At 41.4% G+C, this 576716-nt stretch overlaps 23 protein-coding genes, 2 long non-coding RNA genes and 2 pseudogenes across 30 annotated transcripts in view; 16 read left to right on the top strand and 11 right to left on the bottom strand.

The window, feature by feature from the left end:
- The window catches only part of vaspb (vasodilator stimulated phosphoprotein b), a 33392-nt gene extending 24777 nt beyond the window's left edge, over positions 1–8615 (top strand). Inside the window, exons 4-14 of one of the 2 annotated variants that reach the window (XM_085370440.1) lie at positions 1–43; positions 1330–1442; positions 2315–2583; positions 2792–2937; positions 3106–3157; positions 5301–5328; positions 5435–5474; positions 5679–5735; positions 6342–6411; positions 7314–7371; positions 7460–8615. The exon at positions 1–43 is cut by the window's left edge and continues 24 nt beyond it. In XM_085370440.1, the coding sequence (XP_085226566.1) occupies positions 1–43; positions 1330–1442; positions 2315–2583; positions 2792–2937; positions 3106–3157; positions 5301–5328; positions 5435–5474; positions 5679–5735; positions 6342–6411; positions 7314–7371; positions 7460–7494 (911 nt within the window). In that variant the 3' untranslated portion in view covers positions 7495–8615. The remainder of the gene's footprint in view (positions 44–1329; positions 1443–2314; positions 2584–2791; positions 2938–3105; positions 3158–5300; positions 5329–5434; positions 5475–5678; positions 5736–6341; positions 6412–7313; positions 7372–7459) is intronic. The other variant, XM_085370441.1, reaches the window with a different exon arrangement.
- A 1164-nt stretch (positions 8616–9779) lies between these two features.
- LOC146618672 (clathrin heavy chain 1-like) lies at positions 9780–36126 on the top strand. Its single transcript, XM_085371228.1, has 32 exons — positions 9780–10089; positions 12348–12555; positions 17819–18087; positions 18294–18455; positions 18615–18728; positions 18851–19024; positions 21477–21674; positions 21895–22095; positions 22377–22529; positions 22667–22789; positions 22981–23118; positions 24935–25099; positions 25189–25369; positions 25456–25619; positions 25698–25823; positions 25949–26091; positions 26240–26474; positions 26581–26703; positions 26855–27000; positions 27183–27366; positions 27509–27701; positions 27847–28004; positions 28127–28291; positions 28423–28530; positions 28837–29004; positions 29300–29449; positions 29572–29703; positions 29799–29909; positions 30084–30254; positions 30396–30617; positions 35618–35693; positions 35809–36126. Exons 1-32 carry the CDS (start codon positions 10048–10050, stop codon positions 35937–35939), a joined length of 5034 nt encoding a protein of 1677 aa, XP_085227354.1. The 5' UTR covers positions 9780–10047; the 3' UTR covers positions 35940–36126.
- Positions 36127–37873: 1747 nt separating this feature from the next.
- Positions 37874–42664, bottom strand: LOC146618671 (cilia- and flagella-associated protein 45-like). Its single transcript, XM_085370101.1, has 12 exons — positions 42617–42664; positions 40776–40886; positions 40493–40599; positions 40166–40310; positions 39913–40083; positions 39638–39816; positions 39335–39464; positions 39102–39248; positions 38886–38999; positions 38590–38783; positions 38292–38516; positions 37874–37940 (listed from the first exon to the last, which is right to left on the bottom strand). The coding sequence occupies exons 1-12, from the start codon at positions 42662–42664 to the stop codon at positions 37874–37876; spliced, it is 1638 nt and encodes a 545-aa protein (XP_085226227.1).
- Positions 42073–45965, top strand: slc37a4a (solute carrier family 37 member 4a). Its single transcript, XM_085370640.1, has 9 exons — positions 42073–42181; positions 42374–42999; positions 43111–43343; positions 43822–44065; positions 44429–44587; positions 44668–44753; positions 45055–45168; positions 45273–45411; positions 45508–45965. The coding sequence occupies exons 2-9, from the start codon at positions 42852–42854 to the stop codon at positions 45672–45674; spliced, it is 1290 nt and encodes a 429-aa protein (XP_085226766.1). The 5' UTR covers positions 42073–42181; positions 42374–42851; the 3' UTR covers positions 45675–45965.
- Positions 45966–46274: 309 nt separating this feature from the next.
- trappc4 (trafficking protein particle complex subunit 4) lies at positions 46275–48167 on the bottom strand. The gene is made up of 5 exons (XM_085370999.1): positions 47993–48167; positions 47568–47742; positions 46935–47038; positions 46579–46705; positions 46275–46488 (listed from the first exon to the last, which is right to left on the bottom strand). Exons 1-5 carry the CDS (start codon positions 48165–48167, stop codon positions 46410–46412), a joined length of 660 nt encoding a protein of 219 aa, XP_085227125.1. The 3' UTR covers positions 46275–46409.
- A 256-nt stretch (positions 48168–48423) lies between these two features.
- On the top strand, positions 48424–50890 carry rps25 (ribosomal protein S25). Its single transcript, XM_085370906.1, has 5 exons — positions 48424–48465; positions 49025–49114; positions 49232–49415; positions 50620–50718; positions 50803–50890. Exons 1-4 carry the CDS (start codon positions 48463–48465, stop codon positions 50712–50714), a joined length of 372 nt encoding a protein of 123 aa, XP_085227032.1. The 5' UTR covers positions 48424–48462; the 3' UTR covers positions 50715–50718; positions 50803–50890.
- Positions 50891–55153: 4263 nt separating this feature from the next.
- Positions 55154–72896, top strand: sgcg (sarcoglycan, gamma). The gene is made up of 8 exons (XM_085370666.1): positions 55154–55256; positions 62309–62510; positions 62966–63070; positions 66668–66755; positions 67559–67678; positions 69959–70031; positions 70203–70326; positions 71231–72896. The coding sequence occupies exons 2-8, from the start codon at positions 62316–62318 to the stop codon at positions 71396–71398; spliced, it is 873 nt and encodes a 290-aa protein (XP_085226792.1). The 5' UTR covers positions 55154–55256; positions 62309–62315; the 3' UTR covers positions 71399–72896.
- A 1417-nt stretch (positions 72897–74313) lies between these two features.
- sacs (sacsin molecular chaperone) lies at positions 74314–97374 on the bottom strand. The gene is made up of 11 exons (XM_085371584.1): positions 97234–97374; positions 96903–97011; positions 95734–95884; positions 93332–93422; positions 93170–93255; positions 92582–92693; positions 92171–92317; positions 89874–91359; positions 89221–89312; positions 87920–87946; positions 74314–87127 (listed from the first exon to the last, which is right to left on the bottom strand). The coding sequence occupies exons 2-11, from the start codon at positions 96923–96925 to the stop codon at positions 75576–75578; spliced, it is 13767 nt and encodes a 4588-aa protein (XP_085227710.1). The 5' UTR covers positions 96926–97011; positions 97234–97374; the 3' UTR covers positions 74314–75575.
- Positions 97375–104071: 6697 nt separating this feature from the next.
- On the top strand, positions 104072–121738 carry LOC146618665 (tumor necrosis factor receptor superfamily member 19-like). Of its 2 annotated transcripts, none has more exons than XM_085370878.1 (10): positions 104072–104242; positions 105035–105126; positions 105635–105748; positions 110225–110403; positions 110500–110585; positions 117041–117205; positions 119372–119497; positions 119611–119713; positions 120358–120557; positions 120978–121738. In XM_085370878.1, exons 2-10 carry the CDS (start codon positions 105061–105063, stop codon positions 120980–120982), a joined length of 1044 nt encoding a protein of 347 aa, XP_085227004.1. In that variant the 5' UTR covers positions 104072–104242; positions 105035–105060; the 3' UTR covers positions 120983–121738. The 2 variants fall into 2 exon arrangements, with proteins under 2 accessions (XP_085227004.1, XP_085227003.1); XM_085370877.1 differs by having other exon boundaries at positions 119369–119497.
- A 1836-nt stretch (positions 121739–123574) lies between these two features.
- LOC146618664 (mitochondrial intermediate peptidase-like) lies at positions 123575–147303 on the bottom strand. Its single transcript, XM_085370565.1, has 20 exons — positions 147239–147303; positions 146900–147138; positions 146601–146774; positions 145420–145508; positions 145196–145282; positions 145021–145084; positions 144742–144924; positions 144075–144231; positions 143892–143940; positions 143263–143323; positions 143019–143071; positions 140659–140812; positions 140427–140504; positions 139512–139719; positions 138737–138846; positions 138484–138558; positions 137810–137926; positions 133997–134118; positions 133159–133232; positions 123575–123867 (listed from the first exon to the last, which is right to left on the bottom strand). Exons 2-20 carry the CDS (start codon positions 147044–147046, stop codon positions 123767–123769), a joined length of 2103 nt encoding a protein of 700 aa, XP_085226691.1. The 5' UTR covers positions 147047–147138; positions 147239–147303; the 3' UTR covers positions 123575–123766.
- A 2222-nt stretch (positions 147304–149525) lies between these two features.
- brwd1 (bromodomain and WD repeat domain containing 1) lies at positions 149526–175635 on the bottom strand. Its single transcript, XM_085371664.1, has 44 exons — positions 175416–175635; positions 175240–175298; positions 175087–175116; positions 174820–174879; positions 174071–174221; positions 173784–173882; positions 171299–171459; positions 170858–171079; positions 169552–169652; positions 167129–167199; positions 166718–166818; positions 166532–166572; positions 166299–166400; positions 164067–164220; positions 163822–163956; positions 163132–163260; positions 162873–163021; positions 162624–162700; positions 162238–162450; positions 161940–162123; positions 161072–161162; positions 160681–160803; positions 160511–160581; positions 160102–160327; positions 159844–159960; positions 158381–158488; positions 158076–158200; positions 157679–157761; positions 157258–157369; positions 156933–156994; positions 156667–156822; positions 156393–156513; positions 156137–156262; positions 155958–156024; positions 154502–154552; positions 154184–154309; positions 153941–154093; positions 153692–153852; positions 153421–153593; positions 152498–152602; positions 152161–152334; positions 151752–152063; positions 151528–151668; positions 149526–151432 (listed from the first exon to the last, which is right to left on the bottom strand). Exons 1-44 carry the CDS (start codon positions 175450–175452, stop codon positions 149994–149996), a joined length of 6699 nt encoding a protein of 2232 aa, XP_085227790.1. The 5' UTR covers positions 175453–175635; the 3' UTR covers positions 149526–149993.
- A 4507-nt stretch (positions 175636–180142) lies between these two features.
- Positions 180143–183127, bottom strand: LOC146618662 (uncharacterized). Of its 2 annotated transcripts, none has more exons than XR_014906800.1 (6): positions 182950–183127; positions 181894–181923; positions 180829–180858; positions 180694–180732; positions 180484–180600; positions 180143–180390 (listed from the first exon to the last, which is right to left on the bottom strand). It is a non-coding gene; the product is annotated as an uncharacterized LOC146618662 (long non-coding RNA). The 2 variants fall into 2 exon arrangements; XR_014906801.1 differs by having other exon boundaries at positions 180143–180387.
- Positions 183128–183663: 536 nt separating this feature from the next.
- get1 (guided entry of tail-anchored proteins factor 1) lies at positions 183664–187101 on the top strand. Its single transcript, XM_085370925.1, has 5 exons — positions 183664–183781; positions 184249–184414; positions 185696–185763; positions 185941–186055; positions 186773–187101. Exons 1-5 carry the CDS (start codon positions 183692–183694, stop codon positions 186844–186846), a joined length of 513 nt encoding a protein of 170 aa, XP_085227051.1. The 5' UTR covers positions 183664–183691; the 3' UTR covers positions 186847–187101.
- Positions 187102–187378: 277 nt separating this feature from the next.
- Positions 187379–190016, bottom strand: LOC146618660 (uncharacterized). The gene is made up of 8 exons (XM_085370344.1): positions 189818–190016; positions 189465–189721; positions 189037–189279; positions 188793–188930; positions 188461–188530; positions 188249–188376; positions 188027–188138; positions 187379–187851 (listed from the first exon to the last, which is right to left on the bottom strand). Exons 1-8 carry the CDS (start codon positions 190014–190016, stop codon positions 187379–187381), a joined length of 1620 nt encoding a protein of 539 aa, XP_085226470.1.
- Positions 190017–191754: 1738 nt separating this feature from the next.
- Positions 191755–209178, top strand: LOC146618659 (uncharacterized). Its single transcript, XM_085370345.1, has 12 exons — positions 191755–191911; positions 193913–194098; positions 194279–194359; positions 196473–196547; positions 198149–198352; positions 200848–200877; positions 204196–204219; positions 204639–204665; positions 205207–205237; positions 206969–207010; positions 207510–207571; positions 208416–209178. Exons 1-11 carry the CDS (start codon positions 191867–191869, stop codon positions 207545–207547), a joined length of 783 nt encoding a protein of 260 aa, XP_085226471.1. The 5' UTR covers positions 191755–191866; the 3' UTR covers positions 207548–207571; positions 208416–209178.
- An 841-nt stretch (positions 209179–210019) lies between these two features.
- Positions 210020–231656, top strand: LOC146618658 (immunoglobulin superfamily member 5-like). 2 transcript variants are annotated; one of them, XM_085370636.1, is made up of 10 exons: positions 210020–210134; positions 211106–211201; positions 214490–214798; positions 219134–219261; positions 221204–221369; positions 223967–224098; positions 227049–227073; positions 227620–227708; positions 230175–230239; positions 230783–231656. In XM_085370636.1, the coding sequence occupies exons 2-10, from the start codon at positions 211153–211155 to the stop codon at positions 230891–230893; spliced, it is 1074 nt and encodes a 357-aa protein (XP_085226762.1). In that variant the 5' UTR covers positions 210020–210134; positions 211106–211152; the 3' UTR covers positions 230894–231656. The 2 variants fall into 2 exon arrangements, with proteins under 2 accessions (XP_085226762.1, XP_085226763.1); XM_085370637.1 differs by lacking the exon at positions 210020–210134 and adding an exon at positions 210157–210248.
- A 70639-nt stretch (positions 231657–302295) lies between these two features.
- pcp4b (Purkinje cell protein 4b) lies at positions 302296–316524 on the top strand. Its single transcript, XM_085370100.1, has 2 exons — positions 302296–302401; positions 316391–316524. Exons 1-2 carry the CDS (start codon positions 302296–302298, stop codon positions 316522–316524), a joined length of 240 nt encoding a protein of 79 aa, XP_085226226.1.
- A 20127-nt stretch (positions 316525–336651) lies between these two features.
- On the bottom strand, positions 336652–456291 carry LOC146618656 (cell adhesion molecule DSCAM-like). The gene is made up of 33 exons (XM_085370099.1): positions 456261–456291; positions 448211–448528; positions 446712–446858; positions 387227–387373; positions 384841–385119; positions 380107–380382; positions 377561–377857; positions 376283–376555; positions 373210–373488; positions 372999–373118; positions 370709–370888; positions 356286–356482; positions 355721–355817; positions 355464–355592; positions 355153–355320; positions 354523–354593; positions 353838–354081; positions 352979–353125; positions 351897–352052; positions 351669–351802; positions 351388–351541; positions 351102–351219; positions 350853–351019; positions 350284–350382; positions 349110–349298; positions 348050–348340; positions 345495–345671; positions 345114–345144; positions 344759–344874; positions 344515–344679; positions 342744–342944; positions 342026–342328; positions 336652–337154 (listed from the first exon to the last, which is right to left on the bottom strand). Exons 1-33 carry the CDS (start codon positions 456289–456291, stop codon positions 336652–336654), a joined length of 6204 nt encoding a protein of 2067 aa, XP_085226225.1.
- Positions 456292–490254: 33963 nt separating this feature from the next.
- Positions 490255–501306, top strand: LOC146618655 (beta-secretase 2-like). Its single transcript, XM_085370050.1, has 9 exons — positions 490255–490783; positions 494885–494973; positions 495105–495321; positions 497024–497155; positions 497675–497809; positions 498122–498223; positions 498758–498907; positions 499006–499174; positions 500464–501306. Exons 1-9 carry the CDS (start codon positions 490490–490492, stop codon positions 500703–500705), a joined length of 1530 nt encoding a protein of 509 aa, XP_085226176.1. The 5' UTR covers positions 490255–490489; the 3' UTR covers positions 500706–501306.
- Positions 501307–508932: 7626 nt separating this feature from the next.
- LOC146618654 (transmembrane protease serine 2-like) lies at positions 508933–515170 on the bottom strand (annotated as a pseudogene).
- Positions 515171–516057: 887 nt separating this feature from the next.
- Positions 516058–518609, bottom strand: LOC146618653 (serine-protein kinase ATM-like). Its single transcript, XM_085370098.1, has 9 exons — positions 518580–518609; positions 518356–518472; positions 518106–518255; positions 517840–518005; positions 517402–517488; positions 517176–517290; positions 516632–516695; positions 516396–516538; positions 516058–516307 (listed from the first exon to the last, which is right to left on the bottom strand). The coding sequence occupies exons 1-9, from the start codon at positions 518607–518609 to the stop codon at positions 516127–516129; spliced, it is 1053 nt and encodes a 350-aa protein (XP_085226224.1). The 3' UTR covers positions 516058–516126.
- An 18366-nt stretch (positions 518610–536975) lies between these two features.
- On the top strand, positions 536976–539096 carry LOC146618652 (uncharacterized). The gene is made up of 5 exons (XM_085371195.1): positions 536976–537731; positions 537864–537976; positions 538184–538341; positions 538432–538564; positions 538638–539096. The coding sequence occupies exons 1-5, from the start codon at positions 537593–537595 to the stop codon at positions 539094–539096; spliced, it is 1002 nt and encodes a 333-aa protein (XP_085227321.1). The 5' UTR covers positions 536976–537592.
- A 519-nt stretch (positions 539097–539615) lies between these two features.
- On the bottom strand, positions 539616–541657 carry LOC146618651 (uncharacterized). The gene is made up of 2 exons (XM_085371204.1): positions 541489–541657; positions 539616–540855 (listed from the first exon to the last, which is right to left on the bottom strand). The coding sequence occupies exons 1-2, from the start codon at positions 541608–541610 to the stop codon at positions 539616–539618; spliced, it is 1362 nt and encodes a 453-aa protein (XP_085227330.1). The 5' UTR covers positions 541611–541657.
- Positions 541658–542392: 735 nt separating this feature from the next.
- Positions 542393–546487, top strand: LOC146618650 (TOG array regulator of axonemal microtubules protein 1-like; annotated as a pseudogene).
- An 11508-nt stretch (positions 546488–557995) lies between these two features.
- LOC146618649 (histone-lysine N-methyltransferase set-1-like) lies at positions 557996–561133 on the top strand. Its single transcript, XM_085370884.1, has 4 exons — positions 557996–559126; positions 559210–559372; positions 559491–559683; positions 561005–561133. The coding sequence occupies exons 1-4, from the start codon at positions 559024–559026 to the stop codon at positions 561131–561133; spliced, it is 588 nt and encodes a 195-aa protein (XP_085227010.1). The 5' UTR covers positions 557996–559023.
- An 8746-nt stretch (positions 561134–569879) lies between these two features.
- LOC146618648 (uncharacterized) lies at positions 569880–572385 on the top strand. The gene is made up of 3 exons (XR_014906798.1): positions 569880–569974; positions 571666–571736; positions 571837–572385. It is a non-coding gene; the product is annotated as an uncharacterized LOC146618648 (long non-coding RNA).
- A 44-nt stretch (positions 572386–572429) lies between these two features.
- LOC146618647 (uncharacterized) lies at positions 572430–575115 on the top strand. 2 transcript variants are annotated; one of them, XM_085371009.1, is made up of 4 exons: positions 572430–573802; positions 574101–574259; positions 574341–574394; positions 574824–575115. In XM_085371009.1, exons 1-4 carry the CDS (start codon positions 572593–572595, stop codon positions 575069–575071), a joined length of 1671 nt encoding a protein of 556 aa, XP_085227135.1. In that variant the 5' UTR covers positions 572430–572592; the 3' UTR covers positions 575072–575115. The 2 variants fall into 2 exon arrangements, with proteins under 2 accessions (XP_085227135.1, XP_085227134.1); XM_085371008.1 differs by having other exon boundaries at positions 574338–574394.
- The last annotated feature ends 1601 nt before the right edge of the window (positions 575116–576716 follow it).

The raw sequence follows: 576716 nt of genomic DNA, 5'->3' as shown, positions 1-576716 counted from the left end.
TGTCAAATGGGCCTTCTCCTGAAGAGCTTGAACAACAGCGGAGGTACCTTGAAGACTTTCTGCTAAATGCAGTCCGCCTTCTTCACTTTGCTAGTTGTAATCCACCGCTGGTCGCATTTTACTGCTTCTCCGCTTGCATATCTTCTGGGCTTGGTTCAGCTGATAACTCTGATTACATTTCCAGGTTTCAGCTTGGTCGTAAATGACTGTTTGTTTAATAATCAGATATTTTTTCTGATTCTTTTTTGTTTACCTCTTATGTGAGCTTACGGTACTGTGCGGCCATGTGAAGTGCATGTTTTCTAACTGATGCAAACAATCTCCTGGGTTCAGTTGCATAACAATCAATAGCAAGTCGAGCTGTTTTGGCTCTGCAGTAGTCCACTTGGCAGGGTTAGGGCACACACGCATATGCAGAGGATTTGATGGCATTAGCTTGACGCTGACGCTGTTAAAGCCTTAGTCAGCCCGTGTAGTTTAAAGGTTAAAAAGACAGTAAAGTGGATGCTGCTTACATTTTCCCGCCATGTCTCCATCAGCCTGTCCCATCAGCGAGACACTTGGACTCGCATGGACTAAGCATTAACCTTTTAATCTTATTTACACTAAAAGGTGATAAAGATCAGAGTCTAGGTGGATTTTATAATCGGCATTGCTTCTTGCCTGGCTGTCTCATTATCCAGTGGCGCGCTGAGGCTCAGGGAGCTTCTAAAACCTTAAAAGTCCAACAGAGATGCAGGTGTTTGTGGGTAATATTTGCAGCTGTAAACATCGATGATGTTCAGCAGTTGTGAAAAGAGGCAGAATAACAGACATGAATGCGATCGCCCCTCACCCTTTCCTTGGCTCGCTGCTTGACATCATGTGTGATTACGGGCATGTGTGTGGCTCTGCACTTTAGTGTGTGTACACACACTAAAGTGCAGAGCCACACACATGAACAAACACACACACACACACACACACCTCTCCCCAAAGATGTGTTGGGGAGAGGAGAGAGATGTAGCCAACCGAGGTAACTCGCATTGGATCATTTTGACCAGCTGTGGACTTTTTAGTGATAGACTAATTAAAAGTGAAATTCACCTCATGTCCTTTTACCAAATTCTCTAGATTTTATAAAACTGTTTGTTTGAAATGTTAGAAGTTGCCCTGAAACAGCGGCTGGTGCATAAATAATTCAGATATCTACAGGACACTTGCACATGATTCAAGGCTTTCTGAGTCTCAGACTTTAATTTAATTGTGGGCCAGTTTATGGTAATTGCTCTTGGTTTATTTTAAATGTGTTCACATACAGATGTGACAGATTTGTTTGTTTGTGCACAGGTTGGAGCAGCAGAGGTTGGAACAGCAGGACCGGGAGCGTCAGGAGAGAGAAAGACAGGAGCGGGAGCGGCAGGAAAGAGAGAGGCTGGAAAGAGAAAGACAAGCTGCTGCAGGTCAGGAAACACCTGCGCTGGTCAACATAACACCACTTGACATTAATACACTTCAGTTTTGTTCTGTTTCAGCGTTATACTCAGATAAATGTGCAGCACATGATCGCCCTGAAGGGAAAGCTGGAATTCATTCTGCGTACCAAAAACAACAGGGGATTTTAAGACTGATACAGGGTCGTGTCAGACAGAGGTTGTGACTTTTTCTTTCACTGGCTGAATTTTTGTTTTTTTGTTTTTAAACGTTGATGGAAAATCTGAAGGCTGTCCCTAATTCTGAACCGTAATAGTAAATGATTCATGCACAACACCGTCGAGAACTGTGCTCTCAACATCTGTGCCGCGTCTTTCTTGACATCAGACATCATATATTAGAATTGTCGATCAAGGTCTTGGAGTGTCTGTATCCACAAGCAGTCACAGAGGGGGTGCAGCTGCACCGGGTACAAAACCATGCTGCTGGATGCTCTCCAGATAAACCAAGTGCTTATAGGATTGGGAAGCAGATAAGATGCTGCTGGTAATTCCAGTGTCCAGCAGAGTGAAAATTCAGCATTCAAATCACAATTAAATCAGACATTAAAAGTGGTTTGTCCAACGCAGAAAAATATAAAACCACTAGACATGGAGCATCAATCAAGCTGTTTAAGTTAAATTGGAATTTTTAGATGCAGGAGCTGTTTTAGTGCTTTAGGTGCTGCCTCTATGCTCTGTTTATGCTTTTGACAGTTTTAGATAGTGAGGATCAGTCATGCCCTCTGTATCATACAGAAGCCATCTAAGCATTGTTTTGAATTTTGTTTACCTGCGTCATGCTGTCATTGGTGTGAATCTTCTCTGAATACTTTGCAAACTGATGGTCCTTCTCTGTCCAGTTCCTCCAGCCCCTCCAGCTCCTCCACTGGCCACTGGAGGCCCCGCTCCTCCACCGGCTCCTCCTCCACCCCCTGGCCCTCCTCCAGCTCCTGCCCCTCCTCCAGCAGCTGGCATCCCCCCGCCTCCGGGACCACCTCCCACAGGACCTCCCCCGGCCCCACCCCTGCCCACTTCGGGTGGCGGAAATGGCATTGGCGGTGGGGGAGGAGGGGCAGGAGGGGGCTTGGCGGCTGCCCTTGCAGGAGCTAAACTCCGCAAAGTATCCAAGGTGTGTATGTGCCAGATTTGACTGTTACTTTGCCGCTGCTGTTAAAGGCCTCGTTAGCATACAATTGACAAATCACTCAATCTGTCATGTGCTTCTCTCATTATTCTAATTGGATATTCCGCTGTTGTAATGACACAATACTAAGAGTTATTTAGAGATGTAGATCTGTGACACCACCATCCATCCTTTTGCTATTTGCTGCCCTCAGCAGGATGATGGCCCGTCTGCTCCTCCAACTCCAACTCCAGTTTCCAGAACTGAGTCCACCCGCAGCAGCAACGCATCCATTGGAGGAGGAGGAGGAGGAGGAGGAGGGGGTTTGATGGGTGAAATGAGTGCCATCTTGGCACGCAGGTGGGTGACGCCACAGGTTTGAAGCCACATAAGGTTTTATATTAACTAGTTACAATCTTCACTTGTCTTTTGATCAATAATCATTTATTACATGCGTTATATTCAGTCAGCTCTTGCAAGTTTTTCTGCTTGATTATTAAACTTAGTATTTTTATTTTCCTTTATCAGGAGAAAAGCTGCAGACACTGGAGAGAAGCCACCTGTGAAACCACAAGATAATGTGAGGGTCGGCTTTTTGTCAAATTGTTTTTGTAATGATAATTTTATTCTTGGACTTTATTAAAGTAGCTTTGCATCCTTTATAGTTCAAATAGCCCTTATTTATGTCTTGATGCATTCTCAATCATCCAATAGAGTAAATCTCCAAAAAGTTGATTCTGTTCATCTGGACTTAGCGTTTTGTGGGAGAAACGTTTCGTCACTCATCCAAGTGACTTCTTCAGTCTCAGCTGACTGCAGGTTTCCCCAAATATTATAAACAGTGCATTTGCATAATGACTGAAACCAGCCCACTGAAGGAACAATGGGCTGGGAGGTCAGTTCCTTAATTTTAATTGTGCAAATTCTCATACGTGTCAGGAGTATCGGAGCAGTTGAGACGCATTTTTTCTAAACACCGGGTCTCTGTGGCTTTTAAACCCCAAAACACGCTGCGCCAAAAACTGGTCCACCCCAAGGATCGGGTCCCCCGACACAGAGTAACATAGTGTACGCTGTTAAGTGCCAGGAGGATTGCCAGGATTTATACATTGGGGAAACCAAACAACCTCTGGCGAAGCGGATGGCACAACACAGAAGAGCTAACTCGTCAGGCCAGGACTCTGCAGTCTGTTTACACCTACAGGCCAGTGGACACTCTTTCAATGAGGATGTACACATCCTGGACAGGGAAGAACGCTGGTTTGAGCGCGAAGTCAAGGAGGCCATTTACGTGAAAAGGGAAAGACCATCTCTGAATCGAGGAGGGGGCCTAGGGGTACATCTTACGCCATCTTACAATGCTGTGTTTGCAGCCATTCCCCAACTCTCTGTGAATGGTACTCATGGCTATTGATCAGTGGGTTTTGGTCAGTGGTTGTTGATCAATGGTCATGAGAATTTGCAAAATTAAAATTAAGGAACTGACCTCCCAGCCCATTGTTCCTTCAGTGGGCTGGTTTCAGTCATTATGCAAATGTGCTGTTTATAGGTTTGGGGAAACCTGCAGTCAGCTGAGACTGAAGAAATCATTTGGATGAGTGACGAAACGTTTCTCCCACAAAAAGCTACATCCAGATGAACAGAATCAACTTTTTGGAGAACCCTTATTTATCTTACAGTGAGCCTCGACCCAGCCCCATAGTTCATTCAATATATAAAACAAGCCGTTACTACTAGCTACTGATATACTCTCCCCTGTAAGCCAGCTTTGTCCTGATTGGTTGCCCCTCGTAAATAAAACATTTAAACAGCAGGTGGGTGGGGTTTCTATGGAAGCCCGTTTCCGCCACTAAAAAAAAAAAAAAAAGCTAGTATCCATAACTCGAAATTTCGAGTTATTTTCTCGAAATTTCGAGATAATAACTCGAAATTTCGAGTTACTTTTCTCAAAATTTCGAGTTAGCTCTGCCAATCAAAAATATACGTGAATGAGGTCGCTTTCTTGTTACCCGGAAGCATATGGCGCAGGACCGCGCACTCAAAAACGGATCCCAACAAATTAAAGTATGTTTGCTGATAGTAACACCATGTGATTCAGCTAATAACACAGGGATTTCATCATTTGTGAAGCCAGGCTGAAAACACTCAGCAATCTGTGCATTCACGACTGGATGTAATACCGGTAGCTTAGCTGTAGCATTTGTAGCTGAGGGCTTCAGCTTCCGGGTAACATGGAAATGACGTCATTCACGTAGATTACTGATTGGCAGCGCTAACTCGAAATTTCGAGTTGCTTTTCTCAAAATTTTGAGTTAATATGTCGAAATTTCGAGATAATAACTCGAAATTTCGAGAAAATAACTCGAAATTTTGAGTTATGGAATCCTTTTTTTTTTTTTTTTTTTTTTTTAGTGGCGGAAACGGGCTTCCATAGGTTTCTGTGCTCACGTTGGCAGGTTATTAAACATTGCCAAGAGTAGAATAAACGGTTGAAGCCTGAGTTTTCAACTCACACTTACAGATAAGATGTCATCATTTGACACCAGTATCATTGTAACATAACAATATAGACATGCCAGAAAGTAATGAGAAGCATAATCGGTTCCCTTTATGTAACACCAGACAAATGTAGAGTGTTTTTACATGTAACCAACCACTCAAGGCTGAGGATGACTCACTGTTAAGAGAAGTCTCCATGTTTTTTTCTTCCCTCCTCTCCACAGGATGAGTCAGAGTCTCCAAGTCAAAGTGGTGAGAACTGAACAGTTTTGTCTGTAGCATGCCACCTACGTTCATTCTGATATACTGATATGAGTGAAGATTAACAACTCGTGTTTTCATACATTTTCTTTTTCAGACGCCGTCAGAAGACCTTGGGAGAAACCTTCTATGATCAGGTGAGCCAAGACGCAGTTATTTCCCTGCAGTAAATCTGTCACCTCCAGGTGTCCCATGTGTCGGTTCACCCTGTTCACCAGTGTGCGCACGTTTTTGTGTCCACCCCTGCGTCTTTGCACAAACCTGAGTTTTTTGTGCGTGTGTGCGAATGTCGTCCATTTTCATTTTAAGAGCGAGAGTGTGTGTGTGTGTCTCACTAACAGGAATAACTCCATCCCCAAGAGCATGGACTCCACTTCCTCATTGTCCCAAGTTCCCAGGTATACATGTGCCCCATTAATTCATGACCTTTAGCACCCCTTCCTTTATTCTTCCCTCTCAAATCTTCATGCTGGGGTAGCATATTTTACAGTTGATAGCACCATCTAATGGATGGGAGAATGGCGTGCACCCAAGCTACCCGTAGATGTAGCAGCTGAGTGTGCCGTCTCTGAAAACTGACTAATAAGATGGGAGCCTGGGTCTATGATTCATGCTTATTTTCAAGTCACTTCTCTCAGCTGGGGTTGGCTCTGTCCTCTCTGACATCTTTGATGGCTTTGTTTGTCTCTATGTTGTAGTTCAAGAACATACACGTAGTTTTTGTGGTAAAAGGTCCTAACAGAGCCATACACTACTCTTAAACCTGTGCTAGCTAGATCAGTTAATATCAGGCATTAATTTATAGCTCGTCAGCATCCTTCAGCTTCAGAAAGGTAGGTTAATGAGTTTACATAGGTTAACCTTCATTTCATTTCTGCATTCTTCCATTCACTGGTTCTTCATTTGCTCTATACTGTGGCAATGCATTTGATGAATATGTTGCACCTGTTTTGTGGAAAGATAAACATAAAATATTTGCATGTCTGTTTCATGTTTTGTTACAGGGCAAAGGCTGCAAGCAATAATAATGAAGCAAGTGGAGCCGATGACTCAGATTTAGAGAAAATGAAACAGGTAAATATGCTCATCGACCCAGCGATCGTCAGTTCTTGGCCAAAACAGCCACACTTGAATGTTTGGATCTGAATTTTTGTTATGTAAATGAGAAAGCTGATTTCTCTAAAGCTTCTGATACTCGTTTTGTTTTGCATGAATCTGGCTCCATCTGAATATGCTAGCTTGAGGTCACTTTTTGACAACAGTTTGACAATGGCAGTCTCAGACTGTTGAAATGAAGGTAGTTTGTAGCTTCCAGCTGTTTCCAGGAGTGTGTTGTTGAGTGTGTCACAAACAGGTTGGTGTGCGTTTATGCAGCTGGCACAACAGCAATAATATTAACTACTGACAATAATTACATTCCCAGCTTGGGACAGGAGCAGTCCGGATCTTATCACAGATGTGGTGTATATAATCATACTTCACAAGCTCCTGTTATTTCTAATCTGATGTGTGGGATGTTTGTTCCCATAGCTACACATAGGAAGTGGCCTCTTTAGTTATCAAAGCATCTATCAAAATAAAGCTGCCATGCAAAAAGACAGTCTGACCTCATGCATTATGTCACTGTTGTACTGTTAAATCTTGCAAGCAAACTGCAGGTAATGTGGATCGTCATTGTGTTTGCAGATTTCCATAAAAATAACCCATGCCTAAATGACAGAATTCAGTCCAGTTGATAAAGCCAACAATGTTATAGGTTTCATGCATGAAAAGGTCTTAATCCTGACAGAGGTTTAGAGAAACCTAAATTTTTCTGGTCAACACCAATGCATTGTGTTCTGCCACAAGTCAGAAAAATATATGTTGTATGTATATGGAGATTTCACATGTCACCTAGTTACTGCAAATAAACATTTTTTTTTTCCTAAATCACAAATGTATTGCCATGGCTAACGGTTTGTCCTATTTTTCTGCAGGAGATCTTGGAGGAAGTGCGGAAAGAACTACAAAAAGTCAAAGAGGAAATTATTGGAGGTTAGATTACACTTTAAAAAAAACTTTAATTTTGCTCCAGTATCAGCTACTTTGTGTACTTACTGTGTGTTTCTCTTTGCTTTCACAGCCTTTATTCAGGAGCTTCAGAAGAGAAGCACATAGTTCTGCTGAGCGTCAGGTGTAACAGAGGGATGCGATGGGTGGAGCTGATCGAGGTCCGCTGAGGCCTTTCCTCCACGTCACCCTCTCATGTAGCCCAGGGATTTCTCTTTATCGTCTACACATTTTCTCTTCTCTCTCTCTTACACAAACACATGAGCATATGTGCTTACTGTACAACATCCATATTCACTTCATCTTAATGGTAACCCAGGGAACCTCCTCAAGTCGCCATTTGGCACTTTTTAACCATCACTTGCTTTTATTGCAGCGGTGATGTCCCCATCTGTACCATCTCTTCCCGCTCAGCCGTCCCGTCGTGCCCTTTTTGTGTCCCGTTCATCTGAATCATTTCAGAGCACTTGACTACCGCCAGAGTTGCTCTTGCAAGTTTGCCATCTCTAACCCCTCTTTGTTGCAGAACCCCTGCTGCTTGTGTCCTCTCCTTCTGCTATCAGATGCACCATTTTTCCTGGTAGAGAAGTCTTCAGTATTCAGGCACACTGTATTAGTCATATTTTTTACTGTAATAGAAAGAGGCTGGCATGCTGGGATCATTTTCTCCTTTTCTCAGTTGCCATGAAAATATTGAGACTTCTGCTAGTCTGTGTGGCAGCTGGATGTGGAGAGGGGAAAAAAATCTAACGAAACAGTGAAGCCATCTTCTTTAATACTGCAGCATATCTCAGTCAAGTGGACTTTAAGCTCCCGCCAAAGACTAAGAACTAAAGCGGCACAACGAAAGCCTTCACACTCCTGCTGCACAGAGATACTAGAGGAAGAGGAGACAAGCAAAGGGAAGTGTTCAACCAGAGTGCTGTGAAAGAGGAGTATGTTGTAGTTTTATGATGTGAGAAACTTATTCTCTTTGCATTGCACTTGTTCCAGAGGATGTGTGTGTGTGTGCGTGTGCCACACCGCCTTGATAGACTATTCCCTCTCACTTAAAATGAGACCTTATTCATTGGCCAGTGTGGCGCTCCTGCTGTCCACTGTGCTTCCGCTTGTTGTTATATTTTTTTTCTTTGTTTTGTTGTGTTTTTTCCCTTCTAGATCCGTTTTCTAATTTTGAAACATGAAAAATGGCCATGATGAGGTCAATTAATTTGGCCATGACCAACTGCCTTGAGAATAAATATATAAATATATATATATATATGGAAAATATATATTTGTTTTGAGGGAAATGTTAGCAAAAAAGGTGTTTCTATTTTAATTGAAATGACTGGTGAATGGGAATTTCATTATCTTTTTTTTTTTCAATGATTTGTTTTCTAATGAAATGTTTTGTTGTTTTTTGTTTACTTTCTTTTTTCTAGAGTCTAGGCTTTTTACACTGAAATATAAAGAAAACAGCTTAGAGACACTGGATTAGAAATGCCTTTATAGTCGAATACAGTTGCTTCTTGAAACGCATCACTTTGTCTGGACTCATCTTTTCTATTGTATTTGAATTTTATGGAGTGTGGGCTCTGCTGCACACATTTTGCTATATTTAAAATCCTAAACTATTTATGCATAAAAATGTTTACTTAGAACTTGGGAAATTGTCAGTCTTCTTTTGGCTGCTCCCTTTTAGGGTTCCTCATGACAGATCATCATCCTCCATCTCGCCCTATATCTAGCATCCTCTTATGTTACCCCATCAGTCTGTATGTCCTCCATCACTACATCCACAAACCTTCTCTGTGGTCTTCCTCTTTTCCTCCTGCCTGGAAGCTCGATATTCAATATCCTTTCTCCAGTATATCCACTATCCCACTTCTCCACATGTCCAAACCATGTCAGCCTTGCATCTCTGATTTCTGTCTCCAAAGCGCTCAACCTGAGCTGTGTCTCTGATATACTGATTTGTAATTCTGCTTACTCCCAATCAAAATCTGAACATAGATCTTGGACAGTAGTAAAACAAAAATCAGCATCTGAAATATTTTCCACATAAGGGTTGTGTACTTTTTAAAATTGTGTATTTTATTTATTTTTTATTCTAATAACGTCTGAAGGGTTAAATTTTTACGTATATGCTGTCAGATTTGATAAAATAGCATTATTATTTACGGAACTGACGTACATGTCCAAAAAACTAGTTTATTTTTATACAAAATTACAATGTATGCAACTTTATCGAGTAGAAACATTTTTCATATTATTTCTTAGTTAAATTGGGGTGAACTTCTTGTCCATACGTTCAGGGCCAGAGCCAGTGCCCTTCCAGAGATCCCTAGATGCTTCCGGACTGGGAAGGCTGTGAGCCGTTTCCGCCGCCATTGCGGATTTTGGACAGAAGATCAGCCATAGCCACTGCTATCCATCGATGCAGTGCAGAAAGCATACACAGAAGGGGGGGGCATATTTAACATTTTTCCACTGATATCTCACTTCGGAAACACGATTACCCACAGCATCTTGCCTATTTTAAAACAGTGCTATCGTTTTCACCGACTGGCTCCGACCTACACATTCAGTGAGGAGGTCGTAGCTAGCGCGGTGCTGCTGCTGCCTAGCTAGCTGTACGACCAGAATTTCAGGACTCCGGAGAAGCTCAAGGAAACAACCATGGCTCAAATCCTGCCTATCCGCTTCCAGGAGCACCTGCAGGTAAAGTGGTCGAATCTAGTAGCTATATCGTTTCCTTACATTCTCTTTGATCCCTTCATTTTCCGGCTTAACGGTCGTTTTGACAGCTTTCTAGTTCAGCTAGCGTTAAACGTCAATAACCGCAGCAAATGAATGACCTCCCATCCCCCGTTTAGCCAGCAGCTAATAACTAGCCTCTCATGCTAGCTCCTCATTCATTGTACTGATGCTGTCACTCGCGGCCAGGAGGCGAAACTAGTTAACGACAATCACCTTTTCTGACCTTGAGTGACTATTTATTGGGTTGTAGCGTATGACTGATGCACGGCCACGTTTTGGTCTGTTCAGCGTTATTTCAATATCGAATTAACGTTTGGACCTTGTGAGGCGAAACATTCCAATCGCTGACCTGCATAACATGAACGCATAGTATAGCTGTTTAAAGCATGCTTTATGTTATTGTCATGTGCCCATTTAAGTTATGAGCCGTGAAACCGTGGTCAGTTGCAGTCTGACTAGACTCAGAGATGCTTCACGTCATAGAGAAACGTTATGTCACGACAGGCCATTTTTTACTGCTGAAGGGAGAGTCGGGTTATTCTTTAGGGTTTTTCTGACTGAAATGTAACCCATTCATCGCGTTATCTGAAGTGAACCAGGTGGTCCATTCAGTCTGCCAAAAGAATACGATTTTGTTCTGCTGTCCACATTCATATCAGTCAGTCATCTGGTACATCCCAGCTTCTGGCTGTATTGGATATACCCAAGGTTCCCAACCATAAATCAAAGCTTGAACCCCTGTGGAGATTTTGTTTATACTGTGACCCTTGGATGACCTTTTGCCAAGCTTCAGGTATTTTTTGTTAACTAAAGGCACAATTGAAATAAGCATACTTGACATCATTGGCTTTTTACAGTGAAGAATGTACTGGAGATGCACCAGCTATGCATTTCTGGGCCAAAAAATATATATAAACAAACAATTTGCCCTGTGTAGTATGTTGCATTACTACAATATTATTATCTCCCCCTGCTGGTAATGCAATTTCTGCATGCGTGTCCATTTCACGTTTTGGACGGGCAATGCGTGAAATGAACATGGTAGACCAACATGTCTGTTACACGTTTTGCTGTGATACTGGGTTGCATAATTTGTTTTTTTGTTTTGTTTTGTTTTTTTTTAATTAAAAAAAATAAATTTTTCTTCAGTCTTTGTTTATCTCAGATACGTATTTCATATAAACAAAGCATATCAAAAAACACAAAGAGATTAAAAACTAAATTCAACTTCCCATAACTATACCAGTGTCTGAACAATAAAGACAGATAACGTACGGTTCCATGTTATCAGTGTGTTAAGCCCACATTCTCAGAAGCATTGAGCCTGCAGATAAATTAATTCACAATATTTTTAATAAAGCTTTCAATCTACTGAAACGAGTAATTATAAACACCTTGCTTGAGTTGTCTGTCTCTTCAATAATAACATCATAGCATCTTTTTAAAGCTACATTAGGTTTTCGTGAACTCACTTTCCTTTCCTTTGTACATACATTTGCATAAGAGGAAATTAACTTGTGAATACATCAGTCAACATTTCCTACAGATATTATCATTACCTGTCATTTGATCTGTAATAAGATGAGCAAGATATTCGACCTTACTACCGACAGTAAGATTGTTATCAAGTTTCAACTCTGGAAATCTTTGTCCTCCTCAGTTCTGCAAATCATTACAGGTCACTTACGGGGATTGCATGTAATGTTATTTTCTACAGCATTGGCAGAACATATGTGTATGAGCTGCTGGAGATCAGCACTACTAGCACTATGACCACAAGATCATCTGCATACATAATATCAAACTCTAGAATATTACCAACCGCTTTGTCATAAATGTTGAGTATTTTATCAAAGTGTCTTTGAAATGTATCCAGCATAAACATAGATGACCGCTGTTAGTAGATATGATCATATTTGCTGATATAAGTAAACAAACTGGGCCTTAGAGTGGGCCTTTGTGTTAGGAAGCCCTGTTAGCTACTATATAATCATAGTAATATGTGTTAGCTTCTTTAACAGAGGTCTGTACAATTTTGTTATTTCTGGACATTGGAAAAATACATTTTATGATTGAGTAGCACATATTGGTGATATTGCTTTGATGAAAGTTCAGAACCTTTTTGGTTAAGGAAAAATCCTGCCAAAGGAAATTTTGTCTTCGATATTGTACTGTGTGCCAATGGCTGCCATTAAAACAGGTCTTCTCTTCATCGCCAGCTCCAGAACTTGGGGATCAACCCAGCCAACATTGGATTTAGCACGCTTACAATGGAGTCTGACAAGTTCATCTGTGTACGAGAGAAGGTTGGTGAACAGGCTCAGGTTGTCATCATTGATTTGGCTGATCCCAACAACCCCATCCGTCGCCCCATCTCTGCCGACAGCGCCATCATGAACCCTGCTAGCAAAGTTATTGCCCTTAAAGGTAAGCCCCCATCTTAAATCCACTGTTGCGCTTTTATCACGTAGTAAGTGTGCTAGGATTTCAAAGCACATGGACTTAAAAATTAAGCAGCTAAAATTGGTTTGTACCTTGCTATCTTGATATTTGTTTTGTTTTTGTAAAAAGTACACTGGTCCATTTGTGTAAAAAAAAAAAACAAAAAAAAAAAAACTGTGTTGTCAGTTATGTAGCCATCACAGTCTGCTTTTCATTTTGATGTTCATATGTAGATCACCCCATTTCTGTTTGTTGAAAACGACTAGTAGCTAAATAGTGTGTGTGTACGTAGAAATGTAATTGTGCTACATTTAGAATTTGCTGTTTTAGTTCACGAAGCAGTAGCACTAGCAAATTGTCATGCTGTCATGAATCCTTTGTCTATTTTGCTTGTTTTTGCTCTTTTTCATTTCTTACTGCTTTCTTATGTTTGCAGACGGTGAGTTGAATTTTATGTATCATGAGTTGTCAGAGTGATCCTGTATGCACTGTCTTGAAATGTTTGCACAGTAATGAAAGTAATTTAAACGAATGTCTGGATTTACAGTAATAACAGTAGGCGAGCACAACAAAATTAAGACAGTAGCTTAAAGGACCATATCTTCTTTTTTTTTTTTTTCCCTTTTGTTTTCTGTGTTCACGTGTTTTTTCCATTAGCTACACCGGAAATATATTTTATATCACAGTTGACCATTTCTAAACACTGTACCTTATTTTCGTACTGTACTGGAGTTGATGACAAATTTAAAAAATATAAAAACCTATGGGTTATACATTTGCATTGGAAAAGTAATAAATTAGACATTATCCTCCCCATATTTTGTTATTATTTGATAACCAGAGTGTGTGCCTGTGTTGGTCATATAGTCGAATTAATGCACTGACATTGTGGTGAAAACACATGTAAATCTGTCTACGTCTTCATTACACAGCAACAATAAAAGCCTTCAGTAATACAGTTCCTGAGTTATTTTTAAACTGTCATTCACAACCTGAAGGCATCCACATAGCTGCTGAACATCTGAGTCAGAAAGTTGTCTAAACTAAATGAAGATTTTCTGTGACTGACAGTCACCGTAATATACGGAAAGTCAGGTGATTATCTGGAAAAATTGAGATGCCTTGGAAAATAGTTCGTAATAAAGTGGAACGTGTGTGTAGTAAAAGGGGAAAAAACATGCAGAAAACAAAATGATATGGTCGTATTAAAAATGTGAAACTGTCAAAAAGGATACCGTGGCAATCACAAAAGGATAACAGAATGGTTAATGAGATTTTCCCATTTTAAGGTCAGGCTTCAGGCTTAAGGGTTTTCTTTTGTTTTTTTGGTGAGTGTAGGAAAAACAGAGAATGCTTAAAACAACTGGGCTGTGATGCCAGCCTCATATCACAAAAATGTGCTGCTCAGTGTGCAGGTGCAATTTTGACTGGCTTGCCTCTGGGATAACGCAGATATTAACATCAAATGCTCATTACCTCATTGTCACCTTGCAGATACTGACATTCATGACAGGTTTTCAATAACTGTTCACGTTTTCACACTTTCAGTGTGTGGTGTTACTCTGTTTTAAATAGCGACTAATTGTAATTTTTATTATACCAGAGGATTAGTCATATACATGTGTTAATTATTTAGGGTTTGGGCACACATTTATATTTTATATATTCTAGACTAATAATTTTGCACTTTATATCTTGCATTGTAGTTATGCAGGCAGTTTATTTTATTGTGCACTATACCCACAGTATTACCAAAAACTGTTCAGAAATGCCACTATACTGTCAGTCATGCACTTTGTTACCAGTGAAACATGTGGTTTATTTGGTTTGGGCCAGATTGAGACTAGAGCTTATACCTATAAGAATTGAAGTGTCTTTCCTCCAGTGCGACTGAACTGGAGGAAATGAACAGAATGGCTGTGAGTGCATCTGTCCAGCATCCTTCTCATCATCTCATCTGTTTTTGTGCTTTGTGGTCTTACTAATCTGCATTCAGACCCAAACCACATCCCTTATTTTGGGATTAAATTTCAGCTTGAATCCCCTAAGACCTATGACAACATGACAGGAGTTTGATTTCTTTAGTAGGTTGTGTGGGTGGAAAGCTCAACACAGGTCATTTCGAGCATGCACTGTGGACCATGTCATACTAGTAGGTAGGCAGTAGTTCCTAACTGATCTGGTTTGGATTGAAATATTGATGAAGAATTGAAATACTGAACCAAAACTGCATGAAAGGTCACTGTTGAGCCATCTGAGAAGCAAAGACACCATAGTATTTGTGCTAGTGCTGGGCGATATGGAAAAAATATTTATCACGATATGAATTATTTTATATCACGATAACGATAAATATCACGATATACCACCTGACCTGTGGTCATCTATAGAGTACGCAGTCTGTAAACAGCGAGCGCAAAGGGTCCAGTCTTTGTTAATGAAATGGATGGTTACACTCATGTTGGGGTGCGTATCTTTGCTCGTCCATATGTCAGTTGTCAAGGCATAATGCACGACACTGCAAACATCCTTCTCTACTTTGGCCCGGCATGCATCATATAAGCAAGGCAACTCGACTTTACTGAAGTGCTTACGACCGGGCATAACGTAACTCAGATCAAGAACTTTGACGAGGTCACGAAAGCTGTCCTTCTCAACTACATAAACAGAGGCGATGCCTTTATAAATGTAACGTGAGATGGCTCCTGTGATTTGTTTATGGCGCTGGGAAGTTTTTTCATACGGCGTGCCTTGTGCGAAAGACTGCTGTATCTTCAGGTAGTATAGCTGAAGATACAGCAATTTTCCCAAATTGCTCCCGTCGTTCCACAACTTGGTTTAGCTCGGATTTTCTGCATTCTTGAGTATTATTTTTCGTGGACCTTCTGTAGGTGATAGAAGAGATTTGTTGTGTTGCCACTGAGTGCAGGAATAGTTTTATAGCATAGCTTGCAAATGGGCATCTTCTGCTCCATGTTGGTGCTGTTGAACCCAAAATGTAACCAAATCACAGACGCACCCGCTCTTTTCGGTAAAAGTGCTTCTTCTTGGGCTGCCTGTGTAGCTGTCTCTGCCTGTTGCATGTCCAGGCATGAAACTGCAACCTGTCGCACGTCCATCGTTTTGAGTTACCGTAAAGCATGTTGCAAATCCGGGTGCACGCAAAGCAGCACCATGTCGCAAAACCACAAGAGTTTCTTTGTGAAAAATATCAATTTTTATACTTTATTTTTTCTTGCATAAAGTTAAGAGCATGTATAGTGAGAAGACGACACAAATTTATTTGCCACAGGCTATTTAACCCTTTAAGACCTACCATAGAACCAAGTCCGCCAGAGCTTATTTTTATATTTTTAAATGCTGTAGTGCCATTTGTGGGAGAATTTCAAGTTGCTATACATCAATACAACCGTTATAACCCAAATTGTAATAATATGTATGCATTAAGTCCATAGTAACTACATAAATTGCAAAAAAGCGCAATAAACTACAAAAAAAATTTAAAATCGTTTGTGGTTTTTTTTACATATATTTCTAGTTAGAGAAATTTAAGAGGCTTATTCCTTTAAAACTGTAAATACAAAAAAGTTGCACAAAATAGTTTCCAACCACGAGAAATTTATTTTTAGTGTCTTCATAGTTTTATTTTTGAGATACACAAATTTTTATATACTTCAGGAAAAATGAAAAATATTATAATGCAAATTTGCAAAAAAAAACCAGCATGTGCATCAAAATAAACTATTTACAACGGTGTAATTTGAGATCTAAGCATCCCAGAAACAATACAGAAAAGCATAAAGTCAAACATGACTTTTAAAAACACCAGCAAAGGCTTATAAGGCCCTGAAGGTAAAGAACTACATTTCCGCGAAATGATGTCACGTCCGGTTTCGGGCAGGTGCTGACACGCGATAGTTCGCGCTGACGTATTCCAATGTAGGAAGTGTTATGAACAACTGATCGGATCGGCAAAGCCTGTTTCTGGAATATTATGTTTTTGTTGCTGCAAATGCTTTTTATGCAATTTTTGCAAAGCTATATGTGGAAGGAAACCGTGACCTAGGACAAGCTAATGGCATAAGATGTAAGTACAACTCCGGTTTCATATGCAAGAACAATTATTGCGCTAGCTTACGTGTTTCCAGTTCTACAGGGATTTAAAAATAGTTAGGCAAAAGGAGTGTGCCTGCTCCGGTTTTAAAGGGTTAATGATATATTTTATGTAATAATTTATAAAATTAGGTTAGAAAGGATAGAAGACAAAATGGCATGATAGACACTTTTCTATCGTCCACACGATATATATCGTCATATCGCCCAGCACTAATTGGTGCTATTTCCAATCAAGCTCCAGTACTGCATTAAAAAATGCAACCACCTGCAACTGCATCAGAATGCTAATAAGAGTAACTGATAATGAAATTTGGGGGTCAGTACCAGTTTCAAGGGAATAGAATGAAAAATTTGGGTATCAGTTTTCTTGCCAACAGATATTAAGCAACATACAGGCCTATACACTGGTTCTAGTCTAATTGGAAGAAGACCAATCTGACTGATAGATCTGTGAGTTTAAAGCTTTTTATGATAAGGGATTGGGTTATTCCAATCCTCCATTGCCACTGCAAATGAATCTGTTTGTTTCTATGGATATTTAGCCAACAGTGTGGCACACCTCATTTAGTTTCTTTGCAATCTTGGCTACCTCTTGCTGTGCCGACCTCACTGAAATGAATGTGGGAGCTGTATTTCTTTGATGCAGTGCTAAGCACAGTCTGAGTTTCTCTAATAAAAAGAAGAGTAATTAATTGGTGAATGATTTTATATTATCACAAGAGGGTTGCATAGTTAGACGCAGCTGAACACGTAACAGTTTATTGCATCAGATGTTACTGAATGCAGATCCAACATTTTAAGTGGTTGCCCTTTTGTTGGTCTTGCCCCTTTTTTGTTGACACTGGTACTGGCTTTTTGTATGGTCTGTCGGTGTTACACACACAAAAACCAAAAAAAACCAAAACCCTCCCCGATTACCTGCATTTCCCCCGCAATTGGAAGAGGTATGCCCAATTGATTTCCTCCCAAACTCTGCTGTGGGTTGTGTGCCGTAGCTTTAGTCAGTAGACCGATTCAAGTTTTCTTTCTTTCTTCCTCGTTTTAAATGTTACAATCTAAAAATTTTGGAGGGGGTGGGCTAGCAGCGTCCCAGCACGGCTAACGTGTTAACCTCAGCTCTAAATATTTTCAGCTGCAAAGACCCTGCAGATCTTTAACATTGAGATGAAGAGCAAGATGAAGGCTCACACGATGACGGATGACGTGACCTTCTGGAAGTGGATCTCCCTCAACACTGTCGCCCTGGTCACAGACAACGCGGTCTACCATTGGAGCATGGAGGGTGACTCTCAGCCAATCAAAGTATTTGACCGTCACTCCAGCCTGGCAGGCTGCCAGATCATCAACTACCGCACTGATGCCAAACAGAAGTGGTTGCTGCTCATTGGCATTTCTGCACAGGTGAATTAACACAGTTTGCTTTAGCTTCGTAATATTACAATCAAAATAATATTTCAGACAAAATATTAAAATGATGTCAGTGTGTGTGAAATGCATCACATTTGTATTAGTCATTGCAGGGTAAGTTTATGATATAGCAGAATTTATAGCAGAAAAAACCCCATCACAGACTTTAGTCTGATTTGTGGGCGTTCTCTCCTCCTCAGCAAAACCGTGTCGTTGGAGCCATGCAGTTGTACTCGGTGGACAGAAAGGTTTCTCAGCCTATTGAAGGACATGCTGCTGGATTTGCACAGTTCAAGATGGAAGGCAACACCGAGGAATCGACTCTGTTCTGCTTTGCCGTGCGGGGACAGGCGGGAGGAAAAGTAAGATTTATACTTATTAAGAGAAGCTCAAAGCCTCGTAGCTGCAAAATAAAAAGATCGGGATGAAGTAATTTTAGTGGAAATTAATACTGATTAGAAAAAGGCATTTGGGGTCTTGCTTTGTCTTCTTTTTGTTTTCATTACTTTTTTCTCCCCTAGCTCCATATTATTGAAGTGGGGACTCCACCAACTGGGAACCAGCCGTTTCCAAAGAAAGCTGTGGATGTTTTCTTTCCTCCAGAAGCCCAGAATGACTTCCCTGTGGCCATGCAGGTACAAAACCTCCCTCTTCTTTAATCTGAGGCTTTGTTTATTTAGTATTTAGTTTGGTATCCTGCTAAAGAGTCCTCCTATCTATACATGTTATATCTCCCTTCCCCTTTCTGTACATCTAGATCAGTTCCAAGCAAGATGTAGTCTTTCTCATCACCAAATATGGCTACATCCACCTATATGACTTGGAAACTGGAACCTGTATCTACATGAACAGGATCAGCGGAGAGACCATTTTTGTCACTGCCCCCCATGAACCTACTGCTGGAATCATTGGAGTCAACAGGAAAGGACAGGTACTCAAATGTACACTTGTGGAGTATATTTTGCAGTAGCAAGTCTAGAATGCAATGATGAATGAGCCGCTTATTAATTTCCAGTGGAGCACAGAGCCAAGCTTAGTATAGATATTTCATCTGGGCCTTTGTGCAAGTGAACAGGTTAAACTGTGTTTAATTTTGGATGCAAAATGAGTTGAATAATGTTTTTGGTAGATGTTTTAAATATGTGACAGATAAAATTAATATATTTCTTATCAGATTCCAATTTTATTTTAATATTTGTGACTACATATTGTTTTTGAAAATTGCTTAAAGATATTTTCCAAACCTGATGTATATTTTTAAACCAGTCTGCACACATGTGTAGTGGACTACTTTCCCTGTGGTGTGTTGGCCCTGGTATGTCAGCGTGGAGCCTTGGGTGTGACCTTGACTGAGGAAATCTCTGAAAATATCAGGCAGTGGCAGCATCTTCAGTGTCAGGCAGCATGTGACACTAACAGCAGGTGGCCTCAGCTTGGCCAGGCAGACTACGCAGTCTAATCCTGTTATTGCTCTTGGCTCTCACCTGCGGGTCTGCTGTACACAGGCCAGTGTGCTACACGCACGCACACACATTTCATGTGCAACTGTGTGTGTAACACTGTACACGACAGCTTGTGGTAATCCCTGCATGTAATTCAGAAACGTGACAAGTGCAGGTCTCATAATGCAGTTCTTTTAACTCAGATTTTTACAGTGAACTTAATTTCAAACCCAGGTTTGCCAGCAGTTATTCTCAATTTTGTGTCGAATATGTGCCTGTCTCTTTTTGTGTCTTTATATCACTGTACACCAAACTGCATTTACATTTTGGTGGACTTTTGTTGGAAGGTGTTGTAGCTGGATACAGTTTGACATGAACCAAGAACTTTTTAAAAAAAATATTCTGCCAGTTTTGCAGCATCATAGTATTTATTATTTAGATTCTTTTGAATGTATGATGTGAATCTTTTATATAGGTTCATTAGTCTTTCAGGAGTGTACAGAATATAAAGACAGTTTAATGTGATCCTAATGAAAGGAAAACGAAACATAAATAACACTGCCTGTTATGCTTTTAGCTTAAATATAATGGCACTTTTGGTTCCCGGTGTTTTAAAAACAAAGTCAACATGTGGCATGTTACAGTTAATCTGTCACCAGGAATAACACCTGTTAGGCCAGAGTAATACGTCATCTCAGCCTCACCTAGCTCCCTGAGCCCTGCTGCACTGAAAGTTGAAGAAGATGAATTTCAACTTAGTTTTATTTATATAACGCAAATCACAACAACAATCACCTAAAGATGATTGTTGTTATAATTCAGCGGTCCCCAATCTTTTTTGCGCCACGGACCGGTTTAATGTCAGACAATATTTTCACGGACCGGCCTTTAAGGTGTCGCGGATAAACAACAAAATAAAATGATACGACCAAGACAACAACTGTGGTATCTTGTAAATATAATAATAAATGCGAATTTACTGTGTAATTGTGTAACTTTATTAGCAGCGTACTCCTGAAATGCACCAACAACATTGAGAGTAACGTCCTCCTCTCTGCCTTTTAATGCTCTCTGGTCGCTATGGTAACGAGTAAATATTTCTTTCAAAATAAGACACAACTACAACACGGGAAAAGCCCCAGGGAAACCAAGTCAATGATAACCATAAATTTCACACCCGAGCCTCAACCTAACAACTCATGGACCGGTACCGGTCCATGGCCAGGGGGTTGGGGAACACTATTGTAAGGTAATGATGCTTACAATAATAACTAGAGGGGACCCTTAAAATCAGATGACCCCCTTGTGATAAAGGAGTGTGAAGGGATATTAAGCAGAAGGAGTCTCATTTTGTAAAACCGAAAAGCATCCAAACACCAAACACAGCTCCTTTCTTGGTCTGAAGGGTTTTTTTGGAGCATCGCTGTTCGCGTCACCTCCATGTGTCTTTACTTTTCTCAGCCTCCAGCTGTAGGATTTCCCATCATGTTATGTGCCAGCTTAATTTTGTAAGTGTGTCATTATTAGTTTTAGAGATAGTTAAGACTTTACAAACTATTGAGTGCTGTGGTGTTTTCCCTAAATGAGAGAGAACTGATTGTGAATGAATAATTGTTGTCTTTGTATACATTTTTGCATCATGTGATTAAAATAGCAAGAACAGTGCAGTGGATACAGGTCCCCTGTCATTGGTGACAGTCAGTGACATTTAAACGCCTTTAAAAGTCACAGTGAATGTGTTTTGTCGCGGTTCAGTTCTAATTCTGTCAGGCGGGCAATTACCACCAGTACAGCTAGCATACGCCACAGCACAAATATCAGTGTTAAATAGCTAGCAAAGACAACAGCTGTTTAAAAAGTATGAACAGCTTCTAACTAACTGTAAAGGCAGTTAGGTGTTACCAATTACACATGCGTTTATGTGCACATTTGATTTTCCAGGTGTTGTCTGTATGCGTGGAGGAGGAAAACATCATTCCATACATCACCAATGTGCTCCAGAATCCAGACCTTGCACTCCGAATGGCTGTCCGCAACAACCTCGCTGGTGCTGAGGAGCTGTTTGCTCGCAAGTTCAACACCCTTTTTGCAGCAGGAAATTACTCAGAGGCTGCAAAGGTGGCAGCGAATGCACCCAAGGTACTGCCATTGTGCTTCTGTGCACTGAGACTGTGAGTCTAAGATTTCAGTAGCTTATATAACTAGGAAAACCAAAGAAAATTTGTAAAAACAAGTTTAGATAATGCTTCCAAAATTGTTTAAAGGGAGTACAGCCCGCGCGCTGCTTTTATTCCTTTTTCCCGTATTTTACCTTTTTGTATTTTCAATGGGCTAAGAAGTTTCCATCCTACCTCTCCAGGGTATTCTGCGAACACCAGACACCATCCGTAGGTTCCAAAGTGTTCCCGCCCAACCAGGCCAGACGTCTCCCTTGCTTCAGTACTTTGGCATCTTGCTGGATCAAGGCCAACTTAATAAGTTTGAGTCTCTGGAGCTCTGCAGGCCTGTCCTTCAGCAGGGCCGAAAGCAGCTACTGGAGAAATGGCTAAAAGAGGATAAGGTATGTGTTTAGTGGTTGGTTTTAAAGTGGACAGTCTTTATCTTAAGTTTAAATATTTATATCTCAAGTTCATCTATCATATCATAGAGTAAAAAAAAAAACTGAGACCATGTAAAATCAGAGTGCTACTCTGACTCACTGAATCACATAAATCATTTAGTATAAAGCAGAAGATCACGTAGGCCAGTGAAACCCAGATTCCCTTTTTTTGTTTTTGTTTTTTCCACTGTACCATGGCAGATCACTGTTATAGTTTCTAACCCTTCTGTTTGTGTTTACAGCTGGAATGTTCTGAGGAGCTCGGAGACTTGGTGAAGTCTGTAGATCCAACTCTCGCCCTCAGCGTCTACCTCAGAGCCAATGTTCCCAATAAGGTCATTCAGTGCTTTGCAGAGACTGGCCAATTCCAGAAGATTGTTCTCTATGCCAAGAAGGTTTGTGATGACTGACTTGGTAAATAAAATATCTTGGGCTGTAATATGGTTCACAGTGTTTTGTTTTGTTTTTTAATACACCTACATCACAGATGGGGAGCATCTCATACATCCTTACATGTCTGTCATCCTTGTAGGTTGGCTACACTCCAGACTGGATCTTTTTGCTAAGGAACGTAATGCGGATCAGTCCAGAGCAAGGTCTTCAGTTCTCTCAGATGCTGGTTCAGGATGAAGAGCCACTGGCTGACATTACACAGGTAAAAATAAAGATTTTTGGGGGGTAACGTGGCTAAAAGATACTATGACTATGATCTGAATCGTAGTTATTCTCACAGTTGTAGCTGAGCACATGATTGCAAAAATATCCCACACCTCTGCGATGTGTAGCAACACAACCAAGATTTTGAGAGTTTAACTTTTGCGGTTTCTCTGTTATTTAATTTTCCAGATTGTTGACGTATTCATGGAGTACAACCTGATCCAGCAGTGCACGTCCTTCCTACTAGATGCCCTGAAGAACAACAGACCCATGGAGGGACCACTGCAGACGCGCCTGCTGGAAATGAATTTGGTCCATGCACCACAGGTACATGAACATGTAGATACAGTGGGGCAAAAAAGTATTTAGTCAGCCACCGATTGTGCAAGTTCCCCCACCTAAAATGATGACAGAGGTCAGTAATTTGCACCAGAGGTACACTTCAACTGTGAGAGACAGAATGTGAAAAAAAAAATCCATGAATCCACATGGTAGGATTTGTAAAGAATTTATTCGTAAATCAGGGTGGAAAATAAGTATTTGGTCAATAACAAAAATACAACTCAATACTTTGTAACATAACCTTTGTTGGCAATAACAGAGGTCAAACGTTTACTATAGGTCTTTACCAGGTTTGCACACACAGTAGCTGGTATTTTGGCCCATTCCTCCATGCAGATCTTCTCGAGAGCAGTGATGTTTTGGGGCTGTCGCCGAGCAACACGGACTTTCAACTCCCGCCACAGATTTTCTATGGGGTTGAGGTCTGGAGACTGGCTAGGCCACTCCAGGACTTTCAAATGCTTCTTACGGAGCCACTCCTATGTTGCCCGGGCGGTGTGTTTTGGATCATTGTCATGTTGGAAGACCCAGCCTCGTTTCATCTTCAAAGTTCTCACTGATGGAAGGAGGTTTTGGCTCAAAATCTCACGATACATGGCCCCATTCATTCTGTCCTTAACACGGATCAGTCGTCCTGTCCCCTTGGCAGAAAAACAGCCCCATAGCATGATGTTTCCACCCCCATGCTTCACAGTAGGTATGGTGTTCTTGGGATGCAACTCAGTATTCTTCTTCCTCCAAACACGACGAGTTGAGTTTATACCAAAAAGTTCTACTTTGGTTTCATCTGACCACATGACATTCTCCCAATCCTCTGCTGTGTCATCCATGTGCTCTCTGGCAAACTTCAGACGGGCCTGGACATGCACTGGCTTCAGCAGCGGAACACGTCTGGCACTGCTGGATTTGATTCCCTGCCGTTGTAGTGTGTTACTGATGGTGACCTTTGTTACTTTGGTCCCAGCTCTCTGCAGGTCATTCACCAGGTCCCCCCGTGTGGTTCTGGGATCTTTGCTCACCGTTCTCATGATCATTTTGACCCCACGGGATGAGATCTTGCGTGGAGCCCCAGATCGAGGGAGATTATCAGTGGTCTTGTATGTCTTCCATTTTCTGATGATTGCTCCCACAGTTGATTTTTTCACACCAAGCTGCTTGCCTATTGTAGATTCACTCTTCCCAGTCTGGTGCAGGTCTACAATACTTTTCCTGGTGTCCTTCGAAAGCTCTTTGGTCTTGGTCATGGCGGAGTTTGGAGTCTGACTGTTTGAGGCTGTGGACAGGTGTCTTTTATACAGATGATGAGTTCAAACAGGTGCCATTCATACAGGTAACGATTGGGGGACAGAAAACCTTCTTACAGAAGACGTTACAGGTCTGTGAGAGCCAGAGATTTTCCATGTTTGAGGTGACCAAATACTTATTTTCCACCCTGATTTACGAATAAATTCTTTACAAATCCTACCATGTGGATTCATGGATTTTTTTTTTCACATTCTGTCTCTCACAGTTGAAGTGTACCTCTGGTGCAAATTACTGACCTCTGTCATCATTTTAAGTGGGGGAACTTGCACAATCGGTGGCTGACTAAATACTTTTTTGCCCCACTGTACATCAGGTCCAGACAGGCCAGATTATTTCATTTACCAGTGACCAGTAGGTCTCACCTAAACTAAAACGGCGCTCTAGCTTTCTTTCCCCAACTTCTTTCACAACAGATCAAATCTTTTGCTGTTTACAGACATGTTTGGATTTGAGTGTCTGTGTGTGACAGGGCCTGTCTGTGTGCCATTTGTTGCAGGTTGCAGATGCCATTCTGGGTAACCAGATGTTCACCCACTATGATCGCGCTCACGTGGCCCAACTGTGTGAGAAAGCAGGCCTCCTGCAGAGAGCGCTAGAGCATTACACTGACTTGTATGATATTAAACGAGCAGTGGTGCATACACACCTTCTCAACCCAGAGGTACGACACAGATCGAGAATATAAAATTGCTGTTGTGGTTTGCAGTGATTGTCTTTGTGTCGCTGATGATTTTCTATTTATCTCTTCAGTGGTTGGTGAATTTCTTTGGCTCCCTGTCTGTGGAGGATTCCTTGGAGTGTCTGAGGGCCATGTTATCTGCCAACATCCGGCAGAACCTGCAGATCTGCGTGCAGGTCGCCTCCAAGTACCACGAGCAGCTCACTACTCAATCCCTCACTGAACTGTTTGAGTCATTCAAGAGCTTTGAGGGTTAGTGGGGAAGGTGCAAAAAAACAAAACCCAACGTATCTTTTGTTTTACTACTTTTGCTAATTCTGAGTTTTTTTGCTTTGAAGGTTTGTTCTATTTCTTGGGCTCAATTGTGAACTTCAGCCAGGATCCTGAAGTTCACTTCAAATACATTCAGGCTGCGTGCAAAACAGGCCAAATCAAAGAGGTGGAGAGAATCTGCAGAGAAAGCAATTGCTACGACCCCGAACGTGTGAAGAACTTCCTCAAGGTCCGTGCAGAAAACGGTTATCTGCAAAATAAACCTGTGATTTTTCTGTCTGTCAACATTTTATTGTGTTTTTTCCAGGAAGCCAAGCTTACCGACCAGCTGCCATTGATCATCGTGTGTGACCGCTTTGATTTCGTCCACGATCTGGTCCTGTACCTGTACCGCAACAGCCTACAGAAATACATAGAGATCTATGTACAGAAGGTACATTAATAAAACTCCATCCTTTTACTCATTTATTCTCTCTCGGTATTGGTCTACCTCTGTGGTTGTGCATTTGTTTTTACCTTGATGGAAACGTGTCATAATTCTGTTGTCATTTATTCCAGGTGAACCCGAGCCGTCTGCCAGTAGTCATTGGTGGATTATTGGATGTGGACTGTGCCGAAGATGTAATTAAGAACCTGATCATGGTGGTGAGAGGACAGTTCTCCACAGATGAACTGGTCGCTGAAGTGGAGAAAAGAAATCGGTGAGAACCAAAAGAACTGTTAAAAGTGCACCGCAAAAGAGGAATCGCTCGCTCGGCGGTCTAACTCGACCTGTGTGTTAAACTGGTCCTTTCCCTTCATGATATTCTGTCAAAGCTTGTGACACATTTACTGTGCCTCCTTCTCCAGCTTGAAGTTGTTGCTGCCTTGGTTGGAGGCTCGTATTCATGAAGGCTGTGAGGAGCCTGCAACCCACAACGCCTTGGCCAAGATCTACATCGACAGCAACAACAACCCCGAGCGTTTCTTGAGGGAGAACCCCTACTATGATAGCCGCGTGGTGGGCAAGTACTGTGAAAAGAGAGACCCCCACCTGGCTTGCGTGGCTTATGAAAGAGGACAGTGTGACCAAGAACTCATTCACGTGAGTTTAAAAACAAATCATTTTAACTGGAAGGCGAAATTCCGGGTCATTAGTAATACGAGGTTTTTATTGGCCTTTTATTTCAAATATTTTCGTTCTGCTTCAGGTGTGCAATGAGAACTCACTGTTCAAGAGTCTGTCCCGCTACCTTGTACGCCGCAAGAACCCAGAGCTGTGGGCAAGTGTGCTGTTGGAGACCAACCATTACAGAAGACCACTCATTGACCAGGTGTGACTTTTTACTATCTCTGATACTAAATCATGCCACTTAAACTAGTGTATTGTTAAAAGTTCCCAGGCTGTAACGCTTCGTTAGCTTGCATACTGTAAACCAATCATCAGCTGTTATGCGTCATGTTTGTCGTCGGTCTCTGCTGCAGGTCGTCCAGACAGCCTTATCAGAGACCCAGGATCCAGAGGAGGTGTCTGTCACAGTCAAGGCCTTCATGACCGCCGACCTTCCTAACGAGCTCATCGAGCTTCTGGAAAAGATTGTGCTGGATAATTCTGTCTTTAGTGAACACAGGTAAGAGTCTTACCTGTATTTAATGTTGTTCTTCTTTTATTTAACCCTTCATATCCAAGATTTAGACATCACTGAGTCCCCTGCTCATAGTTGTTGTTCCAGTTGACGAACATTGAGCTTGCAAAGCATTCGATATATTCAATAATGCATTTAGTGAAAAGCTTGTATCTTGTTGATTTCAGAAACCTTCAGAATCTCCTCATTCTGACTGCCATTAAAGCTGATCGGACACGCGTCATGGAGTACATTAACCGTCTGGACAACTACGACGCCCCAGACATTGCAAACATTGCCATCAGCAATGAGCTGTTTGAGGAGGCCTTTGCTATATTTAGAAAATTTGATGTCAACACTTCTGCTGTGCAGGTGCGCGCTTTCGTTATTAACTACAACTTGTTTAAAGTTTTTAAACACCTTGTTTTTGTCTTAATTCAGAGCGTGCTAACAGCCCTCAGAGTTTTGCCGGTCATTTTGATATTCAGCGATCTGAATGTTTGCTGCTGTCCAGGTCCTGATCGAACACATCGGCAACCTGGACAGAGCTTATGAATTCGCTGAGCGCTGCAATGAGCCCCCAGTTTGGAGTCAGCTGGCAAAGGCGCAGCTTCAGAAGGGCTTGGTGAAAGAAGCCATCGACTCTTACATTAAGGCTGATGATCCCTCGGCCTACATGGAGGTGGGACAAGCTGCAGCCCAAAGCGGTAAGATGATCTCTTTCAGTTTTTAAAACTAAGATCTAAGATCTTTATCACTTACCTTATTGTTTTATTTAATCAAGATACTTAAATGGCGTAATGTTAAATATGCAGTAGATAGGTGCTTATGGTAGTTAATTTTTGTGTGCAGGAAACTGGGAGGACCTGGTGAAGTTCCTGCAGATGGCTCGAAAGAAAGCCCGCGAGTCATATGTTGAGACAGAGTTGATCTTCGCCCTGGCCAAGACCAACCGCTTGGCCGAGCTGGAAGAGTTCATCAACGGACCCAATAATGCTCACATTCAGCAAGTAGGTCCTGACACACACACACACGCAGTTGTACATACAGCAGTTCCCAGTTAATTCTTTACACCGTGTTTACAATTACAGCTGCTTCGCTGGTCTAACTTAATTTGTTCATCTTCCATTAGGTGGGTGATCGATGCTATGACGACAAGATGTACGAGGCAGCCAAACTGCTTTACAATAATGTGTCAAACTTTGGCCGTCTGGCCTCAACTCTGGTTCACCTGGGAGAATACCAGGCAGCTGTGGACGGAGCCCGCAAGGCTAACAGCACCCGTACCTGGAAGGAGGTGAAGGAGATCAGTTTCATTTTTGAAAGTATAAAGAGTGAGATCAAGTTCAAGCCTTATGTTCAAAACACAAACTCACTCGACTGACTAATTTTAACAGCTGTTTTTTGTTTTTTCCTCTGCTCTGTCAGGTGTGTTTTGCTTGTGTAGATGGGAAGGAGTTCCGTCTTGCCCAGATGTGTGGCCTGCATATTGTTGTCCACGCTGATGAACTGGAGGAGCTCATCAACTACTACCAGGTATGTGGGGTACCTGTTGGCCAAACACCATGGTCTTTCAATGAATGATAAGTAGGTGAGCATGTATACTATCACTAATCTGGCATAAATAACAGTCAACAGTCATATAAGCCTGCGGATAGCAGGGTTTCCAGTTTTCTCCAGCTTACAGATGGTATATTGTTTTCCTGCGCCTCAGCGCACTGTATCTACAGACTTGAGTTTTGTTTATGATGGTTCAAGGGCCTCAAAATAACTTCCCAGATTGTGTAGGGGAGCGAGATTAAGGGTTATAGTTGTGTCACTAAGTCTGTCTGTATCCTCCAGGACCGTGGTTACTTCGAGGAGCTGATCACCATGCTAGAGGCTGCCCTTGGGTTGGAGCGTGCTCACATGGGCATGTTCACTGAGCTGGCTATCCTCTACTCCAAATTCAAACCCCAGAAGATGAGGGAACACCTGGAGCTCTTCTGGTCCCGTGTTAACATTCCAAAGGTGGGTGTGAGAAACGGATTTAGTATGAGCTTTACAGCCAAGCAGATTTTGGCAGGAATCTGACGAAATGCATCACAATACACCGACTGCGACTGCAGTTCAGTATAATGTGATTGTTTTAAACATTTTAACAAAACTATATCTAAAGAATTAGGATTTAAAAAGAAGTAAAGTAAATAAACTCCTCAGAGGAACAGCAACTACAACTTTGACATCTTCAGTAACGTCTATAAACCCGCATTCGTTTTCAATTGTTAAATTGTTAAATTTGACTTGATGTCTGTTTGTGTGTCAGGTTCTCAGGGCAGCTGAGCAGGCCCACCTCTGGGGAGAACTTGTGTTCCTCTATGACAAGTATGAGGAATATGACAATGCCATCATCACTATGATGAATCACCCAGCTGATGCCTGGAAGGAAAGCCAGTTCAAAGACATTGTCACTAAGGTGCAAAACATAATTTAAAAGCATATGGTAGTGCTAACAATTACTTCTCTTGACAGGAATACAGCACAGAGCTGCCCTTTTTTTTCCAAAAAACTTGTTTAACTTCATTATGTTTGTCATAGGTGGCTAATGTTGAGCTGTACTACAAGGCCGTCCAGTTTTATCTCGAGTTTAAACCACTGCTGCTGAATGACCTCCTTATTGTCCTCTCTCCAAGACTGGATCACACACGTGCTGTCAACTTCTTCAGCAAGGTCAGTATGATTTTCTTTGACTGTTTCTTTGGTTCAAATCAAAAGATCAAGACTTTTGCCAGACTGAAAACTGATAAACATTTCTGTCTGTTTAGGTGAAACAGCTGCCTCTGGTTAAGCCTTACCTAAGGTCTGTCCAGAATCACAACAACAAGTCGGTGAATGAAGCACTTAACAACCTCTTCATCAATGAAGAAGACTATGCGGTATGGTTTCATTTTGTCAGTTGGGTCTTATAACATGTGCTGTGCTCTGATGTTTGATTACAAGAGAAACTCTTTGTTATTGTTAATTCCAGCAAGCACACATTTAAAACGTTGCAGTTGTTCCGCATCTTGCTTTCTCAGCCTAATCTCACAATTGTTTCTCGTGTTACTCAGGCGCTGCGCACTTCCATCGACGCTTACGACAACTTCGACAACATCTCGCTCGCCCAGAGCCTGGAGAAGCACGAGCTGATTGAATTCAGGAGGATCGCAGCCTATCTTTTTAAAGGCAACAACCGCTGGAAACAGAGTGTCGAGCTCTGCAAGAAGGACAAGCTCTACAAGGTGCGTGGGTACAAAATTAACAAATGAGTTGCAGAAGAAAAGTACATTCCTAAAAGCAATGTAAATATAAAATTTACATTTGAGCGTGGAAACAAACGATTAGGTGTGTCAGTTTGTTGACCTGGCTTTTTTTTCCTGCAGGATGCCATGCAGTACGCATCAGAGTCCAAAGACACTGAGCTGGCAGAAGAGCTCCTGGCTTGGTTCTTGAAGGAAGACAAGAAAGAGTGTTTTGCTGCCTGCCTATTCACCTGCTACGACCTGCTGCGGCCCGACGTAGTACTGGAGACTGCCTGGCGACACAACATCATGGACTTCTCCATGCCGTACTTCATCCAGGTCATGAGGGAATATCTCACTAAGGTGGGTTGGCCAGAGGTAATGAGGATTAGGACAAAGTAAATGACTTTATGATATGGCCTCTAAAGAGAGAAAAGCATCTCATGTTACAAACCCAATTTATAATTGTAAGGTCAAAAGTTTAGATACACTCATCATGGGTATGAATGTCATTGCAGCTAAGTGATTTCTTTGAGGCGTTCGCTTTCCAGGGTTAAATGATTGTACAGCATACATCTTTAATATTTTTAAAAACAAGAATTGGCTGCATACGTTTGAATTTATTTTATATTTTCTCTAATCCACACAGACACAAAGGTAAATACAGGGTACCATATATACATAGATCCCCACTTATATTTAGTTAAATGTCCCTTAGCAAGCATCGACCAGATGCTTTTGGTAGCCATCAATAAGCTTTCATTATAATTCTGGCTGGATATTTGACCACTCTTCTTAACAGAATTGGAAGAATTCATTTAAATTAGTTGGCTTTTATGTGTATTCCACAAATTATAAATAGGATTGAGGTCGGGGCTTTGGAAAGGCTATTCTAGAAACGTATTTTAAGTCTGCTTTATTCATTCCAAAAACAGTTCTGATGTGTTTTTAGGATCATTTTCCTGTTAGAACGTGTAATTCTGTCCAAGTTTCAAATGTGTAGCTGATTTAAGATGAAGTTGAAGAACTTGGAGATAATCCTCCTCCTACATTATTCCATACACGTTGTGCAATGTACCAGTACTACTGGCATCAAAACAGCCCCAGCGCATGATGCCGCCACCACCATGGTTGACAGCTGGTACTTATGTTTAAAACCCTCACCTTTACTTCTCCAACGAAAGCATTTGTCTTGTTCATGTGGTAGGCTGTAAATTACTCCACTTGAAGGTGTTTATTTTGGAGCAGGGACTTCTTTTTTGGTCAGCACTCTCTGTCCATGGTGATGTTAAACTTGCTTCACAGTAACAAGTGTTACTGGTGTTCCAGCAGTTTCCAGCTCATGACAGGCTTAAGCCTCATGGTGGTTCCTGGGTTGTTCCTGAACATCCTAACCCATTTCCTCTCATCTGAGGGTGACAGCTTGGGTCTTCCAGTGAGTGCTGTCAAACAAATCCTTTTCATGCTGGTAAAGAGAAACAACCAGTTGTAGTCAATTCTGATCACTAATGAGAAGTTAATAAGTCTTGTCAAGTTAAAAGATACTGTGGATCAGATTTATGTGCATTTTTGATTCTGTCTAAATAGCAGAAGATCATAAATAAATTCAAACTTGTGCACCAGACCCTTGTCTTTTAAAATCATTAAAGATGTATGCTGTACAATCATTCCACCCTAGAAAAAGAACATTATAAGCCCAAAGTAACCATGACATTCATGGCCATGGTGAGTGTTTGTGTGTGTCCAAACCTCTGACCACAACTGTATAAGGACATGCAGAGATGTTTCTTCTGCTGTTAGATTTAAAGACTTAAATTAGTCCCATCGTCCCTTCAGCCATCTTTGGAAGACTAAGAAAAATCTTAAATCTTTTTTCTGATCAGTGCCCAGGATTTCCATCCATCTGTTACAAGAAACAGTAGCAGCAGCTAAAATGTGTTTGCAAATACTGTTGGACTCTCAACAGTATTGCACAGTTAAAGCCCCCACCTCCCAGTACTGCCAGTTCTTTCCTTCATTCATGTTCATCGTCCTTTGCATCTGTCAGTCACCATGTGTCATCACTGGTGTTTTCCTTTTTTCATTTGGGTTTCCATCTATTCAAGCTGCTTTTCCATACAAATGTGTTACGGAGGAGATTCATAACTGCTGTGTGACTCATTATGCCATTTATCTCTGTTACATGGCAAGCAAAGCCCACACGAAAGAGAAACACCTGATTCTTTCATAACAGCGCGCAAACCCGAGTGAAGCATTTACACATTTATGTTCCAGTTTTTGATGATAAATTCAAAATACTTCAGTCTGTTATTTAAGCTGTTCAAGAAACAAAGTGATTGTGTCACGTTAAATGAAGGGATTGTGTATATCTGGGTCTTTTTTAGCGACATAGAGGAGCCATGTTGTTTATACTAGTCTAAAAAGTGAGGCGCAAGTTCACGGTAGCAGGTTTGATCTCAAGTGTGCATTTGTATCAAAAGTGGCATTAATTACCCGCATCACTCGTAGGATTTTTATATTTCTTCTTTAAGTGACAAGTCCTCTGTTTGCTCTCTCTCTCTCTTTCTCTCTGTCACTTTCTATTTTGGGAGACTCCCATTTGTTTTTTCCTCCCTAAGTTGCCTCTCTGAATTTCCTTTCCAGGTTGATGCGATAAAGGAAAAGGTGAAAGTCCAATCCATTTTCTAATCATTCTTTTTGACCCTGTCCCCTGTCCTGTAGCCTGTAGTTTGGAGCAGTAAAACTAGTACAAACTGCATGTTCCCTCCCCTCCCGTCCCCTCTCCCATGTCACTCTCTGCTGCTTCTGACTGTAAATTCCACATCTCCACTAGACCACCTACCAACCCACGAGACTCCAGAGCGGGGCTCTTCACGCCCATCAAGAGCCCTGATCGGCTTGCTGGTGTGTCCGTGACAGCTTGAGTTTTGCCTCAGGCCAGGAATCACAGAACTGATTGGTGAATTGGACACGTAGCTGACAGCTAAACTCAGATTAATTGCTGATTCAGCTCCTGAGACTTTATGACACTTCCACAGTCATTTTTTTGAAGATCTGTTATAGCAGTGCAACGGTAACGGCCACCTGCCGCAGCTGAAAGCAGCTTCAGAGTCTCTCAGTTGGTCTTTGTAAGTCTGCCTCTTAGAGAAAGCCCTTTCACATATTTGTGTCAGACGTGCAACCGAGCCCTCGACTGAAGCCAGCATGCTTATCAGCTCTCCTCGGCCGTGGGTGAACAGTGCCACTCTGCTTAGCCTCCCCTCACCTGCTGTGGGTCAGGTCCTTTTTCTGAGATTTGTAGATTAATTCATGTTTTACTGTCTCGTACCTCTGCTCAGCTGCGCTCTACTGCTAACAAGTTTATTTCAGGAAGCAGATGTGTTTATACTGTCGATGTTCTAGGTTTGCCTTTTTTTGGTTTTAATCAAATAGTGGGAGGATATTGTTCTGTTTAAACAGTGGTGCATTAGCATAGACTGCAGCTGAGTGTAATATTAGCATTAGAGGAGCCACAGAGGCTCCATTTTAACAAAGTATTTCTTTTCTGTTGTTTTCTGTCTGCCTGTACTTATTTCAGTGCTATAGTTACAATACTGGCATTAGAAACCATAAATGTTAGCCTGTTACATGCATTTTTAGAGGGTGTATTTTTCTCTGTTTCTTTGAGTATTCTTGCAAAGTGAGCTCTCTTCAAGCGACAAATTGCTTTTGTGGGTCAGGGAATAAAATCTGTAGTCCGGGTGTATCCACTGGGGAGAAAAAAATCAGAACTTGTAGAAAACGACCAGCATGCATTTCCCTCCTCCTCCCTTGGTAGCATCAGCTGCACTCAGGCCAGGCTAAGAGACATGTTGTTGGCTGTGCCTGCTTCTTGGAAACGTTGAACTGGCTGTACAGTACCATCCCCTCCACCCTGTCGTTCACGCTCCCTCCACTTTGGCTCTCTGCTTCTCTGTCTTTCTCTCATGCACTCCTCAAGAAATAAATGACTAAACTGCTGCTTCAGCATGTCTCTAATAAATCGGCACACTTTTCTTAAAACGGCCTCTTAACTAGATCGACTGATGTTTTTCTTTTTCACTAGTAAACCAGACAGTATGTAGAGAACTGAACCCAAAACCACCGTGAGAGAATCCAACCCCCCTTTTTGTTTAAGTTATCTTATCTCAACTGCAATGCACGCTGGCGTAGCCGAGAGCACTGAGGGTAATATCTGAAGCTTCCCGCTGGCTGCTTAATTCTCTGAATTGTTTCAACTGTATCTTTTGTCCTTTCGACTGTCATTGTCTGCTTCTGAGCTGAGGCTAAAACACCAAAGAAGAAATAATGGGAAGTTTGAGAAAGTTTATCTCAAGGCTTTTACATGTTTTACAGAGCTGTTTACACCCATGCAGGGAGTTAGAGATACGATATGTAGCATGTTAGCTACAATATTAAAGTGACAAAAGTGAACGTCTGATTTTCAGGCTTTAGAAAATGTAGTTTAAAGCCTGAAAAGTCTGGGGGGCTTCATCCAATCACACCTCTTTTCTGGTAAAGGTCAGGTGAGTAGTAAAAAAAACAAAAAAGGAATTAAAACACTTCATTGCATGATTGGAAGGAGGAAGCAAGGGGTTATCAATCTATATATATTTACCTTTTCATTTTATTTGACCTTATTTTACATTTATTTAATTTTGCCTGTATATAATGGCCACTTTCGCCTGTAAAAGTATTAAATCTTGGAAACACCAAGTTCTTACTGGTGTGGATTGGCATTTGTGTTTTCAGAACACCCTGGATGCTAAGCTAGGAAACAAAGATGACGACAGATCCAAGCAGGTTGGTTAGTATACGACAGTGATTTTTTTTAAAAAGAATGAGGTTAAGTTAAAGGTAAAATGTGACAGTAAGATGGTTGAAATTGCGTAGTTGTAGTGTTCTGGAAGAAAAGCCTGATGTGAGGGTGTTTGCACTGGTGCAGGGTGGGTTCTCTACATACTCACACTTGTTCAACATGTTAGAGTAGATGTTTTTGGGTGGCTGGATGGTGGGACCATTATTACCCAGTAGCTGTTTGTCTTTGTCTCCCCTCCTTACTCCCTAATTCGTTTCACAGTAAGTGGATGTCCATAAGGTAGAGTAGCCAGTAGCTCTGTAGTTGTAGTTATTCCTCTTAGGCTCCTTAGCGAGGCCTGCTTCCCGCAGCCTGTTTTTATTTAAATCTGGACTGTAATCGTCTTCGCCTGTCAGGAATGGTCCCATCCGTCAGCCAGTGAAATAACCCAGAGGTCAGTTTTTACAAACCCTTGCTCTTCAAGAGCCCCGTCGTCTTCACTTTAACTGAAGTGTGACACATCCGCTGTCGTCGTGTGCCCCCACAGGTGGACAAACTCGAAGCCTCCGAGTCTCTGAGGAAACAGGAAGAGCAGGCTACAGAGTCTCAACCCATTGTTTACGGTAAAAAAGGCCTCATGTTCAAAACTGGATCACCGTAGTGCCTTTTGAGAATAGATTTAATAGTTTGATCGCAGCTGTGGTGTTTTTAAGTACTCATCTTGGCGTTGTCTTGCAGGCACACCCCAGCTTATGCTCACAGCAGGGCCCAACGTGCCCGTGCCTCCTCAGCAGCCCTACGGCTACGGCTACACAGCAGCACCCAACTACGGCCAGCCGCCACAGACCACCTTCGGTTACGGCATGTGAACACCCAACTACCCACATCCTCCCCCACCCACAACTCAACCCAACACCTTCCTTCCATCTGTTCTCCCTCCTTTGTGTTCCTCACCAGCTTCCCATGGTCTTCTACTCACAACAGGGGCCACAAGCAAGCAACAGCCCACTCTCGTTTCTGGCACTATTTTTTTATTCTGTCGTCCTGTTCCAAGAGAAAACACTTAACTGCATCGAAGGACTTTTATTTGTATTGTTTGAAAGAAATTGGACCACACGTTTGTTTTTTTCCACATTCCATATTTATGACTACTTATTAAGATATTTTTGTGTGGTTTTTTTTGGGTTTTTTTTGTTAATGTCAAAAATTTTTATTGGTTTATGGAGAAGTGGACTTGCTCAAGCTCAGCAATGAGCCTTTGAAGTAGGTGGAGGAGCATTGGATTTTGCACTCATGAAGAAATTAATGTAGAAGAGCTCTTACTTTTGATGTACTGAACATGTGGACAGCTTACATTGTCTCGTTTGTCTGTATAATGCATTTCATCATTGTATATTCTGAGGAAAAAAGGTTACATATAATATTGAACATATATTGCCATTTCAGTGGCTATAGCTAGCAACACTAAGTAATGATAGTATATTCTGCACAGGCGTGTAGCTTTATGGAGTTTTAAATGCATACAGACGTATGTCACTGTGTGACTGGGAGTGTGTGTGTGTGTGTGTGACCTAAAGGTCTGAATAAGAATTTTAACCCCCCTCTCTCTCTCAGCCTGTACTGAGCTTCTTCACTCCACCCATCTAGATATTAGCGCTCCCTCATTAGCTCCATGTATTAAGGTGACCTCTTGTGCTGTGTACAGTGCTTGTGTGAGACTGTATCTGTGTAAGGACGGGACCACGGCCACTAAACCCCAGGGCCCTTAACCGTACCGCGTGTATGTATTTACTCTGAACCCTTTTCGTGCTGAGGTCCGTGTATGCCAGGTGTTGTGGTGTTCCCCTCGGTCACCGTTACTTTTTTTTTTTTCCCCTCTTTTTCTTTTTCCTCCTCGCGTGTACAGATGTGAAGAATTGAAAACTTTTAGATGGAGACCCCCACCTCTCTGTCGTCCATCCCCTCCCCTGTCTTGTTACCTCCTTTGTTAATGCTTAGTGGCAAGAACAAAGAAAGAGGCAGAGGAAGACAGGCTGGTGGAACGTTTAGTGTTTTAACGACAGCTCGATTAGCTCCATAAACACTCCTGTAGGTTGTGTGTTTAGATGGTTACGATGAAGAAATTTACTAAGTCTCCATACATCCAGTTCTCTGTCAAGAATGGTTTGAAATAAGAGCCTGTTACTTACCTTGATGTACTTAACTTCCTTACATGCTTTAAGCTGTGTGTGTAAAGTGTCATCCTAACCCTGACATAAGTTGAATTCCTTTCTGTTGTCATGCATATTAATAAAGGGGATCTGTCATCGATAAGTGGAAGAATATGACTTAATTGAAAGGGAACTACTAGCCTAAATAAAAACTAAAAATTGTACCCTGTCTCTGTGTGTGATGGCAAAAAAGTTGATTATTTTTTCAATATACATAAAACAGACTACATCAGTTTAAATAGGCAGTAACTACAGAGAAAACCCTTGAGGCTCTTTTCTGAAGTGAGAGGGTTCTGTCATATTTGGGGCCTGCTTATAGTGACGAATAACTGGGTGTGCCTCAGAAGTTAGGAGATTTGAAGACTTGGAAAAACCCAGAAGCTATTCTAATGGTTGCTGAATCTATTTATAGAGTTAACAGCTCAAATACATGAATGCCAGTGTTTTCCATACTAGTAAACTATTAGTCTTTATTGTTACATTCCTTTACATTTTAACCCACATTGAAACACGTTAAATTAGACTGTAAATACAATGGCGGGACCAGATGAGAACTTCTCACGTGTTGTCGTTTGAATCCAGTGGTCAGGTGATCAGCCCGTCAAGGTCTGAACCTTTCTTTCCACCTGATTGCAGTACTTTTCACAGAGTCCTGTAGCCCTGTAGTGGATTAACAAGCACAATTCAATGTATTTGTATGGCAGTAATTCATAACAACAGCCTCAAGGTGCTCTACATTATTAGGTAAAGACCCTACAATCACACAGCTCCCTATGATCAAGCACTTGGGAGGAAAAACTCTTATTTTAACAGGAAGAAACCTCCAGCAGAACCAGACTCAGGGAGGGGCAACTGTGCTGCAACCCGCTGGGGGTGAGGGGAAAGAGAAGACACACTATTTGAGAAAGAGCCACTATAGGAGAAATGCAGAGTGGTTTACAAACACACAGCGAGGTGAATGAAGAGGAAACACTTTGCATTATGTGAACCCCCCCACACACACACACTTACTTAAGCTCCTGGAGCTTCTTCTGTTTGAGCTCATCGAGGCGCAGACGTCTCTGCCGAGTTTCCTCCATCAACCGTTCGGCCTCCTTGAAGGTCTCTTTGCGCTTAGCTGTGGCTAAGATCTCGCGTTCCTTCATCTGCTGGCGGATGTCCTGAGCGTGCTGCTGCACTTTGTGATGCTGCCTGTCGTTTTGCACCTGCTCTTTGACCATCTCTTCCTGCTGCACTCTGCGTGGAGAGAGCACTTTTAACGGAGTGTATTAAGATTATTTGAAAATCGGTTTCGAACGGACTTTCTTACTTTAGCAGCCTCTCAAACTCTGCCTTCTCCCGACTCGCCTCCACTGACAGATTGCGCTCTTTGTAGTGAACCTGCTCCATGTGAGCCGATCTCAGCGTCGCCTCCAGCTGCGCTTTCTTTGCAGCCCGCTCCCTCTCTTTTCTCCTCCACTCTCTCTCTGCAGCGTCCTGGTTCCTGCGAGCACGGAGCTCATCCTTCCAGACAAACACATACACAAGCACAAGTAGCTAAGAACATCTGTAAATCTTCTGCCAGGTTTCAAATCTTCATATATTGCACATCTGTTAGATCCTGACCTGCTCAGCCTTGTAGTCTTTTTCTTTTTCTTGCTGAGCCCTCAAACGAGCAATCTCCAATTCTTTCTCCTTCTTGATTCGTCTTTGCTCTGCTTCGCATTCTGCCTGCTGCTCCTGCAGGTTTAATGAATTGCTAACGTTAAAAACAACGTCAGAATCAAATGTGTGTGTCACATGATGTAGCTTGCTCGTCCACAAGGAACAGTGGGCTGTGACCTGCTTTTTTAGGAGATACTCCTTCACTCTCATGTCAGCCAGCTTCTCCTCCTCTATCCTCCACTCCTTTGCCCGCATGGTCTCTGCGTTGATGCACTTGATCTCCTCCTGCAGAAGCTGTTGCTCCATCCTCTTCTTCTCCAGCACCTGGAGGAAGACATGGGTCAGAGCAGAAACTGAGCGCGGTGTACGTTAACTGCATGTGTGGATGTGTCCTCCGCCTCCGCGTGCACCTCGAGATCCTCCAGGTTCATTCTCTCCTGGTCCTCTCGTGTCTGCTGACTCTCTTTCTCTTTCTTGCCTTCCTCCAATTCTCGGTTCTCCAGGCGTTTCTGGATCTGATCGTAAATTTCCTGCCTTCCCCTGAAATATAAAGCACACACACACGTGTTGACAGTGCTCCTAGTTGACCTCCGCTGCTCATTATTAGGATTTCTGCGATCTCCCAAACAGAAGAAGACGAAGAATGACGTTAATTGCAAAAAAATCAATCCGCAAATAGAGGGTGATTGTGTTTCTGATAGGGCTCCATTTACTTGACTCTCTGCTGCCTGCGTAGCTCTTCAATCTTGTCCAGAGTCTCCAGAGCCTTGCGGCGCTCCACCTCCATCATGTTGTCCAGACGCCTTTCCTCCTCTGTCAACTCCATCCGGATCTGCTTCTTCTCCTGGATCTGGTAGTCACGGTTTGCTTGGCACTGAGCACCTAAAATCAGCTGAGACGACCACACAAACACAGGTTTATTATTGTGTACTGGTATGTTTATATTTTTTAAAGGTTGGTCATCCACACATCTGCACTTTCTTCCTACCTGGTTGAGCTGTTTGATCTCATCTTCCTGTTCCATCCTTAAAGCATTACTCCGCTCCACCAGGCGCTGTGCACGTTCCCGGGCTTCAATCTCCAGCTCAGTCAGTGGCTGGTTCTGCTTACGGGACAGGTCTGCCTCATGGATCCTATGCTTCCTTTCCTCTGCAGCTTTCTGAATAAAAAGTACATAAAAATACTAATTAAATCAGTGGACTTCTTTGTTGTTGTTATAAAATTGCAGTCAGCTTTCCTACAAGTTCCTCTTCTTTCTTCCTCTGGTAAGCCTGCCTCAGGGCCTCTCTGTCCTCCTTGAGGAGCAGCCAGGATGTTGAGTTGAGCCTCTTAAACTCAGCTGGTGGAAGTAAGACGGACTCTCTTGAAGGATCTCTCTGGGGGATCCTGGCATGATGACATGTGGTATAATGTTTCAAAAACTTGGTATACTGTATTAACATCAGCAATAGCAATCTGATTAGCCTGAATCACATGAAATAAGGCAGAGGTTTATCACAGAGCAGCACACACACTTTACAGACTCTCTTCATGTTTTATTCAAATGAGCTCGTTTCATGCTGGCCTACCGCAGATTTCGGATGAGGTCTTTGGTGATGATTTGAAGAGTCTCTCCTTCCTGGTTCTTCCATGAACAATCCTTTGCTACACCTGCTGATTTTACCCGTTTGTCAAACTGCAATGACATCCACACAGAGATTTAGCTGTAATCAGCTCCCAAACTCATCCACGACCTCTGTTCTCACTGCAGCTACATGCAGTTTCTGATGATATCTGGGGATATCATTGTGAATAATAAGAGTTGAGTGTTTCCCTCCATTTCCCGCTGAGTGTGCAAGGACTCACACTCACCGATTTCTGGTTCTCAAACAGATCTTCATCCACCCGAGAGCCGGAAGCCAGTGTGCGGTACCGGCCGAGGTACATTTTGCCCCTGGATGACGTGGAGCTCGAGGCAAGTCTCTGCGGGGCAGTAATTACAACGCTCAGGAGTTATCAGCAGATAACGGTCATGCATTTGAACACTGGGATTTAGCATAGAATAGCTTTTTTATTTTTAACCTAACACTTACCATAATTCTCGGTTACTGTGGGTCAGTGAAACAGACTATATTTGTTAAAAAAAAAATACTAAACTCTAAATATTATACTTTGCTCTTGGATAACTTCCAGCTAGCTCAAATAATTAATGTGGTTTTAAAAAGAAATTAGCGTACTACTTATATTGGCTCCAGCTCACGGGACACCGACTTTGAAATGTTTGGTTACCCGTTGCCATGGGAACAGGAGGAAGGGCAGACCTCACGTGACCGCAAAGTAGTGCTGTGCAAAATTTGGTTTCGATCCGATACCATGTAAATACGGGGCCAGTACTGCTGATACCGATACTGACTAACCTATAAAGGCAGCGTATCAGGGGAGAGCAGATCGCCATGATATCTGAGATGAATCGTCATCAATCTGAAACTTCTGACAACATTTTAATGAACGCTAAATCACTTCGATTTCTACTTTCCACAACACTTTCACACAACAAAAATCGATTTGCCCAGCTCTAGTACAAAGAGGGAGCTAGGATATTAAAAAAAAAAAACACTTCCCGGGAAAAGACGCTTTTTAAAACCTTATTTTCAGGCAAAGCCGCCAAGCAGCAAATAGGTTTTTAAGATTTAACTGGCGCTTCTAAATATGTATGCTGTAATGTGCTGTAAATTTTGCAAATGTTTCAAAATATCTGCCCGAGATAAGTGCCCAACGGCGTTACCAACATGGCTGCAAAGTAACAAAACTTACTCAAACAATGTTATTGGCTTATTAAACAGTAGTTTAGTCACACAGCCAGCTGGTAAAATGCTACACTGTAGAAATATTTGTGTTTACTTGAATACAGGGGGGGGGGGGAATGCTAACACTAAAAACAGCGCTAACAAGCTAGCTCATTCCGCGGAAATACTCGTAGTTACTTAGATTTAAATTACAATTTATGTCGTTATGTGTTATTTAATTTCATACAGTCATTGCCACAGTTATATGGAGCATTGTCCGGACACAGTGTTGTTCCGTACCACTACCGGCGGCTTTCGTGGCTGGGCGGTGCTAGTTGGCCCACATGATGCGGAAATTTTGCACAAAAAATCCTTCAGCCCCGGAACGAGCAGAACTTCAGAGAGAACTCACTCCAAACTCAGGGAAAGTTAATCTGCGAGATTTTACGCATACACGGAAAAGCGGAAGTGGACACACCGAGGTTTCTGCAGGTATATTTACACTAAAGACTTTGGTTTTGTAGATTACACTTACACATCAGACCAAAATCTTAGTATAAGATTTTGGTCTGACGTGTTGTGCACAATGGAACTGTATTACCCACAACTCTCGTGTGCAACAAAAGATTTATGCACTGCCACAAATACCGTGGTCTCCCTCCTGAATTTATGAATGTGTCTCAGGTCTTTTTGCTGATGAGGATCACACTCACACACCCCTCCATTTGGATAGGAGCCTCCCCCTGGTGTACAGCAGCTATTGGACTCCTCAGTAAATCATTAAACGCGTCAGTCCGAGGACTCCTGTCATGGCATTATCAGATAGATAAACAGCAACAAGAAAATAACACTTGATAAAACAGAAGGACTTCTGCCTGAAGGACAGAAGATCACTCTCAGGGGATAGTGTCACAAACTGATGGTCACCTCCTCCGGCCCTCGTGAAGCCAGCCTGCAGCGCAGGGTAGCCGCCATGATTCAATCAGCTTCAGGGTGTAGAAGTTGACCATTAACCTCCGGTGCTGATTGCAAACACTTCTTTGCTTGTAAGCAGCTGCCTGTGTACAGTGGATCCTGAAGCAAAGTTCACTGCTACAGGTTGCAAAAGGCAGGAGCTCCTCTGGAAGCTGCTTTGCAAGTGTTTTAGGACTGAGCTGCAACCATGGCTGCCTCCGGTTATGGATACTACAGAAGTACAATATTTCTGGCCATGTTTGTGGGCTACACATTGTACTACTTCAACAGAAAGACATTCTCCTTCGTGATGCCTTCTGTAATGCAAGAGATCAAGCTGGATAAGGACGATCTGGGTATGTCAGTACTGTAAACTTGAACCCTGTGTACCTTCTATAAATGTGATAACACCGATGTGCCTATACAACAATTTTGCAGCAAGTGCATGAGCGCTCCTCTTTTCTCAGGTATGATCACCAGCAGTCAATCTTTGGCCTACGCTATTAGTAAGTTCATCAGCGGTGTCCTGTCAGACCAAATCAGCGCCCGCTGGCTCTTCTCCATTGGCCTGTTCATGGTGGGAGGCATCAACGTGATCTTCTCTTGGTCCTCCACTGTTGCTGTCTTCTCTGCCCTCTGGTTTCTCAACGGTCTGGGCCAAGGCCTGGGCTGGCCTCCCTGTGGCAGGGTGCTGCGCAAGGTATATGACCCGGTACCCTCTAATTCAAATTGAGTTTAAAATTTAAGTTTCTTCTGAGTGTTACAAAGAACAAACCGACACTGCAGTAGGAAAATACAGAATGAGCTAATAAAGTAAAGCAAGTAAACAGGATGAAATAATGAAATGGACCTAAAACTGTTTGTATTCTCTATAAGATCTTGAATGAACTGGAAACTGATGTTAGATCCCAAATATTTTATTAGCAGGCTCAGGCAGAGTTGGAGCGTAAACAGCTAATCCAAGACAATAAAATAATTTTATTTTTAAACTGCATTTTCATAGTGTCTTAAACAGGACTCAGAAATCTGTAACTGTTTGTGTGTCTGAAAGAAAAAAGAATATCTGACTTTTAAACTACCAAGTGTGGGGATCGGTCTTAAAAATCCTATGTGGATATCAAGGAACTTCCTGCCAGGGCTGTCTGGACTTAATGTTTTTCCCTCTTTTCCTCCATCAGTGGTTCGAGCCCTCTCAGTTCGGGACGTGGTGGGCGGTTCTGTCCTGCAGCATGAATCTGGCCGGCAGCTTGGGCCCCATCGTTGCCACTGTGCTGTCGCAGAGTTACAGCTGGAGGGCGATACTGTCCGCCTCTGGAATGATTTGCATCGTTGCCTCATTTGTTTGCCTGCTGGTAATCAAGAACGAGCCCAAGGATGTGGGGCTGCCCAACATAGAGGTGTCGACCAAAAAGAGCAAAGGTGGTGAGTCTGACTCTTAGTCAGGCACAATCAGAAACTGGTGCGGTTCAACTGGTTTGAACCGCTGCTTTTCTCAGAATGTTGTTAACACTTAGACAATGCTCTGATAACACAAATTTGAACACACACACATGCACGTGTGTCTGTTGTCTAACGGCATGGGCCTTGAGCGCTGTGACTAAAGATCAGTAACTCGGTGGACTCTGCACTCAGTGTGTCCCTCACGTGAAAGCAGCTCATGCAAAGTGTGAACACAGGATGTGATGCATGTTTCTTTTTAAAACCGAGGAGTGCTCCCATCACCACATCACTCACATCTGTGCTCGTGGTATCCAAAAAAGGGTCTTCTGTCTGCTTCCTCTTCAGGATCCTCAAGCCATGAAAGCACCCTGTCTGAGTTTCTCCTGTCCCCCTACCTGTGGCTGCTGTCCATCTCCTACCTGGTGGTGTTTGGGGTGAAGACCGCCTGCACAGACTGGGGCCAGCTGTTTCTCATTCAGGACAAGGGCCAGTCTACACTCATGGGTACGGATGAGGAGAAGAGCAGTCGCCTCGGGAGTCTACTTTGAAATAAAGAGTTAAACTCACTGTGTTCCTTTTCTTAGGTAGCTCATACATGAGCGCCCTGGAGGCTGGCGGGCTGGTGGGCAGTCTGGCTGCAGGTTACTTCTCTGACAAAGCTGTGGCCAGAGTGAGTTTGTTTTTTAAATATGAGTCATTATTTGATCCAAGATTGTGGTCAATAACAGCCTGTTTAATATAGAGAGAACTGGACTAGAAAGGGTTTTAACCTTTGAATATTTCAATGTTATTTTATGGAAATCGTCTTCTGTTTAAGATTGCTTTCTCCCTGTCTGCACTTTCTTCATCATTTCATAAGTTAAAGGGATAAATAGCAATAGAAACACACCCCTAAGTGGGCAATCAGTGTTTTTTTTATTCAGCTTATAGCCAGGAAATGGAACATCTCATAGTATTTTCTTTGTGTGCAGCAAGGGATGAGGCTCTATGGTAATCCCCGCCACTTCATCCTGATTTGCATGATGGCAGGAATGTTTGTGTCCATGTACCTGTTCAGACTCACCGTTACTCCTGACAGCTCAAAGGTAACACAGACACATTAATTCCTGTGACCTGTTCACACTGCACAGCAAATGCCAGACTTCAGTAGCCCATTTTTTTTTTTTTTATCTCTTCTCTGTACATCAAGGTGTGGATACTCGGCTTGGGCGCCGCCTTCGGTTTCTCCTCATATGGACCAATAGCTTTGTTTGGAGTTATAGCCAATGAGAGCGCTCCATCCAACTACTGCGGGACATCACATGCTATCGTTGCCCTGATGGCAAACAGTAGGTTTTCATTAATTGAAAGTTAAATTCTAAAGTTGGGTTTTGTGTGTGTTGCGCTCCTTCCATTGAAATAATCCGTGTGAATTCCCATTGTAGTTGGTGGCTTCCTTTCTGGACTCCCATTCAGCACCATTGCCAAGCACCATGGCTGGGAAAAGGCCTTCTGGGTAGCAGAGGTCACCTGCCTTGTCACTACTATCGGATTCTTCCTCCTGCGCAACATTCGAACAAAGATGGGACACGTGCCCAAGAAGGCGGACTGAGCTCATTCTGTGCGAGCCAGTCATTTTTACGTCTTTGTTTTTAATTAGTCATATGTGAAATAAAGTTCATAGAAATGTGCAAAGGCGCTTCTCAACATGTTGTATAAATAGTGCGTGAACTTGAAGAAATTACTGCAAATTGCTAGAGAATGTTTTTTCTGATAATGCCTCTGCAGGACTGCAATAGTAAGAGTGCAAAATAGGAGGCTACAACACACTGAAATGAGCAATCTTAGGTCAATGATACTTTTTCTTAGTTAACCCTATAACACTAATATCAGGTGACTTTTGCAAATTCCAGTCCTGTGAATGTTTTTTATTTTTTTTAAAAAGCAACATGATCAGAGTACCCCATTATACCTTATTTTATCAGACATTGTACAGGATAATAAGAGTCCTTCAATTTTCCATGTACTGCACTTTAGTGTACTTTGATGGGAAGTATATTGAGTAAAATATACCCACCGTTAGCGATACTGTTACAGAAACTGCACATTAGTGTTCTAGGGTTATTTTTCCAATTTTACACTTCATGCTCCAAAGTCTTCACTCACTGATTCAGTAAAATGGATTCAGAACATTTAAATACAGTATGGATTTTAATCTCTGAATTATTTACAAAACAATGTATTTACAAAGTGTTAATGAGCAAATGTGGGGAGGAAAAACAAACAAACGGTCCAAGACAAGAAAAAGGAGTCCACTTATTTCTTTTCAGTCTGTGAATGCTCTGATTTAAGATCCAGCTCCAAAGTTGCCGGCTTTCTCTGCTACCTCCAATGCACTCTTCAGATTCTGATCAAAGAGCTCACACCTGAAAAGCAAGAGTAAATGTGTGGGTGTTAAACAGTGGGTACAGTAATAAATTATTTCAAGATAATGCAATCCTAATTCTCTTTAATACCTGATTGGCATTTCCAGAGAATAGAACGGGTTCTTGAGGGCGAAATCTGAATACACCTCATAAATCTTCCTCAACAACGCATCGATTCCAGACTGTCGCGGGTCCGCCAACACGATAAACTTTATCCCTGAGAGAACAAAATGAGAAAGATTTCATTTTATAATAGTGACTATCAACAAGCTGGGAAGGAATGTATACACCAGGAAGATTTATTACTGGAGTTGCATGCTGTTCACAGCTAAAATTAAATGAAATCGTTACATATGGAAGTGCTTTGGTTTTTAAATCTACAGCCAACTAAGACATTACTTCTTTGGTATTTTTAACCTAAAATGACACTTAATTGCACCACTGACCTGTGAGAGTCTGGAAGCAGTGAAGTTTGAAGACGTCAGTTTCTAACATTTCGATCCCTGAACTGCCAGCTTCAGGGGATAGCTGTGAACCTATTGCAAACAACCTGAGGGAGGGATCACAAAAATAGGTGTGTTTATTTAGCTTCATTCATAAAGTGAGGGTACATACAGTTTTGGTCTGAAGTTTAGCTACTGGGCGTGAATGTTGTGGTAATTTCTGGATTTTAATGAGTTCGTTGAACTGAAGAATTAAGTGTACAAGTTTGATTTTATTTAGGATTTTGTCTGATCCACGCAGGGTTAAAAAAGGCTCAAAGGCCTAAACAAATATTTAGTTAAATGAATGTTTGCAAGTTGCACTTTGCCCACTTTGTCCTTATGAAAATATTAATAATAAAATAAAATATTAATAAGTGTATGTATACTTTCGATCCTGTGTAGAGTAGAAAAAAATCAAACAACAGTACATACTACAAAATGTATTGATCACTCAGGTAAGTTTTCACTTCCTTTGGCTCCCATTCAGAAAAAACAAAACAAAAAAACAACAACACATAAATAACACTAGTAAACACCTGGCCCCGCTGTCCACTGTGCAGCTCGGGTTTAATCCACACACACGAAATTACTTACGAGTGGAACATGGACGCCAGCATCAGCTTCTCATTGGAGCTCAGGCGCGCTCGTCCAAAGCGAATAGACACGGGATAGTTTGAAGGATCTTTCAGGTATTCAAGGATGTCCTTCCCATCTGATGTGTTCTTCCCGATCACATCAACTCCATTGATGGACAGCACTGCATGGCCCACTGACGAATGACAAGAGGTTTCAGTCCAGTCATACAGTCAAGCTAGTGACACCGCAGTATTTTTAAATGAAGAACAGTGAACATTTCAGTTAACTTGGACTGTAAAAAACGATACAAATGCGCATACTATAGATAATAAACCGACAAAGACTGCATGCCAGTATTTTAGCTTGGGCATAAGACAGGTTTCGTTAGAGATTGCCCATATAGCTAGCTAATAAATAAGCTAACGATGTGCCCGTGAGATTACCTCTGATTCCGTCCCGCTGTCCAAACGATACGACCACCTTCTCGTCGTGGTGCTTCAGCACCAAGTCCAAAGGGTAGCTGAATGTTTTCTCCACCTCTGCTCGCGGGACATAGTTATCATATTGATAAATTAACCCTCCAGCCTTGTTCACCACATACACACTGTATATCACCATCTTTGCAACGTCCTGCCCAGCTGACAGCGACTGTCACATGACCTCGACGGGTGGCTAAAAATCAAATGAATAAATTAGATTTTACTTGTATGAGTTTTTGGTCTCAAACCTGCCGCTGTAATGACTGTCAGAATGTTTGCCAATCTCATAAGTCAAATAAAGTCAATAAAAGCGACGAAACATGAGAAAACTCAAGTTCCCATAATGCCCCAATCTCACTTCCGCAAAAACAGGTTGTCTAAGTGGCTCTTGCACGGGCGAACTTCCTTTCGCTCCGACATCTTGACGAGGAAACATGGTGAGGACAGTTATTACACGTTTGTTGAAAGAAATTAGACTTTTTTCGGCTTATCGTTAGTCATTCAGGAGTCGTAGTACCTCGGGACATTTTTTGATAGCACTGCGCCTCCCCGCACCGGGACGAGAGTGTGTGCATGAAGCAGCCATACTTAAGATTTCACGCATTTAGCTTATGGCTAGCATAGTAGCAGTTTGCTAAACGCACCATGCTTCCAACTACACTGTGCTCACAGAAAGGACTTTAATAAAGTTGTCCCTCATGTGACCGCTAAATATACTAGCATGTGTACAGATGACACAAACACCAAATACTAAAGTATTGTAGGGGTGCAAATGTTAAAAATTAATGAAGACTGCGAGATTAGAAACGTTTTGAGGACAGGGCCTCCTCATGCCGACCATCCGATTCCGGCATTAGCCCCTAGCTCATTTCCCTTTTTTTTTTTCCTTTAAAAAATTAATGGAGTACCGATGCGAACTTGCTCTTGTGTACATTACAGCACATGTTAAACATGTAGCTTCAGAGTGAAAGTTTAACGGGTGTCGTCTTTTTCCAGCCTCCTAAACAGGATAAGAAGAAGGATGCTGGGAAGTCCAAGAAGGACAAGGACCCAGTCAACAAGTCTGGAGGCAAAGCCAAGAAGAAGGTATGTTTTTGTTCATATTTGCCCATATTGGATGTATTTTATATTATGTGGCTGCTGAATAAATGTTAAGGCTAGAGGTTTCCCGGTCTTTAAAACAACATGTCTGTTTCTGAGCAGAAGTGGTCCAAGGGAAAAGTGAGGGATAAGCTCAACAACCTGGTCCTCTTCGACAAGGCGACCTACGACAAGCTGTACAAAGAAGTTCCCAACTACAAGCTCATCACCCCCGCTGTTGTGTCTGAGAGGCTGAAGATCCGTGGCTCTCTGGCAAGGAACGCCCTCCAGGAGCTGCTCGCCAAAGGTGAACTTCACTTTCTCTGCTCAGAGCTCTTGAAGGTCCGTGTTGGATCTTTGACGCTAGGAAGGGCATCAAAGTTAATCACACGTCTGTCATGGTAGCGAGCTTTGCTCAGTTGGTCAGCACCATTCCCAAGCATTAGATTTTAGTCCCTGCCAAAAAAGCAGTGTTTGCTTATGTTACCAGCAAAGGATTTTATTTACTGCCCTGAATAAGTCGATTGAGAGTTTGGCAGGGTGATTTCCAACTTCAGAGAAAACTCAGTTACACGATGGTACATCTTTTGCATTAAGGGCTGATCAGGAGATGGTTCTTGCTCCAGCTTTAAAAAATGGAAACTGTAACATCTCTTGTCATCTGCTATTTTGTGATGCAGCATTAAACTCAGCCGATGAATATGCCCGTAGTCATCAGCACTGCTCGCTGGCTGTGTCTAATGTTTATAAATGCTTACACAGTATGAACCCAGGCCAGAGTGGTTTGTCAGCGAGTTCATCATTTGTTTTTAAATGACAGTGATGTGCATGCAGCGTGACTACTTATCTCCTCTTTTGACATCCTTCAACTTCTGTTCGAAATGCTACATGGAAACAAATGATATATTGCAGCCTGTCTGCTGTTTCATGTGATGTGAAATGCTGAACATATTTCAAACGGGTGCATTATGCTTGATTCATTTGATTTATTTATTTTTCCTCCCTACAGTAGTTTAACTGAAGTGTGTGTGGTGTTACTCATTGTGTTTCAGAGATATTGTCATCTAGACTCAGTATAGCATTCTTTTTATGAATTAAAGCCTTCCTTCAGCAGGCTGTGCACTGTGCTTCTGATTAAAGAACGCAGATTTGTTCTTGTCCCATACAGTGAAGCTTCATATGCAGCAGGAGGGACACATGAAGAAATTCTGTATTAGTTCCTTATGCCTAATTTAATTTGAAAATTAGCTGTCAAACTGATTTGAGATATAATGGCTACATTGGCATCGTAGCTAGATTGCCTTCCCTGCCTTGTAATACATTTACTTGTCAGTGTTTGGACACCTGGGAGAAGTGATCTGTTGCACATATCTGCTTTACCTGCTGTATATCACGTTCGTCCCTGTGCAGGCCGACTAGGGCAAATGTATCACAACAATTGACATAACGGTGCAAATTAAAAACACAAAAAAAATGCTGACGGAGAACTTGGGTCCGTTTTTGTCTTGCAGGCATGATCAAACTGGTGTCCAAACACAGAGCACAGCTGATTTACACACGTAACACCAAGGGTGGAGATGAGGAGGCAGCAGCAGAGAAGGCATAATCAGGTACTACAGCAGCATCTCTACACGTCTCTATTTTATTACTGTTTGTTTTCAATTTTACTAACCTGCAGTCTTTGTTTCTTGCAGGTTCCCCTGTTTGTTTCCTGTGATGGGCTGTTTGTAATGAAAGGTGGAATAAATATGTAAAGACAAAACCTTTGCACTTGTTTTGCTTTAACTGTTCGTCTGTCTTTAACCAGCTAAGAAGTGGATAAAAATTCCTAGTGTGTTCATGTTATGGTCGAGTGGTCACTGGATATCAGATAAGCATTATGTTGGATTTAAAAATGTAATTTAAGCAAAAATGTTAAGATTGGTTAAATCAAAGAGTAAAAAGATGAGGATAGTGACTGGTAACTATTCATCTATGTGATACTTATAATAACGTTAAGACCTTTTGTGTCTGTGCAGTTGTTTCCTGGTGCCTGATAATAAGGTGCAAATACTCGTCCCTCTGCATCAAAGTGTGGTTTTGTTTTTTTACATCTGCCGCCTCCTCCCTGAAGTTGAGTTAAGTGGATTAAAATCAGTTAGGGGCAATAAATTAGTTTCATTCTGTTCTGTTAACAAACATGAGGTGCATCATAAATGAATAAACACTGCAGCAGGTTATTATGGCAACATTATTCTCAGTCTTCTTCTTAAACTCTGATAAGGTTATTTTTTCTAATTGGTTTCACATAACGCAGCGGCATGAAGCTGTTCTAATCTAGGAGTGTAGAGAGATTAAGAGCTTTCCAGATATCTGTTCAAAACTGCACACAAGGGGAGAATTTTACAGATTCAAGAGCTGCTGCTGCTGAGGTGCTTTCACACCCCATTTACTGTGGTGCATTCAGTTTGTCACCCAGTAAATTTAAAGAGGCATTCTGACTCAGTTGTCCCATGTTTTCAGTGTTAGATGGATCATTTCTAATTTGGCCGGGTAGATTTGCACTTTGTCTTCAGCTTGTCTGTTACCAGCCACCGGCAGCGAAAGGTTATGAGATATTGATAGGAGTGAAATGAAGAAGCTATCTTCACTGTCACCGTTTGCTCGGGGCATAAGATAGCGCAGGAGTCCTGTGATGGATGCTGTCAGGTGCTCCTTTGTCACTGCGCAGCACCACCTCCAGCACCAGCCACAAAAACATGCTGCAGGTTTAACGCCACTGACAGATGCAGTCCTCCAACATGAGCTCAGAACACAAACAGCCACCTCTCAGTACACATGATGAAACAGTGTCTGTTTAACACCTGGAGTTGGAGCTGGAGTTTTCCACCAACGAACTGAAATCTCATCATTTCTATTTATGAGGTTTGCAGCTTGATTAACTAGAATAAAGCATTTACTTGTTTTGCAAGGCTGAAACATTTTCATAATCAAGTGTGCTGCTCAACACTTTGATAGTGTTCTCGGTTATGTAGTGAAACAGCCTTTGATTCCAGTATAATTTCAGGACATGCAATCAGTGTTGACTTTTTCTAAATTTATCAAAGTGACAGTAATCAGTGATTTAATCGTCCCCCCCACTGTGCTGCGTACAATTACTGTGCAAGCTCAGTGAATTCCTATTTTTGTTTGCTTAAAAATATGCCTGCACTGGGCTTGATTGAATGTTCTGGACAGGTTAAAGGGGCTGTAAATGGCGTTTACATAAGGGCCCCCATTCTTTCACATTCAAAGTAACATTAAATTAAATTCAAGTGCCCCGAAGTTTAAAATATATGTGATGTTACATTTTTTAAGGAAGGTGTTAAGTCAAGGAATAATTATTAATTGTTTCTATTGGATAACCGTGTCATATGTCCCGCCCCCGCTTCTTAGCTTGCGCATGCCCAGACAAGATGTATATGGCCCTTCGCCTCAGCTAAGTCGAGCCTGTACGTTGGTTGGGCTTTGATGGTAATAAACTGTCACTGTTTAATTGTGACAACAACAACAGTAATAATAATAATAATTTTATGTATAATTTCTCTTCGTTATTCAAGCTTGTTTCCCCCACTAAAAAAAAGACCAAAAAAGGTCAAATTATTTTTATTATCTAAAAAAAAAAAAAAATCGAAGTAAAAAATCGAAATGTCATTTTTTTTAAAAGTTGTTTTCCCAACATTTCGAGTTAGTAAGGCTAAGACTTAACCTAACCGTAACACTTACCATAAGATTGAGTTCGAGTAAATCGAAACGTCGAGATAATAACCCGAGATTTTTGGGAAAATTTTTATTTAAATGGCGGCGGAAACAAGCTTCTTCATGCTATACTAAACAGGTTGTGCCTCCTGCATTACCTAGGTTTAAATAACTGGTCAGAAATTGTTTAAAAGTGGCTCGTTTGATAGTAAAAGTTGCTAATCCCTGACCTAGCCAGAAATAATGTGCTTTTAAGCTTTGGTAGGCATGATAAACTCATGCAGGGGCTTCCTTAAATATGCCTGAATTTCAAACATATTATATTTACCTTACCCATCCTACATCCTGTACACCTGTTTGCAGCCTCAGCCTGTGGAAACATTTTGTCAGGTGAATTCTGGTCTGACTGAAGCTTCAGGAAAGATGTTCACAGATCACATCAATGCATCTGGAAGCTTTTTTAGCACGTGCTAATGTGGAACAACTCACACCTTCATCCATGGTAAGTAGGAAGCTTACTGGCAGGTAGGTCAGTTTATGGAACAAAGTTTGAGACGTCATATGAGAAGAACACAGGTGTAACCTTTTAAAAAGCACCTTCCTTTTCCTTGGTTTTGTGGCATGGACACTTATCTGTAAAGAAGAGAAACTCTGTTGAGTGGTCTAACATGCTTATTGGTGAACAGTATTGCTGTGTGATACTGCAAATTCTCATATCGATATGATACAGAGTATATACAGGGCCACTATTGCACTATTGCAGATACTTTTAACCTTTAACAGCAGCTTATATTGGGGAGGGCAGTGTTTCATTATTTATACGATGAATCATCATCGGTTTTTAAATTATTTCAGCATTTCATGTATTTGGAAAGTGTATTTTCTGGAGGGATGTAAATGTACCTGTCAGAGACGTCAGCTTGTATTGTTTAAATGTGTTATAGGTTATAAATAAAATAGACATCCCTGTACGACAGACAGTTACAGAGGTTGGCTGGTTCAGTTTTTCTTGATGACTTGCAGCCTTTAGTGAGTTTCAGTTTCTTTCGTCAGGATGAAAATGTATGATTCCAAAGTGCAGAACAGCAAGGTTTAAAAACCCCTTTGTTCTGGCACCCATCACTCAGTAACAAATTGTAGCTTTTTTACGTAGGTGAGCTAAATGATTCCCCAAATCAAGTATTAGTTGTTTTTTTTCAGTAGTTTGTACTATGTGTGTGTTGTGTCTGTATTGAAGTGTGCATGTGAGCTTGGATGACTTGCCTGCAGAACAAACCTACCTACAGGTAAAAATAAATGAACCTGAACCTGAATGTATAAATTGCTATTCTATAGAGCCACACTAATGCTGTTAGTTTCATATGTTTCTACATCTGTTAGAAGCCTTTAAATCTATTTTTCTTGTTTTTGTTCGGGCACAGACATCTCTCCCGCCCTCTTTAGACTACAATATCAGCATTTAGCTCCAAGGCTGGTTCTTTAAACCTATCACTGTAGATAAGTTTCAGTTTAACAGCAACATCAAGTGGCAGTCCCTGTTTAATTGAGGTTGTCTTAACAGTGTTCTCACTCAGCGTGCCACTTCCTATCATCAAATGTTGGCACTTACACAAACAGACTATATGTAAATATTTCATAATGAAATGTGTTATCCTCAATTTAAAAACATTTTGCACTTTTGATACTCGCTATATCGCTGTCATATTAATGGATGACCTTGAGTTATTGAATTGTATTTACATACATAGCTAAAGTTAAAAAAAACAACAAAAAACCTCACTGATATATTCAAGGACCATAAAACAATTTCCACATCAGGAACCACAGCTTTGCTGCGTTTGCTGAACGTCCGCCTCTCTCACTTACTGACTGCCCTCTTCAAGGTCCACCCTTCCTGCTGTCACCCAGCAGAGCTACAGTATCTGAAAGACCAGCTTCAGTTTATACTGAGAGGCATGACTGAAGTCTCAAATTAGACACCGCTGCTTCAAGCCCTGGGTTGGGCAGTGAAAGTGACTCAGTGGATTGAATGACAAACAAATGCTCTGTTCATTATGTGATGGTTCTGTGTGTGTGAGAGAGAAAGAGAAAGAGAGAGAGAGAGAGAGAGCCTTTCCACTCATCGTTAATACTCCTCTCTCACACTCTCTCTCTCTCACGCATACTCTGATGATATTCAAATATCTGTACGGCTAAAAAGGCAGAGGGAGTCAGAGCTCAGAGTCGGAGTGGGAATGCAGGCGAGTGGGAGCGCCGTCTCGCGGTGATTATTCAGGGCACTTCCAGAGCTGGATTTATGGCACGCAGCTGTTGAGTGGCTGACAGACGCGTGAGGAGCTCAAGCGCTGCTGCTTCTCAAGCTGCTTGTACCAGCCCGAGCTCTGCTTACTGTTGCATAGGAAAGAGGACTGCTGTGCCTCCACACAGATCGGTGAGTACTCTGCCCCCGATTCGACATTTACCCATTTGGTTATTATTATAAATTTTTTGTGTCTTTTACAGCCTTCTCTTTGTATAAAGTTAAAGTGTTTTATGAAGGTAACCTTTCACCTACTGGACATGTTTTTCAGTTTTTGTCCTTCTGTACTTCTCACATTTTGCTCAGTTTACTTTTCAGTCCTCACAGAGGCAGTTTTGGATTTGAAAACAGTGTTTTTAGTCAGCTTTCAGTCAGCCAGTTCCCCTGTGTTTTAACCATACATGGCTAACAATGCTGAAATGCTAAACTAACTGTGCAAAAGAGCGACTCAGTAATATTTTCTGTGTTCTGAGAAATCCTCCGGTCTCTTTGTAATATTCATTAGATGTACCTGGGTGGTTTGTGTCTCTGTGCATTTCCTCTGGTGCTTTTTTTATATTTAGTTCACAATGCTGTGTCCTATTTATAGAAGTTAAGGCATCACAGCGAAGTGGAGACATGACGCCAGCCAGGCAGAAACCCTCAGCACTGTTGTCAGTTTCTAATCGCCCTTCGCTCCACACAAACGGTGTTACTCCGCAGTCCTTCCTCCACCTTAAAGCTTTTTGAGCTTTTCTAAGTTAGTGCAACTTGTGACGTTTTGTCAGGTCAAGCCTCGGCTCAGAGAAGAGCCTGGATTTTCAATTACAGCCGGACCCCGCAGACTGAAAGGTAGAAGTTAGCCTGTCCGACCCGGCCCTCTGACTCTGATTCAGAGGTCAGAGACAGAGCCAGGGAGTGAGCATCATATGCTTAAGGTTAATTGAGAGGATGCCCTAGGATAAATGGACCTCCCTGGAGCAGAAGATTGTATTAGAGCTCTGTGCTACTTTATAATTTTTTGTAGTCGTTTCCACTGTAGAGTATTTGTGACCATTTATATTTAGAAGCACTTAAAAGGACACTTAGGAAATAAAGACCTGACAAAAGCATTTTCTCTCAAGTCAGATTGAATTTCCGACCATAAATTGAGCATTCCTGGCCCTTCCAGCGAAGCTCTTCGGGGACTGTTTATTTGGGTTGCTATGGAAGTCTGTGGTGGTGGTAAGCACAGAAACTGGAAGCTGGAAGACGCCCTTTAAAGATCTGGCCTCAAAGCTGCTTTCTCCTCGTGCTGCTGACAGTCTCTTAATGCTTTCATTTAAAGTAATTAGACCGAACTAGATCAAATTCATTAATGTGATAATGAACAGAGCCAGAGCTCTTTCACTCTCACTGCTCATTTGCCCAAAAAGTATAAAAGAGTTGAGCCGATCTACATGTTAACACACAATAGATCCGAGGATCTGAGGCTGTTAATAGATACAGTGTGGGGATATTGGAATCAGTCAATTAAACAGTGTCTGGCTGTTCTGGCTCCCTTTTTTATTTTTTCAAGCCTTGCTGGAGATCTCCCTTCAAAGAGAGGGACTCCCAACTACCGCTAAAAGTTGCTGTGCCTCTGCTGCATTGCTGACATTCAATTTATTATGATGATTTATTCTCACAGTTGTGATTAATACATAAAAATGAAGTGATATAGGAGAAAAAAAACGAGTTTTTGACACAAGTTTTCCTTATAAAGTCTTATTTTCCTTCTTTTTGCTGGCAGTGTTTTTTTTGTTTCATTGTGAAATAAAGGCTATTCATCACAGCTAGGCTTGCAGGCCATGTGACAGGACCTGTGGTCATAGAAATACCATCAGCCTTGTGTGCTTTCTCCCTGTGTTTACTGCACACAGCAAGGAACAACCCATTTTGCTTTATTATCAGTGTCTGTGATCCACGTCCTCCTGGACCTCAGAGAGCTCAGACCGCTTGCAGAGAGCGTGTTTGCTTCCATTCATCACTCCTTGGTGTGAGGGTGGAACAATGTTTACCTTCATTATTTACAGCAGCACAACTCCTCTGCTTGTACAGTTTGTCACTGTATGCTCAGCTCATCTTCCCCTGCCTGCATCATCATCATCATCTTCGGGCCTGGGGGAGTTACAGGAGGATAATGTGCTCGGCTGAACATCTGGTAACGTCAGGAAGAATTGCTTTCGGGCTTGAAAAGTGGCTCTTTTAACATGATGGAAAATGTTTTTGCTGTGACAGTAAGATGTAACATCTGTCTTGTATGTAAATCAGCCGGGCTTCTTTCATCTGGGCCCTGTCGAGTTCAGAAAGCACAGCTGAGACAACCCAGATACATCTGTGTTCAGATAACTTTTTTTCCCATTAAGCTGAAATGTGGTGGCTCTGAAGATCTGATGAAGATTAAGAGCAGTTTGTAGCACAGAGAAATCTTCATTCTTTGTGTTACTGCTTCTTTCGCATGTTTCATTGACTCATAATAATCCTTAACTGACAGCATTTTCTTCAGGCTCACTCCTCAATGAAAGCAGCGTTCTCCACAGCCTGCCCCTGGTTATTAATGCAGATTAATCAATAGAAAGTAACACCACTCCTCTCTCTGCAGCCTTCTCAGGCTATGCGCTCTTTGGCTCCGCTGTACTCGAATCGCTGTGAAATCTCCCCCTGAGGTTCTCTCTTGTCACTGTGTCAGATGGTCCAAATGTGCTGACTGGGGGGCTCGCTCGCAGGTTCTGCAGTCCTGCAGTTCGGAAGGCTATCACGTGAACTGAATACAGAAAACGACCGTTGTGTCATAACTTATAGTACCGGCTGTGGTTTGAAATATGCTGACTTTCATCGACTTGGTTTTTGTCACTGTTAGTCTGCTGCTGTGTAGCCAGAAAACACAGCCTCAGCTCTGTAATAAATACCATTTTTCCTTTGCCTTTTTAAAAAACTGCTGGAAATTCTGTCAAGTTTTCCACCGGTGCAAAGAGCCAGCCATCCTGTAGCTCTGTGTGTGTGTGAGCTTTGGGCTCATGAATCATACTGTAGACTGTTAGACAAGGCGTTACATAGTGCTGTATGTACATTGTATGCATGTAGTGAAGCATAAAAACTGGAAAAGTATTGAAATAGACCTTGAGAACTTGGATGCTGCAGAATTTGTCACACAGAAGCAAAGCTAAAGTTTCAATTCAGTATTCAGAAAGAGACCAATTGCCATATAAAACATGTTTTTAAAATGCTTTGGTATATAACAATAGCATAATGATTTGAGGGTTTCTCTTGGGTGTCTGAATTCATTTTCTAACTCTTTTGTGTGGTAGCATTCATAGGAATAATATGCAGCCTTGTTAAAAAGAGTTTTCACAGGAGTCTATGAAGCCCTGTGAAAAACTGAGCACTCCTATTGATTCATTAGCTTGTAGAATCACCTTTAGCACCAATAACTTGAAGTAATTGTTTTCTGTATGACTTTATTAGTCCCTCACATCATTGTGTCCAGATTTCTTCTTATCAGAGTTAGCAGCAAAGACACCTGGACGAGTCACCTCATCCACAAGTTGAACTCTTCATACCTACTGGGTAAGATCAGGGATTAGGACTTCAGGTTTCCTGTATAGGAGTTGTGGGCCCTGCAGATTGACAGTCCTTTGCAACATTGCTTCAGTTCATTGAGGTTTCTTTATGCACAGCTCTCTTAAAGCCCCACCACAGCATTTCAGTCAGGTTGAAATTTGGCCTTTGATTGGATCATTGCAGCACCTTGATTCTTTTTTCTGTCATTCTGTGAATTTTTTGCTGTGCTTGGGATCATTGTCCTGTTGCATGACCCAATTTGGGCAAAGCTTTAGATGTGAGTCTGTCAGACAGACTCACATTTGAAAATACTTTGGTTTGGGCAGTTGAGATGGACTAGAGACCTTCCCAGGGTGTACCCTGCCGCTCACCTTAATGACAGCTATGATAGGCTCCAGCCCCTCCGCATATTGGAAAAGTGGAAGAAGATGGATGGAGGGATGTATGCATGCTCTGGTAAATGGGTGCCTCAATGACTGCAAGGTGCTCAGGTCCCGTGGATGCAAAACAAGCCCACATCACCAGCCTTCCAGCACCATGATTGAAAGCTGTGATGAGGTTTTTGTGCAGATTGCTGTGTTCGGTTTTCTCCAAGTCTGGTGCTGTGCATTATGGCCAAAAATCTTCACTTCGATCTCCTCTGTCCAAAGGATTATTGCAGAAGTCTTGTGGTTTTGTCAGATGAAACTTTGTAATCTTAAGCCATCCTGTTATATTCCTTTTGGAGAAAAGAGGATTTCCTTGGCAGCCCTCCCAAAACAACCCATACTTGATCAGTATCTTTTTAATTGTATCTTTATGAACTTGAACATTTATCATGCTGAGGTGTGTAGAGTCTGAACTATAGTTTTTAGATTTCTTGAAGTTTCTCTGAGAAATTGCAGTTTTTGATCTTGAGTTGAATTTGCTGGAACATCCATTCCTGGGAAGATTGGCAGCTGCCTTGAATGTTTTCCAGTTGTGAAGATTTTCTCTCACTGTAGAATGATGGACTATATATTGTTCAGACATGGCCTTTATAACCCTTTCCAGATTGATGTGCAGCAGCAGTTCCTCTTTTAAACTAAGAATAAGAGATCCCAATTCAAAGAGAAAACCAAATAAAGCTCTATTTTCTGTTGCCCACATTGTAGAGGGTGTAATTTCTATTGAGTGCTCCTGTTGATTTTTCTTAATGTATAGGCTGTGATCAGCTGACCTGCTGCTCTTTGTGTATGTTCACAAATGAATTCAACAAGATGTCAGCAGGTGGTCATGAGTTGTCCTTTGTGTCAATCCTCTACACTGATAGTCTACTGTTTATGCTGTCTTTTTTCCAAACAGGATAAAGTTGATACGAAGGTTTAATTCTGTGAATGAATCTAAGCACCATCACCTTAGCTTTTAATTATATATAACTGAACTCTGACCATGAGCACCACAGCCACTGTGCACCAGCCACACACACTTTAAATCCTTCCCAGTACAGCAAACTAACCAGTTTATCCTGCAGTAACCTGCAGAGTATTTTCATGCAGCCTTTAAATAACACAGTTAGTCAACCTCAGTTTGTTTTGCAGTTCATTTCACAATATGGAAAACAACAGCAACAGAAAACCGGACTGAAAACCTGATTTAAAAACATGAAGACTTGCATGTAAGCTTTACATTTACAGTTTATCACATACCAGTGAGCAGTCCTTACCTTTAAATCTAACCTCTCTTCTTCCTTTCCTGTTCTGTCTTTCTTATCTTTCTCCATCTCTGAGTGGAGTTAGCTCCTTCTTTTCTCTACCTGTGAAATACTGCAGTTGGACCTTTAGCTAGCAACACACTCTGCTACAAAATGCACGCAAGCAATTTGTGTGTTTGCTGATTTTTGTTGAGCTGATAGAAAAATTGCATTTGTAATTACTTAGTTAGTTACCAATACAACTCCAAGTCCTCTGCACACTGCAGTACCAGAAAATGTTGTCAAGGTGTGCTTTGTGGTAGGTGGAGTGCAGCTTTATTAGCTAGCACCAGCAAGCTTAACAAAAAACATAAGGTGAGGACACAACATGGGCTTTAATACACACACGAGGTAATTAGGAAGATGTAACACAGCTGGGGAAAACAAGGCACAGGTGAAAGAATTAAAACCACTATGATAAAAAAAGAGGACTTCAACCATAAATCATAACAAATAAACAAAAACTAGAATTCAAAACTAATATTACTCTTAAGAACTTAACACACAAGAACTCTAACTTTCTTTTTCGTATTAGTGTAGATCAGGGGTCCCCAACTCCAGGCCTCGAGGGCCGGCGTCCTGCAGTTTTTAGATGTGTCCTTCATCCAACACAGCTGATTTAAATGGCTAAATTACCGCCTCAACATGTCTTGAAGTTCTCCAGAGGCCTGGTAATGAACTAATCATTTGATTCAGGTGTGTAGTCCCAGGGTGAGATCTAAAACCTGCAGGACACCGGCCCTCGAGGCCTGGAGTTGGGGACCCCTGATCTAGATGGTGAGAAAAAGGTCCTTCTCTAATAGGAAAGCAAAAAAGGAAAAATACATATTAAAGACAAACATCTTATATTTTAAGAGTGCAAAAGAAAATAAATGTTTGGTCATTTCCTTGAAATAATAGAAAGTGTGTGCAGCAAATACATATAGATGTGTTATACATCAGCCTAACGACGAGTAGAGTCTGAACCCCGCCTCTCACTCTGTGTGAGCTGGGATAGGCTTCGGCTCCCGACCTGTCCCCCTGGACCTCCAGTTGGATTACTGGTTGACAAAATGGATGGATGGATGTTATTAATTACTATAGCTGCAGACTTGAAACTGCTTTAAATTAACAGCAAAAACCAATTACCGGTAGTTGCACACCGAGACGCTTCTTAGTCACTTGATTTGCTTAGAGACTTTTGTAAAGTGATTCTGATGAAGGCTCCTGACAGCACCATTTCACTTGTAAATGCATGAAGTGATGAAGAAAGCAAAAGGCTCTGAGTGTACGAAACTTAATATAGTGTTTTTATTTTTTCTTCTTCTTTTTGGGGGGAGGGGAGCTGTTTTGTGCTGCTTTTCTTGGTGCGCCTGTTGTCAGAATGCTTTGAGCAATGTTCGCTCACTTCTGCAATCAATATTTTTATATTAACTTTATTTTAATTAAGAGCAAAACAGAGACACAGAGAATTTTAATGAATTTTCACACTTCCCCTTAGTCAAAGATTTAAAGCAAGTTTTGGGATTTGAGCAAACTTTACTACTTTAAGCAAATATTACCTATATCATACCTATAGCATCGTTTGTGATCCACAAAGGAGGATTTTTATTCCAAGAAAGCCCTCAAACTTACTCTTTACCAACTACCCAGCTCCAAAGGCAAGATAGACACAGAGTGATAACAACATATTTAGCAGGTAATGACTGTGATAAGTGCTTTGGGTGCTGGTGAAGACCAAATACAGAACTTTACAGGACACTGTTTGCTTTCTTAAGAGGTTCACTAGATATTATCAACATTATGTTCACAGGTTGTTTTAATAATTCTCTCTGCTCTGCCAAATTTATTTCAAATTGATCTTCGATATCTTTACTAATATCTTTGATTTTACTCCATTGCCTGTGTCCCTGTCTTCATCTGTGGCGGCCAGGCGACAGATGGTGCGGGAACAGTATGTCACCACCACCGAGGGCAGCAGCACGCCCAGGTCGGTGCCCGACGAACTCTACAAGATTGGCATCTATGGCTGGAGGAAGCGCTGTCTCTACCTCTTTGTGCTGCTGCTCATTGTCATCCTGGTGGTCAACTTTGCCCTCACCATCTGGATCCTCAGGGTGATGTGGTTCAACACGGTATGCACAGCTCACATTTGGACACCATGTTTTCAGTTGGGATTGTTTTTCCTTTCTCCTTTCAAATGGTATGTTTAAATATTTAGTATGTAGCTTTTGTTGATCAGCCCATCATTTGACTATTACCTGCTTATTATTGCAATGTCAGGCAGCAATAGCGTTATCCATCATTAAGTCCTACTTGGCTGTCTAAACAGGAGAGTAAATGTGTTTGTTATTTCATGGAGACTTGTCAGCTTTCTGTCTCAACTCCAGATGGCAACTGTGGATTTATGAACAAAGCTGCAAGCCAACACACACTCTTGCATGCACATGTACACACTATGGTGGATACCTTAGACAAATACCTAAGTGATAGAGGGAACGCTGTTAGCTGGAAAGCCAAAGCACATTCCTCACCTTCTTGGCATGCCTTTGTCTAAATATGTAACCTCTTGATTTTATTTTGATCACAGGAAGGGATGGGACTACTACAAGTACATGGAGATGGGGTTAAGCTGGAGGATGGCGAGTCTGAGTTCCTCTTTCCTCTCTATGCTCGGGAGATCCACAGCAGAGAAGTAAGCCAATCAGAAATGCAAACTTTTTTTCCTGCTCTTCTTTGCCACATTCTTCTGAGATAAGCCTCCTCTCTCCCCCTCTACCCTCTCCTTCTCTCCCTTTCTCGTCTTCTACCCCATTCATTTTCAAACCTCTGTTTGCTCAGTTAAGTAGCCTGACAGCCTGGCCATTATTTCTCACTGTTTACTAAACTTAAATTTGAGTGTGTGTTGGATCTTTGGAGACTGCACGTCATCTTATCATCTAAATCTAATTCCTCGCAGACACTCAGGCAGTTTTTATCCAGCTGTAGTGAGAGAGCTGCATATTTCTGACAGTACTTTTTTTAGGAGATGTGTCAGAACAAACTGGATTTGGCAGTAGCACACAGTGCACGTGGTGGTGTGCTGAGCTCTCCATTAACCTCAGGGATATTTGTGGTGGAAAGTAGTTTATGGCCCGCCTGCTAGCAGCAGATGGGAACACTTTGCTGCAGTTGTTTACATGTTATGGCTTTTCTTGCTCATAGCAGCAATATTTGTTTTTCTTGCTTCATGGGCCTCATTAAAAAGGCAATGTATTCCTCATTTATGGATGGACACATTTTCTAATGTGTTCTATGGGTTTCTAAAATGATTCAGTGCTTAGAGAGACATCCTGCTGCCCTCTACATGAAAACTTGCTTTCCTAGACCATTTTTAGAAGCATGTCTTCCCCTCAGCTACAAAGGAGCAGAAGAGATTTATTGCTAAGCTTCTTCATTTAAACATTTTATGACAGTATGTGTGTGTGTTTGCCAGTTCTCTTATACAGACCTAATTACTTGCTGTCACATCCTGTACAAATATTTAGGTAAAATAATAAATAGCCTGATAATAATGCATTCTTTGTCAGCCTTAATAAACAGTAGTCCATGGCACTTTTTTCTGGTCAGTAATGCTTCAGCCTGGCTGGTGAATATCCTCCCCCATCAGGATGCTCAGTGCCTCCTAATGGCTGCCTGATCATAATAATAATTGTCAATAATATATCAGTAAAGTGTTTGTAGTTTGTAGAATAATCCAAGTCGACAGCCGTAAATGCTAATGTGTTAGCAGATAAATGATTGCAAGGAAACATCTCGATCAACTAAAAAACAAAATAAATGGCAGTATTAATATTTGTTATGATCTCAATACGTAGCTAAGATACAATAAAAAGCTGTTAATCAGAAAATGACACCAAGTTTCTTGAGTTTACCGCCATGCTAGCTACTTTATGGTGCTTTGGGCTAAATGCTGTTGTTAGCATGCTAGCTTGCTCACAGGAATAGAATCATGTGCAGAAGCTTATGGGAATGTGTTATGAAAAGCTCCAACGCTGGTGGGGCAGCCATGTAACACAGTTTCTGTTGGTGACCACCTCCTCTGACCACATGTGGAGTCCCACAGGGTTCTATACTAGGACCTATCCTTTTTCAGTATGTCCTGCCTTTTGGCCACATTGTACAGAAACATGTTATCATACTGCTCTTTCAGCAACATTCAGTGTTATCTCCCAGTTAAGACCATCCATCCATCCATCTTCATCCGCTTTATCCGGGGCCGGGTCGCGGGGGCAGCAGCCTAAGCAGAGAGGCCCAGACCTCCCTCTCCCCAGCCACCTCCTCCAGCTTATCCGGGGGAACACCAAGGCGTTCCCAGGCCAGCCGAGAGATATAATCTCTCCAGCGTGTCCTGGGTCTGCCCCGGGGTCTCCTCCCGTTGGGACATGCCCGGAACACCAACCCCAGGAGGCATCCTTGTCAGATGCCCGAACCACCTCAGCTGGCTCCTTTCAATGTGGAGGAGCAGCGGCTCTACTCTGAGCCCCTCCCGGATGGCCGCACTTCTCACCCTTTCTCTAAGGCAGTTAAGACCATCTAACCAAAATGAATATCTGAAAATCTTCTAAAATGAACAATTTAAATCATATAAAAGTCTAATACATTTAAACATTTAAAAAATCCTGTTATCCAGTTCTTTGTCCTTCCAAAATTAAATAGGCTGTCAGAAATCTGTGTTTGCTATTGATGCAAACCTAATTTTTGAGAAATATATCAGCAAGCTAATCCAGCCCTCCTGTCTGCATTTGAGGAGTGCTAGAATACAACTGATATTGAGTTTTAGCCACATACTCTCTATTATTCTTACTGTTATTAACTTTTCCACGGAGGTTATGTTTTTGACAGTGTTTCTGTGCCTGCATGTCATTCTTTCTGTCTGTAAACACTATAGCTCAAAGTTTTGAATGAATTCTGATAAAAACTGTGTAGGGGTGTAGCGTGGGGTCATGCCAACAATCCATTCAAATTTTGCTTACATCCCCTGAGGTCATGAAGGTGAACTTTATGATTTATTGGTAGAAAATTGACAAAAAGCCTAGCCATATCTTAGAAACTGATTCTCACAAGTGTTGTGTGTATTGCCAACACATAGAAAATAATCTAATATAATATGATTGCAATATACAGATTTCAAATGTCAGATTTGACCTCCGACCTCTCCTTGATTGTTAATAGATTGATCTGAAGGTCAAAGCAATAATAATGCTGTTTAGGGCTATTTAAAACTGAGTTTGTCATCCTTTGTATTGAGAACATATAGGCATATAAGGAATGATATATGAGGATTCTAAATATCACGTTACTTTGGACCTCTGACAGATAAACCTCATAGCATGCCCTCATGATCCTCATACTGTTTATTTTACAGCATAGTGAAATAAAGTCACCACCACAAAGTAAAAATGCTTTATTGACTGAAGTGAAATACAAAGTGCAGAAAAGCCAAAACGTAATGTCCCCACGTTAGGACAGAGGGTGTCAGGAGTGAGTGCCCTTCATGACCTGGCTCCAGAAGAGATGCTGGAATAGACCAGTGAGCAGCCTGATATCCTGAGGCAGGAACCTGCCAACTGTTCCCACCTCATGCTTAAAAACTGAAGGCGACTGAGCATTTGCTGTTTGGGCTCCTCTGCTGTGGAAAAACCTGCCTGAGCAAGTCTGACTTTTATTTCGCAAGTGTTAAGCTTTACTCATTTTATTTATTTTTTAAAATAAAATGTTCTTATAATGTTTACTTTTTTAATTTGTATTGTATTTCACTCTCGACAATGCACTAGCTTATCTCTAGAGTGTAATACTTTGGTTTTAAATCATCTGATAACTTTGACTTTTTTGTATTTTTTTGTGTGTATTATGTTTTTGTAAAGCAGTTTTGTAATGCTGATTTTAATGGGCACTATTCAAATAAACGTCCTGTTTTTTTTATGGATGCCAGTTTTGCAGAGCTGTCTTGATAGCCTAATAAACCTCACATTATCAACCTCATGGTAGCGTTAGAGTCAGGCAATGAAAGTCAGTAGGAGTTATCCTCAGGGAATCATGAATGCTTTTACAATCCATTAGTTAGTGTGGACTAAAGGGTCTGACCAGTGAACGAGTGCTACCTGTAGAGCCAGCGTGCCTAAAAACCTCACATAAAACCTCTTTGTCCAAGTTCATACATGCAAATATTCTAATTTTTATCATTTTACTGTTGCAGATTGATGTTATTTCCACAGGCTGTTAATAAGACAATATTTCTTCATCTCCACAGGACTCTTCACTTCTATTACACTCATCGGAAAATGTTTCCCTCAACGCCCGCAATGAAAATGGTGACGTTATAGAGAGGATATCTGTGGGTGAGAGGACACACAGAAACATGCGGCACATACACATCACATCCTGCTGATGAGTGACACTGAGAGTGACAGTAAAGACACTGGTACACTGCAGGGATTTCTCATCCAGCATTAGCAGAGACAAGAGGCCATATTTCAATTCATAATCTCTTAGATTTCCATTTAAAATCCATTAAATTCAGCATTCCTTTTCTCCATCCATTGCTTCTGGATCATTCTGTATTACACGCGAGGGCCTGAGGCCGGTGGAGGATCATATTTGTGCGTCTCTTTATGGCTCACCGACTGCCACGTTGGGGGATTTTGTCATAATTAAAAGGCCAGCAAATTGTTGTGTTCCACAGTGCCGTTATGTGTCCTTGATCATTAAGCCATAAAATGCATAGCCTGCATACTCTTGGGCCTCTGTGAATAAAACTAAAATGCTTGTTAGGGAATACTGCGTGTCTGTTCACAGTTGTGAGCCCTGACAGAGGTTAAATATCTCACTGAGTGATCTACATGTTTTAGAGCAGCTTCTCTCAGGGCTGATGGAGTGAAGGGCAAAAGGAAGTAACCTCAGATGAGTTTCGTGTCAGACCAAAGCAGTAATATGGTTACGCATTTTTAATCACTGCGTTTCTCATCAGCAGGTGGCCGCTGACTTTCCCCTTTCCACCTCTACGCTGATCTAAATTGGGAATGTGTCTCTGAGCACATCGAACTGAATCACAGGAAGAGAATGATGATAGATTTTCATGGTTGCACGTTACTCATGTCTTATTGCCAAACCCCTTCAGGTGTTGTTGTTGTTGTTGTTCCAGGTCCAAAAGAGGCTCAGGGACACACTCGAAATCTGCTCATTAACTCGCACAATGACAACATGCTGTTCACTGCAGATGGCGACAAGGCTGAGATTGGGCCAGACAAACTACGAGTCACAGGTACACCAATGGCCGCGACGTGCTGTGTTTCCTTGGACGTAGCGCACACCTGTTGGTGGAAGGGTTTTGGGGAAAAAAATGAAAAAATAATAACACTGACAACAGATGTAGACTCAACAGGACCAATTTGGTTTGATGGCAAATATCAGCTCAACAATCCAGCACCCAAGGGCAGAGACAGCCCAGTCATTTTCACAGTCATTCGTGTCATAGAGTGCGTGGTTATCTTTGAAGTGCACAGAGAGGACAGAAAAATGAGATGCCAGAGCACAATACTGTACAGTTTATCATATTACTGAACAAAGGGTTGATGGGATATTTCTGCGCTTTTATTCTGAATCTTAGTCTCCGGTGGGTTGCGTTAATGGTTACGTGTGCCGCTGGCCACACGCTGTGCTGACTGATTAATGTTGAACAGAGTGTCAGCCGATAACTTCGTATCGCCCGGGGTCAGTTTGATCCGCAGAGAGCAGCAGGCAGCGGGAGCTGTTTTTCCAGGAATCCTCTAAACAAAGCTTCTGTACTCTCTGTGTTTGTGGAGTGTTTACATCCTTCACAGTTGGCTCCAAGTGTTGCAGCATTTGGATCCAGTTTTACTTCTCTGCTCCAGCATTGCCTGAATTTTTCTGAAGTCGAAGTAGGCAGACAGCCCGCCTCTATTTAAAAAAAACAAACAATGTTTACACAACGACGCAATCCACAATATATACTGCACTGCAGTGCTTTGAGATAAATATTAGAGGATTACAGTCAGCAGCCCCTCATCCTCTGAGCACAGGTGGCGTCTACAAAACTTTAGTTACACTCACCTGGCACTTTATTAGGTACACCTTCAGAGCTAGCTTAATTCTTCAAAGGACACCTCAGAGATTTTGGTCGACAGTGACATGACGGCATCACACTGTTGCTGCAGATTTGTCAGCTGCACATCCGTCATCGGAATCTCCCGTTCAACCGCAGACCCAAAGGTCCTCTATTGGACTGAGATCTGATGACCGTGGAGGTCATGTGAGTTCTTTGAACTCACTGTCATTTTCAAGAAACCAGTTTGAGTTTTGTGACATGGTGCGCTTTCCTACTGGAAGCAGCCAAGGATGGGTACACTGCGGTTATAAAGGGATGGACGTGATCAGCTGCAATATTCAGGTAGGCTGTGGTGTTTAAATAATGCTCAGTTGCTCTAAGGAGTCCAAAGTGTGCCAAGAAAATATTGCTCACCACCAGCAGGCTGAACCAAGGCAGGCTGGAACTATGCTTTCACAGCATGTCTTTTGTCCCATCTTCCTTCTCTCACCTCCAACTAGTCGCAAGAGATGGCTGCCCCTCCCTGAGCCTGGCTCTGCTGGAGGTTCCTTCCTGTTAAAAGGGAGTTTTTTCTTCCCACTGTTACCAAAGCACTCACTCATGAGGGGTCATATGATTTTGGGTTTTTTTGTCTGTTTTCTCTGTATTATTGTAAGGTCTTTACCTAAAAATAGAAAGCACCTTGAGGCAACTGTTCTGGTGATTCGGGACTATAAAAATAAAATTGAATTGAAGTAAATTCAATTTAATTGAAATTCTCACCCCATAATCTGAATATTGGAGCAGAATTTGAGACTCATCAGACCTTCTGTTGTCCCATTTTGGTGTGAATTTAGACCCCATTTTCCTGTTCTTAGCTGACAGGAGTCAGGAAAGGTAGTTTCCTACATACCTTGGTTGTAATGAGTAATGAGTTACTGTTGCCTTCCTATCACCTCGGAGCAGTCAGACCATTCTCCTCTGACCTCTGGCATCAAAAAGGCATTTTCAGCTAGAAATCTGCTGCTCACCGGATATTTATCAGACCTTTGTCTGTAAACACTAGTGATGCTTGTGTGGGAAAATCCCAGTAGATCAGCAGTTTGTGAAATTCCCAGAGCAACCCGTCTGACAGCTACAGTCAGTCTACATTCAAAATAATTCAAATCACCTTTCTTCCCCATTCTGGTGCTCAGTTTGAACTTCAGCAGGTCATCTCGAGCATTCCTACATGTCTAAATATGCTGAGTTGCTGCCATGTGATTGGCTGATTAGATGTTTGCATTAACAAGCAGTTGAACAGGGTGAGTGCAGTGTTAAAATACTTCAGTCTGGGACAAAGGGGTGAACTGGCCAACATACCATGAATGCCACTGTCAGCAAAGCTACTCATGTTGTTTTATTAAAAATGTTTGGTGTGTGTTGTGACCATATCAGGCTCCTGGACTCTGTTAAATGCTGTAACAGATCTTGATGTTTGTGTATCTTTGTTTGCAGGTCCTGAAGGAGCGCTGTTCCAGCATTCAGTGGAGGTGCCTCAGCTGAGATCAGAAATGTTGAAAGAGCTGAGGTGAGCGTTTCAGACTTTGTGTATTATTGGATTTTTCAAAACAATCTGCTAAAGAAATACAAAACTATAAGAAATCAAAGTTTAGGTTCAGTCTCACAGGTGTTGCTCAGGTGAAATAAACAAGCAAACGGATAAAATGGTGGTGTTTTTAAAGTCGAGATGTTTCTTTAGGTTGGAGTCCCCGACTCGCTCGCTCAGTATGGATGCACCGAAAGGAGTTTTTATGAAAGCTCTGGCTGGCAACATTGAAGCTGCTTCCAACATGGATGTCATTCTGCAGTCAAAAGAAGGGCTGGTACGAAATCCACTTTTCACTTCCTGCTGATTGCTACAAAGCCGTCTTCAGGCATGCTTTTTCCTTTAGCTCACAGAGGGAATATAGAGAGCATGTTTTTCCAGCAAACATGCTGCGCTACGCTTTTACGCTCTCTCGGGTCACACCTGGGAGCTCGAGTTCAGTTTAAAAGGCGCTCTGCTGTTCCCATTTACTGAACATTTTTGTGTAGAAACACCTTACAGACAGCCGGCACTTAAAAAGCCTCTTTATCTTTCTTATCAAAAGGATATAGTGTAACATATTAAAGAAAATCTTTTTCTAAAGCAGTGAGAATCTCGTCTAACCCTAACCCTTTCTTTTGAACTTTGAAAACATCTGTTTGTGCTCTGTAGGTTTGTTGTGGGTAGTGGTTTGCTGTTTCCATGTTAGTGTTTAGAGTGAGTTTTGGTAATTGGTGGCTGAATTGGATCTGACTAATAGCTGTGGTTCAGCGAGCTGACTGAAGCACGTTAGAGCCATTTGTATCACGAGCACTTATTTGACCTTTTTTTAATTAATTCTCAGTAGATCAGCACATTTATATGACAGAGTAGTTGTGTGCTGCATCACTTCTTCATCTTTCTTTTCTTGCTGTGAGGATGATAACTGCATGTTAATCTGCACTTAACTTTAACGCTCACGTTCTCTCATTTTAAGCTGATTTACTGCCAGACCTTTTTTCTTTTTTTTTAAAAATTATCATCATGTCGTCATGCACTGGTTAGGTATTAAATAGATCATTCTTTAGCTCGCTGCACACTGTGTCTTATTGTGCGTGCATGACGTAAAAGGACTGAAACAGAGTGATATTTCCTTGCTCTTTCGCTGGATCTTTGTTGTTCTCCTTTAATCGTCCTTGCTCTCCGTGCTGTCTGCTGTACAGCTGGTGCTGGATGCTGAGACGGTGCGCATGCCGCGCCTGCCCAAGAGCGAGGATGGGGTTTCTGGAAATGCTCAGATTCTCTACGAGGTCTGCGTCTGTCCCAGCGGAAAGCTCTTCCTGTCCAAGGCTGGAAGAACTTCCACTTGCAGCGATAATCAGGACTGCTAGATAGAGTCTGACAAGGTCATCGATTTTTCATCTCTCAGAAGAGGCACCTTCTGGGAGGCAACAAGCACAACAGTTTTTTTTTATCTTTATACCACAGTGGGTCTACCAGGATCCCAGTGGCACATCGAGGCCTGTGAAAATACAAATGCCTGCTGGCATAAATGAAATGAGTTCTTTAAGTTGCATTTATGAACTTCTGACCATTCAACCGAAACAAATTGGCTCTCACAACTAAATTTGTCTGCATCAGACCTTTATGGATCATTTTTTTTACACACACAGTGTCATGGCTGGGCAACGAGGAGCTGGTAACAGCTTACATCCTATGCAATATTATCTTGTGGTGCAATAAATGAAAGTGAAGCATATCAAGGGCTTGAAAATTTGAAAAATAAATCCCTGAAACAACGCCAGAGTGTTATTGAAAATATTTGTTTTGCTTTATACAATCTCCTCTTGGTCCAAGCCCTTGGTATGCTGTGTTTTGGTGTTGGTGCATGTATTTATTTAAATGGAGACAAACATAAATGCTGTATATTTTGTTTTATTTTTTGTCTTTTTTCTTTTTTTTAAACTCAAATTCAGATAATGAGGTTTTGATATTAATGAGGTTTCACATGTGTATCTACAAAGGGCACTTGGAGAGCATACTCTCTGATAAGACCAACGCCAGTGCACTATTTTGCAATTTTAAAGTAAGTGGCTTGGATCCGCACAAAAAGGTCATGGGCTCTTCCTTTGCCAGTGCTCCAGCTCTCCACCAAAATTGATGAAATCTGTTTTATGTGTAGTCCTGATGTCAGACACACAGAGAGCAGCGATCACATGCCACATGTTTGGCATGCTGTAAGCATGTAATTACGCAGCAATTTCCTGCTGGTAAGCTGAGCTGGTCTGTTTGTTCAGTAATCTCACTTACGGCCAAAGGACTAATATATCATCACTGCTGACCTCAGAAAAAAGAACGCAAAAACAAAATATGTGGAAAATAAGAACTTGGATCTCATACTTTCAGTATAACCATTGCCTTTATGAAAAATGAAAATGAAAATGAAAAAGACAATAAATGTCCTTAAGACCCTCCAAGGGTTAAATTTGCCTTTGGTTAAATGGGTCGAAAATATCCGTATGTTGTAGTGATAGTCGCACCGAGTTTGGCACCAGTTCGTCTGTACATCACTGTTTTAGAACATTTCACACCATTGTGTTTTTGTCATCAGTCTTTTTTAAGTAGTTCATTATTAGTCCTGAGATATTTTAATGGTGTGCAATGTGTATGTTTTATTTTTGAATAAACTTTGTGCTATTCTTCTACCTGCCTGTCAGCAGCTGTAATCTTCACATGCTTGCTTTTCTAAAAAATGTTCTCATGTTTTATAATTCAGTCTATCTAAGAAAGAAAGGAAAAAAACAGAAAATGAAAGCATTGACAGACTGATGTGCACGTAAGCTGCATGCTGGTGGACTCAGTTTAATGTAACTGGCCTAATTAATGGCTCTGTGATGCACTCTAGTGGTAAAACTCTGCAGTAACACCACAGTGACTGACACCAGCAGCCCAAGAGAAGCAACTTTGTGCTTATTCAGTGGATCACAGTGTGTGCTGCAGCGGGGTCATGAAGCTGTATGCTCTTTATTTTTAGGATGGTTCAAACTGCAGTAATGTGATGTCAGCGTAGAAAATCAATTTGTTTTGGCAAGTGTAAATTTAACCCTTCAAATAACTCCAGAAATCAGCTTCATTAAAAAAAAATAGTTCTACTAGTACCAGCTATGGCTAGCTAATAAACATACTACATTGTAATAAATCTTATAACTTTGAGGTTTTAATGCAAATGCAGATGCAAGACTGTAGGACACTAGGAGCATTTGTGCTTAAAACATGACTGTCACTATATCACATTTTACACATGATTATCTTATAGACATATCATAATTTTGGTATCTCAACTTTAAATACATATATAAATATACAATCCTGTGAAAAAGTAATTATCCCTTTTAGCTTCCATAGGAATGGAAAAGTTAAGTAGTGGCCAAGTGTTGCTATGAATGCACTTCATTAATTGATCACGAACAAGTGTAAGCATCTTTGTAATAGCAGACATTTTGGCTGTTTGCTAGTCTGGAGCATTCGGGTGTGTGTTAACATGATTGTGAGGAAAGATTTTAGAAAAGCAAATTTTGCTGCCCATCAGTGTGCCAATGGGTATACGGTCATTTCCAAACATTATGAAGTCCGTCATTCTACAGTGAGAGATTCTTTAAAAGTGGAAAACATTCAAGACAGTTAACAGGTGATGTCTCAAGAAGTCCACCCAGAGGTCAGCCCATGCAATGCTCAGAGAAACTGCAAAAAACCAAGCGCTACATCTCAGACTACAGACCTCAAGCTGGACAAGTATGGCTTTTTTTAGAAGGGTTGCCGGAAGAAAGAATCGTATCTCCAAGACGTACCATGCTTTGGTTTGTTAAATTGCATCTGAACAAATCGCAAGACATCTGGAAAAATGACCAAAGAGAAGCTATTTAGCTCTAGTTATAATACACTGCACTACATCTTTCCAAAACCAACATTTGCCCAACGATGTGAGAGACTGATAACCCCACGGTGTATATGATATATGCAGTGGGGTTTGCATAGTTTATCTCAGGATAGCACAGAGTTCTTTTTCACAGGATTGCAGTGATTCAGTCAGTCCAATTCATCTATAACTTTGCATCTTGTCTTTTTAAGAAAGTAATTAAAACTCACACCTCACTGTAAAACAGTATACATTACTGATACAATATCAATATTTCATTTTAAAATATCAGTTTCTGTCAATGCAAAATTAAAGTCACACTCCTCTATTCAAAATACACCTTATTTTAAAATAATGTCCAAGCAATAACTGGCACAGAGTATTTGGGGGGTGAATTTATTAGGGCTTTCTATGGCTAGTGTACATCATCATGATCTACAGAAAGAACTCCAAAGTTTATTCAGGGGACAGTCTTGACTGAGTGACCTCAAGCTTGAGGTATAAGTTATTGTTTCTGTTTACAATGTGTGATCAGTGTGTGTATCGTCCTTCAAATCAGAGGTAAAACCAAGCTGCTAAATCAGCAAAAAAACACAAGAGCACCACAGTCTGGTGCTTATCTATGTTCCTTAAACCAAAAGATTCAACTGACAAAATTAAAAGTATGAACATGGGTTAATGCTGGCAAAGGTTAACATGTTGGGTTGTGCCCAGATTACAGAATATGGCTCTTTATCACAAATCCTGCTGAGTATTAACAAACAGGTAAAAAACAAAACCAAAAAAACCCTACAAGGATACTTGACTAATCGCCTTTTCTAAAACTTCACAGATAAAAGCAAGACACTTGCACTCCAGCTTTGAGTACAGGTACTTCATATTGACTGACACAAAACATACAAGTGAGTTAAAATTAACAGAACATGTTTCTGTTCACAGCTGGATTGTCCCAAGTTTCTGGGTTGACTAATGCTACACAAGTGCAAGTACATGAGTTTCAAAAAGTGCTCTGTCCATAAACAAGTGCCTGGCTATGTTACAGAGAATGTACAACTTATAACAAAATGATACGAAATCAAGCATAAAAGTACAAACAAAATGTACAAACATGATTGTACTTCCTTGACTTGCTGAGCTTTTGCAAATAGGAGATGTTGCATGACAGTAACTGCATTACTTGACAGATTTGACCTTTTTCATAATATGCACAGCCTTTAAGTACACCCAACGGGTTTTCCGTAGCAAGAAAATATATTCATTTATTTTTTACAAAAGATAAAGTAAAAAAAAAGCAGCATTTTTTCTAACTTAGAGCAAAGATAGTCAATGTGGGGACTTTGGTAAACAAAATGTATTGCTGAGGCATCTGTATGTACAGCATATGCACAAATGGCTTTTTTACATATTACATTATGGTTTATGTTTTTTTTACATATTACATCAAATTTCTATGAATGCAGCCTAACAGGTTATGGAAGCCATACATGTATTTACTGTGCATGAGCCACAGCACCGCCATCACAGGTGTGAACTGCATATGTACCATAAGCTGCCAGGGGGGATTCTTGATACATGGTCTGTATTGCACACAATCACACATTTCCTCGATTCCACAGAGGATCTATGCATACTCGTCTTCATCAACAGCAGTATCATATTTTTTGCTGCACAAAGGTTTCAAGCTTTATGATTATCCGTGCAGTACATTCCATCACTCTCATTGCAACCTCAGATGTGTATCTGTCATTGGGAATCTGCGGGAATGGCAGGAGATCAGGGTAGCGAGTTCTGAGGCTGTCCACACCGTATCCTTCCAGGATCTGAACGTCACTGGCGAGGCCTTTGAGCTGGGAGTTGTACTCCTCTACTTTTTGAGCCAGCGCAGTCGGCTTTACATCTTTGTCTGACTTTCCTCTGACAGCATAATCAGCAGCTATCAATGCAAGCTTTGTGGCCAAGTAGCACTTGAAACAAACCCACTCGTTAGCATTCTTATGAAGGTCATTGCGAGCAGCAGAGTAGTTTGCTCTGGCTTGTCTCAGCCACCTGCGGGCCTCCACAGGGTTTCCAACTGTCTTAAAGGTTGGGGGAACAAAGAAACGATGCGAGTGTGATGAACTTGCATAACTTGTATAATGTTCCCTGAACTGTTGCCTTTCTGATTTGTGACTCGTTGCTTCCTGGTTCCACGATGAATAAAACCTTTGAAATGAGAATTTCTCTGACTGGAAGCGGGTTGATGATGCAGAGTAGGCTCTCCTGGAAGCCCTGTCTGTATTTTGCTGATCAGCCAAAGACTGCTTCTCCATCCTGTTTATCTCATTCTGTAGGTGCTTGAAGACTTCTGTGGCAATGTCCAGATTTTCTGCATTTTTGTCTGGATGCCATTTGAGATACAGTCTTCGGATAATCTTTTTTCTCTCCATCTCAGGAAGCTTCCAGGCTTGTTCAACTACTAAGGTCACTTCTTTAAGAATCTCAGGCAATGCCTTAAGTTTGATCTTTTTTGGAGACTGTTTATGTGGAGGGGGTCGCAAGTTTTCTTTGCCAGGAAATGGAGGGGGGACCATTCGTAGACCAGAGGAACGACTGTCTGGGCTCGTAGGTGTTAATGGTGTTGATGTGTCTCGAACTTGAGTGCTTTCATCTTGTCTGGAGAACTTGTATAAGTCGAGGGAACTAACTATTTTGTACTCACTATAACCAATGTCGATCTGGAAGCATTTCCCAAGGAAACTTGTGTTTTCTTCCTCTTCTCTTTCGACTTCTTGTACAATGATGGCGTATGTATAGGTGGGCTGATATGAGCCATATATGTCTCCCCCCTCAGAGTCTACAAGATAACCCACATATTCCCCTGGATAGAATACATTCATTGGATCCATGAGCAGTGTGTGATGTATCTCTGCTGGAATTGGGGTTCCAGGGAGGGGTAGCTCAAGCTGTGAAGGCTCTGTTGAATCATATTTAACACCAAGGTTGTCCAGCTTCTCTGTGATTCTATAGATGTCATTACAGCCCAACATAGCAATCAGGTACGACGTGTCTGAAATCAAATTGTCTGTAGCAGACTTCAGTGTCATAGCAAGAGCCAAAAGAAAGTTAATGTCTTTGCTGTCTGAATGTTGGATGTAGAGGTGAATCACAGCTGTCCCATATCTCTTGAGGAATGCTAGCGTTTCGCTGCGACTGTGCGGGATAGGGCTACATCCTTTCACTCTTAAAGTTGTCTGGAGTTTCTCAAAACAGGACACTTTGAGCCCTTCACAAAGCGCTTTGCAGAGACGTATGGCTTTGTCTTCATTCACAAGGTATGCATTATCGTTCTCATGTTTCATTATTCTGATCAGTCCTGTGATGAACTGTTCTGATGAGAGCAACAGCTGAAGGCGACCTTGTAGCGAGCAAAGGGCACCGAACTGGCACATTTTTGGAGAGTCCTCATCAAGTTGCTCTTCAAGAATGCTACTCAGCAGTCTAGGCCTTAGCTTCTGTGGAAGTAGCATGATTAGTTTTGTGTGGTAGGCATGATCTTTGCCTAGATAACACTGGCTCAGATCCACAAGCATCTGAACTCCAACATTACCCTGAATTCTGCTCTTGTAGTGTGGTGCATCATCAAACACCAACACATTCGATTTGGCTAATCTACCATCATGGCTTGGCAGGTAAAATATCAAATCTCTTAGATCTTCAAGGTCTTTGCGAATGTCCTTTGGCTCATTATGAAGAGACTTGAACAATCCCGAAACAACCCTTTTCACAGTTCTCATTTCATTTGGGTCAAGCTGCTTTCCCTCTGAATTTCTGTAAATTCGCCACAGCACTTCAACATATTGTCTGGTTGACACAACATCCTCTGTACCAAGTTCTTTGAACAGTTGATGAAAGGTACCGAGTTCTAGAGGTAGTTTGTACAAGTAGGGTTTGAAGTCAGATTCATTGTCCAAATTAATGACCACCTCTTCAGGTTTTAGCAATTTCCAGCCATCTTCTACCATGACAAAGGCTACTCCACGGAGCTGGTAACGGAAATCTCTTTTATCTGCATTGAGGAACTCATATGTGGATCTTAGAACTTTGTTCCTGGTTTTCACCATTTCATCATCAGGATTGGATATACTGCAGATATTCTTACAGTTGCTTATGACTTTCTCCAGAGGTGGGTCCAAGTTGACACCTAGCATGTTTAACACTTGGTCAAGTTGTTCCTGCCCAGTGAAAGTGCTACCCTCTTGGTCCCTTATGCTTAAAGGTGTAGCTTTCTCTGGTAGTATTGGACATGATGTCCAAAGCAAATGAATAATATCTGTTTGCTTGAACTTTGGATTCACTTGGGACCCACTGAAACGTATGAGAGGAAGTGTGCCACTCATCTCTTGGTACTGAGAATGAAGTTTGATGAGTTCTTTGGGTGCTCTCTCAGGGCACAGAAAAGGTATCATTGAGAGCTCTTTGAGAAAAGTGCCCTGAAAAAGGTCCATCCTCTCACTGAAAATATGGTTCAAAAGAACATCGACAATGGTTTGCACTTTTTCCTTGGTCCAGCACTCCGTTTGCGCTTTGATGCTGATCTCTTTTGCAAACTGAAGAATTTGCTGCTGTGATACTTCATGCTTGAGACCAATATTTCTCAGAAAATTTATCCATGAGGTGAGCAACAATGTCCCATTCTTGGGTTTTGACACTTGCTCTACTTTTTTAAAAAACTCAGTAGGTATGAATGACTTTGTAGGTAGCATAACTTCAAACACTTTAACTGTTTTATCATAGAAGAACTTAGTTGGCCTGATTCTGTTTGAGTAGTCATAGATGAACGACAGTTCCTTCAGTTTCTCATAGAGCTGATCTTTCATCTCACATGGTTCTTCCATTGCCAAAAGCCTCTCCTTCAGATAGACAATGTGTTCAACTTTGGCATCATAGGAAAGACTCTCAAACTTTGGCAGAAGATGATGGAGGTAGATTTCTAAGTCATCTATTGGCATGCAGCCAAGGAACGTATACAACTCTTTGAGCTGCGGACAATCTGCAAGAAATGCAAAGGAGTTCGTGTTCGCCCATTTGTCTATGTCCGCAGAAGGGAGACTTTTGGCAAGAACATAGTTTGCCCCGTAGTTAGCAATGCTGATATATTTTCCGCTAACTGATTTAAAGCATGGGAGGAGTTTTAGGCTCTGTGCATCTTCTTGTGTGAGGCTAGCCAAGTTGCAGTTGAAATATAACAAAAAAGCCTCAAAGTCCTTGTCATTCAGGTTTCCCGATTTGAATGCAGATGTCTGAATCATGTACTCTACAGCTTTCAGAACACTTGATGGATTTTCAATGTTTGCAGTGTACTGTGTCAGAAAAGGCACGAGCTGACTCTCTTTGACACAGATTTTGTTAACTGCAAGTTGAATACACCCTGCTTTCATTAGGGTATGAAAGACTTTGTCATTTTGGCCCTGTGGAAATATGGCAATGCTCATCAAGCTCAGAGGTAGAAGCACATCATACTCTGGAACAACAAGCTTTTCTCTGGCCATGAATTTGATTCCAGGCAGCAAAGCCCAATCTTTCAGAATTTCAAGCACTGTGTCGAAGCTAGGTTTCACTTCCACCTGATTATCCTTAACAGCGATATTCTCACTGATGAAGTTCCACACATTCTTTAGCCAGGATTCACTTGCAAAGGTATCTCTCCATTTCACAGGAATCTTTGATCGATACTCTCTTGGAAGAACAGACCCAAGTAGGTCCCCAAAGCTGCTGATGTCAAAGCTTTTTGCAACTCCTGCATTCAACAGGATGTTGCTGTACCTAATGTACAATGTGTTCATGAACATGTCTTTCCTAGATGATATCAGTTCATGGTGTGCTGTCAGGAACTTTGGTCTCTTTGAATCAAACACCTGAAGCATGTTGTCCATTGTTACCAACAGAGGCAAGCCCTCGACTTTGACTTCATTTTCCTCTATATCTTTAAAACAGTAGTCCACTAGAAGCTTCAAGTTATGAACTAGCTTATAGTTTGACTGCTGGAGACGACAGGGGAGTTTTCCAACATGGCATGATGTATCCGGTGATGAGAAAGTGTAAAGAAAGTTACGGACATCACTTGGTGTAACATAACGTACTGGAATCCCTGCATCTTCCAAACAGAAGTAGAGATTTGCAGTCTCATCGCAGCTGTGAATCAGGTTGAAACCAATATCAAGAAGCAAGGTTTTCAGCCTGTAGACATTTTCAGCCACAGACTTCCTTGAAGTTAGGTTGTACTCTGTGTTTTTCAAATGCTGAAGTTCATCTTGTAGTAGGTTATCAAAAAAGGCTCTTCCCTTGTTTGTTGTAGATGTATTCACCCATGAAATATAAATGACAGAGTGTATCTCAGAGTTGTCCATCTGTGCTGCTCTGACAACAGGAAGGAGACGTTTCAGGTCAGCATGGATACAGCTGTATACTGCTTTAACCAGGCAGTACCAGTCTGGCTGTATATCAAGTCTGTTGGCTGGGAAGAAGAACAGATATTTCCGCAGTGTATCTTTAACAACATGAAGTGGTGTTCCTTGGACTATAGTCATGGTGGGATCTGGACCTGGGAAGTATCGACGCTTGAGCTGAATCAGCAGTTCAACACAGGCGGGTGCTATCAGTGATGTCATCAGATTGTTATTCCAGTCACTCCTCACCCCAACTCCATTGTCATCTCTCCACAGGTTTCTTCTGGCAGAATCTAGGGCAAAATGTCCATTGACATGAAAGGGTAACCCTGTCTCGAGTGAAAGAGGAAGAAAGCAGAAAGCTCTGTGGGGTTTTTTGTAGTTGTGACTTACACATGCAGCTACCCCTCCACGTGGAAACAGGGTGATGTCTTCATTTTTGTGAGCTGAGATCACACTTTTAGAGACATTTTCAATGTTAGGGAAGCCAGATCTGTTGCAGATCATCCATGTAGTCAGATTTCCCTCAGTATCCTCTATGTCCATTGTGTAGGTTATCTGCTGGACTGGGATAGCAGTAAGCGGCTTCTTTTTGGTCACACTGTCGATGACAGAGGCATGAAATTGTTTGCGTTTCAATCGGTCACCATCTGTTATTTTGGCTGTCACAGAGTAGAGCACTTTTAGTTCACCAGATGAATGATCAATAGTACAGATTGATATTTTCTCCATGTGGTTAAGAAACATCAAAAGTTCTGCACCATCAGTTTTAAGCTTATCCAGAAGGTTCTGTACCATCCTGTCAGACGCAGCGACAGAACTGATCTCTGATGTCTTTGCCATGTCTGTAGAGCGGATGGGAAATCTGAACATTGTGCTGCGTTCCAACTTAAAATGAGCTCCTAAGTAAAGATTAAGAACATCTGAAAACTGAGACCTGAAGTCAGAGTCCAAGTCTCGAAACATTCTTCCAGGACTCACAGATGTGGCCCCAGGTGCATACCGTGCATGTGGATCAAAGATACAAAGAATGTCATTGTTAGAGATGAAGGATGGACAGTCAGTTATGTGGTAGACTGAATTGAATCCTATGCCATATTGACCAGTTTTTCCTGGATTGGCCTCTTTTGTTCCTCTCCCAAGATTCTGTATACCTCTGATATCATCTTCTGTGAATGGTTGATTGTTAAATACACAGAGCGCTGGGCCTTGCATCGGGATCCATTTATCGTCAAATATTCTATCTGTGGGGTGCGTTCTTGGATCAAAAACAAAGTAAATCTCTGTTGCTTTGGCATCATCTGCATTTTGAAGCAGCTCTTTCAACATTTCTTTTTCCGATGGGTAAGCATTGAGAATGCTTTTAATTCTGCTTGTGAGCTTTTCTTTTTGTCCAAACTCGCTCCCAAGTGTGGTAAAGCAGACATTTGAGGCATATCTCTCCAATGCTTTATGACGTTTTGGGACTGCTCCTAATTTTACAGCAACCTCTCTTGGAATATCCCCGTGACAGTATTTCACCGTTGAGTCTCTGACTTTGATCCAGGGGCAGTCATTGTAGCACAGGGATTTTGATGGCTGCAGCATTAGATTGGAGTCGGGTAACAGAATCTCACCATAATTCACTTGACAGTATTCTTGGTTCTTGTCTCGTATTAGGCTCCATATTCCTTCACTAATAATTCTGCGACATAACTGGAAGTTTTCCTCACTGAGTACTTTTCGTCCACATTCTTGCTTCATAGTTTCCAGAACAGCTGAGAAATCTTCCACTGTGAAGCTAGGTTGTACCCCAACACTTTCAAAAAGCTCACGGCAGCTGTTTCTGTACTTGTTGGGGAGCTGGTAAAGATGTGGAGCTGCATCAAAATTTAGGTGGAAAGCAACTTTGGAAGGACTGACATATGTGTTCTCTACCAGGATGGAGCTGAAGGATTTCAGTTCCTCAGTTATCTGATCTTTTGCACTTTCGTCCTGTAGCATCTCCTCATGAAGATATTTGTAACAGGCATTTGTTATGTTTTCCTGATACAGAGTTACACCATCAAAAGCCTGAGAGAGCTTCTTTAGCTGACTGATGACCAGTCCAACTGAGGGTTTCCTTATTAGACCAAGACAGTCTTTCACAGCTAGCGAGATTGCACCACAACCTTTAAAGGATGGGGAATTCTCGTTCAGGATTGGCTTCATCAGACACACTGTGTCCTGATGTTCAGTTGTGAAGAGCTCTCTGGCAGAGAACATTGTTGTTGGGGAAAAGTTGTTCCCATGCCATGGGAGAGAGAATCCTGCAGGCCTTGTGAGGAATGGAAGAAACCTGATGTCCTGCAGTTTCTCCAAATGCTCAGCTGTTCCTTCATCTCTCATCTTCAGCTTTTCGTCAATGAGATTGAGTAGTATACTACTACGGAAGCATGCAGCTGTATGATCACTTTCATTAAGACCCATGACAGAATGAGCACGCTCAATCAGGTCCTCCCATGACAGATCGTCTTTTACCATACCTAACTGCACTAGCTTTACTAAACATACAGGGTTTACATAGTCTTTAGAAGTTCCTTCAGGAAATCTTCCATCATCAGCGTTGTAGAGTTTAGCAACTCTTCCCTCTGGGTGAATAAGTTTAGAAGGTAAAACCAGTTCCGTGTTGGGGCCAGAGCATGGGATACAAGGTGTAACCCTGAGGATTGATGCAAAATCCTCTAGTTTCTCATTCAAAACATAATGCATTAGAGGGTCCCTAAGCTCTTTGTCAATTTCCTGGATGTGTGGGAAAAAGACATCTGAAAAGAACTGCTTCTCTGTCAGGGTGTTTTCCATCAGCTTTCCTTTGCACCCAGCATCATCAAATCCTTCCTTCACCCAGTCAGGCAGCTCAACAGCACAGAGGTTTTGTGAGCCACTCTTTTTGAGGTATTTCAAGAAGATTTTGAAAGCAGCGGGTCCTATGTCTGACCTGCAGAGTAAGGCATCATCAAGGAATCTGACACATTTGATTGACACCCATGTTTTGCCATCTGAGAAAACTCTTGCATGCTCACTGTCACCTCCTTTGGCTATTTCTTGGTAGACACCCTGGCTGATCAGTCTGAAGTCATCATGTACCTGACCTGGATCTGGCCAAGCTGCATAGTAGTTATACTTCAGTAGTTCTCCACTTTCGGCCATTAACCGTAGCATGGTGAGAGCTGCTAAATAGGCCTGGACAATGACATGTCTCATGAATATAGAATTCCACTGTCCTTTGGTGTCTGTCTTCCAAATCTCTTTACGGTTTGATGTCACAGCAAAGCAGCCATTAATTTGGACTGGTAGGCCTGTTTTGATTTTTAAAGGTAAGTAACAAAACACCTCTCCGATTGGTGTTGCATTTGTCTTCACTGTCCATTTTCTATTCTCTTCCTCTGAGAGAAGAACGGCCACCCCTCCACAAGGCACTAGTCCTAATCTTTTTCCACTATCACTAAGGGAAAATTTGAGTGCCTCATTTGCATCCATGCATGAGCAAATGAGCCAGTTCGTGACCTCAACTGCCTTCTGGGGCATTTCATCTGTGAGTCTTCTTGTCTGAACACCTTTAGCAGCCATCTCAAAGTACTGGTTAGGATCTTCCTCTGAACCTCGGAACAGTGGGGAGTGGAGATCAACAATGCGCTTGAACACGTTGTGAAACTCCTCCACCATAACACGTATGATGCATCCAGACTTGGGAACATCAGAAGGTACCTTGCTGGTGCTTGCTACTTTCTTCATAACCTTTGCTGCAGATTTTAGGATACTTAGAGGTCCATATGAGGCTTTGGATGACCACACACTTTTGTTTATTACCACGACATCTTGCGCTCCTGCTGGATTTGGTTCCTCATATTTCAGGTATTTCAAGACCATGCTTCCAACATGTTGAGTGAACAGAATGAATCTGTGGCCACATATGCTGAACTCATCAACGAGAGAGTAGATATCTGTGGTATTGTAGTACAGACTGCTGATTTCACTTACTGACGCTTCCTGCTCTGTTCTGAATGGAAGTCTGAACAGTGTACCATTGTATTTGTATGGCGAGTCCTGAGCTAAAGGAAGCTGGCAGTTGAAGACATTAATGAAAGGTTTGAACTGATTGGGAAACTTTCTCAGCCTCCTCTGTTGTTTGTTCCAGTTGATTTTGATCCCTGGATTAGACCTGTCTCTGATGTGCTTGCTGATGTGATTAATGTTTGGATCAAACATAATCATGAACTCTCTGCTCATTATGATGGGGATATCTGTAACGTGATAAACAGAGTTAAAACCCAAGCCAAACTTGCCAACTTTGTCTGCTTCACACCTTTTCACTGATCCACCTAATCTTGTGATGTTCAGAAAGTCTGTGTCTGAAAATACGGCATTATTGAAAGACCACAAGGCAGGCCCGTGGCAAACAATCATGCCAGGGTCAAGGAGATTCTCCCGAATGTCAGTGTTTTTTCTCATGTCAATGAGAAAACTGCACTCTGTTGCACTTGCATCATCAGCATTTTGAAGAAGCTCTTTGAAAATGTCTGCTACAGATGGATATTCCTCCAAGATATTTTTTATTCTCACTGTTAGAGGTTCTTGTTGGCCAGACTGTTCAAAGCCAAGATTCTCTGGGTTTATCAAGCGTGTGCTCAAACATGGGACCTTCAGCCACTCTGCTGTTTTCATAGGAATGTCATCATGGACCAATATAATCGGTTCTGAAGCGTCTTCGAGTAAGTCGTTCAAATCATCAACTTTGATATCACAGTAGGTACATTCATGGATGGGCTTCATCGCTAACCTGCTTGGGTCCTTGTAACAAAGAATGGGCACATGCATGTTAGTGTCTACAGGTATCTGATTGTTGTACAGCCATCTCAGGATGTTGATTAAAAGTAGAATATCACGTTTGCTTTCTTCCTTGGTCATCTCTCCTTCACATCTCTGTCGAATGAGAGCAATGACTTTGAACACATGGTCTGGGACAACCTCTTCAACTGAACCACAGAACTTAAAAAGCTTGTGAAACTTCCTAATTGTCTTGGGCAGAGAGTAGAGGTAAGGCTGCAAGTCTAGATCAGGGAGGGCTTTTAAAACTGTCTGGCCAGGTGATGAGAACGTCTTCCCTGTCCACACCCAATCAAAAGGCAGTGATTTCATTGCTTCTCTTGCATCCTCAAGATGAGCCTGCATGAAGCCATAAATCTCAAACAAGATCTGCTGGAACTGATACCAATCCTCTGTGGTGAATGCCTGAGATTTATGCCAGTCATTCACTGCTTTCAAGTGTTGTAATACTTGATCCACTTGTGGCTCCATAGTCAGTTTCAGTGCCTTCTTCATACCTGCAGATGTGTGTTCAACCAGTGGTACTGAAGATCCCACAAGCACTGCATGGGATATTTCACACATTTCAGACAAAGAGCAGATATGGATAGTATCTCCAACCCAAGCAAGAGATTTAGGGTAAGTTAAGGGTCTGTCTTTACAGACCGGTGCCCATTTTAGTTTAAGCAAAGCTGTCTGAGCATCAGCTGATTTTACAAGCTTGGTCTGTTTGTTAAGTATTTGCAGCAGTGTTTTTGCTTTTTTAATTATCAAGTCCCATTTAGGTTCCTCACTGCTTTGCAACTCCTCTATCTTCTTTGCCACTCGAAGTACATCTTTTTCACTGAGCTGTACTTCATTTCTTAGTCCCAGTTGTCTGAGTGAATGAAGAATATCTGGAGATGATGTGAATGTACTTGTGGGAAACCTGTTTTTTTCCTCCATGAAGAATAGATGTTGCAGGATCTCTAGCTCAGGATCAAAAAGATCTGTCGCTTTGACTGACTTTCCACAAGGCAGCTGAATGAATTTAAGAGCAGAAAGCCATCCAATCACGGCTGAGTTTTCATTCTTTAGAAAAGCCAAATGTTTAAGAGCCCAGAGCATGATTTCAGTTGTCTCATCTGTTGTGTAGTAACCTCTCTCAATATCCTGAATAATCATTTTGAAACATTCTGTTGTTTTCACTTGTTCAACATTTAGCATTTTGATGAGGCGAATTGATTCCTCATCAGAGCAAGAAACAAGATTTTCAGATAATTTCACATCTGGCGGGTGCTTGGCTCTGTGGTGTAAAGCTCTGGCCCCTCTCAGTGATGTGAATGCTGAGGTACCTTTAGAGCATGTACCCAGTTTTTTAAAGATGGAAAGGTCAAGTAGGATATACTTCTCCTTCTCTGTAATGTCAGACAGCCCTGCAAGAAAATTTCTGAGTGCAATTTTCTCTTCCACTGAGAAAGAAGAGACTTGGCTTGATAATCGTTGGGCTGATGTTCTACTCAGAATTTGCAGAAGCATACCAGGAGAGCATGGGTGAATGTAATTTTTTAGCAGAGGATGCTGCAAACAGGGATCCAGCTTTTTTATCACTACTCCTCCAAGCTTTTCTATGATGTCAAGCACGTTTTCAGAAAGTGGCGCCTCTTCCTCATCCACAAGTACTATGGGTGATGGAGTTTTGAAACGAAGAAGCTCAACTGTGTGTGTGCTTTCCTCGAGTGGCACAAGTGGGATCAAAGGCATGTCTTCAAATGTATTTAGGTCATCAGCAAAATATATATAGAGATGCTTCCAAATCAACTTTAGCCAGGAAAATGTAGGATGCTTCAACTCCCTGTTTCCAGGATCCCAATGAACTTTAAAGTCTCTGGTTGGCCAGGCTGTTGACAGGATCTCCTTGATGAGTCGAGCTGAACGTTCAGGGTTCAGCACTTGTAGCTGAGTGCAGGGTCTACCTGTTATAACAGTGAAATTTAGAAATTAGCACAAGTTATTATTACAGACACAGATGCAAAATAAAATCTGATCAATGGGTTAGGTTTGTTCTTGTTATTGATACAGCTGCTACACCTTTAAATGCACCTTTTCATTCATAGCTCAGCCACACAATGTCATTTAATTTTTGAAGTGTTTTGTTTTCTTCTTAGTCTCTTGTCAAATTTTACTCATTAAATGATGAGTACATTTCTGTCCTCAGACACATCACCTCAAATACTCAGAATCTAAATATATTTAAGACATGTAAGTCATGCAAACACGCTTGCACAAACTTTACTGTGTATCCACACACACACACACGCACACACACTGTTCCTTGTTAATTTAACAAGGAAAAATGCTTTTTCCAGGCCTGTGGCACTTGTTCACTTCGCTCATGTATTAAAACACAGACATGCATGGTAATTTATCATGTTATTCATTTTTACCTTGTATCACTTTATATAGTCAGATGGCAAAAACAGTTGTTTATAAACACTAAGCCAAAAAATATTAAATAAATATATTTCTTCTAATTCTTCTTTGCAAGCTATATAAACATTGTGTTTGATGTCACTGTTTGATGAAGACTCATTTATAGATAATGATGATAAGGCTTCAAAAGTGCCAAGGAGTTGGGGAACACACATACATACATATGATACGATCAGTAAGATACTAAAGTCATGCCAATCTGAATCCAGTCTTATCAATCCAACATATAAGTTTAGGTTAATAATAAAAAGGTCACACACTTTGAAATGCCTTACCTGAACACCCCCATAGAAACTGTTGCACTGTAAAATTTAAGAGATGTGGGATGATTTTTACTGTTTCTTAAAAAAAAATGTGGTAAAATAAAGAACTTAAAAAGTAAACAAATGATACTTTTTCAGTTCAGGACTTCTGTATATCTGAGTAACATTAAGGCCTTACCCACCCTAAGGCCAAGGTTTGGAAGTACAGTTAAGATGTCTGTTTAAAATTTAATTCTTTATGTAGTTCCCTCCCCAGACACCTTAACGCCCACTCACATCCTGGGCCATCTGACCTCAGGAATTCGCATGATAAGGTGGGGCCAGGTTTCACATTGAGCTCACCCGAAACCCTGGCTGATTGGGACCCACACCCAGTTTCACACCTTGGGTCAGGCGATTAGAGGATCATCAGGGGGTCCTTTTGTCCCTCTGTGGGGGGATACTCCCACTAGGTTTAAATCTGGGACTCCCCACCATTTGACCTTAGAACTGAAGAAGCTTCTCGGATGAGAGGTGAAACGTCTTCAAGCAACTTAAAGAAGTCCAGATGCTTTTCTTTGCAAGCTCCTTTGACTACGATGACCTGGATGACTGAGAACCTTCACAGACAATTCTTTATGTAATAAAAATGAATAATAGCAAAATGTTAGCTAGCAGAAAAATAATAAGCGGTTAGTTCCAAATTGTTGCAGCTATGTATAAATGGAGTATTCTCTGTGTCTTCTACTTTGGGCTTTGGGGAGAAAATTGTTTTTTCAGCACTTTTCCTCTGCCTGGGTCGTGACCCACAGTCATGACTATGGCATGAGTATGGCAGAGCGTGCACTCAGGATCTGCTCTTGCAGACCGAGTGGAATGTGTGGCACAAAAACAACTCATCGATGAATCAGCGTGCTCACTCTCTCTTCCATTTTCTCTCTCTCCCTTAAATTCTCTATCAGCCTATCAGCTGGGTACCAGATTTACTGCCCGCTGGCATGCTGAGAGTACAACAGTCCAGTGTTACAACATGGCTGAACCCACATAACCTACTTGTTCATCACAGGACTGCAAAGATTTTCTTTTGGAGATACAGGCCAACTAAAAAGTTAACACAATACTTTAAATCAAAATCAAATATAATAAAATAAATAATTATTTTTTTTAGGCTTCCCTAAAAAGACACTTAATCTAACAGATTAGATTCAATTCCTATTGTCAAGATTACAAATAAAAATCTGTTAAAAATGTTTATCATTGTCAAACTCTCTGCTGGTCACTGCTGGAATAAAGCTGATTATATATACATTTATTAAAAAAATAGGTGACATTACCTCTGCATTTGGCAGCTTTCTTCAAACTGTCCATCACTGAAGGCTTGATACTCTCTAATATGAATCGATGCTCCAGTCCTGGATACAAAGACCTTAGGATGAAGTTAAAAAAAAAAGGTTTGTATACAGTTTGTATAACGGTAGGCACAGTTTTCAAACAAGAAGCTATCAAAGGTCATGTTCACAGAGGGACAGCAGATTTCGCACTGTGTATGTAATTCACTTTTTTTAAGTTGTATTATTGTCTCATTTTTCAAAGGCATCAGCAATACTCACTAGATAATCATGCAATTAGTCTGTCAATACTTCTGAATAAATCAGCATCAGCCTTCCTAATATGGAAATTTCTTACCTTGCCACTAAACCTTGCAAAGAGCAGTAATCTTACTTAAAGCCATGAAGAATGAACCATACTGTTTATATAAATGTATTTGGAACTAATACTTGAAAAAAGGAAAATGAGAAATGGATTCCTTATCCATGAAAAAACAACGTGTGAATAGTTTATGGTAAAATATATAAAATAAATATTGTCTTCTCCTGTTAAAATGCATTCAGGAATAATAAAATAAATCAAATTAAGAAGAGAATTACAAAAACATGACGAAACTGGCAGAAGCTTATATGCAAAAATAAACCATCTCACTCTGTACCTGGGGTACTCCTCAGAAGCAATGTAAATGGCATCTTTTTCGGTCACAGAGGATGAAAACGTTATAAAGGTCTCATCTTGGAGTGGCAGGAGCTCAAGTCCTATAAGGTCACTGTAATTAGCATCTCCAAGTGCAAACTCCAGCAGCAGCAGCTTCTCCTGTGAGGGACCTGTGTGTCTGCTCTTCCTGATCACTTGCCGCACCAACGATGGCGTCACCTTCCTCACTTCACCGGACTGAGTCATGTAGGCAGCCAAGACAAAGTCCACAGCAGAAGGCACCTTTGCCACCTGCATTCCTGAGCTTTGGAGGTAGTTGATCACAGTCTCTGAAATGCCATCGTCTGTGTCCAGCTCTGAGAACACAGTCTGGTCCACCCTGACCCAGCTCTCGCTGAGGGAATAGATTACTTGGTGCTGCAACAATTCATCAAATAGTGGCTGGAGAATGGGTTTCCAGCGGGACTTGACCCGCTTAGGGTCTGGCCAGGCCCTATAGCTTCCTGTAGGAGACAATGGAAAGTCTTGGTCCTTTTTTATCTGTACCCTTTTGATAGCCTCAATTATGAGAGTGAAGTAAGCCCTCGGGATGACACTAATTATAAGAAGCTCATTCCACAAGGCAGCTGGATCCCTCCACTGGTCCACTTCCCGCCACTTGATACTCCTGCGGTTGTCCGTGAGGCCAAAGAAGCCGCTGACATGAACAGGAAGGCCCGTTTCGCTCTCTTCTCCAGGAGGAAGAGGAAGGAAACAAAAAGCTCGTCCTGAGAAACCGGATGTTGCACCTTGGTCCTCTCTGTTAAACAGAGTAAGAGGCAGAGCAATGCCTATGCTAGGCATAAACTTCAAATCATCTGCCAAAGAGTCCAACTCAGCACACATCCCTCTTCCCCCAACTCCATTACACACCAGCCATGTCATCCTCTGGGTCTCTTTAGCCGTTTCATCCTGAGTCTCGATGTTGAGCTGGTAAGTGACGCACGTGATGGCAGAGCTGGGAACCCCGTTGCTATAGCTGTCTATAGCCTGTCCCAGTATCTTCAGTGCATTCGGTCTTTCTAGCTTATCATCAGTATTCTCCATTGCTGTAACCTGAAACAACATGCGCTCTGTGCCATCAGACTCGCGCACATGCAAGGATATTTTTTGCACACTTTTAAGGAAGAGGAGCACCGTGTCTGCATCAGCTTTGAAAGATTCAAAGAGCTCCAAAACCTTTTCCTTGTTGTAAATGTTGCCGCTGAGCTGAGATGGTTTCATGCGAAGCGGGAAGCGAAACAGAGTTCCAGGAAAGTGGCCGTCCTGAATGGTTTGATTGGAACTCCCAAACATCCCAAAGTATGGAGCAAACTGGTCAGCTAGTTCCGTGATCTCCTTAATGTCCGACTTCAAGTTCCAGCATTGGCCCGACTCATTCACGCCAAACAGGGTCTGATGGGGGTCCAGCATGGCGATTTGGTCTCCACTAAATATACTGGGAACATCTGAAACATACATACAAAGAACAACAATAATAGCTAACAATGATAAGTGGTTACATTCAGATCAGCATATTAGGCAAGTGGCACAGTCGCCTCACGGCAAATGTTTCTGAGTTTGAACCTGATGGTCGGGTGGGATGTTTCTATGTGAAGGATTTTTGCAGGTGTTCTGGGTTTCTCCCACAGTCCAAAGACATGTTGTAGTTGTTGATGTCACCATGAATGGTAGTAAGCTTATTACAGTTAACTAAAACTAAATTAAAAACTAAAACTAGATGTGAAAAACCATTGTAGTTAACTGAAATAAAAATAAAAACCAGACTAGACCAGGACATACCCTCCACATGTGGGAGGACTAAAACTAAAGTAAAACAAGGAAACACACTCTGGAAACTAAATGAAACTTAAATGATTAAAAAAAAGACAAAATGAAATAAAAATACAAAATAATCAGAAAATACAAAACAATAACAACTCTGCTCTACGACCAGGCAGGGTGCACCACGTTTCATGCCCAGTGTTGACTGGAAGACGTAGATATTTATTTGGGCTTCTGCTTTGCTTGGACATTTCAGTAAATGCATTAGTGAAATTGTTTTTGTAGCCTTTAAAATCAGTGGAAGGATCTCTGGAGGTAATTATCTGCGATTTGTTACCACTGTGATTTATGTTCCAAACTTACTGCCTCTCCGTCTAAATTTGGTTGCGGTCAGACTCTGGAAAATACAGGTAAATATTCCTTGGTTCAACACACTGACTCCACATGAGAAAACAAAACATCATTCAACATTTCGCTAGATAAATAACACTGTACCTGTAATATGGTACACGGAATTGAAGCCGATGCCAAATCGTCCAACTTTTAAAGGATCTTCTCTCTTCCTGCTCCTTGCGATCTCCTGAATCCCATTCCAGTCTTCCACAGTGAACACCGCATCATTGTACACGTACAGTGCTGTTCCTGGAAATCAGAATCAACGTGACCATGCTGGGAAAAACTCCGAAAAACAAATGTGATTATTCTAAAATGAGTGAGTAAAGATAATGTATTTTCTTTGACTAAATTGTTGCCTCTCTTCCCAAAGAAGTCAGAGTAACAGAATAGCTGCTAACAGATATTTAACCAGGACAGATTCTTGCCAGCATGAGAGCTTGAAGGTTTGCCCTCTGATTTAAGAGCTGATCACTGGGCTATGCTGGACTTAACTTGTTACTGACTGCTAACCTTGATGCTGAGCCATGTCAGGTGACCACAGTGACTCCGCTCCATACTCTGTCTCATCGTACATGAACTTGACCTCTGTGGCTCCAGCATCCTCAGCATTTTGGATCAGCTCCTTCAAAATAAAACAGAGGAAAGATCATCAAATATGAAGACAGGGCCTTGTAACAAAGCCACACTGAAATATCAGCTTTATAGGTGGATAATTTTATCTAAAAGGCCTTGCCAGAAAAATTAAGACCTTCAGCTTTGGAAAAAGTACAACCATATATGGTAAAGGACCTGAGATCGGCAAGTTAAAGCCAAAATAAAACTATGACGTTTGATTCTGTGCAAACTTGGCATATTTTCTCATTTAAAATCTTTTTTTTTGCCTACAAACAGCCTTCTCTTGGATGAATCCCTACCATAGCAGACTGATGATATAAACTCATAAAATACCGCCAATCCGACGCACGTGTACTAAAAATAATAACTAAATAGCCAACTTTAAACAGATCAGAAATGTATAAATTCTGTACAACCTCTGTATGCTAATTATGTTTAATATGTAGTCTATACAGACACATTTTTTTTAAAAAGCATCCTTACCTTTAGAATCTGTCCACCTTCAGGATATCTCCTCAGGATATCTTTCAAAAATTCAACTAACGGAGGTGTTGTCTGTCCAAACCTTCCTGTAAAGACACACTGTGTAAGATTCTCTTTAATACTGACTCATTGATTGCATACATGTGCAGGTTTTCATGTTACCTCCTCCTTTTAGGCCTCGTCCCTCCAGAATGACAGATACTTCTGGGCTTCCCACGGGCACCAAAGTACCAATTTGCACACTGTTATCCAGCTATGCAGGATTGATGTGAGGAGAGAGAGCTGGTTTTAATGTACAGCAATAATGCACCACACTGAAATAAAACTGTGTGTGATCAGGTGACATGAAGAAAATATGTATTTTTAAAAAGTCCTTACAAAATTAACATGTAACTGCATGAATAGAATGAGACATGTCATTTAATGAGACTTAACAACAGACTTATAGTCTTCAATCTTTCACCACAGCTACTGTTAAATCATTCGGAGTTGGGGTTATTGCACATTAGTTGACAGTCTGCCTTTTCCTGGTGAGCATTTCTGAATCAATGCAGCAACGCCTGACTCAGCTGCGTGGGGCTCTTCAAGGTGACACTGTGCCCTCCTGCACTCAGCAGTCTTTGCACATCAACATGCTCTCTGGCAAACTGAGCCATCCCACTCATCATCTTCATCATTGTCACGCCACTGTACAATTATTATTTCACAGTATAAAGACATTTTGTGATGTATATTGTAAGCAATATGTTTCTTAGAACAAATATACAGTGACAGAGCTCGACACACAGAGGAAGGTGAGGCCTCGTGGTTATATGTAGTAATATTATTAGGGAAAAAGTGAGTATATAAATCTGTATAAAACCTTCAATAAATGTAAATAACACCTTTTATGTAGTTGCACGCAGGCAGTCTTCATTACTAATGCCTTAAAAGAGTTTTTTATAATAGCTTTAGGGTCCTCTATCAAATATTTGGCTGCTAGGATTGAAGGTTTAATTTTATCTGAGAGCACCCACTGCCAGGCATTTACAATGAAGAATGTTTAGAGACTCAATGAGAACAAGCTAAGCTTGCCTTAAAGTGCACAGCACCTCTTCCATCACACTGCTGCAGATTTAATTGCATCAGTGTAACATCAAATATAGACTTACATCCGAAGGACACAAAGGAAATTACTTTCTGTTATTGTTTCCTAGGAAACACATCATGTAACACAGCTTCAGGCGCAGCAGAATTCATGACTGTATTACTTTTACTTAAAACTGGCCCTGCAGTGTATGTGGTGTTAGCTTGTAGGACTGGCTTGTAGCTAATTTCTGCATATGAGATGGGATGGGGTGGAGGGGGGCTGCCAAGCACTGCGCACCATCTGGTGCTTTCCATCAGCTGAGCCACAAGACACGGGGCCAACTGCAGTCCTGCTAGTCGTGTAAGTCACCGAGTGAACGATTACAAACTAGCACACCACAGTCACGCTATAGATTTACCTGTCACAAATCTGCAGTGTTATTAATGAGTTTAGATTTATGTATGTGTTACGAATTAGATTAACGGATCAAATTTTTAACAGTAACACATCGGTTTGTTTCAAATAAATAATTACCATACAATCACAGACTGTTCATTCATATAACTGTACAATTATATATGCACACAACTTAATAACCATGATCTTAAAACTGCAATATTTTGGGATACACAATGTGATATTTCTAAATCTGGAAAAATTAATCAAGCTTTCGTTTAACGCAGCGTTTTTATTTCAATCCTCTGAATGCAGTAACTTTAGTATTATTCAATACACTGTGATGAAGAGGTGCCGAGTCATGCTGTCTGCAGTATGAGTGAGATCACTGGGCAGCAGCCAGTGGAGCAGATCCTGTGTTTACAATTACTGCATAACTTTCACTGTAAGAATCATAGATAGATAGATAGATAGATAGATAGATAGATAGATAGATAGATAGATAGATAGATAGATAGATAGATAGATAGATAGATAGATAGATAGATAGATAGATAGATAGATAGTCATGAGATCGATAACACTCCAAGGCCTCAAATAATTACTAACACAAATAACTAATTACACCACGAGGGAAACTCACAGCACTTCTAACAATGAGGGCCCTGTTAACAGTTTAAATGAGTGTCACACCATTTGTTCTGCAGTTATGGAACAGGGTCATTAAAATAGAGCAGCTTTCTGCTGTTTGTAATTATCTAATTTAAGAGAGAGAAGCCAAATTTCTTCCTCGTGTCTTTCTGCAATGACATTACTAGAATGTCAAAAAACAAAAACCATTAATTTACTTTGTACTCAAGTACTTACATAAACCCAAAATACAAGAAGTGGCTCACTAATAAACAAAGTAACAGACTTGTGAGTCTTGCTCTAATGTAACATACAAGTGACCAGAAAAGATTTGCCGTTGCACATCATGTGCATTTTGTTTTGCTGTGATCATACTGTGGCACGTTCAAGGAAGTTTAAAATGACAATTTTATTGTTGTCCTTATCAGTTTTATTTGTACTCTTCTATTACAGAAAAATAAATGCTCACCATTCTCCCATTGTGAGTCAGTCGTTGCTCTTTGACTGGGAGGTTTGTCTCCTCGTACAGCAACTGCTTGACATCTTGAACAGATGTAAATGGAGAGACCCGGTAGGACCTCAGGCCAATGCACTCATGACGAACTGTCACCCATGGCAACCTTGAAAATACAAACACACATTTCAAGTTTTAACAACAAACAATGGCAACAATTTTTTCTTATGTATAATAATCTTCCAACAGAGACAACACTACAATTCAGCAGCAAAGAAGGAAAGGTGTTAAATTTCATCACAAGAAATAAGAGTCTTGCTTACGGTCACTATTGATCAAGGTGTAAGTTTGGAAGAAACATGAGAACGTGGACTCTTCACCAGATCCATATACCAACCGTCCATTAATGCCATTTTATGTCTGTGTAAAGTTCTACAATATCATATTGAGAACATTGCTCTCTTCTCTTTCTCTTCACCCCCAAACGGTTAAGGCAGATGGCTGAGCCTGCTTCTGATAGAGGCTTCTTCCTGTAAAATAGGGACTTTTTCCTACCTACTACCACCAAGTGCTTGCTCATAGGGGGTTGTGTGATTGTTGGGCTTTTCTTTAAGACTCTAGGGTCTTTACCTTACAATTTAAAGCGTATTGAGGCAACTGTTGTTGTGAAATGGGACTATATAAATATAATTTAATTGAACTAACTGACCATCCTATCACATCCTTAAAACTGAAACCTTACTGCAGTCCCACCCAAGATCATTGATCTCTCAATGGTTGTTGCGGTTGAATAAGACAACCTTAGGCTAACCTGTTAACAGAAATAAAACAATATATTTCTGCTCATTCAGCAGGAGGCCATTGGAGCTTTGTGGTTAAGTCCCTCTGGACCACTGTAGCTGGGTGGGTGTGGCAACCAGATCCAGCAGAGGATGGTTAAAAAGCATTACAGTGATTATTTACTTTTACACGGGCAATAGAACCATTTTGCCGAAACGTTTATGCCTGGTCCATAAAATGAAGCTGTAAAAAATGTTGTTATTCCTGCCTTGACTGTTAGTTGAGATATTCACTTTGAAGTCTGAACACCTCAACTACCGAGGAATTATAGGAGGGCTATCAGCTGCAAATATTCAGTATGTTACATGTTGCCAGGAGTATATGACAGCAAACAGGAAACTTACCAGGGGTCTGGACAGTTTGCCATGTCGCTGCTGCTTTGTGTCCCAGCACATACACGTTCATTGGACTATCTTCCCCACTGCGCGCAGGAATACACCATCCGAGAAAAGGCTGTCGTGAAACAAGAAAACCGTTATTTTCCATCACCTGCCCCTTGACAGTCCGGTAAATTTATACCAGTCCTCTCGGTGATGTATTACACACCTATATATAGCATTTATGTGTTGATGTGATTTGTCTGAGAGTTTTCGTTGTGGCCGTACACCGCCGGTGCCGGTTGTTATTTTTCCACTGAGCCTCTTTAGGAGCGTTATCCCAACAAACCCCACTCACTTGTGTGTGTCCAGCGCGCGCCGATAATGGTCCTCTCGAAAAGCAGAGACATTTCACGGCACTCGGTATTCCTGGAAACAATCGCAACAACAATAGCAAATGACACTGTTAGATCCCCCAACTACACACCGACTCCTTCAAAGGCGATGTTCTAATAATAATGAATTACACTGAGCGTGAGAGCAAAACGGGGGAATACGAAGCGAGAGGATTCCCGGGCGGTTACTTCCGCTTCGTCTTAAAGCCCGTCAGGAAGACTAAGCAGTCTCAACTAACCTTTAATTAACTGTTGTCTTTCTTCTGGGTGTGAATTCACTGAGATATTTCAAATATATTTGAATATTTTCTTCTGCAAGCGTGAATTCATTATTATAAGTTTCTCCTGTAAGGTGATGCAGTGGTGTGATGACCAATTTTGTAGGCGCATGCGTAGAAGCACATTAACGAAAAAATCTCCCTTTAGGATTTTTCTCAGTAATAATTTTTCTATTCTTTAACTGACTGTACTAATAACTATCTTTCAACATTATTAATCTGCACAACAATATGCACTAGGTTCCAGTTAATCTTTAAATCAATTAAGGTCACGCGGTCAGCAAAGACTATAAAAAATCAAAAGCTCGCTCTGTATTCTTTTCCGTGATCCGGAAGTAACCTGTTGAGCGACTTGCCGCTGCAGCACTACCAAGGTTTTAGTGTGTATAAAATCCATCATTTAATACTAAAAAAAAATCACGTTCACTTAATATTTAATAGAAAGATACATCTATACATGGAAAGGATTCCCGTGGAATATAAACTGTGCCAAAATTTAGCATCAAACAGCCGCCTTCTTACAATAAATGAAAAAAATATAGAGCTTTCCATGCTCTTACAAGTGAATGTAAGTATATTATTGACTGTTGTTGGTCTTTAAATAATCTGCATCTATAAATATTTCCGGCTGGCCAATCAGAACCTGTGTTGTTGCCTTGTCAGTTGGCTAATTAATTATTTAGGGGGTACCATTTCATACATTTGAAGTCAAAGCAGTTGGGCACAAAATGGAAAATGTAATTTAATGCAAAATGAAATGTGACATGAGGGATAACAAACCGATCACCTACATATGAAAACTACATGTATGAAAATTAATATTTAAAAGCCTCTTTAAAGTTAGTTGTGCAATTATTTTAAAGAAAGGGAACACTTAATCCTCCTTTAGGTCACTAGAAATGTAACTTCCTGCTTCTAATTATTTTTGATGGACTTATTTATTTTACAATGTCATTGTTTTATTGGTTAGGAGACATTTATTGATTTTCTCTATAATTAAACCAAGTGGCACCATCTCTATATATAATGACATCAGCAGCAAAAACAACAAAAATGCTGCTAACCCAACATACTGTTTTCTAATATGGTGGGGGAAAGTGAAGTGTGCTAGAATTGGCATGTGTGCTTCCAAATGTGAACTCCTTCCAATATACTTTGCGTTACTTTTCACCAGTCTAAGCGACTTAACCTGCTGACTTCTGGGAGTTGGAGTCTCAACCAAAGAGCTCAGACGCCAGCACACTGCAGTCAAAGATGCGCAAATCAACTTTGTAGAGGAGAAACACTGGCAGAGACATGAGGCCTGTCGCCATCACATTAAAATCCTACAGAATTAATTTCTCAGTATATTTCTCAGTGAAATATACCACCTTTATCTCTCCTGCTCTCTGGGTATGCTCTCAATATATAGAGGCTGTTGTCATACTGGTGTCTTTGGCAGGAATCATAAAGCCTATCCACTCTATATTTGAGAGTGTGGTGCAATACCATAGGGCAGATTTACGTAGAAAAGTGACATCATCACTTGAAAGTCAAGGACTCCCAGCACCTTCAGACATAAACCTACTCTAAGCTAGATCGTGCTGGGTTGTCTGAGGACACGCAGTCTGTCTACTAAATACGTTTAAGAAAACAAACAAGAAAAAACACTTCAAACTTAGCCTGGTGCTGCGATTTCGGGTATTCAATGCTATAATAAAGATAACAATTCCACGCAGGCCCACTTCTATGTTGTAACAATAGACGTGCAATTTCTACATCATTTGAAAATATCCTCTGAGCCGAAATACACGTCCTATAGTGCTCTATCGCCCGAGCAGACCACATCTTATTATTGCCGCATTGGAGAGAGGAGGATACTCACATGAGGAAACGCAGCAGCATCAGCGCAGCATCTCTGCACTGCCTGCTGCTCCGCAGAGGAGGACGCAGGTTCCTTTAAATGACCGCACCAACACTCCAGGGATGTTAGTTTAAACGGAATCAGCCCTCAGATGTGATCTCTAACAGGCGTGAACACCTCTGTACTTGTTTCATACTGCAGGTTTTAACGCGCAGGTCTCTTAAAGAGACAGCATCTGTGGAAACGTCCGATGGGACCACATTAGCATATTATGGGATGGGCGAATAGACACTGTGCATTATACAGAGTGCAAACTGTTGTAGACTAGAACAAATAATCCAGTTAATAATATTTTTAAAAGTAATAATGTAGGGGCTCAGTGGCAGAAGAGTGAGAAAAAGGACACGAGTGTGGTAAATGTAATTGAGAAGAAGAGAATGTGTCCACTTTAGATGGGCCATCACTTACTCACATCACATTTTTGATGCTTCAGTGAGAATATAAAATAACAATGTAGGACTGCTTTCTTGCATTTGCTAGTTCATGCATTTATTACTTCTAGGCTGTGATATATTATCATCAGGTCACTCTAAAAACCGAAATCCAAAATGCTGCAGAAACAGTACTTACAGGGACTAGAAAGAGAGAGCATATTTCTCCCATATTGGCTTCTCTTCATTGGCTCCCTGTTAAATCCAGAATTGGATCTAAAATCATGCTCCTGACATACAAAATCTTAAATAATGTTAAATATATGAGTCCCTGTCATAGCTTAAAGTCCTCTTGTGCCTTGTTATTCTAATAGAGCACTTTGCTCTGAGACTGCAGGCTTACTTGTGGTTTCTTGGGTATTTAAAAGTAGAATGGGACCCAGAGCCTTCAGCTTTCGGTCCCCACTTCTGTGAAACCAGCTCCCAGTTTGGTTTCGGAAGACAGCCACCCTCTCTACTATTGAGGCTTAAAACGTTCCTGTTTCGATAAAGCTTATAGTTAGGAATGAATTCGATGACCCTGAATCCTCCCTTAGTTACACTGCACTGGGCTTAGGCTGCTGGAGGCTTCCCATAATACACTGAATGTTTCTTCTTCACTCACCTTTTTTTCCACTTTTTTATATGTTAATACATCATTACTGCATTTAATCACTGGTAATTATTAAAGTCTGGCTCTTCATAGTGTGTCTTTGTCCTGTTCCCCACCAACCAACTGGTTGCTGCAGATGGCTGCCCCTCCCTGAACCTGGTTCTGCTGGAGGTTTCTTCCTGTTGAAAATGAGTTCTTTCTTCCCACTGTCGCCAAGTATCTTATTGTTCATAGGAGACGTCTGATTGTTGGGGTTTTATTTCTTTTATTATAAGGTCTTTACCTTACAATATAAAGCACCCTGTGGCAAATTTTGTTGTGAGTTGGCACTCTATAAATAAATATTGAATTGAACTAAATCAATACTGCATCAAATTGAATATTCTGTAGAAAATAACAGGATAAAAAGGAAAATTATGAGTTTTTACATGGGTCTTCTGAAGGACTTTGGTATAAATGTGTAATGCAATAATGCTATAGTATAAGAACACAGCAGCGTACACAGTGGTCACCAGAGCTGACTGGTGGAAAAAATTGCTAATATTTGGTGCACACATTGAAGGATCCCAGCTTAAACAAGAAGAGGATGAGAGCCTGGATACTTGTGGTCCTCCAACAACATCAACATCCTGTCCCAGGATAGAGAGATGTGTAGCTCTCCTTTTCACCTTGAAGTTAATCACCATTTCTGCGGTCTTATTTATTACTTATACATCCAGCCTCTGCAGAACCATCAGAGTCCTTCTGTAGACTGTGTTAAAAGTCTGAGGTGTACAAGGTAAACAGGAATGGAGGCAACACAGCCCCGGTGGAGTTACCGTGCTGCAGATTGTCATATCAGACAGAGCACTGCCCAGTCTCATATGCTGCAACCTGTCTGTTATGTGAACAGTAATCCACAAAATCAGGTACATGTTTAAAGACATTTCCTTTAGAGTCTCCCTCGATAGCAGCAGCTGGATAGTGCTAAATGCACTTTTAAAGGTGTTCCTCTGCAGCATGATAACATCTTCCACTCCCAGATTTTGTCTGTGTGCAGACTGCAGAGGGGCAAAACTAGTCTCTCCAGCACCTCCATCAAATGATGTGAGGTTAACAGTCATTACACCCATATGCTCTCCTGTCATAAATGTGACTGACAATAGTTCTCATCTAGTTTCTTCAGCTGTCTCTAGAATAGAATAGCCCTTTATTGTCATTGTACATGCACCACAAAGTTATGGGTGTAAAATATAAATGGTAAGACAGCAGGAATAAATAACAAGCAGAATGTTTGTGTTTGTTAACAGTCTGAATGGCCCAGGGGAAGAAGCTGCTTGTGAGTCTGGATGTGTGGGATCTCATTGACCTGAGGTGCCAACCAGAGGCCAGGGAGTCAAATAGGTGGTGGGCAGGTTGCAAGGGGTCACCTATGATGGCCCTGGTTTTCCTGAGACAGGAGGATGTGGTGATGGCCTCCAGGGGTGTCAGAGAGATGCTAATGATTTTTACCCTCTGCGTAGGCTTCCTCTTCTCAGTTGTGGCTTCTGCATACCAAACAGCGAGGCAGTAGGAGAGCACGCTCCCCAATCTAGGAGTGGTAGATTAAGGCCAGTTGGTTAGGAAGTCTTTCTTTGATCCAGGAGCAGGTGGCAGGGGGATCTGAAGGTGGGCCAGTTTAGTGGTGAGGACGTCTGGTATTATGGTGTTGAATGCTGAGATGTAGTCCGCAAAGAACATCCTCAAGTAGATCTCCCTGTTCTCCAGATGGCTCAGCTCTCTGTGAAGGCTGATGGTGATGGCATCCTCTGTAGATCAATTTGCTATTCACTCAAAACACTTCATAAGTACTGATGTGAGGGCTATCTGTAGTCATTGAGGCTCTCTATATGAGTCTTTTGGGGATGGAAGTTATGGTGGAGGCCTTCAGACACAGGGAACGGTATTAGAGGATAACAGAGTTGGCTAATTGTTTTCTGGGATAATACTATAAGTGTTATTGTTGAATACTGATTATATTCACTGTACACAGTGTGCACAAAGTCCATGCATTTTTAAATCACCTGCACCAGTAGATGGCGACAGCAGCAAAGCTCCAGGAAGAAAGGTTTGGCTTGCAGTGACGTCTTCCCACAGCTAGAGGACTCAGGCTACAGACACGCAGTGATTTATAGATTTGATGGAAACGAATGAATACAGGCCATAAAAACATGAATCACAGAAATGAGAATATTTTCATGGGACTGCTAACATTAAACTACTACTTAAACTGCTACGTGTGACATCATGAGAAATACTTAACCCAATAACACCAAGTCCATCATATTTAATACATGAGTTTTTGTGAGTTTTTCAGACCTCTGCATCATCAGTTTGATTTCTTGACAACCCTTAAAAAATTACACAATACATTTTTAAGCAATACATTGCACAAAAATGCTTTTTTTAAAAACAAAACGAAACAAAACCTCCCTGATACAAATTAAAACCCACCTATGCAAACTGATATTTGAAAAGAAAAACTGTTAGACTGTTCAATAAACACTCCAGATTAAAAAAGAAGAAGAAGAAGAATTTTCTGGCAATTATTTCGTAGTTCAGCCTTTGCAAGGTCAAAGACTTTTACTTTTGGAAAGTACTGCAAGAGAAAGTATTTACTTGCCACATAGACTGCGTGAAGTAATTGGATTACATCTAACATTCAAAGTAACATTTGCAAAGCACACAGTGAGTTTCCTGGAATCGATACACAGCGTGTCCAGACATGTACAGTAATTGGCCACTTTTACTGCAGTGCTGAACTTTTGTCCTCTGTGTCTTTGCCTTGGTTCAGACACACACACCAGTGTGCACACCGCTCACTTTTTTCTACCTCAGGTGGATATACGAACTTTTTGTTTCAGAGTGGGCTTTGGAAAATCAGTTTTCTTCTGGTTGCCACTCTTTTTACAAGTTAACCAACAGTATTAAAAAGAGAGAGAGAAAAAAAACAAGGACAATGAAGAAAATAACAGGCTACGTCAAAAGCTCTGAACTCACCGTTAACACCTTCATCTTACATCAGAGAGAGGATTCAAGAGTCGATATTTACACTGAATTACTGCAGTAGTCGCTGTATATCCCCTGAACTCTGCTCTTCCTATTAGATGGATTAAGCACAGGCTCAGCCAATGGTGAAGCAGCACGCTGACATCATAAAATCTGCAGCAGAGATGAGGGCTTAGCAAATAAATAAATGTGGCCAAGTTAGAAGGAGAAAAGCAGGCAGGCTAAACAACTCTGCTGTGTTAACTTTTCCTTTAAACTAGTTTAACGTGTGAGGTCAGAGGGGGCCGTGGGACCACACGGGCCAGCACATAAGGGCAAAGCAAAGGCATCAAATAAAGCACGCACAGACAGAGGGTTTGTAAAACATCTCGATAGAAACCAGCTGAATGGAAACGGTACTACTGATCAGCCTGTGGAGCAGTGTAGGTGTGTGCGTGTGTGTGCGTGAGAGAGAGAGACCGGGTCTTTGATGTAGACAGGCTGATCACAGATCAGATACACGCGCTTCGTATCCAGAAAGCCAACCCCTCTCCCTCCCTCCCTTCCTCTCTCTGCCTTTGATCTCGGTCTGCCCTCGATCCGCAGCGGCTCGGAGTCGAGCCGTGCCGGGCTGGAGGAGCAGCAGCAGCAGCACTGGCATGGTGAGCGGACCGGTGCGGGAAACAGCCCACCACACCTCTCACCGGTCAGCTTTGGACTTCTAAGCGACACTCTGTAATCAGCAGGCCCCGTTTGTAGCAGGTAAGAAGAGCTTTGATGTCGCTTTTAGACGCTCGTAGATAAACGACAGACCGAGCGTTGATTGTATCCACAGGACGGGACAAACCTCGCTTTAAAGGCACGAGACGACTGAAACTCTCAGTCTGTGCACGCGTATTTGGAGAACTTATTCTCCAGTATCCAGTCCATGGTTGCAAAATGTAGTTTTCATTATTTATTTATTTATTTATTTACACACTTTGAAAAGGAAGAAGAAGAATGACACGTCCCTTTTGCAAAGCTGTGGATGCTGTCTTAACAGTTTTCCACATAAAGGAATTTTAATCTTTACTCACACACTGTCTGTATAGTTTTATAGGCTACTTATTTACAATGAGCTTGAGCTATATTGGTGTTTATAGTCTGAATATTCAAACGCACAACTTCCATCTTTTTATGTGATATTAAACGGGTTTCCTCCCTCCCTCCCTTCGTGCTGGCATATCTGGTTTCTTTGTGAACTAATTTTCACTTAAATACCCAATAAAAGTGTTTTGTGTTTTTGGTGGGTAAGGTTTGTCCGCCCAGCAAATTTGCATTTAACAAACCTTCAGCAAATCAGTGCTGTTTAAAAGTTTAACCCTGAGCTTGCTTGTATTGGGTGGAGAAGAATCAAATCACATCATTGTGTTTAGTCTCAGATGATTTTACCCAACCAGCCTTTCTTCCTGATAGACTCTGCACTTTTTTCTTTTCTTTTTGTTAGGGTCTATAACTCTATAATAACATACTTGTGCACACTCACTTGTCTGATTGCTGTTTTTGTTCTTTCAGCTTCAAGCTCTGAGTGGCCCATCAAAATGGTTAGGATGCTTCAGAACACCTTCTCACTTGTGCTAACGTTGCATGTCCTGTATTCATCTCTGGTAAGTTTTTTTTTAAAATGTTTGCACAAACTTAAAATGGATAATTTTGCTTTGCATGTCTTGTCTGTTGCAATGTGTGCAAGGGAAGCTGGATGACACGTGAGCCAAATGCTTTCAGCTATTTAAATAGTTTGTATATATTCTGCAAAAGTGAAAAACGGCAGATACACTGCATATGCGTTAAATAGGCGACTGCTCAACCTGTGGGATCAGTAAAATCTTTGCTGAAGAGATTGTCAACCGCTGTCTCTGGGCTTAGCATTCACTGCATTGTTGCTTTTGACTTAGATTCTGCTGCTGAAGCTTTACAGTTTTCCCACAGGGCTCATTCAGGTTCAATCTTATCTCTTCCCTGTAGGATCGAGACTTATTTTCAAACAGGAGTCCCAGGGTTTGAAGGGAAGGGAGGGCGGCCTCCATAAATGATTATGGAATCAGACTGCTTTATCTGTTCTGGATGAAATGCAGGAATCTTCTAACTTTCTCCAAATGATTGTCTCTCATTCAGATTCACGCGAGAGCCGAAGAGCAGACCAGAGAGTGCCGAGAGCAGGAGTACAAGGACCGCTTTGGAAACTGCAAACCCTGCAAGCAGTGTGATGCAGGACAGGAGCTTTCAAAGGTTGGATTTCTTCTAAACTTTTTTGATTTGTCCACAAGAGCGTTTTCCCAAAAAGCAGTGTGTGCCTCGGTTTATTTAAGAAATGGAGAGTGTTGTAATCCATAACAGGTCAGCCGAGTCAGTTTCCCAGAGCTGAACAAAGTTGGCGGGATTTGTGGGGGAAAACTGTTGGTTTATGAAAAGAATGGACATCACTGTTTAGAAAAGTGTATCTTTCCCAGGGAACAGACATTATTTATTACTTCCTGTCTTTCATGCACAAAAACAGCCAAGCTGTTATTAGCTTTTGTAGAACACCGACCCTTCATTAATCAGTCACACCCATACTTTTGACCTTCTGCAGCTGAATGGCTTCCATTGTTTTTCCCCCCATTGCGTCTCGTCCAAACTTATTGTCTTTACTGTTTGAAGGCAGCCATGCCTAAGCTTGCTGCTCTTTCGACTGGGAATACAGTTTTTTCCACCACCTTAGCCACAGGGTTTTTTTTGTGTGTGTGTTTGTGTGTGTGCGCTCGCTTTGTACAAACAGGCCTATTTAGTGTCAGTTAAGGCTGGTAAGCAGAGGCTTTCCTCTCTGGCAGCAGCTATGTGCCTACCTACTTCTGCAAGTGTAGGCAGTGATGTAAAAGTGAGTAACTGAATTAATGAGTTTGATTTAATAATGATAGTGGAACACATTAAACCTTGCATATCCCCTTCCCTGCACGCTGGTACGACACAGTAAAAAAACTGAGATAATTAAACCAAAGTTTCTCATTTCTTTGAACACCAAGTCCCCACCTACCTGCTGTTAAAACCCACTGTTTGCATGCAGCGGCCAATCAGAAGGAAGGTGAGGGAAAGGCAAGCTAAAACGGCTTATTTCATACAACGGGAATACTGAAGGGCCACATGACTGATTGTTTTGAGTTATTTTGAATTATGAATCATTCAAAGCTACTCTAGTAGACTCCAAAAAAATTGGTCCTGTTTGAAGGGTAATTTCTCTAACACTTTTGTCTTTGTGCTGTTTGATTGATTGATTGATTAATTGACTGATTGATTGATTGATTGATTGATTGATTAAAAAGCAGCACAATTATTATAAAAGCATGTATATTTGACAGCGAACTGTCAAAAGCAAAAATTAAAACTTCCAGACTGCAGGATTTGCTGCAGTAAAAAAAACATTAAAAGCTCTTAAAGTGAAGAATATACTGCACCTAAAACAACTGCTAAACTGACTTTACACTTCAAAACATCTTTTAGCACGGACAAAAAACTCTGTATCACCCCCCCCCCCCCCCCCGACATCTGTTGCACACATGCATTTAAGTCTGGATCGCCTTTAATCTCAGTGCACACAGACATGCACTCTGTGGTTGCTGATACGCTTCAGTAGTCCTCGTGTTCCCCTGCAGCGTCGACGGGCATGAATGCCGCTAGCCACCCTGGGGTCCTGGTTAATAATTGGCTGCCTCATTCTTTCTCTGAAGGTAGCGGGATGCTGGCTCAAAATGGAAACCTGGGCCTTGCTCTAGGAGAAAGTTTCCCAGAAAAACAACTTTGTGATCTGAGCTCAGACAATCTGTCTGTATTCTCAAAGGCTAGCCTGACTGTCGAGAGGGAAGCAAAAAACTTTTGGAGTCCCTCTGTGCAGCTGCCATAGAGATCTCAGAGGAATGTGGCCCAGTTTGCTCTGGAAGTTTGCCTCTGGAAGCCGCTCTGAGGCTGGCTGACAAACATCAATTAGCTCCTCCACGCTAACTGTTGCTAAAAGAACCACCCATACAGAGGGAGCATCAATTAAAACCAGTTCTCCCTGACGTACTTCACTTCAGGTTTCATTATAGGAGGTTACTTAGTTAAGCTGTGTTGCATCAAGCATGAAGGTGAAGGCGTAAATCGCCTTCCAATGCATGCTGGAAGATTGCCGGGGGCATTAAAAAAGCGAGGCAGGAACACAACTTTGGCATGTCAGCATCTTGTAGAATGTAAGGGAGAGTGTAGCATTTCCTCTGGCCACACTTCTGGGACAAAGGACTTCTGGGTGGCACTGGCTAAAGAGAGGGAGCAACAGTCACAGTGATCGTTGTGTTTAAACAAGCCAGGCTGTAGTAGAGTTTAAACAGAAATAAAGAGAGCGCGTTATGTCCCACACAAAACACCTCTTTCAAGTAGCACGCCGTTGTTTTTCGTTGTGTTTCATCCCCCGGATCAGATGACTGGCAGAGCCTCCCCGCCCCCCTTGTGATTCCCTCTTAATCTCAGAAATATCTGTGCGTCTGAACTTGCTTCAGGTCCCAGCCAGCACACCCCCAGCACCACCGCCTTCTCTCCCCACACTACAGTGCTGTGTTGTGCTTGGCAGTCTCGCCCAAAGTAGATCAGGAGATAGGGCAGGGAAGCTGGATGTTAAGCATCAGTTTTTCTACGTGTTTTCAGGTGAAAAGCGCACGAGAGAACTTCATGCAAAACTATGGGAGCAGCCACGCTTTGAGGTTTATTTGCTTTAGTTGGGGTTTTTTCCCGTCTTTTTGCACACTACAGTTCAAATAGTTTTCTCCACAGATGATCGCCTTGATGCCCTCAAAAATGTTTTAACAGACTGTTTGTTACATTGCCCTTTTTGGGTATATAATGACTCCCGTCATCACAGATTTCCGCAGCAGAGTGCAGGCTTTCCTTTAGCTGCTGAACACGTCTCAGTTGGGTCTTTGTTGAGCTTTGTTAGCGAGGATAAAAGAAGAAAGGGACGGCTCCTTGATCAGAGGGGCAGGAACTGGCTCCATTTTCCTTTTGTTTCAGTGCTCTGACCTGCTTGTGTCTTTCGTAGCATCAGCCTTTCCTGCCATGCGGTGCCCCATGGACAGAGCTCGTGCCAGTGCCGGGCTGAGCGAGGACGAATCATCCCGGGGCCCCCTCCTTCATGAAGAAGTGGGTCACAGAACCACTGCGCGAGCGGGCTTGGCCGTGCGTTCTTAAAGATCAGATTCAAGAGTCTCTCTCTCTCGTGGTGTGCAATTGTGGGCAGCCAAATCTTTATCCTGACTTTCCCCCCTCTTTATCACTCATCGGTCACCCACATCCACTCCCCTCCCTGGGTTCTTCTGGTCTGCACGACTAGAGGGGTAAGGCCTTATATGGCGAGTTCACAGCAACAGCTGCAGAAGTCCAGCCTTATGGGTCCACCTCGGGCCAGGCCTTGCCCAGGGGTTCAGTGTCAGGCTCACATGTGTTTGGCTGGAAGCACTAAATTCCTCATCATCTTCTGTCCTGACTCTGTGGTGCCGTCACAAGATCACATCTTAGACTCCAGCCTCCATTTTTATTTCTTGCCAGCACGCTTCGCCAATCCTCCCTCCCGCCAATCATATCTAAACCTTCATCCCACATTCCAACAGGAACGCACGCCCGGCCGGTGAAACGGGACACGGGTGAAGAGAGAAGAGAAGGGAGAAGCCCTGTTTGAAGCTGACCTTCACTTTAATGATATACGAGCACCCCACCCCACCGCTCCCTGTGTGTCTTCCTGGATTTAGATTTCAGTGTGGTAATGCTGGATAACAGGAGGGCAGCTGCTGTGGAGCTGATAATGAATGATCGATGTATGATGTCATTCCCTCGGGGTAACATCAGCTGTCATGGAAATGTCAGTTTGTCACTGAGGTCTCGCAGAGTCATTTTTAGAGATGTGACACAAAGAGAGGGAGAAAGACGGACAGAGGAAAGAACTGAAACAGTTTTGGCTTCTCCTTAGGAAAACTTTATAATGTTGCTTTAAAATGTTGAAGACTTTTGTGTTTCTACTTTGCCAGCTGATATAAAGACTGGGAAAGTCTTAAAAAACTCACACAAGCAAAAAAAAAAATACACATTCAATTCCACACAACCAATAAAATAATAAAATCATATCTTTTAATTTACATTATCCTTATTTTTGCTTCGTTCAGGTGATAATGAAGGGCTTTTTTAGGCATTAGATCATTCACACAGTTGAAGGAAGCTGTGCTTTTTATGTGCACTTTGAATTGCTGAACACAAAAAGAGTATTCATCTTGTTTTCTCCATATACCTCTCCATAATCCTTGCCCCCTTCCTGAAGCGTTTCCTTTGCTTTGCTGGCCTCTCAATCAACGGGACACTCAGTGAGTCTGCTTGGAGTGGGAGTCCCACACAAACGCAGCAATAAACCTGCAATAATACAACAGTGGGTGTCCCCTCCAGCCTTTATTATTCAAATGCATGGCCTTTCTGGGTCTTGCAGCGGAAGGCTACTCATTCATACTGACAGAGTCAGGGAGCTTATTGCCAGTGTAAGATGGACTCTCAAAAGAGGCAGGCCACTGTTCTCGTCTGATCCCGCGAGCCAAGATCGTTCTTTAATTCCAGACCCCCGGTAGTCCGCATTCAAGCCCTCTTTTCACCAGCTGCACATCACCCCAAACCAACAACCCCACCTCTTAGCCGGTGTATTTCTCCCATTAATCCTTCCAGGAATGTGGCTTTGGTTATGGAGAGGATGCCCGGTGTGTGCCCTGTCGGAGCAGTCGCTTCAAAGAGGACCGGAGCCTGCAGAAGTGCAAACCCTGCCTGGACTGTGGACTCATCAACCGCTTCCAGAAGGGCAACTGCTCCACCACGAGCAACGCCGTGTGTGGCGACTGCCTGCCAGGGTGAGAGGACGCATCTTGCTGGTCAGTTTTACGAAAACCTACACGTTAATGGCATCTGTTTCGGTTAACAAACATTTGATTTTGTGTCTTGCACAGATATTACAGGAAGACAAAACTAAGCGGTTTCCAGGACATGGAGTGCATACCTTGTGGAGACCCTCCACCTCCTTATGAGCCCAACTGTAAGCACCTTTGCTTTCTCTGACCTCCTCTAACAGTTGGACTAACACGAGTGGGAGATTTTGTCCACTGTTCTCATGAACACACCCCATTCATTCCTAACTCACAATAGACGATGTTTTAACATGAAACAACAGGGATACAATAGTCCAAAAGCAAACATCATCCTCCATGACAAACTTTTGAACTCCTTGCCAAACTGCTGCTGGAACCAAAAAAAAAGGTGCCGGGCACGCACATGCCAGCACACGGTAGTGGAGTAACCAGCACCGCAGCCATATTTCATTCACCAGCCCTCGCTGAGCCGGCCAGCTACGCTATATGTGCAAATAAATGCTTGGATTTACAAGCTGAGCAGTTGAAAAGCTGAGTAGCATAATAGTGGATTTGCCAACAGTGGATTATATTAGTTCAGAGCATGTCACTCATTTAAAAAAAATCTGTTTGGATTAAATGCGCAAAATTCCTTAAACAAAAACCCAACGGCGTTCCTAATAACGACCCTAATTTTCTTTCTCTTTGTCCCAGCACCAAAGTAAACATGTCTGCAGGAGTGTGCCGCTTCGAGCATCATCAATTAATTCCCATTATGCAAAAAAACCCCAAAAAACAAGGAGGTGTGCTCCGATGCATTCACAAAGCATTGTGGGCTTGCATTCATGTAGGCTGCAGATCCAATTAACTTCTTTCTTCTGGCCTTTGTAAGTAGTTAAGTGCAACCTTATGATTTCACGTTTCCACATAAACCCAACAGGCGAGTGAACTTATACCTTTTGGTAATTGAGTGTGACTTCCTGATGGCGGAGGATACGGCAGCTGTTTCCAACAAGGCTTTTTTTTTTTGGCAACAAGAACATCGGGGCTGTTCAAGCCAGAGTTAACACCCCTGTGTCAAATAAACGAGGACAGCTCTGGGAAAACTCTTAAAAAGGGAAAAAAAAACAGAAAAACTTTTTTAAACTTTGCGCACGAGCCCCAGGTGTAAAGAAGAGTCGCTTCATCGGATCGTCTGCTCCCGGTTGGGTTTTTCATCTTTGTATCTCTGTCGGTGTAGCGCGTGTAATGAGCGCTGGCCTTGGGGCAGCCCCCCTCCCCGTCTGCACGTTCGTCCATCTGCGCAGCTCCCCGTTTTGATAATAGTGCAGCCCCCGTGAAACAAAATGGCCATTGTGTCTGAGAACATAGCTGGTAGTTAGCTCCTACAGAGACTCTCAGTGGAACATTTCCAAATGTTTGAAAATCTCGCCCCCCTTCCCTCCCTCCACCTCTGCCTCCAGTGTTATCTTGAGCAGGGTGGTGAAAACTTAAAGGGCAGATCATTCTAATAGGCCACACTGGGCCCGGGGGCTGGTGGTGGTGGTGGGGGTAAAGGTGCAGCTGTGCAGGGGAGGTATGCTGCCGTCTGTGGTGGACTGTAAATCTCAAACCACTCCTTTCTTCTCCTCCCTTTTTCTTTTATGCCCCCCCACCCCCACCTCCCCCAGTGGCTTCTTGGAGCTGAGTTAAAAATGAGGTTGTGTTTTATGGATTCCCTTCAGCCTCTTTAATGCGTTTCATCTGCTGAAGTTCTTCACTGTCACGGTAGATCTCAGAGACTAACACACGGGCGTGCAGACAGATACGTGTGCACGCGCGCACACATACACACACTTGTTGAAGGAATGCTACCTGCTCTTTGTGCCTTGTCCCGGTATCACATTTATTACAGTGTCAGAAAGGATTTAGAGCGAGTCAGACGGGAATTTGATCCTTATTTTTGTTCAGAGAACAGAGAAACAGTACCGTCAGCTATAAACCACAGTTATATTATTAGGTATATTTGAGGCAGGTTGGAAAAACTGTGCTAATATTACTACTTCCTGATAGTGCTACTACACACACTCACTTGCCACTTCAATAGGTACAGCTTGCTAATAACAGGCTGGTCCCTCTTTTGCCTTCAGAACAGCCGTAAGCCTTTGTGGCACAGATTCAACAAGGTGCAGGAAACAGATTTTGGTCCAATCTCCCACTGGAAACATCACAAAGGTGCTGTATTAGATTGAGATCTGGTGACTGTGGAGGACATCTGAGTACAGTGACGTGAACATGGTCAGCAAGAATACTTTAGTAGGCTGTGGTGTTTAAGCAATGCTCAGCTAGTGCTTAAGTATGTCAAGGAAATATCCCTGAACAATTACACCACCAGCAGCCTGATCTGTCGATTCAAGGGAGAGTGGATGGATGCTTTCATGTTGTTTACTCCAGATTCTGACCCTACCATCTGAATGTTGCAGCAGAAATTGGGAAAATGCCACCCTGTCTGATGAGTCTCATTGCATGTAGCCTCAGTTTTCTGTTCTAAGCTGACAGGAGTGACATCCATTGTGATGGCAGTCCTATTTAGAAATTCATAATGCTAGAGAAAAAAAACAGAGCTTATAGATATATGTCATTAGCATATTTCTCTACCTTAAATTTTATACCACATAACATGTTTAGACTCTGATAGAGCTCCATTGTAAAAGCATTCAGGCGTTTTGACAGCTCCCAATTAAATACTCCAAAACTTTTGTTCAGCTCTACTAAAGAAGCTCTTAAAATAGTGTTCATAGACGGTCAAAGAGCCTTCAGAGGTGTAAAGAAGTGCTTCTTTTATTTGGACTTTGTGGCATTCCATAAAGTCAGCAGGCTATGAAAGGCTGTGGTTTATTGGTCTGGTTTGTATGCAGATAATATCAGCAGGTGAGCTCTCTTCAATGGACCAGTGTTGGTCTGTGTTTGCTGCAGCTGCTGCGTCTCCGATAACAGGCTGGCTTGTGATGCTCGCTTCGGATGAGCTGAATTTGACCATGACAATGAAGGCAGAGTTTAAACATAACGGTCAGACGTCAGATACAGTACAGAGAGATTATTGGCATAACTCTCACAAAACACAAACATGCTGATATTTCAGCTTGTCAGTGTCAGTGTGGGGTGAGGAATATATATTTTACCAATGGCATACAGTACTGTGCAAAAGTCTTGAGCTACCCCTCATTTCTTTATATTTTCATAGGAAATTTGGGGAAGAAGGTGTTTGCAGTGTGTTTAGGATCATTGCCATATTGAAAAAGTGAAGCTGTTGTCAATCAGTTTTTTTCTAATTGGTACTGCATGGTAGATTAAAATCTGAGGGCTGAAATGTAGTCCCAAACCATTTCTTGACGGCCAATGCGGCCATTTCTGATAAAGCTTCAGTGAACAGTAGATGATCAACTGAAGTGACAGATGTATCACTCAGGTCCTGCGTGAGGCCTTTTTTTTTTTTTGTATTTCTTAAGGTTACGGCTTTTTGATCTGCTGTAGATTTCCGTTTGTCCCTCAATCTGTGCTGTCATTCGCATTTTTCACAGATTCAGCTAAAGATACTGGAACAAATTGTGTTTTTGCCACAGGTCAGCAGTAACAAGTAATGTTCTTTGCCAAGTTGTTTGTTATGTATGGGCACAAGGCTGGTTCATGCCTTGAATTAGGTGCTTGAATGATTGACAGGTCAGCATTAGGTGGCTTAACAAACAGAAACAAAACAATCCTCTGAAAATGGTCAGGTAGAAGGAGTGGACTGAACATGAGTAAACGTAACTGAAAAAGCAGCCAATGTCCAAAGAAAAACTTCAGAAAGCCTGAAGGACTATTGTTTGACATCACATCAAAGTCTGGCTCCTTATTTGCATATTAAAACCACTATTTTAGAAAACTGGCCAGATATAAACAAATGGTCTTACTGTAAGTAATCAGCTGGGTGCTTTAATGGCAATAATGATTAGATTATGAAAAAAAAATACTAATAGGCACTTTGAAGCTGTACATCTATTTACACTTTTTTTCCAGGTAAAAAACTATTTCCTACCAAATACCCTTTCAATGAAAACCTTTGAATCCATCAGGTAACATGAACTTTGAATCCAGCTGTAACCACTGTTCAAATGTCTATTTTGTAAAAGTCTGCAAATGAGAAATTACATTAATAGTGCCTCAGTTGCATATTTAAACAAACAAAAATCACTAAACATAGAATATAATGTAAATAGTCAAGTGTGTAAATTTTTATTGGGATGTGTTATCCCATTTGTCTCCGCTGTCATTTAGTGTTTATTGATGCCGGAGCAGGATTGAATGCTTCACTTCACACAAAGTCTTTAGGCACAAAATCCCCTAAATAAAGTGCATTTTAGATTTTTTAATAACAAGCAATAAGTCATGTTTCTGACATTATGCTCTTTTCTGTGCTTATCTCAAACGTATCCTTTACTCTGCCCCCTCGGTCAAACTGAGTATTGTAACTCCGCTTGGCGTTACAATACTTATTATTTTAGTTGGTCTCTTTTTCTCCCCCCCTTTTTTTTAAAGGAATGTTAAAATACCCCTATCCCCTATCTGTCTGCATTAAAGAAAAAAAAAAACCTCCACAAAGTTAAATGTTTACATTGCATAACAAAGAGCTCTTGGAAGTGAAAAGGCTCAAACCAGCTGTCTGTATGATTAATATACTGAAAGCAAACAGCAAAGTTTTCTCAAACAAATGTCATTCATTATATTTGCCATACTTTTCAGTATGCTTTGTGGACAGTAATGCTAAGCTAGTTGCACGTGTTCTCAGAGATAAGTTTATTCCAATCACACTGCTTTTGTTTTTTTGTTCACCTCTTCTTAAAGCTGCAGACTAATGTGGAGACGTGCAGCTTACATGCTACACATGTTACCCAGTCTCCTGATATCTCATCACCCAGGATGTCTGTGCCACACTGTTTCTGTGTATTGCTGTGATTAAAATCTGGAGAGGATTGAGAACGTGCTGCTGCAGACGTGCTTAGTTTTATAACCCTGCTAAATTTACATGGGTTAAGAAAAAATGTTGCCTAACCTTAAAAAAACAAAACAAAACAGCGTTTAGAAAGAAAAGGTGCAGCAAACTTGTTTTTATTATGTGTTGCAAATCAGGTTTAAAAACTACTGCCTTTAAAAATCTGCCAAATCAAATATCCTCGGCAACCTTGTGTGATTAACATTTGGGATAAATAACACACATAAGAGTTCAACATTTAAAACCAAATTTTAAGTTTGTTTTGCAATTTTTGGTTGTTTGTTTGTTTCTCTATCAAAGTATAAATCCTAAAGCCAACATATTTTTATCTGCTAATAAGGCTAAAGATTCAAATAATTTCAGAAAGTTGCAAAAAAAGCTTCAGACTCATCTTCACGCTTGGTTTTTGACAGTTTTTTCTACTCTTTGCTCTGTATGATGTCAGAGTGTTGATATGCCTAATTTGGTCATTTCTGGCACAGCAGCCCCACCCACCTCCCTGTTCAAATTATTGTTTATTTGCGGCAGCCAATCAGGAGGAACGTGGCTCACAGAGAGAAAAAATGGAGCTCAAATGGCTTGTTTCACATGTAAGATCTAATATCCCTGTGTTGGTGTTGTTCCTACATCATCAGAATAATGTTGGTCAAGGATCAACATTGTCTGGTCATTCACTTAGCATTAGCCAGAAAGTTAGCAATGACTTTACTTTCCTGCTTTGGTGGTCGACTGTGTGTAGCAACTAGTTGAGAAAATACAGGGACACTCAGCAGGTAAGCAGACAGACATTTTTGCTTGGGAGTCGGCAAAAGGGCAAAATAAAAAGCTTCAAAACTGACAGTTACTGTTAAGTGTATGCTAATGCTACAGCTCTGTCTATTGTTTGCTTCCATGTTTGCACAAAGTGGCCAAAAATACCACATAAAGCAGCTTTAAACAGCGTTAGAAAACACATAGAAGTTTTCAGTCTAGCTGCTCTTACCGTAGTTTACATTTGGAGCCTATATTTTATCTATATCTGTGGGGTGTTGAGAAGGATAATTATACATAGCAGGAGCCATTTTTTTTTTCCAAACAGCATTAATCCACATTATACGCTGATGTTCTGCATGTGTGGGAACTTGAGCTGCATTCTTTGTAAGCCTGCCCTATCCGTATGAGTTTTTGTCTTTGTGTTAAAGGTCACGAAGGTGGGTACACACACTGACATCACATTTCCCCTCAGGAAGGAGGACTGTAATGCCACGCTCACACACTCAGTGACACAACATTAAGCTTTCCCTCTGCCACATACACACTCCTATGTGCCCAGTATATCCACCTCTTGATTTAAAAGCTGTTAGGGCAGCCTGAGGGTAGAGGGGGGGAAACGACTGTAAATCATCTTCTGCAGAGTATGAAGCAGAGGCAGATGAAAGAATTTAACATGGAGTCTTTTCTCTTTGAACTCTACTTTTTTCATTAGCATGGAGATTACTGACTTGAGGCAAATAAAAGTTGATAGGCTGAGAACTCTTTTAAGAAAAAGGTATTATCCTCATATTTGTCGTCGTTGTTTTAACCCTTTTTTGTGTCTGATACCTTGCTGGTAAACTGTACTTCACATTTGTCTCCTTTCTATTTCCTCGGCAGGCAGCGGGCGTGTGAATCTGGTGCCGCTGCCCTCGGTAGTGACCAGTCCACGGGACATGGCTCTGGCTGCGGTCATCTGCAGCGCTCTTGCTACAGTGCTGCTGGCCCTGCTCGTTCTGTGTGTCATCTACTGCAAGAGGCAGCTGCTGGAGAAGAAGCCCAGCGGTGAGTCCCGATGCTCTGAAGCCGCATGTGTCACATTTTCTTGTGTCCAAAATAACCATCGGAATAAGAGCTGGAACTTAATGAGCGTGGTTGTGGCAGATGTGTAAAGTAAGATTAAAGTTTTAGTGCAAGAACATTTTCATGCACCTTGACAACACAGCAAGCATTGGACTTTGAACGCCCGCATCAGGTGCTGAACTTTCAGGGCACAGTAAAATTTCTAGTTCGATATGTACTCTAGTCAGGCGTTCCAAAAACAAAGGAAAGCTCATCAGTGTTCCAAAACGTATTTAGTTATACAACATCAAACAGTGTAGATAAGATGGCGATAAGTTATCTCAAACGTGTGCTTTAAGACGTGCCGAGAGGGCAGCTATGTGGAAGCTGGAGTCTGTAGTCCTTACACAACGTAATCAGAGGTTTACACACCCCTTTTGGGCATGAATGTCGTGGTTATTTTTGGCTATTTATGGTTATTTTGCACTGTTCTTTTCCCAGTTGCACAGCATGCAGCCATGTGATTTAAAAAAACAAGACTTGGATGCACAAGTTTGAAATTATTTTGGATTTTTGGTAGTTTCTTTTTGCCAGCATAAAAAGGATTTGCTTGATAGCACTCAGTGGATTGACCAATATTCAGAACAATGGGAAAGTCCAAGGAACTCGGTGAAGATCTAAGATTTAGACAAGTAGGGAAGGTCTCTTTGAGGTATTTCTAAACAACTGCAGGTTTTAAGATCATCAGTTCAAATAACTGTACGAGTAGATCCTCGTGCTCTTCTGAAGTTTGCAGCTGCCCACATGGACAAGTCTTCTAGGGAAAGATTTTATTGTCAGATGAGACAAAGATTGAGCTGTTTGGCCACAATGACGAGAGATATGTTTAGAAGAGTAAAGGTGAGGGTTTCAAACTTAAGAACACTGTATAAACTGTCAAGCATAATAGTGGTAGCTTCAGCTTTACCTCAAATAAACAGCTAAACATTTAAAACTTGGGCACAGTTGGGTGTTTGAACAGGACAATGATTCCAAACGCACATCAGAACTGGTTTTGGGATAAAGCAGGCGAACATTAAGCTGTGAACTATGGTAAAAGCCAGGTCCGTACCAGCAACTCATTTGAATGGATTTAAATTCAAACTTGTGCACCCAATTCCTGGTCTTGAAAGTCGTTAAAGATGTATGCAATCCAACCTGATTGATTGATTGATTGATTGATTGAATCTTTATTTTGAACATGTTGAAAAAGTATAAAAAAAATAAAATTAAATTAAAAGAGACAAATGAACAAAGCAAACAAAAGGAAAACGAGCAACCACAACTCCAAATAACGTCCATGTTCAAAAAGGAGCAGGAAGAAGCATAAGCTTATTTAATCCCACCCCTTTTCCACTATCTAGTATCAATAGACTACAGAAATACCTCCTTGTAATTACAAATACCTCCTTGTAATTACAACCTGGAATTGTAACCTGGAAAAAGAACAAAGAAATATTCTGCATATGAAGGGACTCCATAGCTGTAAATAAGGCAGCTGTATGAACATGCCATTGCTCCTTTTAGCTCTAAGAACAGGGTGCAGTGTTGAGCTTTATCAAACCCTGATGTTGCATATTTGCGGAATTCTTGAGTCCAAAAATGCCTCAATATGTGAAACGTCCCCAGGCAAAGAATTAATGACATCACGTTTCCCTTGCTGTGCTTGCTCCAAACAAAGAGTGCGGTAGAAGTTACCAAGGAGGTACCAGTTGTGTATTGTTTTTTTGGTTTTTCATACTTGTGTGATGTAAAGTGAGTTAATTATTTCATCAGTAGTTTCAGCCAGTAGAAACACGAACCCCGCCCTTCACTCCAGCGAAATGCTAACAGTTGTTTTTTAAAATTATACAAAGGAATTTTAATTGGTCTTATGGACCCGAGGGTTGTAAGGCATTTCCCAACGCATAAGAGAGCATGTAAATTTAGTAGATAAACACTTCGGTTGGAGCTGGAAGGATTTCACCTGACAGAAGTCATAATACGAGCAAAGTTGTACCACACTGGTTTCTATAATTAGTCTTAAAAGTCCCACCTTTTATTTGGTAGTTCTCAATCGAGGTAATAATGCTGTTATAAAAGTTTCACAGTCATTACTTAATCTGTCATCTCTGTGTGTTTCCTCAGCAGCTTCTCTGAGGTCTCAGGACTGTCCCTACCGCGGAGCAGAGCTCTCCTGCCTGGACGCCCGCTGGCTCCATGACTTTCCACAGAGACCTTGCTGCCAGTGTCACCTGAGCCCCGGACACACCTGTGGTAGGCTGCGGTTCACATCAAAGGGATTTTGCACTGAAATCGACAGACAATGACTACAAACGCTGGGTGAATTTCTGTTTGTGTAAAGTTGTGTCCCTGTGTGTGCTGTTCAGGTCCCGTCCATCTAATCCCGTCTCTGTGCTGCGATGAGAGCTGCAGTCTGGGCCGCAGCCAGGGTAACAGTCCTTTCCAGTCCCAGATGAGTCTCAGTGAAGGGTGAGGATAAAAAAATACAACTGATATTTTAAGAGAGTTTTTTGGGGTTGTTTTTTTTTTTTTTTACAGCACAAAGAGTAACTAGCTGAGGTTAAGATGCTGCTGCTGAGTAACTCCATATTACTTGCATTACATTAAAGCTTATGATAACATGCTTGGTTTGGTTAACACCTTTATCCAAACATTTGTCAGCACAGACAGAAATGACTAAGAAACCAGCAGTGTTTGCACTACTTGGCTCTGCTGAGTGGCTAGTAGCTAAATTCAACATTAAAGCTCATGTCCAGCTCTGCATTTTTATTCTTTATTCTCTACCAGACTAAATGTGCATGATTCACAGTTCAAAACAAGATTTTTAGCTACTCTCTCTTTAACCTTTCTACTGATTGGTTGCCCCTTGCAAACAGAATGTCTGATAATCAGGTGGGTGGAGCTTCAGAGTAGGCTAGTCAGCTGCAACATTGGTACCCTTCTGCTTTACCGCCTCAGGCCCAACGTTCTATTTTCAGGTGTTTCAACGAGGCGTTGCAGATACAATTTAAATGACACCTTTGAAGTGCTGACAGCACGCAGAAGCCACAGGGTGTGGCTGCAGACAGATTTGGGATGATATTAACTACAATTTTCTTAATTATGCTTCCCAGAAATGCAAACATGGACGAGGAGCTGGAAGGACATCCCGAGGCCGTCTGTAGGGCTGAGTATTTTGATGAACCTGCAGAAGGACCTGGGGCGGTGGGAGAAGAGGAGGATGAGGGGGAAAGGTGCGGGTTGAGGGACAAATCCCCTGAGAGGAGCTCACGGAGCTGCAGTGAAGCTGTGACAGATGTATCGACTCAGGAAGGTGAGGCAATATTAGCTCAATTCCTCTTTCAGAGAAGAAAACCAGAAACACTGATAGATTTTTTTTTAATTGGTTAAAAAAAATTAAATTCTTCATGTTTTATTGGTGTATTAACTCACTTGCTTGTGCAAAGAAAAAAAATCACATGGCCTCTCCCATGATTTAAAACACAGGCTCGGTATGAAATAAATCCCATAATCCCTGCTGAGAGTTAGAAGCTGTTCATCAACTGCTCTCAAACTCACGGCTTGCCTTTTTATAGCCTTGGACGCGACTCTGTGTCCATGAGGAGCAGCTGGTAAATAAAGTTCTTTGATGTAGACAAGACTGTCCTGTTTTAAGTCAGGTTCTTGGCTGGGCGAGGGTAGATACGTTACTAATCACTGCGTGTCTGCATTCCTCTTCCTGCTCTCTTTCCAGGATGACATAGATTTCTTTGGCTTGTGTTCCACCCTTGAACCACCCTGGACTCGACAACAGCCGTGGCCGGATCCTGTCTCGGATTTCTCACTAGTTCACCCCCATCAAACACAAAAAAAACAAAAAACACCGCAACCACCACTACATACACCCAGACAACCAGTGTGGCCACTCTGCCCACTTCAGAGCCCTCCATCTACCAGAACATGTGCTTACATGCAAACAAAAGCATAGAGACTGTGAATTCGTTGACCCAGAAGGTAAAAATCATATGAAGTTCAAATGTCGACCTATTACTGCGGAGCGCAGTGAATCAAAATGAGCCTCTGCTCTGCATCGAGAATGTCTTGCATCTTCATGTGTAAGAGAACAAGCAAACAAACAAACAAAAAAACTGTACCGCTCATTTAGCAGCTGGTGTTATGAAGCTTTTGTGTGTAAAGTTTGAAGTGTGACGAAAAGTGTCAAAAGTGATTATGTTGCACATTGAAGACAATCTTGATAATATGGAACAAGTTAAGATGAGGAATGTCTAAGTGATAAATGTGTTGTAGATACTGTAAGATAGTAAATAGGTCAATATTTTTGTAACATAGGCATCATGTATGTCCCCCTCCCATGCACCCAGTTATGACGATGGTTGCGTTTGGTCACTTCCATGTGCCATTTTTGTAAATAAACCACTTGAACATGTTTACATACATTCTGTCATCATCTTTATTTTTTGTTAAATGTAAAAATTCTTTAATGAAATTAAAAAGTCAGTCATATGGATGAAGTTCTGAGGTCTTCTTTTTTTTAAATCAATAACTACGAACTCATAGTATGTACTGCGCTGCTTTGAATCAGTCACTCACTCGTGTGATAATAGACTTCTCTGCATTGAATCATTACTTGTTAATCTCTGGTTCCCTTTCATAGCACATCTTTTGTTCTGTCTTCCTCCGCTCACCCCAACCAGTTGCACCAGGTGGCCGCCCCTCCCTGAGCCTGCTTCTGCTAAAGGCTTCTTCCTGTTAAAAGGGAGTTTTTCCTTTCCACTTGCACCAGCGTTTGCTCATAGGGAGTCATATGATTGTTGGGTTTTTCTCTGTTGTATTATTGTAGGGCCTCAAGGTGACTGTTGTTGTAATTTGGGGCAGTATGAATAAAATTGAACTGAACTGAATGTTGCTAAAGAATCAGTACTAATAAGACCAGGCAACATTTTCCAGTTTATTATATAATTTTGGTGATCCCAATGCGAACTGTAGCCTCAGTGTCCTGTTCTTAGCTGATGAGTGTCACCTGCTGTGGTCTCCTGTAGTCCATATGCTTCAAAGTTCCCGTGTTGTTACAACCAAAGTATGCAGATGAGCAGTTACTTGTTGCCTTCCTATCAACTCGGTCTCCTATGACATCATCAAGGCATTTTCATCCAGAGAGCTGCCACTCACTGGATATCTTTCTTGTCAGACGAGTCTCTGTAAACCAGTTCAAAGTCACATAACTCACCTTTATTCCCCATCCTGATGCTCAGTTTGAACTTCAGCAGGATCCAGTCTGAATGGAGTGCTGCCATGAAACTGGCTGATCAGATTTTTTGTGTTAACCAGCAGATTAACAGGTAAGTGTATATTGCCATCTATCTTCTAATTTAAAAAAAACATTTTATAAATATGACGGCTGATCACCACAGAAAAAAAAATCACTAAAGAATGATTTAATCTAAACATCTTATGTTTCTTCCAAAGCCATCTGTGCAGGCGGCGTAGCACTCAGTGTGACAAGTCAACTTGTTTTGATGCCTAAAATTACACTAACATCAATACTGGGGCTGCACTTCAGTTACATTTAATCTCTGCTGATATAATTTGCTTCAGGTTTAATTGGAAATAGATCTGAAAGCAAAGCAATGTTGGAGAGACATCACACCCACATAACTGTCAAATCACAGTTTTGCAGCCTCTGTGAGGTTCGAGCCACCCAGCTCGCTCAGGCTCCGCCTGTCTGATGGCATGTTTACACTTTCAACAGCGACGTGAATCTGCATCTCGGAGCTGGCACAAGGCAAGCAAAGGCAGCTGCAGTCAGAGCCCAGCTGACGACTACAGTGTGAAACTGTTGGAACAGATGCAAACAGCCCCTGTGGAGCATTTTTGTAAATATGCACAACTTCTTAAACTTCCAGAGACTGTGTGGCTTTGTGATTTATACTGTTGCAACAGCTTTTATGAATAATATGATAAGAACTGACCAAATCTTTCCTATTGTGCTGTAAAAAACTCACAAGCTGAAGCTCTTCTTTTTCACCCCTCCCCAAACTCCTGACAGACAAAACAGATGGAGCGGTATTAATTTAAAGCCTAAACAATGTCCTCATGACAGGAAGAACGGATTAAGTATTCTTCCTCATGCTGATTTGATCAGGAAAAAACCAAACCAAAACAATGTTCTGCTGTTACACAAGCTCAGAACAATCTTTTGGGGTATAAGCTGTGAAAATGATTGCATTTTGTTATTCATTCTTTCAAAAGTTTAAAGTGTTAAAACTTTTTAAACTTTAAATGGTTAAAAAAAAAAAAAAAAAAAAAAAAGTTTTACAACAGTTTCAGGGTTCTTTAACTTTTTAACTGTGTGCAGCAAGAGAACATGTCAAATATATTAAATATACATTATGTTCATTTGCAGAAAGCATGAAGATCTTTAGAAACCGTGACTATGAAATATGACGGCATGTCTTTGATTTCTCCAGCGTTCTCTCAATCTTTGCCTCATAAAGTTCGTTTCCTTGCAGCCAAAACTGGCCTTCAACCCTCAGAGTCCATGATGAAGGTCTCAAAGTTTGGGTTGAGCTCAGACACGAGCGCGTCCACAAAGTCCCCGATGGTGGGCCGTCTCTGCAGCATTCCTGTCACACACACACACACACACACACACACACACACACACACACACACACACACACACACACACAGAGGCATTAGGGGGTGTTTGCAGGCTGCAAGGAGTGGCACCAGAATTAGTTTGCTGTTTTCAATCACTCCATCTCACTTCATTCATGCTTTCCTTAGTGCTGAAATATTTTTAATCTGATGTCAGAGGAGTGATCATAAAAAAGGAAAAGAAAAACCTTTTGTTTTTTGAGATCCTTTGAAGCAAGTGCTACATTTTTTCTTCCCAAATTAAGCTAAAATCATTTTAGGTTAATGGATTTCAGCTGCAGCACTTTTTTTAATTCCAGCTTCTCTTCCTCAACACTACAATGGATTTTTCCCAGTGCAATGTTGCTCACCATCATCTGCATTTTGAAGTGAAGATTTAAGGACATCACCACATTTTACCACAAAAGCGCCTCAACACATCCTAAACTACTGCAGATGTAGTGCAGCACTTTTTACTCCTCACACAGTACTTACACTGAGAAAATGGGCTCAAACACTCACACCTTAACAGGCCTCAGCTGGTAATAACGTCCATCACAGTATATGCACTAAAGTAACCAAAATGTGCAGATTTCCTGTATATTTACAATGTTTTATATTCTCTGTCTCACTCACATAGATTACACAAGAATGTGTCCAGTGTCGTGGAGCTGAGAGTGAGCTCTGGGAATGTCTGTGTGTTTTCAGAGCTTGTCTGCCAGCTCATGCATTGAGGACTCCCTAGCTCGCTTTACAATTCAGCAGCACGCCCGCTTTGAAGTCAGTTCATTTCCCCTTGTGCAGCTGCCAATGTAAATAGGCACTCTCCCCCTCCCCGTCTTTCCTGCATAGGTCACCTCCATTGAGTGCACGAACACACACACATGAACGTCTGCAGACACGCATGAATGGCGTCGCAAAGAGTTTCACACAGCGATCCTGAATGTAGACAGATATCAAGATGTGGACACACACACACACACACACACACACACACACACACACACACACACACACACACACACACACACACACACACACACACACACACACACACACACACACACACACACACGGGAGTCTGTGCTGTTTCCACCATGATTCTGACTCAGCAGGATTGCCATCTCTCCTTACCCACCAGTCGCACCCTGCCCCTTGGCTACAATGCGAGATACCATCACACAGGGGTCCCTAACACACTGTAACCGCAGGGCCCCGGGATCCCTGTGAACACGGCAGCCACATCACAGAGACGACTCCAACCATAAACTGATAGTCATGTTTATAGAGCCGAAGGGTGTTTTCTCCTTTGACCGCTGCTGACGTCTGTGGCGTGTTTGAGGCAGAGACCAAAATGCATTATTAGATGCTCACAAAGAGTATGCTGAATTTATACCTCAGATCAAAGTGAGCGTTGTAATTTAAGCCCCAACTTTCTTTCATGGAGACTTTAGTTTTCCAATTAATGATGAGAAATATGAGTCGAAGCCCACAGTCCTGTTAGCAGCTCTCTGTGGTCCGTCACGCAGGCTTCTCATAGCTGCGTAAATGCTTTTGAAAATCTCAAGTTTGACCCAGAAGAGTTTTCCTGCCTTAACCTAATCAAATCCCCCCTTTACTTCTCAAATATGCAGCACAAAAATCAACAGAGAAACAGACACAGAGGTACGCACATGTCCTGACATGGCACTTGTTTACTTTGGTTGATTTTTTACAGCATGTGTGCAAACAGAGCTAAGGGCTACTGAGCTGAACTCTCCATACATACATACATACATACATACATACTGCAGCATCACCGTCACTTTATCATAGATTTCATTTCCTTGCTGTGTTTAAAGGGGCCTGACCAGCTACAAGTTTCTGTGGTGTTAAACAAGCAAAGTTTACTCTACAAGACTGATGAGAGATGCACAGGTGCTGGTGGTGTGTGTGTGTGTGTCTGTTGGGGGGGCTAAAGGTGGAAAAGGAAGTGCAATCTGTGAAGGAACTTAGTCAGGTAAACAACAGTTCCCATGCTAGCTGCTCAGCAGCAGCAGCTCGTGGTGTTGGCACACAGTTCTTACGGTACATGACAACAAGCAAAACAATACACAGTGAGGACTGAGATTTTCTCAGCCACGACCCCTGGGAGAGTTGGAGAGGAATGCACAGATAACCTCAGAGTCATAACAACACTGTGGAGGAGTATCTGATCTCAGAAGCTGCCCTTATACATACACACAGGGAGGAGGGGCCGAGCCACACAAGACCCCCCCCCCCAGGGAGGAATCACCACACTGTAAAAGAGATGAAGCTCACAGACAAGTATCAAAATGTCAACTGAATACGTTTTTTTTACTCAGCTCATGGTTTTCACTGAATGGAAGCACTGGGTAATTAAAAAGGTACAGTCGGTAATTTTGGAGGTTATGTAATAGAAAAACTGAATATTGTACTCTGTGTGCAATTATGTCTTCCAACAAACAGATGGGTTCTCATAAACATAAAACTAATCCATTAAAAATACATTACAGCAGGTGCTGGTTGATGGAAGACAGCAGCAGCTGGCTGAAAGCTAACGCTATAGAAGATAATGATGGGCTCAAATGTCCTAAAAAAAAAAATCACACTTTCAATCTGATTAATAGTTTGATTACATTCTCAAATCGTATGGGAGTTTATTCACCAAGTGTCCAAGTCCAACAATGTTTTAATGTAAGAGACGGTTTCACTAACGCTAGTGTTGCCCCCCCCCAAAAAAAACATTGGCCGTATTTAAACTGCTGTAAATAACTTGTTGGCTTAGAATCTGTGAAAAAACGTATCAAACCCATCTCTCACGAATGAGATCAAGTAATTTTGAACCACAGAAACCATTCCTGCCACAAGGCAGAAGCTGCTGTTTTTTGGCCAAGTTTTATATATCCCTTATTCATCCAGCTAAAAAGTCTCATCAACACTAAAAAGGATGAGACTCTTGACCATACCACATTTTTCAGAGTGATCTGGTTGAGAGAGCAGCAGAAATTGCAACAAATATAAAACAATAGGTTTGTAAAAAGTAAACGAACATAAATTGACACCCGGCATATTGAGACTGCAGTCATATTTACAGCTGAGGTAAACAGCAGACTGACAGCCTGCACTCACTGCAGATGAACGAGGATTGCACTTGAATTAATAGGGATAAGAAAACTGAGTATGACTGAACATTTACAGTTTCTCAGAGCCTCTGGTGATGGCGGCAGCATGCTCTTTTGTTCAACAGACAGCTCAAAAGCCAGTAATATTCATTTTAGTGCGATATATAAAAAAGAAAAGCTGAAACCACCAAGGTTTGCCTGAACTATTACTGACATTATTACTATTAATGTCGTGTTTCTTAATATTATTTTTGACATTAAAAAAAAAATACTCAATCGCTGCAACTCTAGTTGATTTTTTGTGATTTGTTCGAAACCACTTTAACAAATCTAGACAGCTGAGATCTACAGATCCATTCAAACAGGGCATCCAGGTACCCATGGCTCACGACGACAGCAGCGCAGAGGAACAGAGCGAGTGGCTCTGCGTCACAAACGGTGGGGAGAACTGTACACTTACTCTTGGCTTAGCACAGAGGAAAAACCAGAGCCAAACTAAACATAGGCTGTGCTTTGTGCCCATTGTTGGTACAGCCCGAGGACAGAGCCTTTGCAGTGTGAGTCATCTCGTATTTAAGAGTTTCCATTTCCATTCATAATGGCACTGACACAGCTATTGAAGAGCGGGGCTTCTAATCATTACAGTCATCTCAGGGCTTGCATCGTTAGCCAACTTGGCCAACGGAGTTTTGGGATGTTAAAAGACAAACTGGAGCCTCAATCGACCAACTGGCCACTGACTACCTGCTCAAGGGTACATCAAAAGTCCCCCTCCTCGACCCCACCCAATTTATCCAACTGATGTACAAACATTCGAAGACCCTCTTCTTTAGCGCAACTTCCACTGCCTCCTGTTTTCTTTAAACAGGACAGTGGTTCTCAGGGAGATGGAAAACACTGCGAATTGCTGGCGTACAATAGCCCCTGGTTTTTCCGCTTATGTCACCAGCTATCAGCACAAAATGCCAAAAAAAACAAAACAAAAAAAACAAACCCAAAAAACCTTTCAAGGGCAAAATCTTTTCAGCTCCCTGAAACGACATCCTCAGATATAAAGACGTCCTGACGTGGGTCCAGCCTCATGGTAAAATCTTTAAATTACACTGGGATTTTACATTTCACATCAGTAAATAGATAGCCTGCAAAGAAAAGCTTGTTTATTTACTCAAAGGGTGGTGGGCGATGGGTATCAGTCCAACGAAGGCCACTGTGGCTGGCTAGCAGCTCTGAGTCTGGGTAATGACAGCTCAGGGGACATGAATTTAGTACAAGTGCTCTAAAATTGCAGTCCAGCCTGCAGCTACTGCTGGATGAATTTATCAAAGATCTGAGATGCTGACTAAAAACAAATAAATAAATGAATAACAGAAGTTTGGATGGCATGGATAAAGTCTGTCTGATGACCTCCATGATTTGAGAAAGCAAAATAAATAAAGAAATTTTTAAAAAAAGGGTGTCTCATCTTATTTATTTATTCTTGCAAAATAACACATTTAATTTGTCCCCTTCAAACAGGCCATGAATGGCATTCGTGTTTCCCTCACAGAACACACAACAGACACTTTAACATTACTGAAAAAACTGAAACTTTTTCATAAAAACATATTGACCTTAACTCCTTGTTATAGCTTGTATTTTTGGTACTTCACAATTTAATAGGCTTCTTTTGAAGGCCAGTTACACCCAGTTGCAACTCCGAGGCAGCACTGTGCTACGTAGGAAATGTGCACAAACTGGAGCGTGCGATAACTAGCCCCGTCTCCTCTGCCGCCTCGTATTCCCCCGGAAGTGTTTGACACCGTTTTCACAAATCTTAAGGTACTTGCTGCTTCATTAGCCGATTCTCATAACTATTCCAAACTTGTCACGGTGTGAAAAGTAGCTACGTCTGTCAGACCTGCAGGCAGGCCCGGGGGCTCACCGCCTCTGTAATTACAGCTTTGAAGTTCAGGAAGCTTTTTCTACAAACCGCACTTAAGACAGGCCCAGAAAGCAAGACAAGGGTGATGACAAACACTGCACTGGGAGGCTCTTTGTTGAGTAAGCACACACACACACACACACACACACACACACGAATTAAAAAGGAACATCAACACAACACAACCTCTTCATAATTTTTCCAAAGCAACACTTACGTAAAAAATTGCATCAAACAGATTTATTCGGCTTAATGCATCGAGTCATTCTAAAAAAAAATTTAAGTGTGTTTATGCAGACAGACGGGTCTGCTCACCACTTTAGTCCAAACTGAAATACCTCAGCCGCCATTGTTTGGATGGCCATGACACGCTGCCATTTCTGGTCCTCTGAGCATGAATCCTGTGACCTGCTGCAGGTCACTTCTACTGTGTAGTATTTAAATAAATGTTTGATGGATAATACAGATGCTCATGGCTCCCATGCAATTTACTTTGCAGCTTTTGGATGGATTACTATAAAATTTATTGAACATATTTATGTCCCCGCTCAGGGTGAATCGTAATAACTTCGGTAACTCGTATATCTGCGGGTCAGGGCCCCCCAAGGAGGGTCGGGCAGAGAAAATAAAAAGCCAAAAAGCAGACAGATGTGATGAAAAGCAAAGTAAGTTACTCTCAGCACAGGCTCTTCCTGCACTTTATGGTTTGTCATGAAATGTGCTCCAAACAAAATCTATTGTCCACCCTTGCTGCTCAAAAACAGAATTTAATTTTCTTGAACTCGCACTTCAGTTAGCCATCACATCCCATCTGACACAGACTTAAAGTAAGAATTCAGGACAATTTTGGAAAGCCCCCACGAGTTAAACATTTACCTGATCAAACATTGAGTCTGACTCAAGTACGGGCTGTAAATTATGCCTTTTGCAGCTTAACATCTGGACTATGAGGTTTATCCAATCCTCTCCTCGACTTCAGACAGAACTATGCATCACTGTCTCACAAGTGCTGTGGGATTGTACAAAGCACCCCGCCTCGGGGTTTATTACTGATTGTACAAGCAGTCATAAGAACTATTCAGTCACGCTTCCCCAGACAAAGAACGAACGAGGTCCCGAGTCCCTGCTACAGAGCCCGAGTAGATCCATTTTCTGTGCTCAGTGTTTGAGACTATGGGAACAGCCTGGGCCATGAAAGCCCTCTCTGTAGGAGGACCCAAGGTTCAGTTTAGCCAGTCGATCGGCTTTCACTCTCTCTCTCTCACTGCAGTGATGCTGCCGCAATGAATTTAATACCTGGGTTTACATTTCAACACCATCTTTTCCTGGGAAACATCCAGGAGCAGGCAGGGAGGCATCCAGATAAAGACTGGCCTCTGATTGGCCTTTCCAGGTCTGCTCCGGTTCCCCGTGTGCCCTTATGCCCCTTCTACCACCTCACCTAAGGGGGATAAGCAGGGAAATGATACACACCTCCATTTACAAGGCTCTTTGTTTGAAAGGATTATGTGTAATGGGTTGGATCTGGATTCTGTCTCCTTCCTCTAGTGTTCTGGTTTCTGCTGGCCTAATCCCCGCTAAGGACATAAAAAGAGCCATTCTAATTCACTTCAAATCAATTTTCCATTCCTCAATAAGATTTCAGGATGTCTGCTATGAACCCATCAACCCTTCAGCAAAGACTGTGGAAACTTAAATATTTCAGCACATGTGCCGATGTTTTGTAGTTTTTCATCAAAATGGTGAGGTGGCTCAATGAGGGTTCTTTAAACTGCAGAGAGTTTCTGCTTTAGCTGAAGCATTTCTCCAGACAAGGAAAAAAATGTATTATTATAAAATTATTATAAATGCAGGTGCACACAATGGACAGGCTGCCAAAAAATGTGAGAGTGGATCTACCATCTAGCCCTCCCAAGGCTCTTTCATTTGATCTGCATCTTCTGTCAGACAATGCAATCGCTGGGTTAATCATTATTCCCAGAGCAGACGTTTTTTAGAGCCTTCCTTCCCCTGTGACTTGCAGCCAGAGCGATAAAAACCACCATTAAAACTCTGCCTCACGCAGGGCTTTGGACTATAACTAGAGTAGCATTCGCTACAAAGAAAACCATAAAAGCAAATATCGTAAGTTAAGCAACAGTTAATTGGACAACAGATCTTACAGCGAGGATCTGATCCAATGGTGGTTTTCATTTCAGAGTGTGGGTGCAGCCCTGTTTGGAGCTGTCACAGGAACAATCCAGTGGAGGAGGGAGGGGGTGACCCTGAGGGAGAGATTTACAGTACGCTCCTAAACGTTACCCGATATCACTATCTTTCTGTGTCTCTCTCTTCTCACCTTCTCCACTTTTGTCCTGTCCAGACAGGCCACAGCAACTGCTGGAGGAGGGGTGTAGAAGGAAAGAAAGAAGCATGCGTTTGATTTGCAGTTCAAGTCCACCCTCTTCCAACACCCTGTTTGTGCTTTAATGTGAAAGGCTTCTTCCTTGATGAAGCATTGATGAAGCTCAACTACCCAAACTCCTTGAAAGCACATTACACAGATTTTTTTTCTGATATGGGGGAAATTTCATACACTCAAAAATGTGACTTCTGTGTGATTACTTCAAGTAATAAAAGGAAACTGCTCCTGGACATCATCACATAGGCCCAGTTCCACTCCTAAGCAAGGATCGTTTCTACTACAAATGCAGTTTGATGAGTTTGCAGCCCAGCTTGTCACTAATTTTTATACCTCAAATATCTCAAATATCAGCATATTTAAAATAAAAACGAGCGCTAACATGCTAATCATTAGCCATCTCGAATTGGGATTAACATGCTAACAACGGCTAATCAGCACTAAAAAGACAGTAAATTGTAGGATGGTGAAACTGTAAACCCTTTCATGCATTTTTATTCCTTACTAATTGTTAATTAATAAATTAATAAAGCATATACTTAGCTTGCCTTGTGTCCGGCTATACTCTTAAAGACACTTATGTTCCAAGGAGTAACCTCCTGAGATTAAAAATGAAGTCAATGCAACAATGGCGAAAACTGCAGTTCCTCTAGGTGCCTCGTGGCACCTAGAGACAGATAGCTGGAGACCCAACGGTTGAGTAGCCATTCCTGTTAATGCTGCGTTGGTCACATAATACGCTGCTGCAATTTCATCACACAACCACATCCATACGGATACATCAGCACTAAAAAACGTAAGCAAAGACACTGCCAGTTTAGTTGGTGCACTCGCAACGTAACAGGAGTCCCATGTACCACTGTGAGAGGCCGCTGACATTTGACCTTATATGGGGATTGGATAAAAGTAACCAGATCATCAAAATGATTACGTTTACTGTGACACATTCGTCATAAATTGATCCATTTGGTGCCAATAATCAAACAAAAGGAATGTGAATGTTATGGTGTTACAACAAGAAAATTGAGTCACAGAAATCCTGAAGATTTACTGAGAACGACGAATCTATTGAATAGTTACTGGAATATTTGAGTTTGTTTGATCTGAAACACAAAAGTGGTCCGGTCTGTGTTTTCAGCCCTGCAGAGTCAGCAGCGTTAAGCACTCAAACCTATAATCAAGCATTTCGGTCTTTCCCTCCTTCATGATCGCCTGTGTACACAAAAAGCACTAGGAGCCATATCGTTATCTTTTTAATTATCTTCTTTAGTTAACCTTTAAAAGCAGATCAAATAAGGGCTGGACTAGCAAGGGGCACTGTGTAACTGCCGCAGAGTGAGCTCGCCGAGAGCAGGACAGGCTTTGGGCTGACAAAGCTCCTGTAAACAAAGATAAGAGACCTTGGGAGGTGTGTTAAACTAGTAAACATGTACCACGGTGGAATCTAAAGCGCAGAGTGGGACAAACCATAACAGTGGTAGCTGTGACCACCTGAAACAACAGCAGCTGGATCAGCAGCTTCCATCTTTCTTTTAAGTGAGGACGCCTTTTCTGCTTCATATGAGAAAAGAAAAACAACAAATCCAAGCAGGAGTCACACTCTCGGCTGTCCAGCAAGTCAAAACAAATTTTGTGGCACAACCTGCAGTAATTAGACACACCCTTTTTAAAAAAAAAATTAAAAAAAATTCATGGGGCAAGACGCCAATGGACTGACAACTCCATAATCTGGGAGGAAACCTCAAACTGTTGGCGCAGAATGGCGCTTTACAGATGTTTGTGGGCAAACATGATATTCTATTAGTATTTGTGACAAAAAGATTGAACCTACCCTCCACCATCAGCATGGGCTCCTTAGCTCCTCCGTGGGCCAACATCTCCCGTCGGTACCGCTCACCCATTTCCCTAAGAAAGAAACCAAGATGGAAGACAGGCAGGGAAGAGAAAGAGATACGGTTACAGACGCCTGTATTCACCTGTCAACCCCTCCATCACTGCTGCTGCCACTGGGAGCCCAGGGCCAAGTCTGCTAAGTTGTCTGTAAACAACAGACAGGTGATAAAAACAACAGAGCTCTGACAACTGCAGGTGTTACCGAGACGAGGTAAAGGAGGCCAGGGGGACAGACAGACAGACAGAAAGGGAAACAAAAAGAAGTGAAACTGCTGCAGGGCTCAATGCGATGCTGATACGATTAACAGAACCTTATTGCTTTGCTTGTCCGGGGCAAATGCTTTAGATAGAGGAGGATCTGGTAATGTGGATGCTGCTGTGTGTCTGTGAATCACAGCAGATGCCACATTCACATTAAAGCCAGGGCTTTGATACAGATGATATGAACTATGTTTCTGCAACTCTTCACCACCTGTACTTCAGTTTCAGGGTAATGTAGTCATTGTTAGGAGGACTCCTCATTCCAGCCAATTTAGTATTTATTGCCCTTATAAATAATGAACCATGTGTCCAGTTAAATATCTGCCTCCCTACAAAAATAATTCCTCTATTCGGTTCTCTCAAATAAAAACATCTTTAACTCAGCGAAAGCTCTGATGGTTTTATAAGACATATATACATATACACACACACACATGTATGTATGTATGTATGTATGTATGTATGTATGTATGTATGTATATAAAATTTAACAGTATGTTAAGCTTAGGTCTCACCTGTTTAAAGGATCCTCTATGAAGCATTGTTTCCACACCATCGAGGCCACCGCACGTGACATGAGGTAGGAGTAGTACTTGGCCCCGTACCCAATCAGGTGGCTGAATCTCAGCTGCCATGCCTTAAGAAGAAAATGAACATTGAACAAAAAAAAATAAACAACTGTATCACTTTAAAGACAGCGAAGCCAATCCTGCCAATCCTGACAAAGCTAACGCTAGGCTAAACCCACACGGCTGCAACTTTCCTAACAGCATCTGTCGCGTGTCACCGTATCCAAGGTGACACGCGACTGTTGCGCCGGACAGATTACTTTAAAAATGCAACTTTAAAATCTGCTAATGAGTAAAAACAGCAGATTTTTTTGTAGCTATTCACACTCCATCAATTTTAAAAATGAAAAAAATCATTCGTAATCAAAAACTAAATCATGAAGACTGGGCACCTTACACCAAAACAAATAAAAATGGGTAAAATAAAAAGGATAGAGTGAGGTTACCCTACGGCCTGGCAGCGTGCACATCTCACAAGTGCTCTTTAAATGACCATAACTCCTCCGTCGCCATTAGTGCCAAAATAAGAGACAAAATGTCAACTGTTTTGGTAAGAAGAGAAGACGAGCTTTACGCAGATATTCGGTATGTCATGGTAGAACAAAGCATCTACAAAGTACTGCTGTCTATCGCCGACAGAAAAATCATCTGTTTGTCTCGTTTAGGGAGACATTTTAAAGGGTTCCTGTATAAACACTGAGGTGATAAAAGGCCAAACACCAAACAGTTTGATGTCTTTAAAACAGTCATATTTGAAATAACCAAGGTGTAATCGAGCAATCTTGGACAACCTAGCTATAATCTAACTTTACATCTTTTCGTGTCTGCACTCAGTTCAACTCATATTTCTAATCTCATTACTTCACCCTTTAATATCCAGCCCTTCATGTTGACACAACCTGCTCTGAAACATCCAGACAGTCAGACACATAAACACCTGCCAAAGTACTTCAGAGGCGTTTGTGGTAACGCCTGCTTCAGTCAGTGACTCAGGACCAGATTTTGCAATGACTACACCCTGACTACAGACCGACGAGGTGAAAACAACACGTCAGTAGATATTAACAGAAAGCAGACTCATAAATACGCCAAACATTCTCAATCTTTTGAGCTGCCTACGTCGTCTTCACTGATGATATTAAACTGGTGAAATGAATACAAGTTTCCTTGAACAAACATCTTTGACAAACATTAAATCACATCCTGTCAGGTCCTTTTATAAAACGGACAAAACATGGAAATTCCTAACAGCTAGAAAGCCCCGTTCGCTCCTTTTCTCCCATGTTGTTGCCTGAAGGGGAGCTTCTCCATATCTATAAAGACGAGCTCCTTTATGATCTCTGAAAACGGCGACACTGGGAAATTCAGCTGGCAAACATTCAAACATTCAGCCTGCTAGAAAAGGCAGCAGCTGCTGTTGTTAACAAAACATAACAGACTGCAGACGCCTCCTTGCACATCCACATGGGGGGGAAGCAGACTTCATACACGTTAAAGATTTGAACTCAAATTAAAGTGAAATAATCATGAAACTGAGGGATGTGCTTGCAGACTGGTGCCCAAGAAGCTTCCAAAGGATCGTCTGACATCAAGGTACATGTTCTCCAGCAAAAAGCCAAATAACGCATTAGTGTGGATAAAAAAAAATCTTAAATTCTTTATGCTGGGAAACATCTATTAAACTCACGTTTGTGAGAAGATATTTAAAAACCTACTGATGCTATACATCACCCTTAACATAAAAAGGTTCATCTTTTTTTCAGAAATTTGAATAATAAAGGGATATGAATGTAAAAAAATAAGACAAAGAGCACTGTAGGTTGTAAGCTCTAAAACAACTGCTTTTTGAGAGGAGCTGTGTCTGCTAAACTAAGCGCGGTCGCTCAACAGCATGAAAAACACTCCTGTGTTGACTTGACAAGACTCCTCAGGGCTGTAGTGACTTTAATAAGAGTCGATAGCACTCCTGAAAGGAGTCACGGCTCAGGAAAGTGTGGGTTAGAGAAGCAGGAACACAAATACAGGAGCTCGGATCAGCTCTTTCAAGTGCTATGAAATAGAAAATGTAGGCCGCGCTAACAAATGCGATAACACATCCAGAAAATTACAAAAAGCCTGCTTTAATTTGTTTTAATTCGGAGGCTCTTTGATTCCTCTGTGCTTCCTGACTGCTGATGTTCTGCTACTGAAAAACTGTTTGGTAATATGTCGCAGTCTCTGACAGGATGCTTTAAGTACTCATCACAAAGTGCCTTGATTATCAGGCTTCCAAGCTTCTCTTTGTTTTCAATCCCTTCGTCTCACATCAAATGATTATCGTCAGCTTTTCTGAGAGAGTGCGAGCGGGTCACATGTCAGCAAGATATCCTTTTCATCCTCACATACAAAAGGAAACTGAGTAAGCCCTTGCTTTTTACTCTGCTCCTCTTCAGTGTCAGTTAAAAGACATTTTTAGGTCTTTCCAAACTCGACTTGTGAGAAGAACGTGAGCCGTCGCATACACATCGACTCATCCTCTGGGGAAATAAAAGGGACAGCATTGCAAGTGTTAAAGGCACGGATTAGCAGTTAGAGAAATGTCAACAAAAGCGAGCAGGACACCTCGCTTTCTGCCTCTTATTCCCAAATATTATCTTCAGCTCAAGAGTGAGCATGTGGTCTGTGTTACTCGCAGCTGATCCTCTCACTCTGTACACAGCGGGAACTGATAGCCCTCCTCTATAAACTATACACATGTCAGCATCACCCTAATGTTTATAATCTGTGGCTCTCCGTAACCCATTAGCCACTCCAAACTTCTGTTTACTGCGGAAACTTTTTCCTGAGCTGCGTTTCCATGAAGGCAGTCAGACAGGGATGGATTCAGAGGGTAAACCACACAAAAAAGAACATTTTAAGGATCTAAACAAATCTGTTTTCACTTGCTCCGATCCAATCGTGATCTAATACTCGACGTTTAAGTACTGCAATCACCCTCAGTTCAAATGAGGAAAGCGATCTCGCTTGTGGTTGTGGCTGTGCACACGGAGGCAAAGTGCCTGTTAGAGCTTCCCGTATGGCTTGAAAGCTTGAAGAGAAATGACTGCGACAGTGGGAAACTATATAACATAAACCGCAATCTCCGGAGAGGGAGCTACAAAGCGAGCCACGTACAGAGGAGTGGGAGGACTCCTGTGAGGAGAAACGCTGGCTGGGACACGGTCGTCCGGGCAGAATATACAGCAGTCCTGTAATCTTTATTCCTGATGGCAACCCCACATAATTACAGCCCTGAGTAAATGCTGTATGAAGGCCATTTCTGGCTAAATTATGACTGTTTTTGATTCCCTTCTGTCTCCTGGCCTCATCCTCCTCAGCCCACAGCTGCTAAAGTGGGGGAATAAAGCACTTTTTTCATTAAAGAGGAGGGAGGAAGAGGCTCAAATATTTCCCCCTGGGAGGGTTCATTTAAAGTATCCCCCTGCTTTGTTATTTTAGCAGCCCTTCAAAAAACAGCTTTAATCCTTTAAACACTGCTGTGCCTGGGTGAGAGATAAAAAACCAGTGAGAGAAAGAGGAAGGACAGCGAATAAGAAAGGAGAAGTGAGTAGAAAGTTAAAGACTAAAAGGTTTGTGATCTCATTAAATGGGTATCAAAAGAAGAGCACAGAACCCTAAATTATCAACAACTTCCAAGCTTGTATTTTATCCTGTAGTCATGACGTCAGAGACCATAAGTCACGGGGGGAGAAAGGGAAAAAAAAGGTGGTCAGGCTGTACCGTGTTGGGCGCATAAGGCAAGCCGTAGAATTTCTGCTGCATGTCCTTCAGGATTTCTGTGGTAGAGCGGTTCTGTGGTTCGCTGTGGTAGATCTGATCCAAGACTGCATAGAAAATCTACACAGCAAGAAAAAAAAAAGCAAAAACAATCACCAACGTGAAAACTCTTAAACTGCAGAAATAGAGTTAAATGGTGACTAATGTCACACCATTGGACATGAATGCCCATTAAACTTTTAACATGTTTTGTGGTTGTCTTGTTTGAATCAGTTTTAGCTTTGTAAAGAAAAACAGATAAGCAAGGAGCACAAAAACAAGAGCTTTCCTAATAAAAAAATAAATAAAAATAAAGGGATAAAGGCTAAAACAGAATGGGAACCAATCAAAAAGATAAAAACAAAACCAAACCTTTCATAGCCACCAGATGCTGTTTATGAGCAGAGAAGGACTGTTCTTTATCACATCAGCTCCTCAGGGTTTTTTTTTATGTTTTTTTATGACTTTTGCACCACGGGTGTTAGTATGAGATTTTCAGTTGTTGTTTTTTTTCTTAGGGGTGGGCGTAACACTAAAGTAGTGCCACACAAGCATCATAAATTAGCTGACACGTGTTATGGATGGTTCCTGCTGTTGCGTGCTCTGTGACAACGTACATGCAAAGACATTAATCTTACCTGCAACTGGGTGTCTGCAGCTCCACACACCTTTTTGGACTCACACAAGCGAGCCACCATACTCTCGGGTAGCGGCTAAAGAGACGATAAAACTGATTAAAGCTACAAATGAACAGAATTTTCATCTGAAGCCTTCATCCTGCAAATTTTAATGGCAATGCCATGACCGTAATATTTCATCAGAACATATTTCTGTACTTTATCGATTCAAATCTGTCCTCAGTTTAAATCGTTTTGAGTGTTTAAGGTTTACCTTTCCAGTTTCATAGTGCCGTGCAAACTGGCTGATGACTCGGTAGTCGGTGGCAAAGTATTCCATGAGGATGGAGGGGACTTCAGCAAAATCAGTTGCACATCTGGTTCCTAGAGAAGGGATGAGAGACTTTAAAACAAAGCAGGATATAGGTGACTTTATTCTTGGCTGCTTAAGTGCTTTGGCTTTTATGCTTAGAGTGTTAAAAACAAAAAAGTGAGCCAGAATGAGAAACCAAAGTCTTTACAGCCCCAACCAAAAGTCAGAATCAATACAAGTCCTTGTGATCTTGTGACACTCAGCAATATCAATAAGTAAGCAAAAGCACATAGGGCAGGAATAGATGTGTAGAACAGAGGTGAAAAAGAGCAACTGTCATGAGATTTACACAACACAAACTTAACCAACATGTCTAAACATTGTGCCCAGTAAAGAAACAACCTCCAGTGCAGTTAATAGATACTGTTGTCAGGCTCAAATAAAGGCTTTGGGATCTTAAATTACTACTGAAGGTATCTGCAAACCAAACCATATCAAATGACAGCGTTAGCAGCCAGCTATCATCTGCCCTCTCCTCGGGGCTTACTTTCCTTGTTCAATTCACCACAGTGTAATGTATAACCCCTTCCTACAGCTCTGTATCAATCTATGTAATTCTACCTTGTGACATTTGGAAATGCAAAGCCATAATGTTCCAATATTATTACTTCTCTAAATCCTCAAGCAAACCAGGGTCCACTGAAGAGCCCTACTCATTGTAAGGGTCACTCCGCACCTGTCACGTGCTGGTAGCGAGTGCGTCCCAGCATTGAGTGCATAGCGTGGCCCATCTCGTGGAAAAGGTTCTCCATCATGCCGGGAGTGAGCAAGGTGGGGGCGCCCTTGGTAGGGTGAGGCAGACTCAGCATCAGCACCACGACTGGCAACTGGTACTGACCAGTTTCCTGGCACTGGCGCCCACCGCGGATGGTGAAGTGACAGTCCTGGGAGGAAAATGAGGAGTGAGGCTAAAGTGCTACTATAGAAAATAATACTGATATATACTAATGACGTTACCAAAACATAATTAAATACAAACTCAGAAAATGTTGGGACACTTTTAAAAATGTGAAAAAACAAACAGAATGTAGAGATTTGCAAATCTCATGAACAAATTTTACTCACAATAGAAATAAAATTTTTACACAGAGAAAATGTTTAATTTTAAGAGCATCCAGTATTGAATTTCAGCCTTCTGCACAAAGAATTCTCTGAATGTTTTGATATTATGTCGATTAAGAGACATTGATGTTGAACATTATTCTGAAGTTCTCCCATAATTTGTAGACAGTTTTTTGCAGATTGGTGAACCTCTGCTCATCTTTACTTCTGTGAAACTCTGACCTGTTGTCAATTAACCTAACTGGTTGCAAAATGTTCCCCCAGCTGTTTCCCTTTAGTAGCATTTAGTTTTCCTTCCTTTCGCTGCCCCAGTCCCAACTTTACTTGAAATGTTGCTTTTTTTCATGAATTAGTCTAAGTTTAAACATCTATGTTAAAATATGGTTTCGATGTTCGAGTGTGAATAAAATGTGGCTTTTCTGTTTTTAATCCACATTTTACAAAACTCGTTTGGGAATGGTTAACCACATTTCAAAGAAGGAAGAGATACTTTAAAATCTCGAGTACGTCGATGAGTGTGTGCTCATACCTGATGAGGTTTATCTTGCCGGTGGAAAAAGTCACAGTAGATGTATCCCAGTAATCCCTCCGTCTCATGGACCACAGCCTGGAGAAATGCACGCACAGTGATGTAATCACCCAATAACTGCACACAGACACAGCATCTGAAACTTTGATCTTTAAAAATGGTCCGTGGATTAGCGCTTGGCACAGACTATTCCACACAAGCGAACCTTTTTTCCTCACTAATAATGAGTTACCAGTTTGCGGACATCCTCGCTCCAGACCTCTCCAGCTCTGGGTTGTTCAGACATGAGGGAGACGCCGTACAGCTGAGAGAAGAGATTGTTCAAACCCTCCATACAGGAACCAAGAGACAAGTAGGGACTGTACAGACTGGGCTCTATGTTGTACCTGCCGTGACAAATCAGAACATATCAATGAAAGAAGGAGATGTGACCTTCAGCACCGTGATCCAACAAAGTACATAAAAACAACAAATAGGAATCATGTGCATCTTCTAAAACAGGAAGATCAGCAGATCTAGAGTGGTCAAATAGCCCAAAAGGCCCTTTTTTTTATTACTGAACCAGAAGTTGAAGCCCAGATGAAAAAAGAACGGTAACGCTTGCCCGCTTTGAACCAGGACATATTTCTGTATACGTTTAGCTGCAGGTTGCTCACTTGACTAGCTAAGAAAAAAAGAAAACGGATCCTGACTATCACTCATATGTGAGCTCAGCTGGCAGGGCAAAGCCACCACAGTGCCAGGGCTCAGGTTTGGCCACCCATGCTTAAAATGGCTCCTTTCATTCATGCTGCTTATAAGGCATCAAAGATAAAGACCACCGAGCCAAAACGGTTGTTTAGCTAGAACACCACATCCATATATTATCAGTGATGAATAACAGGCCACTGCTGAACACAGCTACTAGCTGTGTTTACCACACACAAGCTCTAGTCCCTGTTTCAGCAGGGTCTGAACACACACCGGTTCGAGCTGGTACTGCTGGAAAAGCACCGATAAAAAGAAAATGAGTGACTGAGAGAAACAAAAAAGCCTGTGATTGTGACGAAAGAGCCTCAGTGGGAGGAATTAACATAATGTGAGCATGTAAGAGTGTACTTGTATGACCGTCTTTGTGAGGACCAACTTAAATTTGGGATCTTGGCTGTTCCTTTCCTCGCCGTCATACACCGAAAAGGGCTTTTCTTTTTTTAAATGCCACATCAATTTTTAGGCAGCATGGTGGCTCCCTGTCATTGCGTGGTTTCTCTCCGGGTACTCCAGCTTCCTCCCTCAGTCCAAAGACATGCGCTTAGTGCCGTTAGGTTAACCTGTCATTCTAAGTTGTCCATAGGTGTGAACGTGAGTGCGAATGGTTGTCTGTCTCTCTGTGTTAGCCTTGGGTCAGGCGGGCAACCTATCCATGGTGTGCCCTGCCTCTCGCCCTATGGTAACTGGGATAGCCTCTAACCCCACCCCATGACCCTGACAAGGATAAACGGAAGAGGATTGATGGACCAGTCCCAGAGGACTGGCAGCATGAGGAAGGAGAGCACAGACCCCACTCCTCCTCAGAAAATCTGTAAAGACACATCAAGTCCAAGTTTCAAGAAAACTTAGTAGCTGCTTAAGTTCAAAGAACACCTGACAGATCACTAATGTCTGCAATAAAGAGTTACCTAATGCCTCCCCAGACTCAACATATAATTAGCCTTTGCTCTGTAAAGTGCAGCTCATTAACCCTTTAAAGCCTGAAATGTGAAATTATTTTTATTTCACATTTATGATTTCATTGAACCATCTTAAAAATGTGTTTCCATAGACGACTTTTAATTTGTATATCTGGCTTCTTTTTTTTTTTTTAAATTGTATAAAAATGTATTTATTTAGTGTTTAAAACACTAAATGTTAAGGAAAGTGAAAAGAAAAACTAATAATAGTGAAACTTATGGCTCCTTGAATTTGCTGAATGCCAAAGACGACCACAGTTTATTTAAGTTCCACGTCATGGGTGACATCCAGGACGGTTTGCCAGCACATGCTTTCTATCACGCATCGACACCTGTTTTTTTAATACAATTTTTAATACAATTCCAAGTCTTTATTTTTAGTCCAACTTCATTTGTTTTCATTTAGTTACATCTGCCTTGCTGATACTGGGTACTGCATTGAGATCTGATGACTGTGGGGGTCCCTTGAGTACAGTAAAGTTATCGCCATGTTCAACTTTAGCGTTTTTGAGAGCAGACCATCTGACACCAACAATGTTGTTAAATCCTCCTTCTTTCCCACTCTGATGCTCATCATGACCGTGTCTACATGCCTGATTGCAGTGAGTAGCTGCCATGTGATTGGCTGATTAGATCATCAAGTCATAAGAAGCCATTGGGTTACAAAAAAAAGAAAAAAAAAGGAGGTCGATTAGACTGAAAATCAGACCTGAAGTTTACTCCCATGCGTCTCTCCTAACACCTTTTGTAAAAAGCGACACTTGATGAAGAAGTGGGACGTGATAAGAGCTGCCGCTGTGAAGCAATATGGAATTACAAACATGTGAATGACTATCAAGTGACAGCAAGCTGAAAAATATGTTTCATAAAAGCTAAATCTCACCTTTCAGCACGCAAGACACCGCTGAGGTATGGATGATCCCAGGGCATGAGCTCCTGTCAGAAAACACAGAACTCATCGTAACTCTAAATCAGAATCAACTTACAGGAGTTAAAATATAATATTGTGTAATCAGTATTAATTGCTTTAAGGCATAACAGCATAGAGAGAAATGTGTAACAGTGAGTGTAATGTTGTGTAGTTGGCAAAAATATTCTTGCACATTAAAAAAATAAAAATCACGCACAGAATGTCGAGGGCTGAGTTTCTTCTTCATGTCTCTCATCATCTTAAAGTCTTTTGCTGTTCTGAAAGAGAAGCACCAAACAAGTTATTAGCGTGATGACTCGAGGCGTTCATTCCTGCTTTTTACCCACCTCTCTCTACTCAGGGTCAACGGGGGCCAGAGCCAATCCCAGCATGCATTTGGCTGAAGGCAGGGAAACACCCTGGACAGGCTGCCAGGCTAACAGGCTCACATTCATACCTGTGGGTAATTTAGAGTCTCCCAGTCCACCTGAATTGCATATTTTTGGACTGTTTGAAGAAATCTAAGCACACAGAGAATCCATCCCACACAAAAAGAGGAACACAAAGGTTTTCTAAAAATGCATCATTGTGCAAATGATCAAACTCATATTCGCATGTATGACAAAACTAATTAAAGGGTCACTCGTTTCAGTAATTGTGGATCTTTGGGAAACATCTTAAATAGCCTAATAACTCATGGTTAACCTCGAGGGGAAGCACCGATTTAATGAAGCCTTTACACCAAAGGCAACAAAAACATAAATCAGCTCGTGCTGATGATTCAACCTGCCAAACTGAAATAGCTGATCAGTGGATTTTTATTATGAAAAACATGGAAAGCTGTACCTGTCTGACAGCTTGTCTGTTAACAGCTGAAGAAAGCTCATCACCGTCTCTGCAAAGAGGGATAAGAACAAAAATGCAGCGTGTAAACCTCCCGAGAATAGTTCTCAAAGGCACAAAATATTGACAGTGCTGAATAATGAAAATGTCCCGACTGTGAGAAAAACCCCAGAGAGGTGTAGTAACCTGGGGTTTTGGCCATTGTCCCCTTTAGGGCTCTGTGTCCGAAGGACTCGTAGCCCACCAGTGTGGCCAGTTTGTATCTGCATTTCAGCAGCTCTTCCAAACACCCCATCAGCTCTGCGTTGGGATAGAGATAAATCCTGTAGGCGATTTCTCGCACCTACACAAGTGGAAGAGGAAGAAGGAAAATTCATGACAAAATCTAGAATTGTTAAAATAGCATAACAACTAGGCTGCTGATCTTTGCAGGGTCAGAGGTAGATGGCTAGATAAAACACTAACTTTCAAGCAGAAGATGTTAAAATTTATTCTTTTTTTTCTTTTCTTTTTCTCTTTCATCTCAAGCTTAAAGAAAATAGTTTAGCATGCTTAAATTCTACAATGGTACAACACAACTGTCAGAAAGTCATTTTAAGATTACTCAAAGTTTGCAGATCTAATTTTTTAAAACTATTTCATACTGCTATCCACTATAAAATTAGATTAAATATGATAAAAACAAACAAACAAAAAAACAACAACAGCTGCTTGACTAAAGCTTTGAGCTCTCACAGGTTTAGTGTTTCTCATAACCAGCACCCAAATCCTATGTTGTGCGCTGAGACGTGGCAGAGGCGCCACCTTCTGGGCAGAAGAGAGAAACGTTTGCTGAGCCACAGTAAATGCCTACCAAGTCATTGGGGGAATCTGCATGCAGTCCCCCGATTTGAATGAAGCTTCCTTCTGTTGCAAAGTTCAGATGTAGGTGCTCGGGAAGCGCAGACCTGGCGATCCTGTTCGGCATGTGGGAGCCGACCAGGAACTCGTTGTTTAGATCCAGCAACTTCACATGAAGAGCAACCGCCTCTTTCCTCTGCAGGGTGAAAAAGCACCAAGCACAATCACCGTTATGTTGCCTTCAGGTATTGTTTCCTACATCGCGTGTTTAACTCCATTAATAAAAACGCACCAGTGTGTCATCTAGATGAATTCCACTGATTTCAAAGTCGAACATGAACAGGTCTGCCACTCGCCTGCAGAGGCAAACATGTACAAAAGCCACAACAGGCCAAAATAAACAATCAGATAATCTCATAATGAGATGAAGGATAAATCAGGTCAGATACAAAACCAGGTAAGATTACCTTGTATCAGGATCCAGCTGAGCCTCGATGTCCGGGTTGTCCAGCAAATTCTTCAGGCTCTTGCATAACTCAACATTAGTGTTCAGTCTGAAACATAAAAACCATCAACATCTGTCACAGGCACAAACTGAAGCATAAATGACCCGTATCGCACCGTTGGAGACAGCGTATAAAAACATGTTCTTGGTGTTGTGCAGCTATGAACGACATAGGTCGCTTCTTACTTCTCCACGACTGTGCCGATCTCGATACAGGTCTTCTCAGCAGCCTCGCGGAAAGCTGGATCGGGGTGAGCTACTTTTATAAAGTCTGCCTGTTCACAGGGAGAATGATTATTGTTGACAAGATTGTCAAGAAAACAAGCAATCTCTGCTCATACTGAATTTTAGGAGGTTGAGATTAAAACAATGGTCTTTTGTTGGACTTTGCATTTTCAGTGGGAGAAATGTTTTGTCACTCATTCAAGTGACTTCTTTAGTCTTCACATAAAAGGTCCACAGCCAGAAGCATAGATACACTGGGTTCCCCACTTTCACCCACCGTGGCTAATCTGTATATAGAGGAAATGGAAAACAGGGCTCTCTTATCCTACCCTGGAATGCCACAGAGTCAGGTACAGGTATGTGGATGACACCTCGGTGAAAATCAAATCTCAGGACATAACACAATTCACTGATCACATTAACGCGGTGGACCAACACATCAAATTCAACAAGAAGGATATGAAAAAGATTTCCATCAGCAATGAGGAACATTTAAAAGTTGATGTGTTGATCGTAAACCAACACATATGGATCAATATTTAAGGTTTGACTGGAGCACAAACAGAGCGAACACCATCCCCACAGACACAGCAGCCAGGGACACAACTGCTGCTTAAGCAAAAACCACTTCTGATCCCTTGTGTCAAGAGTACTGGAGCAGCTGAGACGCGCCGTCTCAAAATATCACGACTCTTTGGCTTTCAAAACACACAAAAAGCTATGCCTAAGATTGGTCCACCCCAAGGATCAGGTCCCCTGGCACAAACAGAGCAACACAGTGTACGCTTGCCGTGACTTTGGGGAAACCAAACAACCTCTGGCTAAGCGTCAGGCTAGGACTCCGCAGTCTATTTACACATACAGGCCAGTGGCCACTCTTTCAATGATGAGGATGTACACATTTACGTGAAAAGAAAAAGACCACGGGTACATCTTTTCACCATCCTACAATGCTGTGATTGCAGCCATTCCGCAAACTCTCTATGAATGGTACTCATCATGCTCATGTAATCACAAACATGAAAGCGACCTCACAGCCCATTGTTAGTCAGTAGGGCTGGTCTTGGCTATGTGGGGAATAATATGACCTTATTTACACTTTTGCTACAAAGGTTTAGCACACTTTTGTGTGTTGAACTCACCAGATCGGCCACTTTACACAGTTCATCTGAGAGCTGGTCAAAGCACTGGACTGTCTGAACTCCAGGAGAAGAAGAACAGGCTTTCTCCACCAGACGCTCCGTGTTCTTCAGAGCTGTCTCTGTGGCCACCTGAAAGCCTGCAGGACAGCTCAGCTCTGGCACTCCAAACAAACCCTGCAACCACACACAAACGCACAGTTATCACCACCAACTAAAGCAAGACTTACCTACATAGTGTAAATGTTATTCTGCCAGTTTTGTAAGTTTTTTTTTATTATGATCATTTTTAAAGTACACACCACATTTTTCTGTAACAGGTCCAGTTTCCTGTGAGGTCTGGCATTGAAAGCAGCTCCAACGGGAGACCATGTAGTGAGATTTCTCCGTACATACGTCAACAGGCTCCTGTGCTTTACCAAGTAAAACATCCTCCTGCACGCTGACATGTTGTACAAACCTGTCTGTTGATTCTGAGGCTAAGAGTGCTGACAGTGATTGGCAGAGGACATGCTCGATTTTAGTTTGTACGTCAGCCTAGCTGCAAAAGCCGGAAATGTAAACAAAGCTAGGTCAGTTTATTTTAGACCTTTCTTTTTCAGGATAATTAAAACGGACTTTCTTTGACGTATAAAGCTTACCTGTTCCATTGAAGTGCTCACATGTTAGCTCACTGGAAAATGAAAGCGAATCTCCATAACTGTTGCTACTTGTATTTTCGCTAAAAAACAAAACAAAAAAAACCAAAACATCGGGCTTCCGGTACCATTATTAAAAAAATAAAAACGACACACTCTTTGTTTTTATAAGTTCAAATTAACTGCATTTAAACAAAATGTCGTTATCTAAAATTTCGTTATCTGAAATTTCATTTCATTTTTGGCGAAAGTGCGATGAGCTACCGAAAATTAGTTCGCGATGTCGTCATACTCACGCGACTGCGCAGTACGATTGAGAATTGAGGGGTGTCACAGGGGGTTTTGAGTCTCTTCAAAATAAAATAAAAACAAAAGATTTGTTTTTTTTTTATTTATTATTCCATCTTTTTTCACCCACTCACCCATATTCTTATAAACAATACAAATAAGGCAGCACGGTTGCGTGGCGGTTAGGAGGGTATGTCTTGGCTCACAGGTCTAGAGTTTAAATCTTACTCATTTTTTAAAAGTTTTTCTGTGAATTAACAAAATCTTTTTTTATATATTTACAGGACAGTCCATTCATTGGGCTGCTAGAATTTTTTCTGTTATTTTTACACATTTATTTCTTACTATTTAAGTCCAAAGAGTCGTGCTGAGAGATTTCTTTCATTTACTGAAGCAGCATTTATGTACTGTTGTACTGTCATACTGTTGAAACTGGACTTTCTTTTATTACGATATCTCAGGGATTAAATGTGTGGTTAAACTTCTCCACGCTGACAGAAAGTGAAGTTTCATTGGTCCGGTCTATGTGAGGTCACAGTGGCCATCAGTGTAAAATGAGTTTGACATCCCTGATATACGCACTTTTCACTAGCAGCATGACACAAAAACATAATTGTCTTATGAAAAATGTCAAAGATAACACAGTTTGACAGCCATAAAAATAGTATTTCTACACCAATATTGTGATTCCCCAAGAGCAGTTAGCTGAGAACTTGGCGTATCTCAGCATGGTGTGTATTGTGTAAAGACTGAAGTAGAGGATAAGCAGAGAGAAAAGGCTGAGGGAAGCCAAATTACCAAGAACTGGACTGAAAATTAGTGGCAGCAGGATTTTGTGGAGTAATAAATCTAAAATTTAAATTTGGGGAGGAAGTCTGTCAAGGTTTGGGGTTGCATTTCAGCCAGTGGTGCTGGAAATCTTCGGGCTTATGAACGTTGACATGCATGATCATGCTCCCGAACACGCAGCCAACGATGTGAAAGCAAACCTACCATTGGCCTCCCAGAGTCCAGATACCAAATTTACTGAAGCAGTGTGGGATCATCAAAACGAAAGGCAGCCAACATCCAAAGAGCAGCTTTAAATGTTCTTTAAACAGCCTGAACTACTCCTAGAAGTTCATCTGTTTGCACAGGAAGTGCAAAGAGATGGAGCGTCTTAATGAAATCAACGGGTAAGACCCAGTCCAAGACAGATTACACCTTGAAATGATGCCTTTATTAAGAGGAAGAATAAGTCATTCATTGTACTCCATGAACAAATTGCATTAATAGTCTTCCTGTGAAATCTGTTTATTAAAGGTGTAGTACGAAAAAACATTAAGCAAAATGTCATAAAGCGACTGTATTCAGAAACCTCCCCATAAACAAAAACAAAATCATGACTGGCAAAAAAAATGTTTTAAGTCAACTCCGAAAAAAAAAAGACTTTAATACTGAAAGAAGGTAACACAGAACAACAATAAAAAGTCTTCCCAATATGAGAAATCACATTAATTTGCATTAAGTACTTTTGGTTACTTGTACTTGGCAAAAAAAAAGAAAAAGAAAAAGAAAAAAGTACCAAATTGTGACATATGGCAAGACAATGCAGTTAATGTGTATAAAAAGAAAAAAGAAAAAAAGGAAATAGCTCAAATTTAAATAAACTCTTTGCCACTGAACGATCACCAAGAAGTTCAGGCAATTTCTTAATCACATATTTACACCTATTCACTAGAATACAACACAAACCTAATAGAAACAAAAAAAGAAGAAATGTAAGGGGAAAAGAAGTTCATTTGGCTCATATCAACTCACAATACAGTCAAGCATTAAGTATATGGATTTACAAAGGAGTGCTGTAGTCAAAAAGTCTAAACTTGGATTAGTTTTTGTCCCAGTAAATGTGCTTGGACATCTGCCAACCTGGAATTGCTTCTTGTCCTTACCTTAGCTCAAAAGAAACAAAATAAACCAAAAAAACAAAAACAAAAAACTGCATGTCTGAGACTACAGTAAACTTAGTTGACCCCTGAGTTTCTAATGCAAAACTAGTGTATGAAATACCTCATTACAGTGTATCTTAGTGCAAGCCAGCAGTATGCTTGATTAAACAGAGGTATATTAGATTAGCACCCAAGCTGACAAGATTCCCCAGAATAGCCTCTGCCAAACCTTTTGCTGGCAAAAATCACCACACGCAGTATGGGAAGTGATGTTTTGCTCTTCATCCTTGTGAAAACCAGCAGTTCAAATGCTTGAGTTTGTATTACATCTATAAACATGTTTTTTGTTGTTTTTTTAAATGTTCCTTTAATCTTTTTTCATAGAAAATATAAATATCCCTGAATGAAAGATTCACAGCATTTTTCTCTCGAGGACTCCAGTGCTACTACCGTAAGGTGGCCAATCAAGTGTCTTAAGCTCTCCAGTTAACGTCCGGCTTCGTCTTCCCTCTAAAGCCTGTAACCTCCAGCAGCTATGTCCTTCATTCGCTGTCGTTGTACTTAACCGTCCGTTTCCCACGGTTTCGGGTGTTCACCCGCGTCTTCCTCCGCGGTTTGCTGTACGACTCGTCGCTGTCCTTCTCTTCCGAGGCGGACCTTTGGCGGCGCTGCCTAAGCTGGCGACTGGCAGTCCTTTCGCCGATCCCCGACCGTGTGCGGCATCTCTTTGGACTGCTGTGGGACCCTGAGCTGGTAAAAGAGTTTTCAGAGGCTGAAGACAACTGCTCGCTTTCTGAGTCCGAGCTGTGTTTGCTGCTGCTGTAGCTTTCTTTTCGTTTGCGTTTGGGCTGCCTCGCGCTTTCCTTTCCCCTTGTCGAACGGCCAAGATGTTCCTCGTCCTCCTCTTCCTTCTCCTCTTCCTCCTCACTAGAATCAGAGTGGGAAGAGGTGTCCTGCTCATTGCCGTTACCACGCTTGGCGTCCTTTTTGGCGCACTTTGAGGGGCCTGACTTGCTGTTTTTGTTGCTCTTGGATACTGGCTCTTTCTCTCTGTCCTCATCCGAGTCATCAGAGTCTGAGGTGTAAATACATTTTCTCTTGGAAGACACACAATTCCTGGTTTCACTCGGGGAAGTCCTGTTAGACACTCTTGTGTTATAACCGTCTTCTCTAGATTCTCTCGCTGTTCTGTTGCCAGTTCTCTGCCTGCCCGGCTTCGCAGAAGCAGAGTCTTCCTCAGAGAATGAGTTGTCACTGATGTATTTCTTTTTCGGCAGGGCTCGGAGGCTCAGCCGCCTTTTCGGCGCATTTTCCGAATTATCCGACTCCTGGTCCGAGGAGCCAGTAGAGCGTTTCCTCCTTGACTTCCTCTTGGGTTTGTACTCTTGCTCCGAGCTCTGCGAAGCCGAGGAGTCGCCGCGAGGCCGTTTGCATATGCTCCTGTTCCTCGTCAGCCTTTTCGTCCTCGTTTCAAAGTCGGACTCATCGCTGGAGCGTTTGCTTTCCGCATCCTGCTCGTCACCTTTTTTCAGCCTTTTCTTGCGTGGGCTGGATCTCTTTGGAGAATCACAGAGTTCATCTGATTCCGCACCATCCAGTTTATGAGCTGAGGCAGATTTTTGTTTGTCTTGGCTTTTTGACGGAGAAACTTTGCTTTTTTTCTTCGGGTCTTTGTGAACTGCTTCCTCCACATTTCTTCCATTTTGGTGTGGCCGTTTGTCCTCTTCGTCTGAGCTTACGGGAGGTTTGTGTCGTGTGCTGAGGGGGCGGATGTCTTTCGTCTCCTCTTCCTCCTCGCTTGTACTCCTACTTTTTCTCACTGGGGCAGCTGCCGTGCTCCTTGACGGTTTCTGAGACCGAGGTGGCTGCTGTTCCTCCTCCTCCGCTTCTCCAGAGCTCTCTCCGGAAGTTTCCTCCTGCTCAGAGTTGCTCTTAGGCGTGTGATGTTTTGCACTGTGTCCATTCACACGGGACAAAGTACCTGTCAGGAAGGAATAAAACATCGAGCTGTTTAGGGCAACTTCCACGGCAGCATTAGCACAGTCTAAAAATGCGACTGATGAGGACATTTCTCACCATTTTTCTTAATCTTGGCAGCTTGTTTGGAGTTCTTTGTGTTTCCATTCTGCTTACTCTGGGAGAACGATGAGGTATCGCTGTCATTGCCATCCTCCTCATCCTTAAACTCACTTCCTGATTCCTTTGTATTTTGGGAAGCTAAAAGATGAAGGAAGAGAACATAACTGAGTAAAAATCTTTGTCTGAATAATATTCACAGACTTTTAAAGAGTAATTAATACCTGCTGCTGACTCTTCGTCTGATTCTGAGCTGCTCTTGAGCACCGCCGTGCGTTTGCTGACCCGGACAGTGTGGCGAAGGCGGCTACTGCTCCTCCTCGGCTTCTCCTCCTCCTCCTGGTAGTCTTCATCAGACGCTTCAAGGAGCTTCATCTTATTCACAGCTGCCCGAGCAGTCTTTCTTTTTAGCGACCCGCGAACTGTCACTTCCTCCCTGTCGGAGCCTTGAGACGTGGCCCTGTCAGAGTCGCAGCGGGGACGCGTCTCCCTGCGAGACGACCTGCTGCTGTGACCGTTCATCTCCGCTCTGCACTCTGAAAACAAGCCGTTCACAAAGGTCTGTGAGCACACTTGGCGCTGGGTTTTTGTATCTCACGGGGTCGGAGACTGAAGGCAGTGAACTTGTGTTACCTGCACGTTTTCTGTCCCCAGCAGCGCTGTTTCTGGTCCGCCGTGTACTCCTGCTGGGATAGCGACGATCTGAAGTGGACGACGCCTCTCCATCCTCTCCCTCTTCACCCTCACTGTCAAATTCCTCCTCCTCTTCATCATCTTCTTCCTCTTCTTCACTGTCGCTCTCAGCAACTAGCAACAATATATCCAAGGATATTTTATTCAATTACATTTTGTTTATGTAGCATCTAATCACAACAACAGTCGCCCCAAGGGGCACAATTGTAATGTAATTTTCAATAAACAAATAAAATATAAGAGTGAAACATTTATGGATAAATACTTCAGTCCTAACCTTTTTTCCTCTGCTTCGCACGGTTCCTTCTTGTTACTCTTGCTTTATGTCTACGTTGATGATTCTCCTCCTCCGAGTCACTCACCTCGCTCTCACTGTCAGACTCTGAGATTTAAACAAATAAATAAGAATTTAATTAGTTTATTATAGTAGTAGTAGTAGTAACAGTGCATTTAAAATTAAAGAAACGGGCACTAGACTAGGCCCAGTTTTATATTGCATCATTGCACAATACTGGTCTCAAGGTGCATCGATGACCAACACTTAGGGGTGGAAGTGAGTCATGCTAGCATGGCGTGTTGAGGACCATCACAAAGTATAGTTTTATCCTGCAGTGGATGGTGTACAGATCACAAAAACTAAACACTATCAAAGCCCGACCCATCCTGCAGCAACAGCAGCAAAGGCAACGATGCCATCTCTTATGCTACAACAGCCCTCATATCAAAATGTGTGGAAAACAATAGTTTTTCATTAACGTAAATCAAATGTTTCTATGGGGTCTAATTAACGTCCCCGGCAGTTTCAGTAAAAAGGACTAGATGTTACAGTCCCGTATCAGCGACTGTAACATCTAGTGGTCATAAAATTCCCCGCCCCCCCCCCTTTTATCCCACAAACATCAAAATTCTTTTTAAAAAAAAATTATTTTATATTTAATTTACTCCTTTAATTAAGCAAACACCAAGAATATGATGAATAAACACATTTTATCAAAGCCCTAAAATAAGAGATGGGGTTTTATTTTATTTTTAAAATGCCAAGGGATCAAAATGATCCTCTTTGAGGTCTTAAAACCAGAAGAAACTCTTTGGGGAAAAATAGAAAAAAATCCAAAAATGTGAAATCCAAATATCATCATCATGGCTCAAAATCCATTGTGATGGTAACAAATGACCTCTGGGGTGCTCTGATGTCTGTACCTGATGTTGATGAAGCACCTTTAGAGCCAGAGTCGTCCTCTGAGGAGCTGTGACCTGAGCTGCTGCTTCGACTCCTCCTGGCTCTCTCAGGAACAGACACTTTGGCTGAGGTAGTTTTGGTCACTGACACGGACTCCACTTTTTCCTGAGTTTTGACTGCAGCCTTCTTTTGACTGGGGGGGAAAAAAAAGGGGGAAAGAAACTCTTCAACTCAGACCGATAACGTGCAAATGAAAAGTGAAACGTCTCAGGCGAGCTGCAGCACTCAGACCTGGTGTCGGGGTGGTCCTGCTGTTGCTGCAGTATCTTCTTGCGAAACCTCTGACTGCGGCGGAGCCTATTGCTGCTTTTGACAGCGGTTTTGTACTCTGATATGATTGTTCTGATTCGCTCCTCAAAGAAGGCAGAGAGCCGTAAGGTCATGCTGTAAATCTGAAAACAGAGCAAAAGAAGATTGAGCGGGCGAGCCAAAATGTAAAATCGCTAATAAGCTCAGAGAATGTGAACATCCCCTCCCTACCTTGGAGCGTTTGTTGGGTGTGTAAGCTTTAGCATTGGCAAATATTAAGCGTGTGTCTTTGCACAGCTCTGTGGGGTTTTCATAGCGATCTTCCTCCAGGGTCCTTTTCACCGTGCCAAAGTCCATGGGTGTGTCAATGATGTCGTGGTAGTCCTGGGCAAGCACAAAACAAAGGGACTTCAACGCACAACTGAAAACAGCAACTGCTCATAGCGTGGCCTGTAGTGTGCCGTGATAACATACTGGATAGTTCTGAGGATCCACAGGTTGCCTGAACGGCTCCGAGTCCTCACACTCCAATATGTAGTTGAGCAGACTCTTGCACTGTTCCTTCCAGGCATCTCTGTCTGGCAGCACTTCTACAGAGCGCTGCAAATATCAGGGAGAAACAACTCAATGACATGAGGCACAACCTAACAAATCCCCCTTTTTGTTAGTTTTTATTAAAATGAATGTAAAGAGTGTTTCATCATCCCCTTGTCAGTTTTTTTTTGTTTTTTGTAATCTTGAAATGTCAAACAGTTTTTACAGGTATGCCGATCACCCATCCAATGCATCTACCTGACGCAGTCTGTGTCCAGCAGATGTTCCTGGCGCTTCGGTGTCTTCTTCCTGTAGTCAGCAATCACATTTGAATTATTTGACTGTGACCTTTAATCAGACAACTGCAATGACAATTTCATTTTCACACAACGGGATCACAGATTCACAGCGACGTTCACCACGATCACAGGAATGGAAGCGACTACAGCTCAAATAACCACTAGTGATAAACTTTCAGTTGCGCGACTGAAGAGACTACCAATGAGAGTGAAGGATACTGCTGATTGACATATGACCTGTTAGGTAAATGCATTACAGGATCCCCTAGGCAACCAGATCCTGAAATTTCCACAAGCGAACAGCTGGCAGATGTGCTACAAGCGAGTTGCTTCCAGCATGTTTGTTGTTTTAGATTCCTTTTCATTGGGGAAGCCTTCGAAATTCCCTTTAATGACAACCTCAAACTTCCAGCCAGAGTCACAAGGAACACTGTTTAGGATCAGACACGTTACACAGGGATCACATACTCTGATAGCTGCCAGACACCTTGTGCCTCAAGGCGTTTTTCACATCTACAGTTTGTTTACGCTGGTCTGAATCAGCTGATGAGTTCATGAATCACACTTCCTCCTGTGATTTAATTTCTTTTCATACAGTTAAAACTCCAAGTGAATCAAACTGCATCACTACAAACCACAAGAGATGACTGAGTCTGCTTATTGGCCAGATACATCTAGGGTGGGAGTAATAAATGGAAATACAGAGAGAAGGTGCTGCACTCCTATGTGTCAGGCAAAACTGTCCCCTGCACATCTGCTACTCTGCTTTATCTTAGGATGCAAAGCTTATGGGAAGCCATTTATTTCCAGTATACACCAGCTAGTAGGGTCAAACTGAGACTCCATCACAACCTCACAATAAATGACCTGATCTGGAGGTCTGGAACTGCATCAAGATCACCTCCTACAGAGGGTCTCGGTATGTTTTGGTGTGCACAACAGTGTTTATTCATACAGTGTATCTGTATGAATAAACCGCACTAAAACAGAGTGGGCTGGCTGTGGCTCAGGAGGTAGAGCGGGTTCCCTAAATACTCTGGTCTGCATGTCAAAATATCTTTAGCAAAAATACCAAATCCTAGTTTTTTGGAGTGTGCAAATGTTAAAATAGGTTCATAGGTACAGAAAAAAAAGCATTATTGGATAAATGAGACTTGTAGCAAGAAGTGCTTCGAGTGCTCATATTATAAAAACACTAAGTACAGTTTTACTTGAAATTAAACTCAGGGTGCGAGTTCTGGCGTTTTAATTGCAAAAGACAGTCATACCAACTTTTGGTTGAATTTTTAAAAGATTCTTTTGAATTTCTTTTAAAAATTATTTACTTTTAACAAACTTTTTTGCAGCAGTACATGAAAAAAAGAAAAACAAACCCACCAACTACAAAGACTAGTTGTTAAATGGTTCAGACTTACCTCATCGTCATCATCCATTTCTTCCACTTCATTGTAGATCTCCATGATATCTGTGCAGCTTGGATTACTGAGAAAGTGAGAAAATGTGTCAGCAAGAAATACAATTAGAAATTCTGCGCTTACAGTTCGTGCATCATCACAAGGTCTACGAACAAACAAACAAGTCCAGAAACACATACTTGACAAATTTCTGGAGGACGTTGGTGATGATTTTTGCAGAGTGGGCAATCTTGCTCCTTGGCTCATTGAAAGTGCGGGCATTATGTGCAATATACCTGGCATCCCAAATTAATGCTGAGAGGCGTCTGTGGATTACCAAAGCGGAGCAAATGAAACGCAACATTACACACCACTTCTCACTTCTTTGCATTTCATGAACACGTTTTAAGGACAAATCTGGGCCAAAAGTTGAGGAGAAGATTGGTAGAAACTGACCTGTAGAATCTGTTAATGAGCCGCAGTCTGATGGTGCCCAGATCTGTGGGATAGGCGATCACGGTGCAGTAGCTGGGATACTGGACCAAGTCCACGGGACCAGAGAACGGAGCTGCAATCTCTGTGGCACAAACACGGAAAGAACGAGTGTAAGGATCAGGCAGATGTGAGCAAATGACAACGACGACAACATGTCAGTAAACATGAAGGAGAGAATACGTGGGTGAAATCAAACAAACTGGAAGACAAAGAACATCCATTTATGCATACACACCGACAGTGATGAGCTGATCGATGCTAGCGATGAGTCGTTCACACTCCTCATCCCTACTCCTCTCACCCCACTCGCCTGGCAGAGGCTTGTACATCAGCTCCCTCATCTCCTCTGCGGTCACAGGTATACCACCTCCCTCTGTGTCCGGCTGTGGGGCTGCACAACAAAGACAAACCCTTTCAATACACCCTGACACCTATTAACCAAACTCTGCGAAATGTACTCCATTACTAAACCACAGTAAGCTAGTAAACAGCCTTTAGTACCATCATCCTGAATAGGTTCCACATCCCAAGGACTGAGTTTCTCAGTTTCACCATTATCCCACCTGGTAGAAACACAAGAAGGCTGTTAGCAACCAACCAAACAATGCTGGACAAAGCCCGGCTGAACCACTGAATACTATAGGAAGATTTATATAGATTTATTTATGCCTCATCACCTCTAATGCTGTCTCAATCAACCCCAGTATAGTCCCTTAGAAATTTCACATCACTCACTGCTGTCTGGCAGCATCTACAATATCCAGCTTTTGATAGTTAAAATATCTGAAGAATTTTACTTTGTCCCCACAAAGTGTGTGTTTCTTACTTGACTTTGAAGCACTGGAAGAGACTGTCTGGGTACTGCGGCTGGTAGGGCTCCTGGCAGATGATGGTCCCAAACCACCAGGCATCATCTATCACCGAGCGAAACCTGTCGTCTGTGACAAGGAGAATACGATCAAACTCAGGTGTTTGAGCGAGAGAAAAAAAGAAAGAAGTCTGGCACCCATCTGTGAGGGTGACCGCACGGATGAATCATTGGAAACAGCATGTATGTGAACAACAACACCTTTCCCCCTCTCACATCACCAAAATAGCAATGCAGGGAAAGAAAGAAAAACATCAACCAGCAATATCAAACTGGAATAAATCTTCTCAAACTTCTTAGTCTGTCTATATATCCCTGCAGAACGCATTAAACAGATCAGCAGAGGACATTTCTAACAGGCAGTTTTGGCTTTGCTTACTTGGTTGCCAGTTTCTTCGAAGCGCCTCATCATAACACTGCCTCAGCACCAAGAAATCAATCACATCTGGCATGTCGTGATATCTGCAGGGACACAAGAAAGAGGAAAAACTGTCACTTTGACAAGAAGGTACAAAAATCCCTTCAAGACTTGGTGGTGAAGCTGATGCTGGAAACACTAACAAATACTACAGTAAGAAAAGCCTTTCCAAAAAAGACCAGGATCATCAAAATTATGTGGACAGTATTTTTACATTTCACACATTTTCTTTTCCTTCATGATGTGTCAAATTCAAATACTGACCCAACGAGCGGGTGGTAATGTGATTAAGAAGAGCACGGACACTTGATGTGCTTTATCGTAGAGAGGAATGTCACCAATGGACAGAGCTGCTTACTTGATAGAAAATGACTTGTCTGTGATTTTGCCGGTGCCGTGGTCAATGAGCGTCAGCTTCAGGCAGCAAAGTGTTGGCGGGCAAACTTCATATTTGATTCCAGTGATCTTCACAAACTCTTGGTCCTACAAAAACACACAGCAGGATTCCTACTTAATCTGCAGTTACATATTACCACTGAAAATAGTAACTGACACATGCAGACTGGAGAACTTAAGCAGGAATTAGCATTTTATGTATTCCTCCGAACTCATCATCAACTGGGAAATTTTTATGATCTTTATTTTGTTTGTTCCTCGTCTTACCCGGAGCTCCATTCTCTTCCAGGGCTGCTTTTCTAAATTGATGTCGTACAGCTCACTCCGACTTACAGCTTCAACGTAGGCCTCGTGTCCCTGCCGAAAGTAGATCACCTGAAAGACAAATCGTGCAGATGGTTAGAGGGAATGTTTGTACATAGGTGTATAAACCCTGTACAGCCTGAATATGAAATAACTGCTAAATAAAGAAATTAGAAAGAAAACTTAAATTAAATCGATTTGGATAGATGACTTCATTTGTAGCATTTTTGCTACATCCAGCATTTTGTGCAAGTGTTACATGTGTCTCATGCAATCATGTTTTCAGGGGGTGCAACTTTGCCACTTGTTAAGGTGAACCTTACCAACATTAAAGTTAAAGCAGTGCATGACACTGTCTCTGGAAAGTGCCTGTATGCGTTTGGTGATGCAGAAAATGTATACTTGCTTTATACTTAATTCCAAGTATGGAATAAAGCTGGAAAGTCTCTTTTACACTGCTTTTTACATTAGAAATAAGCAGCAGTACTGAGAGCACAATCTGCAATGAAATAATTAACTAAATCAAAATGCTTATTTAACCGTTCTCGGGCCATAAATGACCAAAATAACAATTTTCTGTAGCATTAATCTTGTCTTATTTGCAACAGTGTTGCATTTTATTGTTATATTTTAGACTAGATTCTAGATTTTAAGCACCATTGTATTATCATCATCTGATGACGTTCCCGATCGGAGCAGAGAGTCATGTGACATGTGCAACATCCTTTATATGAGAGTGTACACAAAAAAAAAGAAAAAAAAAGAAGAGAATGATGACGGCCGTATCAGGGTAGGGTTTAAGGTTTTGTGGAGCCAGCTTACACAAAGCCTGGCTGGGTTGAACCTCCCTCAGTCTACCCCTCTGGGTTGACATGAGCATCATTTCTTGATTTTACAACTATGACTACAAGTATAAGGCTGCCAACTAAAACCACAAGAAGTAAATGTACTTGTCCTTTTAATTTAAGGAAAAAAAACCCCCCAAAAGACAAAAAACCTTGAAGGATTTAGCTCTGCCAGACCAAATCGCGATCTTGTACTTTTAGGCTAGAAGACCTATTTATGGTGTTCAGCCAAAACCCAAGACTACATTTAATTTAGCCACTATACATTTCATGCCCCAAACAGTCTTCATTTCCTTCCACACCATGTGCTTACTATTAAATATTGCTGCAATAAAATGAAGTATACTTACTAAGTACAAGTATTGGTTTGTTGATAAAAAAAAAAGTTTAAAAATAAACTTGACTGGTTGTTTTGTGGTGATGAAGGCATTTGACCTTATCCAGGGTTAAAGCTTAAACAAATTTATTGCAGAATTGTTCAAATAAACAGCACTAAGCAGAAATGTCGGCTACTGCAATCTCATAAATGAGAGAGTATGATTTTTCTTTTCCAATTAGGCATTAGGCTGATGACCCTCTTACCTCATCACCCATTTGGGGAACAAAAGGAGACTTCCTGGGAATGACATCAGTGATCCACGGCGATGGTCTGAACTCATTGGACACTTCCCTGTTAATGGATGGTCTGGGCTTTGGACGCTGATTGAAGCACCAACATGTAAAACATTAAACAAGTTAATATGAGATATTTTCAAATATTTCACACTCGTCATTCTGTCTAAGCAGTTATTAATCAGATTCACAAAGAGAAAAAGATAAATGAGGATTAAGGAACCTTACCCGAGGAAACTTGTTCTTTGCCTTCTTTGCCTTCTCTTTGCCTTTCTTTTTAGGTCTTTCCTCCTCATCACTTTGCTGCTTTTCCTCCTCTTCCTCGTTCTCTTCCTCCTCCTCTTCAGAGCTGCTGAGTCTGCGCCTTACTCGTTTCCGTGATGACAGTGGAGTTGAGGGCTGCAGATTTATACCAGCGTCTGCCGTCCAGTCAGAGTATTCGCTGGATGTATGGCTGTCCAATCAAAAGCAGGTGTGATTACCACAAAAAGCTACACACTTAATTACACAAATATTGCTACTGTAGATATTTTTTTGATACAGGAAATGTTTGGTTACCAGGGAAAGCCTGTTTCTCTGAAAAGTGACTGATGGGGAAAATAATGCCCGTTGACCCTGATCTATAAAGTATATTCACCTTGAGCTGTCAGTTTTCCACTCTTCCTCATCATTGGAGGAATCCAGGTCACTACCATCCAGCTCATTGTCCTGGAGAGATGAAAAAAAACAAAAAACAATTACACACAATTAAGGGGGGGGGGGGGACGACTTGTAAAGAGCGCTTTCATCAAGAGGAGAGTGCATCACCTCTGAGTGCATCTCCGAACTTGCCGTCTCCTCTCCCTCTTCACACGATTCGTCGATGTATTCCAATGCATCTCCACGGCTGTGCGCTCGCTTCGCGGTGGAAGGCTCATCGTCTGAATCATCCTGGGGGGACAGATGGGAATGATTCAGCATCGGTGAAAATAAAGCTGTACTAAAATAGATATGAAAAAACCAAACAACAACTTTCATCACTTAGTTAACCGTTTCAAAAGGACACTCAATATATAGCGTGCCTTTTGTTCTTCGATCCTTTAGCACTTTTTTTTTTTTTTTTTTTAACTGCAGCATTCCCTTGCAAATTGGTAAAATTTTACTAAATGCTGTGAAAATTTAAAACCATCTTCACTGGGTGGAAAAACAGGAAACCTACTCGACAGCTGCTGTACATAATGCGCCTCTTCTTTACATTGTACTGAACCACCTCCTCGTCTCCTCTGGCTACTCGAACGTCCTCCTGGTCCCTGAAAAATATAATTCATGTCAAAATAAGCACCCAGAAAAATGCTAGAAAACCTCACTGATGACCAAGTTTAGACATGACTTTCTGTTCATGTCATTCCCAGTGCTTCCCACGAGGAACTGGCCCTTCGTTAGCAGACAAACAATCTATATATTTCAGACCAAAGGACTGAGTAAACCTGTTAGGTTTTCTGAATCGACAGACCTGATTAACACAAAAATGTATTTTTTTCATTATTGACCCAAATTAATTACACATTGGAATCTACTGAATAAATCTGCATAGCCAGAACATTATGAACATCTTTATCCAGCATGAAGCAAAACAGATACGATCCACTCAGGATCTCTGAAGGTGCCCTGTGGTGTCTTGTAAGGAGGCCGTGGCACCAAATCTTTTTAAGCCCAGTAAGCTGCAAGCCCCATCATGCTGTCCCCGTTTATACAGTTGATTAGCAAAAAATACTGCTGGGATTGAAAAACCTAAAGGAATTGCCATTTCTGAGATGCTCGTTATCTGCCCTTACCTTTCCCTGGTTTACCTGTTGTCAAACTATACTAATCTTTAACCTGCCCATCTGACTTACAGCCAACATACCTATTACAAGAAGTGACTCTTCACTCTACATCAAAACATCCCACACGTCGTTGTTATTGGACGATCAACAACATTCACTACATCTGCAATAGATTCCAATCTTTTAAAATTGGTTTCCATTTATTTATAAACTATAAAAATCTTTCCCATAAACAATGACACATCTTGGCACATATTGTACCTGTAGCTGCTGTGTGGAAGTTCGGGTACCACCACCCTGCGTCTCCAGGCCTGCAGGTCTCTCTCAGTGGCCATCTGGCTGCGAGGAGCGTTCTGGTGCATCTGTCGTACGCCCTCCACTTGTCCACTGCGGCGAAGACCCACATTAGGGGGTGACTGCACATCTGCTCGGTCGTTCACGGACACTGAAGTGAAAAATACTCGCTGTCAGCAAATACTTTAAGTCTTTTCTGGATATTCTGAGAAATTCTAAGGTCTACTAAAACCAATCCAGTGCAGCAGTGATGGTGTACTGATACCCCTTCGCGGTGTGCTTGGTGCTGGAGCCAACACAGAGCCTTGGGTCTCGGCTGGCCCTTCGGGTACTGCTCCCGTCTCAGGCTGGTTCTGTCTGTCTTGTTGCTCTTGAAGCTGTCGGATGGCCTCGTCCAGAAGGCTGCTGCGTCTGACTGCAACCTCCTCGGGTTCTGCAGTCTGCTGGCTGATGACCTGCTCTACCACCTCACCATCACCTGAAGATGTGATACATGTCAAACACCATCAAGTTTGATATGTTAAGCTGTAAATACAGTTCAGATGGTCTTAAATCGAGACAATAAAACAGTGAAAATGGGTCTGTGACATTTAAAAGTATATAATCTTCCATTAAGGTAATGGACTAATTGCAGCAGAATTATGGTCTTACTGGTGGCTACATATCCCAGCTGAGGTACCAGGTGCTCTGCAGCAATGTTCTCCCGCCCTGGGACAAGTCGCTGGTACCTAAAAATCAAGGAAAAATGTCGAATTCAAAGACAGGCCAGGGAAAACCATTTTAACTTTGTCATGCTGCTCTCAGGCAATCAGAACCTCTGATTTAACATTCAAACATCTGAACTTTTGGGCAATAAACGAAGACTGTAATGCTGCATAATGAAAACAAGGTGACGTCTACCGTGGGGGGTGAGGGTTTCCATCCACATCCACTAAAAACGGTGGTGGCATAAGATGGGGAGCCTGCTGTGTCTGTTCGTCCAGCACAAAGCCGTTGGCATCCCGGATCAGCGGTCTGTAGTCTGTGTGGAAGAACACCTGATCTGGAAGCTGCGTGGAGACCAGGAGAAGCAGGAAATAAGTAAATGTCTTCACTTTGCTCACAAAACGTAAAATTTCAACCATTTTCTCGATCTCCAAAATGCAACAGTTCTTCTTGCCTTTTCATAGGGCTTGGAACTGCCGAAGCCAAAGATGAGCAGATGGCCATGGGAGTCCGTGCAGGCGAAACGCTGACCATCGGGAGTGAATTTGCAGTCAAAAACAGCTCCGTGACCCTGGCCTTCAATCTGGATGAAAAACCACAAAATAGAAGAAACTTGTCAGAAAATGAGAATTTTTAACAACAGCACAAATCCTTCCCTCACAGTAACTGGGAAAGACTAATGATGTTGTATTTCCTTCTCTCACTTTGCACAAAAAAATACCACAAAAAAAAAAATGTATCCAAATAGAAGAAATCCTGCTTTCAGGGTTAACTTTATGCACACTGCTTTTAATCATAATCATGCTACTGCCCTAATTTAGTGTCCATCAGAATAAAAACATTATAACCACATCTGCCCAGCAGTCATAGATCATTCGTTGTCACATGTGTGAGTCAGTGCTCTCCCGCTGTTATAGGATGTAAAGGAGGAAAGAATCTAGCTCACTTGCCTCTTACTGTGTGCAGAGATGCACCTTGGCCAAAACAACTACACTGTTCCTTCAGTCCCTCACAATTAAGTGTTATAGCGAATGAATCACACTCTGAGCGCATCATGTTATCGCTCCATCCCGCCGGGGTTAACAACTTTCCGCTGTGCACCATCCTATAAAAGCCAACTTCAGGCAGTGCTGTGTCAGCGTACCATGTTGAAGTAATGCTGTGTGTTTGTGCCTCGCAGCAGGTCCCATATGAACACGTTCCCATCGTGGCCAGCAGACAGGATGATCCTGGGGTCAAAAGGGTGAGGTTCGAGGACAAACACCTCTGCCTCGTGGCCCTGAAAAACAAGCACACTCGAGTTGATCTCTGGTTTAAAATGAGAATCTGTGGCAGTTACATCATAGTCAGTATTAATATGAGCTCTGCAGCAGAACGCAGCACAATTACTTTAAGGATATGTAGCAGCTGTCCTGTGTAGGAGTTCCACACTTTGAGGAGATGGTTGTTAACAGCCGTGATGACTGTATTGTCATGGCGATCCCACGCTACCATGGTGACTTTGGGTTTGAAGTAGCTTTCCTCTTCACTCATTGGCTCAACACTGAGAGAGAAAAATAACAAACGAACATCAAATAACAAATTATTCATAATACTAAAAAAGTAATATGGAAACGAATCTATAAAGTCCCTTTGACACATCTCGTGATGACACTGTAATCACAGAAATCCAGATTTTAATTCTAACACAAAGTACCAGATTATTATCACTAAATTCTTGTGAAAGGCAGGCTTTGGCACATGAGAGGTTTGTAGTCATTTCCAAGACAAAAAGGCTGGATGATAAACAGAATGTTTTTTAAAAGATATTTGAAAAACACATGCAGAGATATTTTTTTTTAAAAAAGAAAAAAAAAAGATGAATATAAATATGCTACTTTCAGCTGCTCCCTTATTCACACGGGGTTGCCACAGCGGGTAGCTCCGCATGTTTGATTTGGCAGACTTTACTCCGGATGCCCTTCCCGGCACAACACCAAAGGGATTTGTGTCTCCTCCCGGAATTAAAGCTGGGGAGCGTTCACTTGTTAAGCAAATGTGTTTGAGATGAATGCAATTACCTGGAAATCATTTGACCGCCCCCCAACCCCCAAATATAACTGAAAATAGCACAAACATCACATTGAGTTTTTAAACTGAAAACAACCGTTATTGACAGAGGCAACAAAAGCCTGGGAAAAAAAAGTGTGATGAGTTAATTTTGCAGAATTAAGTAGTGTTATGCCTCACCATTATGTGGGCAAACGGTTTGATTTAAAATTAACACACTGCAGTTTTATGATGAGAAACACTAGAGGATTTATTCAGCTATCGTTAGAAGATTCAGAGAATCCGGAGATCCTGTGTACAGAAGGAACGAGGGAACACTTCTGAGAAATGTCATCAGTGCACACAGGTTTGTTGCTGCATTTGCAAGTGCAAGATAAAAACCAAACACGCAAAGCAGAGCTCTGACCCCAGTGCTCATGACACTAAAGGAGAGTACACGGAACAGGGAACTTGCCTGAATTCTGTCTTTATTTACATTTTACACGGCATCGGAACACCTTGGTAAACAGGAGCTGTACATTTTAAATATATGCTCATGTTTTCATATACATATAAATTCTGCATGAGCTACAGAATAGAGACTGAATTTTGGAAGCAGACCTAGTTTAGCACGGAACAATCTGTCCAGAGGAATGCTCTGCTGGCAAACCGAGAACACCATGTATACCTAGAGGTATGAGTCTCATTCAGGTAAGTCCTTGCTTATTTTAATAAAACAATGCCAACCCACATTCTGCATTTACTGGTAATTCAATGCATGCGGCTTTCTTTCTTCTAGTGACTGCTGAAATTAAAAGTTCATTTTAACGCTTTAAAATAAATCCATAAATAGGCGCCTGAAAGTGTTGAAAAGTGGCTTCTTTTAGGCAGACTTTGATTTTACGCAGCTAATTTTTTGCCAGTGCAAGAACTGTGCTTTAAATTATATACATACCGGTATGTACAGCGAAACACAGCCTGAATGTTTGAAAGCCTCCCCAGTTTGACACTGAACATGCGTTAACTGGCAGATAAAAACCAAACATAAGATCTGTCCTCCATTTCCACTGGTTACTCTCCAGGAATAACTAGCCTATAGTAAGGAAGTGAAGCTATACACAACCTAAGACAACACAAAGCCTAATCCTGGGGACACAATACAACTGAACCAGACAAACTTATTCATAAAACAACCCTGTAATTACAAAAAAATACATCAATCAGTATTACCCCTCAGCAAACAAGTTCTTTCAGTGGTATGTATAATTATATACATAAAGAAAACCTTTGTTGGCGACTTGCTTTCCAAACAGATGACCGAGCCAATACAAGCCGACAACTGAACAAATAAGTATTTGAGCAAACGGTTTCCTCAGCTGCCGTCAGCACCTGGTTTACTTGGACATGCTCCGACAGCTCCTCCGAGCAGCTTAGGCAGCAAACGCTTCCTTTTCGTTCAGCAAATCGGGCACTTTTTATTCCAAATGAGAATCTAGCTCATTCTGTGCTATTACAGAACCAAAATCAAGAAGGCATTTTCACCAAGATAAGACCCACTTTCGTCCACGCTGGTTCACAAGAGCAAAGACTCACCCTGGAATAGTGGCAGACATGTTCAGCAGGATGCACCTCCACTGCTGCCGCTGGTGGAGCTTCCAGATCCGTGCTGTTCCATCTCGACTTCCACTCACAAACCTGGCACGGGACAGCGACAAACACCAGGCACCATCACTTTACACACCATCCCACTCAGTTAAACGTGTACTCTGAATACTGCAATACTTGATATAATTTTTAAATAATAATAGAATGAGCTTTTATCATACCTTTCACCTGAGTGGCAAAATTGGATGCTATCAACTTTGTCCTAGAAACCAGAGACATGTAAAAGGATCATCAGGATCAAAAGGAGAAGAACAACAAATTCTTACATCAAATTTGCATTTGCAGCTCAAAGTTCTGCCAATAAAACCTTTGTAAGGATAAAGTTTTGCTCTTCAGATGATGCTTACCGTGTGCTCATGGAGCTCTGATATCTTTTCTGGGCTCCCACTTCCCAAGTAATATATTCGGATGACATCATCAGTACTTCCTGTTGCTAAAAACATCCCACCTGGAAAAAAGTTGGTAACGTGAAATGGCGTGTTGCACTTAATTTATTTTATTTAACCTTTATTTATACAGGTAGTCCCATGGAGACTCGATGTCTCATTCACAAGAGACCTGTTCCAGACAACCATTAAAATTACAACAATAAAATAACTAAATAATTCTTTAGTTAGACACATGAAGTAGCACAGAGGTCATTAAAAACTAGCAGCTCTTTATTGATTGCTTTGGCTCTAGACTTTGTTTACAGGATGGTGGAGGAGACAGTGGAGAAATGGCAGGAAAAGGGACTCAACATATAAATGTCTGGTTACCTGGACTGAATGAGGAGCACACGGTCTGAACACCTGGCCTTGGCCGCTCTGTAAATTTGTGCGGTCGATCGCTGGAAGTAGAGAAGAAAACATCACTGATTTCATCCAAAATAGAACACGTGACTGAATTCGGAGCAGACGCTAAAGAAATGATGTTTTCGTTTTTATATTTCATGTCTACCTTTTGCCCTGTCCTTCAACATAAACTGACAGTCAAACTTACATCTAAACCAACCAGCATCTCAACATTTTGGATGACAGACGAGATTACAGCCGGGTCGGATGTCACGCTGCCATTGTTTTGGTCAGATAAGAGACAACAACATACTTGCATATCAGTTAAACAGGCGTTCAAGGTTTAGAATACAACTAAACTTAGCACAAAAACAGAAGGAGATCTGTGTGTGGTGGGTAATATCTTTGTTGTAACAATGCCTCCTCTCATAAATCTTACACCACTGGAAAGCCTGCTTATTCCCCCTTTAATGTTGCATTTGTGGGTTGAGCATCAAGGCCAAACAGCTTATTCTGCTGTTGACTATTGTTTGGTGTTGTTTACTGTATTACATGATTGAAGTCTGAAGAAACAAGATATATTGGAAATTTAACTATTTATTTATTTAACAAACAGGGACCCCTGTAGCATGTGGAAGGTGACAGGTACAACAACCTGGCACCACTTTCTCGTACTAATCACCAACTTGGTCACACACTGCTGTGGGATCTCATTCTTCAACCAGCAATTGTTGCACATCAACCAGTGTGGTTGTGTTGGTCACTCTGGTATGAACAGCACACCCAAAATGATACCAAAAATCTTCAGTGGGATTGAGGTCAGGACTAAGGGCAGGCATTTCCATCCTCTCTACTCAAAAATTCTGTTAGTCTGCAATAAATCCCAATGTGTGGGGCGAGCACCACCTTGGAGGATAGTTTGGTCCTAAAAAGCGCAGATGTGGGATTGCCGCTGCATGCAGAAACTTATCTTATCTGCACCGAGATTGCCTCCAATGATGACAAGCCCCGGTGAGGGAGATGCCGCCCCACATCATCACACTGCCTTCACCAAAAGCTGTTAACCTATCGTTGCTGCAATCAGCAATTGCATTCTCCACATCCTCTCCACACTTTGACCCCACAAACGATCCACCTGCCGCAGGCAGAATCTCAATTCATCGCTGAACACACCATTCCTCCACATGTTCTCTGACATCACCCATTATATGTAAATTGCCCTTCAACTTGGAGATGGTACTAGGTACTCCAAATAATGCTGCATCTTGGTTTGTGGAACACCAGCTTGAAGTTTCCAGATTAGTGAAATGTAGCATGTCTGGAGCAGACACCAACCGACTGCTGTAGCAGGGTCCCTGCTCACAGGTGCTGCCAATCAGACACCTGATTGGCAGCACCTGTGTTACCAGAAGTTCAAAACAAGAATAAGCTGTTTAGCATTGGCAGAAAACATCTGACAAGTTATTCATGAGCGCAACCCACCTACTCAACTCTGCTGTTCAACCCAAAAATGTGGCACCACTTAAAAGGAAATAATCAACGTTCCCAGTGGTATAAGATTTATTGCCAAGAAGCATTGTTAAAAAGAAATAATCAAAGAAACAAATTTTCTTATTTATATGCTTTCTATCTGAGCTTCTTTAAGACAAGGCAGACGCCAGTATAAAGGATGATGTAATGGCAATACACCAGCAGCCAACACTGGGAGTTAAAAACCTTTTAAGCCCAATGTGACTTGTTTTCCAGTTACGCCTTAGGCCCTACTGCTAATTTCCATTAGAATAATAATTTCTAATGGATGACTATTCCCACTCCTATGTACAAGGCGTTGCACAGCTTAGCATTGTTTGTGCCTCGGTGGAAGCGACACACACACAGAAACTAAACTGTTTTGTACTTTAATACATTTATAATAGTTTTATTTTTTTCTTCTTTAGCAGTCTTAGTTTACTGCTCCAGCTGAACTGTGTTCAACAGCATTTCATCAATGGATTACGCATCTGATTTGGGATGAATGCTTTGACAGAATATTTGCCACCAACATTTTGAGGTTAATTGGTGATTCTAAATTACCCATTCGCACTCAGATTAACACCCGTCTCTTAGTCCTAAGACAGGCTGGCGACCATCCAGGGTGTGCCCTGCCTCTCGTCTTGTGGCAGTTGTGATATGCTCTATCAAGTGTTCAATAAGCATGTGGTTTGACAACCATTAATATAGTTTCCGTGTTTTTGCAAAGAGCAGCCGCAGAGGCAGAGACCACCCTCACTACTGTCTGACGCACACCCAGTCATTTTGTTCTAGAAACAGGCCTGAAATATTACAGAAACCTCTCGGTTCAGAGCGGAGCTATGAGGGTTACTCCTGGGAGGCTTTCAAGGGGTACCGAGTTAACATACAGCACTCACCTAAAGTTTATGCTGTTGGCATCCCACTGCCAGAAGCAGACAGTAGCATCAGTTCCAGTGGACAGCATGTAACGTTTGGAGCCCTTGGCAAACGGTGAAAACTGAAACCACAAGAAAAACCACCCATCAGACCCCACTCCAGCCAGTGAGTCAGTCTATGTAGACCGAAACCTGCATTTCACAGAGAAAGGTGAATATTAACCTTTTCTCCCCCTGTACTGGCCAAGACAAAATCTTGATCTTGAGCCAACCGTTAAGAAGGACGAGGTTAAATTTTATTTTCTGGTGTGCACCAACAATGATTTTCAGACTGACTGGACCAGAAATGCTCTTACTGGCTTCAGGACATCTTTAAGTGAAAGGAAAAACAGGCGACAGAGCACGGAAAATGACTCTAAACAGTAAATACGTTCCCAGTATCACGCAGTACTGTTTCTACACATAGCTATGAGGTGAAGAGGAGCTGAAGTAAAGAGAAGACCAAATGAACCATTATCTTTCACATAAAACCAGAACTTGTACAGTTTCATTTCAGTCAATCAGGGAGTTTCTGTGCCATTAAAAACAGTTGCATGGCAGGTAAACTTAACTCACTGAAATAAAAAATGCTTTTATAGAGAAAGAAGGTGGCAAGAGAACTGTAGAAAAGTAAAGATCATGACCGGTGTTTTACTCAGAACATTTTCTTCATGAATCGGCCAGCACTAATATGTACAACTGTGTGATTTTAGAGTGCCACTACACAACATTCACACATGAGAAAAATCTAAAGAAATTAATGAAATCAGTTTATCATTTACTTTGGAAAAGCATGCACATGCTCATATTTAACTTCAATGAACATTTAAAGCCAGCAGTGCATTTTGCAACACTGAAGATACAGCCATCTTGTTTGAATAAACTTTACTGAACGAAACTAAAATGGATTTTGTGCTTATGTTAAATTCTGGCCATGGAGAAAGGACTGTTTAAATTATTAAGTACTGTGAGAGAAAAACAAAGGATAAAAGAATGGGCTAAACCTACTAGCAACGAATGTTGATGCACAAAATCTGGTGCACTGCCAGAGCGATCCAGGTGCAACTTACGCTCTGCAGTTTCTGTTCCAGGACGTGACTACACAGCCATAAATCGGTCTATTTCTGACAACAATCGTTTAGGTCACAGAGTGTAACAAGAGAATCTCACACCAAACCAAAAGATACAGTCACACCGTGATTCCCTGAGGATTTTGTCTTCAAATAAAGCACTGGATGAACCCACGTTTAAAACAAACAGCATAATATAAAAACTGAAGCTCCTTTACCTGAAGGGAGGTAATGGATCCACTGTGTCCCTGCAGCACAGCTACGGGGGCACAGGTACGAAGGCACCACACACGGATGGTTTTGTCACAGCTTCCTGCAGCAATTAGCGTATTCTCATAGTTAACTGCCAAGTCTGTGATCTCTGCAGAGTGTCCTCGCAGCGTTGAATGAAGCCTTCCATCAAACGAAGACCAAATCTTCACCAAGCAGTCATCTGAGCCCTTAAAAACAAAAACAAGAGCATATGCTTTAGTATACCTGTATGAGAAGAAGAATCTGGGGTACACAGTTAAGGTGGGCACAAGCAACTTAACACTCTAATATTAACAATGCATGTACAGTGGGTGCAATCTGAGTGCTCTTTCATGCAGAAAAACGCTGATTATTATTCTTACAAAGTAGGTGTTTAATTCTGAGAAGAGTGACAAGCTCCAACTTACTGTAAAGATCCTGAGACCAGTGCGATCAAATGCAATACAGTACACTGCAGACAGATGCCCCAGGATCCGCCTATGTAGACGCATGTGCTCATAGTTGCTGACAGGACAGATGGAGCTGAAGCGTTGCGCTCCGGTCAGCTCTCTCCCTCGATGCACCTTCACTGTTGGCAGCATGCAATCAGAAAAATAGTAGTAAACAGAGTTGTAAATAAACTACAAATACAGTAAGGCAGAAGCAGAGGGTGATGAACACAAAGGAAAATATAAGCCTTTAGATACATCACCAAATAAAAGTCAGGTTTCAGTTTGTCTCACCAGCTTTCACCTTTCCTTTTTTACATTTTTTATTTCAGTTTCATAGGCTTTATTTACACAAACACAGCTTGAAATTAAACTCCATTTCCCAATTCAAAACTGATTCGTAAACAAGAACAAAATCACTTCCTTTCTTAAATCTGCTCCATCTGGTTTTTATATGTTGCTAGGGGAAACAAACTATGAGAAACAAGAAGTTCTCCATAAGGGTTTTTTTTTTTTCCTTCTATTTCGCTTTAAGGTCTTAGAGCTTTAAAAATTTAAGGACAGATTTTAGATGACAATTTATACAAATGTAACTTGGTAAAGAGTTACTTCACTAGTATTTTTGATGTGTGTGTTGTTTGTCCTGAGGAAGGAATGGGATTTACAAGGTTGTTTATGACAGCATAAAAGAAATAGATGGCCCAGCTCCAGGATCAAACAGGAATAATCAGAAATGCACCGAATTGCATGAGTAAAATGATAATTCCACTTAAACGTTTAAAAATGGCGACTTGTGATTAACAGCTCGTTACATCATGGCAAACAATGTGGTGGGGTGTAAGCCTGTCAAGCAAAAGAAAATTAAATGCTGTATTTAGGGCTGCAGCAATCAATTATTTTTAGTAATTAAGTAATCATCAATTAATCGAGTAATCAGATAAGAAATACTTTAGTCTTATTAATGGGCAATAATAAGGTCTTTCAAAATAAACTGCTCATTGTAATTTCTAAAAATGAAACCAATTATTTAAAGTTTAACTACACACAACATCCGTCATAAAACAAAAATCTACACCCTGTGATTGTTTTTACGTCCCATATTAAAATGTAATTTTTTAAAGAAAACATTCTTTAATTGAAAAATATAAATACTCTCAAGTACTCTCTTTCAGAGTTTTATCTCCTGGATGAGGTAGATTTGTTGTGTTTTCATGTTTATGAGTTTTTGTGCATGTGTGTGTTTCTGCGTGTGAAGTCAAGCGAAGAGTGGGTTTGTGCCTGTAAGCCTTTAAAGAAGAATGTGGTGGCTGCAACGAAGACAAGCGAGCATGTCAGCATTCTGAAGTTTGCACTGTGCTTTGATGGAAAGTTTCTGAGCTGCTCAAAACAGATGTTATGATGGTGTAGATGCATATGGTGTTACTCTATAATTATTATTATTATTATTATTATTATTATTATTATAATAATAATAATAATAATAATAATAATAATAAAAAAAAATATTATTATTCAGTGTCCAGAGTTTTAGTGGCCCACGTACATTTTTATTGGCTTGTGAAAAAGCTTGCATTTTTTTAATTTTTAAATTGTAAAGCAATTTATGAACACAATATTTTATATTATTTCACCTTCAATCTGAAAAATGTTACAAAAGCCTTGAAATTAATGTGATCTAGTAAACCTCATGCCCCACTTTAGACTCACCCCTGTTTGCTGCAGGTATCGCTTCAATATAAAATAGGGCAGCTAGCGTCAGCCTTCAACAAGCTGTATAATTTAAATCTAAACACACTATCAGACTAAGTTATCAGCTCATCTGCATGTTTTAATACAATTTCTGGAGGATTATTACAGATTTTTCGCTGTGTAAAACAGTGGCGAATGGAGCAGCTACAGTTTGCTTTTCTTCGAGTCGGGGTTTGTTGTTTAGATGCTTTTAGGAAAGTGTCCTGCTCACTTTTTCCAAGTAACGGAATTAATGTTGATCACAGGAACAGCGCTGCTGTTTTGGATGCTAGAAACACGTTTTCTTTCACTCTACCTGAGCTCAGCGTCTCGGTAACGACTCCACATTAAACTATGTCAGCATCATCATTACTGCTGCTGTTTTCTTACCAGTTTTTTGTTTAAAACTGGGGACTGTGTGAGCTTAATGTTTTCAGACTCTGTATTCATTCACTGCTCCTAAACATATTTCTATTTCATGTCTATTTGTCATCACAAATGCCGGTGGAACTCTTGCATTTCCATGGTGACAATGGTGCACTACAGAGCCAATGTATTAAACAAAGCATTGAAACAAACAATTTGTGTCAAGAACTTTTTATTATCAAATTACTCGAAGAATTGTTGCAGCCCGAGCTGTATTAAACTTACACTGAGCCAGTTATTAATGTGTGCATATCATTGATCCATTTCACTTCACACCAATGAGAAGTATACAGAGGAAGGTCAGGCCTACCTAGCTGTGGAGGTTTCTTGCAGTTCAAAGGCCTCTCTGGTGGTCTGCCCCGGTGAAGGGCTGCATATGATGAAGCTTTAAACCTCTCGCTGTCACAGTCTGAAAATCAACACCAAAAGTTCACAGAACGATTCTGCTGATTGCGAGTAGTAGTACTATTTGACACAGACACTGTCAGTTATGGTGTACATACAGACCAGTATACCATCCAAACCTTTATAATAATGGGATCTAAATATGTTTCTGAGTAACGTCCACCACACACAAAGTTCTTGAAGACTGCTCACCTTTTGCAGTCCTAAGCATGGACTGCTTTCCAGATCCCAGGAGAGAATGAACACCTGGGACACATGATGGCACCTCTTTATCAAGAAGTGGTCCAATCTGCTTACATATCTGTAGCAAGTGGTTTGGTGCAATATGTCTGTTGGCTGCAACCTATCAGTGCAAGCAAACAAACAAATAACATAAAATAAATCATTGTATGGACATGACAGTGAAAACAGACCACTTATAAAACCATTTAAAAATGAATAGCCAGTAATTCTGATAACCAGTAAATAAAGTAAATGTATGTTAAACAGATGGACAAACAGGGAGAAAGATAGGTTTCTGAACTCCTATTCTCACAGGCGTGGCTTATTTTTATCGACCAATCACAGCGCATCTCGAAAGCGAACTAACGCAGAGACAGCGCATCTCGGTTTCTGATTGGCCAGTGAAGCCGTCTCGACCAAGAGAGAAGCCAAACTACCCACCCTATCTGCGGTACAACAGTCGGGCTAAATAATATCAAACTCAGTGTTTAAATGCCGTTTTTTCTGCACCACACAACACTTCACAGTAAGAAATGTAGCCACTGAGAGCGAGTTTTGACCTTGTGCAAAGCCACAAGTCGACGATTTCCAACAGTAACCCAGCAGGAAAAAAGAACAAAGACCGTAAACAAGAACGGAGCGTGGCCGCACGGTCCCCCGTCACAAGACAATAACAACCGCCGATAGTGCATAACAACATACACGAAGTTAAAGCTTACCACATCTTCATATGTTCTCGGGTGCTCATTTCCAAGCCAGTCCAATCTCCCGGGTAAGAGCTGTCGAAAAGAGAGTTTGGTAAAGCGAAGTCAGAACAGAAAACGCCAGCAGCTCCACATCAAGCTAGTAAAAAAACCGGGTGATGTCAAAGGAGTAACGGGGTATTAAAAGTCGACTGAGTGAAACAAGTTTATGCCCGGACTCAGTCAACACCAACGGGTAGCAGCTAGTTAGCTGTTAAAGGCAAAGACAGCTGGGATACATACCTGATATTCCTCCAGCTCGTTCGCAAGGACCTGCAGAGGATTAAAAAACACACGATTCAGATGAGAATGTCTCCATCAACTCAACTCATTATCAAGTGGCTAGCCAACTATTTTGAAATACAACAGTGTGAGAGTCAAAGCACGCCAGCTCACCTCAGCCGCTCTCCGACATGGACCCGTTGTGAGAAAACGCGATATCAAGTAATAGAGCTCTGAAATGAACGGGGAGAACATTTAACAGCCGGAAAAGCAAATGGGATATCAATTATAACACGAGCGACACCGTTGTAATATTAAGCTTTTCAACTGGCTTTACTTCAACGGCTTACCCGACTCAAGGAGCGAAATGTTCCGATTTTTGGCCATTGAAACGGCCGTGATTTGGAGAGTTGAAACAAATTTTCCGCTAACTTTATGGCTACAGAGAATATGATATATTTATTTAATTTCAGTTACACAGCTCTGGCCCCCTCCACGGTTGCTCCCGCTTTCTATTCAGCCTGTTTGCAGTCGCCATTGGAAGGATGAGGCCTCAGCGATACGGCTTACTTCCGCCAAAGCGGAGTAACACAGGAAAAAGGGGGTGGGGAGGAGCACTCGCTCAACAAAAGACAAAAGTATACGTTCGCGTGTTGGTTAGGTACACGGCAGGTTCGGAGTGCAACGTCAGGTATTGATACGACTCCCCGACCACGTGTCGATAACAAGTCATTTAAGAAAAAAATACACACGATCAATCCATCGCGCGCCCCCTTTTTTTAGCGACCAAGGTCGTGAGTTCTGCACATGACGTCATAGATAATGGTCGCAAAATTGCCTTATCGACCTCCTGATAAATGCGTTTTACCGGTTTTCCGAAATTATCAGTGATGAGCCCTAATAATATTGCCATCCTCGGCTCTAGTACGCTGTATAAATATATATAGAAATCTGTATTTCATGCTTTTTATCTAAAGTGCAGGCTATTTTTTATTGGTGGGTTATTATGAAATATACTTGCACTTATATTCTTTGTGAATTGTATAAAATTGACAGCTTTTACCAAAGAATTTGCCATTTGATTGCACATTTACGACACTAAAATTAACTGTTAAATTGCATTGTTATGTAATCTTTGAAGCAATAATAATATTCTATTGATTGTTCCTTATGCAAAATACATGTTTTGTTTTGTTTTTCCCCTCTTGGGCCTATAGACAGGATATATTGGGCATGCGGTCAGGATTAAATAAACACGAAAAATGATGTATTACAAATCTGAGAATCAAAACTCATTCTTGACTTGAGCAACAGATACCGGAAGGTCATTTCAATTGCTGAAAAAGCAAATAAAAATATCCAAAGATACATAAAGAAAATTTTTTTTTTTTTAAAGTTAAAAGAAAAGAAAAAAATATGCATGGCATTTTTCGCATTTTTATTTTATTTTCAGTACTGGTTAATTGTGTCTTATACCTTTTAAAATTTCTCTACATGAGTCATTCTGAGAGCTGAAAATTACACTTACTCATCCGTGCTTTCTGTTCCACTCTGGATGGGCATGACCTGCAGTGGGTGATGACAAGGTTGAAAGCCTAGACTGTAAACAAAAGATCTGTCATATACACTATATTGTTGGAACGATTTGGTAAGGCTATTATAGACAACATTATTGTCAGATGTGTTATAGTTTCACATAAAAGATCTGCCTTTGGTGTTAAAGTTGAACGTGTTCTTTGGGGTTTTATGTAAAAAACAAACAAACAAACAAACAAACAAAAAACCAGTCAGTTTTTCTTCATTCACTTCCTTTAGGGGCCGCCATAGCAGCACATTTATCTTCATCTCACCCTATCACTAGCATCTTCTTTTGTTACACCAACCCTCCTTCACTGCATCCACTTAAGTGCTTCAGGTGAGGTTCCTTTAAAAAGAATGTTTATTACATTTAAAACTCTACCTGCCCAGTCTTTTTCATATATAGCAGAACTACTGCATTTGCCCTCTCTGATCATGTGGGTAATCTTTTCCTAAACTTGCGCCCATTATTTTTGGCTCTTGTTTTTCTAAAGTATGTATGGAAGTATGTATGCAGGAATAAAAATAGGACCGTTTATTTGACTGTGTGTTTGTATATTTTGACATGTACACTTAGTACAAGTTATGAGCCAACGTATCTTCTCTGTGGTCTCTTTTCTTTGATCGTCATATATATATAGTTTGAGGACTGACTTATGTGGCTGAGGGAGAGGTCACAGGAAGAAAATCATTGCTGACCGAGAGATGCAGGCCACAGATGTTGTTCACCATGATTTTCTTCTTAAAAATAAAATTATAACTTTTACTAGTAGTGGTACATAACAACTGGTTCTTTAACCTATCCAAAAGGTTAGAGTAATAAAGCACTTTAAAAGGACTGGTCTATTTCCCAGCATGCCAAGTATATCATGTACTGAACACTAAGAAAACCAAAAAGCTCATTGTTGACTTCAGGAGACACAGCACCGACTTGGCCCCCCTTTACATCAACGGGGAGTGTGTGCAGAGGGTCCACACCTTCCGGTTCCTTGGTGTCCTCATCTCTGCTGACATCTCCTGGACAGACATAATCTCAGCGGTCGTCAAGAAGGCCCAACAGCGACTGCACTTCCTGAGAGTCCTCAGGAAGTACAAGCTGAACTCCAACCTGCTGCTGACCTTCTACTGCTCGTCCATTGAGAGCCTGCTAACCTACTGCATCACGGTATGGTACGCAGCTGCACCAAGGCGGATAGAGTGAGGCTTCAGAGTGTAGTCAAGACAGCACAAAAGATCATCGGCTGCCCTCTCCCCTCCCTGATGGACATTTATTCCTCCCGCTGCCTCAGCAGAGCAGCAAACATTATCAAGGACAGCTCCCACCCTGGTTTCAATATGTTCAGCCTGCTTCCCTCAGGGAAGCGCTACAGGTGCATCAACACAAAAACCCACAGACTCAAAAACAGTTTCTTCCCCAAAGCCATAACCACCCTGAACTCACACATGCACCGATTACACATCCCCCCCCAATTTTTTTTCTTTCCACTTCCTCTATGGACCACCGCTGTGCAATGCCAATTCTATGTGCAATAACTCAACTGTATATACACAACACTATTTATTACATATTACTTTTTTTTATAAAAACCGGCTTGTTTATTTGTACATTTTATATATATATCTTTTTCCCTATGTTAATACTGTCCATATGTATATAGCGTAGGAGATGCTCTGTATCTCATTGTACAACTGTATAGTGACAATAAGGGCATTCTATTCTATGTGGAGAATTGCAAAAGGTTTTTTTTAAAGTGGTTCTGTGCCACTGTCAAGGTTCAAGATCTTAATTATTTTTAGCTGATGAGCAAATGCAACTTTGAACGTACATAATCAATAATTACATAGAAAATCTTGGGCCAAACTGTGTGTACAGTAGGGGCTCAGGAGCTCAGTACCAAACACCCCAAGCACAATGGTCAGATATTTACACTGATCAGTCGTAACACGATGTGCCTAATGTTGTGTTGGTCCCCCTTTCGATGCCAAAATAACTCTGACCCATTGAGGCATGGACTCAACTAGACCCCTGAAGGTGTGCTATGGTATTTGGCACCAAAATGTTAGCAATAGGTCATTTTTGTTCTGCAAGATGCTAGGTGGGGCCTTCATAGACCAGACAGTTGTCCAGCACATCAAACAGATGCTTGATTGAATTGAGATTTGGGGAATTTGGAGGTCAAGTCAACACCTCAAACTCATGCTCCTCAAATCATTCTGCTGTGTGGCATGGCTCATTATCCTGTTGAAAGAGCCCATAGCTATCTGGGAATACTGTTTCCAAGCCACCTCCATTCCATTGCTCTGTGCTCCAGTTCTGATGGTCAAGCGCCCATTGTTGGTACTTTTGGGGGTCAGCATGGGCAGCCTTTAAAGTCTGAGGTTATTAAACACCATATGCAACAAACAGCAACCGACTGTGTATTCTGAAACCTTTCCATCAAAATTAGCATTAACATTTTTTGGCAATGTGAGCAACAGCAACTCATCTATTGGATCTGACCACACAGGGCAGCCTTCATTTACCACGCAGATCAATTAACCATGACCACCCATGACCCTGTTGCTGGTTCACCATGGACCACTGCAGACCAGTAATGCCCCACAAGAGCTGAAGTTTTGGAGATCGACTGACCCAGTCATCTAGCCATCACAATATGGCCCTTTGACAGACTCGCTCAAATCCTTACGCTCGTCCATTTTTCCTGCCCCCAACACATCGAGTTTGAGGACAAGATGTTAATTTGCTCCCTAATATAACCCACCCACCATCAGGTGCTATGATGGAGATTTAATCACTGTTATTTACTTCACCTGTGGTCATAATGTTATTCCTGATCAGTGTAAATGTCACCATCTTTATAAAGTGATCTTCAGTGATTCTCTTATCAAATTAACTGAGAAATCTAAAAAAAATGAAAAAGCAACAATTAGTAACTTAGGCATTTTAGTTTGAGGAATTTCTAATATCTATAATTTAAGTGGTTTACAATAGAAACATCTGAAATAGGTCATTTAAAATAAATCCCTCTGGCCAAATACAGTACACAATGGCTGAGAAATGCATGGTTAAATCAGTCCTCACTTTAATTGGTATTTTATACCATTTATAACAAAAGGAAACTTGTTTTGTTTAAAGGAGGAAACTACATTAGTAGAGAAATCCCCAAACCAAACAGATTTTACAATAGGAAAAAAGTCAGAAGTACAACTCTAATGCATTTAGTTTAAAGCAAAGCAGAAAACATGGATCAATCGTATTGGTCTCAAATACACAATAACATAAAAATTAACCCAACGACTTCCTGTGATGATAATGAACATGAGCAAGGCATTACTTAACATAGAACACAACTTTCAAACGATTACCCATCCAGCACAGAATTTTGATGCATTTTCCAAAACCGGTTACAAAGTTCCAAAATGGTACCTCTGAAATGTCTCGGGTAAACAGGCTTTAAAAAAGACAAAGAAATTAAACACAAGACAAAAAGATCACAAGGACACAATAAACTTTCCCTTCACAGAAGCCGTGATACTGAATGGAAACCATACTATTCTTAAAAAAAGCAATCATATCCCTAAAAACACTGCTGTCTTAAGAAAATAGTAGATAAAAATATTCTCTGCATTTTACAACAAAGGAGGTACAGGGAGCATTGACGAGTTAGTTCAGTGGCAACACGACTACTCTGCTGCTTTCTCCTCCTCTTCAGCCTTGGCGTCCTTTTCGTCTGCGGCTGCGGCCTGCTGGAGAACGGAGAAAACACACTTTTATTTTGTTCTGTTTTGCGACAGTGTAAATGTCACGTGGCGCTCACAAAAGAGGGAAACTTAGAATACCTCATCAGCTTTGGCCTCTCCATTTTCTGCTGGCACCTCTTCCTTTTCTGCCTGAGGTTCTTCTTTTTTCTCCTCTGTCTTGGTTGCCTCTTTCACCTTTTTGGTCTTGGGGGGTGCCTGTGGTGTCATTAACAAACCAAGCATCATGAACCTGCTGTGCATTTTATGTGGTTATAGCGGACGTGTGCAATGGTAAGATTTGGCTTTTACCTTTGTCTTTTCTGGCTGGGGTTTTGGTTGCGTCTCTTTCTGTAACACACAATGATGTTCCAAAATTACAAACACAGCAATGAGAAAATCCACAGATTAATCTGTCAAGGCCGTTGCTGAGCTTTGTAGACTTACCTCTGATAACCTCTGAGACTTTCTCCTTGGCTGAAGAAAAAACAAAGAAAAACAAAACAAAACACAGAAGGCCACATTAATTCAGTTAAGCACTCCGGAAGAGAAGCCCCCCCCACGCATTTATGATGGAAAAAAAAAAACCATGTTACTCAATGAGAGGTGCTACAATGACACAATGAGCCCACAAAGGGAAGTAGGAACTTCCAGCATGTGTTTCAGACATGCCATTTTATTTACATACCACCAAATCACAACAGGACACCTAAGGATTCTTTATACTGTAATGTAAAGATGTTGCAATAATAGAGAAAACCCCAACAATCAGACAATCCCCAATTTCCAAGCACTTGATGACAGTGGGAATGAAAAACTCCCTTTTAACAGGAAGAAACCTCGACAGAAAGGCTAAAGGAGGGGTGGGGCCATCTGCCGTGACTGGTTCGAGGTTACAGGACAGGGGACAAAGACACACTGTGGATATAATTGCACTCTGTATGCTCTTCATTATTTGTCCTTTAAGGGAGCAAAGATGAAACTTTGCATTATGGGAGTTTGTTTTGATTCATGCTGCAAATTTAGCATTAGCAATATCTATATTGCTATTATTTAGGTTTATAATCAGTAAGGAAGCTGGATAAATATTAATTGCCAACTTAAGGAGAAGGGGTGGAATTAAACAAGTGTGCACTTCTTCCTGCTCCTATTCAATATGTATACTGAATCAGCATAGGTGGAGCATTATCAGAGTGTAATTTGCTTTATTCTGTATAGTATTTTTTTGTCCTTCCTTTTTTCCCTAAATGAAATAAATTGAACGAATAGTTTACTGTTTTAGGGTATTAGAAACACTAAACTCTTTACCTGTGCACTCATTTAAGACAAACCAGGTAAACAAGAACAATTTGGGCTGCACAAACTCAATGTAACTTGCACTTTAAAACCCATCCAATTTACGATCGGTCTCAAAACTCCGATTAAGACTGGGATGCACTGAGCTGGCTATGAAGCATCAATCTTATTCTGGGTATCAGCATTAGTTTTGAATTTATTAGTGGAAATACTAACCTCTGCACTTGCATCTGCATCAGTGGTAGCCTGAAAAAGACAAGAGAGTGAGGGGGGAAGAAACATAATGAGCCAAAACCAACAACCATTCATGAGTGAGCTAAAGTGGGTGTGTAACGCAAAGAGGTGGGGATGGTGGGGGGGATGGGCACTTCTCCTTCCCTTCAAGTCACAAAGAAATTATGCAATCTGTACGTGGGGAGGATCACGTTTTTGAGCTGACTCAAAGGATCTGGCGGGTGCCAGTTTATTTCCCACAGAGCAACAGCAGCTCCGTGGACACAACAAATAAGGAGTGGACTCGCTCCGCCTGCTGTCACTGTTTATATCACCAGTGTGACTAAACTGAAAAAATAAGACCATCCTCCATTACTAACAGAGCTCCGCTTGACATCAAAACGGCCAGATGTGTCGCTGTGCTGTCGAGGATCCATCAACTGCCATTAACGAGCCTAACCAGAGAGAGGGGGAGAAGGGACTGCACACCTCAGGAGTGACGCGCACCAGCCTTCCAGTGCGCGCACACTCGCCTGAGGTCAAAATCTCCGCCAAATTTGGCCACAAATGCGGCTAAAAAACGCGACACGTGACCGAAGGTGCAGCTGGTACCTGAAACGGCACGCGTGCAACCCAGAGCACAAGTAAATAAATAAATTAATAAGGAGGCAATTACGAAAGAAATTTCCTCGAAATGCCAACCTGTGCGCCTCGACGGTGGTTACACCCCTTTGTTTCAGCGCACAGTTGGTGATTATTAAAACTCAGCCGGGCACACATTTTACAAAACAGAAGCTTTAAACTGGACTGGGGGAAGAGAGCGAAAAAAGCAGTGCTAAGTAAAAAGGCGCCACTTCCCTGTATCAGCCGAGTGAGACAAGACAGACCTGAGCGCAGGAAAAGGTGGACTCCACGGCACGCACATGGACACGCCGTAGCGTGTTGCATTGCTCCTGCATACGTGTATTAACACCACAAAACAACTGCTACAGTTTCTTAAAACGCTATTTCTGCATCATGCCGACCCAAACGTAAAGCACACATTTTCTTTCCACTTACTTTCTTCCTTCCCATTGTTGCTTAGGTTGCACGGCAGGAATTTATAAAAAAAAAAAAAGGGAACACTGCCTTTCTTTTAACAGTTACACAAACAAAAGGAGGACTTGTTGTTGTTTTGTCAGCCCAGCTACCTCTGCCTACACCTCCACCAGCTGCAGTCTGTAACTTAACATAAACGTCCGAGCAGTACCAGAACTAGCTCAAACCGGATTGGATCCCCCTCTCGGTATATTTTATCCCTTATCCTACCAACCTACCAGGAAGACAGAGCCCCCGCCCACTGCTTCCTGTGATTGGCTTTGAGGATGAGGCAGCATATTTTTGAAACACAACATCTTCACCTGTGTGGGCAGGACAGTGTGCCAATCAGTCAATCCAGGCCTTATCTAACTTTATAACCGCTTATAACCTGCTCGCAGGGTGTATTAGTTGTGTGTGTACGTGTAGGGTTTGAATAATGCATGGCAAATGGTGAGTTTGAGATATAGTTTACATAAACAAAGAAGAATATAAAAATAAATAAATAGATCCTGCATTTCCCCCATTTTCCTATCCAGTCATTTATTATAGAGGACGCCATATATATGCACGTTACATTATTTTAGTGTTTAAAGAGAGTCGTAATTACTAACAGCATGTTCCGTCTTTAGTGGGATAATTATTAAAGTCAGTGCACCGAGCAGTCCAGTCGCTCAACAGCTGCAACAAGGAGGAGGCTGAGTGGAGGAGAAAGGAAACAAACATGGCGGCCGGTTATGCATGGCTCCTGGTGCTTGGCTCGGTTTTTCTCTGCAATCTTATGAAAATCCTTCTGCCGACCATATCTTCCTTCGTGAGTAGGAGTTATTGTTTGCATATATGGTTGTTGTTAAAGTTGTTTGAATGCCGGTATATTATTATCTGTGTCCTCGTCGGACACACGGTGGATTGTTGTTGACTAGCTTAGCCGTCTGTCAAGCTAACTTATAGCTGCTGTACCTCCTCAGTTATAGCAGAGCTACAACCAGAGGGTGGGGTTTCACCGAGAATCCAGTAGTTGCTGCATTTAACTGGGATTCCTTTTCCTCCTTTATCGCCAAATGTCCTGCTTTAATGTTAAGAAACTGTTTACAGCTTAGCTTTACGGCTAAAGATTGTTTGTAGCTCGAAAGGTTGCCTCATGGAAATCCTCATGGAAAGTGTTAAACTGACATTCGTAGGTGCTGATTAGACTGCCTAATAGGGACTACTACTGTAATTATAAAAAATTTCAATCAGGCCCAGGCTGCTCAGTGATAGTATTTTTCCCCCTTCTTCAAGCTCTCAAAGATGGTGCAGAAAGATGCTGAGCAGGAGAGTGAGATGAGGGCTGAAATCCAAGAGATGAAGAAGGAGCAGTCCTCCATTAGCATGATGGATGAGTTTGCTAGATATGCCAGACTGGAGCGCAAAATCAACAAGACAACAGACAAGCTGAAAACACATGGTGAGATTTAAAAGTGCCTACTGACATTCAGAGGATAGATGGTGTGACAGGAGCCTCAAAATGAAGTTTACTGCAACAGAGTGATGAGCTCTAAAAAGTTAAAACTAATTGCTTTTTCTTTATGGACCACAGCAGAAAATATGTAGTAGGTACTCTGAAAGGGCATATATTATGTCTTCCACAGATGTGAATGTCTATTAATGTAGATTTACATGTTATAAATTATCAGTCAGAAGACATATTTGGGGGATTTTAGAGGTAAGTAACTGTTTTTGGCCCCATAGCCTCAGGATTAGCATCCACTTCTGTCACACCAACCCTCTGCATGTGTTCCTTCACTGAATCCATCAGTCTTCTCTGTGGTCTTCCACTTTTCATCCTGCCTGGCAACTCCATATTAAACATCATTTCATCCAGCATATCCACTCAGCTTCCTCTGCACATGTCTAAAACCTTGTCTAAACCATGTTAGCTTGCCTCTAACCATATCTCCAGACTGCAGACCTGTCAATCTTGGTCACTCCCATCTTCAGTTCTGCCACCACCAGCTTGAGCTCCCGTCTTTTTGTCAGCACCACCGTCTCCAAACAATACATCGTAGCAGATCTTACTCCCATCTTATGAACCTTCCCTTTCACTCTTGTTGCTATCCTTCTGTCACATATCACCCCTGACACTTGTCTCCATCCACTCCAACCTGCCTGCCCTCTTCTCTTCACCTCTCTTGTTCATTCTCTCTTGTTTTGGTTGGTTGACCCCAGACAATCTGGTAAAGAAACACTGTCTATTCTGTGTGATAACTTACTTAGCAATACAAAGGCTGCTAAAGACTGTTTCTTTGCTGACCTATTCCAAAACCTGCACATTGTCAATTTTAAATTATTGTACAATCAGCATTACACCCAGGCTCTTCTCTATTTTGATTTTATTCTGACCGCACTGTCTTGTGATTCTCAAAGTGTTGACTCTAGTCTTCACCTGATTCTTGAATAAAAAGTAATAGTGCTGTCTGTTTACATTTAAGCAAAGATTTACTTTGTGTAATGTTGGTATTAACAAAGACCATATAAAGAATGGACTAATACTTTCCCTGTTACCCTGTGACTGGTTTAAAAAAAGGAATTTATCCTGGTTTCAGTTCCCTGGACATGGGATGGTCAAATAATAAAGTGAAACAAAATGACAGTTCCGTCTGATTTAAAGGAACTGGCAGTATCACTACAAAATAAAGAAAAATTAATATGTTGAGACTAACAGTTGCATATTTCTTGTCTATTGTAGTCAAATCAAGAACCGCTCAACAAGCCAAAATGAAGTGGGTTGTGAGCATTGTTTTTTACATACTGCAGGTAGGTGGAGGTTTCGAGTAGAAGCATGAATGTATTTTAATTTAGTTGTGAGTCTATAGCACTGGCCAAAACCTCCAGATAATCGTTTTTTGGTAGCTGAATCAGCTTATTTGCCGTTATTGACAGTATATGTCTGTTTTTGTGTTTTTGTTGTTTTGTTTTGTTTTTTCTTGTCAGGCTGCGCTGATGATTTCATTGATATGGAAGTATTACTCTGATCCAGTGACTGTGGTACCAAGTAGATGGATTGCTCCCGTGGAGCGCCTCGTGGCTTTCCCAACAGGAGTGGCAGGTTTGTGTTAGATAGCATAGCCTGTAGTATACACTGAATGCACACAAGCTGCACGTCCTTGATGTGACTCTCCTGTTCTACCACATTCCAAAGCTGCACTATTGAGCTGAGATTTGGTGACCGTGGAGGCCATTTGAGTACAGCGAACTCACTGTCATGTTTAAAAAAAGTTTGAGATGATTTGTGACATGGCATTTTATTCTGTTGGAAACAGCCATTAAAAGATGGGTATAGTGTGCTTGATCCCTGAAATACTCAGACCAACACATCTGACACTAACCATGCCGCATTCAGAGACACTTAAATCAGCTTTCATTCCAATTCTGGTTCCCAGTTTGAACTTTAGCATGTCATGTTTCACGTAGCTTCATGCCTAAATTCATGGAGTTGTTGCCATGTGATTAGCTGAATAGATACTTGTGTTGAGGAGCAGTTGAATAGGTATACCTAATCAAGTGGATGGTAAATCCATAACAGCTTCATTATTAATAAAACAAACAAACAAAATTACACATAGCTTATAGTTTAATAGAAATCATGATGATTTTATTATCCACTGATAATAAAACCTAATTCATTTCACTTCAGTGCAGGTATTCTGCAATATGTAGATTTTATACAATATGATGCATGTAGTGTATCAATATGTGCTGTTCTTTTCCGCCTGGAGTCAAGCTCCATCAATGAGCTGTTTGTTTTGTTGTTTTTCTTTTTCAGGTGGAGTAGGAATCACATGCTGGTTGGTGGTTTGCAACAAAGTAGTTACTCTGGCTCTGAATGCTGTCAGCTAGAGTGTTTCCTAATCCTGTGTTCAACAGTTTCCTTTGATGACGAACGCTGCAGTTTTTGTTTTGTCGTTTTCAGTCAGCTGTTCCTAGCAAAGAACGTTAAAATAATGCAGTGCATTTTGGTGATCTCGAATTGCAGCAGAAGTTTACTATAAAAAGTGTTATCATTGTTATCATTGTTTTATAATTATGTGGTTATTTGATTGTGTGTATATTGCTTTGAAACAGTGGTATGGAAATGTGGAAATTAATTTTTATTAAAAAGAAGAAAAAAAAAAAGATGTGTTTTGTTATTTTACCTTTACCTGGGAATGAGCCAACCAAAGCAAATTGGGCAGTAAAACATTACTGTAATGAAATAACGACTGAAATAAAGAGTCTGGAGTAGAAAAACATTAGTTTACAGGCTGTTAATACGTTTCAGAAAGTCATACTGTGTGTGTTATGATGCAGAAAGGAGTTTCTCTATGGTAGCTGCATAATAATCATATGATGAGCTAGCCTGCACTTTCCTTTCAATTGCACTTTATTCAGTCTAAGAGCTGTGTGCTCCACCTCCATCAGTTTTCTCATCTGGTAGATGAAGCTCAGGAATTCTACTGAGGATCTCCACCTCAGAGCTTTCCTGTGGGCTCAAGTCCTCAGTGCTGTATGCTGGTCTTCCACAGTGCAGGTTCTCTGTGGTCTGTTTGAAGGTGTAGCTGCTTCTGATTCTGGGGAATCTGCTTTCTTTTCTCTTCGGTGCTGCTCGATTCAGACACCTCTCTAAAGTAAAGGCCATTGTGCTTTCGTGCTGTGTTTGTCGCGTCTCTTCCTGCACCTGAGGGGCTTCTCCGTTATTTTCATTTTCTGGGCTCTCATCTGAACAGATGTCTGAAAACTGATGTTTTACTATGGATTCAGGTCCATTGAGCGCCCGTGTGGGTTCTGGTTCCTCCTTTTCTTTGATACAATCTTCTTCATTTAGAGGCTCTGGACTGTTGTCTGAACTCCTGATGTCACTGCAATCTGAAAGCAAATATTTCAATTTGAAAAATACTGAATAACCTGACAAAATGCCAAAACAACTTATGCCTCTGTTACTACGATTTCAACCGTTCTTTTTTCCCCCCTTTTACAGTGTTTGGTTTCTTGATTGTATATTGTTAGAGAATTGTCACTTTGTTAGGATTGAGTAACTTACTTGCAGATATCTTTGCATCGTCTTGGTGATTCTCTTTTAAAGACAAATGAGCAGGACCCTTTCTCTCTAGACGTTTTATAACTGAAAACTTCTGCGCTGGACCGTAACGACCCTGAAACAAGAGAAAGATTTTAAATTGGTTTGCTGATAAAATAATTTAAAAATGATAAAAGACAGGTATGTGAGAAGGTTGTTCTGTTTTTGAGTAACTGAACCATATACCCAGTTCACAGAGCTCTCCTGCTGCTCCAGTCTCTGAACATGCTCTGAATATTCATTCTCCAAAAGACTTGCAGGGCCAATGGGGAGCAGGCCTAATCCATCTGTTTGAACCATCTTGTTTTCCCTGCCTAAAAATCAAAACCACTCAGACAGCCAATCAAGCATGAGCAAGCTGCGATAAGGCAGATTGTTTTTTTGTTTTGTTTTTTTACCTCTATTGCTCGACCCGTTCTGGAATCGGTGGGAGTAAATGTTACGTTTTCCCATTTCCCGCTCTCTGTACTGTATGAGTAAAAAACATACCGCACACCGATCATCAGTCAGCGCCTTTAAATTGTTTACATATTTTTTTATATATATATTTATTTATTGAAAAATGACAAGTGAGTTTAACTAGTAACACCCAAGCATAAGACCTTGTGTTTCTACAGTTGATCATTGGCTATTTTTCTAATCAAGACTTTTTCACTTTTTCTTCTCCCAGACTTATATGGCGACAGGGGGAGGTGCCTCAGAATGACCACACACATCTCTTTCAGCTTACCGCTAGCTCTCTGGTGAGCTGATATACTTGCTGTTGCAGGTGGATGGATATTTTTCTCGCCTCTTTCATCTTTCTTTGCTCTGTGACTATTTGCCGCTTGAATGAAGCTTGGCACAACTCAAAATTCATCTCCATGTCCTAGAATAGAGTGAAGAGACAATAAAGAAGCAAATGTTTAATGTAAAACATATTTTTTTAGGATGCTATATCGTCCACCATCATTCTACTCTCTGCTCCTTCGTACCAGTATCTTCTTGTCCTTCTCCTCCAGCTCAGCAGAGGCTTTGGCCAGCCTCAGGGTGAGCTCCTCCCGCTCCAGCAGGTTGTGATCCTGGCTGAGCAGCTGCAGGTGCTGGAGAGCTTCCCTTGTGTGCAACATTTTGTCTTCTGTGCTCCTCAGCTGCCTTGCTAGGTTGTCACGGCAGGTGCGGGTCTCACGGAGCAAATGCTGAAGAGCTCTGGCCTCGTTTTTGTGCTTGGTTTCAATCTGTGAACAGATATGGTCAATATTATGACAATAACAGAAACACTGATGTTATTTGTGAGAGGGACGTATACAGGCACTATAAAGAGAAAGATGAGGAAAAATAGCAGTATTTTGTACACATACAGTTAATTGATAACATGAATCTGAAAAGCAAGAGAGACTAGTGGCAGAAACCACAAACCCACCTGTGCAATACTGTTCTCTGAGTCTTGGAAGTGCTGCAGTGCCACCATGTGGCGATGTTGCACGTTCTTCAGGAGTTTGTTCTCCGCCCTGGACTCACACAGCTGCTGCTGCAGACTCCACACCTTGTTCTCAAGCTCCCTGATGCGCTTCAGGCTTGGCTTTGGAGTCTCCAGGGACCTGATTGGAGGCAAGCTAACCATATAGCAGTTTGTAGTAGGGGTTGTCTTTTGCATGCTGCCCCCATGAGCTTTATTACCTGAAGAGGAAGGACACCCCCAAACACTTTACTCATGGTAGAGGGAATTGTATATAAAATATTTAGATATTGAGATGTTTGAGATATGAAAACTACCAAATACAAGTCTTCTAGACCGCTTTGATCCTTGCCACTGAAATGATGGGATGGCATCTGCTTTGTCTTCACACACAGAGGTGTATTGTGGATCATCAGAGCTACTGTATGATCCGGAGGGACTGGACCATATAGAGGTGTCAGAGCTGCTGGTCATACCTTCATCCTGCTTCTCGTGGGCAACAGCCTTCTGCATCATCAGGCCCTGCTACCTCCCACTCACGAATCCTCTTTACCTGAGAGAAAAAGCACAGTTCAAAGCCAGACTGGCATGAATAAGAATTTACACGAGGTAAAATAAATAATGCACCAGCCATAACGGTAATAAACCAACCTAAGTTGCTTCTATGCGTGGCTATCTTCTCAAACTCTCTCTGTTTCAGGCTGTAATGTTTAGCAGGGTAAACTATAGTTTGTTTATATACGAACTCGTTCACTATTCGTTGCTGGGGCTTTTTATTTATTTATTATTTTTTGTAGATGTACGTCCACGGTTGCCATGGTACCCAGCCGGTTAAGAAACAAAATAAAAAGAAAACAATAAAGTGACGGTAACTAGAAAAAAAACTGAGCAAAAAACAAAATAAACAAAAAAGACCATTGTAGTCCTGCATGTAGAGGAGATTCTTTTAAAATAAATGTTCAATGTCCTTAATTTCTTATGAAAGGGAATGTAGACCACTCACGAAGAAGAAAAAAAACTGTTCAAGGACTCTAACAGGGTTATTGAGTATGAGACTTTGTTATTTGCCTACTCGAGCTGGCTCCATTCTTACAATGAAACTAAAGTTTAGAAAATGAAAACTTCATGTGGAAAAACTGAACAGAATGTAATTTAGAAAGGATTTCACACTGAAAGGTACAGGTTGGCGGATCGAGCCAAATATCGATGACATCAATACCGACGCTGGTAGTGGTTCACTAGCATGATAGGATCGATACTTTCTTTCTATCCTCTGAGTTCAGTATTGCACTGAACTGTCTTAAATTACTGCAGTTTTTTATGAAAAACTATACCTCAAACATTATAAAAAAATGTCTGACTGACTGTCAAGTCTATTTTATTTATAGCCTATAGCCCATCTGCAAAAACCCCACACATCTCCAAAAACCCCATGAAACACGGAATTGTTGGTTTATTGTGTTTACTAATATTTGTGTAAAATAACAATGATAGTGATCACAGTGTCATTAAAATGTGTTTAAGAATTTGCAATCTGATGATGATTATTCTCATAAATCAGCATATACTGATCTTGGTATCGACAATACTAGCCCTTTATTTACTTGGTATTGGATCGATACCAAAATTTGCAGTACCGCCTGTAATCTTTCAAACATCTCAAACATCTCTTACGAATCAGTTTTTGGTTATATTGGTTATATAGCCTTTAATGCAGGCAAAATTCTCACTGACATTAAAAATGTCTTTGTCAAGAGAGATCTGATAGAGGGAAGCAAAAATCGCAACAGATATAACATCACAGCTCCAATAAGATATTTTAATAATTTTTAGGATTAACATGTAGGTAAAGTAACACAGAGTCATAAAGATTACTTGCAAAAACACAATTTCTTTATTTTATGTATGATCCCTTTGTAAAAACCTTTTCACCACAATATCTTTACCAATATAAGCAAAGGTGTCACGCAAAGAAAACATACAGAAACATCGGAATACAGTTTTTGGCAGCCGATCACTTTTTGGCACAACACCGGGTTTGAAAACCTGTCAGCCTACAGTGCTGGTCAGTGCTATTTCTGTCCATATATGCACTCAGCAGGACGCTGGGAACCAGCTCCACTGCGCCCCCTCCCTCACCGACAGACAGCTGAAGTTGCCAATCAGTGTTTGTGAGTAGTGCTGCGCCCCTACGGGCCGACCCTCACTAATGGAGCCTGGAGACAAAAATAACCGTGTGTGTGTGTGAGTGAGTGAGTGATCGCTGTGCTATGTCTCCGTCCAGGGTGTGCTCTAATAATAGAGAAGGCTGCCTGCTCCTTTAAGAGACCGCTTGTTGCATAGTCGACAAAATAAATTGTAGCAAAATGGTCATTAAAGTTTTCCTCGCGTCTTCGTCGGGATCCACAGCGGTAAGCTTTTTACTCCAAAGGATTTATTTCTCTTAAAGTGAACTTTTGTGGTTGTAACCGGCCAGGACTGTCACTCATACAGTGACACGAGAGCGTTAAACCTCGAAATGAATGTGACTTGACTTTTATTAGGCATATCTAAACACTGCAGGCAAGTGCACGGTTTGATTTGTGCCTGAGTTTACGCCTGAGAGGCTCTGGTTCTTTGTTTAATTGTCTCGCAGGTCGATGTGATTTATATGCAGAGCTTTCTAGAACAGGGGCTCCCAAAGTTTTTTTTTTTTTTTTTTGCATGTTAAGGACCTCCACATGCAGACGCTTGACGTCGGTGTCTCCCCCAAAAAGAGATTTAACATGAAACTTTAAGTCAGACTCGCATTGAGGTAACGGTGTATATGTTAGGTGGGATGATAACAGCAGAGGGGAGGGTGAATTTATTTCTTACATCCACTTTTGGCCATGCTAAAGTGGTTGGGGCCCACTTAGCAGTGTTGTATCACAACACACACTACTTGGGGTTTATCCTTTGAGTGGACTTGTTTCATGCGGGTATGGTCATCTACCCGTATTAGCAGATGACACTCAATGACTGACCACAACAGTCCTCATTAACTCTTAGAAAATGCATCGTTGTTTATCCTCTTATTTGTCCCTTTTTCGACCCTGCTGTTTGTATTTTTTTTATTGATTTATTTTTTCATTTTTACACTTTTTATCAGTTTTTTTATCAGTTTAAATATGATCTGTCAGCAGATGTAGATACAAGTAAAAAGATCAAACATGAAGACATTCAACCTTCACCAGAGCCCAGAAACATGGATTATGGATTATTAACAGACCAAAACAGAAAACTATTAGTCATTCAACACCATATAACACAAGGATAATAGCATATGTTGGCATCTGAGAAGCTGGAAAAAGCAATCATGTTGTGTTTCTGCTTATTTAAGGGCTTAAAATAAAATAAGATCAGATAATATACACTCAAGAGTCGCTTTATGAGGCACACCTTGTTAGGTCATAAAGGGATGGACAGGGTCAGCAGCAATCAATACTCCAGTAGGCTGTGGTGTTTAAATGGTGCTCAGTTGGTACTAAGGGGGCTAATTGTACTGAGATCCACATCCGTTACACAACCACCAGCAACCTGAACTGTTGATAAAAGGCAGGATGGAAGCATTTTGTGTACACTAAATTCTGACCCTATTCGAACATTGCAGAAAAACTCAAGACTCACAGGACGAGGCGATGTTTTTAGTCTTCTGTTGTCCAGTTGATGAGCCTGTGTGAATCGTAGTCTCAATTTCTTGTCCTTAAATGACAGGAGTGGCACCTGGTGTGGTCTTCTGCTGCTGTAGTCCATTTGCTTCAAGGTTTGATGTACTGTGCATTCAAAGATGCTCTTCTGCATACAAGAGTTTTTTTTTCTTTTTTCTTTTAGTTAGCATTGCCTTGCTATCAGCTTGAAGCCTCTGGTAGACCTCTGGTATCAACGATGGATTTCTGCCCAGACAACTGCTGCTCACCTGCTTTCTCATTTTGAGACCATTGACTGCAAAGCCTGAGATAGTTGCGTGGGAAATGAAATTAAGCCACAGCGTAAAACACAACCTGTAACAACTTATATACTATGATAGATGAAGTAGAAAAGCTCAATAAATATTAATAAAAAAAATACAAAATGAAAACAAGATAAGTAAAAAATACACAGAAGATAGGACACCTGTTACATAGACAATAATAATAAACCAAGTACGGTAAAAAAATAAAGTAAAACTCGTACTACTTTTAAATTGTTGTCAATGGTTTCTGTGTTTACTTAGTAGGAGAGGATGGGAAGGGAGCACTATGTAGAGCATCAGATGTGAATCCATGCTGTCATTTAAATAATGTTAGTTGATATTCCAAACCCCAGAATGCTGCAGCTGCCATCCTGAGGTTAAATATTCCAGGCTTCTCCTCATATACAGTGCAATCAGGGAGGATTTCTCTGCCTCGCAGATCAAGAAGAAGCAGCAAGATGTGGTTGGCTTCTTGGAGGCTCTTAAAGTTGACTACACTCCACTGGACATCGCGTGCAATGAGGACAACCGCATGTGGATGAGGCAGAACGTCCCTGAGGACAAGAAGCCAGCCAACGGCATCCCCCTCCCCCCACAAATCTTCAACGAAGAGAGTTATTGTGGGGTGAGTATACATCGCATTCAGATACGCCAATGTTTTTAACTTGTGTCTACCTTCAGAATATTGAGAGAAAAGCATAGGAAATGCACTTTAATGTCTGTAATGGAACAACTGTAGCAACAAAGTTAAAATTGGAGGGAAAGTAAATTATTGTATTGATTTAGATCTCTAAATCTTGTGCAGGACTACGACACATTCTTTGATGCCAAAGAGGACAATTTAGTGTACACCTTCCTGGGGTTGCCCCCTCCTCCTGGGTCAAAGGTCAGTATTATTTTCTACTGTATGTTGTGGAAAACGTATGCAAAAGCCACATTTCTTCTCTAATATCTCTAATCTTTTACTTCAGTACTGATACAACAGAGTTAGTCCAACAATTCAGCTTGGACTAATTCTGCTTTGACTTTCTTCAATACACAATATTCTTTTATCGATTGTATATGAATTGCAACATTATGATACATTATGTTTTAGTTTTCCAGGTAAGACTTGAGAGTTTAAGGTGATTAATTTGAATCAAAAGAATGTCAGAAGAATAAATGCTCTTCTTTATTGTTATTGAAAGGTTTGTAATCAGATGAAATCAATGTATCCAGCTATCATTTTGGACACAAACAGGTTTAACTCCCTTCTTATAATGAGGGGGTTCCTATCATTTATGGCTCATAAAACAATAAAAAGTCTGAAAATACCATGATGAATTTTCAAAACTTCATGTGTACAACAAAATTCCCAATTAAATAAGAACATCTGTGCTGTCATAACGTACAAGTAAAAACAAAGATGCAACAAATAGTCTCTCTTCCTTTATTCATATATTAAATAATTTAGACCACGTTTATGCTCATCACAGGAAAATTCTTTCAGAACTTAGGTTGTGTGTACCTAGTTTAGGCTGCACTTTAGTCCATAAGTATTTGAACTATTACACGTTTTGTAGTTTTAACTCTTTGCACCAATGCAGTGGGATTTAGATCAGCCAAAATGTGATTGAAGTGCAGACTATTGGCTTTAATTCAGGAAGTTTAACATCAGTTAAGTGTTAACTGTTTATGAAAAACAGCCCTTTTTGTACAAAGTAATCACTTTTCTGATCTTCAAAAGTAATCGGACAACTAGTATAGTTTTAAATATAAGGATTGTTTATTGTTTGTTTTTTTTGTTTTTTTTAATGACCTCCTGATTGTAGAACCTATGGTTATCACCAAATGTGGTGTTTCCTTGTTTAAGATGCTCTGCCAGCTTTTTACTGCAGCCACCTTCACTTGTTGCTTCTTCTGCATTTGATTTTGTATTTAATAACTACGAAGCTGCTCTGTTGGGTTGAGCTCAGATGCCTGACTTGGCCATTGTGAGTATCATGTTTCTTTGCCTTGAGGAACTCATGGGTTTCTTTTGCAGCACGCTTTGGGTTGATATACATTTGCATTGTGAAGCTGTTTGATCAGTTTTGCAGCATTTTGCTAAATCTGAGCAGAGGGTGCAGATCTGTACACTTCACAGTTCATCCTGCTGCTTTTGTCAGTCACATAATCATAAACACTAGTGACCCAGATGTACTGGCAGCCATACATGCCCATGTTATAACATCTACAGTATTTCTCTCCTTCTACTTACTTTTTTCTTCCAATTATTCTTTTGCATCTTAGTTTCTGTTTCTGTCCAAAGAATTTTTTCAGAGCTGTTCAGGCTCCTTTAGATGTTTTCTGTCTCTAACCTGACTTTCTTGCTCTTGAGTGTAACCGGAGGTTTGCAACTTGTTGTAAACTTTCTGTATTTACATTTAATAAGGGTCTTGACTGTAGGTCTTGACAATGAGATGCCTACCTTGTGACGAGTGTTCTCGATGTTGTAAAGTTGTATTCATCCATTTTAACTGTCTGTGATGTCCCTGGCATTTTGGTGTTAAGCAAGCAGGTGATTTGTGAAAATGAATCAGTTAATTACCTTTGAGACTCTGAAAATGGGGAAGTGTGTATAAAAATGGCTGTAATTGCTAAATTGCTTTAGTTAAACCACTGAAACGGAAGTTTAGCACTTCAATCCTATCTTAATTGTTTGGTTTAAAATCCGCTGTGGAGGTAATTATGGCCCTAACTGTATTTATCCAAAGTTCCAGTCTTCATATATCTGCTTTTGACTGATGTGAGATTCGAACACATTTTTCAAAATTCAATTAATTTAAAATTTAAAACTGAAATTTGTTTTTTCTTTAACAATTAAATGTGTTGAAATTAGATGCAGTGGAACTTGTTTTGTAGGTAACCAGATCTGAGTGACTAAAAGAAACAAAAACATGCCGTGGACATTTTGGCAAGTTATCCGGACACTAAATGTCAACGCGATTGTGTTAAACCTGGTAATTTCCTTGGTACAGGAAGCAGAGCAAGCTGACAAGGATAACATTGTGGAGAATGGCACCCATGCTGAGGAAAACCTTGACGACACAATAGTAATGCCTTCATTTAGTCTGTGTTTAGTTTCTTTTCACCGTGTCTCATCTTAAATTTTCAGCGTCACTTAACAACTTTCCTTCTGTCCATAACTGGTGACTTAAAGAGATTCCTAATTTCTTCATGGCTGCCCCGTCTCATCTACCACATCGACTTATTCTGGTGTTGCATGAGTGAGAAATGTGAGCTCATAATAACACACTATTCTGATTTGTCATCATAACACTGTGACACTGCATTGCTGTGTTCAGACTGCCAAAGGGCTGTGAAGCAACCAAACTGTGGTATTATTGTGTGTAAATCGTAAAATTTGATGTTTTATTTTTATCAAAAGCATTTTTTTCTAATAGATATATTTAATAACATCTTTATTTCTGACAAGATTATTACCACGAGAAAATTCCTGCTAGTTCTCAGTTCACTAGAGCTTACCTACCGTAGCCCAGATTTCCCTTTCTAATTTCCCAAATTTTAGCCCCAAGAGTAACGATTTTCTGCAGCACTGATCTCTTGTCCTATTTGCAACAATATTGCATTTTACTGTTACATTTCATGTTCTTTATCATTTTTATCACAATTTTATAATTTTAGTCTCTGAAGTAGGCAATGCTTCAGAAGAGTCATATGGCAGAGAAAACGTGACTTAGTAGTCAACAATTTGCTAATAATATATTTAGGATTTCCAGTTACAGTATATATTCTCAATATGAGATCAATAAATTTTCATCAGTCTCTTCACATAAGAGACAAAGCCAAAAACCTGTATTGTAAATGATGACTGCGTTTAACTGTGACAGTCCAGGAACACTTTTCACATCGGCCTGCTTCAGAAAGACAGCGCCAAACTACTTTAGACCAAACCTGTATTTCTGGTTAATTGAACTAACAATGTGAATAAGATTTTTTTAGATTTAGCCTTGTAGAAGAATAGTTTGACATTTGGATAAAGATACTTATTGGCTATTTGAAAGAGATATAACACAATATGTTAAAAAAAACCCATATTGTACCTCTCTTATAACTGAAAATTTAATGTGAAATTATGCTAGTATTAGCTTAGCAGACATGGTAAAAACAGGTAATCTAGCAAATGAGTGCTTCACAATTAACACGTTACATTTGGTGTGTTTAATCTGGCGCAGTAAACTTTTTAAACTAATGAATGTTGGACAAATACTGTTACCTGTTTTTCTTTGTTTGTTTCTTCCTTTTACAGGTTTCGTGTTAGGCTAAGTTAAGCTAATTTGCCGTTAGCTGTAACTTAATATTTTTTTTACAGAAAAGAGAAAAATATCTATATTCTCATTTTAAAATGTCAGTATTAATTTTTAGCATATCCAACTTTGGATTTGTTTTCTAACAACCTACACCTTGACTTTTTAGCTTTCCCTTCCTATTTTTATTTATTTATTTATTTTTTTAACTGGATGACAACCTACCAGGATAACATCATTGTTTTGAGTTCATAAACCTTTCCATCTGATGAGCCAACCATCGTAATGCTGCTAAAGCAGTGCCTGAAGTAGTATATCAGATTTTTTTTAATTTCTTTGTGTATTTCTTCTTTCACACACTATTGTTTACACCTTACAATAACAAGGTTCCAGTGGAGGATCGTAATGGGGATTCAAATAAAGAGGTGAAGCAGGCCACTGATGAGAATGAAGAAGGTGAGGGTGATGAGAAGGAACAGGAGGGGGCAGCAAAGGAAGAGACTGCAGAATCGGTAGGAGACGAAGCCCCCACAGTGAAGGAGGCGGAGGAAGCAGCAGTGGAAGAAACAGACGAGGTCACAGAAGACACTGTAATTGCGCCTTAACTAGACCCTAATCTCCCTTCGTTTTTCCTCTGCCTCCATCCTTGGAATGCCAATTTCTTCCACTCAGAATCCTTGTTTTCCCTTTAATCTCCTCCTTTACTCCACATTTACAAACTACAAGCCTAAAACCCCCCACTCCACTGATGACTTGCTCTTAGCCAACACCCTCAACGACTTCTACTGCCGTTTTGACGAGCCATCAGGCAGCCTTCACACCTCCAACGACCCCAACAATAGAGGCACTTTGGACACTCATTCCCCCACCTCTCCCCCCTCCATAGAGCCATCACCACCTTCAAACTGTTCACCTGCAACACCCGCCCCCTCACCCCACACAAAAGAGGATTTCACACCACCTCCTCCCACCACAACTCTTCATATTCATGAAGCAGATGTGAGGAAGCAGTTTAAGAGTCTGAATGCTCGAAAAGCTCCCGGCCCAGACGGTGTGTCTCCTGCCACCCTCAGACACTGTGCAAACGAGCTGGCCCCAGTGTTTTCTGGCATCTTCAACTCCTCACTGCAGGCATGTCATGTGCCTGCCTGCTTCAAGTCCTCTACCATAATCCCTGTCCCCAAGAAACCTAGGATCACTGGACTAAATGACTACAGACCCGTGGCTCTGACATCTGTGGTCATGAAGTCATTTGAGCGCCTAGTTCTCTCCCATCTCAAGACCCTCACGGCCCCCCTCCTGGACCCCCTGCAGTTTGCATATAGAGCCAACAGGTCTGTAGACGACGCCATCAACATGGCCCTACACTTCATCCTGCAGCATCTGGACTCCCCAGGAACCTACGCCAGGATCCTGTTTGTGGACTTCAGCTCTGCCTTCAACACCATCCTTCCAGACCATCTCCGAGGCAAGCTTTCCCAGATGAATGTGCCTGATCCCATCTGCCGGTGGATCACTGACTTCCTGACGGACAGGAAGCAGCACGTGAGGCTGGGGAAGAATGTCTCGGACTCCCGGACCATCAGCACCGGCTCCCCTCAGGGCTGTGTTCTTTCTCCTCTGCTCTTCTCCCTGTACACCAACTGCTGCACCTCCACCCACCAGTCTGTCAAGCTAATCAAGTTCGCAGATGACACCACCGTCATTGGGCTCATCTCTGACGGGGATGAGTCTGCCTACAGGAGGGAGGTTGAACGTCTGGTGTCTTGGTGCAGCCACAACAACCTGGTGCTGAATGCCCAGAAGACAGTGGAGATTATTGTGGACTTCAGGAAGCACACAGCCCCACTCCCCCCCATCATCCTGACTGACACCCCCATCACCTCTGTGGACTCATTCCGCTTCCTGGGTACCACCATCACCCAGGACCTGAAGTGGGAGCCCACCATCACCTCCGTCATCAAGAAAGCCCAGCAGAGGATGTACTTCCTGAGGCAGCTGAAGAAATTCAACCTGCCAACACGGACGATGATGCAATTCTACACTGCAATCATCGAGTCCATCCTCACCTCCTCCATCACCGTGTGGTACGCTGGAGCCACTATCAGGGACAAACAGAGACTGCAGCGTGTTGTGCGCTCTGCTGAGAAGGTGATTGGCTGCAGACTCCCATCTCTGCAGGACCTGTACACCTCCAGGACACTGCGGCGTGCAGCCCGGATCTCAGCTGACCCTTCTCACCCTGGACACAGTCTGTTTGACCTGCTCCCCTCAGGCAGGAGGCTCCGGTCCATTCGCACCAGAACCTCTCGCCACAAGAACAGTTTCTTCCCCTCTGCTGTTGGACACATGAACAATAACCACATGACTGTCCCCGCCACTAACACATGACCCTACGCTGTGTCACTGCATCATTTCATGTCTGGCACTGATCACCACCTGCACTCATGTATATATCTTTCTACGTAGCACTCATAATTCTTATTCTCATGTATATATGTTTGGCACTGATCACCACCTGCACTCATGTATATATCTTTCTACGTAGCACTCATAATTCTTATTCTCATGTATATATCTCATGTATATCTCATGCACATATCTTTCTTTCTACATAGCACTTTAATTCTTATTGTCTGCACTGAAGCACCGCAGCAATTTCCTAATGTTGTAAACCTCAACATCTGGCAATAAACCCATTCTGATTCTGATTCTGATTCTGACATTTAAGGTTTCCCTCATTTTCAAGTTCCTGTCAACCTTGTATCTGCATCTTCTCCTCAAGTCTCCTTCCCTGGACTCAGTAATTTACTAATTCACCTCGCCGAGATCCCTAATCATCATTCTTACACGTCTCATCATTGCCAGTGGATGTTTAATTTATTTATTATTGCCTTTCTGTCAATTCCATTAGGTGTCTTATGTTTGGTTTTTGAGTTGATGACACAATTCACTTACTGTTAACTATCCTGGTCAAGGTGTGTTAGTATAGGGTCCCCAGAAACTCCTCACTCTGTCGTGTGTGTGTGTGTGTGTGTGTGTGTGGTCTCTGATGTCTCTAATGCTATCTTATCTCCACTGTCAGGAGGGCCAAGCAGAAGAGGAAGAAGAGCAGGTGAGATTATCTAAAAAAATTCACGTAACACTTATTTCACTATTTAATAGGGAACAGTGCTTTATTGATGTTTTATAGACACAATACACAGAAACAGCAGCAGTTACTATCCCAGCATTTTTAATAACTATGTGCATTCAATAAATGACATGTGTTCTTCATCTTTTTTATTTGAGAGGGAAAATAATTTATTAACATACTGTGCAACGCATGCAGAATAATTTAAGCGGGTGCTTATTAATTCTTTCTTTTCTTAGCAGTCATTGCTGGTTTAGACCAGTCTTCACCTTTACCCAAACACGTGTACTTGCCAGTCATTCAGACTTTCGGACACTGACATGAGCTAAACTTATAAAAGATTTCTAAAAAGTTTTGGGTCACTTAAATTTTTTTAATTTTTAATTTTTAATTTTTTTTTTACATTATTTTGGATGTAAAATTTTGTGAAAGGAGTCTGCTAGAAGGCAGTGAATCTCACTTCTGTCCAATGGCAGCCATAGCCAGGTGAGTTGTTGAGGATAGATTGAACTTTTCTATCGGTAAGCACTGCTGTTTCTGCTACTGTTAGCTGCTGTTAGCCCCTGTTAGCCAGTGTTAGTGAAACTTTCTTTGAAATTGACCTAACATTATTGGGCTTGGACACTAAGTTTATGAGAATACATAAAATTGTTGGAAAATTGAATTACACACTTATTAATGCATAGTTACAACATTCTAGGTTTTTTGAGCATCAAATAACTTCCAAAAATGAATTATTATACCTCCAAAGGAACAATTTAAATTTGGCTAGTCGAGTGTGTGAAGCATTAGTCTGCATGAGTCAGTTGCAGTCTCATAACGGCCCCAAAAGAGCCCTTTTCTAAAACTTAAGTCTTCTTGTTCTAAAAAACCAGGACTATTCCATCCAAGGAAATGGACCCCCCCCCCCCCCCCCCCCCAAATTTAAGATCCTTAAGACTTCATAGCAGAGAGTTTACTCTGTTCTGGGAAGATTTCGGTATATCTCTTTGGAGAAGATGCAGTAAGCTGCTATTCTGTGATAACAGAGTGACCAGTCCCTGAGTTGCTGTGGGAAGTGACTTAGTTTACTGTAGGAAGCGTGGGGGGAAGGTTTCCATATTACTTTAACAAACTGCTCTGCAAAGGTGTGTTTAATGACACCAGAGTTGGAAGGATGAACTTCTCATTGTGGCTAACCTTGATTTCTTCACTGTATTTTCTATTCATTTAAAGTTTAAGGCGAGTCTTTGAAAAATGTGAATTTTTCTGTGTGACCCCACACTTTTGAATAGCAGTGAAAACATGCTGTACCACCTCCCTCACTCTGTGCTTGTCAAGGCCAGTGAGAATTTTTCTCTCTTTGTCTCCCATCACTTTCACTGTTTACAAAAATCTGAGTGCTTAAGAAACCTCTGCTATTTAAAATATGTCTTTTAATCTTGTGCAGTGTAAACACTTATAATACGGGGTTTTAAAGCAGTTCTAACTGAGATAGGCTGAATGCAGGTATAGCTCAGTAGGTAGAGTGGTGGCCCCATGATCGGAAGGTCGGGGGTTCGACTCCACTGAACGGCTACCCTGAGGTACCCCTGAGTAGGGATGGGTACCGGTATCTGGTGCCATTACGGCACCGGTTCTGACATAAACGGTAGTAACCAGACCGAAAGGAAGCGCACATTTCGGTGCTTTATTTCGGTGCTTTTTTTCCTGAGATGTCATACACTTTGGATTCCAGCCAATCATTTTACCTTTGTGAGCGTAGTAGGCGGGCCCAGGTACGTACGTTCTTTTAGAGCAGAGCTACAGATTAAAAATGCCCAAAGCGAAGCGGTCAAAGTCTGGCTGTACTTCACAGCAAAATATGCAAACTCAGCAGCCTGCAACAAGTGCTTTAAGGTGATACTGTGCAAAGGAGGTAACATCTCAAAACTGATGAAACACCTGGCGACGTATAGGGTTTTTTAAAAGCCGAGAAATGCGCCGTATTTGATAGCTTGCTGTGAGACCTCACATTGAGCACATCTACTGCGGGTGTGATGCCTGTTATCGGACCCGGAGTTAGCAACATCTGCAAAAAACCCGAAGAGTAGAGTCCTGGCCCCTAGCCCTGCCAGTGTAGCAGGATGATGACGGATGATGATGGCAGCAGCAGCCGTTCTTCTCTGCGTGAGTAGCTTAATGTTGTTCGTGTGTAATTTACGTTGAGTAGGCTAACCACATTATTACATGAAGGCATGTAAGGTGAACTAGCAAACACCGTCGTAGTTACATGAGGCTGTCTTCTTGTTTAATGGCAGATACTCCCTTCACCCTGGCCAAAAAGGCTAAAATGAGGCTAAAAGAAAAAGTGGAAAACAGCCAAACATGAGAGGTTTTTGGACAAAGTTTGTATTTTTTCCATTGTTTAAGCACTGCTTCCAGCCAAGAGTGATGCCATAAATCCCCTATAGCTGCAGAAAAGGCACACATTGTTATCTTTTTACAAAAAAAAACAGCTGAACATGAGTGTTTTGGACCAATTATGTGTTCTCTATTCTTTAAGCACCGGTTTAAGCACTGGCACAGTTTCAAAAGTACCGGTTTGGTACTGGTATCGGATAAAACCTAAACGATACCCATCCCTACCCCTGAGCAAGGTACCGTCCCTTCACACTGCTCCCCGGGCGCTGCATTGGTGGCTGCCCACTGCTTCACTGGGTGAATGGGTTAAATGCAGAGGAACTATTTCCCTATGGGGACTAACACATACACATTAAAAAAAGCTGCCTAATTGACTCACGCGTTAAACACCAAATGACTGATCTCATTTAGCATTTCAGAGTTGATATGTTGTTTTTTTTTGTTTTTTTTGAGTTCATGTTCCAGCCCATCCCTCACCTGACTCATTTCACACAGGCTAGGTCAGGGGGGTCAAACTCAATTTACATTGTGGCCAACATACAGCCCACATACAGTTTAACGACGCATTTAATCCCCTTTAATATAAATTAATTTCAGTATTTCTCAGTTTTTATGCACAATAAAGAAATGCTGCTGTAGTAAATGCAAGAATGCTAAAAGGTCTTTATCTGTAGGAAAAGCAGCAAAACTTAGTAAAATACAGTTTAAAATCCAATATTTATGCCTTAATTCACATTTCCCCCAATGAGCTTGATTGAGGTCTTTGCGGGGCTGATTCTGGTCCCCGGGCCTTGTGTTTGACACCCCTGGTCTAGATGCATCAATATCAGAGCTGTGTCTGCTGGTTCCTCGTGTACACAAACACACACACGCTGTATGACATTTGACTCCTTTGCCCTCTTGGTTTGCTCCCTCCAGGAGGAAGAGGATTTGCAGTCAGAGGTAACTGTGCTTCTCTGTTCGTCTCTTTCTGTGCGGTTCCTCCATACAGTCATCAGCAGTGTGGGTTTGATGGTGCAGATATCAGGGAAGGTCGTCCAGATGGGTTTGGGAGGGTCTTGATCTGCCTTTTAAATTGCCAACTTTGAAGACTTCACCTGTCTACCCCTCTCTCTACTCTCTCTTTATTACGATCTCCTCAAGTTTTTTTTTTTTTTGACCTTTCCTGTCTTTCTGCTAACATCCCGTTCCTCATTTCTTCCCAGTTTTCTAGCTGCTTCCTGACAACTTCGACTGTTCCCATAGTTTCATTTGAAATCATAAGACATTTCCATACCACATGCCTGTTGTGCTCTTTTGCTCCCCACACAGCCGGCTGACCTGCTGCCTGTTACTTTTTCTTTTTCTTTTTTTTTTTTTAGGAGGAAGAAGAGCTACGACAGCTTGAGGTAGATTCATGTTTTATTTTAAACTGCTTCTAGCCTTCCTGAGTTTGTCTTGTTTTTTTCTTTTTGTTGTTTTTGTTTAGTGACTCATTACTTTGTCAGATTATTAATCTCTTTCACACCTCAAGCATTCCTTCAATGATTAGTATTTCACTATTTGTTAGCATATTTTGTCTTTTGCCAGAAACAATGAATTGGTCGCCTCGTGTCTGTGATAACAAAGGGTCAGAGTAAAATGCTAAAAGACCAAAAAAACAACACAAGTCAAAGTCAAAGACGTATCATCCAGAGTGATGATTAATACAGCACCTCAAGTAATTCTCATAAAGAAATGACCAATATAGGGCTCATTAAAAAAGACAATCATGGTAACAATGTAATAATCCATTTTCCTCAGTTATGTCATTATGTTGAAAGAGTGTTTTGTGGGCCTTTTTTTGCCCTGGATTTTGCCTGTCAGGACACATCCCCAAAACTTTTCAACTTCATGTGACCCAACTTTCAAAAAGCAAACTCACACACTTGCTCTTGCACTGTTTTTCAGTCTGCACCCTGTGGACAGGGTTTGAAGTCTGGTGAGTCAGCCCAGCCGGTTTTTCACCCAGCGTTGCTCATCTCAAGGGTAGCTCCTCTAAAGAGTCCACACTTTAACCATTCCCTAAATCAGACTCTGCCCCCTGCAACACACCAACACAATGAATAATCAGTTGGTTCAAAAAGTTGTTTTTAAAAAAAAAAAAAAAAAAAGTCTGGTTCTAAGTGCTGTGTGAAAAGGGCTCTGCTTCTCAGAGACATTCCAGCCTCTGCTTGAGTTTACGCTGCTTATGCTTCAGTGCTTCGCCCTGCCGTTTTTCCGCTCTTCCTTCCCATCTGTTTTGTCCTTGTCCAACCTCTCTTGCAGGAGCAAGACGAACAAGGCAGTGCTGTAGTTTCTGGTGGTTCTACTTTTTTTTTTTTTTTTTTTTTTTTTAAATTAATTAATTAATTTTTTTAAAGCTTGACAGACTTGCCCTTCTCTCCCTTTCTCCTTCTTTCTTTTGGTGTGCTGCATGGACTTTTAGGTCCACTTTCCATGGACATGCCTGCTGGTTTGCAGCATGATAAACCTGATCATATTTGACCTAAACCTTAAAGGTGGATTTCATGTAGTAACAGATATGCGAGTCACATATGGACCATAATGTTGGTTTCTTTTTCAAAACTGCCTGATTTTGTGTTCCACAGGAGGAAGAAGAGGCTGAAGTGCAAGAGGTATATCTGGATTATAGAATCTTTGTATAAGTTTTGCACGGTGTGAATCACACAGAGACTGGGATTTTTCTTTTCATGCATGATCCGATTGCAGAGAAAGACTGTGTGCACATGTTCAGGCGAACTCTCTCTCCTCAAGATCGTACTTGTCATTGGTTCAGTGAATATTGTGTGCAGTATAACTCATATGGCCTCAAACAAGCCAGGACAAAGATGAGGTTGTTCAGAGTTGGAGCAAACTTTTATGAAACTTTCACAGAGAAACATTCTGCAAGTCTGCCAAGACGTTTTCCCTTTTTTAGTTTTGATACCTAAAAAAAACGCTTGAACGTTCCGTTGTCTTCTTTTAAAACTTGGCCTGCACGCACGTGAGGATAACTCGGACATGTTTGGTTTTGTTGTACTGGGAGATGGGGCGCACTGACTTGACAGGATGACATTTTTTTTCTTTTTAAAGAAGCCATGGCTTTTGTTCCTTTTTTGCCAAGAGCAATCTGAAGAAAGTGGACGTGAAGTGGATGTGACAAGTTTCAAAGAAGATGGAGGAGACGGAGCACATCTTGTTCTCATGCAATACTCAGAAAAAGAAAAAACATTTCACGTTAGACGACACACTGCGTTGTTTCCAGGCTTACTGCTCTCTTAGTTTGGGTCACCTGTTGGAATAAAGTGGTTGTAGGATCGAATAATAGATAACCTCAGTGAGCGTGTTGTTTACTTCAAGACTAACCAGGAACAGCATTCGCGGCTTGAGTGGTAACACTTAAAACACGTGACACGCAGTTTAACCTCATGTTACACGGTGCGCCTGCTTAAGCACCACTCTTGTCTCACTTAGGTCATCTCATTAAAAACAGAACTCCATAACTAGTTTCCTCAGTTTTTTTCCCGACCCTGCTGTCATCACCACTGCCCACGCTTGACATCTTCTCCATTTTTAACCCATCCTTAACACAGCCACTAACATGGGAAGTCGTCTCACCTTCTCCCTATTTAAGCCATGACTTCACATAGCCCCTCCCTCTTCTTTTTTTATTTTTTAATTTTTTTCAAAGGAGGAGGAAGAGGAAGAAGAAGAAGAGTTGGAAGAAACACAGGTAGTATTACAGCAGTTTGTCACATGTGGTCTTCTGCCTGTGCTTGCCATGCCTGGTCCAGTGTTGTAAAGAGGGAAGATCTTTGTGTGCGACACAAACACACATCACACATCTTGGTAGCTCACTCATAGTAAAGACTGTGGGTTTGTTTGTTTTTTTGTTTTTTTAAATTGCAATTCAAATAGTTTTGTTTTATTTATGCAACAAACTAAGAAACAACTGCAGTCTTTCCACTTTGAATCCCACAAATCCTTCTCCGGTTGATGAGACGCATCCAGGTAAAAGGTTTAACAACGAGAGAGTCTCAGCTATCATTGGATCGCTTTTTTTTTTTTTTTTTTTCTCCCCACAAATTAAAGCTTGCACCGTTAGAAACATTAGAATAGAATACACAAAGGCACTTTAAACAGATTTTAATCCGACCTTCTACCACTGCCACGTGTCTCTGCTTTCTGTGTGTGTGTGTTGGTTATCAATACATGATTTTGTCTTCTAACAGGAGGAAGAGGCGGAGTAGTTGAAGCTAAGCGATGCTGATGATGTCGATTTACTGCTCCCCAGGTAAAACCCTCTGCTTTTTTCTGCTTTACCACTGGAGGGCAGTGCGATGTTATGTGGCTCGGTAGAAGAATGGCTAGAAACTTCTGTGTGTTGCTTTTCTCTTTGGCATTTATGTAACCAGATTAATTAAAAAGATAAACTTGCATTCAGTACAGATTTTTTTTCCTTCTTTTTTTGTGCTTCTTTGACCCTGTTAACAAAGCTCTGTGCAAAATACAATTACGCAACCTGTATTGTATGCATGATGCAGTGGCATGCATTAATATCTAAAACAGGCAAGTTTTTCATTAAAGCGCTAAGATCCTGCTTACTTCACCTTGGTGTTTGGAAGGAGTTATCTTTTTAACCTGCACTTGCTGCAGCGTGTTTGCAGAGGACTGCCACTGTTGACTCATCTGCAAACAGCTTCAGTGGGTACACAGCATGCCTGGGGATCACCTAGATCCACCACCAAAGCATCTCACTATCCCCTGTTTTTCCCTCGGAGTCAGTGGGACTAATGAAGATATTTGTGGTGATTAAAAATTCTAATCTTCTTTTAGCTCTTTTGTGTGTTTAAGGCCTCTATGTCCCACTGAAGGAATAGCTTTAGAGCTGGCCCTGAAAGAGTGGCAGTGCCCACTCTCCTTCCTCCCCTCCCTCCTCTCTAAGCTGTGCACCAGCCCCTGCGAGCCCCTGTCACGCCTCGTTTGTGAAAGCTGTTAAGTGAGCTTCAGAAGTGCCTCAGGAGGTGCCGGCACGCTGGGTGGCACAGGCATGGCGATGGTGGTGTCTTCCTCAGCCACCACGGACAACTCAGTAATGTGTGACCTATTTCTAGTCATCTGTTTTTCTTGTGTCGCAGCCCGAAGGAGCCTCCCGTTCCATCTCTTCCTGACCCTTGACACTTGGCCCGCCCCCCTCAGCCCCATCAGAAAGCCCCTCTACGTCTCCGCAAAGCAGCACATGACCCTACTGGAAACCACTGGTCATGTGCTTGAAGGCTCCATCCCAGCTGAAAACGCCTAACCCACATTTGCCTTACACCCTTCCCTGTTGACTGCAATGTTGACTTAATTTTTATATTTTGCGTGTACAGACATACTGTAATGAAAAACGAGCAGAGTAGCCTAGCGGTGTTGGTTTGGTTGTTTGCCATGAGCAGCTTTTTGTAAAATGCACAGTGGTTTTGTTAAACTCAGACCCTTTTCCCATGTTGTACTTGTAGAAGTTCTAGTTTTCTAACACAAAAGGCCGACGACCTATGAAGGAAAAAAAAAAAAAGAAGAAGAAGGAAATCCTGGCATATCCTAGCTTGTGACTCCTGGCTTGTAGATTCAAAGTGTCATAAGTCACTCTCTTTCATAACAGTTCTGTTCTTGTGCTCCTAACTTCATGCCTTATCTAACGGCGAGTGTGTAAATTCAAACTGCGACTTCTAATGGCAGCGAGAAAGGAAATAGACACATGCTGCAAGACTGCAAACCCCTCCACCACCGCCACAGCTACTTCTGCCAGAAATGCTGACTAATCAATGCACTTTGTTGAACGAAGAGTGAGATGTGGCTGAGATGTTGGAAAAGAAAATAAAGTGGACTCGTAAAAACATTCTCAGTGGATCTTTATTTAAACTCTTTTGTTGGCATATTTAAAGAAGAATGGGCTATTGTGCATGTTGGGGAGTGTAGGGGTCAACAGGAAAACAAATGCCTCGTCCCATGAGATTTTCTTGTAGAGGTGGATGAGAACATGCAGTGTTATTTTTAGATAGATGATCAAAAAAGGGTCAGGCATGTGCAGTACAGGCTTTACAGGATAGGCATTATTACTATGCCCAGTATTCACCAACGTCTAATGTGTGCAGGAATGCCACAGATAAATTCTTTCAATGAATAACTACAGTGGGGGAAATAGTTACATGATCTCCTGCTGCATTTGTAAGATTGCTCACTTACAAAGAAAGGAAAAGTGTTTTATTATTATGTTTAATTTTAATGGAGAGACAGAATATCAACCAAAAGTTCAGAAAGGAAGCACATAGTACATAAAAGTTCAATAAATAAATTGATCTGCATGTTAGAGTGGGGGGCAGTGTAATAACTAAAACTGTTAAAAAATTTAATACAGTAAAAATTACAGTATTTGCCTGACAACTGTCATGAAATGTGATAATTATGTAGAAGAAAAAAGAAGAAAAAATTAATTACAGATGTGTTAGCTCTCTTGATCTGACCAAAAACAAAAGATTCCCGCTTTTGTAAAAAAAAGTGATGTATTCTGTGATCCATCAAACATCTACTGTGTTCCAATAAAAATACATCATCCTTTAAATTCAATAATTTGAAAAGGGAGGGACTCTGTAAGGCCCCTGGGATCTGAGGAATTACAATGGGCAATATTTGCAGTCTCTCCCACACTGTGTATTTACGCATGTGTGTGTGCAGCATGGGCCAAAGTTCCCACTGAATTTGGTAATATTTAACGGGACAGTTTGGTGTGACATGGCTGAGCACCACGCATGAAGTGGAATTAGAAAACATCGATGACATTGTTTGCTTCTCATACACAGAAACTCCAGATCAAGGTGAGTGAAATATTACACAGCTGGATTTTTGAGAATGCTGCTTTGGATCGTTTGAGAAAGGAATGGTTAGGAGGCAAGTGCAGTTGATCGAGTAGCTCACACTGTACCTGAGGGGTAAGATGGTGTTTATTCTGAGCGTGTAGCGATCGCTGCACCTGTGTTAGAGAGAGCACAGAGCTTTATCACAGGTTTATTCAGACTTAATTTACAGTTTGTGTAACTCGGGTTGGCTCTGTTTGCATTGATGCCTTCAATTTAAATAAATTCCGAGTTCATTTTTTTTAAAAAAGTGTAAATTCACAGGGTTTGAATCTAACAAACAGACATTTTGTCACAATTTTCTTTTCATCATTTTTTGTGTTGGAGTTCTAAAATTAACACAAAGTACAGACAGTGGAGGCAGATCAGAGCTTTAACAATAAGGAGGAATCTGGCAGAAAATTGAATGTATTTAATTTCTGACCTCCATATTTAACTGTGGAAGGTTCAGGCATTTCTAAGGTGCTGAAAGGAGTTAATAGAATTCGTATTAATGTTACTAATAATGCTGTCATGGTTTCCTTCTCTAAGAACCGTGGAGTTGTTCTGCCAAGCTATCTAGTAGAGAATCTGAGATATTTTTAAAGCGTGAAGAAAGTGTTTGTCCTGCTGCTGGCATGAGAGGAAAAGCCAAATGAGCCTCAAAGTTGTTCAACCTCTTAAAACAATGAATATATTTGCAAAATTTTGTACGTATCTATCAAGGAGGCATTAAAATATTCACAACAGATGGCAACAGAAAGCTTTAGAAGTTGCATGATCATCATAATAATGAGGGTTAATATGCTGGGAACCATGAATAAATGATAAATGTTTTGATATTCCTCTGTGGTCAAAAATGAACTATCGTGATAGCCGTCATGGTTAAAAACATGCAATTATGATTGACCATTGCATCCATTAAGGGAATAACAGAATCACTGTTGTTTCAGGATCGTTCTGCTTTGAATAATGGACTGACTGGACTGACTGATCAGTCATGGACACCTTCCCACTGTTAGTGCTCCTACTGTCATGGAGGACTGAAGGTGAGAGTTCAGCTGAAAACAAGCACAGTTTGTTTGTCTGGGGATGTGACACAGAGACCAGTAATGTGCTCGAATTAACAACTTCATTCATTGGTGTGCTGTGCTTGTTAGCAGCATCCGTCAGATTAAAACCACAGACAATAATTAGAGGGCCTAATGATCTATCTTCACTTTGTAATTAATTTTCTTAAGAATGGCTGCCTGTCTAGTTAACAATTAGATGTACCCAGTGGTCAGGGGACTTCAGAGTCACTAGTTCATGGTCCCAACAGGAGGAAGCAGAAATTATGCTCATTAGTTTGACATTCTCTCATAACAATGAAAAGAAACTGCTCTATAGGCTGGCCTAGATATTTCTCAGACCTAATTTCCTAAATGGATGCATAATTCACAACTCGGCACACGGGCTGTAGAAGGTGCAGTTATCTCACCACAAACAAGTTATACATCACCCCGGGCACTGTGCCATAAACGTCACGTTTCGAGGTTCGCCATTAATATTAATTCCTATTTTCTTTTACCTCTCGGCTTCGGAAAGCCACAAAACATTCTGGAATTCAACTGTGTTTTTATTTGCATCCTTGTTTCTGTGTCTGGGTGATTTTTTTGTAGAAAGATGAAAAACGCGCCCTAACATTTGTTCATCTTGAATGTGTTCATCTATTTTTGTCCCACTTATCTCATCATTGTTGGTTTTTATATGTAGTTATTGTTAAAATGTGTTACTCCAGTGTTTTCTTATTGTGAGTCCCAATGGACCGGACCTCATTCCCTGACAAACAATGAAAGATTTTGGCTACATCTCTATTAGCATGAGACCCTCTTCTTTGGTGAATGCCCCAAACGTTTCTCACTGGTCCAATGATGTGTTAAATTGAGGTGAAAGCTCAATTATTTTTGGAGGGTAATGTCTGACTTTTGTAACTATCACACTGACAAAGAAACCATCCAAAACCCCTCTTCCTTTAACCATATCTTTTCAGTGTCCCTCTTTCTTCCTAACTCAGTGTATCTCTATTTTGTCCACTGTTTACATGTCGACATGTGAACTGTTAAACTTATTAATAAGAAGAATTTGCCAAAGTGACAAACAAAATCAGGGAGTTGTGTTGTCTCTTACTGTCTCGCACTCATTCTCTTTACATGTTGCATTTTTTAGCAATTTTATCTTCTTGAATCGGTACTTTATCATGGTGGAGGGGTTTGTGTGTCCCAGGGATCCCAGGGGCTATTTTATCAGGGGTCTTTTTCACCCTGGTAGTGTCTCCAATGGCAAATTGGTTCATGGGTGAGGGACCAGACAAAGAGTGATTCAAAAGACCCCTATGAGTGAAAAATCTAGGGAACAGTTCACCATGCCTGGGATAGGACTACTGAGGCCTACTGAGACTAATGATTGGGACATCGAACGTCAGCTCTCTGGTGGAGAAGGAGCCTGAGTTAGTGCGTGTGGTTGAGAAGTACCAGGTAGATATCGTCGGGCTCACCTTAATGCACAGCTTGGGCTCTGCAACTAGTCTCCTGGAGTTGCCCGTGGTGAGAGGCTGGGGTGGGTATTGTAGTATTCCCCTGGCTTGCTCTCACCTCCAGCTGAGGGACACTGGAGGTGAGAGCATTGAGTCCAAATGCACCATGTTCAGCACCTCAATTGCTGAAGATGCTGCGCTGAGCTGTGATCGCAAGGTGTTTGTTGCCTGTCAATCAGATGGTGGGGTGAAGGGAGCCATCAGGCTGAAGAAGTAGGCCAATCGTCTTGGCTGCCCTGTGTCACTGAAATGTTCATGATTTTTATGGACAGAATTTCTATGCGTAGCCAAGTAGCGGCAGGCTTCCACTTGGGCAGTCTCAGAATCTCCTCTGCTTTTTGCAGATGATGTGGTTCTGTTGGCTTCATCAGGTGGTGGAACTTCAGCAGTTCACAGCTGAGTGTGAAGGGGAGGGAATGAGAATCAGCAACTCCAAGTCTGGGGCCATCGTCCTCAACTCTAGGTCCGAGACGAGTTCCTGCCCCAAGTGGAAGAGTTTTAGTATCTCTGGATCTTGTTCATGAGTGAGGGGAGAAGGGAGCGGGCGATCGGCAGACGGATTGGTGCTGCGGCTGCAGTGATGCAGACACAGTACCGGTCCGTTGTGCTGAAGAGAGAGCTGAGCGTAAAAGCCAAGTTCTCGATTTACCCGTCGATCTACGTCCCTACCCTTACCTACTGTATGGTCATGAGCTTTGGGTAACGACCAAAAGAACAAGATCGCGGATAAATCAGAGCAGGCAAAGTTTTTGCCAATCTTTTATTGTCCAGTTTTTGTATGCCGATATGAATTGTAGCCTCAGTTTTCTGTTCTTAGCTAACATTTTGTCTTCTCCAGACCAATCTTTGTAAACCTAGAGATACTTGTGTGGGAAAGTCCCAGCTGATAATTAGCTTCTGAAATACCCAGACCAGCTTTTCTAACACCAACAACAATCCCACATTCAAGGTCCCTTAAAGCAACTTTCCTCCATATTTTGATGCTCAGTTTGAACTTCAACAGGTCATCTTGACCATGTCTGAATGTCTAAATGCTTTGAGATGCTGCTGGTAAGACATTACAGTTAATAAATCGAAAAGCATGAGTGTAAAAAAAACCACAACAATTTCTTTGAAATCATTGTGTAATTTTGAGTCACACTTGATTTTGTTCTTCAGACAACCTGAATGGACACATTTCTGGTTATTTTGTTTATTCTTTAATGTTTTAATGTCTTCATCTTGAACTTGTGTTTATCCCCTGAATATGAAATGAAAAAAGAAAAATATATTTTTTAGTTGACTAATTCATGACTCCATTTTAAATAATGAACTACCAGTGGGTGATCATGCTGTATGTGAACTCTGGTTTTGAAGCAGCCAATATGCATCAGGCAAAAAAAGTAAAGCGATTTCTTGGATTACATGATACACAGTGTGTGATGCTTTAGATATTTTGGCAGACAATTTTTCTTGCTCTTGGACTGAGTGAAGCTACTTGCTCCCCCATGAATTTAGCCCTTATGTTAAGCTATGCTACACGGCTGCTTGCTGTTTGAGTACGATAGATTTTCTCATGTAACTCTCAGCAAGACAGCCAGTAAGTTTGTTTCCCAAAATATTTCTTTAAAAGTACTTCAGCAGTGGTAAGAAGTGATGCTCTGGAGAATTGTTTTGTTTGACTTATCTCAAAGATAATTTCAGACAGATTTCTAGATCAAACTTGATGTAAAATAAACAAATAAATTACAGACAATGTTTTGTTTATGCTGGTTTTTTGCAGTTGAAGCTCAAATAAAACTATTCCCAGAAAACCTGACGGTCCTGAGAGGGGAAAAGGCCAGATTTACCTGCACTCCTTCTAACAGCCAGTGGACTGCTATGATTTGGCTGCTGAATGGTGAGGTAGCACTCACTATCTCTAATAAACATGGTGTCCTGCAATCCCCCAACACGAATATGAGTCTGATGGCTGAAAAAAAGAACGACGGATGGATGCTTGTCCTGAATAACACAGAGAGACACGACCAGGGAGAAGTGACCTGTGATCTCCAGGGCGTTGATAGGAAAACAGCGAGGCTGTTTGTACAAGGTCTGTACATTCGTGTGTGTGCGTGCGTACGTTTGTCTGTGGGAGAGTCTATGTAGGTGCATTTATGGGTGCATGCATGCATCTTAGTGTATGTGTTACCTAGATTCACTGAAGCAAGATAGTAGCAAGGTAGGTTTTTTTTTTCCATTGCAGAGAATTTCAAAGGCTTTTGTGAAGCCATTTTCCCTCAAGGATACTCAGTTTCTTGTGAACTAGAGTCTGCAAGTACTCTCACACACACACACACACACACACACACACACACACACACACACACACACACACACACACACACACACACACAAAGCAGATGGTGAAGGCTTTTAAAAACCTTTGCCTCAAACACAACAGCAAAAGAATTTTGCCTTCCAACTATCGCGCCTTATTTAAGACTCTTTTTTTGGTTTAGTTTGCTTTGAAATGGGAGACTGAAGATTGCACGTTTTCACTTTACCGTAAAAGCAGCTGAACAAGCGCCCAAGAGATCAATAGCAAGGGTGGGGAATCATTAGGGCCAACGTGGTGGAGTGAAGTTGCTCAGGCATGTTCGATGGTCTCTGCATTACTCTGTGTTAATGGCAGCGTGGGCGGTGTCGGGGATATGAACTGATTGGCCCCCAGACATAAATACAAGATGGAAACGCTTGGACACTCCATGCCAGTCAGAACAGGCAGCAGCAGCGCAGGATTTACAGGCTGCAGCTACAACCAATCTCATTTCCTCTTCATCCCTCATTTACTGTATACTGTATGGCATAGCATACATCCACAGCATGGATGTATACCATGCCAGAGCGAGGCATGTTTGCTGAGAACTTTAGATTTAGGACAAGACAAGCATCGGTCATTTTTGTAGATCAAAAAACTATAGCAAAGATAGATCGAATGGATCACAAAACATCTTATGTGGTGTGCACAGAAAGCAGTTTTATTTCTGGGAATGATGATTAGATAAATTTAATGGATGGATGGATGATTATTTTCTAGCGAAATAACTATAAATTAAAGATCAAAATCAATCACAGTACTATCAAGCTGCTGAAAGGATCAAATCAATTAGGGTGACATTAACTTACATCACTAATGCACTTACTATCTTTTCATTTCCATTCCCTGCATTGTCTTTAACTGTTGCAATGCAGGGATCTAGTGAAGCACAATAAATATACATCCGAGTGATTAAATGTCTCTTTACACTGAATGGGAGTCAGTTAATTAAGAAAAGCTGAGACTTTTTAACTTGCAGGCTTCTTTTTGTTCCCATGGTAAGGAGGCAAAAGGCTTAGGAGGCCTGGGTGTGGTGATGACAGAGACGGTGTAAAGCTTGTGATTTTAACAGTAGTTCTGATACCCCAGAAAGCCGATTCTGTTCTTCTGGATGTTGCGTTTTCATTGGGAGAAACAGTTCATCACTCAGTGATACTGAGACTGGATGAGTGATGAAACATTTCTCCCGCTGAAAACGCAACGTCCAGAACAGAATCAACTGCGTGGTATTTCCTTACCTGGATGGTTAAGCATGCATCAAGGTAGTCCTGATGGAGTTGTCATTTTATTCGAAAAAAGTACTGCAGTATCATCCAAAATGTTTTCAAGTGGGATTTTCCTTTTACCATTTACCTTGGGAAAAATACATCTAGCAAGTTACTGTAATTTTTAGCCAGACCAATCACAAACATTTTAACGTCTACACAAATGGGCTATAAGGCTGGTTGCAGAAGGGGCTTTTTTCCCCCCTTTTAGATGAATGGAAGATTGCAGAGGATACTATATTTGTTCTCACCCCAGATTTAAACAAATATGTATTGTAAGGCCACAAATAGTGCAAACTATTTCAGTGACACAACCCAAATGTCAGTTTTCGAGAACCAGAGCACATGAGAGCTACAAATACTACCCAGTGAGTATTAACTTTAACAGTTGCTAGAGTCGCATCCTGGTGTTTAAAACAGAAGGTTCTTCTGTAATAATGCTGGTATTTTAAAGTTATTGTTAATCTCTGGTTTCGCTTGAGGTTTTTTTTCCTGTTTAAAAGCTGTTTTTCATTCCCACTGTCACCAAGTCATGGCTCATGGGGGGGTCTTCTGATTGTTGGTGGGTCCTCTGTATTATTGTAGGGTCTTTACCCTACAATAGAAAGCACATCGAGGATACTGATAATGTCATTTGGTACTTTATGAATAAAGTTATGTATTATTTAAAAGGCAACAAATTGTAGCTTCACATTTTATTTGAAATCTTTGCATTCACTTTGATGGAATGGCCATATATGCACGGCGACCCAGTTCCCCAGGCAGCTAACAGTTGGACAGATGTCTTCTGGTTGTTGGAGTGTGATAGGATAATGAGTGTGTCTGACATGTCCAGTTTGTACCCTGCCTTTTGCCCAGTGATAGGATGGATCTTTTTATCCAAAATTCAAGCGTTTTGAAGTATTTGTTAGCTTGATGTGTTACCAGAAATTTGGATGTTGCTAAGTCTACAACCAGAGTTCAAATTGGCGACTGTTGTGATGGTCATGTTTGATTTGAGGTTTCAGTGGTCCCTCTGAGCTGCTGATGTCACAATTTTAGCTCACATGGAAGTAGCTTGCATCAAACAAAATGGCAACTCAGGGAATTCTTCAATACGTGCTTCAGTTTATTTGCGTCTAAAGTGCGTGCACTTGAACTGAGAGCACAGCTAAAAAAAAGAACTAACCCCCCCCAACATCTCTGCACAATGCGACAGGAAACGAAACCAATGACCCAATGCCTCCAATATATCATGGAGAGAGCCCCCATTGCTGCCAGTGCCACAAATCCCCACTGACATATGCAGCCATTAACAGCAGTGTGTGGTGAATCAGGCCCTCCAGTCTGGATGCAGAGGATCACTAGGGCCTGACATAACCTTTGAATTAATTGTGCACCCTGGCACGCCCAGTTAACAGTCAGCAACTCTGCATGTGATTTGTGTGCTGTGGTCTCAAAAGTACGGCTGGAAGAGAGACGCAGACTTACAGCGAAGCTGCTTGACTCTGTTCCCCCCCCCCTTATCTTCCACTCTCAAATTGTCCCAAATGAAGATGATGCAAATATAACTACACCCTCTCCCTGCTCTTTCTGTGCTTAGTTCTTATGCTTGGTAAATCACAAATGCAGCGCATCTACGCAAACCCTTCACTCAAGCAACTTCGTGTGGTTGCATGCGCTGTTGACTACGAACGGGGACTGAAGTGAAGGCGAGGCTGTAGAAAAGGAGACATGATAAATCAGAGAAGATAGAAAATGCTTGTGGTAATTGGTCTGTAGAGGCGTAGCAGATATTCTCATTGGAGTAAGCTTATAAACACGCATAGAGTGTGTACTGTTCATTTAAGACAAATTGCACAGGCACACTTCAAATCTGCGCGTAGACACATACAAATGATAAAAAGCTTCCTTTAGAACAGCAATTTAGTCTCCCGAGGATCCCTGCTGAAAAATCACTAAAATTACATTTAGCCGAGAGCCCCCTGCTTCACACTACCAGTCTCCCTACAGTGATTAACAAACCATATGAAACCTTATTTCAGGGATCACGTAGGGCGGGGCTTTGTGTGCCGATGCCTTTCTTTTTCTGTTCGGTTGTATCAATCAGCCACGATCGCCAGAAGCTGCTCATCAATCAGTACAAATGAGGCTGCTGGTTGCCTGCTAACCTTTAGTTGGCGGTGCTGAGATTGTGTAAAACCGGAACTCCACCATCAGAACGGGTGGTTCAAAGAACAGGAGTGCGTATGGTGCTCATGCCACCAAATCAGGCATCAAATAAATGCTCCTAGAGGAAGGGGACAGCCAATAATGTGTATAAAATATGTGAGGATTTGAACCTGAATCAACACAGACATGCCATTCGCTCAGACAAAGCACCCAAGTTCCTGCAATTATCTTTCTGTCTGTAGCAATTGTGTGTTGCCTCCACCACCTTTCATTCTGCCTGACAACAGACTTCACATATGAGATACTGTATCTCCCGGGGCTTTAAGTGGCTTATTTGGCTGGCAGGGAAGGAGATGAAGGGGAAAGAAAAGGAGAAGCATTCGTCAGGCAATTGAGAATTGGAGACATGTGATCAATCACCTGGGACGAATGAAATCCATCTTTTGTAAGTGAACAGCCCAGCTGAAGAGGTGATAGCAGAGACGCGTGCATCCAAACAGAAGGATTTCAGAGGAGACTGATGATGGCGCTGAAAGATTCCTACCCACTCACTTACATTTATACATAAGGACATCTACTAAACGTATGTGAAACAGAAATAAGGCAAAGAGTACATCATTCAGGTTTATGACTGACTGTTTTCTTATTTCAGAAAAGGGCAGTGTGAAAATCCTTGGGAATAACAGGTTGGCTTTTCAGCGAGATTCAGTCCTGTTTGAATGTGAAGCAGCAGGATGGTACCCTGAGCCTGTTCTGAAATGGGAGGTGAATAATAACAAGGTAAATACATAAAATCAATCAGACAAGATCATCACTATCTTTAACAAACACCGGAACTAAAACTTGTTTTTCTTACTATTCAGCCTGTAGTATATCCTGCTATGCCCTCAGGCAGTGCAGCCAGTATATCTGGTACTATAAAGGGACTGTTAAGTACTTTATTCTATTTCTTGAGTAATAAAATCGTAGCTACTACATTAACCCTCTGAGGTCTACGTTATCATTGGTGATGACCGTAACCAGAACTCCAGGCAATCAGAAGGAACAAAGGAAATAAAAAATATTGCCATTTTCCCCCAAAAAGTCTGTTTTGGCTGTCTCTAAAATATAAAGACTTAAATTCAGGTAGGTTTATGTAGTTAACATCACAAACACATAGTGCCTCAAATGTAGAATTTCAAAAGGGGCAAATTAAATCAAAGAAACTCATCAGATTAGATTTCTTCTGTAAAATCCTTTGCACTCAGTGACTTCCTGAAATGTTTGACCCATAAATATCTGCATACCTTGTGCATGAGACCAGATAATGGACTCAATCAGGGATATTCCCCTCTTTCACCTTAAAGAGCTCTACAGTGTGTCTTTAGGAAGTGCTGACTGATGAAATGTTGTGCAGTGAGTTCTGATGCATTTGGCTGAACCCGACAACACAAATGCTGCGAGATACATCTGCCCTCATCCTGTTGCTTTTGTCTGCAGTGAATAAATCAATAAATGCCAAGCCACAACACAGCCATCCCTGTGTTCGACTGATCAGACACTATGTGATTATATTTTCTAGTCTATAAAAGGAATCACGCTCCTTGGCCTACCAGGTTATTTGTCATTTTCTAGTTCTTCAACTGATGATTCTTGCAAACCAAACTTACTGACTGAGATCTGAATTCCAGCTTACGGATCCTCTGACTTTCCAGTGGAAAGACGCGCATGCTCTGAATGAACAGAAATGTGGGAACAATGAGGAGGACTTCTTGAATTTTCAATTTATTTACCCCTGTGTTTCCTGTATGCTGTTGTAAAGTTGTTTATATTCTGTCATTTTGATAGTTGTTTGTCTCTGGTGCTGTGTTTTTGTCTGACGTCCCCATGTCTTGTTGTCTGATTTAGTTTCAGCTGTGTCTCACTCTGCCCCATTCACCCCTCTGTGTATTTATAGTCTCTGTCTCCCTTTTTCTGACCACCTTTACTCCTAGCCTTGTTGTGCTTCTTTGGATTTAGCAGTTTCTTTTCTGTTTTAGAGTTTTATGGACTTATACTCCAGCTGAATAAAGGTTGTTTTTATTTTTTGTCAAGTTCTGCCTTTGAAGTTCACATTTAGGTCCTTTTCTACACAACATGTCACTGTAAGAGGCCAGAGGCTTTGGCAATGAGTATAACAGCAGTATATCTGGAAAAGAAAATGGCCTGGAATGAAGTGTTGTGGGATAATAAATGAATAACAATGTGGGAAATGTAAAATGTGAGCATGCAATAGCATTTTACACACTTGGTGTAGTAAAATGTGGCCTCGAAATCTATATCTTTATTTTCTATACATGAGCACTCAGCAAGGCCAAGGTCAAATGCTTAGCCAATATAGGTTTCCATGTCCCGATCTGAATCTGAAACCCAACATCTGAAAAAACATAAATCCAAAAAGACAGACAAACTAAACTAATTACACACTCCCTCCATTGAGGGAGGGAATGAGACAGTGCAGTTGCCTCCTCTGATGACAAATCTCAGACACACTGGTCACCTTCCAACTGCTCAGTTTCTCCAATTTCTTCTGAAGTGGGCACAAATCTGTCTGTACAGCACACATTCACTGGTGAAATGTCCCTTAAAACAGGTTATATTCAGGGTGCTTACTGAACAAACAAGACTGTAAACATTAAAATTAATAAGCATGTTAAACTATAAATAATAATGGTCCTCTCTGTCTTGGGGGAACGGTGCGGAGGTGAGTCCAAGTGAATACAACATCAGCAGTGGAGAGTCGAAGGAGAGCCTCTTCACCTTGACCAGCAAGCTCAGTGTGCTGGCAGCAAAAAGTTCTCACGTGGACTGTCTGGCCTCTGTTTCTGCCCTCCCCCAACCACTGAAGAGCACAATCAGTCTAAAAGTGGGTGAGTTACATTAAATAACACACACACACACACACACACACACACACACACACACACACACACACCCACCCACCACATATTCTGAAAATATTCTGTTTTTTTTTTCATCTGAGATTGTTGAGTTTAGACATTTAAAATATTAATTCCACTCTTCCAGTGATGTAAAGAATATGAGCTTTCAATATCCATTCATGTGTTCTAGCTCTAAATTTTCTTTTGCTATTAGACATGTTTCTCTTATGTACATTTTCAAGCCTTTCAGCTAGTTTCCAGATTCTTCTGTGTGAATTTCAGTTCTGCACTTTGGCTGTCAGGTGAATGATTTGGCGTATTTCAGCCCATTAAACAAGTTTTTTTTGTTTTCAGCAATTATAAAAATTCAACTCAAACCATTCACACTGCATTTTCTACAGGAAACGCATTCTCTAGTTTTATATACCGGTTTCAGTCACTGTTGTTGATATGTTAACAGTTAGAATAAGTTCAAATTCTCTTAAAAATAATAACATCAATATGTTATGTTAAGAACACTTACTGGACTTGTGGAAGTATTTGGAGAACCGTGAGGGGCCCTTACAAACATTTGAAAGAAACAAATCTTTAATCATAGATGGAGACTTATGCAAAAATATTAATGAGGTTTTAAAATTTGACTTCTGTCATGGTGTGCTGTGGCAGGCAGGTTGTAGGACCCAAACACACATGACTCGTACGCGGAACGAAACTTAAAGCGGCAGCTTTTATTGCTGGAAAAACTTTTCATAAGAAAAACGCAGAGTAGTTTGGGCCCGAAAGCAGGATTCATCACGTCATTGCTTAAAGACCGGATAGTCTGATGCTGATTTAAGAATGTATAATTCTAGAAGGGTCAAACTTAGCATCAGAAAAGAAAAGGTGATTGAAGTGACTTTGAACGTGGCATGGCTGCGGGTGCAAAATGGTTTGATCTGAGTATTTCAGAAACTGCTGATCTACTGGGTGGGAATTTCCCACACGAGCATCTCTGGAGGTGAAGGACAAAAGAAGAAGTAGCAAGCCTGAAAAAACACATCTAAGAGAGTCTTTACTGGACTGTGTGCACAAACAGAAAATACAGATTTTCAGCCTGGTAACCTCACTTACCTTTTTACGCCTTAACCTGCATAATTTGTGTCAACTGCATTAATGTATTTGTAAGTTAAAAGTTTCATTTACTTGTAGTAGGATGTAATCATGTAAGTGCTGTGGTATCTTACTTCTCAGTTACTACCTTTAGGTGACACTGAATGTCTATGAGCAGCAACGTTCAGTATTTGTCATTTTTCAGTGACCTCTATCTCTGTGTTTGATCATCAGTCTGCAAAGGCAGTGTGTTTTTTTGTACTATGATAATTTTCCATCTGTACTCTGCATACTGCAACAGAGCACTGATTCTTCCTGCCATTTCACATCTACTGTGTTTAGAGTGCAATATAAGAGTTTGCATTTATATTATGTTCCATAGCTTTTTGGAGACTTTTATGTTGTTAGGCAGGATGTTAGGCAGGATCATGGCATAACATTGAATTTTAGGTGTTAAAAATACAAAGTGACTGCTTTTCATTTAATCAAATAAATAAACAGTCTGATGAAGAGCCACTAAGGACGTTCTTGGAGTAACTCTCAGCAATAATTTGTACATGAAATAGTTAGTAGACATGTTATTAACCCTATCAAAAAATCTTTAGTTCTATTCGGGTACAAAGCCATAATTTAGGCTACAGGAAACAGTTTTATTCAAATACAGTTTATTGTCAAAATGTTCAGTGACTGCACTTTTACAACTTAGCTATTATAAAGTGACCACAAACATTTTAGAGCCAATTCATAGTGTTTAATTGCTTGTGTGCTTGAATGTATTAATGCCTCTGTGTTTAGTCTGTATAGTTTATCTTGCCACTAAAACACATTAAATAATTGAATTAAAACTCACAAATTACTTAAAGATTCAAAACAATTTTACCTGTTCACTTGATGCCAGTTCGGCTCTTTCTCTGCATGTCACTCATTCGCTGATACAAACACACACACGCACACATGCACAGTGAGAGTTGTCTGTCAAGCCTCTTTTTGTTCTGTCTTGCTTTCGTTCTCTTTACATGTCTTTTTGTTTCTTTTTTTAATCTTTCACTCATTGTGTTCCTCACTTTGTTCTCCATGTTTTTTTTTTATATCTGTCCCCTTCTCTCTATTGGGAAGCATGTGAATCATCACTGAGCGATATTTTAGATGTGGAGAGCGGTACAGAAAAAGGGCTGCCAAGTCAGTGCTGGATGAGTCTGCATCACAGGGTGCTGATGTTACAAACCTCTCTCCGAGGCCCAAATCTTAAAAATACAAACGCATTTAGAATCTTAGCATTTTCAATTTGTTCTCGCTGTTGCAACAATTTCTTCACTCAGAGCAGCTTCCCTCTGCACACACCTTCATGACTGTACTACAAATTAAACCAGGAAATTAAACAGTTTTCTATCCACCAAGTCTGCAAATCTGCAGATGAGCTGCAATGTGAAAAAGCAGACAAAACAGAAACACTGCTTTCGTTTTCTTTACTAAACAATGTGACCTTCTCTCCTCAGTCGCCGAGGTGTTGGAGGAAGGAGGCTACTGCACAGTCCCGCTGGCGATAACTGCCTCCCTCTCTGGTTTTCTGGTGCTCCTCCTGCTCTGCATCTGCACTGTCCTCTGCTACAGACAAAGGAGACAAGCAAGTAGGCACTTTACCTTAAACTGCTGTCCGTGAACATACATCACACTTTTCCAGCACAGAAACTGTGAGTAAAGTATAATGAAGAAGACGGGTGGATGCATGCTGTGACTCGGCACTGCCCCATGGTGGCCTTCAACAAGGGTACACAGTATTCTTTCTGACAAAAGCAGAACATTTGTTCTCAGCAGAAAGGAAACAGCAGCAGGAAAGGTTATAGAAGTGTGTGTGCATGGCTGCAGAGTGGGAAGACTAAGTGTGATTTTAGTTGGATTAGTGTAGGTAGTAGGTAGGTAGTATTTCTTATAAGAACATCCCTTACACAGTGAAGCGTTCTTACATTTATATCAGCAGAATCGCCAACTATTCAGGTACATGTCTGCACACATAAACAAAGGGACTCGCACAGTAACACACAGCCACGAAATGTCATTGGGATATTTATTTGCTTAGAGAATTCCTGGAAACACAGAAAACAGCCAACCTAAAGGCTAAGTCTGCAGCTGTGGTCAGAAATTAACATACAGTACACTCATTATGGGCATGAATGTCATGGTACTTTGGGGCCTTTAATGACTTCTTTGAACTGTTGTTTTTCCAGAGTACAATGACTGTGCTGCATACATCTATAAAGACTTTTAAAAACACGATTTTTACAAGTGTACATAAACCCCCACTAATATTTATTTAACATCCCTTAGCTATCAACATGCTTTTGGCATAATTCAGGCTGAATATTTGACTCTTCTCTTGGCAAAACTGGTGGATTGGTGGAGTTTATTTAAATTTGGCAACCCCCCCCCCCCCCCCCCCCCCCCAAAAAAAAACAAACAAACAAAAAAAACAAACTAGCTTTTAAGCATTGTACACAAATTTTCAAGGGGGTTGATGTCAGGACTTTGGGAAGCTAATTCCAGAAGCTTAATGTTAGTCTGCTTCACCTATTCCAAAACCAGTTCTGATGCGTTTGGCATCATTTTCCTGCATAACACAAAACTGTGTTAAAGTTTCACCTGTTTAGCTGTTAATTCAAAGTGAAGCTAAGTAAGTCCTGCTCTTTCATTATTCCATTCACTGTGCAATGTACCAGTACCACTGGCAGCAAAACAGCCCTCGAACATGATGCTACCACCATGCTTGACACTTGGTACAGTATTCTTAGGTTTGAAAGCCTCACCTTTACTGCTCCAAACTTACCTCTTGTTATTGTAGCCAAATAACTCAGTCTTTGCCTTGTCTGATCATAAAACTTGTCTTATTCATGTGGAAAGGTGCAAATTTCAGGCAGGTTTGAAGGTGCTGATTTTGGGCTTCTTTCTTGGCCAGCACCCTCTCAGTCCATGGTGATGTTAAACTTGCTTCGCTGTGGACAGTGTTACTGGTTTTCCAGCAGTTTCCAGTTCATGACAGGCTTAAGCCTTGTGGTTGTTCCTGAACATCCTAACACATTTCCTCTCATCTGAGGGTGACAGCTTGGGTCTACTTCCAGACTTCACCAACATGGTGACACAGCTTAAAAATCTTTACCTCGAGTTGTTTAAACTGATGATCTTGGAGTCTTCAGTGTTCAACAATGGATCTCAGAGATCTTCCCAAAAGCATCGAGCATTGGTCAGTCTGCTGCATGCTATTAAAAGAAACTACCAGATGTGCTCAAATTGATTACTGACAAGAGGTCTTGTCAAGCTTAAAGACATTGCAAAACCTTCAGCACCACTTATTAAAAGGGAATGTATTTATATATTTGAGCCTGTATGTATACTTTGGCTCTGTGTGGATTATAGAAAATCGTGTTATTTAATGTCATTAAATATTTATTTTGTACAATCACTCTATCTTGGAAAAAGAACAATTCAAAGAATTCATTAAATGTTACATCTTCTATGTTTGATTCTCAGGTTATTGTAGGCAAACTGGATAAAATGTGCTTTTTAGGTGGATTTTCTACTTTTGAATAGAGACACCTTTTTATGTGTTAAGCTATTCTGACTGACTGTGCTCTTTGTTTCATATTTACTGTACAAACAAGAAAGGTTTATCAATCTAATCACACAACTCTTAAGGAAAAAACTCACCAAGCATACAGTAATTAAAGACTACAGATAACAAAGGCCATCTCCGAGGGGAAGCTCACTCTAGGAGGCAGAAGAGGTCTGTTTGTGTGCGATAAGAAAAAAGTGGCCCTGAGTCACACATTTTAAGTCAGTGTAATCCCTGTGACTGATTCTGGACCACTGCAAATCGTGGCCATGGTTTGGAGCCAGGGGATTATTATAAAACAGGTGTGACCTTTCTCTTTTGGCAGTTGATTCAGTACCTGAAACGTCTGATACCTCCTCCGTCATTGTCCTTGCTCCATTCTTTGAAACATCCTTGAGTTAATTCATAAGGGTGCTTCTAATGTTACGGGATGTGGCATGCTTTCGAGTTGCTGAGCTCTTCTCTGAGTAATCCACCTCAGTAGGGACTAATGTATGCTTTGGAATTATGGGGGAGAAATGTAAGGGATCTAGCTCTCAAAGACGTTGGCCAGCGTGACAGCAGGGATTTAAAATATAATGACAAAGACTGGTTCTCTGCCTATAAAGGGAAAGTGAAGCATTTATATCTCTCCCGAGGCAAGTGCCATCTGTACCATTGTTACGCTGGTGTTGTTCTCGCCATGGCCAGGAGGACCTTTGGCAAAGGAAACCATGAAGCCATGTTACAAAACTCATTAGCTCCAGCTTTCAGTGCTAAATTGTAGACTGGCTGGAGGCTGTGATATTAGTGCAGAACCCAAACTAATAAACAGCAGGACATTTACAGCTTTCATATTGATGTAGATGCAATGAGCAAGCATAATGTTTCTGTGGTCAATGCAGTGAGAATAATAAAGTTAGCAGCTGATAGCTCATTACAGTAAACTCGATGCCTCTCTCTCTCTCTCTCTCTCTCTCTTTTTTGCTTTTCAGAAACAAGCCCGCAGGAGGTACTAAGGTGAGATTTAAGAGCTCTTTTGTTATATACAGAGATTTCTAACCCTTAGATCTACTGTGGGACTTTTTTGTGGAGGAAGCAGCTTCTGTAATCAGAGACCTACAGCACAGTCCTGGGTGCACTGAGCTCCATTTATATTTTACATTAGCTGTTAAGAATTCATGCAGCTTATTTCTGGGAATGAAGAGGTTTTCATTGATTATCATTATAAAATAAAATTGAAGGCACAAATTTGAAATTCCACCTTTAAAAAGTAATTATTTTGGTAGTAATTTAACATGATTCGGACTGTCATTAGCTCTTTTAGGAAGCTAACTTATTCAACATTTGTTTTCCATATAGCTGAAATACACATTCAGAGTTGAGTACTTCAGTCTGATAGTAAAATAAAGTGAAGAATGATGTCCAAGTACTTTATAATGAAAACAGCACAGAGGCCTGTAATATACTGCAGCTTAGCTGGGAGAAGAAAATTGTCTTTTCACAACAGCCTCTGATGATGTGACTCTGCCATACCTCCGCTAATCGTTATCATTTCTATTGCAGGTTTGACCAATCGGTGTTTAGTAGAAGCGTCGATGCTGATGCGCCGGAAGGGAAAGTTAACCTGGGATACTCTAGTGAGAGCCCCACAGGTGAGAGTGACCAGCAGGTCGTTACCATTTGGATATGTTTACAGTCGCACTGATCTAAACGACTTCAGTGTTTGTGTTGCCTTCCGGAGATGTTTCAGCGTAATGTGCTGTGTTCAGTGATCAATTTCTGCATTGACCTTTCCCAGTAAATTACAGCACTGGCGCCTGAGCAGGTTTCATTTTCACATAATAGACGTTTAGAAACGTGCGTGACTAATTCAAAATAAATCTATAATATGATAAAGTTTTTAATTTCTTCTGTCAAAGTCAGATTATGATCACTTAGCAGTGCAGTTTTATTGCAGAGTGATTTGGCTGCTTTGGCTTTTTCCACAATAACAATGTAGCTTTTCATGTTTGCTGTACAGAATTACAAAATGTAGGTAACATTAGAATTTGTGAGCCATGTGGGGAGTAAGCCAGTAGAAAAAGATATTCATGCAGAATTCAAAAGCACAGCTGCATGGTTTGCAAAATGATCATGTGTAATGTAAGTTACACATGATTTGTGGTGGAAGAGGAAGAAAAACAAGATAAATCAATCACACTGGCTTTTTACAATAGACCGTTAAAACAAACAAACAAAAAAATCAAAGGTTTTGCTCCCCGGGGAAAAAAAGGATCTGGCTCTGGTCTTAAAATTAGGTCAAAGCAACCTCAGATGACCTATAAAACATGACATTTACATGATGTCATTATTTATTTAACAATAAAACAATAGCAGTGCATGAAATACTAAGTAGACCCCATTATTTGCTAAAGATATCAGCACAAACACCTCAAACTAACTGTTGAGCACGATGGTGGAGTGGTGATGATTTGGGTTTGTTTTGCAGCTGCAGGACCCGGGCGCTTTGCAGTTAATGAATAAACCATGAACTCCTAGCTTGTATAAACAAGTTTAGCAGCAAAAACAAAAACTTATCTTTTCCTCTGTGATCTTATCAGTGTTTCACGCTGTGGAAGAATTTTGTCCCACTCTTCTGTACAACAGTGCTTCCTGATAGGTTCGTAGCTTGAACCCATCCGCTGGAACGTTGAAGACAATATAATTACACTGCAAAGCAAGACACAAGTAGGCAAGGTTCTTCATGTTTACTCATGCATGAGGGAGATCTGGCTGGAGCCAAGCGTCGTCCCACCACCTGACCTCCATCAGACTCTCAGCCAGGCTCCCCATAGCACTCCTTTTATTGTGGTTACATGAATATGCATAGGGTCATTAACATATAGCATCTTACATAGGTATACATGTGAACAAAGAATACTGTGTGTGTGTGTGTGTGTGTGTGTGTGTGTGTGTGTGGGGTCAGAGTGTGACCCCATAAACGACTTCCTTAACCTGCTGGTCTGGAAAATCCAACAGTTCATCTAAACAAAAAGCACTTAGACTAGAACAGACGTAGCTACGTTAATCCTACCATAAAACAATAAGAGAAGGTACGACCTCTCTCGTGCTCCCAGGATGTGGGTGTGCATTCTAGTGTGGAATACACACCAAGCCTTTGCAGCCTGTTAAAGATCACAGTCCTATCACTACACAATTGATTATACACCTCTAAGCATATATGGTTAAATATTTCTAAGCATAAATGACAATCAACAATACAAAACCTAACACTTCTGTTCATTGAGGTTTGTGTCCCACCGTGACATTTCAATCACTGAGATTTGGACTTTGACTGCAACAGTTGTAATCACTGTCCTATTGATGAGTCAATAATGGCCAAGCTTTAGATGTCGGACAGATGGCCTCACATATGAGTCTAGAATACTTTCATGGTTGACTCGATGACCAGAGGATGCCCAGCTCCTGTTGCTGCAAAAAGCCAATTTGCCCACCCTCCACCACTATGCTCAACAGTTGGAATCAGGTGTTTGTGCTGATATGCTGTGTTTCATGGCATTATGCTTGTTCTGTATATATTTTTTTCAGTTGCTTCCTTTAGAAGATCGTCTCCCTCGCTCCCATCCCTACTATGCTCTTCTGTCACACTAACCCTCTACATGTCCTCCTTCACTGCATCCATGAATCTTCTCTGTGATCTTCTACTTGTCCTGCCTTCTACATTTGCTAGGCAGGAATAAAGCTTTAGAATATAAGTACTTTTTTTTTTTTACCATGACTTTACATAAATACACATAAATTACAAATAAGTCTTTGGGTATGTAAGGTATTTGAAAATAGCTTAACGCGTGTTTCTTAAAATGTCAATTAGGTTTTAACCCCTTAATAATTCATAACTACAGTAGGTGGCTCCAGTGCATCTTCAGGCAACCATAATTTGTCATATCTGGGTGTAAAACACCACGATTGTGTGCTACCCATTCCAAACCTCTGAGCCATTAAACCTCCTAAATCCTGCTCTCTCCTACTGAGGTCTCCTTCAGGTCCGAAGTATGCTGTTGCCGCTTGAAGGAGCTGTTAGGTTAGATGAAGCTAAAAAGCTGTTTTTCACTCTGCAGATGCAGTTAACAGTGAGCTATTCTGGGAAACTCGTAGACAGATGGACTTTGTCAGCTTTCGCAAGGTAAGATAGAAACAGAGAAGGTGGGAGGGATAGGAGTCAGAGAAACAGAGATGAACTGGAGCTGAATAATTCGGCCAGTCATTCTGCAGCTGGACGTCATGTCACATCCTTCCCTGTTACAAAGAGCATAAGGGAAATGCACTCTTGCACCTCTGCTGGCCTCCCATCATGCAGATTAATCTCAACAGATTACTGCATTAACCAGTAATAATGACACTATTTTTAGTTAACAGGACATCTGTCATCACCCTCATTGTCATAATGTATCATAAATGATGATCTACAGATGTATAGACCAGACCCTTCAAATGTATCCTCCAGCTTGGTCTTGTCAATACTGTAATTGCACCTCAGAAGACTTGCAAGTTGTCTTGCTGTTTATATCTCTCCTGTTGGTCATTAATGAATGACTGGTTCCTATTAGTTTAAGGCAGTAGTTTTCTTCTTGGTGTTTTCACATCACAGGTACCTGTTGTTCTTCTACTCTGCTCAAAAATGTTGTAGTTTTGTTCAGTAAAACCTAAACTTTGACGGTTTCATCAGGTCCCTGATGTCGTGTCCTCCAGCAGCTTTTCTACACAAAGTGAGAGCCAGGCCAACATGTGTCCCCCAGAGGATGACTGCAAGAATGTCCGGAGAATCACCACTGTTTGAATATTAATGTTATGTTTTGTTTGCATGACTTTTGTATAAGTATTCACATTTTTTATAAAGCCACAAGCTAAGGATATATGTTTTTGAACTACAAGTATCTAACACAATCATTTAGCAAAAAAGAAAAATCACTCTCTGGACACTTCATTAGTTACTCCTAGAGTGAGAACGATGTGTCATCCTGCTGGAAGAAAAAGATGGGTACACTGTGGTCATAAAGGGTTTGACATGGTCCGTAACAATACTCACGTAGGCTGTGGTGTTTACCAAGGGGCCCAGAATGAGCCAAGAAAATATTCCCCACAAGTGGCACCTGGTGTGGGTTTCTGCTGCTGTAGCCCGTCTGCTTCAAGGTTTGACATATTGTGAATTCTGAGATTCTCTTCTGCATACCTTATTTGTAACCAGTGGTTATTTGACTTATTGTTGCTCACTGAATATTTTCTTTTTCAGACCATTCAAACTAAGCCCTAAAGGTGGTTGTGTGAGTAAATCCCAGTAGCAGCCGTTTCTGAAATACTCAGAGCAACCCGTCCGGTTCAGAGTCACTTAAATCACCTTTCATACCCAATCTGATGCTCGGTTTGAAGTTCAGGGGGCTGTCAACCATGTCAACATGCCTAAATAAAGTGCTGCCATGTGATTGGCTAATTATATATTTGCATTAATAAGCAGTTAGACACGTAAACCTAATGAAGTGGCCAGCGAATGTACGCTGTGATGACTTTTCTCATTTAATTTTAATGAAACCATGATATCTCAACAACACATTGTATATTTAAAAATTTTTTTCAATAAACTGTATTATTGCATATGAAAAGATTTTTGGCCGATCACTGAATCCTTGAATTTACAGTCATAGTAATTTGAACCAGCATGCCGGATAACCCACAGTAAACATTTTTATACAGAGTAATGAGCATTAAAAAGAAACTTCATCTGGCAGCGTTGCTATGGAGAAATCAAATGGACCCTTTGAGACAGCTGCTCGGATGCTCAGACAGATTTTAAGCAACTTAAAAGGCATTAGAGTCAAAGTCATGAAAAGGAAATGGCAGTAAAGTGCAGTGCAAGTGCTGACTGGGGCTGTAAAGAGAAAAATACCAATGGTGAGATTCTTTAGTACTACATGGGTGATATAACATTTGCATTCTATAACAATAAAAGACGGAGGGGAGGAGAATGCAGAGGTGTATGAATCTGCCAAACACTTTGCAGAGTGTCTGGCAGTTTAATTGTCCTGCTGAAACTCATGTGTTGTTTTCCACATTTCAGAAACCATATATACAGTAAATAAAATGGTCTTGATTCAATCATTCACCATATGAAGCCGTGATCATATAAAATAATGTTATTATATATGACATAAAATCTGCCCCAATCAAAAGTAAGGCTTTTCTAAAGTATTTATGCACCATTTGTCACCTCTCACAATTGCAAAGGCCTTGAAAGGAACACGGAAGCATGAAATCAGCAGCTTATGTTTTGTCGAATGAGAAATGCTTTTTCATTACACCGAAGGCCAATACGTTCTGTCAAGACCTCTAAGCTTTAGATTTGATTTATCTCTGCTGGCAACCTTGATTAGCTGAATATGAGTGCTAGTGCAAAGAAACGGAGAGAGAGAATGGGATGCCGGCTAAATCCCTGCAAATGCAAATGCCGCTGAAAACAAATACAGTCATTTGCAACACGCTTGAATCGCTTCCTGTAATAATAAAGAACGTACAGTGGCACAAAGGAGAATGTGTTTTATTTTTTCAACAGATTCATTCTGTCAGAAGAAAATGGGGGCTATGCATGTACAGTATATCTGTAACAGACGCACAGAAGTTGGCATTTCGCGGAAGTCTCGCCTTGAAATGTCAGTTATGTAGTGACAGCATGCATGCTTGCATTATTGAAAGAAGCATGCTGACATAGTTCTCTGCTATTCGTTATCACCAGATGGCTGACACAGATCCTCACTTTCGAAATCACATCTCGCTAGTGAATGTGAAGAAAGTGTTTGTCCTCCCTCTCTCCTGCTATGCTTTCATCATTTCTGCCTTCTGTTTTCTCGCACCGATCGCCCGGAATTGAAGCGACAGGCTATTAAATAAATTAGGTTTCCTTCAGCAGGCTTGACAAAGGCAGCGGCAAAATGAGAGGCCTATTACATGACCCGCTTTAGTGTTTTGTTTTCAAGCTTAACCTTACCCTTCCCTGGGGCTTACTTAGAGCACTTCATGGGTGTCAGTTACGGTTTGTAAAATGGTCTGGCGGGTATCATTTGTGGGTATCGAAAGCTCACAGAGCCAGCCGCTGCTTGCCTTTCCTGGAGAAAAGCTCTGACAAGGTACCTGCACTCATATCCGGAGCCTTTTTCTGCAGTGCTTGTCAACTCATTTGACATCTGTCCTGCTTCTCCTTCTGCGTGACACTACAGTTCCACTGCACATGCTCGGTTCCTGGTGCCACTTTGGAAACCAGGTTGTTACGTCAGTCAGTGCAGCAGGTATCTCCGTCCTGCCAGCGTGCATCAGAGAAAATTACTGAGTGGAACACAACCATCGGGAACTACCAGAGAGGAGTCTGCTGCTATGGTGCTGCTCCCCAGCTACCTCAATGGTTTTCTGTTTGGCAATTAGCAAGAAGCCACTACACCCTCCTATTTTTGGTGTGTAGATAAATAAATGGAAACTTTGGTTAATGGCCCTCCAGAGTACAACGTCTTGTCTCCAGTGGCTTGTTATATACTACTTTCCACTTCCTGTTCGTCAGGGTCCATTAGCAGTCCAGTCACTGATCTGCTGCTGGAAGAGAATTCACTGAGGGGAGTGCATGGAAACCACTATATACAAATGCACTGTTAAGAGTTTTCTAAAGGCTAAACTCAAGAAAAGACAGTCTGTTTGTTGCCATTATAAGTTCTAAGAACGACAAGACCAAGGACTGCCCACCTGTGTGTGGCTCACAAAAACAGACCAACAATGCATTTTGTGTTATGTATGAAAAGGCAATTTCATAAACAGCTGTGCTCTATGTGTTTAGTATTTATTAGTGCTGTCAGCGTTAATCTTGTTAAAATGACGTTAACGCCATAACTGCATTAACGTGTCAAATCTCAGAGAGCACTTTATCGTGAGCTTGATAAATATTTATTCATGCACAGCAGTCTGCAGTGACACATAAAAACACTGCCACCCTAAGTGCTACTGTGCTGACTGACGTGAATTAAATGGACACACTGTAAGGGCAAATTAAGCGACTGATGTTTTGTTTGGGTTCTTCAGGGCCAGCATGGATAGAGCGCCATTGATGAATAACTTAACACGTCCACTCATTATTGAAATCCAATGCTTTTAAAAGCATCATGGCATGAGGCTTCTACTAAATTAAAGGCTTTTAAAAGTTACTTAGTGCCACCGAATAATGTGTCCAGAGACAAAAAGCAAGTGAGGATAAAATCCTCCCGCAACCTTGTTAGCACAGGGAGGATAGACTTTATTAACTGTTCAATGCAATCCAGCAAATCATTGTGCAGAGGGATGATCTCAGTGATCATGCAGAGCAGATGGTATTTTTAAAAAAGAGAAAAATCATGAAAAAATGAATAAATATGACACTTATACACTTTAATTTCTTCTCTTAACTGACTGTTATATATCATATTAATAGAGGATATGAAAAGGTTTGTTTGTGACCTGCAGGTTGATTTTCCTGGCTGGCCAATAATGAAAACTATAAACAATTAATATATTTAATTACCATGATTTATTATTGCACCAAACAAAGTTAAAGATTTCTAAACATTATCTACAGTTATGTCCATATATATTTGGACACTGACACATTTTTCTTTTACCTGTTTACTGAAACATTTTCCAATTATACTTATATAACGGAAAAGGACATAATGTTTAGACTCTCAGGTTTCATTTGAGGGTGTCCACATTCAAACTGGATGAAGGGTTTAGGAGTTTTAGCTCCTTGTAGTAGTATTAGGAGTGACAAAATCTACAGTTTTGAACATCCTGATACAGAAATAAAGCACTGGTGAACTCAGCAAGGCAAAAAGATCTGGATGTCCACAGAAGACAAAAGTGTTGAATGATCACAGAATTATTTCTATGGTGAAGAAAAACCCTTTCACAACAGCCAGCCAAGTGAAAAACACTCTCCAGGAGGTAGGCTTATTGATATCCAAGTCTACCATAAAGAGAAGACTGAATGAAAGTAAATACAGAGGGTTCACTGCAAGGCACAAGTCACTCATAAGCCTCAAGAATAGAAAGATTAAGTTTGACAATACTTTGCTGACACCAAGATCACCCTCTACCAGAATGATTGCAAAAAATAAGCATGTAGAAGGCACACCACATCATCTGTAAAACATGGCAGATGCAGTGTGTATTTTTATCCATAGTAGTTTATATTTGGCAGCCCAGCTCTGTTCTGCTCTGTTCTCTGCCCTGGCAGAAGGAAATGTTAGCATAAAGCTAACTCACGTTTGCATAGGTCACAAATGCACCCAAATACAAAAACAAACAAACAAATTCAGAGCACATAATTTCTGACTAAACAGATGACTAAAAACAGAGAGGAAAAAGACTATTTTTATACAGGGTACAATTTTTAATAGCTTAGTCACACTAAAGTTAAAAAAAAAGGACAGCAACCTCTTTGCAACTACTACACTAAATATTTTTGCTGTTTGGAGACTGAGTGCAAATAGTTGCAGCGACCAACTGGTCAAGCAGAGCTTAAGCATGCAAAACCCTCAAACTCACAAAGCAACTGCAAAAAGGTTGTCTGTTAGGAGGCAATAACTGCAGTGTGACTTGGACCGACTATAATCACTCTGAAGTTAGCAAATGATTGCTGTCTAATTCATAAACGCAGATTGCAACCCACTGCAATCAAACGGAGTCAGTCTGCATTATGAGGGTAACTTTTCTGAGACGTCTCTTTGCAGCAGATGACTTGTTTAATGTGGTTGTCAACTGGTTGCATTCTGGTTGTATTCCTATAAAAATACAAGGATGATAAGAGCCCTGGCTAATTTACAGTTGAATTCCCAGCCTGCAGCAACCATGTTACTTTTTGTGGGAAAGTTTAAGTTCTATGATGCTCTGACACACTGAATGAATTTGTCTTTATGTGAATTTGGTTAGTTTAGTTCAAAACTAAAGTAAGAAAACCCTTCATCTTAGAAGAATGATCTCTTACTGGTGTTGCAGTTACAGAAACACTGTTTCATTTACATTGTACAGTAATTTAAGGCTGTGATTAAATTCATTCCTCTGAGCTGTACTAATTAAATTATTATTTATTTCTTTTTGCCCAAACTTTACTGAAAGTAAGCAGATCTCAAGCTTGCTCTCCTACCAGACACAGAGTCCTTGTGTGTTTCCCAAAGGAGCAGGGATAGCTGAAACTCTGTCCAAACTCTTGGTCCAGTTCTTTATGTGTCCAGGCCATCTATCTATCACGCCCAGGCTCAGATGGCAACAGCTCTGGCAGTGAAGTGGTAGCATTTAAGCACATCAGCGCTTCTGCAGACCGTGTCTCTTGATGGTGCTGTCCTGATAAATGATATTCAACTGTCATTGAATGGGGACCCAGAAAGACTTACACACCAACTCTGTTGCAGTAGAAAGCACTTGTCGTAAAATCCAGCGCTAACTCTTCGCTCAATCTGACAACCTGCACAGTCGCTGGGTAAAGCAGTTCCTATCCAGTTGTTAAGTGATGACGTCTGAACCCTCTCTTCCGGGCCCAAACTACACTGGGTTCATTAAGGCTGTTGTCTTTTTAACATGTTTTAATGCTTTGTGTCTTGTTCTATTAAATCTAAGCAAGTACCTAAAAATAGTCAGTGATAACTCTCGGCCTCTCTGGGTTTTAATTACTACAGGGTGGGCCATTTATATGGATACATCGTAATACCTTGGGAATGGTTGGTGATATTAAAGTCCTGTTTGTGGCACATTAGTATATGTGAGGGGGCAAACTCCTCAAGATGGGTGGTGACCATGGTGGCCATTTAGAAGTCGGCCATCTTGGATACAACTTTTGTTTTTTCAATAGGAAGAGGGCCATGTGACACATCAAACTTATTGGTAATGTCACAAGAAAAACAATGGTGTGCTTGGTTTCAACGTAACTTTATTCTTTCATGAGTTATTTACAAGTTTCTGACCACTTATAAAATGTGTTCAATGTGCTGCCCATTGTGTTGGATTGTCAATGCAACCCTCTTCTCCCACTCTTCACACACTGATAGCAACACCGCAGGAGAAATTCCAGCACAGGCATCCAGTATCCGTAGTTTCAGGTGCTGCACATCTCGTATCTTCACACCATAGACAATTGCCTTCAGATGACCCCAAAGATAAAAGTCTAATGGGGTCAGATCGGGAGACCTTGGGGCCCATTCAACTGGTCCACGACGACCAATCCACTTTCCAGGAAACTGTTCATCTAGGAATGCTCGGACCTGGCACCCATAATGTGGTGGTGCACCATCTTGCTGGGAAAACTCAGGGAACGTGCCAGCTTCAGTGCATAAAGAGGGAAACACATCATCATGTAGCAATTTCAAATATACAGTGGCCTTGAGGTTTCCATTGATGAAGAATGGACCCACTATCATTGTACCCTATATACCACACCAAACCATCACTTTTGTTGTTCCAACAGCCTTGGAGGGATCCATCCAATGTGGGTTAGTGTCAGACCAATGGCGGTGGTTTTGTTTGTTAACTTCACCATTCACATAAAAGTTTGCCTCATCACTGAACAAAATCTTCTGCGTGAACTGAGGGTCCTGTTTCAATTTTTGTTTTGCCCATTCTACAAATTCTGTGCGCCGATCTGTCTCATCCTTGTTGAGATGCTGCAGTAGCTGGAGTTTGTAAGGGTGCCATTTGTGAGTAGCTAATATCCGCCGAAGGGATGTTCGACTAATGCCACTCTCCAGTGACATGCGGCGAGTGCTACGCTGTGGGCTCTTGCTGAATGAAGCTAGGACAGCCACTGATGTTTCTTCATTAGTGACAGTTTTCTTGCGTCCACATTTTGGCAAATGCAACCCTGAACCAGTTTCACGAAACTTAGCAAGCAGTTTGCTAACTGTAGCATGGGAGATGGGTGGTCTCGTAGGGTGTCTTGCATTGAAATCTGCTGCAATAACCCAGTTACTGCATTCACCAGATATCAACACAATTTCGATCCGCTCCTCACGTGTTAACCTCTTCGACATGTCAATGGTTGTGAACAAAGAGAAACTTGTAAATAACTCATGAAAGAATAAAGTTACGTTGAAACCAAGCACACCATTGTTTTTCTTGTGACATTACCAATAAGTTTGATGTGTCACATGGCCCTCTTCCTATTGAAAAAACAAAAGTTATATCCAAGATGGCCGACTTCTAAATGGCCACCATGGTCACCACCCATCTTGAGGAGTTTGCCCCTTCACATATACTAATGTGCCACAAACAGGACTTTAATATCACCAACCATTCCCATTTTATTACGGTGTATCCATATAAATGGCCCACCCTGTACTATTCATCTGCAGCATGTTTTAAAGCTCAGTTTTTAAAACCTTACGATGTAACAAAATATTTGAATGGGTCAGAAAATAATCACTCTGAGGCTGACAAAGATTTCAATGGGTACATAAAGTTAAGAATCAGGAATTTCTCATAGTGATTAATCCAAACCACGCAACAGTATATTAATGACCAACCTGCTCCAACCTCCACACACCTGGTCTAATCACACATATTCCTGATGATCTTGTTGTGCCCACTTGTGCCACTCCTTAAGGGAGTGGCAAGTCTTCAGTACTCACAGGATCGTTGTCTGTGCAACCCAACTCAAAGCCTTGAGTTTGTTTCTACTTACCTGTGGGAAAGATACTTATCTCCATCTTCCTTGTGCTCAGGTTTGCCTGGAGATTGGTGAGCAGTGTTTGTTTAGATTGACACAGAAACTGGAAACTGTAGAGAACTAGAGTGGAGCCTGGGACTGTCACTCGACTCTCCAGCTCTATTTAAACTGAGTCCAACCTGTGTCCAGACCTTGACAGATGGTTACATTTTTAATTCTAGTGTGACGACCTCTGCCCTATGCTCTCAACCTTTTTTTCCTCACGCGTTCCAGTTCCATTGTGGACCAAGCAGGACTCATTAGTGCCAACTAGGAATACTTTGGCCATGTGTTCCCAGACTATAAAACTGGCTGGCACTTCATTCTGTCTCTCACTCACCTTCCTGCTTGTCACCATGCCACGCATCAAATAGCCTTTCTTTACTTCATCTTATATTTCACATTTGCAACACCCACTCACATCTTCACACTCATGAACACCCTATTCCACAGATCAGATTTGCACACCTCATTAGCTTTGCATTTAAGTTATTTATTAAGTCTACATAATAAACTACTTTTTTAAACTGCCAAACCCTTTTTTTGTGGCGTTACCAACCAGCGATGACACTGGAACAAACACCTTGATGGTTGCACGAATAGTTGACCTGACTTTTGGATGACTCGTTTGATTTCTGGCATCTCAGAATGTTTGGTTTTCTGTGTTGCAGTTTCTGGCTGCTGCACAGTGTGATAATATGCTGCAGGGGACTAAGCTGTGCAGGCTGTTGAGTTGACGTTAAAGCCTCTTACAGGAGCAGCTAGATTCTTGACATGCACTCTTTCACCTGACACTGCAGTTCAGGAGTGCAACATGCAACCAATTCTTACCACAAATGTCCTCCTCCAGCAGCTCACTGACAGTCAAACAGCGATTTTTGTTGCTTAAAAATGAGCATTTGTTCTAAAAATCACTGCACACACACAGACACAAATGGTGCGCATTCCTTTCACTAGTCCTTAGCCAGAACAGATTCAGTGACCTCTGATCAGTGACATCTATCGTAATGTTGCCCTTCAAACCATGCTGGCAGAAAAAGTAACTTCCTCAAATTCTTGAGTGTAAAAAGCACGCTATTGATTTCTTTCCTAGTATTCGGAGGTGTTAGGCAAGATGATATGTGGGTGTCTTTACGCTCTGAGCTTGAACTCTTCATTCACCCAAGATCCTTACCAATGATCAAAGAATGAGCCCCCTATGTAAAGATAAAATGAAAGCTAAGCAAAAAGGGTAAATGGTGAGGGGAAGGTATGTCGGATGCCTCGATATGAGAAGACAGATTTATCCGATGGCGCTCTGGAAGCAGCTTTGATTTAAGAGGCTTTTCATTTCAGTCTTTAAGAAAAGTGGCTCCAAGGTGTGATGCAGGCAAGAAGTAAGATGAACTACTTTCAAGATGTCATTTTTTAGAAAGAGGTGTATGAATTCTACGTTGCTGACAATGATTAGTTTTTGTTTACTTGGACGTTTTCTGGCATATGGTGAAGCCATATAAGATAGAAAGATTAATGCTTATTGATTAGGTCAATGAAAAAACCTTTATGTGGACTGTTTTCAGTGTGAGTGCTATTTGTAGATGGCATTGTGGCTGAGTGTGAAGTGGTGGGAATAAGAATCGACCTCAGACTTGGAGGTACAGATACGGTGGAGTGCATGGCTTACAGGAAGGAGACCCAGGACTCACTGAGAGATTATATCTCTTATCTGGCTTGGGAACAACTTGATGCCTCCCTAGATGAGCTGGAAGAGGTGACTATGGCGGTGGAAGTCTGGGCTTTTCTGCTTATGAACTGAACTGGGATAAGAACTGAACTGGGATGCAGAAGTGAATGACGTCATGGGTGGTCAAATTTGGTTAGCGGTCCATGTGGTATTGCTGATGGTAGTGTGGCCATAAAGCCTCTGTTTTTCCAGTGTATTAGGAGTTGGCATGAGATGGCAACATATACCACTACTCGGGTTGCTCATATTGAACATTCACCTTCAGATGCCTAGGCTCTTTACCTTACAATATTAAGCACCTTCAGGTAACTGTTATGTTGTTTATAAAAACAAAATAAAAACCTGAGCGGAAATTAATTGAATTGAACCTCATAAATGTTGGAAAAATGATGCTCTTTGTCTCGGTTCTCATCTCTCCTTCCACTTTCGGGCTTGGAAAGTGTCTTCACCTGAAAACAGCTCAGTTTTTTGATGGAGACTCGGCGTTCATCATGATGCTCCACATTAAATTCGAGTCAGTTTAAAACAGACGTTGATGCCTGCTGTCTGAGTGAGTTTTAGGTCAGTGGTGAAATTGCAGAGCGCACAGTCAAAGTTGTCAGAATGAGAGTGATCTAAAATAAGCAGCCCCGCTGGAAGCCATCTGGACATGCCCAAACAAATGACCTTGTGCAGAAGAAATTTACATCAGTTCAGGTTTTTGCAGCTCTAATCACAGCTCAAACCTATTAGAAGACTGCACTGTATAGCTTAATTCAGCACTATCATTATAGAAGAAAAAAAATATATAGAATATAAGATAGAAAAGACAAAAGGCAAAAAATAAGGTAAGAACACTGAGGTCACCACACAAGGACAATCTGGTGTTGCTAGTCACATCTGGAGTGATCCAGTGATGCTTACATGTATGAATTAGGTGCAGCTGGCTTGGAGGTATAATAATATTTGGGTAAAATAACGGTGTTCAGTGCACCACAGTTTTTGCTTAAAGAAAGGCTTTGCAGCCCTAGTACAACACTAATGAGATATGTAGGAACAGCGAGAAGATGTATTTTGACAATCATGTGATCTGAGGGGGAGCCTGGTAGGTGGGAATGGTTTTGTTATGGAATGACAGGCAGAGAATAAATGAATACATAACATCATTCATGAAAACACGACATTTTTCACTCTCAGTGGCGACTGAAAATACATTAAAGACATGGACGATAAATATGTTTCGGACATGATTTGATCATTATTTGTGTCCTTTTATTTGTATAATTCCTACAATCCTACAATTCCTACAGACGACACAGCCATCATGGGGTGTATCTGGGATGATCAGGAAGAGGAGTACAGAAGTCTGGTGAGGAACTTTGTCGCATGGAGTCACACAAACCACCTGCAACTCAACACCTCAAAGACTAAGGAACTGGTTGTGGACTTCGGGAGGTCTAGAGCAGGTCCACTGCCGGTTCAGATAGAGGGGGAGGAGGTGGAGGTGGTCAACAAGTACAAGTACCTCGGGCTGTGGGTGGACAATAAACTGGACTGGTCATGCAACACAGAGCACCTGTATAAAAAAGCCCAAAGCCGACTGTACTTCCTCAGGAGGCTGAGGTCTTTTAACATCTGCAGGAAGCTCCTGAGGATGTTTTACCAGTCGGTGGTTGCTGGAGTACTTTTCTATGCTGTGGTGTGCTGGGGGAGCAGCACAGCAAAGAAGGACTCATCCAGGCTGGAGAAACTGATCAGGAGGGCTGGCTCTGTGGTCGGCATGAAGCTGGACACTCTGGTGACAGTGGCAGAGAAAAGGACATTAAAGAAACTGATGGACATTATGGACAATGCTGGGCATCCTCTGCACACGGCCATTAACAACCAGGAGAGTCTGTTCAGTGACAGGTTGCTTCTCCCAAAGACAAGAACTAACAGACTTAAAAACTCCTTTGTCCCACACGCCATCAGACTGTTTAACTCCTCTCTGGAGGGGAGAGGGAGGGGAAACAGGAGGACAAAGGAGGGGGGAACAACTAAGCTGTAGTGCCTCTTCACCTCACTGTGCAACACTTTTGTGCAATACTTTTGTAAATAGTCAACAGTGCAATAGACCTCCATACTTGAAATGTGCAATTCACTTGTATTTTTATTTTTATTTTTTATTCCTATTTATTCTATTTATCCCCTTTGTATATTTTATTTATATTGTCTCTGTATTTATATATATGTGTGTGTGTGTGTGTGTATATATATATATAATATTCTGTAACTCTGTAACTTCTGTCGGTGCTGTGCTTTTTTGGAAATCGAATTTCCCAGAGGAACCCACCCGAGGGATTAATAAAGTTCTATCTAATCTAATCTAATCTAATCTAATCTAATCTAATCTAATCTAATCAATCATTTGTAAAATGTCATAATTTTGTTTCCTTTATTTGAATGTGATATGTTTTCCAATTAGATAATGTGGACATGTGTTAGCCCAAAGTCGCTTTAAGGCTATTAAACTGTTTATTACCCTAAAACCAGAGACACTGTGGCTGATCAGTTCGTGAATGAATGAATAAAGTCATGAATGTGCACAGCAAAAAGTCAGGATTTTACAACCCACCAATTTTCAGAGTTAATGAACACTTTGAGATTAAATGTTGAACAGCCTGAGTGATTAAAGAAACAAATAACTGTCAGCCGGTGATCAGCTGTGACCAGCTGATCACGGGGCCGGGGTTAAAAGAGAGACGCCACCCACCTGTTCGCCGCTCAGACATCATTCTCTTCGTGTCAGGAGCTCCGAAACTCTGCCGACGTCAGTCTCCGCCTGATTCTGCAACCGTGAGTGTTTTTCCCTTCAATCCTTTTTCTCTTCCCGGCTCCGCTCGCTCTCTGTCTGTAACGACAGTTCTGAAGCCACGCTTCGTGCACTGATCGTTACTAGAATAACTGCGTGTCTGCTCCAAACCCACCGCTAGCCGTAGCCGCGCTTGGGTCTAGTCAGCACGCTACACCGGCACGCCGAGCTACTGTGCGTAGCTCGCCCCGCCGTGACAGGATGTCTGAGCCCGCTATAGACCCAGCGGAATTCGAACGGCTGAAAGCCGAAGTTCTATATCTTCGTGGTGTGGTAGATCGGATGTGCACAAAAGTGGAGTCCCTCACCGAAACTGTCCTCCAACTTTCCACTTCCGTCACCTCGCTGCAACGTCAGCCAGCGCCGGTGAGCGCGGAACCCCGGATCGGACTACCAGACAAGTGGAACGGAGTTGATGGCCGGCCTGATGGGTTGCTTGCCACTTTAGACATGCTGTTCGAGTGTCAGCCCACTAAATACACCACCGCCCGTGCAAAGGTTGCACTGCTAACCTCTCTCTTGTCTGGCCAGGCTCAGGAATGGGCCGCGGCTCTCTACTACAATAAATCGGCAGCTTGCAATGACTATGCCCTGTTTGTGGAGGAATTAAAGAAGACGTTTGTTCCCCCGAGCAGCGAAGTGGAAGTGGAGTCACAGCTGCTTCATCTACGCCAGGGCAGCCGACCCGTCTGTCACTTTGCCTCTCAATTCCGCACCCTGGCCGTTAAGCTACAGTGGGGAGACGCTTCTCTGCGCTGTATTTTTCTGGAGGGACTGGCTGACTACATCCGAGACGAGATGACCGGCCGTGAGGCCCCTAAAACCCTGGATGAGGCCGTGGACCTTGCGCTGAAGATTGACCAACGTGTGATGTCGCGGCCTCGCCATACCCCTCGGGCCTTCAAACCCTTCCAGCCTCAGAGGACCACGTCTTCGCGACCTCCTCCCCCCTCTGATGGAGCCACGGCTAGCCCAAGCAGCACATCCAGCGAGGAGCCCATGCAGCTGGGTGGACTCCCCAAAGAGGAGAAAGAGAGACGCTGGCGTGAGGGCCTCTGCGCCTACTGTGGATCAGCTCGACACCGTCGTCCCCAGTGCCCGCTACGGCTGGGAAACGACGACGCCAGGTAGACTGCGGGGGTGTCCAACCTGGCCCTTCCCACTCCTCTGACCCCTCTCGTTTTTTGTTACCGGTAACTTTTCACCTGAAACACCAACGGCTCTCATCTGAAGCCCTCCTGGACACCGGAGCCGCTGAGAACTTCATCGATCAAAAACTGGCCTCTCGGCTTCGCATTCCGTTGACTTCCGTCGACCGATTCCTCCCGGTGACCTCAGTAGACGGGCGACCACTCCAAACCTACCCGATCCAGTTCCAGACCCAGCCAGTCCGCATGTCTGTCGGGGATCATCAGGAGGAGATCCGGTTTTTAGTAGTCTCGGCCACTTCCTCTCCTCTCATCCTCGGATACCCCTGGTTCCGTCAACATGACCCCCACGTCTCCTGGTCTTCCTGCCAGATCCTGGACTGGGGTCCCCAGTGTTCACGCCGCTGCCTTCTCTTCCAGACTGGAAAGGACTCAAAGTCAGAAGAGGCGTCACCCCCGGAGCCCATTGATCTGGATAAGATCCCTCCGGCTTACCATGACCTATCTGAGGTTTTCAGTAAGAGGCGAGCCTCTGCTCTCCCTCCTCATCGCTCCTACGACATGGCCATCGAGCTCCTCCCGGGAGCGGTCCCTCCTCGTGGTCGCCTGTTCTCGCTGTCACCCGCAGAGAACAAAGCCATGGAGGAGTACGTCGCTGAGGCTCTCCAACAGGGCTTCATTCGCCCTTCTACCTCCCCTGCAGCTGCGGGATTCTTCTTTGTCAAGAAGAAAGACGGCGGGCTTCGCCCCTGTATAGACTACCGGGGCTTGAATAAAATCACTGTTAAGAACCGCCATCCTCTTCCTCTGCTATCCACCGCACTCGATTCCCTCTCCCAGGCCTGCATCTTCCTAGACCTACGCAGCGCCTACAATTTGGTGCGGATTAGGGAAGGGGACGAATGGAAGACGGCCTTCATCACCCCTAACGGACACTGGGAGTATCTGGTGATGCCCTTCGGCCTCTGCAACAGCCCTGCTGTCTTTCAACATCTGATCAACGATGTCTTGCGGGACATGCTGGGCCGGTGGGTGTTTGCCTATCTGGATGACATCTTGATCTACTCCCGCACCGAAGTGGACCATATTCGCCATGTGCGGGCCGTGCTGAGCAGGCTGCTCGAGTACCAGCTGTTCTGCAAACTGGAGAAGTGTGCCTTCCATCAGCGGTCCACCACCTTCCTGGGCTTCACCATCTCCTCCAATGGCCTGACCATGGACCCGCAAAAGGTCCAAGCCGTGACCCAGTGGCCTCAGCCCGCCAGCCTTAAGCAGCTACAGAGCTTCCTGGGCTTTGCCAATTTCTATCGGCGCTTTATCTGCAATTTCAGCACCATTGTCGCCCCACTGACATCCCTCACCAAACCAGCTAACCCGCCCAAGCCCTTCTGCCTCCCCCCTGGTGCGAAACAGGCATTCCGAGACCTTATCCGCCGGTTTGCTACGGCTCTCGTCCTGCTCCACCCTGATCCTGCCGGAGATTTTGTGGTGGAGGTGGATGCCTCCGATGTTGGCGCTGGCGCCGTCCTCTCTCAACACGGCCCGGATGGGAAACTTCACCCGTGCTGCTATTTCTCGAGGAAATTCTCTGACACGCAGCGACGGTACGGTGTCGGCGACCGGGAACTCCTGGCCATCAAGTGGGCCTTGGAAGAGTGGCGGCTTTGGCTCCTGGGAGCGAAAGAACCGTTTCTGATCTGGACTGATCACCAGAACCTGATCCATATTCGTTCTGCCAAGCAGCTCAACCCAAGGCAGGCCCGTTGGGCCTTATTCTTCGAACCTTACAACTTCCACCTCGCCTACCGCTCTGGCTCCAAGAACACCAAGGCAGACGCTCTCTCCAGGCAGTTCGCCCAGGACGGCCTCACGTTAGACCCTGGACCTATCCTACCGTCTCATTGTTTCGCTGCCCCCCTTCGGTGGCCCTTGGAGGACTCTATCCGGGATGCCCTGACCGCCAAAACGCCTCCGCCTGACACCCCGGCTGGGAGGCTCTATGTACCATCCCGGTGCCGTCAGGAGGCCTTGCTCTGGGCTCACTCCTCCCCGCTCTCTGGTCACCCAGGGCCCGACAGGACCCTCCAGCTCCTCCGTCGTGCCTTCTGGTGGCCCTCCATGACTCGGGACGTCCATGACTTCATTTCCGCCTGTGACAGCTGTGCTCGGGCCAAGTCCTCCACCCAGCCGCCCGCTGGCGACCTTCGCCCTCTCCCTGTGCCAAGACGTCCCTGGTCCCATGTCGGTCTTGACTTTGTTACCGGCCTCCCATCTGTGGACGGTCTTGACACCATCCTCACCTTTGTGGACCGGTTTTCTAAGGCGGTGCACCTGGTCGCCCTGGCCGGCCTCCCCTCCGCCAAACGGACGGCCGAGCTCCTCCTGGACCATGTCGTCCGGCTTCACGGATTCCCCAAGGACATAGTCTCCGATCGGGGGCCCCAGTTCACCGCCAGGTTCTGGAAAGCCTTTTGCCGCCCGATTGGAGCGTCTCCCAGCCTCTCGTCCGGCTATCACCCTCAGACCAATGGGCAGGTTGAACGGACCAATCAACAGTTGGGGCGCTTCTTACGGTGCTTCGTCTCCGCCCAACCGTCGCTTTGGCCTCGTTACCTGGTGTGGACTGAGTTGTCTCATAACCTTCACGTCTCTTCCGCCACCGGTCTCTCGCCCTTTGAGGTCTGTCATGGTTTTCATCCTCCTATCTTCAGCCATCAGGAAGCGGGGGTCGACGTGCCTGCTGCTGAACGGATGGTCCGCCGCTGTCGTCAGGCCTGGATCAAGGCGCGGGCTGCCATTACCCGGGCCAACGCTCTGTACACCCGGCAGCATCGTCGCCGCCACCGCCCGGGTCACCCCTTCCAGCCAGGGGACCGCGTCTGGCTCTCCACAAAGCACCTGCGGCTGCGCGGTGAGTCCAAGAAGCTCACTCCCCGGTTCGTCGGCCCGTACGAAGTCACTGCCCGGCTCAACCCCGTGGCTTACCGTCTCCGGCTTCCGCCCGCCATGAAGGTCCATCCGGTTTCCCACGTCTCGCAGCTTAAGCGGCGCGTCACTTCCTCGCTGGCGCCCCCCTCCCGGGCCCCGCCCCCGCCCAGGATCATCGATGGGGGTCCTGTCTACACTGTCCGACGGATCTTGGACTCCCGTCCCCGGGGCCGGGGGGTCCAGTATTTGGTGGACTGGGCTGGCTACGGCCCTGAGGAGCGCTCCTGGGTGCCGTCCCGCTTCATCTTGGATCCTTCCCTCATCTTGGATTTCCGTCGCCGCCGTCCTGGCCCGTCGGGTGCCGGTCCTCGGGGGGGTCCTGTCAGCCGGTGATCAGCTGGTCACAGCTGATCACGGGGCCGGGGTTAAAAGAGAGACGCCACCCACCTGTTCCCCGCTCAGACATCATTCTCTTCGTGTCAGGAGCTCCGAAACTCTGCCGACGTCAGTCTCCGCCTGATTCAGCAACCGTGAGTGTCTTTCCCTTCAATCCTTTTTCTCTTCCCGGCTCCGCTCGCTCTCTGTCTGTAACGACAGTTCCGAAGCCACGCTTCGTGCACTGATCGTTACTAGAATAACTGCGTGTCTGCTCCAAACCCACCGCTAGCCGTAGCCGCGCTTGGGTCTAGTCAGCACGCTACACCGGCACGCCGAGCTACTGTGCGTAGCTCGCCCCGCCGTGACAATAACATGGCTTTGAGTTGCAATTTATATTTAGTTTATATTTAGTTTTACTCCCTAAAGTGTCAAGGAATTTATTATAGAAAATGTTAAAGTTAGGAGAAATAATGGCAAGAAAGAAAATACATTGCAAAATAACATCTATTTTTAACATCTTCCTCCAGCAGTAACAAATATAACTGAGGGAGAGCTGATAGCTGAAATCTCATTTAATAAACATGAAGAGTTTATTTAGCTCAGACTTTATTGTCCAGCATTCTTTGCTTCATGGAATTCACTGCAAGAAGATGCTCATTAAAATTGTATTTTATCTGATTGTCAACTGAAAAACGATCACCTATCAGACAAAAATGCTGGAATGTTTTTATCCACTGCACTGCAAGAAATAAGTCCAACTTTATACAATGCACTGGCTTTAACCCAGCAAGTAGATAAACTATTTTAAATAATAGTACATTAAAACAAAAAAATACAATCAGCTGCTGACTGCAGTTTCTCACACTTGCAACACACAATGTAAATTCCCCATTTGAACCAACATTAAAAAAAAAAAATGAATAGACAAAACGCCAGGTGCAGCCCTAAGCCAGTGGTGTGCGATGACTTTTACAGAAAGGCAGTCAGAGAAAACTATGTTGTCCCAACACACAAGCAAACAAACAAAACCATCTTCCTCCTCCACTATTTAAAATCAAATGGATCAGGTTAAAACATACCACGTGTCTTCACCTCTCTGCACTCCTTCCTGGCTGAGGAACTGTAAAATGTTACTTCTATAGCTAAATAAATACCTAATAAATTACTGAAATTAATCTACTGTTAGCTGACAATGACAAGCAGCAGAGGAATGTTTTAAACTTTCCTTTAGGGGAAAAAAAAAAAGCAATAAAACACTATGAAATCACCTCCCTGTACAGAAAAATGTTCCCCATCAGCGTCAAATGGATGGATTTCTCCTACATAAGGCTGAGCTCATTTTAAATTCTTTATATTATGTCTAGCATCAAATTCTATAAATCATATGTTTTTATTGGTTGTCCTGTGAGGACAACATATCTCAGAAGCTTGTTTCCACACAAAGTGCAAATCACAAAAGAGCCCAGAGCAGCAAAAGCTGAGCCAGCGGCAGCTTGCCGTGCACGGTGGTCTCCCATCAGTTTACTGTGAAAGACTAGAGGTTTATCCACAATGTGCATCCGCCACCACTACCAACTCTCAGCTTGCCTAGCTCCAGTCACTGCTAAAAGGCGACAGACACTCCCATAAAATGGAGACAGCTACAGTTTCCTCTGAACACAAAATAAGCGCAGAGTTCACCGACAATAGCAGACTGTGGCCACAACAGGGCAGTAATGTGAAGGATGGATGCAAACAGGCGAGGACCTTTATGACCGCTCTGTCTTTCTGACATAACACCAGTGCCCTAAACTAATAAAAGAGGTATGCCGGGTTCTACGAACATGGTTTTCATTTAAAATTTAGAGAAGCCACAAATTTAAACTCAGCCTCAAATCAGATTTTTATATCAGCAAACCTTTGTCTTTGCTTTTGAGTTGAACTTGGATGCAAACTGTCATAGACAGTCACTGGTAGAACTGAAGATGCTCAGTTAGCTATTTACTTTAAATTACTACATATAGTTAGTTAATCAGTCACCTTCTTATTCAGTCCTGGCAACAAACAACGTTGTGTAAAACATTCTCTGTAGGTGCATCAGTGCACCTTGAACATTCTGCAAGTAAGGTTGATTTAATTGCACTTACCATGTAGAACTGTGAGGATAAAAATGGTGCCAACTTGGCACCTCATCTCCATTCAAAGTAATTAAATGCCTGGATGGAGTTTAATTAGATCTCTGCAGAGTTGGGCTAACATCGATGTGATCAACTCTGCCAAATAACTCCAAAATCATTTAAATCAGAATGCATTAAAGCTACAATTGAAATCAACCTCAAAATATTTAACCTGATAATTTAAAGCTTGTGTGTGTACAGACATACATACATTCAATGGGCACTTGATTAGGTACACCTTGCTAGTGCTGGGATGAAAGTACTTTTGCTTTCACAACTGCCTCCGTGGCATAGATTTAAAAAGGTGCGGAAACATTTGTGCTAACATGACAGCATCCCATATCCTGTTCCACCACAACCCAAAGGTGATTTCCTGGATTGAGATCTGGTGATGTTGGAGGCCATTTGAGTACGATGATCTAATTGTCTTGTTCAAGAAACCAGTTTGAAATGATCTGATCTTTTTGACATGGCACTTTATCCTCCTGGGAGCAGCCACCAGAAGATGGATACCCTGTGGTCATAAAGGGGTGGACATGGACAGCAACAATACTCAGGTAGGCTGTGAAAGGGGAAAATTAAATGATGCCCTGTGGGTACTAAGTGGCCCAAAATATGCCAGAAAAATATCCACACCACGAGCAGCCTGAATCATTCATACAAGGCAGGACGGATAGACGCTTTTATGTTATGTTTATGCCAAATTCTGACCATACCATCCAAATATCAGACCAGGCAATATTTCTATAGTGATTTCTGTATAGTTTTGTGAGATGCATCCTTATTATCCTGTTCTTATGTGACATTCAGTGTGGCCCTCTGCTTCTGTAGTCCACTTGGTTCGAGGGTTAATGTGTTGTAATGAGTCACTGTTGCCTTCCTATGAGCTGAAAGCAGTCTGGTCTTTTTCCTCTGACTTCTCAGATCAACAACACTAAAAATCTTTTTATTTGCCTTCATAAACATGATGCAAAAATTTTGAGTAAAATGCAGCTGAAATATATAAATTCAAAGGTTTCTTTGAAATTAATAGTCATTATGGAAAATATACTTAGTATTAACTGTAAACCAATCAAGTAAATTTAATTTAACCAGATTCCATAAGTTTAACATTTTACATTACATATTACTTATGCAATTGTAATTTTTTTTTTTTACATGTAGTCAAATTACTTAAAGTCAGCAATTTGGGTTTAAATAGTTATTAATTTTTAATTATTAATTTTTAGATGAGTCCTGATTCTGAGTCTGTTAAAACTGTGATTGCTGGCAGCCTTGCAGAGCGAGCAGCTTTTGATTAAATAAAATGTTTCTAAGGAGAGATGGCAATCTGGAATAATATTGGACAAATAATAGAAGTGTGATGGGTACTGAGATAGAGGTGGCTTTAACCTTCTGCTGCAGTTTCATAGATTGACTGACTTAATGCAGTGAGCTGCAGAACCTCACAGAAAAAGAATTTATGTCAAAGTAAGAGTTATTCTACTAATAATACAGTGTCCAGTACTGGCACTTTATGGAAGTTGGTTCTCCAGACGCTCGAATGTCTGTTTTTATACTTTGTTTTACCACTAGTTGATATCTAATTGATGTTCCTGCACCCCAAATGAACTAACCCATTAGCCAGTCTCAGTCACAGGCTTTTGTCCTGGGCTTTTGGGTGAAATGGAAGCAATTAATAACTTGCCAAGCTAAAGGGTATCGATAGGCTATCAGCAATGTACCCACAAGCTCTGCCAGAGCCTTTTGTGCCCCGGTTCAAGACGACTTGTGCTTCGTTCAGCAATTTCATGTCTCATAAAATACACCGTGAAGTAATCATCAGAATCAGTTTCCAATAATGTCATTGAGGACCAAGGTTGTGTAATAATTAAGCACTGACTCACCACGGCTGCACCCTCGTTTGCTGCTGACTTGACTGGTTCTCTCTTTCAGGACTTTCTTGCAGGCTGAAATGCATTTTTATTCAGCTAATGACAGGATCTACAGCGCCTCTCTTTCCCAGCTGAGCCAAAGACCGTATGAAGCAATATAATTGCACACCTCCTGCGGATGTGGATTTCTTTGTGCATGGACTTGATTTTCGCCCCTTTCTTGTGAGAAATTGAAAGTCAACAAAGAATCACTCTTTTTCCAAGAAACTGAGCCCAGAGTCTTCCTTGGGTTTTTTTCTTTCTGTCCTCAAGCTGCATAAAAGCTGCACTTAAATGCAATGTTTGTTTACCTTCAAATCAAACTCTCTGATGTTTCACTGCACTGCCTGCTTTTACCTGACATTTTCAGACTTATGTAACTGTTTCAGCGGAACGATTGTCTGCTCTCTGTTACTTCTGTTCATGCTGGTACTGTTCTGCCTTTCAGCATTACGATGTAATAATAACACACATAATGAAAGAGCTGCTTTTAACACTTCTGTAAATGTGGTCCCAGTAATGTAAAAGCTCTTAATATTCTTTGTATATATGGAATTAACTTTTGAATTTAGTAATATTTGACATTTCTGTACTTAAAACAGTTCAAATCTATCAGATTTTTTTTTCATGCAGTTATTGGACAAGATGATGGTACAATTATGTAAAAATGTCCCTCATTTCTCCTGTCTCTGCTAAAAGCCACAGAGCTCTCCTCTCATCTTTGTTTGAGACAACCTCCCAAAACAACAACCACTAAAGCTAAAACTGTTTGTAATATTCTATGAAAAATTTGTGTGTGTGTGTTTTTTATTATTTCTGTACACTTTTAAGACCTAACACTTGTTATAGTAGCATTTTGTTCAAGACATTGGTTAAGACATTGAATTTATCCAGGACCAGGATGCAGGGACAAGCCTAAGCAGAGACCATACCTCCCCAGCCACCTTCTGTTTCTTGTTAGGGGGAACACCAAGGCGTTCCCAGGACAGCCGAGAGAGACATAATCTCTCCACCGTGTCTTGGGTCTGCCCCAGGGCCTCCTCCCGTTGGGACATGCCCAGAACACCTCACCCAGGAGGCAAATAAACTATGACATAATACAAAATGAAAGTAAAGAGCCAGATCAGTGAGAGTAAGAATGAAGTGCAAATCTCTTGGCAGGAAAATAGAAAATATATGCATCCAAGAAGCCACACTGATCAGTATTTATTAAAGGCACCTTACTCAAGGGATAAACCAGTGTTTTGTGCACTCATAGCAACTTCCCAAAGAACCCATTCTAAAGTGAATTTGTGATGTACCTGAGAGCTGAACAAAAAGGCAGCTACCATCCAAAGCAGAGCTCTGAGTGTCCTCCAAGAAGCCTACTAGCCTAATCCTTCTTCTATTTAAAGAAATGACAGAAAAGCTTGACTAAGAGAGCGCAGGCTGTGTTGAAGGATAAATGTGGTCATTACAAATACTGACTTTCAAGCTGGTTAGAATCGTTCAAACTCTGATTTGGCTTCTATACTGTGATTCCATGTGCTGTACTGTCCTTTTGAAAGACAACAACAAAACAAACAACAAAAAACTCCTAAAGTCTCTTTTGCAATATTTTGGCTTCAGTGCTTTCTTCCTTCTATTTTCTTGACATGCAGCTGCTCATGCTTCAGACCTCAAATTGACTTTGTGATCAAATAACTGACAATATGATCATCGTTAATTTACTATTTAAATACATGACGCGAGGGATGGATTCAGTTACTATGTGTTTCTCCCTGATATGAAAAAACAGCAGCATTGCCAATATTCCCACACCAATCCATCTATGTGCAGGTGCTGACTGTGCTCATTGACGTGACTCTGCTCCACTTGTAATACAATTGGTATTGATCAGCAATCGAGACAAGGCAAGACAAATTGAGTTCAGACTTCTCCAGAGCGTCTGTGGGTTCCACTTCATCTGTTGCTACATCTCTCTCTTGTCAGGCTGACTCTCAGCATGTAGAAAGTCTGTCATAACTTTCCTCTGACTGGCAATATTCACAGTAATTAGCCACTAATAACTGTAGTGTGTAGAGCTGAGACATGAAATGAAGTGTCCGTGCTCTGCTGGAGAACCTCACTAGGCATGACAGCTGTAGAGATGCACTGTCTTTCACAGACACACAGTTCCCCTGTGTGTCTGTGAAAGAGAGAAAAGGAGATGGGCAGAAAAACAGCATGTATATTGATTTATTTATGATTTATATTGTTACATATGATTTATGTATGAGTGTTCATATCCTACATTGACAAAAGTATTCACTTTATTTAAATCATTGAATTCAGGTGTTCCAATCACTTACATGGCCACAGGTGATCAGCAACCGACTGGCAAAATGAAGCATCTAAACATGCAGACTGCATCTACTAACATACGAGGAAGAATGACTCCCTCTCAGGAGCTCAGTGAGTTCATGTGTGGTACAATGATAGGATGCCACCTGTGCAACAAGTCCAGTTGTGACATTTCCACTCTACTAAATATTCCACAATTAGGTGTTGTTGGGAATGACAGCAACTCAGAAACAAAGTGGTTCCCAGAGCGCAGTCAGCAGATGCTGAGGTACAAAGTGTGCAGAGGTCACTTTCTGCACTTTCTGCAGAGTTAATTGCTATAGACTCCATATGGCCTACGGATTAACTCAGGAACAGTGGGTAGAGGGCTTCATGGAATGGGTTTTCATGGCCGAGCAGCTGCATTTGAGGCTTACATCACTTAGTGCAATGCAAAGTGTGGGATGCAACAGTGTAAAGCATACCGCCACTGGACTCTAGAGCAGTGGAGACATGTTCTCTGAAGTGATGATTCACGCTTCTCCGTGTGGCAATCCGATGGACTGGGTTTGGCGCTTGTCAGGAGAACTGAACTTCTCTGACTGCATTATGGCAAATGTAAAGTTTGGTGGAAGGGTGTGGGGTTGTGTGTCAGGAGTCGGCCCTTAGTGTTAGTGAAATTTTATAAATTTTGGACAATTTTATTCTTCCAACATTGTGGGAACAGTTTGGGGATGGCTCTTTCCTGTTCCAGCCTAACTGCACACTAGTACACAAAGCAAGGTCCTTAAAGAGATGGATGAGTGAGTTTGGTGTAGAAGAACTTGACTGGCCTGCACAGAGTCCTGACCTCAACCCAACAGAACATCTTTGAGAGGAAGTAGAGCGGAGACTCTGAGCCAGGGTTTCTTGCCAAACATCAGTCTGACCTCACAAATGTGCTTCTGGAAGAGTGGTCAAAAACTCCCACAAACACACTCCTAAATCTTTTGGAAAACCTTCCCAGAAGAGTTAAAGCTGTTATAACTACAAATGGTGGGCCGACACCATAAATAAACCCTGTGGATTAAAAATGGAATGTCACTTAAGTTCGTGTGAAGGCAGACGAGTGAATACTTTTGGCAATATTTGCAATTATCCTGAGAAAATATGAAGAAATGGGATGTAATTTAAGATTTTTACACTGTATTTGTAAATCTTGGGAGAGTTTAATGAGTTCAATGAGCTCAACAAGACTCAATAAGCTGGTTGGAATTTTATTTTACTTTTTCAATTTACAAAATAAAAAAAAATGCTGAAACTGTGATATCCTATGTCTGGACATCCTTTGGTTACTCTCTTCTTCGGGCACTGAGAAACCAGAGCTGTATTCTACTTTCCCCTCTCACAAACCCAAAGTATACATGTCATTAGCTACACCCTACTTTGTCTTCAGTGATCTGCGTGCTAATGAAAGCTGATTGGCTGTGCGGCTTTTAATGCCCAGCAGGAGCGCTTATTAAAAAAATGGTTCAGCATCCACAGATGAGGGAGAGCATTTCACCACCCAGGATCTGACCACAGCAGATGACAGTCAAAGAGACGCGGGACATCACGCAACAAGGCGTAGGAGAGACAACAATAAGGAGTGGACATAAAGAAGAAGACAAATGAAAAGTGTGAAAGAGGAGAGGGACAATCGCTGTACATCATGAGGAGGAGGAGGAGGATTCCAGGCAGACAGAGCTGTCAGGTTTCCTCTGTGTGAGATTTCATTATGCAGCTGTCTCTGGTAGCTACGGGCTGTTCTCACAGGATTGGATTAAATTGCCAACTACAGTCATAAAAACAAAGAGAATGTCTCCAGGCTCTTTTGACACAATGTTTGTTTAGAGTGTGTGTGTGTGGGATGGGGAGCACATACGCACGCACGCAAAACTGGGATGGTGGACAACATATAAGAGCTGCAGAATATGGGAAAGATTGTATTTTGATGAGACGCAGTAATGTCTAAAGGGCAAAAGGTCATATGCCTTTTCTTTATGCTGGTTTTACTGTTATAAAATACCAGCTTCTGTCACAAAATCACTGTGCCACAGAACACTGGCTTCCTCACTCAATTACTGTACTGAAATGCCACTGTTTCATACAGTCGCTGAACTTTAATTTAAATGATAAAAGCAGGGGGAGGAACGCGCGACAGGTTCCTTAATGATAGCAAAGACATTCTGCTTTGACTGCAGTGTACTTTAAATAAAATATATTCATGCTAACATAGACAATGACTATATGCATGTGCCAAAAAGCTGTCTATGCTATTCCACACCGCCCTATTGCTCCCCACACCGCCCTGCACCGTGACTAAAATTATAAGAGCTGCACTTGTAACGTGTCAGCGCTGAGCACCGTGCGGTTGTATCTTATTCAAACATATCGAGACAAGAGACATGACTGCTGATATAATGGCCTAAGCCTGTGCAAATAGTACAACCTTACACAAGAAGAAAGAGACATGCTCTCTATAAATATGTATTTCCCCAAAGGCAAACTAACATTAAAAAACTCTTTTCATATCAATCCAGCCCCGAGTGCATCGGTTCCGAAATCGGACATTGACTTTAATGTTACTGCACAATTACGTGAAAAAGAACACTTTCGGAGCACTCTCTGCAGTCCTGTGAAACACTAAGTACCACTTTTAGCAGCAATAAGTTAAAGCAGTTCTTTTCTGTATGACTTCATCAGTCTCTCACATTGATGTGGAGGAATTTTGTACCGCTCCTTACATCCTAGCTTCAGTTCATTGAGTTTTGTAAGCACTCATTTTATCCACAACTCTCTTAAGGTTCTACACATAGTTTCAATCAGTTTGGGGTCTGGACTTTGATGGGACCTTTGCAGCATCTTGACTCTTTTCTTTTTGAGCCATTGTGTTGCTCTGCTTCAGGATCATTGTCTTGTTGCATGTACCAATTTTAGCCAAGCTTTAGCTGTCACAGACCCACATAGCAAAACTGGTATGGCCCCGATTTGGCCCACACAATGTGCTTACACATGGCCCACACACCGCAAAGAATGACGGCCCTTTGGTGGCCCACACATGGGCCATCACAAGGCCAGTTGCAGACGCACTGTGCGCCCTGTGCTGGCCCAGAACAGTTTCAGCTCTGGCCCCAGATGTCAGCCTAATGTGTACCTTAATCAAGCCATGTAATAACAACATGTGCCGGAACATAACGAAACTCTGTTCAGACAGTGAATGGACTGATTCTTATATAGAGCTTTTCTCCCAGATTAATCAAAGTGCTCTATACAACATGCCACATTCACCCAATCACACAATTTCTCTAAACTGAGTGCTTCCTAACTACATTCATGCACATTCACACTCTTGACTGGATGAGACAGGGATCGAACATGAGTAAATCCTCACTAGGTTTTGGATAAAGTGTACACTCACAAACCTGTCAAACCTGCATTTGAAACGTTGGCTACCATAGCAGTATTGCAACTTGGCATTTGGGTCTTCTAACTAAAATAGGAACATAAATGGTGCCATCATTGCCAGACCTGGCCCACATCTGGTTGCCTTACACCCTGGCATGACACCAGTCAGAAGTGCCAACTTGATGCCGGATCCGGGGAAGACATGTTTTCTATGGGCCTGGGCCACATAAACCAAACCATAATCGGGCCAGATATGGCATGCCATCACAGAGACAGTGCCATCTACACCAGGCCTGGCCCATATCTGGTTGACATACCACTTACCATGCCAGAAGTCAGCCAGCAGTGCCGGCTTGACACCAGATACGGGCCAGACCTGTCTGCTATGTGGGGAGATGGCCTCATATTTATGTCCTCAATATTTTGTGTCCAGGTCTGCAAAACAAGCCTAAATCTTCCCTCTGTCTTTAGCACCGGCTTGGCAGTTGGTAGGAGGTGTTTGCGCTGATATACTGTGCTTGGGTTTCTCCAAACATGGCGCTGTGCATTAGGCCAAACATTTCAAGTCTTGTGATTCATTCAGATGCAGCTTTGTAAACCTAAGCCATGCTGCCATGTTCTTTTTAGAGAGAAGAGGCTTTGTCCTGGGAACCTTTCCAAACAAGCCATGCTTATTCAGTATTTTTGTAATTGTACTGTCATGAACTCTAACATTTAACATGCTAACTGAGGCCTGTAGAGTCTGAGTTGTCAGAGCACTGCACGCTTTCAGACATCCACTCCTTAAAAGCAGTGTTGCCAACTCCTCAGTAAGGAAAATCGCTATTGGTTGTCCTAAAAGTCGCTAGAAGTCGCTAAATGACGTCATCGCCTAATTTGCATAATTGGTCAAGCTAATATAATTGTAACCTATGTTGTTGGAGAGAGAAATAACATCATGGAAGAGACATAAAGTGAGTAAAGAACGTCCTAAATGCATTTAGAATTTATTTATAACTACAAATTAAATTTATTTTAGCAATTATTGTTTTTTTTTAATGTCACAATTCCAACCCTGCTCCTTTACCCGGGCTTGGACCGGCAAAAGTGACCCGAAATAGGCGCTCTGGTGGAGTTACTGCGTGTGTGTGTGTGTGCGCGCGCGCGTGTATAAGTAGTTTTAAACCTCGTGATCCACAAAACAGCATAACAGTAAAAGAAGAACTGACTGCGTTATAGTCAGTGCGGGAGCAGCGGCTTCGCTCATGCGCGATTCATTTGCAATTCGGACGCACAGGTGTGAACGTCTCCTGCCCTGATAGCAGCTGGGGGAGGACTATTCTCCGCCCGTGAGCGCTTTGGAACGGGCGAGGTACCCACGGCAGCACCCGCTGCTTGTTGAGAGTAAAAGCGATACCCGCTTTCACGTCAAAAAGTCGTCATAAATAAGTCTCCAATAACACCAGAAAAAGTCGCCAGATTTGTCGCTAGTCGCTTTTTAGAAAAAAAAAGTCGCTGAGGGGGTCTGAAAACTCGCTAAATATAGCGACAAAGTCGCTAGTTGGCAACACTGCTTAAAAGACTGTGGCATCATGTTAACACACACCTGAACACTCCAGTCTAACGAACTACCTAATCTTCGGCTTTCACAGAGGTGCTTGCACATGCTGATGATCGGTTAATTGAGTGCATTTGATTGGCAACACATGGCTGCTAACTTCTTAATTCTTATGGAAGCAACAGAATAAAACCAGATGCAAAGCCAAACAACTTCCAGATCGATGCACAGTCGCTATAATCCCCAGTATTTCCTGGCTTGCCAGTAAACCCTGGTGTAACACAGACTTTTATGGGGAGACCCCACACATGACCCCAGACACTCTGATCAGCCTTTCACATAGACTTTTTTATACACTCTGTTCTTCACAAATGCACTGTGTTTGCAGCTCTCCTTGAGTAGGTCTCGCTGCTGCTCTGTCACTGCCGGCCACAGCTTGATTTCTCTCTGCCATACACTTCTGGGTCTGGTGTCCTGCTGTGACAAATAGGAGAATCTTGATTAGCTGATGGCTGACAGCCTACACTGGCACGGCCCCACTGCTGCAGTTGATCCACAAACCACACCTCGCCACCACAGTTAGCAGTAGGAAGGATAGGATTATAAGTATTCAAATATTCACACGGATAAGTATGGTCTATTTTAAAAGCCAGAGAGAATCCATATGCAGTCTTATTTCACCTTTAAGTGTTAGTTCTGAACTGATCTGATGTTTCATTTGCGAGAAGTACGAGCTGAGACAACGTATCTGAAGCTGGATCTCCTGAAACCTTGGGTGTTTGAGTTCCTTCATTTAGCTCAGCTGTGCTCGTTTCATCTTCCTTCAGAAGATACACAACTGCAGTTTGCACTTGTTTTTCTCCACTGTTTCCATGTTTCTTTTCGATTTATGCCCATCATCAGTCAGCTCTTTCCCGAAGCTCTTCTTCTCAAGAGCATCACTTTTCTGTTTCCACTGCTCGCTCTAAATCAGGCCAGTCATTCCTCTCATATTAAGGCTGCCATTTCTTCATATACTCATGTTCATTTTTGTTTAATCTGCCGCTAAGCATATTCTTATTTCCTTCACAAGCTGTCCCAATCTACTTTTGCTTGTTTCTTGTTTCTTTTCTTTTTTTAAAAAAGCAACCTTTGATCTGTTCACTTTTCTCCTTCTAGGCATCTCTGATCTGGTTGTTCTCCTCCTTCTGAGCTCTCCTCACGGGAGCTGATTTTCTTTCCTTTATTTAAGATTTTCTGTCTTCTAATACATTCAGTGTCATCTTGTTTGCATATTATGCCGTTACTCTTTGCTTTCCTACTCCTTACTGTTTCATCCGCAATTAATATCAGTCTTATTTTCTCAAGACTGAGCTGAGAGTCTCCTGTCTTACAAATGATTTGCAGATAGCAGATAGCAGGTAGCAGCACAAACTCTCTTAATATCTAAAGCCAGCAGAAACATTTATGATACTGGGGAAAGAAGATGTGTTGTATTTGACATCCGTTTTCCTCTTATAATTGAAAGTCACAGGCATGTTCTTCATTGTGGTGCCACCGATACACATCTATAGTCTGGGTAACTGCAGGCAGCAAGCTACAGATGAAGTCCAGCTTCCTTCTGTAGAGTCTGATCACATAACGATAAGGACTTCCTGTGCAGATATAGTCTGTGGCATAGAGGATTCATAGGACTATAGTATACTGTAATCCTGCAGGGTGGCTGCTTGTGAGGACAGATTTGTACTGTGCACTCAGCTGTGTATCATATATCTGGTAACGTCGCCCGCAGTGCAGAGTGACTGTGAATTATTCTTTACACTTAGCTCCTGTTGTTCAGACTATGTGTGCTGTGAAACTCTGTGAGCTGTCACTGAGGCCACAACAGTGACACCAAGACCAATCTGTGTGCATCTATTGTACTCGTGATTCAGGGCACTTTGAATGCAGCAGTTTATTATACAAATGGGCTCTGAACAGGAGGGAATCAATTTAAAAAAAAAATCATTTCTAAATTGCACCTTATTATTTTGCAAGTAATGAGGCAGAATAGCATAAGAGACTGTTCTGATCTACAGTAAGCAATTATTGCTCACTAGATCTTCACAGTGTGTCTCTGTAGTGGAAAGTGTCGATGTTTCTGTCAGTAAGTTCAATCACAAGTTCCCAACTCAGAGTTTAAGCATGTAGTAACGCCTTAAGCGACTGTGCTTTAAAGTGCTTATGTCGAGAGGAACTGAACCTCACTGTAGTTTAGCAAAGGACTCACATTAGTAGTGATCATGCACATGAAAATTATTTTACTGTTAAAAACACAGACCTGCAGCTCTCTGCACTCTCTGCTTTTGTGCAATTGATATATAAAAAGCAGAGCCATACAGTAATGAACAGTCTGCTCTCTAATAGTGCTGAAACTTGTTTTCTACACTAACCAATGACTTTACAAATTAACCATGCAGAAAAGCATCCCATAACATGAGCTACAGCAGCAAAAGATCACACTGGGTGCCACTCCTGAAAACTAAGAACAGGAAATTGTGACTAGAGCTCACATATATTCACCAAAAGAATGTAAGGGTTGAGTTGCCTGGTCTGAAGGGTCTCAACTTCTGCTGCCACGTTCAGATGGTAGAGTCAGTAGGGCCTGGTGGTGGACAGGTGTGGGCATATTTTCAGCAAACCCTATTTAAACAACAGAAACAGTATTCAGCATGTGTGATGCTTGGCGCTGTAACTTTAAACAAGCAGGTCACAAATGTCAAAGTCACGAAAAATCCTCCATAAACTATTATTTGGTGACTACTTCAGCTGCAAATTACACGATTTATGCATTTCTCTTCAGATGTTAAACACAATTTTCATATTATTACATTGTAAATATAATGAAACTGTCCATGTGAGGAAGTGTGATTATGTTACAGTTACTGTGACAGTAGTGAATCCTTCGACTTGTCACGTTTGATAAGCAAATGATGGATTACGACACTTTCCCTTAGCACTCCACTTGACTGAGGTCTTACTGCTGTAATCAATAACTCGTGTTGTTATGGGTCATGACAAAAGTGATTTATATCGCAACACTCATGCTCATATTGTTTCAAATGGATATGTGAAGGTGTTTATTTTTATCCACAGCATCACCCTGTAGCAAAAAGGGCACTGCGGCCACTCTCTTTGTTCCTGTGTACCAACCTGCTGGGCTGAGATTGGCTTCCTCAGATAGAAGCAGATGAAAGGAAAAACTGCCCGTGGTCGAAATGCTTCTCTGTGTCTCTTTAATAAAGATGGGATTGATTGTGTGAGAGCTAGTGCATGCTTTATGGAGGAGCCATGGAAGAACAACGTGATCAAACACAGAATTTCATGTGTTTGTGTCACTTCTTTGCCGTACTCTGGAAAACTGCAAATGATGCTTTTTGAATTTAAATAAATGACAGTGATTACGTTTTAGATTATGAAAAATATTTTAACCACATTTTATTTATTTTCAGGTCAAAGACAGCGTGGACTTGCTGTGTGTATATAGAGCTTCCTAACAAAACAGCAAAAATAATTTTAGTTTTGGAGAACTCAAATGTCTACAAAAGGCCTAGTTAACATATATTTACATAAATGTGCACACTGCATCATCCAGACACACAACGTAGAGAATAAAAATAGGTTCAGTGAAACTCTCTGAGGGAAGAGTATCTGCAGGAAAACAAAACAGAGGTTTTTAATTCATGAATCCAAACCTTACAGAAGATATAACAGCATTAACACTGTTAATGGGAAGTTTTAAGGTGCAGTGTTTAATAATAGCAAACAATAACCAATCCCACATCGGAATACAGTGTAATTCAAATCCAGCTTGGTTGTAGTTTAACCTTCCTGCCTTCTTGGGACCTTTTTGTGCCACTGCTATGTGTTAAATGGCTGCCATTTCCACTGTGTTCAGTGGAATATAACCAAACTTGCCACAGGATAGTTTTTACCTGTCAATGTTAATATTCCAGTGTGAATTCCTTAAATCAGCCTAAAATGGCTGAGCAGCAGAAATCCCCACACCCATCACCCTGGGGACCATTTTCTGCCCATTGACTTCCATTATAAACGCTATTTTTCAACCCCAAATTATCATCATATGATTTTATTTTTTCTTCTTTTCTTGGATGTCAATGAAGACTCAGGGCCTTGAAGTTTTAATTTTTAAATTGCAAAAAAAATGCAAAAAAAATAATGGCAGGTCAAAATGTATGTTGGTGCCAATCTTTGGTCCATCTAAAGGCCTACTTATAATGACAATCACATATTACTTCAACTGGTTTTTTGTGGAAATATTTAGTTTCGTTTTTTGGTTTTTGGGGCTTATAACACAGGGCGCTCATGTAATAACACTGGGATTTGAAGGGTTAAAACAACGAAAATATAATTAAAACTTTACATGAATATTTCAGGGAGAAGTAGTTTTACAAGGTTGGCTAATTTAAAGTGGAATAAAATATGGATATATGGTCTTTTTATGGCGTGGCTGAGAATGGTCCCTAGGGTGATGGGTGTGAGTTTTTTAAAGGATGGCAGGAGGGTTAATGGACATTTCATTATTCTACTGTCACACAAAGAAAACTGTGATTGGAGACCAAACGTACTGTGACTGCATGCAATGAACTTTGAAATGGCTGCTTGGGAGATGGCAACAAGTTTATGACCAGTCGCAGACAATTACAGCAATAAGATGTCAGTCTGCTATCAGTTTGCAAGTAAAGTTCCCAAATCTGGTGCTGTCTGCATGCACAGGAATTCACAATAACTAGGGAGTTCACTCAGAACCTTGTAGGTTTCCTCCAACCAGGCAACCACTGCTGTTGCCTCAGGATCAGACGTCGTTGGTGCTGCAAGAGTAACCACTGATTTTTACTGGTGGCATCCTATTTTTAGTCTAATGCAGAGGTGACAAACATAAGTCCTGGGGCCCAGAATTGGCCGACTGGAGAGCTGTGGTAACTATGACAGAGAGCGTAAATTTTGGACTTTTTACAGCTTTTTCATTTAACACAGACCGACCCACATGGCCATTTATATTACACTAAAGGAACTGTGAATTAACACAAACTTTCAGTTTTGTTATTACAGGATGTCTGGGCAGTGAGTTTTTCACACAGGGCCAATGAGGTCTGGAAAACTTTTTCCCCTTAATTAATGAACACACACACACACACAAACACACACACAAACACATGCACACACACACACACACACACGCAGAGCAAATGTGAAACAGTACAAAACATGACAGTCAGTTCGTAACTTCATGCTCATTTTGCATGTTATGCATCCTTAGATGAAAACACCTTCCCTCACTTTAAGGTGATGCTCAGTTTCTCCTCAAGGACAGCCATATGTTTCTCAAAATGTTGCTCTGACGTCTCCGCGCCACTAGCTGACTGGCAATCTGTTCCTGATTGTAAATGTTTCACTGCTGTCTTCCCTGTGGACAAAATCAGCTGTTTTCTTCTTTTGCCTTTTAATTGCAGCAGTTAAACATTTAAACATTAGGTTATTCTGTTAGGTGCACTGTTTTCAAGACAGGCTTTGTCTTTTATCCTGAGGATATACTGTATGTGAAGATGAAGGTGAGGAAGTGCACAGTAAAAAGGTTCTTACTCCACTTTTTACCCCGGTATGTCTTCATTATGGTTATTTCTTCTCGGAAAATTGTAGAAATTTTCACATTTCAAAGGTTAAAAAAAGAAGGGTTCAGTAACGTGTAATGATTGTATTATAGTCTCTGCATGCCAGAACTCTTGCTGAAATCACACAGTTTGAACATTTATGCAATCCTATACAGAGGAGAGTTTTTGGGTACTTGTGTTTCACAGCAGTTCAAAGAGTTGTTGTGTCCTGCTAGACTGAACACCATGTAAGTCATCAGACTTACATGTATATATGACTTCCTTCACCTTTGTTATCTCGATAATTAGAGCAAAAGTCTCGGGCAGCCCCCCTTTTGTGGGTAAATGTCTTTGTTTTTTAGACTGCTGTTGGTTTGTCATGATCTTTTCTTTAAACACTGTGTGTTGACATGCCACTCTGCAGTTAATCATTAGTAATTAATAATCTCTGGCTCTCTTCCACAGCATGCCATTGTCCTGTCTTCCCCCCTTCACCCTCAACTGGTCACAGTAGATGACCGCCCCTCCCTGAGCCTGGTTCTGCTAGATGTATCTTCCTGTTAAAAGAGAGTTTTCCCTTCCCACTGTCACCAAAGTGCTTGCTCATTGGGGGTCATCTGATTATTGGGGTTTTCTCTATTTCTTTTCGTATTTTTTGTAGCGTATTTACCTTACAATATAAAGTGCCTTGGGGGAACTGTTTGGCACTATAAATAAAATTTTAATGAATAGGATTCCAGGATTTTGGAGCCACAAAGCACATGCAAAGACTGGATCTGATAACCACACTCTGCTAAACTGTTGATTTTCCACTGAGGAAATGAACATCATATGTGAACAAGTATCAGTGACTTAAAACTAGAGTCAAACTGATATGGGAACTTTTAAGATTAATACCAATACCGATATTTGGTGATTTAAAAAACATAAAAAATAACCAGTTATTTGTGAGTTCTTTCTAAGATATTGTAACAAAGCAGTTTAAAAAAATATTGCTTTATTGACAAAGCAAGTTGTGGATTACTCGTTTCCACCTGATTCTGGTTGTCGGGTTTGTGGTATTCCAAACATTTGTGTTGCTAACAGGTAAATTGCAAAGTGCCCTCTAGTGGACAAACTATTCAACATCAACATCATAACATAGTTTATTGGCTACTAGCTAACAGCCAATAGCCAATATATCGGTTCCGCTCTACTTAAAACTAGCCATTGTCACCATAAACAGGAAATCCAGTGAGATATGAGGCCACAGCAGTCTCCCTCTGCTGGCCATTAGAAATAATGCAGGTTTACGGAACTTCCAGCTTGGCTGCACTAGGCCACAACTTCATGCTGGAAAAAAACATGCAACTATGTCCATAGAAAACTTTTTATAGCTCTGAAATGTGGATACAAATGCTAATAATCTATATGTATGAACAACTATAAAAGAGCAGCTCTCAGCGAAGGCGGTCGCACTTTCTCCTCTCCTCCTCACCCTTATCTTCCCTGCTTAGCCTCTATGTCCTTGTCCTGTCTTGCGTGCATTACTTTCCCTGGAACAGCCTCTCACTGTCGTTCTCTAAACCTAAAAGAGAATTATGGATTTGATCAACTGGTCCCTGAGTGCTATTGACACCCTTTTCTCAACGAGAAGTCGGGGCTCGGGAGAGCCTGAGTGCCCTGGAGGGACTTTCCCTGCCGGTTACACGATGGACGGGTGGCAGAACTGGAGGACCGTGTGCCTGGCGGGACTGTCGATCGAGGACGCTGAAGATATCTACCTATTCGGAACCATGATAACAGGGTTCATGCTGATCGGCGTTGGCCTAGCCCTGCTTTATCGGAGAAATAAGAGAGCGGAACCGGCTGTTCAAACCCCCACATGGCTGCCCGCTGGATTCGAAGCGCGGGGACGAGGTGCGACCTCTCACAACGAACGTAATATGGTCAACACCTTGGAGACGCTTACTGCTGCTGTGAAGGCTCAAAACAACACCATTGAGCGTATGAGGGGAAACATCAGAGAAAGGCCTGCTCAAAATGACACCCTTGAGCGACAGTTGGAAAACATCGCGGAACGGATCACTGCAGTTGTGAAGTCTCAGAATCAAAAGACTGACAACACCTTGGAACTGAAGTTTGATACCATCATGGGGAGGCTCGCAGCTCTTCAACGCGAAGTTGAGGGACCTGTCTCAGAGTGCTAAAATTCGAGCTGCTCACAAAACAGAAATTAACAATATTCAACATTCGGACACCACGGCGCCAGCTGCAGGCCCAAGGCTGGAGCCCACCAAAACAACTCCCTGATAACGACTGTGTGATGACTATTCTTCCCGTCCCATGAAGGCCACCTGGGTTGGCTGGCAGACTGTTTACTTAGCCTGATAGAGCGAAGGACACTGTCTCCGCTGAACTCTGGACACGCACACACATACACTTACACTGATAAGCACACACTCATCCCCCCTCCCTTCCAAACGCCTTCGATGCTTGTTTCCTGAAGGGGCAGCACGGCGGGTCTGTGTGCCGCGCTGGAATGGTAGCGCTGTGCAGGGTGGCTGCTGTGTTCGCTTCGGATTACTCCTCAACCCCCACCCACCCCTGTGGCTTGTCATGTCTTCACAATGTTGTGCTGTGGACATTTATGTGCTTCTTGTGCAGAGGAGTTTTTTTGTTTCCTGTTCTCATGCTGTCCTACCATGGAAGCATAGCATGAGTAGGGGTCTCTTTTTTTCCTCTTGTACTTTCCCCAGTGTAGTGTACATTTCAATGTTTTTTTCTGATTCTACCAATCTCTGACCTGTATCCCCATGTAATGTTTGTGCTATATGTGTAAGGTCGGGGGGGGTCCTATTTCACTGCAGGGCAACCTGCATGTGACGAATAAAGCTTTGATTGATTGATTGAAAAGAGAGATTTAGCAGCTGGAGTTCTGTGAGCTAAAGACTGAGTGGAGTTTTAAAAAGACCTTGCATGAGCAAATGCTTGAATTGAATACTGTAGAGCAAGATAACTTTCAAGTTGCATTTTAAAGTGCTCAATAACGCTCTTAGATTAAGAATTTATATTCTGTAACATTCATTTTTTGTAACCCTATTGTTCTTTTTTAGGTTTGCAGAGCAACTGGGCACTGTAGGACACAGTAACTCATTAATGACACTGAGTTTGTCTATAACACAGTGATGTAACACATCGAGTATGTTCTCCTTTCAGGGTAAGGAAGGAAGACATACTGAGTGATACAAACAGTCATTTTGTACAAGGAGTAAACTGTTTTTAATACAAGTAGCTGTAATGCAGCAGTACATTGCTTTGCACTAACTTTGTAACCCTCTACCAGCTGCATTACTAGCTGCTACATTTGGCATAGCAACTTCTTTTTCCTCCAACTACCTCAAGCTGACGAGGTCTGTTTCTGCAGAACAAAGACACCCAAAGCCATTTTCACTACAAATCCGCCTCAGCTCGTCAGCGTTTGACATTAACTCTGAGACTCACACAGGTCAGCGCAGCAGCGCCGTTAGGCTTCATTTGTAAGTGCTTTCCTCTTCTTCCATCTATCTGAACTCCACTGGGACTTCAAGGCACTCCAGTGATAGTCCACAAGAAAGCCGAACAACCTTCAAATAGCATCCACATCAAAGCTTTGTGAATACTGGACCTGTTCCTCTTTATCTGAGGCAATTTCCATGTACATGTACATGATGCAGATGGAAGTTACCTTCTGGATACCGGATTGAAGCTGCTTGCTATTTAAAATGTTCAGTTTGAGAAACATTGCATGCAATTTTTAAAATGGATCAAGGGATTGAGGACAAATGATGATTACCTACTACAATTTGAAATAGATGCTGAATGGGATGAAAAGGGAAATGGACAGGGCTGGATACAGTTACTGTAGATTGCAGTAAAAGGATTACTAGAAATACTTTATATTCTTAATGGAGACAAGCACCTTCATTTTCAAGAAATTTAATAAACTTAAACCCCAAATCTTAAACTCTCTGATGCAATAAATTCAGCATTGTTTGAGATTCCATGAAAGAAAAAGCCAGCGTAAACATTTATTCAGGCATAACTAATCCTGTATCCGAGTGTAATGTAATGCAAAGCAATATAAGAGGAATTGTACAACAGAGAACTCCCACAAACATTATAAAGCCGATTTCCAGCAGTGAATATTGCCCTTTTTAAGGGAAATTAAAGAAGCTGCTAATTTTACTACTGAGTTTTTGCCACGAAGCTCGCACTGGCGCACACGCTGAGGTGAAAATGACAGTGGTACATGTTGCTGTTTATTGATGACATGATGACTGGCGCATGAAATGCCTCCCGGTGCTCACATTTTGTGAGTGGGTGTTCATCAACAGGAGACAGCGGCTCCGTTTGGCTGATCACCGTGAAAAGGGCTTACACAGCGTATGAAAGCTTGAAGAAGTTGGGTGGTGACTTGGGACACACATTTGCCCACGGCGTTCCTATTGGTTTATTAGTGATGTGATGACACGGAGGAGTTGGGCTTAACGCTTTATAAAGCTGCTCTGTCCGCGGCGAGCCACTCTTCTAAAGATCACCGTGCCCGAAACTTCACTTTCCAACAAGACACGCAGTGGAAGCAGGGAGGGAAACGTCGGCATTACTGTCCATCATGAGCGAGGTAGGACTATTTTATGATTTAAACCAAAGAAGCGTCGGGATGAACCCTTTTACGCACGGTCCTTGCGCAAAGGGAAACTGTATTAATGAGACGTTTAACGCCCCACGCGAGCTGCCGTGTACGCCGGATTTCTGTTAATTGATGGGATTTCTTCACATCTTCTGTTGCAGCTCGGATATGATTCAGTACTGAGCGTCAGACACTATCAAAGTGTGCCGAACAATGAGCGATGTAGGAAACACCGGGGCGCATTATTGCACCGTGGGCTACTCCCCGTGAAGTGACAGTGGATTTACGATAAATAACTGTATTTTTCAGTACAGTTGCTGTGATTTATATTTTTGAACTACACAGCGTGGTTTGACAGCAGTTACAGGGAACAAAAGGTGGTGAATTTGAGCGCAGTGTGTGTTTGTTTTTTCTTTTTTTCCCTTTGTGCTCTTCGCTGTCATTTTAAAACACTTTTTATTGCAGGGATACGAAGAGGCTGCTGAAGTGTTTTGCTTTTTATCATATAGCTTGTGTGACTGGTAGTACATGGCGATTGTGCCAACTCTACTGTAGGTTTATTGTGCTTCACAAACTCCCAGCAGTTCTGGCTAAAAACGTGTAACATCACAGGGGTTCAGCTTTTAGTGGAAAACTGCTGTTTCCTAACTCCGCCAAAACGCCACACAGTCACAGATGTTTCAGCTCCATGAAATTGGAGGGAGGAGGTTATAAATAGCTCAATTTAATGAATAAATTTTTTCGTATTACACCCAGAGTCACCACAGTTTTTCTTTTCTTTAGGTATGGATAGCTGATATTTTCAGCAACTATCACACCTGGTTTACAAAATCATTTAAAAAGAGCTGCTGTTCTGACAATAATATCTTCAAAGCTCTTTTTTCTTTGTTCGTTTGATTGACACTGTCAGAAGACGGAGGTGGATCCAAGTGACACCTCCATCCTGGTCAGTACTTGAGATGTCTGGACTCATCTGCTGATGGGACATCAGCACACAGCTGCAAGCAGAGGTGCAGACGCCTTGCAATCAGTTCAGTCAGTCAAAGTTGTGCTCGCAAAAACAATACCTTTCACAGAATTTTTTTTAATCTATCTATCTATCTATCTATCTATCTATCTATCTATCTATCTATCTATCTATCTATCTATCTATCTATCTATCTATCTATCTATCTATCTATCTATCTATCTATCTATCTATCTATATGCAATGCTTTGCATATATATACATGCAAAGCATTAATGTATAGGAAGGTTGGCAAATTGAACAGAACTCTTTACTAACAGGAATTATGAAAAATAAATGGTCTCTTGCGAGATGCAAGGTCATTCTTATTCAAATGAATATTGTATTGGCCCCATGAACACACTCACACAGACCTCAGAACCAACCCTGAATCAACAAGTCCCATTGTTAAAGGACTGGACTGTTTTTTGGTTGTGGCTGCTCCTGCGCACCAGCCACGTTCAAGAGGAGTCGCCCTGAACTGTCTCATAGAAGCAACAAACATGCTCCCATGGAGATGCAATATAATTGGTGATGTGCTCAATCTGGTTAGTGTGAGGCCCTCAGTCTGAAGAGTCTGTTAATAATTCTTGCTTATTAAGCAGACACTACTGGCTAGTACAAACTGCACTAGCCCGCCTGTGTCTAAGGCCATGGATACTGGATGGATTACACTGGATGAATTACCCACACAGCCTCTCAAAAACATACCAGTTGATGCTTCCCACTTTCCCCATTTGTCGTCTTTCTCCTTCTCTCCTCCTCCCCGCTCTTCTCCTTTCAAAATAGAAGTATCAACTCCCATCGATATACAGAGAATAAAAGAAAAAAAAAAAATCATGCATAAATGTGAATTAGAAATAAAGTTACTCCCAGTGTCCACAATGCTATAGATGGAGGGATCTGTATCTTTACTGGTTTCTCCTTTTCCCAGGCTCCACCTTTGCACCAAGTTTAATGATATTCAGCATGGTGGTGTTTGCATAATCCTGCTAACTAAAACAGAAGCTGGCAAACCTGACAAACAACAACCATTTTTTTAAATTAATAAATTGACATTTTTAATCTTGTTACCAAACTGCTGTTGTTGTGATGGCTTAAATTCGGACAGCGAGCATGAATGAATTCATAGTGCGCTACGGTTTTCTGCTGCATCTTATGAGACGGAGAAAATAAGTTGAACTGAAGTGCTTACCAGGGACAAGTGTGCTTGGAGTTGTGGGAGTTTTCTTGTTTGTACAGGCAGGTGTGTTTGCTTTTCAGAAGCTTATATAGAATTTTTTTTGTTTGCGTTTCATCGTGCATACGTTAAGGTTAAAAAACATGGAGTAGGCACAAATGTTTGCACAAAGGATAAGTTCTGAGTCTGTTTGGCTTCAGAGCGAGCCGCTTCCACGTGTTCACAGCAGCAACAGCCTTCAGGTAACAATGGCAGCAATTCTGTCAGAGCTCGGTCCTGCAGGGTAGTGGGTATGCAGTTTGTCACTCGTTTAAATGGATCGGTGGCAGACGTCACCTTTGCGTCTCTTCAAGCTGTTTACAGCAAGCCACTCGCTGGCTGCCTCAGTAATTGATTCATTCCAGGCACACACACACAATGAAAGCATTAACAGCTTCTAAATAATTGAATCCCCTGAATAACCTGAGCCTTTGGTCTGGTAATGCTGTGAAAAGTGAAGAGAAGCCAGCCTGTTGGTTAAAAGAGGTATAAATTTATTGACTATGTGGCTCTGCTGCAAATGTGAGGAAGAGGAAGGAGAATGGGCAGTGGTGGGGGATGCTAAATAACTTTGGAGCGTTTGGGCGAGTGCTGCGCAGAGCGAAGAAGTCCTCAATCAAAGTCATGAACGTATTCAGACTCTGAAGTTGACTTGAAGCCAGTGAGCAAAGCAGAGCAGCTCAGCATGTTCTGGATGGATGAGTCTCGCAGCGGTCAGCACTGCAGTGCATCCTCCCTCACCCCCGCCTCACACTCTGCCCTTGCTCTCTCCACCTTCCTCTTTCTCTCCCTCATCTGCACACACCTACTCTGAATTTTCCCCTTCTTCTTCTTCTTCTTCTTCTTCTTCTTCTTCTTTACCACTTGGCAAATAAACCAAATCTATGACTTAAAGGAAACTTAAAAGAAATCTAGTGGTATAATCTACTGAAAGTCCCTAAAGCTGCTTACATCTGTCAGTGTGTTCATGACATGGAGGAGAGAACAAGCTGACTAGAGAGCCTGAAAACTGTGAGGCAGTCAACATGGAGGGAAGTGGCTGATTTAGAGACTTTATTACTTCTGTGGTCTCTATCAAAGTGGTTTTGTCTTCACCTGTTTGACAACATCCGGATATTCTAATAAGAAATATGAAGCAGAAGCAGTTTTTCGCATGATTGCTGCAGCTGTGTCTCATTACCGTGACCTTGAAGTGTTTGCGTAGTTACCAGAAATCGGCAGAAATGCATTCCTAAATATGTTTAAAACTCATAAATGCTCATTATAACTTGTAAAATATTTGTCAAATGGTTCAATAAACACTTTTACTTTCTTAACAAAACATATATATATAATTTGGGGGGAATTAGTTCATGGTTCTGGCTTTCAAGGGTTAAAAATGTTTCCACAGAATGAGAAGTTGGTTTTTCCTTTAAAAAAAATCTTTTGCAGAAAACAAGTGACCTTTAGATAAAACCTCATGAAAGTTATTTCTCAAAACAGTCTGTGACATCCATTGAAGAGGAAGTGAGCTTTTATCTCAGCAGCAGTTTGATTTAACAAGCTCAAACTTCATGTATTGATGTAACACCCTGCCCTGGGTTGTTTCTTTCGCCCCCATACCCCCCCCCCCCCCCCAAAAAAAAAAGATGAAAAAAATTACTGGCCACTGGAGGGAGCTGCAAAAAGCAAAAACACATTTTTTTTCCTTTTCCTATCATGGTTACAGACACCCTTTTAACAGGATCACATCAGTTTCCATGGTGACTGTGTGTGCCCCGCAGAACTGCTATTATGAAGACTCCCTGCACTAAAAAAACAATTCAAACAAGCAAGAACAAAAGAACCTTGGGACTCTATTTAGTTAAACTAATAAAATAAACATACAGTAACCAGGATTAGAAATTCTAGCACACAGAAAATCCACACATCATCACTGGACACTTCACAAATGTGTGTGAAGTGGCAACAGCGTGACTCTAAACTAAGAAAGGGACGACGAAGGGTTAATGCACAGTTCACGAAATAGTTGTTTGAAGGGTACTTGAACTCCCGTTGACTTGCAGGCATTTGCAAACTACACAATGGCACTGTTATGCTGTTACATTCCTGCAGACACTGACTCATAACTAAGCTCTCGTCAAGCCCAAACAGCAGTCTCCGGTGTCCGCAGCTTCAGGAATGGCTTGTTTCCATCACCGCCAAATAAGCTCCATCATAATTTGAGTCAAGGGTCTTCTTGGTTGTTACTGTCACCTCCCATCCATACTCTGCTGCACTAATTAACGTCAAAGGAGTGCTCTCACAAACTGGCTGGATTATAAAGTAGCAGCACAGATGTGGTGGGTGTGTGCACAGGGTCATTTGAGAAAAGTTGCATTCATGTGTGTGTGTTTTTCTCATCCTAACCCGTAGTTTTTTGCGATGTGCAGCAATTTTTTGAACAAGTTGGCCCATCTGAGAATGGAAATGCTAATTAGCTTGATTAGAAATACAACTTCCAGCTTCCTTGGACATTCAGACCTTTCACTGATTTCAAAATAAAAAAGGTTATATTAGAATATCTAAATGACCTTGCCAACAATGTTTTTACTTTAAATTACTTGAGTTTTCAATGATAAGAACAGTTTCATGTGATCTCAGTAAGAAATCAGAGTTTTCAGGCTGCTCAGAATTAGCCTCGCCTTACTTTTGGTGCAGGCAGGAAGCATAAACATGACAGAAAAAGCTGTTTAATCCACTTTAAGCAGAGATTGGATTCCTCTAAGTGCTTAGACTGAAATAACCCAGGCCAGTGTAACAATGATGCCATCATATTAATAGCCAGCATAAATCAGGCGTCTCTCCATAGCTTTGCAGTTTTTGCGAGACTTCAGATGTGCTTACTTAACCACCCATCTTTAGCTTTGCTGCTCTTGATCAAATTATTTTCTCCTAACTTAGTCTATTTTTCACGAGGGAAGGCGACTGTAATTGAGTCTGACACCCAGATAATTTTCTGCTGTGTGTTTTGTGGCAGCAGCTCTCCGACTTCCATTAGTCTCCAGTAATGCTGGACTGACATCTTCACACATCATCATCGTCGCACACCTCCGATTGGATTGTTTGGTGTTATCCATGAGCTTTGGGTAGGAACTGTAACAGGAGTTGTAATAAATTCAGCGTGTTAATGACTCCAGACGCTTAAATGTATTTGCTGCTGTGGCTTTATGTGTCATTTTTATTAATGCGGTGACAGTAATGGTATCCATTTTCATTTTTGGTCATTATCTGGGGTGGATGTGAGGAATTGCTTCAGATGATGGTTTTTCCGTCTCGCTTTTGTTGCTCTCAACACTTTGCCAACTCAAAGTTCAAGCATTTGTTCTCCAGCCCATTTGTTTGATTTGTCCATAAGTAGCATGATGTACTTTGTGTTTGAAATGCAGGCTGCATCTACAGGTACAAATCTGCATTGATGCTTAGCAGAATTCAAATACATCTGTCCTAGTCTCTCCAGATTGTAAACCTATAACATGGACTGGTCTGCCCCTACAATCAGAGATTAAGCAGCTTTGAAGCATGTACTGCTGGATTAGAGGACTTTTGGGGATTGCATAGATCTGCTTCAGTCTGATTTGCAAGGCTGTTGGCCATATTTTTATACACTGTCCAATGGACAGATGGACCCGTGTAAAAAAGTGTTTTTCACCCCAGTGAAACAGACAGATAAATTGGCTTGGCGTTGTAAATGGACTAAAATGTGTTGACATTAAATAAATCGTCTCCTATTTGCCATTTATTGCTGTTAGCCTGTCATAGTTTTAACAGATGATCTGTACCAACAATCAAAGCACTCTGATGGCACCTTTAAAGAGAATTAGGGTGCTGGTCAGCTGATTCACCACTTTAATGCAATTGAAACAAGTATCTGTTTATCTTCATTAGATTGTTGTTTCTGGTTTTGAGTGAAATTTCTGAATTGACCTGGCTAAATATATAACCTGTAACAGTTCCTCATTCACTGGTCAAAATTTCTATTTGTTAGTATTCAAATATAAATCCCGATTTAAACAAAAAAATGTAATGTAACCATTTTAGGCCACCAGTGTATCAGTCATTAGGGATTAAGGTTGCCAGAAAATCAAAGCTCTGATACTAGAAATTAATACTGGATTAGATACTCACTTGCAACAGTATCAATGCCAGCAGTGCTGCAGACAGAAACACAGCCCCTCCCCTCACTCGCAGCTGATCACATGACCAGTTGCTCTGAATTTTAAGAGTTCAGTAAAGCTCCCATTTCAACAGCAGTGAAATAGTAAATAGTTATCATAAATGTTAACCTGGCCAGACCACATGTTGATGTTATTAATTTAACTATCAGCATTTACCCAATAGCCGTATTAACAGTCTGTAAAGCTAAGCTAGGTAGCTTTTAGGGGTGTCCAAATTCATAGGCTGCATCCTCCTGAGGACCCAGCCTTCGCGGTCTACGTGGGCCGGGTCTTCAGGAGGATGCAGCCCATGAATTTGGACACCCCCTTAGATACTAGTTTATCTAAGCTAGCTAACTAAGCTAGTAGCTAGCAGCTATGGCTACTAATAAAATATAATGGTAAGGCAATTATCACATCATTTCACTTAAATATAACAGTTTGCTGACTTTAATATGGGGTATAAAGTAGGTAATTATTATATTAGCTTAAGCATTTATGTAAATATTTATATGCATATTTTGGGTAGCACAGTGGCACGATGGTTAGCACTGTTGCCTCACAGCAACAAGGCTGGGGTGTGAAGTTTGCATGTTCTCCCTGTGTCTGCATGGGTACTCCGTCTTCCTCCCACAGCCCAGAGACATGCAGTTTGTGGGGTTAGGTTAATTAGCAAATTTCCCATTGGTAATGAATGTGAGTGCGAATGGTTGTCTGTTTCTCGGCATTAGGGCTGCAACCTGTTGAGGGTTGCAGCCCTAATGCTCATCCAGCTCATCATCCAGCTCATCATCCAGCTCATCCAGCCCCTGATAAGAATAAGTGGAAGAGAATGGATGGATTGATATAAGTGTATTTATATAATAGGCTAAAGTTATGTGACATAGCTGATCTCACAACGGCTATAGCAACTGTCTCAAAGGGAAAAAAAAGTTAAAGTGTAGGATAACGAAACAAATTGCTTCCACACCTTTTCTATAAATGTTTGGGAGACGACTATTGTGGCAGTTGCACTAGTTGCATTTGTCCATGTGTAGTTTTTTTTCTGTGCTTTTGGGCATTTTCCTCTTCTTCTTCTTCAACATGTAAGGATAAGACAAAAACATTTGTATGTGTATGCTGAGCTTGTCAGTTCAGGAAGTACTGCAGCCTCAGCAATGCACTGCCTACGGTAATAAAAAGAAAAGAACAGAAAAGAAAAGAAAACAAACAAACAACATGAAGTACCATCACGTTTCCAGAATTTGGTATCAAAAGGTATCCTAAGTATGGGTTCTGTTCACTATAAAAGAGTGCTTCTTTCTTTTTAAAATGACTTAGAAATCATGTCACATCAGCCAGATAATGCTATCAGCCCATTTATTATCTGTTTGTTGATTCATATCAGGTTTAGTTTCCTTCATGTGTCTTATTAACAGACACTTCATCACCAGCACAATCTTTATCAACAGCACAGAAGACATGAATGGCAATTTACTCAGCTGCAGCGTCATTAATCACTTGGGTTGGTGTCGAATGCGCAGCGAAACTATTACACACTGGGTGCTTAAGCGACTGGGATGAAAACAGTTTTTGTAATGCATGTGCGACTGTTGTCTGATTAGTATGCAGCCATAAATTCACCAGCTGCGTGCATGCACCACTGATGGGCCCCTGCATCTTGCACAGCCAATAGCTACAATGTGAAGGGAACCAATAACCTAAAATGACATCTTTATTAAATCTGTGGTTTACAGAAGTTGTTTTGTCCTGTCCTGGTTGATGCATGAGATGCCGTCAGATCAAACATAAAACGCACAAAAAACACTCATCATTGCCACTTTTTGACACTGATGGAAAAATATGACACATAAAAATGAGGAAAAACAGAAAAACGTTCAAGCACTGTACGTTATGACTGAACAATAAACTAACTCTCAATACGGTAACACTACAGACTGAAAGATGAAAGCACAGGTTGCCAACCGTAAAATACGTAAGTGCAGGTTTAATAGACACCGTTGCTGGGTAAAAGGGGCCAGAGTCATGGCTGCTCTCTGTGCTAACCGCAGTCGTATAAATCACACATTTCAGCAACATCAGCAACGGTGCGGGCACCTATATTTTAGTCATTCACCTTACGAGTGGTGAGGATTGGGAAGGGCTGAATTAGCAGAGCTGCAAATTTCCCTCCCACAAAATCATTAAAGCGTCACACTCTGCAGATTTGAGAGCAGGAAAACCTCAGGGACCACAGGGTGGTAAAGCCATATAAGACTTCTTTAATAAGATTGTGCACGCTGTTAGATGTTTTTGCAACAACTGTAGCCCTCAACGTTCTTCAGTTTGCACTTACAACTTACAGTTTGCTACAACAACTGCTGTTTTGTTCAGCAGTTCCAAGTTGAGCTCTTTCATTCGGGTCATTTAGTTCTTAAACGGAGGTCATGTTATTTGTGTTTTGTTATTAAATGTCTCTGTCAGGAAGAATAAAGGCTACACTAAGTCTTGATGCATGAATCCAGCAAACTCTGAACTGTCCTCATATCAGCATTTGCTACTTAATGTCCTGTGTCTGTGTTCTCGGTAATTATTACGAGCCGCAGTGCATAAAATTACAAGTTGCTGCAACAGAACTGTGTTCATACTCTGCTGGCTTTTCTTTTAATCCCTCTTTGTAGATCGTGTCCTGTCTTCACTGGTATAATAATAGTGTGTTTGCCATGCTTAAATGTCACACTGATTATTATTGGTTTCATTTTCTAGGGATGTTTTTGAGCACATGTATTTGTAACAATAATCAGTGTGACGTCTTATTTGTTTCTTTAATAAACCACAGAATTGATCTGAATGTTTTCCTGCAGAAGCATTGGGCTATGTTTTATAATGAACACAGTGGCGGTGACACTTTCCAGTTGGAGTGGTTAATTTAACAAAGCTGTAAGTCTAATCGCAGTATTCTCTTTTCTTTCAATTATGGACAAATATGGAGCCTGACTTGTGTTCTCATTTCTACATTGTGGGTCTTTGGCGTTACAAGTAACTGGATGTCTGCGGTGATCAGAGCTGAGGGGAAACACAGATCAGGTGGCATAAATTCATGTGATTGGATAGCAATGCCAAAATATAAAAGCAGGTTCTGCATTCCTTCTTCGCATTAGCCAGAAATGGTAAAACAAATAGCACACAATCACTCGGATGCAAGAAGTAAAGTTGTTTTTTCCTCATGGCCCTCAGGTCACCGTCTTTGCTCAGAGCGAATCTGCCTGAAACACTTTTCATCTGAGCAGACACAGTTCAACTCCTGGCCTCTGCACTTTCCCACCGGGAATAATAAAAACGGAGACAACAATGCTGTTTACAATCAATAAACTAGTAGACAATCCCCTTGGCGTTACTTTGAAAGTTCAGTTGCTGCTAACCAGCTAACTCTGGCCCTTCCTATATTGTAAGTAAGTAAGTAAGTAAAATTTATTTATATAGCGCTTTTCACAGATAAAAATCACAAAGTGCTTTACAACACAGAAAATGGGAATATAAAACAATATAACAGTAAATAAAACAATGTAAAACAATAAAACTATAAAAACAGCATAAGAAGAAATTAATCAAATGCTTTTCTAAATAAAAATGTCTTCAGCTGTTTCTTAAAACAATCAATGGAGTCCGTGCAGCGAAGAGACAGTGGGAGAGAATTCCACAACCGTGGTGCCACAGTCTGAAAGGCCCGATCACCACGAGTTTTAAAACGAGTGCGTGGTACCACCAACAGTCTCTGATCTAATGACCTTAAAGCCCGAGAAGATGTATGTGATTTCAGCAGGTCAGATAAATATTGAGGAGCCTGACCATGCAGGGCCCTAAAGGTTAGAACTAAAATTTTAAACTGAAACCTAAAATTTACAGGCAACCAGTGAAGGGAGGCCAAGACTGGAGTGATATGCGATCTTCTCTTGGTGCCTGTTAAGAGACGTGCTGCAGCATTCTGCACAGTCTGAAGACGATTTAAGGCTGATTTGTTAAAACAAGTAAAAAGGCCATTACAATAGTCTAAACGAGAAGAAATAAAAGCATGAATAATCATCTCAAGTTCAAGCTTTGATACCATTAGTCTGAGTTTAGAAATATTCCGTAAATGATAAAAACAGTTTCGGACTAGCTGCTTAGAATGCTGCTCGAGCGACATCGAGCTGTCAAATAAGACACCGAGATTTCTAAGGCTTGATTTTACGTAAGGGTCTAAGAAGCTGATATGCTGTCTAATTTCTGGGACCATATGGTCTGGAGCAATAATTAGAGTTTCTGTTTTATCAGAGTTTAGTTGGAGAAAATTGTCATATAACCATTTGTTGATTTCTGTCAGACAATTACTTAAATTAGACAATTTATAAAACTCAGACATTTTGAAGGAACAGTATAGTTGGATGTCGTCAGCATAGAGATGATAGGAGATATATTTATAGCGCTTAATAATTTGGCCTAGGGGAAATACATAAAGTAAAAAGAGAATTGGACCCAGGACAGATCCCTGAGGTACCCCACACGGCAAAACTGTTGATTCTGATGTGACATGATTCATGCAAACAGTAAAAGATCTCTCAGACAGATATGATATAAACCATTTTAAAACAACACCAGTAATCCCAAACAAGTTCTCGAGTCTGTTTATCATGATACTGTGATCTACAGTGTCAAAAGCAGAGCTGAGATCCAGCAGGACCAGCACTGTGTATTCTCCAGAGTCTGCTGCCATCAAGATATCACTAGATACTCTAAGTAAGGCCGTTTCAGTGGAATGCAATTTACGAAAACCAGACTGGAAAGTGTCCATAACAGCATTTTTATCCAGGAAATAGTTAAGTTGTTCTAGTACTACTTTTTCTAAAATTTTCGATATAAAAGGAAATTTGGATATTGGCCTATAACTGTTAGGAAGAGATGGATCCAGCTGGGGTTTCTTTAATATTGGCTCGACGATAGCTTGTTTAAAGAAGCTGGGGACTGAGCCAATATGAAGAGAAGTATTTATCATTTCCACAATACAGGGGCCAATTGAATCAAACACACTAGTGAAAAATGAAGATGGAAGGACATCAAGGGGGCTTGAAGTCTGTTTTATATGACAAAGCAGGCCTCTGATGTCTTGTAATGTAACAGGAGTAAAAGACGACCAAGTATCAGAGGAGAGCAAGTTAAAAGTTTGATATTGAGAAGATGATGGAGAGATATTAGACCTGGTTGCAATGACCTTATTTCTGAAATAGTTCATAAACTCATTGCAGTCGGACGTTGAGTGAACTGGTGCACAAGGAGCATCAGGAGAAACAATACTCTTAATTGTTTTAAACAAGAATTTAGGATCTTTCTTTTTTGAAGCTATGAGGTGTGAAAAATACTCTGTTCTGGCATTTTTCCACATGTCATTTAGCAAGAGGATAGATTCTTTAAGGTGTAACTTATAAACCTCAAGTTTGGAAGCCTTCCACAAACGTTCTAGCTTGCGACAATATCTTCTGAAATTACGAATGTTTTCATTTAGCCAAGGATGAGATTTCAAACGTAGGACAGTACTTTTTTTCAGAGGTGCCACTATGTCTAAAATAGAGGTACACTGGTTATTAAAGGATGAGACAAGAGAGTCCAAATCATTGTAAGTCATTTCAGCGTCAAACATGGCAGAGAACCTTTTGCCGGCGTTCAGGTTTATGATTCGCCTTTCAATCGTTATTTTGGGAGCCGGGGGATCCAAATAAAACGACAAGTTAAAATATATGCAGCTATGGTCACTCACATGGACATTTTCCACACGAATGTCATTTATATTTAAACCCAAGGAGAAAACAAGGTCCAATGTGTGACCCTTTACATGTGTAGGGCCAGAAACATGCTGCATAAAATTAAAAGACTCTGTGATAGTCATGAAGTCAGCAGCCATATTACAGGATGCATCATCAATATGAAAGTTAAAATCTCCCAACATTACCACCTTCTCTAATTTAATAATGGATGATAGGAGGTCGTTAAATTCAGTTAAAAAGACTCCGACAGGGCCAGGAGGTCGGTAGATTAAAATACAATAAAAGGTGTGCAAAGAGCCAACCTTGATCATCTGAAGTTCAAATGAGGTAAAAGAATCCGAGTTCATCAGTCTGCATGTGAATCTGTCCTGGTGCACAACAGCGAGACCTCCGCCACGTCCCGAAAGACGTGGAGTTCCGATGACGGAGCAGCCAGTAGAACAAATTTCCTTCAGATGTATATAATCCATGTTTTGTTGCCACGTCTCAGTTAAACACAAGAAGTTGAGAGATTCCTTTATAAAAAGATCGTTTAAAATAAACGATTTGTTTGTGATTGAGCGAGTGTTGAGCAGGGCAAACCTGATTGAAGACTTTTGGTTGGTGCAGTCAACAGCTGACTGCAGTGGCACTCGAAATAAACACCTGTGCGCACCTCTACACCTGTTACGCCGGGCGGGGACTTCAGGGCTAGCAGAAGCTAATATCCATAGTGGTACATCACCTCTGCCATCAAAACGGCGGTCGAAGGAGGGACGCCAAGTGAACATGGGGCCATCAGACCATAGACTCCGAGCTGGGAACTGCAGTGTAGCGTCGGCACCAGGTGACAATAGATGAATTGGTCGTAGGCACCGGGATTCTTCCCACATCCAAGAAGCTAATCTTCGGTACCTTCTCAGTCGCACCTGGACACCGGCCCTGGTTCCCCTACTTCTTCTTTTCTTCGTGTTAAATCCCACCGATATGTACGGTAACATGCAGTCAGGTGAGGAACACACAAAGGGTGGAGGGAAAAATTTCCTGTAACTGTCCCAGCTGTCACAGTAGCTCTCCATTGAATCTTTGATATACAACATCATGCCCCGATCATAAGTATTGGTGGCAGAGACAAAATCAAAACATAGGACGGTAAAAATAATATTGCAAGTGACAATAGCGGCCAGTATAAAACTATACCAGCGAGCTGTACAAGCGGCAAAGCCAAACACAGGCGCCATCTTGTCTTGCAACCTCCTATTGTGTTTTCTTACTGCCAGTGTTTGAGATTTATCAGCTGCTTGAGCTTCTCCTCCATCTGTGTTGGATTGTACCTCATGACAGTAATCTTAATTCTGCTCTGGAGTTTCGCTGCAAGTTGTAGGATCACCTGAACAAGAACCTTCTGCATTTTCTGCTTCATGTGCTTCTTTACTGAACTCACCAAGGCTGCAGAGCAGAACAAGGATCAGCTGGAGGAGGAGAGACTAAAGCCTGAATTAGACTTCTGTGGGCAATCTTAGTAGATCCATCCTTTGTTCATCATTTGCTTCCAAAGCATCAGGCTGATGATGACCACATGCTTTAAAACAAGACCTCAGTAACCAATGACGGATGTCAAAGCAGCTACGTCTGTCTTTTATACACAGTCCATGCTCCTTTTGAGTACAGACACACTCCCCTTAACACCGCTACTTTCAAAAATCAAATCCACATCCACCCCTCTCACCTTTAGATTTCTTAGACTGAACTCTCTACTATCTGATCAAGATCTTAGGTTGGTAGTAGGTAGGCTGGTGGTTTCTATACTTTCGCCTCTCGTGGTAGGACAGTAGACTAATCTTTCTCTGACGTAAACTTCAAGAACTAAAAGAATGAAAAGAAACTTTTGCCGTTTACGTTGTTTCACCCTCAACTGTCCTTGACCTACTTTTTCTTTTTTTCAAATTCTCAATGGGCATCATGTGTGGCAGAAAACTGTGGGACACAAGCCTTAAAATAACTGTAGAAAAATGATTTAATTATTTTAAATAAAATTAATTTAAGAGTGATTTAATTTATTTCCAATTCCTCACTTGTTGTTTTTATCCACAGTTCTGATTTGGTTATTACTGCTAAGAAATACACATTAGGGAACCCACTGAACAAGGAGAAAGGAAGTTTGTGGAATCGTTTCCAGGTTATGAGTTGATTCCTGATTATTAACACATCAAATACCAGTTCTTCTTCAGGAAGTTGTTCTGTGGGCCGTCTCTATCTGACGATGTCCGACGGGACGGCACAAGCAGAGGACAGATCGTCATTCCACATAATTAGAGCCTTAATTTGAACACCTTGCTCTTTTCACTTCATTTGCAAAGATACTCTCCTGCTGCCTGGCCCACAAAGGCAGACTGGGGTGCTATCTGGGTCGCCTGGTTAGGTAGCATGCTTTCTTTATGTTACTCCCCCCGTCAAATGATGGCCGCTTGCCTTGTATCTGAAAAACAGAGCTCCTGCCAGCTGGTTGGCCCGCTTCTAAACAAGCCGGTCTACTTCGATGTTAGCTCATCAGATCAAAATGGTCAGTGAGCCAGACAAAGAAGCTGAAGCCAAAACCTCAATTATCACATTATGCCAGCTATGCTAATGAATCAGCTATACAGGTCAACTAACTAAGAAGCTTCCGGGATGCAAAATATTCATTTTTCCCTCATTCTCATCTCATCTGCTTCAAAATACAAATAACCATTCCTGTGAGCCACACAACTGAGTTAATGCAAGAAGCTACAGAAGCTTTCCAGGTATAAATATAATTTTGGTTAATAAAACAATAGATGAGGCAAGAAAGTCTGTTTGCAAGTATGTTTACAAAGATCTTACAGTGTGATTTCAGATTTCATGAAATAATAATAAAAATAAATAAAAATAAACAGAGCTATCATCTTTTTGTGTTGCTAAACTGTGATTTTGGTTGTGAGAGTGTCTCGTGACAATGACGTACGAGCATGTGACGCCCCTTGCAGCAACAGACGTGTGTAGAACAACAAAAGATAATCTGGAGTGTGGGAGAGAGTACGACCATGCAGCGTTTAAAGCGTGGACGTATTTACATTACTTTGAGTTTTAGCCCGCAAAAAGTGAAAGAAACATTAGCATCCGCTGTACACTCTGCGTGGGAAGAAAACTTCTTTCTACAGCGAAAAATTAAACTTCAAATCTGAGCATGTACCTAGCAAGCCGCCATGGGAATGTGAAATTCACAGAGAAACTCCCGGATCTCCCCGCTGACATGACCGCTGTAGCACCGGGCAAACCTCCACCCGCCCCACTCCTATTAAACAGGTGAAAATAGATCTAAGTGCGACAGGACGTAGTACCGCTGAGTCTTTGATCTTATTTATTTATTGCTGTGTTTTACTTGCATCAATTTGAAAGAATGAGTGTAAACACAAATTAACTTAAAATTCTATCTTATATGATGGATCATGCAGAAAAAATAGAATTGGGCTGAAAGGTCTATTGCTTTATTACGTATTTAGGTTGTGTATCATGTTTTTAAAAAGTAACTAAGTAACTAATTACTTTTGAAAATAAGTAATCAGTAAAGTAATGGAATTACTTTTTTTTGGAGAAGTAATCAATAATTAGTTATTAATTACTTTTTTCAGGTAACTTGGCCAACACCGGTCGGTGTACGAATGAACGTTTTTGTGGGCGGGTTTTCCGAGTGATCATTGGAGGTTAAGATTTCCTGTCTTTAAGCTTAGCTAACCAGAGGAGGTCAGCAAAACAGCCACTATTTAGACATGAAAGTGTAAGTCAGTGTGAAGCAACACCTGTAAATTAACTGAAATATTCAGCCACTGGCTTCATTAAGCTCTGTGAACAACTTGACCTTTCTGTGAAAAGATGGTTTTGTGTTAAAAACATTAAAATAGAAACAAGTTTTCGCTCTTGCTGCAAAGCTTTGTCAAATCAGCAGGCTCACTGAATGAACCCTCAAGCCGCTCACGTTTATTTCCTGGCTTGCTGGTTAGTCTGTGGCTCTTTTGGTCAGTGCAGTCTGTGGCAGCACAATGTACAATGCCAATGCGAGGAAAACCAATCCCCAGACACTTGCGACACCCACATTAATGACAGAAACACAGAAAGATGTAATCTCGCCAATTTCAAGGCTCATTAATTTGTGTAACAGACGGAAGCTTGAAAAAATAATTTGAAGGGGGTTCTAATGCGTTTCCCCCTCCTTTCCTCTTGTTCCTTCCCTCATTGCTTCTCTCAGTGGAAACAGCTTTTCCCCCTTTACTAGCACACCATGAAAACAAATGATTTTTATTCCAGGGATATTTGTAGTTTTTTTTTTTTCTGCGCCCCAAAGGCATTAGCACTTCTTTGTTTAGTGTTGACCGCATTATGAGAGCTCAGACTTTCACTGCTGCAAAGCAAAACAAAAGAAAAAGACTTTTGTGAGTCAGTGTGAGAGGTTTGATTTGAGCTTTTCCAGGGAGGGCTCCTTGGTTGCGTGACAGCCGGCCTGCTTTTTTGCTTAGGCTCGTAATTTTACCGAAAGCCCTCCTCAGCCCGAAATTCGGAGGAATGCAAAGGAAGCAAAACAACTAAAAGTGTGTCTCTCACACTGACAGGCACAAGTAAAGGTGGCTAGACAGTGTCAGGAGTAGTGAGGAAGAGAAAAGAGGGGAACGAGGAGTTTGACATCATCTCCTCGCCTAATGAAACGATATGTGTGTGACTGAGTTTCTACGTGTTGAGATTCCCCGGGCTGACTGTGCAAACGTCCAGGCATCTCAAGTCACCTTCAAACAGCTGATGTTTGTGACACGTACTCCTCCCCTGCTGATTCCCCCTACAGTATCACTAATTCTCCACTGAGGAGGAAAGCCAACTCCACTCGTTATTTGTAAAAGTAGCACCTTCCTTCATCGCAGTGCCGTTCCCGCACCGACACTCAGCAATTTAACAGGAGCCCTTTTTTTGGCTGAAGGTAGGTGTATTCCCTGAGAGCATTTTAGCTTAACAGTATTGCGAATGCGCCCAAATATGAGCTGAGCAACAGCGTTGGTTAATATCTGCCAGTGTTTATTGGTGGCAGCTGTATCACAACAGTGATGTGTTGGCAGCGGTGAAAGGTTTTAAAAAAGCAATTTTTATAATTATATAAAATAAGAGTTGTTTTCCTGGCACAAAAGAATGAAAATGTACCCGTTTTGAGCCAAACTTCCATTTAAAACATTATTTCGGTGAAAGCTTACGGAGTTAAAAGAGAAAACTATACTAGTAATTGTGTTGTCACTAGTGATTAATACCATTTTCCTTTGGCATGAATGCCACATTCACATGCAGAGTAGCAGCTCAGACACATTTCAACCTTAATGCTCACTTAATGTCTCTCTTTGACTCATAAAAGCCTCTCTTTATGTTCTAATTACTGTGGTCAAACTACTGCCCGTCTTTCTAGAGAAAGTGAAAAAAAACATCCAGGGAAACTCAGTAATCATGTTTCATGGTGCTGCACTGCAGGAGTAAGAACCCACCCACTTCCTCCACACTCTCAACCAGACGTGCACTGGCCGCCCAACAAAGGAAAGAAAATCCAAAAAATCTGCAGTGAGGAGTTATTGACCCAGCACTGATTTGGCGATGCTTCAGGACGCCCTGTGGCCCTTATGACAGTATGGTTTATGTAACTGCCAATGGAGCTCATACAGATGAGTGGTCTGTAACACACAATCCAGCGCACGCAAACGCAGACACACACAGAACACTTGTAGTAAAGAGCACAAGCAGACACCCACTCCCACTGCCTGCACAGTGAGGATGAACACGCTGATTTCTGAAGAGCTGAAGAGGCAGGTGGAGAGTAAAGTTAGAGCACTGAGAGGGAAACAGCACAGCAGCATCCTGAAAAGCACAGAACATGGCCGTAAAGGCTGCAGATGCAGATCGCTACGCCTTTATTAACATGTCACTGTCATGGAAACAAGGCGTCTACAGCCCCGCACGTATCTCTGTATGTTACTGTGGGAAGCCTGTGGAAAAGATATGCAACCGACATGGTGAGTTTGTTATTTTTAGTGCAGCGCTAACACTTCCGTTCTTCCTGCTGATGCCTCACATCCTTGTTGCCGCTTTTGTTTCCTTAAAGGCTCGGTTGTGCAGGCTAACAGATGGAAGTGATGAAGACTTGTGCTCGCACACTGTGGAGGAAATGAGGGGCAATGAAGTATCTGGCCCTCATTTGTGGGGACAGGGCTTAAATCTGCTTTTTATTTCTAAAGCTACAGTAGGAAAACAGTAGTTGGAGATCGCGGCAGGATCAAAATGATTGTGACTGTAGGCTTTAAAACAGTTGCTTCAAAAAAAGGGACCAGGTTTGTGACCATTCATAGTTGTTGTCTTCAACATGACTTTTGCAGCAGTAAAACAGCAGTAAGAGAGTTGAGGGTTTAGCTCACTGCCTTCAAATTCTTGTTTTAAAAATATTTTAGCTGTTTACACTGACCACTTAATTTAGGAATTATTTTTCTGGGTCGATCTCAGTTTTTCAAACGTGAATGAACAGCTCTGATCAGTACAATGATATGGGAGTAGTAATTTATCACTGTCTCACCTCAGACACAGCTAGAATCTGCTCCGGGTCAATCAGCTTCTTCTCCCCCTCCTCAGATGTGCTCCCACCTCCGCCAAACTGCCACACTGACATTTGTAGGAAACCATGAAATTCCTCCTGTTGCTGCCTTTCCCTGAGAATCGGATGAACCCAGAACCTCAGTTTCTTCTTTTTCTTGTTTAGAAAGATCAGGACCATCTCTTCATTTCAACTTCATCTTTTTCATTGAATTGTTTGCAAACACAATGGTTTCATTGCGGATATGCATTACATGTTACAAGTATGAATCTGATAAATGCGGAATTTTTCTGAATTTTTTCTGCAGTGCATTTGGTGTGTAAACCTCTTCAGTCGGCTTTCAGTTAGGTGATCAAATTTGCAATTACCTGCAATCTGTTTGTCATAATACCTCAGCTATCTGTGATAAATTGTTGATAATTACAAATGTGTTGCCATCTACATACATAGAAATTCCCATTGAACAGAAGTCACCTCCACTACTTACATTACAGACGGAACATCAAAGATCTGAGACAGAAACTCTTCCACAATTAATGACGAAGAATGACAGTCTAACATTGGTGCTCTGCAACTTTGCTTTTATATAGAAAACCAGGTAGCAACCAGGTGAGTCGAGTCTGTTATTGCAAAGACCCGTGTTGCAGACAACTTGTGCTCATCAGTGCAGACGGATTCTGCAACAAGCTGAAAAAATGTCCGTGCTTATAAATTAGACGGCAATTATTAACAAACTTCCAATCTGTCTGAATGTGACTGCAGTCGCTCTGAGCTGAACTGCGATCGTTGCTTCCTGCAGGTGACCCATGTAGTCACCTTGCAATTGAAACTGGTCATCCAGAGATTTATGCTGAATCTGTGGGCAAAAAACGCCATAAATGAGGAAAAAATTCAATACAATAACCAGGATGGTTGTGATGTTGCCCAGTTTAGGGATCAACAGGTATGAAATCACCGCCCACTCATGTAAAATAAAGTTGCTATTCTTGGACAGTCCCTCAGACCTGCCATGTTTTATTCTGTTTGTTGACTGTTTCTTATTCAGACATTAGAGAAGCACCTCTATACTTTCCTATCTATATCACGTTTAATTTTCAAAAGAAATACAATAAAATAACAGAATAATAACATCATATTTAATATAATATTGGAACTCATTGGCCAACATGTAGTCTCGAAACCACTGGCTACCATCCGCTGACTTTGACATTAGAGGTCTTCGCTGCTGGCAACCCTGGAGGTGCTGAAACATTGGCCCATAGAGGTTAATCATCAGATAACCACTAGTTCCTCAGATCGTGTCTAACTGCAGGATGGCAGTAGAAGCACTCCTTTAAGACTCCATTCATGTGGACCTGTTTTATGTAGACCTAACTACATAAGCACTGACTTGGTATTTTTTGCTTAGACGCAATCCTGACATTCACTGAACAAGAAATGCTTTGAAAACTTGGAGTTTGACGACTTGATGATAAATCACACAAAAGTCAGGTTCAAAGTGTCGGTTTGCCTCCAGCATCCTATTCTGCAGGGCAGATAACCGACTTTGACTTGGAGTGAGGAAAATAAAGGCTCGCTCTCGGCAGAATGAAAGGAGGGGGATGATTTAAAGGATTCTCTCTGAAAAACCTCCTCGCTCTCTTCCCGCTCCATCCCCAGATGAATGCCCAATCAGAGATAAAACATATTTACATTTCTCTGATGTGCAATGCGCTTATGGTATGCGCGCACTGGATTTTCTGCTATTCTGTTTAGGGGCACGTGTGCATGCAGGGACTCTTGTTTGCACTGTACGCGTATATGTTTTCTCCTTGCAGTACTGTAATTGAAAGCCCGGAGGCACAAAATTGCAATGCAGAAACAGCAGCTTTGCATGCGGTGCGCTGCAATCATAGTTTGTGTTTGTCAACTTCACCTAAAGGCACACATACACACACACATCAAAGCATTGTTTGCTGACCTTGTGTCCCTTTGAGTCTGTAAATGATTAATGAGACACACAATATGTATCTCTTTACTCTCTAGCTCCCTCATCATCATATAATTACTGTTTTCTTCTGCTTGATTGGTTTCTCATCTACTTGTTTGTTTCTCAGTGCAGGAAATTCAGTTTCTTGTTGTTCTCCTCCATCCTTTCTACAGGTGCACTGATTTTTTTTCGAGTGCAGGGTAATCTGCAACGTGAGGATAGCCCCCTTTTCCCCCTCAGTAATCTCACTCATCGAGCGCTGCTGTTATTGCAATTTACACTTGGCTCAGCTCCAGAGCAGCTCGGCCTTAATGGCTCCTCCTCTCTCCGTTGCACTCGAGTGTTATAGCTTCTCATCATCACCTCAGTGCTGAGCTAAGAACTCTTGCTATAAACACAATGACCTCAAGACGCTTCTTGAACTGTAGCCAAACTGTAACCTGTTAAACCCCGCAGAACCTGTTGTAACTTTAGTATTACACCATTATTATGGCGACGTTTACATTCATTGCAATTATTTGGTTGTGTCAGAGGAGAGATTCAAATGTTTCTATTGGTGCTAGACAGCATCAATAAAAATTAAATCAGAAATCAAAATTAAAGCATTATTGCAGACAAATGTGATATTCAGTCACTTGACCGAAGTGCATCTCTGAAAAGCAAATTAAAGTCTTTCCCTTCATTCGTTGTATCTGCATGACATTTGCAAATAAAACTCATAAAAAAAACACTCCACGGTTGTGAGATTACTCTCTATTTCTCCTATGTGCTTTTACGTACAGTGGCCACTTTAGAAAAGACAAATAATTGTGTCAGATGAAAACGGCTTTTGTCACGTATGTGCAACATTTTTGTGAAGTCTTTGCACTCAGCATGTGTACTGGAGAAATTTGGATAAAACATTTGGTCCAATGAAATACTGGATGGATAGCTCACCGTTGCTCTTGCGGACAACTGAGTTTTTCTTGACACGTGGTTGCACTTAATTTGCCTTTACATTAAGTTCTGTTGGCAGACGCACATTTTCAATATCGCTTGATCGCATTCATTTAATTGTGAGAAGTTAAAATGATGATCGAGATTAAAATTCGATTTATTGCGCGCCCCAATGTAGTAGCTGTTTGCTGTTACCAGGGCGCACTGTCACATACAACCACTCTGTGCACGCAAGCATGTCTGTATAGGTTAGGCAGGTTTGTGTTAGCAAATAGGGCACTGACAGAGTTCAGGTTTAGGTTAAACAAAGACTGGATGGCATGTAACAACAGCCCTCTGTTGGGACTCTCCTAATAGACCGGACAGTTTAAGTATAAACTTCCAAGAACCCCCAAAAAACACAGATCAGACTATTTCTGCACTTCCTAAACGGTAAATAGTTGGTCCATGATTCCACAGGGAGAATAAATCAGCAACTATTAGCCAGAAGGTCTTCTTCACAGTTTTTGCTTCCAACTCCTCAAGTCAAGCAACGCTTACATATGCACTGGTGTTATCTAAGAGAAGAGAGTCAGTGATTTCTACTGATGCCTTTAAAACCTCACAGTTGTTATTTCGTGCTGTAACTGTGGCTACCAGATTTATGAAAACCACCCTCAGACATACTCTGCAGCAATTTAGAAGATAAACAAGTAATTTTTTAACACACAGCGTATATTTCAGCAGTAACTGTGGAAAAAGTGAAATATTAATGCTGATGACTAAATGACGCAACAACCTCTCACTGAAACTTGAATTTACCATCTCAGCTTTAATCTCCAGTGTGCTTAGAGACAGATTGCAAACACCACCACGGTGGTTGCTGGACTAGTACATTTATTAACACTGCTTCCTTACATTGTATTGAATTTAACTGTCTGTATAATTGTTGGAAAACACAGATTAACTGCTATATAAATTCTTGCTGGAGCACGGCCATGAATGGTAAATGCTGTCATTTGAAATGTTGGCACTATCGGTTGGCTTTAAAGGACCATGAACAACAAACCCTTTGTGAAGGATATGAATGGTTATATGTAATTTGTAACCATTTAACAACCCTAAATGAGGTAAAAATGACTGACTTGCTTAGTTTATAATAAATGGAATGGACTCATATGCTACTATCTACTAATAGGCCTGCTGGACAGCTTTAGTGATACAAATAAATTAAAAAAAATATCTGCGAATGGTCGTGTTGTAATAAAGCTGTGACTTTACATCAACATTATAGCTCCAAAAGCAAACACGAAAGACTCAGGCCCATGAGCTTGAGGCTAGTTTTGTGTGCAGTGAGTACTGATGGAGTGCAACGCAGTCTGACTGTCCTCTTTTCTCCTAGTCAACTGGTGCCACAATAGCTTCTGGGAGCCACATGAGTGTATTGTGAAATATCAGCTCCAATAGCTCCAATGCAGGAAGCAGCTAATTTCATGGCTATTACTAAAGGCTGCAGCAGAGACTCAGTTACTCTCTTTGAACTGGGATTAGTAACGAGGAAGAACAAAACAGTGCTCTTATCTGGTCCTGATATTTGTTTGGCGCTGCAGGGGTGACTGGAAGAGAGCTCAGCTGTTTTATTCTAATGTGAATTTTAAAAGTCACTTCCCTTCAGCTTTCTCCTGACAGACAAATGCAAAAGTGAGAACAAATCAGGAACACATGTTGACAGGTAAGCATCACCTGCAGTGTTGTATGCACTTTTTTTTACACACTTGAAGTAATCCGTGTTTGTTGTGGTTTGAACTGCATCAAAGACCAGCCCTAAATTAGACTTTTCTTCCCAAAAGGCACAGCTGTGTTGTGTTTTGAGTTAGCGTGGATATTTCATACCCTCGCACCGCTCATGCTTCTCCTCAGCATCAAAGCACAGCGCACGCCGTTTGAAATTCATTGAAAGCATTGGATTAATAATGCAGGGAGAGAAGCTGAGAAAAGAGGATACGTAACGTGATGTTTTCTTGACTCCTCAGCTATTAAACCATGGAAACCCATCTGACATGACCGAATGGGAAACCTTTGACCGAGCAGGTGGATAGCTTTTAAAAGCTTGCAGTGAAAATAGCAGGAGCTAAATCCCCCAGGAGGCAGTCAGATACATGCTCCCTAAATGAAACCATTTTCTTTCTCTGTTTTGCTACCGTGGCTTCACCTCATTGTTTCCCACTGAATTTACAGGAGGTTAAAATAAAAATAATAAAATATGTATAGAAAAGAGATGAGTAAAATTAGAATAGAATAGAATGCTTTTATTGTCACTATACAGTTGTACAATGAGATACAGAGCATCTCCTGCTCAGTGTAAACATGCTGGGGGGTACAGTTCTGCAGCGCTATATACATATGGACAGTATTAACATAGGGAAAAAAAAAAAAAAAAAAAAAAAAAAAAAAAAAATATATATATATATATATATATATATATATATATATATAAAAAAAACACCCAGCACGCCCCTGCGGGCGGTTTATCCTTCAAGCTCGGGTCCTCTACCAGAGGCCTGGGAGCTTGAGGGTCCTGCGCAGTATCTTAGCTGTTCCCAGGACTGCGCTCTTCTGGACAGAGATCTCCGATGTTGTTCCTGGGATCTGCTGGAGCCACTCGCCTAGCTTGGGAGTCACCGCACCTAGTGCTCCGATTACCACGGGGACCACCGTTACCTTCACCCTCCACATCCTCTCGAGCTCTTCTCTGAGCCCTTGGTATTTCTCCAGCTTCTCGTGTTCCTTCTTCCTGATATTGCTGTCATTCGGAACCGCTACATCGATCACTACGGCCATCTTCTTCTGTTTGTCTACCACCACTATGTCCGGTTGGTTAGCCACCACCATTTTGTCCGTCTGTATCTGGAAGTCCCACAGGATCTTAGCTCGGTCATTCTCCACCACCCTTGGGGGCATCTCCCATTTTGACCTCGGGACTTCCAGGTTATACTCGGCACAGATGTTCCTGTACACTATGCCGGCCACTTGGTTATGGCGTTCCATGTATGCCTTGCCTGCTAGCATCTTGCACCCTGCTGTTATGTGCTGGATTGTCTCTGGGGCATCTTTACACAGCCTGCACCTGGGGTCTTGCCTGGTGTGATAGACCCCAGCCTCTATGGATCTTGTGCTCAGAGCTTGTTCTTGTGCTGCCATGATTAGTGCCTCTGTGCTGTCTTTCAGTCCAGCTTTGTCCAGCCACTGGTAGGATTTCTGGATATCAGCCACCTCCTCTATCTGCCGGTGGTACATACCGTGCAGGGGCCTGTCCTTCCATGAAGCAGCTGGATAGCGTAGTGGTTAGACTACACGCCTTTGGAACAGAGGATCGCAAGTTCGATTCCTGCCTGGGGCGTCTGTATCCAGTAAGGGTCCTAAGGCTAGACCCCCTATGCTAAGCAAGCCTACCGCAGACATGAGCGAGACAGATAAATATGAAGGCATGCCGGCTCGGACGTCGCCCGGATCAACAAGGTCCGCGTCAGGTGTTGAGGAACCAGGGCACCCTGACGAAAAGTGGGCTACTGGAACAAGAAGGCATCGGTGGGCAAGAGACGAAAACAGGGCGTTGTTGGAATGCTACTATGCAAGTAACCCCGGCGGAAGGGGCTACATGAATAGGATGAGGGACCTATGGATTCTTCGATACCCAACATCCACAATGACGGCGAAACAACTAGTAGCTCAGTGTTCCAACATTCGAAAGAAGGGACTGCTCTCACAGCTAGAGATTGACGAGGTACAACACAAATGCTACGGCAAGGGGAGATATCATCACCCCCACCCGAGATTGGGTACATAGCCCCAAGTGCGATAGGAGAAGGATCGTTGAGTGCGAGAGGAACTGACCTGAAAAATAGGATCATGGCCAAGCTTGAAACCTGGATCCCGCGTAGCCGGTTACCAAGATTACGTGAAGTTCCCTCAGAAGGTCTGCTAGATGATGTTAATGCAGCACTACGGGCAATACCTACAACCACGATTACCGACACTAACAAGCTGATCTACAATACGGCAACAGTGATCAGTGAGATGCTTGGCTACAAGTTGAACAGCGACAAGGGGCAGTACCCTCCATGGAGAAGGAGGCTAGAGGGCAAGATCAAAGTAGCACGGAGGGAGGTTAGCCAACTAACGGAGTTGCAGAAAGGTGCGACAAATAAGGTGCCTAAGAAATACAGCAAGCTGTCCATACCTGAGGCCTTGGAAACTGCCAAGCAAAGACTCACAGCCTTGGCCAGCCGCTTGAGGAGGTACACCAGAGAGATAGAAGGCAGGAGAATAAACCAGCTGTTCTCCACAGAACCAGCAAAGGTGTACTCTCAGTGGCAAGGGAACAATAAGAGAACAGCACCACCAAGGCTGGAGACGGAGCAATACTGGAAGAGCATATGGGAGAAGGATGCAACCCATAACGGCAATGCTCAGTGGCTAGAGGATCTGAGGGCTGACCACAGCGACCTCCCTGAACAGGGTCCAGTAACCATCACAGTGGCAGATATCCAAGAAAGGGTCTCCAGTATGAAGAGTTGGACAGCACCAGGGCCCGACATGGTTCACGCCTACTGGCTGAAGAAGCTGACTGCACTCCACGAGCGTCTGGCAGCACAAATGAACCAGCTGCTAGTTAACGAGAGACACCCGGAATGGCTAATTGAAGGCCGGACGGTCCTGATCCCCAAGGACCCCAAGAAGGGACCGGTCCCCTCCAACTACCGACCAATAACCTGCCTCAGTACTACATGGAAGCTCCTGTCAGGCATCATATCGGCTAAGATGAACAGGCACATGGGTCAATACATGAGCGGGACACAGAAAGGAATTGGCAAGAATACCAGAGGCGCAAAACACCAGCTACTGGTAGACAGAACAATCAGCCGAGACTGCAAGACCAGACTGACCAACCTGTGCACTGCCTGGATTGATTACAAGAAGGCCTATGACTCAATGCCCCACAGCTGGATACTGGAATGCCTAGAATTGTACAAGATCAATGGGACCCTAAGAGCCTTCATCAGGAACTCAATGGGGATGTGGCGTACAACACTAGAGGCCAACTCCAAGCCCATAGCACAAGTCACCATCAAGTGCGGGATCTACCAAGGAGATGCTCTGTCCCCACTGCTGTTCTGCATAGGCCTGAACCCCCTCAGTGAGATCATTAACAAGACTGGCTACGGATACCGACTACGGAACGGAGCAGTTGTCAGCCACCTCCTGTACATGGATGACATCAAGCTGTATGCCAAGAGTGAACGAGACATCGATTCACTGATCCACACTACCAGGCTATACAGCAATGACATTGGAATGTCGTTCGGACTGGAGAAGTGTAGTCGGATGGTAACAAAGAGAGGGAAGGTAGTCAGAACTGAGGGGATTGAACTACCAGAAGGCAACATTGCAGACATAGAGGACAGTTACAAGTACTTGGGGATCCCACAGGCGAATGGGAACCATGAAGAGGCCGCTAGAAAAGCTGCAACCACCAAGTACCTGCAGAGGGTCAGGCAAGTCCTGAGGAGTCAGCTGAATGGTAAGAACAAGATCCGGGCCATCAACACGTACGCCCTGCCCGTGATCAGGTACCCTGCTGGGGTAATAGGCTGGCCAAAGGAGGAGATAGAAGCCACTGACATAAAGCCATCATATATATATATATATATATATATATATATATATGTAAAATGTACAAATATACAAGCCGTTTAAAAAAAAAAAGTAATATTTAATAAATAGTGTTGTGTATATACAGTTGAGTTATTGCACATAGAATTGGTATTGCACAGTGGTGGTCCATAGAGGAAGTAGGAAGAAAAAAAATTGGGGGGGGGGGGGGGGGGGGGGTGCTGTGTTATTGGTGCATGTGTGAGTTCAGGGTGGTTATGGCTTTGGGGAAGAAACTGTTTTTGAGTCTGTGGGTTTTTGTGTTGATGCACCTGTAGCGCTTCCCTGAGGGAAGCAGGCTGAACATATTGAAACCAGGGTGGGAGCTGTCCTTGATAATGTTTGCTGCTCTGCTGAGGCAGCGGGAGGAATAAATGTCCATCAGGGAGGGGAGAGGGCAGCCGATGATCTTTTGTGCTGCCTTGACTACACTCTGAAGCCTCACTCTATCCGCCTTGGTGCAGCTGCGTACCATACCGTGATGCAGTAGGTTAGCAGGCTCTCAATGGACGAGCAGTAGAAGGTCAGCAGCAGGTTGGAGTTCAGCTTGTACTTCCTGAGGACTCTCAGGAAGTGCAGCCGCTGTTGGGCCTTCTTGACGACCGCTGAGATGTTGTCTGTCCAGGAGATGTCAGCAGAGATGAGGACACCAAGGAACCGGAAGGTGTGGACCCTCTCCACACACTCCCCGTTGATGTAAAGGGGGGCCAAGTCAGCGCTGTGTCTCCTGAAGTCAACAATGAGCTCTTTGGTTTTCTTAGTGTTCAGTGCCAGGTTGTTTTCTGAACACCAGGCTGCCAGCTTCAGAACGTCTTCGCTGTAGTCTGCCTCGTCTCCCTTTGAGATGAGTCCGACTACCGTGGTGTCATCAGCAAACTTTATGATGAGAGTGTTGTTGTGGGTCGAACTGCAGTCGTGGGTGTAGAGAGAATACAGGAGGGGGCTCAGCACACAGCCCTGTGGGGAGCCGGTGCTCAGTGTGTGAGTGGATGCGATTGAATGTGGATGCGGATGTGATGCGATATGATATTGAATCAGTGCGATTCAATATCATATCAATAACTCTGCTAAGCATGGGTAAATAATGTCAAGCCCTGATGATAAGCACTATGCAAGTGAAGGCCCCGTTTCATTTTCTGTACTTTACTTTATCTTCAGTCCTCTTTTATGCTAGTCTTGCGACTAACTTGCTACCAAGCTGTATTTAGCTTAAACTCTGGAGACAGCCAAGATGCTAGCTCCAGTGATAAAAAGTTATCCCAGTACTAAAAGAGGCAAAAGCTGAGGTCCTTTGAACGAGTACATTAAATTTGCTCCAAAGCAGGTGAGTACCATAGAAAGATGTGTTAAAATGGTCCAAATCCACCATGAAAACTGCCCAAAACTAGCTAACGCCTCGTAGCTGTAGTAGTTTCCTCTCATTGAATGTCTATATGTGAAGCAGTTTCTTTTCATAACTTGCCTGTTTAAACTGCATTGGGATAAAGAAACATTACTTTAGTGGCACGACCACTTTGTTACAGACAGTAGCTTTCTACTCATCTTCACTAATTTGACACATTTATCTGATATATAACATGACTTGCTCTTTGGTTCATTGTACAAGCAGAACGTTTGGAGTCAATTTATAAATGTTTTATTTTGTTTTCTGTGGCTGCAGCCAGTAGTTGGTGATGGTTTATATTAAATGGCTACCTTTAATATTTAAATAGAAATACAATTAATTTGCGCAAACACTGTTAGAGGGGCATTCTTGGGTGACACAAGAGATCATCAAAACCTGCTTTGGCTAGCAGATAGTTTAATGGAAGATACCGACTTGGCTGCAAAGTGAGACTGTAAAAAGCATGTTGCAAGTAGGAAACAGATTTTTTTATCTTCAGGGTAAATTTTGTATCTTATTGTAACTAACACATTTCCAAAGAACCAAGTTTTAATGTAAAAATATATGTTCCTCACTTTACGTTGCATGTTTGCACAGTTGCACACAACACAGAAACTACTGGTGACCATGGAAACCTGCTAGTGATAAAAGTAGTCACAAGGAGGTTTACTGTGCAGCATTGTTTACAACATTTTCAAAGCTAGGGACTGTCAGCAACCTCCAGCAACCACTTGCCAACCGGTCATGGAATTCACACTTTTCCCTAGCAACCAGAGGTTACCAGTTGATCATCAACCAATCACCATACCTGCTCGCATTGGGGTTGCTAGCAATGTCACAGCGACTGCCAGCAACCTCACCCAACCAGTTGGGGAATACAGCCAAAGCTTTTAAATGATCAGAATTGGTAAAAGGAATTGTAGCAAACTGGCATATTTAAAAAGCTGGAACTATGAAGTAATGTAAAAGTAAAATTTAATCTGTAACACATTCTGAAGATATAATCACTGCATTGATCTCTGAGGCATTTATTGACTTGTATTAGTAATAAGAGTTGCACTGAGTGAAAGAGCCCAAACTGTCTGCATGTTGATGGTTTTTGAGGTTTTTTAAAAAAGTCTTCCTTTAGCTAACAACCGGCTAACCAATCACAGGACAGAATCTTCCTCTGAACTATTACCAGTTATAATGCATGTTGGATGATCTGGTTTCTGGTCACTCCCACTTCAGGCTCCAGGAACACATTTGACTGCAAAGGCTGAAAGTCTCAGTCCCCCCCCCCCCCCCCCGGACCACAGGAGGCAGTCAGAGAGTGGATTGAGGTCATTTATCTTCCCAGTGCCAATGTTTGTAGACTACATCTTAACTGCAAAGGGAGGTATTGATCCTGCTCTCCTCTCTTTATCCCCTCCTCCTCAATACATAAGGGAGAAACGATCACAGCTCACACCCTGGTTATGAATATGAAAATGCATATTGTTGATGTTAAAGTGACATTGTAATTTCTGCAGTGATTTCCTGCAAGAAACTTACTCGACTGCACATGTCTGAGCTCAAATCGACTCACAGTGATTGCACGGGGGACTTTCGAGCCTTGCACCATGTGTGTGGCTTCAGATGGAAATCGCACTGCAAAAAAAAGTTATTAGCAGCAGAAATTTAAACTAAAAGTTTGCTAGTGAGCATTTCCTCCAGGGTGTCTACTTTCTGTGCATAATGATTTTTATTAAAGTGACAGTGAGTTAGGAGTGTTTGCACGCTCTCTCTCCACAGAACCCTTCGGTTGTGGCTCTGAAGATAAATGGGCCACCAAGGCGGGCCCAAACACAGGCCTGGGGATAGGGATAGCTAATACTGAATTAATTAGCATGGGCTGATATGGTGGAGCAGCAAACAAGAGGATCATTTGATGCTATCTGCTTTTAGCTCCATTAATTTTGAACACTGTAGGGAATGCTCTTCGTGTCAATAATTGAATGACAAAAATATATTTTTAAACAAGTAAATAAAAGTGCAGTGACATCATATTCATGCTTCCAGAGAAAAACTTTATTTCTCTGACAGGCTTAGTGCCCAGGGTTTAAGCGAAGTTAAGCTAACCTGCTATTTAAAAAAAATACAAAATGATATTTTATATCTTATAATATTTAATATTTAAAGATTATGAGTTCAAAAGCCAGGGAGGAGACCAGCTGAAAGCTCTGAACCCTATTCTTGTGAGACGAGTGGAGGGAGGAAGAAGATCTAAGAGTGCGAGGGGAAGTGGCAACCTGGAGAAGGTCAGACAGACATGGAGGGGCGAGGCTGTGGATGGCTTGAATGGCCAAAGAAACATTTTGAAATTAATGTGGAATTTAAGTGGGAGCCATTGAAGCTGTTGCAGAACAGGAGTGATGTGGTGAGTGGACTGTAGTGACAATACAAGCAACTGAATTCTGGACCAGCTGAAGCTTAAGAAATTATATAAATATATTTTTTAAAAATAGACATCTGCTGATAGGCTGTGGAAGTGAATTATCTTGCTTGCTTGACTAATCACCAACATTAAAGTATCAACTAAATGCTGTTTTTTTTTTTCAAAATAAAGACACAAAAAGATTTGTGATGTTTTTTTTTTAATAATATGAACGCACACAGCTTTACAAGGATGTCACAGTTTTTTTCATTGGACAACGACTGATCAAAATGTGTGCTGGCTTTTGACACTCAGCTACTCACCAAAAAAAGAGAGGAAAAAGCAAAAGGCTTGAGATGTTGCTCCTCGCTGCAGCCCATCCTCCTCCCTTCCTTTCCTTAATCCGTCTTTACTTCTTTTATTTGGTTCCTTTATGATGATGATGATGTGCCTTCTCTTCCTTGCTGTGCTGCATATTAAAAGCTATAATATGGTTCTAAGAATAGCTTTGCCTAATCTGCTCACTGTGATGAAGTGTCACTCTTATACTCTTCTATAATGTTTGACCCTTTTCATGCCTCTAATGCTGAGAGTACCTGTCTGGATCCCAAACACTTTAACATACAAATGAAGGCATTTTACTACCAAGAGCTATATAGTTGTTTTTTTCTTACATAAACTTGTTTTTATGACCGATATTTAAAAAAAAAGATGAACATTTATTTTCCCAGCAGACTGATATCTCATTACGAGGCAAAACTTTTCAAACTCCCCGGTGTTTGGGCTCACTTTATGTACACGCTGAGAAAATCACATGTTGTGTTGGCAGAAATGGGTATTACATACATTAACTGAGCGTGTGCGAGTGTGTGTGTGTTATTTCTCTAGAGATTAGTGCTTATTTGCAGTTTGATGGGGGAAAGCGAGTGTGTTTGGAATACAGAGTTAATATGATGTGGCAAATAAATGGCTGTTGGATAATGAGACATGGCATTTAGATAAATGTCGCTGCTTTAGTGTTTAAGGGCATAATGATAATGCTATATCAGCTAAGCGTGGCTATCTGTATTATGTAACATCTAGATTTTATTTATTTAAAGTGTATTTAGCAAACAGGTTGTTTTGGACCTGTGCAAAATACTATTGACTTGTTAATACTATAAACTGATGTGAAATGTGGTATTAGAATGAAGGTACATAATGTAATTGGACTTTATTATACAATAAAACTATACCTACAATGTACACATCCTCATTTAGTTGTCGTTTAAGCCCTTATTTAAAACTAAGGTTTAAGTACTTATCCAGCTGCATGAGGCTGTATAAGATATACTTATATTATCTCATAAATAGTGAGAAAAGAAAACATGTTGCTACTATTGTGACCTCTGTAGTGTCACAGTGACAAGTCATAGTAAAGAGCAACCCCTCGGGTACTGTGTCAGTCCCTGTCTTACTGTAAACTGTCTCTACTGTCACGGGCTCCTTGGTCCACAGGGCCTGCACTGCCCAGCCCACGTGGCCACATTTAAGACCCCCTCTGGCTGTCATGGGGAAGGCATGCCAGCGCAGCCTCCAGTATGTCAGAAGCAATCATGAGACTGGGTCTTAATAACCAATAAGAGCACAGACCAGTGGCACGTACTCAGGCCCTTTGGATACAAAGACAGGATGCTGTCAGAGTAAAGTCTGGTGGATTAAAATGAGAAGAAATCTGCGCTCCACTGACTCTTACATTTTGTTTTTTGTATTGCAGAGACAAACATCTGGAGCTGCTGCTGGCAACAATAAGACTTCTGGAGGACAAGGTAAAAAAGTCACAAAACGATATGTTTGTTTGTTATTTCCTTTGGAATATACTTGGACATTTATTTTAGGGGAAACAAACTGTTGGTTTAGGGGAGAGGAGATTGGAGTTTACAGTATAGGATGGTTTTAGAAGACAGATGACAGTAGATGGACAGCAACAAGGAGAGAAGGACATGCACAAAGACACAAATTCACCTCAGGCTTTCCATCAGATCTGTTCTTACAAGAGTTCAGGGAATGATGTCATCATATATAACATGGAGAACATTTGATAAATGTCAGAGATTATGTGATTTTTATCAAATTATTCCTTATTATTCAGAACAATATAATAATCTCTTCCCCTGCTTGACAGAAGATCACCTTGTTTATATTGCTTATACTTTATGGCTTTACATTATTTGACAAAGAGGTTTGTTTGCAACTTTGATATCCTGATTCAGCTGGAAAAAAACACCCTAAAAACCAGGAGACAAAAGTGAGATGACCACCAGTGTCTGTAAACACACTTCTCTGATGATTGCCTCCCTGAGCAGAGACAGACGGCCTGTATGAGTTCAGTCCTGGGGGAAATAAAGCACAGCTCTGTGCACCGAGCACGTTACAAATCATGTTTATTGTTGAGCTTTCTGTCATTAAACCCATCACAGCAGAGCAAATAAAGGCTTCAACGAGAGAACTAATATCCTCCCAGCTTTCACCTTCTCTAAATCATGGCGCTGATTTGATGCCCTGACTCAGCAGCGCATCACGGATTGAGATGGGACCAAGTAGGCTGCGCTATTTTTATGAGATAAAACAGTGAATCTCGGATCTTATTCACTTTATTTGTGGGAAACTGCATTAAAACTCAACAGCACCGCTGTTACACTGACACCTGTATGTCACAAATCAGATATATTAGTCATGTAAAAACTTCTTTTTTTTTTTAAATGAAGTAGAGACTGCTTTAATTAGGCATGCCACACTCAGAAGTCCTGAACTCACAAAAAATAAATCACTTGGAGCTATATTTTCAAACCATAGAAATTCGTGAAGACGTGACGTGTTCTGTGCAGCAACAGCTGCTCTGTAAAAGGATACTGTCGGTTGCTCCCAGATTTTTAACACTAGATGCATTTCCTGGTGCAACCCCCAGGGGATTTGTGTCTCCACCCGGGGATCTTTTGCTTGTTAGGCGAATGTGTAACTAGTACACAGTGGAGCAGTTTTGTATGTAATCACAAAGCACGAAGTACAACAAACACAAGGCATTAAAGAAAGTTCAAAGTAAAACAGGAAATAGACGAATGCTAAACAGTAGCCATGACAGAGAGAGGAGAACAGGCATCATCAGAAAGATTATGAGAGAGAGAGAAAGATGATGACAGAGAGAAAACACTTGTGGAGCTAAAACTGCAACTCATAAAAATCAAAACATCACAGGAAACATAGTTAAAAACCTGATGCCAAACAAAGCAAAGCAGACAAAGCAGTCGTGGTATGTCTGAAAACTCGAACAAAAGAGAGATGACTGTTGATGGTTCCATGTATTTCTACACTTTCTTTGTCTTTCCTAGAGAACCAATCTGGTTAGTTGCTAATAGATGGCCACACACCTTCTCTACTTTTAAGTCATTTACATTTGTGCACATGTAAATTGGGCCTCATTTGTTGAATGAAGATGGTAACACATTCGACTGTTAGAAGCATCACCGCTCTGTCCCTGATGTCAGCATCATAAACCCAGGGGTGCAGCTCCTTGTGTGTATAAACACCTCAATAGGAAAGAAAACAGGGCTGGAAGCGTGCGATAATGAGTTTGCGTCACCACTGACGCAAACTAGAAAATGTTTTGTTTTTTCATTCTAATCTATAGTAAGTAGGAAACAATTCTTAAGCTTTCTGTTGGTAGAAAGTCTAATAAGGATGTCCAAGCAACCTGAAGAAGTACCTGAAACCGACGTCACTGCAGTGGTTAAATTTGGAGCCATTGTTCATACATGTAAAAAAACAAACCAAACAGACGGCCAGTTGACCATTATACAACCATGAAATGTTTGTTGGGATTACAAACTGAACTGAACTGAATGGATAAAAATGAATTGTAGACTCAAACTAAGACTCACAATCATACAGGAATCAGACTCCAAAGTCACAGAAATTCAAACAACAAAATTCAGAAACACAAAACCCAAAGGTGCCAAAAAAGTGGCCAATATGTGGCTGGCAGAGTGCAGACCCAATTGAAGATCTGGAGACACGACCGAACTTTGAACAGCATTTATTGCCAGAGCTTGGGGAGCGAAATACTCTATGCAGAAACTCAGACTAACCAGGAATCAAGCACTTGCAAGTTACAAAACTGAACACGCACACATGGGGGAAAGTATGACAACGACAAAGACCAGAGGGAGACTCGGACAATAAATACACAGGAGGGAATCACGGAAGACAGGAACTCAATGCACATGAGACAAAGGACTATCAAAATAAAACAGGAAACATAACAAACTCAGAAACAGACACTAGAAACAGGAACAGAACACAAACGTGACTGAAAGATGACTCACCTGAGACAACTAACAGAGAGACCAGAGAGCGAGACATAACAGGGATCACAGAATAGAATAAGAAGATAAACACATGCACACTATGACCTAGACAAGAACCTATGAACTAGACGGACCAAAGTTAACCAAATACAGTGACAAAGGCTGACTACTCAAAGAGACAAGACAAGGGGCAGGTGACAAAAGAGGGGACAGATACAGTTCCAGAAATAAGAATATAATACAATGGAAATAACCTTAAACTCGAAACACAGAATACCATAGGACTAAAACCGAAAACATTTCATTAGACCAAAAATAATTCCCAAACCTCTAAAACTCAAAGGAATGGCCCAAAAACCTAAGATGCAAACACACACCGACGTTTGTTGCATTACACACAGGCAGTATTGTCAGAAAATATTACAGTTTATGTGCAATTAGTTGATGAGTGTGATGGTGAGGTTTTTTTTTTTGCAAAGATAATGATGTATTGTATAGATAAAGTTACATAAAGCAACTTCAATTCAGTTTTATTTCTATTGGATCAAATCACAACAGCAGTCGCCTCAAGGCACTTTATATTGTAAGGTAATACAACTTCAATAGAATCAAAGCAAATCTTTTGTTCCAATGTTTCAATTTCTTATATTATCCACCTGAAAGAGTTAGAAATACTTAAGGGAGTAATCTGCCTGGAAAGTGCGTTTGAAAAGTGCATCCTCATTTGCGATTGAGAGAAGCTTGGAACCAAGTTCACGCAGCAGCTGACCCCGTCTAAAATAAAACAAAAAGTCGCTCCAATTAAACCGAGCTGCTGTTTCAGCTACATTATTCACCAACAGCAATTAACGGGATTATCTCGAGCAGGGTAAACACTGTGATGCAGGAGACTAATTTTTCACTGCCTTTAAAATTCAGCTCTAGCATTTCACTCACTTAATGAAAAGAGAAAGTGAAGGAAACTACACGGCCCGCAGTACACATACACAAACACAGAATGCGCCTTTGTTGTCTGACCTTGAAAATTAATTTGAAGCCTGTAAAAACTGCTTTCCCAGCGTGTCTGAAGTGTGTTTCTTAATACACAGAGATGTGGGGGGAGAGAGAGAGAGTGGGCGAAGGGGGTGGGGAGGGGGAGTAACGCTGCTATTGACTCGCCCACAGCACAGTCTTTAGAGGCAACCTCTCACGGGCTCAAGGACAGCCACAAGCAGATGTATTCATATGCACTGGAACTCATTTTGAACTGGGTACATTTAAGTACATGCAGCTGTGATGCACCTCAGAGATGCAGAAGGGGCTGTTTCCCTGATACCAGCGGGTGGAGGATGCAAGTGTTTACTGCAAAGATAAGGACGCCAGATTGAATGTTTATCAAGTGGATACAAATGAATCTTTTTTCTGCTTTTCTGCATAAAGAGTTAGAGAGTGCTGGCTGCTGGTGCTCATATATTTCACTCTTATTAAAAGAAAGTGATTCAGAAAGTGACACAACAGGCTCTTATTGTTTTAAACGTACAAAAAAAGTCTGCAGAGTGATAATAATGTGCAAAACCTGACATAGATAAAACAGAAGTAACTGCAAATGATGTTGATCAGAAGAGGTCATTTGCAGGGTGTCCTATCTGCTATTTGTTAACTATATAGCTGGAATATTATTTATTTTCATGATGCAACATGATGAAATTTTGCTAATTTTACTACTTTAGTGCAAAACCATCGTAAGGTTTGTTTATCTAACCGCAGAGGAACCTGGACCTTCATTTGAGGCTTTTAGAGTTTGATGTGTAAACTAATCTGTAATTATATTTCTTTTCAAGGTTCACCTCATTTACAGAATAATTCAGCCTGTTTAGCTAAAATGACTAAACTTAAACGTGTAAAATACAAAACTTTTCACTTTAAAGTTTTTCAGTTAGCTTCCCTGTAGCCATTTAATTTGAGAAATTCATGTATTATATTGACATTAACAGTGCTTGAAAGAGAGTAGAGTCAAAGCAACTGTGAATGTGTGCGATTGAATGATTCAGACAATGAAAACCTTACAAAAGAAACATGAGATTGGTGTGCATTATGCTCAAATTGTAATAGCAGCTAGGTGAAGAGCACAGCCAGGCACATTTTTATAATGTCACATGTAGGAGAGTTGTGCTTTCAGGGCTTGAATACACGGTTAATGTTTTTGAAAGGGCGTATTTTAACCCCAGCCTTTATTCAGCTATACAATACCTGAACACAACCAGGCAGTTAAACTGAAAACATTAAACTATTAACAGTAAAAATTAATATTACTATTGTTTTTTTCACTACGCACAAACCTCATTGTCCTAGGTGAAAGGCCTCTGTTTTCATTCTTTCATCCAACTCATTTATGCTTCGTCCACAACAGGTTGACTGTAGTGACTTGCATTTTAAATAGTTATTTAAGTCTTTCAGATTTCAGAAATCTATCCTAGCGTTGACATTTTTTTATGTTTTCATGGCAAACAGGGAGAAAAAAATCACTTCCCAACTCAACTCGCATCTACGCAACTTAGTTAGTTCTGATTGGATCTCGTCTCCCTTGAATTTCATCTCACTTCTACTGGTTGACAAATGTATCAATACATTTTTATCATATTTTTTGTCCTTTTTATTTAGTTACAGTCTTGTTGTAATCAGAAAAAAAATTCTTGTTGAAAATTATTCTTCAAGGAAATTAACAGTTTTTTTGGTCCGATCTCTATAAACCCTACAGATGGTCGTTTTGACGATGTCTACATATCTAAATTTATTGAGCTGCTGCCATGTGATTGGCTGATTCAATATCTGTATTAATGAGTAGTTGAACAGGTGACGGTGTATATTGAAGTCAGTGTACTATTCAGAACCTTTTAGTGGGCTTCTGTGACATTGGCAGACGTGGTTGGAGTCCAGATGTCATGTGTTTGTACCATATGTTTCATTTCTTCAGTGACCTTATGAGCCCAAGTACGACACAGACTGTCCCTGCCACTGAAACAGCTGTTAGTACCACAGCTTTACATGATACTTCATGAACAAACCACACTGACAGTAGCAGTTAAGGATGGGGCACAGTGATGCTGTCATATGGGAAGTGCCCCCTGTTATCTGCTTATTCATGTGGGACATGACACATGAAAACAGCTCAGTTACCTCATGTAAATGTTAAGCTTGCAAAGTAATGTTAAAGAACAATGTGGAACTGCTCCACCAACGGCCCCTCCCCCTCGTTTCAAACAGGCACAGGCGTAATTTCAAGCGGGCTCACCTTAGAGATCAAAGTCATCCTTGTATAATTAGCTTGTGACAAGCCCTCAAAGTGAAGATGACCCATTTTCTACATACTTTTTAATTAGCTTTACTGTACTAAATTATAACCATAACGAATTCTTCCTATTCTGTTGGATAATGTTATTGAATGCACACTGTATTTCTGTTTCAGGAGCTGAAAACACAAACAGTATTTCTTCTTCAGGCCTTTGAATGCACCATGTTTTCTGGCTTCCTCTTTCAAATCTGATGCCATGTGCAAGTAGATTACACAGATGCTTCCTTGCCAAAGAAAGAGAAAAAACATTAAAATAAAAAGTAGACATAAAGGGGAAAACCGTACCAATCGATGCTGACATGGTCCTCCACGTTTATGCGCATATCGATCGTCTCTCTCGCGGTTTTCTGCGCCTCTCTAGTGTCTCATGGCCTCAGGGGTTGACGATGTTTCCTTGACTTTCACGCTGGCTTTAAACTGTACACACACATTTCTACCCGCATAAATATATATGCACACAGTACATATGAGGATTTTTCATGGCTCCAAATGAGTCTTTGTAGGGTGACTGCAATTGAGCACAACTGATCTGGGAACAGCGTGTGTTACCTTACTTAAGATGCATTTTCCTTTCTTAAGGAGTCTTTTTTTAGTTATCTTTTGAAATTTAATAGACAAAAAATGTGAAAAATATTTTGTATGTTCACACAAATGAAAATTGACTTAAAAAAATGGTTATATTATTTCTATTGCGCTTTGTTCTTTGGGAGGCTAAAACCTCTTGGGAGGTTCTGTTTGTGTGCACCATATGTCATAGTTAAACAAAATTCTTTCAAGTCCAGATCTTTCAGCAACTCTGTTATTCGTTTTGTGTAAAATTTAGAGGTGCCATGGTAAAAAATGCCAAAAACGTTTAAAAATTCTGACTGGCTTGTTCTGATAGCTGGAGGACATTTCTTGCTTCTTGTCTATCTCAAGGATTCCCAGTCTACTTTAAGCTTCACAGGTGTATATGTGGCAATTGCACTACTGGGTCCATTTGGATAAGGTGTCTCTTTACTGCGTCTTATCTCTTGCTATGCAAATCAGACGCCAGAGTATGCCTCCCCTTGTGTCACCTGATCAATATTACTGATAGCATTGTATAATGATACAGTCCAGGCCACACTTTAGACTCTTAAGCTCAATTTATGATCTTATATGCTGTAAGTGTCACTGATTCAAGTTACATACTTGACAAATAAACCTCCATTCACTGTGACATCTACTGTTGATGATGCCAACATAGCAGAATCCCAACAATGCTTTATATTGTAAGCTACAGACCCACAATAGTTAACAAGAACGCAAACAAAAAGTAAATACAAATCTCATCCTTTCAGCACCAGAAGCAGCATTTTACTAGTTTGTAACCCTTTTTTTACAGCTGTGTAACACCTGTGAAGGGGCTGTCGGGTGTTTCATTGTCACCCCTGGTATTCACTGCATATTCCTGCCAGTTATAATTCCTGGTGTGTTGCACACTGCTTTCTGAGAATAAGACCCAAAGTGAAGAATTTAGAAGCAAAAGATCTAGATTGTTTTTCTTCACTAAGTTGGTGGAAAAATGTGTTGCATTTTTCTATTTTGTGGCATTTGAGAAATAGATGCAGTGATTTTGTAACACATGGAAATAAAATTTCTACAATTCTAATGAGATTGAAAGTCAATGTTTGACACAAAAACCTTCACTTTCAGCAACACAGCCTGAATCAAGCCCGAGTCAAGCTTTCTTGTCATTCCTCTAAGTCGTCTTCAGGAATAGTTCTCTGGCTTCTTGAAGGACATTCAAAGCTCTTTATTGGATGCTGGCTGCCTTTTATTCTGTTCGCTGTCAAGACGATCCCACACTGCTCCAGTAATGTTGAGGTACTTTTCTGTGTTCATATTTCCATCAGATTTAAAGGGATCTCCAACACCACTGGTTGAAATTGATCCCCATGACAGAACAGCCACAGTGTTGTGCAGATGGCTGTAGATACTCACCTGTCTCCTGACCTCCTCCATACATACTGAAGATGATTTTATCCAGAACATTCGATTTTGGAACCATCACTCCATCAGACCTGACAGTGTCTTTCAGTCCAGCTCTTGTGTAATTTAGCATAGCTCATCTTTTTTTCTCCTTGTTTCACCTCCTTAAGAATGGCTTCTTTGCAGCCACCTGTTCACTGAGAAGATTTCAGATGGGGGTTTAGTGAGAAGGAGTTAAATCAACTGAAGGGAAAGATGCGTCTCTCGGGTCCTGTATTGGATTATTATTATTTTTCCTATTTCTTAAGGACATTACTTGCAGATACTGGTCTTCCGCTGTAGTCTATTTTAAGACAGTTCCTCTTTTATCCTTTTTGTCTAGTTACTCAGACTTTGTAAGAACACACTGCAGGTTGTAGGTTCAATTAAAGAAATAGGAGCAAATTATGTGTCTTTGTGGCATGCTGCTAGCAACAACAGCAAAAATATGCGTAAAGTATGCAGCACAGACCATTTTACTCACAGATGTAATAACTTGCTGCAGTAACGTGGGCTAAAATAGCCGTCTACATGCTGTGCGAAAACTTAATAAGTTCTACTTTACTTTCAACAATCACTTTCTTTTGTCTCAAGGTCTGTAAGCCTTCTTTCATGTCTCTCGTCCCCGGCTCACACAAATCCCTCTCATGGCTCAACTGGTTTTAAGCAGTGAAATCAATAAGATGTCCCAACTTTCAGTGGGCTTCAAAGCGGCTTTTAAAAGGCATTCTGAAAGAAAGCCAACCAAGGAGGGTCTTATCATGACTCTTATGAATCTATTCCATTTAAACTAAATCACCTTAGCTTCAGACCTCATAGCAATTAGGCCTAAATTTCAGCAGATACCACACAACAGCACCATGGACTTGTTTATTTATTCTTTTACTTGCTGAAAGTACAAAACCAGACGAGCGGGTGCGGCACCCCGACAGCAGATATTACAGGGGTAATGGGTTTGATGATCTGTAATTTGTGTCATGAGCAGGAGATGAATCCACAAAGTGAGGAGAATGATCTGTCACTGTCACATTCAGCCGTGGCTTCCTGTCTCATAAAACAGAAGAAAATCCATCCTAAAGACTCCAAGCATTCATCGGGATGACGACGACGTGTTGGGTCTGTGCAAAACTCCAGTTTGCAGTTGTTGATTGCAGAGAGAAACTAAATGTTGCCATGGTAATGCCATTTTTAGTGGGTTTTATTCTCTATTTAGTTTTAGAAGTGAGAATAACAGAGATTGAAGCAGTGGTGTACAAGAAGCAAATGAAACACAATGACAGTGGACAAACTGGGGGACATATGCATGGCAGACAGGCAGAGCTCATGAATGGGTGGGATGGGTGGATGAGAGTGAACAAACCAAAGAATTCAGCTGCTCGTGTTGACAGAGGAAACTAGAAACGTGGGAATGTGTCTGAGAAAATCACAAATTCTAACAGGCTGAAGCTCAATATGAGGACGAAGGAAGGAAATGTTCCCAATAAAAGCACACAAAGTATTAAATGTAGATATTACAAGACATGTTTATATTTTTATCTGTACTGTATTGATTTATCCTTGTATTAATTCTCTTATTTACTGTATGTATTTATTAGTTTATTTTTAGATTAATTAACCTTTTCTTTCTTTTTTTAAATGAATTTTTTTTTATAATCATCCAAACAAAGTGGGCGAATGAGTGGGTCAGTCATGCAGCGTGCGTGACGGCTGATCGACAAAACACAAACAGCGAGTCAGGGCATTGCTAATGAAGGTGCTTAGGTAACATAGCTGACATGTGGCTCTGACTGACATGACTAGCGGCGAACACAGAGGTGAGCCCATTTGCTTTCAGTAATTTGGAAGACGTGTTTTTTTTCCTCCCTTGTTAATAATGTTCATAAATCTTATTTTAAATACTTTTTCATTACTGCTCTTAATTCACTATAGCAGTTTCCCCTCAGGCCCACAGAGAGCACAAAGGATAAATGTCGCTACCATTATGTCACCCATTAGTTTCCGAAGTCCTGTTTTGACTTCCCACTATGAAAGTAAGCATAAGTCGTTAGCCGATGAGCATACCACAGAAAATCCTCCATTTTGAAACATGTTATGACCAAGACTTTAAAAAATAGGCTGAAGTTTTTATTCAACATGGCCCAAAATGAATGACTGAGACCATAAACTCAACAGTGTTTACAGAGGTCGGGGCAGAAAGCCATTTTTATGCAACCACATCTGTCACCATCTGGTGGCCTTCAAACACGCTTCTTTTTTCAGACCTTTAAAATTGAAGCTACATCCATGCAGGATCGAAGTAGCACAGTGTTAGTAAAGTACTGTAAATCGTGCTTGCATTAGCCAATGGGCATCAACTGTTTCATTCACGTTTCCTTGCTCTGCAGTTCTCAACTCACAATGATAGGAGTGGTATAGTTTCTACATACTTGGACAAATGTTGATTAAATTGACCAAAATAGCATCTTTTGAGACATGATATTGAAAACTAGAATAGTAACTTATCCATTTCTAAACAGGTTTGACTTTATGTCTACTGTGCTTATGCACTAGTATTGAAACTGTCCCAATTACTCTCACTGGTGCAGCCTCCTTGGTCCATGTACGATATACAGTATAATTCACTGTATAGTGAGAAAAGCCAGTTTTGGTTACAGCGTTAATTTTGCCCATTTTTGTCCAAAATACACGTTTTCCTACGTTCACACCGCAGGCGAAAGCGCATCAAATCTGACTTTTGTGACCCTATGTGACCCATATCCGATCATGGTATGACAGTTTGAACAGCACAAATCAGATATTTTCCAATCCGACCTTGGTCACTTCTGGTACTAAATCCGATACATATCTGATGTTGTAGAAAGCGACTGCTGTTTAAATCCCTCTTTTACTTCACTGACGCAAGACAGAAGCCAATTATCAGCGCCGGAGAAGACAAACGAGAAAGCATGGTGGCCATTGTTAAAGCACGGGCTCTCTTTTTTCTCAGTGTCCTTCTTTCTCTAATTAATTTGTCAAAATTCTGTCGGTTACGATTGTGCAGAAATTGCAACAACACCCACTAGCTCTGTAGCCGCCATTTTTACTTCCGTAAACAGAACGTGTTGTGTGTGAACGTAGCCTAATACACGGCCATCCAACGACAACTGCTGTGAGGTTAAAATGAATATTCCCTGAAATGTGGTTGATGCCAGTCGCTGAAAAAAAATGATTGCTAAAGCCACGGTCATGCAGGCCTACAGATCACTCAGTGAGCCCCTTGCAAATCACCTGTCACTAGTGAAATTGTTTTTCTGGGTTCAGTTTACAGAGGTCTTAATGTGATATGTATGAATACGATTCTATGTTTGTCTGTAGCTTTAAAGGAGTAGAACCTTCGATGCCACTTGGATTCTTAATCAAATCTTTTAGCAGTTTTTGCAACATAAACTGACCGCATTCAACCAGGACAAAGAGATTTTAATGTATTATAAAAAGGTCAGCTCTTTGATGGATGCATTTCTGACTCAAACAAGCTGGACTTGATTTTTTTATGACTTAGCTGAGCTTGACATGATCCCTTCAAGCACTTGAAGGCAGCATCAGATCAGATCCATCCTTTCACCTTCCTCTGTAGACAGACAGTACAGATCTCATCCAGTCGTACTGCAAAGATTACGAACATGTTGACACGGCAGAGGGCACAGCTCAATAGGTAATGCCGCTGGGATGAAAACAGCAGGCATCAGAGCGTTGGAAAATTCAATATCAATTAATGCTGGATTCAAAGTGCGACTTGATATAGAGGTTAGTGTTTTCTCCTTGAGCAGCAAGAGAGAGGTACTCAAGTTCAACCTCAAGGGAACCCAAGGATTAGCTGCACGGTCAATACACGAGTCGCTCCTCTGCTCTTCTGTCGTGTGTTTCTCTGCTGATCAAACTGGAGACAATCAATGTTTTGCAGAAGTTTTGTAAGGCAGCAAAATGCATTAGACTTCATGTGGAGCTCTGCTGGTGACTCATTAGTTGCTCAGAAAAATAAAATGGCTAAAACCACCTAACTTGTGGTTGTGTTTGAGGATCGTTAATCATCACAGATGCAAAATGGTAAAAATTGTATACAGTTATTCTTTACATGGCAAAAACAATGCTATGATTATTATTTTCAGGAGGCCTGAGAGACTTTTACTTTCTTCTAGACTGTTATTCTTGGTGGCAAAAGTTGTTGTTGTTGATATATGTTGGAGCCACAGTGAATGCTGCTTGAGAAAAATCTTCTGATAGCCTCCCTTCATATAACCTACAGGGAGGAAATCATTTTAATCACCAAAACTCTTCTCTGTAACACCACAGCTATTTTCATCTGCTCATTTACTCCTCGATCGGCTATTTATTCACGTTTCTAACCGTTTGTCAGGTAATAAAAATGCACAAATGCTTGTTGACCATATTAAGGACAATAATAACAATAACAACCAGGTTTTTAAAACCTAGTTAAAATACATACTACATATTACCCTAAAATTATGCAGTTAGATATAACTAAACGTTTTTTGGAATGACATTCAAATGCTTTGTATTTTCCACTGTGTAGAAATTTAAAATGATAACCTAACACTGATTTGATTTTGGTATATATATACTCTACCAGTCAAAGGTTTGTCACACATTTTCTTTAATAGTTTTTCTTTATTTTCATGACTATTTACATTGTAGATGAATGAACACATGAATTCTGTAGTAAGCAAAAAAAGCGTGGAATAACTCACAACATGTTTATATTTTAGATTCTTCGAAGCAGCCACCCTTTTTCTTTGATTACTGTTTTGCACACTCTTGCCTTTCTCTCATTGAGCTTCCATGCATGTAGAGATCATCTGTTCACCTTTTCTGCGTCGCACAAACAAACGGTGGGTGGAACCAAAGATCTCAAATTTGGACTAATCAGACCAACGCACAGATTTCTACTGGTCTAATGTCCATTCCTTGTGTTTCTTGGCTCATCTCTTCTGAGATTTATATAATATAAGACATATTTAGAATTATTGTTTTCTTTGCTACATAATTCCATATATCTAGCTTCATATATTTGATGTCTTCAGTATGTACCTACAATGTAGCAAAAATAAAGAAAAAACATTAAATGAGAAGGTGTGCCCAAACTTTTGACTGGTAGTGTGCATATATATGATCTGCTTTCACTGGGATTACAGTCGTGGCCTTTTTGCCAGTGTTGGTTGAGCTCCAGATAGGATTAAGAACTGGTCGTCAATTTATTTCTTGCACTCTGCCCGATTCCCTCACAGAAGCCCTGCTCCACTATTATTTACCCATATCATATGATGTTGTGACAGAACTCTGTGTGTTTCTGTGTATGCTACATATTATCTGTGCATGTGAGTGTCATCATTGCAAAAGTCTTTTAACAGTAGCAGGAAATACCAAAAAAAGCATCTTTAAGTATCTGTAACAGCTACACTGTCAAATGTTTTCAGTCAAACTTTTCGGCTGTGCCAAAAGATGTGGTCTGATCTGTAACTACTGAGTACTCAGGTAATAATGTAGTAGTTAGTTACAGCAGTATTACATAAGCTGATGTTGAGAGATTATGAGATCAAGCCAGCTATGTCCTGCCAACGTTCACACTAGACTAGTTGTCTACACATTACTACTTCAGGTTACGGAAAAGACCACAGCTTTGGAAATCAGCACCTGTGTGCATGCCTTTTCACCTTGGTAATGCTCTGTTGATCTGTACCTATGAGCCCAAATGAAGGCCGAACTGCTAACAAAAGCCTAAACTTTACTCATGTCCACACAGTGCTGATCATATATAGCAGATGTCTTGAAAGACCTTATATGACCATTAAGTCATGCAAACTAACAGAAGCAGTGATCTCTCTACAGTAAGCACTGCCTTGTTATCGGGATATGCTGATGAGGCTTCAAAAAACAACTTTTTAAATTCTAAATGTTGATCCAAAAACGGTCCCGCGGAGATGTCAATAAGTGGAAAAATACAACTTGACCTCTGTCCTTAAGGTTGCTAATCTAAAATCGCTTTTCAGAGCAGAGGCCTTACCTGACCGTGGGATAAACTCCAACTTTGTCCACACTGATGAAAGGTTCAAACACCTTTTCATTTTCCTTTCCAGATGCATCCAAAACGGATGTGCCAGAGGACTTTGACATCGACTTGGACGACCCAGAGACTGAAAAGGCAGCCGTCACCATCCAGTCCCAGTTCAGAAAGTTCCAGAAGAAGAAGAAGTGCGATGAAAAGTCCTAGTGAGCACCATGTTGCTCTGTCACTGTGTGCAGGGACGGCGGGCGGAAGTGACGGCACAGCGACGACGGTGTGACATTTGCATGTAAAACAAATTCATACCAGTTGGAACTCAAAGGGTTGCGATGGGGCTGGGGGTGGGGTGGGGGGTGGAATGCAATAGCCTGTTAATCATATAACATGTCTGTGAAGTTTCCTTACCCTATAATTATAAATGCTATTATTTAATATTCGACTACTGTATCAATAACTAAGTAATAGAGTAATAACGATATGGTTTCTGTCCTGCCATATATGTCCCGTATATCATAAAGTCTAGCTGGTGTTTGTGTTAGAATATGTTTTTGTACTTATATTTCCCCTCACCATCCCTTTCTGTACTGCTTTAGACCGTGTTTCCCTAAAAGCACCTGTATTCTTAGTGTGGGTGGACTAAAAGCTAATGTTAGAGTGAAGGCTGTTTTAAGGAAACCCTGCCTGGAGCTTTTTCATTCCGAGCATAATATTTCATCCAGAGGCATTTTTATTTCTTACCTGCATGGTACTATCAAAATGTGTATCAATGTAAATTGAATAAATAAAAACTCTGTGTGGAAACTGTGCTGAAATGTGGCTGCTGAATTGTTGCAGTATGCGTAGGGACTTTTACTCTGTCTGCGAATAGAAACTGTTCTGAATAAGCTTGGCCTAATGTATTCCCTTCTCAGCTTGATGACCTTCTCTGTGTAAAGCCAGGCTAACTGAGTGACTGATTCCCACTGAGCTGCTCTCAGCTTTAGGCATTTGCTAACCTACAACCACCCAACAGCATACACCTCATTAAATGTCATATATTTTAGGTCAAACTCCAACAGTGATATTTTGTTGTGAAGTGAAGGATTGTAAAAAATAATAATAATACAATTTTAAAATTGGCTTTTATTGAGTTTTCAGTAGCGATTTGTGTAAAAACTGCATTTGTAGGGGAACTGACATCTGATTTCTGTCTGAACTGCCCGGCTGCTGCTTCATTATTTGATTTTTTTTTATAGTTCTGTGTAAATTATTCCAGTGGCCAGGATTTCAGCTGCAGAGCTGTCACAAACAAGCCTTACTCCTTTTGAAACTGATTACAGAAAAGACACAAAGCCTCGCATCATTATGCAGTACAGTATACGACACCGGCACATTATGTGGTTAGCCCTTCCCTCATTAGTCTGTATAAATAAACAAACCAACTCTGGCAAAGACACTGTAAAAGTTAAACCCTGATGTCTGGTTTCAAAAGAATGAAGACCAAAGCACATCACACAAAACACACAACTCTAACAAGCAAGTTGTCAATCACTGATGCTTTTCTAAAAGAAGATTTAATTTTGTTCCCATGCTAGCGCCATCACAATACGAACAGTGATGCCAAAATTTTGACTGGTTAATCATCTACTTTAGTTCAATCAGAAAAATGTGATATTCCATTTTGTTTAAACTGTTAAATGGCCATATCTAGTAGATTCTAGTACGGGCAGTCAGAGGCTCAACAATTAGCAAATGTTCGTAAAATGCAACAGCTAGCACAGCAATAGTGGTACATGCGTGGTACATGCGTAAATAGCTGTATTTGACCCTGTCGAAGTTCAGCACTAAACAAGTAAGTTAAATAAATTGTACTAACAGAAAAGTAATGATGAATATAAATCTGCTAGTTTACCATTGTTTCCGTTTTAGCATACTGATGTTAGCACTTAGCTTAAATGCACATTAGCGCCTGCCGAACCTGTAATATGGTAGCAGAGTTATCAAAGTTTGTATAATGGCAGTGTGTCGTATAAGGTGAGTCATCATTAAACAGGTTTATCTGTGATCTGACTCTTTCTGCTGTCCGCATTGTGCTGCTGCGACAACTTACCAGTTAAATAACAAATTCACGACTGCCCTTATGCACTAAATCTTCTTATTCTTTAGAAGATGCTGAAGAGAATAAGCTTGTCGGGGGTTTAAACCTGCAAAGCTTATGAAGGTCAGTGGTAACCTTTGCACCCCAGGGAATTGATCCTCACTGCGGATCGGCTTTGTAAGCCTAGGAGGATTAAAGTGCTGAGACAACAGCTACTATTTTCTTATTATTATTAACAGAACAAACACTAAAAGAAAGGGCAACCATTGTATTTTTATATTTAGCTGTCTAGAAAACCTGTGTAGTATATTAATTACATTTTTGTGCCTTGCTTATGTCCCATATACCTGCTAACAAATCAATACAAAGCATGTTTGGTGACATCGCCAGGCTTACTTAAAAGCAGCAGTGCGGATGATCTTTGTGTTTTCACAAAAGGTCACTGTGTTCTGGAAGGACTTGCTGCAGCACCCTGTTTGTTTTATTTTCCACCTGATACCTATTAAAAAGCTCCCTGCCAAGTCATCCAAAGGCCCACAGAGAACAGCAGTCCTCCCAAGGGCCAGACTCTTGTTTGTGTTTGTCTCTCCTAATAGAATTAAAATATGGCATTATCATATGGAGATTGTGTTCTCGTCTTGCATTATGATAAGTCCCTCTCTTCTCCTCTGACAGTAAGAACAAGAGGATGACGACTGTGTCATCCGTTGTGGGTTCTTCGTCCCCTGACATTTGCCTCGAAGGTGTGCTACTCTCACCTACAGTAGAAACAGCTCTGTGTTCTCCAAGCAGGGTTGTACAATACAATAAATGTTAGTAGTTTTGGTTTTAAAGTCAACAGTCACCCTTTTTTGTACTTTACGCACAAAAAAGATTAAAAATAGTACAGCAGGGATATGTACTCACCAGCCTCTTCATTAGCATACCTGTTCACCTGCTCATTAATGCAAATATCTGATCAGCCAATGACTTGGCAGCAAATCAGTGCATTTCAACATGGCCTGCTGGTGTTGCCAAGGTCTTCTTTTTTACTGACGTGTGTTGGGGAGGCAGTGTGACGCACAAGGACGCTAGGAGAATAGACAAGTTGGTGAAGAAGGCTGGCGTGGGGATTGGTAGAACTGTGCACTCATTGGGAATTGTGATGGAAAGGTGTACAGAGAAGAAGGAATGCCATATTTGAAAACCACAGTCATCCTTTCCACAGGAGTTTGGTTGACCATAAAAGTAGATTAAGCGGTCACCTTATCAGATGATAAGTGCTTTAGGACAGAATGCTTTAGAAGATCTTTTGTTTCTACTATCAAGAGATTTTATAATGATTTGTCAGGACAAAAGATTCATGACCTGATCCCCACACTACCTTCCAGCAGTAACAACAGTTGAACATTTATACTCTTTAAACTGTTAATTTATTGAGTTGATCTCTGTGTGTAAGCAACTGGACACATGAATATCCCGTAGGAGATGAATCAATCTTTATCTTCTTATGTTCAAGACGACCTAGAGCGGAAGGCAACTCAAATAACCACTAAATCCAACCAAGATATGGAGACGAGGATGTCTGTATTTTTTGTAAACTCTCTTGTAATGGTGTAAGGGATTGCCCACCATTGTTTACATGCTGTAGCCTACCTGACTATTGTTGCTGCCGTGTCTCTTTATAACCATGGCTGCCAATCCAGCAGGACAACACACCATGTCACAAAGCTCAAATCCTCTCAAATTAGATTAATTACCAAGACACTAAGTTCAGCGTGAACACTATGGTAATGCATGCACTGAAATAAGGATGAAATTTTCCACGTGTACTGAGAATAGAACAGTGAAACTCACTGTGTGCCTCCTGTTCCTCCTATAGAGACAAATATCACTCCTACAGAAACCAGAATAAATCTTGGAGCATTTTTCGTAGCCCTCAGAGTCTGTAAAAGCAGCCTGTAAATGTAGAGGCATCTAAATAAACTGGTTTCTGTGCTTATACAACAGCCACAGACATCACCTTCACACTACAATGTTACTGATAATAATTTATCAGCCATGATCTTATGAAAACTGACATTTTCATGATTGGTTTACGCACTGCTGTGCACTTTGCATGCCAGTGTATTACCTTGGAAATGGTAAATGGCCTGTATTTATATAGCGCTTTACTAGTCCCAAAGGACCTCAAAGGGCTTTACACATCCAGTCATCCACCCATTTACACAATGGTGATGACAGCTACATTGTAGCCACACCCCCCTCTGGGGCGCACTGACAGAGGTGAGGCTGCCGGACATGGGCCCTCTGACAACGGGTGAAGTGTCTTGCCCAAGGACACAACGACCTAGACTGTCCAAGCCGGGGCTCGAACCAGCAAGCTTCTGATTACAAGGCGACCTCCCAACTCTTGAGCCACGATCACCCCATAAATCAACCGATCTGCTTTTTTTCTCGTAAATGTGTGTTTTAACAACATTATAGAAACATAAAATCTCACACATTGTTGTAGTGAGATGTGGTTAGTTGTTCAGAGATAAGGATATTTCTGCACGGTAGTCTTATGCTCCCCGGAGATGTGGAGATGAATGATTCCACTCAGTTTGATTCATTAAAATTGCATTAGTCATTAGTATCCTGTCACACCAACAGTAACATGAATCTGATCTAATCGAGTGAGCGTGTGTGCCTGTGAGCATGATGTGAGGAATTTCGCTGTCAAATACAACGAGCCCTCTGTCTGTACCAAAGACTGATGCTTCCTCTGGAATTAGCACAATTATCATTTTCACTTCTAACACTCCACCAGCCAGTTTTCCAGCACAAAGGACCAGTAAATACCTAATAAGGTATTTTCCATCCAAAGTTGATTTCTTTTGCACGTCAACGTTCTTCCGCTGGCAAATCTCGGAGCGAGACGACAGGAAATTGAGCGCTGATGGATTAAAGCTAAACTTGCTTCTCACGCTTCAGAACAAAACAAAAAATTTTCCATCTCTCTAAAATCTGATTAAAACTTGATGTCAGAAACAGAGACAGGTGCCTGAGGAGTTTTAGTTAATGGTTTCATATAACACACACCTCTCTGCTGTTCTGTCTTTCTTGGTCTACCTATTGATGGTTGTAGATATGAAGCTCTTCATAAAGCTACAGAAGTTCTAGGCAGCAGCTTTCAGTTTGGGTTTTGGTTTTAGGCGTAAAACAACACAAAAGTTATACGCAGTTTATTTTAAAGTCCACCTGACAGTGTGAGGAACTTCAAGTTCATACAGTTTATCTTTAACCTCCTAAGACCTGAACTCTTTCATGGCATGCATTTTTAATTTCTCTTTGCTATTTGAGCTGATTGTGACCTGTAAAAAAAAAAGTAAAAACAAAGATTTACGTGATTTGTTTTGTTTTTTTGTTTTTTTTTACATGATTTTTGTTTCTGACAGAAATGAGATCCACAAATTAGGACATTCGCTTTAAATTTCGATAGAACAGTATATATATAATGTCCTCGTAAGTGGATATCAGACCCTTGTAGAGCAAAATTTGGTATTTTGGTCTAGACAACCCAAAATGTGATGTCCACATATGTGGACGCCAGGTCCTAGGAGGTTAAAGTTCAGTATTGCGGTGATCGGACCACCCAGTGGTCTTTTTTAAAGATGTTTTCTTTTGGGCATTTGCTCCTTTATTAGACAATTAAATAATAACCTCACTGTCCGCACTGTCTCACTTACCATTATTTTATTAAAACACAATATTTCAGTCCAACAGACCTTCATCCGGTACAAAAGAACATCGTGCACGCAATCGCTCCCATCCAACAGGCAGTATTCAGTCATCCAATTAGGCAAAACTGGCTGTCAAAACAGATCAAACGTGTGTGCTGCTAATTAGATATGTCATGGTCCAAGTTTATTATTATCATTTTCCAATTTATTATCATGATTATTATTATTGTTTGAGTTCTACGTGTTACATTCGGTCTGAGTCTGCGTCTGTATCTCTGTCTGTCTATGGTGTCACCCCGTCTGTTTGTGAAGCTGTCTGTTTAGTTCAATGTCTTGTCTGGTTCCATGTGTCTGAGTTTCCTGTTTTATTGTGTAGGTCTGTATCGTATGTGAGTGTGCTCAGTTTACGTCTCGTCAGCTGTGATTTCTCCCAGGTGTGTTCCCCTCCTGTCTCTCATCCCTTGATTACTGCCATCTGTGTATTTAAGCCCTGTGTTTCTCTGTGTCAGTGTCGCGTCGTACCCTCAGAATTATGCCTGTGTGTTCAGTTCTCGGTGTCATTGTTCTGTTCACGTTTTCGTTTGTCGCCAGCAATAAAGCTAAGGTTCTCAGTTTCAATTCAGTCTCAATTCAATTCCAGAGTCTCAGAGTCTCACATTTGGATCCTCCTCTCCATCCGCCTGCACACAGAGCCCTGACAAGATAAGACTAATAAAAACATCTGCCTCTAAAAACAAAACAAAATAAACTACTTGTATTAATTTAATTTACTATAAACATCTATTTGGCAGTCTATACATGATTTGGATCTATAGAATATCACAAGTGTAAAGTTTGTGCATATCGATACTATATACATTCCTTCCTATATTCGATCTCGATACACTCTTACAACAAAATGCAAAAACAGTATATCGAGCTAAATGCTCCCTAAGACATTGAACCATGAAGGGACTAGAACACTATATTTACAGAAAAACAAACATGACTGATGGATGCATCTGTTGCCACTTCAGGGCTCTAGACTAACTTTTTGACATGGGCGCACCGGTACGCCTAACTTTAAATATTTAGGCGTACCGGCACAAAAGTTAGGCGCACTCAAATTTTTCAACCGCATCGCTTAACACCGCAGTTTTACATGTGCACTTTCTTTGGGGGGGGAAGTCCATACAGACAATATTAATTTCTAAATTATTAACTAACAAACTTGTGCTTAAAGTGCTTTGTCAATATTGTAGAAAATGTTAAAAACTTAATCATCATCTTGGCCTCCTCTGACGACCTGTTTGCTGCTGTCTGCTGCTGAAAGGCCGTGGGGAGAGGGGACACTTGGGCAGTGCATTTACTGCAGCATATAATGTGTTTTCTGGATACACTGTGCTTTTTCAGCATTCAAATATTGATGGCACCGTGTCAGAGCACTGGCTATGAATTTCAGACAGATCAGGCCTTAACTTAACAAAAAAGTTATCAATAGTTCTTTTCATCTTTTCTTATTACCCACAGCTACAGTACATCCACTTCTCTCAGGCCTAGGCTGCTCACTAGGGCTGAGTATCATCACTGATTTCTATAATCCATTCAATTCCGGTTCTCAAAGTCCTGATTTGATTCAATTTAGCCTCAGACAGTCAGAAATATTATAATTCTGATCATTTATCAGTACTGATACACATGAGACTTCATCAGAATTGTGAAAATCACAGCAGATGCCTTTGTGTGAAAGTAACTGAGAATAAAACACAGGAAAACATGAAGGAGATTTTCCTGGTCTGGCTTTTTATAGCAGATAACCTTAAAAATATTCTGCAATTTTGCATAATTTTAAGAAATTTAAATTTCTTCAGTATTGAACAGCAGAAATTAGGCTTTCTTGTCCGAGGTCATTTAAGTGAAAAAAGAAAAAGCGCTGTAAACAACGCTAGACTGGTGGGTAATAAGCGAATGAATAATGCAGAAAACAGATTTGAGACGGGAAACTGTTCCTGAAGTACAGAGAGAGAGAGAGCTGTGCAGGAAGTGTGATTTTTATCGTGGTGGAAGCAAAACAGCAAAAGTCAGAGGGAATTCATGACGACATTGATCAAATGTGAAGCGCAGTTTGCTGCTTCTTTTGCTGCAGGCTCGGTGAATTTTGGTTGGAGAGAGGCAAAACCTGCAGCTCAGAATCAGCGCAAAAAGACACAGCGCGGACCCGAAGAATCGCTAAGCTCCGACAGCGTGTCCGTGTTCAGGCCGTCGGGTGAGAAAGCCGAGAAAGACGAAGCTGATTCTGATGTGTTGGGTCCGCTCCGTGTTTAGGTCTTTGTGTGGAATCCGTTAATGAATTGATATCGCTTTATTCAAGCTACTCACCTCTCTCTTCCACCTGCACTTTCAACTGGACCACGGCCAATCAGAGAGGTCCCGCCCCTGACTATCTCTGATTGGTTTAGTCCACGATAGTTGTTGTTGACCACACGGAGAGTTACAGAGATTTTTTTTTTGTTACCGGAACAGTTGGTCGCACCTGTGCGACCAAATATTTATTTTTAGTCGCACCACTGAAAAATTTGGTCGCATTTGCGACTTAACAAAAAACAAATATATACCCATTTCAATTATTTATTTTTACCAGTGACACCAATATAACATCTCCACATTCACAAATATACATTTCTGACATTCAAAAACAAAACAAAAACAAATCAGCGACCAATATAGCCACCTTTCTTTGCAAGGACACTCAAAAGCCTGCCATCCATGGATTCTGTCAGTGTTTTGATCTGTTCACCATCAACATTGCGTGCAGCAGCAACCACAGCCTCCCAGACACTGTTCAGAGAGGTGTACTGTTTTCCCTCCTTGTAAATCTCACATTTGATGATGGACCACAGGTTCTCAATGGGGTTCAGATCAGGTGAACAAGGAGGCCATGTCATTAGTTTTTCTTCTTTTATACCCTTTCTTGCCAGCCACGCTGTGGAGTACTTGGACGCGTGTGATGGAGCATTGTCCTGCATGAAAATCATGTTTTTCTTGAAGGATGCAGACTTCTTCCTGTACCACTGCTTGAAGAAGGTGTCTTCCAGAAACTGGCAGTAGGACTGGGAGTTGAGCTTGACTCCATCCTCAACCCGGAAAGGCCCCACAAGCTCATCTTTGATGATACCAGCCCAAACCAGTACTCCACCTCCACCTTGCTGGCGTCTGAGTCGGACTGGAGCTCTCTGCCCTTTACCAATCCAGCCACGGGCCCATCAAGACTCACTCTCATTTCATCAGTCCATAAAACCTTAGAAAAATCAGTCTTGAGATATTTCTTGGCCCAGTCTTGACGTTTCAGCTTGTGTGTCTTGTTCAGTGGTGGTCGTCTTTCAGCCTTTCTTACCTTGGCCATGTCTCTGAGTATTGCACACCTTGTGCTTTTGGGCACTCCAGTGATGTTGCAGCTCTGAAATATGGCCAAACTGGTGGCAAGTGGCATCTTGGCAGCTGCACGCTTGACTTTTCTCAGTTCATGGGCAGTTATTTTGCGCCTTGGTTTTTCCACACGCTTCTTGCGACCCTGTTGACTATTTTGAATGAAACGCTTGATTGTTCGATGATCACGCTTCAGAAGCTTTGCAATTTTGAGACTGCTGCATCCCTCTGCAAGATATCTCGCTATTTTTGACTTTTCTGAGCCTGTCAAGTCCTTCTTTTGACCCATTTTGCCAAAGGAAAGGACGTTGCCTAATAATTATGCACACCTGATATAGGGTGTTGATGTCATTAGACCACACCCCTTCTCATTACAGAGATGCACATCACCTAATATGCTTAATTGGTAGTAGGCTTTGGAGCCTATACAGCTTGGAGTAAGACAACATGCATGAAGAGGATGATGTGGACAAAATACTCATTTGCCTAATAATTCTGCACTCCCTGTAGTTGAGAGCCTCAGCTGATCCACACATTTTTGATTTTGTTGTCAAATTTATTTATTTTTCTTTCATTTTTGGCAATTTTTTATATTTCAGACATCCGTATGTACAGGTGCACATGCCAGACCATGGCCACAACTGCAGCAGGCGCAGCCGTGATACTCGCTGTCTGCAGTAGCTTTGCTCTGACTCTATACACATCAATTGACTGTTTTAATTTTTCCAAGGTAGCTTGGTCCAGGACGTGGCCCTCTATGCAAATAGAAGTGTGAAAGGTCTTTAAAGCCACCCCGGCTGAAAATGAACAATTAAAATCAAGTGCACACAGAGTCAATGAGCGTACCATTGAGCAGGCTGAAAGACCAACAGTGTGGCACAACTTGCAGGACTGCAGACTGAAAACAGACAAGCTGAGCAAGCTTGTACCCTCTTTCAAAGAGAAGTGCCAAACATTGACTACGCTGCTGGAAGCAGTTCTTTTCTTGAATAACAACTACCAGAAGGAAGAGGCCTTTTCACATACATACAGGAGGTGAAACCCCTGGAAGAGCAACCAAGGCAGACAAATAATGAAATAATCGACTTGCGTACATCTTTACTTTACTCCAAATCACTGAGACGCTCTTTTCATGCCCAGTCATATTACTGACCTGTTATCAGTTAGCCTAATTAACTGCAAAATGTTCTCCCATCTGTTTTTGTTTATTACAAATTCAAATTCTGCCCAAGAACCAACCTTTCTTTGTGATTTGTTGCTGGCATCAGATTCAAAATGAACTAATATGTTTTATGAAATAATAAAATTGGGTTTTGGGGTTGTGTGTTGAATGTGGCCAAGCCATTCCAGACGTGTGTCTGATATCCATCTGTTGGTGTGATTCCTGCCTCACCATAATCAGTGTTGTTCACGTTGCTGTGATGCCACAGCTTTAGGACTTTGTCAATCACGATGTGGTTTCTGGAACAAACAGTAAGCTTTTATTAAATAATTAGAACATTTACTTTGCATTTGCATTATATGCAGGATTGGCAATATTAAGGTTGTCTTTCCATATTTAGCATCATGCTAGTTTGCTAGTGGTAAAGGTACAGCAGAGGTAAATAAAGTAAGCTGTCACATTTGGTATTTTAAAGGAAAATTTAAAAGAGGAAAAAAAACGCTGTGAACCAATTTCTGAAAAGCAAAAAGTGACACCTCACACTCGCTGTAGTGAACTATAATTTCCCATCTTCATATTTGAAAACCGTCCTAGAAACTTTATCCCCCGGCAGTGTTGCTGCTCCACTGACCCTGTGATTGTGAATGAACCCCAGAAACCAGCTGCTATTTATACCCGCTTTTCTTTCTCATTAATGAGACTTCACCTTTGCAGCTACGAATTCCACCTCAAAGGAATTTTTCAATGATGGCAAATTCACTATATACTGTACTCTAAGTACAAAATAAGTGCGTAAGTGGGAAACAAATAACTTGTGCACTTTTCTATCTTTAACAATTTTTAATTGAAGGGAAAGAACATCACAAATACGATTGGACCTTTGTGTGCACAGGCGGAGGTTTTAAAAACAAGCCTTTTCAGATTAGTAAAGTGACTTTAAAATTTTTTGTGCATATCAGAATCCGAACACTTTATTAATCACTAAGGAAATTATGTAAATGCTCACTGTGTAGTCGGCCTTTCATACACACAGCTTACTTGCACTGAAATCGCTCCGTGTGTGAATTAGAGCCTGCCTGCTCTCACAGCAGTTTGTGAATCAGTCATAAAGATGCAGTAGTTAGTTTCCTTTCAGTGATCTTGAATTTGTAAGCGAGTAATTGTTTTAATAGGACGTACGTGTGAGAGCAGGTATTTTTTCCAGAGAGAGCTAGGTGGTGTGTGTTTGTGCATATGGTCACACATCATTGCATGTGAGAGTGGGTAAATACATGTTAAACAACATGGAAAACTGTGCAATTCAATTCAGTTCAATTAAGGGTTGTGATGTTTCACTCGCTGACAGGAGGTTGTTGCAACACACATTTGCGATTATGCAAAGTTACACTAAAGCGATTATACACATTTGTAAATCTTATTTTATGTTTGTAGATCATATCGTGGTTATGTGAAGTAATTTCTCTCTACATAATAACACGATCAGCAAACCATTTGGTAGTAGTTTTGGCACTGCGGGCAGGTGTGAAGTCCTGCCAAAGAAGGAAACCAGCATCTCCATAAGGCTCGTCAGCAGATGGAAGCATGAAGCGCTCTAAAATCTCCCAGTGTGTGGCTGCGTTGACTTTGGACTTGATTAAACACACATTACCAAGAACCACTGACAACAACAGATGATACAACAGCCCGAATAACCACAGACTGCACAAACTTCACACTGGACTTCAAGCACCTCATATTCCTCCAGACTCTACAGCCTTGATTTCAATATGAAATTGAAATTTCACTGTCATCTGTAGAGAGGACTTTGGAAAACAGAAAAACAGGTCAGTTCCTCTCAAGGCTGCCATCATCACTGTTGCTTGTGCAACTTTTTCTTCCACACGTTTCCCTTGCAGGCAACTTTCCATTAATATTATTTGATACAGCATTTTGCAAAAAGCCAGCTTTTCAGGAATCACCTTCCCTCACTCTCCTCACTGATGACCGTTATCTGGACAAGTGTTGGATGGTCTTCACCATGACTGAGGTTGGGGGTATTGAACTATACTGTGAGAAATACAGTGTTTATAATGTTTTACTAGATACCAGATTTCTGATTTCCATGGACTATAAGCCATAATAATCCAATTTAAATCAAAATGCTTAAAGTTCTTCATTTTATAAATAATTTTAATTTTAATTCTTTTAATGCCCCCAGAATACCACTTGTGATCTTTCAGGATAGCTCCTGGAGAAGACTGCAGTTTATATCAATAGTTAGATGTCACATCTCATAGATGCTAAGGGAAAAAAACATCAGCAGTGTGAAGCTTTGAGTTTCTGTGCTGCATATGTTGCTCCTACAGAGTGTTATTGGCTTCTGCATATGCCTCAGAAGCTCATAAAATTACAACAGTTTACATCTGTCTGCACTTGAAAGGAAAAGACTGCATTAATAACTATAAAACATAAATCAGTTGTTAAACTCTTACATATGGAAATAAAACCGTAGAAATCAATAGAGATGCTTTTATCTAATACAGTGTCTGGCTCAGTTAGCTTTACAGTTAAAGCTAAAAAGTGCTGTTCATGAAAGGCTCTGCTGATTAAGGCCCCTGTCCACACGTGCGTGTGTGTTTCGGGAAACAGCTTTTTCTCTGCATCCTGGCCTTTCAGCCACACATCAGTGAGAACAAAGATTTTTGTAAAACTCCTCTAAGGTTGAAGATTTTTAGAAAGTCCATCTCTGCTTTTAAACTGAGGAAAACAAAGATGTTTGCCTGGCCCTGCTGCATGTGCGCACCTGTTCCTCCTTGTATCGACAGCAGACTTTGTTGTTGTATTTCATCTTTTGATTGGCTAACATTTCTGTACAGTTAGGATTATATCACCACCTTTTGCTCTGGCTTGATAGAATTTTTGGCATTTTCATCTGAATGAAAATAGTTTTCAAAATAAAAGCAGAAATCTCAGTTTTCTAAAAATACCCATGTATGTATTGTATAAGTGTGACAGATCTATGAGGTTTTATTGATTTGTGTTTTTTTTCCATATTCACTTATCTTCCACTGAAGTTTTATGGGCACTTCAAGTAGCCTTTGACTTGAGGGGACAGTAAAGTAAATTTGTGTTAAACATCACTCCAGATGTGAGTCTGTGTAAAGTCATGAGACATAGTAAGCACACATTATTGACAACATGCCTCTCTCGCAGACCACCATGATTAAATTATGAAGTATGATGCAATTCTCTGAAAGATTTGCAGTTCTTTGGGTTGCTGGTGTTGCTGAGGAGCATCTGGATTATGCTTTCAGACACCAGCTACACTGACACATTGATACCTTGATCTGAAGCTCATTTCATGATATATATAATGATATAGCTGCTTCAATGAGAAACAAACCTTAAGTTTATAAAGCTCTAACTCCTTATTGCATGACTCTTTGCCAGTTTCTAATTAACTGTGAGCAATTACAACAGCTTTTTACAACATCGACTTGGCTTAATCAGACCATCCATCACTTAGTAGTCCATAACACAGGATCTCTTCCTTTAGACAGATCAATATTGTTCAAACATTTGCAATCTGTAATGTTTTACATGACAGTATTAAGTTTTTCATTATAATAACAGATATTTGACAGGGATCATAGCTATCAAACCACCTAACAAACAGCTTGCGTCCTTGACTACAGTGACTTCCTGAGCACTCACTTCTTTTCTTTGAAGTATTCTTTTTCCAGAGTCGAATGATTGTACACTGTACCACTTAAATCACTTAAAAATGGTTCTTATGGTTCTACATGACATGAGCAAGGTCTACAAACTTCGAATTACAGCTCATGACTAACTACTAGTTGCAAGGCTTAAGTCCGCCATGAACAGGAAACTGATGAGCAAAAAAGTAGCACCAAAACTGGCACCTTTAAGTGAGTGAAATTTGCAGCTGCCCACATGGTCAAGACAAATGCATACTGGAGAAACATTTTATGCCCAGAGTTATGTTTGGAGGAGTGAAGGTGAGGCTTTCAAACCTAAGACCAGTGTACCAGCTGTCGAGCATGGTGGCGGTAGCATCATGCACTGGGCTGTTTAATTGCCAGAGGTATGGATAGAATAATGAAAACGTTACCTCCAAATTCTTCAACTTCCCCTCAAATCAACAGCTAGACAGTTGAAACTTAGATACAACTGGTTGTTCAACCAGGTCAATGATCTCAAACACACATCAGAACTGGTTTTGGAATGGATAAAGCATGCTAGCGTTAAGCTTTCCCAAAGCCCTGACCTCAACTCTATTGAAAATTTGCATTATTATCACTCCTTGGCGGCCGCTTATCGGGGCCTGGAGCCTGGGGCTCGCTCGGGCCACTTCGGAGGTGGGGTGCCCCCGGCCTCTCGGCCTGGGGCTCGGTCACTCAGGCACGGCTGGCTGCCGGCAGAGCTCACGGGCGCGTCACTGCAACTCCCCCTGGCTTCTGCTCCGCGGCTGCTGAGTGAGCCCTCATCTGGGACTCTCCTCAGCTCTTTCTGGGACAGTGGCGCAGCTGCCCCTCTGTTGGTCTTCCTTGGTCTCTTGTGTTCTGGGGGCCTCTGGATGTCTGGAGTTTTGATCTCCTCCATACCTGCTTCACGCCCTGGAGGACGGGGCTGTGGCCCCCCCACACCCTCTAGCAGATCATTACATGAAGGAACCTTTTAAAAAACAAAAAACAAGCGCGTCCATGCTCACAGGTGTACACACGGGTGATCACACCCACAAACTACACCCTTTTTGGCTCCTACCTCAAAGCACACTGTGTTCTGTTGATCTTATGTGCTGCACAATAATGTTTAATATTTAGTATTTACTGTCATATTCCCATATATCATTGTGATGTTGTGTATTCTATTACTCTTGTTCTCTTCTGCTTGTTTTCTTTTTTCTTTCTCAGCAGGTGACCCAGGTGATTGATATATGCATTTTTTTTTCTTTTTTTCTTCTTTTTTTTTTCTGCTCATTCTGTTGGTTTTTGTCTTTTGCCCTTCTCCCCTGTCCCTCTTCTCAGCTGTTTCTCTTTCCCTCTTTCTTTCTCCCCTTCTTTCCCCCATTCAAGTCTGTCCCGTATTCAGTAAGTGAAAATAAAATAAACAATAAAAGGTGAATCAAATGGACCATTATGGCAAGGCTGGGATGGTCAATTTGGTAAAGTAAATCCGTTGGGCATCTTTCTTTGCCTTTAGACAACAATTCTGATGGCAAAAGAGCCAAACGGGACAGGCAAAAAAAAAAGAAAAAAGAAAATTTGCATTATTATTAACCATGTCTTTAGCAGGAAACTAACCAGTCTAAATTAAATCTACCATATATATAATATTTAACCCAAACTTGTTGATTGCTACCAATAGTGTCTGGTCGTGGTGCAACTTGCTAAGGGACATTTAGCAATGTCTCATTATTGCTGGTGTATGTATATTTTATTCTTTTTTTTTAATCAGTGTGGATTAGAGAATAAATTTAAACTTATGCACTCAATTATTATTATTTTTTAGACCTTAAAGGTGTATGCTCTACAATCATTCTACCTCGGAAGAAGAAGAGTTCAAAAAAATGATTAAAAGCCCAAAATTACCATGAACTTCATGTCCACGATGAGAGTGTGTAAACATCTGAAGTGTATTTGTTGGCCTACAATTCCACAGCTAACTCGTTAAGTACTGAAAGTCCACTGGTTTGCTTGAGATGACAAAGGGAACCCATGTGAAATAATCTTCTTGTCAGAAAAATACTGTGCTCTTCAAGTCCTTCACTGAAGACAAGGACAGACGCTGCAGGATCAATACAGAGGCAGAGCAGCGAGATGGAGGTCAAGACTGAGAAGAAAAATAATGGGCCTCGGAGAGATAAACACAGTGGGAACAATCTGAGAACTCCGGGGGAATTTCCTTCCGTTTCATGCTCTCTAAATTGCACCCCTGTCTCCTACCAACTCTTAAGGCACCTCATTATGAAAACCACCTGGGAGCTCTCTTGACTGTTCCTAACCTCGTATGTTCACTGACAGTGCACATCATGCTATGGTATCGTCCTAGGAGAGTTAGAAGAAATCTACTAAAAATCTGCACCACAGCACACAAGGGCTCCTTCTGAAAATTAGCAGTCATACAGTACAGCCTCATTCCCGTGGGAGAGGTCTACTCGGTACGGCAAATTCTGCTGCTCAAAATAAACAATATTTTTCCCCACAAAGTATACCCACATATTGAATCTGAAATTATTCCGCAAGCAAGCTAGCAGAAAAGTCAGAGACAAGTAAGAGATAAATGGATAGAACAGCTAACTAAACTAAAAGTGTATGCATAGTGTTGCTTAAAGGTTACTTGAATTCATATAGCAAAAGAAAGAACGGTTACAAACCACTGCACTACACTTTTAGCTTTAAAACCTCCTCATCCCGTTCCACTATCTCAGAGTTTCCCTCTGTGGCTGCTGAGCGTGGTTGGAGGCGCGATAATGGCCCACAGCCAGGAGGCAAGTCACACACTAACACCCCAGTCCTACTTCTTCCTAATGTATGAGGGCAAGTGAACAGGCATGAAGTATTCTTGGTGTGCAGGTGGGCAATCTATCTTTATTATAATACCACACACCAGCGAAGGGAGTCCACAGGTTTAAAAAAGAAACTGCAATTATTGTCATTCGCCCACGGTGCTAAATTTGATTTCCAGTGTGACCGTTTCCTTGCAAACATTTATAGCAACTGCATGAAGTTTTCCTGGTAGCCAATTTCAGAGCCTGCAGCAGATCATTTTTGTGTTGCACTGAATGGACAAATGTACGCACCATAAAGGGAAGAATAAAACAGCAACAGAACAACTTAAAGCAACTTCAGCTGCATCGATTTACCACCAAGGATTAGCATAATGTGTGTGTGTGTGTGTGTGTGTGTGTGTGTGTGTGTGTGTGTGTGTGTGTGTGTGTGTGTGTGTGTGGTTATTCATTGGGGTGCAAGCAATCTTTTCCCAGCTTCTGCTGTCTCATCCACATTTGGGGCACCGTGGGGATCACTGTGACAGTGTAAACCTGATCTAGCCCCCAGTGTCAGCGCTGGCATGAATAATTCACAGTGTTCGGGGTGGCGTGCTCCTGCAAATGGCAGACACACGCTGGAATGGATGCTGGGTTGCCCTTGATGTTTCTCTCCAGGTTGTCACAAATAGTTTTGGTGCTGAACCATCCTTTTCCACCTCCTCCAAGTCCACACGCTCACTGCTTGTTATCAGCAAAAGGACTCGATTCAGTGACTGCACAGTGCCATCTGTTGATCAAAACCAACGCCGAGCATCCACACAAGCCTGTTTTAATTAATGCTTGTGCCATGCCAAGGTTGTTCTTCGCTGTTACATGCTCCCCGCTGACGTGTGGACACACTCAAGAGACCGATTCATTGCATTCAAACAACTTCTACACACCAGTAATCCTCTGTAAAACGTGACGTGTTTGTTTTTTAATGATGTGTGTATTTTTGTGCTTCAGCTCAGTTTTTGTGGATGCTTATGTTGGTGAGAAATGTTTCGACAAAATAAGAAAAATAAGAGAATAATAATAAAAAATGATCTTTAAAAATTTAAGATTTCTTTAAAGTGGTTTTGTGTTACTTTTAGTTTAGTGTACTAAGCCTACCTTTCTACAGGCAGATATCTCTAAATTGCATATTGCCATGATATGATGTATGTATGGATTTCACAGTAACTGGTAATTCACACAAAATTGGGAATAGTTCAGGTTAACAATGGACATCAAGTGCTGTCAGATGATCGGTGTTATGGTTCCACTGTGACGTCGGACAGTCAGCCGATCAATGCAAAAGGTAAACGTTAATTCAGTTTTTTTTTCTGCTGTATGAGTATACAAATGAAGCAACTTATGGATTTGTTTTCCAGATATCATTAAACCTTTCATCTCCTACTTACTTGTTAATGGTTTTTCAACTTTTTCCTTTACAGTTTAATTATATTTTGTACTGCCAGCAGCTTTTTAGATGAAGGTCTTTTCCTCAAATGGCGATGGCTATATAAATATCTTACAAACTCCCAAACTACAACTATCCCCAAACGAAATAAATTAACTCTGGGAGGAGTTGCGGGTTTGATATTGCACAGCTTCCAGCCAGAAGCCTAGACCATGTCTGACAGATCATACACCTCGAATGCAACCTCTGTGGGTCTTGGACTGTGGTTTTGAGTTTTGAGATGTTTAGTTTCTCTAGTTTTGTATTTTTCATCAATCTTATTCTGTAATGTTGTTTTCTGTTCTCTTTATATTGCAGTTTGCTTTCCTTACCTCAGTTATCTGTGCCTTTAGTTCTTTGACAGTTTTAGTTGTTAGTTTGTGTATTTCCTGCCTCTCTCAGTCCTGTCACCGTCTCTGTCTGTTTACCTTTTGTCTCTGTGTAAAGTCTGCATTTCTGCTCTGTTACTTCCTGGTTAGTTGTGATAGTCTCTTCTTTTGTGTGCGTTGTGTTCAGTTTCCAGCTCTCCCAAGTGGAACAGTTTTGTTCTTTTTGACAATCTTGTCACGGCTGCAAACACCCCTGCACCCGGTGGACCTTTCCCTACCACACGTTTCACTTCTAGTCAACTTTCCATTAATATTTTCAGCAGTCAACTTCTGTGGCTTCGATGCATTGTTCCCCAATGACAGCTGTGTGTACTGAACTATAGTGATACAAGGTATTTGCACTGTCTGAATAGTAATTTACTCACACTGGAAATTAAACATTTTAATAATTTAAGATACAGGATTTCAGATTTTCATTATTTTTGTTATTACCAAAGTTAAAACAAAAAACAAAAGGTAAAGGAAAGCTTACTTTTTTAATTATTAATCTATTTTGGATGCACTAGTGTTTGGATTTTGCACACTAATGCATTTCCAGGAACAATCTTCAAAGTAAAAAACTTTGAAGATTGTCAAAATGATGTTAAATATGCAGAAAATCAGGCTGCAGCCATCAGGAGGTCATTGATCAAACCTCTTTTAGATATTACCAGATATGGCTGCCCTTTTTTGGTAAATTAGGAAAGTAGGTGGAAAGTATAAGAACAACCAGGTTAAAGAAAAAGGAGGGATATTGATCTTTGGAAATATAAATCAAACTCAGATGTGTGCAAACATGACTAAGGACTTTATTAACCAAATCATTTTCCCCATAATATCCACAAATAAAAGTGATCTCTTTATATATATTCACATTGTATAATTTCATAGTGTGACAAAAATTCTCTTTCTCTGTCTCTTCTTTTTTTTTTGGGATGTCCAGCCATTCCTATTAATTGTCATTGGATCAGTCGCCATGCAGTCGTCAGAAAGGTTGAAAAACATTACGATTGGTCAGCATTGGCGGTCACGTCTGGGGTCTCTCCTCTTCTCCTCTGTTGGCTCCTTGTAGTGCTAAAAACCCCCTCAGTTTCCCAACCACAGATTTCATCACACTGCGACAATAAAACAAAAATAAATTAAGAAAGCAACGTTCTCCTGCAGAGTCCTCCTCCCTGTCCCTTCTTCTTTTTTAAATATTTTCTGTTTTATATAATAATAGTAATATTAATAATGACTATAATTGTCCTTGATATAAATTCAATAGTATTTTTTTCTCTTTCTCAAATTTTAAATAAATCATTTTGGCAATCCTCATATTTTGTCACTTTAGAATAAAAGAATATTCAAGTAGAAAATAAAAACTGTGAGAGAAAATTTCATCAGAAGAGGAGCGAGGCGTGAGAGAATGAAAGGTGTGAAAGCAACAGAGAAGAGCGAGAGAGGAAACAAAGAAAAGAGTGAAAGAAAGAAAGACAGACTCAAAGAAAAGCATCCACTTCAGACGCATGTCAGAAACAGCTCTATATACAACAATTTCTGTTGTGGAAAACTGTCCGTCCTGTGCCTTTCGTCTGCCTCTTGTCCTTCCTCCTCCAGTGTGTCTGCAGTAGTCCTGTTGTCTGAAGCAGTCCTCTGTGTCCCAGTGTTATACCAGAGTGTAAGACTTGGCATAGGGGTTGTTGCTCTGTTTCAGGTGTCCTCTGGAGTCCAGCAGTGACTCCTGGGAGGTGCTAAGCTTGGCAGCCTGTGCTTGGGCTAGATCTCCTGAGGAAGGGACCTCTCCCCGGACCTCACCACGGGCCTCTCCCCTCTCCCGGACATCCCTGTGTGGGAGGGTGGAAGCAGTTCCTGGCTGCCACTGCTGAACCTCCCTGGGTGAGGGCACTTCCATAGGGGTGGGTTCCATGGGAGGTGGCCTCTTCAGGGTACGGCTCCTCTGGGGCTCCAGGCAGGTCTGACCCATGGCTCCTCCGCCTCCTCTTGTTTCCCCTGTAGCACCGGCACCACTTCCACTTGCTCCAGCACCACCTCCACTGCTGCTGCTGCCACTACTGCTGCTGACGCCCCCACCTCGGGCTGGAAGAGGCACGCCGCGGTTCAACAGGAAGTCCATACGGAGGTAAGGCGGCAAGTGGACCAGCTCTCCTCCTGGGAGGTGACACACAGGAGACAAGCAAAAAGACTAAAAATGCTGTCAGCTTCTAAGGTGTTTGTGAAACTAACTAATGTCCCACTCACAGAGGCCTAAAGACCAGTTGGAGACTGCATGGCAACCACTGGTTAATGAGAAACCACAGCAGGAGGATGCTTGCTAATACTATAAAGTGGTCACAAAGAAGTATGCAGCGCTACACCCAAACCTCCTTGAGGTTGCTTGGTTGCTTGCAGATTGCTGCAGTTGCCCACAGTTTGTACTGAAGACACTGACATGTCTGGAAAACACCTTCGTCACTTACTCACAAAGCAGTAATGAAGAAGTGAGGACTGCAATGGAGTTGCACCTTTTGAATCATGTTGGTCTCAGTGCTGAGGCTGTGAAGGTGAATTGTTCTCCTAGTCTGGCTGGTGCTAGGTGGTTAGTTAGAGAGTGTTTGCAGACAAATCTGTGTTTTCCATGCAAATAATCTGGTAGAGACCAAGGTGCAGCACCCAGGGTTCCTGTGACCAATTTCACCCAGAAAACTTCAGCAACTACTCACCATCTGCATATTCTTCTCTAGAGACCGGAGGTTGCCAGTGGGGTTACCAACCTTGGGTAGCTTTCTTTTTCTCTGCCCATGATGGAAATATCTGTCTTTTCTATCTCTAGCTGCTAAATGCTCAATTACATAGATTCTAACGGTTTTGGGGGGCGAGACAGTTTATAATGGGTGTCAGGATGTTTTTTTTAAATCATTTAGCTTCTGTGTCTGGAGGAAATGCTAAGACCAGTGGGACTAATGAGTAGTTATGTTATGCACCATAAACCAAAGCAATGAGGTGAAAGCCATTAAAATGCTCTGCAGAGCTACTGGCAATAGAGTCGGGTGATAATTCTCCTTGGCTTCTTCATCACAAGATTACACGCGGTCATTTGCTGATTTGCTGAAGACATCGATTTGGGAAGCGTTATTTATTGTCAGCTATCAGGGGTATTTAAATCAATCTAAGGCACTGCTTCAGTGAGGAGGAAATAAAGAAATCTTTGAGATATCATTTAACATAAGCTGATTTTAAGAGATGCCTCTGCTTGCCCTGAAACAGTGAAGCTACTTTCTGGGCTCCCTGCTTGTTCTTCCTTCCCCTCAGTTTAAATTAATTGCACAGAGCCGGAAAAGAAATCTATATTTAATTCACATTCACGCCGGTACATTTTCTCATCTTGGGCCCCTCTCGGGATTATGATTCACGACTATTATTTTAATGTAATACCAATCTTCGCTATTTGTGAATCTATTTAATTTAAGAATTGGTATTGGGAAAAGTGTGCAGGAGATAATGTAATAGGAAAGTGAATATTACAGTGTTAACTTTGCTATCACTGTCAGGGACGGATGCAGTGATGCAGTGGCTCTCTCCTCTTAAAGCGATGAAACTGAGTTATGGCCTTTGTCTCTGCCACCGGCATATATGTATGACATTCATTCATTTGTCAATTTGCACTTTTCTCTCAGTGTTTCACTGCAGGAATGAGAAGAACCTTCAAAGGCCTGTGGACACATAAAGCAGGTCAGATTTAATATCTTGACCAAGTGATAAACTTTGACTAAATGCTGTCCTGTCAATTGTTAAATAATCCTGTGAGGTGTTGGATTAGGAGAGGCGCTTTGGGTTCAGCGAGTTTACTGCTATTGTATCCATTCTACTGAGTGGATTACATGTTTAACACAGCAAACAAGCCAATCTCAAAAGAGCGTCAGGTTACCAGATTGGGTGCTCTGCGGCGAGATTGAACACTTGATGAGCTGAGCAGCACCTGCACTGTTTCATTAGTCATGGAGCGTTTATGTTTCACGGGAGCAGGGATCAACATTTCAACACGTGTACAATTTAACGCTAAAATAACATTTTCAACGCATGCACTCTCTCTCCCACGCACACTGACACACTCACATGTACTCGGCCCACACATGCACAGAAGTATACGCTATATGTAGACCCACACTTCCTGCCTGCACAGCATTAGCCGAGGTCATGTTTGCACTTTCAGCCCAACGTGACCTTGGAGAATGGATTTCTGGGTTCACGGGGAGAATGAATAATTTACTGTGTTTCATAACAAGCCCTATTAGTGCCACCAAAGATGATGAATGAGGAGGAGTGTTGATTGAATTAAATATAGATTTAAGTGATTCCGTGGGGGCTCATTAGAAATGTGGTTTGAAAATTCATCAGCCAGTAAATTTCCGATCGTTCAGTAATGGGGCGTTATGTGTAGCCACGATACAACCGCAGCTCTCTGCCAAACACATTAATCTGTGCAAGTGTCTGTTGCCTTATCGCTGTAGTCTTCTGCAAAGGATATTATGTGTGTCGTTAAGGAAGAGCTACGCGCAAAATATTTACAAGCTGATTGTGCGACGATTGCTGCTCATGGCCCCGTAAATCCAGAGGATTTGTTGCAAAGGCCCAGTGGAAAGCAGCACCTTTGACCCCTGCATGGACAGGTTAGGTGAGCTCATGTCACTCAGGTGTAATAGAGACAAATATAGGGTTGAAGTCAGGTCATTTACCCACAGTCAAGCAAAACAACCTCCACACTGGGTCTGTATTTTTTAGAATTTACAAGTGTGGAGATGTTTTAAATGAGCTGTCTGGCATTTTGGGAAAGTCACTCTCTTCTAAGAGCTTGTTGGAAAGATCGATACTGCTGTCACATCTGTATGGCTACACCTGCAGAAGCAAGCATGACATGGCATTAAAAATGTCTTTTAAGAAGTTTAATACGGCAGCGGTCCTGGGCAAGTGCACACCATAAGTGATGAACTACGCCTATCATCCAGTTTCCATGCTCACCTGTGCTTTGGATAGCACTATTTCCCTGTAATTGGACTTCTGTTGGTCTTTGAAAACATTTAAACTCTCATTCAAGAGGCTTTTTCAGTCCCAGGTAACTGGCCAGGAAGGTCTTCTGGGGACTTTCTCCTTTTGGAGATGATCCTGAGGGGGACACGTCATCACAAATAAAAGAAGGCCCATTCCCTTCTTTTTTCAAGCTCTCAGGACTACCGTGACCTGGGTGACAGAGATCCTGCATCCACATATTCAACAGTAATATGCATACAATGTTTCTAAATAATTTTGGCCAGATTGGTTAATGTTTTGCATCTCTCTCTCTCTGTACTCTACAAGACAACTTACTAATAAATAGAGCTTTGATAAATCTTTGTTAACTGTAAACTTCCAGAAAACCATGTAGTCATTTTATAGTCCATTAACTGCAAAGGCAGCAAAATACACAATGCTTATACAGCTAAGAAAAGCCGTACCTACCAGACCTGGTGTCAATTACTAATGTAAATGACACCAGGGTCTCAACACTCCGCGCTCCCACACCAGCCTGAAAAGAGTCTGGTATCACACTGACAGGTCTCCAGTGTGGCGGTAAAGAGCCGTTTTGTGCCGAGTGACAATAGGCAATAGAGATTAGGTTGACTGATAGCCTTTAGCCGACCTCTCTCTCCGCTAAACTGGTGATACGAGTCCGCCGTCCTGTGCATAAATGTTACAAACATAATGAAGCCTAAGAGGCCTCAACCCAGTCAGGTCAAACTGAAGATTCTGGGATGCTTATTGTTGAGAAACAAAATAACAACAACACAGACCTAAATTTCCAAACACCTTCGACTCTGCTAATTATCTGCGGCCCCAGAGATCAGAGGGGATGACAAAAGAGCTGTGAATACATGTGTGTGTTTTTGAATGTCTGCGCTTCTGTGTGTGGCCAGCAGCTTTGCAGCGGGACTGCCAGATCTTGTAACTGAGCTGCAAATCTCCCAGGAGGCGCAGAGGGTCACGTAAGGTAAGACTACAAACCGAGAGGAGAGAGCACAGCACAGCAGGTCTACCTCAAATTGCAGAAGTAATGAAAAACTTTGGAGTCACAGTTTAAAAAAAAACAACAAAACATACGTATCAATTACTAGTAAAACGTTTTTTGTTTTCTAACAATGACGAGCTTCCCCGGGGTTCAGCAGGGAAAACTGCATATTGGAATTCTTCTTGTTGCTTTGTTAAGGGCCTAAAAGTTGCCAAAACAAGGAGCTACTCTCCCAGGAGGCCTGTAAAGAGCTCTGTACTGGTTTAATGAGACAATACCTTAGCACCAGCTGGGTGAAGACTAAGGGGATGCATCCTTAGGATGGGAAGCTGATGGCAGCTGAATTAAAGCAGAGGGTGGCCATAAAGTGAACTGACCGGCTTCTGCAGAATAATATGTGGTCATTTACAAAACAGCTTAAAAACCAAAGAGACCAAAGTCACTGGTTTTGTTGAAAGACTAGAGAGGTTAGAGAAAATCTTTAATGTAATGTGATTTAGCTGTTCTGCCCATTACACAAAACTATACCTGCCTGTCGGGTTGTAGCTCGTGTTGTTGTAGCTCGTGTTGTTGTAGCTCGTGTTGTTGTAGCTCGTGTTGTTGTAGCTCGTGTTGTTGTAGCTCGTGTTGGCTGCTACAGGAGAACAAAAATCTTTCCAGGACATGTTTGCTCACATTGTTGGTGAAGAAGTAGCTCAAATTTTCCTGTGCGAACCACACAGGTGAGAGAGGTGCACATGAAAGCAAATGGATCTCTGCAACATCTGTTAAGCTATGTTCAGATGAGCAACCCAGTCAGTCTCAAGCATGTGGCATAAATGATTGCAGCTGCCCACATTTTTTGTCTTAGATTTCTGGTTAAATTCTCTCAACTAGTTTTCCTAATGAAGAAGACGAATATAGAAGCTTTTCTGTACATCTAAATGCAGTTTACTGTCAGAAAGGGTGGTTCAGCTACGAACTGTGTGTACGCTGGGCGTGACAAACACCACATCCTCACCAGGTCTGTGCGCTTTGGGCACGGCCATGTTCATGACCCTGCTGACATCCTGAGGTTTGGGCGGAGAAGCGGTAAAGCGGCAGATGCCCGACTCGGACGGTGTGCTAGAGGTCAGGCTGTCGGTGTAGTCGTTGGTCCCTGCTGTCATCTGTTCAGATGAGGTGTCAGAGATGAAGCACTCGGTGATGGTGAACTTGGCATGGCGGAGCTGTTCCTCCATCTTGGCATGCTCATAGGCTCTGGCCAGCTCCTCGTAGGTGGAGGAGGCACTCTCTGTTGATACCATGCTGCTCCGTGCGCGATCTGAGGGTCACAAGTCACACATCGTATAGCACGTGCTTAGTTATTGTAAAGAATGGTGTATTATGAAAAGCTACGGTTTATCATATATGCGGATTATTGCCGTATTTCCTGTGCTTTTCAGGTTTATTTATTATTTAATGTGTTTTAAATATAAAAAATGCGTGGGTTCAAGTTGGACTTGTACCCTGCAATCTTCAGCCAAGAGTACGCCCCAAAACTGCAGTTTGGAATAAAAAACTGCAGCCCAAATGATTTGGATTGCAGAGAAAAGCCAACGTGATATTCATGCTGACTCTTCACACTTGAACATCTCCCAACAGCAACACGATTTCCGTCACCTCCTCCAACTTTAAACCCTGAATTCTACCAAGGGCTACATATGAGTCCATGTTGTTTCTGGACAGCACTGCTCTACCTGTATCCTGTGAGGGGCTGACACTGTAGCTGTCGCTCTCTTTGTCCACAGATCCAGTGGCACGCGGAGTGGGGAGTCTCCAGTCAGTGGTCAGGGTGTGTGAGGAGCTGGTGGGGTGTGGCCGGTTCAGAGTCCACTGGCTGGCGTATCGGCTCCGTGCTGCGGCAGGACCAGCTTTGGCAGTGCGTCTGGCAGTGGGATCTAAGTAAGGACAGAGGGGGTCGCACTGTTAATGAACACAGGTAATAATTTTCAAACCACCAAAGTCCTCTGACACAACAAAAGGCATATTTTTTAGTTTAACTATTAGTTATCTAATAAATAATTGTTAAATGACATGGATAGATCTATTTAGTCCTAGCAACCATTGCAGAGTCCACCACACATGACAGGCACGAGACAAATGGATGCGAACAAAAAAACACATTTTTTCCGTAACTGTGCAGGGATTTAAAAAGTGAATATGTGCGTTTCCTGCTGGGCTTTCATGTAAAGCTACAATTATTCTCTCTAAGAGAACTGAACATTACACTCAATCCAATTGTCTCATTGCAGACAGACACACAAACCGTCACCTATCACCCTGACCCAGACAGACTACTGGTCTATTCACTGCTGGGCAGATTCAGTCTTTAAAAAAGGCCTGGATTGGATCTGTGCAGAGAAGAATAGTGCTGGTAATTGTAGTAGGTCAGGCTGTAATTTTATCTGTGCGGATGGGGGGATAAATGATGGAGGTGTTTGGCCAGCAGCAGGGAGGAGGAAAAAAAAGCAGAGTCAGCATCTGGGTTCATGCCCCACCGGACAAATTAAACGACCCAATCGTGTGGCTGTTTGATTAAAAATGACTGCAAATGCGTGTGTTTGACTGTGATGAATATTGGACTCGTGCCCATGTTTTCAATTTTATGTGAGCACAGATATGCTGTTGTTCTGTTTATGTCTTGTTTATGTGTTGGCAGATATCAAGTAAAGCTAAAAAGCACATGTTAATGAAAATTAAGAACTTTTCTGATGAATTACAGTCATATTTTTTACAGTCAAGAACCCTGCTGCTGTACTTTTGGAGAGGGAGGTTATCTCACCCTGTCAGTTCAGCACCTTGAGTCTTCTACTATAAAGTAGAATATAATCATTCCATTTAGTTTTGATTTACATTTCAAACAGCCTGTTGTAAAATGAATAATTTAAAGTTTAAGCCATTTAATTAGGACAAAATGAACCGCGTGACTCGGTGTTACAAATACCACAATATATTGTTAGGTGAATCCATCTGCAGCTAACTTTCTGCACAAAATCACTTTGGTACATCACTAAGTGTGTGCATTGAGGTCTGCGTCTGTACTCGGGTCCAGCTGGCCAGTTGGAGCACGGCAGTCAGATGGGAATATGTCAAGAAAAGGCAGGGAGATAACAGCTCTTCATCACTTCTGCTTCAGTGGGACTCAAACACCAGAAGCCCAGCTGTTGTGCTTTGTCATCTCACTGCTGAAAGGTGGTACAATACTCCACGTGAGCTGCCTACTGTTAAACTCAGACCGGCTAGAAAACCCATTTGCTTTGCATGTACTGTACTTCAGCGCGATTTGCACTGAAAAGCTTTTACTGTTTGTGTTTTATGGTGTAAGATGAAGCTGCAGAACAACCAAATAAAACAATATTACTGCTTTATCCACAAGACAGTATTCAACAGTATGCTAGAAGCACAGCACAGCACTTGCAGTAGTATTAGTATTATTAGTAGTAGAGGAAATAAATGTTGAGCACTGACGGTGGTGGGACTCACTGGTTCCAGGCCTAGCATCGGACACATCCACCAGCGGTCCAGTGGCCTGTGACAGAGACTGGTAGTGGACTGTGTGGGTCACTGTGGAGGACTTCTGTTTATTGGTCTCCCCAAAGTCATTGTCTGTCAGCAGCACGGTAGACCTGTCATCTGCAAAACGGAGGAAAAGACTTTAAGTATCGTCCATATTTTACACTTAGACGCACAAGTCTGACTTTGAGGGCCTTACCGATTGTCTCCATGGTGTCTCTCTCCTCGATGAGGAGCTGTGCTCTGGGGATGTCGATGTGCATTCTTAGCGTTTGCTGCTGCTTGTTCACTGTGTCAGGGGTCCGGGTGTTCTTACTGAGGAGATTAATAGGAAAAAAATCCTTACTTTTCAGCTGTGATTTTGCACTATATTGCAGAAATGCTAATTCAATTTAATTTAAGCTGATAAGTAGCTGTAAGAAAGCAGGAGGGACAGTGTGCATGCGATATATTTGATTCTTACTGATGGGCACTGTAACTCCGGGCTACACAGTGATTTATGTTCCCCGCTCAAAGGAAAGCTGTGTGCATAAATTAAAATTAGGAACACATACCTCATCAGCATTTCTGCCAGGCTTTTGGCATCTGTGAAGTCAGCAAAGAGGCAGTTAATATACTATAATAGCACTGTCCTAGTTGATAATCCACAGCAGCGCTAAGAGTCTACAATCACTGACAACAACTCTTACAGAAAGGCGCCAGGTGCAAAATACTCACAGAGGCAATTTCTTCATTTTAAAGGCAAACTAAGCCTAAAGTTTTACATTTAAGATTAATTACACAACACATTTTTGTCCGAGTGCTTATCTGTGTAATGGAGATCAGGTTTGCACACAGACATGTTGGGTTTATGGACCAGATTTACACTTCACACTGTAAACAGAATGCAAATTCATACAAATTATAAAAGCAACACAACTTAATCTACAACCCACCTCTGAGTCTTTTGAGCCTCTGCTCCCGCCTTCTCCTCTTTAGCACCATGAGCATAATAAAAACCAGCACAGCCACCACAAGAATAGAGGTGATGGTCACCACCATCTTCAGACCTCCACTGCCTGACATGTTGTCTGAGATGGGATCTCCTGTTTTCAGCAGAGGAGGGATGGTGCCTTGAAAGGAGGGTGAAAAAACAACATTTGTTAACATTTTCAAATACTTTGCTTTTGAATCTTCAAAAACATTTAATATTCTACAACAACAAAGTGCTGTTGATGGTTTCCTGCAAGACAAACACTGAAGATAAGCTTTTATGCAACACAGTTAAAGAATACAGGGATGATAAGATGCTGATTCTCTCTTAGGATGCTGCTTTTCCACATGCGTGTTCTTTATTGGGATGTCACAAAGGATTCAGCCGAACCCCAAGAGAAGACTCGAGTACACATGACCAGTCGGTGGATTTAAACCTGGTTAACATGGTTGCAAACCTTTGCACACGTTTTAACTTACAAAAATATATGTATTTGTGACATTTTGGTGCTGTTTTAAACGGCATGCACATTGGCAACATTGGATCAGCTTGTCCATTTCCTGTCTATGTTTGTGAAGTAGCTGTTTTCATCTGGTCTTAATTTATTAGTTAAACTATTTTCTTCCTGGTCTCAAAACCTTTTCAGTTCAATTCAATTTATTTTTATTTATATAGCACCAAATCACAACAACAGTCCCTTCCCGGTGCTTTATATTGTAAGGTAGAGACCTTACAACAATACAGAAAACCCCAACAATCAAATGACTGCTTTGATTAAGCACTTAGCAACAGTGGGAAGGAAAAACTCCCTTTCAACAGGAAAAAATCTCTGGCGAAACCAGCCTCAGGGAGGGGCAGCCATCTGCCATAGCTGGTGGGGGGATGATGGGGAACCAGGTTTGTAGCAGACTGAATATGTGGTGTTAAGTCCGCAGGACTGCTTCTCAGCAGCTGCATTAAGCTGTAGACCCACTCTCACACTCACAATAGCATCCACACACACTTGTGTCCCACACACACTCACTCACATACATGCATGCACGCACACATAACACCCTTACAGGCAGCTTACACATCTCAGCAAAGCTCTTCAAAGGAAATAAGTTAACCGTCTGGAGAGCACAGTGCTTACAAGTTCCTATCCTTCTTCACAGATCCTTTGTGCATGACTGACACAATCTGTAGCCCAAGGCAAATAGAGCGACGCCACAGCCCATGGAGAATCAGAAGACCATCCCCATTCTCTTACTGAGCCTTGTTCAAAGGCTGATAAAACAGTGGGACAGACAATCTAAATAAAAAATACATTCTCGACTGTAGGCAGAAGTGCAGAATGGCACTTTATGGTGTAACGCCGACTCTGCGAGCAGCAAACAGCACCAGAGTATTTAACAGAAGCTTTACTGAACAGACCTCTCAAGTCTGAGAAGCAACGAAAGGATCACACTTTTGCTGTAGTGTTTCCTCGGCTCAGAACAGCCTTCGATTCAAGTCTTCCTTTAACAGTTTGACCCTTCTTAACAGCTAATATATTTTGATTCTTATTATGAGCTATTTTTGTGTATTTTTCATGTAGGATACCTTGTTATTCGTTTCAAATTTTTCTGCTCATTGGAAATATTCTTCAAACTCTGGAACACTCTACAGTTTTCTGTATAAATAAACAATTACTATTATTATTACTGTTAATTGCAATCATTGTAAATACACTATACGGACAAAGGTACGGGACCACACCTCTAAATCTTTTAATTTTAATGTTTTTATTGCCACAGCTGTATAAAATCAACCACCAAGCCATACGGCAGGGGTGGGCAACTCCAGGCCTCGAGGGCTGGTGTCCTGCAGGTTTTAGATATCACCCTGGGTCAAAACACCTGAATCACATGATTACTTCATTACCAAGCCTCTGGAAAACTTTAGGACATGTTGACGAGGTCATTTAGCCATCAACTGTGTTGGATCAAGGACACACCAGCCCTCGAGGCCTGGAGTTGCCCACCCTGCCATATGGCCTGCCTTTACAAACATTTGTGAAAGAATAGGTCGTTCTAAAGAGCTCACTGGAATCGAGTGAGGTACTGTAACAGGATGCCACCATTGCAACAAGTTAGTTTCTGGAATTTCTTCATTCCTAGATATTACATGATCAATTAAAAATGGTTTTATTGCAACATGGAAGTGTTCAGCAACCAGATCAACTCAACCCTGTAGTGTTGATGGTGTTTAAGACTCCCCAGCGCTCTGCTGACAAGTTCCAAATCTGGCATCAACATCTAAGTATGTTTGACCATATACTGTAGTCTTGGGCTCAGACTGGTTTCTTGCAATAGAATGACAGGGTTAAACATTTACCAACAGACTTTCGTTTTAGTAAGAGCCCAATTTTGCTAATAACATTTCTTCCATCTACTTTTCACATTTTTAGTATTTCTTTAAACATTTTTATGATTTCTTGAGTCATCCATGATTCATCCAAAGATCCGTAACATGCAAACTGTTAAAATCCAAACTCACTTCCATCAGCATTCAAAGTAGCAAAGGTGATCCTCTTCTCTGCTGAGCCGGCGCTGTTGGTGACCTTCATCTGCAGTTCGTACCACGTCGCCTCCTGCAATTCGTACAGGATGTAGCTCTTGGTCAGCGATGTGCGCTGGGCTGTGGTCCAGGTGCCCAAGTCCACTGCTCGGTACTCCAGTATAAAGGAGGTGATTGGACAGCCTCCGTTATTCCAGCCAGCCAGGTTGAGCCTGGCCCTCGTGGAGTTGATGCTGGTGAAGAGTTCATGTTCTTTGGCAAATTGAGGTTCTGAAGAGAATACAGAAAGAAAGTTACAACTTTTGCAAGTAAATACCAACTGACCTTGAAAAACAAAGTCAGTATCAGTGATTGAAATCAAAGTAGCTTAAGTATTATTTTAGATATAGTTCACCACTATTTAGCAGATATCTATGTCTGCCCGCTTGGTGCACCCACACATGACTGTGTGGGTGCACCAAGCTCGCCACTGAAGCTAGCTAGCATTAGCTGCTAAATGTCACCATCTTGTCCAAATATGGATTCCCTCATCTAAGCTCATGAATCCTCTCTCTGTGGGAAAACTGTAACAACTATTTTTGCTTTGACTGCAGAGCACATAACAAATTTATTAAACACAAATAAAACAATAAACACAAATATCAAAAACTTGTTTTAAAACTAAAAATTATAAGTAAATAACTTTCATTTGGTCATATGATCTTCTGCATTTTTGTAAAATAGAAAAAAAATCACAGAAAACAACAATAATTATATTTTAGCATTAAAAAAGTTTTCATTAAAGAGCTTGCACCTAACTGGTGCATTAATCATTGCAGTAACATTAAAAAATATGTTATTAATTACCAGTACTGCTAATTTGGGGTAGGTGTGGCATAAAGTTTGTTGTATAGGGTTAGGGTATATTATTTATTTTAAAAGCACCCTTTCCTGGTCAACTATACCCAATGTTGTAGCACTGCTGTTCGCATATTAATACTTGTTAGTATAATAATAATAATAATAATAATAATATTTTTTTTTAAAAAGTACTCCACACCTTTCCCATGAGTCTTAGCTTCAATGATCTCACTGATGCGCCCTGGTCCCACTGCATTCTGGGCCGTCAGAGTGAATTTGTACCACGTGCCACACTTCAGGTTCTCCAGGCGGTATGAACGCTCGCTGGGGCTGATGGGAAAACTGCCCCACTGCTCACTGTTATCTTCTGAGTACTGCAGAATGTAACCTGCGAGGAGGAGAAAGAGGTATGAATGAAGACATGACACAGTATATCTGGAGTGAGCTGAGTACGAATAAATTTGATATTTTTCCAGTAATACATAGTAAGCTTGTGTTCCTACCTTTTTAATATATTTATGGCTCCACAGTTAATTATTGGATGTAAGAAAGTATTTTGTTTACAGAGACAAACATTTGTAGCCTTTAATTCACCAGAATGTTTTCTGGTCCTGCATTTATCATCAAAGGAAAACTCTCAATAATGCTTAGACAGAGGCTTATTCTGGAAATTCCTGGAACAATTTCGAAAAATGTTATGACACGGAAGAACTTAAACATCTAAAAAGGATCTCAACTGTGAATCAAGGCAAACAGGTCCAACTATTTCAGATAAATTTGGCACGTATCGGCTAGGAAGCTGAAAAATTTAATCACAGTTTGTTTATAGGTTTTGTGGTCAAAGGATGAGGAAAAATAGACCAACCGCTCATCACAGGATCCCGAGAAAAGGCTGCATGCTAGCCTGCAAACAGACATCAGTAAACTTGCAGTAGATGTGTGTATTTTGGTGATGGCTGTTGCTTTGTGCAGGAAAGCAAAACAAATATCACAGAGAAGGTATCATAGACAGCTTCTTTAATGGCTCCAGCTCTGAGCACAGGAGCCCCTCGATTATGTGCAATGATAAATCACTACAACTAGTCTCAGTGTGATTACACTTTCTTTAAGATGGAGCGCTTTAATCTTCACTTAAAAGGACCTAATCTTCCCTGCTGCTTTTTAATCTGGCTTTTAGGACTCCAGTATTGTGCTGCACCAGCAGATAATGAGACACGAGCAGCAGAAATGGGGGTCAGGCCACAGTTTGTGTGTGGTGGTGGTGGTGGGGGTAATTGTTGTTATATAAAGGTGTATGTTGTTGACCATCCACTTCCTTGTACTGTCTGTTGTATGTGCACATGTTATGTTCTGTGGATGTTGGACACCCTCACCTCTGATTGAACTCCCTCCGTTGTCTCCTGGTATCCATGACAATGTGATCGATGTGGTGGTGGTCTTGGTCACTGTGAGGCGTGGCTGATCAGGTGGTACTGTGGATATGAGGACAAACAAAGGTCAATGCTCGGTTAGTCGCTTGGATTAAAGTGTCTCATGGTTCACTTGATGCATGTAAAAAGTCAGTTTACTCTATATGGTGTTCACTGTAATTAGGAATTGGGTTGGGCACCTTGCTGTCTTTAGAACTGCAGTAATTCTTCGTGACACAGATTCACAGATTTTGGTTTACATTGGTATGACAGCGTTAAACAGTTGCTGCAGATTTACTGGCTGCACTTCCATGAGTCCATGAATCTCCTGTTTCACCAGATCCCAAAGGTGCTTCTCCGTTCTGATCCTTGGTTTGGTCTTGACCATGTCTATACGCCTAAACCCTGAGCACTGAGTTTGTGCCGTGTGATTGGCTGATTAGACATTTGTGTTAATGAGCAGCTGAACAGGTGTACCTCACCCAAATGCCAGTGAGTGTGTATATAAAAGGTAGAAAATAAATATTTCTTACCTTGCACCTGCAAATTGAGTGTGATCTCATCTGACCCCCAGTTGTTGCTGGCCACACAGCTGTAGTTCCCAGAATCCTCTGCTTTCACTGTACGGATGAGGAAGCTGCCATTGCCGTAGACAATACGACGACCATCCACCAGGACGGGTGTAGGTGTCCCATTGGTGCTGGAAAAAGGCATGAAAATAATCTATCTGTATCCTGCTGACCAGTACTACATGCTTGTTTGTGCGTCTGTGTGAGACCTACTTTCCCTTGAGCCACTTGATGGTGGGAGGAGGGTCTCCAACCGCCCTGCATGGTAAAACAATGTCCTTCATCCAAGGAGTGGTCACTGTCCCATTAAACGTCAGGATCCTAGCTGGAGCTAAAAGCAGCACAAAAATAAGTTACTGTTCCTGTCTTCTTATAAGTTTATGCTCTGTGTGATTAAAGCACCACTATTAAAGGAACCATGCAATTCCACTTAAAGAAATAATCTGTGGGAAAATTCCTACATGACACAAAAAAGGCCAGTTTAGTTAGGATTTTGTACCTTTGGCCAGAGGCTGCACTGTGATTTTCTCACTGTTGTTGCCGTGACCTGCAGCAGTCACAGCCACCACCCAGATACTGTACTGTCTGGTCAGAACCAAGTTTGGGATCCTGTAGATGTATGCATCTGGAGAAGCTTCAAACTCACTCATCACCTGTGAAGCGAAGGGACGGAAAGGATTAATGTATCACTGGGCAGCATCAGCATGAGAAAGTGCAGAGAGGCTTGTGAGGAAGACTGAAGAAGACCATGAAAATCTTGTGGTATACAAATGCTATTACCATCGGATGCAGGTTGGAGCAGAAGACGATGTATTTCCTGATGATGCCATTGAGTTTGAGCGGAGGCAGCCAGGACACGTAGACTTCTGAGCCACTGGAGGCCGCGGCCTTCACTCCTGCTGGAGGCCCAGGAACTGCAGAGGAACAACACAGTGCCATTTACACTGAAGCATTTTCCAGGAGCAACTAAACTATAGTCAACGGGGAGTTATCTGGTATTTCTTATACCATCCTCTTTGGTGCGGACGTAGATCTGTTCACTGCGGACACCATCTCCAGCATTTGTGAAGGCTAACACCTGGATGCTGTAGTTGGTGTACTTCTCCAAACCATCGAGCTCCAGAGAAGGCTGACTGGTGGTCATATTTCTGATTTCTCCCAGTTCTGACACAAAAAAAGAAACATGTTAATAAGTCTGAATGTATAAACTGCGGCAGAGTAGAGCAAGAGCAGTTAATTCAGCTCTGAAAAGTTACAAAACTATCCCTCTTCACATGTGATAAAACTTAGATAAAGTATTTTAACCCGACAAAACTTTATTATATTATTACTCGGATTTTTACTCTACTCTCATCTTCTCTTCCCTCTCTTCTTATGTCCTGTCACTCAGAGCTGAAGCAATGAGGCTCGCTGGAATTATTGCACTGTGAATTATTGATGGCGCCCAGCCAGACTGCAGGTTCGCTCACTGCTATACTGCTATATATTCACAGGAAATACAACCACAAATCTTCCCTCTGTGAACTGCAGGCTTCGCGTTTCTACTGCTGATTAGCATTTGTGAGCAATCAGGATGTAGTGTAACGCACCGCTGATTGTCCAAAAGTCACATGCTGGTCACAAAATATGAAAAATATAAAACATGCAAGTACGTTTATAATCCCAAGGAGATAAAACTGCATGAGACGTAAAAAAAAACAAAACATTATTAATGCAACAAGGTGGCTGGAAATCATATTTAAACCTTTAAAAATGGGTAAAAATGAGCTCATCGTTCTGCTGCTAACCACAAACAGGATGAGTCAGAGACAAAGCACCATGAGTGTTGAATAAGTGATAACTGTCCTATACACACACACACACACACACACACACACACACTGAAACAGCTTCAAAACACCATTTTACATCATATTGTTGCACCTTGACAAAACCACAGCGCCACCTAGTGCCTGGGTAAGCAAGCAACAGCAATGAAATAAAGACAGGGACCAAAGGATTGGCCTAAGTGGCAACTAAAAGGTGTGTGTGTGTGTGTGTGTGTGTGTGTGTGTGTGTGTGTGTGTGTGTGTGTGTGTGTGTGCTAGTACCTCCGTCAGGCAGGTTGGCCCAGTAGATGACTCTGTAGCCCTGCAGGTTCCCGTTCAGAGCCTCCCTGGGTAGAGGTATCCAGGAGAGTGAAATGACCTCTGGAGACTTGGCCACTGCCAGAACATTTTCAGGAGGCCGAGACGGCACTATCAGAGACAAGGGAGACAAAAAAAAGTATTGAAGTGGAAGCATAATGGAGTCTTTTTAAGGAAAAGTACCCTCATCTAGGATATTGAACAAGTATCCAAAAATAAATCACACAAATACCTCCTGCCACCAAATATTAAGTCAAAACCTCCATTTATAAATCATTTTATTTTACAACTATGATTATTTTAAAATGAGGGAAGTTTATGATATATATTTTCATCCTGCAGTGATTCTGATATGTTAAATGTATTATTATGTTGACTAAGTCATATTCTAACATTAAATACTGAATGCATTCTTTAATTTTGGAAAAGAGATGTGTTTTGAGAGACAAAATAAAAGGTTTTAAATAAGAACAAACACTTTATTTTTCTTTTTAAGTTTGTATATCCTTCTATGTTAGAGCCCCAGACAGAAGAGAAGCTTACTGTTTGATGTAATGCAGTTCAAAATATGCCCAGTAGATGGAAACCTTTTCACGAGAATAGCTTTAAGGTTTTGAGCCCCTGCTCATTTAAGGCTTGATGTGAGAGGAATCTGAGAATATGCTGATCCAGTTCAAAATATCTAAAACTGCTTCAGTTACAAATACAGAATAACTAAAATGCATTATTATGCTACAAACTACTCTAACTGCTAAAGTGCAACATTTTCAGTATGGCTGCATGGAAATGCACCAGGTAAGAGGCGCCCACATCCCCTGCTTACCATCCTCCAGTGTCTTAGTGACCACTTGCTGTGAAGACGGCCCGGTGCCTGCTCTGTTTGCAGCCTGCACCACCACACTGTACTGGGTGAATTTCTTCAGGTTGTCCAGCACGATGCTCTCTGTGGTATCGCCCGTGCTGTCCACACTGATAATGGTAAACTGGTGGCTCCCACCGGGGCTGTACTCCCTGTAGCCCACCTGGTAGCCACGGATCACACCGTTCTGCAGGTGTTTCTGTGGAGGCTGTGAGGAGAATCAGGAAGCTCAGACTTACTCAGATTCTTCCTATTGGGTAATTCTGAAATACTTTATGGCTAATTGTGTTTTATATTTGAAATAATTACATTAATACTTTGTCTTATGTCAGTCCATACATACCACAGATTTTAATCAATGCAGCTGAATACACTTAATTACTGTGTTCATTTCATTGTTAAATTCAAGATATAATTTTTACTTTATTGCAGTTTGTTTAAATTCCTGAAAAACACACAAAAAATAAATTAATAAATAAATAGAATGGCAAATGCAAATCAGTATTTGGTCTGTATTTGGAAAAATTCGGCTGTAAATTAAAAGACTGTCTAGTGTTTATTCTCGATGACTAATGAGATGCATGAGAATAGTCCCTGTGTATGAATGGCTCAGCTCATAAAGCGGCACTTAAAAACTTTCAAACAGCACCTTCCAGGAAACTTTGATGCTCTGTGGGGAGGTGGGCTCTAGAGTGACATCTTGTGGAGGGCCATCAGGAGCTGCAAATGAAGCACATCATTTAACGTTATTAAACACCGCTGGGTATAATGCGGGGAAAGATGATTCACTGTGAAATTTCATTTGTTTTCAATCGCGTTCAGCTACACTAGATGGTGCTGTTGAGCTAAGATTGCATGTTCCTCGATGCGCTTGCTGATTCATGACCCCAGCAGGTTTCACCTTAACTTAATAATAATTAAAAAAAGAAAAAAAAAACTTGTAACATCATCAACTTTAACCTTAAATAATGTGAGGAATGATATATGAATTTTAGCACTTTATTTTAGCAATGAATCTGATAAAATGTGCCATTTTAATGTGCTGGAATGCCTGAGGGAGGATCATTATAGGCAATAGAGGGTAAGTGAACACTGATAGAGATGACTAAAAGCAACGGTGGACTGAGCTGTTTCTCAAGATATAAAAAATGATGATGACCTGCATTTAAAGCAACTGCAAAATAATTACGTGCATGACGACTCAACAGGTTTGCGAGGCCGGAGGAAACAGGCTCTACGTTAAACAGAATATCACTCCCCCAAACTGAAGCTCACTGACCTGCTTCATCAGTAGTGATGGTGAGCTCATTGCTGGGGTTGCTGTTGCCGATAACGTTCTTGGCAACCATGCGGATGTTGTAAGTGGAGGAAGGGTGGAGGTCGATAATAGTGGCCTGGTTGAGCTGTGGCGAGACATCTTTGGTTACCTGGGCTGATAGCCATGACGCTAGAAGAAACAAAACACAAGAGGGTGAACACACACTGTCAAACAATCGATAAAGGTTTTGCTCTTTTATTAATTCTGGATTGTTGTTGTTTTTTTTAGTTTGACTCGTGATAGTTACATCGCTCCCCTCTCCTCGCGTCTACCTGATTTGTTCTTGCACTCAATATCGTATCCTGTGATCGGGCTATTTCCATCGAAGCCCATAGTCCAGCGGAGCGCTATGGTTCGATCTTTGACATCCCTAATCTCCACCTCGGGAGGGTCAGGAGGTTCTGTGGAACAGTAAGTTTGAGAGAGAAAGAGATACGAAATATCTCAAACACCAATAAATCACTCAAAACTTTTTCCTGAAACCAATCCACTGACACAAAAAAAAAAGCTGAGGTGAGTTGAAGCTCACCTTGCACTGTCAGCTGTATGATGCCTCGGTCCTCGCCGAAGGAGTTGATGGCATGACAGGAGAAAAACCCAGAGTCCTCGCGAAGAGTAGGCATAATCTACAGAGAAACACACCAAACTCGAGGCTTTCAAGTGTGCAGAGCTTTGCTATCAGGTAGGAATCTAAAACACTGTTTCATCCTGAGTGAGTTTAAAAGACAGCAGGGCACTGAACTCATCTCCAGCACTTTCATCTTTTAATTTGCGATAAACTAGAGAGAGGCTGGACCTCCACTCGATTATCTCTTGGCGTACATTGCTTCAATTTACTGCATTACATTTGTACTTGTTCATAATGTGTATTAACCATTAAATTTAATTGGAAAATACCTCCTTAATAATTAATAATTCATACTCAAAGATTAATACAATGAGAATGTCTTTTAGCCTGAGTTTTCCTCTGCCCTGCCTCCTCTACTCCTCCCTTTCTGCTTTCCATCTGTCTGTACAGATAAAATGACTGAAGGTTGGCGTGCTCCCCGAAGATTTGAAATGCGTTTCGATTTACAGTGAAACCGAGCACTTACCACGAGCGTTGAGATGACTTCGTCGGCCACCTCTTTGACAGTGACCACATATCTGCTGGTCTCGGGGTTGATAATGCGCTCTTCTTTCTCCCAGCGCACCATGATGGGTTTCTCTCCGTGAGCTATGCAGCTCATCCTCTTCTCCTCACCCTGCGTGGCAAGAGTGGTGTTTGGGTAGGAGGTGATCATGGCTGGTACTGAACGGAGAGTTGGGTGGGTAATGAGTAAAAGTGAAAAGAAAACAATATGGTTTACTGTATTTATTTGTTCTTGAACTCCACTACAGTAGCTTTGCATGATTCTCTGAAACAAGCTGTTTTAGCGCCTCTCCTTTTAAGGCCAACCTCCCTTTGAGCAAACTTTCAGAGCAAGAGTTAAACTTCAAGTAGACAGGATTACCCTGCTCACAGCCACACCCACATAATTGAGATGACCATATTAGGGATATCCCCTCTCTTTGTCATCATATCGAGCGAAGAGTAGAAAAAACTCCACTACATACACAAAGCTGACACACACAAATGTATCTACCTATATACAGAAAAAGGAAGGAAATTTGTTTTGGGGTGTGAAGGGTGACTATTTCTTTGTTGCAAATAAATCCTATATTGTTGGAAAGCCTCTTTATTTCCCTTTAAATATCGCCTATGTAAGGAAAATGCATTTGTGGGTTGAGCAGCAGAGTTGAGTAGGAGGGTTGGGCCCATGAAAAATTTGCCAAATATTCTCTGTCAATGCCAAACAGCTTATTTTGCTATTGACTCTTGTTTGGGGTCATTTATTTATTTAGATACACAGCCACAGCAACCTGGAACATCTTTTCAATTCCCAAATATTGGAGGTAGTCTCTGATAAACCCGGCTCTGTGGGGGTTGAGCACTGTCATCTCAGAGGATAGAGTTTGGTCTCAGACGGTGGAGATTTGGGATTGCCTGGAGTCTAACCCCAACAACTGTGAACACTTCTGAGTTCCATCTCACAGCAGTGTTTCCTCAGATTTCAATCATCCGATCCAATGAACAAGACCAAACCAGAGTCAATAGTTCTTCATGGGCGCAACCCAACTGCTCAACTCTGCTGCTCAACCCACAAATATGGCACCATTTGAGGGGAAATAAAGTAGAAGATTTATTAATTTCCTGACTGTTAGTGCTAGGTTTCTCTATATGTGGATGTGACATAATGCTTAATGTGTATGTGCCACTTTGGAATCACTACCTTCACGTTTTAGCATAGAGTTTTACATCAAATTAAAATATATCAATATGTATTTCCCAGAACATGGCACACTCTACTGTGTTTCTTGTCTAATGCTGAGAAAACTCTATTTCTGCTTTTTTGTGACAATTATGACAACCACTTAAACACTCCAGGGACCGCCACGAACTCCTGTTTGAGTCTGCCTGTCTCTCCCAGTACTTAGAAGACTGAAAAGGAGCCTTTCAGGTAAGCCAGCGCCTGCTTTGATAAAGACAGTGAAGGGTAACGTGCTCCTTTCTGAAGATGAGGTAGAGGAATGGAGGAAGGAGAAAAAAGCAGTGACTCCTGACTGAACTCCCTTCGGTCTGAGAGTGGAGTCGGTCTGGCTCTACACCGTAACCGCACACCAGGCTCATTAGCAGCACATCTAGCCCATGTGCGAGTGTGTCGTTCAGCAGAATGAGTATCTGTTGTGAACGTCTCTCACCCACAATCTCTACTCACACTATTCTCGTACTCACACTCTCTTTTATTCCATCTTTTTCTCCCTTCTTACACGAAGCTGTCTCCTGATCGTAACACTCGCAGAGACTTTCAGGTGCTATTCACACCATAATGATCTCTAAGGTGTGAAGCTCCTGAATTGGATTACACCATATTAGCTCCTGCAGTCTGAGCAGACTGAATGAATATGTTAATCTCCATCGAAGAGAGCATTATCTCAATTATTATTATACACTTTGCAATTCAAGTAAAACAATTCAGAGGATCCGACTGCTGTCAGTAGTGTTAGACAGCACATCGAAATCAGCAGCAGAATATGGTTATGGGAATCACTCCTATTAGAAAAGCTGTAATTACAGACGATACTGAATCTTAAAAGGTATCTAAGCAGACAAATATGAGCCACAGATTTCAACAAATGACAATAAATAATACATCAAATAATGTTTGCCACATGTAAATAATGTTTTATGAAGTTTTTTTTAAGTTTTATATTAAAATTGTATTCACAAGAGCATTTGAATAAATTGTAAAAGCATATTAAGGACATTCATTTAAATCTTGATTTCCACTTGGGATTATGCATGTCCTTACCTGCCAATTGTCACCCTAGCTTTCTCTAGTCTACAGTGCTGTGCAAAAGTCTTGAGCCATCCCTCATTTCCTTATATTTTACTAGGGACATGGAAAATGGGACATGGGTTCAGCAACTGAAATGTGCAACCATACATAAGAAAGAGTTTGTACGATTCTAACCAGATTCCAACTCAATATTTGTTATGTCCGCCTTTATTCTTCAACACAACCTGAGCTCTCTTAACTAACCTTTCTTGTCATTTCTTCAAGTAGTCTTCAGGAATAGTTCTCCAGGCTTCTTGAAGGACATTCAAAGTTCTTCTTCGGATGTTGTCTGCCTTTTCCCCCCATCCTCACTCAATATGGTCCCACGCTGCTTCAATAATGTTGAGGTCCAGGCTCTGGGGAGGCCAGTCCATGACTGACAGTGTTGCAGTGTGTGTTTTTCCTATCCAATATCCTTTTACTGCATTGGCCATGTGTCATTGCCATGCCATCAATTCTGATCAAATCTCCAACACCACTGGCTAAAACGCAGCCCCAAACCCTGACAGAGCCTCCACCGTGTTTTACAGACAGCTGTACGTCTCTCCTGACCTTCTCCCTACATACTGATGATGATTAGAGCCAAAAAATGGATTCGTCTCTTCATAAGACTAGTTGCCACTGATTTTCACTTGAGTTTTTTGTTTAACTGGGCATACCTTAACCTTTCCTTCCCATATTCCTGAGACCATTTCTGATGAAGCTTAAGTGAACTGTAGATGGATCGACTGAGGAGTACGATGACTCTCTCAGGTACTGCTGTTTTTTAGGCCTGCAACCATGCTGCCAAGTTTTCACAGTTCATAGCTCTTGGGGAATTAGCGGTGCAAAGATTTTATGGCTATCAAACTGTTATCTTTGGTATTTTTCATCAATTGAACAAAAAAATTTTTTTTTGTGACAGACCACTAGTAACAAAGTGCCTAAAGATACAATTAAAAATAGATTTTTTCGCTGGTGTGTGTAGAAACAACAGCCTTGCTTTTTTTTATGCTTGAATGATTTATATGTCAGTCTTAAGTGGCTAAGAAAGCAAACAAAACAAAAACATTCCTCTGAAACTGGTCAGGTACAAGGACTGGACTGGACAGAGCGGGAAAAACAGCAAATGTCCAAAGTAAAGCTTTGAAAGACCTTCAGACAGCCTTGAGAGCTATTGCTCAAGACAAGAAAGTCTGGCTCCCTGAAAGCAAAATATAAAGAAATGAGGGCCGACTCAAGACTTTTGCATGATATCGTATCTGCTTTTTAATAATGGGCAGGTTTGGGGTTGTAATAGGCTGAAAGAGGTTACAAAATGATGCAAAACTGAGAGACGCTTTAGACTCCTTGTCATTTTAAGATTAATTAGTGGAGCAGCTTTCGTCGGTTAATCAGCTACAAAGGATTCTGTCAAAAAGACAAATCTCCAAGTCTTGTTTTTATTAGGAAAACACATTTGTACTACCGGTATATATGCGCTATGCATTTTGAGGTGTTTGCACGCAGTGGTGAGGACTGTGTGACTGAATAGGACAGTAACAGCAGCTACATGTGGCAGATGCTTTTGTAGCAGCGCTCCGAGGCCTTCGCTTCCAAGAAAGTGTGTTTGACTCAGTGCGCGAGTGTCTGTACACTCCTGAACAACGTGCACGTATGTATGAATATGTGTGCGCACGAGAGCGGATGTGTCTGGGGGAGCTAAGTGGGCGAGCGCAGAGAGCAGAAAAGACTTGTGCTCATGACACATCTCAGCCACAGTACACGATGGAGGAGAAAGAGCGAGCATGTACCCCTGCAGCGCTAACTATGATCCCTCGCTCTCTCCCTCGCTCTCTCGCTCCATCTCCCTCCTCAGGCTCCCACCAGGACAGTGATGATTTAATGATGAGAGAGACCACTTTGATTATTCATACACAGCAGACAAGTCCGCTGGCCGTGCTGTTGTCTCACACAGGCGTACACGAACCTCAGATATGCACAGGCGCACACACATACTCACACTCAGAAATGCATAAATACAGCAACGTTGGCCTTGCACACATGCACAGTGCATCTACACACAATAGGCATGCATGTACACAAACAAATCCAAAGTAAAACACAGAGAGCACTGTAGAAACAGACCTGTTACCCACCGTCATCCACAAACACACACGCGCACACAAACACAAAGCATTCCTGTGGTTGAACCAGCATTTGTAGCTAACTTTGTAATAATTTATTTTGGCTGCACACAGTACGCTTTGATTATACTTGGAGTGCCAGGAAGGTTAGACAATCACAAGCCATTTAAAGTACTTGAAAACATAATTAATCATTTATTATCCCACACTTGTGTGAATGGCTATTTGCATGATGGCGTTTGAATTACTCTGATGTGTTGAAACGTCACGCAGGCTGAAAAATGCTGCAGATTATTTTTTGCTCAGTTGTTATTCATCATTTCGGTGGCATGCGTGAAGGTGTCGCTATACCGGATACCACACGTATCAAGGCCTCACCAGCGTTGGATTTTTAAGTTGAGTTCAGGCTTACACACATGCCATAAGCTCTGTGAGGATGTTTGATGAGTTAAATGATAACAACAGCACACTAATGTGTCAAAATAACAATGTTATAATAGTATTGGATGAATAAAAACCTTGGCCTGATGATGGCAAAGGGTGTTATCAAGTTTACAATACAATTTTTCCTTTTAAAATGAAAGGAGCAGAATAATAACACTGCCATCCTGCTCAGGATCTCTGCTTCTAGTGTGGCTAAAACAACCTGTAAATTCCCTCTAGAGGGAAAACTAAATTGTGTGCCTTATCTTTTAATTAGCTCAAACATGTCTTTGAAACATCTGTATATCTGTGATCATTTGCCATCTGCCAAAAACATCAGACTTATATCTCTCAGTCTTTTGTTTTTGATGCTCTACATTCAAATCAAGAGACTCGACAAGCACGTCCGCACACAAGCACGGATCCCGCGTACAGTAACCTCCCCCCACATACAAACAAACAAACACTTACACACAGACTCTTTCAACATGTTTCTCTGTCTTTTTTCCCTCCCTCACAGCACATTTTCATCTTTGAAGCAGCCAGCAAAAATCAAAAGGGGGTTGATACTCGTGCGCGTTTGTGTGTGCCTGCGCGGATGTGCACGCTCGGGTCTGTGCGCTATTGTGCGTGTCAGACTTGGGACTGCCGACGTTTAAACCTCATCCCTTATTCACTTGGAGCCCCTCCCTCTCCCTCGCTCCCAGCGCCATCATTCCCGTACCCACTGCCCCCGCGCAGGAAACTGCTGATTTATTTTGCATAGCAACTATGAATTTTAAGTGAGTCCTATAAACAGAGTCTCCTCAGCCCCATCTCTAAATGTTATTGCTCCTTAACAGGGGCTATTTTCTCCATCTAAATCGGAGGCCTCGGCGAGTTAACATCAACAGGGATCATGTTTGCTCATGAAAAGAACTCTAGAAAGGGCGCACAATGACTGTGAAATCACGTGTGCACGACTGTATTCATCATTTACGGTTGTACCTACGAGCGCATGCTTGACTGCTGAAGTGTTCCTGTGCCCCTGACTGCACATATGAATACCTCTCTGTGCACATTGAGGTATTCAAGCTGTTTTTGACCTTGTATACAAACACGTGTGAATGAAACATGCGAAGTACAATGCAGTACCTAAAATGTTCTACATCTTCTCGGCTGTGCTTCAGTGGCCCGAGCAGAGGTAAGGCCTTCTCCTCATCTGATCTCTATGCATCTACCGTGCAGCACTTGCACAGCCCCGGGCTAAACCTATTCTTTTTGATGGCCTGTAATTGCTCAGTTGATGTATATTTTTTAATATCCAGCAATATTACAGGGGCCTGGTAATAAAACACGGACGGGTAGAGGAGAAAGCGTGAGTGCGAAGAGGGGGAGACAGGAGAGGAGGAGAAAGCTGAGGTGGTCGAGAAGGGAGTGAAAGAGAGGGAACAAAGACAACAGAAAGGAAGAGGAGGACTTAACAGAGGAATGCAAAGATTTATACCCTTTCAAAGCTTTTTGCCACATGGTCAAATTCCCTTACATTAGAAGAGGTGTAAAAAAGGTGAACACTATTTACTTAATAAACAATAACCATGTGTCCAAAACTAAAATGCCACGGTCTCGTGTCTTTGCCCCTGTGTTTTGAGTTTTGACATTTTGGTTCTGTTTATCCTCACATTTTTTGTAATGTGTGCTTTGTCCTGGTCATTTTCAGTTTTGTATTCTAAGTTATTCCTCCTGTTTATTTATTCTCAGTTTCAGTTCTGCCTCCTTTTGTAATTTGTAATTATAGTCAGTTGCAACGCGCATTTGTGTACATAAGATTTTCTGGAGGAGGACAGACATTTGTTTAGAACTTATAAAGATGTCGAAGAAGCAAACTCAACTTAAACAACTTTAAGCAATTACACTTTGGTGTTCCTCCACCTCCAAAGAAATGTCAGAAGGAGTCCGAACCGCAAAAGAAACGCATATTCTCGGAAAAGTGGTTGCAGGAGGTGAGCTGGCTTCGCAAACAGCGTTGCAACTTCTTATCTGGTGTGCGTCTTTTATTTTGACAGCGAATGCGGGACTGCGGACCACTTATGTGCACCTCTGCTATTTATGCTAGTGAGTCCCAAAGTGGCAGCACGGTGGCACGGTGGTTGGCACTGTTGCCTCACAGCAAGAAGGTCCTGAGTTCAATTCCAACATCAGGCTGGGGTCTTTCTGTGTGGAGTTTGCATGTTTCTCCCCGTGTTTGCGTGGGTTCCCTCCGGGTACTCCGGCTTCCTCCCACCGTCCAAAGACATGCAGCTTGTGGGGATAGGTTAATCGGATAATCCAAATTGTCACTAGGTGTGAATGTGCGAATGAATGTGAGTGCGAATGGTTGTCTGTCCCTGTGTGTTGGCCCTGTGACAGACTGGCGACCTGTCCAGGGTGTACCCCGCCTCTCGCCCTATGACAGCTGGGATAGGCTCCAGCGCCCCCCGCGACCCTGAAAAGGATAAGCGGAAGCGGATAGATGGATGGATGGATGGAGTCCCAAAGTGTGTGCTGGGGTCCCCTGCTGGGCTGCAACGGAACTACAGGTGGGCCGCAGTAATAGAAGAAATTCAGTTTAAAATTAATCATCATGCAGGGTAACATATCATACTATCGATATAAATTTAGTTTGTGATGATATTCATTACTCTGACCTTAATTTACTGGTCATGTCCCAGTGGCAGGTGGGTCACACATTGGTCTTAACACTTTGCACATGATTAGATGGCATTAGCAATTCGTAGCCCGCAGCCTGTGTTCTTAGGAGACACCTTGCTTTCTCTTGTATTTTGGGGATTAGGGTGAATATTAAAAGGTAAGCTCAATGGGATTTTCTGTTTTTTTATTTAGTTAATTTTTTTTAAAAATTTAACTTAGTTTGTTTAATCAAAAAGTTGGTAGTATCCATCGTATTAAAATTTTATGTTAATGCTATATGCTATTTAGAGAGCCAGTCATGCTGACCTTTAGTAGCTGGAAATCACAAAAACACCTGCTTAATATTTAACCCTGTGCTTTCATTTTTATTTTTACTAATTTGGTTTTTAAAAAGGATTACTAAAAAGAATAAACACTACTTTTTCAACTTTTTCAGTGTCACTGCAGCCCTGTGTATATACAGCACCATAAGAACAAACAAGTTTGAGGAGCAGGTTAAAAATAACCAGTAAATTTTAAATGTTTCTTTTTTGCTTGTACTTACACTCATAGACTTAACACAAAATTCAATTACACAGACCAACTGATAACACTTGGACATATAACATAATACGGACATAATTAGACTCATAAAATAGCGTAAAAATTTAAATAACCAATTACAACGAACAGCAAAAATATGTAAAATAGATCTTTTGCTATATAACTCGTATATTCATTAGATTAACACTATTTGGTGTGTTATTCAGTCTCTCACTGCTGAATGTGTAAGACGAAACAATGGGCTGAGAGTGCAAATAAAGCAGAGAAACATGCAGACTGCACTTCACTTGAGCCCACGTCAGCTACTAATTGAGGTATTGATGGATTTAAATGAAGCAGAAATGCACTCAAGAGTTCTAACCTCTCATAAAAGGCACACATACACCCCCACACACACAACTGTATCCTCTCCATACAAGCACAATGCAAACGATGTGTTTTACATGAATACACAAACTCTAAAATATTCCTGCAGCGTGTACAAAAACATATACAATGTATGCCAAGAAAAAAAATTATACACCACTCAGGCGACTTTAGTTCAGCTTTACAGAAAGCATCTCGAGTACAACAAGTACAAGCTGGGGTTTAAAATGTGAAATCTGATCTCTTGATGAGTGTTCGGCATGGGGCTGAGCCAATGGTAGCAGGGGAAGCTAAGTATGATCAGAGGCCCAAAAGAACATATCACATTTTCCTCTAATGTGAAGTATTCTAACTGTGAAGATGACACGTCAGTGCTAACTGAATCACAAATGACTAAGAATGTTTGGAATAACTCTATAAAAGAAAAAGAAAGAAGTGTGTTCATATTTTATCTACTTTGATGATACCATACAGACGTGGCATCAATATAGTAACTGTGGTACAGAAATGTCCAGCCAAGTCAAGTCATCTTTAATCATATAGCACATTTAAAAGACATCAAGTGTCGGCCAAAGTGCTAAACTGAGGGATAATATAATAAAAAGAATTAAAATAGATAAGATGAAAACATTATAGAAAACATTGTAAGACATCCATATATGTTTGTAAAAAATATGTGTACATGCAAATATGCACATACATATACAAAAATGCACACATTCACACACAAGCACACATACGTGAACATTAAATACATGTATGCGCATGCAAACATCATTCAATGAGGTAAAAGACCTGAATAGCTAAAACAGAATAAAAGAGGTGTCAGAGAGATTGGAAAGCCTTGGAAAATAGGTAGGTCTTTAGATTCCATTTGAAGACTTCCAAGGACTGTTCCAGAGCCTCGGGGCGGCAATGGAGAAACCCCCAACTCTAAGATCATTTAGAAAAAAATGTCTGGAGTGAAAAGTGTATCACTCACTTATATACAGAATATACCATCTTGTATATAACATGAACTGATCCTGGATTAAACAAAATATGACTGTGATCTTAAACGTTTTATACTTAATTTTCTTTTTTCAAATCTCGACTATGATAGAAAATGTTGGACTATGACGATTGGTAGCACTGATCTTTCTTTATGTTTGCCTGCACATTTCCTGAAGAGAAGTGTAAGCTCGGAAGATCTGCTGAACACCTACAGAACAAATGAAAAGTTCTCAATGTTCTCAAATATTACTAAAGTTCATGAACGTGAGAATCAATGGCATCTAATACAAAGGGGGGAGGGAGGGGGGGGGGGGGGGGGGGGTCCATTAACTAGCAATAGTTATTGACTGAAATAAAGTTGCTTGCTCTGTACAAAATCATGCGGAGCCCGCAGGCAGCTATAGAGAATATAAAAATGATATTTCAAGGCCATTTTACTACATTGAGTGTAAGAAATACTATTACATGCCTGCAGCCTCCATTGTAGGCTGCCTTAACCATAAATCTCCAATTCAGTTTTATCGAATCGCCTTCGTTCTCTCCATACTACAACTGTCTCTTTGTAATTTTATAGCAAAGTTTTAAAAAATGTCTTTACAAGCACCTAAGATATTTTTTTTTTCTTTGGGGGGTGGGGGGGTGGGGGGGGCAGGATTTTCCCATGTTTTACACTGTACAATCCAAGCAGGGGCATTTTATATAGATATCGTATTACATTATATGAATTATACAAGTGCAGGTTAATTAACTCAGTCACTTTACCTGCAAGTTGCACAAAACAGCAAAGCAGTAAAAACTGGATGTTTAGTCATTTCTCATGTAAAACCCCGCAAGCGTTATCGTCAGAGCCGGTGTATATGTTTTTTTGTTTTTTGTAGCACAGATGTTTCTGAATGACCTGAGAAATATTAAAGGGATATTTTAGGAACAGCCAGCATTGCTAGTTCAGCACTACGGACAGCGGCATGGACTGCAGACACAGCAAGGCAGGCCATTGATTGCAGTGGCTGATTGTATCTTAGCCTAATAGCAGAAAGAACTGTGATAGATGCAGGTGACTTTATAGTTCGGTAATGCAGATTATCGACAGCACGGCCTCAAGAGGACCGGAGTGTTTGTGTTTGCTGGAGAGCGTGACAGAGCGAGGGGAGGAGAAGGTATTCTAGTAATCTCAGCCAAGTTATTTATAAACGAGTCATCTTTGTCGCTTTTACAGCTGCTCGAATGTTTGATATTTTCTAATAAGTTGCATATGTTGTCGCATGAGGAGTGAGGAAGACTCATTTTGGTTACTTTGGGTGGAAAGAAGCATCTTTAGAGCACAAATCCCTGAACATCTTTCCAACTAAAGATGTGCAGGTGCAGTGCACTTGGTGCTTTAGGGAGAAAAATGATTTTATCAGCACCACAGGCCTATCGTGTGTGTATGTGGCTTCAAAAATTCACCCAACTATGTTGGGAATATATAACTCGCGCTTTAAAGGAATAGAACATGTTTCTGTTCATTTAAAGCAGAAGAACATGTTTTCATATAAATAATAAAAGCTGTAAATCATGTTACGGTTACAGTTCATGTTAATGAAACTACTAGTTGTGAGAAGCAAGCGTACATTATTCAGTAGTGAAGTTATTAGAATTCCCTTTGATAGAGCCCAGTGCAACGTGAAACTGAAGCCTGCAGCAACAGCAGAGTGCATTCAATAGGTCAAGCCTCTCTCACGCACACACATATACACAACTCTCTCACACTGCTGTGGCAGCTAGTGCAGCTGAATATTAGGATCAATGAAAGTGAAACTATGCAAGCAGTTTCTGTTCACTCCTCACACGATTCCATTTCCTACTAGAATACAAAATGCACACCAATAACACAGCATAAACAGTCCACTGCTGTTTCCTGTCGAGTAGAGGTATGGGTTATTGATTGTTCATGTCCTCCACAAATAACACACATACACTCACTGGACATTTTGTTACATACACCTCTTCAGCTGCTTGTTAACACAAATATTTAACCAGCCAGTCTCATGGGGTAAACTCAGTGCATTTAGTCATGTAGACGTGGTCAAGACGACCTGCTGAAGTTCAAACTGAGCATCAGAATCTGATGACTCTTGTTTTCTGCTGCAACATTTGGACTGTAGGGTCAAACTTTGGAGTAAACAACATGAAAGCATGGGCTTATCCTGCTTTATATGAGTGGTTTAGGCTGCTGATATAATAGTGTGGGGTATATTTCCTTGGCACACTTTGGTCCCATTACCACCAACTGAGCATTGTTGAAACAGAGCAGCCTACCAGAGTATTGCTGCTGAGCATGTCTGTCTCTTTTATGACCACAGTGTACCCATCTTCTGATGCCTTCTTCTGGTATTATAACGAGCCATGTCACAAAGCTCAAATCATCTCGAACTGGTTTCTTGTGCATGACGATGAGTTCACTGTGTTGTGATGTGGTGGAACATCATGGATGTGCAGGGTATCGTCACTCATTTCTAGAATCGATTCGATTCCGAGTCACAAGGTCCCGAATCGATTCGATCCACGATTCGATTCAATTTGAATCGGGAAATTTTGCCTCAGACAGTCAGAAATATTATAATTCAGATCATGCATCAGTACATTTCTATATTTTTATATCTATAAAAAGAAAGCTGACACTTGCGAGACATAATCAAGGGCATGAGCGTCACAGCAGATGCCTTTGTGTCAAAGTAGCTGAGGATAAAACACAGAAAAACATGAAGGTGATTTTCCTGGCCTGGGATTTAATAAAAATATTCTGCAGTAGATCAAAAACGCAACAAAACCGTTAATGAACATATGAACATTACCTGATGCTGCTGACGTGAAGCAGAGCAAAGTTACAGAGGTTTTATTAGAGACACAGCTGAGCGTTTTGCAATTTTGCATAATTTTAAAAAGTTTAGATTTGTTCAGTATTGAACGGCAGAAATGAGGCTTTCTTTTCGGAAGTAAGTGAAAGGAAAAAAAAAAACAGCGTCCGACAGCGCTGTCGGAGAGAGAGAGAGAGAGAGAGAGAGAGACAGCTGTGCATGTAGTGTGATTTTATCGAGGTGGCAGCAAAACAATAAGAGGGAATTCATGACGATGTTTATGTGAATCGAGTTTGCTGCTTCTTTTGCTGCTGGTTCAGTCAATAATGTTTGGAGAGAGATAAAACCTGCAGCTTCAGAATCAGGGCAAAAATGGCGCAAACACAAAGCGCGGACACGTCGAAACATCAGAATCAGCGAGCTGTCGGCTTTCAGCTCGTGTCCGTGCCGTCGGGTGAGAAAGGCGACATCTCACTGATTCTGATCCGCGCTTTGTGTTTACGTCTTTGTCCGTGTTCCTGCTCTCATTTACTGTTTTAGCTGTTTGGTGGTTGTTGAAATTTTGTGAGGTTTAACCTGAGATTCTGGCGTTTCGAGCAAAATAAATTTATATTAAAAAATCGATTCAGGATTTTAATGAATCGATATCACGTTATCCAAGCGAGAATCGATTTTAATCGATAAATCGATAATCAAAACCCTCCCCCTAATAAGGAAGCCCAAAGGGTGGACTGCACAGTGACTGATACTAAAGCAATGTGGCAGTGTGTGGAAAATGCACTTTACATGTTCTAGCATGTAAATAAGCTGCATGTGTGCACACCAGCATGTTTGATTCGGCCAATAAACTCTATGCTCCCTTCTGCACACCTCACATACACCTAGGAGCTCTGACTTAGGGTGGGGATTGATGAGAATGATCATTGAGGAGTCACCCAGAAAAGCACACCAATATCTTCTCTGCTGCTGCACATTATCTCAGTGAACTCCTGCGAGAAGACCTCACAAAGGGACTAAAAGTTGACTAAAACGAAAAAGGTCAGAGATGAGAGAAAAAGAGAAGATCTGCATTTCTGTTGCATTCAACAACAGCAAAGATTAAATTATTGAGCTATATTATCTTATTCTAACGTCTTTAGCATTCTCTGTGACCCTGAGGAGCACATATGGGTGGATTTTAACAGATACACTGAAAGCATAATATAAAGAAAATGCAGGCCCGATTTATTTTATGTATTTTTTTAGTTAATGGTTAAAGCATACTGTGTGCCGTAAGAACTTGTTCACTTATCATTTTCTTCAGTTGAAATACATGAAAATCAATGTTTGGAGTTTGATATGCTACTGAGAGTTGAGCCTGCAGTAGCTGCAGCTGCAGTGTTTGCTCTCTGCGTGGTAGAAAATAGAAGAAAAAAGGTTGGCACAGCCATAGGTCAACTTGCTGCATAGCAACTGGGTGCCACAGTCAGCAAACTGACCTATGAAAACACAGAGTTTGTTCCTCTCTGAGCTTGCTGTTTCAGTGCTGACAGCTTCTCAGCCTTGTACACTGCGAGGCTTAATTACAGTGACACATGAATATCCACGATGTGCCCGCTGATATTAATGATAGAACATACAGATTCACCCAGAAGGCGGGTTCTGCACAAATTATTTTTCACAGAGAGGTCAGAGGTCACAGTATGATAGAGAACATTTTGAACACCTGACCTTTATCCTGTCAGACTAACTTAAATATTAAATTGAGCTGGAGTCACAGTCTTGTTTATGTACACCCAAGAAGAAAACAGAGGATGAGACGGAGAAAGAAAGAGTGCTGCCTGTCAGCAGGGAACCTCATGCTCGAGTTTGATAACAGTAGCAGAGGGAAAATAATCCCCACTTGCATCTAAGTACCACTCCTAGCACGTTAGGGGAGCTACATGCTAATGCTCGTGGAAGCAGGACACCAGCAGTCATGGACATTAAACTAAGACACGTTCACGTGGAGGTGTGAGGTATAACTGATGTATATAGAAAAATGTTCTCGTCATGATCTGTTCGTTCATAAGCTGCACAGCTTAACTCCTGAAAATAATGGAAGCCAATTCAGCCTACTGCTCCTTCAGCCCAGACAGCGAAGCAGAAATTGATTACAGCTGCATCAGATGTGGATTCTTACTTTTGACTGTGAGGTACATGGACTTGCTGACATCCGCTCCCACGTCGTTGCTGACTTTACACAGGTAGAAGCCGCTGTCGTCCTCCAGCACGTGTTTGATAAGCAGCGAACCGTTGCTCAGCAGCTGGATACGAGAGCCGGTGTTCAGAGGGATGGGCTGAAACTGGGGGACGCCGGCGCCTAGTGCGAGCAGGTAGAGACGGGCCAAAAAAAGACAAAATCAGGAGCTGTTTTAAATCAGAAAAGAGGCATTCAGATTTATTTATACGGCTCATTCAGTGCACCACGACACAGAGAAAAATACACATATATGAAGATAAATAGCATTACAGTACTTAACAGTAAGAGGACCTAGAATGTGTGTGTCCATGTGCATTCACTTGACCATGCATCTGTGTTTACAGATTTGACGACAAAGCCTGTCTGATTCAGCAAGGATTGTAAACATGTTTCTTAACACCAGGCCTAAATCCTTAAATCGCCAAACAGCTGCTGAGCAGAGCGAAACAGGCTGAGCTCCTGGTGTGATGCAATCAGAACAGACATAATGCTCATGTTTAACAAGAAGGCAGATTGGTGCAGAGGAACAACGGGGAGAGCAGGGAGGCCTTATATTGGAACTAGCCTTCGATGCAGAGTCAGGCAGATTTCTCCGCTGAAGTTAGAAGAGGATTTTCTCCTTTTTTCTTTTTGTTCTTGTGTTTCCAACTCTGGATTTAGTCTTTGCTCTTGTGTTTGCTGAATTCACCAAAAGAATAACACAGAAATGTCCTTAGAAACACATTTCTGGCCAGTCTGAAAGACAAGGACACACTAATCCTGAAGCAGTGGGTTCGATGCTTTGCGCCGTTCTTTATCTGTAAAAGTCAAATATGACTGACATTTGAAATTCATTCTTAAAATTTTTCAAAATAACTAACAAAACCTGTCCGGTACCTGTCTGAAGTCTGCTAACAGATGGGTAGGAAACTGTCTCTGTCTTTTAAATAGAAAATTATATAATCAGTCTCTTTTTACTGTTATACATTACAGTATCTCTTCCTGAACTGGCAGCCCTTAAGTCTCTAAGAAATGTCACCAACACTGAATTATAAGGCTCATATCTTTAACTAGTCTTGCTCATGTAGCATTAAACGCATGCAAAGTGAGCCAGACGTTGCATAAGCTCGTGTTAAAGTTAGCGTGTACAGATTAGACCATTTAGGGAGCTGTGGGTATTTGCTGTTTAATTAAAATGCAGTCAAGTGGCCGTGGCTAGAGAAGGGTCAAGTGGTGACTTTGTTCCTGCTCCCCTGGCTCTTAGAGAGGCAGAGGGAGGTAGAGGTGTTCTTCCTTGAATTATGGATTCTGCATATCCAAATAGTGCTAGTCGTTATGTTAATAGCAGTTGACCTTTACTTACTGTTCCATATCTCTCGGAGACACTCATCTGGCTCTTAGCTATTACTGTTGCAGTAAAAGCATGCCAGGCAGCTATTCTCTGGACAAACTGCAGTCTGGCTAACAACAAATTAGGCATTAGCGAGCTAAACTGCCTGCCCTGGATAAGTTGATTTTCATTGTCCCTTTGCTCTGACAGCTATCCTGTAGAGAAACAGGAAGTGTGTGAAATGCTGAGGTAAAAAGGTCCCAGAAACCAAAAAATAGGACTGACTGGTAGTCTGGCTTAAGCAAACCTGACCAATAAGCTAGCTTCAAACACTACAAGCGAGTAGACACATGCTGAGCTCAGGCCGATCCCTCCGTACATACTGATCAGGCCTGGTCAGACACTGCTAATCAGGCACAGACATGCACACGAGCACACATAAATCCCATCAAAGGGTGAAAAACAGATCTGATTCTTTCACTCCTTTGATCATGGCACCGAGCACGCAGACACACACATGTGCACGCTCTGCTCCTCGTTGGCTGTTGTGTTTCTCTTGGTGAAGCTTTCATCCCAGGTTATATGGATGATGGAGCAAACATCTGGGGCCCCTTTCTTCATCTGCCCTGCTCAAGTGACTAAAATCACCTGCTGCCTTGCTGCCTGTCTGTCTGCTTCAGTCTGTTCTCGTCTTTTTCTCTCTGATGATTTTCTAACGATGCAGGTGGGAACTGTGAAAACTAACAGCCCTAAATTGAAGTGGTGTGTGCGTTTGTATGTCCTGCGCATTCATAGACATGTATGCCAGCCGCAGGTAAAGAAAGCAGCAAGCAGAGTGATTTCTCCCTGTTTTGACTGATGTTTGCACCTCTTCTCACATGTTCAACCATCTTCCCTTTACATTCAGTTCATTTAATGTACCTTTGGAGTGTTCCCAAACGATGGTAGGTGGTGGATAACCTTCAGCGGAGCAGTTAAGAGTCACAGTTTTGCCATAGATCCCATCTTGATCCTCAGGCTGAACCACAAACTGAGGAGGGACTGTACACAGCAACAAACACAACAAACAGCAACACTTCATGGTGTTTCCCAGCTGATTTTACTGATAGATGGAAGGTGGATGCTGTCTTACCCCTAACGATCAGCTGGCTCTGGTGCTCCACAACAGCAGCTTCATTGCGGGCGATGCAGGTGTAGTTGCCGTTGTGGTCGGGTGTTAGGTTGGAGATCCTCAGCGAGCTGGTAAAGTCTATGTTGTCCACAGTTACGCCCAAGCTGGCGGGGATCGGCCGCCCGTCCTTCTGCCACGTGATGTCCAGCGGTCGGTCACCAGACATGACCACGCAGGGGATGAAGACGCGTTGGCCGATGGTGAAACGCTGAAACTCGAAGGGCTGGATGTAGGGAGGGACTGCAGGTGGAGGGATAAAAATCTAAATGATTACAAGTCTTCAAAAATCATCTGAACTCCCTGGATTCTGTTAAAGCTGCTGTGTCCCTTATTGAGACTAACCCTATAAGCATCACTCTCTCTCTCTGTTAAGAAAACAAGAGGTCACTGAAAGAACATAAAAGACTTGAATAGCAAAACATGCTGCAATAATTCGTTGTCATTCCCAGGCTGGAACATTTTGTCCTCAGAGTGCATAGAAAGAGAGAAAGAAAATAAATAATAATAACTTTCAAGGTGACTTGTTGTGATGCTTTAGAAAAAGAAACCTTAACGAACCTGAGCCTTTTCCCTTTATCTATAAATGATCATATATCAAGCCACTAACCTACACCTATGTGCATTAACATCTAGCTGCAACAACACTATCAAATTATAGCACAAAAATCATGATTACAGGAAATATTTATACTTGCATTTATATTACAATATAAAGAATTAACAACTTTAAACTAAACAGAGGCTACATCCCTTGCACCACCTCAGTCTTCAATGCACCTGTCTTGAATAACTGAAATTCAGAAACAAAGTCAATCTATCTGCACGATATAATCACAGTTACAATATGATCTATTCAAATTGACTGCGCTATATTCTCTGGGAAATCTCCAGCCATCACACAAGTCATCTGCGCGAGCGTCCATTCAGTTCAAATAACACTGAAATAAGCAGCACTTTAGCCGCTTATTTAATTCACAACAAAGTGGAGATAATGGACTCCAGGGATCCCCAAAGACACTTCGGCATTTTAAGCATGAGCAGAGTAAATTAACAAATGCACTCCCTCACTATAGCACCGCTGGGAAGGGTTGCTTTATATCATCACTCTCTCTTTCTCACTCTCTTTCTTCCTCCGTTTCCCTCGCTCTGTGGGAAAGTGTATTATAGTGAAAACAACATTACATACTGTGCAGAGGGAAGGAAATGAGACATAATGGGGAAGCCCGTTTTTTTAGTATAATCTATTACAGTTGTAAGATCTCAGTGGAGATCAGTCAGTCAGCCCTGTAATATCAGCTGCCATCTTCACTTCTTCTTCATAAGCCAGACTAATGTACCCAGGAATATCAGGTAGATTAATTAATTTAGTCCGGAGAGATCTATTTATATTGTGGCGTCTGGATGGGAGGAGAAGAGTGAGCCGAAACCTTTTTTCACCACTGTATCCCACAAAGTTGGAACTGTGACAGTTTCCCACAAAACCTATGGAGGAATATGCCTATGCCTTTTGGCTAAATGTGACGTGTGAAGATCAATACCACACATGCAATACTATACAGGGTAATGGCACATTTTTTTTTAGCTCAGATTGTTAATATTAAATAGATGTAATACTACATATTAATTGTTGAGCTGCAGAGGGAAGTGTCGGTAGGTAGAGTTTATTACTTAGGCTAGTTTTTCCAATATTTATGCCGGACTTGCTTGTAAATGTTTGTTAATTTGTGAATTGATGAATTGTAGTAAGAAAGCGCTTTGAGTGAAAAAGCGCTACATAGGTAGCGGTCCATTTTACCATGAAGTGGTAGAGAAATATCTATGTTTATAGGACATTATCATCATCCTGGTACCCTTGACAGAAGGTCAGTAGTTGTTTTTTCCCATATGCTTTTGGATTATTGCAGAAAATAAGTGTAAATGCATGAGTACTTAGTGACCTTTTTATGTTTTAGAAATGCAAATTTCTAAAGCATGTGTTAACAATAGACCATTCGATCAAAAACCAAGAACACAGACTTAAAGAGAAGGGAGCTCGAAGGGCAAAGTGATGCTTTATTTCTGTAGCATTAACTTTATTTGTCTCCAAGCACTTTTTTTTCCTCAATGTGACTGTAACATTAGCTAATTCCAGTAATGATCTGTGTGGTGTGTTTTGGAGCATTTAGATATGATTTGCAGTTGGCACATACATGGTTTTCAAATCCACATAGAAACCAGATTAACATATCACAACATAGTAACAATCTTGCTAGTATTTGCTGATAACTTGATAAACATGGCTATCTTTTGTTCCAAGAAAAAACAAGATCATTTGAAGTTAAACACTAAATGCTATAAAATGTCAGTTTGCTAATTAATGACCACCCTTTATATACAGTCTATGCACTAATAATCACAGAACTGGTTTACCAAATAGATTTAATAACAGTATGTCACCAATAATAAATTATAAAGCACATGCAACGTATTTTTAGCGGCATCAACGTTCTCATTTCTTATGCAGGGCATCCTGATAGTAGTCGCAGCGATTCACTTAACTTTGTTCATGTTACAGCCTTAATATAAAATGGGTTAAATTCATTATTCACCTCAAAATTCAACACACAATACCCCAAAAAGACAGAATTTAAAAAGGGTTTGCTTAAATATACCTACGTTTCTATATCTACTCCATACTGGTACTCAGGTTGTTGCACTCTATTTATCTGTATAACTTATTACTTGTTATTCTATTTTCTTTTTATTCTGTTTCTTTCGCTCTGGGACTGTGTGCACGTAATTTCGTTCCACCTCATGTAAACATGTGATGCGAATGACTATAAAACAATCCTTGCATCCTTGAAATTCTTGCAATTTTGTTAAAAATAAAACAAAAATGAATAATGAAAAAATGTGAAACAGGTGAAGTGCTGTAAATACTTTCCGGATGTACTGCACCTTTCTAATGACTTTATGTCAAAGAGTAATCAGAGTAAGAATAACACATCAAGGTTGCCAATGGCAACTTGGTGAGCTGCAGTTTCATTGGACTTACCTCTCACTCGGACGTGGACGCTCTGGGAGTCCATCTTGTTGGGCTGAACCATCACCTTGCAGTTATACTCGCCGGCGTCCACCTGCTGCACGTTACTAAGCTTCAGCGTGCCGTTGTTCTCGAACGCTCGCTGCCTGTGGTTGAAAGGTAGCAGCGCAGAGTTCTTGTACCACTTTATGGAATAGTAAGGGTAGCCAATGACGCGACAGTGAACGAAGGCATCCCGTCCAGCGATTGCGGTGATGTTTTTCATTGGACGAATGCTGGCTCGGCCTAAAAAGGCACAGAGATTAAAAATGTAAGATTTTAAGGACAGCGGTATTCACAGAAAATCACAACAACAGTGTGAATGAGTGTGGTTTGCTTTATTATGGTGTTTTTACAAACAGACGCGTGACTCGTTAAACGTATTCAGGATTTCAACATGAAAGTGTTTCCCCTCACAGCTCCACAAGTCCTACCAGGCACCAAGTACTCACAGGAGAAGTGAAAGGAAGCTGCTGTTTAAAGCTTTTGTTTAACTACAAGAAATAAGACAGAACTCTAAGTAGAAGGCGGTGAAATGACAAGCAGATTAAAGTGTGCTAACTATATGAAGGAAAAGAGAGCATTAAAATAACACTGTACTACGCGTGCTTATAACTTGGCTGTAATACATTCTGTTTCCCATCAAATGTTATACATGCCGAGCCTCATTCTGTGTCTCATAAAATGGAAACAGAGTAATTGCTTTAGCATCTGATCGAGAAGAGTCGAATTGGCTGCTTGAGTAAATACACACAGACACACATGACTCGCACACACAAGCACACCGGGGGATAAATGTATTCAAACAGAAGAAATGCATTTTTCTTCTGGCTATTTACAAACCATATCCAGATAGGCGTACGAGCAGCAAACCAGCATAATTCATTTGACCTAAAATGCAAGCGTGTTGGAAAAGCACAGTAACAATTTGGAGAGAAAATTACAAAGCAACAATTTTAGAAAAGTATACGTGGTTTAGGATTAAGAGACAGTAACAGGAAAACAAAACTGAGGCAAAATCAGTCGCTGGAGAGCAACTTAAAAGGAGATGTAAGTGTGAATAAAGATTTCAAATTAAAAATAAAATAATAGCAAAGAAAAAAACAAACACCAAATTTTAAGAACAAGTTTTTCGCAGATAAATTCCAGATCCAAACAACAAGCAGCTCTCATATACGACACAGAGACAGACACATAGAGAGACAGACAGGTATGTGTATTTGTTCTTGGAGGAGCTGATTTGACAAGCACCTCTTACGTTTATTCGAGCCTGGTGGTACACGACCCCGGCCGAGTTGCTGCACGTGCACCGATACACCCCGCCGTCTTGCACCTGGGTGTGCGTGACATTGAGCTGGCTGACCACGTGGCCCTCGTGGGTCTCGTAGTGGCCCAGGTGGTGGTGGCTGTCTTTGATGACGGGGTCGTCGTCCAGCGACCAGGTGCACCTCGGAGGCGGGGTGCCCTTGACGTTGCAGACCAGGAAGACGGGCTCGTTCGGGTTCACCACCTTCTCGCTGAAGGAGGACAAGATTTTCGGAGTACCATCTGTGACAGAAGACAAAAGTGGAACGTGGTGGTGAATAAAAGAGAGGCTAAGTCACACAGAAGTACTAAGTTTAAAAGTGAGAGCGGTTTAGTGAATAATGTCATCATAAATTATGTATTTTGGGGGTAGTTTGTTGTTTTAACCCTGTAACGCCAAGTGTATCATATTTGAAATATGAGATTTTGAGACCTCAACATCATCGGTGTGAAAAACCTAATGTCTACAATCAGACACACGCAATACTACTGTGAGTAATAAAATAACAAAAACGCCAGATGTAGCAAAAATGACTGAACAAATGGAGATTCATGTATGTAAATTGCTATTTAGTTTTTTAAAAACTCATGAATCAGGCTTTACAGGATTGACAAACAAAGCTGAAACGTGCACATGTGGAAAAAGGGAAAAGGAAATGCGTTATAATGTCGATCCCTGACAGGATTCAAACCAGTCACAGATGAAATCGTGCATGTTAGGTCACTGTAACACACCTGTCTTCAATAGATTTTTGTAGTTTAAAGGGCAACCGTTTAAAAACTGAATATACCTGCTGATATCTCATTTTATAATCTCGGTAGTTTTGGACACAATAACAGCTTTACTTATGTGTTTCATAGTTCATCAAACAACGGCAATAAGGCATATGTAAAAAGGCTGACTCCAAGTGTGGGAGAGTGGGGAAGAAATGCTAGACTTTAAACAATTCCCACGCAGAAACGGGATGATTACTGATCTTTTCTCACATACCACTCAAATTAAACATTTGTGCTGACTAATTAGCCGAGCCAGTGAGTTTGTGTTGGGCACAAATCACAGTGAGCCAGTTTGATTCCTTTCTCACTACTCACTAAAATGGCCGTGAGAAATACATATATATAGCTTTGATTTTCAACTAGTGCTTTGAGACACAAAGGGAAGCTCCTAAATATCACTGAACGCTGTTGCACCAGCTGTGTGATGAATCCAATATGTATATTTTTTAAGCTTTGCAAACTAAGCTAATGTGCCTATTGGGGTTTTTCAGACATGTGATTGCTAACCACATGGTGTTAACCTGTCCACCTATAACAATAATGATGGTGACAATGTAGGCCCGAGCAAATAAAGCCCCAGTGACACAGTTGTGTGCTCCCCACTGGCTAGCAAAGCCAAAATGGTTTGGTAGCTAGCACCCCTCTCAGGTGTTGACCATGCCAGCATGTCTACAAGCTACTCTCTGAGTGGTGGCAAAACTGGAAAGTGAGATAAAAAAAAAAACATAAATAGTTTGTCTTCCGTGCAAAAGTTACGGCTTTGGAAATCTGGATGCAAATTTTGTTAGCACTTGGCTGGTAGCTGGCAATCCACATCTTTCTTGCAAACTCCTGGTAACTGCAGCAATCTTCTAAAAATCAAGGCAATCATAAAGATGGCTTTGTGGCACAGCACACTTTGTGATCAATTTCACCAAGTGACTGCCAGCAACCTCCAGGTGCCACTCACTAACCAGTCGGTAATTACACATTTTTCCACTTTTGGGCAAGTGATGTAAAATCTTTGTTCATCTGATACAGCTTCTACTGAAATCCTGCATAAAAACCAGGTAAATTTTTTTCAGTCATTTACTCATTATTCAAAAAAAAACATTTATATCCTGTATTGTCTACATACTACTCTTTGTAATATCCAGACGCAGTATACATTTGTTGTTGGAGACAAATCTTTTTTTTCTTTAGAAGAAAACATTTTTGTTAATAAAACAGTGATAGAAAGCAGCAAAAGGAAAGGAAAAAAATCATGTCTTTCTGAGAAGACTTTGCCATTTTTTCATTAAGAACATAGATCCATGAGCTTTTCTACCAGACACAGAGAGTTGTCGGCTTTTCAAATGTCTGTGTTTGCCTGCTGCTGCTGCTGCTGCTCTCTGATAATCTAGGTGTATTCCACATGATTATAGATTATCAATATCTTCTTTTTACAGCTCCCTGGCCACAGGAGACAGTTGCCTAAGCAACGCTTCCAAGGTAAATTAATGGATTAAAGAGTGTGTGGATGTATTTTTGTATGTGTTTGTGAAGTGTGGGGCAATCATTCTAGTGGTGGCAGAGAATCGCAGCAGCATGCCATTAACACATAAACCCTATTGATCTTCAAGGCCTGAATCTGTTTGTGCTAACTCACTGAATATGTATAGGACAGCTGCTACTGTGTAGCGTTTTGGTCAGTATTTGTGTGTTTGGATACCTTTGCAGCAGTGATGCCATTTTACCTTCAAGGATAACCTGAACAAAGTCCTGTGCAGACATCTTGCCCTTCCTGGCGAAGCACTGGTAAGCCCCGCCATCACTTTTCGACATTCCTTCCATCATGAGGTTCTCCCGGTTTAGCCCAATGAAGCGAACATTGTTGCCAGGGTAGATGATCTCTCCGTTGCGATACCATGACAGCTCGTATTCATCTGAGCCGCTCACGCTACAGGACAGAGACACCTTGCTACCCACGCTGCCCTTCACCTTTCGAGGGCTGACCACTACTTTCAAGGGTTCTGTGGACACAGAAATCAAAGAGATGTTTAAGAAAAAAAATTGGGTAGTAAATATAATAATGAGGTACAGTATGATTATCATTATATTTGTCCAAGTTCAATGTTTATTCTTAATCATTAAGAATGCTAGCGCTAACATTTGATTCTCATCAATGCAGTACATCACTGTATCAAACAAAACAAGCAGGGTGTCACTTGCTATCACTAAACACAGCCCCCAGTGGTGCTGCTGGTGCAGGAGTCAGTTACTGGCAAATCATTTCAATCTCACACACACGTATTTACTAGGGGTGCAACGATACACAAAATTCACGGTTCGGTTCGGTTCGATACTTTGGTGTCACGGTTCGATATTTTTTCGCTACAAAAAAATGTTCATGCATTTTTAATTTGTCATTTATTAAAATTATAAATATATATTTTAACTCAAAAGTACAGTTTTTAAATTTAACCCTAACCCTTGTGCGTGTTTTTTATTTTGACAGCGAATGCGCACCTGCGGACCACTTATGTGCAGCCCTGGTTATTTAGCTCATCATATCGCAGCCACAGAAATTCTTTTGTCCATGAAACCATAAAGCTGCACTTTCTTTTTGCCTTATAGTCTGATTTGTCATAACTTCTCCGTTTTGTGGTAAGCTTTTCTTTGGCTGTCACTTCTTCACCCTGACCTGTCTTATTTGGCTCAGCAGAACTGAAATGCTTTTACACGCTCACTCACATAAGCTCAGCGATTCTCTGCACGATCAACCTCTCACATGTTTAAGCTTGCTGCGGGAGATTTCACTTGTCATGTTTGCATAGTAAGCTAACGATTAATAAGACGATGTCAGAGGAATTGGTGCACAAATTATCATCACTCACAGATCAGTGCTGTCGCTCTCTATACACAGTTCACAGGATTGCAAAGTGAAAGCAAAAAAACAAGCGCAAATTCAAACGCGACTTCAATATGTCACATATTGACAGTGGCTCACCGATGCCAATGACATAATTACCCAGCTACATTTCTGAAAGAATGCAAAAGCATTGACATATATTTTTCCTACAATAGCCCGACGGGCAGGGAAGAGAAAGATTTTGGTAGCCCGACTGAAAAAAATCGCTAGCTCCGGGACGTCGGGCTAGCGATATTGCAAGCCCTGTATCTGATTGAGGAATCACTCATCTTTGGAAAAGAGAGTTTATTACAGAGAAATGGCTCTTTCCAAAATAAAAGCTATACTATCCGCTTCTTCTGGGCTATATTCTCAGCAGCATAAGGAGAATCATGTGCTAACAGCTGTCTAAATGACTCGGCTAAAGTTAGTAGCATGCTTGCTTTTTTTTGTCTGCTTCCACTTGTCTTTGCACTAGGATGATGTCGGCGTAAATGTGCAGTCATATTCGTTGTGTTCCCACTAGTGCTTTCAGGTTAATCTCGTTGAAATGACCTTAACGCCACAACACGGCAAATCTCCGTTAACGAGCTACCGCCGATCGCTCCGTGCATGGGGCTAGACGGCAAACACGTTAACGAGCTAACTGCGCTAACACACTAGTTCACACCAATGTAATTGAGCATTGCATGGCACATCCAACATACTGTTTTACTTTAGTCCAGAGGTGGGACCAAGTCATTGTTTTGCAAGTCTCAAGTAAGTCTCAAGTCTTTATCCTCAAGTCTCAAGTCAAGTCTCAAGTAATGTCAGGCAAGTCAGAGTCGAGTCTCAAGTCACTGGTGTAAAAGTCCGAGTCAAGTCACAAGTCTGAAACTTTGAATTTCAAGTCCTTTCGAGTCTTTAAAAAAAAACGAAAAAAAGCATGTTGCAGTTATGCTAAATGTAAATATTAGACCATGTAATTTTTTAATCTGTGTTTTTCTCAACACATGACAAAATAGTGAACTTAGAAAATATACACAAATTGTGAAATTGCACCTCTTTAAAATGCAGCTCAATTAAACCTAGCTCCAAGAATAATTTTCACCGACAGTTCTGAGATACGCTGCATGTTATTCTTGGATGCGGTTGTAGGACCGGCTTTGAAATCGCATGACAAAAATATCATACATAAATAAATGATATATTTTTTTAAAATATCATTTAAAAAAAAAACTGCATCACCAACGTAGCCTTGAAAACATTTGCTAGTTAGATGAAGTCAGCTATCTCATCGTAGCATATTTATATGCATATTTATAATCATACGGTTCTTGGAGTGAGTGCATACACTCATGAAGTTTAGTAACTTCAGGTCACTGCAACAAGCCCAGGTACAGTTTACCGACGGATGGGTGCAGGACCTTGAAATGCACCGTGTAGAACGAAAGACCATCGTACGTATCATAAGTTTACCAGTCTCACAAATTGTTGTCATAAATACACATTCGTTAACCGTTTATTAATAGGACCTTTGAGCTCAACGGTAATTAATTAGTAGTGGAAATAATTTCTGGTACCCATCACAGAAATGTAGCAGTGACAATAATATTGTATGCTGTAATCGTACTGGGCAATTAGTGATACAAAAAACCTGTTTTATCCTGTGAATAAAAGTATATGTTTTTGTCAATGTACCATAATAACAGAAGCGAAACGCAATATTGTGTCAGGACAATTCACTATTTATGCACAATAAACAAAGGAGCATAGCGCGACAATTTCTGTTCAGCGCCAGACTTGCTTGTAACCTATATCACCAATTATGTTATGAAAATGACGTATTAACTACAACAGCAGACTGACCTTTGTGTAAATGCTTGGAGCAGACTAACTTGTGAGCTGGAGTGTTCTGGGACGTTATATTTGATCTTTGAATGGCTGCAATCCAGGCCACCCGCCGCGTCTTTGTTACTTTGGAAACATGGCTCGAACAATTTCTCTTCAACGACGTAATCCGATAACAACCGATCTCTTTACCCGTCGGCTTCCCGTGGCTGTCATGCGACCGGCTATTGCAGTTAATAATACAACAGCTTCTTGACATTTTTGTGTTTCTTTTTATCGCTGTGTGACTGATTTTAATTGAAAGCCTGCGTGCGCTAGTACCTCTTGCCACGAGTTCCCAGAATCCTTTGCGGTTCTACCCGTGAATGACGTCACATTTTCAATCTCTATATAATATGCATGTTAAATTTTATATTTGGGGTAAAATATCAAGTCTTTTCAAGTAAACCGGTTCAAGTCCAATTCAAGTCCCAAGTCATTGGTGTAAAAGTCCAAGTCAAGTCACAAGTCTTAGAACATTTTTTCAAGTCAAGTCTAAAGTCATAAAATTAATGACTCGAGTCTGACTCGAGTCCAAGTCATGTGACTCGAGTCCACACCTCTGCTTTAGTCCATGACTCGCTTACCTTCAGGGTCATACGTCACATGAAAACCAAAATAATTCCAAACGCCAGATCTGAATGAGGTTCAATTTGCCTGTTGCAAGTAGAGCTTAACTTCTGTCTCGCTAGCTTGCCCTGCGCTCTTCCTTCTGACTATGCTGTCTGTGTTGAGCGCTCAGTGGATCTGCGCTCGACAGTGCAGCCTAGGCGGAGTAGTCGAACACAGATTCACTGAGCGCTCAACACAGACAGCATCGTCAGAAGGAAAATTGATAAAATAAATTACAAATGTTGTATTGTTCGATACATATGCGTACCGAACCGAAAGCACTGTATCGAACGGTTCAATATCGATACGAATATCGTTGCACCCCTAGTATTTACTGTTGTAGCTTCATAATCCTTAATTACCTCCAACAAGGAAGTTATGTTTTTGGTAGCGTTTGCCTGTGTGTGTGTCATTCGTTCTGTCTGTAAACACCAAGGTGTAAAAGTTTCAAATGAATTCTGATGTGTAGAGTGTAGAGTGGGGTCATGTTAACAATCCTTTAAAATTCAGCTTACATCCACCGATGTCTTCAAGGTCAACTAAATGATTTATTATTGAAAACTGACAAAAAGCCTCATACCTTAGAAACTACAAATATTACAAATGTGGTGTGTGTTGTCAGCATATAGAAAGTTCTATAAAGAAAGAACGATTTAAAATCATGTCGCATTTGACCTCTGACCTCCTTCAAGGTCAGCAGATTCCTCTGAAGGCTATGTAGCGCTATTTAAATCTATGTTTCTTACTGACATTGCTTGTATTGACAACATATAAGCATACAGGGAATCACATATGTGGATTCTAGTCTACAAAGTACATTTAAAAAGAGCAAAGAAAAGAAAATTAATATATACAAAATATAATGGTATATTCTTACAAGTGCCCAGAGAGTGAGCCGCCTCGGTGGAGGTATGTGCTCTCTGAGTACTTCTTGTTTAGTTTATATGTTCATTTTACTCACATGAACCAAACTAACCATCCACTCTCTAACACGTGCCAAGGCTGTTTTTTTTTCCACTCATTTCACTTCATTACTCTAATACAGCAGTTTCAGCTACCCACAACATAGAAGAACCCCTGAATTTTATAAAGCACTTACGTTTGACATACAGGCGACCCATGACCTCCGCGGTGCCATAGCTGTTCCACACCTCACAGACATATGTTCCCGAGTCACTGGGCTGTGTGCTCTCTATCAGCAACCCCGAGGTTGTCTGGTGTATGCGACTGTCGAGCTCCAAGGGGCTGTTGTCCTTCAGCCAGCGGTATTTGGGCATTGGGTAGCCTGAAGCCTTGCAGGGCAGCTCCACCCGATGATTAATCATCACCTCTCGGTGGTCAAAGCCATCCAAGATGACTGGCTCAGCATTGGTGGGGTCTGGAAGGAGCAGAGAATTTAGTGTTAATTAGTGGTGAGCGTTGCCAGCCGCTCGACAGTCTAATCCAATATTGATTCTTCGGGTCAACATTCAGTTCTACATACTGTATATTTTGTTACGTGGTGGAAAAGAGAGAAAGAGACTTGCTTCTGTAATTTACCGCAGTTTTACTGTCTCCTACAACCGAATTCAGACATACTAAATAAATGAAGAATATAAATGTGCATTTCATGCTAAATGACTTATTTTTATCAGAATCTACTGCAATTTTATAAGAAGCTCTTTGCTGATACCTCCTGGTTTGTTTACTTTTATCTAACATCTGACACAATGACGATGAAAAAGACAGAATAGGTCACTGCATAACTCAGTTTTGTCTGCAACACACCATATGTGGAGATGCAGCTTCTTTATCTTATGACATTTTAAAATGCCCAACCCAACTCTAAATTTTCAATGTACAGGGAGTGCAGAATTATTAGGCAAATGAGTATTTTGTCCACATCATCCTCTTCATGCATGTTGTCTTACTCCAAGCTGTATAGGCTCGAAAGCCTACTACCAATTAAGCATATTAGGTGATGTGCATCTCTGTAATGAGAAGGGGTGTGGTCTAATGACATCAACACCCTATATCAGGTGTGCATAATTATTAGGCAACGTCCTTTCCTTTGGCAAAATGGGTCAAAAGAAGGACTTGACAGGCTCAGAAAAGTCAAAAATAGTGAGATATCTTGCAGAGGGATGCAGCAGTCTCAAAATTGCAAAGCTTCTGAAGCGCGATCATCGAACAATCAAGCGTTTCATTCAAAATAGTCAACAGGGTCGCAAGAAACGTGTGGAAAAACCAAGGTGCAAAATAACTGCCCATGAACTGAGAAAAGTCAAGCGTGCAGTTGCCAAGATGCCACTTGCCACCAGTTTGGCCATATTTCAGAGCTGCAACATCACTGGAGTGCCCAAAAGCACAAGGTGTGCAATACTCAGAGACATGGCCAAGGTAAGAAAGGCTGAAAGACGACCACCACTGAACAAGACACACAAGCTGAAACGTCAAGACTGGGCCAAGAAATATCTCAAGACTGGTTTTTCTAAGGTTTTATGAGCTGATGAAATGAGAGTGAGTCTTGATGGGCCAGATGGATGGGCCCGTGGCTGGATTGGTAAAGGGCAGAGAGCTCCAGTCCGACTCAGACGCCAGCAAGGTGGAGGTGGAGTACTGGTTTGGGCTGGCATCATCAAAGATGAGCTTGTGGGGCCTTTTCGGGTTGAGGATGGAGTCGAGCTCAACTCCCAGTCCTACTGCCAGTTTCTGGAAGACACCTTCTTCAAGCAGTGGTACAGGAAGAAGTCTGCATCCTTCAAGAAAAACATGATTTTCATGCAGGACAATGCTCCATCACACGCGTCCAAGTACTCCACAGCGTGGCTGGCAAGAAAGGGTATAAAAGAAGAAAAACTAATGACATGGCCTCCTTGTTCACCTGATCTGAACCCCATTGAGAACCTGTGGTCCATCATCAAATGTGAGATTTACAAGGAGGGAAAACAGTACACCTCTCTGAACAGTGTCTGGGAGGCTGTGGTTGCTGCTGCACGCAATGTTGATGGTGAACAGATCAAAACACTGACAGAATCCATGGATGGCAGGCTTTTGAGTGTCCTTGCAAAGAAAGGTGGCTATATTGGTCGCTGATTTGTTTTTGTTTTGTTTTTGAATGTCAGAAATGTATATTTGTGAATGTGGAGATGTTATATTGGTTTCACTGGTAAAAATAAATAATTGAAATGGGTATATATTTGTTTTTTGTTAAGTTGCCTAATAATTATGCACAGTAATAGTCACCTGCACACACATACCCCCCTAAAATAGCTAAAACTAAAAACAAACTAAAAACTACTTCCAAAAACATTCAGCTTTGATATTAATGAGTTTTTGGGTTCCCTGAGAACATGGTTGTTGTTCAATAATAACATTATTCCTCAAAAATACAACTTGCCTAATAATTCTGCACTCCCTGTAGGGATGATCCCAGTATCAAATATGAAAAGCGCATATATATTTGTAACTTCTGACTAAGTGTTATCTTTAAATGCAGTACTGACCCGACACAATGAGACGTGCACTGTTGCTCTGGCGAGTTTCACCGGTGTAGCGGTGACGCGTGGTGCAGCGATAGTTATTCAGGCCATCCTCAGGCAGGACGTCCAAAATATACAAGGCTCCCGTGGATGTGATGAGATATCTTTGTCCTGGAGAAGATAAGAAAGAAAGCAGTTGTGTGGTTGTCTTATAGCATCACAACAGCTTTTACAATATAAAGAAAATGCATTCACTCCAGCACCACTGAGAGATTTTCTCTCTTCCTCCATAGGGTGCTAATGAATTTCTAATGTCACAGATGTCACATATAAATACACACCACAAGAAATATCATCTTAAATGATGCTGTAACTGCTATAAATATTGAATTAATCATGTACAAAATATACAAATTAAAAACTCAGTCCACATATTGTGTTTATTATACGAGTCCTTAACCTTTAACAGCTTTTATTGTCTTGTCTTTGTGCTGTTGCAGTAGCCTCACTGGCGCCATAGTCTGTTACAGAAAACCAATCCCTCTTATGCTGTCACAGGCAGTTCTGTAAGTACGGTAATATTATGTTAATTCTGCAGATCAAACGAGGTTGAGTGGGGTTGTCACCATCCATAAGGAAAGAAACCTTCCTCACAGCCATCACGTGGATGCCCACAGTCCCATGGGAGCAGATTGACGTCAAAACTGATTGAAAAAGCAATTTACAGGATATTGTCTTCTCTGTGCAGTGGTGGGCATGCTACGACAGAGATAGCACAGGAAGCCTTTCGGGCTAGGGAGAGTCCTACAACAGCAATAGGTGACGACGACCGGGTCGAGAAGAAAAATATCGTACTGTGCCATCACGGGGTTGCAAAGCTGCAGCGGTACCCGTTCGATTTTTTTAAATCCTTTTTGGCACTCTAGTCTACTTTTTTTTCCTCCACATAAATATAAGATATAAAGTGAACCCAAATAGAACTATAAGCTATACTAAGAGTCCAAAAAAAAGTATTTGGCATTTTTGTTTGTTAGCCAGATCAAGCTTTAATTTGAACATATACTTGATATTACTGCACAAAAAATGAATTTATGAAATTCCCCATGGTGCACAAATTGTAGCACCATTTAAAAGTAAAATCTCAATTCTTAAAAAGTAGGAACGCTGTGTATATAAGAAGAAATAAAATAAAAAAACTAAACAAAATGCAATTCTTTGAAAATCTTACAAACCCACATTTTATTCACTGTAGAGCATATAAAATATATCTAATCTTTAAATGGAGTCAGTGCACAATTTTAGGGAAAATGATGTGCTCATTTTAAATTTGATGGCAGCCACATGTGTAGAAAGTTGGGACAGAGCCGTGTTTACGACTGTGCGGCATCAACAGTTCATAAACTTCTGGCAAATGAGGAGTCCACCTGCTGGACCAATGGGAGATGGGAATGTTGTTTGATAGAGGATTCTAGCTGCTGAACAGTCCTGGGTCTTCTTTGTTGTATTTTTAATTTCATGATGCTCCAGACAGTTTCAAATGGTGACCGCCTGGACTGCAGACAGTGCAGTTCAGCTGTGATTTAGCATTGTCTTACTGAAATATGCAAGGCCTTCTCTGAAGAAGACGTCATCTGGATAGGAGCATTTGTTGCTCTAAAACCTGTATGTATATTTCAAAATTGATGCTGCCTTTTCCAGATGTTCAAGCTGCCAATTTAAAAAGAACTAAGTCACACTAACACCATTAGAGATGCAGGCTTCTGGACTGAATGCTGATAACAAGCAGAATCGTCCCACTCCTCTGTCTGGGTGACATGACATCTATGTTTCCCAAAAATCAAAATCCCATAATTTAGATTTTTCTGACCAGTAACAGTGCTCCCCATTGGCTCAGTCCATTTTAAATGAACTGTGGCCCAAAGAGGAGGCCAGCGTTTCTGTTCACTTACAGCTCATTTTCAGACAGACTTCTAACCTGCAGTTCTGAATGGCACCGTGAACTTTCTGGAAGACTCATGACTGTTTTAATGCAATGCGGCATTGAAGACTTGACTTTTGGGTTTTCTCCAGATTCTTTAAAACTTTTAATCAAATTATATACTGCAGATGATAGAAGATATTCAAAGAGCAAAGGTTTCTGGTCAGCTGCTGTTTGTTTGCCTGTTAGTTGTACCACAAAAAAGCTCACACCAACCTCAAAGCCAACTGTTTCATTGAGAGCTGTCAGTTACTGCTGACTGTAATGACGCTGTGTGTATGACTAGTAAAAAGATTTTTAAAAATTAATTAAAACAGTGGGATTAAATACCAAAGGCACTTGGTTAGCTAACATCAACATTTCATTCAAAAACACAAAAGGAACTTTGCACAGATAAAAACAGATAATGGGCTCAGCAGAAGTCTTCTGACAGCTAAATCATTTGCATGGTAAAGAGAAGTCCCTCCACCACCGCACAGCAGGTAAAGCATTCTCTCCAGGATGCAGATGTAAGCACATGTTTCCTAGTTAAAGATCAAATAACAACTTCATGACAAGAAACTCAGAGGATTCTGCACTAGATGTAAACCCCTGCTAAACCAATAAAACAACAGAAAAAAGCTAAAAGTTGACACATGTAGAGTGGTGGTAAACGAATTGAAAAAAAAAATCATGCTAAGAGGACATTGTGGACAAGATAACCAACAGTGCATACTCAAAAACATGGTTGTGCACTGGAATTTATTTGTCACTGAATGTGCCGAAGCGTTTATGGCCTGGAGTGTGTACTCTGTGTCATCACCTTACTGTGCAAATATTTGGCTATCTGCTTGTGAAGCAAGATTTCGACAATAACAAGGTTATAATATGTTAATGTGCAGCTATTTTTAAGAGTGACATGTTTCATGAGGGATTTTTTCCTCAAGGAAGTTTCTTGTTTCCCCTGTATGTTTAGTTTGGTTGAAAATAAGCACAACGTAAGCAACATCCCTCACAAGAAAAACATAGATTGACAGATAAACTGTATAAAAAAAAAATGAAAGTCAGTGGCTTGGATATGAATGTACAGGCCATAGTACATTCTTCCATCATTATCAAAAGGAAGAGAAACCTCCAATTACACCAAGTGGTTTAAGTCTGGATTACTCTGATTCAAGCTGAGTAGTGTCAACTGAAATTAAACTAAAAACTAAAATTAGACATTAAAAAATATGTTGTTAACTAAAATAAAAACAAGACCTTTAAAAATGGTATGCCCATACAATGATGATTGAAAAGACAAACTAACACTGAAACTAATAAAAACCTAGGAAAACTAAACATTTAAACAACTTAACAAATGAATGAGATAAAAGTAAAAACAAATTAGAAGACAGAAAAATATAACAACTTACAGTAAGATCTGTACACCCTCCTATTTTCTTAAGGCATACTGTAGTTTTTTTCATTTTTAATATATGTTTTGCATTATTTCCTGAATGCATTTGACTGTTTTTATTAGCGAAACATTTCTCTGCATATTTAATTTGCATTACATATGATATCTAAAGGAGACCAGCAGTGGTTAACTCATATAAACTGAAAGGTAGGAGCTGTGGGTCTATTGTTAAACAGAGACTTAACATCCTATTAACTATATCTATTAACGTCCTTTAAAAAAAAATCAATAAAAAGAACAAACAAACCAAAAAACTAAGGACTGTAATGTTTTTTTCTTTTTTAAAAAAATAGTTCTTGAGTGAAGAATTTTAATATTTATTATTGTGTTTAGGTCAAAATGTCCAAACAGATTTCAAAATCCAAGTAGGTGCAAAGGTTTCTTTTTCCTATGTAGGTTTGTAAATTAGATGTGACGTCCCTCGTCTAACAACATCCCCCAGAAAATCAGAGAAAATTATAGAAAAAAATGTATGTCACAATGTAATCCCGATCTCTCTCCTACATTTGGTGCAGTGGTTGGCCGCAGCGCCACGATGAGCTACAGTGTTACCAGACAGAACCAATTAGCTACAAAAACAGTGAGTGGGGAGGTGGTGAGCGAATTTAACCTAATCTTAGATTATACACTAATGCTAACATCAAACCGCTACATGTTTTTTTATTTTTTATTTTTTTTTTAATTTAACCTTTATTTAACCAGGAATGTCCCGTTGAGATCAAAGACCTCTTTTTCAAGGGAGTCCTGGCCAAGAGGCAGCACATTTTAATATTCCACCGGAGACTAATATGTATGAAGGAAGCAAAGCGTGCTTAATATGCTTACATCTTATATGCATTTTAGATGTTTGCACAGGCAGAGGAAAATCAACCTTGTGGGGTAAAAGCAAACAGGAGGAATACAGAGAGAGGCGAGAGAAGCAAAACAAAACTGCTCAGCTATTGTAAGCATTGACCTAGATAGAACCGACAACAGATTCCACGGATTTGATGTCCTGAAGGGGTTTCGCGGGTTTTACATACAGGGCTGTTAGATGGGCAACCAGCAAGTGGAATCTATAAAGAGAGCGAGAGAGGGTGTGACTGTGTGTGTGTATGCCGGCAGCCATGCATGCACGCCAGCGAGCAAGACAATTGGTAAAAGGAAATCTTCTCAGAGGTCGAGGAGGCCAGATGCGAGAAAAACAACGCTGTTTTTCATCAACGCCTTCTCTTTTCAGCTCCATTTTCACTGGTTTTGTACGCAGCTGTAGCGGCAGTTCTCATTTATCTGATGTGTGTACCTTTACTTCACATACCGATCACTTTTCGCTGGCTGGTTTTAATAAAAATATATGTAAGAGTGTACTTGTAAAATCCTAGAAACCATATTACAACAATGCAGCAGCAAAAACTCAATTCAAACATCTCCTCCAAAGCTGTCCACTACACACACACACACTGCCTCCTTCCCTTTTTCCCTCTCCTCCCTTCTGGCTTCTCCATTTTGATTCTGTACTGGTCGTCTGAAATCTCACTGTGGAATCCATCTTGAGTGAGGCAAAATGGTATTTCACTCCAGCCGCTGTGAGCTGCTGCAATTTTCTCTTCAAGCACCTCTATGCTCCTGCAATGCCTTTTAAGACGTCAGAGCTCAGTTATTGTGTTATGACAGAATGAAGGGGACACTACAGTAGGGAGGGGATTCAGAATGAGAGCTATTGTATTGAATTGTACTGCACTGTATTGTATTTCTTCTCCACAACCCGCTCCTCTTTAATTCGCTCGCAGCGTTGGCTTTTAGGAGTAATTTCTGTTCAACGTCAGCAAGAAATTACGGCCGTTTAAAAGTTAAATGTAAAAATTGGAAACTGGTGAAGACGTAGTGTATAGCACATAAACTGCTATGGGTTAATTGAGCGAGAGCGACTGAGGCCTCGGCTGCAAGATGCATTAAAAAACATTCGGTGGAGATTTGGGTGTTATTGTCAGAGAGTGGAGTCTTTCTCTCCATTCATTTGCAGGCACTGCTACTGTAAAGTAAAAAGAGCTCCACTCCACCAGACACACTTTATCTAATCATCCCCACTTTGCCAGAGACAGAATCTAATAGGAACAGCGGGCTCTCACTCTCAGCAGGCTAAATAAGCCTCGACGTACAGATGAACTAGTGTCACAGCATCCTCGCTGCCAACAGACGCTCTGAAGTTGCTGCGATTTAAATGAGAGCCAAGTCGGTCAGATCTTAGCTGACAATCTGCATTTCGGTGACAAGCCACCAGCGTTTTTATGCACCAATCAACATCAGCGGACCAGTGTGAACGGAAGTGGCTGAGATAACCGACATGTTGCCAATAAAACCCTGCTAATGTCGCACTGACGTTGATACTACATTATGTATATGACGCTGCTTGAGTGCGAAAGGTTAAAAATGTTTAGTAAAGGGTGTTCGCTTCCATAAAGGTTGCGCCGGTGAGTCAGTGTTGTTATTGTTTAAAGAGGAAGGTGGGACCGGCTCTGAGTAAACTGTGAGTCAGACACAGCGAGGAGGGACCCAGTTCTAGTCGGGTCAGCAGAGACGCAGAGATGATAAATGAGCTTATGAATGTTCTGGCTTTGTGTGGTACCTTCATGGCCCACTTCAACTCTCCTGTGTCACTTTTCAGACATTAAATTAAAATTAAAACATCTGTCTCATCAAAGCCTTACAGTGCGCCACACGTGTTCGAAAAGATGCAGTCAAACGCTCCTCTCTCCTCTAACACGGTTTACTTTGTTTCTTAGAGCAGTTACTGTGGTACAATCTTGTGCCACTGCAACAGAAAAACATTACGGGGAATATAATGCATTGACCACCCAGCGGTGGTGAGAAGCGAGAGTTGCATTCTGAGACTAATTTCAGAGTCGGGGTTATGCTGCATCGGGAAACAAGTCGCAGGGGGACCAGACGTTGGATCAGAGCTTTAATCTAAGCTGATTGAGGTCAGACCGCAGGACTGAACTTTCCACCACTCCTCGGGGTAGCACGGCTACGCAAAGAGAAACTGAAATCAGTGCTGTGACCATCCTGCAGGAAACCAGGAAAATATTTGTTGTTAATCTGCTTCTCGGACTATCTGGCTACTAATGAACTGTATAACAGCCGTGCTTTGAAACTGTTACAGATTCACTAAACTAAACTGAAACCCTCAAATGAAACTGAATATGAGAATAAGAATAAATGTATGTTACCTGGAAAGGGACAAACAGTAATCATGATTCATATATTGTGCATATGACACCAAATAGGCTCCTCTACTGTGAGGAGTAGCAGTAAGTACATTACAGCATGAGCTATGTGGGTTACTACAGGCTGCATAATCTGGTGGAAGTGAAAGGAATTAAGTGAATTAGTCCTCTGGAGGTATAGTGTGTAGTGAGGCGTAATTCACTGAGCTCAACCAAAAATTGAAGTATAAAAAAAACAACAACCCCAAACTACCTTAACCGTACATTCAGTTAAAACAAACTGTGATGCATTTGTCCGGTTGCTGCTTTGTGTGGGTTGGGTGACAAAGCTGACCTTCAAATCCTGCTGCTGACTAAATTACCAGTCTATTATGGTCAATATGGAAAATATGTTGAGTTCCAACTGATCCCTGCACATTTACATTCCAGGTCTCCAAAAAATCCAGTTTAAAAATACTGAAAAAATGAATGGTGTGTTTTGTTGTGTTAACTAATTCAGAGCCATACCAAAATTTTCAACACTAGTTTTGAGAGCAACTAAAACAACATAACTACTACCAAGTCTGTGTGCCATTTCTGAACTGTTCAGATAACAGTCAATCTTTGTAAGTCATGGTAACCATGGGGATAGATACATGAATAAAGCCACCTCCACACCTGTAGAGTCTTGCTTGTCATGGGTCGCGTTGAAGCTGATGGTTGGCCGCCCGCAGACCTACTAGTCTCCAGTTGTGGTCACTCGCATTTACCTCATATTCATCTCACCAAGTTTTTGGTATCGTCTAGGCTATATTTCTAACATTATGTCATACAAACCGAAGGCCACACAGAGGAAATGGTTTGCTGACAGCTGGCCACTAGTGGACATTCGAGCGTCCGAATGGCATATCTCAATAAACAGTATTATTTTGTATTATTGGTACTTTCTTTAATTGCACAAAAGTTAAGAAGAGTTTGACTTTTGGGACTACTTTGCATTGCCAGACTTTTTGTTCATGTTTTTCATGCCTGCAGTTGCTCAAAGTCACCAAATGTCATTGACTTTCTATGGCACTCATCACTTTAAATCAGTTCCTGTGTGGACACAGGAATACCACAACATTCCATCACATATGTTGTGGAAAAGACTCCATCCAGTTGTATCTGTAACTTCCGTGTATATTTTACATCTAAATATGCAATGATTTAAGGCACTTAATCTCATGCAAACATGTACGTATGGCTAGTTTGAATGTCTTATGAGTCACAGCAAAACAAAAGTCCAACCTTAAAACTTGCGGTTAAGTAGGCAGCGTGTAATGGTGGGGGAAAACAAAGAAAATGGGTTTTTGAATAAAAGTCTAAGAGGTGAGAAAACAGTTATAAAATACACGATGTGCAGTGGATTTGTCTCAAGGCTGGAAAACTGAAGACAAAAATCAATTCTACATCATATTTCTTATGAGGTAGCAGTTAAAATATAAAGCTGTTTTTATAGTGCTATCACCTGGCCAATCAGTGTGGGGTGTTTTTTTCCATGGCAGAAGAAAATTGCTCAAATAGCTCAAATCAATTGTTTGGAGGGGGGGGGGGAAGCAAGAATGGAGACTTTCAGTGGATGAAAAGCAAATGCAAATACTGAAGCTAACACTAAAATCAGGACAAATCTTCAGCACCTGTAAAAGTCACCTATAAAAATGTCTTTCTCTCGATGCACCTGCAGTGTGAAAAGATTCAAGGAATACAAGTAAATGACAGAGCTGCCATTGAAGCCCTAGTGAAGAAAGCATCCTTGATTCAGTCAAAAGTTTTGGCATCAGAGCTGGAATACTAAGAGACTCTCTGTCTCTTATTCAGCCTCAAAAACCTCTGTGTTCCTGTTTGGCTCATTCTACTTCCTCTCCTGCTTCTTCACTCTCTAGCGCTTGGTCTCTCTCTTTCTCCTCCTCTCCTGGCTCTCCCTCTGTGTGCTGAATGCTAAAACAGTGGCTGGCTGTGTCAGAACACTGCAATGAAACCTGCAGTCTCAAACGCCCACATCAAGAAAACACCTACCTTTACCAAGACACTGACCTACAAAAGCTTTTACATATTTAAATTGATAAACATCCATTAAGAGGTGAACATTTGTTTTGCAGGTTTGGAATAATATTTGAGAATAAAATCATGTATTTTTTATCAGACCATTCATAGAATAAATACTAATAATTATATCAATCATGTGTGCCAAAAGAATAACTCATACACCGAAACATTAACAAGAAATGTGTCAAAGTGTCACAATGTATATTTTCTGCATCTAGTGTTGCAGCTACAACAAAACACCATTAACATCATTAAAAGCTAATGTGGGTGCAATAACACTAAAATACTATATGTTATCATTTTTCTTTAGTTTTTGAAAAAAAATATTTCCAAATTGAAGACATTTACAGAGTGAGATGCAGTGACTTTTAGTGTCATACCAACATTGTTGTGAATTAAAGATGGCTTTTCATTTATCATGAATAATTTACGCATCATAATTCATGCAAAAAATGTCCAACTGTCACAAGACGAACAATTCATATTTAATAAACAACCGAACGAGTGAAGGATGTCACTTTAATAAATCATGTACTCTTGTGCACCCCGTTTCAGCGTGGTGCTCAGGTCTCGGTACTGGTCAGACTGCTTTTGTAGTGTGAGGTACAGTATCAGCTAGTAGACAGAATATCTAGTGAGCAGAAGCTGTAGCCTGTTTCCAGAAGAGTTAGGACACTTTATAAAAAATGAATGAAAACAGAAGGCTGTGACTTGCAAATCATTTAAAGTCTATGTTTAATTATAAAAATAAAAATAAAAACAGACTAATCAGGTCTTTTTCTGGAATAGATGCTCAGTTTGAATTTGATGGTAGTAACACTTTCAAAGAAAAGATGGGGAAGTTTACTGTGTTGCATTTTATACAGCTTTTATTTATTTTAACTTGCATCTCTTAACGCACCAACAAACTTTACCTTTAGACTGAAGAGTTCTTGAGATTTCTACCACGGAATCACAACCGGGTTTTTCTTTTATGCTGGAGATATTTCATAAGGCTATTGTGTATCACAGATGCTGTAATCTGTATGACTCAGCCTTTGTGACTCAGCATCTTTTTTTCACACCAATCATTATGGGGTAACAATTCTCCAATTTCAAGGTTTTCTTTCTGTTTTCAATGTTTGGGGGTGGGGGTCTGAGAGAGTAACTTAATGGTAAGTGGATCATGAACTAAAAAGTAATGAAATCCATCACTGTGATGTATTTCCAGTTTACTTTTTAACAGTGATGGGAATAACGGCGTTACAAGTAACGGCGTTACTTTTTTTCAGTAACGATTAATCTAACTAATTACTGCAACGCCGTTACAGTTACTAACGGTCCGTTACTATTTTTCAACAAACAGACGGTTGAAACTGTGTTCAGCTTACCGCATCTTATATCAGTTGCACGGAAGTAGCTGTAAGTAATCTGGGCACTACAGCTTTAAGCAGCTGGACGGTAATCACTTTCTGGCAGACGATCACTTTTTGGCACACCTGGAGCTAAGGGGGCAAAAAATGAGTGCTGCTGTTTGACTGAGGAAGAATAAAGCAGTCGTGGTAAGACCACTTAAAGACAAAGCAACAAGGTGATATATACCAGTTTTTAAATTGTGTTGATAGGCCACGTAAAACCAGAGTCATGATAAACAATATATACGTGGCGTTTTCCTAGTTTTGTCACGTTTACTGCCTAAGGACAGCGCTAGCAAGCACTCTCTGCTTATGAGCAAAAAAAGGAAAAATGAGTGACTGCGAGAGAGAGAGAAACTGTAGAAAAAGAGAGAGAGCGAGTTTTGAGATGTGAGAGATTTGTGATGTTTAGCGTGTTTGGAGTGTGTAGTTAATGTGTTGTCTTGTGTAGTTAGTGTGTAGTGTTGTGGATAGTTTTGTGTTGTGTGACAGAACAATGAGGCGACTGCTGTCTCCAGGTAGAAAAAGGAGTGACACACCTGCTGCTGTCAGACCTGCAGGTATCAGGCTGTGATGTTCTCCTTTTTAGTGGAGTTTTTTTTTTTTGGAGTGGCACAAATAATTTGTGTGGCATCTTATTGAATGCAGAACAGCTGATTGTTCTGTAAATAGTTTGAATGGTTATTTAAAAAAATCAAGGTAAAAGGTAAATGAATGCAAATAACTTTGTTGTTTGCAAAACTTGTGCATATGACAATTTATATTTGCATTTAAAGTTATGCAATATGATTCATTAAACATGTTTGTGGTTGTTACAGTAAAAAATTCTACTCTTATTTTATGTTTTTGTCTGATTTTAGATCAATTGTGTTAATACAGTATGTCAAAATGAAAACATAACTGTAAATTCAGACACGTGAGGTTGTGCTGAAAAGGATGATACCAAACAAGGTATTTAGGTGTTTTTAAAGGTGAAATGTGGAGGGAAAATCAAAAGTAGTTAAAAATGGCCAATTATACCCTGGACCCCAGAGGGTTAAACATTTTTTTAATGTAACGCAATAGTTACTTTTCAAGTAATTAATTACTTTCAGAATATTGTAACTCAGTTACTAACTCAGTTACTTTTTCAAATAAGTTACTAGTAACTATAACTAATTACTTTTTCAAAGTAACTTGCCCAACACTGCTCTTTAAAGACTACAACAGTCACCAGACTAGTGTGCTTTACTGGGCACTAACTACCACAACTAGTAATCATCAGTGACCACAGACGTTCCTACTATCCTACTCAATTTTTTGGTTTGTAAAAAGTCACATTCTTATTCTCAACCCTTTTAGTGTCATTTTACAAAGTACAGATTAGACAAAGAGTTTAACTTGAGTACCTCAATATCTGAAATGCAAACTGTAGGCAAAAGTGCTCTGCTGGAAATGTTGCTGGAGCAGGACACATTTAAGAAACTTGTTGCAGATGTGAAAAGTTTGCCTTTTAACATGTGCTTTCCATTATGAAAAATTTGCATTTAAACCCCCCAAAAAGTATTCTCTTAAACTTAACAAAATGGGAAAATGAATGTAAAATCAGTACAAAAACAAAATAAAACCCAACATAAACCAAATAGGGCACTAATTTGTGTCGACTGGCTGAAGGACTGTGTGATTATTTAAACACATTCAGTCACAAAGAAAACTGTTACTGTTTCAGTATTACTACAGGAAATGTACTTATCTAAAGTCCAAAGCCACATACAGTATAGTATCATATTACAGTGATGGCGCAAGAACTGGTTTGTGACAGGTGGGCACCTTTGTACAAGAATGCATGGTGTAGAATTAATTCTACATTAATGTATAGCACCTTGCTGAGCTAGGCTACCAGCATACACTTAGGCAGACACATATCACAGAAACTGCTGAAAAAGAGAGCCAGGTCTCCAAGGTCAAAGAGTCTGGTGGGTGCTGATGTCTTTGATGATGTTAGCGATCCAGTAATTGCTGTTGAAGCCCAGAGCTAGTAAACAGCAGGTTGATAAGCAAGTGTATTGAAGAAAGTCAGGACAGCAGCAGGTTTAAGGAGATATTTCAGCAATGAAGGAGAATAGACATATTTACCAGTGTTTTCCAGAGACAATAACCACAAGTACAAAATGAGTCGTGTTTTTCAGTTCGCCTGCTTCATTATGCTGTACTGTAATATGTGATGGAATTTTCATTTAATATTACTGATCTTTAAACCAGGTATCAAATAAATATTTCTAGCTAGAGATGCATCAATTGCAATTTTCTTGGCTGATTTGGATTCCTGATATTTCGTAAGTGTGACGTGCTAATGAGAAATGACGATTCGAGTTTTTCTCTGACAGCATATACAATCAAAAATGAACTTCTCTTCAAAACAAAGTTTACATTAAATTAAATTAAACTTTAAAATTTCTCCCCAAACTGTAGTTACAGGTAAGTTACAGGATGTTCTTTAACTTAAATAAGTGAAAATAAAGTGTTATATTATTAGAAAGAGGTACAAATAATTAACTGAAAATAAATTACTTATACACCCAACTTCACCTTACCAAACAAAAGCACGTGTAACACATTTGTATAACAAAAGAAATATCATCTTTATACCATTATAACTGAGGCAGCTAGCTTTTGGCTTGCTGTGATTAGCTTTAGCCACTTTGCTAGCTTCTTTAAATTTTCCACGTTTAGCAGGGTGAGGGTGATTTAAAGTGTCTGATTAGGTGTTTTGTTTAAATTTTTTCCTGCTGGTCTCCCCTCGTTCTACATGGGAGCGCTTTACTTCAGAGTAAAGATCTTCCATGCTAATAACATGTTAGCATGTAGCTAATAGTACATGTCCACATGACTATTTACCTGCACTGCTGCGTGCATGCTGTGCAGACATGAAATGGACTGACTTATAATCAAACATACATGATCAAACATTCCCCAGCTGGTCCCCAGTTATGGCTAAGAACTCTGAAAATTGACCTCTATATCTGTATCTAACTCAAACAGTTTCATGAGAAAGCAAAAAAGAAGGAATAAGCTAATAAAACAGACAGTAATCAAATTAAAGTAAAAAAAAATTACACAGTAATCAACGCCTCCTTATACCCTGCTGCACGACCAAGTGTTGGTTTCAGAAAGACTTAATTACAAACTTATAAACATCAAATCTGTTATAATACATTTTTCTGGACAAACATTTGAGTTCCACATGTCAGACGTTAGTCTGTTTTCCCAGGGCGGTGCTCTGTTAACCTGTGAGATCACTATCCCTCACTCAAAGTTTTTCTGCATGATAGTTTAGGATAATGGATCATTTCATTTTAGAGAAAATTGGCCCATTGCATATAGTGCGTTGTATTAATCTTGCTGTATCACGTTGAGCATTGCTCTAAGCCAGGCAGCAATAAACGGTGAAAAGTTGTGGTGACACAACGTTGGACAGAGTGACCTCATCTGAAAAACAACCTTTCCTATGAAGCTCATGTTCATTTGTGGAAAAGATCCCAGCTCATATTACACCATGTTTATCTTTCTACCTCTGTGCTTTGTCTGCTTCATCTTAGTAGATGCCACAGCCAAATGGCCTGCGGCCTAATCTCATCATTTACCTCTAGTGTACTCTTACAACACCACAGAGCATTGTAGTTAAAAAGAAGATTTCTTTAAACCACAGCAAGAGGAACTGTTGTCAACTGTTGCTCTTTGTGTTGGGCTCCATGTCTGTAAAATTATATTCACAGATGGATTGTAAAATGAGTAATTAAATCTAGCCTTCTATTTCCACCATGCTGGAGAGGGGATGTTGGCTTGGGGGCTGCTTGGGTGCGTGTGTGTACGCGCATGCAACATGTGTAGCAGTCTGCCATCATAACCTAATTATTGCAGCAGCTTAACAACAGCAATTAGCACATTTCCATCAGACGACACTAATTTGTGAATTCCATTCCAGCGCCATTCAGGACTGGCTGAGAGAGAGACTTAATTCACTGTTGAGCTACTAGCGATGCTAAATCCATATCTATAGAGCTGTGAAAATTGCTTATGGTAATTGCAGTTATTTTAAAACTAGGCTAACACTTTAATGACATTTCTAATTTTAATCAGTTATTTTCTGTGTAGTCCACATTGAACGTCTTCTCACCCCAGGGAAACCCATGTTTCCTCATCTGACTTCCCAATAAAATGCCTCTTCCCAAGAGCTTCCTAAGATAAAGAATATTGTTTTATTTAGCTCAATTTTTGGCTTCCTCCAACTCCAACAAGGTGCTTGATGGAGGAGAAAACAGCAGCGACTGTAAATTATAAAGCAAAATGGTGAACGACCCTTAAATACTTTGCAGAGTTGAGGGGATCTACCGACAACTGATATTCATCACGACTAACAATCATTTTGGCAACATTAAAAATCAACATCTGATAGTGAATTATTTTGTTTTCTTGATAACACACCTCTACATGTAGCTGCAGCTATACTTAATGGTTAAAGAAACTGAATGTTTCTCAGTTTTCTTTTAAGTCAGAGCTTTCTTTTAAGGATGCACAACCATCAGTCAAAAAATATTTCGAGGTGAACAGCTCCAGCAGTCTTTGTGCATACAACTGCCTCAGAATAACAATCCCCCACCCTTCCTCCACATCCCCCTGAATCCCCCATCTCCCTGTCTTTCTCCACCCTCTGCCCCCCCTCCTCCCTTACATCCTACGCAGAGATGCATGTTGAGTGATAGGCCTGTGGATGAGTCTGGACAGTGCGTCTGAGGCCCTGGTTTTTAATAGGGTTCTGTTCCCAGTAATTATGCTGACACAATTTGATCAGCGCGGGGCTAAGTATCTTCATCTGAGGGAGATCGGGGGGAATTAACGCTGATGTAATAAGTACAATTTGTCACTATTAAGACAGAGGTGTTGACAGGCACTGGTGTTGTCAGGGCAACTGATGGTGCTCCCTTGCTACAGTATGTATTCTGCTGCATCCGGCGAGCAGAGCTGTCAGGCCTCCTCAGTAATCGATTTCTGGGGTTGCTTTGCACAGGCAAAAGCATGCAACTATGCCATATATACAGCGCGTATGCATATAATAAATAGACATAGTGCACCTGGATGTGATGGAGTGTTTCAATATGGCATTAACTCGATGAACAGATAAGTAGCACAAGCTAAAATATTTGCAAGAAAACCACAAGAAAAATATGCATTATGCTTATTAGCTGCAGTACATTAATGTCACGCCAGTCCAGCGATTAGATGGTGAAAACATACAAACCTGATCATAACAAAGACACAACTGAAAGACTCACTGTTCTTACATCGGGTCTGCTGGGTAGGAAGAGGAAGAAATGTACTAATGGCACAGGGTTCAACCCTGGCTACTTGCAGGGGAGAGAAGCAAAGCCAAGGTCATGACCCTCTAATCCATCTCACTGAGCTTTTTTTTTTTTTTTTTTTAAAGGAGCACACATTAGCAATTTGTTCAAAATGTACTTACACAGAGAAAGCTAAAGTGCTTTAATGAGGTCTAAGCCTCTGCTGGTGACCAGTCATCTGAGTTCAGCGAGCTGTGAAACGCAAACAGCAGGCAATAGACAAACTGGAACTAGCATTGGAACTAATTCACAGTATTTGAGGTTTAGTCCCAGTGATAAAAATAAAAGCTGTAGTAGATCCATTGATGTCAGTTTCAAGATCTGCGATACATATCAACAGGTCCTCTAACAAGAATCTGTGGAAGACTGTAGAGGCTGCAGCAGCAGCACCCACATGCATGTATGGTATGTGGTTATGTTAGCTTACTATGACGCAATCCACACACAACTGCTCATTTTCTATATCAAAACACTTCACTGACATTACGAAATGTGATCGCAATTTCTACTTTGCTCATTTAGAGCACTCACTAAAGCGGTTAATGCCACATGAGCGGAGCTGCCGGGGCTGTGGTGCTGCACAGACTGCAGCTTATTGTACTATGATGACATTAATAGCTATTTCAGCATACCTGACATCCCAGTTCAGTTGGAGCTTCAGCTGTGAGTTGACTTCCCTCAAGAGCAGCTCAACTTTTAAAATAAAATGTGTGCTCAGAGACTTTCAGACTTTAGCGTGTACCCTGGAGAAACATTAGGGCAATATGACAAGTCACCTGATCCTACCGGCACAAATATTAAGTTGTGCCATTGGTTTAGCCTCTGTTACGTCTTCTGTACCATGAAGTGCCCGCAAGAACAGCATATAAATCTCTATATTCACTGTTTCACTAAGAAAAGACTTGCTATCAAAAAGTATTGACAACATTTGTCATAAATTAGGCGAAGACTGGAAAATATATCATTATCAATGGCTATCCTTTTAAGAGCTTTCTGAAAAGGTCAGCACATATGCAGTGTAAGGTCCATAATAGCTGTGATATAAACTGATGTTGCACTGTTTTGCGGTGTGCCATTTTAGCATGATGACCCACTCCATAGGTAAACCTTGTTAATAAAAACACATAAAGCTGCTAAACGCGATTTCATTCACACAAAAAAAACCATTTACATGAATACCTGGACAAACCATACAGAGCAGTAACACAATGAAGCAATATAAATAAAAATTTAGGCTAAGTCTGGCCTAAAGAACATGGCAAGTGGAAATAAACCCGCATAACTACGTCTCACCCTTTGACAGATATGGCCCTTAGCAAAATTATAATGCCGGAGCTTTGATATTAAGCAACAGGAGCAACCACAGAATACATTTCACAATTCAGCGCTGTTGTTCTTTATGAGAAATGGCTCAATGAAGCATGTAAAAGGGTCAGAAACATGCCCCGGATTACATTCTTGCCTCAGGCCCCAATTTACCTGAGCGAGCAGGTCGCAGTCATGTTCGGAAGAGGGAAGAGTGGCGTAGGAACGAGTACACGTGTGCCTGTTATATTACATGCAAGCACTAATAAAAGTCAGTGTGTGCAGATAAGGGATGCCAGTATAGACATTTTTTTAAAGTATCTGAAGAACAGAGAACAGCAGGTGTATTAGACAGCCAAGAAAATGATGGTGCACGACACACAGGATTTCAATCCAGCTTCACGTCGTGTAGTCCGAGGTGTGTTATTGTAGTCTGACCAAAATTCAGACCCCTTTCACAGACGAGCACCTTCTGTGTGTTTCCAGCTGCAAAAATAAGCAATTTAATTTCAATGTATAAAGTGTATTTCTTCTATTTATACATACACTCACTTGCCACTTTATTAGGAACACCTTGCTAGTACCAAGCTAACTCCCATAATTCTCAATGGTACAGATTCAACAAGGTGCTGGAAACATTTCCCAGACATTTAGGTCCGTACTAAAGATGGCATCGCGCAGTTCCTGCAGATATGTCAGCTGCACATCCATGATGACAATCTCTCGTTCCATCACATCCCAGAGGTGCTCTATTGGGATCTGGTGACTGTGGAGGCTATTTGAGTAAAGTGAATCTTCAAGAAACAAGTTTGAGATTTTTTTTTTCTCAATATGTGTTAATACACCATTAGTTTTTATTAATCTCTGACTCTCTTCCACAGCGTGTCTTCATCTTCCCTCATCCCTCAGCCATTCACAGCACATGTGTTCCTCCCTGAGTCTGGCTCTACTGAGGGTTTCTTCCTCTTAAAAGGGAGTTTTCCTTTCCACTGTCACCAAAGCACATGCTCATGAGGGGGCCATGTAATTGCTGGCGTTTTTCTTTGTTTTCTCTGTGTTATTGAAGGGGCTTTACTTATAATATAATGTACCTTGAGGAAACTGTTGTTGTTATTTGGTGCTATAAAATATGACATGCAGGATGGATCCATGCTTTCATGTAGTTTATGCCAAAGTGTAGCCCTACCATCTCAGTGTAGCAGCAGGAATTTAGACTCATCAGACCAGGCAACATTTGTTTCAATCTTTTATTATCCAATTCTGGTGAACCTGTGTGAATTGTAGCCTCGGTTTCCTGTTCTTAGCTGATAGGAGGGGGAACTGATGGGATGTCCTGCTGCTGTAGCCCATCTGTTTCATGGTTTGATGTGCTATGTGTTCAGACATGCTCTTCTGCGTATCTTGGTTGTAACCAGTGCTTAATTGAGTTACTGTCTTTGATGCAGTCTGGCCATTTTCGTCTGATCTCAGACATTAACAAGGTATTTTTTCCCAGAGAACTGTTGCTAACTGGATATTTTCTCTTTTTCAGACTATTTTCTGTTAGCCCATGCAACATTCAAAGTCGCTTAACTCACCTTTCTTCCAATTCAGCTCAACTCAACTTTATTTATATAGCGCCGAATCACAACTACAGTTATGCTTTATATTGTAAGGTAGACCCTACACTAATAAATAGAGAGAGAAACCCAATAATCTAATGACCCCCTATGAGAAAGCACTTGGGAACAGTGGGAAGGAAAAACTTAACAGGAAGAGAAATCCAGCAGATTAAGGCTCAGGGATGGGTATTAATCTGCCGTGACCACTTGGGGTGAGGGGAGGAAGACAGGGCAGGACTTCCTAATTCTGATGCTCATTTTGAACTTCAGAGGGTCTTCTTGACCATGTCTTCATGCGTAAATGACTTGAGTTGCTGCCATGTGATTGGCTGAGTATATATGGTGTTTAAGAACAGTCGAGCAGGTGTGCCTGTTCTGTGGCCAGACAGTGTTATTAAATTACATTTATTAACTATATAAACACATATTATTTTTTCAAATCAAGAGAGCAGTGAAATTAATGGTTGCTCTTAACCGGCTCACTGTGATTCTTCTTGAGTAGAACCAAGCCATTGTTGATGTTATCAAAAACACCATCTGTCTGCTGTGAGAGAAAAAAAAGGCTCTCAGGAACGATAACCTCTTCGATCCTAACAGGTGCAAAAACAAAACTAAGAGGAGGGTCACATACTTGTCAGTCAGGCACTCTGCGCACACCCACACAGTCCTCAGACAAGTTGTAATCAGCCACAATAGATGAAGACACCTGTGTGGGTGGACCAAAGGTGTGCAGGGCCTTTGATATGAGCATCTAATGAAGCTGCCTGTTTCTAACCTCTATTTGATGTCTCTGCTGTTAACTGACTATAAAATACCAGGTGGTAAACTAAATCAAACTGTTAAACTTAAAGGCACACACAGCTTTTTAGTTATAACTGATGATCATATTTTTCTGTTCTGACTGCACCGTATGCTTTACACTGAAAGTCGTGGAGGCCTGCTATTTAGGGCCAGCTAAGGGTTTAAATCTGATGAGATCACCTGAGAAATGTTATTACGTAACTAAAAAACAAGCTTAATTTTCCCATTGTCTTTTCAAGGAAATTAGCACAGATACTGGAAAAGCTTTTGTTAAAGATCTATCTGTATTAACGCTGACTTTAAAGTTTGAAAAAGAACATTTTCCATTATATAAAAGGTAATAATTTTTTGGTTAGCTTTGTCATCCATCTGTCTAAGTGACAACTCTTACAATTACATAAAGAAGGCAAGGTTCAGTTTTAATATCACATCCACCTTTTTCACTCTCTCTTGTGTCTCATCTCTTCCTCATGCCCTCGGTCTCTTTATTCAAAAGTTTTCAGCTTTGAAATTTTAATGCAGTTTTTCTGTGAACTTCAGCAGAGACTTCACTCTGTCCATTTTGTTCACCAAACACACTGAAAGGCTGCGCTTCTGAGATAGCATAGGGCCTTTCTTTGTGCTTTGAGTAAAGTGCTTTGTATCTGGTAGACTCAGGCTTTTGCCAAAGAGATGCATGTCAAAATGAAGAAAAACAGAAACCTCTGAAGCCCTTTTCAGATGTGGCATAAGTAACACTGCGGACTTCATCAATCTGTCATTCAGACATGTTTTACTTTTGCATACATATATTATTCTTCATTGCTTTGTTCAGTGATTCCCACAACACTGATGGAGCGCACCAAATTACACACAGGATATTATTTACTTTGTGCAAAATATGTCATCAAGTGATGAGTCAGAGCTTTCCTACGGGCTCTGTTTTGATAGATTGACAATTAGAGAAAACACGTACTACACGAAGTGACTCAAACACATTCATATGCACTTTGGGAAACTTGAGTAAAATGATTATACTATACTATACGATTATACTATTATGAAAGTTTAGCTCATGAACTGTAAAGAGTGTAAAGAATGATAAATTGGAAGTACTTAATGAAGCTGCTGCTATTGTGCCAAATAGCAGCAGCAAATGCAAATGCACACAACTTTTATTCTGGGGAAGTTTAAGCAGGTATATAAAGGCTGAGGTATGTAATAAACTCAGAAGAAGTAGCTGGAAGCTACAGTGACAGACTTAGTTTTCATCATAGTAAAAACTATTTCAAAGTGAGTGAAAAAATGTGAGAGGAACTTTCTGGAGGTCTGTGAAATTAAGTTGGAGTAACCAGAGAGAGCCAACGCAGCCAGAAAGGCCCAGAAGTTGGATTCAAACCCAGGAACTTTTGGTGCATAGGAACAGACTGCTGACTTCGCAAATGCCTCTACTTTGCAATAATACCAATTACAGTTGATGGTGGAATATCAAAACAGTGGTGACCTCTTATAGCACAACTCCCAAATTCAGTCAGTTTTTTAGAACGACTTATTTTTTTCACTTCATGGGTGCTTAATTTTACACAGCAATGGAAATGTGATTGAAACACTTGAAATGAAAGATTATGTGTGCTTTTGTAGTGTATGTGTTGCAGGCATTAAATACAGTTCCCAGTTGACTTACATAGCTTCAGATTTATGCTATACAAAGAATCTGCAATCATGCTGTGGATAAAGACTGAAAGCCAGTGTTTGAGACCACTGTTCTGCTCCTCTGCAACCCCTATTCGCTTTGTGCTTCAATGGAAGGCCACCCGGCTGCCACACACTAACGAGGGTTAGCTCAGTCACAGTGAACACCTTAACCATTACTCAAACACCAAAAAACCCCTCTGATGTTTAGTCTCCACAGAAATATTTAAATAATCCACAATGTCCCGGACAAGCCCCCATTTATGTTACCCAAAGTTGCAACACAGATGTGAAGACTGACACCAGAGTTTTAAGAAGCATGGGATTTATTTAACATGTTTATTTAACAGTTGCAACCCAGTGAGCATTAGGGCAAGAAGTGATGTCTCCCAAAGTCCACCTGAGACATGCCTTTATCCAGACCTCACCTGGGGTAGACTCAAACACTCTCAATGCAAAGAGAATAGGGTTTGCTGTAGTTAGTAGGAATTGTCTACAAACTACAAAAATGTTCCCTTTGCATTATTATTATATACAAAATTTGCTGAAAATATCCCGTCTTTAGTGATCTGAGTAACTCATAGAAGACACACCAAGTCTTAGTCCTGTGTATGTCTATCAATTAACATATTATAATGTGAAATTGGGCTTTTTCTGTGTTAAACATAATACATAAATGTTACTAGGTCTAGCAAGACTAGCATTAGTTTCGAATGTTTTACAGCAAAGCAATTAAGGTGCCAAAATAAGGTTCAAATTCTGAGACTGTGTTGAGATGAGATTTCAGAGTGATGTGTGGATGTGTGTGCATCTGTCAAAGGACTGAACTCACACCAGAAACCTCCCCTGTTCTCTTTGCTGTTCTGGAACCCAGGGTCTCAAATAATGTACATACTCATATAAAAACAGGGATAATTACTGACTCATGTACAACTCCTCTTTTCCTCCATACCACTTCAAGGGATAATTAACCTCGGTTTGCCCTGCTGCTCTGAAATATCATTGATGTGGTCCTGCATCCCTCTGTGAAGGAGACTGACTCTGGTCACTAAAGATTCCTGTCAAGTCACGTTGTCATTCGAGGGTGACATAAAAGACATAAAAGTGACGTGTGACATTAACCAAAGGTCACATGTAGACTTCTTCCACAGTCAGAATGACTCAGAGCCTCAAAGGGATATGTGTTATCATCCAATCGTGTGGACACGGGTAAGCCAAACAGGAAGTGATACACTCTGAGCTGTGTGGCTCGCCTTCTCGATTGGACAGTGTTATGACATAATCGCCTCTGGCAGCTCAAATCTGGATTTTGGGTACCAGGACTCGTGTTGATGAAAAAAGTTGTTTTATTTGACAAGAGGCTTGTTAGCAGTCAGAAACGTGTCTTTATCTGATCTCATATGCGCCATCTGCATATGAGATCTGATAGGGTGTCTGTTAATTTAGTGCTTCTCATTTATGGCACACACAAATGTACGAGCACATTTGCTTGATATGCTGTGATGTACAATATTTAGGCATTGTCTTGGCAGGCATTTTCCATGTGTGTGTGGTTGTGTGTGTTTGTTTGCATGCTTAAGGCTCAGTCAGCAATTCCACATCGTGCTGTCCAGCTGACGTCAGGAGGGCAAGAGCTACTGAGCCAACCAGCCAGGCAACCCCCATGCACTGCCCTCTGAGAGCTTTCGACCTATGCACCCACATAGATCTCTCTTTCTGCTCACTGCCTTGTTTTCCTATATTCTGATATTAGCTGCTTTCCTCTGTCTCTTTCTCTTTGTCTCCTTCCATCTTATCTTTTCCTACTCTTTCATCACCTCTGCCTCGCTGCTCATTCCTACCTCCACTTCTTTGTTGCAAAAATCAGTTGTGTCTTATTTTCCTACATTATATGCACTTGTCATTCTCGGTGCGCCATCCTCTCGGTTCTCTTGTCATTCTCCCCCTACTTCTTCCTCTTTCACTCCATCTCTCCTCATCTGTCTACATCCCTTACTCCTCTCTCTCTCCCTCTCCAAGCACCCCTTCCTCTTTCCTTCCTCCCGTTTTGAAAGCAAACACTGCCTTTCCTTGTCCGCGGTCAAAGACTCCTCTGTCCTCTAACCACCGTTTTGGAGAGTCACTGCAGGCTTGCCACTCAGTATGCACAGTGGCCACGTGGCCCGACAATGGCTCATTTCAACCTCAATTTCCCCCGAAATGAATGGGAGCCCACCCCGGTGCACGCGGCATGCCTTTTAATTGGCCCAAGTTAGATTCAAACCATTAAACCACTGATGTCGACACATCTTCGCCGCGCCCATTTGCCCCCACCCCGTAGCCCCATTCACACACACACACATGCACGCACAAGCACACACACACTCTTTCCCTCTTAGGCTGCCAGAACATAAACGTCTTATCTCTCGGTCCCAACCAAGCACAGACGCCATGAATATTCAGCAGCTTCCATCTCCGTTTCAACACACAGACACACACACTAAAGCAGGGAAAAAACACACAAACACATATATACATACACATAGACAGGGTCTTTGTCCTGCACACAGTATTTCAAAATGGGCATTGTTTACGCTTTGCTGAGTTTAGCTCGTTTGTCTCTTTCCCCTCATTTGCTACAGTGTGAACACTGCATATCTGGGGGATATTGATTAGAAGCCAAAGGAGAACCACCAATGCAGATATTAGCCCTTTGTGTGGACACCAAATCAACATTTTTTACTTTAGAGTTTGTATAAGACTTACCTGCTTCCAGGGAAGGAAAGCATGGCAGGAAGATAGACAGACAGAGAGGGTAAGAGAGAGAAAGGTTTAGATCTGTGCTCTGCAGTATCAAAATGCAGCATGACCATATAGTTTCAAGCATTTTTATGCTATATATTGGCAAATCAGTTATATAATTTTCTGCTGAACAGGACAGTAATCATGTGATCAACACCTATCAGCACTAATTAAGCTAATTCCAAAGAATTCAACCCTTGGCAGGGAGATCACAAAACAATTTGTTCTTCAGCGCATCTGAAAACAAATAATGGAATCAGAATATGAACTGAAAGATTAACAATGACAAATTCATTTTAAAAAAAGGACACACAAAGGTCTGCCTGTGGTGGCTTTGCCAGAAACAAGCGCGCTCAAAGAATATTATCTCTTGCTATCGGTCAGTCATTAAATAAAGAGCAGATTAATCAGGGAGGGCCCCGTGGCATTGGGTACAAACCCTCATCTAATCAGAGGAAAGGCTGGGAACCAGGTGTGCTTCATCTCTCTGAAACACAGACTGAACTCAGCCGAGGAGCCCAGCCCCACTCCAACACCCCTTTGAAATATTTCACTCCAAATTCACAATAGCCCAATCCCCCCATGGATGTTGTCAAAGATGAAAGAGCTAGCGTGCACTGGTGCTCTGTCCGCACTGCTCTCGCTTTCTCTCTCTGCTCATTCTCTCTGGAATAGAGAGAGAAAAAAGAAAGTGAATACTCAAGTAGCTCCTGCACTCTTCAACCATTTTACACTACCTGCTTTGATCTCCTTACAGCATGCCGCTGTCATAGTAACAGATCAAAATCTCAGTGTCTTTGTATTAGAAGCTTTTCTCCCTCTTTTGCCTTAGCTTGACTCGCATGCATTTATTTACTTGTCTAAACCATCCCTCTTTTCTCTCTTTCTCCCTCTGTGTCTCTCTGCCTCTCTTACCCTCCAGTTGCTAGTAGGGTTTTCCTCCTCGTTTAGCTCGTTAGTGTGTGGCGGTAGCCGGCAGGATCAATTATGAGGGAATGTGAGCTTGCGTCTCGGTATCATTACCCAGCAAAAACTATATTAGTTCAGTCTGAGGGGAACACATGGGCAGTAGACAGCCTGATTATTATACCAGCCTGCCAGCCAGCCAGCTACTGTGTCTGTTCTTTGGCAGCCTCTGTTACTGATCTCCAGCCGTACTGGCCTTGCTCACTCCTCTGTTCTCTTCTGAGCTAGACAGGATACCATGCTCACTTTGATCACAATCAAAAATTACTTCAATTGACCACAAAAGCGCGACAGTAGTATTCAGAAATAGACTTAATGCGAACTGGCATTTCTGTCAGTGGAGCTGCTGATGTCTCGACACTGTATGCTCGGGTTGGGCCGATGGACAAAGTGATCGGTGATAGCTAATCAGTCAAGGCAATTTTTTTTTAGCTAATTTTCCTGCTGCTGCTTTAACGCTATTATGAGATGGATAATTAATTGAAGCGTCCTCGCAAAAGTTCATGCTTGGACTTTTGCATGCTTTCAAACAAATGTGTGTGCGCATGTGGTGGCCACACTGATCCATCAAAAACTGAAGGAGGATATTTCTCACTGTTGGTTGGAATTTTTAAATTAGAGCTTAACGTGACGATGCACTTGCAGAGACACTTGCTCATCTCGCCTCCTTAACTTTCTCTTTCTTTTCGACAGTTATATATGCCACAGTGCGTGGGGACAACACGATGAAGAGTGAGATAAGTGATATAATTTGCAGACATAAAACCAGACTGGACAAGATAATAAAACCATAGGGTCTATATTTATTTGGTTTATTTAAAGCCAGCATATGTTATGAATTACAGAGCTAAAATTACTGCTGTTTATGTGAATCTGTAAATGTCAAAAAAGGGATATATGCACATATTTGTTGTTGGGTCTGTGAAAGTTATTCTCGTTAACGACAAAAACAAGACGAACATCTTTTACTTGATAGCAAGGCCCCAGCCGGTGTCTCAGAAAGCACTCTGAATCCTACCGCAATGACCCCAACAACGGCCTCCGCTTGCTGCCTTTTTTTGGGAAAACAGTTCACACAATACACATCACAGCGAAGCAACGCCCACCATAAAACCCCCCAAATGGTTCTAAGACAAGGCACTATGTGTGTGTATGTGTAAACATCTGTATGCATCTGCTGTTTTTAACAACATCCTGGTCATAAAGAGGGTAACCTCCCCCACACCCAATGTATGGTTCACCATGCATAACACAGTGAAGCCATACAAAGGGCAGGAAGCTTACCAAACATCAAACAGAATCTTCACAAGGGATGTGTAATAATCCTCCCCCAGCACAGAGTGGCTGGAGAGGTGGTCAGGGACAAAGGAATGTCTTGATCCTATAGATTGAACTAAGACCTTACAAATTTAAGAAGCATAATGACAAACATTCAACAATTAGACTTAACATTTATGTTCAGCGGTCAGTAAGCTACAGTATATATTCAGTATACACATTTAATATAAATCCAAAAAAAAAAAAGAGTCATTGAAAAGCATTTTAAAGCCTTTCGTCTCTGTTATATGAAGTGAATTAACTGTATTTTTTTGTCGAAGAAGGAACCATCCATCAGGTAAATCACATGATGCAATCAAATTTCCTGTGGACCGTTAATTGACCTTGTTTTTCTCAGCTGCTGCATTCAAGAAGTCAGGAATGACCTTTCAGACTCAAATGCACATGGAGTATGTCATATCACCAAATTCACGCTGAACTGGGGAAAATGGGGTTAAATGCTGGGCCATTCAAACTCTATAAATAAAATCCATATTTTGTCAGAGCATTTAAAGGTCACGTGTATGTGTTTGTAATCTCAGTGCAAGAAGCTGTTTAAATAAGGATTTTTAAAGGTTAATTGTTCCTATAATGATGGTTTAATGTGTTGGTGTATTATCAGAGATATGTGTAAATAAACTGTACCTCTTTAGGTTACACCTTAATAACAGGGGTACTCACGTTAACACAGAATTTAGCTGTATGGTTTAAATAAGTAAAAAATTGACTGTTTCCTGTAGTAAAGCGTAACTTCACTGAAACACATTTTCGAAACCTTTCAAATGAAGACGGTGAAACACATTCAGGATTGATTTAATGAGTTTGATCCCTCCCCTGTCTGCTGTTTATCTCTGATGATCTCTCTCACGTCGCTCTCTTCCTCCATCTCAGTAACTTAAATCTGTTTTCTTTTGCTTTGTACTGCTTTCTTCGTCTTTGCCCGCCCAAATCCCCTTTGTTCCAGGCCCCATCACTCTGCTTCTCTGTCCCCATTTCAGTCTCCATTTCTATTTATTTCTCTCACTCTTTTCGTCACCCTCTCGCCTCTCCCTCAGAGAGCAGACTTTAGGGAGTAATCCAGCCTCCCAGACAGCTGCACATCACCAGCTGTCTGAGAAAGCTGCACCCGCGCTCTCTCTCTCTCTCTCTCTCCTCTTCCTCTGTCTGCTTCTCTTCCTCCTTCCTTGCCTGCCCCCCCTCTGCCTCTCCTGGCTCATCTGAGTGTACAGATTGGGCACGGCCAGATGCAGCCCGTCACCGATGTCAGATTGTGACACAAATTACCTCTATTTGATCGGTAATGGAAGCCATTTAGTGTCAACGAATGCTTCAGTACTACACATGAAGAGGAGGATTTTACTTCAGTCTATCATCTCGTAGAGAGAAAATATGTGATTTAATATACATTATATGGCATTCAGAATATTTTTTAATGCATAAATGGAATTGGTAATGTATGGAGGACAGCAGGTCCAAGAGAGTGTATCATCAGGTTGTAACAACATGAGCTAAAGCTTTATTTTACAGGTATATGACAGGATTGTAGGCAAACACTAACCACAATTGTATTAGTTAGCAACTACATAAAAACCTCATCACAAGTAACACATTCATAATTTATCATCTTGGCTGCAGACTAAACTGTACATTTTGTGTTTTATGTTTATGTTTTATGTACAGGTCCACACCTTTCATTCAACTCTAATTTAAATATGTGGGAAGAACATATAACAGAACTACTAAACTGTATTACATTATCAGATCATTATATTTACAGTACAGCTATTATTCAAAACTTTTCCTGTCTCAAAATGGGCCTTCGGATGGTGGCTACACACTACACTGAACGTGATTGGCCTGATGGCAATCGACGATGGACTCTGTGTTACCGTACAGAGGAGTATGCATTTCTATTGTTATTTCAACTCATTTCATAAATTTAAAAAAGTGTATTACATGACTGACTATGTGAACTCCCACCGCCAAAAAGGAAAACAAAAAAAGTTCAAAGAAATATGTTTGGTGATTTTCCATTAGGTTTTTAAGATTCAGGATCATGTTACTGTATTTATGGATTTGGAGACTGCACAATGAAATAAGAGCTGTAGCACTTTGTGCCACCAAAGGATGAATCTGGTAAAAAGGAAAGACGGTGCTCCAAAATCTGGTGGTAGAGCAGTGAGCCACTTCCCAGATAGCAGCAATCTGTGGGACTGGGGTTTAATAACCACTTGATCACTGATTTTTACTTTCCACAATAATTAGTTAACACAACAAAACACACCTTTCAGCTTTTCATGAATTTGGAACCTGGGTTTGCTTGGATCCATTTAAATATGCCTGTCTCTAAAGGGTCAACTTCTGTTGTTTAAATGAACTATAAATGAAACAGACATGACAGTCAACACAAAAAGGTTCAGACATTTTGCATAGTGCATGTTTGAGGTGTATTTTTTTATTTCTAAAAAGTAATTTATTTGACATAATTAACTGGACTACATACTGAACTTAGAGGACAGAAACAAAGGATCGATCCGATACCAATGCAGGCTTTGGTAATACATAGGACCGTTTTCACAACATTAACATGCACAGTGAGTGTTTTTCAGTCAAAGTGTGTTTTCATTGTTTTAATCAATAATGAAGTCACACTGCAGGAACGATATTCAGTCATGTTCATGTTTACTCTTCCAACCACCATGCTGCACTTCCTGGTTTGGGCCAATTGAGAAATTTTATAGCAAAGTAAAGGCTGACTGGTTTCTGCTGTTGGCTGATTTGCTTTATGCCGCAGTTTTGCTTTTTTCTTCTTCTTCTTTTTTTCTTTGTTTGTTTGTTTGGTCAGTTTACCTTTTGTGAAGAGTTAAATCAATGTGCAACACCTCGAGTTATGTGTTTAGAAATGCATACAGCAGGCCTTTTAAATAACATAGAGATACAGTCACTGTCGTAACTGTTATTTCTGTTTTGATTTGAATATTCCCATCACTGTCTTTACTGAGATTTGGGTAAAATGAGGTTAGTCAGCTTTCTCTGTGTCTCTGGTGCAAAAACTGCTGACCCCCTAAGGTGTTTTGTACTGGCTTCGGTCGTTGCTGTGCTTTTTGGAAGTCGAATTTCCCAGAGGAACCCACCCGAGGGATTAATAAAGTTCTATCTTATCTTATCTTATCTTAATGCTTCATTTAATGTTTGGGATCATCTGGGTTATGAGTGAACAATGGACAGTTGTTTCATGGGAAGGGATTACAGGGGACCACATGTCCACCAAAACAATAACCTCAACAAATGATCATGAAAATCTCTCCAATAGTGCACAGCATGTGTTGCAGATTAAAGCCCTTTACATGGCATACTTTAGTTCCATGTAAACAGGATGAGCAAAATGTAATCTGGAATAATTACCTTGGTGTCTTCTATATTTCTTTCTTTCAGATTTCTTAACTTTCACATATATATAATAATTTCAATAATTTAACACATAGTCAGATAAGTCACAGGGCTATAATATAAAAGAAAATGTACACAGAAGACCTTTCAGTTCACATTATCCTTGCATAACTGTCCGGCAGGCCTGTGCACCGTGTCTGTCAATATCACATAGTTTATGCATTTCCCACATGAGTGCAGAGTGGACAGAGGAATGGGAAGGGGGCTGATGAAGTAAGAGTTGTGGCTCACAAGCAAGACAGAAATCTTGGTGCACAGTAAAGACTCCAAATCACACTACAAAAATCTTGGCTTGAATTTCAGTGATGGAGTCGACACAGTGGATGGGAATGATTAGAGAAATCCAGTTCTATGCAAGCTCACAGCTTTTTTTTTTATTGTATTTAAGAAACATTGCATTACTTAAAGATTGGTTTCTAAAGTAGCTGAAAGCACAGTTGCACTGTGTTTCTATTGCCACAACTTCCAGCCTAAGGACAAAAGTTCAGCGCAGCAGAAAAACATTTCAGCTACATTATAAAACAAAATCAAATTTGTGATCAGCAGCATCACAGAAGGTTCAGTTTATTTGCTTTTCTTTCATATTAAGGAATAAAACTGCCTCAGACGCACAGACCTACAGACTGGCCAGCAGCTCCCAGTAACCACTACGGAAAAATTTTACATTTTAATGGGGGCTGTGCGAGAAAATAAGATGAAATAAAAAAGAAAACACAGTTACAGTCAATTATTCCTACAATTAATTTGTACTGAAATAAAATCAGATTAATATTTTTCTATTGCAAACAATAAATCAGAATTACATTTAAGTTTTATTTTGGGATTTAACACAAACCTAACAATAATCTATAAGAATTATCACTCAGCTCTGGATGTCTGTTTAGATTCATGGAACATTTCGACCTTTTTTTGCCATTTTCTGCAGAAATCTTGTTCGGTGCAAGCGTGCTGCCACACGTACACAACAACAAAGTTAGCAACTTTTGAAGCATTAAGCAAGTGAAGTGCAGCATTGAGCAGCACTAGATTACTGCTTTAAGAATCCCTTTAAGGAATGCATTGATTAAAGTGTCAATATGACCATGCAGTTTAAGAGGAAGTGCAGCACACAAGTACATTAGTAGGAAATGTATAACCACAGGCTGAAACTTGATTCGGCTGTGTTTTGATAGCACAGTGTTAATTTGTATTGATGACATTATACTATCCTGAAACATTTACTTACAGTATCTTGAGAGATATTACAAGATAGAAAAGGATACATGGTTAGTTTACTTGCCAGTGATGCTGAAAAGTTGCTGAAGTTGATCATCTCTGTACAGGCTGTCAGTGCTGATTAGTCAAATATGATGTAACTCTGATGTTTTCTCCCAAATCTAAGCTGGTTCATTCTCATATCGTCCCCCTCTCTCATTCTCGGTCTCTCTCTCACACACACACACACAGCGGGGATTAGTCACTTCTCAGTGGAAACTTAAACAGACAGTCAACCACTTAACCTGCCTAATAGGAGTGATTTCCAGTGTAAGATTTCATTTAGCAACTGATGACAAGCTTTGCATTACTCCTCCCAACAGAAATAAGGAAGATAGAGACATTGTTGCCACAGAAACCTGGAACGAGACACTCCAGCATTTGCATAGAGCTTAATTTGATCTACTTGAGATTGCAACCTCCTTCCACTTGATGTAATTAAACCAAGAGATGTGACTAATTAAGTTGACGGTGAGAAACGAGAACACGGCAAAGGCGGCTGATGTACCGGCAGACGATAGTAAATATTGACAAGGGACGTTGATTGGGAGCGAACAGTATTACTGGGTGAGGACTGTAGCAATGTCAGGATAGTCATCATACACACAGATAATGTGAATGTCGTGTTGTGCACCATCCACGTTTGTGTAAATGCCGCGTGCGTGAGCAAATTATTACTAAAAACAGAATGCGATGATTTGCAAATCTCATAAACCCATAAAAACTCATTTTGAATTTGATGACAGCAGCAGGTCTCAAAAAAAGTTGAGACTGAGCAGCGAAAGGCTGGAAAAGTAAATGGTACTAAAAGAAACAGCTGGAGATGCATAATGCAACTAATTAGGTTAAAAGACTACAGATCTGTAACATGATGGGTGTAAAGAACATCTTAGAGAGGCAGAGCTTCACAGAGGTAAAGATGAGCAGAGGTTCACCACAGAGTAAAAACTTTAAATATCTCATCAGCTGCAGTGCATCATATCATCAAAAGATTCAGATAATCTGGAGAAATCTCTGTGTGCAAAGGACAAGGCTGAAAATCAATACCAGATGCTGATGATTATGTGATGGAAATCATTGCATGGTTTCAGGAACGCTTCCAGAATTCGCTGTCTGAACACAGTTCAAAATGAAATCCATAAATACAGGTTAAAGTTCTGAAATTGGCAGCTTGAACATGTGGAAAGGCACCATCGCTGTAGAAAGGTAAATACAGGTTTATATACAGGTATTAGAGCAACATGTGCTCCGATCCAAATTACAATTTTCAGGGAAGGCCTTGCATATTTACAAAAGCATGACTTCATAGGAGAAGAGTTCGGATGCTGAATTGGCTTGCCTGCGGTCCAGACCTTTCACCATTTAAAATCCTGTATCAGACAAGAGTGAGACAACATTCCTCTCCCCAAAATCTAACAGCTGGTCTCCTCAGTTCCCAGATGTTTATGGACTGCCTCTAAAAGAAGAGGGAATCACATATCACATCACATATTCAACAATCATTGGATATGTGAGACTGGCAGTGAAGCTGAGGAAATCTATGCAAATCTTTGGAGCAAGTATAGGCAAATTTGCAGTGCTGATCAACAGCATTTTGTAAGTCCTGACATATGAAGCCACAGTAAAGACTGGAAATCACACTACACTATGATTGTGTGTTATCTAACATTCACCTCATAAAACCCAAATCTGCTATTATGTAAACGGCTCCAACAAAGAACGAGGGCTCACAACGAGGCCGAATCTGCTAAATCACACTAGGACATGCATGTAGCTCGAAGATGCTGTTATGACTGACTGAAAGGCTCCTGGCTGGGCAGTTTGTTAGTTTAGGGTTGCAGTTATCTCCCCCTAACAAGTGCAGCACAGAAATAAGATGGGAACAGCTCCATACCATGGTTAAATGTGACACATTCTGATTGATGTCACTGATTGAACCTGCTAGAGCAGGGACGTCATATTCATTTTACACCACAGGCCACATATAGGCCATTTTGATTTAAATTCTCCTTTCTTTCAGTTTAAAGAAGTTTAACTAGACATTTAGTCCCTGAGAGATTTTAATAAAGGATAATAAGTGCAATTTCAATAACACATCTCTGTAGTAAATAAAATAAATCTATCAACACGACTCTCTGGGCTTAAATTGTATGAAATAAATGTGTAAAGTTACAGAAAATGTTCTGCTAGCACATTGGCCAGACTGTCCTGTAATTATAAGACAGAATGTTTTTGTTAATTTCTCTGAAAATCTCCTTTTATTTAGAAAAAAAAAACACAGGACAGGACTTTTATATCATTTAATGGTATCTCTTGGTTAATAACTATGGTGTAGTATGAAGGGTCACGGTGAAGGTCTTTATCAAGCTATAAAACTTGAAATGTTTTATAATGTGAGAATTCTGTTCACATTTTCTAAAGCCATCCAGTGGGCTGGATTGGTGTCTTTGCCGGCCCATTCAGGCCCTCTGGCCTTATGTTTGACACACCCCGCGTTAGAGGATCCTCAAACGTCACACATGCACACGTGTAATCAAAGCGCATGTATATCTCATTGACAAGAATAAGCATGCGTTGTACTTTTGCATGCCTTACATTTGGTCTCATATGAGCACACTGTATGCCTTTAAATGAGAGCCTCTGAACCTGTTGCACACACTCATATGCCCGTACGAGCGGCCTGCTTATTACTGTAACATTTGGCAGATGTGTTTTCCCAGATGAAATTCTTGGGCCAATCTGTGCAGAGCCCAGAGGCCTCGTTCACTTCATTTAGAGCTTTTATGATGCTGCAGCAGACGGAGAGACTTTAAAAGTACATAAAAGAACAGATGTTAATATGAGCGTTGCTGGTCTGCTCCACCACGTTCTCCCTTTCTGGCTGTATCTATTTGTTTATCAACCTTCATGTGACGTTGATCGCATTTGTGTACAGCGATGTTTTCCGGAGATTCAAAAAAAAAAACAAAAAACCCTCACACATTTATTTTAATACTGCCTCTTTCAAATGAATTCAAGTGCATTATACACATGTACATTAGATATAATCGCTGAATGTGATTCATTGAGCTTCAATGGAGCCACTCAGCAAAGCAGAGCAGGCAGCACCCACGCACACTTGTACCTTTAATTGAATTTTAATCTGTGTTTGCGGTCACAAATCATGCAGCGCGGGGTAATTATCTATTAACGATAATGTTATTGGATTTACATGGAAATGCCAAGCCAGCAAACTGAACTTGTGGTGTGGTCATGAGCAGACAGTGTAATCAGCAGATGCTGCTGGCTGGGCAGTGGCTTTTGTTTCTGGAACGGTAGCTGACAGAGAGGGTTTCTCGTGTGCAGCGAGCAGATACAAGACAATGGCAACCCTGCCTCCATGCTGCCCATCTTCCTGTGATACATGTCTGTTTTTCTCTGTGTCTGCATCTCTCTGCCACCCACTTGCTGCTCTCTCCCTCTCCGTGTCCTCCAGTGGTCTCATTAGGGCGGGACTGTGAAGGGAAGGTGAGATGGTTACTGTGACAACAGCAGAGAATGACAGACAGAGTGGCAGAGAGCACCGCGCGTGTGTGCAGACGTGTATGTGTGTGTTTACAAGAAGCCTTTCAACAGTATCCATTACCATTTTAATACGTGCATTGTGCAGCATATGCCTTGCAAGCTGGTCTAGCTCAGTGGTGAAAGTTATTTATTTGGCCTAAGAGAAAAAGAAAGAAGAAAAGAGAAGGGTGCGGTATTGCCACCAAAAGTAAACAACAAAACACCATTGCATAATTGAGTAGGCCATCCATTAAAATCCTTATCTATTTCAGGGGAATTAGAATCTGCTCACTGCTCCACAGTGCCAGGAAATGATGGGCAGCACTGAGGGGCAGAGCTAAGATTAGACTGGAGTGATTGACAGGTTGATAGAGCCAACTGGAAGCCTGCCATTCCACCTTTAAGATAGTCTCCTTACAGTAATGAAGCAGAGTGAGCCAGCTCAACATGAGGGCATAAGCAGCCAAGGAGATAATGAGGAAGTTGAGGACATTTTGTGCAATCCTTCAATCTTATGTCTGTCTCACTTGGTCTAGGTCGCAGGAATTGCAATAAACAAGAGGAATGTCATTGGAGCCTCGAGACTGTGATGTCGACCTCTGACCTCAGCCTCGAGTCTCTTCGCTTGTGTGGAAAAATGAACACGCGACACACAGAAAGAAAAAAACCCAATAAAACCAAAGAAAGATGGTCTTCGCCATCTTCAGAAGTTGAAGAGACAGAGAAAACAACACAGTGGGGGGTGCGAAGTGTATCCATGTCTGCTGCCTCCTGTGGTGTGGGTGACCTTTCCGAGACCACATAGCTCTGCAAGACTCTGATAAGACCAGCTGGGAGGTGACAAAATGCCCTTGTGGTAGAAACAATACCCACGAACACCAGGGTAAAACACACACAGGGGCAACCAGCTGTCCCAGAAGTATAGTTTGACTGAGGTCACCGGTTCTCTTTCCTTTTCTGCAGAGTCTGTTTAAGATCAAACATGGCAGCGGAGATAGAGCTGCCACTGGATACTTTATGTCTTAAAACAATGCTAAGATGCTATGCAGACAGGTACTGACTCCTTTCCTCTCATAACGATGCATTACTAATTGCTGAAACCTGGGTTAAAGGTTTCCACAAATAAAAACAGAAAGCATGCGCAGTCATCAATCAAGATGTTCACTTTGTCCAAATAAATATCATCTGCTCCAAGACACAATGTATAATTTCTGCCATTAAACTGTGTATAATACAGTGAAAAGGTATTTGTCCCTCTCCTGATGTCTTTCTGTTCTTTTTTAATATTTCTCACACTTATATATGACAAACAAATTTTAATAGTAGACAAAGATAAGCTGAGTAAATCCAAAATGCAGTTTAGAAATCATCATTTCATTCATTAAGCGGAATAAGCTATCCAAACCTACCTGGTCCTGTGTAAAAAAAAACAAAAAACCTCCCAGTAAATTAATCATAAATTATCTGTGATTAACCACATTTTATTTTTGGACAGATGAATTCAATTTCATGAGCCACACCTAGGCCGAGGCTAAAAGATCTCAAAAAGCAACACATCATGCCCTGATGTAAAGAAACAGCTGAGCAACAAAGCCATTGACCTCTGTCAGTCTGTAAAGCCATTTTAAAGGCTTTGGGATTCAATGAACCGCCTTCCCAAAAGTGGCCGACCTACAAAAATTACTCCAAGAGCAGATGGATGACCCGTCCAAGAGGTTAGGCCAGTTATGATCAGAGTTGATGATTCAACAATAAGAAAGAGACAAAAATGGGAGAGTTCCAAGGAGAAAACCACTGCTGACCAAAAACAGTACAAAGGCTTGTCTCACATTTAACAAAAAACATTTTGATGATCCCTAAGATGTCCAAGAAAATATTTGTGGACTGATGAGACAAAAGCTGAACTTTTTAGATGGTTTGAGTCCGGTTTTGCATAAAACTAACACAGCATTTCATAAAAAGAACATCATACCAGCAGTCAGATATGGTGGTTGTAGTATGATGGTCTGGGAGCTGATTTTGCTGCTTTAGGACCAGAAATGTCCCACAATCAGTTCATCCCCTGTAGCACACTTGAGTTGAGCAGCAGGACAACGATCCAAAACACACCAGCAAGTCTGCCCCTGAATTGCTCACAAAACAGATATTTTAGGTTTTGGAGTGGGAGAGTTAAATTCTAGACTTAAATCAGATTCAGATTCTTTGGCATGACCTTAAATGGACTGTTTACGGACTAAAACCCTTGAATATTGCTGAATTAAAACAATTCTGTGAAGAACAGTGGGCCAAAATTCATCCAGTGAGGTGAAAGACTCATTGCCGGTTATCAAACGCTTGATTACAGTTCTTGTTGCCAAGGGTTGTGCAACCAGTTATTAGGTTTAGGAGGCAATAGCTTTTTCACATAGGGCCAGGTAGGTTTGGATAGCTTTTTTCCCATTAATGATCAAAATCATCATTTATAAACTGCATTGAGCAATTACGCGGTTTATCTTTGTCTAATATTTAAATTCGTTTGACGACCTGAAACATCCAAGTGTGAGAAATGTGCAAACATTTAAGAAATCAGGAAGGGGGCAAATACTTTTTCACAGCACTGTGTTGGTGAATACACACACACTGAACTCAGCAGTAAAAATTAAAAGGGCAGAAAATTTTAAATTAATTCCTGAGAAATGAGAATCTGGTGTGATAAGATGGCCCCAAGTAAAAGCCAAAAAGCATCTGGAGGACTTTGCTAAAAGAAATGTCCTTTTCAACATTAATTAGCTTTAGAGAATCCAACAAGAGTCAGAGAGAATGAGAGGAGGAATGTGGAAAATGAAAGATGAAAGGGAAAGATGAGAAGGCTGGTGTGTCTGCAATAAATGGAGCAGAATATGTAAAAGCACAGCTTGTGTGACACACTGACATGCTACGCTTCCTTTTAAGCTCTGCTCTTCTGGTTTAGATACCTTCTGAACCAGGTGCACCCAAAAATGTAGCACATATGTGAACACTTTAACACACACGTGCGAGCACTGACCTTGTCTCTAGACTCTCTGAAGTCCAGAGAAGGTAACAGACTCAAATTGAATGAATGTATCCTGGCCACACATGCTGTCAGACCTACCACTGTTGCCTCAAGAGATGGGTCTGGCCCAAATGACCAGACACACATAAAGCAACCCAAATTGAAGCAGTAGTAATCTGATTATGTAGCAGCTGTCGCAGAGTGCCATGATTTCTGTGTTCAATGTGAACACTGTAGCACACATGCACGCTTCACTACACACAGTTACGCCGGTAGGACCCACGTACAGTGCAAGCATATAAGCATGTGTCCAAATAAATACTGTACACCCACATGGACAAATACAACTGCTCTCTTAAAATTTACAGTAGCTACAGGACCACACGTATCAACAGTTCTGATGCCTTTGATTACAGAGTTAAGACAACCAAATTCAAGACAGAGTAAAACAATAGACGGCATTTAAGGCATCAAATGGAAATAGTTTGTTACTCAGATCTTCCACTGAATGCAAGTTACTGAAATAAAGCATGTAGATGGTAACTGCAGGTCAGACAAACTGAAAACTAACAAAGCTGCACAAGAATAACTAAGAATAACTAAAGCAGAGAAAAAATAAAAAATGAAATGTGATCAGCGACTTGTTCCAAATCCTTTCTACACTGATTGCACTTTATAGGAAAATGCAGCAGAACTTTGTCAATAAGGATGAAACAGACTGCAGGGCTGGTCTCTTCTATTTGAATAAACAGGCACACACACTCAGAAGCAGAGCCACCAGTCTATTTCTTCCCAGGCTCTTTTATCTCATCACTTCTTCAAATTTCTTCCCATATCTGAGTTAATGGGAAAAAATGGAAATGTGCCTGTCAGTCAGAGAGCCGTCGTGCTGATATCAAGAGCGAGGCTTCCCTTACCGCACTGATAAAAACACATGATGAGACAAAGCAACTGTCAACTGGTCAGTCTGCGGATGCAAGTCAATCAGTCAGTCAGTAGAGTGGGTCAGTCAGTTAATTAGTGAGTCAGTAGACCAGCCATGTGGCTGTATTAGTTAGTGAGCCAGCCGGCCAGCCAGTCAGTAAGTCTCTGCTTAAGTCAGTCATTTAGATGGCCAGCCAGCCAGTCAATTAGAGTCAATATGTTAATCAGTGACTGCTGTCAGTCAGCCAGTCGGCGTGATAATGATGAACCACCAGCTCATGAAGGATAATGACAGCCAGTCTCACTCAGCCAGATGTTTCTTTATAGCTTGTTTTAATGTGATAACATGTGAACAGATCCAGCCCACTGAAACTGTCAACTGGGAATAAAGCTAGAAAGGCTGACAGATAAATAATCCCGTTTCACCTATAAAAACAAAACAAAACAAAAACAGATTTACACTGAAAGGATAGAGGAAGAAATCTGGGTTGACCCTGTTAACACAGGAGCTAAAAGTCACCATTCCCCCTGCAAGCCAGACTAACAGATCAAGAATTAGCAAGCAGATGGAAACAGTTTGCTCTTGTCTAGTGTGAGTGTTTTCTGTTACAGCGGGGGGAGGAGGGAAGGTGCAGAGACAGACTGCATAATGCTGAGAAAGAGAGAGGAGAGTGGCAATGCGAGGGAGGCCTCTCTGATCACATCCACGCTGCACATCAAAAATCAGAGGAAGAAAACGCTCACTTTCATCATCTGAGAACCGTTTGCTGAGGGGAATTGCAGTTTGTCGTTGTCTTTGACTACGACTGGGAAATTGTGTCTGTCGCATTCGTGCGTGCGCCTGTGTGTTTGCGTGCATGCGTATGGTTGTTCATGTAGGTGTGTGTGTGTGTTTAAGATGACACAGGGGGTGGTCGCATTTACAAACAGAATGGCATATGGTGCCTTGCTTTTTGGCAATCACGAGTGACAAGTGAGGAGGGGAATCAACAGTCAATGCCGGGTGTGCCGAGGGGTTGCGGGTAGCAATGGGAGGGCCTTGCTTAATGATCTCATCTGCGTTTGTGTACTCGAGTGTGTCTGTGTGTGCGTGTCTGTGCTTAGCCCTAGGCAATACAGTGCTCCTTTATGTAGATGAATGTGGAACAGGTCTCGCCATTTAACAGTGTTATATAAATACATTATAACAATACTGAGCAGGAGCTCAGCACAGAGCGGCTCTCAACGCAATGTCAACAGTTGCCTCAGGGCACGTTTTTCTTCCTTACTGCGTTCAGATCGCAAGATGAAAATCTTTCACACAGGCTCACAACCCCTCACCCTCTCCATCTTCCACTGCCACCCTAACACGCAAACACCCTCCTTCCTACGGTGCTAATTGTGGGTCCCATAAGGACGCAATGTGCGGGAGGGGCCCTGGGAGATTTGTCCAATTTGTTGGCTGGTGTCTTCTGGGTTAGGAAATGATTGACTAACGAGCACCATGCTCCTCATCGAGCCAATTCACCCTGTTAGTTACCGTTTGTCATTTGTGTCTAATTAAGATTTGAATTGTCTCCAGCAAATCCTGGAACAGACGCAAATATAAATTTGGGTTTCTACCAAGCGTGAAAATGCAAAAGGTGACAATCACGGATTTGTCTTACACCTGGGTGTCTTATGGTGTGATTCAACAAGGTGAATTCCCCAGTCTAATGCTACAAGAGGCTCTGTTTTGCATCAGCCCCCACCCCCATTGCAAATAAGAGCGTCCAACCTTGCAGTCCAGCTAGTCTACTCGGACAGCTGGGCCGCCATATTTAATGTAGCACATGTCAACGTCAGCTTAAAAAAATGGACCAAAAAAGGATTTTCTTTAAAAGTTGGACAGGTGAGATTTTATTTTGATAATGCTGATAATACTATTAACTCTTTAATTGCCGGGAAACATAAATGTGTTAAAATGTGCTTCTAGCAGAAACGCTAAAAGTTTCTCAGTATTTGCTATGAACTCCTGCATCAGGCTCATTATTCTTCTCTGGGTCTCATCCACAGTGTGTTTTTTGTCCCGTCTTCCTCACCTTACCCTGTACCAGTCAGAGCAGATGGCTGCCCCTCTCTGAGCCCAGTTCTACCAAATATCTCTTCCTGCTAAACAGTAGTTTTTCCTTCCCACTGTCACCAAGTGCTTGCTTAAAGGGGATCATCTGATTGTTGAGGTTTACTTTGCATTGTAGTTTTTTTTTTATCCCACAACATAAACCACCCTGAGGCAACTGTTATAGGGATTTGGTGCTATATAAATAAAATTTCATTTCATTTAACTGCACTGAGGTTGGCAAAAACTATAATCTTTAAACCTGGCTCAGCTTTCGCTGCAACACAGCAACTGTAGATTAAGGGAACCATCTTGGCTTTAAAGGTGGTCTATAGTCAAACTTTTCAAGGTTTCCTGTGTGTTAAGTGTTAAAAAGTGGCAGTAACTTCCTAGCACTGCAGCTGGACCCTAAATACTGACTGCATTCTCCTGTGGACACAAATGATGGTGAGCAGCAGCACATCTGCATTTAAAGTAAAGAGACAAAAGGATAGCTCTGAAAAAAGCTATGTTTGTGAGGTATTTTGTGGAAAACGGTTTAGAGATTTTATTCAACCGCGGGGTTGTCTATTAACTCGTTAGAAAAATACTGGACCTTTAATTAGCACGGACTATAACCCTCTGTTCGGTCCAGCAGGGTTCTGTAATGCACAGAGAATTATATTAGCTAGCGTTAGTGGAATGACAGCTATTGTGAACCGTTATGTGCATGGCCGCCATGCTGATTGCTGCCTAACTGTACATGGCCCAAGCCTCCTGGATAATAGGAGACTATTTTTAGAACAGCGGAGAGAGGGAAGTGGGAGAGAACATATAGGGCTGAAATAGAGAGGGAGAAAAGGAGGTGAGAGAGAAAAGGGAGATTGCATTGACAATCATGCAACACTGAAGTAGCGCGGAGAAGACAGGAAAATGTTATGGGCAACCAAGCAACTAATAAGCTTGAACCTCAGCACTATGCATAATGCGACAGCTCATTACCGCCCAATTAGGCATTACAATGCCTTGCTTACTGAGGTTTATTGATGCAAATCAACCAGGAAAAGATACCCCGGTGCCAAAAAAACAGGAGGTGAAATTGGATGAGAATTTGTCGAAAGTACGGGCTCTGTGGCAGTTCAATCAATTTACAAAGTCTCTGTGGGGGAGGTCATCCAAATTAGAATGTGATTCTGACAATATGGAGCTGATTTTTTTCATCATCTCATCATCAAACCGCTGAGGTTTTCTGTGATATTATGATGACCCTTTTCACGGCATACAGCCACGCACTCGGTCTCCAATAATGTAATTAATTACACCATCTGTCTGGTACGCAATTACTTGGCATGCAACACCCCTCTTCAGATGTAAAAATATCTTAACACAGTTACAAATCATGTCACTCCTTCTCAAACGTTCCTAAACATGCATGCACAAACCCACCCTTGGAGTGACATGCAGAAGCTGAGTGTTCCCTCCTACAGGTCTGCAGAAAGCCACCAGGATGCTTTAATTTCTTTATTTTCTTCTGGACTTCTAATTCCCCTCCTCCCATATGCCGCCTACATGGATTATCACATGCTACTAAACTCAGTCGGGATCTGGCATGAGGTAATTACTTTAATACTGTGTCGGGAGGGGTGCGGTGGGGGATGTTATGTACTGATAAGCTGCGTCCCTGTTAAAGTTTTCTAATATGTTGCCACTCAAATATGGCAAAAACATGGTTGAGTCAAGACTTCATATGCAGTTGGTGCAATGCAACTGGTCAGGTCAGTGGTTCTCAGATTAGTGCCTGGGAACCCCATTTCCAACGGGTGTGCAAAATAGTAAAATAATTTTCTACAAATGACATGTTTTCGATATTAAACGTTTTCAGATCATTTAAGGTTGTTGCAAATGTTTCTTTCCAGTAAGGGCTCATTGGCTTTAAGCATGTGCAAACTGAGACATATTTTCATTTGGAGGTTTTTACTCATGAGCCTACAGCTGCATTTGGTTCGAGGCTGGTTTATCGTAGCTGTATAAGGTGTAGAGTATCAACTGTAGAAGAGTAAAAACACCAATGTGGGAACAAAAGGAGATTGAATGATACATGATAGGTTTTAATTCATGTAATATGTATATTTTGATGTTCCAGCCAGATCCAAAGAGCCAGGTGTTTTCCATCAACTCCTTTTTAAATTAAGAAATTTTGCATCTGTGTTGGCTTGTCCACGTTGCTCCCTGCTGATGTGTGGTCTCAACACAAACTGCAACTGTCTGCATTTAAATAATTTAACAGTCAATTACTCCAGTCATGTTTATGAGAGTGCAATAATACAGTTGTTTAAACAGAGCGGTCGCATTCACTCTCACTAAAGCTAGCTGTGGAGGGATCTGGCTGTCTTTGCTACATCATTTCGAGCGGAGGGAGACAAAGCAAGGGAAAAAAAAACAGTCTCCATTTTGTTTCTTTCCCAAGGACAGAGAGGAAGGAAGACACTTGCACAGAAATTCTCCCCAAATACGTCCAGTTCAATGAGAGATTTTTCCAGTCAGTCACACACATACATGCACACGCTGCACATAGGCAGTAATAAGCACAGACATTCAATATCCACACTGACAAAGAAAGCACAAACACACACACAAACACACACACACACACACTCTGCCTGGGCCGACTAATATTCACGCGTGTCAGGTGGATCGGTCCATTCAGGGTGAGAACAGAGGGGTGCGTGTGTGTGCACAGGTCCTGCCTGGTAGCGTTTAATGGACCAGTGGTGTAGTCCGATAAAGGGCAGCCATCTATCTGCACCCACCCAGTCAACTCTAACACTGTTTCCACGGAAACGCCACCCGCGGGAGCCAGAAAGGGAGGGTGAGACCTTGAGGGAGCATATTCTCCTGTGCTGTCAGACTGCCAGGAGGAAGGAGACCAGGGATGGAGTGATAGAGGGACGGAAGAGTGGAGGGAGAGCAGAAGGAGAGACAGAGGAGGGGTGCACCAGCCGCCTCACAGGGGTTAACTTTAATCAGACCTGACACACACACACCCCAGGAAAAAAGAGTGACAAATGCAACCAGAATCACATACTTACACAGATACACTTGCACAGGGAGAGGCGTCACACAGAGCCTGTGTTCATAAATGGCATATGGCAGACATAGAGCATGCATATGTATGTGCGTGTGGATGTCGTGTTCCTGCAGATGAATACACTGCGAAATGTGCAGCTAATAGAAAAGCAACACTTCCTGTTTCATTGTGAGATCGTTATCTATCACTTCTCCGCACTTTGTGAGTGACACAAAGAGCCTCAGATTCAAAGGAGTGAGATAGCATTGCCGTCCCATAGCCAGGTCAGTGTCATCTCCAATTATATCACAAATTAACAACTTTATCATTCATCATGTGAGTTGTGTCAGGTAATTTGTGCAGCCTGATTCACTTCCAAAGTATAGACAAAGTGTCAAACCTCAATATGTGTTTGCAGAAACCAAAAGATGGCTATAAAATACAAGCTAACATTGTTCATGTTAAATAAGACTGGAATGTCAGTCCACTTCTACTAACATTTTGAACCATGATTTAATCAATAATAAAGGCCATGATCTACTCAGTCATTACCAGCACTTACGAAAGTTAACAATAATAATAATAAAGAACAAAAATCTGCTAATGGAAAAAATGCACACTTTTGTTTAGCCTATTGTGATCTCATTACTTTACATGCTTTAGTGCAGTTTTCTGTTAAACAGCAAATTTGCCATTCTGAAGTCATTATCATCATTACTACAAATCCACACTACATAAAAACCAGTCTACACAGCACTAAACTACAGTGAACCACACTGTCCCACAGCCGCTAGCACCAATTAGAAGGTGTAATCTCTGCACATCTATCTGCCAGGAGGCCTGGGCACAAACACTGAGAAAAGAGAAAGCGGGAGAGGAGGAGGAGGAGAAAATAACCATTATTATTAGCAGGGCTGTCTGTACTGAAGGCCTGATCACCTTCTTTGCACACGCTCAGATTTCTGGGCTTTCTGCAGTCTGAGGACACCTCCTGTTAGGAAAGCTATTGTTGTAGACTTTTCCATAATACATCCTCATATCCCTCAACAACAAAATGCCACTAGTGCTGATGAATCTTAAAATGACATACGGGACGTGAGGGTGGGCCGATTTGTTGGTCTAGTGCCTCTGTGAGACAGATGGTGAAAAAGACTCTGTGCCAGGAAGCCTTTAGGAGTCAGGTGAGGTAATACAAAGAGTTCACATTTACTGGATGTAGAAGCACACGAGTCTTGGGTTCACGTCCTGTTTGTAGCTGTTATTTAAAGGCAGTTTTATTTAGTATTATCAATATTATTATTACATTTAAGCACCTTCCACAAACTAAATCACACACCAGAAGCTTGTCTAACATTTGTATGGGTTTCCTGATAAGGCGTGGCGGTGGCCACACAACTAACCATCTGGAAAATTCTAAGATTTTACATGCAATTGTTCACGCAACCACAAGAGGCTACGTGGGCATCTGCCGTTTTAACCCCCTTATGAAAAGAACAGTGTTGATTTTTTTTTCTGGTGAAGTTGGGCAGCTTTTGGCAAACTGTAATTGAGTTGTAAAAAAGCAGGATTTTTTTGTTTTTTATATCCTTCTGTGTAATGCCGTCATCCTCCTTCTGCTCGTCTGCTGATTACAGTCTGTGTAGTGTCTAGCAGTGTAACACTGACTTAATGTTATTTTGGCTGAGCAGAGCCACTGCAGCGACCCAAATGTCCATATACTATAATCTAATCTAAGATGATTCTGGCTCCGGATTGGCTAATCCAACACCACTCTTCCTAATCTGATGTCTAATAGATGACATCTGGACAAGATGACATAAAATAGAAAAAAAAAAAAACACACAGGAGGCAATCTGAGTGACTTGTTTGTGAACAATAATCCCGCCTGTACAGTATGTTTAATCACTTAAGCATCAGTTTAGCTACATGTTTACCACAAAGAGAGACAGACAAACATCTTTTCTTTGAGTCAAAGCTTACAATGACACTCTGATATCGACCTTTTAATGTTGTGCTTTCAACCAAAATCCAATCATATGATTTTATTTCACTTTTATCGAAACATTTTAAACCGATAACTGAACCGGTTACGCGCTTTAGCTGAGAGTTTTAGAAGTAAATAATGAAATGCCTAATAAATAGTTAAAACGAGCTCGTCATGCTCACCTTTTTCTAGACAGCATGTGTCTTCCCTGCATTCACACCTCTCCCTAAAAAGAAATGAATAAGTACAGAGTCTATTTCTGCTGGTGTCAACACGTTCCTTTGAGTGTATAATGGATCAAATCATCAATAATCAATTGAATCTGTCACCTAGCGGAGGGAGCCCCCCTCGCTCTGACTGCCCATTTTTCTTCTGTCCACTCTGGAGGTGTGATACAAACCCTGAGTGGATGTTCTGTGTCTTTTTCCAAGCTGCGGGAGACCTTCTCAAAGAGCATAGCAACAGACCTGTCTACCCTGTAAAAATAGGATTGGCTTCTGTGAAGCCGACTTGACGCCACAGATACAACACACACACACTTCACTTCATTGATTATGCGCCCAAGCCCCCTCAGAGCCCAGCTTTACAAGTGATGTCTTCCCCTCTTCGCCTTGCTCGCTCTCCTTATAGCCCACATTTTCATCCTCTCGCTCAGATTTTGAGTCATTTACCTGCAACCCCATCAATATTTTAACCTTTCTGGATGCGGAGACTTCCATTATTTTTTCCTTTTGTATATTTCTATTGTTTCCTCTGGATAATGAAATGTTAATGTTACATGGGAATGAGAGACAGACTATAAACACACAGTGAAGACAAAACAGTGGGAGCCATGTTGCAGAAACTGTGAAAACTGAGGCCATCTTCATAGGTGGATTCTTTCTATTTAAATGTACACTTTATTGTATGCAGTAAGACAAATGCTGCTAACGTTAACTAATTTGACAATAATACATTTTTTGAAATCAACAGATATCATGAAAAAAGCTAAACCAGTTTCATCTTTATAACTTTAAGCTGCGCTGTGGTTTAGAGACGGCTTAAAGCACATTAGTGATCATTTTTGATTCATTTTAGGCGTCTACAGTGCTGATGCTGTGAAGAAACAAAGCTACACCATATTGCACCAAAGGACTCTCCCTGTTAAATTGAGCAATTATTAACTTGGAGGCAAAATATTATTTACATCCTGTTACTTGTTGCTTATTCATCGTCAGATTGAGCCGCTACAGATATGGTGGCTCTAAATTTTAGGCGGTACATCAAGTGATTTTCACAAATTATGCCAGTAAAGGGGAAAAATATGTAAACATTTCATACCCGAGAGTGTTTCATCCCATTATTTAGATATTACAGGCCTCTGCGAATCAGGGTCTGCACACTGTAGCATACAGATATTTCACACCAGCTTTCAGCAGCTGTCTATTACAGTCCGATAACGCAGAGAGAAGTATAAAATGCAGGTGCCGGGGCAGCGGAGTCTGAGCAAACAAATACCCTAAGAGGTTGGGCAGATGTATTGAAAGCTGTTGAGTGATGTGTTTTTTCTTTATTGCAGTGCACACTGTTGACCGAGACAGAAGGAAACAAGGATATGGAGCAAAGAGAGAAAAAGGGAGACGAGGTGTTTTAGCTTGGCCACAATGTGTTCATGAGGGTGTTACCCAGAAAAAGACCAGACTGCACTGTATACGTGGCTCACAGATTATGGCTTTGACAACACCTTCTTTCTTTTATTTTAATTTTTTTTCTTGAGTAGAATATTCAAAATGTATTGGTTTAAGAAAATTTCCAATAATCAAAAGCAAATTAAACCTAATCTCTGATTTCAGAGTTTTTGAAATGTGCACATTATCTTTAAATGTGCTCTCTTTTCAAACAATATGCTCTCATTAATGGTTTCTCGCTACATCTATTTGGGAAACTCAGATTGTGGGTTATCCTGGATTATGCAAAGGACCCTATGCACAAACACTTATCAGTTTCATTTCTTTGTCCTCCCAATGATATTCATGCCAAATCCCACAGCGCCATATCTTTGCTCACAGCTGGCAAGTGTAACTAAAGGATTATGCAAGCAGCTTCTACAAGCAAATAGATTTCTCTCTACTTCAGAGGAAACTGCTAGTTATGCAGCGCCTATCTGTCCGCCAGGCATGCACAAAAACATGTCTCCCCTTTTTCATTTTTTTCCACTTGTTTTAACAGAGGGAGATGGAGAGAGGAGAGAAGAGCAGGAACGGGAAAGTAAACAAAACGAGCATTGAACCAGAAGGCTGTTCGCGTATAGGCACAGCCATTTTGTATTGTACGGCTGGCTGTACCGTAAACCACAGGCGTGCACACCTTTGGATTTAATGGAATATGGCTGCTAAAACAATAGAAGGCTGAACTTTGCGCGAACTGGATTTGCATTAAAGCACATGATTAGACAAGGCGCTGCCTCCGCCTAACAAGCCAATTAACATATGCCACTGGATAAACACTGATTGTCCACTTAGCTTCTCAGACTGAGCCCCAGCTCATGACTGATGCCTCGTAGCGGCAGCGCTGTTGGAAACATACGACACGAGGCTCCAGCTATTTGCTGTATGCAAATATTTGGAAGGTTTATTTCCCCATAAAGCTCTCGGCTCAACTCTAGCCTATGACGGCAATTTCTGATTGTCTGCATGGCCTCCCCACCGTCCCTGGGGGAAATGTGTATTAATTAAGCATCGATCTGGAGGAAGAAAACACAGAGCAGATTGGGGCAGGTCCAAGGCCATCACAGATGCAGAGGCTTACTCGAAATAAGGCATTGTACATTTTAAGCAGCTAGCTGTCATCCCCACCCAAAGCAGAACACAATAAGTGAAACATTAATGTTATTGTGTGCTAAATTAACTCAATCAACAATATACACCTTTTTTAACCTAGATATCGCTGAGCATGTTTTGCGGAGACATCCAGACTTTTTGTGCCTCCCTCAGGCACTTTCTAATATACTGTAAATACAGTCAGAGTGCTGACCTCAGCTCCATCAGCTTTTGGACCATTTTTCTTCGATAATGTCCTAAAAGCCATAATGTAAATGTTTCTCGATCAGCAGCAATCAAATGCCCCGAGATGCATTCCATATCTTCTTGCTGAGGAAGCAAGGCCTCTTTGAGCCATTAGACTCCAAACAGCTGTGAAGGCCTCGTTATGTGCACAGCAGTGTATCACTGGACTCTCACAGAGAGCTCTGATATCTAATTTATTTTTTAAAGATGCATCTATCAGATGATGTGCAGCAAACTCAGTTTAGGATTATGCTACTCTTTTTTTTTCCTTTTCCTCCTCGCTTCCTTTGTCTGTCTCCGTCTTCAAAATTTGTGCGTGAACACATTTTGTTCTTTTAATCTAAACTCTGCAAAGGTTCAGTCACGGCCATTTTCACTGATTATATCTGAGCTTCTTTTGAAAATAAAGCTCTTGTATTATGGTAATCAGTCAGGGGACAACAGGAGCAAAGAGCTGTAAATCACTGACAAGCCTTATAGATACAGCAATAAATCATAAAGCAAAGGAAATAATAAAACACTTACCTTTTGAACCCATTTAAAGCTGAAATTCATTAACCGTGAATTAAGAGAAATTCATCTGTTTTGATAACCGATGCATCATTTATCAAAACGCATGACAAGCGACTGCAAACGATCTTGACACTTAGACTTTCTCGGTTGTGCAGATTCTTTATTGCTTCTTAAATTAAACCTTAAAGTAAAGTGCACATCTTTGAGTTTTAGACAGTTGGATGGATAAAAACAATATTTGAATAGACCGGTGTTTGGGACTTTGGTCTTAGGGGCATTATAATAATTTATGCACTGGCCTTATATGGGGAAACATAGCTACTGCCTCTCAATATATATGAGATTTCAGTCAGAGTAGTTGGATAAACTTAAATGTTACATTGTTAAGCAATTTCCAAAGCTCCCTTTCAGAGAACATGGAATTTTTTTGGCTGGATGGCAGTACTGTGCTACTATTAATACAACTATTCTGTCTCAGCCAGCTGCAAAAAAGAAACCCAAGAACCATTTTATCTACCGTATGTTTCCATTTTTCAGAGACAAAAGACAAAGGAAAGGAAAGGAAAGTTTGCTGGAAGAAATAGACAACAATTACACTTGCCCTAGGAGGCCGAGGGAACCTGACCACGTTGCTATGGAAACTCAAGTACAGCAGAAAGTAACACGAAAATCAATTCAGATTGAGCTTATCTCTCCTCTCTCTCTTTCCTTTCTCATTTCGCAAGGGCTACAAAGCATGCTTCCACTCTGAATCACATTTTTAACTATTGCTGGGCTGATGCAGCACTAATCAGAACAAACACAAAGACTTTCCTTCCATTCGACCCTTAAATGGGAGGGAAAAAATGTGGATTATAGGATCCAGAAAAATGCTTCTTCAAACGCACACCTTAGAAACTGTATGAAAGAAAGATGCAGGCGAGAATGTGCTGCGACACAACACAAATCAGCCTCTGTCTCAGGGGCTCATTCTTGTGCTTTCTTTCCTTTCTCTCCATCCTCTTCACTCGCTCCCTCAAAGGGGCAACAGCAGCTGTACGCAGGTGATAAGCGTGTGCGGCGATGGGCGCTCGGCTGTGATAGGCTGGCTCAACTCCTACGCTGATGTGCAGATTACAGGCTGCGTCTGTCAAAAGGCCACTCTGCCCGTGGTTGTCACCTCGTGACGTCACTGCTGCAAATGACAGTTTGACTGGCCACATACACGCACAGCGCCATTAATGCTTCAGTACGACGCGTCCTCTCAGGTTTAAGAACCTCTTGTACAAGAAGTCCCCCACATATCTCGAAATCATTAATTCAGTGCGGTAATATCACAGGAAGCTTAATTATAAATGTTTTTGTCTGCTTTTAATTGCACACAGACACACAGCTAGCACACAGTGAGGACATAGCAGACCCACTGTTTTCACCACAGCCACTTAGCAGCAGTCCACCGGGAGTTTGGGTGTTTGGATCTTAGTCACTGGCTGCACAATGACAAGGTGAGGTCAAAGACGGGCCACGAGTATACCGAGTGTGTGATTGTCTGTGTGTGTCTAAGTGTTGTTCTCAAGGCTCATGCCAAAGAAGAGGCAAGAGGAAAGAAAACGAGCCTTGAAGAAAAATAATGATGCTTGATGCCTCATACATCAAGGAAAAGATGGAGGGTCACCTTGCTGTGAAGTCAGCTGGTCATTTACTTGTGATGGATTCAATCTGGAGAGCGATTTGTCCATTTGTCACCGGTGAAGTCAACTCAAACTTGCACGATGCGCTAAAACTGTGCAGTAATTGGACATCTCAGGTGTTCGGGGAATGGCTAAAACAAAGCTGTATCAGAAGAAAAGTGACCAGTTATAGCTGCTTGGCACCAAAAAGAACATTAAAAAAAGAACAGTACAGCGACTAACAGTGATAAAAATTACGATAGTATAATTTGTTGCACTAGTCCCAAACACTGATTAATGTTCAAGCCACCAATAAGCTCAATCCGGTTCATTTTCTTTTATTATTTGGCAAAAGAGTTTAAAATTTGCGCTTTTAAAATATTCTGATGATATTAGCAGGCTTCACCAGGTCACTGTATTAAGGGTTTGGGGTAGGATTAGTTTCACATCTTCACCTTTATTGGGGAAAATGGAAATCCTATAACAGAAAAAGTCTGGGGCTAAAATGCATGCAACAACATGTAATAGTTTCTAAAACTATGTTTGTTTAGCACGTGGCAAAAATGCATCCTAACGCTAGCCCAGATGAACGTGAACAGGTCAACGCTTGAGGAGACACAGCAAAGAAAAGAAAAAGAAACAAAGTCTAGTCAAATTTGATCGACCCGAGAGGGAAATTCTGCCTCCCAGACACTGATTCTTATTTTCCATAATGCAACTCAATGGCAATCCTGCCTGGTCAGAGCACGTGTCTTTCAAGTCCCAAGCATTTTACAGAGGCTGTCCGGTAACATTTGTAGCAACTAAACCTGAGCTGAGATAACACGGAGAGCTCCCAAAGCTCCATAACTCGGGAAGATGCAGTAGTGTTTTCACAAGCTATAGCTGGATGTTAAGACAAACTTATACATCCACACAGTGTTTGGTTGTAAAATTAGATCCCTCTCTCCGACTCTCTGATTGGTGTCCACTGCAGGTGTTCTGAAACCATGATCATGTCTAATCAGTGTTACAGATGCCCAGCATGGGGCCCACGGGCTCCCAGGCACTGTGTGAAAGTTTAAAGAGGCTCAATGTGATTTACTGTATTTTTACAGATTTACCACCCTGGGAGAAGAATAAGAGCACGTATTAATCCTTGATTGGATGGAAGATGTGAGAGAGAGAAAAAAATGGAGTGAAAAATCCCTATTAGGTCAGCAGAGTAATTTGAGTTATTAAGTGCCTTTTTTACTCTAATCAGTCACTTAAGATGGGATCAGACACTGCTGCATTATGGGATGTGACTGAGCACACCAGTTTGTCTCAATTTATCCCAGTGCTTGAGCTGGGAACATATGGACACATTCCTCCGTGAACCCCACCACCTGTCATGCATGACACATGCAGACACATGCATGAGCACAGGGTGCTTGCACCTACGCAGCCATTTCATTCAGCAGCCCACATACAGGAGAGTTTATAAACAGAAATTAATTGCTTGTTCCGGCTGTAATTAGCTCACACCATGCTTATTACTAATCTGTGTTTTGGCCCGACGCCAGGCTAGTTCTGGCCCGGATCCAGTCCATTTTCAGCCGAGCGTTGCTCTACAGTAATCCAAAAGCTCAGGCAGGATGGACCTTTTCCTCTAGATGAGCTTCTTTCAACCACAAAACTTAAATTTCTAACTTTTCTCTGGAAAAAAAGCTAAGTTATTTACATCTTTCTATTTCTGTCTTATTTGTTAAGGTAATAAGACAATGCGTATAAGATCAACAGTAACTTCAAATTGCATGTCATCTCGATAGTCTACACTTTCTTTCAGCAGATCGCACTGGCCTCCGTAACACAAATTTCCTAAAATGAGATCACTGCACTCGCAGCACACTCTTCCAAATCAGCGCTTATCTAAGCTTCTGTCTTCAGGCCAAGTCAAAAACAAAGCGGCATCCCCCATAGCCAAATTGCCTATTAAAGATGAGAGCATGTTCAGTCTCCCATTGCGCCTAGCCATCACCACCCTAATCATTCTCAGCCTAAACAGCCTAATGGCTGCCATATTGCTACTGTTTATTAGTAAACACTGATGGAAGAATGCCCGCCTCAACAGTTGTTGATTTTGTCTATCCGTATGGAGTATCAGCTGGGAATCACAGCCACCGTGCCAGAACGCTGCCTGCTGTTCAGTCCCCCATCACTAAACAGATTGCTTTATTGTTTTATGTGCATAGCGATTATGTCAGTAGACGGTTTAATATAAAACATGAACATCAGTGAAACAGTTGTTCAACAGATGAACTAAAAAAAAAAGAAAAAGGAAAAGAGAGGACATGAAAGGAACTTTTTTAAAAATTGCATTGTGTTTCTGTGAGAATGTACGAGTCTGTGCATCAGCTCCAGAGCTGGATTCTTCAAAGATCACCTTAGGTTTAAGATGCTTTTGGGAAGCCCAGTCCAAGATTGATTTCCCTCCATCTCAGTCTCAGTAACCCTTCTATCGATCCTTATCAAATATGTATCACGTCCTCAAGCCCTCACCACAACTAAGATGGAGACTTCAAACAGTGGAAGCTCAAAGAGAAAGTCAGAGGGGAGCGAGGTTTTCTTTATCTCTCCTCTGTGCTGAAGGAAGATCTGAATCCAAATAATAATGTACAAAGCGTAAAAATGTTCCTGAACCATCCAAAAACCGCTGCTTATTAAAGAACCTTCAAGATGAAAATGTGATCCCAGCTATTTTAAAGCCTCAAACATCAAAGCTTTCAAAATAACACGGTGTGAATGCCACCCAACAGCGAGCTAAGACAAGGCAACAGTGAGATGACTGCGCGCACAATGCGTGTACACAAGAAAACATCTCCGCGCTAACCTCACTTCTTGCTAAAAGGGTCTTGTCTCGTCCTGTTCCAATTCCCCAAACTCCCCTTCACGCAGCACTCATAAGTCGCAAATGCACAAAATGCATCCTTCAGCTCGCGTTCCCATAATTCTCTGTGGCAGCAGAGTGATTAATGCGCACAACTATTGATTTTGCTTTTTGCTTTTTTTATTACGAGAGAGTGGCCTTAGCCCACCAACCCAAAACACTCCTTATGTGACAACATCACAAAAAGCACCCCATCTCCTTTAGAGTCAGTGTGTGTGTGTGTGTGTGTGTGTGTGTGTGTGTGTGTGTGTGTGTGTGTGTGTGTGTGTGTGTGTGTACATGTTTAGACGTCCTTGTTGAGGACAGAAAATTGGCTTGGCACTATACTTGTGGGGACCAACAGTCACTTATGGGGACAAATGCCCGTCCCCACAAGTTTAAAGGCATTTTTAAGGCTCAAAATGTGGTTTTAGTGTCAGGGTTACAATTAGGTTATCATTAGGTTTAGGCTGAGAACCATAACCATTTTTAATGGTTAGGGTAAGCGGCTAGGGAAAGCATTATGTCAATTAGATGTCTTCACTAAGATATGAAAACAAGCGCGTGCGTGTGTGTGTGTGTGTGTGTGTGTGTGTGTGTGTGTGTGTGTGTGTGTGTGTGTGTGTGTGTGTGTGTGTGCGTGTGTGTGTGTGTGTGTGGACTGGGAAAAGGGGTGCAGTGAAAGACAAGGGTCAGCATTTCACTAACTGCTGATCTGTGTGGGAGGAGGGGGGGAGCAAAATGATAGGCGGTGTTGTTTTCATAGGGTTTCACTGCAGAATGGGTGGAGTTTGGTGCAAACACACACATACACACAGGCACATATATGTGCTGATATGCGCACATGCTCATAATAATATCTTGAGCTTTCTCTGAATTCCAGTCATCGCACTCTTGTGCTTGACCCATTTTCAAGCCCCCCAACAACAAGATCAACAAACCCTGCTCGTGTGGGGAGGAAGAAACAGAAATTTGAAAGAGACTGAAAGTGAGAACGAGTGAAGAAAGCTTTAAAGAGGAAGACAGAGGGACGAGATCATGTGGCGAATGTGATGCAGTCTCTTGTTTACCAAAGAAAAAGCCTCACCCACACGTCTCTCTAGCCCTTCCTTCTCACTCTTTTGTTTCCTCAACTCTCCCCTCACTTCCTTTCTTCTAATCTGTCCTCTCCTTCTCGACATTTCATTGCATCTTATTCCCTCGCAAGCTCATTCCTAGCACTGTGCCCTCCTTTCAAGGTTGGCCTGACTTTGGGCGTGTTGAATTTACAGCCCCATCTCTGCCTGCCTTCTCAGTGCCCTCACTGTCAATCTCAGTGAAAAATGGAGACGGTGGCACATCACTGGCATGATAAAAATCCTGCAACAGTGATCACGTAAACCAAACACCTACAGTAGCCCCTTTGAAGACATCCTTTACATTCCCGCGACTGGGCCGCTGGCTGGTTAAGGCTGTGATTCTATTAGGAAGCAAACTGTTTAATTAGCCCCTATAAGCACTCACAAGGAAGAGAGACGAGTGAGCAGAATGCAAGAAGCCAACACGCATGTGACTGAAAAATGTAGCCAGATTTTTTTTTTTGTCCCCTTCGCCGATGCTCTGAGTATTGGATGGAGTTATTTGCATAAAGCAAATAAAAAAAATAGCATTTTCCATGCAGGAGGAAATTGACTGGGGCACTGTGCCAAGCAGGTTATGCAACGAAATGAGAGGAAAAGAAAAAAGTCCAACAGTCAAGGCCGGCGGAGGAGGATGGAAGAGAAGAGAAGTATTTTCCTCAGTCAAACATAAACATAAAAAATGTCAACATCTGATTTTATCATTATGGATAAACACTATATTACAATATATTATATATAGTGTATACAAACCAAAAAAACTCTCTCTCTTTAAAACGTGCGCGGTATGATCCAGTGATACAGGATATGTTTGTAGTTCTATTTTGCAATTAATAAACAGTTAATAAATATTAGAAATATTTAGTTTATCACAATATAATTTGCGAACAAAATCAAAACAAACAAAAAATGTGATATTTGTTAATAAATGAAGTATGAGGACATGTTTTTGGTTAAAAAAAATATTACTGAATAGTAAAAATATATTTATATAAAGATTTGGCCAAATCTAGACGACAGACAAGTGCTGTACTCTTATAGAATGTATGCACTGTCCAAATTTTATTCAAACATCGGAGAAGAAAAGTTATGCAATGTTGTGTGAAATTAAGAGGGTGGACAGCCAAGATGGCAGCACACCCTGGAAGTAGGCAGGACCTGTGGAGTCTCTTCCTTCCTTCGCACTCTAAGCCTGTGTCTTACTGTATTGCAAAATAAAGCTTCCTGTCTTTCATCTCTAACCTAATCTCCTGCCCGAAAAGACGAGAGGCATGCGTTTTCTTTCCCTGAAGGAGGCCGTATCTCCTTGTGACAGGGAGATATGGCCTCCTTCTTCTTTTCCTGTCCTCTCCCCATCCTACCTGACCCCTCCTCACCTTTCCCCTCTTTACCAGCTGTCCCCCAGGGAGTTTCTGCAGGTCATCGGTCTGGCTTACACGTCATTATCATAGGCTGTGTCAGGTTTCCTCCCGGATTAGTTTGTGATAGGTGTACAGGTTTAGTTTCTCTTAGCCTAAGTACATTACAGCACTGGGCCTGATAGGTCTTGTCAAATGAATCATATCATTCATTTTGATTTTAATAGTTAGAAACCAAAGCTACAAATCCCCAGCAATTTAAAAGACAACGATATGAGGCTAACTATTACAAATGATGAGATGGTTGATAAGTGTTGTCAGTGGTCAGTGACAGCTGAGCCTAGTTCTTCCAGAAGTTTCATCCTGTTAAAAGAGAGTTTTTCTTCCCACTGTTGCCAAGTGCTTGATCAAACATTTCCCTTCTTAAACTCATTTTGTCATTTTGTCCTGTATTTTCATGTTATTTTTATTTTAGATGCATAGCACTTTCACCAACAGCTGTTTTTTTAATGTGCTATAGATTAAACTTGATTTGGCACAATCTTTAAAAAGAAAGATTCTGATGCTTTTTGGGACAACATCCTAGACCAAGATAGGCAGCAATCTGACATTATTGAGAAATACAAGTCAAATTATAATTTATTAACCTAAAGAAAGGATCCAATTACATAATCTAAACACTCACATCTAGGCACTACGCCGAAAATTCCGCTCTTTCAGTTTCAAAGTTTGATGCCTCTACTTGCAAAACAAAAGTTAAACCCTGAGAGCTATCTTGTGTGCATCCTTTCTTACCAACAGCATGATAACTTTGGGCTAATGTTCCCTCTTCATCTATAGTGCGCAAGAACAGTCAATAAGAAGTTGGTCTGTACACGGTAGGCACAAGAGGAACTAATCTACGACTTGACAGATTTCAGCTCACGACTGACGATGCAAGCACAGGGCGAATTTGTGCTCAAATTGCACAACATACGTAACTATGAGCATCCTAGAGATGAGCACAAGGTCTCTGAGACAACATGTTCTCTGCAGCTCATTCAGCGTTTAAGCACTGGTTTTGCAGAAGCTCTTGTCTGAAACCAAGGCCGCCCAGCTCATTAAGCTGCCTCATATCATGAATGATAGGAGACAAAAGGCAGGTAGATAGAAAACACAGAGACACACACTATCCCTTTTCAAAAAGCACGGGCACTTGACATGCAAACACACTGGGGTGTGTAAAAAAAAAAAAAGAAAAGCTCTGCATTTACATAAATGTGTGCACACAGGTAGTAAGACAACAGGAGCGCACACGTGCATTCAAATAAAGGTCCATCATATAAAATCCTGGCAGGACCACAGTAGGACACAGCTCAACTCCTCCCCTCCCTACTCTACCTTCCTTCCTTTCATATTTTTTTACCCCTTTCATCTCTGTATTAGCTCTGTCAATTGTTTATCAAAAGCGGCGAGGAGGCGATCGGAGCCGGCCATTTGAAAGCTCGTGCTGCGAGATCCATTTTAAAATTCATGACGGGTTAATGGTATGTTAGTGGCAACATTAGGACCCGGTGAGCTTGCATCATGCTCATTCACATTGAAAACAGGCTGCTTCAAATGACTACTAAGCAGTCCTCGTTCTGAAAGGTAATTCATATTGTAATTAACTTTTCAATCACAGCTGATTAATTAAGACAAGCTCTAGTCTGTAATTATGCATCTATTTTTGACCCTAATGTGAATCACTGGATATTCCACAGATGTCAGCAGCTGCGATTTGAGCCAGTTTCCTCTCTGCGACTTAGAGATCTCAAAAGGCAAAAACTCACACCTGAACATTTAAGCAGTGAGCACATTGTTGGTATCAGCTTAGATGTTTCAGAGCCGCAGGTCTTTATCACCATGATCTGCCACAATGTTTTAACCATTTTGATTATTTCAGCCTCTATTCAGAGAAATATCTTATAAAAGATGTGTCTTTCTTCTAATTCTGATGCACCGTGCAAAGGTAGAGAAGTGCACTTGATGTTACCGCTCCCAACAAAAACCTGAGATTAATAATTCAGTGAGGCGGTGGGATAGCTTTATTTTGTGTCCTCCGAGACTAAATCGTCTTTTATGTAAAACTGAATAAAAGAAAGGAAAGGGCTGTGGAAAAAAAAAAAGTCGGAAAACTAGGCTGGGCCAGACTGCATCCCCCTGCCATTGTCAAGCCCGGTTGGTATCCTTATGGTGTCTCTCACTCACTCTTGTTCTTTGCTCACGCACAAACACGAGCACACAACACACACACACACCTCCTAACCCTCCTAGAGTAAACATACCCTCTCCATAACAGTGCGCGGTGAATCCGCTCATGCATCAGAATCTACCATCAAATATTTATCACCGAGCAGCAGTGATTTTGACCGTGTGCTCATGCTTTTGACAGCACTCGCCTGCTGCAATACTTATTGGAGTAAACACAGACAATCCGATATCGTTGTTCTTTTGAACACTCGTGAAAGAACTCAAAAGAACACCAAGTGTACAATATAATCCATCAAAACTTCACTGCATATTCTATAGGCCGTCTGGCCTGCGGTAAAAAGCACAGACATCACTGTGGACTGTATCAGAGCTGATTTGGAAAAAATAATTGGCAGACATTGCATTTTAATTTGCAGAAATGGCACAAATACTACTCCTGGTCTATACACGGAGAGGCGTTCTTCATGTATTTTCTAATTCAGGACAACAAACTTTTGTTTTTGATCTAGAGAACACACGTAAAAGTATTTCATTTGCATGGACGCTTTTGTTTTTTCAGTCACACTTAAGATAAACATCATCTCTGGGTCTTGTCTACATGATTCATTTCATTTGCGGAACCTAATCATATCTGCATGCTGCATATTTGCTCGCTCTCCGTGACATTAGGCAATGTCTTCAACCAGCAGCTTGCAGCGAGTAACTCGAGTAACCTCGAGTAAATAAGTCGCTGGCATGGATCAGAAGACACATCTTCATGCTTGAGCACACACATTTAAAATGCCACCAAAACACCGTCCCAGATTCTGCCTTCAGTCAAATGACATCAAGTGCTCACTTACAGGTCCCTGAACGCCACAGTATGAAGCAAAATCAGCCAGCGGGCAGTACATGGAGCAATCAAAGAGATAAGCATCCCATTTAACCTGAGTAAAAATTCAAGCTACAGAACATTCTGGTGTGTTGCGCTATCCCGCTGTGCCACTGGATTCAAATAAGGAGGGTAAACTAGGTCATTGGTATGTAATGCTATGTAAACTGTCCCACTTTACCCCTTGCTGGACTCAAAATGGCGTTGGCTGAGGTGGAGTGTGTACAAGAAAGAGAAGCCCAGTGATTCAATGTGACAGTTATCAACATCCTCTGGCTAGTGAGAGGACATAGCTGTATAGAGCTGCAGAGCCCCAGTAATGGCAGACTCAGCCAGTAAACAGGTAAGAAGATGACTCACAGCTAAACAGAACACAGCGTCCAAAGAGCACAGAGCAAAGTGGAAGGCAACTGGGCATAAACAGCAAAAAAAAAAAAAAAGGACACAACTCTCAGAAATTACCGGCATGGCCACTAAAAGTCTTTTTTAGTACATACCTTGCACAAAGTTACAAATGTGGTCGGTCATTTTAGCATCAATGTTTGCTTTTTACCTTCAGATATACACATTAAGTTCAGTTATTACCATGTTGTGAACATGGAGGCTTTGAGTGCTAAAAGCTCTATATTTGAAGTTTTTCTCCTACCTGAGCTGAGCGACACGGTGTCTTTCTCCCATGATACGACAGTGACGTAGGCCTCCACAGAAGCAGGAATAATGCACTTGAACACGGCTACACTCCCTCTCATAGCCTTCTGGTCAGCCACTCTGACTGTGTAGGGTTCCCGTGATACTATTGAACAATTAAAAAACAGAATTAAAAGGCACGTCTCATTTACAGGGCAAAATAATGACATTATTATGCATTTTTTTAAAGACATCTAGGGTGAAGCAAACTGGGTCTGCCATCAAAGAAAGCATCAGAATTCAGATCTATGGTATAAAATTGCAAAGAAAGGGACACTTTCCATGGTAGTGGAAAGTGTAGCTTAAAGTAGAGACACAAGTTTCACCTAAAAAAATTTAACTACAAAACTGGTGCATGTTATAGCATGAACTTCTAATCTTATCTGTGTTTCAGAGAACACAGTCCACAGCAGGTATCAACCACCTTACACAACTCCTTGTAGCTATGTAGGAACAGATCAACGGAGGTGCATAACATGGGCTATTCAGACCCCCAGCCTCCGTCAGAATGCTGCTGAAGTTCTACTAGAGGTGGGACGCACCTCCTCAGTATACATTTAGGCATGGCTGGGCTAATTGGCATCCTCCACTCACCATTAGTTATTGCTGAGCTCCTCTCTTCCCCTGATTGTTCAACACATTTGGCCAAAAGTCTACTGATACAGTTACAAAACTGATCATTGACCTATGCCCTAGGGTGTCCTGGTTAACATTCTTATGCGTGAACGTGGTGTTATTTATGGACAAATATTCCAATGCCAGAACAGTGCCTGGATTCAGATCATTCAGATTAACTGTCATTGCCCAGATGAGCACTGAAGTCCCCCAGTAGGACAATGGTGTCTCCAACTTGGGCCACTTCCATCACCCTACTCAGGGACTCCAAGAAACTACCAGAAACTCAGAGCTGTTATTTTGTGCTTTACAGTCAGGATCTCTTTTTTTGACACTAGGGAAAACCCCAGTTTTCAGGCACTAAGCTTGGATGATACAAGTATGCCCACCTCTGTCCGACACTGCCCTGTCCAATCACTGAGGGCAATAGCAGATTGCACTAAAGTCCAGCCTTTTCCAGTAGACTAGTTCCAAAAGCTGTGCATTGAAGTCCAACATTATCAGGCCAGTTTCTCCTAATCTAAAGCGCTACCTTAGGTTTCTTCCCAAAGAGAGAAGTGACCTTGCATGTCCTGAGAACAACTTGGGATTGGACCATCAAGGGTTCTGCCTGGCAACTGTCTGATCTATACCTACAGATCAATCATTAGTTGCTCTAAGCCTTTAAGCAGCATTATTGTAAGATTTTGGACCTTTGCTGGACTTAACCACTAAACTACAAAAAAATAACACACTATCAGTACTACAAGTGTTGTACACTCAGTCTGTTAAATTCATACTCATGCAAGTTCCCCCATCATCACAATAACAACAAGTCCTTCAAACCCTTATCTGGAGACTCACCGGCTTTGATGTGGACATCCTGACTCCTAATCTTGCCAGAAGGGTTCTCGGCAGTGCAGTAGTACGTGTTGTCATGGATCAGCTTGCTAAAGCTGGATGGCAGGAAGTTAAAGATCTGGAGGGTTCCATTGGGGTGAACGTGACGGATGCCGGGGACATCGTAGATCTCCTCGCCGGTAGCCAGATACCACCGCAACGAGGCAGGCGGCGCACCCCCAGCAGGACAGGGCACAGAGGTCCCTGTGGTGCTGGCAAATACTACCTCTTGCAGAGATGCATTGACAAAGTATAAGCTGGAATGTAGGTCTTCACTGAAAACTGGAAAAGAAAAAAAATAGGAGAACATCACAATCTGTGGTTTTGATTTTATTTATCAGTCTTTCATTTTTAAATTTTGCAGTAATTATTGCTGAAAGCACCACCTTAACATAAGTTGATAAATAAGCTCTTGATATTAAGCTCTTGATATTTAAGTATCAATTTAAATTAGTTAAGATGAAGAAGATTGAATCAGTATTTGTTAAAAATCTCTGACTCCAAGTGTTGCTTATTCATTGCTCATGATCAGCAGTTATAGATTCATCAGTGTATTCCCATCCCTGGGATTTTGGGAACATTAAATTAACATAAACTCCCATCAATTATGAAATAAGGTCCACGGCCGTGATTATGTTCATGCTTCGGTTTAAACTGGCATCACTGTAAAGAGAATGGCATTAAATGTAGTTAGTGCAGGAGCATTCTCAAGAGGATAGGAGGGTAATAAATGTCAATGTTGGCTCAATTAGCTGCATATAAATCTACAGCTGTTTGATTTCAGAGTGAAGAAGCCAAGGCAGCAGAAGTCTACGATCTGAGGTTCTGTGAAAAGACAGTTTGTTTGTATTTCAGGCAAAAATACAGCATTTGTGTGTGTATGCCTTGTCGCCTCAGCCTGGTGGCAAAGCTCTGCAGTAAATGGCTTACAGTGGCACTGGCAGCTGGCTTGGACCCTCTCTGGGGAGAAAACATTTTAGCACTTCATAAATTCCTAACAAGGTTTCAAATTGCAGACATTTCCATCCTTTTCTCTGCTCCAGTAGCTCTGAACTAGCAATGAGACACTCCACTGACCTGCACATGTACACATGCAAAACACTCATTTGAAGATTAGGAATTCAACACACAAAAATTATTATGGAGGTAAGGATCACTGCTGGAGCCTTTCTCCTGAGAAAGGAATATGCAGATATATTGAAAAGTTGGACAGAGACCTATATTTTCAATGTTATATAAAGTACACTACACCACTACACTAAAAAAAACTATACAGACATTTCATTTAAATGTTTTGACTGTAGTTCAGGGCAGGATAACTATTTATCAAAATACAAACAGACAGTATATTTTTCTGTGAGATTATAAAGCTATATATTTGCTACATTAAGCTTAGATAAAACAGTGTTCTGTATATTGCTCCCCCCCCCACTACAGTATTTTCTTATAAATGTATTTTTTTCTTACAAAATAATTTAAATAATATTATATTATGAGGGGTAAACTGTGCTTCTGCAAATAGACAGCAAGTGAAAGAGTTTTTTTTCCCCAGGAATATGAATAAATGGCGAAAATAACCTTATCTTTTATGTTAGCTTAAATTAGCGCTATAAAGGCTAATGCTAATTTAAAATAAAATACAAAATAAACGAGCTAACACTGATATTAACACTATGTCAAAAAAGTGCACTCATTTTAGATGTACTTGAAACTTCTAGATTAAAATGTTTAGGCTAACAAAGTTAGTTGTTTTTTGTTGTTTTTTTAGCTAGCTAGAAACCCACAAATGGGATGGTAGCTGTTTATTCTTCCTGTATTAAAACACACTGGTCAGAATCATATCAATTGTTATGTCAAATTAAACAATGCTGTTTTTTCTACTGAGACTGTAATATCACAGGTATCACTGCAATATCTCACCATGCCTGCCTGGTCTCCCTGGTTGGCAAGAATGCAGCCTAAATTTTATTACCAAAAAGGAGCAAAGTGCCTTATATGGCTTGCATTATAGCTTTTAGGGGGCTCTAATCACCTTTGTGAGGAAAAATGTAAGACACAATAAAATAATATATTTATAGAAAACACATTTTTGATGCTGTAATTATGGTTTTTAACATGTCAGCTGTGACTCAGACTGTAGTACAGCCCACAAGTAGCAAGTACCAATCAATCAATGTCTGCGTCCCTTTTTTTATACAATACGTGATTCTGCTTGCTGCCTGTCTGCAATATGTTATCTGCCTGTCCTAGAACATGCCCATATGCATACATGCAAAATATTTTCTGCAGATTCATTTGTTTAAAGGGGTGATAAGATGTTTACACAACTCATTATGTTTCTCAGATATGTGGAAAAAATAGGTATTTGTTAAATATAGTGTATTATATAGTTTATATCTTATAATATATATTGCATATACAGTTTCTTCAACAATATATAAAGCAGATTGTGTAAATGTCACATATGCGTTTATAGAAAGACTGACTTTTTAAGAGTGGGTGGTCCAAATAAAATTTCTGCAATGTGCACTATATATGCTCCCAGCAGAGAAACTTTCATATACCTGTACAGTCTCTAACATCAAAAAGTTTTAGCCAATTTAAATATTTTAAGACGCTGTGGGATTGTGCGCCGGGTTCTCGATGGGTCTGTGGCACCGGCTAAGATGAAAATAATACATCAAAGTCATATTAAATTCTGATTCATTCTCTTTTTCCAGCTGGCACTGGGAGTATCAATCTTCTCAGTGCTCTGTTGATAATACAGATCGGAGGTGGTGGTGGTGGTGGTTGTAGTTTTTTTTTTAGGGGGGTTCAGCCTCACCTGATGGTGCTCAAGGTTAGTGAGAAGGAGAAGACACTTTAAAATCACTCGTGTCAAGATATTTTAAACATACTGCTTTGATTCGTTTTCATCCAGCAGAGAATTTCCCTCATGTGAAATCCAAAATACACAGCTGATTATGCTAAAGACAGTTTGTGTTGTGAATGAGGTGTGTGTGTATGCATGTAGTAAAACGTCATATTTTGTAAACTTCAATTGATTGGATTTGGGGAAGTAAGTGAAGAAAGTTTGTCAATTTTATTTAAACGAAATTAAAAAATACACATAATATTTTTTTTTAATTTAAAAAAAAAATCCAGTTACAAACAGCTAGCACACTTCAAAGTTTTCCAATCAAATTATTCAAGTGAAGTTAATTGACTCTTGAAGATGTTACAATAGAAAATGTCTCGAGAGAAGATAGATTAAAGAAGTGTGCAGTTGCTTGAAAAGCTTCTATTCTTCGCGAGCATCAGAGAAATTGGATTAGGATTTATGCCACGGCTGTTTTGATATTCGCCTATTTCACATTTAAAAGTAGGTGAGAGCTATTCAATTTAGACTGGCTGAGTGAGATTGATTTAATTTAACAAAGAAATGGACTCTGGTGAAAGTGCGCATATCGCTGCACTGCTCGTTTTCCTAATTGACTAAACTCAGGAGCCAGACCGCAAAATGGTGTGATGACGCATGTACATCACTCCCCTCGACCTCACAAAGAGCAGCAAGTCATGCCCCAACAAATGGCCTCAGGGTCCAACCACTTACTACATTGCCCTGGAGGAAATCAGTAATTGGCATAATTTTTCATGAACTCAACTGTAAAAGGTGAAATAAATGACACTGTTCAATAATGCATTATATGCATCTACAATTGACTATGATTTTTTTTTTCGGGATCTTCAGAGGGACAGGAGGAATGAGGGAAGCTGTTTTATGTAAACCTTAACTATCACAAGAACTTTTTTAATATTTACCCTCTTTTAAATGTAAGCTTTTTATTCGCTAATCTGGTGCTTACTGTCATAGTTTTGAGTGCTATTCTTGCAGTTTCCTATAGCTAGCTCAATTGTATTTTGTTTGCACGTTGCACTTCTGTAATTCCCACTGTTTATGCAACTGGTTTAGAAAGCAATGAGACAGATATTGGAGCAATAATGTTAAAAACTATCATTATTTACTATTTTTTAAGACTTTCAAAGCTATAAAGAAATCTCTACAGGGCTGAAGTGTATGTGTATGAAGTGTTTGTGTGTGAAATGCGTTATAAGCATATAAGAATATTTAAGAACGTATATAAACACATCAAACGCGACTATATCACCAAAAATAAATAAATGCATATAAAATCACACTATTACTTACATCAGCGGTCCCCAACCCCCAGGCCACGGACCGGTAATGGTCCGTGAGTTGTTTGGTACCAGGCCACGAGAGTTGAGGCTTGGGTGTAAAATTTATGGTTTTCGGGGGTTTTATCGGTTTTTAATCAGGGTTTGGTTTTTTTTTTTTTATCATTTTTATCGTTAACTCGGTTTCCCTGGGTCTTTTCCCGAGTGTTATGAATAAATCTTTTTTTTTTTGGTAGCAGTGCTGGTTTTCTTTTTTTGTATTTATCCACAAACCCTTAAAGGCCGGCCAGTGAAAATATTGTTGGACATAAACCAGTCCATGGCGCAAAAACGGTTGACTTACATGGAATAATATTATCATTCATTTTATTACATCTGGAGATGTGTTTGTGATTCTGAGTCATAAAAGCCCAATAGAGGCTCTCCTTTTAGCTTTGCTTTGGTCTCCACCCGCTCGTGCTAAATGCTACACTAAGTTCACCAGCTAGATGCCAGCTGTCTCCATCTTTTGTTTGGTTATGAACCAATATGTATACATATTTTTTCCCCTTAGAAGAGCTTTCTTGTAAAACTAAAGAGGCGTGAAGAGTGAACAGAAGTTATCCATCATAAAACAATAAGATGCAAGACACAACAGTGGTGTGTAGCGACAGGTGATCATTTTTGGAGAGTTTATTACTAAAAAACCCATTGACCATATAAAAATATTCCTTAGAGCACCATTTTGTATTGTGTTATACTGTGTCCTCATTCTATAGTGTTTTTTATGTGCATTATACACGTAAAAACATCACGTAAAAGTTTAAAGGTTTTTATTGGGAATGTAAGATATGGGAAAATTAGCTCTTTGTTTATTGCCATCTGCTTTAATGGGACGACAAAGGTTGGTAGTGTGTCTGTTGTTAGACTGCCACACAGATATTTAAACATAACTATACAGTTATTTCTTGCAGAGCTGTTGTAATCTATTGTCTGTTTAATGTTATAACTGAAAAACTATTAGAAAAATCTGTTTATTGAGTGTTTGACCTTCTGATGATCTGTTTCAGAGAAGCTGTAACATTCCTACAGAATTACTGTATATACAGCAAACAACACCTATTATGAGCCATAGCTGTGCTCCTTTCCACAGCATAACTGATCGGCTGACAGGCTGTTACCATCCACAGCAGAGCCACGTAAACAGTGAATCAGTGTTAATGCAAGGAAATAAAGATTAGTATACATGGTTGATTCCACAGGTCCTGAAGTCCTTGACTCGCCGCTTAATTATTTTTCAGCCTGACACATGCTCAAAACATGCTACAGTCACTTTTTGTGTGATGTTTTCCTCTCTCATGTGTCCTTGCAAGTTAAGATGAATGGTCCCGGTGCCACATGGGACTTCTCATCCCACACCAACATATTCCATCTTTTATGCAGCTGCTAGTTTTTTTGTCATGAACTCTCTGTGACATGTGAAGAAGAGAGAACAGCAGAAAGCAAACAAGAAGGGGCAAAAAGAGAATCAGAGAGATAGTGGGATTGATTCAGCTTCCCATATTTCAGGGGGCACTTGTGTTGCATCTGTTGAGCGAGCAGATCCATTGTCTGAGTTGTCAACGCCACCGCAGCATGGGGACTCTGCACTGCATGGTAGCGTGGCACCGGGTACCTCATAGTGACAATGTGACAGCAGGAACCTTGGGTAATTAAAGCAGCTCTGTGCTCTGTGCCCTCAGGGCATGTCTGCCTGGGATGTGGAGATCATACCTGGCTCACTCACATTCAACACTAACAGCGGAAGCAATTTTCAACCTTAACAAATTCCTGCTCTGTGCATTTATGGATAGTAGCATTAGTGTGATGTAGGCAGCGCTCGAGCATGTGATCAAGCTTTATTCCCAGCAGCTAAAAATAGGGCCTTGACCTGTGGGTGACCCAAATTTGAAATACACTGTACAGGTACACTGCATTTCATTTAATCTGATTACCATGGATGAAAATCATATTTCACCAAAGTAAGTTATTTTTTCTTTATATCAGTCTATGAACTTGAAAGCAATATGTGTAGAGCTATGTATAGAGCTAGGAGCTCTGATACAGGGAGATGATAACCAGCCAGGGCCAGGGAGTCCACTGTGAGTAAGCATTCCCACTGATCTGATCTGCCCAGAGGCAATACACCATGCATGGAAGTTAAATGACTGTATTCCAATTTGCTCTCATGAATATTAAGCAGGGCTGTGACAGAAAGGGCTGGCTGTACGCAAGCTGCTGATCCACACCGACAGATCAGTCCTCTGATGTCTAGGAGGGGCGGGCAACTCTAAAAACGAGGCCCCCACAGCAGATGAGCCTCCTCCTCCTCCCTGGTCTATTTTCATGTCTTAAATGGGCCAGAGTGGCTGGCTGTCTCATCAAGGGAAAGCCAGAGACCCTGGACTGGTTCTCAGTTAGTATAACTAAGCAATAAAGACGTTGATGTCTAAATTATGCTGCTGCTACTGCTGATGATGATGAGTGCAAGTGAATCTGATGAGGGATTATACCGTAGCAAACTATAGCAGCTCCCTCTGCTGCTGCTGCTGATGAATAAAAACCTCCACTAGTAGAAATCTAATATTGCTATGTAATATAACAAGCGCACTAGAAGGTGGAGGGAAACCAAGGTCTGTAATAAAGTAAACAAAAAAGCACTGCTTTGAAATTGTTGCATACATCCACTGCAGATTTACAAGGAGTTGGATTTTACTATGTGAACCTGGAAAACGCTGCTACTGAACCGCAGCAGCTTCTCCAATTAGACCAAACTTATTACAGATGATTTAAGATTTCAACACCTGCAGTTTTACCTATTAATTAAAATAATTTTCTAATTTTACTAAGACCTGAGGAGAGCAGCACTGCGCTGTTGCCTCTCCTCAACCCAATTAACATGAATAAAACCTGTGTATTTATAGAAAGCTAATGCTAATCCTTTTGACAAACAGGCACAGGATTGTTTGTTATAAATATATTTTAGGGGTGATTTATTCCCACAGGGTGCAACATTGATGGTGTGCTGTATAAAGTAATCCAGCACTGCTAAAAAGAAGCATTTAGTAATGTATTTACTGTATAAACCAATAATTTTTTTGTATGTTACATAAAATAATCAGAGGACTATCCCGTGAACTCCACAGTGGGGGTTGAGTTGTTATCTTTTAATTTTAATAAGTTTGCCAGGTGAAAGTTGATTGAGAGGAGCGAAGATACTTTATATTTATACACCGATTAATAATGTAAATGCTTTTATTTGTGTGAAGGAAACATCAAATGGAAGGAACCAAGTAACAATCAAAGCAGCACATAATCTAGCGAGGGTCTCATTTAATCACTGATTTATTATCTCTGCAGACTCACCACAAACACAGGCATGCTGGATGCCTTTTACATTTAAAACGATGTTACCTTTTTAAATATAAAAGAAAATTTATCAATGAATCAATTTTTGTTTAATTTTTAATAGTAGTTCATCTATTTTAGCTAGCTAGAAAACTTTGATTAATTGGTGCTACGTAGCGCTCTGCTAGGATTAGCTAGGCTAATTCAAGTCAGCACAGCTGTTGCTGCTTTTTTGGAGCATTTTTGGTAGAAGTTTAAAAAGTTTTAACTCCAGTATTGGTGAGTGAAATTATTCTACTTTGTTAGTCTGGCACTTAGCACCAGTTAGCAGGTATCTGTTTTTGTGATGTTTATGGATGTAGCTTGCTAACCCAACTTGCTAATTTGAATAATAACTCCATCCTTTCATCTAAATACAATAACTTCTCACTCGTGCTACTACACACATGTAATGTGCTCACTTATAAGATACCGGTAGCATTGTTCTGCTTGCCTAGAGTCATGGTATAAAGAAAGTAGACCATCTGTCAATATTAAGGTTTATATTGTAGAACAGTTTGGTATACAAAGGAGTTTGTGATCAATTCAAAGGCTGCAAGGCGCCCAGGCCCTGTGGCTGCAGAATAAGCCGCAGTCATCTCCAGCAGCTCTGTGGAGCTTTTCTATAAACACAACACTGTGCATTACAGTCAGAAATCTCCACTATGGTCTCATTTGTCTAAAGGACATTGTTACACAGGTCTTGTGAGCTTGTTGCAACTTTCTTAGCTGTGCCGTCATGTCCTTTTCAGTGACAGTGTCTTCTCCTGCCTTCACCCTTCCAAACCTGTTCATTCTTTTTTTAATTGTACTGTCATGAACTTTTAACATTTAACATGCTAACTGAGGGCTGTAAAGTCTGACATGTAGCACTGAAGGATTTGTTGCAGTTTCTCAGCTTCTCATTGCTCAGTCTGACCTTGTGGTGAATTTGCTAGGAAATTGACTCCTGAGAAGACCGGTAACTGTCTTGAATGTTCACTGTAGAATGATGGACTTCAGACTGTTTGGAAATGGCCTTATAGCCCGTCCCAGATTAATAGACGGCAGCGGTTGCATCATCTAAAATAGTTACTGATGTCTTTCCTCTGTGGCATCATGTTAACACACACCTGAATGCTCCGGACCATCAAACTGCCAAACCTTCTGTCTCATAGAGGGCCTCCCATGCTCTGATGATCAGTTAATCAAGTCCATTTGACTAGCAGGACTTGGCTTCTACTTACCCTCTTAATTCTTGTGGATGCCACAAGGTTGTACTTAGTTTTTCACACACTTTGTCTACATTTTGGCTTAATTTTTGTTAAATAAATAATGACGCAGTGTAAGGTCTGAGGTTCTGAGGTTGTATTTTCCTAATTGCAAGATCGGCTGTGGCCAAGATTATTATGTTTGATACATAAAAATTTAGAATTTAAAGAGGATGTGCTTTTTTTTTACCATAACTGTATATTTTCTGCCACAGTTTTTATTCAAATAATACATCGCTAAATCAGTAACCCATTCTCTTAAGAAACATATGCAAATACATCCTTTAAAGAAGTAAGTCCAGCTTCATCGAAGAGTCTGCGTTGCTATGGCTCTATATTTATAATGATGACTTTATAGAACAGTCAGGCCCAGGTTTGTCAGAAATAGACATCATAATCTTCTATCCTTTAAGACTGTCTGTATGTATTCAACAGGTTTGATTGAGCCTTCACTGGATATAATCAAATCACCTCCAAAATAATCTAATGGTCAACATACACTGCCTTTCTTGATAACATGATTAAGCAGCAACATTCTCACTGAACAGATGCTTTTTCAGTCTACCAGAGGCCCAACCTCAGTTAGACAAGCAGATATCACACATACTGGACAAGCAACCTTATTATGTCACCCAGCATTAAGTCTAAGGGCCTTCAGAAAAGTTGCTGCTGTTGGATTTATCATAACTGCTGTCCACCTGGATGGTACCTAGGGAGCTCCATGGTGGTTTCATAGGGGTATATGAGAAGCTTCTGAAGAGGCTGACCTGACACAGATAGCCTTTGGCCCTCAGGCTTTGTTATTTTATCTGTGCCAGCTAAATCTGTTAGGTAGCCATGGCACACCTGTGCAAAATATGCAGAGGAAACTTTTTCTGTTTACTTAGAAGTCAAAGCAAACACCTGATTTCACAACACAAGCATCGGCAAACTCACATAACCAATTCGATTTACGTACAGAGGAGGTGCAACAGAGATAGTTAAATCCAGACCACAGAAAACTGATTGTCGATATTAGCTCTGAGGAAATAATGCAGGTTCTGGGTGTCTAAACATAGCCAGAAGGAAGCAGCTACAATGAGCAAACTTCTGCAGGAGTTGACACTGAAAGGAAAAACAAATTAAACTTGTTGCCAGCGAACACGATTTACAGATATCTTCACCATCAGCATTTGGATGTTTGTTTGCTAACGCGACGCCCATGCTCAGTATCACATATGCTTTTTTTGGTTTCTTCCTGTTCTGTCAGCCTTTTTCTGTGTTTTTAAATGAGCCGTTGGTTTGAATTGCACTATCATTTGAAGCCCGCCTTGTTCTTCCAGCTGATTGCAGCGTCCTTATTAGCTTTTTTGCGACCCTCCTGAACTCGATTTTGAGAAGTGCTTTACACTTGTGATTTTATTGCTACCAATACTGCACAGGTAATAATACAATTATTGCCTCGGTTACCCTTTTAAGATACATACCCCTGTCCCTGTTTTGTCCAAGAGATGTCTGTGACCAGCAGCTGGTAGAGTGTGTTAATGTGGATGTCACAGCAGCTGGCTGCTCTCATCCTGTTAGCTCTGCCTGCCATTATCAGGCCCTCCAACCGCCACCACCTACTCCCCCTCCAAAGCTGCTGTGATTGCTGCTGCGTGCCGTACTCATTTTAATACTCCAGACTCATTTGACCGTCTTTATGGACTTATCATATTAAACATTTATCACAGCCATTTCCCTAAATCAAGCATGTTTATTCAACACTTAGGGGACCACAGCCGGGATCCTTTCAGCACCCCCACCCCCGGCACACTCACACATTTCACACACACACACATCTTTATTTTCTCCTTTTCCTTGTTTCTCTCCGTTCCTCCTCTACTCTCCCTCAGCCCCCCTGGCTTGCTTTATTACAGTCCTCGTTTCCCTCTGTACGCCTGCCTGAATAAAATGAGAGGCAGTTTTGTACAGTTTCTTCCCTTTTCCTTTCCGGTCATCCTTTCCTCCAGTGGCTAGGACACAAGGGGAATTGTGCTGTGCGAAGCCGAGCAGCCAAGCAGACACAAACGTATTCTGAGCATTTAGTCCTTTGAATGAATCGAGTTTTAATTTAATCATCTGATCAAACACTAATTAGCATAATCACTTGTGGGGATGGATGGTCTAGATAGAGACACAGAGCAATACATAATAGACCCCGTCTATGTGTTGCTAAATGTCTGCGGGACACTTAAAAACACATACAGTATATAAATGTTACAAGCTTCTAGGGACCCATGTGGGGCTTTGCCCAAATTACCTCCTCTTGCACGAACAATAGAGGGAAGTCTTCTTCAACAGCACAGCCCCAGCAAAGTGATATATTCACTGCTACACTACCCTACAATCAAATGCACTGAAGCCAGGCCCCGCGTCCTCTTATTTGATCTTGGACAAGATGGCTTACTGCAGCATCACACCTTGGCCTGAGCAAAGGAGGTCTGGGAATTCTAGGAATACCACAAAGTGCTAAGATTATTGACAATGCACTCAGTCTCACACCGGGCCGAGGGATCGATGAGTGGCCAGAAGGACATAAATCAGACTCCTGTGGCTCCACTCCATGTCACACACTAGCCCACCCACCCCACTTCCCAATTAAACTCACGTACGCACTGGTTTGCATGCACACAGGAACACACATTCTGTAAAGCCTCCCGACACATTATATATATACTTCACATAAACACCAGGAAATACAGCACTACCTTCCACATCTCACACACACACACACACACACACACACACACACACACACACACACACACACACACACACACACACACACACACACACACACACACACACACACACACACACAGGCATATTCTCACACACCTTACAAACAAGATGACAGCGCTTTAAAAATGGCCAGCTAAAAATAACCGCCACTAACTTGGTCTTAAATCTTAGCATCTGTGCCAGGTTTAAAAATAAGGAGCAATGTCAAGAGACCAAGCTGGACCCATTTGTCTTTCTGTCACTCTGTCTATCCAGCTTTGCCTCCTCCGTTATCCCGTAGCCTACTTTAATATTCGGACAACGGAGCATGAGACACTGGGACAGACTTGATGATGAAATATCTCCAGGAAATGCATTTTTGAATAAACTGACTGAGATGCAGATTTGAATATACAAGGAGGGTCCATGAAAAGCCAAGCTCAGAGGCATCACTGGAAAGAAAGAGACAGGCTGGCAGACAGTTGGTGAGCCACAATACATCAGGCATGCATCATGCTAAGGACAAAGTCACGCGAATCAATTCAGCCTTGGGCTACCAAGTGAGTCGAGTTCAATTCCTGGACCTGGTATGTGGATGGCTGGATTAACAGCCAGTATTTATGAGGTGCAGTGTGATTGTTTGTCTCTAGGGGTGATGGATAGCAAACTTGTCGCACCTTCAACACCGGTCTTCCACGATGGGCAAAAACTGTGGTGGGATACTCACCACAAGTGAGCCTGCAGACACACACACACACACCAATGAGACCCAAAAAGGACTACTGGTGTGCGTGCACATATAATCTATATTTTATGAAAAGGTCATGCATGTTTTTATATTTGACACAAGTATTAAATAACATTTCTCTGTCCTGTTTGGAAAAAGGGAATCAAAACTGGATTGAATTTCACAAAACCAAGTTTCTTCTGGCAAAACAGCAGCACATAAAAACTGCAAATAGAGAAACAAGGTTTTACTTCTAATGAACTCGTTTTGGGGGGGATATTGTCACAAAGGCTCATGCAACCTTGTAACAATATAATCTCATGTTTAGAATAATTGCTATTTAAAGCAAACATCTGATTGGAAGCAGATCACAAACTAAAGCAAGTTAGCAAAGCTAACTTAGAACACTTTAAACCCAAAAAAGATACAAAAGTCATTGAGAAGATTGAGTAGTTTAATTAAATTGTGCTACTAACACTTTGGGTTTGATGAGACACATTTTGTTCATTTTTGAATAAACTATACTTCAATAACTTGAAGCTTTTTGAGAATTTTTTTTCTAAACCAGTTCCTGACTAACATTTGGAAACCTCACTGCAACTATGAAAAAGAAATAAATGAAATAACATATTTTTTTTATATATATGTAGTTGCCTGGTGAGTGTGTTGAAATTTGTTTTTTGTTTTACACACCTTCATTTTTGACCAATTGCAATTAGGTGTGCAACCAACTTGTCACCCAGAGGTTGATTGTGCAACAACCTTCTAACTATTTTGGATTGTAAGGTTATTGCAGAGGTCACCTGGTGGGAGCCAACCTGTCTGCAAACAATCGCAGTGTGACTGCAACCACTCCCAGACAGATTGACGAAGGTTTTCAGATAACTTCTGTCAGATTGACTGCAACGTGTTGGCAATCTGAGTCAGGACCCGTCTCTTTCTAATTGGCTTTCTACTTAACTTATCTGGTCGCTAACTGATTTTATTCTGGTTATAGTCCTTTATAAAAGTGAGGTTGCTGAGTGCCTGTGTCATTTTGCACTTAAATTGTCATCTTGCAGAAACTATGTCACTATTTATGGAGGAATTTCTGAATTTCAAATCAGACGGAAACTGACTTGCAACAGATCTGCAAGTTTTCATCATTAATCGCCACATTATCTCAGACAGATCTCACAAACTTGCCAGCTTAACCCCATTCAGTCAAACTGAGAGCAGACTGACTCTGTAATATGCCATTTTATCCCACCAAAATCACTCTGAAGACAGCAGCTGACTGCGAGTGCACACAAACCTGCTCAAAGGTAATGATATGGCAAGCTATTTTACAATATCGTTGGTCTGACGTCACTGTTACATAATTTAAAAAAAGGCAATCAGCTTCCTCAAATGTTTGAGTGCTTTTAACTTATTTGGGCAAAGAGAGCGGGCCACAGTGTACTGTTGTATCAACACATATTTATTCATTCAGTATCTTCTGCCTGTGCTGATCATGTCACAGTTGGTTAACTTGTCATATCCAGACTGATAATGTACAGTACAGTACGATACAGAGTACTAATAAAATGATAAAGTTGACTATGTAACAGGTTTTGTAGGCGTGTTTGTAACTGGGATTAACCAAACTCCAGTTAATATACAAATTTTTGATTGAATGCTGTTATAAGTTGCGTATAGGACCTTGTTTCATTCTTGATGATCCACATGTTTGATTTGGGAAAGATTTTACACTTTATACCTCTCCTGATGCAACCCTGCAGATATATCCAGGTTTGGAACTGAAACTGGGAGTACACTGGCTCGAGACCCCCTGTTATGGTGTATGGTTTGGAGACAGTGACACTAACGAAAAGACAAAAGGCCAAGCTGGAGGTGGCAGAGTTGAAGATGTTTAGACTTAACCAGGATAGACAGAATTACAAATGAGTACATCAGAGGGACAGCTCAGGTCAATCATTTTGGAAACAAACTTTTGACCTTGAAAAAGTTTTATTAAATCAGAATTAGCACCTTGCAGTAGATCTTCACGTTTCAGGTTTTGCATCAAGAAGAGCGGTCTGTAGGTCTGCGGGTCTGTTATTGAGACACTCACTGGGTCTTTTGTCATAAGTGGGCGTGTTCCAAACTACTTTGAAACTAAAATCAACAGAAAACCACTTCTGCAGAGGAGAGCAGAAGTGGTTCACTGGTCTTTTTTAAACTGTCAAATAAAGCTTCTACACCAGTTCCCCCACTACAGTACCTGTGCAGTGTAGCCCAGTAATATAACATGTCCCTTTGACAGGTGCTGAGTGAATTAAAAACATCCTCTCTACTGAGAACCCTCTCTGAGAGGGAAACCCCCGCCAGATGTACTACAGCCTCACTTTGCACACATGATCAAACACCTACATCTGGGTGCTGAGGGCTTTTCTGCTCTTCCCCGCAGATGCTAAATGATATCGTTAACATTTTAATGCAAGAGACATTTACACGCGGGCTTGCGCAATTACACCTCCGATTCAGTGGAATCCTGTCAGACACAGTGTGATCGGTAATTAGATTTTACATTGGGTGAAATGCAGCACACACACATAAGCATGCGCGCACATGCACGAGTCACCAAAGCTTGCTCCTAATTAGGGAGCTAGACAGGCTCGAGGAGGTATGGTACAGTAGAGTAGCCCTCATTATACAGCTGGGATGTATGAACTAGGGGATATCTATTATGATCGCACATCAGGGTATCCATTACCCAACATTAGCACCTCTTTCAACTGGAATCGCGCGCAGAGTTCAAAACGTAACCCAACAAACCTTCACACAACTCAGACAAGTGAGGAAGAGTTAAGTGGGTTTGTAAACTTAATTTAGCCCATTAGATATTCAGATCAGAGTGAGACTGCACAAGATGATCTATCACTTGACTGTACGCTGGGTGCTTTCATGGGGTAATTTGATTTCAAGAGCTATGATACTGCTTGTGCAACCAAATCCTAATTGGTAATTAGTAAACAGACTACTAGTCGTGAGTGCAACAATAAGGGTGGTCAGGTTTCTCTCCATTTGCTTTACAGACCCGGCCGCTGGGAGGCCGCTGATCTTTAGACATTTTTACAGAGGCATCTCCGACAAAAGGAGGCTCTCATCACTGCACTGGCTTTATCGCCTTCATGTAGATTTATTACCACACAAACACTCGTCCCACCTTCTATTTGCAGCCAAGTTCAATCTATCCATCCACCCCAGTCTCCGCAGCATTTCCATCTAGTGTTGCAGGTTGCTAATAATGTGGGGTCATGTAAAATTGGCAGGCTAACTGATGTTGGCAGCTATTTACTGTACTGTAAGCTACACTGGGATGGATGCTCTGGAAGAGCTTCCTTATTTTGGTGTGTGTGTGTGTGTGTGTGTGTGTGTGTGTGTGTGTGTGTGTGTGTGTGTGTGTGTGTGTAGTCCGCGAAAGGTCACAGCTAATTGAGATCAAAATTTGATTGCATGATTTCCTGACCTCTACATAATAGTTCGTTTATTGAAGAAATACGAGATAAGTCCTTTTTAAGTCACGAGCGTCGGGTTAAGCCGCGTGCATGTCTACAAATCATCGCAGTCTTGGTGGGGACTCTGTGAGAAGCCTTGTCTCATTATATCTTTGCAACGAGAATTTGAATAGGCCGGTTTAGCTTGCTGTAGTTTTGCCCAGAGGCAACTTTCAGGCAGAGATATTTAATGGTTCCTCTCCTGTACTGATGACTGAATTTATAGATGCTACTTTGATAGGTGCAGGAAATAGCAAGAGCATAAAGTCTTAAACGGAATACAAAAAGTAATTGTGCCTCTTGGCTGGTGAATGTGTCAGATTTAACATTTTAATTTTCATAAAAAGAGTAATAAGGACCGGGGTTGTCTTTTGCTTCCTTTTGATAATAAACAATCAATTGCAAAGATAAGGAAAGCAATTAAAATGTGACATTTTTGAGCATTGTGTGGTTGCGAATCCGTTTCCCTTTCTTTAATTGAGTTCATTAAGCTGATATCCAGTGAATGTATGCAAAGAACACAGAGAACCCAGAAGCGCTGTGAGGTGCTCGGTTATAATATGGTTGCTTATAACACCTGTGGACACAACGATGTAACGAGATGTGATTAGCTTTGGGTCGGGAGCTTCCAGGTCAGCACGGTTTGCAGACAAACTCACAGTTCCCATCAGGAATAGTCTAATATTTCCACAGGTGTGCCATTTTTTTATTTTTTAAAAAGGTTTCCAGTTTGTGAAGAATTATTAAGCCCAACCTAGTGAATGAAATCATCCGGTTATCCAATGTTATGAACGGGAATTCTGAACTGCATGGTATTTTCTTTGCACAACACCACATCATATGGCTTTCTTTCCCCCCATACGGTGAAGAGTGAATGGGTGAACGTTTTAGGACGCAGCCCCTAACACCCATTAAGGAGGTTACCATAGAGACAGGCCAGTGTGCACATGATAGGCCTAACTCTGAAACAGCAAGAACTGTCTGGAATCCAATCTCCGTGCTGGCTTCCATCTACAAGGTCATTCATTCATTCTGACAATGACTACTCAGCCGATGAACACCTCATTTTCATGATAATCAACCATATATATATAGCCAGGGTCCTGTACATAATGGGAAAATCAAATATAAATGATAGAAAAAGGTAAAGATACTTTAAAATTCACTTATACACACACACACATACATATATATATATATATATATATGTGTGTGTATATATGTGTGTGTATATATGTGTATATATATATATATATATATATATATATACACATATATACACACACATATATACACACACATATATACACACACATATATATATATATATATATATATATATATGTATGTGTGTGTGGGTGTGTAATGATTGCAGTGCAAATAACAAGCACAAAAAGTGTAACGTCTGCACTCAAGGCTGTCTATTGCTTAATCCCTATCAGTTGCCTCAGGCCTCCTCAATAATCCCTTAAGCAATAAACGGACACAATCTTGCATGGCAGTTGATCTAATGTCAGAGTCAGATGATTATGATTAATGAGGATTCCTTATTGTTCCTTTATGAGTTTCAGCACAAGCTGGGCTGAGGGAGATACCATTTTATATGGAGTCAATGTCAATAAACGGCACCGACGGAGGGTTGCCTCAGCACCGAAAACGCGTTGGCACAGAAACAAAAATCCATTTCGAAGCTTTATTTTATCATTCCGGCCAGAGGGGGGAAAATCCATTTTGGGGGCATACTATAATATATCACAGCCCCTTGATGCGGTTGAATGTATTCATACCTGTAAATCCCCACTTCCCTAATTTTTCTTTTGTGAAATCTCTTTTTTTTCCATACAAAAGCAACCGACCACTGATTTTTTTTTTCAATCCCCATCTTGTCACCCTGATGTCTCCCAGACATGTTTCCATTTTCTTTCCTTCTCCTTCTTCAACTCTCCCTTTTTCTCCCCCTGTTTTCGTACACACCCAGTCGGCCATAATCCCTCCCTGTAGAAGGGACTCTGGCCAATAAGTGAACGCAATAAACTGTATCAATTTTCCACCATTGATTTTATATATATGCATATATACGCACTGTGAGAGTGTGCAAATATACCTGCATGGTGTCTCGCATGTGTGCAATGGCACAAATGCATGCAACTGCACTTGTGTACACGAAAAACAGCGACAAGATGCACGACCAGGTCTGAACGTCTCAATTCCAGCATTTGAATGGAAAAAATGCATTTCACACTCTTTTCACGAGTAAATTTGTGAAGTACTTTTGCATTTGCAGACAAATAAAATACAAAAATGACCCCTGAGGACTGTGTTTCATCCAAAAACATTACACCTGTACTGTTCATTACATTCGTTGCATGAACATTTTGTACTAATGGTGCACGCTTTCTCTCTGCTAACTACATTTTAAGGTAAATAAACAAAAAGCTGAGCTCACATTTGTAACAAAACTGGTTTTGCAGGTGCTGCGAACACCCTGCTCAAGCCAGAAATATAATTTAATTTTTTTAATTAAAAAACAAACAAACCCCAAAACGTTAAAATGCAAATACGAATGACTGCCTTTAAAGATCTTTGTATAAACTGGCCTTTTTTTTTTATGCTTTAGTGTCAATTTAGGCCATTTGAACTTGAAAAATATGCTCTCTGTGGGGGATGGGGAAAGGGTTAAACCAAATGTCCATTATATCAAAGACGTCACTTATTACTAAGGGCCACAGTGGAACAAGGTTGTGACAGAAAAAAATAAGTATCATTTGGTATAAAACAAAAACAAATATTATTAATATGATTCAAATGAAAAACTATTCAAACTTGACATAATATCCAACTATTGCAATTAAACAGACTGACTACAGGCACACTAACAACATGGTATAGCCGTTTTATTTCTCCTGGTTCAGGGTGTATATCTGAAGGCCAGATATGGGTCTAATGGTTTGTAGGAGAGCTTGAAGGATTTAAAACGCAATTCATGCCTCGCCCGTCTCTCCCCCTCTATCAGGGGTGTCAGCCTTTTGACAAGCATATAAAATCCATTTCATGTGGGTCACAGGTGACCTCCATCCTCCCTCCTCAGTCACTTAGCTGTCTACCAGTGATTTGCCTTCTGCAGTATGTGATGAGCAATAATAATAATAATAATAATAAAAATAATAATAATAAAAATATGAGCAGGTGCAACTTACCATTCAAGATGCTCTGGGAAAAGATAAAAGCCAATATCCACATGCCCTGCTCCGTTCAATCCCCCCAAGCTATGCTTTCTCTTCTTCCTCTGACCGGTGCCTCCCTGGGTTTCTCTTCTGTGCGCTTGGGCTAAGGTTAAACATTTGCCACTGTCTTGAAGCAAACCGGTCCAAGTCTCTACTTTTAATATCTCCTTCGTACTTTTTTGTTACACTGATTTGGTTTCTGGGATGTCTCGGAGCATAAATGCGCCTCTGTGATTTTCTTGGGGAGAGCTCTGCTCAGACTCTCCTTCCTGTGCTCCGCGTCTTGCTGCTTGTCCCTGTTATTCAAAAGGATGCTGAAGGGGTGAAGCCCAGGTGTGTGTGTGATGCTGAGTCAGAGCCGGGTTAGAGCGGATCCTGGGAAAAGAAATTAAATCCGAAAACAAGAAAGAAACAAACAAAAATTAAAATTTAGAAAAAATGGTTAAACTAAATCTTTAAAAGAAAAATGTCCGGTTTCAGGTTTCCTGAATAAAACACTGGAAGACGGATCATCCTTGAAGGTAAAAATAAATGAATAAATAAAATGTTACAAAATTAAAACAACTAAAAGAGAAAAGAAGCAAAGAGAAGAGAGAGGGCGGTGGCAGAAGAATGAAAAGCAGGTTTTTTGCTCAGACTCCAAAGTCAGATCATCTTCATCGCCTCTGTGCGTCCAGCAAGAGGCGAGCAAGCGCATCTTCTCCGCTGCCGCTCTCTAATCGCACCACACTGACTCTCTGAGCATTACACAGAATAACCCTCTCCCCTGCCCCTGCAGACGCTTTAATTCCTCATTGCCTTAAAGGAGCAGAGGCGGCAGCCGGTCGCTCCTCGGGGCAGGATACTGTTGTGGAGGTGGAAGAGTGTGAGAGCACGCAGCGAGTGGGGCATTTGCATTAAGGAAATGAGCTGCACCTGACGCACCAAGGTACCAAAGATTTTTACGCACGGGGTTGTATCAGCTCAAACAGAAAGCGCTGTCTGCTGGCGTGCAGGTGTACGCGGAACACGCCGCTGTGCCCCAGATCTGGCTTGAATTTAGTTCCTAATGTTTTTCTTTCGTGTGTGAAAACAGAAGCGAGCTCCCCCGTAATAATGGAAATCTGCAAGGACACCCAGTGACGCGTATCTTCTGTTGTTTAAGTAGAAAATGTAGTTGTTTTTTTCTTTTAAACTGAATAACAACGTGAACTTGATTGATGAGATTTAATAATCGCATTGAACAGAAGATAGGAGGGGAAGGCAGCCACTCTGTCAGGGGGAAGAAAAGGGGTTAAGATGAAGAGCCCCCCCCACCCCGAAGACGCACATACTCACACAGTTTATATCGCCTCCCTCAACCCAATAATCCACCACTCACCACCACCACCAACCCCCACTACCACCACCCCTCCATTTTAATGCCTGCCTTGAAGTCAAGGGTATAGCTGTGGAAGCCTGTGGGCCTGTCCACAGCGCCGGGTTACACTCAGTGTGATATAACCGCCAGCTCATGCTCTGTCCCACATGACAGAATACATTGCAAGTGAGATTCCAGCTATATACCCCAAGACACTCATTTTGTATGCTCATATCCTTACAAGTCTGAATGTGTACAAAGATAAATAAATAGAAGGTTTCATGGTGAAAGGCTATACTGACTACATTTGTAGCGCTAATAGCCGCCTTTTAAGTTGGTAAAGATGCTGAGCTGAGAGTTCTCGGTTCAGCTATTTTGATCTTTGCATTTTGCTGCTGTCCAGTCTGGTTTGTCCCTGTGTCTAATCTGTCACAGCGTTCTTCCTGTTTCTCTCCACACTCCAGCAGACAAACAGGAGCGTTGTTTGCCTCAAAACTGTTCAAGTAGTACTCAGATATTTGTATTTACTCATGTTTGATTGGTCAGATATTGTCTGGATTTTTTTTTTTACTACTAATGCTACTCCAGAATGTCTGTTTGAATGAGTGATGCTGTTTTACTTTTTGCCTATACGTGCAAGATAAATCCAAACAAGTTTAAGACTGGAGGAAAGGAGAAAGTGCTAGTGTTTCAGGGCAAATGGTTAAAGATCCGGGCTGTCATTTAGAGCTGATTAGGAGCACTGTGCTGGTTTTTTGGCTCTAAATTCTTGGCATGGAAGAACAGCTGAGTTGATTAGCTGCTGCAGAATGTGAGATATGATCATTTGCCGTGCCATATTTTTATCCAAGCTTTGTTTTCGCCTCGCTTGCTGCCCATACTCATTCACAGCAGTCACACTTAAATACTGTAATACAGAAACAAGGTTTCATCATCTGTTTCCAATAAGCTATTTTAAAATGAAAGTAAAACACCTTGCTCAAGGGCATCTCTGTAAAGTTCAAGGACTACGTGTTAGTGATGCCGAAGGCAAAGCCCATTCATGCCCTACAGGTAATCAAATGGAGCAGAACTGCCCGTAGTTTTCCTCGGTTCAGCCTTTTTAGTAATGTTAAAAGAAAGCTTTTCCACAACTAAAGGTGACATCCGCAGCCTGTCAAGACAAACAGTTCTTAGAGAGGGAGGAAAAAAAGGCTTTGACTGTGGGTTCAAGGGATTGAGGGAGGGATCCATGGCATTAGAGACTGCCATCTGACATTTTAGGGGAAATGAAGCATTGGTGTAATCAAAGTCCTTATAACGTCTCTGGTGTAATCTCGCTCAGCAAACAGGATTTTATGAGAAGCTGAAATTAAAACTTTGGCAGTGAAATAGATAAAGCAAAGCTAATCAAAAGGTGATATTTGTTTGCCTTTGAAAACTAACGTTTGGTGTCACAAAGCATGGAATAGAGGCAATGACACAGCCTCACCTCAGCACATAGGTCAGGGGCATATGTACTGTGTGTGTACACTATATACACCGTCACACCGCTGTACGCACGCCCCGAATGAGGGCGCTTCCAGTAAAAGCACAATTTCACAAAGTGTGTTTGACAGCAAACAAGCACAGTGTAACATCAACACCGACAACATGACCTCACAACAACCAAATTACAGCCGGTGTGTTTGATGACTCAACTCATATTCATTTCACCAAAGAATGCTCACATTGCTGGACTGCGATTGAGGAAAAAAAGGCTCTAACCTGTATTTATATATAATCCTTTTAATCAATATTGCTCCCAGTAATTACAGTACTTTGTCTATGAGCCATGTTTGATCTCTATATGAGTATGTAATATCTGGTTAGCATGGGTTAAATTCCCTTTTACATTAAAAACCATAATTATAAAATAATTACCTCTCTCCCTTCTATTTAATAAAAAACATGGATGCCGTGAGAGAAGCTTTTATTACCACAAGAAAACAACTTTTTTTTTTTTAAAGTCAAAATTTTAGCATCACTGTACAGAGAAATAAAAATCAATGATATGTTGAAAACACAAAGGTCAGAACTGCACATACATATAGATCAAATGTTGCTGTTGGCACAGCCTTTATTTACACTTATGGAAAACAGGTGCTGCTGTTTATCACTTACAGCAGCTGTACAACTGAACAGGCTACTTGTGATGTGAAAGACAATACCTTGATTTTCACTCTGAACACAAGAGCCACAACCTTGTCACCAGTAGGCTGAGGTATTCAGTGGTAACGCTAACAGATTATATTCAGAGATAGATAGATAGATAGATAGATAGATAGATAGATAGATAGATAGATAGATAGATAGCATGAATGTGAGCATGAATGATTGTCTGTCTCTCTGTGTTACCCTGTAATAGGGTGCGACCTGTCCAGGGTGTAAACTGCTGAAATGGGCTCTGTCCCTGCTGTTTTTTAAGACATAATTGAAGGATGATCAAACTTTTTAACCATTGAAGTAAAAAGAGATTGAAATATAATAATAGTAATAATATATTTTATTAATAGGCAACTACAATTTAGCAAATGTTTAAAAGCACCTACACGAAGATGTCCCCAGAGTAGAAACATGTGTCTAGAAAGGACTTTGTTATCACAGGAGTAATTAGCTGTTTTTGCACTGCAGGACCAACCTACTAATCAGAGTCTGCTTTTCCGCATCAGCTGCAGTGTCGCATCTACAGGACTCACATGGATGGAAACATTTTGCAACAGCTTCCACCAAAAATTTCAATTCTGAACAAGCCAAAAGAAAAATATTGGAGAAAACCAAGATGGCTGCTGTTTTTCTACTAGAGGAAAACTGTTTAGTTGTTGAAGCTGATGTCTGAGCAGCAGTTTGATGTTATTTGTCTTGATTTTGGTATTTTTCAAAAAATGCTTTCAGAGATGAACCAGTCCACTTTAACATCAGCTCGCAAGCCTTTTTGGGGGGCACTGCGAGGCACCTTCCACAGAACATGCACAAATGTACCAGTCGTATGAAGACAAGTGAAGATGAAGCTGTGGTCCAAAGCTTTATTGGCACTAAGACTGATGTGCTCCCATTGCAAGCTGATACTAAAGTGGTAACCTACAGTCACTCTATAAAACTGTATTATATGCATGTGTTTGCACTTTTAGAAACACCAATCAGGCTTTTTTGGTTCATCCATCGTGTAACTTTATTTGATTTTAGTTCATTTGACAAAATCTCCCAAACCAAAATTATAAGGAGAAAAGGGGCCATTTTCAGCCACAAGGGAAAGAAATCCATATGACAAATCCAATAACTATATAACAGCATTCAGTGGCTCCACAGCCATGTTTTGGACATGAGCAGAGTGGATTTCAGTGGGGTTTGAGTTCACTGCGTGGGTTGGGGGAGGAGAAGAGAGTTCGTTTTAGCCCCCCAGCATGATGCCTAAACAGCAGTAAGTAAATGTGACAATGAAGCCCCCGGGCTGCTGCAGGCAGTCTTGGCCTTGCAGTGCATGTCTTTGTGCGGGGGTGTTCGCATGTGCCAATGTATCGGTGCGTGCATATAAGGAAGGAAATGGAGCACATGTGAGACAATTCATGGCACTGCACAGTCAAGGTCGTGACTCCTTTGACTGTGATACTCACACTGGCATGGGATCTGTTGGCGCTTTTTATTTTACTGCCAGCTTCAGCGGGGATGATAAAATTAGATCAAAGATATTAATCAGAGTGGTGGCAGCCACTGTTAAACCAGTGGAAGTTGTATTGTTGTGATTTATCCCATTTGCACTGCACTCATCCCATTTCTCCAAGAACAGATGAATCAGGAACTACAGAAGAGCAAGCATTTTAAATTTTGGAACTTAAAGCTTCTGATGAACTCTGCTTCTTATAAATGGATTGTATGCAAATGTATGTGCACGTCGAACTGTCCCATCTGGCTCCATTATTTGTGCTTTAACATACAGTTGCAACACCCATCAGCACTTTGTATTCACCATAAACAGTCCTATAGGACACGGGCTCCTATGTTATTCTATCCTATGTGTTGGTCACTAAAACTGGAAGCTTTTATTGGACAACCTTGTTGATCAAGTCAGTCAGTAATTGCAAAGAAAACTATAATTAAGGTCTCAAACAAAATGATATCATCTTGGGTTAAATGGCTAATGGAGTTGTATAGTAGTTTAATGGAGACAGTGAGAAATTAGATTTTAGAGAAAGCAAATAGGTTCCCTTCCTAAGCTTCCTTGAGTACTTCACAGCACTTAGAGGACCCACATGACACCTCAAATTCATTTATTCTCTGTTAAGCATTGGTCCAAAATACAGCGTAATGGAGTAAATGTATGATGCAGTTCAGGAATGCACTCTTTTTTTTCCTCTGTTTTTTCATATAATGTATACAATATACAGTGCCATGAAAAGGTCTGGGGCTGCTTAACTTCTTCCAGATGTCCAAGCATTAGTTTGTGCCCTAAAGCTGAAGCACACTCGGGTTCTGTAGCAGGACAAACATGTCCTATAAAACATAACAGCAATGGTGGCCTTGCAAAAAAAAAAAGGTTTTGGAGTGGCATAGTCAAAATCTGGACTTAAATCAGATTGAGATTCTTTGGCACGGCCTTAAATGGGCTGTTTATGGACTAAAACTCTCTAATGTGCCTGAATTAAAATAATTTTGCAAAGAAGAGTGAGCCAAAGTTCGTCCACAGGGATGTGAAAGACTCATTGCCAGTTATCAAAAACTTGATTGCAGTTCTTGCTGCCTAGAGTGGCGAAACCAGTTATTAGGTTTAGACAGCAATTACTTTTTCTGATACAGTCACTTAGGTTTAGATAGCTTTTTTCACTTAATAAATGAAATCATAATTTAAAAACTGCATTTGATATTTATTTTTGTCTGAAATTAAAATTTGTTTGATGAAACACGTGAGTGTGACAAATATGCAAAAACTAAGAAAATCAAGAAGGGGATAAAATAGTTTTCCACGGCACCGTATGCAGTATAAAATTAAAATTACAAATATTAATAAAAAAAAATCACAATAAGGCGTGAATGTGTAATTTATTTATTTGACGGTAAGACAAAAAGAAAAATGTAAAACAAGTTAAAGAAGGAAATCAGACAAAGTGGGACATAATAAAAGAACCTGAAGCTCTTAATGAAGTGAAATATTAACTCCATAATGTTGTAATAGTGAGTAAGTGTAAGTGTCTATAATGTGATGTAGGTAACCAGTGCTGGGAAGTAACGGAATACATGTGCCAACGTTACGTATTTAAAATACAAAATATGAGTAACTGTATTTCGTTACAGTTACTGTTAAAAAAGGTGATAATTAGAATACAGTTTGCTAAAATAAATGGACTACACGGCCGTCTTTTCCTGTTTTATATGTTAGGCTATCCCCTCTCTACTTTTGGTAACTCCAAACAAAACACGAAATAAGAGGCTCTAATGTAAGCATCCTGTTAATGTTGGTGGCGTCAGTTACACAATGACCTGGAGCCAGCACAACAGCAGTGCACGGGCAGGAATGCATTTCTTACTTGGAACTACTGTGACCGTTCAATGCCAGCAACCAAGATGCTCTCAGCTCAAAAGACTCCAACTCCAACCCTTAAGAAACATCTGGAAGTAAGTTCTTTTTTTAAAAAAAAACTAACGTTAGCCTACTGCAACTAGCTTGTTTTAGTTGTGGTAGCTACCTGGGTTATGTCCCATTTCAGTATCTTCAATGTACTATTGCTGTGTGATTTATTACTATTACTGAAGGACACTCGCCATCGAGCTAATATTGTTAGCTGCCGTTAGCTGAGGTTAGTTTATAGACTGCAGAATGTTAGACTAAAGCTAGCTAACAATGTTAGCTAGCGTGGCGAGTAGCCTTCAGTAATAGTAATATAGTAATAAATCACACAATAGTACATTATGTAGTTGTAAAACTATGACAATATATTAAGTAATCCAAAGTATTCAGAATACGTTACTAACATTGAGTAACTTAACGGAATATGTTACAAAATACATTTTGGGGCATGTATTCTGTAATCTGTAGTGGAATACATTTTAAAAGTAACCTTCCCAACACTGTAGGTAACAATACGCAGTATGCTTCTGTAGCCAGTGTAATTTCCCCATAATCTACATCCAGTCAAGCTCTTTCTGTGATTAACTGAAACATACTCCAATGGTGTTAAAAATTCTCACACCAAAATATCAACACTGACAGGAAGTGGCATATTCTCCTTTAGCTACGTTTCCTCCATTCAGCACCTTCCACACACGTGCAAACACACACACACACAACCCCGGCTGTCCCTCTGGTCAACCCTGTCCCTGGCGTGTGTGCAGACAGGCCGGGTAATCCCTCAGGATGGGGTCTCTTGTTTTGACAACGCCTGTGAAGCCCAGCGTCTCTTACAACAAAACACAGACTGGCCTATCATCAGCAAAATGTCAGCCTTCAGCTTACTCCTTTCGCCACCCAAAGGAGGATCAGGTTGCCTTTACACTATGTGACCCATTAACTCAGAATAGAAACATTCTCAGCACCGGTATAATGATCCCTTTTGTTTGCTAAGACAATGACATTGATAAGAGACAAGCCATGCTCGTGGCTCCTTATACAACTGTGTATAAGGTTACAGAGTGGCCAGAGTAGTTCAAGCTGCTATATGTTTACAATCTAGTAGTTCCCCTTGGGATGAACACGATACCTGCGGGTCAATCAGCATTAGGACACATGCACACTCTTTAAATTAGGGCAGAACTGCTATAACCTGGGAATGTGCCAGCTGCATGAAAGGCATCAGGGTTTGGAAGTCAACATGTCAAAGGAACTATGAGTTTATATGATACAGAAGCTTTTTAAAACTGGATACTTAAATTACGTAAATCGCACGTAATACGTAATTATTTAAATTTTCTGTTTTTATGTATTGTTACTGATATATGAACCTATCTCCAAAAGACAATCTTGAAGCATCGCTATGCTATGTTATTATCAGCTGCGTGGTTCGTTTTAAGATGTGTGGGTGAAATTCTAGTATTTTATTTGGGATGTTACTCAGCTCTAATCAGCAGCTATCTGTGTCCGTGTGACACATCCATACAGTTTATGGATGTAGCTTGCTAACTAAGTAAGCAATTATCACCAGGTGTTCCAGGTGAGTTAGAATGATCCAGAATGGTGTTCTAGCACCTTTCGTTAATGAGAAATGAAATTGTGAAGGCAGATTCATGCATTTTACTGTCAAATGAGTTATTTTTTTTGTGTGCTGAGATACTTGCTCACTATGAAGAAGATAAGTCATTTTATTCGTTCTCATCCGTGCAGTCCATTCATGGTACAGATATAAATAAAGTTGCAGCTGTAGCATTTAGCTAGTGCTGCGGTAGAGGTCAGATAATCAGTCATACTGTTTGCGTATCGGTGAATTTTAAATGCAACTTGCAAATACCTCAACACATATAATATTTCTGGGTGATTTACAGCTTTTTGTATTTTTCCGGAGTGAGGTTAATGCGCAACACTGAGAGATGGAGAACAAAGTACGAAAGGAAAGAAAAGAAAAGAGAGAAAGGTGAGAGCGTTTGGTGGCATTTGATCATTTTTAACATAGACATAGTTTTTAAAAATGTTGAAAACTGGACATTTAAATTGTATATGTGATGTTGTAATGCATTTTTAAACTTTTTCTTTTTATGAGTTTTGAAATCAGGTAGTGGAGGTATATATATATTGTGTGTTTCTGAGTTACATTTTTGCAAAACATCTTGCAAAGAAATGTGAAGAATGCTAATGTTCTGTTATTTAGGAATTGCATGAAAATGCCAGACAGTTTAGTGCGTGCTGTGCTGGATATTTTGCAGTGTTGTGACGAAGTTTGCAGCAGTGCACTGTGTTGTCCTGGTGCTGAGCTGTTGTTGTGTTCAGCGTCATCATTAGATCAGGAGTAGCAGGCACCGTTTTACATTTAAGGTGAGGATACTGATTAGTTTCATTTAGTGAATGAATAATACTAGTGTTATAGTATCTCTGGCTGGAAATCAGCCATGTAGCACACTTCAGTTGTTAAATCCAGAAGAGCATCAAAAAAATCTACTGGAGCTGACAAAACAAGTTATTTTCGACAATTTATTTCTAATGAATTCTACACCGCTACAGCAGATCTTAGTGGTCCTTCACATGCTAACCTGAACATTTTTAACCCCCTATTACTACCAATAACCTATTGCTATATCAATTTATAGCCAAGTATTTAGTTTATGAATTTGATTGACAGATATTTCTTTTTTGGAGGATTAATTTTCTTCTAAAGTAGGACAAGATCTATAAATACCATATGAAACCATGAAACAGGGGATATAGCTAACCTACTACTGTTAATTTACAAAATAATTTTATCAGCACTTTTAAAGCGCAGTCTTTAAACAGATTACTCAAACTGTGGATTGGATTGTATGATTGTATGTATTCACCTGTGAACTCTACATGTGCTTTAAGTGTAGTTTGTTATCTGAGAGCAGAGGCTATCCCTTGGCCCATATTTCCACTCAGCGTCTGCTTGCTCGATGCCTTTGTTCCCTTCCTACTGCAAACTCTCAAAAACCTGACTATTCTTTTATTCGTTTTTCTTAATTGCTAATTCAGATTTAGGCCCTAACTTCAGTCACACGCAGCAGATGTTACAGGATTTCAGAGGCAGTAATAATGAGCCAAATTCCCCAAATTATGCATTTTAACCTAAGTGTGCTGCAACTGACAGCTGAGTGCGCTGCAGCGTATGAAAGCACAGACAAGTCGACAAAACACACGCAAAGTGAGAAAACACCTTTACTAATTTGATAATACACACAGAGCAATTAGGGAAAAAACATGCTTCAATGTGAGAAAACACAATGAAATTCAGACAGACATGTTTCCAGGGGACACTAAAAAGTGACGTACACGCTTGGAAGCATTTGTTGTTGCTGTGGTGAATAATAAAGTTAATGAAGTCGTCTGTTCAACTGTGCTGTGAGAAAATGAGCTGCTTTTTTTTCAGACCACATTTTTCAGATATCGACTGTTAACCCTGCAAGCGTTTCAGGGTCACGTGCTTAAGACTTCGCTTCGACTCTGCAAAACGGACCACAGCACACACAGCAACCTTTTCCCGTCTCCTCCTCAATTCGTAATACCAACACCCCAGCCTGCTACAGCAACCCCAGACAGTTTTCCATTGGTTAGCCCCAAGACACAGAGGAGCATATCTGTAGCCAACCTTGACGTGCTAAACTAGGACGCTGAAGGGGACAGAAATGGGAGGAGAGAGCAGGAGAGTAAGCGAGGGGAGGGGAGGGGAGAGGAGTGGAAGGGGGAACCTAATGAAAACCTGCTGGAGGAGTGGCAGAAATAAGGAAGTGAGGATGGAGAGCTGAGAGGGTTATGGCAAAGAGGGGGACGGAGAAAGGAGCAGTGGAGAGGGAAGGGAGTGAAGGTGGAGAGTGTGAGTAAAGGGAGGGAGAGAATAGGATGGATGATTTTTTTTTTTGGTGATTTGTACTCCGGCTGCATATGTGCCTGGTCTCCATCTTCTCCATTCTCTGCTTCAAAACTGGAAAAATCAATACGCCCACAGTCTAGTGTATCCCCACATGAACTGGATCATTAAAAATATATAATCAAACGCCCGCTCGTCATTTTTCATCACCATTACCATCATCACGTATCTGAAGAGCGCACAGATACCAGTATATCACCAACATGGTTGTAACAATTTAATAACCCAATCAATGGCCTTCTAATTATTTCAGTGCCACAGTTAATCGTCCAGTTAAAGCAGTCCTTCAGCCTCGACTCGCGCAGAGAATGGCACACGGAGACAGGCTGCTTGTTAACAAATGCACACAGCAGAACCGAAGCTGGGCTGTTGTAATAAGAATATCTGACTTCTCACATTCACAACTCAATCCAACTCAGGGTCGCAGTGTTGCCTAGTAACGATGGCACACTACTGACCTTATCTACGTGGTCATAAAAATGTATGAAGAAGCCCCCCCCCCCCCTCACGCCTTCAACCTCCTCCCCGCCAGCCTTCGCTCAGTCCTTCCTACAACCACACAACAACCTCAGAGCTCTTATCGCCCCTCTTTTACGAGTAGCAAGTAGCCAGGGGCCGAGCATCCTCTACACTCCCCCTAACCCTGCCGGGCAGCTCTGCGGTGGGTATTCTCTGCCCAGGAGCTCCTGTCTCTTTTTATACAGAAAGGGGGGGTGAGGAACATGAAAACACTTGAGCCTTCACAAAAACACAATGCTCTTGTTTCTGTGCACACTACATGCATGCAGAACACAACAGATACAACGCTGGTGGGCGTGAAGTGGGAGGCTGGAAGGATGCAGATTGCATGCTATGAAACTGATAGATAGCTGTAAGAACAGAGGGACACAGTCAAGCGCAAAGGAGACTGAATACCGCACTGCAAGGTGAGTCGGTGCACCAGCCTTCATAATAATATTCTTTCAGAGTGGATTTTCTCTTCAGCCTGCAGTGGGGGGGAAACAAGAGTGTGATATAAGTGTGGAAGAGTGTGAGAAAATGTGTTTAGTGGGAACAGAAATACAGTATCAGCACCACAATCCATCCATCCATCCATTCGCTTCCGCTTGTCCTTTTCAGGGTCGCGGGGGGCGCTGGAGCCTATCCCAGCTGTCATAGGGCGAGAGGCGGGGTACACCCTGGACAGGTCGCCAGTCTGTCGCAGGGCCAACACACAGGGACAGACAACCATTCACACTCACATTCATTCGCACATTCACACCTAGTGACAATTTGGATTATCCAATTAACCTATCCCCACAAGCTGCATGTCTTTGGACGGTGGGAAGAAGCCGGAGTACCCGGAGAGAACCCACGCAAGCACGGGGAGAACATGCAAACTCCACACAGAAAGACCTGATGTTGGAATTGAACTCAGGACCTTCTTGCTGTGCGGCAACAGTGCTAACCATCGTGCTGCCCGATTTTCTCTTCAGCCTGCAGTGGGGGGGAAACAAGAGTGTGATATAAGTGTGGAAGAGTGTGAGAAAATGTGTTTAGTGGGAACAGAAATACAGTATCAGCACCACAAATATAGTTTATTGATGAAAGCAATTTGCCAGTGAGAGATGAGATGCATCTGATCTCTATCCGCTCGTGAGCCCCGAGAGCCGGGTTCAGCTTTTCTAATTGGGTATCGCCTTGGAGACGCCCATCCTAATTAGGAGACAAACTCCAGGTGTTGCACCTGACATCACCTCTGAAAGTCACAGAGGGAGTGTGACACATACTGTATAAACACACACATCTGCTCCATCTGCTGGCTTTACAATTAACGCAGCCAGGCCGGAATATGTCGAAATTCCCGCAGCAAACTTAAAACGGACAAGGGGAAAGTCTTTTTTATTCGGCTATGGAGGCAGACCATCGAAGTAATTGTTCTTTGTTTTTATTTATTATTTTTTTTCGGGGGGGGGGGGGGCACAAGCAAACCTTTATGCTCATGTCTCACCTGAAAGCGATGGCATCTATGGGCAGATTGGAATGGATGGTTACAGATTTCATGCACTATGATAAAATTCCCTGTTAAATTACAGTGAAGTGCTGGAGCTAGATCTGCTAGCATGAAACTGTATACAATATATAAGCTGTGCAGTATGATACTGTCAGCTGTGCGAGTGCCATTTCTTTTTTTTAATTTAGTGTTCTTCCTCTAATCTCCATAAACAGTATATGACTGTAAAATATAGTGAAGCATTGAATAACTGCAACATTAAAAACATGGTAACAACCGCTGAGGTTCCCTGTGTGTCCTCGTTCACACTGAATTATTGTATTCCCTTTCTAAATTATGACATAAGGTGAGCAATTCCCATTGTCTTTAACTGCACAGTCATAATCCTGCTTTATACAACATTTTGACAGCCACCCTGAAGATGAACTCTGGGTATGTGGATGGATGTGACTAATCATTTGTGCTCTCATAACTGAAACAACCACCACAACACAATTAACGTTGTAAACATCCACATTCCTGCGAGTGCTGGCAGGCCTCTCATTTCTGATTTGAGCTGAAAAATCTACATAGTTCAGATTGCACACTACCTTTCTTGTTTCTCTGAGGTATCAGTACACAGCAAATCCAGCATGTCCAAATTAACACTGTCGGATTTGATTTCAACACTATTAAAGTGTCTATATGGGTCCACACCAGAGTGTTAATTTAACTCTTTTTGGAGAGTTGGTACGTTAACTCTGATTTAGTGTTAAACACCAAATCTGTCTGGAGTTGATAATTTAACACTTGGTGTTAAGAGTTTATATATTAACTCTCAAAGAGTATTTTAGTTTAACTACGTAAGAGTTATCTTCTAATTCATTCTAAAAAGCGGGAATTTTACTGTTCTGAACTTCTAGAAATTTCTTTTGGAAATAAACATTTACTAAAAAGATGCAATGGTTTTTGAAAAACATTTATTCTGAACTGTGCACCACAATTTCAAAACATTTTCTGAAAGATGTAACAGTATACATGTTCTCACTTTCATTAGAATTTTGTTTATCAAAAGGTCTGACATGGTAAATGCAAATAACAGCATTCTCATCACTTATTTCTTCAATACAATATGCATGTCCTTCATTCATCCCTTTGTGGAACTTCAACGCACTTCTGCTCTCCCCCATATTCCATCTTCACAAGCATATCCTGTGTGGAGATTGAATAAAAATTAGTTGACACTAATTAACGGCACAAATAATCCAGTAAACAATTGCAGCACAGTAAAAAAAAAAGGAATCCTCTTTGAGCCATTACTTGTGTAAAGTATTTTCCCAAAAGACAAGGACACAGGCAACAGGTAATACTGAACTAAATGTAAAACCTCAACCTTTTTAATTTTTACCTAAACCGTGTGCACAAAACTCTGGAGGGATCTAAATGCTAACGTAGAATCCAGTCAGGACGTCTGCTACTGCTGTTTGCTCGTTTTTTTATTTTATTTTTATTGGCGATCGTTTTCAGGCTTCAAGTAGCACCATTATACCAACATTTCACATTCTAGACATTGTTTTAGGTGTATTTGACCAAAAGTTTGACTGAAAATTCACATGCAAGCTTTTTTTCAAGGCTGTGGTATTTGCCCGCAAACAATACCTTTCAGCTAGCTAAAACAGAATATTATGCTATCAGCGAGCAACATGGCTAATGCCTTTCACACAGCTTTGTCTCAACTCCAAAGAGCCACAGAAGTAAAAGCTAATAACAATTGAAACAATCTTTGAAAAAATGACTTACCAAGCATGGCAAACAACTCAAATATGTAGAGCAAAATGTTCTGAAACGGCTTCACTTCAGCTTCGATTGGAGCCGTGCTGGGGGCGGAGTCTGTGAATTTACTCTGTTGGTGTCATAGCCCCTCTAGGAGTTCAGAGTTAAGAGGTCAAGAGTTAATGTTTCCATTGTAACACCTCCAGATTTGAAATAGAAACACTCATTTTTAACACTCGATTTTAACTACTATCATTTTACACCTCAGAGTTACATTAAAAGAATGTGACTCTGCTTAGAGTAAAATTAACTCTACTTTTGCAAGGAGACTATTAACACCAAAAAATTTAACACTTTTGAATTTGCTGTGTATTTATGGGATTCAGCTGTATTCACCAAGACTGCTCACTACTGCGCAGAATTTCCTGTATTTACAGTGTGTGGTGAATAGAGTGAATGATTATAAGAAGAACCACTTCATTAAAGAGATCCCACTAGAGAGGAGAACCCCAACAGCATCTCAGTAATGAGGATGTCCACAGCCTCCCACTGCAGTCCAGCCCACAACTACAGCAACATCTGCTCTGTGGCACCCAACACATCAGGTGGGATCCGCTCTGTTTGAACAAACACAGGAGGCATATGTATGCATATGTACGAGTTAGAGTAACTAGGGAGACTGGTGAGGGTATGAGTAGTGCCTTGAGGCGAGGAGCAGAAGGGTGGCAGGGTTTCTGACATGCCGTGGACTGTTTAGACGCAAGCCTCTATGACTCATCTACGTGTCACTAATGCTTTTCCTATGAATGAACAAACAGATACACTGCGGAGAGGCATCGCTATCACCACAGGGGGAAGAGTAAGTGTGAGTAGCCTGTGAGACTAGGATGAGACACCCTTAGTCATACTCCCGCCTGTCTGAGGAGCTAGAGTTGCTGTACAGTTACAAGTAATCGATCTAAAAAAAAATGAAACAGATCAAAACCAGCTGTCTTTTATATGGCTGGAATCATACAGTGTGGTGCCAGTGGATGAGCCGTGATGTATCCATGCACCTGTTGTCTGGCACGTCCCTCTCATCTTATGTAGACTCTCCTCATTTGGGCTCATCTCCTGCAGCAGCAGCTGTGAATATGTGCACCTTGTTAGGCGGTTGACAGTTCTGGCAGAAGGAGAGACGGGGAAGTAGCTTGTTATGAAGAACAGGCTAACTATATGTCAATCTCTGCCGTGCAGAGAAGAAACAAAAACAAAGATGTGCAAAAAAATCCTTTTAATCTCAGCCTAAATTCATTCTTAAAGCAAGCTACGTTGTATTTATTTAAATATTTGAGTCCACTAAACTAAAAGCTAATTGACCCCAGCCATTTTTTTTTTGCTAATACACTGCACTGCTGATTAGATACCAAAAAATGAGATTTGCCTGAGAAACATGTGGACAGCCTGATTATGATGATCTGCCCCACTGTGATCCCCATTTACCGCTCATCCAGCTCAATCATATCTGTGCTGTAATTACACTGCATTCAAAATGCTAGCAGATTCAGCAAACCTCTGAGCAGCATTATACACTTACAGTGATTGGGCTGTCTGCAGGCCTGATTATTATAGCCCTGCGTGATGCTTTAAAAAAAATAAAAAGGATGAGAGCTGGGGTCACCGAGAAAGCAGCAGAGCTAATTCGGGACTTCACAGCACAATATTTATTTCTATGATCAACCTGTTTGATAGACCTGCTTATGCTTTAAAATAATGCACTGTGTCAAATTAGACTGGTAAGAGTAAGAACAAGTGTTCAGATGATATTTTGTGCAGTGTTAACATTTTTACAACATCCTATACTTTCTTACACTGTGGCAGCCGATAGCCAGTAATCTTTAGAAATAGTCATTTATTTGATCTTCAAATAGTTTCATTTAAGCTTCTAAACACGTTTTATGCTGCATTGATTTCTTAACAAAAGGAGAACTCACTCATTCACACTCACTTATGTCAAAATTGCCAAAATCCCAAGTTAATTATTAAATCAAACATGTACAATTTTGAAACCCTGTAAAAACAGAAAGCACTTTTTTAATTCCACATGGTTACCATCTACTTACTTTCTTTTTAGATGACTGTGCACTAAATATATTTTCACCTGCTGGTCAGGTAAAATCAGACATTTACATATCTGATGTCAGGCTCGAGGAAAGTTTGACTGGCTGTAAAAAAAGAAAAGAAAAAAAAACCAGTGAGTTTAAAGCAGATTAATCAATAAGAAAAACATAATTTGCTACAATATAATTTACTTTAGAGAACAAAAATATGAGAATTTAATAAATATATATTAAATTCATCGTGGTAATTAGTTGGCATAATGTTACATTTAGATGTGCATCTGTGCTTAGACGTCGATGTTTGTTGTTGAGGCTGAGGAGGAGGGCTTGCATTTGAGACAATGTGGAGCAGTCTCCTCCTCTCATCAGCTGTAATGATCAGAGCTGTGAGGATTAAGTACCGATGTCCCAGTAAAGGAGCTTTGCAATGCCAAATGTAGGACCACTGGCTCCCCTAAGCTGTCTAATTTGCTCATCCACCAGATGCTACAGCTCTCCTAGATTGGATTAAAGGCACAAAAAGGGTGTTGAGCGCCTTGTTGTGGGCAAAAGTGGAACTGCAGGGAGAGGCTTTAGGACCAGATTAGAAACATTGAATTGGATATAAGACAGGCACATTATTAAAAATACACTTTATAAAAGTCATGAATGGGTATTTTGTCGTAATTTACATTCTTTGATGAATCACTTTTGGTCTTTTTTACCAATGAGTCTTTATCTGATGGAACCTGATCTCTACGAAACCGAAGATTAAATAAAAGGAGTCTTTTCCATTAGATCTGTTTGATCTGATCATCATTACAACTCTTTAGCTAAAACTTTTAATTTGTAATTGGTACACTTTTTAACGTGTTTACAAATTTACAAGTATATTGTGGCTTTAAATGACATAAAGCTCCACTTCTCATTAGAAGACTTCATAAACAAAACCAGGTAGAGAGCCCTAAAAAGTTGTTAAACTCTTCAGTCAAAGGATATATAACATACCTCCTGATTTTCTGCATTAAGGGGTTAGTAGGCTACCAGACAAATGATGCATTAAAGCTTCGTCCTGTTTTTAAAACTCTCAGGGTAAGGAAATACCCCAAGGTCCAGGGAAGAAGAAATAGGAATTGTGCTTAAATGGGTCATTCACAAGACCCAGTGCATGACAAGCAGTCCACCGGAAAGATAAATTTTTGTGGTCACAGTAGTTTCCCACATTATTAAGGCTAATATAACTATAGCGATTAACTTCAATGAGGGTGTGAGACAAGCATGGGTGGGGGACAGGGAAAAGAGCCGAACATGTGACACTACTGTGCACTCATGAGGTATTCAGTGTGAGACACTGGTTGTCTGTGTGTGGAAACAGGCAGCATGGAGAAGACCTGTGACAGCGATCTTGCCTTCCTTTCTTACTCTTTCTCCCCATACGCTGTCAGTGCCGAACCGAAGCCGTCTCAGCTGAAACATGCACGTAAAGCTTTCCAACTTGGGGAATGAAGTCATGCAAAGTTGAAATGCATACACAAAAGTTTTGTTCCCTAATACTGTAGTGAACAGTTCACAAGTTGGTGGGTGGATATATATCAAATTATAACTTGTTTGACAAAGACAGTTTCTGTAGTTTTCCCTGTGTACGCCACCATCATGGGTTTTAAACCAATATTAAGTCTTTGCGAGGGCAGACTTTCAGCTTTATTTAAAAGTTGTTGGGTTTTTTTCAGCAGTTTTTATACACTTTCCCCCATTGTAATGGGGACAAACACAATTGGACATTTGATCGACGGGCAGTTTCATTGCCAATTGAGGCCTGTTCCCTCGTTATTTCATGACAAATGAAGTAGACATAATGCTCCACGTTTACCCAAAGTATTCACTCACCCACCAAATCATTCAGTTCAGGTGTTCCAATCACTTCCATGGCCACAGGTGTGCAAAATCGAGCACTTAGGCATGCAGACAGCTTCCAGCGCGGTACCGTGATTGGATGCCACCTGTGCATCAAGTCCAGTTGTGAAATTTCCTCAGTACTAAATATTCCACAGTCAACTATTGGTGGTATTTTAACCACTAAAAGCAAAAGTAATAGGCCACATAAAATCAGAGGGTGGGGTCAGCAGATGCTGAGGTGCATAGTACACAGACGTTTCTGCAGAGTCAATCACTACAGACATTTAAACTTGTGTTCTTTAGAATAAATCAAGAACAGTGCATAGAGAGCTTGATGGAATGGATTTTCATGGTCAAGGAGCTGCATTCGAGTCTTACATCATTAAGTCCAATGCAAAGTGTGGAATGCAACAGTGTAGAGCACCCCACCACTGGACTCAGATCAGTAGACACTGGCAATCTGACGGACAAGCATGGGTTTAGCCATTGCCAGGAGAACGGTAGTCATCTAACATGGATGAGAGAGCTTGGTGTGGAAGAGTTTCAAAGCCATTATAGCTGCAAATGGTAGGCTGACATTATATTAAACGCTATGGATGAAGAATGGGACATGGCTCAATTTCATATATGTGTGAAGGTAGAAGATGAAACACTTTTGTAATATAGTGCATCTGAACATGATTCAAGTGTTGGATTTGTGTTTCATAGCTTTTAATTGTAATTTAAAATATGGGAAGCCATCATTAGTCTGCAAAAAAACAAACAAACCCTAAAACCTAAGAGAGATAGGAAGAACTTCAGGATTGGCCAAATCAACAGTAAGGTTCATTCTTAAAAAGAACGAATGCATTGAGTAGCTCAGCAACACTACAAGGCCTGAAAGACCACAGAAGAAAAATAAAGTGAATGATAGGATTATTTCAATGCTTAAGAAAACATCTAACCAATAGGACTTGAAGAGGCAGGCGTCTCAACCAACCAAGAGATGCCCTCGTGAACGTAAATACAGAGAGTTTGCATGGTGCAAACCACTGGTTACACTCAGAACAAGATTATACACATAGCATACTTGGAGTGTGGTGTGCTAATAAAAGATACTGGACATGTTACCATTTATTCAGAGGCTTATAACCACAAATCATTTTGACCATTTTCTCAAGTGTGGTGTTAAAAATACAAAAATAACTAGACATCATGGGTTTTCCAATGCACAAGGCTGAGTACTTACAGGTATTTTTATTGTAGACTTTCAGATATACACATAAGTTGAACAATGGAATTAAGACTTCTAGTGAAAGCCTAGTTTCAGCGTCCTAAATACTGGTATAACTTGAACCGAGTCATCTTTGTAGAATATCTTCACAAAGCCCTTACAAACATGGGTGGAGCAATAAACGAAGATATAAAAATGATGCTGTAAATTCAGACATTACCGACAAGACATTTTATAATAAACCTTTCCATAACTAGGCAGAGGCTCAAGCTGCTGGGAGGAAACAAGAATAGTGTCTTACACAATTAATTTGAACACATAAGACCTTAAAACTCGCAATGACCAACATATCAAAAACTCAATCCATATTCAAAAACAAGGCTTCAGTCTTTGGCCTAAATGCACCTATTGCTCCCCGAGTAGGCAGTGAGCCACAGTTGTGTCTAATGGGTGAAGGTCCGACCACCAGGAACTCACCGACATCACCTCCACTAGGCCTGGCTCCAGGGTGGTGCTCCAGTATCCCATCCCTGGTAAGGTAACTGGGTCTCTGTTGCTCCCTACCTATAACCCATTTACCTTGGGAGACCCTACCAAGGGGAAGTTACCTTTGTAACTCCATGGGTTACTCAGGCACCAACTCATAACATAGCAGTATCTGCATGGGGGGAGAGAGACGAGAGTTTGTTTTGAAATCCAGGAAAGCAGTGGAGTCTAATACAAACGTGCATTAGGATTCACCACAAAGATTACTGAAAATTGTAAGCATCTTGTGACCCTTCACACCTTCTCAGAGGTCTGTAACACAAAGGATTTATTTTAGCCCTGATTCCCAGTGTTATGAGGGTTACACTTTATTGTTTCATTACCATAATGACTTATTCTGCAGATCCAGCTGCTTCATGTAGGTCATGTTTGAGTCACGAGAAACATGCATGAAACCACCTACAGGCCAGTTTTTCAGAGAACGGTATTATACCTCCTGGGAGATCCCTCAGATATCAGTGTGCAGACACCATAAGGGTCCAGTTGTTAGAATCTAAAGTTAGTGTGTCCCTGATGGAGCGCGGTGAGGAAAGGAGATTTTTATTTCTTGCATTTTTCTCCTCCTTTGAAAGCAATATCCTTATAAGCCACCTCCTTACTCACCACTAAACAGTTTAACACAGCTGATGTTGCAGCTGAAACTATGTAGCTTGCATGCCATGAGAAAAAAAAACACAATTTAAAAGAACATAAACCTGTAATTCTTCTTAGGCCTTAGTCTTACTCACCAGACTAAGGCGAGTGCTATGCTTTAGCAAATAGTTGGGTTTAAATGGACTAATACTTAGAGCACTGTTCCAGTTAAACACATTCATAAAGTGTTGATTACCAAAGGAAAGCTTAAATACTGTATTACACTGCTGTATTACACGGCTGAATGGCTCGTATTCATGCTTGGGAAAGCTTACAGTTTCTCATCCAGGTGATAACCACAATGGTGTAACATTAGGGTAAGTGAACCAGGTTGTAGTACAGGCCCCAGGTGACAGGGACAAACACATAACAAGAAGCTAACCCACATACACTACGTTGAACTAATATGTAAAGTTAACCTTTGTTAAGACACATTTAATTACATAACTGGACACCAGGAGCCAAGATACAGGGCACAGGTGTTTTATACTCTGGCCATGATGAGGAAGTTGGTTAGGGGAGGAATCAGAACTGAGGCTGTGTTAACTAATACTAGTCACTACATAAATGTGGAGCTGCACAGCAATCCCAATAACAGGATTTAAAGGGTGTTTAAAATTGGAAAAAAGACACCACAATAACATTTTAAAAGTAGATAGATAGATAGATAGATAGATAGATAGATAGATAGATAGATAGATAGATAGATAGATAGATAGATAGATAGATAGATAGATAGATAGATAGATAGATAGATAGATAGATAGATAGATTACCACAAAAAGACAACAAAAGGTTTCGGGTAGATGACAGAAAAAACAATTTGTTCTGATCACATAAGTGAAGCAAAATCTGTGGAGCAGTGTGGGGAAATCTAATTACAGTCTTTTAAAAAATGGGCACATGCCCCCCAGTGCTATCAGTCCGGTTTACAGCAGTCCAAGTTGTGGAAGGAAGTCATGCATCGTGGAATCACATCACTCAGCCTAACTTACTGCATATGCATCTGGTACACTAGCTGCACAGGGGCTCAGAGGAAAGCACTCCAAGGGATCATTAACACCGCCCAAAAGATCACTGGCTGCCCTCTCCCCACACTGGAAGTTCTACACAACGCCCACTGTTTTAAAAAGGCCCAAAACATCATAAAAGACACCTCACATCCTGGCCACTCCCTGTTCGAACTGTTGCCCTCAGGCAGACGGTACAGGGCAATCAGAGCAAGGACTAATAGACTCAAACACAGCTGTTATCCAACTGCAATAACACATCTGAATACTACAAAAAAATGTCCATCACGCCACTCTTGTGTTAATCTATGCACGGTCTGAAGCATGTGTGTGGGAATGTATGTGAATGTTTTACTGTTATATCTTATTAGTATTTTAAGTATTCTATCTATTTTATTTATTGAATTTTATTGTTTTATTTATATTTTGATATTGCTAGGGATGATGCAATGATCGGGGACCATTCTTAATTTCGTTGTTCTCATGACAATGACAATAAAGTTTCTGATTCTGATGATTCTGATTCTGAGCCTGATACCAGGAGTAAAGGATGTGGTAAAAACCTACAGCTCGGCAACTGCGCCTTCAAAATAAACCACTATTCGACTGGCTTTGAATTAGATGAGACACAAATGTCTTTACATCTGTCTAATAATAAACCCCTATTAGAGTCGCTATGAATTAAGAGAGACAGAAAACCTTTTGGAGTTGTCTTATCTGGTGTAAAATACAAATCTGGCAAACCAAACACTGCGAATAAGGGAGCGACTGAAAGTAGCTTTTAGAAATGCAAAAATTGCATAAATCCCATTCATAATTTATCTAACTTTACCTAGCGTGTTAAACGCCTGTTTTGTGTGGCCGTTACAACAGTTACGTGTGCTTTAACTTGAAAGCAACTGCCGGAAGTTGAGTCTTCTGTTTGGGCTAGCTTGGCGCCGTCGTAAGAGTAGATGGAGGTGAAATTTCTCGCTGGAAATCGATCGACAGCGGACAGTTCAGTGTCACTCACACCGCGGAAGCATGTCACCATGTACGGTGTCTTTTTGACGATGAAGCGGGATCGTTTCCATGATGGCGACCGCAGTACGGGCCAGTGTGAAAACTTGAGGAGAAAAGTTTGAGCACGGAACAGGAGTCTTTTTCTGAGACTTTCTCTGTTGTTACTGGCGTGATAAAAAACAAAACAACAAAAAACTAACATGGCATACTCAACTTTCGTTTCGTTTGGGGCATTTGCTTTGAGTTTGTACTTCGGCGTGTCCTATTGTTACTTTTCCATACCGCTGAAAATATACCCAGGGAAGTACAACGTCTCATCGGATGTGAATTTGACGTCTCTTCGGAGAGTAGCGTTAAAGTCTGATGGAAGCGGTCTCTCTCTGGCCTCTGATCCCACCGGTACCGTGAACTTTCTGGACATGGTGAATAATTTGCAAGGAGACTCTGGGAGAGGCTACTACATAGAAATGTCAATCGGTACTCCTGGTCAAAAGGTAATGTAGCTCCTGAGCTGCTGTCTGTTTTAACTCTCTGAAATATTTTTTACGTTTCTCATTTAGACTTAAACGCACCACTTGTGTCAGCTTTCCACTTTAATCACTGTATTTGCGCTGTGTTGTGTGTGTTTTGTGTTTATTTGTTTTTTCCTGGATGCATTTGTAGTGTGTTTACTGTGTATGTGTGAATAGGGGCTGGTCCATCCACCATGTGATCCAGTGGTCAGAAGGTGGGCTGGGTGTGTTTGTTTTGACTCAGGGCCATGGATACCCATCTATACAGCACTGTGTATTTAAATATGCTTTTAAATGTCTGTGTAGGTCATCTTGAACGTTTGAAAAAATAAGGCAACAGACTAGATCTCTATTACCCAAGAGGCTCCTTCATTTCTTAAAAAAAAAAAAAAAAAGAAAGAAGTCAGGTATTTAATCCCCAGTGGAGGGTTGCCCCCTTTGGAAGTGGTCCTCAGGGTCCCTGATCCACTTGGTCATGCGAGTCGTCACATGAGCCAAGGTGGGAAGGGTGAAACTACTGTGAGACTTCACCCCACCACATCTTGTGACCTGTTGAGGTCACCTGATGCAAGGTGTGAGTGGAGATGAAGCCTTCATCGTAGGTGGACGATAGCTGGTGTCGTAAGCCACCACCAATGTTCAATCACTGACTCGTTTAACAGCCATATTTTTTTTTTCAAGCTATTAAGTCTATACTTCAAAATATGAGGTTTAAATTTACCCCTGCAGCAGAGGGTCATGGGAAGATAAGTATGTCTAGTACATTCTTACTTTTAGGCTCGCCTGGGACCACGGAGGAAGGATAATATAGCTGTGAGGGTGCTTCAGCCTTATTATAGCCTAGGGGTCTGTAGACTAAACCCCCACCACCAACACCAACACTCTTTCTCTGGCTCACATGCACTCACATGATGCTGCCTGCGAGGACCAGTGTTTCTTAGCAGGCAGCTGACAGGGATTACCAGGATCCCAGGCAGCAGAGAGCACCCCGAGAGTTGTACAAAATAGCACTTGCTCTACAGCAGGGATATTCGTTGGCTGCTATTCTTTTGGTTGCAGAACTTGGAAATGCGTACCTGTAATTTATTAGAACGTCATTTTTATACTGCTTGTTATGTAAAGCGCCTAACAAGATCATATTAATAATTGAGGAGGACTAAATCTGGGTGAGCTGGAGCTCCCGTCACTATTAAAAATACATGAGGCTTTAAGGGTGGCAGCGATTTGCCTTTGTGTTGTAAAGTAGTTGTCTTTGAATTGGAGCTTAAAGCAAAGGTGAATTATCTCATTAGTAAGTTGACCTGTTGCCCCGGGGCATCTTGAGTTAAACAGATCAGAGCTTTTAAGACTCTTGGGCAGCACATCTCAGTTTCTCAGGCTCACAGAGGCTTATCTGCGCTACCTGCCATGTCGCTGAGGATAACATTGCAGCACTTGCCAGAGTACACTTCCCACACTTCCTTATTATCAAGTCACAGTGCTTAATGACTTTTGTCCTAATAGAAAAGAACACTTTATAGTGTTCCCCAAAGAAGAAAATTCCCCTTTACCCTTATTACTTATCATTATTCAACAGGTAAATGTATAACAACAGATTATCAATCATAAAAGTCAGTCAGTTAAGCAAATGTCATCAATGCATTAGCACTGGAACTAAGATTACTATTCAGTTATATTCAGCATATTGGTATTTTAAATATGTTTCTCTATTGGGAGGAGTATGTATGTGTCAGTGGTGGCTCACCTTTACAAAACATTAAATCAGAAAGGGCGCAGTCTTTATGGTGTTTTTTTATTACAGCTGTGTGTTTCCTACTTTGTCAGGAAACTTTCTGTGCAGAGAACATTCACAGAAAGTTAATGACATGTTTAGGGGTTTGGCTATTGCCATTTAGTTTTTTGTTTCTTTGTTTTTTATTGAATTGTTCACATTTGGGTGAGATTATGGAGTGTTTTTTTAAGGCTAGCTCGCTTAATCGCAGAATGGATCCATATTGCTGCATCAAGCATTAAAACCACCTGAAAGCTGAACTTGATACAGATACCTGCTAAACAGCCATTTTTATTATTTGTTCGCGTTTATAGTCGTTCTTGCACAATTTCCAGGATGTTAATATTACGGATGTGTGAACATAATTGTAGGCTCAGACTTCTTTAATTGGTTTATGATGCACAGTAAAGATAGAGGAAGCTTCACCTCTTGATCTTCTAGTCTTTTAGTGAAACCTTGCCAGCAGAGAGCCATCTGCTTTGGTTCAGATTGTTTATGCGGTGGCAAAATGTCGTGTAACTCGATACTATTGAGTTATACTCTCAATATTATTCTAACTAGATGATGATGTGATTACAGGGCCGCGGTGTTCAATGAGGCACTATTCAAATCAGCCACTAATTGCGGCGTCTGTTAGCATGTGGCACACACAGGCTGAGTGTTGGCTGGAGAGCCTCACATCTGCTAATTGGTACAAACAGGTAGCAGATGCACGCTGCCTCCATGGAGCTACCGCCAATTAGACAGCGAACGCTCAACTGCAGACTGCCTCAGCAGGGGAAGAGACTTGCCTGAAGCTCTGAAGCTTGACAAAGGGAGGATAGTGTGACTAGTAAAAAGATAGGTGGTGTGGGGATAAGGAGCTGCCCTTGCTTTCCCTTCTCGTTATTCTCCTTCACCACAGGATATCAGAATTTTCCAGTCAGGCCTGTTTGACTGGTTCAGGCCTTGTGTGAGTGGCCTGCTGCCATCTGCTAAGGTGGCAGAGGAGTTTTGGATGGCACAGTGACAGTGGTGGGACAGGAGCCAGCGCAATGAGGAGGAACTGATAAGCCCGGCTCAACAGGGGTTTCCCATGGCTGAGTGAACCAGTCGATAACATGTGGTTGATAATTACAGACCTGCTTTCATAAAGGCCAAATGAACCTGAGCATGCCGGTGGGATGTCGGCTACAAGGAAATGAGTAAGAAAGTTTGCGCTCATAAGCAAACAGTGTAGCGTAATGGTCAACAATGGTCAACAAGCGTTTATCTGAAATGTAATTTAAGTAAACTATTGCCCGCTGTTGTGGTGCGCCTTAATGTAAAGGCAAACGCAACGAGGCGACAGTCGATCAGTTGTTGAAACCGCTGTTTACATTTGAACATGTCTAATGAGCTGCTCAGTTTTCATAGATTGCCACGAGTCTTTGTTGCTGATTCATCAGGTGGCGTCGGGGCATTAGGTTTATGACCCCCGCCTCGGTGGCGAATGCTTGCCAGCGAGTGTTAACATGGCCACAGCTGAAACATGAAGGTGACAGAAGTCTGCTGTTTATTTGTTCCTGTTCATTGACTCGATGCCTGGAAGACAACTTGATCTCAAGTGCTGTTAACTCGTCCCCACTGTTCACATGACACGTACCAAACAACTGGTTAGGTCATACAGTCATGAAAGCAGCTTGAGGCTGTCGTGTTTGACTCTCAGATCACACATTCAGTGAACACTTACGTCCGAGGTGCATTGTTAATGACGAAGACCTTTCACACCAGTTTGTCCAACACTAGAACTGAACCAAAAGTAGTGCCGTTGCAACTTCATGTGTATCATTTCCTCTCGTGTGTGCTGCTAAAATAATGTTTACAGACGTTATTAAAAATGTGTAATTAATTTTAGCTGCAACCAAGCTGCGTTTTCTTCCTCCAGAGAAAATGTCCATTTACGGTTCTATATGAATCTTTCAGATGGGCACGAAACGCCCCTAAAAGAGATATAACCTTCTTTATGTTCGGCTATTTTTATGGCCCATTTCCCTTTCATTGTTTCCTTGAGAACTGTCGTGTAATTTACCTTTTGTGTTTTCATGCTGTGGGGAAATTTCTCACATCTATCTTTCTCCCTTCTCCTCTAATCATATCTGCAAACAAACTTTAATGTCTTTTTAAAGCTTAAAGGCTTGTGAATGCATCCCACTGTGCTTAGCTGTCATTCTTTTCTTTTTTTTCTTTTTTTCTTTTTTACCATGTGATTCTGGGGCCATGTAAGTGGGGGGAGGGGGGGTAACAGATAGCTGGAGTGATTGTTAAAACAAACTGTGCCTTCTGTTTTCCAGCTGAACATCCTGGTGGATACGGGTAGCAGTAACTTTGCCGTGGCTGCAGCTCCACACCAATTTATTACTCATTACTTCAACACTGCACTGTGAGTGGCTGGAATACTGCCTGCTTGCATTTTGTAATAACTGTAGTATAACATAGTAAATACATTCAGTTTTTGTTATATATAGCTTTGTAACTGTTTACATATTCTGTTTTCTTTTCTCCTGCTTTTAGTTCCAGTACCTACCGTTCAACCGGTCGCACTGTAGCTGTAAGGTACACCCAAGGCAACTGGGAAGGTGAGCTGGGAATGGACAGCGTCTCTATTCCCAGAGGCCCAAACGGGACCATCAACATCAACATCGCCGCCATCCTGTCTTCTGATGGCTTCTTCCTCCCTGGGATCAACTGGCAAGGCATCCTGGGATTGGCCTATCCTGTGCTGGCACGGGTACGGGAGATACTCATTTACAAGTTTGCGTAAAGTTATTAAGCAAAGTCATTGATTTCTGCCCAGTGTGACATTAACTAGTAAGAAGCTGTTTTACACTCTAATGAAAACAAAGACGACACTCAAAGGACAGACGTTTTGGCGCACTCATATGTGAATTGTGAAAAAAATGGGGATTTGATTTATTTCATTTGTGTTCTGTTCAACCGTTTTCTTACACTTGTCCAATTCAGGGTTGTGGGGGCCTGGAGCCACTGTCATAGGGTGAAAGGCGTGGTATACTAGACAGATTGCCAGTCTATCACAGGATTAACAGAGAGACACATTCAGGTCTACAGCCATATAAAAATCGCCAGCTAACCTAACATGTATATCTTTGGACAGTGGGGAAAACAAAACAAAGTACCAGCTGGTGGATTTGAACCCAGGACCTTCTTGCTGTGAGGCAACAGTGCTACCAAAAGCACCACCGAAGTGACTATAAAAGCATTGATTACTAAAATAACATAAACTAATTATATTGAGTGAATCCTCAGAGCTTGTCCGGACAGGCAACGTCATTCTCACTTACATGCCTCCCACTCCTCACATCACATATCAAACACCCTTCCAATTTAGCAGTCTACTTAAGCTGCAAATCCTCTGACTGCTGCCCTGAGTCACTGCTGTTTTAACCCCTGGAACAGCCCCAGCATCCACCTGTGTTCTCCGTGGGATATTTGCTCCTTACTCGTCAATTTCTTGGTGTGTCATATTTGCAGAATGTCATTTTTGGAGCACAAACACCATACTCTGGTTGAATTCTGTTTCTGTATGAATCGTTGCAAAATGATTTGGCTAATTAAAGTGCTGTTTTCCATGTATGTGGAATTAAACACAAACCTAAGGATGAGAGCAGAAGGAGGAAGCAAAACCTGAGAAAATGTGAACATGCAGGTTTCACAATGTGACAGCATTGCATGGCTTCCTGCTCGCCTCCATTTCTGTTAAACCACTGAATAACTTTGCGGTCTAATCTTATCTGAATGTCGTCATCCACTTTTCACATGAAAGAAGAAAACTTGTTTGTGATATAATTACAGGAGTGTGTGTTTTTCTTATAAAATGATGGGGTGAGGTTATGTTGCTGTATTTTGTCATCTCTTACTTCCATCTCCCCTTATACCATAGATGTGAATTAATCAGTTTTCTTTTTTCAAAAGAAGAGCTAAATCAAGGTGCTTTACCCAGTGTCAGCTTTTTTTAACAGATTAATCTCGTCTTAATGGAGCGTTAAAGACGTCAGCGCAAACTGCACAATACGTACCTTCATTCTGCGCTGACTGCAACAACCTTTGGGATCAAATGTCAGTGATTGTGGAGCCGATACGCTTACACTGACCACTTTGTGCTATTGGCGACTCCTGAGTGCTGAGGTTGAACTTTCTTCCAGGCTGTTTGTCATGCATGACATGGTGACACTGTGGAGGAAAACAGGAGTGAACATATCACAGTCCAAACTGATGATACACCGCTGTCACATAAAAACACATTTCAGCATTTCCATTCAATAGAGCTGATGTTTGAGGTGATTGATTTTCTACGATGTTGTGTGTGAAGCTTTTACAATCTGTGTAGTTACACAAGCTAAAGGTATGAAACGCAAGTGTAAAGGTTTCACTCGATCAACATTATTTAACACCGTCTCGTGTGTCTCCACCAGCCTGACTCGTCCGTGGAGCCCTTCTTCAACTCCGTGGTGAGACAGCTGGGAATTCCTGACGTCTTTTCCCTCCAGATGTGTGGTGCTGGACTGTCAGCCGGCAGCGAAACAGACACTACGGGCGGCAGTCTTGTGAGTAGTCAGAAGTAACACCCCAAGGAGGAGTTTGATTAGATAAAAACATTGGTTTTAAACAGTCTTTATATTTTGGATCTCTGTCTGAGATTTTGATAGCTTGTGTGTGTGACCAGCACCTTTTTATAAACGTCATAGCTGATGTCCTTCATGTCACTGTGTTTCCACATTGGAAGGCCTTTCTACTTTGACTGGAGCTAATTAAGCTAAGATAGCATCCTGCTGAGAGCAAGTCTGTCGCCGTAATACTTTCGACCTTGGTGCCTCGCTCACCGCATCTCCATCATGTGACCCGCTGGTGCAGACAGATGGATAAGATGGCAGGGTATGTCAGAATTAGATCACTAAGTATCGGTATTTATCTGTCTTAAGAATCCTATTCCTATCAGGCTCTAATTTTAAGTTTAGTTAGATACTGAAGTGGTGAAGCTAAACAGATATGTAAACTGCAACTTAGCTGATTTACTGAGGCAAAAAAAATAAAAGGCAGTAATTCTGGTTATCTTCTTCTCTTAGATAATGGGTGGGGCTGAACCAAGTCTGTATCGAGGCTCAGTGTGGTACACCCCTATAATAGAAGAGTGGTACTACCAGGTGGAGGTGTTGAAGCTGGAGGTGGGAGACCAGAATCTGAATCTGGACTGCAGAGAGGTAAAACTTCACGGTCTGAATCGCTTCTCTCACTGTCTGATCCTAACTCCACACTGCACTATTTCAAAGTGAACTGTAACTTTGACTTGGAAGTTGACTCACAGCACTTGATTAACTTGCTGTGTCAAGGTTAAAACACTGAAATGTAAGAGAAGCTGAGTAGGAGTGCTGCAGAGCAGTGTAATCCAGTTTGTCTGCTTGTGAAAGAACTTCCTCATTTTATATTCTTTTGTTTGCTCAAGGTCTTCCATAGGAGTCCGTTGCAGCGATAACAAACCCTACCGCACGTCACTCTTTCTCTCTTTCTTTCAGTATAACATGGATAAAGCTATAGTCGACAGTGGGACGACTCTGCTGCGACTTCCTGTCAACGTCTTCAATGCATTGGTAGAAGCCATCATACGCAGCTCTCTGGTATGCTGCCTCCGCTCCACAGACAATGATGAAACATGTTATCAGAGCAAAGATATGCAGGGGAGAATAGCACACACTCACTGTTCAAGGACGTAGTAGCTTTAAGTGGAGGGATCGAGGGTTTTTTTTCCTGTTATAAAAATATATGTGTGTGTGTGTGTGTGTGTGTGTGTGTGTGTGTGTGTGTGTGTGTGTGTGTGCGCGCGCTCCATGCCTTTGTTTATTTACCATTAGGCTTTGCACATTTCTCACCTTTTTGGAACTGCACACAAACAGTTCCCAAGGTTAATTTGAACTTGGAGGCAACATTTTCAATTAAAGCAGCCACATCCTTGCAGATGAATACAAAGTAGGAAAATGAAAGCAGAACATCAAAACTTGTTTTGGTGCTATGTTGACCTTCTTTTTCTGTCTTTATCCTTTTTATCCTTCGCACTGTCTCTTTTCTGTCTCTGTCAATTTCTTACTGTGACTGTCTTATTTTCTTTTTCTCTTTCCTCCTGTGTTTTTTTTTTGTTTTTGTTTTTAATTCAGATCGAGGAGTTTTCTTCAGGGTTCTGGGAAGGCACCAAGTTAGCATGTTGGATGAAGGGAGAGAACCCCTGGAGGTTTTTCCCTAAGCTGTCCATCTACCTGAGGGCCACGAACACCAGCGAGTCGTTCCGCGTCACCATTCTGCCTCAGGTGCCAGGCACATATATAATCATATAATCATTCCTTCTCTAGAGCTTCCATCAAACAAAGACAAACTCATCTCATCCTCATTTCTTGTCATCTCACAGCTTTACATCCAGCCAATCACGGACGTTGACGGCACGCTGGACTGCTTCCGTTTCGGGGTGTCGTCGTCAACAAATGGCATGGTGATCGGCGCCACTGTTATGGAAGGCTTCTATGTAGTGTTTGATCGCACTCAGCGGAGACTGGGCTTCGCACTCAGCAGCTGTGCAGGTCAGGGTTCATACTGGTGCCACTTACTGCAGTTACATGTCTGTAAATATTTCGCTTTTTATGAGAAACTACAGCAGAAATCCTAAAGTACAGAGTAAACCAGACATCAGCTAATGATAACTTACTGACAGGCAAAGTCCTAAAGTCAGCCACTTTCAGGCTCCCTGACCAAGAGCTCAACACAGTGTCCTGTTCACTGAGATCTAAACGTCAAAGGTTAAGCCTTCAGTGGCACTTCCTCATAGTTCTGTGGAAAAATGAACTTTGGCCAAGCCTCCCTCCCTAATACTAAAGTACAAAGTTCATTTTTGTTGTGTACTGAGCAAACACTTTTGTAGGCTTAAGGTTGGAGGCTTGTGACAGCATTTAATGTCTAAGCAGGGCAGGTAAAATAAATAAGAAAGTTAAATGCCATTGTTTAAAAAAAAATGATGCCTGAGCCCGTCATCGAAGACTACGAGCAGCAGTGTGCTTGATTAAAAAGCTGGGATAAAGTCTGGAGCCTGGCTGTTTAATGCTCTGTATGTGAGAACAAGAATTTCAAGACATCCTGAAGCCAATGTAAAGATTATAAAATAGGAGTGACGTGAGCTCGCTTGCTGCAATGTGTTAATGGTCTGTGTCATTTGGAGGCATGAAAGAGATCATTTATCTAAGCAGGTAAACAAGGCAATAATTGTGCATGAATAATTTCTTCCAGTTCCACCAAATTCAATTTAATTTTATTTTTATGGGCTAAATCACAACAACAGGAACCCTCAAAACGTTTTATATTGTAAGGTAAAGACTACAATAATACACCGAAAATCTCAGCAATCAGATGACCCCATTTGAGCCAGCTCTTGGTGACAGTGGCAAGGAAAAACTCCCCTTTAACAGGAAGTAAACGTCAAGCAGAACCAGGAGGGCAGCCATCGGCCATGACCGGTCGGCCAAAGAGACCATATTTAGCAATTTCTAAATGTTCCTTAAACGAGGAAAAACAGGAATGAAAAATAGATTTTGCACACTTTTAAAAGCAACAGTTGTTCAGTTAAATGTTTAAATGTTTAAAACGTTCATTTGCTCATTGTCAAGATAGCCTCAGCTAGCTCTCAGTCCAGCAAAAGTTCTCTTCACCTGTCTTTCCAGCTTTTCTCAAACATTAGCTCACAGTCACAGGTTAACTCTTTTTATTTGGCACTTGTTAAATTTGTATTGAATGAGGGCGTATGAGTGATGCTAACTTAATGCTGCTTTTTTGGTTTTATGAGATCATGTTATAAGACCTCTCTCATACGTCACTGCAGTGAGCGATGGGGTGGCTCTGTCAGAGATCGAGGGACCCTTCTCTGCAGCGGACGTGGCGGCCGACTGCTCTGGCGGCCCACTGAAGGAGCCTCTTGTGTGGATGATATCTTACGCCCTGATGGCAGTCTGCGCGTTGGCCCTCCTCATCCTGCTGCTCATGCTCATCCTGCCCTGCAGATGCGGAAACCGGAACGGTGAGATCACGGACGAGTCCTCGCTGGTACGACACCGCATCAAATGACTGAGAGGGCAAAGTAGAGCAAACCCGGGGAAGGGACAGTCGGACAGTGAGCAGAGCGCCTCCACGAGAGGCTGCACCGACCAATGACACTTGACTTAGGATTTTTAGACTGGACTCATCAGCTTGGCCCACAGAGGCAGTCGCACAGACAGATCAACTGCCTCTGAAGGGGAAAAATCCCCAGAACAATTCTTTAAAAAAACAGCTGTTGGTGGTGAATTTGTATTTTCTTGTTGGTTTTTTTGTGGTCGTTGCCTTAATCCACCTACAGAGGCTGGTGGAGGCACTCAAATCATAACTGGGCTTGTTCTAATTAAAACTGCTAAAGGTATTCTGAGAAATCTAGAACTTCAATAACACTAGAAGATTAAAATTAAAATTTTTAAAGCAGTTAATAAGTATACACACACTAACCATCACAGCAGAAATCAAAGAACAGCTCAGCAGTGCAGACAATCACAGCACATCCAGAAGGAAGGATAATAACACTGATATCATCTCCATGCAAAAGGTGTTTTCTAGGTTTCTAAGCCTTATAAACCAAAAGTGCCTTTGTTTTTGGTTTTTTTGTTTGTTTGTTTGTTTGTTTTTGGGGGGGGGTTCAATCTAATGCCAACAACGGGATCTATTTCTTGGATCTATTTTGAAGTTTTCCACTCGTCTGTGGAGTCAAATGATTACCCAGAGATATTACATAAAAAATAAACTAATTAAAGTAAAGCTGCTCACTGGTAATAGGAAGAATATGAAAAGTTAGACTTGTGTTTACAGCGCCTGTAGTGCCTTTGTGGTCTCGGCTCTCTGCTAGAACAGTATCAGCAGTTTGGGACTTACTCTGCTGAATTGCACTTCCAAAGTCGATCAAAGTGTTATATAAAACGAAAGATCAATATTTCTCCTTCTGTAATGTAGTTTATTATTTTAATGTAGCTATACCCATTCTGTATACCCTCAGCTTTATATTTAAGTCTCTTTGAATGTGATTGTATCATCATCATCATTATTATTATTATTATTGTAATTATAATTATTCCAGATCTTTGCTTTCTGAGACTAGAATTCAAAGGGTGTTTATACTGCACATTTTATACAAATCATATACAGAAACACTTCAGCATTGATTTCCTTTGTTACTTGTGAGCTTCAGTTAACGTTCTAGCAAAGCAGACATTCCTGTTAGCAGTAAAAAAAGAGATAAAGAATCAACTTATTGAATGTCATTTTGCAGTCTGTTCGCACCAGTGAAATAAGGTCCAAACACAGTCCACAGAAGATGCTGCGCCACAGTTCAGCCTCATTCAGCTTCCTGTAATCTGACCCAAGCTGCACTAACATGTCTGAAAAAATGTCAATTTGTGAGACTGTTTCACTGAAAGCACACTTGAATCTAAAACTGCTCGCTTATTTATGAGTGTATTTTTTCTGTGCCAAAAATTGTAAACTGTGTTGTAAATAAAACAACTTGTGACAAATCAAAGCCATAATCGTTTTTAAATCATTTTTATTTCTTTTTGGATGAGAAATACAACAAAATAAAACGTACTTAAATGTAGCTTATAATAGATAAAGTAATTTCAAAAAGTAATAAATTATGAAAAAGAAACTGGCAATAATTCAATGTAAGTTTTTTTCTGTATACGTGTCGGGTTGATACCTCTGTAAACAGAAGTACAATTCATCTGGTTGTGTTTGAACATTATCTGCATGTAAGTTGCTAATAGCAAATATTTTTATGCTAACACAAAAGGTCAAGATGAATATAATTACTTCATAATCATCACAATATTAGAGCTGTAACAGTTATTATCTTGATTAATGGTTAAATGTCTCTCAGTGTAGTCTTGAGCCGCTCTTCATTTCTGCTTAATTTGCCAAAACACGTGTAAACATAAATAGAAATACAGTAGATAAGGCAAAAACAGAGTTTGTACAATTCTAACAAGCTTGAAAGATGATGTATGTCACCACCTTTACCCGGTTTTAACACCGAGTAAAGACTAGGTTTTTCTTGCTGCATAAAACCTTTAACAAAAGGCTGTACTATATTTTCTAAAAAGCTGTGATTGCCTACAGCTGTTTTTCCTTTATTTAAGAAAAAAATAAGAAGCAGTGTCATTGTGGTATTTTAAAAAGCTGTGTCATCAGACTCATGCTCTGGCTTCCTCAAAGTACCTTGCTCAATTCATGACACAAATGTTGAGAACTACGAGTCAAATGTTCAATACAGCTTAATGCTACTTGATGTCAGTGTTGCTAAGCATACGGCTGAAACGTACACTGATACAAATGATTGATTAGAACAACTTTTAGTTGCCACTATACGTGTCACGGTCCGGGGCAGCGGCCGTGTGAAGAGTGGAAAGGAGGACTCAGATGCAGCACTTACTCAGATGTGAAGGTGATTTATTGACAATACTGAACATAAAGTGGAGATGGCAAACAGAACTAAGGATGAACTAAACTGGGAGAAACTACACAAAGGGAGTGGCAAACCTGAACATGAAGGGAGAACAGCAGGGAGAGCACGCAGAGGATTACACCAGGTATGAACACAGAGGATGAACACAGACGACGCGACGAGGAGCAGAGGAAATCACACACTATAAGTACACAAAGAGACACTGGGAAATCACACACAGGTGGGGGAAACAGCTGGACCTGATTAACCTGACGAGACAGGGGAACACTAACACCAGGGACCAACAGAGGGAGCACAAGCCCAGAACCCAGTGTCTAAAATCCCAAACACAAACCATCCCAAAACAGCCATGAATAATAATGAAAGTAATAACAATAAAGAACATAAACATAAAGTCACTGAGTCATGGTCGCAGGACCATGACAGTACCCCCCCCCCTCAAGGGCTGGCCCCCGACAGCCACAGAAACACACCACCAGATCCGGGCGGGCGGCAGGGGGCCCAGGACGGAGGGACCGGGCCAAGACCAAAGACGGAGGCCCCAGAGTCCCAAACAAATGTTCACAAAAAAAAAAAAACTCACAGGGGAGCAGAGTCCAAAACACAGTTCAGGTGGCCGGCCAGGGGCCCGATAACACAGGAGGCCAGGATGGGACAGTTCAGGAGGCCGGCCACAAAGAAGGCCGTGGAGGCGCACAAAAGGTTCAGGAAGCCGGCCGTGCGGAAGGCAACGGCGGCCGCTCAGGCGAAGAGGGTCCGGGGGCCGGCCGTGCGGAAGGCAACGGCGGCCGCTCAGGCGAAGAGGGTCCGGGGGCCGGCCGTGCGGAAGGCAACGGCGGCCGCTCAGGCGATGGCGGTCCGGGGGCCGGCCGTGCGGAAGGCAACGGCGGCCGCTCAGGCGATGGCTGTCTGGGGGCCGGCCGTGCGGAAGGCAACGGCGGCCAGTCAGGCAACGGCGCCCGGCCAGTAGCCCGGCCAGCGGTCCAGAAAACGGCCGTTTAGCTCCAGACCCAAACGAGGCTGGGCCAGGCGAGGCTGAGGACACGGAAGCCGGGACCGCAGCAGGCGGAGATGATGATGCAGACACGAAGGCAGGACCAGAGGATGATGCAGACACGAAGGCTGGACCAGAGGATGATGCAGACACGAAGGCTGGACCAGACGAGGCTGATGAGGACGCTGAAGCTGAGGCTGGACCAGGCGAAGCTGATGAAGATGCTGAAGCGGAGGCTGGACCAGGCGCAGTGGGTGAAGATGAGGATGCTGTGGCCGAGGATGCGGGCACGAAGGCTGGACCAGGCGAAGCTGATGAAGATGCTGAAGCGGAGGCTGGACCAGGCACAGTGGGTGAAGATCAGGATGCTGTGGCCGAGGATGCGGGCACGAAGGCTGGACCAGACGAGGATGGAGACACGAAGGCTGGACCAGGCGATGCTGAAGCAGAAGCCGAAGCTGGACCAGGCGTGGATGAAGCTGGAGATGAAACCGGGCCAGGCGTGGATGAAACCGGGCCAGGCGTGGATGAAACCGGGCCAGGCGATGAAGAAGCTGTAGCTGAAGCCGGGCCGGGCGAAGCTGACGCTGTAGCTGAAGCTGGGCCAGGTGAGGATGAAGCTGGACCAGAATCAGGCGAGGATGAAGCAGAGGATGAAGCCGGGCCAGGCGTGGATGAAACCGGGCCAGGCGATGAAGAAGCTGTAGCTGAAGCCGGGCCGGGCGAGGACGAAGCTGTAGCTGAAGCTGGGCCAGGCGAAGCTGACGCTGTAGCTGAAGCTGGGCCAGGTGAGGATGAAGCTGGACCAGAATCAGGCGAAGATGAAGCCGAGGATGAAGCCGGGCCAGGCGTGGACGAAGCCGGGCCAGGCGTGGACGAAACCGGGCCAGGCGTGGACGAAACCGGGCCAGGCGATGAAGAAGCTGTAGCTGAAGCCGGGCCGGGCGAGGACGAAGCCATAGCTGAAGCTGAAGCTGAAGCTGAAGCTGGGCCAGGTGAGGATGAAGCTGGACCAGAACCAGGCGAGGCTGAAGCTTCAGGCTGAGGCGTGGCAGTAGCAGGTGGTAGCGCTGCAGGTGATGGTACTGCAGGAGGCAACGCTGCAGCCACAGGTGGAGAAGCAGCCACAGGTGGAGAAGCAGCCACAGGTGGAGAAGCAGCCTCCTGCTTCGCTAGCTGGGGGATCCTCGGGCCCCCCAGCCGACGTGGCAGTCAGTGTGGCATGAGGCTGGACGGGCTCCTCGGGCCCCCCAGCTAGCGAAGCAGGAGGCTGGACGGGCTCCTCGGGCCCCCCAGCGAAAACAGCCGCAGAACCAGTGGGCACCGGGGCCCCCGGCACACATGAAACAAAACCAGTAGGCACATGGGCCTCTGGCACACATGAAACAAAACCAGTAGGCACGTGGGCCTCTGGCACACATGAAACAAAACCAGTAGGCACGTGGGCCTCTGGCACACATGAAACAAAACCAGTAGGCACGTGGGCCTCTGGCACACATGAAACAAAACCAGTAGGCACGTGGGCCTCGGGCACACATGAAACAAAACCAGTAGGCACGTGGGCCTCGGGCACACATGAAACAAAACCAGTAGGCACGTGGGCCTCTGGCACATATGAAACAAAACCAGTAGGCACGTGGGCCTCCGGCACACATAAGGAGGGCTGCAGCTGCGCAGAGCACTGACCCTGCTCAGGCAGTGACAGCCCGGTGCAGTTCACAGCTGGCATCTTGGCCTCCAGGGGTCCAGAGTAAGCTGAGGGCAGTAACCCAGCCTCTGGGGAAGCCCCGGAGTGAGCAATAGTCTCTAATGTAGCCAGCTTTTGAGGAACAGGTCCGTAGTGAAACAGTTTGTCTCCCTGCTCAGAAACAGCGGTGGAAAAACAGTGTGAAAATTGTGGCTTAAGGGAGGCTAATGGTTGAGCTACAGACTGGGAAGCTTGTGGTTGGACACAGAACTGAGCCGGAGAATGGCAATAAAGTCCTGGCTCAGAAGGAGCGGCAGAGACACAGTCTGTCAGTTTTGCAGCGGGTTTGTACACGCCCACTTGGGAAGGATCCGTTACCACGAAGGTAGGTAAGCGATCCATACAGTCTCCCATCCCGCTCTGAATAGCCCCAGAAAACAAAGTCCCGGAAACTGGGGAAAGCAATGCATCCCACTGACTCACCGCATCGGGCTGCTCGAAAGTGAATGCAGACGGGGGGTGAAGTCCAAGGTCCAAAAGGAGAAACTCCCGCTCCCACGAACAGAGCGAGTCCAGCAGCCATGGGAGACCGGTCACCAGACGCTGTAGCCGCCTCTCTATAGCGCGCTGGGACGTGCCACCCGGGCTTTCCAGCCACAGGTCGATCAGCTCCTGTGTGGCATCAATGAGCGTCTCCCGTAGCTCCCTGGACGGATTAAGCGCTGCTGGGTCCATCTTGTGGTCGTGTCGTACTGTCACGGTCTGGGGCAGCGGTCGTGTGAAGAGTGGAAAGGAGGACTCAGATGCAGCACTTACTCAGATGTGAAGGTGATTTATTGACAATACTGAACATAAAGTGGAGATGGCAAACAGAACTAAGGACGAACTAAACTGGGAGAAACTACACAAAGGGAGTGGCAAACCTGAACATGAAGGGAGAACAGCAGGGAGAGCACGCAGGGGATTACACCAGGTATGAACACAGAGGATGAACACAGACAACGCAACGAGGAGCAGAGGAAATCACACACTATAAGTACACAAAGAGACACTGGGAAATCACACACAGGTGGGGGAAACAGCTGGACCTGATTAACCTGACGAGACAGGGGAACACTAACACCAGGGACCAACAGAGGGAGCACAAACCCAGAACCCAGTGTCTAAAATCCCAAACACAAACCATCCCAAAGCAGCCATGAATAATAATGAAAGTAATAACAATAAAGAACATAAACATAAAGTCACTGAGTCATGGTCGCAGGACCATGACAGTACCCCCCCCCCCCTCAAGGGCTGGCCCCCGACAGCCACAGAAACACACCACCAGATCCGGGCGGGCGGCAGGGGGCCCAGGACGGAGGGACCGGGCCAAGACCAAACACGGAGGCCCCAGAGTCCCAAACAGACAATACGAGCTCATCATTTGCAGAGGGACCTGTTGCTAGTTTAGTCTCTCTGACTGTTTCTGAGAGTAAAGTACACAAGTTTCACGACTCAAGGTGTGCTTGGTAATTTTGATAGCTATTGAAATGGTTGTGGGGCGGAAAGTGGCTTTAAAGAGCCTTCACGATTTTTGGTGATTAAAGTTCAGTCATTTAGTTGCTTTACTCCAGCCCATTCACTAGCTGAGACCACATCCTCATGTAGGTTTGGTTTTTCTAGTAGATAATTGCAGATTGCACGAGCATGAATTGAGGCTGCTGTTTGGGGGAAGGCCTCAGAGGGGACTTCCGGGTTGGGCATATCCCGATGTGAATGAAGTGGAAAAAAAGAGGAAGTGTGGGGGGTCGTTTATAGACGGAGAGCTGGGAGGGCTGTGAAATTCAGATAAATGAGCCAGTACACACCCAAGAACCCAGCCCCAGATACTGAGAACCACCAGCCACTGGCAGGGAGTGTGGCCGGGAAATAGGCCCCACACCTGGGGGAGCCTGACATGTTCTGAGAGAGAGAGGTGGAGTCTAAGACCTGACCTGAAACATAGATATTTACTGTGTAACCCTCCCCAAGACCTTCGGTGTCTACATGCAATTTAAAATTGAGAAGTGGGCCAGAGGTGGGATAGAGGTGAGGCTGAATGAACAGACTCTGGACGCTGTTCAGTGTGCCCACCCCGAAGGCCCTATATGTATGTGTCATGAGAATGAAAGTAATGAGAGAGTCTAAACTGTGGAGGAAAACTAAGGTACAGGCAGCCATGAGGGGGGAGAGAAGGAGGGCCTCCCTTGTACCTCAGTGACACACCTGCATCCCAAGCCCCTGCGTGTGTGGAGGGGGGAGGAGCCAGCTTCCTCGCTGACCACCAAGGGCAGGGAGGCGCAGGCCCATACAGCCCATGGCTGCAGCACCACCGACGCCCAGGGTGACCCATCCGACCACCCCACTCTTTTGTCTCTTTTAGCTAGGTGCTGTTTTTAAGCTTATATGATTCACAACTCAGTCTTCAGTGGCTTAACAAAATAAAAACATTGCTCTGAAAATGATCAAGTACAAGTAATGGAGTCTAAATGAGTGAAAAAGCAGCCAATGTCCAAAGAAAAACCTTTAAAAACCTTCAGAAGACCTGGAGAACTATTGATCAAGACCACTTTATAAAAAGTAGGAAAGACAAGAAAGTATGCTCACACTTTGGAAGCAAAATATGAAGAAATGAGGAGAGGATCAAGACTTTTGCACAGTACTTTGTTTGCATTTTTGTTCCTTCTTTACAAGAAAAAAAAAAGCTTTGTAATCCTCTGCGGATGATAAAGGCGAAGGATACCAAAGACAATGAAACATAATAATGTCAGGGCACGGATTAACCTTTTGGCTTGTCAAACACTCGAACAAATACGATTAATCACACACAACACTCATATTAATATCCTAACTTGGCGTCAAGGCCCTGCTGTGATTCAGACATACGGTGTTTATCATTACATCCAGCCTCCAGGTCAAGCTGTACAACTCAGAGCACCAGATGGGTAAACCTTCTTATAACATCTGGTCCTCCAAAGAGATTAAATCAAAAGGTACATAAAGTGCATGAAATCACACAGAGCGAAGTTAAATTTGACTTTTAATCAAAGTCTAATCTTTCTTTATATTTTACACTTTGCCTGTTCATGAGTGCCATTACAAAATCTCAAAACGAATGAACCTTCATCTGACGGTGGATCCAGTCCGGGAAGTATGCGACGTTGCCGTAAACACCCGGTGCATCCTGCCCAGCGTGCTGTTCCCCCCAAATGCTGTCACCTATGAGCCACCATACTCCATCCATCAGGGACACCAGAGGGCCGCCGCCGTCAGCCTGAGACACAGTTCAGGAACAAACAAAGGGCAATACTAACTTACAGTGACTTTGAGAGGCTACATGAGGACTTTTGAGGACAGTTTTAGGTCTTTCATGGATTTCTGAGGTCAGTGAAAAAGCTCTAAATCATCCAAATAAAAGGGGATATAATAGTCAGCTGCCTCCTCTGGGCTCTAACTGTACATTCACTGCTGACTGTATAAGTGGATTGTTACCAGGCACAAAAACGAACAGTTTATTTAAAACGGTTGCTGCACACAGAACATAGTGCTGGACTTGTTTGAGAGCGCCGCAAAAGCAGTTACATAAGAGCATGAAAATGTTTTGGATTCTTTGATGAACAAAAACTGCTTTTATGCGACGGTCTGTTTGGACTGGCTGAACTGCAAACACTATTGGAGCGCATTGTTCTGAGTCTGCATTCAGAGACTCCATTCCCACTAAAACTGAAGCATTGTAACCTCGAGGTGGGTCACACTGTGGACCTCTGACACTCAAGGACACTACACAGCTAAACTGATTATCATATCCTGGGATATCCTGTTCGTGTAGGCGATGAAACTGTTGCACTCTGCAGCATCTATGAGAGACACCTGAGCCTCCATCAAGTATGGAAAGACAGAGTCTGTCAAAAAAAAAAAAACATAAATTAATATATAAAATAACGCTCACACACTCTCCTCTACGTTCAATCACTTGACAATGAGTGCAGGACTTTGATGCCATCTAGTGGTAGTAGGCGGCAATGAGCACCAATACTGATTCACTAACTACAGCTGCCTCACCATTTGCTCTGTGACCAAATCGTGTTATCCAGCACTTGTGATGAGCAGTGACTTTCAGGCCCACGTTTGGGAGGCACACGGGTCCGATGTGCCTGAAGCCTACCAAGGAGTAAACATCTCTGCTGTAACGTGTTTAACACAGGACGAGCTGCTGCTGTTAACAATGGTGTCAATGTGTGCACTCTTACAGCCTCTCTGTACACAGACTGCCACTGTGTGAACAGCTTATTCACACAGAGGGTTATACTCAGCTGACAGCTTGCTAGTTTGCTAAATGTAACGCTTACTGAAGTAACAGTGCCAAATGCATCCACTGAGGATGTGCATCTTCCAAAATGTCAACAGGTCTCAACAAAAGTTATTTAAAACTTCTATGGATGCACTTTTAACAAAAACGCCTTATCCTAAAATATATGGTGCCATGACTGGCTAACAATGCCTGGTTATTAAGACTTCTGGTTGAGATTAAGGAACTGGGGGGGAAAGACAACTGATTAAAACATGTTAATATGGGATTAACTTTGCTGAGTCCAGCTTAGATTTATGCAGTAAATCTGTGGCTGTAAATCTGTATAAGACAAGATAAGATATACTTTACTTATCCCAAAGTGGGAATGCAGCAACTCAAGATTAGAAACAGCCTAAAAGTAGAATGAATATAAACACAAGCACAATAACATAATATACAATCTGGCAAAACAGAGATATCAAGATAAAACTACTATAAAGAAGCTAAACAGACTCATTGGCCACTTTATTAGGTACACATTTCAGCTGCTTCTTAAAGCAAATATCTGAATCATGTGATGTATATGGGTCATATGACAGCAACCCAATGCATTTAGGCATGCAAACGTGACAGGGTGCTGAAGTTTGAACTGAATGGAGAATGGGGATTTAATAGGTGATTTAAGGGACTTTGCACACGAGAGTTAACTCATATTACTCGTTACAATCAAATTATGCAGAAGAGCATCTCTGAATGTGCAGCACATCGAACCTTGAAGCAGACGGGCTACAGCAGCAGAGGGTCACACGGTCAGCTATTGACAGGAAACTGAGGCTACAGTTTGCACCTGCTCAACAAAATCAGGCAGTAGAAATGTTGCATGGTCTGATGTGAGCCAACATTCAAATAGCAGGTTCAGATATTTTCCTTTAAACCAGGGGTATTAAACATAAGGCCCAGGGACCAGATTTGGTCCAGCATTGACCTCAATCCGGCCTGCTGGATGGCGTTGGGAAAAGGAGGACATAAATGTGGGAATTTTAACTGTATTTTCACAAGTTCTACAGCTTTAATAAAAAACAGTACACCAAAGTAATTAACTAATTGATTTCTGTAACTTTATACATTTATTCTTACAATTTAAACCCATGCTGACAGATTGTTTTAGTTTACTAAAGCAGCATTTCTTCACCATGTAAGAAAAACTGAGAAATAATGTTGAAATCACCCTTTTTTTTTGTCCTATATTAGGGTCTCTCATTTATTAAATGTGTAGGTAAAATTTTTAAACTTACAGAAATCAGATAAGATGAAAGTGGGCTGTATGTGGGCCGCAATATAAAAGACTGGTTTCTTGAACATGGCAGTGAGTTCACTGAACTCAAATGATCTCCGCAGTCACCACATCTCAGTCCATATTAAATAATAATTAATAACTTCAATTAACTAAAAGGTGATTAAAATAATGTAATGAAGGGGCTCATCATAAGCACCTGTTATGTCCAAAGGTTGGGAGAGCCTCATAAGAGCAATGTCATTTTTCAGGGTCTGGCTGTTGTAGCTCTCATGAGTTATAATGCGACGCACCGAGTAAGCAGGGTTAAACAGAGGGCCTAATGGGTCCACTATCCCAGCATACTGCCCAGTCTGCAGGACTGGTGGCCCTGCAAAGGTGGGGGGTGACCAGCAGAGATTTGATTAAAGCTGGATCAAACCACGGTTGCTGAAGGGTGGTGAAGGTGAAGGTGGAGGACTCACCAGGTCACACACTGAGCGGCGGTGACTATCCAGTAGGGGGAGACGATGGCTCCTCCACAGCGGTGAGAGCCGGCAACCTGGAGGCTGACTTGCCAGGGCACAGCCCCAAGGGAGGCCAGCTGTCCTGCAGAAGCCTTGCTGGAGTTCACCCTGCTTCCACAATCTGAAAAAGGAGGCTGCTGTTAGAGCATTCTACAGCTACAGGCTTTCAGAGAGACAAAACTCAACAACACACTGAAAAAAACCAGTGTGATTGCAAGGAAGAGCCTTCAGCTATCCTCAACTATGGAAACAACTCCCAGATTGGATTCAGGAGACAGACAACCTCCTGCTTAGGCTTGAAATGTTCTTTTTGATATGCTGGATGCACTCCACTACTACATTAAATCATTAGTAATTAGCAACTTTTGGTTCTCACTATACTTTGCCTGTCTTGTCTCTCTCTGCTCTCTTCTCTTTCGCCTTATCCCCAAACTGAGCCTTGTTCTGCCAGAGGTTTCTTCCTGCTAACAGTGAGTTCTTCGTTCCCACTGTCGCTCTCACTGAGGTTTGATATTGTAGAGACCCTACACCAGGGGTGTCAAACTCAAATACACAGTGGGCCAAAATTCAAAACTGGAACAAAGTCGCGGGCTAACATTTATATGAAAAAAAAACTTCCTCCAGATATAAGAATGAATCTTTTCTTATGGACTCAAACAGGTTTTGCTGAAAAACTGAATATGGAACAAGCAAAGCTTAATACTAAACAATATATATATTAGCTGTGTAATACCAGCAGGCCAGCTCTAATAGTAATTTGGTATGGCTTCGCGGGCCAAATGTAATTAGGCTGCGGGCCAAATTTGGCCCGCGGGCCAGAGTTTGACACCTATGCCCTACGCTATTAGAAAGAAACCTCAGCTAACACACCGCTTTCTGTGATCCAGCACATGGTGACAGTGGGAAGGAAAAACTCCCTTTTAACAGGAATAAACCTTTATGTGCTTGTAATTCACTTGCCAGGTGAAAGGTTGGTGGTTTGTTTCCAGGGGGTTTACCTTATAATATAAAGCACCTTGAGGTAATTGTTGTTGTGATTTGGTTCATTTCTAAGAAAGTATAAAGACATACTAGTACAGTGCAATGTCAACACCATGTTGTTAGGACATGTACTTCTAAGGATTGGAGGAAAAAAGACATTTGGAATGAGATCAGGTTAATATCATATCAATATTAGCATTTTGACACAGGTTTATCATTACCAGCTCACTCACTGTAGGGCAAGTTGTTGCAGTATGGATGCCTGAGGGTTGAAGTTAGACTTCACTAGTAAGAATCCATCATTAGCATCAGCCTTTGCTGGCCTGATTTAAAATACGTGCCCCTGTCAAAGCACAAATTGTAAAAAAAAAATTGAGCATCGCTTGAAAATCGTTCACAGAGCAGCTTTTGTTTCATCTCGGGCTGAACTAGCTGAGCATCTCACCTGATGTATCCGATGCTCTGGCAGCTCGCTCTGCCCTTCTCCTCGGTCCAGCCATGAGAACCAACAGATTTTCAGGCTTTACTCTGAGTCGAGTAGATCTGAAGCAGGAAACTGGAGCCGTGCAGCCTCACTGAGCACAAACAGCAAACACAAGCGATGACTTGGCATTTTGTCACAAGTGGAAAGTGGGTGAAGAGGCAGCCAGTTGAGAGTGAAGCACACAAAGGACTGGCAGTTAACAAGGAAAGATAAATGCTTCAGTCTACATATTATCTCATTATCTCATCATGAGGAATATGGATGATTCCAGAAAAAACAAACCTATAAAAGCATCAAACTGTTCCGTTGTATAAACTCTGACCTTGTTTTCAAAGATTGGAAATCCAGATGAACAGAGTTAACTTTCTGGGATTCTCTCACCTTCTTTTATTGAGCGTGCATCAAGATAACAACTAATGAGGCTACCTGGGAACAGGTCAGCAGCACCATTGGGTGTAAACAGAGCTTCACGACTCTGTGAAGAAGTATGGTTTTAGAGGATTTTGGGGGGGAATTTCCATTTTTTTGGAAATCCCAGAGAAACTTCATCTGCTGGCTAATAAACAGAATGGATGATTGCATGGGGCACTAGAGCACACAGTGTGGGTAATTTACACATATGTGAAGGTCTCATTAGGGCTTAATAATATATTCAGCTTTTAGGGCAGCATAACACTTCCATGGAGAAGATGTCTTTTCCAGAGATGTCCTTAGTTTTGTTCATTTCTGCAAGACAATGCAAGGTGCCAGTAGTCCAGATGAAAAATGGACCCACTTGCAGTCCAGACCTGTCCCCCTTTGCAAATATTTTGTGCGCTATGAAACAAAAAATGCAACAAAAGAGGCTCCGAAATGAAATCTTGTCAGTGCGAGAATGGGAAAGCATTAAACTTCCCCCCCAAAAAGTCCACATTTCATTTGTTGTTTTCCAAGTTTTTCTTTTTTGTAAACCAGGTTCTTATCAGTGTGTTTCATTCAGCTTTATTGAACAAATCTAAAGGTGGAGGACAGAGAAGCTTTTTCTTCCCACCATGAAGCTGCTTACCACAGTTAGCTTCGTCCTGCCCTGCGGGACAGTCTGTAACCCCATCACACCACTGGGACTCCCACTTGCGGTTCCCATCTCCACATTTAATCCCATGAATACAGGATGAAGAAACTGGAATTGAAGACAGGAACCAGAAAAAAAAAATCAGTCTTCCAATCTCACTAATGTTGACTCAGTTCACTAAATAAATCCTTCACTTACAGTAATAGGCAAGGAGGACTCCAGCCACCAGCAGCAGCAGCAGCAGCAGCAGCAGCAGCAAGGAGATGACAGCAGCAACAGTGAACTTGATGCACCTGTGTTTGAAATCTGACAGAAGAGCACTCACCGTGACTGGAAACCCACTCACACCCAGCTTCACGATTACATTTTATACACAGAACAGTTTCTAATGAGACTTTTTGTTACAAGCAGTGTCCAAATGACGTGCCTGGTATCTGTACAGTCGTGTAAAGTATTCAAACTGTATTAAAAGACACTCAAATACCTTTGTGCTTGGGGATGGAGGGACTGCTCTCAGGTGGAGGCTTCAGCGCCACATTGTGAACATACTGGGGTTGAACATCTGATTCGGCGAGCGCAGGAAGTTTCATCTTCTCATATTCACGGATGAAGTGAGGACAAGCGTCCAGATACTTTTGGCAGAGCAACAGTGTTTTTGTAAAGTTACAATACTTAAATTGAAAGCAGGTCTTCTTCTCAAGGCTGATTAAATGCAGACTCACCGGATTGGTGGTCATTTTCTGTTTAATCATCTGTATTTTGAAAAAATTGAAATAAAATCCCCCTGTGATAACTCCAGCAGCAATCTTTCACTCAGATAATCTCATCCACATCACTGCCAGCACCTCCGGCATCTCCTCCCAGGCTCCGCTCTGCTCATTCTCACATGGATGCGATCAAATAAAGAGTTTGTATGAAAACTGTCACGCCTACACTTCACACAGCATCAGTTTGTTTCCCTCCTGAGCACACAGCAAAGACAATGACGAGTTGGCGAGTCTAAACATGACACAGGTGTTATCTGCTTAAGTGTCAGAGCAGTGAGTGAGTACTGTAACGCCGAGTGTGCAGTGGAAAGGTACTGAAAACATGATGTATAGGCAGGTAGACACAGCGTGTTTCAGTGATGCAGTGGCTGAGCGACAAGAAAATATGGAGAGGATATTTTAAAGTGAAAATGAAATGCATTAATCAGGCCAGCATGCTTTTGGATTGACTGCTTTTTTATTTATTTAATGATACAGTACTCATTTGACAAAGCAGCCTTATATTCAATGCACAGGAAAAGAACAAAAACATTTTACCTGATAATAAAGAACAGACATGAAATGACGCCTGGAGAAGGCTTTAAATGGTACTTCACATTCATACAGTCACTTAGCAACATTCACATTCATCTGGGTGAAACATAAAACATGCACAGCAAACATGTCAGCCTTCCAAACACACACACACACACACACACACACACACACACACACACACACACACACACACACACACACACACACACTTATTTGGTCTTTTTTAATAATTTTTGTGATTTGGCTTGATTCCTAATGTTGATCTGTTGAGTCAGTTTTATTAGAGTCGTACAAAAAGGAATGAAAATTCCCACCTCTCTTTTTTTCAACCAAAATAAACTTCTTTTTTTTTTTTTTGCACTTTTTCCCTGATATCACTTTTTTCCAGTCTACACCCAGGCCTGCCATCCTGGGAAAAGTCTGCTAAGGTTTTTGGGGTCCATGGCTTGCTGGATGAGCAGGTTGACCTGTCCTCCCACGCTGAGCACCGTTCCCTCTTCCACTCCCTTGAGCTTCTCCTGCAGCCGCAGCAGCACCCGCTCCGCCACCTTGTTGAAGCTCTGACTGTCACTGCTGGAAAGAATATGAGGGGAAGAGCCTGAACACACACACACAAAACCTCGCCAGCTCCGATTCTGACACTTCTCTCCTTGATTACCTGGATTTACGGCTGTTGTCTATGTCATCTCCCCCCATAGTGGAGCTTAGCGTTGCGTTGAGCTCCTGCTGCTCGTCATGCTGCAGGTAAAAAGCTTTCAGGGGGTTCATGGTCCAGTCAAACAAAGGGTCATACAGCAGCACCTATTTAAAACGCACAAAGACACAGAAACTTACAAAAGCACTCCTTAATATGAAGTTATGGAATAAAACATAATATTTAGAGCATGATTTTACCTCCACAATAGTCAACAGAGCTTCTTGAGAACTTCTCATCACCTCCATCGTCTTCTCACAGCATCTGAAAGGGAAAGCAGGGTTCAGATTATTTATAGTGCTAAATGTTTAAAATGTCTAAATAGCAACAGATTTCCCAACATGAATCTTAATCTGTGGTCTGAGAAAAGATTAATGAGGAAGTTTGTTTAATGACACAATGTAATATGCTATTTCAAATTATAAAACTTTATTAATCGTGAAGGAAACTCATCAATCAATGGTGATTAGCTACTCATACAATAAAAGGATCAGATCATTTTTTTATTATGTCCTGTAAAACCTCAGAATTGACAGGGGGTCGATTTTTACTGCAAGCCACTTTGCAACCCACCTCCACTTCAGTTTATATTTTCATGTCTGATTCAAATTTGTCATGTTGCCTGCCGTGCTCTGTCACAGAGTCTTTACTTCCAGTTTTCCATGTATGAGTATAAAAGGGCCTGAAGGTCCCAGACCACTGCTGACAAATAAGAGCAACATCTGAGCATAATCGTGAGCTAACCTCCTGAAAACTCCCTCCACTCCAGTGATGCCCATACCGTCCACAATGTCTCTGGAGAGTCTGAAGGGGACAGTCTCAGGGGTGGGGAGGATCTTGCCTTGCTCAAAGGCCACACCTTTAAAACATCAACAACAAAAACACACACAGTGAAGAAAAAGGGGCATCCACACTGGAGGAATAAAAACATTTTCTGAAACAAAGAGTGACCTTCTTGGTGTAAGAATACCTAAATCGATGTGCACCAGTTCTGCAGTCTGTTCGTCGATCAGTATGTTCTGGATGTGTCTGTCACCCAGACCCACGATGTAGCCAACTGTGGACACAAAACAGAAAACAGAAGGTTTGTTTTTACAATTACTGGATCGTCGTTTGGAGATAATATGAAATCTCGTTGTGTGTATATTTAATGTATATTTTTTAATTCTGTGTCATGACTGATAAATGTTTTCTTTCAACTCTGGACATCAACTGACAACAAAATGTTGACACGCTGAGGTGAAAGGTGGTGTTTTATGTACAAAGCAAACCGGGATCCATGAATCACCTTAATAATAATCAACACCAACACTTTAGTTTCAAGTCACATCAATTATATGTCGCCCTTCAGTTTGTGGCATCTTGTATTTACAGTACATAATGAGCTTTACTCTGTGAGACGGTGTACCTATAGAGGAGGTGGCCACACTGCGAGTGTAAGCCAGCCGCTTCTCCATCCACACTGCGGGATCCAGGAACCGTTCCATGCAGAAATACCTAAAGACCGGCCTGAACTTCGTGCACACCTCGTTGTAGGCCTGCAGCTTCTCGTCGAATGCAAGTCTCTGAGCGTCCTGCAGTGACAGCCCAACAAAAACTACAGCTGTGAGTTCTGAACCCATAGCAAGCATGTGTTGCCATGTTGCAAGTGTTTTCCTGTCAGCATCGCCATACCAACATCTTCCTCCGGCAGGCTAGGCTGGCCCAATCTTGGGGTCGGAAGCGTTTGTGAGCTCCTTTATTGGGCTCCACCAGAAACTCCCCGATGGGCACCGTCCCAGAGCACCACTCTAACACGCCACTGCGCTGTGAGAAAGGCACCACCTGGAATCAAGTATATGACAAATTTTTTTTAAGCAACGAAGGGAAAAAGAGATGAAAGCAAATGTGAAGCAGTGCCACAGATGTGCGTCTATCGGGGAACCTTGTATCGTCTGATGTTGAGCTTCCTCTTGCGTGTGTCTGTATTGCGCTGCAGCAGCATGGAGCACATGCCAAAGACCTGCTGCATCACTGCGTCCTGTCGCAGGTCGTCCTGACCCTGTTTGCATTAAAACACTAAAATCACTCACAGGTGACTTGACCAAAATCATCACAACGATCCTTTATTTTAGTGCAGTTCAGTGTATTTGTACAGCCCAGTATCACGTGTGAGGGCTCAAACTGCTTCACAGCCATAGAAACAAAACAAGAACAGACAGACTGAGTTCTGTAGGACACTGGCGTTCAATGCACATATTAATGGTGGTGCTGGAACAGGAAAATCACATCTTATCAAATGCATCTACTCAGAAGCATCTAAGATACTGAGCAAAGTGCCCAGATATGCAGACGACGTTGACATATCAAAACCCACTGTCCTGTTAACTGCTTTCACTGGGACTGCAGCTTTTAACATTTCTGGAACAACACTGCATTCTCTTCTCAAGCTCCCGAGAAGCTTAAAACCTCCCATTCAGGGACTTGGCAATCAGCTGGATGAAGTCAGATCAGAACTTTTGAATGCTGAAATAATCGTCATTGACGAAGTGTCTATGGTGTCAAGACATCTCTTTGCATATGTAGATGCAAGACTCAAACAGATCAAAGGGACTCGGAGACCCTTTGGAGGCATGTCAGTCATTGCTGTCGGAGACTTCTATCAGCTACCCCCAGTGCGACAGTCTAAACCTCTCTGTGTGCACGACCCGTCCGAGATCGACCTGTGGCAGGAGCATTTTCAGATGATCACTCTGACTGAGATTATGCGTCAGAAAGATGATGTTGTCTTTGCTGAGATGCTGAACAGAATTCGTGTAAAAGGAAAGTTGGATGAGCTTTGCGAAGCAGATAGAAATTTGTTGTCACAGGCCATAACTGAACCAGCCCTTTGTCCGACTGATGCGTTGCACATTTTTGCAACTAATAAAGAAGTGGATGCACACAACTCTTCAACACTGGCTCTGCTCCACACTCATATCATTGACATCCATGCAGATGATTATAGAAAAGATCCTAGAACTTGCAGAATGGCACTTCAAGACAGACCATTGAAAGGAGGTAAAAACGAGTTACCAGACACACTGAAAGTTGCAGAAGGAGCTCGTGTCATGCTCACCAGAAACATTGACATACAAAATGGTTTGGTTAATGGAGCTTTTGGAAAACTACTTAGAGTAGTTCACTCTGAAAAAGACCAACACATCATCAAGCTTGGACTTAAAATGGATAATGAGACATCTGGAAAGAATAACCGCACACCAGCAGACGACATGGTGTACATTGAGAGAGCAGAAGAGAATCTGAAGCAGAAAGGAGTGGTACGAAGACAGTTCCCAGTGAAGCTGGCCTTTGCATGTACAATACATAAGGTACAGGGTATGACAACTACATCAGCTGTTGTCTCTCTTAAGAGCATTTTTGAGCCCGGCATGGCCTACGTAGCTGTCAGTAGAGTGACGTCTCTCAGTGGACTGTATCTTCTTGATATGGAGGAGAAAAAAATATTCACCAACCCAGAAATCACTGCAGCGCTTGAGAACATGAGACAAGCCAACCTTGATGACATGATGCCTCTTCTACACGTGAGACAAACCCTCAGCAGGTCAGAGGTTTTCACCATTGTTCATCATAATACAGAGGGACTGCCAGCTCACATTAATGACATCAAAAGTCACCATGAATTGTGTCTAGCAGATGTTTTGTGCCTAACAGAAACACACCTGCGGGGCTCTTTTGTCGCAGAGAGTCTCCACTTGGAAAATTACAATTTGTTCAAACGCAACAGACACCTGTCCTACACAAACTTTCCCCAGATGGCAAACAGAAGTGGTGGTGGAGTTGCTGTTTATGTGAAAAGTGACATTCAAGTGCATGAAAAACAGTACATCCATAATGTAACTGACCTTGAATTTCTGGCTTTAAAGGTTGAAGCACCAGTCAGTGCTCTGATTGCAGTTGTGTACAGACCTCCAGACTACACTCTGAGGCCATTCCTGAAAAACCTGGTAAGCCTATTAGACTCATTGGAGATCATGGACTGTCATCCCATCATAGTTTGTGGTGATTTTAATGAGAATGTTTTATCCAGTGCAAACAAACCAATCCTGGAGCTGTTTGAGTCTAGGGGATACGCACAGGTCATCACTGCCCCTACCACAGAGAAGAACACACTGCTTGACCTTATTTCTCAGCCAGAGCGATGTCTCCATTCTGGAGTCATGAAGACCTACCACAGTTACCATGACCCAGTATACTGTGTATTGTCCTGTGATGATTCATGATCTAGATCATTGACTACAGTAAGTAATTTCTATATTTTTGAATGACTTAAGAAAGTAGAGCGATATTTAAAAGTTGACGCCCTGCATTGCAGTATAATGGTTGAATTGTTTACATAAAATACAATTACATGAATTAAGTAATGATATCAGTAAAAGATGACAATTTTTTTTAATCACAGAAAATCTAAAATTCACTAACAGTAACCTATAAATGTCAGAAAAATCAAATATAGCAGTTTAAAATGAATAGTGTAGGCATATCCTCTCTGCAGCCAGGCTTCAACATCCTGCCAGGCTGCCCCAGTCTCACTGTGGCTGGGAGGGAGGGAGGGTGGACCAGAGGATTGCCCACACAACACATAAATGTTCAACAGCTTCTTCATTGTTTCTGAGCGAACAACAATGACTAAAGGTTGCTTTTTAAAAAAACAAACAAACAAACAAACCTAATTACAGCAATAATGACAGTTAAGCCACTTTATGTGTGCCTCTATTTTGAAATACTATTTACAAAAATGTTATTATTTTGGTTTGTTATAAACTTTAAACTTTTTCAAAAGTATACGATTATATTTTTGGACAAATTTTTCTATGAAACATAAATTTTTATGAGCTTTTATCATGTTTCTGGCCAGTGCAATCATCAGGGTGGGTCTGGGTTGATAACTGCACATTTCTGGCCAGAAATGTTTCAGCAGTGTTACATAAGTAGTACATATGTAACACTTGCTTTCTGTTACCAGCTGATACCCTACATTTGTATAGACATTGGATGGTGTGAGGTTGGGGAGTTGAGTGGGAGGGGGGGGGGGGGGTGGTACGGTGGGAGTTGAGGGGGGGGGGTTCCTTTCCTGTTAGGTTTCCTTTTTTTTTTTTTTTTTTTTTAAGCGAGACACAGTCCTCCTGTGTCTTCTCCAATCTTCACATGTAAAATCCAACAATGTGAAGCACATAGCAGCTAGAAACTGTAATGCCACAGATCAGAGAAACTTCATCATCACCATCTTCATCGCCATACGATCAGAGCGTGAGACTTCACATCTGGAGCACAGGAGAGATTCTGTGATAAGTCCTCCTTCTAGCTTGTCCCACAAGCAGTCGGTGAGATTTACTAACGACAAAAAGGGTTAATGACATTATTTCCATGAAAACATGTATTCATTCTTTGTAAAGTGTTTAAATTGTGTTTTCACTTGACCTTAGGAGTGTTAGAGTGTATTGTAATGTCTGTACTCAGGTGTTTCCCTCTGTGATCCATCCCCTTCAGAGCTGAGACACTCAGGACTGAACAGACTGCACAGTTTCTGTGACTGAGCCTCCAAAACACCTTCTTTGAAACCACTCATGATAGAAGGGCTTCATATTTGCAGCAGCACTACTACAGGTATTCAGTGTATTACAGGATGTGTTTGTTTCTTAGGACCAGCTCTGAGTGCACACTACCTAACATATACACCTTTCTGTTCATTACAAACCAACTACTCTGGATCATACGGCCAGTTGGCAGGAATGTTGCTGCAGAAAAACATCCCTGGAGATCACCATCATTGTCAGACTGACTGTGCCTCCTCTGTGCAGTGTCAAGATCCTCCCTAAATGAGTGTGTAAGTTAACATTTTCATTATTTTATTCCCTTTGACAAGACAAGTATCACTGATATTTACATTTACAACTACATATGTTCCCGTTTTCTGCTCTTCTTTTAAAGTCCTCAGCTATCCTGCTTCTGTGCTGCTTGCCACACATCAAACACTGGCCGGATGACAGGGAGGATCCACTCTGAAGTCACTGGACATGATGAGGAACATATGGGACTTTATAGTTTCACAGAAACGTTGTGCTCTGTGATTACAGGTTTTAAATGGACATAATGACTGCCTCTCTCTGATCAACAGGCTAAAGGATTGTTTTCATTGTTAGTGCTCTGTACAATGTATGCTTATTTAATATTTCATCACAGAACAAACCTTTATTTATTTAACATATTTTTATTTTGTTTTAATGTTGAATTAACTGTGGGGATTTTTTTAAGTGGGCACTCGGGATGTCATATGACCAGAAATGTGGTAACTGGAATTCAACAGTATGGAAAAAAAATCTGCTAAGAACAAAACACACACAAAAACCCCCCAAGAAAATTCAAATTCATTCCATGTAATCCAATCTAAAACACTTTAAACTGCTGAACAGCAACACAAACAGCGTTAAAAAACAGTGTTAACAGAATGATTATGATGAGTTTGTACCAAAGTTTCAGGTCACATGGCACACCTAGTGTGTAGTGTGGAGTATCAGCTGGTAAGTATAGGTTTTTCATATTTGAGTCCTTAGAGTTCAGATAGATAAAGCCTCGTGTATAATAATTAGTCATAACCACAACTCAAAGTCAGGGACTAACTCAATTTGGGACTTTGTGTCTGAACCCAGGTTAAAACAATGTGTAAAAAAGCATTTAGTGGCATGGCTGAACAATGCTGTAAACTATTGATCCTTATTTATCCATGTTCACAAAAAGGACTAATGTGCTTATTTGATTATTTGCATGTGTTAAACTGTGTCACCACCTTACGCTTTCATTTGAGTGTACTCAAAATTCTCTATACAGTTCTCTTTTACCACTGTGTGGACTCTGTTTACATTAAAACATAAAGAAGAATGAGTAATAAAAAGATGTGTAGACAGATTAAGTAGACCGATAGAAACAGCTGTTCAGCCATGTTCTAAGAAACCAACACAATTTAAAGGTTCAGGATTGTGGTTTTAAAAGTTGAATTTTCATGTATTTCATATGTTGCTTATTATTTTTTAATTAGTTATTTAATTTAGTTATTTTTATTTATTCTACTAGTCCTTTTCAGAAAGAAGCTGTAAAATATGATTTAAGATTTTTATGTTATTTTCTATGACATACAAAACAAATTGATGTATGTAATACTATTAAACATGATATACACATGTGTACATGTCTGAAAAACATTATGCTGTATATTAAAGTTTGTATTTTCTCCAGAATTTTTGTTCATCTTTTAAGTTCATTTCAGTTAGAAGAATTTGAACGTCTAATATTCATTCAGAGGTTTTCTGACTCTAAATTTTCTTTTGTCATTACTCATCTTTTTATTATTTACATTTTAAACATGTTTAGCTTTTTTCCAACTTCTTCTGTGTGAACATCAGCTTTCAAAAGTTCTGCACTTTTGTTTCCAGGTTAAAAATTCTGTATTTTCCAGCTCATTCAGAATTTTTATTTTTAACTTAACATTCAGCAATTAATTCATTTCAGTGCATACATTCAGATTCAAGCATTCACACTGCAGTTTCTTCAGAAAATGCACTTTCTAGTTATTATTATATATTCCGTACGTTTTTTGGCATCTAATTCCTTCAAAACCGTTCAACTTAGAAAAACCATTGTTAAAGGTTCGTTCGATTCAGGGAAGAGAAGAAAGCAAGCCCAGTCCTTGTAGGTGTCAAAAATAGTGATCTTTATTACACACTTTGCGCAGTCAGTGTGGGAAAGACAATTTGCAATACAATCCTTCGTCGAATGGACCGTCCCGTCTCCTTATATTGCCATTATGACATCACAGTTGGATCTTTACTGGAAATGATTACAAATGATAACAATTCCCCACCTCTCAAAGAGTTTTCCTTATATAGACATCAACTGCTACTCTTAAGAGAAAAACAAGTGTGTATTACATTGTGCATTTTGTGAAAGTGTATCTATCAGAAAAACTGTCCTCAGACGACCCTCCTATTATTACTAAATGTGTATGTGAACGTGCGTGTGTTATATAAGTGCGTGCATGTGGTTACAGGCCGGCGTACGTGCAGAACTGAACGCAGACAGGCCTGGGTCCAACAGGACTGGGCCTGAGCGGTGTGACTGCACTGAGGTGCAACAACTTAAGCAGATAACAAGACTAATGCAGAACCTCAATAGACTGACTAGAGTACTGATCATCTGTGTGCATTAATATTTGCTCAAAGTAACATAGATGTGATTCAAAGATTATTCTGTCCACTGATTCAACAATGGTAAATGATTAATCAATGATAACTGATTATAAGAATACAAAATAAAATATCTCCTGGGCACACTCCTCCTCTTTGGCCTTTAGAAAAAAGGCCAACTTTTACCCAGATATTGTGTCACTCCTCCGTCCAGGCGGCTTCTCGCAACGGCATCATATGTTCCGGACCAGCTGACCCAGCTGAACCAGAAGCTATGGCCCTGCTCACCAGATTACCCAACACCTGCCTTACCAGAGGAATGAGACAACACCCGATCAGCAATATACCTAGAAAAACTAAAAGAGAAAACATGGCAGACATAAACACACCCTTCCATTGCCCAAAAACAGATGTGATCCAGTCCCCCAGCCTCGAGTTCACGCCTGATTGCTCATGCATGGTTCTAGATAACGCTTTCAGATTCTCCAGCGCCCGCGTGACCGTTCCGTCCGGAGCAGTATTGTTGGGAATAAAGGTGCAACATAAGTCCCCAAACATCGTGCACACGCCCCCCTTCTCAGCCAATAACATGTCCAGCGCCATTCGATTTTGGATTCCCATTAGCGACGTCGGTCCTAATTGTTCTGCAAGGCCTTCCACCGCGTCCCTAGTGAGATTAGAGAGTCTCAACACATTATAATGAACATAGTTAATGCGATCAACATTTTTATTTGGAGTTACCCACAAAAACACACTTTCAAAGCCGGCCGCTATCTGATCAACTAACTTATACTCATCTGGAACTCCTCTGGGAACTCCTATTGAGTCAATCCAGGTTGGCGAGTCCCGTCTTGGATCATACCTGTGGATACCCCCTGTGGCTCTCCGTCGTCTGGCTGTTGACACATCCGCGCCTCGCTGTGGAACTGTCTCTAGCCTACTTCCTATGAGCATCAAAGGTGCACCTAAGCTCACCAAAGCACATGTTCCCACACTCCCCAAGGGAACCTGCACCAAAAGGGTGTACTCCCCACAATAATAATATAGCCCGCCTCTCGCCCAGGTGCCTATAATTGTGCTTGGGTCACTTACATCATTGGTAGTCCTACCTGTGATCGTCCTCTGACACCAGCTTGGATCAATCCTCCCTACCATAAATCTCACTCTGTCTGTAGAGAACTCAAAACATGTATAATTATCTCGTTTTGGTGTGAATGAACCTGGTTGTGTACGTTTATCAATTGGCGGATATAAACCTGACAAAGTGGTGCAGTTACCTGTGTCCACCGCCTCTCTAGTTAATCTCAGCATGCAATTATAACCCCACTCATCCTCTGGATACAGAGGAGCGGGTTCAGTAAACAAATGAGGTCGAGCGGTAGCACAAGCAACACAATCAACCACTTCCTGCTCTTTAGCATTTTGAGCCACCCAATCTAACCAAAGATTCCTATCTCCGAAACCTGTGGCACGCTCTATCAACTCCTGAGGTTTTAACCTAGTATAATCAGTGGCAACAAACCATTTCTCTTCTGAGTCCTTGTAAGTAACTGTCTCTAAGGGATCCATTTGCTCTGTGAGATTCAGTGCAGAGTCATTCCCCAGCAGTTTAGACCTGGGATTGAATAAATTCACCCGAATTAACCCGAATGGATCTGTCCCTACTTTATCTACCCCTACTACTAGATAAAACGCACCTCCATCAAACCCAGGTTCAGGGAGTTCACTCCATGGTCCTAGGGAAAGAGTGATAGGATTTTTTGTAACAGAATAATCTCTCTGAATAGCTATTCCTTCGAGGGCCGGTGGCACTGTTGGCTGCCATCCTACTCCTGTCCACGCGACCACATCCTGCCAAGAACACCACTGATCCGTTATATAAGTGTAGATGTCACTATCCCATGATGGGCCCCACACCGACTTAGGGTAACACATCATTGGATGATAACAAACCCACACATTATATGTCCTCCAGCTATTACCGTCACCCGAGCATTTAATTACCTCACACAAATCGAATGTGAACGCCGTCGTGGACCCATTAACATACCCAAACTCGACTCCGCCACTGGCTTTGAGACACCCATCATCCCCACCTGAACCAACCGCACGCTTGACTTTTTTCGACGATTTGATCGGTTTGGGCTCTGGAGCGGATAGACCTCTGCGTCTGGGCAATTCACCTGTCTGCCAAAAAACAAAGAAACACGTTATAACACTTATTAACCCCAGCACCCCCATTATTTTCCAATTTTCCCACAATTTCATGCTGCTCCCAGGCTCGTTTTACTTTTACTCTAAGCTACGTAATAAGAATATAAAGTTATAAGTATAAAAGTATGTGATTAACGTACAAAACTATTAAGATTCCTTTAAACTATCAATTACTTCAGACTAGAGCCCTAGCCTATTTAGGAGCCTAAAATGAGTTGTCTGACGTGTGCCGCTCCTCTTCTTTCTTCACCTCAACTCAGGTTAGACTACTGAGGAGGGCCGTGCCCAGGGGGAGAGGATTATTCTGCCTCTATATTCCCCCTGGGTTAGTTGGGGTGGAGCTTAGCTCCAGCAAGCTCTCGTCCGCGACTGCACACTGAGACCAATGGAACCAAGTCTCCCCTTTCCCCTTCAGACGGACAGCACTGGTGGTTCGGGCAGTTACTTCGAAGGGTCCGGTCCACCTCGGGTCTCTCCACTTTCGCTTAATGACCTTCAGCCACACCGCCTTGGCCTCGGGGATGGACCTGTCCTCCGCCTTCACCCCTTCTCCAACCTGTTGTGTGAAACTAGACACAAGAGCTTTTAATTCTTTCCAACATTCAATATGTTTTCTGTTACTTTTTATACTTTCTTCCACCGGAACTGTTGTCCAAGGACCTGGAAACTGTCGTCCTGTCAACAGCTCATATGGTGTGAAACCTGTGGATTGATTAACACAACATCTTATTATCATCAATGCAATTGGCAGGGCTGCTACCCAATTTAGCCCCGTGTGAGCAGAAATCTTAGCAATTTTATTCTTCAGGTTTAGATTCATTCTTTCTACCTTTCCCTGCGACTGAGGATGATACACAGTGCCAAATCGATGTTGCAACCCCAGCTTCTGTTCTACCTCTGCCAAATCTTTGTTTTTGAAATGAGTTCCATTGTCTGACCTAATTCGCTTAGGGAAACCATGCCGGGGGATGTAATGATTGATTAAACATTTAATCACACTTTTTGCATCCTCCCTCTTGGTTGGCCATGCCTCAGGCCAGCCCGTCAAAGCATCTACACTTACCAGTAGATATCGAACTCCTCCTGGTCCTGGATCAATCATGTCAGTGAAGTCAATGACAATCTCTTCACCTGGTCTTTCTGGAATGGGGAACTTACCTGCCTCTGGTTTAATCACTGGCTTCGGATTGTGCCTCCCACAGATCAGACACGTCCTGGCCTTCTCCTTGATCATATTCTTCAAAAAGGGATGCCACCAATGGCACAGATGTCTCCCCATCTGGGCGACACCTACATGTCCAAGGCCGTGCGCCTCGGCAATCTTCTGTTTTGCCAAGTTGGCCGTCAACACTGGTCGACCGTCAGGTCCTCGCCAGAGACCTCCTTCTTCCCAGGCTCCTCGACTCTTCCAGATCCCCTTCTCTTCTGGGGCGGCCTCCCCTTGGGCCTTCCTGGCTTCCTCTAGCATGTTAACTCCTAATTCTTCCTCCACCGTTATTTGTACCATCTGTCGTGATGCTTTATAACCCGCTGCCTCTTTTGCAGCTTGATCGGCTTCCTGATTTCCTCTAGCCATCAGGCCGGTCCCTGAGGAGTGGCCTTTGCATTTTATGATGCTCACCTCCTCTGGATCTCCCAAGGCCTGCTCAAGTTCCTCCATTTCCTTTTTGTGGCAGATTGGTGCGTTATCTGCTGTCCTGAATCCTGCTCTTCTCCATTGGGCCAGCTCCACATGAGCTGCTCCAAAGGCATAAGCTGAGTCCGTGTAAATGTTGACTCTTTTTCCTTTTGCAAGTCTCAAAGCTCGACATAGAGCAATTACTTCTGCTCTTTGGGGTGACTGCTGCCCTTCAAGTCTTCCAGCTTCCTTCACTTCAAATTCAGCTCCTTTTCTGCAAACTACCGCGTAGCCTGCTTTTAATCCTTCCTCATCTCTGTAGCAGCATCCATCCGTGAACCAATCTTCAGCTCCTGTCAGAGGTTCTGCTTTCAAGTCTTCTCTTATCTTCTCGTCCACTTCAGCTCTCTTTGCGCAGTCATGAGGTTCTCCTGACCCCATTAAATCTGCCATGTTGATTCCTTCATGTGTGAAGGTCAAGTTAGGAGCATCTAACACTTTACACACTCTCTGTTGTGTGAGAGGTGTCATGGTGAAGGCTTGTGAGTTAACATATGCCACCACACTGTGGGTGGTCAGCACCTTCAACGGATGGTCCCTCACTATATGTGCTGTCTTTTGTATAATCTTTGACACCCCAATGGCATGCTGAGTGCATCTCGGGTGCCTTGTCTCTAATGGATTCAGCCTGATGCTGACGTACATAAGTACATCTCTTCCTCCCCCTCTTTTCTGAAACAACACCCCATTAGCTATCCCGTGTGTTTCTGAAACATCAAGATAGAAGGGTTGTTCATAATTAGGGATAGCAAGATCAGCCGATCTTGACAAGTCCTGTTTCAATGCAATAAACGCCGACTCAGTGGCCGATGTCCATGGCAGTTCAGCCTTAAGATTTCTGACACCTGCCGTTTTTACCAAATCCCTCAACAGGGCTGTTTTGCCTGCATAATTTGGAATGAAGTGTCGGCTGTATCCTGTTAACCCCAAGAATGAGAGCAACTCCTTAACCGTACGCGGTTTTGGATGTGTCAAAATCTGATCACGATGAGTGTTTAGCAGACCCACTGATTTGTGAGCAATGACACGGCCCAGAAATGTTACTTCTGGTCGGACCAACTGCAACTTTTCTTTACTGACCTTGAACCCGCACTCAGCGAGTCTCTTCAGTATGGTAAGTGAAGCTGCCGTGCATGCCGAAGCAGACGGAGCTGCAATGAGCAAATCATCAACATATTGCACCAATGAACACCCCTCTGGGAGATGGCATGGCGATAAAGCTTCTTTCAACACTTGGTTGAAAATGCCAGGGGAAAGTGCAAACCCTTGCGGCAACCTGGTGTATCTGTACTGTTGCCCCCTATATGTGAATGAAAAAATGTCCCTCAGAGACTCATGCAATGGGAGACAGAAAAATGCATTTGCTAGATCAATACATGTAAACCACTTCTGTTCTGGTGTTAAGGCCGTCAATGCTGTGTATGGATTTGGGACTGGCACTGTGTCAGTACGTAAAATGGCATTGATGGCTCTTAAGTCATGTGCCATTCTGTACTTTCCTGTCCCATGCTTCTCTACTGGCAAAATAGGAGTATTCCAGTAGGATTGAGAGGGCTCAAGCACCCCTACTTTCAATAGCCCCTCAATGGTTTCTGCAATTCCCTCCTCAGCTTCTCTCTTTTGCCTATACTGTGGTTTCCAAATTGGCGTTTCAGACTTCAGCTGGAATAAAACAGGCGAACACGTTGCCTGGCCCACATCCGTAGGCCCTGCTGACCACAAGGTGTCAGGAAGAGTCGCAAGTGCGGCAACTGCATCCGCATGGTCTATTCTTTCTCTCCCATGGATTCGTGAGATTTGTTCATGCTCCAACATCACTGTGTCCTCTGATTGACAAGTGACACGATAAATTTTGCATTTTGGCGAGTACCAAACGTCTGGAATCTGCGTAGCTTGCCAGCCAGGTTCCTCGAGGGCTCTCTTGACCATCGTTCCTAGTTCCTTCGCCTGATGACTCTCATGGACCGCCAATGTTATGTGGGGCACTGAATCAGGTCCCATTTTGAACCAAGGCCGTTGTTCGTCGGTTAATTTTACTGCTGCCGCGACACCCTCCGGACCGACATAGATGTTTTGAGAACACACATTCCAAGTCTGGCCTTCAAGGTCAGACTGGAACAGGTCCCTGTAAATTTCATCATCATTTCTATCATAATAGAGGGTGACATGGAACGGATCCCTGGGGAGCGAAAAGACTGCCAAGGCCATAATCCAAGGTTTCCACAACTGATATTGTCTTAGTATGCCTTCTTCCACCAGACGACCCCAATAGATGTCAGTGGTCGTTTGTTCACAGTCTTTCAGCAAGTACTGGCTCTTTGAAAATGTCCCCAGGCACGGAAACTCTTTTCCTCCTGGAAGTGTAACTGTTAGTCCATCAGCTGAACACATGATAGTGGCCCCCAGTTTAATGAGCAGATCCCTGCCCATCAAGTTCACAGGCACATGGGGAGACACCACATAGCTGTGCTTCAATGTCTGTTTTCCCAGCACCGTCAGGGCTGGATTGGTTGTTGGCAGCGTCATCGGTACCCCAGAGAAGCCTACAACACTGACCATGTGGTTGGAAAGTGTGGTACTGCTTGGTTTTTGTCTCAGTGTCGAATAGGTCGCCCCAGTGTCCACAAGGAAGGTCATATCAGTTCCTTCCACCTTCATTGACAACATCGGATCTGCCATTCCCATGTTGTCTGGTCTCTGTGGGTCCCGTCAGTACAGCTCCTCCTCTCCGCCCCAGTAGCCCAAGGGATACTGAGCCGCTGGCGCCATGCCTGGGTTTGGAGCTTGATGTCCCCTTGTCTGGACCACTCTGCCTCGAAAAGTTCCCTGTGCCTGGGGTGATGACGGATAACCTGTTTCTGGTAACCATGGCGTAGGACAATTACGAGCCCAATGCCCTCGTCCTCCACACCTTCGGCATACATTGGGGTCCAGCATAGGTCCCCCCAGACCACGGCCCCTTGGTCCACCTCCCCTTTGGGATCCACCATGCCCCCTCAACGACCTAGTAGCCCCCCAATTCCCCGCGGGTCTTCCTTGCCTTGGGAATCCATTGGCGGGCCATCGGTCATCAGGGTACAGAACCGGATCCAAATCTGGCCAATCAGGCCCTGGATCGCCCCGTGGCTGCGCCACCAGCATCTTCTTTGTTTTCCTTTTTCTTTTCGGTTAGTTTTTCTCTCGCCTCTGCCAATTTCAATTTCACTAACTGCCCTTGCGCCTCCTCCAGCTCCTGTTTTTTCTTGTTCACCTCGTCTTTCTCCAGCTCAAGTCGATGTATAATGTGCCTCTCCCATTTTGCTGAATCCGCCACCGCAAAGTCAGGATTCTTTTGTAAATCTGTTCTTACTCGTTCTGGGAGACCTGCTAACACTGCAGATCGGAACCACGCCCTTGGTTCTCCTTCACGCCCAGGATGTTCACCAGTTTGAAGAATCCACTGTTCTTTTGCATGCTCCATAAACTCTCTAGGGGAATGTTCTGGGCTCCAAACAATCCTAGGTGTAGTGCCAGTATTATAGGTCGGATACTTCTCACGTACTGCGTCAGAGAGAGCATTTCGCACCCTTGCATAGGGGACGTCGTTTGGTTGGCATACAGTTCTTGCTATCTCTTCTACATCTGCGAGGCCTCCTCCTCTGAAGGTCCTCCCACCGATAGCTCGAAAATCCCCCAGGGCAAGTTCCTCACCTTCTGTAAGACTTCCTAGTCTCCTCAACCAAGCCGGTCCTCCCTCCGTGATCGGGGGCAGCTGCTTCACCAGAGCCTCAAGATCTCTGATATTATAGGGGTGGTAGACTGGTTCACCCCGTGCACCCGTCAATAAAGGCATTGTGAGGGGCAATTCCTCCTCAGTGTCACACTGCCCTTCTCCGGTTTGCAGTGCAACCTTCTGCTTCCGATTCTTTTCAAAAACAGACGGTCTTTTAGCTCTTGGTTCTTCCAGAACCCTCCCAGAGCGAAGAGTCGTCATCCCTGGGGGAGCCTGAAAGTTTGGGGCAAATCCTCCCCTTTCCAGGTTTGACACTTCTCTAGATTTTCGTGTGTTACTTTGTACTGAGGCCGCCAAGTCCTTTTCCAATGCATAAAGTGTTTGTGCTACGCTACGTGGTGTTGCTACGCCTTCCTCCTCCAGTTTTTTCAAGAGGCGTTCCAGCTTTATCACAACCTCTCGATTGTCAGTTTCTTTCCCAAAAACGTGGCCTTGCCACCGTTCTTCCTCAGGATTGTCAACCGTTGACCTCTGATTGGTTTTATGGGTCGCCTTTGATGGCGCCCTCTGATACTGCAGTGAAGGTGAATCTTCCTCTGAAGTCCAGACCTCCTGGGATGGATTTTCCTGGCTGGGCTGTTGCGATGTCACCTGACCTGTACTTGTAGAAGCCACAGGTTGAGCTTCTTCTGCAGCTCCATCTGGGCCAAAAAGAGAGGGAGGTATCAAGATCAACCCCCGTGTGGTAACTCCTGGTGATGTCCCAGCAACTGGGTGGGGCTGACTTACCTCTGATACAGCTGCCGCTGATTGAGGCTGCATCGTTTTCTGTGCAGGTACCCCTGATTGAGACTGCACTGCTCCTGTGTCTGCCTCCACTGTGGCCGGAGCAGATGTCGATGGTGTAGGATTCTCCTGTAAATTGACAATTCCACCTGTCACTATTCCTGTTTTTCCTCCCGGCCCCCACATGTTGCCACCCTCCAAAGTCACCACTGGACAAATATAAGGAGGGGGTGGGGCGCTCAGGAAGTCCTTCAGGCTGGGATATAGCTTTCCCCCAGCCTCAGCTTCCTTTTTTAAGGCTGGCTTGATGTCGTTCACTTCCTCTTGCATCCAGTGAGAAACACCTTGGGAGACAATCATAAGCTTGCAATACTTACTTTGTTTTTCCATCATAAGTTTCTTTTCAGCCTTTAATTTTCTCCCCTGAAAACGTCCTAAGGATTCCTCTTCAAGCTCCTTAATCCTCTTTTCACATTTCTCACCTTCCAGTTGAAAGATGGAATGCAAAGGGATTCTGTCCTCCAACGTCTTCTGTTGATTTTCACATAATTCCTTCACTTCTTTTTCCAAATCTTGACACTGACGAGCAATCTCCTTGGAAGAAGTCCCTTCAGCCGTCATTTTAATGGCTTTCTTCAATTGCTGTATCTGCTCCTTCAGTGGCTTGTATCTCTTTCCCCCACCAGGGGTCGCCTTTTCCTCTTCAGCCATTTTACTTTTTGACCTCACTTACCTTACCAAAATGGCCGGTCTTAGGCTCCTCCTTTTGGGGTTGCCTCACTGTATTTCCCTTTCGGCAGTCAGAATCTCACAAACTGGTCAAGCCGAACTTCCGCTAGGCTCCAGCCTGAGAGAGAGAGAGACCGCCCACAGACACACATACACTCACGCACACACACTCTCTAATCCTCCTTTCAAGCGAAAAGCTTCACAAACGTCTAATACAACAGTTTTAAGCACACAAAGTCAACGAAAATTCACTCCCACATTCACTTCCCTAACAACTACAAAGTTTTTCACACATGAACATAATCCAGACAATCTACTATGCACACCGTTTTCTCTCCTTATAGCGAGAGACTCAACCAACCTTTAAAAAACTTTATATACGCAACATCAAATAAAGCACAGATCTCTGCCTTTTCCAGGTAGAGAAGGAAATACGACCCAACTAGAAAATCTCCCAGCAATCACACAAAGTTCTCAAATTTTGTCAATATATTTATCACCACACTCCTACCTTACGGGAGTTTTACACAAGAGATCATTACTCATGAAATTCCATTAAACCATACTCACATTAGGAAATCACAAACACAAGACTACAAGGTTTAGTTTATTTAATATACTGAAATCTTTTAACCACCCTTCTGAAACCCACTTTCACCTAACCAAAAAGAAGCTCAGAAACACAGAAATGGAGAAATAGGGAGATGAAACCAAGGCCCCAGCTGTACACACACACACACCCCGCTCGTACTCGCGCGCGTGTGCCCAAACACCGTTAGATTCCTATTCTTTTGGACATGAATGCTTCTACTTTTCTCATTTTTAACATTTATATTTTTAAAATTATTCAAGTTTTTTCAACAAAAATTTCCCATGTATTTCAATGGGGAAACCCTTCAAATTCTCATTCAACTTCCTCCTCTTTAAACTGTATCTACTTCCACATACATTGTCATAGAGCCACCATTCAAACTTTAAAACAAAGACAAGGCATTCAACTATCCAACTTGTATTTATCTTTTCAATATCTATTATACTTTTTTTTCAGTTCCAGTTTAAGTTTCATGATGTTTTTTCACCCGTTTCAGAGTTTATAATGGGTGTGTATGGGACGGAATGTTGGGGCTAGAGTGAGACAGCTCAACTGCTAGAGTGAGAGGAGCAAAAAAATTAATCTTAAAATCTTTTTTAAAACTGCTGCTGTGTCCACAGCGTTTGCTCTACAGGTATGATTTTACCCTCAAAACGTAGCCATCGCTGTCCTCTTTCATCCAATGTGTTTACTATTGTACTAGGTGTTATGGTTCTTTCATAAATGTCACCAATGCACAGCCTCCTCCCTCCAACTCTTCCATAGACTCTAATGTTAAAATGGCTCAGAAGGTTCGTTTGAAAATCAGAAGAGCATGGTGTCTTTACACTGTCACCACGTCCATATAATAAACTCCACAGGCATGAAAACTGAGAATTTGGTAGACTAGACATTGCTGCCGCTCACGGTGAAAGAATTTTGTCAATACGACTTGTACTTTTCATTTGGGAACGATTTGTTTGTTTTCTGTTCATTTTAAGCAGCAAAAGTGAGGCGCATGTCTGTGTACGTGTGTATGGAGCCCTTGGGTGCAGTCACTACAGCAACCAGGCTCACACCTGCCTGCTTAACGAGCTCTGCCTGCCACTGTGCCAAGATTCATCTTAGAAATTTCTGTTACAACTAAGTAGTTGGAGTTAGATTAAGTCAACAGGTACAATAAGTCAGATTGTACAGGGTTTTGCCACAGATTAACAGTTTGTCAGTAGTTAGTATAGGCCAACTTAATAGAGCATTCTCATTGGCTTGTTAAATTCAAGCTGATTGTGTATTGGTGGACTTGTCTTCTGCACACAGGATTTTCAGCAGCATCTACCTCTCTGTAGTGGATTTTCCCACATTTTAAATAATCTAATTTCATTTAATATTTCTGTTTTTAGTCTGTATAGTTTATCTCCCCACGAATATACTGTGGGGATGAACAAAAAGTATTTTACCAGCATAATATAATCTGCAGTATGATCATTGCTTTAACAATGTAACAGATAGCTTTAAGATGGCCTTAAGATGTTTATGCATACAAGTTATTATATTAATTTTGTATTCCAGGTGCAGTTATAACTATTTTATACATATTGCATATCTGTGCTTATTTGAGTTGATGTTCAGGTTCTTTAAAGGTCTTAAGCTTCACTGACGTGACTGTTCAGGTGATACATGCTGAGGGAAAACTAGAACATAGAAGGAATTGCAATACATGCTTACAAAACACTTATATCAGGTCATTTTATATTAAGGTTTTAGTGGAGGTTCTTGGTTAAAACATTTATTTAGCAGATGACATATACATAGTCTCAGTGAGCCTCTGGTCTGGTAAAAGGTCAGAAGTGCGAGAGGTGACATCGAGGCTGAGTGAGGTCGTGACACACACACACACACATGAGTTAGATTTATTTAGAGGAGAGAGAGATTAGTCATGTCTCGGTAAAAGAGGAACCGTTTCTTGGTGTCTCGGCAAGAAAGAGGAGTAGGACAAGAACTGAAAGGTACACAGGAAGTGCCAGCCATGAAAATAGAAGATGATGTTCTGTGTAAAAGGTCATTGTGGTGTTGATTTGACGTATGTATAAAATGTATCTGTGACGCATGAAGGGGCGTCAGTAAACAAACCCTGATGTTATAAAATAATTGTTTGTGCTTTAGTAAGTCGAAGATCAATTGCTGTTTCCAGTGATCTTCCCACGTGTGAATTAAAATCTTCGTTTGACTTCACCCGGCCGGACCAGTGTGGTTATTTTTCGATCACCTCTTGTACCCTTCCTCAATTTTTGAACCTTAACAATACTCAAAGTAGTCTTAAAATAAAACCCACAAAACAGTTCAAGATGACATACTTTTTATTTGCTTGTTTAATGCCAGTTGCCCTCTTTCTCTGTATGTCACTCATTCGCTTATACTCAGGCAAAAAGTACCAATTTGTATGCTGATGAGTCTTGTGTATTTTTTTCCTCTGTCTCTCTATGACAGAGAAATATATATATGCTCAATATTGCTGTTCAAACTGATGCTCAAATTTCCAAGCACCACCTGAACGCCTCATCGGTCTTTAAACAATCCGGTTGTTCAGTCAGACGTCACGGATGACGTTGCAGGTATTTCCGGGTCTAAGTGCTCCTCAAGAAACAACGATGGCGGAGCCAGTGACTTTGTTCACGATTACCTCCTTCTTTAGCGAAGTACCAATTAGGGTTAAAAAGGGTCTTAATTCCTTCAACTCTAGTAAAGTGGTCAGTGTAACCGTTCTCCCAGGCGGAATTATAAAGGGAAGTGTCCAGGCATCCATGAAAAAGAAGATTTACAATGTTGAGGTGAGCTAGGAGTAAGCTAGCTAGCCGACGATTAAACATGAGATATTCTGTATTCTGATGTATTTCATAAAGCACACACACGTACAGCAATGCTATAACAGTGGAAGTAAACGAAGATGAAAATCTACATAACATGGAGGTTTTGGAGAGTTAGTAATGTTAGCCTAGTACCAGTTATATTAGCCTAGTTAACCTGGTACCAGTACACAGAGCAGCGCTGCAAGTGTTTGTTAGAATGTTTAGAATCAGAATCAGAATCAGAAAGGGTTTTATTGCCAAATGTTGAGCAGGTTTACAACATCAGGAAGGAAGGAACATCATTAGGGTAAGCATTAACTTTCTTTCAATGTAGGTGCATGTTGAGGGTCAGTCAGTCAGGTTCAGCTCCTGTGAGTGCCCGATTGGCAATGATAAGTGCCATCATATGGCGGCATTGTTGATTTGGGTGGAGAAGAATGTGTCTCGCACTGACGTGGAATGTGTGTGGAAGAGGGTAAAATCATGCAAAGCAGAAGAAATTACTGCCAAGAGAGTGTCTGTGATGACACCCTCAACAACACAAGGTCAGTTATTTATTTAAAATTTGCCCTTTGAATTAATTATAATAATTATTTTCTTAACTTTTTAAAAAGCATTGTGTTTTATATGCTAAAATTATTATTTATTCAGATTACTAAAAGCTTTTTTTTTTTCAGCTGGAATCGAAAGACCTGTCTCCCAGGAGGACAAGGAATGGGCAGTGGCATCCCTATCGAAATTGCAACGTTTTACTGGGATGGGTTGGATTTTGAGTCCTGAATGCTCTCAGGTACTTTGATATTTACTTTAACATGTGGTATAAATTGTACATGTATGTAAACTCTTGTAAACTACATACAGCAGACTGTTTGCTTCCACTGTCCCCACTTTATTTTTTACATGTATTTTATATACTCTGTACCTGACTTTGTCTATTCTGTGGTCAAAATTTCTTGGTTCCATTAAAACCTTTAAAATCCTTTTGCTTTAAATCTAGGCTAAACCAGCCAAGACATTTGATGAAGTGCTGAGGAACCTGGGATTTCCCCAAGCAGAAGACAAGGCTCGTTATCTCTTGGCATCACTGGCTGTGTCTGACGAAGAGAAGAAACAGATTGAGGAAGCAACAGTTGGGCAAACGAAGAATGCATTGTGGTAAGAAAGTGCTTTGAAATTAATTCTGTTAAGTGTTAAGTAGGAAATTTTAGTTAACTGTGTCTCTTAATTTGTGTTTCTTTATAAAAGGTCAGCATATCGCAAGAAGAGAATCACAGCCAGCAACTTCGGTTTGGTCCTGAGTGCAGTCCAGCGGCGCTCATACCCCCCTTCCTTATTTAAGACTCTGCTTGGACAGTACAACCTGACAGAAGGATCTAAAGTAAGTTGTTAGTAAAAAGGGTCTGTGCATCTAAGAATTCCTTTATGACTAAGTTGTATTTTCATCCCCAAAGGCATGTGATTGGGGGATCCTTCATGAGCCAAAGGCCAAGCAGTTGTACACTGACTGTACTGGTGCAGCTATCAAGGAGAGGGGACTGTTTTTATCTAACAGTGGCCTGCTTGGTGGTTCTCCAGATGGGACTGTCTCTAATGAGTGCATCATTGAGGTGAAATGCCCATGGTCAGCCAGAGCCAAAACTGTATTGGAGGCTGCAGAAAGTAAGGACTTTTTCCTACAGCTGGATGAGGCAAGTGGTTCCCTGGTATTAAAAAAGAATCACAACTACTGGCATCAGATCCAGGGCAACCTCTATCTCACAGGGGCGAAAAGCTGTCACTTTATTGTTTGGACTCCATGTGACTTTTTCATCTTGCATGTGGATAGAGAACAAACTTGGGCTGTTAACATTGAAGCGTTGGAAACGTTCTACCGGGAAGTTTTTTTACCCCATATTTTATCGCAGCTTTGAATTCATATCAGCATGAGTAATTTATCAGTCCAAATGTTTATAGTTAATTTTAAAACTATTTGGAAATTGTACATTTTTTGTCATTGTAACTTTGTAAATATATTCAGATAAATTCTTAAATTATATTAATTTTTGATTTGAAAAAATAAAATGTTTTGGACAAACTGTTCCTGAAAATAAAGAGTAACACATGTATCTGGTATTCTTCATTTTAATTGAAAATGCATAGCAAGAAAACTAGGCAGTAATCAGGAAGCTGGAATGGAATGAAAAATGTAACAAGCCATTGATAAAAACAGAGTAAAACATTATACGAATCACAAATGAGACCATTCTCAATTTGAAACTATGCAACTAAGTTGTTTTTATGTTGTAACATCCTGAGTATACACACAAAACAATCCACTTAGGAGTTATAAATAATAAAAGTAAACTTATTCAACAGTTGTGTTTTCTGGTCCACAAGTAGTTAGAAAATGACACAATGTACTTTTACCTCTGAACTCTCACAGGTATAATTTATTCAATTTCACGGAGAATAGGTGTTTGTAAATTTGTAAGACACACACATGCTTTCAAGATCTTATTAATATTTTTTTTTAACTGATATGGGATGTGATGCAAAATTGAGAAAACTTTCAGTCTTTGAATGGAACGCTCTACATGTATTCTTGCACAGGAAATCTTCCTGTTGTTGTTCACTTCCTCCTGTGTGAATTGTCCGTTGGTGAGGAAGGACGGAATGTTCAGTGAGACCCCTTCTGGTAGGATGTCCCGAATTGTGAAGCCCTTATCTGCAATGACCATGTCACCTGGTTGTAGATGTTGCAGTACTCCACAGTCAGCTGTTATGGCCTTATCTGAGGCACTTCCACCGTACAAGTTGCTTACAAAGGTTATTACACCATTAGGAGCCACACCAATTAGAGCCTTTAGTGTGGTCCGTCCTTTGTACTGGCTGTACAAATGACTTTGTGTGTCAAGTCTCTCTGTGTTACAAACAGAAACTTCCGTGCAGTCAAGCACAATCCTGCAGTTAGGAAATGGTTGGAAGCAATCTGGCAGCGATGTTTGATTCTTGGCTCTCGAGGGAATGTTGTTTTCCAGCATGCCAACATACAAAATGTCATACAGTGCACTAACAATTGTTGTAAAAACATTAGTTACTGTGCCTCTGCTGCAGTTAAACCTTATTGAAAGGTCTTCATGACCAAAATTAAGTTTAAGCTTGATCAGGGTTAGAAATAACTGGTCAATTAGGGGCATCATTTGGACAGTCCAATCAGAATGATATTTAAGATCAAATCTGGAAAGAAGCGCTTCTAAAAACAGGACAGAAGCAGCATCGGGCAATCCAGTATAGTACTGGACCCTTTCAGGATTGTCAGATATTTGACTGAATGAGAAAGTCTGCTTCTGCTTCTCTACTTGTTTTTTAAGTTTTTCATTCTCTATTCTTAGCATGTCATTCTGAATCTCTAGCACCAGAAGACTTTGGGAAGAACTTGTGGAACTTGCAGTATCTGTCTGTGTAGCTGCATTGTTGGAATGATGTGGCTCATCTGATATTTCACTCTGATTTTCACCAATAGCTGGGACCTGCTCTTTTTTCTTCTTTTTTCTAACAGGGTTGTGGTCATCTGGGAACTGAAAAGACTTCCCGTCGTTCCATGCAAATCTTGTTGGCCCCGCAGCTTTTCCTTGAGGGAAGTGCCAACTGCAGACTCTTGAGTTGCAGTTTGGGGTGAAGTTTTCACGTCTGTGGAAGTGTTTAAAAAGACAGAGAGAAATTTCAGATCATACGCTAGCCCTCCATTAGTTATGATTAATACAAAAAAAAATAGAGATAAATAATAGAGAGAAGCTTCTTTCATCCAGATGAGAGAAGCTTCAAGAAACTTAAAACTTAAAGAAGTCCAGATGCTTTTCTTACACATCGTTGTACTAATTTGCTTTTAAGCTTACCAGAAAGATAAGTACTGGCAACCTTTGCTAGCTATTTGTTGGTTAGGTCTTTATTTTGGTAATTAACTGGCACATAGGCTGGGGATTGTAATGTATTTTCTTACATAGACATCGCTTTTTGGACGTAATTTTTATTCCTCTGAGCGTCGAAAGCTAACTAAGGTTCATATATATAGCGAAGTGACCCTTAGCTCTCAATCTTTGCTTGGAGAAATAAAAATGACTTCAAAAATGCAACAACGTCTTTGTATTAAAAAAAACACAATAAAATCCATTGTCTATATAAGTACAATTACTCGTAAAAGCCAGTTTGTCTTTTAGTAGCGGGTTTTAATTGTTCATCACTAGCTATATTAGCTAACTAAAGTAAGAGCCCACTAGCTCTTATCTTACAAATTTATTCATTCACTTACGAGTTGTAACATACCTTATCAACTTCAGCCACTTCCTCTTCTCTCTCTTTTCACAAGGAAACCGGTAAAATGACAGATTAGACTGTTGTTTTGAGCCAGATTGGTTAAAACAACCAGGAACACAGCATTGTGTCATATTGAACACAGGAGCGTTTAGACCCGGAAGTAGGATTCGTCGGATTCGTCGCGTCATCACTGAACAACCGGATTACTGCACCAACTGTCGTCATTCTGCTTTGCTCTCTGCCGTGGTAGGTACAAAACACTCAGTATGCACTGTTTTATTTTTATGACATAAAAATACATGTTTGACATTTAAACTCACAAATCAAATTCAACAGAGTTCAAAGAATAAAGAAAGCAAAAAAAGAATAACCTTCGCTATCATTTATATAGGTTTATGACGTTTTGCTGTTAGCAGCAGTGCTAACGCTAGTTTCAATGCTAATGCTAGCAACAATGCTAACGCTAGCCTTAGCAGTTGTTAACTGAAAAAAAAAGAATATTCCTGTGATATTTATTGGCGGTCAGTGAGACAAAAGTAACAAATGAGCTTTATTATTGCCACCTTATTTTTATAAATAAAAAGTATGTCATCATTTCTAATTTACATTTAAAACATTTTCAGCTATTTTCCAACTTCTGTGTGGATATCAGCTTTTAGCACTTCAGCACTTTTGTTTTCAGGCGAAAATTTCTGTATTTTTCATCTCATTCAAAATTTTTAACTTAAATTCAGCAATTAATTCATTTCAGTGCATACATTCAGATTCAAGCATTCACACTGCAGTTTCTTCAGAAAATGCACTTTCTAGTTATAGAGTGAAATCCAGAGGCAAAAAAGTAACCGGTAAGATGTGCTTATTAAGTGATCTTTTATATTAAATGTAACAGGAAGGTGTTTGTTTATTAATAAAGATGACCTTATGTTGGGATATGGGATATGTTGCCTGTTGTGTTTAATCATGTTGACAGTTTTAAGAAGCTCTGACTTTGTAGTCTTTAGGTGTTCTCTGATGATGTGTTGAATGGTAGGCAGTTTCTCATGATCACTTCTCACTTGTCACAACTGTCACCAGCCCTGGAAACTCTGCCTCTGCAGGAATGAAACCTCACATTGCAAGAGTGCCTTCTGCAAAACCGAGGTCTTCTGTGTCCTCGGACTTCAGCAGCCTTCAAGGTAGAAAAGGAGAGAAAGGTTTTTCCCAGTTGTTGCATTGCCGTGTGTCTTTTTTATTTTATTTTATTTATTTACATTTTTGTTTTCTGTTTTTTCCCAAGTGTTGTCCCAGGGAGATGAATTCTCATCTGAGGTGGGTGTGGTTGGGCAGAGAGTTACGTACTCCAATGGCATAATCAAAACTGACGAAGAGAAAACGGTACCATCCCCTCCATTGGTCGGACCAGCTTTTCATGAATCTTTAAAAGCTCAGAAGCATCCCAAAGGTCAGCTAGCATCGATGAGAACAGAGTGCTATATTGGATATACCTTCTAATAGCATTTTGTGTGCTTAAATAATTAAATCTCATTATTTATCTCTTTTGATGTTCAGGATCCCATAGTCACAGCAGCAGTAGGAAATCACCAGGCACGGACATGTCTGAAGGAGTAGTTGGCAGAGGTAAGTTTCAGATCTGTAAAGGATACAAGTTATCATTTGATTGTCCAGGCTTTTGCTGTGTTACTAAGCTGATGTAGCTCAGTGCTGCTCTTGGTTTGTTTTTTAAATAAAGGACTCAACAACATATCTTTTATTTCTCCCATCCATTTTTTTAAACTACACATTTTCAACTAGCTATAAATTACAGCTGCTTTCTGGATGTATTTTTAAATAAAGCTTATAAATATAAATTTGCTGGTTCCTGCATGATCACAGTTAAACCGCTAAAAGATTAGTCATCTTATTCCCTCATGCTTATTAGGCATGCTTGGCACTGCAGTGTCCTCCAGCCATCCAGGAGTTCTCTTACCACATGAGCAGGGTTTTTTATCGTTCAAACCCCCCACTGATCCCTCAGTGGGCATCCACAGCAACGCTGTGTCTGGCAGTCACCAAGACAGTGATATCATCCCACGTCCAGAAGAGGTTAAGGTTAGTCACACTCTGTTCAGCGGTGGATGAAGAGTGTTGCTATATATTACTCTGATGTTTAATGCAGTGGTGAGGAAATGTATGGCTCAACATCTGGCTAATTTGGTTGAGAAGGTTGGTGCTGCACGTCTCCTTTCTTGGGCTAAAGATCTCACTGACAGAATTTTACCTGCCGTGGTCAAACTCGCACAAGACTCCTCACAAGAAGTTAGGTATGTAAAAACAAACAAACAAAAAAAAAACTTTCATATTAATTCATTTAATTTTTGTGTTTTAACTTCTTTACAACTTATTCATATTTGCTTGAATGGTGAGATTATATTTTTATGCATTGCCAATAAAAAGCATTCAGCAATAACAGATAACAGTGGGAGGAAAATGTCAAATTTGAGACATTTTAAAAGTCTTTAGACCATAGGTACCAAATTTGGCCCGCAGCCTAATTACATTTGGCCCGCGAAGCCATACCAAATTACTATCAGAGCTGGCCTACTGGTATTATACAGCTAATATATATATTGTTTAGTATTATGCTTTGCTTGTTCCATATTCAGTTTTTCAGCAAAACTTGTTTGAGTCCATAAGAAAAGATTCATTCTTATATCTGAAGGAATAAATATATTTCAATAAATATTAACGTTAGCCCGCAACTTTGTTCCAGTTTTGAATTTTGCCCACTGTGTATTTGAGTTTGACACCCCTGCTTTAGACCATCAAAAGGATATAGTACAATCCAAATCTACTTTTGGTTTTGCTGGAATTGATTTTGTTATTGTTGACACTATTTGTTTTGGTGTCACTGTACTGTAATTACCTTGCATTTCATTAAAATATGTTTAGAAATGCTTTTCCGTTGCTTTTGGACTGCAAACCCAAAGTGCCACTTTAACAAATGAGATAATATTACACCTTCTCCCCTCAAAGGTACTTTTGTCATGGTCCTACGGCCATGACTCAGTGACTTTGTGTTTGTGTTCTTTATTGTTATTACTTTCATGATTATTCGTGGCTGTTTTGGGATGGTTTGTGTTTGGGATTTTAGATACTGGGTTCTGGGTTTGTGCTCCCTCTATTGGTCCCTGGTGTTAGTGTTCCCCTGTCTCGTCAGGTTAATCAGGTCCAGCTGTTTCCCCCACCTGTGTGTGATTCCCAGTGTCTCTCTGTGTACTTATAGTGTGTGTTTTCCTCTGCTCCTCGTCGCGTCGTCTGTGTTCATACCCGGTGAATCCCCTGCGTGCTCTCCCTGCTGTTCTCCCTTCATGTTCAGGTTTGCCACTCCCTTTGTGTAGTTTCTCCCAGTTTAGTTCGTCCTTAGTTCTGTTTGCCATCTCCACTTTATGTTCAGTATTGTCAATAAATCACCTTCACATCTAAGGAAGCGCTGCGTTTGAGTCCTCCTTTCCACTCTTCACACGGCCGCTGCCCCGAGCCGTGACAACTTTGGCCGTCGAATGCTGCTGTCCCTGTCTTCCCACCCAGAATTTGAAAAGATCCTGGAGAAATACATCCCTACGAAAGACCTGCAGACTGTCAGAGACACCGTCTTCACTCTAAAAACAAAGGTACGGTACCTTTGTCTTTATGTTTACAGGAAAATTGGTGTTTTGGCTGGAAGTTAAATATAGGCATCTAACTCTGAGATTGTTGGGGGGGGGTTAGGGTCTTGGCAAGATGCCTCAAGATACTCAGGCAGACATTCCCTCCCGGGCAAGCGGTACAGTCAGAGCCTCATCGCTCAACAGAGAGCCACTCAACCAGACCAACAGGTGGGTGTGGATATCAACCAATGCTCCAGAGTGGCCCATTAAGGCAAATTTATTTTTCACAAATGTGTAATACATATGGAAAACACGTGAATTGTGATGCATTTTATATACAGGGAGTCTCACAGCCATTACAGCTGTAGATCTCAGACACAGAGTTTTGCAGACAAGACTGAGTACATCAAGCAGATCTCGGATCTGCTGGCTTCAAAGGACTTCAGAGAGAGGATCAAAGGCATCGACCAGCTAGTGGCTGACTGCCAAAACAACCCAAACATGGTTATCAACAGTATATTCCCGGTTAATGTTTTCATTTTTCTTTCTCCAAATCCATTTAGTATGTCTTTATGTACATTGTGGTCTTTTCATTATAATGACAAAGTGTTTATCCTTCACTTTCTGATCTCCCTAATTCTAGGTGTTTGATGCCTTCAGAGCCAGGCTGCAGGAGTCCAACAGCAAGGTCAACTTGTATGCCCTGGAGTCTTTACAGAAAATCATCCACTTGTTAAAGGACAAGCTGTCCTAAGTGGTCAACATCCTGGTCCCAGCAATCGTGGACAATCACCTCAACTCAAAGAGCAATGCTATCTGCTCTGCTGCTATTGGAGCTATTAATGCACTCATCTTAAATATAGGTACTTACTTTGAGCATTAAAATAGAGGAGAAAGTTTTGGTTAAAAAAATTGCTTTAATTTGACTTTCATTTTTTTGCCTGCTACAGACAACATACTTCTCCTTCAGCCTTTTTGCGCCAAGGCTCAGTTTTTAAGCGGGAAGGCAAAGGTGAACCTTATCGAAAAGGTCGCAGGTATGTCTGGTGTCCTAGTTTCGGCACTGTAATCAGCTTCTGCTTTGATGTATCTAAATGCAGTGTATTGCTTCTCATCTTCTATATTTAGATCTTGTGACAGAGCTCTACCCTCGTAAGCCCCAGATGGTAAAGCAGAAAGTGCTGCCCTTGCTCTGGCACCTCTTGGGCACCTCTACCCACAGCGGCACCATTCATGGCCGGGGCGGCAGCGTAAGGGGTGCTACCGCCAACCTGTGCCAAGCCCTTTATGCCCAGATGGGGCCAAGCCTGAGCAAGTGTGCCGCCTCCCAGCCTGCCAATGTCCATAAAAGTCTAAATGATATCCTGAGGACCTTGTCGTAAGGTAAAGCAGGCTCCAAACAGAACCAAATGTCGAAAGAGGGACAGCATTAAAACTGATCTTACTTGAAGATGTTTCATTATCATTTCTTATAGTGCCTGCACTTTTATATAAACACAGAGAAAGTCCTTAAGAAGTTGGAGCTCTTATTCTTATCTCAGTGAGATTCCGTCTGGTACAGAAGCATGGATGGCTGTAACATAATGGCATCAGGTCTTTCACATGTCCAACCTGTTCTCTTTGCACTTTGAAAGTAGCTCATTGTCGTTGCTTTGTTTTTGTTTTTCCATAAACTCTACATGTACTGTAGACCAGCGGTCTCCAACCTGTTTTGCACCACGGACCGGTTTATGCCTGACAATATTTTCACGGACCGGCCTTTAAGGTGTCGCGGATAAATACAACAAAATAAAACTAGTACCGGTACCGAAAAAAAGAAGATTTATTCATTTCACACTGAAAAGACCCTGGATAACCGAGTTAACGATTAAAACGATAACAAAATAACGCTGAAAACCGATAAAAACCCTGAAATGCTTGAAAAGCATTCACAGTATTGTTCTTTGAATCTTTATTATTATTTTTCCGTACGTTTTTTGGACGCTAACTCCTTCAAAACTGTTCAACTTAGAAAAACCATTCAAACACCGTTAGATTCCTCTTCTTTTGGACAAGTGTGCTTCTACTTTTCTCATTTTTAACATTTATATTTTTAAAAGACAAGACATTCAACTATTCAACTTGTATTTATCTTTTCAATATCTATTATACTTTTTCTTCAGTTCCAGTTTAAGTTTCATGATGTTTTTTCACCCGTTTCAGAGTTTATAATGGGTGTGTATGGGACGGAATGTTGGGGCTAGAGTGAGACAGCTCAACTGCTAGAGTGAGAGGAGCAAAAAAATTAATCTTAAAATCTTTTTTAAAACTGCTGCTGTGTCCACAGTGTTTGCTCTACAGGCATGATTTTACCCTCAAAACGTAGCCATCGCTGTCCTCTTTCATCCAATGTGTTTACTATTGTACTAGGTGTTATGGTTCTTCCATAAATGTCACCAATGCACAGCCTCCTCCCTCCAACTCTTCCATAGACTCCAATGTTAAAATGTCTGTTAAAATGTCTCAGAAGGTTCGTTTGAAAATCAGAAGTACAGGGTGTCTTTCACTGTCACCACGTCCATATAATAAACTCCACAGGCATGAAAACTGAGAATTTGGTAGACTGGCTCAGCAAAATGAGCTCAGTCATTTTTTTATTTTCCATAGGAAAATATTTCTTTATGCTTTTGGACTGGATTGACTCGCATACAATCCTCTTTACAGGGACTTACGACCTGAATTGTCCCCAGGTAGCTTTTTCCTCAGCCAATTGTAATCTGGAAAGCCGCCTTATATTTGCTCTTCCCGAGAATTTTCAGCGCCGTTATTCACTGTTGCAGGCCTGCTTAAAACAGAAATAAAAAAAAATAGAGCTGATTGTTAGCTCATAAAAACAAAACAAAATCACCTGACAGGTTTTCTTTAAGTGCACTGTTACAAAATAATGGGCCCAATTTTTAGACATGTCCATGTTTCCTAAAACTCCCTCTATTAAAAACAAAAACAACAACCCAAACCTAACTGACAGAATCAACCCATCACCACAACAACCTCAACAACCTTAAACACACAAGTCTTGCCACCACATAATTTCACCTCCTCAATACACCGAAAGTCTCATTATAACCACACAATTTGCACACAAAAATCACCCCCTTATGCTCTGTAACATACTTACATTCAGCATAAAACCCCCTTACAACAACATATCACTAAACTATAAATTTCCTACCCAAATCTGCACTTCTCTTGTCTGCCATGCTTCCTCTTCTGAAAGTCACTTCCTCAGTCACACAAAGCTGAAAATTTAAATAGTTAAAAGTTGAAATGTGAATAGTTGGTTTTTGTATTATATGATTTATTTATTACATTTTATGTGGAGTGAATAAATAAAAGTATATTTATGGTGGCCCGTAGAGACGAAGCACATATAAACTTCAAATCACGTACGAACTCTGAAGCATGTACAAACTCCAAAACACGTAAAAACACGTACAAACTCCAAAACACGTAAAAACTCATAAGCACGTAAAAACTTAGAAGCATATAAAAACTCAAAACACGTACAAAAGACAACAGAAGTGCTCCAGGATGCTGGGCGCACTGTTGAGCTTTTGTTATCTTGTGGCTACACAAGCCAGCAAGTACCAACGACCGGATTTGATGTGTGGTAGTAACAGGTAAATGAACTTTTTTTTAAATTATTTGAATATATATGAGTGCTTGTGTATGAATACACAAACAATACATACATGCTTTCAATTGTGTAATTTAAGGCTACGTTCACACTGCAGGTCTTAATGCTCAATTCCGATTTTTTGATCAAATCCGATTTTTTTGTCTGCTCGTTCACACTACAAATAAAATGCGACAGCAAACGCGCTCTAGTGTGAACGCTCAAAGCGGCCCGCATGCGCAAACGAAGACGTCATACACAACGCGCTCTGTTTAGACCCAGAACAAACTATATTGTTTGACTGATGGCCTTAATATAAAGACTTCGGACTTCATGTTTCCCGATTTTTGCTTTAAGTTATTTTGTTATTTACATAATAATGTAGATAACCTAATAATGATCCTTATTGCTGTTTTAGAGGAGCGGTGCTTCAAAGGATAGTTGCAGATTTCTGTCAGAACCTGCAGGTTATGCAGTGCAAATAAAATGTTAACGTTTCTCCAGCGTTGTCTTCCCAGCAGTTTCACCGGATGGCCAGGAAACGTTCGCGATGTCTTATCAGGCGCTTCTCTGGCGCTGATAATTGGCGTCTGTCTTGTGTCAGTGACGTAAAAGACGGATTTAATGCGACTTGACCGTTCACACAGCAGTCGCTTTCTGAGACATCGGATATGTATCGGATTCAGTACCACATACGAAAGTGACCCAGATCGGATTTGAAAATATCGGATTTGTGCCGTTCACACTGTCATACCATGATCGGATATGGGTCGCATAGGGTCAAAAAAATCGGATTTGATGCACTTTCGCCTGCAGTGTGAACGTAGCCTAAGTGATCTAGTAGCTTTGCTTTGGAAGTTCAGTTCATGCTAGAAACGTGTTTTGTCTCTAGGTGTCACCGCATATATTTATATATAAACATATATAAATAAAACCACTTTTTTTACGTTAGTAATTCCTTTTGTGCATAATTTTATATTATTGTTAATAATAAATTAATTAAAGCAACAAAACAATCTGAAGAGCCGGTTCGGAGCCGAAAGAGCCGGCTCTTTTTAGTGAGCCGAACCGAAAGAGCCGGATCTCTAAAAAGAGCCGGAAATCCCATCACTATTAAATTCAGCAATTAATTCATTTCAGTGCATACATTCAGATTCAAGCATTCACACTGCAGTTTCTTCAGAAAATGCACTTTCTAGTTAATTGAAGCGTCCTCGCAAAAGTTCATGCTTGGACTTATGCATGCTTTCAAACTAATGTGTGTGCGCATGTGGTGGCCACACTGATCCATCAAAAACTGGAGGATATTTCTCACTGTTGGTTGGAATTTTTAAATTAGCTTAACGTGACGATGCACTTGCAGAGACACTTGCTCATCTCGCCTCCTTAACTTTCTCTTTCTTTTTGACAGTTATACATGCCACAGTGCGTGGGGACAACACGATGAAAAGTGAGATAAGTGATCTAATTTGCAGACATAAAACCAGACTGGACAAGATAATAAAACCATAGGGTCTATATTTGTTTGGTTTATTTAAAGCCAGCATATGTTATGAATTACAGAGCTAAAATTACTGCTGTTTATGTGAATCTGTAAATGTCAAAAAGGGATATATGCACATATTTGTTGTTGGGTCTGTGAAAGTTATTCTCGTTAACGACAAAAACAAGACGAACATCTTTTACTTGATAGCAAGGGAGGCCCCAGCCGGTGTCTCAGAAAGCACTCCTGAATCCTACCGCAATGACCCCAATGACGGCCTCTGCTTGCTGCCTTTTATTGGGAAAACAGTTCACACAATACACATCACAGCGAAGCAACGCCCACCATAAAACCCCCCAAATGGTTCTAAGACAAGGCACTATGTGTGTGTATGTGTAAACATCTGTATGCATCTGCTGTTTCTAACAACATCCTGGTCATAAAGAGGGTAACCTCCCCCACACCCAATGTATGGTTCACCATGCATAACACAGTGAAGCCATACAAAGGGCAGGAAGCTTACCAAACATCAAACAGAATCTTTGCAAGGGATGTGTAATAATCCTCCCCCAGCACAGAGTGGCTGGAGAGGTGGTCAGGGACAAAGGAATGTCTTGATCCTATAGATTGAACTAAGACCTTACAAATTTAAGAAGCATAATGACAAACATTCAACAATTAGACTTAACATTTATGTTCAGCGGTCAGTAAGCTACAGTATATATTCAGTATACACATTTAATATAAATCCAAAAAAAGAGTCATTCAAAAGCATTTTAAAGCCTTTCGTCTCTGTTATATGAAGTGAATTAACTGTATTTTTTTGTCGAAGAAGGAACCATTCATCAGGTAAATCACATGATGCAATCAAATTTCCTGTGGACCGTTTAATTGACCTTGTTTTTCTCAGCTGCTGCATTCAAGAAGTCAGGAATGACCTTTCAGACTCAAATGCACATGGAGTATGTCATATCACCAAATTCACGCTGAACTGGGGAAAATGGGGTTAAATGCTGGGCCATTCAAACTCTATAAATAAAATCCATATTTTGTCAGAGCATTTAAAGGTCACGTGTATGTGTTTGTAATCTCAGTGCAAGAAGCTGTTTAAATAAGGATTTTTAAAGGTTAATTGTTCCTATAATGATGGTTTAATGTGTTGGTGTATTATCAGAGATATGTGTAAATAAACTGTACCTCTTTAGGTTACACCTTAATAACAGGGGTACTCACGTTAACACAGAATTTAGCTGTATGGTTTAAATAAGTAAAAAATTGACTGTTTCCTGTAGTAAAGCGTAACTTCACTGAAACACATTTTCGAAACCTTTCAAATGAAGACGGTGAAACACATTCGGGATTGATTTAATGAGTTTGATCCCTCCCCTGTCTGCTGTTTATCTCTGATGATCTATCTCACGTCGCTCTCTTCCTCCATCTCAGTAACTTAAATCTGTTTTCTTTTGCTTTGTACTGCTTTCTTCGTCTTTGCCCGCCCAAATCCCCTTTGTTCCAGGCCCCATCACTCTGCTTCTCTGTCCCCATTTCAGTCTCCATTTCTATTTATTTCTCTCACTCTTTTCGTCACCCTCTCGCCTCTCCCTCAGAGAGCAGACTTTAGGGAGTAATCCAGCCTCCCAGACAGCTGCACATCACCAGCTGTCTGAGAAAGCTGCACCCGCGCGCTCTCTCTCTCTCTCCTCTTCCTCTGTCTGCTTCTCTTCCTCCTTCCTTGCCTGCCCCCCTCTGCCTCTCCTGGCTCATCTGAGTGTACAGATTGGGCACGGCCAGATGCAGCCCGTCACCGATGTCAGATTGTGACACAAATTACCTCTATTTGATCGGTAATGGAAGCCATTTAGTGTCAACGAATGCTTCAGTACTACACATGAAGAGGAGGATTTTACTTCAGTCTAAACTATCATCTCGTAGAGAGAAAATATGTGATTTAATATACATTATATGGCATTCAGAATATTTTTTTAATGCATAAATGGAATTGGTAATGTATGGAGGACAGTGGTAGGTTTGTAGCTTGAACCTATTCGCTGGAACGTTGAAGACAATATAATTACACAGCAAGCAAGACACGAAGTAGGCAAAGTTCTTCATGTTTCTCGTGCACGGGAGAGACCGGACAAACGCCGTTCCTTCGCTTGACCCCAGTTGCTCTCGTCCGTTCTCCCGTACCACTGTTCTTTTATTGAGGTTACATGAATATGCATAGGTTCATTAACATATGACGTCTACATACACTGTAAAAAAAGTCAGTAAAATATACAGCAAAACACCGTCAAATTCCAACGGTAATGGAGCGTAAAACCAAAAACTTCCTTTTACTGTATTAAATAGATTGAATAACCGTTAATTGTGAGACTGGATAAAACTTTGTTTTTTACTGTAATAAAATGTTGAAATTATAAATATTTTCTGTGAAAACAAATAAATATGCATACATTTTACAATTACATATTGTAATGTTGAAAATGTCTGAAAAACTTAGATTTTACGGTATTATTTGAGTAAAACTACATCTTTTGGGGTTGTGCACATTGGAATTCACAGTATAAAGCTGTAGATTTTTAAGCAAACAAAAACATTCATTTTTACAGAAACAAGATGTTAAAAAATAGGGTCCACCGTAATAATACAACCAGTACATACCATTAAAAAAAAAGCAAATATCAGCAGTGAAAGACAATAAAACTGATAGTATTTTTTTATTTTAAAATTCAGATACTGATATACAGATTAAAAGTTAGGCCTGCAGTATATCATTGTTAACCTTCTGATAAAAAAATCAACAGCAAAAGAAGATGTTAAAAATAAAGTTTATGGTTGTGAATAAAATTGATTTCAATAATCTTTTTTAATTATTATTTTAAAACAACTTTATGTTGTTGTGTTTCACGCCATATTATCAGACCACCTTAAGTGGGTCGGCCTTAAATTTTGAATTTGTGTGATCGCTGTTGATTGGTAGCTAAACTGCTGGTAAACTGTGTACAGACGTTTTACGTTCGAATTGCAGAGAAAAAAAATCTGGTAGCAACATTGTGCAGTATGAGCGAACCATTTCACCAAAAAAAGGGGAAGCAAGGTAAGACGTGGCTGCAGCAGTCTGCAGACGTGACTTCTGATCAAATTCGAACCTCCTAAAGAAACAAAGAGCGACGTTACATTGCGGGATGACGTCACCTGAAAATGACCAATAGCGCGGCGCGCTGCTGAGCTGTGTGCCAACCGCTCTTTTTTTCATGCAGGAGACTCAAGTTGGCTTCGCTAACGGACACAGTTTTGAACTCGTATATTAGCGCCATTTATTGCTGCTTGGACCACAGCATCTTCGGAATTTGTAGACATCCTGGCAGCTTACAATTAGTTCGAGGTGAGGTGAGTACATGCAACTTCAAGTTATCTCTGTTATAAAAATCCACCAGCCCAGCGTTTATAGATAATTTTAGCAGTTCGTTTTTTATGAGTGAGGTTGTGAATTTAGTTAGCATTTGTGAGTTGAGTTAGCATTACTGTTGCGAGGGAAGCATTGCTCTGGATTAGTTTCTGTATATGGCGTGCTTAATTCGCTAGGGAGGAATTACCAAAGTACATGGAGTTATGTTAACGTGTAATTTCTGTGGTAAGGTAGTTCAGTCATCAAGGGGCTACGTGCTTCATTGTAAACTGCATCGGAATGAGCCACGTTGTTTCTTTCGGTGTATTGAAGCAGGCTGCAAGCAGACATACACCAGGTATGGCGCGTTTAAGGCTCATTTTTACCGAAGACACTGCTCCCACCCATGTCACTGGTGTGGTGGTGGTTTCTTCGTTTACATGTGCAATGGCGATGTGTGAACGTCAGTGTCAGAACTCTAAAGAGTTAATAGCTCATCTGAAGAGCCATATTGTGGAAGGACACGTGGTCACTTGTCCAGTAAGAGGATGCACAAATACCTTTAGAGTTAAATCATCTTTTACTGCTCACATGTCACGTAAACACAGAGAGTTTTCAGACAGCAGCATTGGTGATTTATATAGAGAGTCTGCATGTCAATCATCATCTGTTCCAACCACATCAGATGACTTTGTACCCTTGATTTCCGAGCCTGCTGCACAGTCTATTACACATGAAGATAACATGGAAATGCCCCCTGAATTCTGTGATCTTTTTCTGAGAAACGTTTCACTATTCTACTTAAAATTGCAGGGTCAGTTTCTACTGCCTGCTTCAACCATACAGAACATTGTAGAGGAAATGCAGAACATGCATGAGTTGGGACAGACATACAGTTTGGGTAAACTTGCATCACTGTTAAAAGATGACACATCATTATCAGAGGAGGACATCAACAAAGTCTGTGAGTCTGTCAAAAGCTATGATCTTTTTTCTGCATGTCATACCGGGCCATTGAGGACAGTGCACTCCAGAGCTCAGATCTTTAAAAAAGCCTTCAACTATGCGGAACCAAAGAAAATATTTTTAGGGAGAGATGAAAACAGAAAAGATAGGTTTGCCTATTATGTGCCTTTAAGAGAGACTTTGAGATGTCTGCTAGAGTCTGATCTGTGGCAGAAATCAGAAGAGCCCTCTACTGAGCCTCCTGCTGATGTTCTGTGTGACATAAGTGATAGTAAGCTGTTTTAAATAAAATGATTTTTTTGGTCAAAACCCATTGACTTAATTGATTTCTATCCATTAACATCTTACATGAAGTATGGGTACCAAATGGTTCCACTGAAACACAGTGTGCTGTCACAATAATGGTGCTGTTAGTTTGGTACTTACGAAACACTGTATAAAAGTGTAGTATCAAGCAAGATCAGCTTCATATTTTAAGACCAAAGGTACCACTTGGTGTAAATTGACCTTTATTCACATTCTTTTATCAGACATCTTGGAAATGGGGGGCAGCATAAGGAGTTCCATTACTAAGGTGCTGCCGGACCTGTCTGCCTCAATCCTTGAAATTGTACTGGAGGCACTACAATCATTAGGAGTGGAGACATCTGAGAAACAAACCAGTAAGTACATGGCTATTGTGCAATGAAATCATTGCACAATAGCCATGAAGGACTTTCTGTTTTTTCTATTATGCTTTGGCCAAGGTCCAAAAAGTACAATTAATCTATTGTTTGTGATATTGTTTTACAGCACCAAATATGGAAATTTCAAGCCAGGCCAGCATATCATCTCCATCTGTTTTAAGGTTTAAGGGTGGTGGCACAGCTAAGACCCAAGAGTCTCTTTCAAGGTTAGTAAAGTAAACAGATTCAAGAAGATATTTTACACATTTCTTTGTCGTCTGTCTCTAAATCTTATTTTGTCTTTATTATGATTAAAAAGGTTTGTTTTGTTCCTGCCCTTTTCAGACACTGAATTTGAGCAGAAACCATAAGGATACTCAAAGGACCTGTGACTCTCAGGAAATGGTGAGATTTCAGGTCATAATCTTTTTTTTTCCATTAAATTAATTTTCCTTTTTCCCTTTACAATATTGCTGTTTTGTTTTTGTAAACAGCATCAAATGAGAGAGACAGATGAAACAGTTTCAAGACAATGGCAGGAAAAAAATGCTGAAGATTGAAACAAACCTTGGCTGGAAATATTTGGTATGTGTTTTACCGTAAATCAAATTGTTGAAAAACATTCAGCTACACTGTAACACAGGGAAACTTGATTTGCACTTATTTTGTTACTTTAATTTCTTGTCTCATTATTTTTGTCAGTTATTATTGTTTATGGTGTATGCCCTTCTTGTTTTCCTTCTGAATGCAGAAGGTATCTAGCCAGTCCACAATGAAAGCTTCGTTGCACCCAATGAGTCTTCTGGCAGAAATGATGGCGGCTGTATTCTTTGGTTTCCCTAAACATCACACCCTGCCTGTTTATACGAGGCTCTTCAATTAAGTCTGCACCCAAAGATTCAATAAGAGGTAAGCAGTGGTATTATTCAAGTTTTGCTAAAGAAAGATGGACAGGAGACACTAATCTTAATCAGCCGAGCTCAGGTTCATGTCCAGGTGAGCAGTTTCATACGCTATAAAATGTAGATTGAATGATAGGTCTCATCACCATGCATTCAGCCATTAACTTCAAGTTCTATGATAAATCAATACGAAACTTAAATACGTTTTCCAACAAATTATGATTGTGATTAGGGCTGCGTTGTCTATGTATAACTTTTACATAAGTAGATTTAAAGTATAACTATTGCCAAAACGCAACCTGGGCTGTTTTTTTTTTTTTTGTTTTTTTTTACTGTATCGATTTTGATGTGCTCAAATTTATGCCCCGGCCCCCTAGTATTCCCATTCACTGGCTATTGACCACAAAACAAAATCACGGTCAATCTCAAAAACGGCTTGTTTGTCGTAATTATGCTTTTAGATATATGTTTGTCTCGTTTACAGTAAAAAAAAAAAAAAACTGAAAAAAACAGCCCAGGTTGCATTTTGACAATAGCTATCCTTTAAGAACTGTATATTTTACACTTAAGAAATCATTTATCATTAGATCTGGTTTTGGCAGCACGTTTTGTTCATTTCTGTGCATTTTGCTCAAGCACTGATCAAACTTTGTCCATTTTTTTTGCTGCAGAGGGGATCCTGCCAGTCCACAGTGAACTCCTGATGGACATTGAAGTACTCCTGCAGAGCTTGTATCTTCAACACCATGCGCATTAGAAACTCCACCGAGTCCTTTCCTTCACCAAGGCAGGACCCAGTGACTCATTACTGTTGATAGGTCAGGGGCAGGTAATATTTTGTTTCATGTTTATTCATTCCTCCATGGATTACCAGCCATATATATGGACACATGCTGTATTCTCAAGATCTATGCTGTTTTGTAGGAATAGAGAAAATAATATGTTTAGTCTGTTTTCAAATGGTATGTCAAATTTTCTCATTGTTTATCAGTAATATTCTCTACCTTGGTTGTATATGAGCATCTTTAGATTTTTCTATATTTAGCGGTTGCAAATGTAAAATGTACGGTAAACCATTTATGTTCCTCATATTGTACTGTATTTTTAGCGGTAAAATACCGGCAGCTGTGGTTGCCAGGAATTTACCGTAAAATGTATCTGGTCAAAATAAAATGCTGTAATTTGTTATACAATTTCACTGTGTTTTTTACTGTCAAAGGTTTTAATAAGGTTTAACATATTTCTGTTATTTTTACAGTTATTTACAATAATAGGGTCTATCCTATTACTGTTAAATTAACAACAAATTACTGTAAATATTATTATATTATTACTTTTTTTTTACTGCAAATATCCGTAAAAAGCTATGGAAAGTTGCATTTTTTACATTAAATTGCTGTATAATTGACAAATATATTTGGTTTTTTCTATCATGATTTTGGTAAAATAATACGTTGTCTACCTTAAAAATTAGGGTTACAAAACCAGTATACCGTATTGTCTTTTACAGATTCCACATTTTTTACACGGTATATTCCTGGCAACCACAGCTGCCGGTATTTTACCGTAAATTTGACAGATTTTTTTTTACAGTGTACACACAAAGAGTACCTTGCCTGTGTGTGTGTGTGTGTGTGTGTGTGAGTGCGTCTATGTGGTATGGATTGACATTTGACCTGCGCTGTACCTGGGCTCCGGGGACATTTCGACTTTTTGCTGTGTATTCATGTGTCCCCCTAAAACATGACTTGTAAATGCATTTTTAAGTGTCTAAATAATAATTTTTTCTACTTCTTATGAGGTCATTATTTATCTTTTGACCTGTATTTGCTTAAACTGTAGTGTAAATTCATTTATTAAACTATAATTAAAAGATTTTCTGATTTTCTTAAAAGTCCACCTATACCCCTCACCTGATTTTTGTGTATTCCAGTGTATTGCACAGCGACGTTTCGAGTTAGAGTGGATGTGTGTAGGTACTGCAATTTAATACACATTTTCAATACACACGGCCGGAAGTCATTGTGATTGGTAGGCTATATATATAGGCGGTACCTACAGGAAACGGCGCCACAACTTTCGCGCGCGTGCCCTTTAACAAGTGTATGTCGACGGCAATACGAAGACGGATTAAAAACACAAAGGTAAGCCTTTTTTAATGTAAAATGCACCATGACTTTAATACTATATGAAATTATAGGTGCACAGGCCTATATTAAACTGGTTTAATTTATGCTTTATGGACTGTTAGTGAGTCTTTGAAGAAGTAAAACGGCCCCAGCGTTTGTCATTGAGTAAATAAAATAGGGCTGACGACTAACCGCGTCAACGCGATAAAGCGGGCTAACCCGTGTTAGGATTTACTCGGTGTTAAAGCATTATTGTGGCTTAAACGTGTTAATGCCGACATCGCGACTAACGCGATTAACAATTAAACCAGCGCAGTCTGAGTCAAAATCCCTGATGTCGCTGTTAGCTAATTTCGGGCAGTTTGTCCAATGTCTGTCCATTCTGCTGACAGCCCTAAAATAAAAGCAAGGGTATAAGTGTATTTAGTCGTGTATTTATTTATATGCCTGAAGAAAAAACTTCTTACAGTTTTGATGCCTAAGCTTTCTCAGTACTTGTATCACTCTCTGCAGTCGCCATTACAGAAATGTCACATGTCGCCATTTTGAGTACTAGGCCTTTAACATTTTAAAAGAAGGCATAAATTAGCACTATGAATAAGTCAGCTGTGTTTATGCTGTAAACTACACTACTGCTAGTTCTGCTACTACTGATGATGATGACAATGATGACGATAATCGTAATACTTTATATGCTTTGGTAATACAGCCAATCGTACAGGAGAACATGCGAAGGAGACGCATTCCTCCACGGGAGGATGCAGTCTGTCATGTTTCTGCTGGAAGGGACAAACTGGGACTTGATATCCACTACATAAATGCCTTCAAAGGTAAGTTGGTCTTTAGTTTGGATTAGATTTGGAGTTTGTCACTTTGTCTTTTGTCACTCACTTGGTATGCCTCTGCAATTCAGGTCGGGGCATTTTCACGACTGTTCCATTCCAAAAAGGAGACTTTCTTTTGGAATACAGAGGTAAACTCATAACAAAAGAAGAATGTGAGCGGAGACACAGAGTTTATCATGACAGCCTGAAGGTGTTCATGTTTGAATTCAAGTTTGATGGAAAACTCTGGTGGTGCGTATTATATCAGTGTAGTTTGATTAAGATTAAATGACACATTGCTTTTGATTTATGAAAAAAAAAGCTTCCTAACTAACTAGTTAAGCTAATACTTTTTTGCCTAACCCCACAGTGTGGATGCATCTCAAGAAGATGGGTCATTAGGCAGACTTGTCAACGACAACCACATCAGTCCAAGTGCTAAGATGAAAATATTAAATATCAATGGAAAGCCCCATCTATGCTTATTTGCAAGCAGAGACATAAGTCCAGGCGAAGAAATAGACTATAATTATGGTGACTCGGATTGGCTCTGGAGATGCAAGGTATTTCTACAATTGTACTTTTTGGAACTGATAAATTGCATACCCTAAGCCATTTTTACATTTGTACCTACTCAAATTGGCTTAACGTGACTTAGGGCATCTAGTTTTTCACTGAAATTGAGTATCACCTACTGTGCCTGGGGTAACTATAGCAATGCAGCCGAGCATCCAGTGATATAAATGCCACAGCAAGCATGGACGTCAAGGTGACAAAATGCCTGCTGCTCAGTCTATACTTTAGTGTTCAATTCAGGGATCACGCTGTTAATTTTGGTCGCTATTTCAAACATTTCAGAGTTTCAAAAATGATGGCTTGGATTTTCACGAAGGAGGCGCACTCATAACTTATCGAGTGACACCATTGACCAGCCACCTGGTGGCATTCAGTCTATGTCAAATTTTCTGATCACTTTGGATCACTTGGAACCTTGGTGCAGTAGTTACTGAAAAACTACATGGTACTATAACCTACTGGAAAAACAGGGGTAGGTACTAATGGAAAACAGGCAATTGTGATGGCTGCCACATCAAAGCCCTCTAAAAGCACTAAAAAAATATCAGCAGGTATGCAGAAATAAAAAATGGCTTTCGGTTTCTAAATTTTAACAGTGATTGATGTTTAATGTGATTCTACACAGCAAAATCTCCAGTGTTAAATTAACACTGGAGAGTGTCTATAAGGGTCCACACCTCTGAGTGTTAAATACAACACTGTTGAGTGTTAAATTAACACTTTTGACAGTGTTATATGTTTAAAAGTAACCTAGTCAGTTTTGAAGATTAACAATGGCTAACACTGAGCAGTGCTGATTTTCTAACACTGGAAAATAACTCAAAATGTTAGAAATATTCCAGTGTTAGAAAATCAGCACTGCTCAGTGTTAGTCTTTGTTAATCTTCAAAACTGACTAGGTTACTTTTAAACATATAACACTGTCAAAAGTGTTAATTTAACACTCAACAGTGTTGTGTGGACCCATATAGACACTCTCTAGTGTTAATTTAACACTGGAGATTTTGCTGTGTAGCCTCTTTAGTTAGATTCATTTTAAATTTTGTCCCTTGAAGATAAATGGGCCCTAGTGACAGTTCGTTGCTGCTACAGGTGATTGTTTTACTCCTTTAGCAATGGCTTAAAAAATAAAGAAATCACACTGACTATTTGTCTCTTAATCATAGGGCCTTAAATTCTCTATACATGACAGTGAATATTTTAAAGACAATAGCTTGAAACTTATCTTTCTCATACAGTTTATTTAATGTTTCAAAAGCCTCTTCAAAAATGCACTGTATATTCATTTTCTATCTGTTACACACGAAGACGGAGACCAGCCAGATTCAGAAGACTGTGAGCTGCCTAAAGCCGCAACCAAACAGCTTTCCAAACAATGATCTGGACCTGAAACATCCAGAGCCTGAAAGGGTAAATATAATCCAGTGTACCACTTAATGAACTAATAATTTAATCTATCATCATTCTTTATGGATGCTGTGTGTGTGTGTGTTTGGCAGTCACCTGGGTGTGATGTGATTTACATGGACCGTGGCTTGTAGGTCCTTTTCATTGTTTCAAAGTGCAAGTCTGGATAACATCTGAGTGTGTGTGTGTGTGTGTGTTAACCACCCAAATGTGACTTAGGAGGACCACACTGTTATTGGGAGACTCCGTCAAAGTTTGCTTCATGGTGACATCACTCTGGTTTTAGGAGGGGTCTTCTCGTATTTCTTGACAGTTTGACCTACAGCATGCAGAGCTGACTGCATGTGCTTTGTTTCTATGTTGAAATTTTTTGAAACTCAGGCTTGAACATTAAGATAGATAGTACTATACAACTTCTTAACTTGTTTTAGGCACTTTTTACTGCTTTAGTGCATGGGCTCTCTCTGGCTGTGTACTCTGGCTTCTTCCCACAGTCCAAAGATGTAGCTTATGGGGTTAGGTTAACTGGTGATTCAAAACTGCCCTTTGGTGTGAATGCAAATGCTTGTCCTTCCATGTTAGACTGGTGATCTGTCCAGGTTGTACTGCCCTATGGTAGCTGGTATAGGCCCCAAAACTGCTACCCCACAATCCTGATAAGGATAAGTGGAAGAGGATGGATGATTGCAAAGGAATCAGTTGTTAACTATTGTAGCCAGTATTTTTTTCAGAAGAAAACATTTCTTGAGTGGAAAGCCCCCCCCCCCCCCACACACACACACACACACATGCAAATTAAAGACAGAAGCACAGGCCTGCCCAGTACAGTTGCAAGAAGAGCACTTGGTCTAATCTTTGTGCCATCTTTTCTTTGTTGCAGGATCTTGATGAAGAAATGCCTCAGCAAGGCTCAGAAGCCATGCATTCTTCTTCAGTGCAAGATTTTGAAGAGGTAACATTGACCTAGGACAGATTTTAATGAATGTTTCTCATGCACGATGTGTACCTTACGCTATTTGCCGATAGTGAAATGGTCTATTCATCCTCTTGAGTGATGCATTTTTAGTAACTGTCAGATTACTGTTCTTTTGTCTTCATTCTCTATCTGTTACACACGAAGACTGAGACCAGCCAGATTCAGAAGACTGTGAGCTGCCTAAAGCCGCAACCAAACAGCTTTCCAAACAATGATCTGGACCTGAAACATCCAGAGCCTGAAAGGGTAAATATAATCCAGTGTACCACTTAATGAACTAATAATTTAATCTATCATCATTCTTTATGGATGCTGTGTGTGTGTGTGTGTGTTTGGCAGTCACCTGGGTGTGATGTGATTTACATGGACCGTGGCTTGTAGGTCCTTTTCATTGTTTCAAAGTGCAAGTCTGGATAACATCTGAGTGTGTGTGTGTGTGTGTGTGTGTGTTAACCACCCAAATGTGACTTAGGAGGACCACACTGTTATTGGGGGACTCCGTCAAAGTTTGCTTCATGGTGACATCACTCTGGTTTTAGGAGGGGTCTTCTCGTATGTCTTGACAGTTTGACCTACAGCATGCAGAGCTGACTGCATGTGCTTTGTTTCTATGTTGAAATTTTTTGAAACTCAGGCTTGAACATTAAGATAGATAGTACTATACAACTTCTTAACTTCTTTTAGGCACTTTTTACTGCTTTAGTGCATGGGCTCTCTCTGGCTGTGTACTCTGGCTTCTTCCCACAGTCCAAAGATGTAGCTTATGGGGTTAGGTTAACTGGTGATTCAAAACTGCCCTTTGGTGTGAATGCAAATGCTTGTCCTTCCATGTTAGACTGGTGATCTGTCCAGGTTGTACTGCCCTATGGTAGCTGGTATAGGCCCCAAAACTGCTACCCCACAATCCTGATAAGGATAAGTGGAAGAGGATGGATGATTGCAAAGGAATCAGTTGTTAATTATTGTAGCCAGTATTTTTTTCAGAAGAAAACATTTCTTGAGTGGAAAGCCCCCCCCCCCCCCCCCCCCCCCCCCCACACACACACACACATGCAAATTAAAGACAGAAGCACAGGACTGCCCAGTACAGTTGCAAGAAGAGCACTTGGTCTAATCTTTGTGCCATCTTTTCTTTGTTGCAGGATCTTGATGAAGAAATGCCTCAGCAAGGCTCAGAAGCCATGCATTCTTCTTCAGTGCAAGATTTTGAAGAGGTAACATTGACCTAGGACAGATTTTAATGAATGTTTCTCATGCACGATGTGTACCTTACGCTATTTGCCGATAGTGAAATGGTCTATTCATCCTCTTGAGTGATGCATTTTTAGTAACTGTCAGATTACTGTTCTTTTGTCTTCATTCTCTATCTGTTACACACGAAGACTGAGACCAGCCAGATTCAGAAGACTGTGAGCTGCCTAAAGCCGCAACCAAACAGCTTTCCAAACAATGATCTGGACCTGAAACATCCAGAGCCTGAAAGGGTAAATATAATCCAGTGTACCACTTAATGAACTAATAATTTAATCTATCATCATTCTTTATGGATGCTGTGTGTGTGTTTGTGTTTGGCAGTCACCTGGGTGTGATGTGATTTACATGGACTGTGGCTTGTAGGTCCTTTTCATTGTTTCAAAGTGCAAGTCTGGATAACATCTGAGTGTGTGTGTGTGTGTTAACCACCCAAATGTGACTTAGGAGGACCACACTGTTATTGGGAGACTCCGTCAAAGTTTGCTTCATGGTGACATCACTCTGGTTTTAGGAGGGGTCTTCTCGTATTTCTTGACAGTTTGACCTACAGCATGCAGAACTGACTACATGTGCTTTGTTTCTATGTGGTTTGAAACTCAGGCTTGAACATTAAGATAGATAGTACTATACAACTTAACTTGTTTTAGGCACTTTTTACTGCTTTAGTGCATGGGCTCTCTCTGGCTGTGTACTCTGGCTTCTTCCCACAGTCCAAAGATGTAGCTTATGGGGTTAGGTTAACTGGTGATTCAAAACTGCCCTTTGGTGTGAATGCAAATGCTTGTCCTTCCATGTTAGACTGGTGATCTGTCCAGGTTGTACTGCCCTATGGTAGCTGGTATAGGCCCCAAAACTGCTACCCCACAATCCTGATAAGGATAAGTGGAAGAGGATGGATGATTGCAAAGGAATCAGTTGTTAACTATTGTAGCCAGTATTTTTTTCAGAAGAAAACATTTCTTGAGTGGAAAGCCCCCCCCCACACACACACATGCAAATTAAAAACAGAAGCACAGGCCTGCCCAGTACAGTTGCAAGAAGAGCACTTGGTCTAATCTTTGTGCCATCTTTTCTTTGTTGCAGGATCTTGATGAAGAAATGCCTCAGCAAGGCTCAGAAGCCATGCATTCTTCTTCAGTGCAAGATTTTGAAGAGGTAACATTGACCTAGGACAGATTTTAATGAATGTTTCTCATGCACGATGTGTACCTTACGCTATTTGCCGATAGTGAAATGGTCTATTCATCCTCTTGAGTGATGCATTTTTAGTAACTGTCAGATTACTGTTCTTTTGTCTTCATTCTCTATCTGTTACACACGAAGACTGAGACCAGCCAGATTCAGAAGACTGTGAGCTGCCTAAAGCCGCAACCAAACAGCTTTCCAAACAATGATCTGGACCTGAAACATCCAGAGCCTGAAAGGGTAAATATAATCCAGTGTACCACTTAATGAACTAATAATTTAATCTATCATCATTCTTTATGGATGCTGTGTGTGTGTGTGTTTGGCAGTCACCTGGGTGTGATGTGATTTACATGGACCGTGGCTTGTAGGTCCTTTTCATTGTTTCAAAGTGCAAGTCTGGATAACATCTGAGTGTGTGTGTGTGTGTGTGTGTGTGTGTTAACCACCCAAATGTGACTTAGGAGGACCACACTGTTATTGGGGGACTCCGTCAAAGTTTGCTTCATGGTGACATCACTCTGGTTTTAGGAGGGGTCTTCTCGTATGTCTTGACAGTTTGACCTACAGCATGCAGAGCTGACTGCATGTGCTTTGTTTCTATGTTGAAATTTTTTGAAACTCAGGCTTGAACATTAAGATAGATAGTACTATACAACTTCTTAACTTGTTTTAGGCACTTTTTACTGCTGTAGTGCATGGGCTCTCTCTGGCTGTGTACTCTGGCTTCTTCCCACAGTCCAAAGATGTAGCTTATGGGGTTAGGTTAACTGGTGATTCAAAACTGCCCTTTGGTGTGAATGCAAATGCTTGTCCTTCCATGTTAGACTGGCGATCTGTCCAGGTTGTACTGCCCTATGGTAGCTGGTATAGGCCCCAAAACTGCTACCCCACAATCCTGATAAGGATAAGTGGAAGAGGATGGATGATTGCAAAGGAATCAGTTGTTAATTATTGTAGCCAGTATTTTTTTCAGAAGAAAACATTTCTTGAGTGGAAAGCCCCCCCCCCCCCCACACACACACACACACACACACACACACACATGCAAATTAAAGACAGAAGCACAGGACTGCCCAGTACAGTTGCAAGAAGAGCACTTGGTCTAATCTTTGTGCCATCTTTTCTTTGTTGCAGGATCTTGATGAAGAAATGCCTCAGCAAGGCTCAGAAGCCATGCATTCTTCTTCAGTGCAAGATTTTGAAGAGGTAACATTGACCTAGGACAGATTTTAATGAATGTTTCTCATGCACGATGTGTACCTTACGCTATTTGCCAATAGTGAAATGGTCTATTCATCCTCTTGAGTGATGCATTTTTAGTAACTGTCAGATTACTGTTCTTTTGTCTTCATTCTCTATCTGTTACACACGAAGACTGAGACCAGCCAGATTCAGAAGACTGTGAGCTGCCTAAAGCCGCAACCAAACAGCTTTCCAAACAATGATCTGGACCTGAAACATCCAGAGCCTGAAAGGGTAAATATAATCCAGTGTACCACTTAATGAACTAATAATTTAATCTATCATCATTCCTTATGGATGCTGTGTGTGTGTGTTTGGCAGTCACCTGGGTGTGATGTGATTTACATGGACTGTGGCTTGTAGGTCCTTTTCATTGTTTCAAAGTGCAAGTCTGGATAACATCTGAGTGTGTGTGTGTGTGTGTGTGTTAACCACCCAAATGTGACTTAGGAGGACCACACTGTTATTGGGGGACTCCGTCAAAGTTTGCTTCATGGTGACATCACTCTGGTTTTAGGAGGGGTCTTCTCGTATGTCTTGACAGTTTGACCTACAGCATGCAGAACTGACTGCATGTGCTTTGTTTCTATGTTGAAATTTTTTGAAACTCAGGCTTGAACATTAAGATAGATAGTACTATACAACTTCTTAACTTCTTTTAGGCACTTTTTACTGCTTTAGTGCATGGGCTCTCTCTGGCTGTGTACTCTGGCTTCTTCCCACAGTCCAAAGATGTAGCTTATGGGGTTAGGTTAACTGGTGATTCAAAACTGCCCTTTGGTGTGAATGCAAATGCTTGTCCTTCCATGTTAGACTGGTGATCTGTCCAGGTTGTACTGCCCTATGGTAGCTGGTATAGGCCCCAAAACTGCTACCCCACAATCCTGATAAGGATAAGTGGAAGAGGATGGATGATTGCAAAGGAATCAGTTGTTAACTATTGTAGCCAGTATTTTTTTCAGAAGAAAACATTTCTTGAGTGGAAAGGCCCCCCCCCACACACACATGCAAATTAAAAACAGAAGCACAGGCCTGCCCAGTACAGTTGCAAGAAGAGCACTTGGTCTAATCTTTGTGCCATCTTTTCTTTGTTGCAGGATCTTGATGAAGAAATGCCTCAGCAAGGCTCAGAAGCCATGCATTCTTCTTCAGTGCAAGATTTTGAAGAGGTAACATTGACCTAGGACAGATTTTAATGAATGTTTCTCATGCACGATGTGTACCTTACGCTATTTGCCGATAGTGAAATGGTCTATTCATCCTCTTGAGTGATGCATTTTTAGTAACTGTCAGATTACTGTTCTTTTGTCTTCATTCTCTATCTGTTACACACGAAGACTGAGACCAGCCAGATTCAGAAGACTGTGAGCTGCCTAAAGCCACAACCAAACAGCTTTCCAAACAATGATCTGGACCTGAAACATCCAGAGCCTGAAAGGGTAAATATAATCCAGTGTACCACTTAATGAACTAATAATTTAATCTATCATCATTCTTTATGGATGCTGTGTGTGTGTGTGTTTGGCAGTCACCTGGGTGTGATGTGATTTACATGGACCGTGGCTTGTAGGTCCTTTTCATTGTTTCAAAGTGCAAGTCTGGATAACATCTGAGTGTGTGTGTGTGTGTGTGTGTTAACCACCCAAATGTGACTTAGGAGGACCACACTGTTATTGGGGGACTCCGTCAAAGTTTGCTTCATGGTGACATCACTCTGGTTTTAGGAGGGGTCTTCTCGTATGTCTTGACAGTTTGACCTACAGCATGCAGAACTGACTGCATGTGCTTTGTTTCTATGTTGAAATTTTTTGAAACTCAGGCTTGAACATTAAGATAGATAGTACTATACAACTTCTTAACTTGTTTTAGGCACTTTTTACTGCTTTAGTGCATGGGCTCTCTCTGGCTGTGTACTCTGGCTTCTTCCCACAGTCCAAAGATGTAGCTTATGGGGTTAGGTTAACTGGTGATTCAAAACTGCCCTTTGGTGTGAATGCAAATGCTTGTCCTTCCATGTTAGACTGGTGATCTGTCCAGGTTGTACTGCCCTATGGTAGCTGGTATAGGCCCCAAAACTGCTACCCCACAATCCTGATAAGGATAAGTGGAAGAGGATGGATGATTGCAAAGGAATCAGTTGTTAACTATTGTAGCCAGTATTTTTTTCAGAAGAAAACATTTCTTGAGTGGAAAGCCCCCCCCCCCCACACACACACACACACACACATGCAAATTAAAGACAGAAGCACAGGCCTGCCCAGTACAGTTGCAAGAAGAGCACTTGGTCTAATCTTTGTGCCATCTTTTCTTTGTTGCAGGATCTTGATGAAGAAATGCCTCAGCAAGGCTCAGAAGCCATGCATTCTTCTTCAGTGCAAGATTTTGAAGAGGTAACATTGACCTAGGACAGATTTTAATGAATGTTTCTCATGCACGATGTGTACCTTACGCTATTTGCCGATAGTGAAATGGTCTATTCATCCTCTTGAGTGATGCATTTTTAGTAACTGTCAGATTACTGTTCTTTTGTCTTCATTCTCTATCTGTTACACACGAAGACTGAGACCAGCCAGATTCAGAAGACTGTGAGCTGCCTAAAGCCGCAACCAAACAGCTTTCCAAACAATGATCTGGACCTGAAACATCCAGAGCCTGAAAGGGTAAATATAATCCAGTGTACCACTTAATGAACTAATAATTTAATCTATCATCATTCTTTATGGATGCTGTGTGTGTGTGTGTTTGGCAGTCACCTGGGTGTGATGTGATTTACATGGACCGTGGCTTGTAGGTCCTTTTCATTGTTTCAAAGTGCAAGTCTGGATAACATCTGAGTGTGTGTGTGTGTGTGTGTTAACCACCCAAATGTGACTTAGGAGGACCACACTGTTATTGGGGGACTCCGTCAAAGTTTGCTTCATGGTGACATCACTCTGGTTTTAGGAGGGGTCTTCTCGTATGTCTTGACAGTTTGACCTACAGCATGCAGAGCTGACTGCATGTGCTTTGTTTCTATGTTGAAATTTTTTGAAACTCAGGCTTGAACATTAAGATAGATAGTACTATACAACTTCTTAACTTGTTTTAGGCACTTTTTACTGCTTTAGTGCATGGGCTCTCTCTGGCTGTGTACTCTGGCTTCTTCCCACAGTCCAAAGATGTAGCTTATGGGGTTAGGTTAACTGGTGATTCAAAACTGCCCTTTGGTGTGAATGCAAATGCTTGTCCTTCCATGTTAGACTGGTGATCTGTCCAGGTTGTACTGCCCTATGGTAGCTGGTATAGGCCCCAAAACTGCTACCCCACAATCCTGATAAGGATAAGTGGAAGAGGGTGGATGATTGCAAAGGAATCAGTTGTTAACTATTGTAGCCAGTATTTTTTTCAGAAGAAAACATTTCTTGAGTGAAAAGCCCCCCCCCCCCCCCCCCCCCCCCCCCCCACACACACACACACACACATGCAAATTAAAGACAGAAGCACAGGCCTGCCCAGTACAGTTGCAAGAAGAGCACTTGGTCTAATCTTTGTGCCATCTTTTCTTTGTTGCAGGATCTTGATGAAGAAATGCCTCAGCAAGGCTCAGAAGCCATGCATTCTTCTTCAGTGCAAGATTTTGAAGAGGTAACATTGACCTAGGACAGATTTTAATGAATGTTTCTCATGCACGATGTGTACCTTACGCTATTTGCCGATAGTGAAATGGTCTATTCATCCTCTTGAGTGATGCATTTTTAGTAACTGTCAGATTACTGTTCTTTTGTCTTCATTCTCTATCTGTTACACACGAAGACTGAGACCAGCCAGATTCAGAAGACTGTGAGCTGCCTAAAGCCGCAACCAAACAGCTTTCCAAACAATGATCTGGACCTGAAACATCCAGAGCCTGAAAGGGTAAATATAATCCAGTGTACCACTTAATGAACTAATAATTTAATCTATCATCATTCTTTATGGATGCTGTGTGTGTGTGTGTGTTTGGCAGTCACCTGGGTGTGATGTGATTTACATGGACGAAGTTTATTAGTTGATATCTGCAACTGAATTGAAAACACACCTTTCCAACTGTCCAAAACAAATAAATGTTGCAATATTTTGCTAACAGTGTCACAATCATCGTCTGGTGTGCACAACAATATCATCTTTGGACAAGTGCATTCAGTGTGTGGGACCGGTTTCCTCCCTCAAGTGGCTTGGCTTTAAGTGCAAAGGTGAGACATTTAGTGAATAGGTACAGTGTATAGTAAAAAGCATTAATAGAGTTCAACAAGTTAAGACGTGCTGAAATGAACACTGCTCCCTTTTTAATTAATGGGTGGTCACGTCTAATTAAAGAAATGCAGTATTACCTCATTGGTGCAGGACCTTGTAAAAATGGTATACTTGGGATTGTCCTCAATTCCCCATTCCATAACATAAACTGCTCAAAATAATAAAGGGAACACTTAAACAATGCGATGTTACTCCAAGTCAGTCACACTTCTGTGAAATCAAACTGTTCACTTAGGAAGTAACACTGACAACCAGTTTCACATGCTGTTTTGCAAATAGAGTAGACAACAAGTGGAAATTATAGTCAATTCACCATAATAAAGGACTGGTTCTGCAGGTGGTGACCACAGACCACTTCTCAGCACCTATGCTTTCTGGCTGATGTTATGGTCACTTTTGAATGCTGGCGGTGATTTCATTTTAGTGGTAGCATGAGACAGTCTACAACCCACACAAGGGGCTCAGGTAGTGCAGCTCATCTAGCGTAGCACATCAATGTGAGCTGTGGCAAGAAGGTTTGCTGTGTCTGTTAGTGTAGTGTCCAGAGCATGGAGGTGCTACCTGGATGTGGAGTAGGCCATAGGAGGGCAACAACCCAGCAGCAGGACCGCTACCTCCACCTTTGTGCAAGGAGGAACAAGAGGAGCCCTGCAAAATGACCTCAAACAGGCCACAAATGTGCATCTGTCTGCTCAAATGGTCAGAAACTGACTTCATGAGGGTGGCTTGAGGGTCCAGCATCCACAGGTGGGGATTGAGCTTGCAGTCCAACACCATGCAGGATGTTTGGCATTTGCCAGAAAACACAAAGTTTGGCAACTTCAGCACGGGCACCCTATGCTCCTCACAGCTGAAAGGAGGTTCAAACTGAGCACGTGACAGTCTGGAGATGCCGTGGGGAATGTTCTGCTGCCTGCAACATCCTCCAGCATGATCATATTGGCAGTGGGTCAGTAATGGTGAGGGGTGGCATTTCTGTGCCTGCCAGAGAGCCTGACTGTCATTGGGTAACAAGATGAGGTCCTCGGACCCTTTGTGAGACCACATGCTGGTGCATTTGGCCCTGGGGTCCACCTAATGCGAGACGACACTGGGCCTCATGTGGCTGGAGTATGTCAGCAGTTCCTCCATGACAAAGGCATTGATGCTATGGACTGGCCCGCCTGTTCCCCAGACCTGAATCCAATTGAGCACATCTGGGACATCATGTCTCACTCCATCCACCACAAACTGTCCAGGGGTTGGCAGATGCTTTAGTCCAGGTCTTGGAGGAGATCCTTCAGGAGACCATCCGCCACCTCATCCCGAGCATGCCCAGGCATTGTAGGGAAGTCGTACAGGCATCTGGAGGCCACACACATTCAACTACACACTTTCATGCCACTCAACTACCTAAAGAACAAAGTATTTAATAAGAATAATTCCTTCATTCACATCTGGGATGTCCTTTTTTTGGGGGGGGGGAGGGGGATTAGCAGTGTATGTGTAGTCATTAAAATATCCTTAATGTGAACAGTTTTTTTTTTTTTTTTTTTTTCAGCATTTGACATTACTGCAATGCTTTGACAAAAAACTACTTCACTTAAATAGAACTGCAAAGCTAAATTAAGTCTATCAAAATGTGTTTCAGTTTGTTTAGGGGTCTGGCACAAATCTTGCCTTGCAAAATTGGCAAATCAGAATTGCCACCAGTCAACACAGGTGTGTATCCCATTCATATTTGGCTTGACTTTTTTTCAGTTTATTTTTTACCTGTCTAAAGTATTGATCAATTAAAGAAACTTTTGTTCTTACATTCCAGAAAGAAGAAATTTCTGAATATTCAGGGGAGGATGGATTGCCACATTCAGTTCTGGATCAAATATCAAGCGATGATGATGGCAACCACAGCATATCAGAAGAAGAATATGTGCCAGATTCAGAGTCATATGATGAAGATTCAGATGAAGACATCTCATTATTGCCAAGCACATCAAAAGGTCTGCTATGCCAAGATGACATCTCCAAAGCGCATGAACAATCAGATTCAACGAATTTAATCCACAACTTGACAAAGGACAAGCCACAAGATAAAAGTGAGCTTTGCGAAACTGAATCAGAAAAAATGACTTTAAGTAAAAGAAATTACTGCTATTTTTGTGGCAAACCACAAGCTAAAATTTCCCGCCACCTGAAAACGCACAAAACGGCTCCTGATGTTGTGCATGCATTTTCCCTGCCTAGAGACTCAAACGAGCGTAAAAGTCTGTTAGAGAAATTGAGAAATAAGGGAAATTTTAAGCATAATGCTGCAGTTTTGCATGGTGGAGTGGGACCACTGAAAGTGAAGAGAAGACCCAAGATTAAAGCAGTAGAGGGAAAGTTTGCTCATTGCTTGTATTGTCAAGGGATGTATGTTCGCAAGGATCTTTGGAGACATGTCCGCAGATGTCCTAACAAACCAAAAGATGACACGGATAAAGAACCTGGAAGAACCAAAGTACTCGGCCTGGCTTTAACTCTGGAGTCTCAGTGTTATCCGCAGGTGTCAAGTGGAGTCTGGAAGGTTCTTGCTGTTATGAAACAAGATGAGATTGCCTCAGCTGTGCGAAATGACTTTACTGTTATTCAGTTTGCCCAGTCCCTCTACAATAAACATGGACAAGACCCTACAAAGTATGATTATATACGACAGAAGCTTCGTGAAGCGGGACGTTTGTTGTTGTGTCTGCGCACAGAATTCTCAGTGCATAACATGGAAGAAGCTATTAAGCCTGCTAATTTCCAGAGAGTTGTGCAAGCAGTAAAGAAAGTTTCAGGTTTTGATGAAGAGACACTGTCATACAAAACTCCAAGCCTTGCGCTGAAACTGGGACATACACTGCATAAAATGTCTGACATTATCCATTGTCGTGCCCTCATGACAGAGGATGAAGCCCTAATCAAGTCCACTGATGCGTTCAAGAAGTTGTATGTCTCCAAATGGTCTGAGATGGTGTCTCACCGTGCCTTGAACACATTGAGTGAGGCAAAGTTTAACAAGCCATCAACATTGCCCTTTACAGAAGATGTTCGGATTCTCCATCACTACCTTCAAAAATCTGCAGAAAGTGCCTTTTGCAGCTTGGAGAACGAAGCCACAGCTCAGAATTATGCCCAACTTGCACAAGTTACACTCTCACAAATCATTGTGTTCAACCGAAGACGTTCTGGAGAGGTTTCAAAGATGCGCCTCAAAAGTTTTCTTGAAAGAGACAAAACAGCACTCCACACAGATGTTGCCATGGGGCTCTCAGAAATGGAACAGAGACTCTGTAACTATTTCTGTAGAATAGAAATAATGGGAAAAAGGGACAGAAATGTTCCAGTTCTGCTAACACCAAGCATGCTGGATGCTCTGTCACTACTGGTTAGTAGGAGGCCTGACTGTGGTATTTGTGCCACTAATATCTACCTCTTTGCAAGACCCCGATCAATGAGTCATTACAGAGGAATGGACTCCTTGCGTGTTCATGCACACCAGTGTGGAGCAAAGCAGCCTGAGTATCTAAGATCGACACAGCTCAGAAAACATGTTGCCACACTCTCACAAGTCCTTAATTTGAAAAACAACGAACTTGATCAGGTTGCAGATTTCCTGGGTCATGATATCCGCGTTCACCGCGAATTCTACAGATTACCAGTTCCCACAACACAGCTGGCCAAGATTTCCAAACTGCTTTTAACACTGGAAAAAGGACAACTTTCCCAGATCCAGGGGAAATCACTGGATGAGATCAAAATAGAAGGTTTGTATTGAAAGGAGCAAATATTAGGGCAGTAGTTGAATATTATGCTTTATCAACAGAATTAAAACCTAAAAGCACAGACCATTCTGTTAAATGTCCATGATTTAAGGTTCTTGAAGTCTATTGTTTCATCACTTTGCAACATTTGGCAAACTGCAGAGTGGTGGCCTTAAATAGTAAAACTATGTACTATAATTTCCAGTATTTGTTCTGTATTTTGTCATATCTCGTTGTTAATGTGAGGTTTTTGGGGGGTTTGTGTTTGGTTTTTTGGGGGGGTTTTCCCACAATTTCTCAGATGAAATTGCATTAAGTGATGCTGAAACAAAGGACAGTGAGAGTGAATCAGATGATGATGACACAGCACTCACAATGTTGGCGTGTGGCACCAGTGAGCCTGTACATGCAGTAGCTGATTCCACAAACACAGCGCAGCTCCAAGACACTGTAGATTGTGGTAAGTTACCACTAGCTTGGTTTCTGTGGATAAAATGTTTGTTACAAATATTAAAACTTAATCAAATTGTGTAATCAGCAGATGAAGGACCACTCACAATGCCTGCAGCAAGTGAGACTGCTGCTCCCTCTGAAGGTAAGGGGTGCAGTTGGTTCTCTAAGCTTATTATTGTTTCATCACTTTGCAACATATGGCAAACTGCAGAGTGGTGGCAAAAAGTCACTTGGATGAGTGACAAAATGTTTCTCCCACTGAAAACGCTACGTCCAGATTAACAGAATCAACGTTTTGGGATTTACTTACCTGGATGATTGAGCATGCATCAAGAGACTTTTATTCAACTTTTTATTCAGTCTTTTATTCACAGCGGAACACTAAATGTCTCATTTTAGAAATTTGATAAATTTTCAAAGAGAATTTTAGCTCGTTTTGATATTGATGGTAGCAACACATTTCAGAAGTTAGTACAGGGTAGCATCCATTCTTTTAACCACCAAATGTTTTTTGTTTTTTTTGTTTGGTTTTTTGTTTGTTTTAACTACTACTACTTTATATATCTTCCAGAGAAAAATGCTGCTCAATCCCACAATTCCCGAAGAGCTCCCAAAAACATGTGGTCCAAGGCTGAGGTTGCTGCAGTGATGAGGCATTTTAAAGACCACATAAACGAAGGGAAACTAGCCACCAAAAATGAATGCAGTCATTGCAAATTGGTAGAAGATCCGGTGTTGGCAGGAAGAACAGTTCAAAACATAAGAGATTTTGTAAGAAACAGAGGATTAACTGCAAAAAGGCAGAAAAAAATGAACTAAAATAACTGTTTAGAGAGCTGTGGTTTTACATCTTGGTCAGATTGCCAATTGTTGTTAACACTGATGTTCTGTTTAAAGAAAAAAAAGTTCTTGTTAAATACAGAAGTAGTTTGTATTTCATAATTTTTACATTTAATTTATTTAGGGTTTTTTTTGACGGGTTATATTTAAAATAAAAAATTATAAATGCATATTTTCTCCCCTTAATATTTACCTTTAAACTATTAAAATTCATTTTAAATGTTTTTAATTTTTCTGTTTTCTATATTTTTATATTTCTGTGGGAAGCGTGGGCATTTTTGTCCATAGATTTCTTTTTTTATTTATGGTTAAAATTAATGTTCAGATCCAAGAACACTAATAAAATGATGTTCCAGTAATCCTGTGTCCTGTCAGATGTGTATTCATGGTAATGATGAGCTATTTACATATTACATCATTGTCCCTTTAAAGACCCAATATTGTTTTTTTTTGGACCTCATAAAACACATTGTTGTCAAGTGGACAATGTCTCCAGAAAACACAATAGAGTCTGGTTGGTGTGTATCAGTGTATCTAGACTTCTATAGGGAGTGTATGAGGTCTGAAGTGACCCAAATTTTTTTCAGATTTTTTCGAACACTTTAACCTCGCTCCCTTGGCTCTAAGTCCTTTCAAAAGGGTAGTCCACTTAAACCACCACCGGGCGGATTGACGTAGTATAGTCCCGCCATACCACATAGACCCGTATGTGTGTGTGTGTGTGTGTGTGTGAGATCAAGATGTGACCCTGTGAAGACTCCCCAAAGCTGGTGCCAGGCGTCTAGCAGATCTATCAAAACAAAAGGCTCTTATACTTAAAGAGATATACGTGTGTTTGCTAAACCATATATCAGCAAGAGAAGATACGACCTCTCCTAGGAGGTGTGTGATCCACGCCAGAACACTCTGTAGAGGAGTGAACGCACTCCCCTCTTCATGCTACACAGAGTTGTTACAGACCTCCTAGGATGAGACATTCTTTCAATCTACAAATGATTATACACCTCTAAGCATATATGGTTAAATATTTCTAAGCATAAATGACAATCAACAATACAAAACCTAACAGACAGCAGGTCCAAGAGAGTGTATCATCAGGTTGTAACAACATGAGATAAATCTTTATTTTACAGGTATATGACAGGATTGTAGGCAAACACTAACCACAATTGTATTAGTTAGCAACTACATAAAAACCTCATCACAAGTAACACATTCATAATTTATCATCTTGGCTGCAGACTAAACTGTACATTTTGTGTTTTATGTTTTATGTACAGGTCCACACCTTTCATTCAACTCTAATTTAAATATGTGGGAAGAACATATAACAGGACTACTAAACTGTATTACATTATCAGATCATTATATTTACAGTACAGCTATTATTCAAAACTTTTCCTGTCTCAAAATGGGCCTTCGGATGGTGGCTACACACTACACTGAACGTGATTGGCCTGATGGCAATCGACGATGGACTCTGTGTTACTGTACAGAGGAGTATGCATTTCTATTGTTATTTCAACTCATTTCATAAATTTAAAAAAGTGTATTACATGACTGACTATGTGAACTCCCACCGCCAAAAAGGAAAACAAAAAAAGTTCAAAGAAATATGTTTGGT

This window comes from Diplotaxodon limnothrissa, linkage group LG14 (assembly GCF_057381915.1).
Source record: "Diplotaxodon limnothrissa isolate DT_005_m linkage group LG14, D_limnothrissa_male_GT1.1, whole genome shotgun sequence".
Taxonomy (NCBI): Eukaryota; Metazoa; Chordata; class Actinopteri; order Cichliformes; family Cichlidae; genus Diplotaxodon; species Diplotaxodon limnothrissa.
Note: the sequence above shows the minus strand (reverse complement) of the source record. Positions and strands in the feature narration are given on the sequence as shown.

Coding starts and splice junctions, on each gene's coding strand:
- LOC146618672 (XM_085371228.1), top strand. CDS start 10,048: ATGGCTCAAATCCTGCCTATCCGCTTCCAGGAGCACCTGCAG. Junction 23,119..24,934: donor ATTTGGTCCATGCACCACAG/GTACATGAACAT, acceptor CATTTGTTGCAG/GTTGCAGATGCCATTCTGGG. Junction 25,370..25,455: donor GTCATTCAAGAGCTTTGAGG/GTTAGTGGGGAA, acceptor TTTGCTTTGAAG/GTTTGTTCTATTTCTTGGGC.
- LOC146618651 (XM_085371204.1), bottom strand. CDS start 541,610: ATGACACAATGCTGTGTTCCTGGTTGTTTTAACCAATCTGGCTCAAAA. Junction 540,856..541,488: donor AAGTGGCTGAAGTTGATAAG/GTATGTTACAAC, acceptor ACACTTCCACAG/ACGTGAAAACTTCACCCCAA.
- LOC146618660 (XM_085370344.1), bottom strand. CDS start 190,016: ATGATGCAGAAGGCTGTTGCCCACGAGAAGCAGGATGAAGGTATGACC. Junction 188,931..189,036: donor AGAAGGACAAGAAGATACTG/GTACGAAGGAGC, acceptor ACTCTATTCTAG/GACATGGAGATGAATTTTGA. Junction 187,852..188,026: donor CGATGCAAAGATATCTGCAA/GTAAGTTACTCA, acceptor ATTTGCTTTCAG/ATTGCAGTGACATCAGGAGT.
- pcp4b (XM_085370100.1), top strand. CDS start 302,296: ATGAGAAGAAATCTGCGCTCCACTGACTCTTACATTTTGTTTTTTGTA. Junction 302,402..316,390: donor TAAGACTTCTGGAGGACAAG/GTAAAAAAGTCA, acceptor TTTCCTTTCCAG/ATGCATCCAAAACGGATGTG.
- rps25 (XM_085370906.1), top strand. Junction 49,115..49,231: donor GAGGCAAAGCCAAGAAGAAG/GTATGTTTTTGT, acceptor GTTTCTGAGCAG/AAGTGGTCCAAGGGAAAAGT. Junction 49,416..50,619: donor CCAGGAGCTGCTCGCCAAAG/GTGAACTTCACT, acceptor TTTGTCTTGCAG/GCATGATCAAACTGGTGTCC.
- LOC146618652 (XM_085371195.1), top strand. CDS start 537,593: ATGGCGGCATTGTTGATTTGGGTGGAGAAGAATGTGTCTCGCACTGAC. Junction 537,977..538,183: donor TGAGTCCTGAATGCTCTCAG/GTACTTTGATAT, acceptor CTTTAAATCTAG/GCTAAACCAGCCAAGACATT. Junction 538,342..538,431: donor CAAACGAAGAATGCATTGTG/GTAAGAAAGTGC, acceptor TCTTTATAAAAG/GTCAGCATATCGCAAGAAGA.
- get1 (XM_085370925.1), top strand. CDS start 183,692: ATGGCGGCCGGTTATGCATGGCTCCTGGTGCTTGGCTCGGTTTTTCTC. Junction 185,764..185,940: donor TTGTTTTTTACATACTGCAG/GTAGGTGGAGGT, acceptor TTTTCTTGTCAG/GCTGCGCTGATGATTTCATT. Junction 186,056..186,772: donor TTTCCCAACAGGAGTGGCAG/GTTTGTGTTAGA, acceptor TTTCTTTTTCAG/GTGGAGTAGGAATCACATGC.
- LOC146618665 (XM_085370877.1), top strand. CDS start 105,061: ATGGTTAGGATGCTTCAGAACACCTTCTCACTTGTGCTAACGTTGCAT. Junction 105,749..110,224: donor CAGGACAGGAGCTTTCAAAG/GTTGGATTTCTT, acceptor TAATCCTTCCAG/GAATGTGGCTTTGGTTATGG. Junction 117,206..119,368: donor GCTGGAGAAGAAGCCCAGCG/GTGAGTCCCGAT, acceptor GTGTTTCCTCAG/CAGCTTCTCTGAGGTCTCAG.
- brwd1 (XM_085371664.1), bottom strand. CDS start 175,452: ATGGCCAAAAATCGGAACATTTCGCTCCTTGAGTCGG. Junction 158,201..158,380: donor GGAAGAGAATGGAGCTCCGG/GTAAGACGAGGA, acceptor GTGTTTTTGTAG/GACCAAGAGTTTGTGAAGAT. Junction 152,603..153,420: donor AGGTGCTTCATCAACATCAG/GTACAGACATCA, acceptor TTTAAATCTCAG/AGTCTGACAGTGAGAGCGAG.
- trappc4 (XM_085370999.1), bottom strand. CDS start 48,167: ATGGTGATATACAGTGTGTATGTGGTGAACAAGGCTGGAGGGTTAATT. Junction 47,039..47,567: donor CTGGCGTCCATGTTCCACTC/GTAAGTAATTTC, acceptor TCCCTCCCTCAG/GTTGTTTGCAATAGGTTCAC. Junction 46,706..46,934: donor CTGCTTCCAGACTCTCACAG/GTCAGTGGTGCA, acceptor TTGTTCTCTCAG/GGATAAAGTTTATCGTGTTG.
- LOC146618647 (XM_085371008.1), top strand. CDS start 572,593: ATGAAACAAGATGAGATTGCCTCAGCTGTGCGAAATGACTTTACTGTT. Junction 574,260..574,337: donor CCAAGACACTGTAGATTGTG/GTAAGTTACCAC, acceptor TTGTGTAATCAG/CAGATGAAGGACCACTCACA. Junction 574,395..574,823: donor GACTGCTGCTCCCTCTGAAG/GTAAGGGGTGCA, acceptor TATATCTTCCAG/AGAAAAATGCTGCTCAATCC.
- LOC146618658 (XM_085370636.1), top strand. CDS start 211,153: ATGGACACCTTCCCACTGTTAGTGCTCCTACTGTCATGGAGGACTGAA. Junction 224,099..227,048: donor CAGACAAAGGAGACAAGCAA/GTAGGCACTTTA, acceptor TTTGCTTTTCAG/AAACAAGCCCGCAGGAGGTA. Junction 230,240..230,782: donor ACTTTGTCAGCTTTCGCAAG/GTAAGATAGAAA, acceptor CGGTTTCATCAG/GTCCCTGATGTCGTGTCCTC.
- slc37a4a (XM_085370640.1), top strand. CDS start 42,852: ATGGCTGCCTCCGGTTATGGATACTACAGAAGTACAATATTTCTGGCC. Junction 44,066..44,428: donor GACCAAAAAGAGCAAAGGTG/GTGAGTCTGACT, acceptor CTTCCTCTTCAG/GATCCTCAAGCCATGAAAGC. Junction 44,754..45,054: donor CTGACAAAGCTGTGGCCAGA/GTGAGTTTGTTT, acceptor CTTTGTGTGCAG/CAAGGGATGAGGCTCTATGG.
- LOC146618653 (XM_085370098.1), bottom strand. CDS start 518,609: ATGGCTGTGAAGCAGTTTGAGCCCTCACAC. Junction 517,291..517,401: donor ACTGGTGCACATCGATTTAG/GTATTCTTACAC, acceptor GATGTTTTAAAG/GTGTGGCCTTTGAGCAAGGC. Junction 516,696..517,175: donor GTGGAGGGAGTTTTCAGGAG/GTTAGCTCACGA, acceptor TTTCCCTTTCAG/ATGCTGTGAGAAGACGATGG.
- sgcg (XM_085370666.1), top strand. CDS start 62,316: ATGGTGCGGGAACAGTATGTCACCACCACCGAGGGCAGCAGCACGCCC. Junction 63,071..66,667: donor GGGAGATCCACAGCAGAGAA/GTAAGCCAATCA, acceptor TCATCTCCACAG/GACTCTTCACTTCTATTACA. Junction 67,679..69,958: donor AGACAAACTACGAGTCACAG/GTACACCAATGG, acceptor CTTTGTTTGCAG/GTCCTGAAGGAGCGCTGTTC.
- LOC146618664 (XM_085370565.1), bottom strand. CDS start 147,046: ATGTCAGCGTGCAGGAGGATGTTTTACTTGGTAAAGCACAGGAGCCTG. Junction 144,232..144,741: donor CAGATTCCCCCAATGACTTG/GTAGGCATTTAC, acceptor CCACTTGTGTAG/GTGCGAGAAATCGCCTACAG. Junction 138,559..138,736: donor GGCACTATGAAACTGGAAAG/GTAAACCTTAAA, acceptor TCGTCTCTTTAG/CCGCTACCCGAGAGTATGGT.
- LOC146618659 (XM_085370345.1), top strand. CDS start 191,867: ATGGTCATTAAAGTTTTCCTCGCGTCTTCGTCGGGATCCACAGCG. Junction 198,353..200,847: donor ACGAGGTCACAGAAGACACT/GTAATTGCGCCT, acceptor CTCCACTGTCAG/GAGGGCCAAGCAGAAGAGGA. Junction 204,666..205,206: donor AAGAGCTACGACAGCTTGAG/GTAGATTCATGT, acceptor ACTGTTTTTCAG/TCTGCACCCTGTGGACAGGG.
- LOC146618671 (XM_085370101.1), bottom strand. CDS start 42,664: ATGGCGGCTACCCTGCGCTGCAGGCTGGCTTCACGAGGGCCGGAGGAG. Junction 38,784..38,885: donor AAGACTACAAGGCTGAGCAG/GTCAGGATCTAA, acceptor TTTGTCTGGAAG/GATGAGCTCCGTGCTCGCAG. Junction 37,941..38,291: donor AAGAAGCTCCAGGAGCTTAA/GTAAGTGTGTGT, acceptor AATCCACTACAG/GGCTACAGGACTCTGTGAAA.
- LOC146618649 (XM_085370884.1), top strand. CDS start 559,024: ATGCGAAGGAGACGCATTCCTCCACGGGAGGATGCAGTCTGTCATGTT. Junction 559,127..559,209: donor CTACATAAATGCCTTCAAAG/GTAAGTTGGTCT, acceptor TCTGCAATTCAG/GTCGGGGCATTTTCACGACT. Junction 559,373..559,490: donor TTTGATGGAAAACTCTGGTG/GTGCGTATTATA, acceptor CTAACCCCACAG/TGTGGATGCATCTCAAGAAG.
- sacs (XM_085371584.1), bottom strand. CDS start 96,925: ATGGCAAACTGTCCAGACCCCTG. Junction 92,318..92,581: donor TGACATGGCTCAGCATCAAG/GTTAGCAGTCAG, acceptor TCTGATTTCCAG/GAACAGCACTGTACGTGTAC. Junction 87,947..89,220: donor GAAAGCTGCCAAATGCAGAG/GTAATGTCACCT, acceptor TAAATTTTACAG/TGCAACAGTTTCTATGGGGG.
- LOC146618655 (XM_085370050.1), top strand. CDS start 490,490: ATGGCATACTCAACTTTCGTTTCGTTTGGGGCATTTGCTTTGAGTTTG. Junction 497,156..497,674: donor ACACTACGGGCGGCAGTCTT/GTGAGTAGTCAG, acceptor TTCTTCTCTTAG/ATAATGGGTGGGGCTGAACC. Junction 498,908..499,005: donor GCGTCACCATTCTGCCTCAG/GTGCCAGGCACA, acceptor GTCATCTCACAG/CTTTACATCCAGCCAATCAC.
- LOC146618656 (XM_085370099.1), bottom strand. CDS start 456,291: ATGACTCTAGGCAAGCAGAACAATGCTACCG. Junction 353,126..353,837: donor CACTAAGACACTGGAGGATG/GTAAGCAGGGGA, acceptor TGTCTCTGATAG/TGCCGTCTCGGCCTCCTGAA. Junction 352,053..352,978: donor GGCCAACCTGCCTGACGGAG/GTACTAGCACAC, acceptor TTTTTGTGTCAG/AACTGGGAGAAATCAGAAAT.